Source organism: Lepus europaeus, chromosome 16 (genome assembly GCF_033115175.1).
Source record: "Lepus europaeus isolate LE1 chromosome 16, mLepTim1.pri, whole genome shotgun sequence".
Lineage (NCBI taxonomy): Eukaryota > Metazoa > Chordata > Mammalia > Lagomorpha > Leporidae > Lepus > Lepus europaeus.
Window position 1 is genome coordinate 27,436,769 of NC_084842.1, and position 550,036 is coordinate 27,986,804.

The 550,036-nt window shown below is 45.5% G+C and overlaps 6 protein-coding genes, 1 long non-coding RNA gene, 1 other non-coding gene and 3 pseudogenes across 11 annotated transcripts; 6 read left to right on the forward strand and 5 right to left on the reverse strand.

The window, feature by feature from the left end:
• Positions 1 to 56,831: 56,831 nt before the first annotated feature.
• ING2 (inhibitor of growth family member 2) lies at positions 56,832 to 64,731 on the reverse strand. Its single transcript, XM_062212863.1, has 2 exons — positions 64,425 to 64,731; positions 56,832 to 58,839 (listed from the first exon to the last, which is right to left on the reverse strand). Exons 1-2 carry the CDS (start codon positions 64,600 to 64,602, stop codon positions 58,169 to 58,171), a joined length of 849 nt encoding a protein of 282 aa, XP_062068847.1. The 5' UTR covers positions 64,603 to 64,731; the 3' UTR covers positions 56,832 to 58,168.
• An 822-nt stretch (positions 64,732 to 65,553) lies between these two features.
• Positions 65,554 to 80,755, forward strand: LOC133774891 (uncharacterized). Its single transcript, XR_009868183.1, has 3 exons — positions 65,554 to 65,645; positions 66,068 to 66,178; positions 80,563 to 80,755. It is a non-coding gene; the product is annotated as an uncharacterized LOC133774891 (long non-coding RNA).
• A 23,096-nt stretch (positions 80,756 to 103,851) lies between these two features.
• Positions 103,852 to 104,496, forward strand: LOC133775052 (UPF0488 protein C8orf33 homolog; annotated as a pseudogene).
• A 7,457-nt stretch (positions 104,497 to 111,953) lies between these two features.
• Positions 111,954 to 118,863, reverse strand: CDKN2AIP (CDKN2A interacting protein). 4 transcript variants are annotated; one of them, XM_062213448.1, is made up of 4 exons: positions 118,434 to 118,860; positions 117,883 to 118,013; positions 117,232 to 117,494; positions 111,954 to 112,029 (listed from the first exon to the last, which is right to left on the reverse strand). In XM_062213448.1, exons 1-4 carry the CDS (start codon positions 118,694 to 118,696, stop codon positions 111,961 to 111,963), a joined length of 726 nt encoding a protein of 241 aa, XP_062069432.1. In that variant the 5' UTR covers positions 118,697 to 118,860; the 3' UTR covers positions 111,954 to 111,960. The 4 variants fall into 4 exon arrangements, with proteins under 4 accessions (XP_062069432.1, XP_062069431.1, XP_062069430.1 ...); XM_062213447.1 differs by lacking the exon at positions 111,954 to 112,029 and adding an exon at positions 115,453 to 116,634 and having other exon boundaries at positions 118,434 to 118,854; XM_062213446.1 differs by lacking the exon at positions 111,954 to 112,029 and having other exon boundaries at positions 115,453 to 117,494; positions 118,434 to 118,853.
• LOC133775053 (uncharacterized) lies at positions 118,695 to 186,728 on the forward strand. The gene is made up of 5 exons (XM_062213149.1): positions 118,695 to 118,741; positions 118,795 to 119,421; positions 123,054 to 123,197; positions 172,522 to 172,634; positions 186,392 to 186,728. The coding sequence occupies exons 1-5, from the start codon at positions 118,695 to 118,697 to the stop codon at positions 186,502 to 186,504; spliced, it is 1,044 nt and encodes a 347-aa protein (XP_062069133.1). The 3' UTR covers positions 186,505 to 186,728.
• A 51,980-nt stretch (positions 186,729 to 238,708) lies between these two features.
• On the forward strand, positions 238,709 to 240,016 carry CLDN24 (claudin 24). Its single transcript, XM_062213128.1, has one exon. It carries the CDS (start codon positions 238,915 to 238,917, stop codon positions 239,575 to 239,577), a length of 663 nt encoding a protein of 220 aa, XP_062069112.1. The 5' UTR covers positions 238,709 to 238,914; the 3' UTR covers positions 239,578 to 240,016.
• Positions 240,017 to 240,561: 545 nt separating this feature from the next.
• On the forward strand, positions 240,562 to 241,999 carry CLDN22 (claudin 22). The gene has a single exon (XM_062213363.1). The coding sequence runs from the start codon at positions 241,127 to 241,129 to the stop codon at positions 241,787 to 241,789; it is 663 nt and encodes a 220-aa protein (XP_062069347.1). The 5' UTR covers positions 240,562 to 241,126; the 3' UTR covers positions 241,790 to 241,999.
• A 136-nt stretch (positions 242,000 to 242,135) lies between these two features.
• WWC2 (WW and C2 domain containing 2) lies at positions 242,136 to 486,895 on the reverse strand. The gene is made up of 23 exons (XM_062213362.1): positions 486,733 to 486,895; positions 384,465 to 384,574; positions 353,129 to 353,332; positions 352,260 to 352,336; positions 322,790 to 322,869; positions 318,164 to 318,293; positions 314,945 to 315,091; positions 313,837 to 313,910; positions 309,809 to 310,051; positions 304,725 to 304,814; positions 302,296 to 302,906; positions 299,101 to 299,230; positions 298,074 to 298,154; positions 297,894 to 297,980; positions 294,497 to 294,689; positions 292,845 to 293,009; positions 282,334 to 282,455; positions 280,037 to 280,235; positions 278,742 to 278,906; positions 276,152 to 276,244; positions 273,806 to 274,048; positions 247,279 to 247,406; positions 242,136 to 245,313 (listed from the first exon to the last, which is right to left on the reverse strand). The coding sequence occupies exons 1-23, from the start codon at positions 486,861 to 486,863 to the stop codon at positions 245,247 to 245,249; spliced, it is 3,570 nt and encodes a 1,189-aa protein (XP_062069346.1). The 5' UTR covers positions 486,864 to 486,895; the 3' UTR covers positions 242,136 to 245,246.
• Positions 360,675 to 380,787, forward strand: LOC133775440 (small ribosomal subunit protein eS1-like; annotated as a pseudogene).
• A 41,616-nt stretch (positions 486,896 to 528,511) lies between the features above and the next one.
• Positions 528,512 to 529,163, reverse strand: LOC133775146 (heterogeneous nuclear ribonucleoprotein A3-like; annotated as a pseudogene).
• A 15,799-nt stretch (positions 529,164 to 544,962) lies between these two features.
• Positions 544,963 to 545,068, reverse strand: LOC133775501 (U6 spliceosomal RNA). Its single transcript, XR_009868245.1, has one exon. It is a non-coding gene; the product is annotated as a U6 spliceosomal RNA (small nuclear RNA).
• Between the last annotated feature and the right edge of the window lie 4,968 nt (positions 545,069 to 550,036).

The window sequence follows — 550,036 nt, forward strand, 5'->3', positions numbered from 1 at the left end:
GCTGTGTGCAAATGTCAGAGCGAACGCTGCTAACCCAGAAAAGCCTGATTAACACACCACACACTCTAGCATCCACGGTCTGTGTCATAATTCATACCCAGACTTTCAAGTAGGATTTTAAAATGATCGCACAACACGTGTAAGGGACAGAGAAACTTCTATGATTGTATATGACACGATTTTTTCTTAAAGAAAACTTTTGTGTTGAGCGTTTATCAAATGATACCTGGGTACATACATTGTGGTATATGTGTATAATGAGTACTATGTGTCAATAAAAAGAAACAAAATTCTGACAATGCTAGGACACAAGTAAACCTTGAAAACATTGCACTTAGTGACATAAGCCACCTCTCAAAAGATCACATGTCATAAGAGCTGTTTCTATGCAATGTCCAGAATCAGTAAATCTGTACAGATGGTACGTGGTGATTGGCTGCACAATCTGGTGGAATGTATGAAAAAACTCTCAATCGTCTATTTTAAAGGGGTAGCTTGTGTGATACTTACATGTTGTCTCAATAAAGCTATAAAATGTTCATTTGAGGTTTTAAAGTGTCAGTGGCTTCCTACAAATTACAATTTAACTCTAAATATCACAAGAATCTCTGTTCAGAACTGGGGCACGAGATCAACAACTCCAGGTTAAGGCCACGGGCGTAGTACTCAACACGACCAGCAAAAAGGGCAACGTTATAAATAGTCTGGTTCTGGCCCCTCTCCTGCCTGTAACATGACTACTGCTCTTCTCTGGCGTCCTGTCAGGTTCTGGGGTGAGGATCTAAAGAAAGCTGTTAGGATACTGGGGGAGGGTGGAACTAGTGCAGTGGGCCACGCTCGTAGAAGCAGAAGCTTATAAATCAAGCTGGAAGTTGGTGAATCTGCAAGAGTTATGGCTCGTGTGAAAATGTGCTAACTCAACTGTAAGTTGATCCTGCACCAGACTGAGCTCCATCGTCCTACACAGCAGTGTTTAGGCCGTGAGGCCTAGCCTTGGGAGAACTCACTGTGGTGTGTGAGTGCTGCCTGAGACAGGGCACAGTGGTCTCCAGCTCGCTTGCAGGAGAGATGGGAGAGGTTATCTCACACGTCTTCTGCCAAAGCCATGGAAGAGGCTTGCGAACATTCATTGCTGAATAGCTTACTAAAATAGTGATCGGTGTAGCACTCGGGCTGCTGCTGGGGATGCCTGCATCCCATATCAGAGTGCCTAGGTTTCAGCCTTGGCTCCACTTGACCCAGTTGAAATCTCTAAAACATACCACCCCAACAGCAAAATACACTTTTTTTTCCCCAGTGCATCACTCGGGATTCTTACTAGCCCTAAAGCTTCAATAGAATGGTAGCTAGTTCTCTCACAAGACATCGGGGCCTGGCGTTGTGGCACAGCACATTAAGCTGCTTCTTGCAACGCTGGTAGAGTCCTGTTTCAAGTCCTGGTTCAATCCTAGCTACTCTTCCGATCAAGTTCAATCCAGCTTCCTGCTAATGTACCTGGGAAGGCAGTGGAAGAGGGCCCAAGTGTTTGGGTCCCTGCCACCCACATGGAAGATCCAGATGGCGTTGCAGGCTCCTAGCTCTGGCCTGGCCCAGCACCAGCCATTGTGGCCAGTTAGGGAGTGAACCAGCAGACAGGGAAACTCTCCCCCCTCCCCCCTCCCCCCTGCCTTTTCTATCATTCTTTCAAATTAATAAAAATCAAGATTTTAAAAAATAAAAATAAAGTGTACGAGAAGACCATTTTACGTTAGAGACTGAGCTTGCATGGATTCTGTCATCCTCGGGAGCCCTGGAACCAATTCGCCACGGATAGCGAAGAACAACTGCACGTGATGTTTTTTTACATTGCTTTGGGGAACTAATTTGAGACCAACTTACTGATTTAATTATAACAGGAATTCATGACTCTGTGTTACCAAAAATCAAAGTAAAATCAAATTCTGTCTGACTAAACAGAAGGCAAAGTATGAAAAAACAGTCAGTGATGAAGCCGTGAAAAAAAAGTCATCGTGGCTGAAAGCCCAGAAATATCCCACGTATGTAGTCAAACGGGGACAGTCTGAAATACGATTTAATCTGGAGTCATAAAATTAAAATGTTTTAGTTGATTGTGTTCAATGCTGATCCCCTAATTCTGTGAATTCTGACAGTGGTGTTTCCTGCTCACGGCTGAAGCTGTAATTTCTATTGAGCAGGATGAATGGCCTTGGCCTCTTCTGTGCACAAGTCCTGGAATTTGATGCGGTTCCCCAATAAGAAGCTGCATGAGTTGCAGTAGGTCCAGTCACAGCTTCTTATGCCAGATCTGGCTGTGAGCTGAAGCCAGTCACTGGCTCCACTCCTTACTAACACTCAATTGCTCACTTGGATAGTGCTTGAGAGAGGTGATTAAGCCATAGGGAAGAACTCACACTAGTGTGCAGGCACCAGTGCCCAGGTACTTGTAGATGAAGTATCTATGCACTAGAGACCCTAAGCCTGCTTCTACATTAGAGCTCTCCAATAGAAATAAGGGAGGGGCTGGTGCTCTGGTATAATGAGTTAATCCTCTGCCTGCGGTGCCAGCATCTCATATGGGCACCGGTTCTAGTCCCAGCTGCTCCTCTTCTGATCCGGCTCTCTGCTATGGCCTGAGAAAGCAGTGGAAGATGGCCCAAGTGCTTGGATCCCTGTAGCCACATGGGAGACCCAGAGGAGGTTCCTAGCTTCTAGCTTTGGATCAGCACAGCTCCAGTCGTTGTGGGCATCTGGAGAGTAAATCAGTGGAGGGAAGACCTTTCTTTCTGTCTCTTACTCTCATTTTCTGTAACTCCAACTCTCAAATAAATAAAAATAAAATATTTAGAAAAAAAAGAAGGGAGTCACACATGTAATGTTAAACTTTCTATACTCACATTTAGATAAGCAAAAAACAAAGAGCAAACTATATTATTTACATATTTTAAATTTTTTAAAAGATTTATTTATTTATTTGAAAGACAGTGCTACAGAGAGGCAGAGGCACAGAGAGAGAGAGAGAGAGAGAGAGAGAGAGAGAGAACTTCCATCTGCGGGCTCACTCCCCAGATGGCCGCAACAGCTGGAGCTGTGCCAACCCAAAGCCAGGAGCCAGGAGCTTCTTTCAAGTCTCCCATGTGGGCGTAGGGGCCCAAGGACTTGGGCCATCTTCCACTGCTTTACCAGGCCATAGCAGAGAGCTGGATTGGAAGTGGAGCAGCCGGGTCTTGAACCAGTGCCCATATGGGATACCGGCACTGCAGACTGGAACTTTAACCCACTGTGCCACAGCACTGGCCTGTAAAATTTTTAAATTCATTTTTATTTATTTAAAGAAAGAGAGAGACACAGAGACAGAGAGAGAAATGACAGAGATCTTCCACCCACTAATTGACTCCCCAAATAATCACAAAAGCCAGGGTGGGGTCACGTCAAAGCTGAGAGCCAAGAACTCAATCCAGATTTCCCACATGGGTGGCAGGAACCCAACCACTTGAGCTGTTACTTGCTGTCTACCAGGGTGCCCATAAGCAGGAAGTTTGGAATCAAAAGCAGAGCCAGGACTCAAACTCAGGCACTCCGATATGGGATGTGGGCATCCAGTGGCATTTTAACCACTTTGCCAAAGGTCTGCCCCATTAACTGTGTATTTTATTTAATGCAACATATCTAAAATATTTTCATTCACATGTATTAATACAGAATTTATTATTGAGGTATTTCATCTTTTTCTATTCTAAGTCTTCAAAATCAGGTGTGTATTTTATGTTGTCAGTTGATCTCAATTTGAACTAATCACACTACAGGTGCACGAGAATCACACGTAGCTACTGGCGACCATGCTGGAGAGCAGAATTGCAAAAACATATTCTAGAAAATCTTCAGCAATACAAAAGTATAAATGAAATATTTTTATGAGCAGAAGGAAATACCAAATATCAACCTCTGACTTGTTGAAGTCTCCTGTCATTCTGCCTTTCCAATAAGTAACACCACTGGGTGCCCCATAAATATGTACAAGTTTTATGTGCCAGTTTAAAAAAAAAAAAAAGAGCAGGCAATTTCAAGTTAAGGGCAAAGACCTCTATGTGTCTATTAAATTAAACCTAATCAAGTTGCTATTGTTGTTCCTTCAAAGGTCACAGTCTATGGAGCTAGCAAAATCCCTCATAGTAACAACACAGTTAGCCCTCTGCGTCCTCAGTTGCCCTTGTCTGAATTCAACCAGCTCAAATTTAAAATATTAAAAAAAAAATTCCATTTGCAATGAACTTGTACAGACCCTTCTTCTCCAGGAGCTTTACCACCCAGGGTGCTGCTTCAATCCAGCTCCATGCTACGACATCTGAGAAGGAAGAAGAGAAGGTCCAGGTGCTTGGGTCCCTGCCACCCATGTGGCAGACCAAGACGGAGTTCCAGGCTCCTGGATTCTGCCTGGCCCAGCTCTGGCTGTTGCAGTCATTTGGGGAGTGAGCCAGCAGATGGAAGACCTCTGTCTGTCTGCCTCTCTGTTTCCCTCTATCTCTGATACTCTGTCTTTCAAATAAATAAATTTTTAAAAAGGTAAATAGGTAGGGTCCCTTGAGAAAATAGCAAACAAAGCCAGTGCCTCAACTCACTAGGCTAATCCTCCACCTGCGGCGCCGGCACCCCGGGGTTCTAGCCCCGGTCGGGGCACCGGTTCTGTCCCGGTTGCCCCTCTTCCAGGCCAGCTCTCTACTGTGGCCCGGGAAGGCAGTAGAGGAGTGCTTGGGCTCCTGCACCCGCATGGGAGACCAGGACAAGCACCTGGCTCCTGGCTTTGGATTAGTGCGATGCACCGGCTGCAACAGCCATTGGGGGGTGAACCAACGGTAAAATGGAAGACCTTTCTCTCTGTCTCTCTCTCTCACTGTCCACTCCACCTATCCAAAAAAATAATAATAATTAAAAAGAAAAGAAAATAGCAAACAAGTAGTACGTGTCCAAGCTTATGTGTATATGTGTGTGTATATGTATGTATACATGTCTGCCATGGATTTAATTTTGTACCATTAATCATACCTGAAAATCCCTGCCACTAGACCACAGTCTGGTGCAGACACTAGGCAAGGAAGAGACAAAGAAGAGGAGAGGAAAACCATCCTAGAGCCAGTACTCCCTTGGTGAGGAAAGAGATGGGGGCCTTCTTGCAACACTGGCTCAGGGCAAGTGTGGAGCATCACCCCTATCCAGGAAATTCTCGGTTTTGTTTCTTGTTCAACCCAGGCCATGTAACTAACAATCCACTCCAACCTTTGGCAAGCTCACTAGTGAATTCAGAATTGCGATAGGCTGATACACGTCAGATAAAGAATAAAGTCTGCTATATCAGAGAAGGAAGATGGGTTCTTAATCCTAATGAGGTAGGAGGTGGGGGAAGAGATTCTACTTCCTGGGGACAAGAGTTAGCAGGAAGACTGCGTAGGGAGAAAGGACTTCTGTAGAGAAGGGAATGCCTGTGCCAAAGCCTCAGAGGGAGAAAATGGACAAATATCAAGAATGCGAGTACTGTAGTTCACAATTATGGGATGGAAAAGTGATGAGATGAAAACCAGGCTGGCTTTCATTTTATTTATTTGAGAGGCAGAGAGAGACAGAGACAGACAGATAGAGTGAGCTCCCATTCGTTGGTTCACTTCCCAAATGTCTGCCACACCCAGGGCTGGGTTGTTGGGCTGGGGTCAGAGCAGGAATGTAATCAAAGTCTTCTGTGTGGGTGACAGGAATATTTAGTAGCTACTTTTCAGCATACAATTGCATATATAATTTATACATAAATATATTTGGAGGGTAGGTACCCAATAAGTGTTAGGGATGTGTAATCAAAGGGAAACAAATGCTTAGTGGCAGGGAAATAGAAGACAAATTGAAAGAATGGCCAGGATGTCTCTCCTCCTCAGTTCCTGGTAGGCTTGCTCCCCACACTGGCAGGAAGGGCTCCATCCAAAGCCTCATTCACAACTGACGCCCACAGCAGGAGCCACACAGCACCGTGGGCTCGATGGTGTAGAGAGTAGGCGGAAGGATTTCTCAGCTGCCCAATCCGCCCTGGCCCCAACAGAGTGTTTTCTGGGAAATGGAGGAGTCCCAGTGGCCCAAGGTAGCAAGGACAGAAACAGCAAGTCCTGGCAGGACTCACAGGAGAGAGGCTAGCAGGACCATTTGGCCAACGGCCCCAAGGTTGAGGGAGCCTCCATTTTTGGCTGCTGTTCAACAAGGAGTTTGTGCAGAACAGGATGAGGCTGTTTTACAAATGCAGAGTTTGACCTTGAACTTTATCTTTTTTAAGAGGCACACTGTGAAGCATTACAGAGGCTGTTGTCAAGGTTACGCATGGCCCTTGGTTGTGATAGTAAGAGCTGCCCAGGCTGCACAGTGAGAAAAGAGAGTTTTTCCTATTGAAACTACTTCTACACATTTGGTGATCTCTCTCTGAGACAGCACTCGGAGATACAAAAACACTGTTTAATTGTATGTGCTATTATATATTGTGATTGTATTACCCAATTGAAAACATCTATTATTTTATTTGGACTTCCTTTGTATGAGGTTTTGAAATGTTTTCATTTAGTATTTACTTTTATTTCAGCTTTAAATTGAGATTATGCAGGGCCGACGCTGTGGCGTAGCAGGTTAAGTCTCTGCTTGCAATGCCGGCATTCCATATGGAAGCCAGTTCAAGTCCCGGCTGTTCCTCTTCCGATCTAGCTCCCTGCTAATGTCCTGGGGAAGCAGTGGAAGATGGCTTAAGTTCTTCGGTCCATGCATCCACATGGGAGACCCAGAAAAATCTCCTGGCTTCTGGTTTCAGATAGGCCCAGCTCCAGCCATTGTGGCCATTTGGGAAGTAAACCAGCAAATGGAAGACCGCTCTCTCTCTCTCTCTCTCTCTCTCTGTCTCTAACTCTACCTCTCAAATAAATAAATAAATCTTGAAAAAAAAATAAATTGAGTTTATGCAAACATTATAGGATTTTGCAGTCAATTTTTGTTTATTGGTGCATACCCTTTATAAAATCTGCTCTGTGTACTGTTTTCAGACTATTTTAATTTTTTACAATCCTCATCACTTGCCATTAAATAATTAATTGTTGTCAATTGCACACTCAATTTTTTTAAATGTCAGCCTGATTCAAAATACAATATAAGTAAATAGTAACCAATGAATAATGTAAAAATTCAAATATTGCAGGTGTATAAATTTTTACTGTGCTCAGAAAGTCACTAGGCAATTGCTTCATTATCATATCATGGTTCGTTGCTAGAACTTTTGGAAATTTATGACCAGTAGTATTAGTTAAATGTGAGGAGGAGAGAGGGTGGGACATCCAAGTGCTGAAGTGCACCGATTTTACTGAAGCTCCTTGAAATTGTTTAGAGTATGACAGAGGAGGAAAATTCAAAATCTACTTAGGACTTACATTGGCAAAATTTGTGCTGCACTGGACTTGGAAGGTGGAGAGAAGCAATAGTTAGGGGCAACGCCCAAGTTCTTGCTTGTTCACCTGAGTGGTAGGGACAATGAGGAAGACCAGCTTTACACGGGAAGGTAAACAAATTCAGTCTTGGACATGCTGAGGTTGGGAAACTTGAGATAGACAAGTAGAGAAGATATGAAGTGGACAAAATCTGTAGTTAAGAACAGAAGCCTGGGCTGGCGCCGCGGCTCACTAGGCTAATCCTCCGCCAGTGGTGCCAGCACTCCGAGTCCTAGTCCCGGTCAGGGCACCGGATTCTGTCCCAGTTGCTCCTCTTTCAGCCCAGCTCTCTGCTGTGGCCCAGGAAGGCAGTGGAGGATGGCGTAAGTGCTTGGGCCCTGCACCTGCATGGGAGACCAGGAGGAAGCACCTGGCTTCTGGCTTCGGATTGGCCAGCGTGCCGGCTGTAGCAGCCATTTGAGGGGTGAACCAATGGAAGGAAGACCTTTCTGTCTGTCTCTCTCTCTCTCACTGTCTAACTCTGCCTGTCAAAAAAAAAAAAAAAAAAAAAGAACAGAGGCCTGGGATAGCAATAGCAATGTGGGAGTCATTGTCATATAGTTATTGAAGCAATTGTTAAAGTTATAATTTCCAAGACAGCATAGAATGTGCACAGTACTTAGGACAAAGCAGTAAAGAACCTGATATTTAATGGCTTGGGGATGAAAGTTTCAAAAGGAAAGTAAATTGTTCCTGTTCTAAATGCTGCTCAGAGATCAGGTAAAACAAACACGAAATGAGGAGTGCACTGGAGATGCTGACATAAAGTACCAGGTGTGATGGGGGTGGGATGAACAGTGAGAAGCAAGGAAATAAACATAGAAGTCTGGGGGAACCGGTGCTCTGGTGTAGTGGGTCAAGCCACTGGCTGCCGTGCCAGCATCCCATATGGGTGCCTATTCGATTCCAAGCTGCTCCACTTCTGATCCAGCTCCCTAGAAATGTGCCTGGGGAAAACAGTGGAAGATGACCCAGGTGCTTGTGCCTCTGCACCCACATGGGAGACGGGGAGGAAGCTCCTGGCTCCTGGCTCCTGGCTTCAGTTCTGGTCATTGCGGCCATTTGGGGATAGAAATATACTACTTGTTGGAAGGAGTGCCACTCAAGGGTACCTTTGCTTTTTTGTTTGTTTGGTTGGTTGGCTTTGCTTTGTTTTAAGATGGGAGAGATATGAGTATGTCATGGAAATAAGCCAGTTGAAAGGGAGAGGTTGAAGCCATAGAAAAGCAGAAACTATTGAAAAAATGGAGGGATTAGAGATTCACAAATCAGGAAGAAAGAATACTTCCCAATACTACAGGGTTGGGCCAGGCAGAAGCCAGGAACCTGGAACTCCATCCAGGTCTCCCACATGGGTGGCAGGGATCCAAGCACTTGGACCATCTTTTGCTGCTTTCCCAGTAGCATTAGCAGGGAGCTGGATCAGAAGTGGAGCAACCAGGACTGGAACCAGCATCCATATGAGATGCAACAGCTGCCTAACCCACTGTGCCTCAATACAGACCCTGTTTTGTTTTGTTTTTTCATTTACTATTAGAAAAAATTACTAACGTGGCTAAAACACATTAATCCTTGAACCCCACGCCCAAGATACAATCTCAGTGTTAGTTTCTGGAATGCTGATTAGGGTATATACATAAAACCAAGGCACGAAAACAGTAACTTCTGCAAGATGGATTGGAGGAAAGGTAAGCTAAAAGTGTGAAGAATTCATAATTCATGAGGGATAAAGAAGCCGCTAATATTCAGTTAAGGAGACTGTAGTCAGTACTGAACTCAAAAAATTAAATAAACCCAACAACTTGGCATTCTACACCGAAGCAGCCATGTTATCCTGAAGAGGACTATTAGACCCACAGAAGGCTGTGTGAGGGTTAAGTTTCTGTGTTGACTTTGCTGCGCTAAGAGATGCCCCGATAGCTGATAAGACATGACTGTGGGTGGGTGTGCATTTTCCAAAGAGTTTAGCATAGAATCAGTGGACTGATTTGACCTCACCAACATACATGGGCATCATCCAATCTACCGAGGGCCTGAATAGAACAAAAAGGCAGAGAAAGTGCAAATGTGACCCTGTTTCGGTTGGAACATCCATCTACTCCTTCAGTTAGACCTCAGAGCTCCTGATTCCTGGGCATCAAGACTTTGGGATTTACACGAGTGGCCCAGGTGCTCCTACCTTCAGCCTCAGAGTAAGGATTACACCATCAGTTCCCTGGTTCTCAAATCTATTAACTTAGAATTCCACCGATGCCCTTCCTGGTTCTCCAGCTTGAAGACAGCATAGTGTGAGCCACTGGACCTGTGTGAGCCAATTCCCATAATAAACCTCCTCTTCTATAGCCATGCACAATAATTCATTTTGTTCCTCTGGAAATCCCTAATTAATAGAGACCAATACAGTACTAAAGGCAATGAAACAAGGGAGGAGGGCAGATGGTGAACGAGGAAGACAAACACTCGGAGAGGAGTGAGCACATAGAGAGGAACAAGGGCAGAAACCGAAGACAATATCCTAAATGTGCTACCGTGGACTGTGTCACTCGGTCCCTCACTGGTGGGAGGTTCCCGGAGAGAGCAGCAGCAAGTGTCCCAGGTGTTTTCACTCTGGACAGCGCTACAGCAATCTCTTCACTGCTGAAGGTTAGGCAGACCCTCCCTGGGCTGAGCACGCCTGTCCTCAGCTTTAGTCTTTCCTCTGCAGATTCCCGTGAGAGATGACCTTCACTTCATATGTGTGCACATCGGTCTTTCTGTGCATGTTCGAGAAATTCTAAATAAGTCACGTCAGGAGGTTCCCTTGCCACCCAGTCAGTTCCAGTGGCCTGGAAATTGTAGCCAATCCCACCATCTCCCTCGTTGCCCTCCCACATGTAACCCACACTCAAGCCCTCTCCATTCTCCCTCTGACACATCTTTCTGTTCCCTACCCCTTTCTCTCAATCCCTGTTTCTATTGTGGATCAGCATCGTTCCTCACACAAGTTACAGCTACCTTCAGATTAGTGTCTCTGTTCCAGTATTTTTTTTAAAGATGTGTTTTATTTGAAAGGCAGAGCAACACAGAAACGGGGTAGCAGGGGGAGCAAGAACGAGAGAGAGAATCCTCAAACCACTGGTTCATACCCTAGATGACCACAACAGCCAGGTTTGGATGAAGCTGAAGCCAGGAGCCAAGAACTCCATCCTGGTCTCCCACATGGGTGTCAAGGGCCCAAGTACTTGGGCCATCCTCCACTGCCTTCCCAGGCATATTAGCAGGGAGCTCAATCGGAGGTGGAGAACTTGGGACTTGAACTGGTACTCCCATATGAGATGCTGGCATTGAAGATGGTGGCTTAACCTATGGCTCCATGCCAGCTCCACTTGTTATATTTTATTGTTCCTATTTGCTTGAAAGCTCACTGACGGATCATTTATTCTGCTCAATACTATAGTCTTCACCTGATGGATCATTTATTCTGCTCAATAGTATATTCCTGAGCACAGTGGTTAGGCTGTAAGAAGCTTCCTAAAATAAGAGAGTACTTCAAAAAATCTTTGGGAACATGGAATTAAAAGATACATTTATTCTGCTGCAAAAAATCCACTTACAGTTTTTTCATAATACACATTTTGAAGTACTCTCCCTTGTGCTCAATTGAACAAATGAGTAATGAAATGAATGTCCAGTGCAGCCCACAGAGCTGTTGGAACTTAAAAAGCAGATTTGGCCCATGTTATAGACTGGACCAGATGTGAAAGAAATGCTAAGACACTGATTCATATTCATCAAAATTCTAATTGTCTATTTCAATGAGAAATATTACTGATAAGTGGGCCCAGAGTTTAGTTCCCCTGTGGATTTGAGAAGCCAAATCCCAGAGTGCTTCTTGGTGAGCCTAGATAGACAGAAGGAAGTTATAATTCAGATGTTTAAGAGCATATGACTTTAATAGCCTGATTTCTGGTCTTTGTAACTGGTGGGTACACCTGCCAGGTGAAGCCACTGCCTCCTGTCTGTGGAAAGCGTCACCAAGCTCCCATACCAGAGCGATGCATGATTTAGATAAGCTGATGTCTGCCGTTGGAGGGTAGGCTCTCTAGCCAGCCCGGGAGCAATGAGGAGATTGGCAGGCACATTTCTATTCTGATCCCTTGGAATTTTTCCTTTTATTTATGGTGGAACTTTCCCAAGAACAACCCCATTTCCTTCATTTCCAAGTCCTTGGGGATTGCCTGTCCTAAGTCACATTCTCCACTGATGGTGAAGCAGAGACTGGTGGAGCTCTAGACTGCATGAGGTTCACCTGCGGTGAACTTGGTTGAAATTGAGGGCTTCTTGACAACGATGTTTGCAAAGAAGAAAATGTTGAGTCTAGGATCCCAGACAAGCATTAGAGGGCTTTTGAGGTCTAACAGCAGATGCTGAGACCAAACAGCAGAGAGAAAGGCTCTTTTCTTTGAGAGTAGGGCACAGTCCTTGTCAAATGAAAAGCCTATGTTTTGTAAAATGGCATGTGTAAACCCCTTGTCATTTGTGTCTTCTATAATTATTTTCTTCTGCTGCTCCTGTAAGGTATGCAAGGTCTTTATGTAAACACTGAAGAGCCTCTTGCTGGTGCTCAGGACTGACAGCTATCTTTCCTATGTATGTGTTCATTACGTCTTCTCCCACTAAGGCAACAGCTCCTTTAGGAAAGAGTCTAGCCTGCTTCATTCAGCCCTGCTGTAGGACCTGAAGGGGATTCAGCACAACAAAGGCGGAAGTTAGCCGTCTTCCAGTAAGCGCACGCCGTGAATGCTCAGGGAGCCAAGGCCGGGCTGTTTTGGCCAGGCTTGAGTCAGGGTTTGGAAGGTGGAAGAGCACGCTCCAGTGACCCAGAGTGAAGGTGATGAAGGCAGCACAAGTGAGAGATTCACACTGGGAAGCTGAAGGCAAATTTCAGCGCCAACTCAACCCAGACTGGCCGCACCTTCCAGCATCCCCCAGGCTGAAGCCGGGGAGAGCCTGTTTTTTGTATTAAAAAGGGAGGCGGGCAGCGGACACTGTGGTGCAGAGGGTTAAGCCTCTTGGGACACCCACATCCCATAGCAAAGTGCTGGTTCGAGTCGGCTAGCCACCTATGTGGGAGATCTGGATGGAGCTCCTAGCTACTGGCTTCACACTGGCCCAGGCCAGGCTGTTGCAGCCATTTGGGGGAGTGAACCAGTGGATGGAAGATCTTTTGATCTCTCTCTCTCTCTCTCTCTCTCTCTCTCTCCCTTTCTCCCCCTCCCTTTGTCCCTCTCTATTACTCTGATTTCAAATAAATAAGTAAATAAAATGAGAGGTGGCTTCCTGCTAGACAACTAAGCCACACCCAGCAGCAAACAACTCAGAAGCATTTGATATTTGAAAAATGTCAACTTACTTAAGGTAACAAGATGTTAAATAATTTACTTTTTTAATCAAAAAATAAATTCATTAAATAAATCAAAGTAGAACAAAGGAAAATACGATTTGAAAAAGTCATCAGATAAGTAATGACTGTACTACCTTGACTTCCTAAAACTCAGTTTTGAACTGTTTTTATCTTCTTCTCTTTTTTAAAGATTTATTCATTTATTTGAAAGTCAGAGTTACACAGAGAGAAGAGGCAGAGAGAGAGAGAGAGAGAGAGAGAGAGAGAGAGATCTTCCATCTGCTGGTTCACTCCCCAACTGGCCACAATGACCAGAGCTGCGCCGATCCAAAGCCAGGAGCCAGGAACTTCTTCCAGGTCTCCCATCTGGGTGCAGAGGCCCAAGGACCTGGGCCATCTTCTACTGCTTTCCCAGGCCACAGCAGAGAGCTGGATTGGAAGTGGAGCAGCCAGGACTCGATCCGGCGCCCATATGGGATGCTGGCACTGCAGGCAGCAGCTTTACCCGCTGCGCCACAGCGCCGGCTCCAATCTCTCTCTTTTTGTCTCCCCTCTCTCCGTAACTTTGCCTTTCAAATAAATAAATAAATATTTAAACAAAACAAAAAGAAAACATCGGAGGGCTGACAACAGGACTGGGGAGTTGGGAGTTAATCTCTCAGCCTGACACACTAAACCCGTAATCAGAGCAGGATAACAGAAGGGTGCTTCCAAAGAAGGAACAAAAGAATGAAGGAATTTGGTTGTGCAGATAAGAGGCTTTGTAAGATGGGCATAGCATATGAAGATCTTCCTCAGCATCAAGAGCTATCTGAGCCACAGAGAATCTGTAGCTTCTATGGAAAATCGGGTTTGGATAGAACTGCAGAGAGGATAAGAAAAGGAAAAGAGTACTAAATGTCAATTTTGGGGGCAGGTGTTGTGGCATAGTAGGTTAAGCCACCATCTGCAATGCCAGCATCCCATATGGGTGCCAGTTCAAGCCCTGGCTGCTCTACTTCTGTTCCAGCTCCCTGCTTATGTGTCTGGGAAAGCAGCAGAAGATGATTCAAGAGCTTTCCCTCCTGCTACTGATGTGGAAGACCGACCGGCTAGAAGCTCCTGGCTCCTGGCTTCAGCCTAGCACAGCTCTGGTTGTCACAGCCATTTAAGGAGTAAACCAGTGGATGGAAGAGCTTTCCTCACTCCCTCTCTGTAACTCTGCCTTTCAAATAAATGGCAATTTTGAGTTCAACAAAGAATAGTAACAAAAAGACTGAAGATTGTTTTTAAGGATTGTATTTATTTATTTGACAGGTAGAAGTTACAGACAATGAGAGACAGACAGAGAGAAAGGTCTTCCTTCCGTTGGTTCACTTCCCAAATGGCTGCAATGGCTGGAGCTATGCCCATCTGAAGCCAGGAGCCAGGTGCTTCTCCTGGTCTCCCATGCGGTTGCAGGGCCCAAGGACTTGGGCCATCCTCCACTGCTTTCCCAGGCCACAGCAGAGAGCTGGACTGGAAGAGGAGCAACCAGGACTAGAACCAGTGCCCATATGGGATGCTGGCACTGCAGGTGGACGATTAACCTAGTGTGCCACTGCACAGGCCCCGAGACTAAAGATTTTAGCACAGGGACCGGCGCTGTGGCATAGCAGGTAAAGCTGCTGCCTGTGGCATCAGCATCCCATATGGGTGCCAGTTCATATCCCAGCTGCTCCATTTCTGACCTAGCTCCCTGGCTATTGTGCCTGGGAAAGCAGTGGAAGATGGTCCAAATCCTTGGGCCACTGTACCCACGTGGGAGACCTAGAAGAAGCTCATGGCTCCTAGCTTCTGTCTGCCCAGCTCCAGCAGTTGGGCCATTTGGGGAGTGAAACAGCAGATAAAAGATCTCTGTCTCTCTCTGTAACTCTGCCTTCCAACTAAATAAATAAATCTGTAAAAAAAAAAAAAAAAGATTCTAGCATAGTACTACTGACATATTAGGGCTTAATGAGTATTACTGTTGTTATCATTATCATCATTATCAGATTATTTTGCATTAATGGATGAATAGAAATAGAAAGTAAGGGCCAGCGCCGTGGCTTAACAGGCTAATCCTCCACCTTGCGGCGCCGGCACACCAGGTTCTAGTCCCGGTTGGGGTGCCGGATTCTATCCTGGTTGCCCCTCTTCCAGGCCAGCTCTCTGCTACGGCCCGGGAAGGCAGTAGAGGATGGCCCAAGTCCTTGGGCCCTGTACCTGCATGGGAGACCAAGAGAAGCACCTGGCTCCTGGCTTTGGATCAGCATGATGAGCCGGCCACAGCGGCCATTGGAGGGTGAACCAATGGCAAAGGAAGACCTTTCTCTCTGTCTCTCTCTCTCTCACTATCCACTCTGCCTGTCAAAAAAAAAAGAAAAAGAAAAAGAAATAGAAAGTAAGGAAACCTGGCATTTTTTGTGTGCCAATTAGGTTAGCATCAATTTCTTTTTCTCTTCGCTGTAACTCTGAGATGAAGATATTGATGCCAACAGTTTTGTAGCTCAAGAAATAAGATTCAGAATAGCTAAGAAAAATAGACCTTGTAAGCTAGATTTGGACTTAAATCTGTTTGGCTCCAAAATCCATGCTTTTTCCACTCTGCCTTTGAACTGGAAGTCAAAAGAGCTGCCAGGAGCTAGAAGAGCAAATGTGTGATTGGAAGCCATGAAATTCTACAGACACACCTCAGGAGTAAGTGTGCAAGAGGAAGGAGGATACTCATCAAAGGGGCACAGAAAAGAAGGGAGCTGGGGGCAGCACTGGAGTGGATTAGCTCTGTGCAGAGGAGTTGAGTGGTTTCCCTTAAATGCTCTCGGTGCTCTGATCTCACAAAGCTGCAGTGCTATTTCCCTTATCTTTCCCAGTTTCCCAGAGATTTTATCACTGGTTTCCTAGATATTCATTAGAGGGGACTCTATGTGCTCTCTGTTCTGGAGGATTTCAGCAGTGGAAAGGAGACAGCAGTTTATATATTAGAATACTGTTGACTGATTTATATCCTGGCCACTTGTGAACTGTATTAGCCTGCGCCATTTTCCCCAGGTGGCCAATGTCACACTAAGAAGATGAAGTTTCTGGATGTGCGTAAATGAGACAAGAATGTCATAAAGGAAATACTACAGTGAGGCCTGAATGGCCAGCCACACGACTTCCTCCTGGTGGGGTCACTCCTCAAAAAGCTGAACCACAACGACTCCATAGCACTTGGCACTTTAGATCCCTTGCTGTGACTCCACGTTCTGAAAACCTTTTCTGCTCAAATTATTCTCATAAAAGCTTCTGTGTAGAAGTGATATCTCGATATCTCTCAGGGCAGGCATTGTGGTGCAGTGTGTTAAGCCACCACTTGACATACCCACATCCCACATCGGTATGCTGGTTCAAGTCCTGCCTCCTCTACTTCTGATCCAGTAGATGATGGCCAAGAACTTGAGTGCCTGCCATCCATGCAGGAGACCCATATGGAGTTCCTGGAACCGTGGAGAGTGAACCAGCAGTTGAAAAAATTCTCTCTCTGTCACTCTGCCTTTTGGATAAATTAATTTTAGAAATGACATCGGCTGGCGCCGTGGCTCAACAGGCTAATCCTCTGCTTAGCGGCGCCGGCACACCGGGTTCTAGTCCCGGTCGGGGAGCCGGATTCTGTCCCTGTTGCCCTTCTTCCAGGCCAGCTCTCTGCTGTGGCCCAGGAGTGCAGTGGAGGATGGCCCAAGTGCTTGGGCCCTGCACCCCATGGGAGACCAGGAGAAGCACCTGGCTCCTGGCTTCGGACCAGCGCGGTGCGCCAGCTGCAGCGCACCGGCCGCGGCGGCCATTGGAGGGTGAATCAACGGCAAAAGAAGACCTTTCTCTCTGTCTCTCTCTCACACTGTCCACTCTGCCTGTCAAAAAAAAAAAAAAAGAAGAAGAAGAAGAAAGAAAGAAAGGACATCTATCAATCCATTCACTTTTCCCTCCACAAAGCAACTCCCATGGCCACACCTGATGTAACAGTGTGTGGAGGTACTCTTTCATATGAGGAGCAGCTAGTGATTGAGAGCAATAATATAATCTACTACACAGCCTGTGAGTCTTTGTTTACATATGGGTTTAAGTCAAGATTCTATTCCTGGGGCTGGTGCTGTGGCATGGTGGGTAAAGCCGCTGCCTGCAGTGCTGGCATCCCATAGGGCGCTGGTTCAAGTCCTGGCTGTTCCACTTCCAATCCAGCTCTCTGCTATGGCCTGGGAAAGCAGCAGAGAAAGGCCCAAGTGCTTGGGCCCTGCACCCATGTGGAAGACCTGGAAGAAGCCGCTGGCTTCGTATCGGCCCAGCTCCGGTCATTGAGGCCATTTGGGAGTGAAGTGATGGAGCAGATGGAAGACCTTTCTCTCTCTCTCTGCCTCTGTCTCTCTGCCTTTCAAATAATATTTTTTTTAAAGATTCTATTTCTCCCAATAGTCAAAGATAATATTTTTCTCTCTTCAATAAATTCCCTGTTACTTTATTGGTATTTGGTTCCAGGGCTCATATTTAAGACTACTTTGTTGATTGTTTCAATCTAAGAATTTTGGGCAGTAAAAAAAAACTATTCCAAAAAATACCACCTCTGTCATTGTATTATTGAATTTTTAAAAAGATTGATTCATTTATTTGAAAGGCAGTGTTACAGAGAGAGGAAGAGACAGAGAGAGAGAAAGAGAGAGAGCGCTGGTTCACTCCCCAAATGACCACATCAGCTGGGGCTGGGCCATACTGAAGCCAGGAGCCAGGAGCTTCATTCAGGTCTCCTTTGTGGGTAGCAGGGCCCAGGCACTTGGGCCATCTTCAGCTGCTTTCTCAGGCACATTACCAAGGAGCTGGATCTGAAGTGGAGCAGTCAGGACTTGAGCTGGCACCCTTATGGGATGCCTGCACTGCAGGTAGCTACTTAACCCACTGCGCCACAGTGCCAGCCCCTGTATTCTTGAATTGACCCTCAGCTTATTGGAATTAAAAAAAATTTTTTTTCTTTGGTCTTGCTCAAGTTCTCAGTGTGGCAGCAGGGAGGTGGTGGAGTCTTTAAGAGGTGGAGCCACAGGGGAAGGGATTAAGTCACTGGAAGCTGCGCTTTCGGGGGAGATTAAGAGAGTTTCATGGGACCCAGGAAATTCCTGGGGAACTAAGTTGCTATGAAAGCACAAGCCTGACCCCTCTCTCCTTCCTGTGTCACCAAGCGACCTCCCTCTCTTGTGTGTGCTCCTGCCATGATGCCGTCTGCCACGCTGTGACACAGCCAAGGTGGCCGTCACCAGAGGTTGAACCAAAAAGGCTGCCCCATCTTGGACTGTCAGCCTCCCAAACGGTGAGCTAAATTAAACTCTTCTCTTTATGTGTTACTCAGCCTCAGATATGGGAATGGGAAACGGACTGCTGCAGTCAGCTCCAGGCTGTGGCTCTGCTCCCACACCAGGGGCTAGTGGCAGCTCTGCTCTGGTGCCTTCTCAACCTGAGACCCTGGCTGAAGGAGCAGCTCTGCTCTGGGACACGCGATGGCAGAGGGCAGAGCGAGAGTCCATGCCGAAGCAGGTGAGCTAGTCAGGGTTCTCCAGAGGAGCAGGACTGGCAGGGGAAACACAGCTACGTTCGTGGGAGATTTGTTGTAGGAACTGGCTCACACGGCGGTAGAGACCAAGAAGACTCACGATCTGCCCTGCGCAAGCGGGAGAACCAGGAAAGCCAGTGACGTAATTCAGTCCGAGTCTGAGGGTCTCAGAGTCAGGAGGACCAAAGTCCCTGTCCGAGTCCAAAAGCCTCTGAATCAAGAACTCTGATGGCCAAGGGTAGCGGATGAATGAATGTCCTCCCTCAATCAGAGGGAAACAATCGGCTCTTCCTCCTTTCTCCTTTCTGTTCTGAGCTCACAGATTGGTGACGTCAGATCCTCTTTACTCAATCTGACGTTTCAAATGCTAATCTTTTCTGAAAATACACTCACCAACATAAGGAAAAAGTATTTTTTTTTTCAAGATTTATTTTATTTATTTGTAAGACAGAGTTACAGAGAGAGGTAGAGACAGAGAGGGGTCTTCCATCCGCTGGTTCACTCCCCAATTGGCTGCAATGGCTGGAACTGCACCAATCTGAAGCCAGGAGCCTCTTTGTTGGTGCAGGGGCCCAAGGACCTGGGCCATCTTCTACTGCTTTCCCAGGCCATAGCAGAGAGCTGGATTGGAAGAGGAGCAGCCGGGACTAGAACCAGCTCCCATATGGGATGCCGGCGCTTCAGGCCAGGGCTTTAACCCACTGCGCCACAGCGCCAGCCCCATTAACTGCGGCTCCACTAGCCCTGTCAAGTTGACACCTAATATTAACCATCACGGCAGGCAATTGCATGGAAAGCTTCTGCTTGATCATGACCTGTGTTACTCTGCTCGCATTCCACTGCCCATGTGACAACAAGGACAGGACACGCTGGGGCCAGCATTGTGGCATAGCAGTAAAGTCTCCACCTGCAGTGCCAGCCCCCGTGTGAGTGCTGGTTCCTGTCCCAGTTGCTCCAGCTCCAATCCAGCCCTCTGCTAATGCACCTGGAAAAGCAGCAGAAGATGGCTCAAGTGTTTGGACCCCTGCACCCACGTGGGAAACCCGGAAAGTTTCTGACTCCCGGCTTTGGCCTGGCCCAGACCTGGCTATTGTGGCCATCTGGGAAGTGAACCAGCAGATGGGATCTCTCTCTCTCTCTCTCTCTCTGTAACTCTGCCTTTCAAATAAATAAACAAATCTTAAAAAAATAAAATAAAAAGGAACGGACATGCATCCTGCCCCTGCTTTGGGGGAGGTGTTCTGAGATCGCCTACAATGGACAGGGATACCTGATCATCTTGTGTAGAAAGAAGCCGAGAAAGATCACAAACAAGATAACTACCCAGGGGCAGGCATTTGACACAGCAGGTAAAACACCATTTAGGACACCCACATCCCACATTTGAGGGTTTGTGTTTAAGACCCTGCCCCACTCTCCATTCCAGCGTCCTGCTCATGTGCACCCTGGGAGGCAGCAGTGATGGCTCGGCCACGCACACGGGAGACCCAGACTGAGTTCCTGGCTCCTCGGCAGCAGCCTTTCTAGGTGCATTATCAGGGAGCTGGATTGGAAACCAAGCAGCTGATGGTGCAAGTGCTTGGGCCCCCGCACCCACACGGGAGACCAGGAAGAAGTTCCTGGCTCCTGGCTTTGGCCTGGCCCATCCCTGGTCCTTCTGTTTCTCTCTCTCTCTCTCTCTCTCTCTCTCTCTCTCTCTGTCAAAATAAAATAAAAAGAAAAGAGCTCTGGAGATGGATGGTGGTGACACAACATTATGAATGCATTAATGCCACTGAACTTTACACTTAAAATGAGTTAAGGTGGTAAATTTTGCTTTGTGTGCACATATTTTACCATAACTATTAAAAATATTTTGAAAGGCTAGACACTATGGGGAAGTGGGTATCTTTTCTAGGTAAGATTGTTAGATAAGGATTCTTTCCATAGTCTAGGCATTACTCTTACCCAGATGGCTGAGGGCTCCTTTGAGAACCCATTCACCATGAGTGTGTCAGCACCCAGAGCTGGAGGAGGATTAAGTAAATAAGGCGCATGTGGGAGTTGGTGGGGCTGGAGGTGGTGGAAGGAGGTGAGGTTTCCTAGCAAACATTTTGAATGACAGAGTCTGGGCATCTCAGACAATGCATTCATCTAAGAACACATCTGTCTCCTTTCACAAAATAAAGCCTCATCGTTCAATGCTGGCAATTAGGGGTGGGGGACTCTACACAGAATAGGCCACTGTACCTCATTGCGAATTCACCTTTGCCCTAGGCATCTCTCCTAATTGTTGCTATTCCTCACTGGTCGGGAGGGAAGGGTATGTGCATACAGTTGTTTTCACGTTCTCAAAGCCATTACAACACTACTACAATGAGGCTCTAGTATTTTTACAAGACTCTGCTCAAGGACAGGAAAACACAGAAACCCCATGACCACATAGAAGTACGTTGTTTGGCTTGTAAAATGTGACCTCTGAGTCATCGGGTGGCAATCTACCTGCAGTCTGACCTTCAACTTCTGGAAATGCGGACTGCAGGGAGGGAGCTAGCGGTGCCCCTGCTGCAGCCCACGTTTCCAGTTGCAGCTCCTTGGCTGAGGAAGTTCTTCCTCCCCCAGCTGCCTGCCACTGGACCCGATGCCCTGCCTGCCCACACAGGGGCAGCTTCCTTGTAGCCCCCACAGGAAAAGCCTATCCCCAGTCCACACAGTCGAGGACCGGGTTGTTCCACTCCAGTCCAAGAGGAAACTCTGTTTTCTCCCTGAGCAGAGAGGAACACGAGGTCTCAAGAGACACGCAGAGGACCCAAAGAAAGATAAGGACATTGTGTGCACCAGACAAATGAGAACCAGAAGGCATTGGGAAGATGTTCAGCAATGCAACTGAAGCAGGGAAAATACAAAGCTAATGTAGTGCGAAGTTGAGTTTAGCTTTTGCTATCTATGGGAAATGAATTCTGTAAGTAGTGCTATTGATCTGTGGAAGAGAAGAAAGGGTATAATTTTCCAGTTCAATGGTCCTCAAAAGGTCATGAAGGGGATTGCTGGGTCTCCTAAAGTGATAAATATTTAAAAACTGGGGGGGGGGGGGGCAGCCCAAAGTGTAGTTGGGGCTATGGTATGGCCTCTGTATTACAAAATAAAGCCCCGGATTTCCTCATTCCTCAGTCAGTCTGCAGGAGCCTGAACTGTCCTCACTGTCACACTGCTTTGCAGTCGCTTCTGTTTGTTCGTGTCCTTTATCGGAATGCGAAAGCAGAACCTCCACCCTTGTACCCATAACACTGAACCGAGTCTCAGCAAATATCAGTGCATAAGTGACAAGAGTAATGCAATGTACGATATTCACAATGATATGATGGGGTGAGCATTTGGTCCCCACCCTAGGGCTGTTGGCCATCTGTATAAAACTAATCTTTAGTATCCTGTCCCTTCATAGAATAAAACTGGTTTAAAGGGGGTGGGGGGGCGGGGTGCTGGCACCATGGCTCACTCAGTTAATCCTCTGCCTGCGGCGCCAGCATCCCATATGGGTGCCAGGTTCTAGTCCTGGTTGCTCCTCTTCCAGTCCAGCTCTCTGTTCTGGCCCGGGAGGGCAGTGGAGGATGGCCCAGGTGCTTGGGTCCCTGCACCCGCATGGGAGACCAGGAGGAAGCACCTGGCTCCTGGCTTTGGATTGGCGCAGCACCGGCCGTGGCAGCCATTTGGGGAGTGAACCAATGGAAAAGGAAGACCTTTCTCTCTGTCTCTCTCTCACTATCTGTAACTCTACCTGTCAAATTAAAAAAAAAGGAGGGGGGCAGGGAACAGCTCTCAAATCAGTCCATTTCCCTCCATCCCCAGTTGCACTACCTCATTACCCATCTTCATCTCTAACTCCAGGTGCCATGCACCTTTAAGGCTCCTTCTGTCTCCTCTTCCATTCCAGTCCTGTCATCACACGACGCACACTGAGTTCCCCAAAGCCAAAGTTACTCACATCAGTTCGTTGCTCAAAACCTTTTCACTAGGGGCCGGCGCTGTGACACAGTATGTTAAAGCCCTGGCCTGCAGTGCCAGCATCCCATATGGGCATGGGTTTGAGTCCTGGCTGCTTCACGTCCAACACAGCTCTCTGCTATGGCCTGGGAAAGCAGCAGAAGGTGGCCCAAGTGCTTGGGCCCCTGCACCTGCATGGGGGACTCAGAGGAGGCTTCTGGTTTCTGGCTTCTGATCAGCTCAGCTCTGGCCATTGTAGTCATTTGGTGGGGGGAGGGGGTGGACCAGTGGATGGAGGACCTCTCTCTGTAACCCTATCTTTCAAATAAATAAAAAAATAATTCTTTTAAAAAAGCATTTCACTGGTCCCTCACTGCAATACAAGATCAATCCTAAAACTCTCACAAAAAGTTCCAACTTCCTTGTCTTATTTCTTCAGTGGGCTCAAAACATCTTATCCATTAGCCTTTGGAACTATTTTAAGTTTCCCCAAAACACGGCCTTTCACAGCTCTCCAAACTTGTTCCAGCTGTTTCCTCAGCCCAGAATGTCTTCACATTTTCCACCAAGCAAATTCTTAGTCTTCCTTAAAAACTCATCAAATGTCTGAGTGTGTAATGTCCAGTGGGAGGTCTCCTTGACTCCCCTGGACAGCTAGCAGCTTCCTTCTTTCTTCTTGGAAATGTTTTTTTTTTTTTTTTGATTGCTGAGTTGAAAAGTTGTTTATATATTCTGACACACATTTCTTACTGGAAATACAATTTGTACATTTTTTTAAATTATTTTTTTCATTTTATTTTCAAGGCAGAGATACGGAGAGAAGGAGACAGATAGAGATCTTCCATTAGCGGATTCACTATCTCAAATGCACACAACAGCCAGGGTGGGGCTGGGCTGAAGCCAGGAGCCCAGAACTCATTTTGGGCCTCCCACAAAGGTGGCAGGGACCCCAGTTCTTGAGCCGTCATCCGCTGCTTCCCAGGGTGTGCATTAGCAGGAAGCTGGAAGGGAAGCAGAGCAGCCAGGACTTGAACTTGGCTTGAACCAGAATGGGACACGGGCATCCCAAAGGCTGTGCCCAGCGCACACCTGGAAGTTTCCTTCTCTGATTCTAAAGCCCTTGGAATGGAATCCTAACAACTTTTTTTCAGATGCTGCGGTAATGATTTGTTTTCAATTCTGACATTCCTCCTCTTCCCCAGGCAGCACGCTTCTGAAGAGAGAAGACTGTCTTCAGATTGCCATCCATTAGCACAAGACCTAGACCCAACAGAAGCTAAAAAAAAAAAATTTGTTAATTCATTAACTTAAAATAGTCATTCAGTGTCTGCCGCCTGCCAAAGCCTGGGCTCAGTGATGGGGAGGCAGCAGGGGTGAAGAGATGCGGTCGCTGCTCTCTGGGGACTTGAAAGATGGATGCATTTGCTGAACATCCTCCACTTCTTTAAAGCTTATTTCAGTTTAGCCTTGCCTTGTCCCCAAGAATTCAGATTAGTTGATGCTTACGCTACCATCACTGTCTTAAAATGCCAACTCTGCCAAGTGACCGTGTTAATTAGGGTGGATAAGTATCATTGTGTTGGGGATTGAAAAAGTTTAAGTCCAGACCTCTGCCTTCCAGAGTCTGTACAGCGCAAACCCACACATGGAACAATTAGGAAACAATATGGAAACCTGATTAAGTACTAACTGTTTGGGACAGACTGCATATTTTCAGGAGGGGATAATGAAGTCAACTATGCAATTAGTACACAATTTATAATGCTGCTGTGCACACCACCAGTGAATTTAGCACAGCAGCAAAATAGCTTCCGATATAATAAACAAGGCTTTGCTCCCTATCTTCCTATAAGCACAGATCTGGGGAAATACTGATCTATTCATCTGCTTGGAAAGTGAACAAGGCTGTTCTCACAATGGTATGTAAAAAGAAACAGGGGAAAAAAAAAAAGAAAACACTGCCCCAAACTCCGATTTCTGGAGTGTTTTCCAAGGAGCTTGGACTCTCCCAGGATGGAAAGAACTGGAATTCTAAGTGTCTGTTTATTTCAGGGAGAGGAACTGGGAAGGCATCATTCTGGGCTCCAAAGACCTCAGTGCCCGTAGGAGAATTGTGTCAAACCCACGGGGACAGCATCCGCCTTAGTCAGGTGTTTGAGTTCTCATCTGAATATATTTTTCCCTTTGAATATTCCTTTCCCAAACACCCCCACCTTCTCTGCTCCCAATCCCTTGTAAGCCAGCAAGCCCAGGCTGTGGCTCTGACAGGGACCAGCAGGGCTGTGAGCTACTCTCTCCATACCCAAGGGGCCAGCGACACGGAGAGAAGGGCAAGTGCAGAAAGAAATTCCTGAAGCTGTTTGCAACTAATCCCTTCTCTTGGAAACCCACACAGCTGGAAGATCCGGGGTTTATCCTGATCAGCCACATGGATAGGAGAGTAGAGCCTCCTTACTCTTGCCCTTCAAGCCATCCAGGGAATCTGACCCAGGACCAAGGACTCATTGTCCCTATTTGGCCAAAGAGCTTGGGGGAAAGGTGGGGGAGTCGCTGCCTCAATGGACAAACTGCCTTTGTCAAACTTTAGGCAACAAGCAACAGAAGAAGTAGAAGTCACTTTGAAGGCATAAAGACTGTATATTAAATGCCTTAAACAGCCTCAGGGAAGACCCTCCCTTCACAAGAACCCAACCTCACAAGCATTTGCACATCACTGAGCAACAGAGGAGCAGAGGGGAGCAAGGGAAGGCAGGCAGCCTACGGTTACCGTGAGGACTGCCCTTCCTGGTCTCAACTCCATGTGGCCCTAGCTGGGTTGGCCCAGGCTCAGCACTTGAAATGAACGCAGGGAAAGGTTCTGCAAGGGACAGAGGTGCAGACCCCTAGACCGCTCTGCTCCAACAGGCTCTGCAGGGATAAAACACGCAGCTGCCCTTGGGTGTGTTTCAAGGACACAGCACGTTCCATGTGTTGGCCCCGACAACTTGTAGCTGTCGAAGGAAGAAAAAAAAGCCTAACTCGACTTTCATTCTTCCCTTCCATAGGCACTATTTTTTTTTCTATATTTCTGATAATATATGTAATATGGGCAGTCAGAAACATGATTTTTTTTCTTCTTCTCCTTCTAGCACCATACCTAAATTCTTCTTTAAAAATCTGTTTCCAAAAAGATGAAACAAGAAATTCCATTTGAAGGAAGCCTGAGATGTTTCCTGTGCGTTGGCTCCTCAGGGTGAAATTAATATTCAGACTCAGATTCAGCCCCTGTGGATTGGCACACGCAGGCCTGTGGCTCCCGGGCAAGCCAGCAGACAAGCCAGCCTCAGCTGTCCAGCAAATCCACCAGCCTCGTGGGTGTGAAAAGCTGGTGCGGCTCAAGCACTTGGCCTGTCTTGGAGATGCGGTGCCATGGCCATTGCTGATTAAAATGGCTCCTCTGATAGAGAGGTCCAAAGAGGCTTTTCACGCTGTGCAATGAATGGCCATCGGCATTCATGGAATATCCACGATGGAAGGGGCTGCAGAGACCACCCCGCACAGCCTCACAGTGGAGAGGTGAGAGAAGCGCAACTCCCAGTGGCCCAAGCCTGACAGTTCCAAGGGCATCCATCACTGCTTTTTATTTTTTTATTTTTTTATTTTTTTTTGACAGGCAGAGTGGACAGTGAGAGAGATAGAGAGAGAGAGAGAGAGACAAAGGTCTTCCTTTGCTGTTGGTTCACCCTCCAATGGCCACCGCAGCCGGTGCATCGCGTTGATCCGAAGGCAGGAAGGAGCCAGGTGCTTCTCCTGGTCTCCCATGGGGTGCAGGGCCCAAGCACTTGGGCCATCTTCCACTGCCTTCCCGGGCCACAGCAGAGAGCTGGCCTGGAAGAGGGGCAACCGGGATAGAATCCGGTGCCCCGACCGGGTCTAGAACCCAGTGTGCCAGCGCCGTAAGGCGGAAGATTAGCCTAGTGAGCCGCGGCGCTGGCTCCATCACTGCTTTTATCCCCATGGTGTCCAGCTCGAAGCCCAGAAGCATGCCGCATTCAACAGCCTGCAAAACATTTTCCCATTTTGGGAAAACATCTTAAAATTTTGCAAATGTAATTCTAGGAAATGTTAATCAGTAGGATTGAATTTTCTTGCCTTTCAGAGCTGCCATTTTACAACAATTTTCTCTTTAAGAATAGGTAGCGCCGGCGCCGCGGCTCACTAGGCTAATCCTCCGCCTTGCGGCGCCGGCACACCGGGTTCTAGTCCCGGTCGGGGCACCGATCCTGTCCCGGTTGCCCCTCTTCCAGGCCAGCTCTCTGCTGTGGCCAGGGAGTGCAGTGGAGGATGGCCCAAGTCCTTGGGCCCTGCACCCCATGGGAGACCAGGATAAGCACCTGGCTCCTGCCATCGGATCAGCGCGGTGCGCCGGCCGCAGCGCGCTACCGCGGCGGCCATTGGAGGGTGAACCAACGGCAAAAGGAAGACCTTTCTCTCTGTCTCTCTCTCACTATCCACTCTGCCTGTCAAAAAAAAAAAAAAAAAAAAGAATAGGTAGCACATAAACACAATACAAGATTCAAAATGCAGGGGCAGGCTTGTGACACAGCAGGTTAGGTGCCTGTGTCTCACATCAGAGTACTGGTTTGCAACGCAGCTACTCCGCTTCCAGTCGAGATCCCTGCAAATGTGCCTGGGAAGTGGATGATGGCTCAAGTACTTCAGTCTTTGCCACCTATATGGGAGACAAATGGAGTTCCTGGCTCCTGGCTTCAGCCTGGCCCAGCCGTGGCTGTTGTGGGCATTTAGGGAGTCAATCAGCAGATATAAGATCTTTCTATCTCTCCCCCTCTCTCTGTTGCTCTGCTTTTCAAATAAATAAGTAAATCTTAAAAAAAAAAAAAAAGATTCAGGCCAGCGCCATGGCTCACTAAGCTAATCCTCCACCTGTGGTGCCAGCACCCCGGGTTCTAGTCCTGGTCGGGGCGCAGGATTCTGTCCAGGTTGCTCCTCTTCCAGTCCAGCTCTCTCTGTGGCCCAGGAGTACAGTGAAGGATGGCCCAGGTGCTTGGGCCCTGCACCCGCATGGGAGACCAGGAGAAGCACCTGGCTCCTGGCTTTGGATCAGCACGATGCGCCGCCAGCAGCGGCCTTTGGGGGGTGAACCAATGGAAAAGGAAGATCTTTCTCTCTGTCTCTCTCTTTCACTGTCCACTCTGCCTGTCAAAAAAAAAAAAAAAATTCAAAATATATAAACGGGTATATAGTAATAGAAATAAACCTCCACTCCTGGCCTCCTGTCCCATGTCCTCTTCCCTGGAGGCAGGCACTGATGCTAGCTTAATTTTTGTTTATCTTTAGACATACCCTAAAATGCAAGCTTTAAAATATTTAAAATGCCTTTCTGTCACTTTTTCCTTGTGATCACTCTGACGGAGTAATACCTAGGTGGTGAGCAGGTCCAGGTCATTCCTCACGAAGGCTAAAGAGCGATCCCCTTGGAGGACTGCAGGCCGGGGGAGAATGCGGAGTGTGGCCCGACTGCTGCGTTCCCTCTGTCATCAGCATTTCTGTGTCCACAAGCAGATGAACACACAGAATGAACGGCTCGCAGCATGGCTGCTCAGCATTTGTGGCTTTCAATGACCACGTGTGAGATTTAGAGTAAGTAACAGAAAGCCAGAGAGGTGAAAGTTGACTAACCTGCCTTTTCAGATAGCTCTTCACTATCTGTGATCTAACAATCAAGCCCCGTAGAGAACTATGGGTAGACGTCAAGGATAAACCCTGTTGCTTCCTTCAGAAACGGCTCTAAGATCTGCACACCTGCTCATGCGCTCCCTGCTCCAAACCCCAGTGTTTGCTTCAGGTCAAGTCACCTTTCTTTACTGGACCACTAAACTAGACTCTGTGTATCCCCTCCTAAGCCAGTCCTTGTGGCTGAATCCTAGTGGGTGACCAGCAAAGGCTTGTAAATCCAGTCTGAGGTAACAGGGACCACACAGGACAATGAGTTTAGATGCCACTGCTCTGACACTGAGGGGCCATTGCAAGATTTGAAGCAGATTTCCTTCAACACGTATGTCTTCCTGTGCGTTTACAACAAAATACCCTAGACTGGGCAGCATAGAAGCAACAAGCATTTGCTTGTAACCGTGCTGGAGTATGGGAAGCCCCAGATACCAGCAGACTGAGGATGTGTGCGGGGCCCCTTCCTGGTTCACAGACGGCGCCTTCTCCCTGGGCCTCCTTCACAGCGTTGAGGCCTTCTGGGCCGAGCCCAGGGAAACGCATGCAAATCATGAACTGTCTGCGAAATTCTCCTCCCATCACCCCCTGCTCTGGGCCCAGGGGCAGACCCACCTGCAGGTGGGGAACCCTTCAGAGAAAAGCATTACGGAGAACCGTGTGGTGACCCTGTGAAACTGCCTGCCTAGCCCATGCAGTTAGCCTGACTGCTGGCGGGTGGCGGCGGTGGGAGCGCAGGGCACATCTTCCCCGACCCTGGTCAATCAGGCAAACTGCCCCCGGGTGTGGCCCAGGCCCACCAGGAAAGCCGTGGCAGCCTACGTGACCTTCAAGCTGATTGGAGAAGCGTAGCCTCACCAATATCGGCTTCATCCTATAGAATTAGTATTGCCCTGAATTAGCTACACCCCCTCTGCCTGCCCTTTAAAAGCTTATGCTTGGTCATTAATAACCGGACATGCTCAAGGAAACTTGTTTTTCTTGTCAAGGAGCGCCGTCGGCCCACCCATGACGACAGCGCAGGGGCCCTGCGGGATGAGCCCGCAGAACCGCCCCGCCAGCTCCCGAGAGCGTGAGTCTTGGCTCATTCCAGCTGAGTAATCGCCAGGCTTCCCTCAGAGTTCCTTTATCCAGTACAACAGAAAGGCTTCCGGGCTTAGGGTCAGCGGCTGGACAACTCACACACAATCACACTGAAGGAATCTTCTGGGCCCAGCCAAGGAGAATGCCGGGAGCATAAAGATGGATGCTTTACCTCAAATCGAAAAGGTAAGCCCTCAGGCGAATCGGGGGACCACCTGCCAATGTCAGGTATCTTTCATGGATTGTCAGGAGTTTTCTGAGCTGGAAAGATGAAACAAAAATACGCAAATGATAAGCTAGATAAAAAAGGGAGGTTGTTTTACAGCATTCTTTCTAATTACAATCCATGCTATCTTCCGAAGAACTTGAAAGCATATCTTGAATATTTCCTAAAGTAATGAACCTAGCAACCACACGTCTTACATAACAAAGAACAGTACACAACACCGGCAATTGGTGCAGGAGTTAAGACGCCCCTTGGAACACAGATCTCTCAAATCAGAGTGCCTGGCTTTGAGTCCTGGATCTGCTTCTGATTCCAGCTTCCTACCAGTGTGAACGTGGGAGGCAGCAGGTGACGGCTCAAGCACTCTCTGGCCCTGCATAGCCCATGTGGGACACGCAGAGTGAGCTCCTGGCTCCTGGTTTTGGTCTGGCCCAGCTCTGGTCATTGGAAATGTGTGGAGAGTGAACCAAAAAATGAGATTCCTCTATGTATATCTACCTCTGTCTCTTTGCTTTTCAAACTAAAAAATAAATGAATCTTAAAAATTTTAAAAAGAACATCATATAAACCGTAACCATTTGCTACTAGTAATTATTATCCCTGCCTTGACTGACAGCTCCTTCAGCTCCATCGTATGAATGTATGCACATAGTGAGGGCTCAGAACACTGTCTTAGTGTCTGTGCAGTACGCCATTTCTGGGGTCCTCTGTAGATAAGACCTCATATAAAAACAATTACACAAAATAAGCAGCAAGATGTTTTTCATTTCTTTATTTTCTGCATTTGAGAGGCAGAGAGAGAGAACACATGATCCCACTTGCCAGTCCCCCCTCCCCAAATGCCTCCATGGACTGAGGCTGGGCCAGGCCAAAGCCAGGAGCCTGGAACTCTAACTAGCACGGACATGAGCCCTCACCTGCTGCCTCCCAAGGTGTGCATGAGCAGGAAGTTGCATCACAAGCAGAGTGGAGACCAGAACCCAGGCACCCTCTTATGGGATACAGGGTTTCTCAGCTGTCTCACAGCCTCAACTGCCCACCTCATGCAGCCAGATCTGACCCTGCTGGGAGAGGGAAGTGGTATCTTTCTGAAAAGTTATCCTAGCTATCTGAAGGCATTTATGCGGGTTGTTTAATAAACGTTTCTCCTCCAACTTCCTTTTTTTTTTTTAATGAACATTTTGGAGTTTATAGAGTTGTTTTTTTTTTTTTTTTTTTTTTTGGAAGTGGATCTTGAGGAACCAGCACAAGTGCTGATTCTCTGGCTATTGCTGTGAGTTTTGATGTCCTTTGTCTCTATTCTTAGAGTCTTAGGTATTCTTCCAGCACTCATTAAACCCTGGCAGGTTAACTTCTCAGTCTATGTGCAGGGTACTTCACTGTTCTTGAAAACTGTTTCCAAAGTTCAATAAACTCTAATGTATTCCATGAACCTTCTTTCTATGTGAGGGATATTTTCCTCTCCTTTTCTCTGCTATTCCATGATGCTGACACCAGAGCCACATTTTCTCATTTCCACTGCTTTTTTCCCCTCAGTACTATAATGTCCTTTACAAGAGTGCTAGATTTCTTGATATTCTTAATTTATTTGACAGGTAGAGTTATAGACAGAGAGAGAGAGACAGGGAGAAAGGTCTTCCTTCCATTGGTTCACTCCCCAAATGGCTGCCACGGCCAGCACTGCACTGATCCGAAGCCAGGATCCAGGGACTTCCTCCTGGTCTCCCATGTGGGTGCAGGGGCCCAAGTACCTGAGCCATCCTCCATTGCCTTCCCGGGCCACAGCAGAGAGCTGGACTGGAAGAGGAGCAATCGGGACTAGAACCTGGTGCCCATATGGGATGCCAGAGGATTAACCAAGTGAGCCACGGTGCTGGCCCAAGGAGATTATAGAGCTTATGCTTTGGTTTTTTGTTTTGTTTTTGTTTTAAAATATTTATTTATTTATTTAAAAGGCAGAGATACAGAGAGGCAGAAGCAAGAGACAGACAGACAGACAGACACAGAAACAGAGGTCTTCCACCTGCTGGTTCACTCTCCAGATGGCTGCAACAGCTGAAGCTGGGCCTCTCCGAAGCCAGGAGCCAGGAGCTGCTTCTGGGTCTCCCACATGGGTGCAGGGGCCCAAGGACCTGGGCCATCTTCTACTGCTTTCCCAGGGCATAGCAGAGAGCTGGATCAGAAGTGGAGCAGCTGAATCTCAAACCAGCACCTGTTTGGGATGCTGGCACCACAGGCAATGGCTTTACCTGCTGTGCCACAGCACTGGCCCCATCCTTCAACTTATTACCAAATATTTATATACCATATGAAAAATTTAAAAGGATAGTGCAATGAGTACTTTCATGTCCTCTGCCTAGGCCTACTACTTGCCACATTTGTAGAGATGTGTATATGTCACACATTTCTGTTGTTATTGTTGAACCATTTGAAATAAATTGCAGACATCAGGAAATTTCCTACCTAAATACTTCAGCATTCATCTCCCAAGTGTAAGGGCATTCTGCTATGTTGGGGTAGAGAACATTTTTCTGCCAATGGCCATTTGGATATTTATAACATCATTCTGAGCCACACAAAATTATCAACTTAAAAATTAAGTTGGGGCTGGCGCTGTAGCACAGTAGGTTAAGGCCCCAGCCTGCAGTGCCAGCATCCTATATGGGTGCCAGTTCGAGACCTGGCTGCTCCACTTCTAATCCAGCTCTCTGCTATGGTCTGGGAAAGCAGTGGAAGATGGCCCAAGTCCTTGAGCCCCTGCACCTGCGTGGGAGACCCAGAAGAAGCTCCTGGCTCCTGGCTTCAGATCAGCTCAGCTCTGGCCATTGTGATCATTTGGGGAGTGAACCAGTGGATGGAAGACCTTTCTCTCATGTTCACTTCAGCAGCACATATACTAAAATTGGAACGATACAGAGAAGACCTTTCTCTCTCTTAGGCTCTACCTCTCTCTATAACTCTGTCTTTCAAATAAATAAAAATAAATCTTTGAAAAAATTAGCCTTCTATAGATTTATTGAATTTTGAATCTACCTACAGCTGCTTTGGCAGGGCCAGACTAAATGATTTTGCAGGTCTTAAATGGCCTACAGGTTGGATATTCCCCATCACCATTATATAATCACAAAACCATCATCACATCTAAGAAAATTAACAATAATTTCATATCATATCTGATATCCATTCCTAGGCCAATTTCCTCATTTGTTCCAAAGCTGTCCTTTATAGCTGGTTCTACTGAAGCCAGGATTCAAACAAGGCTCATACATTGCATTTGATATGCCTCTTTTCACCCAGAATTAATCTTTTTCCTGCCTTTTCCTCCCAAACACTGATTTTTTGAAAATCCATGACAGTGAATTCATATTGTTTTTCCCTAATTATTTCACTATGTTGTAATATAACTTATTCTATTATCCCCTCCAGATGTTAGATGCAGAGAGATTTTATCTGAATTTGGATCACCATTTCTGGCAAAAATATTTATTGCTAACACTGGGCATTTCGGAATGTGTCATGTCACAAGGTGGCAGTGGACAGCCTCACGCATAATAAAGCTGGTATGATTAAGGGACTTGTGGCAGATCCCTCCACCAACCTGGCGCATTCCCCTTGGTAGTCAACAGTGTGTGAGGTGATACTTTGGCACCACGTGAGGGAAGCATTCCAAACGCTTTCACACGGGTAGATTTCTGAGGGAATCGCCCCATCAGTATTTCTTTAGAGAGCAAGTAGAGACCCCACAGCTTGAGGAATTTAATTCGCGTGGGTTGTGAGAATCCAAGAAGTGGAAGTGGTGGAAGTGGGTTGATGACTCCATGTTTGGGCGGGAAGAAAAGTTGGGAGAGATACACTGATAGATACAGCACAGCTTACAGGCGGAGGAGGGCCAGGAGAGAATTAGCATCTTCTCTCACTAAGTACCATTCTCTATCAAGTCAGCTCTTTATATCAAGGGTTAAAAACAAGTGCATTGTGCTCTATACAGCTGAGGGCATTTCTAAGATGAAGGTGTTAGAGTCATCCTACCCATTCCTAATGGGTGGAGGAGGTGTTTAAATTAGCTTACCAGGGGCAGGTGTTTTGGTGCAGTGGGTTAAGCCACTGCTTGAGACACCCACATCGCATACTGGAGTGCTGGTTAGAGTCCCAGCTCCTCTGGTTCTCATCCAGCTTCCTGCTAATGTGTCTGGGAAGACAGCAGATGATGGCCCAAGAACTGGGGTACTGCCACCCTTGTGGGAGACCCACATGAGCTCCTGGTTCTTGGTTTTCACCCGGCCCAGGCTTAGCTGTTTCAGCCCTTTGGAAAGGGAACCAATAGATGGAATATTTCCCTCCCTCCTCTCTCTCTGTCCCCCTTTCTCTGTCACTCTGCCCCTCATATAAACAAATCTTTTTAAATGTCAGATTAATCCATCAATACCCACCACAGGCCTGGTTCTAGAAACCCTGTACTTGTGTGGATAGGCCACCCAGAGGGAATGGGCCCCTCTAAATCACTCTCCTCTGTCACTTGTATGATTTCAGCTTTTTGGATTCCTTGGGATAGGAAAGTTAAAGAAAAAGACAAATAGGAAATGGGTTAAAATAATGGAAAATGTTCAACAAATATTAGTTTAAAAAATGACCTTGGCATTTATCTATTTCTCTTTGGTAGAGATGAGAAGATTAAGAATATTTTATCCGGCCGGCACTGCAGTTCACTAGGCTAATCCTCCGCCTGCGGCGCCGGCACACCGGGTTCTAGTCCCGGTCGAGGCGCCGGATCCTGTCCCGGTTGCTCCTCTTCCAGTCCAGCTCTCTGCTGTGGCCTGGGAAGGCAGTGGAGGATGGCCCAAGTCCTTGGGCCCTGCACCCGCATGGGAGACCAGGAGAAGCACCTGGCTCCTGGCTTCAGATCAACGCAGTGTGCTGAGCGCGCCGGCCACAGCAGCCACTGAGGGGTGAACCAACGGAAAAGGAAGACCTTTCTCTCTGTCTCTCTCTCTCACTGTCCACTCTGCTTGTCAAAAAAAAAAAAAAAAAAAAAAAAAGAATATTTTATCCAAAATAAAATTGAGCTCTAAAAGAAGGTTAATGAAAGTTATCCTGGAGTCATTTTTCTGTTGAATGAGGTAAAATATGCTGACTGGACTAGGAAAAGGATGGTGTGGCTCTTAGGGGGATGTCTGCCTTCACCTCACCTCACCCGTGCTGGAGATCCTGACTTCCAGGACAAGGCTATGTATGTGCAGGACACCTGCCAAGCACGTCAGCTGTGTGCTCTGCACCAGAGATACCCTTGGCTTTGGCAGCTGCAGTTCAGATAGGTTGTGGCCTGGGCCATGCCCATTGAAATGAGACAAGGAGAATTTGTACAGTGGAAAAGTTCTTTAATTACATCTCATTTATTGAGGGCTAATTATTAACTAGGTGTGGAAGTTTGAGGGAGTCAAGAAATCACGTCTTTGTTTTCCCACCTAAGCCTTAACAGAGAAATAAGAAGCAGGAGATAGATAAATGTTGATAGAAATGCCAGTGCTTTAATATTAAGCTGATAAGAGAGCATGAGGTTCTATCTGCAGCCAAGTGATCTTGCTGCTTGGATTATATTCATTAACCACCCATTCCCAGGCTGCCTGCAAGGTCATCCACTGTGAGAACACAGCCTTCCTGCTGGCAGATGAGACCCACAAGGGAATATGGAAGGAATAAATTCTTTTCCCCAGATGCTACCTATTCTTCGATCATTTCTCACCTCCCAACCACTTTCTCTCCAGGCTCCTTCACAGCTCTACCGCGACTACATGGCTACACCAGGAAGATCTGAAGAATGTGCTCACAATTGCCCTAGGTTCCTCTGGCTCAATCAAACTCTTCTTTCCATAGCCATCTAGGTTAAAATATGAGCCCTGATAATCACGTGACGTTAATTCATATGAAACTCAAGTTTATTGAAAATTAGGTTGTGTAACAAAAGAGAAGATTCAAACAGGAAAGTAGGGGCAGCCATGTGGCCTAGCAGTTAAGCTACTGCTTGGAAGGCCCACATCTCATATCTGAACACCTGAGTTTGAGGCCTGGCTCTACTCTGATTCCAGCTTCCTGCTGATGCGCATCCTGGGAAGCAATGAGCGTTGGGACAAGTACTTGGGTGCCTGCCACCCATGCAGGAGATCCAGACTGCTCCTAGCTTCCACCTGGCCCAGTTCTGGCTCACATGGGTATCTGAGGAGTGAACCAGCAGATGGAAGATCTCTCTTCATCTGACTGCCTCTCTCTCTCTCTCTCTCTCTCTCTGCCTCTCAAATAAAATTTTGTAAAAAAAAAAAAAAAGAGTATACATAATTTGGGACAAAGTGCCAAAGTGCAGAGGCATGCAGCTGTACTGGTAACCTGTTAGTTTTTTTGGTCACAGTATCTCCCCTTCCTTAGTGAAGAGTCCATTGGCTGTCTAGAACTTCAACCTCACAAGATGACGAGAATGAGGAAGATTCGCTCCCATGGCATCAGTAACAAACCTTCTGTAGTAGAGGGTAAAGAAGTGAAAATCACCTAGGGGAAGTTTAACTGTCAAGGAAATTGAAAGGGAACTGGGCCAAAGAGAAAACACGTTGATGTAAGCTGATTCAGGGCCATCCAAGTGGATCTAGCTAGTGCAAGCTGGACTGAGAAAGCTTGCATGACAGGCTAAGGACTGGTGATGCAGATTTGCAAGGGAATGCTTGAAATCATAGTATTAAGATTTTAGGGCCGGCACCGCGGCTCAATAGGCTAATCCTCCACCTGCAGTGCCGGCACCCCGGGTTCTAGTCCCAGTCAGGGCTCTGGATTCTGTCCCTGTTGCTCCTCTTCCAGTCCAGCTCTCTGCTGTGGCCCGGGAAGGCGGTGGAGGATGGTCCAGGTCCTTGGGCCCTGCACCCGCATGGGAGACCAGGAGGAAGCACCTGGCTCCTGGCTTTGGATCAGTGTGGTGCGCTGGCCGCAGCGGCCATTGTGGGGTGAACCAATGGAAAAAGGAAGACCTTTCTCTCTGTCTTTCTCTCTCTCACTGTCCACTCTGCTTGTCAAAAAATATATATATTTTATAAGAGTGTGTACAAAGCAATGATAGGCAAAAGCTGAGCATCAGGCCACACTCCCAGATAAGGAGCCAGAGAAAGAAGAAAGACTACTGCAAATAAAAGTCAGAGAAGTACAAAACAAGGAAAGAGAGGGTGCTTTCAAGGAAGGCACAACACAGTTTAGAAAAATAACACTGTCAGGTATAACAAAAGTTAAGGAGAATGAGAGGCATTTTAGAAGGAAGTATAAAAATTGCCAACTTAGGGGCGTGTGCTGTGGTGTAGTGGTAAGGCCACAACCTGCAATGCTAGCATCCCATATGAGTGCCGGTTTGAGTCCCAGCTGTTCCACTTCTGATTCAGCTCTCTGCTATGGCCTGGGAAAGCAGTAGAAGATGGCCCAGGTCCTTGGGCTCCTGCACCCATGTGGGAGACCTGGAAGAAGCTCCTGGCTTCGGATCGGCACAGCTCCAATCATTGCAGCCAACTGGGGAGTGAACCAGCGGATGGAAGACTCTCTCTCTCTCTCTCTCTCTCTCTCCCTCTCCCTCTCCTTCTCTCTGTAATTGTGATTTTTAAGTAAAGTAGACAACTTATTAAAGATGCCTTACTACCAACAATATTAGATCTTAAGAGTTCCAGCCTCAAAAAAAAAAAAAAAAAAAAGTTCCATCCTTAATGAGGGCAAATTAGTGACTAGAAGTAAGCCAGGCACAGCCCTCCCATTGGCAGCTGTTGGTGATGTTACATAGCTACCATGGGATCTAAGCCTGAACTGCTGGTCTCTGCTTTCTCAACTCAGTGTAGCCTGGCATTTTCAAGGTACTTCATTCCACACCGAGAAAGGGAACAAATCCCCAGGTTTGGGATCTAGCAAGCAGAAAGGTAAATTCTCCACACGGTTCTTGTGTAATGGTCTGTGATGACTATTTGTCTTGACATTTTGTAAAATTATCACATAGAATTATCAGGGTACTTCAAAGTGTTCAAGGAAATGTGTAGTATGGGAAAACTACAGCCTTTTTGCCTTGTTGCGCTCCTGAAAGCAAGATGGGTCACCGCCGTGCTACTGGAGCCACTCGTGGCAATCCGGCCAGGGTTCCCGCTGTTGCCGTGTCTGCTCGAACAGGCACGGTGTGATCAGAAACACGGCCTCAATATGCACCGCCAGTGTTCAGTCTACTAAGGATACTGGCTTCATTAAGCTGGACCAAGTCATTCTCCTTGAATGGATTCTCCAAGACATCAGCGCTATGGAAAGTCATGGTAACCTTTTGTACATAAAATAAAGAACTTCAATTTTAAAAAAAGAAAAAACTACACATGGATTTCAAAATTTCTTTACACAAAATAAACTTATTTTTTAAAATGTTTTAAAGCTTTATTATTTGAAAGGTGGAGTTAGAGAGCAGGAGGGAGAGCAGAAGGAGAAGTCTTCCACCTGCTGGTTCACTCCCCAAATGACTGCAACAGCCCAGGATGGGCCAGGCCAAAGCCAGGAGCCAGAAGCTTCATCTGGGTCTCCCACATGGGTGCAGAGGCCCAAGCACATGGACCATCTTCTGCTGCTTTCCCAGGCCCATCCATTAGCAAGGAACTGAATCAAAAGTGGAGTAGCTGGGACACGAACCATCACCCATATAAAATGCTGGTGCTGCAGATGGCAGCCTAACCCACTACACTGCAGAGTGGGCCCCTAACAAACATTATTTGCATTCAGTTGAGAGACAGAGTAAGATAGAGAGACAGCAAGAAACAAAAGACAGTGACAGGCCGGCACCGTGGCTTAACAGGCTAATCCTCCGCCTTGTGGTGCCGGCACACCAGGTTCTAGTCCCGGTTGGGGCGCCGGACTCTATCCCGGTTGCCCCTCTTCCAGGCCAGCTCTCTGCTATGGCCCGGGAGTGCAGTGGAGGATGGTCCAAGTCCTTGGGCCCTGCACCCACAAGGGAGACCAGGAGAAGCACCTGGCTCCTGGCTTCAGATCAGTGAGATGCGCCGGCCGCAGCGGCCATTGGAGAGTGAACCAACGGCAAAAAGGAAGACCTTTCTGTCTCTCTCTCTCTCTCACTATCCACTCTGCCTGTCAAAAAAAAAAAAAAAGAAAAAAAAAAAAGACAGTGACAGAATCAAGAGAGACAGAGATAGACATGAAAAGAATTCTATTGCTGGTTCACTCCCCAAACACTTGCAAATGCCAGGGGTGGCTCAGGCCAAAGCTGGGAGCCGGGAACTCAGTCCAGGTCTCTCACATGGGCAGCAGGGCCACAGCTCCTTGAGCCATCACGTGCTGCCTCCCAGAGTGCGCATTAGCAATAAACTGGAACAGGGAGCTGGAGGCGGGTTTTGAACCCAGGCACTCCAATAGGGAAGGAAGGCACCTCAATTTCTAGCCTAATCACTGGGCCAAGCACCTGCCCTTCAACTTACCTTTTCATTCCATTTTCCCACAAACTTTCTGAAGCATCCTTGCACAACCAGACAGCAGAAGGCACACCTGTGAAGAATTTTTAAAACTCCATTAGAACTGCAATAGCAAATGGGCTTGATCTGTAGTGCTCACACCAAACACTGGACAGTGACTCGTTAAAGTCACATGCTGAGAACTTCCAAGGTCAAAAAGGTTTAGCAGTGAAGAAAGCAGCGGAGGGGGAAAAAAAAGCTGGGTCTGGCTCGGGGACATAACTGGCTACACTCTTGCAAGATTCTTGCTATCCCCGGACCTCTCTGTTCCTGAATCTTGCAAGACTGTGGCCCATCAGAATCTTCCTGACCTTGAACTTGAATTGTTTGTCTTTGCTTCTTTAGGTGGGGAACAATAGGAAGCATTGCACACCGACAAAGACAGCCCCTGGGAAAGGAACCCTCTCTTTAAAGCAGAAAAAACGTTGGTATCTAGATAACAAAGGACTGTCCACCATTTGACTCAGGAAACAAAGGGTAACAAGTCAATGTCTCATCTTTCCCATTGGATAGGCAGCAAGCACTGTGTGTATGGCTAGACCATTATGGAATCTGACAAATGTATTCTGAGGTCATGGTTAGAGTCAAGAACTTCCGAGAGCTCTTCCTATATTCAGACCAAACTGCCCAAGAAACAATTAGTGTGTTGTGATCCCTGACTGTATCTCCTTAAAGCTGCTATGACAGTTTTATGCCATACACTATCCCTTGAAGAAATAAGGATAAAATTACTTCTTTTTTTAAAAAAATCATTTATTTCTTTGAGAGGTAGAGTTACAGAGAGAGGGAGAGACAGAGAGAAAGTTCTTCCATCCTCTGGTTCACTCCCCAAGTGGCCACACTGGGGACTGGAGCTACACTGATCCAAAGCCAGGAGCCAGGAGCTTCTTCCAGATCTCCAATGTGATTGCAGGGGCTCAAGCACTTGGGCCATCTTCTACTGCTTCCCCAGGCCATAGCAGAACTGGATAGGAAGAGGAGCAGCTGGGACTCAAACCGGCACCCATATGGGATGCTCATGGTACAGGTGGAACCTTAACTTACTAAGCCACAGCACCAGCCCCAGTTCTCTCCTTTTTTTTTTTTTTAAAGAATTATTTTATTTTATTTGAAAGACAGAGATACAGAGGAGGTAGAGCCAGAGAGAGAGAGAGAGGTCTTCCATTCCGCAGGTTCACTCCCAAATGACCACAACAGCCAGAGCTGAGCTGATCCGCAGCCAGGAGCCAGGAGCTTCTTCCAGGTCTCCCATGTGGGTGCAGGGACCCAAGGACTTGGGCCATCTTCTACTGCTTTCCCAGACCACAGCAGAGAGCTGGATCAGAAGTGGAGCATCCAGGACTCGAACTGGCACCCATATGGGATGCTGGCGCTGCAGGCTGGGCTTTAACCCACTGCACCACAGCACCAGCCCCAAGTTCTCTCCTTCTTAGCATCAAATTTTACTTCTTGTTTTTGGAACCAAAGCATCTGTGGGTTCTTCTCCCTTTGAAATAAATGTGTCTGCTTTTAAATCTACAGGAAGGGGCTGACGCTATGGTGCAGCAGGTTAAAGCCCTGGCCTGCAGCACTAGCATCCCATATGGGCACTGGTTTGAATCCCAGCTGCTCCACTTCAGATCCAGCTCTCTGTTATGGCCTGGGAAAGCAGTAGAAGATGGCCCAAGTCCTTGGGCGCCTGCATCCACATGGGAGACCCAGATAAAACTTCTGGCTCCTGGCTTCAGATCAACTCAGCTCTGGCCATTGTGACCATTTGGAGAGTAAAGCAGCAGATGGAAGATTTCTCTCACTTGAACTCTCTTTGTAACTCTTTCAAATAAATAAAATCTTTTTAAAATTTTTTAAAAATAAATGTAGAGGAAGAATACAATAGCTAAATACTCCCATGATGTCATGACAAGTGGATTTCTCCACCAGAATCACTGTTAGTAATATGCATAATCACTTAGTAATATGTATAAGCACTTGATCCAAGTTTCCAAGAAAACAGGCCTAGTGAGAAGGGATGGTATGCTTAAAGACCAACGACATTGGACTGGATTAAGACAGGTTTCATGATGCTCATTCAAAAAATATTCACTAAGGGTGTGTATCAGCACTGTTCTAGGCATTGAAAACACATTTTTAAAGAAAACACGTGGGAGCCAGAGCCGTGGCTCACTTGGTTAATCCTCTGCCTGCAGTGCCGGCATCCCATATGGGTGCCGGGTTCTAGTCCCAGTTGCTCCTCTTCCAGTCCAGCTCACTGCTGTGGCCCGGGAGTGCAGTGGAGGATGGCCCAGGTGCTTGGGTCCTTGCACCCGCATGGGAGACCGGGAGGAAGTACCCGGCTCCTAGCTTTGGATCGGCGCAGCGCCGTCTGTAGCGGCCATTTAGGGAGTGAACCAATGGAAGGAAGACCTTTCTCTCTGTCTCTCTCACTGTCTATAACTCTACCTGTAAAATAAATTTTAAAAAAAAGGAAAAAGAAAACGCATGGTTCCAGCTCTCAAGGAACTTACATTTTAGTGGAGAAGTCAGCAAATAACCAGATGCTATAGAGAAGAGGTAAGGGGATAGGTAACATGTCACCAGAACACTTTCTCTTTCAATCGGGACTCTTTTCTATTTGAATTATGTCTGGATAAGTGAACTGAAACTTACCCAAACTAGTATTTGTTTGGATTAATGTCCCTTTATCTAGGTTAATAATATTAAATTTTTCTGAGGAGGTTAAGGTCAGATAACTACCCTGTAGGGTCATAGATTACAATGTTCCTCCTAACCTAAATGGAGTTAGATAAGCGTTTAGATGGATCAGAGGAACACAGGGCATTCAAGAGCATGGAACAGGGTCTGGTAGACACCTGATAGATGGAGCAAGTGAAATGGGAATCTGAGACATGAGCACTGTAGGCAGCAGGAAGACCAAGTCCACGGGGCTGTGGCTGGAGAAAGCCCGGTGTGTTCAGGGAGCAACAAAGTGGCCCTTGTGGCTGGAACAGAGTGAGCAAAAGGAGAGCGCTAGAAGTCAGAGCTCAGAGTCAGATGAAGTGTGGCCTTTTAGGGTATCATAAGGACTTCAGATTTGACAGTAAGATGAGAAGTCATTGGAGGACTTTAGGTAGAGTGACTGATTTGTTTAGCGATTTTGTGGACAATGAACATAAACAGCGAAGGGGGTTGGAGCTGGTGCTGTGGTATAGCAGGTTAAGCCTCTGCCTGTGACACCAGCATCCCATATGGGTGCCAGTCCCTGTCCCAGCAGCTCCTCTTCCGATCTAGCTCTCTGCTATGGCCTGGGAAAGCAGTGGAAGCTGGCCCAAATGCTTGTGCCTCTGCATCCACGTGGAGATCCAGAAGAAGCTCCTGGCTCTTGGCTTCAGATTGGCTCATCTCCAGCCATTGCAGCCATTTGGGGAGTGAACCAGTAGATAGAAGACCTTTCTCTTTTTCTCTTCCTCTCTCTGTCTATAACTCTACCTCTCAAATAAATAAATAAAATATTAAAAAAAAAAAAGAGCAAAAGTGGAAGGCGGGAGGTTGAGGAGGAGTTTGTTACAATTGCCCCAGCCACGGTGTTGATATCCTAGATAACAAGGAACAGCAGAGCAGTGGATACATTCTGAAGGTCCAACCGACAGAATTTGCAGACAAATTGATTTTAGAGTAAAAGAGAAAAAAAAGTCAAAGATGATTCCAAGATTTTTGGCCTGAGCGACAAAGGATGGAATTGCCATTTATCCTAAAAAGGAAGGCAAAAAAAAAAAAAAAAAAAAAAAAAAAAGAGTAGGTTAGTGGTTAGGAGGGGTATGGGGTATGAAAATCAGGAGCTAACGTGTTAAGTTTAGGTGTTCCTTAGATACACAAGGGAAAAGTTGACGGCATCTGCATGTGGATGTGGCTGGTGACTGGGGTGCTGATATACATTGGGGAGTCATCAGAGATCCCCTTGGGAATGGCTGCAGCTGGGAAGGACTTCTGAAGCCTAAGCCTAGGACATTCTAGTATTTGGAGACAGAAGGCAGAGCAGCGTGAGTTAGAACACTGTGTTAGTCTGCAGGAGATTGAGGAATCGTACTTTGTACCTGGGAGGCCAAGTGAGAAAAGTGTTCAAAGAAACAATGATAGAGACTGGCACTGTGGCATAGCAGATTAAGCCGCAACCCACCACACCGGCCTCCCATACAGGTACTGGGTTCAAGTCCCAGCTGCTCTACTCCCAATCCAGCTCCCTGCTAATGGGAAGGCAGTGGAGGATGGCCCACGTGCTTGGGCCCCTGCAACGGTGTAGGAGACCCAGAAGAAGCTCCTGGCTCCTGGCTTCAGTCTGGCCCAGCCCTCACCACTGTGGCCATTTGGGGAGTAAATCAATGGATGGAAGATCTTTCTCTCTCTCTCCTTGTAACTTTCAAATGAATAACTAAATCTGGAAAGGAAGGAAGGAAGAACATCAAAAGAAAGGTCGGTCACCTGTGTGGAATGCTGGCAGGAAAAGATAACACAGAGAATGACCATCTAATGTGATCATGTGAAGCCAGTTTCACTGGAGAGCTGGAGACAAAGGCATTCTGGAAGGACTGGAAGGAAAGAAAGCAGAGATAAGAACAGATAGTTGTTTAAGAAGTTTCTCTGCGGAGGTGTGCACACATACAAAAATGGGTTAATAATCAGCAGAGGACGTGGAGCCATCGGCATCATTTTTTCTCTCTTGTGGCTCAGACTGGAAGTAGGTTAGTTACATACCAACAGAAAAGCACAGTGGAAAGGGAAGCATGGTTAATAGGGAGAGAATAAAGAAGTTCCTGTGCACAAACACAAGGGTTAGCCCTCAGAGCAGGTGCTCAGCCAGCAGAAGGGGCTGGAGGGCGAGCAGGTCCTTAGTCCTGGTAGACAAAGCAGAGGGAACTCTAGGGAATTTTGCTGTTGTTGCCTTATGAAATAAGAGCTGTGTTGCTCTCTTTGTAAGGGTGGAGGTGGGGAGGGGCGCTGGAAATATAAAACAGAAATGGAGTAAAGGTCTCTGGGAGCCAGTCAACTGACGAAGGCTGTCAGACAACCTTCAAGGCCTGCTCGAGGTTAGCTGAGAAGTGAAGGGAAGAGCGGTCAGCACCACTGTGGTCAGCACTGCTGTGCACCTGCCACTTCCCAGTTCCCTGGCTACAGCGGCAGACTAGGCTGAGGGCTGGGACAGGAGCAAGGGAGTTGAGGAGGCGTGCCAGCAGGTGGCTAGCACGAAGGGCCTCGAAATCTGAGTGGGACAAAGAGGCAAAAAGCCAGCCTGAGAAGGGAAGGGTGGTAAGATCTGGTGGAACTATCTGGGAGGCCTTGGTGGTCCTGAAGAACAGCTCAGCATAGAGCAGCAGGTGAGCTAGACGAGGAGTGGGTCTGAGGGTAGGATGCTTAGAACTGAGAGTTTAGTTTCTTGTAGTATAGATTTTGGTCATTATGAAAATCTAAGGTAACATCATAGGAATTGGTTGCTGGGGCAGGGTAGATGGTTAAAGGAAGACAGTCAAAGCCAGAGTACTAAACAGATTGTTTCTGTCAATGATTTGTAATATCTAGTCATAATTTCTACTAGTGTTACTTATCTCCTAAAAAAAAAAAAAAAAAAAAAAAACTTTAAAAAAAACCTGTGTCTTGGGGTGGGCATCTGGCACCGTGATTAAGATGCCACTTGGGACGGTTCCATCCCATGTCAGTGCCTGGGCTTGTGTCCTGACTCTGCTCCTGACTCCAGCTCTTGTTAATGTGCACCCTGGAAGACAGCAGTGGCTGGGGCCCTGCCACTCACTTGTGTTGCCTTCCCAGATCCTGTGCATTTGGGGAGTGAACTAGCAGATGAGAGCTATCTCTGTCTCTTTCTCCCTGTGTCTCCCCACTTCTCAAATAAATAAGAACTATGTACCCTCTCACACACAAACGTTGACCTCCCAAAATCTTTCATAAGTTCACATGATTGCAAATAAATTTCTGGCATATTATCTATACAGTCATCGTAAAACAAAATAAAACATTTAAAAATCACATCAGTCAAGTATATTTGAAAGCATATAAACATTAGATCATATCTTAAAATAAACTTATTTGGGGCTGGCGCTGTGGTGTAGTGGGTAAAGCCTCCGCCTCCCGTGCTGGCATCCCATATGGACACCAGTTTGAGTCCCAGCTGCTCCACCTCCTATCCAGCTCTCTGCTATGGCCTGGAAAAGCAGTAGAAGATGGCCCAAGTCCTTGGGCCCCTGCACCTATGTGGGAGACCTGGAAGAAGCTCCTAGCTCCTGGCTTTGGATCGGTGCAGCTCTAGCCATTGCAGCCAAATGGGGAGAGAACCAGTGGATGGAAGACATTCTCTCTCTCCGTCTCTCCTTCTCTCTCTGTGTAACTCTGACTTTAAAACAAATAAATAAATCTTTTTTTAAAAAAATAAACTTATTCATACACTATGTTTCTTTTAAAAATAAAAGTTTTTATTTATTTGAAAGGCAGATTGACAGACAGGGAGAGACAGAAAGAGAGCTCTTCCATCTGCTGGTTCACTTCTCAACTGCCCACAACAGCCAGGGCTGGACCAGGCTGGAGCCAGGAGCCAGGAACTCCATCCAAGTCTCCCACCCAGGAATCCAAGTACTTGAGAGCTTCTGCTACCTCTTGGGTGCATTGGCAAGAAGCTGGATAGGAAACAGAGCTGGGACTGATAACTTGGTACTCTGATATGGGATGCAGGCTCTACCACAACATCCGCCCCCTACACCATACATCTTTAAAGTACCTACAAATAAAATTTTTCCCTGAAACTGCATTTCCTCCCCACTTCTCCCACAAAATAGTATCATAGTCATGTATTGTTATTTTTAGACAGTCATTTGATTAATATACGTCTTTGCAACAAAAATGTCTTTAAAAACTTCCTTCTGAATTGAGTTAGTATTATAACTATTAAGTCATAATTGATTATTGAAATTATTTAAAATGAGTCAGACTGTCAACCATGACCAAGTTCTTTAAGGAACTTCATGGAGCATTGAGGAAAGGATATTTCCAAGGACCAGTAATCAAATGTTCCTTATGGTGTACAAAAGCTTCTAAAAGTTGAGGCAACTAAAGCAAGACCAGAATGAAGCATTGAGCATAAAAAGTCGGTATTTTGCATTGTTTTAGGTATTATGATCCTCCAGCAATTTGCAAAAACTCGGGATAATGCACCACAGTAAATGATGCAAGGTGAGGGCTTTGCATTTTTAACTCCCCCCATAAAATGATGATCATGCCAAGGAGAAGGGAACTTCCCCCTCCCACCGCGGCCTCACTTGGACTTGGCACTTCATTGTCTTCAGAAGAGTTTTACCACGCAAATGTATAGGCATGGACAGAGAAACTCTCATCCCCCAGAACATAGACACCAATATATCAAATACTGCTGTAACTTAAATTTATGATTACAGGAGTAATTTAATTATCTCATCCTTCATAGCTACTGATCTTCCTGGAGACCTCAACTAATTTACAAGGTGAAACAAACCAAGATGTCTTACTCTCTCGCTAAACTGTGCTAGAAATAGCCAATTTGGGACTCCATCAGTGACTCCATTGGGAATCATAATTGGTTACCCTTTTCTCTGGCGGTCTTGTGCCTCAGACACAATTCAGGTTTTAGTTCTCTCTACAGAGGGTATTTCCCTACTCTTTCATGGACATTTTTGACTGATACTAGATAAGCAAAAAAGACTTCCCAATAAATGCCTTCTACAGAAACAAATTATATTAATTACTTTGGGAATCTCCAAAGAAAATAATTTAGTTGATTTTTGCAAGTTCCAGAGCCAAAGGAGCCTCATTGACATGGAATTCTATAAACAGAGCTCGCCGAGAGCACAAGATGTTGCCACTAGGTCACTTCTCATAGCAGCTACTTGACCCTTGCAGTAATAACAAACTGTGGCTTGAATTCAAATCCTTATTATCACTTGCCTTTTGTAGTCCATGCTTCCCCAGACATAGGTACAAGATTAACAGTGGTCCCTGCTGCAGTTGCTCTGATCAAATACAAAGGTTTCAGTCTATGTGTGCCAATGGAATCTAGGCCAATTCTATCAATCAAGAAGCTGAACAAGTTATTTTCAAGGCTGAGCTAGTAGGACACACAATGATTTGAACAGCATTGTTACTAGCAATCAGATTTGTTTAGGAAGGCTTTAAACAGGTATACCTCCTCCACCCAGTTGAGTATGACTGTCTAACAAACACAGGGAAGGTGCAAGCCCTTACCCTTGACCTTACCTTTAATCAAGGGTATGCATGGCATAACGACCCCTGTCCCAGGGATGTAAGAAAGTGAGGAGGTGGGGTGTAACTCCCTAACAGTAGGGTTAGCCAGTGTATTTGAATATGACCCATCTTTCTGTGACACGGTTTTTTTTTTTTTTTTTTTTTTTTTTTTTTTTTTTTTTTTACAGGCAGAGTTAGATAGTGAGAGAGAGAGACAGAGAGAAAGGTCTTCCTTCCATTGGTTCACTCACCAAATGGCTGCCACGGCCAGCCTGCTGTGCAGATCCAAAGCCAGGAGCCAGGTGCTTCCTCCTGGTCTCCCATGTGGGTGCAGGGCCCAAGGACCTGGGCCATCCTCCACTGTACTCCTGGGCAACAGCAGAGAGCTAGACTGGAAGAGGAACAGCCGGGACAGAAACGGCGCCCCAACCGGGACTAGAACCCGGGGTGCCAGCTCCGCAGGCGGAAGATTAGCCCAGTGAGCCGCAGCGCCGGCCCCATTTGTACTTTCTAATGTATGTACTTTCTAAATCTTCAAGAGGAGGAATATAAAATGCAAAGTATGCCAGCTTTCTAGGGAAGATTAGCATCCATGGAATACTTTGACAAGCTCTGGTTTGGAGCCTAATCTCATCCAACCCAGAGGATGTTGCCTAGTTACCGGAAAAACGTGCTTCTAGTTTTATGTGGCATGCTTTGGCAAATCATTTTTTCACATTCGACTTTATCTTTGAATTGTTTGCTCTATGTCAAAAGTCAGGATGAGACAGAACTGGGAAAATACATCAGGGAAACAAGTGGCTCTTAGTTTACACCTGAGGATTATTTACAAATGACTGTATTCAGAAAAATTCTCTTTCGTTGCATATTTGCCTCCTTTGCCCCTCGGTAGGACAGATCTCAGTGAAGCATAAAAAGTGGAAAAAAGTGCAAATATCTGGAAAAGAAATGACAAATCAGTGAATCATCTACCTTAATCCCAGATATGAAATAAAGTAGTATAAAAAATCAACCTTTGGCTGGTGCCGAGGCTCACTTGGCTGATCCTCCACCTGCGGCTCCGGTACCCCGGGATCTAGTCCCAGTCGGGGCACCAGATTCTGTGCCGGTTGCTCCTCTTCCAGTCCAGCTCTCTGCTGTGGCCCAGGAGGGCAGTGGAGGATGGCCCAAGTGCTTGGGCCCTGCACCTGCATGGGAGACCAGGAGAAGCACCCTGGCTCCTGGCTTCCGATCGGCGCAGTCCCGGCCGTGGTGGCCATTTTTGGAGTGAACCAATGGAAGGAAGACCTTTCTCTCTGTCTCTCTCTCTCACTGTTAACTCTGCCTGTAAAACAACAACAACAACAAAAAAAAAACAACCTTTGGCTATTTACAATTTACTGGATTAGCCAGCAGTTGAATACTAAAGCATGTACTGCAAACTCTCTCACACATAAAGTATTTTTTACAAAAGAGCTTTTCTGAGATCCTAAACTCATTCTTCTTAGCCTAAAAGGATGAGGACTCTTGTCTTGAGCCTACAAATGACATGAAAATTATAAAAAGTTTTTAATCCCTCAAGATAATTGAGCACTTAATCTACTACTGGAAAGAGAAATAACTAATTTAAGATGAATTTCACTACAATGAAGACTTAAATTGAAAATAATTTAGATACATCTATCTTTTTCTCCTTTTCAAAGATTTATTTATTTATTTATTTGAAAGGCAGAGTTACAGAGAGAAAGAGAGATCTTCTATCTGCTGGTTCACTCCCTAAATAGCTGTAATGGCCAAGGCTGGGCCAGGCTGAAGCTAGGAGCCATGAGCTTTATCTAGGTCTCCTACATGGGTGGCAGGGGTCCAAGTACTTGGGCCATCTTCAGCTGCTTTCTCAGGTGCATTAGCAGGGAGCTGGACTGGAAGTGGAGCAGCCAGGACAGGAACCGGTGCCCATATGGGATGCCGGCACTGTGGCGCAGCAGGTTAAGCTGCCAGCTACAGCACCAGCTCCTCTTTTCCTCTCTTAACTAGTCATAGGGAAGTGCTAGACTGTCATTTCCATTAAGTTACACTTAAATTTAGCCAGAATTATCCCAAAGCAACATTAAACAATGGAAATGTAGGAAAAAATGGATGCAGTCCTCAAACACTATAGTCAAAGCTGCCACCAGGTTTTGTTGTTGAAACTGAAGGACTTTTCAGTCACTATTTTGCTACAGTGTTTTATGAATACTTTTCTCCATCTGTGAAATGTACTTTTTACAAATTGACAGGAAATGAACATTTGTAATCAAAAAGCAAAGCGTTCTAAAGATCACAGAAGAAAATTTCTGATATCCAGGGGTTCCTGTTACATCTCAGGAAGGCACAAAAAAGCAAGAAAAGTCTGTGTTAAAGACTTTGAAATGCTGTACATTATCATTTTACATCCTTGGAAAAGCAGCTTCTACTGGAACCCAAATCATTACTTCCCACTGAGGCTGATTCTCTATTACTAATCTAAGACCTCAACACCCAGGGAGAAAAGTAGCCATTTGGCCTAACACCTGTGTGTCTATGTGGGCTGTTTCTAAGATTAGTGTACTGTATAAATAACTTAAGGCCTCTGCACAAACAAAGTAATTAGATCTTGCTGTGCAAAGCAAATATATAATGAAACACTACTAATTGAACACAGTCAAGAACAAGGAAGAAAAAAATCCATATAGTTAAAAACTCAGAACCATACAATGAAGTTCAAACATTAGATCCTTAGAATCTGTTGCTTCCTAGACTCGAACTGGACTAAATGCTTGTTCCACACAAAACAAACTAAAAGGATATATGCTTTTAGACAGTGTCAGATGCAAGAAAGAACAAAAACATTACAAGCAGCCAAATTTATTTTTAAAAATCACTCTGAGGCAAGTCCAGAGGCAAATGGTCCTCCAAATTGGAGCAAAATTTAAGGATATCATTGTTGACGCTGAATCAAAGGATGAACATACTCCATACTTGTTCATGTCCCACTCTATGCCAAAAAGGTTTTAAGGACATTATTTAGGAAGTCAGGACAATTTTTATCCAGTACAATCAAATCTGAAAGACTACTTTGTTTTATTGGGGCAAAGCTATCCAAAATACCAAAATATCCTGTTGTACTTTTAAGATTTATATATTTATTTGAAAGGCAGAGTTACGGAGAGAGCGAAACAGAGAACTTCCATCTGCTGGCTTACTCTCCAAATGACTGCAATGGCTGAGGCTGGGCCAGGCCAAAGCTAGGGTCCAGGAGCTTCATCTGGATCTCCCATGTGGGTTCACGGACACAAGCACTTGGGCAGGCCTCAACTGTTTTCCCAGGTGTATCAGTAGGGATCTGGATTGGAAGTGGAGCAGCTGGGACTCGAACCAGTACCCATATGGGATGGCAGCAGTTCGGGCAGTGGCTTACCCTGCAGCACCACAGTGCTGTCCCCGCTGCTGTACTTTATTATTTATTTATTTTTTGACAGGCAGAGTGGATAGTGAGAGAGAGGGAGACAGAGAGAAAGGTCTTCCTTTGCCGTTGGTTTACCCCTCAATGGCCACTGCGGCCAGCGCACTGCGCTGATCCAAAGCCAGGAGCCAGGTGCCTCCCCTGGTCTCCCATGCGGGTGCAGGTGCCCAAGCACTCTGGCCATCCTCCACTGCACTCCCAGGCCACAGCAGAGAGCTGGATTGGAAGAGGAACAACTGGGACAGAATGTGGTGCCCCAACCAGGACTAGAACCCGGTGTGCCAGCACCGCAGGTGGAGGATTAGCCTATTGAGCCACGGCGCTGGCCCCACTGCTGTAGTTTAAAAAAAACCTCATTCCCCCAGTGTTTATTAGACACGCACATTGTTGCCCAATTTTAGGAAAATTAGAATTTTTGTTTTTCTAATGGATACTCTGCTAAATCCAGAACCCATTAGCAAGTGGGTAATCGAGAAAGTTACTTAGGTAATTCCAGACTTTTTTTCCCCCAAGTCTAGAAGGTGTGCTCCCAAAACAGTTATATTACAATGGTGGCCCAGGAAATTTCTCTCAACTTCCAAAAAGCAGTGGAAAGGCTGCCATATTTTTTTAATGCTCAGATTAGAAATCAGAAGAGTGGAAAATCTGGTGGCGTCAGGATGCTGCCAGTTACCCTAAGACTGATGATGTCAGTCAGTATTTCATGGTGTTTGCAGGAATTTTGATTAAAAAGCAACATCCACTTGCATGTAGCTAGATAAGTGCCTTTAAACTTAAAAATGCTGTTTCTGTTTTATACTGAAAGTAAAGAAACTACAGTGGTTAATCTGTTGCTTCAAGTGTTTCTGAGTAGTATGATAAGGAATTATAAAAATTCTCTTTAAAGGCCGGCACCGTGGCTTAACAGGCTAATCCTCCGCCTTGCGGCGCCGGCACACCGGGTTCTAGTCCCGGTCGGGGCGCCGGATTCTATCCTGGTTGCCCCTCTTCCAGGCCAGCTCTCTGCTATGGCCCAGGAAGGCAGTGGAGGATGGCCCAAGTCCTTGGGCCCCGCACCCACATGGGAGACCAGGAGAAGCACCTGGCTCCTGGCTCCTGGCTTCGGATCAGCGAGATGCGCCGGCTGCAGCGGCCATTGGAGGGTGAACCAGTGGCAAAAAGGAAGACCTTTCTCTCTGTCTCTCACTATCCACTCTGCCTATCAAAAAAAAAAAAAAAAAAAACTCTTTAAATCCTTTTGATTATATCATGCAGATAGACTCAATTTGATGTGCATCTTTTCACCCTTACCTACCATTATTTCATTAAGGGGTAGACATTGGGCTGTTTTCACAGGCAATACCACACAGCTAGACTTTAATAACAGCTGTTTTCATTAAATTTTAAGGTAATCTTCTATTCACAGAAAATTATACTCATTTTCCATTTACCAAAGTGAAAAGCTTCCTTTCTTAAAAAGATGAATTTACATCAAAAAGTGAGTCCAGGAGTGGGCATTGTGGCACAGCCTGTGAAGCTGCCTGTTGGGTAGCCCACATCCCATATCAGAATGCTATTCATAATCCTGGTACTCTACGCTTCTCATCCAGTTTCCTACTCATGTGCCCGGGAGGCAACATGCTCTTGGGTCCTTGCCACCCATGTGGGAGACTCAGATGAAGTTCCTGGCTCCTGGCTTTGGCCAAGCCAGCTGTGGCTGTTGCCAGCATCTGGGGAGTGAATCAGCAGATAGAAGGTACCTCTCTCTGTCACTCTGCCTTTCAAATAAGTCTTTTATTTTTGTAAAAGTGACTCTATTTCCATTAAAGTATTAAGTAAATAATACTTTTAAATATAAGAGTAGGATGGTATGTGGAAATAGTACTATCCATCAAAGTCTTTCTATAATGTATAGGATAATCACATATGAAATCACTATCTTTCGAACAAATGGAAAGCCACCCAGGTTGAGTGACCTGAGACCACAGATAAAACTGAATCCGTGGAATCCTGGTCCAGAGCACTTCCCTCATGTTGAAATAGGAAAAGAGGGCTGATGCTGTGGAGCAGCAGGGTAACCCTCTGCCTGCGGCACCAGCACCCCATAGAGGCGCTGGTTCACGTCCCAGCTGCTCCACTTCCAATCCAGCTCCCTGCTGATAAGTCTGTGAAAGCAGCGAAAGATGGCCCAAGTCCTTGGGCCCCTGCACCCACATGGGAGACCCAAAAGCAGCTCCTGCTGTGGCCTGGTCCACCCCGGCCATCCGTTGCTGCCATTCTGGGGAGTAAACCAGAGGACTGAAGACCTCTCTGTCTCTCCCTCTCTCTCTGTAACTCTACCTCTCAAATAAATAAATACTTTAAAAAATAGGAAATGGTAAAAGAACTATGGTTTCTCTTATCAATGTATAGAGTTTAGGCAATCATAGAGTAAGTCATTCCAAAATACCTTACAATATATTTTGAAAGACATAAAACTACATCAATGTAGAAGAGCAGAAGAGCTGCCGACCCATTTATAGCAAATATTCCTTGGAGATTTGCTCCCCTCCATTTCAGGTGGGAGTAGGGACAGGACTCTCAGAGGAAGCCATCTGGGTATATAATATGGACAGGGGAGATGGAGTTTTTCTGGCTTGCTAGAGATTTTTAAAATTTAAGTTCTGTGTTTCTTTCCTTCCACACTTGCATCCAGGCAACAGAGTTAAGTTCTCGGCTAATTTGCACTTATGCTCGTCTCCAGTGTCCCCACAGTTCTGAGGGGCATTCCTGGCTCATTTGCTTTCCCACTCTCCCAAGTGATACCTCACACACACCTCTAAGAAATTTTTCACACTCCTAACACCCCGTTCCCACTCTAGGCTTTTTACCGGGTGAGTGGAAGCTATTAGAGAGCAATCTCATTTTCCGAGTACCAAATTTAGCCGCCTCTTTCCAGCACAATCTCAACACAAATAGGTCAGATTTTTATTATAGTGAGTGCTTAATCCCCAGTACCTAAAACGATGCCTTGCAAACAATAGGCACACAACTGTATTTAAATAAGTAAAACATCACCTTCCCTACTGACAATGAATTTTCTCTTTGACTACTAAGACTAACCCCTTCTGAGTTCCATCCTGCAATACTCTACTCCTCCCTACAGTATTCATTCGTTCCTAATGAAATACTCCACTGGTACATAACCATGCTATTATCCCCTCAGCTACAACTCAATTCTGTTCCCTTCTACATCAAAGCTGGAGTTGTCTAGAATTGTCACCTCTGCTTCAGAAGTCCCCTTCTGCTCACCATCCTCTCCAAACAGGCCTTCATCCCCTAAATTTGCCGCTTGGAAAAACTCAGCAATCCCCCCTCCACCACACCGCAACCTCCTTTTAATGGTTAATTCAGTGCTACCTTAGCAGTATTTGAGTGAGCTGATGACTCACTTCTTTAGACACTTTGTTCTGTTTCCGGTGTGCCACACTTTTCTGGTTTAATCTATGAATTCCCAGAAAGCTCCTTTATTGGTTCCTCTTTTCCTGGTGGAGTACTCCAGGGCTCACTCCTCCCTAATTTGGGTCCCTCCACAGCAGCCTCAACATCACTGAAGAGCTTGTTAGAAATGCAGAATGCAGGCCCTACACCAGACTATGAACCAGGCTCTGCATTTTAACAAAATGAGGTGATTCATGCATACACTGTAGCCAAAGTGATTTTTAAGAATAAATCAGGGGCCAGTGCTGTGGTGTAGTGGGTAAGGTCACCGCCTGCAGTACTGGCATCCCATATGGACACCAGTTCAAGTCCCGGCTGCTCCACTTCCTATCCAGCTCTCCGCTATGGCCTGGGAAAGCAGAAGATGGCCCAAGTCCTTGGGCCCCTGCACCTGCGTGGGAGACCTGGAAGAAGCTCCTGATCACCGCAGCTCTGGCCGTTGCAGCCAATTGGGGAGTGAACCAGCGGATGGAAGACCTCTCTCTACCTCTCCCTCTCTCTGTGTATAACTCTTTCAAATAAATAAATATTTTTAAAAAATAAATCAGACCATGGTTCAAAAGCTTTCAATGGCTTTGCAAATTTCCTACCTTGATTTCCAAAAACCTACCTTGGCTAGCCCTTCCACACCGCGCTACAGAATAGTGCTCTGCTTTAGTCAAATTGACAAGCTTATTCTACTCCCCCCTCCCCCAAATCCTTGCCTGCTCTACTTATTCCTGCTGTCAGCTCCAAGATTTTTTTTTAAGAGGCCTTCTTTCATCACTAGACTCTCACCCTTTTCTTCTAGTATCTGCTAACTCTGCCTTACTTTCATTTTAGCACTAAAATAGTTATCTGACACTCTATGTATCTTCATTCTTCCTTCAGGATGTTTGGTCCATGAGCAGGGAAATTTTTTTTTTATTCAACTCTTTACAATGCCAGCCCCTAGGTAGCATCCAGTTATTGAGCATTCAAGAACTGGTGGGTGTACAGGGTGAAGCCACCGCTTGCAGTGTCGGCATCCCATATGGACACCGGTTCAAGTCCCAGCTGCTCTACTTCCTATCCAGCTCTCTACTATGGCCTGGGAAAGCAGTGGAAGATGGCCCAAATCCTTGGGCCCTTGAACCCATGTGGAGACCCAGAAGCTCCTGGCTCCTGGCTTTGGATCAGCCTAGCTCCAACTGTTGCGGCCATTTGGGAAGTGAACCTGCAGATAGAATCCCCCCCCCCTCCCCGCCTCTCAAATAAATAAATAAATCCTAAAAAAAAAAAAAAAAAAAAAAAAAAAAATTGGTGGTGGAATTGTTGGAGGCAGGTGATAAATTTACCTGTAGGTATCAACATATTTATATACGCCTGAGTTGCACAAATCTGGTAGAAGAATTCACCCATTATTTTCAATAGGACAAAATTTTTAAAATGTGACATTAATTCCAAAACTAGCAGGCGCCACGGCTCACTTGGCTAATCCTCCGCCTGTGGCGCCGGCACCCCGGGTTCTAGTTCCGGTCGGGGTGCCGGATTCTGTCCCGGTTGGGTTGCTCTTCTTCCAGTCCAGCTCTCTGCTGTGGCCCAGGAGTGCAGTGAGGATGGCCCAAGTGCTTGGGCCCTGCACCCGCATGGGAGACCAGGAGGAAGCTCCTGGCTCCTGGCTTCAAATTGGCGCAGCCTGGCGGCTGTGGCGGCCATTTGGGGGGGTGAACCAACGTTAAAGGAAGACCTTTCTCTCTGTCTCTCTCTCTCACTGTCTAACTCTGCCTGTCAAAAAAAAAAAAAAAAAAAAAATCCAAAACTAATACATCAGAACAGGGACCTTTAAAACAAACCAACCAACAAAAAACTTTTTGATGCTTAAGCCACATTGCAAATGAATCAAGATCACAATTACCGGGGTGGGCCAAGTATCAGTATTTTGCAAAGCTCCTGAGGTAATTCCAAGGAGAGACAAATTTGGGAAGCACTGGTACTTGGTATGAGATCTAGAATACTCAACAAAAGAAAGCTCAATCATAATGTTACGCAAGCTTAAGACTTCCATGTCCTATGTGGCATAGAAAACAAAATGATACTCATAACAATAAAACTGTTTCACACAGTAGGTCTTAAAGAGAGCACAATTCCAGGATTTTTCAGGTCTATTTTCATGTCCAGTCCAATCCATATTTGGGCACTTCCTATTAGCAAGTTTATTTCCTCCTCCCACATGTGCGGAAGCAAATTTATGAAAATTATGAAGTGCTGACTTCTATAAAAGTCACATATATTGTGACTTGCCAATATTTGTTACTTTAATGGTGTCACATAATTACCTCCATTCTTATAACTAGTCTATGATCACTAAAACAAAACGGTACACTTTCAAAAGAGAAAGTATTTCTTTATAACTAAAACAAAATAAACTCTTAATCGTGCTGCCTAGTAATTCTCACTCAAGTAATTTGATGGCTCTGGCCATCAGTCAAAAATCCTCCTAGGGTAAGTCTAATCTAGTAGTGTGCATTTACTTATTCCTAAACTCATCTTTACGGTCTTATGTCAGAATGGAGGAAAAATTAATCAAAGGAAAAAAACAAGTGATTTCATTATTAAAGTCCTCACTCAGTACAGACACTACAGATTTTCAAAAGAACCTTGGAGATATGTAAGCCAACTCATTTTACAAGTGAATGACCTGAAACTCAGATGAGGTGAAATGAAATGCCTGAAAGTCACACAGGAGAGTGAGAAGAGAAAAAAAACAATTTTTTTTTTTTCCAAACAAGCAGACAGGATTTTTCACATGTTAATCAAAAAGAATCAAGATCATCAGATTAGGAAGAAATGAATAAAAAAGTATGTTACACAAAGATTTAAAGGACTAGTCAATCTGCTGCCCCCCAAAACCAAACTTTTCTTCAAACATGTGGACACGTATCCATCAGATGCTTATCCTTAAAATATCAGAATCTTGGAAAATTCAATTTACAAATACATTATTAATTGCATTATTATAATGAAATTAGCTCATCAAACAGGAAAACATCAAACAGCACCAATACTAGAAAGTTAAGAAGGTAAATACACTATTATTTAAAATAATATATAATCACTGATTGAGACTGAAATGAACTGACTATTGCCACTAGCAAAAACATCTAAAACAACTGTTTGATATAAAGGCAATATTTATAAGACTAGTATATGCCCTTTTCCCACTGATAGGCCTCTGGCTAAGCATCCCAGTGGTGGGTCACATGGAAAAATACTAAGATGTGTTTTTTCAATTGCTCAACCTTGAGCCATGATTCTACATAACCCAAATTTTGCCAATACAATCCAATGGCAGCATTTCTGGTGTCCTAACTAGTTACCTGTCCCAATTAAAACAAAACCAAAACAAATCCCTTATTAAGCACTAGATTAATTTTATCTGTGAAGAAGCAGCAAGGCATTTACAAATGGACTACTGACAGTGTATCAAAATGCTACTAAGGAAAATACAGCAGCAAATACTCTAATAAGAGCACATTATTCCACATGGAATCCCAAATTATTCTTATCTCTAGTTCCATAAATTCCTGGAAGACTAGAGATGAACAGGTGTATAATAGATGGGGCTAGGGAAAAAGAAGCTCTAAACCATATAGTGTTCATATTTTAAATTACCCAAGATAATCTGATGCTTAGAGAGAAATCCAACAATATCTAAATTTTTTGAAGCACATAGAACTAAAATGCTAGCAAAATTTGTGTTTATTTCCCCAAAAACAGCATTGTAGTTTTAAGTGAAAATGAAATAGGCATGGTTTTTTGTGATGTCTTTATAATGTTCACACCCCCACTCTCCCTGTTCCCTGCTCCTCTCATCAGGTGATCTGAAGACTACCTGGTTTAAAATATTTGGTAATTCAGTGCAGAAAATTAAGGTCACAGACAAAGTACAACAACTTTTAATACACTATTAATACTAATGATTAAAAATTATTGCATAGTCTTTATGCATTTACCCTAAAACATTTTCTGAAAGTAAACGAATTATATAAAAGACAAATAACGCTTTAAAATGTGGACGGCCTTCACTACCTCGATCTTCTATCTTTTTTTGTTTTTTCAGTACTTTTGTCCATTGTTTTCTCATTATCTCCCCTGCACTTTGGACAATACCATTTCCCCTTTGGTTTGTAGGTAAGTGAAACACATGAAAAGTGAAACCACTCAATTGGACACTGTTCATTGTCACATCCTATCATTTCCCCATAAGACACTTGGTTGCACAAACAGTATGTAGGTTCATTGGGATCTATTGCAAACTCAACAGGGGAAGCTTCCCTTTCTTGCTTGGCCTTGGAACGTTTCTTTTTCTTGGCTGACTTGGATTTCTTTTCTTTAGGTGGCTGATCATCACAGTCTTCAATCCCATTTGTCATGTGACATAAATCGCGGCTCTCACTGGTTCGCTGTCTGCGGGGTCTTCTCGAGGATCTTTCTGGTTGACTGGAATCCATCTTTGCTTTATCTGAGGCTCGTTCATTTTCAGCAGGATCTTGGAAACACTGTGAATGTAACTCCATTTGTCTCGCACGATTTTCCACCAACTCAAGCATTTGTGTAACAATCTGAATTTTTTCATCTCCCAATTCTTGACTATTGATTAAAGCTCTCTGGAGATGCTGCTGTAGGCGTTTTTTCTGGTTTGAGTCATCTTCTTTCTTATATTTTTCATAGACATCATCAATTTCCTTTAATGTTTCTAACAGAAGAAAAGAAAAATGAGACTGTTATTGTGTGTTAGCACATATAACATTTTCAAGTCAGTTATTTTGTTTTGTGTTGTTTAAAGTTATGTGTGCATTTATTTAGGCTGGCATCATGGCTCACTAGGCTAATTCTCCACCTGCGGCGCTGGCACCCTGGGTTCTAGTCCCGGTTGGGGTGCCGGATTCTGTCCCAGCTGCTCCTCTTGCAGTCCAGCTCTCTGCTGTGGCCTGGGAGGGCAGTAGAGGATGGCCCAAGTGCTTGGGCCCTGCACCCACATAGGAGACCAGGAGGAAGCACCTGGCTCCTGGCTTCGGATCAGCACAGAGCATTGGCCGTAGCGACCATTGGGGGTGGTGAATCAACGTTAAAAGGAAGACCTTTCTCTCTCTCTAACTCTGCCTGTCAAAAAAAAAAAAAAGTTATGTGTGCATTTATTTGAAAGGTAGTGAGAGAGAGGAGAGAGAGACAGAAAGACCTTCCATCTGCTGGTTCACTTCCCAAATGGCCACAGATGCCAGGACTGGGAGTGGCTGAAGCCAGCAGCCTGAAACTCCATCTGAGTCTCCTGCATGGGTGCAGGAGCCCCACTACTTGGGCCATCTTCTGCTGCTTTCTCATGTGCATTAGCAGGGAGCTGGATCAGAAGAGGAGCAGCCGGGACTCGAGCTAGTGCCCATATGTGATGCCACAGTCACAGGTGGCGGCTTAACTTGCTGCACCACAACACTGGAAACAAGTCAGTTATTTTTTATAGAACTGGTGAAGTTAGAACTAAACTCATACCATGAAACTATACTTCCCTACACTACGTATACATTATTTTCCATATAAAGACCATGTTATCCAATACTCAGAAATAAACTACTAAACAGAACTTAGAACTTTAATGTTCATTAATATTAATGATTATTACTAAAATAATCATTAATGTTCACAGGATAAAAGACGTGTGGTCAATTAAAAATCTAAAGTAGTTAACAAAGGCAAGGACACTGAATATCGGGTTAGAGTCTACCTACTGCCATATCACCTATACTTCATTTGAATATCAAAATAACCCTCCACGTAAAGTTAACATGCTATACTCCTGCTACAATACATGAAGAGGTTCCAGGACTGGGCTGCAGATTCTCACCCAACTGTGTTTAGAGCATTAGCTTGCTACATGATTCTAGATAGACACTATCTCCTCACTTTCACATCAGATTGTTGGACATTCTTGAACCAAGCAGAGTAAGTAACTCCTAACTTCCCATCATCTTAGTTTCAATGGGTCTTTTATTTTATTATCAGATGTGAAATTCTGAAAAATCAAACTATTTCCAAAGTAGGTCCTGGTTCTGGCATCATCTAAACAAACCACTAACAAAATTACAGTAAAGTCAGCATTGGATCACTGTGCTTTAATAGATAACTCAGCAGTTGGTTCTAAGCTTTTAAAACTGCTGATTTGGTTGTATAGCATTTGGGACATTTACTTAAATCAAATAAAAATAGCTGAGTCACTAGATGCTATGTAAAAATCTGAGTCTCAGATGTCATGAATAATTCAAGATTAGCTTATTAAAATCTGTTCAATTTCTTACCCTTATGATATATAATGCTGTTTGTGTGTTGTTTTAAGATTTATTTATTTATTTGAAAGGCAGAGTTACAGAGAGGCAGAGGCAGAGGCAGAGAAAGGTCTTCCATCTGCCGGTTCACTCCCCAGATGGCCGCAATGGCCGGAGCTGCGTTGATCCGAAACCAGGAGCCAGGAGCTTCCTCCAGTCTCCCACGTGGGTGCAGGGGCCCAAGGACTTGGGCCATCTTCCACTGCTTTCCCAGGCCATAGCACGGAGCTAGATCGGAAGTAGAGCAGCTAGGACATGAACCGGTGCCCATATGGGATGCAGGCGCTGCAGACTGGGGCTTTATTAATCCACTGTGCCACAGCGCCGGCTCCTAGATACAGTGCTATTTGAGAGATCCAGCTTACTAAAGGTAGAAAAAAAAATCTAATTCATAGTATCATTTGGCATACCACTGTTTTATATTCCAGTATTACTAAATACAAGAACAGAAATGTTAGACAAGTAAAATATACACACTGGTGCTGTCTACAAGTAAGGTAACACAAATCAAACATTCATTTCATATGAATTATCTCCTCCCTGAAAACTTCAGGTACTAACACCTGTTGGACTACTATTTACCCTAGGATATGTGACAAAATACCACTATGAAGTTGAAGGTAATCATATTTGCATGGCGTGCTTTTGAACAAAGTTCCTGTCTATCCCACTTACTGAGGTAGGCCCCTAAGTGGATTTCTTAAGAAACTAGTTTTTCTAAAGCAAAAATAAGGAAATTAAGTATTTTGCCCTTAGACATACAAAAAATGAGGATTTTTTTAAAAAGCTAAACCTCATTCCAAATATTTTGCATCTAATAATGAGTTAGAAATTAATTATACTATACACAGAAGATAAAAATAATAAAAATAAAAATTACACTATGCAATACCAGTACATTAATACCATGAGACAAAAATTCACATTTTTATAAAGATGAATTATGTAGTGACAGAAGAAAGGAAACTAACATTTACTCAGCCCTCATCTATGTGGCAAAGATTTTCTCATCCAATCCCCATGAAGACATCACTTTCACATGTGAAGTTAAACTCAAGAGGAAAGAACTCCAGACTTTGAACTGTCAGATCTATATAGTGGACCCCACAATTTAGGTACTTGCTATAAGTAACATGAAAGGCACTTGAAATTAAATATTAAATTTTAGTTCAAAGGTTGTTATTTACCTAATTTTGCATGAGAATACTAAAACAAAAAATAAAGGTTATCTAATGTCATATCCCATAATAATTTACTGAATTATGAAACTCTTCTTCTTTAATTCTCTATTTTATAGGTTCATCAGCAATTTCAGGAATTTTCTCAAATAGTTGCAGAGAAATTTTCTTGAATGCTTATATAATTTATATCATTAAATATTGCGCTAATTATTAGATCCCAACCAAAAAAAATACTTAAGGACTAGCAAATAAGAAACATGAAAATGGGTGCCAGCACTGTGGCATAGCAGGTACAGCCTCTGCCTGCACAACACCGGCATCTCATATGAGTACCAGTTTGAGTCTCGGCCTCTCCACTTCCCATCCAACTCCCTGCTAAAGTGCCTGGGAAAGCAGAGGAAGACCTCCCAAGTGCCTGGGTCCCTCCATCCCCGAGAGACCCAGATCAAACTCCTGCCTCCAGGCTTCCGCCTGGGCCAGCCCTGGCAGTTACGGCCATTTAAAATAAACCAGGGGTGGGAATGTAGGCATGGTGGGAAGAATGTTCCTAAAGCTGTAATTATGAAGTGTATCAAGTTTGTAACTGTAAAGCTATATAGTTCTGCATAAAAAAATAAAATAAAATAAATCAGGGGATCGAAGATCTCTCTCTGTAACTTTCAAATAAATAAATCAATGTTTAAAACAAATGAAAAAAATGAAAGCGAACCAAGAACACAACAGTATGTAAAGTTAGTAAAAAACCATAAAGGTTGAGCTTAGCAACTATGTGCACAGAGCGAAAATTCTATTGCTTTTCTATTAATGTTGAAGTTAATCACAACTTTACAGAATTGAGAATTTTGACAATCTCTCAATCTTTTAAGTCCTACCATATCACTCATATTACCAGAACTAATTATGACAATTATAGATGGTCAAATAGATTTCTCTATCAACAAATTCTAGCATTTCTGCCCAACTTCAAATAGTTTAAGTTTTGTGAAGGCAAATTTGTGCCTTTAAAGTATAAAAATCTACAGGCTTTACAATCTTCAAAGTTACCACTTGAAAAACCACAAATATTCAATATACAACTCTTAAGCACATACGTATCATTTTCTGGGTTACGACTCACATATGTGCACCACATCGGAAAAAATAACATCGGACAACTCTTACTTAAAAAGGCTTAAACAGTTTGAAACAAAGGACATTCACCTAAAGTAACAGGCTTAGGAGACAAAAAAATCCCCATTCAACGAACTGGACAAGTTACTTTTACCTGTAAAAATCAGTTTTACTTCATATAATGTCCTGGATCTGGTGCAGTGAGTGGCACACAGCGACAATCAGTATCAGCTTTATTCCCACTAAGAGATCGGCCCTACCAATCATATGGATTCAGAGGACAAATTTATGCATTCAACAACAGACTTAAATGTCGCTACACGCTACAGGCCACAGAAGTCACTCTAGAAGTGGATGCCTTGAAATCATCGGATTAGTGACGTGACTGGGAAAAACAGAGCAAGGGTACAAGAAGCTCGTGTCCAAGGTCTGTTCCTCGACTTGGGGTTATCCAACACATTTCAACTCCCGATCCGATGTCAACCTCTCCCCTGCTCGCAGCAGGTGGAGAGTGGACGACGAACGACACTACGCGACAAAGGTCGATTCCCTGTTCTAGCTTCTTGGGTCTGACCACAAAGGGTGGTTTTCGTCCCGACACTGAAACTTGGCGGAGTCGCGCCCCGGGGGCGAAGGGACGCCGGGCGGTTGCCCAGTCAACCAACCCACTTCCTCCCGGGGCCCGGAAGTGACACACGGCCCGGAACCTACGAGACTTCAGGGACAGCGACGGGGCCAGCAGCTGTGTCCCCGTGCCGACCGACTGGCTGCGACAGGGAAAAGTCACACAGACGCCAGCTCTGGCTCTGCTGGGCCCGAGCGAACGGGCCACTGGCCAGACTGGCTCTCAAGCAGCCGGTCCCACCCGAGCCCCTGCAGCCACTAGCCATTTCCGAGGCCGGCGGAGCGCCTCGCGTCCCCGCCCCCCGCCTACGTCACGGCCGCAGGCCCCGCCCCCAGGGGCCGGGGGCCCTCCCGGCCTCACACACCCCTCTCCTCCCCTCTCTGCGGGAGACCCCTCCCCCTTTAGCCATTTGGCAGAAGGAGCTGGGCAAAGGCTACTGCGCTGGGCAGCCCGGAACTTTCCCCCGGGCGGGAGAGGGGGACAGACCGCTCGGTTCCCGAGCCGGGAGCCGGAGCCGGAGCGCGGAGGGAGGGACCTGCCCCGAGTCCGCCTTCGCGGCCCTCTCCCTCCCCCTTCCCCCCACACGTTCCAATGCATCTCCTCTCGGGGCCGGGGGCCGGGGGCCGGAGGGGGTGGGGAGCGCGGGGCGCCGCAGACCGGCGGGAGCCCGGCCGGCCGGCCGCGGCCCCCCGCCTGGCTGCACACTCCCTCGGCGGGCGACAGGGCTTGCGGCACGGGGCCGGCAAGAGCCGGAACAAATGCTGCTTAAAATGGCTGATTCCCCTCCGCGACAGCTGCAGCCGCTGGGTCTGCAGCCGGGGCTGACGCGCGGCCCCCACCCCCACTCCGGGGACCCCGGCGAAGTCCTCGCCGCCCGCAGCGGGGGAAGGCGAGGGCCTCGAGCCCCCCTGTCCAGCTCCTCCTCCCCGCCCCACACGGCAGGAGCCCCGCCGTGTTGCACTCGCGGAGACTGTCACCGGAGAAAGGCAAAGTGGCACAGCCGGGGCAGGCAGCGGGCGGCCGTGCCCGGGAGCCCCGCGGCCCCTACCTTGATATTTGTTGTCCAGCTCCCGCAGCACGGACACGTTCCTCTGCATGTCGTGCGGCAGCGACTCCACGCACTCGAGGTAGTCCTGCACGTAGCAGGTGAGCAGCCGGCTCCGCTCCCCGGTCAGGAGCGCGGCCGACGAGCACAGTTGCTGCTGCTGCTGCTGCTGCCCTAACATCCTGCCGCCGCCGCTGCTGCTCCCGGTCGCCGCCGCCGCCGCCGCCGCCTCCGCATCCAGCAGCCGCACATGCAAAAGCCGCGCTCCCCGCGGCTCGTCCGCTCGGCTGCCCGGCGCTCCGGAGGGCACCGCCGAGTCCCCCGACCTCCACTCCCCCCAAAAGAAGCCCTCACTCCCCGCCCCCGCGGTAACAAGCCCAGGGGCGGGGCGAGATCAGGGCTCCCCCTCCGTTCCCCCCGCCCTCCCCAGGACGAGAGCCGCGGGGATCCCCCCCCCTCAGCGGAGCTGGCGCCGGGGTCCCGGGCGGGGACACTTCCTGTCCCCCGCAAAGTCCCCAGATGCTACCCACGCCGCCTCGTCGCTCGGATCCCCCTGACAAACCCCTCTCCCCCCACGGTCAGCCTCCGCGCCTGTCCGAGAGTCTCTCACTGGACTGCCCCCGCCCCTCCGGCTGTGGCCGCCTCTGCGCCTGCGCAGGGCGCCGTCCTGAGAAGGCCGGGGGCCCGCCCCTACCGCCCCACCGAAGGGTTCGCATTCTCCCGCTTTCCGTCCGCCGCCCGGGCGATTGGTCTGTCAACTCTCGGCCGCGGGGGGAGGGTGCGGAGGGCGGCCAAACGGCAGGCTGTGCCCCGCCCCCCCTTAAAGGGGAAGCACTGTCAAACCCGCTTCCCCGCCCGCGCTCTGACTGGGACCTGAGAGCAAAGGTGGCCGAATTCTTCCTTCCGTCCTTCCCACTGGGAGAGGGGAGCCGTGGCCCGGCTCACTCGGCCCAGGGTGATCCACTTTTCCCCCTCGTCGGGCGGATCGAGCGCGGCTCCCCGCGAGCCTTAAAAGGAGCCGCCGGCAGCTGCTCTCCGTTTGCACCCCGCAGTGAGGCCCGCGGGAACTACGCGACCCAGCGTGCAGCGGGGCGCTGCTCCCGGCATGCACGGCGGCTGTGTTCCCGCCGAGCCGCCGCGGCTCGCCGGCCGCTGCCTCAGCGCTGCCCGGGGGCCGCGAGCCTCCTCCCGGCGCCGCCCTGGGGCTTCCCCAGCAGCGGGGAGGTAGGCGATGCTCCCTGTGGCCCCCGCCGTTCTCCGTACCCTCCACGTTGTCGCCTGCGAGGGCCCGGTGCGGCTTCGCTCTGCCTTGGGGTGACCCGGAGGACCCCCGGCGCCGGGGTGGCCAGCTGTGGCCAGGGTTCCCCTCCTGTTGAGGGGGCAGGGGTGTGAAAGTGGCCAGTACACGGCCGTTCAGAACGAAGCAAAACCTTTTCGGGGGTCGGAACGTTTAGGCATTAGACGCGGGCGAGGGTTTGCGGGCGGAGGGAGGGGCGCTGCACGATGGTCACCCCGTCCTCCCCTTCGGCCATGCCGAAGGGGCCCAGGGGCTGACGGTGAGACCCCAGGCCACAGTCCGGCCCGCGAAATGATGGATTCCCATCGATTAATTTCTGGGTAACGTAAATGAAATGTTTTCTTTACAGGCGGACGTTGAGTATATAGAATAACGAGTGTTATCGAAAGAAAAGGGTGGAAGTAGAGCGAATGAATGCACGGAGGATTTTAATGGAACGCCTTTGTAAACAAACCCTATTGTGAGTAAAAGCAAAATGTGACCGAGTGATGAATTTAGCCGTTATAATCAGTTTAGAAGCATGGACACCTGTAGGGTGACCGATTTAGAGCAGTTTTGAGACAGCTGTTAGTGGTAAGTACCCATTGACATGCAAAGCAAACTCTAGAGCTTGATCTGGAGGAAAAATTAAAACTTCAGGGAGTTCCATGCTTTGGAAACAATAAAATATTGCGAAGGGTTGGGAGACTGTCCTGTGTTATCCTGTGACGCTTTGAGGTTTCAACCCCTTGGATATTAAGTCAACCCAGACAGCACAGTGAATTGCATTCTTGAGACTGTTTTGGGGGTTTTTCTTGTCATTCTGTAACGCTTTCAGATTAAGCACCCAACTTCTCAAAAACCAGACTTTGTTAAGTATTAAATTTTACTGAGTTTTACCTGAACCCTGTCATGTTGTTTTGTTTTCACACATATTTGAATCAAATTGTCATTATTCAAAAATAATACCAAGGCTGGCGCTGCAGCTCAATAAGCTAATCCTCAGCCTGCGGTGCCAGCACACCGGATTCTAGTCCAGGTCCGGGCAACATATTCTGTCCCGGTTGCCCCTCTTCCTGCCCAGCTCTGCTATGGCCTGGGAGTGCAGTGGAGGATGGCCCAAGTGCTTGGGCCCTGCACCCGCATGAGAGACCAGGAGAAGCAGCTGAATCCTGGCTTCGTCCATTGGAGGGTGAACTAATGGGAAAAAAAGGAAGACCTTTCTCTCTCTCTCTCTCTCTCACTGTCCACTCTGCCTGTCAAAAAAAATATATAATCATAATAATAATACTAGGCCGGCGCCGTGGCTTAACAGGCTAATCCTCTGCCTTGCCGCACCGGCACACCGGGTTCTAGTCCCGGTTGGGGTGCCGGATTCTGTCCCGTTTGCCCCTCTTCCAGGCCAGCTCTCTGCTATGGCCCGGGAGTGCAGTGGAGGATGGCCCAAGTGCTTGGGCCCTGCACCTGCATGGGAGACCAGGAGAAGCACTTGGCTCCCGGCTTCGCATCAGCACAATGTGCCGGCCGCAGTGGCCATTGGAGGGTGAACCAACGGCAAAAAGGAAGACCTTTCTCTCTCTCTCTCTCTCTCTCTCACTATCTACTCTGCCTGTCAAAAAAAAATAATAATAATAATAATACCAGACACCCAGGGTTGGTGCCGTGGCTCATTTGGTTAATCCTCCGCCTGCGGCGCCAGCATCCCATTTGGGCGCCGGTTCTAGACTTCTAGTCCAGCTCTGGTATGGCCTGGGAAAGCAGTAGAAGATGGCCCAAATCCTTGGACCCCTGCACCCACATGGGAGACCAGGACAACGCACCTGGCTTTGGGCCGTTGCGGCCATTTGGAGGGTGAACCAACGGAAGGAAGATCTTTGTCTCTCCCTCTCACTGTAACTCTACCTCTCAAATAAATAAAGTCTTTAATAATAGTACTAATACCAGATACCTTGTTATTTACTGATTCGGGTTCCTTACTGAATACACCCCTGGTTTTTACTCACCTGAAGAGTGATCTACAGGCAGATAAGGCATGTGGCTAGAAACTGGAAGTGAGAGAAGGCCATGAAGCAGAGTACACTTTCTAGGAATCTAGAGCAAGGTGAGAGGAAGGAAGGATGAATAAGTAAGGCATAGGAGACTTCATAGCATTGTTCTCATTCTTTCATCATTCTATCGAACAGCTGAAAGGAAGCAAAGAATACAAGTAATATTTCAGCTGCTATTGGTCTAAACTTGTTAAACAGTCTAGCATGATCATCTCTGTGTGTGAGTTATTTCAGACATTTGCTTTTTTAAATTTATTTACAAAGGTTAATAATCTGGCCAGCTCCGCGGCTCACTAGGCTAATCCTCTGCCTGCAGCTCCGGCACCCCAGGTTCTAGTACCAGTCGGGGCGCCGGATTCTGTCCCAGTTGCTCCTCTTCCAGTCCAGCTCTCTGCTGTGGCCCGGGAGTGCAGTGGAGGATGGCCCAAGTCCTTGGGCCCTGCACCCGCATGGGAGACCAGGAGAGCCGCTTGGTTCCTGGCTTCAGATCAGCGCGGTGTGCCGGCCGCAGCAGCCATTGGGGGGTGAACCAACGGAAAAAGGAAGACCTTTCTCTGTCTCTCACTGTCCACTCTGCCTGCCAAAAAAAAAACAAAAAAAAAAAAAAAAAACAAAAAAACACCAAAGGTTAATAATCTAAGGCTTATTCCTGCTGTACTTGTAAAAAGAGAGGGTGCTTATGTGGGGGGGGGAATCACCAAACTCCCTAGACGTAACTTTTTTTTTAACATTTTTATTAATTTATTTGAAAGGCAGAGTTACAAAGAGGCAGAGAGAAGGAGGGAGAGAAAGGTCTTCCATCTGCTGGTTCACTCCCCCAATGGCCACAACAGCCAGAGCTGGCCTATCTGGAGCTGAGAGCTTCCTGGGGCCTCCCACACAAGTGCAGGGGCCCAAGGACTTGTGCCATCTAACATTACTTTCCCAGATCCTGCCAGAGAGCTGGATCAGAAGTGGAGCAGACAGGATTCGAAACAGCGCCCATATGGGATGCCGGCACTGCAGGCCATGGCTACACCACAGCATCAGCCCCTAGTCGACTTTGGTTATTCATAAATGTCCTTTGCAACTCAGTAGTCACCTACCTGGAAATTTTGGGCCTCCTCACATTGGCTCTCTTGACTCTTCTAAATACAAAATTTAAAAATCCTCAATTCTCTGCAACACAGAAGTTAATTGGTGCTATTTAATAATACGAATAAAGCAAACTAGCATCTTAATTTCTCTATGTTTTCTGTTCTTAAAGCAACTCTCACAGTGACCTTAAGAAAGATAACTAACTGATGCCTCCAAATTAGTGTCTGGATTTTCTTTAATTTGTAAGTCAATTACTTGAAAAAGTCCCTGGCAAAAATGTTTATGCCACCATACCATCTCTTAACATCCCTTATTTATATTGTGAGGGGACAGCAACAACTTCAAAGGGATTAAAAAAAAAAAACTAACAAATAGTGAACAATTTTGAAATATACCTCCTGGGAAGTTTCAGCTTCTGCTGAGTCAGGCCAATTAAATTGAAGTTCTTTTCGTTTTCTTATTTTTTTTTTGAATTTTTCAAAAGATTTTTTATTTATTTTACTTCAGAGTTACACAGAGAGAGAAGGAGAGGCAGAAAGAGAGAGAGGTTTTTTTTTTTTTTTTCTTTTTTTGACAGGCAGAGTGGACAGTGAGAGAGAGAGAGAGAAAGGTCTTCCTTTACCATTGGTTCACCCTCCAATGGCCGCTGGGGCCGGCGCGCTGCGGCCGGCACACCACGCTGATCCAAAGGCAGGAGCCAGGTGCTTCTCCTGGTCTCCCATGTGGGTGCGGGGCCCAAGGACTTGGGCCATCCTCCACTGCCCTCCCGGGCCACAGCAGAGAGCTGGCCTGAAAGAGGGGCAACCAGGACAGAATCCAGTGTCCCGACCAGGATTAGAAGCCGGTGTGCCAGCGCCGCAGGCGGAGGATTAGCCTACTGAGCAGCAGCGCCCCCTCTAGAACGCTCAAGTGATCCCTGCCCCTCAGAAGACTGCTGTCAGGACTTCAAGTATGTGCAAGTATAGCATTGGGTAGGTGCTTAAACTCCTCATGATGTTATGACGTTAACCCTTTATGGTCAAGCAGAAGCTCAGTCTCCATGCCTCCCACTCCATATGGGCAGAACTGAACACAGTACTGTAACAAAAGTCCCGGGCCTGGGACCCGCGTTGTGGCGCGGTGGGTTAAGCTGCCACTTGCAACAGAGGCATCGCATATTGGAGGGCAGGTTGGAGTCCCAGCTGCTCCACCTCTAACCAGCTCCCAGTTAATGCACCTGGGAAAGCAGCTGATGATGGCCCAAGTGCTTGGGTGCCTGCCACCCATGTGGGAGACCCTGAGGGAGTTCCTGGCTCTTGGATTCAACCTGGCCCAGTCCTGGCTATTGAAGGCATTTGGGGAGTGAACCAGCAGATGGAAGATCTCTGTCTCTCTTTCTCTCTATTACTCTGCCTTTCAAATTAAGAAAATCAACTTAAAAAAACAAAGTCATAGACCTTATTTTCTCCCTTTTTTTAAAGATTTATTTTATTTATTTGAAAGGTAGAGTTAGAGAGAGGTAGAGACAGAGAGAGAGGTCTTCCATCTGCTGGTTCACTCCCCAGATGGCCGCAACGGCCGGAGCTGCACCGATCCGAAGCCAGGAGCGAGGAGCTTCTTCCGGGTCTCCCATGTGGGTGCAGGGGCCCAAGGACTTGGGCCATCTTCTACTGCTATCCCAGGCCATAGCAGAGAGCTGGATTGGAAGAGGAGCAGCTGGGACTCAAACCAGCGCCCATGTGGGATGCTGGCGCTTCAGGCCAGGGCGTTAACCCACTGCACCACAGCGCCAGCCCCCTCATTTTCCTATTTTTTTTTAATGATTTTTAAATGTTTTATCATGGAAATTTTCAAATATAAAAGTATCCTTATCATATAATGGCTAATACTATTCAGTTTATAACCTGTTCTCCCTTACCCTTAGTGAATTATTGTATTTTATCCATAAATGCTTTAAATATGAACAGATAACTTTTAAAAAGAATATTTTTTTTATTTGAAAGGAGTAGGTACAGAGAGAGAGCCAGGGGAGAGAGATCTTCCATCTGCTGATCCACTGCCCAAAAGGCTGCAATGGCTGGGGCTGGGCAAGACCAAAGCCAGGAGCTTCATCCAGGTCTCCCACATGGGTGGAGGGGACCAAGTGCTTGGGCTACCTGCTGCTTTCCCAGGCACATTAGCAGGGAGCTGGATCGGAAGTAGAGCAGCCAGAACTCCCATATGGGATGCCAGTGTCACTGGCAGCTTAACCCTCTATGCCATAACACTGGCCCTGAGAAATGACTGTTTAAAACATATCCACAATGCCACTGTTATTTAACATCTAACAATTCACATCTTCTGATTTCCCTATTTCCTCATTAAATCTTGTTATGATTAGTGTGTTTAGTGGGTCCAAACAAGTTCTGCATATTTCATTTGCTTAGGGAGGTCTTTAGTAAGAGGCTAATAATTCCCCCCATTCAATTCAATGAAGCAGATGGCAGTGTTTTTCTAAGGAACACATTGGATGTTTGAAAAGCACTGTTTTGGAAAATTAAAGAAAATAACTTGAAATTAAATCCTCAGGTCAAAACGTTACCAGTGGATAGCCTCTCCAGAAAGGTAATCATACTTAATACAAATAAATCCTTACTGGCCAGTGCCACAGCTCAATAGGCTAATCCTCCGCCTTACAGCACTGGCACACCGGGGTCTAGTCCCGGTTGGGGCGCTGGATTCTGTCCCGGTTGCCCCTCTTCCAGGCCAGCTCTCTGCTATGGCCGGGGAGTGCAGTGGAGGATGGCCCAAGTGCTTGGGCCCTGCACCCCATGGGAGACCAGGAGAAGTACCTGGCTCCTGCCTTTGGATCAGCGTAGTGCGCCGGCCGCAGCGCGCCCGCCACGGCGACCATTGGAGGGTGAACCAACAGCAAAAGGAAGACCTTTCTCTCTGTCTCTCTCTCTCTCACTGTCCACTCTGCCTGTCACAAAAAAAAAAAAAAAAAAAAAAAGAAAAAGAAAAAGAAAAAAATAAATCCTTACTAATCTAGAAGGTTGTCTTACTTTTGAGTAATTTGTTCTAGAAGATCCAGTGAAGCATTTAAAATTACACTAAAAATACCCAGACTTTAAATACATTAGTATAAAAAATAAGCTAAAAGAAAACCTGAGCTAATTTTTTTTAAAGATTTATTTATTTGAAAGGCAGAGTTACAGAGAGGGAGAGAGAGAGAGAGTGATCTTCCATCTGCTGGTCTACTCCCCAAATAGCGACAGTGGCCAAGACTGGGCAAGACCAGAGCCAGTAGCTTCCTCAGGATTTCCCATGTGGGTACAGGGCCCAAGTAACTGGGTTATCCTCACATGCTTTCCCAAGCGCACTAGCACAGAGCTGGATCAGAAGTAGAGCAACTGGAATGCCAGTGCCACAGGTGGCAGCTTTAAACCTAAAAAAAAAAAAAAGAGCTGAATTTGAAAGCATTTAAAATTGCTTTGTAAGTAGCACATACTAGTTGTAGTAAAATAAAAAATAGTAATAAAAAGATATATAAAAATCACTACAAACTAGAGATGTATATTAGTATCTAAGTAAACACCCTGAAGTTCAATTCCATTTTAACAGTTTTTTGCTTTAAGAAAACACTTAAGGACTAAAGGGTAAGGTTAAGAAAATACCAGATTTCCTAGATGAGGTATTAGAAATCTGAGCAATGTCAGCCCTTACATGTAGGCCTTATGTGTAGTTTATGTGGTAGACTGAAGTCAATTTTTTTAAACATTTATTTATTTATTTGAAAAGCACAGTTACAAAGAGAGACAGAGAGGTCTTCCATCCACTGGTTTACTTCCCAAATGGAAATGGCCACAACAGGTGGTGCTGGGCCAGGCCAAAGCCAGGAGCTTCATCTGGGTCTGCCATGTTGGTGCAGGGGCCCAAGCACTTGGGCCATCTTCGGCTACTTTCCCAGGCACATTAGCAGGAAGCTGGAAAAGAAATGGAACAGCCAGAATTCAAATGGCACTCATATGGAATGCTGGCCTTGCAAGCAATGGTTCAACTTACTGCACCACACTGCTGACACCCTTTTGTTGTTGTCTGAGACAGAAATACATGGACATAGAGCTTCTGTGTGCTGCTTGACTCCCCAAAGGCCTGTGAGAGTTGGGCCATTCTCAGAGCCAGAACCAGAAGCTGAGGACACAATCCTAGTCTCCCATGTTGGTAGCAGGGACCCAAGTATTTGAGCCATTGCTACTGCCTGTAAGGTCTGCTTGATGGGCAGCTGGAGTTAGGAAGCAGAGCCTGGAATTGAATCCAGGCACTCCAATGTGGGATGTGGGTGTCTTATCCATTAGGCTAAACAACCGCTCCTGACAGCACAGATTTAAAATTGTGTTTACAATCAAACTTGCTACCTTGGGTTATGATACTATTCAGCATAGAAGATTATTATTAATAGTTAAAAGATGATCCTAAAACATTATTTTACAGGCAGAGTTAGATAGAGACAGAGAAAAAGGTCTTCCTTCCGTTGGTTTACCCCTCAAATGGCTGCTACGGCCGGTGTGCTGCGCCGATCTGAAACCAGGAGCCAGGTGCTTCCTCCTGGTCTCCCATGCAGGTGCAGGGCCCAAGGGCTTGGGCCATCCTCCACTGTACTCCCGGGCCACAGCAGAGAGCTGGACTGGAAGAGGAGCAACCGGGACAGAATCCGGCGCCCCAACCGGGACTAGAACCCAGAGTACCGGCACCGCAGGTGGAGGATAAGCCTAGTAAGCTGCGGCGCCAGCCAAACCTAAAACATTTTAATGAAGGAATTCTGAATGATGGAGTGTTGTCAAGGGGAAAGTCAGTATAATAAAATACTGTATTCCCATAACTAAGAAAAAAAAAATATGGGCAGGTGTTTAGCCTAGCAGTTAAAACAACCATATCGCACATCAGAGTGCCTAGGTTTATTTCCAGCTCTGACTCCTCTAACTCCAGCTTCCCACTACTGCAGACCCTGGGTGGCAGAGGTGATGGCTCAAGTAATTGGGTTCCTACGGTCGATGTAGGATGCGGAAGACCTGGATTGCTTTCCCGTCTCCTGGCTTCTGCCCAGCAGGAATTTGAGGAGTAAACCAGCAGATGAGAGCTCTCGTTCTCTTTCTCTCCGTTTCTGTCTCTCAGATTAAAAAGAAAACAGAAAGTAAACACATCACCCTCTAGGTTATCAGAGAGAGAAAAAATAACACATATGGTATGCTTTGCATATTGCTGACCAGAAAAACATTCCGTTTCCCCTGGTGGTTACCATAGTTACATGAACTGTTTATAACATTAAGAGGAGGGAACTAGGTCACAGTATTGAGGGAGTTTGAATTATGCAGTTATGTTTCCTAAAAGCAAGGAAAGGGTTTAAAACTCAGGAAAAGGTGTCAGCCTTGTGGTCTAGTCTGTTAAGCTGCCACCAGCATCCCAAATGGGCCCTGGTTTAAGTCCCAGCTGCTTTACTTCTGATCCAGCTCCCTGCTAATGTGCCTGGGAAGGCAGCAAAGGATGGCCCAAGTTCCTGGGCTCTTGTACCCACATGGGAGACCCAGTAGAAGTTCTTGGCTTCTGGTTCAGCCTGGCCCAGCCCCAGCTGTTGTGGCTTTTTGGGGAGTGAACCAACGGATGGCAGATCGCTCTTAGTCTCTCCCTGTCTCTCTAACTCTGCCTTTCAAATAAATAAATCTTAGAAAAAAAAATCAGGAATAGTAGATTTATACTACATGTTCAGAATTGAAATTCTGGTCTAATATTGCTGGTGTAACTTAGAAATTTGTCTAAAATTAAGTAGTTTGCTATAGTAGTTGTAGATTATTCAGCCTACACAAATAGTAGGCCCATAAATGTAATTTAAAATATGCCAGTACATTCTTGTAGGTTCCCCTTTATCTTAGTGGGGAATCTTACCCTAAAATGTTTTTGCAAGTAATTGATAAACCCAACAGTTATCTAGAATCTGGGAGTAGTGAAAACATATATAACTTGACTTCTTACGTCCTTTGAAAGCATGAAATAAAACTTGGCAGCATGATGGCTGTCAGATACTATTCTTTAATTTGTTGTACAGCGGTTTTCCTATTAAATTCACCATCCGGAAATAAAAGAGTATAGAAAGGGAATATATTGGAAGCCACAGTAGCATAACCTTCACTCCTGCTTTACATGTCTCATATATGGGCTATTTGTTTTTCACTAAGAATCTCACAAAAAGATCTTTTTATTCAGAAGTAATTTCTGTTGTGCTAGAGCACTGTGCACTATTTAACTAATAGAGGCTGGACAAAGGAAAAGAACAGAAAAAAATACATCTCAAGGTTGCATGATTTCAGATTTTTTTTTTTTTTAATTTCATGATCACTCTAAAGGACTCATGACTTACAAATGCTGAAAGTAAGCTTACATCAATGATTTCCCCACGGGAAAGGAGAGCAGGGAACAGGCAATTTCTCTGAGCCATTGCTGCTGGTGGTTGAATATTGCAACCATCATATATAAAGGGACAGGAAAGAAGCTGAGGACCACTATTATACATCACCTACAGAATTTTTTTTAGAGTTGATAATATCAACTATATGGACAGACATTTGCTGTACTAGCTTAACGGTTGTTACTTGGGATGCCCAAATCCATTATCAAAATGCCTGGTTTGAAAGCCAGCTACTCCGCTTTTGATTCAGCTGCCTTCTAATGGGCACCCTGGGAGGCAGCAGATGATGGCTTCCACATGGGAGGTCCAGGTTGAGTTCCATGTTCCTGACTTTAGCCTGGTCCAGCCTTGACTATTGCGAGATTGTTAGGAGTGAACCAACAGATGGAAGATCTCACTCCATCTCTCTCTGCTTTTCGATAAAATGAAAATTAAAAAAAAAATAAAAATAATTACTGATACCTAAGTAACTTGCTCAGTGTCAGATAGTAATATGTAAAATAGTATATACCTAAAGATGTAAGAGTAAAATAAATATTAGTCTTATTTGCTGGCCAGTAACCATTAGTGAAAAGTGCCCATAGGAGGGAAAAAAACCTTAAAACTTGGGATATTCTAAAAAATTTTTTCTGTGAAGTCTTACAGTAAATTTTACAAAATCGGCTCTAAAACAAAATAAGAATTTCTTGAACAATGTTAAAATTAATCATAAAGTCAAAAGTACTAAAAGCCATGTATTCTTTAGACTTTTTAAAAAAAGATTTATTTATTTGAAAGGCAGAGTTACAGGGAAAGAGAAGGAGAGACAGAGAAAGACAGAAAGATCATCCATCCATCCACTAGTTCACTTCCCAAATGACTTCAATGATTGTAGCTGGGCCATGCTGAAGCCAGTAGCCAAGAGCTTCATATGGGTCACTTACATGGCTATAGGGGCCCAAGAACTTGGGCCATCTTCTTCTTTCCCAGGCACATTAGAAGGGAGCTAGATCAGAAGTGGAGCAACCAGGATTGCATTCAGCACCCATATGGGATGCCGGCATTGCAGGTGGTAGCTTTACCTGCTATGCTATAATACCAACCCCTAGACTTATTTTCAAGGGTTAATACCATATACTTTCAGTTATAGCTGAAGAATGGTCTTAAAAATAAAACTAATAGGGGCATTGTGATGTACCAGGTTAAGATGCTGCTTGTGATGCCATTATCCGATATTAGAAGAGTGCCTATTCAAGGCCCAGCAGTGGAAGATGGCCCAAGTAATTGGTCCCTGCCAACCACATGGGAGACTTGAATGGAATTCCAGGCTCCTGGCTTCAACCTGGATCAGCCCCAGCCATTGTGGCCATTTGGACAATGAACCAGTGGATAGAAGATCTTTAAAAGATATAAAAAATAAAAATGTATTAACTAGCTGCTTTGGGCTAAATCTTTTGTTCCTCTTAAATGATTCTAGTTGATTATTTAATGAGGCTTTATTGGAGCTATTGTTACATTAATTGTTCTTGGCACAGTTAATTTAGTTCAGCATTTTGGTTAATATGGGTTCATCTATTCAAGGGTAACAGATTATTGCTTTTCTAATTTATCATCAAAAATTGGCATTTTTTGACTTATAAATGAAATCAGTATATCTCACCTGATACAATATATGTTTCTGGAAAATTGTGCTTAAGCATTATTTTGCTACATCAGGTAATCAGGTAATTTTAAAGCCACTTCTATGAAGAGATTCAACTTTTCAAAATGAAAATATTCATTTATAAGTAATATACCTGATTTTCTCTTGTTACCTTGAGAAAACATAGGTAGTGTTCCTCATTAACTATAGTCAAGATGAAGTTTCTTTTCTTTTTTTTACAAAAAAATTTATTTATTTGAAAGGCAAGGGCCGGCGCTGTGGCTTAACAGGCTAATCCTCCGCCTTGCGGCACTGGCACACCGGGTTCTAGTCCCGGTCAGGGCGCCGGATTCTGTCCCGGTCGCTCCTCTTCCATGCCAGCTCTCTGCTATGGCCCGGGAGTGCAGAGGAGGATAGTCCAAGTGCTTGGGCCCTGCACCCCATAGGAGACCAGGAGAAGCACCTGGCTCCTGGCTTCGGATCAGTACGGTGTGCGGGCCGCAGCACGCTGGCCGCGGCGGCCATTGGAGGGTAAACCAACGGCAAAAGGAAGACCTTTCTCTCTCTCTCTCTCTCACTGTCCACTCTGCCTGTCAAAAAAAAAAAAAAAAAAAAAAGGCAGAGCAACAGAGAGGAAGATCTTCTATTCACTGGTTCACTCCAAAAATGGCCACAGGAACTCCCCTCTGGGTCTCCAACATGAGTGGCAGGGGCCCACGTATTTGGTGTCATCAGCTCTGCCTTCTCAGGCACATTAGCAGGAAGCAGAGTCGGAAATGGAGTGACTACAGGCTTCACAAGCCCACGCTTAACCTGCTGCACCATAATCCTGGGCCTAGCTGTAGTTTCTTTCACTTATTCTAGCTAGTGTGCATTGCAGATACTTTAACACAACATCCTTTTGCCACAGAAATGGTATCTTTAGGGAGAGAACTTTGAAGAAGTACCTGAAGACATATTTCCTTGTTATCTGGCTACAGTAAATACCAGAATTAAGAGAGATAAAAGAGAAAGAGATATAAAGGATATGGGGGAAAGTTTTATATGGAAAATATTAGAGGTTAAAAAGCTTTATATTATGTGGAAATAGAAGAATTCGAGAAAGAAATTTCAAGTCATTAATGGTGGTAGAACATTAAAATTTAGGAACACAATATAAACTTTATGTGGAGACCACTTGTGATACTTTTTTTGCTGAACAAAAAAATACAGTTTTAATACATGGTTAAACAAATAACCTATTTAACTCAATCTTTGAAAATTGGCATGTTAATTCAAAAATACTTTCAGAAACAACCATGACAATTTGTCTCTCAGATGTATTCACTAAAAAATTTGCCTCCAGATTTTTGTGCTACAGTATACTAAAACCCAAAATCAAAGCATCATGCTGGTTAAACAGGAAACTGTGATAAATGTGGTAAAAGAGAATTGAAAGCACTACTTCTAAATTGATCATACCACATAATTTGGTCAGTGGTGCAAAACAGACAGCAAAGTTCAGGCAGAATAGATATCAGTAATTTCTAAATAACCAGTAGCTAGTTGATGGGTACTATCTCCAAAACCAAAGATCCATATTTTCCTCTCCAGGTGACAGCTGTGTTGATACATGATTCTGTTAGTAAAACAGGCTTTTTTGGGGAGGGTGGGAGTGGGAGGTGGTTAAGATTTATGTACATACTTATTTATTTGAAATGTAGAATAAGAGAGGGAAAGACAAAGATTTTTCCATCCATTGGTTTACTCCCCAAATGATTGCAATAGCTGGTCTGGACCAGGGTGGAACAAGGAGCCAGGGACTCCATCTGGGTCTCCCACATGGATGGCAGGTACCCAAAGACTTGGGCAATCATCTGCTGCCTTCCAGGCACTTTAGCAGAGAGCTGGATCAGAAGCGGAGAAACTGGGACTCAAGCTGGCATTCCCAAATGGGATATGAGAATCGTAAGCAGTAGCTTAACCCTCAGTACTACAAAACTGGCTCCCAAATGGGACTTGGTGATTTGTAACTAATGACCTGACCACCAAGCTGTACGAGATACAGTTCAAAGTAATGTTTGCATCAGAAATTGTAGATATTGACCATAGTGTGGACCAAATTTCCAATAATAATAGTAGCTACTTTCTGACTTGTAGACAGAATAGAAGATGAAGACAAATTTTCAGGGAAACATTGGCATTTGCAGAAAAAAAGATTCCTTCTGAAGAGAGACCCGTGACAACTGGCAAATTGTTGGTGAATGTATTTCTGCAAACAGCTGACTTTCCATTGGCATCTTAGCTCTGCACAAGGGTTGGTGAAGAATATTCAGGAGCCACAGATAAGAAACTACAGACTGTTCAATTGGAGTATCAGTAGAAGAATTTGAGGAATTTGACAATCAGGGACAAGTTATTCAAATAAAAAACTGAAGAATTTGACCCTTAGGACAAATTGGTTTTGGGGATTTTTTTGTGAATTTTGGGGGTTGGTATGTGTGTTATTTTAAGAAAACATAACCATTTTTTTTAATTACTTATTTTAAAGTCAGAGAGAGGGAGAGACAGAGAGATCTTCCATCCTCTGGTTCACTCCCTAGATGGCCGCAACTGCCCAGGCTGGGCCAGGCCAAAGCCAGGAGCCAGGAACTTTATCTGGGCCTCCCACCTGGCTGGTGGAGGTCCAAGCACTTGGGCCATCTTCTACTGCTTTCCCATGCCATTAGCAGGGAGCTGGTTCGAAAGTGGAGCAGCTGAGACATGAACTGATTCAAATAGCTTTTCTCACATTCAGATGTAACAAATGCATATATTCTGTCTACCCAAAAAGGAGAACATAAATAGATACACTGGGGCCAGCGCTGTGGCACAGCGGGCTAACGCCCTGGCCTGAAGCGCTGGCATCTCGTATGGGCACTGGTTCTAGTCCTGGCTGCTCCTCTTCCAATCCAGGTCTCTGCTGTGGCCTGGAAAAGCAGTACAAGATGGCCAAAGTCCTTGGGCCCCTGCACCCACGTGGGAGATCCAAAAGAAGCTCCTGGCTCCTGGCTTCGGATCGGTGCATCTCCGGCCGTTGCAGCCATCTGGGGAGTAAACCAGCAGATGGAAGACCTCTCTCTCTGTCTCTACCTCTCTCTGTAACTCTGTCTTTCAAATAAGTAAAATAATTCTTTAAAAATAAATAAAAAATAAATAAATAGATACACTGAGTACTTAGGTTTGGAGCTGGTGTTGGGACATCAGCATTGTTAGCAAACAGTTTTAGCCAGGTGGCCACATGGCCCAGCTACCTGAGCCAGGCTCCACCCCTATCCTAATGGGATTTGCTGCTCCTGCTTCCCTGCCTGCCCTCAGGCAAAGTTTTAAAAGGGCCTGGTCCTGAACACGTGCCCTCTTGGCTCTTCTCTCTTGGTTCTTCTCTCTAGCCTCCTCCTCTGGTCTCTTGGCTCTCTCTCTCGGCTCCTCTCATCTCTTCTCTCTCTTCTCTCCTTATAGCTCCTCTCCTCTCTGTTTCTCTCTTATACTCATTTTTCTCTTTTTCCTTCACCGCCCCTTCACTCTGGTCTGTTGGGTGTTCCTCAATAAACCCTTTCCCTTACTCCGGTGTTCGATGTTTTGCGACGGCTAACATTAATATATAACAAGCATCTCTTATGAATTCTGGTTTGAGTCCTGGAGGCTCCACTTCTGGTCTAACTCCCTGCTAATGTGCCTAGGAAAGAAGCAGAAGATGGCCTGAGTAGTTGGGCACCTGCCATCCCCATTGGAGACCCAGATTCAGTTCCAGGCTCCTGGCCCAGCCCCAGCTCTGACCACTGAAGCCTTTTGGGAAGTGAACCAGCGGATGGAAGACCTCTTTCTCTCTCACCCTCTCTCTGTGTAATTCTTCCTTACCAAATAAATAAATATTCAGATTTAATTCACTTTTATGAGGATTTTTTTGATCGAGGGAATTAATTTGTCCATGCAGGCCAAATTCTTCAAATTCTTCCATTGTTCTTCAACTGAACAATTTTGAGAACCATATGTTTGAAAATTTGTATTTAGACTGATGTTATGTGTTAACACCCTCTATAACTTCTGCCTACAACCTCAAAAGGAACCTAACTACACAGAATCCCTCTCTTAAAGTCTTTTATTAAACCCTAGTCTTCTCTATAGAAATGAAATTTGACAGAATTATCTAATGAAGAGGAATCTGACCATAGCAGTTGAGAAAGGAAAAAAACTGGAAGACCCACATTCATAGAAGGGGACAGACAAGCCGGCGCCATGGCTCACTAGGCTAATCCTCCGCCTGTGGTGCCAGCACCTCGGGTTCTAGTCCCAGTTGGGGCACCGGATTCTGTGCCGGTTGCTCCTCTTCCAGTCCAGCTCTATGCTGTGGCCCAGGAGTGCAGTGGAGGATGGCCTAGGTCCTTGGGCCCTGCACCTGCATGGGAGACCAGGAGAAGCACCTGGCTCCTGGCAGTGCGCTGGCCGCAGCGCGCCGGCTGCAGCGGCCATTGGGAGGTGAACCAACGGAAAAGGAAGACCTTTCTCTCTGTCTTTCTCACTGTCCACTCTGCCTGTCAAAAAAAAAGAAGGGGACAGACAGGAAGCAGCTATTGTTATTTATGTTGCGTGACTCCAAGAACTCCCAAGAAATTGATTCCATCCCATGGGAAATATTTATCAATTTGGGATAGAAATTAATTTCATTTTCCAATAAAATAGATATTAGTACATATATGACACATAGGAAAACAATAAAAAATAATCATTTAAGTGGTTATGAATAATTATCATGCAAGAGATCTTTTGCTGAAAAGTGTTCTTGTGTAAGATATGTTGCTTTCTTGGAAAGAATGGGAGTGACAACTCTGCTACCATGAGTTGTGATCTGTGGGGAGAGGGAAGAGAAGCAGAAAAGGAGCAGTTAACAGAGAAATGAGGTCGTGTGAAGTAAGATACATTCAGAAACTTTTTAGAAGGTGGTATCAATTGGCAGTAGTGACTGTCTTTAGGAAAGAAGGAAGAAAGGTGTCCTCTAGGATCTGGGCTTCAGCCAAAGGTAGATCACCACAAGGCTACATGAAATAGAAAATCCATGAGGCAAAGAAGGTTTATGGGGAAAAGATAGAAATTTTAAAAATGTAAGGATTGGCCTGGCCCAGTGCTGGCCATTGCGGCCATCTGGGTAGTGAACCATAGGATGGATGATTTGTCTCTCCCTCTAACTCTTTCAAAATAAATGAATAGGAGCTGGCGCTGTGGCATAATAGGCTAAGCTTCCGCCTGCAGTTCTGACATCCCATATCGGCACTGGTTCGTGTTCCAGCGCTCCTCTCATGATCCAGCTCTCTGCTTATGGCTCGGGGAAGCAGTAGAGGATGGCCCAGGTGCTTGGGCCCCGGTCGTTGGGGCCATTTAGAGCATGAACCTGCAGATGGAAGATCTTTCTCTCTGTCTCTCCCTCTGTCCATAACTCTACCTCTCAAATAAATCTTAAACAATTTTAAAAATGAGTGTTTTTGAAAAATGTAAAATGCAGGGCCGGTGCCATGGCTCACTTGGTTAATCCTCTGCCTGCGGCTCCGGCATCCCATATGGCCGCCAGGTTCTAGTTCCGGTTGCTCCTCTTCCAGTCCAGCTCTCTGCTGTGGCCAGGGAGGACAGTGGAGGATGGCCCAAGTGCCTGGGCCCCTACACCCACATGGGAGACCAGGGAGAGGCGCAGCGCCAGCCATAGCGGCCATTTTGGGAGTGAACCAATGGAAGGAAGACCTTTCTCTCTGTCTCTCTCACTGTCTATAACTCTACCTGTCAAATCAAAATATTTGTTACACTGTAGCCAATAAGAAATTATTTAGGGGGCCAGACTGTGGTGTAATGGGTAAAGCCTCCACAAGCAGTGACGGCATCCTATATGGGTGTGGTTCGAGTCCTAGCTGCTCCACTTCCAATCCAGCTCTCTGCTATGGCCTGGGATAGCAGTAGAAGATGGCCCATGCATCAGCATGGGAGACGCAGAAGATCCAAAGCCAGGAGCCAGGTGCTTCTCCTGGTCTCCCATGGGGTGCAGGGCCCAAGCACTTGGGCCATCCTCCACTGCCTTCCCGGGCCATAGCAGAGAGCTGGCCTAGAAGAGGAGCAACTGGCACAGAGTAAGCCGCAGCGCCAGCCTAGATTACTATTTCTTATGTATGATCTGTTTGTTTATAAACTATGTAAGAAACAACTATAGAAATTGGAGAGTGGGTAGGTAGAAAAGACTAGAGGAAATGATTTAGCGATAATGTGATCTTGAAAATATCCTTCCACATGTTCAGACTTAGTTAGCTTTATGTTCTTTTTATCAGTAAGCCAGGAATGAGTAATACATGTTAAGACTGTATATATAAACCTTTTGAGGAGCGAGTTAATGCAGCAAGGTTAGTTGCTTACTCTTTGCAGCATCTTTGACCCTTGGTCAACTCCTGGAATTTGTCCCTTGGAGTGTTCTCCATTTTAGTGGTGACGATTTAGCTATATGCTCCTAGAGTTACAGATTATTCCACATTGCTTGCAAGGTTGCTTAGCACAAACATCAAGATTTTTAATGCAAGTATGCACCTGATTTTATTGTTGGAGTTGTGAATTTTGGTTGCCGTGGCTGATTGCACAGCAGAATATACATACATGAGCAGCCTTGGACCCTGAAATTCAAAAGGGCTTCTGTAGGCAGGATTTCAACCGGCGCCCCTATGGGATGCAAGCACTGCAGGCAGTGGCTTTCTCTACTACACCACAGCGTCGACCCCAGTAACAATTTTTATAACCCTTTCAGTTAAGAATTTCAACTGTGGGTTAATAGTCTTGTATATTATCATTCCAAAGATTCCACATCAGTTCTCATTATAATCAACTAATTCTATGTGGTGATTTCTTAAGTTATTTAGTTAAACTGCTTGCCTCTAAATCAATTCACCTAAATAACACAGATAGTTTGTTTTTTTAAAGATTTTATTTATTTTTATTTGAGAGGTGGAGTAAACAGAGAAAGAAAGAGATGGGGCTGGTGCTGTGGCGTAGTGGGTAAAGCCGCCGCCTGCCGTGGCAGCATCCCATATGGGCTCTGGTTTGAGTTCTGGCTGCTCCACTTCCAATCCAGCTCTCTGCTGTAGCCTGAGAAAGCAATAGAAGATGGCCGAAGTCCTTCGGCCCCTGCACCCGCATGGGAGACTCGGAAGAAGCTCCGGGCTCCTGGCTTCAGATCAGCACAGCTCCGGTCATTGTGACCAATTGAGGAGTGAACCAGTGGATGGAAGACCTCTCTCTCTCTCTCTTCTCTGCCTCTCCTTCTCCCTCTGTGTAACTCTTTCAAATAAATAAATAATTCTTTAAAAAAAAAAGATATATATATATGTAAATGAGTATGTGTGAGTGTGTGTTAAAAAGTCAGCACTTGGCCAGTGCTGCGGCTCATTAGGCTAATCCTCCGCCTGCGGCGCCGGTTCCCAGGGTTCTAGTCCTGGTTGGGGCGTCAGATTCTGTCCTGGCTGCTGCTCTTCCAGTCCAGCTCTCTGCTGTGGCCCAGGAAGGCAGTGGAGGATGGCCCAAGAGCTTGGGCCCTGCACCCGCATGGGAGACCAGGAGGAAGCACCTGGCTTCTGGCTTTGGATCGGTGCAGCATGCCGGCCTCTGCAGCCAATTGGGGGGTGAACCAACGGAAGGAAGACCTTTCTCTCTTTCTCTCTCACTATCTAACTCTGCCTGTCAAAAAAATTTAAAAACAAAAAGTCAGTACTCACTTTTTGTATTTAAAAACTGATTCCAGATCATCTAGTAGATGACCCAAGTGCTTGAGCCCCTGCACCCACATGGGAGACCAGGAGGAAGCACCTGGCTCCTGGCTTCGGATCAGCACAGCTCCAGCCATTACAGCCATTTGGGGAGTGAACCAACAGAAGAAAGACCTTTCTCTCTGTCTCTCTCTCTCATTGTAACTCTACCTCTCAAATAAATAAAATCTTTAAAAATAAATAAATAAAAACTGATTCTAACTGAAAAAAAAAAAATAGTGACAGAAATTTACCCAGATTTGGTGAAAGACATAAATTACCAGATTCTGGAAGCTCAGTGAAGCCCAAGCAGGAAGTAATAAAAGTCACACCTAGATACAACAGAGCCAAACTACTGAGAAACAAAAGTAAAAACAAAATTTGACAGTAGGCAGAGGGAAATGACATACTATGAAGGAAACAAACAGAAATACCACTGGCTTCTTGTCAGAATCAAGTGAAATGGCATCATTATAATTTTCGGGGTGGATGTGGGGAATGTCAGCCCCATATTCAACCTTCAAAATTAAATGAAGGGGCTGGTGCTGTGCTGTAGCAGTTAAAGCCACTTCCTGTAGTACCAGCATCCCATAAGGGTGCCAGTTCACGTCCTGGCTACTCCACTTCTGATCCAGCTCTCTGCAGTGTCTGGGAAAGCAGTAAAAGATGGCTCAATTCCTTGGGCCCCAGCACCCACGTGGGAGACCCAAAAGAAACTCCTGGTTCATTGCTCCTGGCTTCGGATCAGCCTAGTTCCAGCTGTTGCAGCCATCTGGGGAGTGAACCAGCAGATGGAAGACCTCTCTCTCTCTCTCTCTGCCTCTCTGTAATTCTGCCTTTCAAATGAAATAAATAAATCTTTCTAAAAACTTACATGAAATAACAATGGTTCAAGAATGAAGGCAAACTAAAGACATTTTTACTTAATGTGGGTAACTATGAAAGAATTTTTTCCTTATAATTTCTCTAGAATAAGTGACTGTTAAAGCAAAAATAGCATTCTGTAAAGGGGTTTATAACATGTAGATATAATATATATCACAAGCATATCATAATGTACAGAAACGTCCTTGTATTTCCTGTAAATTGGTACAGTATTAATTTTTTTGACAGACAGTGAGAGAGAGAGACAGAGAGAAAGGTCTTCCTTCCATTGGTTCATCCCCCAATCGGCCGCAGAGGCCGGCACACTGTGCCAATCAGAAGCCAGAAGCCAGAAGCCAGGTGCTTCCTCCTGGGTCTCCCATGCGGGTGCAGGGCCCAAGCACTTGGGCCATCCTCCACTGCCCTCCCGGGCCACAGCAGAGAGCTGGGCTGGAAGAGAAGCAACCGGGACAGAATCCGGCGCCCCGACCAGCACTAGAACCCAGGGTGCTGGCGCCGCAGAGCAGAGGATTAGCCTAGTGAGCCACGGCACAGGCCAGTATTAATTTTTTTAAAGATTTATTTATTTATTTGAAAGTCAGAGTTACACAGAGAGGAGAGACACAGAGAGAGAGAGGTTTCCATCCAATGGTTCACTCCCCAGATGGCTGCAATGGCCAGAGCTGTGCCGATCCGAATCCAGGAGCCAGGAGCTTCTTCCAAGTCTCCCATGTGGCTGCAGGGGCCCAAGGACTTCGACCATCTTCTACTGCTCTCCCGGGCCATAGCAGAGAGCTGGAGAGGAAGTGGAGCAGCCGGGTCTCAAACCGGCGCCCACATGGGATGCCGATGCTTCAGGCCAGGGTGTTAACCCACTGTGCCACAGCGCCGGCCCCCAGTATTAATTTTTAAAACACAAATATTGTAATCTCTTGGGCAAAATTCAAAGATGTTTTGCTAAAATTAATTAAATAGAATTAGAAAAATTATTCAATTAATGCCAGAGAGGTCAAGAAGGGCGTGACAGAGAGACATAAAATATATGAGATAGTGTTCTGGCGTTGTAGAACAACAGGTTCAGCCACTGCCTAGGACACTGACATCCGTATGGGCACCTGTTTGAGTCCCAGCTGTTCCATTTCTGCTCCAGCTGCCAGCTAAAGTGCCTGGGAAAGTAGCAGAGGATGGCCCAGGCTGTTGTGGCCATTTGGAGATTGAACCAGTGATGGAAGACTCTCTCTCTCTCTCTCTCTCTCTCTCTCTCTCTCTAACTCTGCCTTTCAAATAAAAAATATTAAAATACATGCTATAAAACAAATAGTAAAATCATACCTAAAAATTTCTTTATATCAATAATTACATTAAATGTAAATGACTAAATACTCCAATTAAAAGGCAAGGGTTGCCTGAATGCATTAAAAAGAATTGGGACTGGTGCTGTGGCATAGTAGGTTAAGCTTCTGCCTGCAGTGCTGGCATCCCATATAGGTGCTGGTTCAAGTCCCAGCTGCTCCACTTCCAATCCAGCTCCCTACTATGGCCTGGGAAAACAGTGGAGGATGACCCAAGTGCTTAGGACCCTGCACCCATGTGGGATACCCAGAAGCAGCTCCTGGATCCTGGCTTTGATTGGCTCAGCTCTGGTTGTTGTGGCCATTTGGGGAGTGAACCAGTGCCTGGAGGTCCTCTCTGTCCCTCTCTCTGTAACTCTGCCTCTCAAGTAAATAAATAAATCTTTAAAAAAAAAAAGTAAAAATTATATGCTGTCTACCAATTGATGCAATTTAAATATAAAAACACAGATAGGTTGAAAGTAAATAACAAATGAAATACACTTGGAGCATATGGAGGCTGGAGTGCCCATATATCTTGTAAAGTAGATTTCCATACAAAGAGAAAGGAATCATCAGAGAGAAAGAGAGACACTTCATAATGATAAAGTAGTTAAAACATTGGGAAGACATTATGAATGTGTTTTCACTAATACAGCTTGAAAATACAATCAGTCCTCTATGAGTTTCACGTCCATGGATATAGCCAACTTCAGATTGAAAATATTTTTTTTTAATTTTTTTTTTTGACAGGCAGAGTGGACAGTGAGAGAGAGACAGAAAGGTCTTCCTTTGCCATTGGTTCACCCTCCAATGGCCGCCACGGCTGGTGCACTGCGCTGATCCGAAACCAGGAGCCAGGTGCTTCTCCTGGTCTCCCATGCGGGTACAGAGCCCAAGGACTTGGGCCATCCTTCACTGCACTCCCAGGCCACAGCTGAGAGCTGGCCTGGAAGAGGAGCAACCAGGACAGAATCCGATGCCCCGACCGGGACTAGAACCGGTGTGCCAGTGCTGCAAGGCGGAGGATTAGCCTATTGAGCCATGGCGCCGGCTGAAAATACTTTTTTAAAATTGCACCTGTACTGGGGCTGGTGCTGTGGTGCAGCGGGTTAATGCCCTGGCCTGAAGCATCGGCATCCCATATGGGCACTGGTTCTAGTCCTGGCTGCTCCTCTTCCAATCCAGCTGTCTGCTATGGCCTGGGAAAGCAGTAGAAGATGGCCCAAGTGTTTGGGCCCCTGCAGCCACGTGGGAGACCCAGAAGAAGCTCCTGGCTCTTGGCTTCGGATTGGCTCAGCTCTGGCCGTTGCGGCCATCTGGGAAGTGAACCAGTGGATGGAAGACCTCTCTCTCTGTCTCTACCTCTCTCTGTAACTCTGTCTTTCAAATAAATAAAATAAATCTTTTTAAAAAATCGCATCTGTACTGAACATATGCAGACTTTTATGCTTTAAACAATACAGCATTAAAACTATTTCCTTAGCATCTACATTGTATTAGAAGTAATCTAGAGGTGATTTAAAGTATACAGGAAGATGTGCATGGTTATATGCAAATTTACCATTTTCAATAAGGGAGGTGAATATTTTCAGATTTAGTATCCATAGAGAATCCTGGAACAAATCACCCCCATGGATGCTGAGTGATGACTGAACATTAAGAAAAATTTACAGAATTAAACATGTCTTCCTCAGAAATTGATAGAATATGCTTTAAAAAAAATCACCAAAGATATATAAGATCTAAACAATACCAACATCCATCTTGACCTAACTAACCTAATTTTACTCAACACCTGCAAAAGAATGAACTATAAAATTTTAGTGGTGAATGTGGAGACAGATGTCCCTCTCTTTGACAATTTAATGGTTTGACTTACAAAATTAGATTTCCATTCCTCCCTTTGGCTAATCAAAATGCACTTAAATATTTTCCACATTTCAGCTATTTTGTAATGTGGGAAGTAATACTTATTCTGAAATTATTTATATATTTCTATAACAATTCTTTCCTGAAGGAAAATGATGAGTTTATTCTAAAGAACAAATAAAGGCTGTTTACAGCCAACTGTCATTCTTACCTTAAGTTTTCCAGAAACTTCTAATAAGTACATTATACCATGGGGCCGGCGCTGTGGCTCGGTGGGATAACGCCCTGGCCTGAAGCGCTGGCATCCCATATGGGCGCCGGTTCAAGACCCAGTTGCTCCACTCTGATCCAGCTCTCTGCTATGGCCTGGGAAAGCAGTAGAAGATGGCCCAAGTCCTTGGGCCCCTGCAGCCACATGGGAGACCAGGAGAAGCTCCTGGCTCCTGGCTTTGGATCAGCGCAGTTCCAGCCATTGCGGCCATTTGGGGAGTGAACCAGCAGATGGAAGACCTCTCTCTCTCTCTCTCTCTCTCTCTCTCTCTGTGTGTGTGTGTGTGTGTGTAACTCCGACTTTCAACTAAATGAATAAATCTTTAAAAAAAAAAATAAGTCCATTATACCTCATGCCTTGCTTAAAAGCAATTGGCCCAGAATTACATTTTTCTTGTATACTGTATTTCTCTTTCAGTTATATATGAGTTCAGCTTTATAAAGCCATTTAAAAACAGCATTATGGAGCTGACATTTTATACCAAAAGAATAATTTTTAAAAAGATCATTGGGGCCAGCACTGTGGTGTAGTGGGTTAAGCTGCTACTTGCAGTGTCACATCCCACATGGGTGCTGGTTTGTGTCCTGGCTACTCCACTTTTGATTCAGTTTCCTGCTAATGTGCCTGGGAAAGCAGCATAGAATGGCCCGAGTATGTGGGTTCTTGCACCCATGTAGGAGACCCAAAGGAAGCTCCTGGCTCCTGGCTTCTGTCTGACCTAGCCCCAGTCGTTGTGGCCATTTGGGTAGTAAACCAGAGGATGGAAGCTTTCTGTCTCCTTATCTTTCTCTGTAACTCTGCCTTTGAAATAATAAGAAATTCATTTATTTACCCGAAAGACAGAGTGAGATTGAGAGAGAAATATCTGCCATCCACTGGTTCCCTGCCCAAGTGGCTACAACAGCCAGGGCTGGGCCAGGCTGAAGCCAGGAGTCCAGAACCCCATCCAGGTCTCCCAAGGACCATCCAGGACTAGCAAGTAGTTGGATTGGAAACAGAGTAGCCAGGATGTGAACCAGCACTCTAATATGGGATAAGGGTGTTCTAAGCTTAACTCACTGCACCATAGTGCTTGCCCCCAAAATAATCGTTTAATAACTCCTTGATTTTTTGTTCATGACACTTCATATTTCACAAAGTATTTCCACATTTGTTCTTCACACCAACACTGACGTAGACAACATATCTCAGATGAAGGAATAGGCTTAAAGCGATTCAAATCTAGGATAGCTTCTAGCTTGAGATCAGCTATAGCTACTGTACAGAGCCAGGTCTTCTGGTTTCCAATAAAAGTCTTTCTATTACCCCAAGGCAAATTAAAGGAATTTTTAATAATATAATTGTTCTATAAAGTTGAGTTTTAATAGAAATAATGTTCTTAAGGTAACATCTGTTAGCCTTCTTACAACTATTTATTACAATGTAACTAGTAATTATGTGATTGATGAAAACTGCCCAATATTCCCCATTATTGAGTAATAGCAATTGTTTCCAACTTTGGCACATTTACATGTTTGTCTCCTTGTGAGCCTGTATAAAATTTCCTCTGCACTCTGTCTAGGAATGGAATTGTGAGATAATAGCAAATGAACTTTATCACTTTCACTAAATACTACCAAAACTTATTTGCAAAATGGTCACACCGGTTAATGATGAGCCATGCGTTTGGGTTCTTGTTCCCTAAGACCCTCTCCATCGCTTGTTGTTATCCAACTTCCTAGTCTTAGTCAGTTTCCTTGGTTAAGAAGTCTGATTTCTTGATTTAGATTGGATTTGATTGCTGCTGAGATTGGCAATCTCTTTACAAAAATGATTCCTCATAGCCTTTAATCATTTTCCTTGGGAGTTTCCCATTTTTCTAGCTGATTTTCAGTTAATTATCCCTTTATTGCTTTTATATTTTGTAAGTACGTCCTCCCAATAATATGTTAATATTGCCTATTGCAGCTCTCTTTGGACACAGCTTTTTGACTTTGGTGTACTTGTACCCATTTATGAATTGGGGTCCTATCTGAGAAATCTTTTTCACCCTGAAATTTTAAGTTGATCTTCAGTTTTTTTCTCAAATTCCTTTAGTTGCAAAGTCCATTGCACAAGACTGCGAGCGAACACAGTGGAACTCCTGTACAGGAGGTTATCTTCAGAGAGCTCATGGAAAATGCAAACTGTGAAAAAAACTACACCAATTTTCATTTTAATTTTACACCAAAATTAACTTTTTTCTTTTAATTCTGTTTTCCACAAACTTCTTTAAGCACTCTCATTTCTAAGGCAACACCACCTAAAAAAGAGAGAAAAGCTGAAGAGTCATGTTTTTTACACTTGCTTCCTAAATTATCTTTGTAACAACCTTAACCACAGAGATACACATCCACATTGAGGAATTAAATTTTACGAAGACTCCATTTTGCAATTTGTTCTTTACCTATTTCATATTACCATCATAATGGTTACATTAAATAGATCCTTTTTTATTTTATTGATGCATAAGTTGGCTACAGAGATTAAATAACTTGACAAAAGACTTACACTAAATAAATTCAATATTTTAATCCATTTGTCTCAACTTCAAAGTTTTTCTTCACTATACCCCTTTCCAGTTAAAAGAAAATTGTGAGCAAATGCCTAGTGGATTAAATGCTTAAATAATTTTGTAAGGGAGAGAAATTTTCCTCTACCTTATTTTCTGTTCCCAGAGCCTGCAAATCAGACTGACAAGAGACAGGTTACCAGGAAAAAAAAAAAGATACACATATTTTGTTTGATGTTAATATTTTAATTTTCTTTACATGCCAAAGACTTTCATAGAGAGTGAAGACCCAGAGAAGTAAGTTTTGGGGAGCTGAGAGGTCTGAAGCACCATCTTTGAAAAGGTGATAGAAAAGGAAGAAGTGGCCAGAGGAAAGGGGTCTGGCCTTCTAGGGTAGTGAATTACGGAAAGGTAACTACACGGCAGGAACTAATGAAAGAAAAGGTTGATCCAGCTATTGGGTGATGGCCTGGGAAAGCAGTGGAGGATGGCCCAGGTCCTTGGACCCCTGCACCCACATGGGAGACCCAGAGGAAGCTCCTGGCTCCTGGCTTCCATCTGGCCCAGCCCCAACCATTGCAGTCATTTGAGAAGTGAACCAGCAGTTGAAAGATTTCTCTCTCTCTCTCTCTCTCTCTCTCTCTCTCTCTCTCTCTCTCTCTCTTTCTTCTCCCTCCCTCTCTGTAAATATACCTTTCAAATAAATAAAATAAACAAATAAATGAATCTTAAAAACAAAGAAGAAGGTGCCTGCGCCGTGGCTCACTTGGCTAATCCTCCGCCTGCAGCACCGGCATCCCATATGGGCCCCGGATTCTGTCCCGGTTGCCCCTCTTCCAGTCCAGCTCTCTGCTGTCGCCCGGGAGGGCAGTGGAGGATGGCCCAAGTGTTTGGGCGCCTGCACCTGCGTGGGAGACCAGGAAGGGGCATCTGGCTCCTGGCTTTGGATCGGCGCAGCGCGCCAGCCGTAGCAACCATCTGGGGGGTGAACCAACAGAAGGAAGACCTTTCTGTCTCTCCCTCTCACTGTCTGTAACTCTACCTGTCAAGTAAATAAATAAAAAATCTTTAAAAAAAAAAAAGAAGAAGAAGAAGAAAGAAAGAATGTTTATTTTAGTAAAGTTAATTTATTCACAATCATCTTGGCACCATCTCCAACTCCAGGGACACACGCTGTGTTCCTCTACCTGGTGTGGAAGAGGGGGAAGCACTGACACAGAGGGAAAAGGGTGCCTTGCTTTCAGATGGGCAGTGAGCTGAGTTTCCCTCTATCTGCCATTTGGGGAGTGAACCAGCAAATGGAAATCCTCTCTATCTCTCCCTCTGCCTCTGCCTCTGCCTCTGCCTCTGCCTCTGCCTCTGCCTCTCTATAACTCTGCCTTGCAAATAAATAAATATATATATATATATATTTTTTTGACAGGCAGAGTGGACAGTGAGAGAGAGAGAGACAGAGAGAAAGGTCTTCCTTTGCCGTTGGTTCACCCTCTAATGGCCGCTGTGGCCCGCGCATCTCGCTGATCTGAAGCCAGGAGGCAGGTGCTTCTCCTGGTCTCCCTTGCGGGTACAGGGCCCAAGCACTTGGGCCATCCTCCACTGCACTCCCAGGCCACAGCAGAGAGCTGGACTGGAAGAGGGGCAACCGGGACAGAATCTGGCGCCCCGACCGGGACTAGAACCCGGTGTGCCGGCGCCGCTAGGCAGAGGATTAGCCTAGTGAGCCGCGGCGCCAGCCCTTAGTGAAATTTTTTTATGTACTGACCAAATAAATATGCCATAATCCTGCCCTGCCCTCTTTTTAGTTCTCTATTTTGATAGTTTTCCAACAAGTTTACATGATCATATATTGCTCTGTTGTCCCGCTTACAAGTATTAGTTTTCGTGGTCTTTATGGATCCTGACCGGGTTCTAGTCCCGGTCAGGGCGCCGGATTCTGTCCAGGTTGCCCCTCTTCCAGGCCAGCTCTCAGCTGTGGCCCGGGAGTGCTGTGGAGGATGGCCCAAGTGCTTGGGCCCTGCACCCCATGGGAGACCAGGAGAAGCACCTGGCTCCTGCCTTGGGATCAGCGCGGTGCGCCAGCCGCAGCGGCCATTAGAGGGTGAACCAACGGAAAAGGAAGACCTTTCTCTCTGTCTCTCTCACTGTCCACTCTGCCTGTCAAAAAAAATTTTTTTTTCACTAAAGAAAATACTGAAAGGCCAATATTAAATAGCCAAAGTCATGAAACACATCAGTGCCAATGTTAGAAATAGAGTTTTTAGCCAGTGTTCTCCTTGTTGGAGTCTCACACCCCTCCATCAGAATCACGGGCAGCACTTATCAGAAATCCATGTTTGGGGGTCAGTATTGTAGCACAGCAGGTTGAGCCACCACTTGTGACACTGACATCCCATATCAGAGTTCCAGTTCAAGCCCTGGCTACTGTGCCTCCAATCTGGCTCCCTGCTAATGCGCCTGGGAAAGCAGCCGAAGATGACCCAAGTACGTGGGCGCCTGCCACCCATGTTGAAGACCAGGATGGAGCTCCAAGCTCCTGGCTTCAGCTTGGCCCAGCCCTGGCTGTTGCAGCTATCTGGGAAGTGAACCAGCGAATGGAAGATCTTTATATATCTCTATCTCTATTTCTCCTCCTCCCTCTGCAACTCTGCCTTTCTCCCTCTGTAACCTTAAAAAAACAACAAAAAAGTTATTTCCCCATGTAAGCTCTTATCTTGATATTTTTCTGCAGAAAATTTCAAATGTTTTTTTTAATCTCTTTACTATAATGCATCCTTTGAAACTTTTCAGCAAATGTTTAGATTTTGCATGCCAAGAGGAAAAAAAAAAAAAGGAAAAAGAAATTCCTGTAATGACATTGGTAGGAAAAGTCTGACACATGTCTATAATTTTAAGAAGGAAGTGGCCATTTGTAACAATGTTTTTTTTTTAAGATTTTATTTATTTGAAAGACATAGTTACAGAGAGGCAGAGGCAGAGAGAGAAAGGTCTTCCATCTGCTGGTTCACTCTCCAAATGGCTGCAATGGCTGGAGCTGGGTTGATCCGAAGCCAGGAGCCAGAAGCTTCTTACGGGTCTCCCACACGGGTGCAGGGGCCCAAGGACTTGGACAATCTTCTATTGCTTTCCCAGGCCATAGCAGAGAGCTGGAGCAGAAGTGGAGCAGCTGGAACTCAGCCCCTGTGACAATTTTTTTTAATTCCATTTGTAAAATGATCAGAGCCTCACCTGGACTATGACCCTTCCAAAAGTGGAGGGACTAGAGGTGAGAAAGAAGAGAAAAGTACAATTTTGTTGAAAGACTGACATGGCTATTTGGAAAAGATGATTATTGGGCTAAGCTATTGACAGGATTGGAAGTAGGCAACGTTGCTTTTGATATCAATTATCACCACTCCATCTACCAGCAAATGTAAATTCCTTACATGTGTGGAAGATAACGTGCCTAAAATGCATTTGCTGAGTAAGACGTTATCTTTTTTCTTTCTTTTGAAGCATGTTAGGAAATTGGTGCCCTAATGCTGCCCCCTGGTGGCTATAGGATCCCTTCCTCGTATAAACCTTCCTATGCAGTGCCATGGGCCAGGAACCTAAGGTTCTGATTGTTTCACCATGTAGAAGATCTCCTTCCCACAAAGAATATTACGTTTGTTAAAGTTGCCCATGCAAATAATTTCTAGTGAATATTATATTCTAAATAATATAAAGGATGTTAAGTTAGTTTAGATGGAAGAGATGGTTTTCCCTTCTTTTAACTTTAACATTTGATTTTTTTATACTTTATCCATTTGGCCATGAAGTCTGATTATAAATTTTTAATATGTAAGAAGGAAATGAGAGGCTGATGGGTTTTTTAAAGGTTTGTTTATTTATTTGGAAGGCAAAGTTAGAGAGAGAGAGAGAGAAGGAGAGAGAGAGAGAGAGAGATTCCATCCTCTGGTTCACTCCCCAACTGGTTACAACAGCTGGATCTGGGCCAGTCCAAAGCTAGGAGCCAGGAGCTTCTTCTGGGTCTCCTACATGGGTGCACAGGGCAAGTACTTGAGTCATCTGCTGCTGCTTTCCCATGCCGTACCAGAAAGCTGGATAGGAAGTGGAGCACCCAGCACTCAAACCAGTGCCCATCTGGGATGCTGGCGCTGCACATGGTGGTTTTACCCACTATGCCGCAGCAGGAGCTGGGGTTGCTTACAATGCTGTCATTTCATATCAGAGTATGATTCAAGTACTGGCTGCTCCACTTACAATCCAGCTCTCTACTAACGCACCTGGAAAAGCAGCAGAGGGACTAAGCGCCTGGGCCTCTGTTAGCTGTGTGCAAGACGTGGCTGGAGTTCCAGGCTCCTGGCTTCAGTCTGGACCAGCCCCCGCTCTTGTAGCCATCTGGGGAGTGAATCAGCAATTGGAAGATCTCTTTCTTTCACTGTGTCTCTCCCTCTCTGTCTGTTGATCAGCCTTTCAAACAAACAAATAAATCTTAAAAGAGGGGAATAGGGTATGGTAATATGGCATGTAATACAGATATATATGATAGTAATATCCCCCGCCTAATTTAAAACTAAAGATTACTTTTTAGCCTGACTTACTTTTTAAATAAAAGTTAAATTTAGCTTTCCTTCCTTTAGATTAATCTTACTTTCCATCTTGTAAAGTTTGAAAACTCGCAAGGCAAATCTAATAAAACAAATAATAGGCTTAAGCCAAAATTAGGATTTAATTTTTTAAAAAAGATTTATTTGTTTGAAAGGCAGAGTTACAGAGAGGCAGAGGCAGAGAGAGAGTGAAAGAGAGGTCTTCCATCATCTGGTTCGCTCCCAAATGGCCACAATGGCCAGAACTGGGAACTTTGGGCCAATCCGAAGCCTCCAGGAGCCAGGAGCTTCTTCCAGGTCTCCCACATGCAGGGGCCCAAGCACTTGGGCCATCTTCCACTGCTTTCTCAGACCATAGCAGAGAGCTAGATTGGAAGTAGAGCAGCCAGGACTCAAACCGATGCCCATATGGGATGCTGGCACTACAGGCGGCAGCTTTTTTTTTTTTTTTTTTTTTTTTTTTTTTTTGACAGGCAGAGTGGATAGTGAGAGAGAGAGAGAGACAGAGAGAAAGGTCTTCCTTTGCCGTTGGTTCACCCTCTTATGGCCGCCGCGGTAGCGCACTGCGGCCGGCGCACCACGCTGATCCGATGGCAGGAGCCAGGTGCTTCTCCTGGTCTCCCATGGGGTGCAGGGCCCAAGCACTTGGGCCATCCTCCACTGTACTCCCTGGCCACAGCAGAGAGCTGGCCTGGAAGAGGGGCAACCGGGACAGGATCGGTGCCCCGACCGGGACTAGAACCCGGTGTGCCGGCGCCGCAAGGCGGAGGATTAGCCTAGTGAGCCACGGCGCCGGCCATACAGGCAGCAGCTTTACCCTCTGTTCCACAGTGCCAGCCCAGGATTTAATTTTTTTAAAAGTAATCTGAATACATCATTTAAATGAAGGCTGTAAATTGATTTTAATTACTGCTATTGCCAATGTTGGATAGCAAAGTGATTAAGGCCATAAGTCAAAGCAATTTTAATAAAAATCTTTTCTGAAGCAGAATTTTATATGACTTTGAAAAGTATTCCTTATTAAGTGAGATGATTGAACTTACATATAAGCTCAGCAGTTATAAAATTATTGCTATTTCATGATCTATTTTATAGGCCTGTGTATACATTAACATTATTTTTGAAGCCAGAAACAATAAAATTTTCCTTTTAAAGAGAAAATCTGCTAAGATGGCCATTTGGCCCAGCAGTTAAGATGCCCCTCGCGACACCTACATTCCTATCGCAGTGTGCGGATTCCGGGCCCTCTCAGCTTCTGATTTCAGCCTCCTGTTAGGGTGCGCCCTGCGAGGCTGCAGGGGATGGCTCAAGTGGTTGGGCCACTGCCACGCATGTGGGAGACTGGGATTGAGTTCTGGACTTTTGGCTTCAGTCTGACTCAACCCAGGTGTTGTGGGCATTTGGGGAGCGAACCAGCGGACTGTCTCTCTCTGTGTCTGTTTCACTGCCTTTCAAATAAAAATGAAAATGATCAATTTTTAAATTTTTTAATTAAAAAAAGGATATCTATGCTTAGTTTTGGTTGCACAAACACTGAATCCTGAGGTGAATTTAAATCAAGCACCCACATATTTCATTTTCAATTGAAAAGGAAATTTCTGTCCTTGATGCTTATTAAACCGGAAAAAAAAAACAACCTGCAGTTGACAAAGTTCTTCCTCTTCTCTCAAAGTCAAGTTCTCAAGCTGAGTAGAACAATCAGGGTAAGGGCCCCTCACCCAGTCATTCAGTGGTGTTGAAAGGGAGAGGAAACACTGCTCCATTTTGTCTGCAGTTCTTACAGGCAACTTTCAATAAGACTTTCTTCACCTTTAGGGTCAGAAAGCATTGGAAAAATTTCAAGATTTTCTTTTTCGATTTTTTTTTCCAAAAATTATTTTCCTTTTAAGTCCACAAATCTTGCCAGTTGGAGTCAAAACATTTTTTCTGAGGCCTCGTGTTCACTTGTCCCACTAATTCCTGTGATGAAGTGTTTGCTAAGTAGGCTAGTTTCTGCTGGCATTCTTTTCTTCAAAGCACTCAGACAAATCTGCCTTGTTATTTTCCTGGAAGTACTTCTGCCAGTCACCTTTCAGCTCAGACACCGGGGTTGACAATGCTTCCTCTGCTGATCCACATGATTTCTCTACATACCAGGTCATGTTTGTGCCTTTGTCCAGGTTTTCTGTTTTTAAAACATACTCAAGTGAATTGGACTTTGTTTAGTAGAGTCTATCATTTTTTTTAAATTTTATTTATTTATTTAGACAGGCAGAGTGGATAGTGAGAGAGAGAGAGACAGAGAGAAAGGTCTTCCTTTTTGCCGTTGGTTCACCCTCCAATGGCCGCTGCGGCCAGCGCATCGCGCTGATCCGAAGCCAGGAGCCAGGTGCTTCTCCTGGTCTCCCATGCAGGTGCAGGGCCCAAGCACTTGGGCCATCCTCCACTGCCTTCCCAGGCCATAGCAGAGAGCTGGCCTGGAAGAGGGGCAACCGGGATAGAATCCGGCACCCCGACCAGGACTAGAACCCGGTGTGCCGGCGCCGCAAGGCGGAGGATTAGCCTGTTAAGCCACGGCGCCAGCCATTTTTATAAAATCGCTCAGTCATTTCGTCTCCAAGAATTGTTCACAGCAACACTTCCCTGTGAAGAAGCAATGTGCCGTGTTGTTGTTCGGATTTTTCTCACCATTGATGAAAATCCTCCTGGAGGCGTCCATTCGCAGGACACCACGGCACAGCCTGGGAATGCAGTCCCTCCAAGACATTCCTCTTGTTACCAGAGGGGAAGACAAATGTTAGACGTATCTTAGCCTTGGCTTGTTTTAGGTGAATCTTTATAGCAGGAAAACATTGGTCTGTGAGTCACTAGTATTCGCAAATCTTGACAATGCATACCAATGATATGTATTTGTAAAAATCTATTGACTCATCAACCCAAATAGGGAAGCTGATGTCTATCAGTTCATTACACAAAATTTTCCAGCGTTGTATGGAAGAAGTAAAAACATCTTTCTCCACCCCTTATGTTCCTTGACGTATGCCCTGTGAATCAGACTGACAAAAAAACAGTTAACAGAAAAGTCACACAAATGTCATTTCAGCTTAATTTTTACATGACATGAAGGCATTCCTAGAAAAGAAATGAAGAGCCAAAGAAGAAGATAGGCCTAAAACTTTGTATACCATCTTCAACAAAGAAAAACAAATTGTGACGTGATAAGACAAAGAAAAGGGTTTTAGGCTTCTAGGAGCTGCAAACTGGGGGAAGGTAAACAGAGAGAGGAAACTAAGGGAAGACACAAGTTAAATCAGTAAAGCTCGTCTGCGTAGGTCCATCTCAGTGCCAGTTTTCTGTCTTCTTCATGGCCATATAACTTCTCCAGGACAGGGGCTTTATGGCAGTCCTAGTTTCTCCTTTAGTCAGATAAGGAAAGCTCCAAGAAGGCTTGCTGAATTTCAAATGCCTTCCGCTCAAAATAACTCATGTGCCAAAGTAACGTATTTTGAGGTTGTATGTCCTGGTCCCCTCCAACATCCTGTGATATGTCATCACTTTATCAACTTCAAGTGTCAAAGTGGAATCCAGCCATTTCTCACACTGGATCTTATCCTAGCATTTTGTACTCTGTAATTTTACATGCCGAGCTTATGAGTGGCTCAACTACATGATCTTTCCTTTTCTGAACAATTAGCTCAGCTAGTAAATAAATTGATACGATAAATCACATTCCCAGCAAATGTGATTCTGTTTGAAACAAGAGCTTTCTTCCCTTTCAGTTTCTAATAGTTGTTTAAAATAATCAGCACCTTTACTATCAAGTGGCTGTAATTTGTAGTTAAATTCTTTTCAAATGTTGGGGGGGCCCACTGCTGCATTTTAAAGAGTTTATCAACTTTTTATTTTTTAAAATTTTTTTATTTGTTTAAAAGGCAGAGTGACACAGAGAGGGGGAAAGAAGGAAGGAGAGAGAAGAGATCTTCCCTCTGCTGAGTCACTCACCACAGGCTTGCAGCAGCTGGGCTAGGCCAGGTGTAGCTAGGAGCCAGGAACTGTCTGACGCGAGCAGCAGAGACCCAAGTCCTTAAGTGCTTCTGATCCAGCTGGCTCCCAGGCGCATTAGCAGAAAGCTGGATCAGGAGCGGAGGCAAGGGAGGCCAGTGCTGTGGCGCAGTGGGTAAAGCTGCCACCTGTGGTGCTGGCATCCCATGTGGGCGCCGGTTTGAGTCCTGGCTGTTCCACTTCCAAACCAGCTCCTTGTCAATGTTCCTGGGCAAGCATCAGAGGATGGCCCCAAGTCCTTGGAACCCTGCACCCACATGGGAGACCTGAAAAAAGCTCCTGACTTCTGGCTTCAGCCTGACCCACCCCTGGTCATTGTGGTCATTTGGGGGAGTGAACCAGCAGATGGAAGACCTCTCTGTCTGTCTCTCTCTCTCTCCCTCCCTCTCTGTAACTCTGCCTTTCAAATAAATAAATATTAAAAAAAAAAAAAAATGGAGGCAAGACTCATCTAAGAAACTCCAGTATGAGATGCTGGTGTCCTGAGCACCAGCTTACTCTGCTGTGCCACAATGCCCACCCCACACCATCAACTTTCTGAGTCGACACACAACATATAATAGAATAGGCCAACCTGGATCACCAGCCCTCCTACAATCCAGTGACAAGTCATTTTCTTCTTCTTCTTTTAAAACAAAAAGTTTATTTATTCACTGTAAAAAGAAGAATGACAGGAAATGAGAGAGAAAATCTTACAGGTGCTGGTTTACCCCCCAAATGCAGGAACTAGCCAGAGACGGGTCAGGCCAAAGCTAGGAGTCAGGAACTCAATCTGGGACTCCCATGTGGCTGCAGGACCCAAGTAGTGAGTCATCACCTGCTACCTCTGTGGGTGCACATTAGCAGGAAGCTGAATTGGAAGCATGGAGCATCCCAAGTGGTGGCTCAACCTGCTGTACCACAATGCCAGCCCTTACAGTATTTGAAAAAAAACAAGCTGTTTGGGGTTGGTGCTGTGGCGCAGTGGGTTAAAGCCCTGGCCTGAAGCGCCAGCATCCTATATGGGCACCGGTTCTAGTCCCGGCTGCTCCTCTTCCGCCCCAGCTCTCTGCTATGGCCTGGGAAAGCAATAGAAGATGGCCCAAGTCCTTGGGCCCCTGCACCCACGTGGGAGACCCAGAAGAAGCTCCTGGCTCCTGGCTTTGGATCGGCATAGCTCCGGCCATCGTGGCCATCTGGGGAGTGAACCAGCGGATGAAAAGCCACTCTCTCTCTCTCTACCTCTCTGTGTAACTATGTCTTTCAAATAAATAAAATAAATCTTTAAAAAAAAAAAAAAGAAAAAAACAAGCTGTTCAATCTAATGGACCTGTCTTACTGCACCCTGCCATTCAGTGCTGAAAGATCTCTAACAAAATTGCCAATAGGCCATTTGATCATCATGAATGGTAACATTTTCACAACATGCTGGGTTACAAATATGCACTGCTAGGGCCAGCATTGTGGCCTAGCAGGTAAAGCTGCTGCCCATGATGCCAACATTCCCATATGGTTGCCATTTCATGTCCTGGCTGCTCCACTTCTGATCTAGCTCCCTACTAATGGCCTGGGAAAAGCAATGGAGGATGGTCCAAGTGTTTGGGTCCCTGTCACCCACATGGGAGACCCGGGAGAAGCTCCTGGCTCCTGACTTAGGCTTGGCTCAACCTCGGCTGTTGCTGCCATCTGGGGAGTGAATCGGCAAATGGAAGATCTCTCTCTCTGTCCCTCTCTTTCTGTAACTCTGACTTTTCAATAAATAAATATTTATATACGTGTGTATATGTGTGTTGTTGTTGATTTCAATCACGGACTCTTGTGACCTTAGTGACACTTGCAGAACCCCAGGGTTCCCTAAAATCCTACTTGAGAAATCATTCAAAGATAGTGTGGCGGCTAAGAATCGCAGCATTTAAGATAGTGTGGTTAAAGAAGGCCTCTATGGTGGGTGCCTTCTGAACTGAGGCCTGAGTATATGAACCAGGTCTTTGATCAGTCAGCGTATCCCCACTATCAATCTTGAAATTCTCCAGTTCTTTTTTTTTTAAACAATTATTTTACTTATTTGAAAGTCAGAGTTACACAGAGAGAAGGAGAGACAGAGAGAGAGAGAGAGAGAGAGAGGTCTTCCATCCTCTGGTTCACTCCCCAAATGACCACAACAGCCGGAGCTGAGCTGATTCGAAGTCAGGAGCCAGAAGCTTCTCCCGGGTCCCTTATGGGTGCAGGGGCCCAAGGACTTGGGCCATCTTCTATTGCTTTCCCAGGCCATAGCAGAGAGCTGGATCGGAAGTGGAGCAGCCAGGACTTGAACCGGTGCCCATATGGGATGCTGGTGCTGCAGGCTGGGCCTTTAACCCACTGCACCACAGCGCTGGCCCCTCCAGTTCCTTTCAAAGTTGATTTTATTCATTCCTTTCATTATTTCATGGTGACAAAAAGAAATGTTCAGCAGAGTTTATGGACTTATGTGGCGACTGTAGAGGCTGTCACCCAGAGCTGTGCAGGTGCCCTGCAGCAGCTGTCCGGACTCAGCCAGCCTCGGCCAGCCTCAGCCAGCGCCAGGAAAACACCTGCAGCCCCGTAAGAGGTGGTGAGACTCACCATGTGGAGGAGTAATTAACCACCCATTGTTTGCCTCTCCTTGCATCTAGATCACATTCTGCGCAGGAATCAGAATCAGTGTGGCAATAGAGTGTACCCTTCGTTTACCAATAATCAGTATTGATTATTGTTGGGTATTCCATCTTCAGTGAGGTATTCTTCAGTTTCCAAGGTGCCTGATACTTGCACACAAATCTGTGTCATTTAAACCTGTTCACTGCACACAGCTGCACTGCAAGAGGAGTGTAAAACCTGTAACCAAACTCAGGCTTGCAGGACAGCCAGGCCAAGCAACTCACTGGTTGCTTCTGGGTTTAAATCCTCAGTGTGACTAGCTAGAGAAACTTGAACTCTGGTTTTGCAACCAGACTCTGATCATTTGAGTCAGTAGTTGAATTCAAAACAGTATTGGATGCACACACCACTGTGTTACTCTATTATTGGCTTTCAGCTCAGGGCATTGGGAAGCTCCAGTATTTAAGCTGATAACCGGCTGGTGTTCTTGTTTTACTCAGGTGTTTTTTTATATGTGAAGGGTGGTTGTGCTTCACTGTAGTAGTGAAACAATAGGCCATGATCCCTCTGGGTACAGATCTGGGATCACGCTCTGGAACTGCTAACAGACCCAAAACTCTGTAGCATAAGGACAAAACGGGGGCAGGCCTGCGGCCCAGGGAATAATGCACCTGCATCCACTTGGATCCAGTCCTGGCTCATCTGCTTCCACTCCAGATTCTTGCAAATGTGCACCCTGGCAGGTAACAGATGATGGCTCAAGTACTTGGGTTCCTTCCACCCTTATGGGAGTAAAATTCTAGGCTCCTGGCTCCGACCTGGCCCAGTCCCTGCGGTTGCAGGCATTTGGGGAGTGAACCAGCAGATCTCTGTCCAGCTGTGTCTCTTATTTTCAAATAAAATGAAAATAAATAAATAAATAATTATAAGGGAAAAAATGAAGGCAGACTTTATATTTTGTTGTCCCTGGTAAGGATCATCAGAATTAGTGAGACAAGTCATTTTTTAATATTAAATACACACACACACACACACATATGATTCTAGAGGAGCAAATCTGTAGTGAGACCCCAGGAACAATGTAGGTACCAGTGGCGACTGCGGCTCATGCACCTCAGGAAGCCCCTGCGTAGGCCCAGGGCCTGGCCCTGCTCCCCGCAGCCCCCGGCCCCCTGGCCATTTTATGGCCACCTGAATTCTTCCACGGTCTGTCTCTGCTCAGGGAAACCCACATGCAGTGACACTGCTTCCAAAGCTCCCCCATAGCTTGGCAGGCAGTGCAGTCTCTAAGAAGCGAAAGAAAACCGGGAACGGGGTCTCTGTGGCAAATAGAGGTGAGGAAGCCTCAGAAAATCCCATCCCAGAGGAAGTTCCCTTAAGTATTGAGGCCCAGGCAGAGCAGCTGGCCAGGAGCTGGCCTGGTGCATGGAGCAGCTGGAGCTGGGCCTCAACGTGCCGAGACCCACCGTGAAACAGGAAGAGCAGCCTACTGGGGCCATCTGAACCCCCGCGCAGCCAAAGGACCTCATGCTCCGCCCCAACCCCCAAGAGGCAACTGATAGGGGACCTCAAGGCCCAGATGGAAACAGAATGACATGAGGCCCTGTGGTTGCTCAGAGCTGCTGCATCCAGGGGCAGCCTGTACGTGAGATCACCAGGAAGAGCAGTAGGATCTGCAGGCCTCATCCAGCAGGGAAAGCCAGGGCCACCCTGGACACCCCCGAGGAGGACTCGACGTTCAGTTCCTTTTAGCCTCTCCCCAGACGTGGAACAATCCCTCTCCCCAGGGTGGTATGGGGGTTTGTCTTGAGTTCAGAGCCTTTCCAAGCATTCTTGGCAGGTGTGGAGTTAGTGCAAGAATCCGAGTAACAAGTAATTGTTTTCCTTTCAGAATGGAATAAAACATTAAGGATTATCTTAGCGGGAACAGCTTCCTCCAGAAGGTAGCAATGTCCAAAAAATGAAGGTTGGGAACCAAGGGGACCACGTAGACTGTAAGGTAAGACTCTTGGTGTCCTTCAGCAGCCACTAATGAATGGTTTTATTCAGTGGACAGCTGGTGCCCGTGGTGCCCACAGTGGCAGTATCAGCAGCAAAGAGCTGCTTTAGCTGGGTGTGATAGCAGCTTGAACTCCAGTGGAAAGGAACTCACAGGAAACAGGGGTAGGAAACTCCATTGTAGAAAAGGCGCCAGCCCCACCCTCTTCAGCTGGGTTGTCTGGAAGAGTTTCTGAGACAAATCCCTTGACCATTTTTCTTCTTGTAGCACAATTATTCGGGGGTCGGGAGGGTGGAGGGACTTGTGGAGAAAATGAGTGAGAATGGAGGGTGTGCTCCAGGACCCATGTAGCTGGCTGGCTTTAATGACTTATCCTATGCACAGTGACAAGATGTAGAAGGTCTCAACAACTGCTTATCCACCAATAATCATTCTGTGGGACATCTATTTTAACCTACCCAGAACACGTTTTCCTTTTTGTGACTGAAGCAACGCTCTGGAGAATTATCCCTGAGTAATAGAACTCCGGAGAACTAGCCCCCACACCCCCCCCCCCCCGCTAACACCCCCCTCCCCCTCCCCCACCCCCACCTCCAGCCATGTCATTCCAGTGGGGATGTTGATCAAGGTGCCCAGCTCAAGATACTCTGGCTGGTTCCAGGACATGTTGCTCAACTCCAGGGACAGATAAGTAACTGACCTTTGTTCTGCCGCCACAACTGTGAACTCAGGTGTGTGCCTCGCTCAAGCCGCGTTACCTTGAGACAGCTAAGAGCAATTGGCAGGAAGTTTTCCAAGCCGAAAGGAAATCAGAGTGTGTGGAACGTGACTTTGATAGGGGCCCCAGTTCGCCCAGGTATGGTGGCCTCCAACAGGAAGCTAAACAAAACTGTCTCTCAAACTGAGCCCCTGCTACGTGAAGGTGAGCCGGAGGGACACGGTGCTGTGAGCCTCATTTACTCGGACATCATCTGCTGATGATCTGGGGCTTTTGTCTGTAGAGACTTTGTTGATCTCTTCGTGAGATATTCTGACTGTGCTAACTTCATTCTGTATCCTTTAAAGGAATACACTTTGATTTATCCAAGTAATATCTGTCTGGTCCCTCATCAAGTCAAACCTACTGTTGATACTCATAGATATGTAACTTCTCCTTGACCACCTTGGATCCTTTTTCCTAAGAATATGAATCTTGGCTGGTGCCACAGCTCACTAGGCTAATCCTCCGCCTGTGGCGCCGGCACACTGGGTTCTAGTCCCAGTCAGGGCACTGGATTCTGTCCCGGTTGCTCCTCTTCCAGGCCAGCTCTCTGCTGTGGCCCGGGAGTGCAGTGGAGGATGGCCCAGGTGCTTGGGCCCTGCACCCGCAAGGGAGACCAGGAGAAGCACCTGGATCCTGGCTTTGGATCAATGCGATGCGCTGGCCGCAGCGGCCATTGGAGGGTGAACCAACGGAAAAGGAAGACCTTTCTCTCTGTCTCTGTCTACTCTGCCTGTCAAAAAAAAAAAAAAAAAGAATATAAATCTTGATATAAGTAACATAAAATGTTTAAAACTGAATTGTTGTAATGGAAGTGCTTTGATAAAATTGTCTGCCGGAAACAGAGTCAGCACTCAAACCCAGGGACTCTGATATGGATGTAGAAATACCAAGCAGCCTTTCCCTATTTCTTTAAAAAAAAAATCCATGATTTTAGAATTATATTATCTGGGGTAAAATGTATGCTGTCATTGCACTCGTGAGTACATTAATACTTCCCTGATACCTCTTTAGTATCCTTGCAATGATATTCTAGATGTGTAAAGTCAGTTTGATTTTTTTGAAAGATTTTATTTATTTACTTGAGAGGTAGGGTTATAGACAGAGTTCACTGCTAGTTCACTCCCCAAATGGCCACCAATGGCTAGAGCTGGGCCTGTCTGAAGCCAGGAGCTTCTTCTGGGTCTTGCATATGGGTTTAGAGGCCCAAACACTTGGGCCATCTTCCACTGGTTTCCCCTGCCATAGCAGAGAGCTGGATTGGAAGAGGAGCAGCCGGGACTAGAACTGGTGCCCATATCAGATGCTGGCGATGCAGATGGAGTCTTTTTTTATAATAGCTTTTTTTTTTTTTTTTTTTTTTTTTTTTTTTTTTTGACAGGCAGAGTGGATAGTGAGAGAGAGAGAGACAGAGAGAAAGGTCTTCCATTTTGCCGTTGGTTCACCCTCCAATGGCCGCTGTAGCCGGCGCATCTCGCTGATCCGAAGCCAGGAGCCAGGTGCTTCTCCTGGTCTCCCATGCGGGTACAGGGCCCAAGCACTTGGGCCATCCTCCACTGCACTCCCGGGCCATAGCAGAGAGCTGGCCTGGAAGAGGGGCAACCGGGATAGAATCCAGCACCCCAACCAGGACTAGAACCCGGTATGCTGGCGCCGCAAGGCGGAGGATTAGCCTGTTAAGCCACGGCTCCAGCCGCAGATGGAGTCTTAGCCCACCACACCACAGCACTGACCCCACAATTTGATTTTTTTAATGTCTATGATATATTTCACTGTTATTATTAGATTGTATAATCAAGTGTTTTTAAAAATTCTGTGTCCTTGGCTGTTTGTTGAGCTATACTTAAGAGTTATAATTTAAAATTTAAGATGTATTTTTGCTCAGTAATAAGAAGTTGACATTTAACATTTATGAGGTCAGAGTCAGGCAATACATATTACTTATTTGAAAGGCAGAGTTACAGAGAGAGAGGAAGACATGGAAATCTTCCATCCACTAGTTCACTCCCTCAAATAGTCACAATGGTTTGAGGCTGGGTCAGAACAAAGCTGGGAGCCTGGAACTCTGATCTCTCACATGGGTGGCAGAGGCTCAAGCACTTGGGTCATCTTCCTCTGCGTGTCCAGGCCCATTAGCAGGGAGCTGGATCAGAAGTGGAGCAGCCAGGACTTGAACTGGCACTCATATGGGATGCTGGCATTGCAGGCAGCAGCTTAACCCAGTATTCAATGCCAGTTTCTCAATTTACTTTTTTTTTTTTTAAGATTTATTTATTCATTTGAAAGTCAGAGTTACACAGAACAGAAGCAGAGAGAGAGGTCTTCCATCCGTTCGTTCACGCCCAATTGGCCACAATGGCTGGAGCTGTGCCGATCCAAAGTCAGAAGCTTCTTCTGGGTCTCCCATATGGGTTTAGGGGCCCAAACACTTGGGCCATCTTCCACTGCTTTCCCCGGCCATAGCAGAGAGCTGGATCAGACGTGGAGCAGCCAAGACTCGAACTGGTGCCCACATGGGATGCCGGCACGGCAGGCATCGGCTTTACCCACTATGCCACAGCGCCCGCCCCTCAATTTACTTTTTACAGTAATATTTTTCTAATAAGTTTAGAAAAAAAGGGTCATCTCGTACCCCAACAACAGAATTGTTTGGTCTTCTATAAAAACACCCCTATAATCTTCTATACAAACACTGGATTTGAGTCCCTGCAATGTTGATACATTTGAACCTTGGTAGTTGTATATGAACATTCAATGATTATAAGACTTTATATGTATGGGATTTATGGATTTCTGTTAGTATATTTCCCAATAAAAATGTAAGAAATAAAAGGCAATTGTTTTTAGTGTTATTGAGGCCCCACTAATTACATATTCTAATATGACATATTACTTAAAAGCAGATTAGTTCCATTTTGTTGTAAACTGGCAACTTCTACTTATTAACTACTCTAATAATATCTGTTGAGGAAGAAACTAGCTATTTACATTAGGCATCATAATTGCTGAATTCCCTTCTGGTCATATCCAATGAGATGCCTCAGAAATTGAGAATAGAAGGTAGAGGGAATTCAGTTGTGAGATGTGGCTGTGCCAAACTAGTTGTACTCACCTGTTTTACATAGACAAGCCATTTTTCTTTGAAGAAATATTAGAATTTTAAAAAGTTTTCATTTTATTTGAAAGGCAGAAAAACATAGACCTTCTATTTGCTAATTTATTCCCTAATTCTTACAAAAGCTGGGGCTGGATCAGGCCAAAACCAAGAGGCCAGAACTCCATCTGGGTCTCACACATGGGTGGCAGGAACCAAATACCTAAGCCATCATCTGTTACCTCCCAAGATGTGCATTAGCAGGAAGCTGGATTGTAAACAGAGTAGTGGTGGCTGGAACTCAAACCAGGCATCCCAGGGGGAATCTTAAGTCGCTATGCCAAACAAATGCCTGTCCCCAGTGGAAACAGTAACCACTGACTGTAAAGAAGGCATTGTGGCCCAGCAGGCATCGAGCCACTGCTTGGGATGTTCACATCCCATATCAGCATGCTTCTAACCCAGTTCCCTGCTAATGTGCCTGCGAAGCACTGGATAATGGCCCAAGTACTTGGGCCCTTGACACCCATACAGGAAAGCTGGGTAGAGTTTCTGATTTCTGGCTTTGTCCTGACCTAATCCAGTCATTGCAACCATTTGGGGAGTGACTCAGCAGATGGAAGATCTGTCTATCCTTCTGTCAATATGCCTTTTGAATAAATCAATCTTTAAAAAAAGGGTCCAAAGGGCCAGTGCTGTGGTGTAATGAGCTAAGCCTCTGCCTGTGGTGCCGGCATCCCACATGGGTGCCAGTTCATATCTCAGCTGCTCCTCTTCTGATCCAGCTCTCTGCTATGGCCTGGGAACAGAAGATGGCCCAAGTGCTTGGGCCCCTGCACCTGCATGGGACACCCGGAAGAAGCCCCTGGCTTTGGATCCGCCCAGCTCTAGTCATTGCAGCCATTTGAGGAGTGAACCAGCAGATGGAAGACCTCTCTCTCTCTCTCTCTCTCTCTCTCTCTCTCTCTCTCTCCTTCTCTGTTTGTAATGCTACCCCACAAGTAAATAAATCTTTAAAAAAAAAAAAAAAAAAAGGCTTGGGGTCCAAGCCCTGGTACATTGAAAACTCTAAGGAAAACACTAGGTGATTCTTAGCCTTCCAATACACCTTTTTGTGCATTTGTTTTTAGATGCCCTTTTATTTCAAGTTACATATGCGCAGACTTCAAAAAGCTCATGAAAACTGGAATTTAAGAATGTTTATTGTGTTGTAAAAAATTGAAATCTATGCAGTTTTCCCATTATATGCATTTTACACAAACTTTGAAAACTGTTTATTGTACAATGGACCAACTTCAATGTAAATATAGTTTTATAATTCAGTTTACTTAACTGTTTACTATGTTACCTATGACCTTCAAGGATTTTGATTCCCGATTAATAAAATTTCAAAATGAAAGATATTTCTGATGGTTGAAATTATAGCACATGAAGTTCCTGTTTTTTACTAAAGATTGTCCTGGGGCTGGCGCTGTAGTGTAGCAGGTAAAGCTGCCGCTTGCAGTGTCGGCATCCCATGTGGACACCGATTCCAGTCCTGGCTGCTCCACTTCTGATCCAGCGCTCTGCTTAAGGCCTGGGAAAGCAGTGAAAGATGGCCCAATTCCTTGGTCCCCTGCACACACATGGGAGACCCGGAAGAAGCTCCTGGCTCCTGGCTTCAGATTGGCGCAGCTCCGGCCATTGCAGCCAATTTGGGAGTGAACCAGCAGATGAAGACAAATAAATGAAAGTCAGAGTTACATGGAGGAGAGAGAGAGAGAGGTCTTCATCTGCTGGGATCTATGGCATTTATGGGGTGCTGGTGCTTCAGGCCAGGGCATTAACCCGCTGCGCCACAGCGCCGGTCCCAATAAATAAATCTTAAAAAAAAAAAAAAAAAAAAAAAAAAAAGACCGTTATGTATCTAACTCTTTGTATTTAATATTTAAGCTTTCTTTTTTTCCTTCCAAATTACAGTCAATTTACTTTGGGAACTAGTCTGTTAACTACATTACTTCCCTCTCTCCCTCTCTTCCTTCCTTCCCTCTGTCCCTCCTTCCCTACCAAAAATGGACTGTAGGGGCCGGAGCTGTGGCACAGTGGGTTAACACCCTGGCCTGAAGCGCTGGCATCCCATATGGGCGCCGGTTCGAGACCCGGCTGCTCTACTTCCTGTCCAGCTCTCTGCTATGGCCTGGGAAAGTAGTAGAAGATGGCCCAAGTCCTTGGGCCCCTGCACCCATGTGGGAGACCCCGAAGAAGCTCCTGGCTCCTGGCTTCGGATTGGTGCAGCCCCAGCCGTTGAGGCCATTTGAGGAGTGAACCAGCAGATGGAAGACCTCTCTCTCTCTGTCTCTCTTCTCTCTGTGTAACTTTCAAATAAATGAATAAATCTTTTTTAAAAATGGACTGTATTTTTTAAAATATTTATTTATTTCAAAGAATTAAGAAGGAGAGACAGAGATCTTCCACCTGCTGGTTCACTCCCCCAGATGGCCCCAAAAGCCAGGGCTGGGCCAGGCTGAAACCAGGAGCTTCAGCTGGGACTGCCACATGGGTGGTGAGGGCCCAAACACTTAGGCCATCTTCTGTTACTTTTCCCAGGCCATTAGTAGGGAGTAGGTTTGGGAGTGGAGCAGCCTGGACTCGAACCAGCACCCACTATGCTACAACATTGCCCTGGGTTATACTTTTAAAACTTTTTCCCCCTTGGAGAGCAAGTGGAAAAATGGCTTGATAACCACATTCATCTCTATTCTTGTTGCTGGTATAAAGTGAAATGATTTCTTTTATTCATTAACCACAGAAAATTGTTTTTGAAAGCCATGTGCAAACGATCATTTTAACTTACCAATGTCTAGAAAGTGGATCAATATAAAACCTTAGTGTAATTTTTGAGCCCACAAACCCATTTACACTATAGTACAATTCCAGTAGCACCAACCTAGTTCCTAGTTGCTGCTTGCTTTGGTTACCTTCTCACTCCCATTACTCAAGAATTAAACAGCAAAAAGAAACATATACCAACAATAGCTGCATGTGGCAGGGGAAACAGCCCTTTCACATATGGCTTACACTGGAGGAGGATTTTGATATTATCTAAATCTTTGGAGCTATATGTGCCTTATGACAATTATACTAGCCTATGGAAGGAGCAGCAGGTCCCAAAAATTTGGGCAAGAACTCAGGCAGGTATTGTGGCGCATTGGGTTAAGCCACTTGGGAAGCCCATATTCCATATCAGAGTGCCGCTTTGAGTCCTGGCTACTCCACTTCAGGTCCCGCTCCCTGCTAATGCACCTGGGAAGAGGATGGTTGATCAAGCGCAAGAGTTCCTGCCACTCACATGGGAGACACAGATGGAATTCCTGGTTCCTGGCTTCAGTCTAGTCCAGCCCCCGCTGCTCTGGCCATTTGTGTGGTGAACCAGCAGACAGAAATGATCCAACTCTGCATTTCAAATAAATAAGTTGTAAAAAAATAAAACACCTCATGACAAAGCATTCTTCAAAAATAATCATTTACAAAAATCCTTGACTTTAGCAACAGGAAAAACCAGTCTCAGGACCATCAGTCTCACCTGTTCCGTTCCATTTTTAAAGATTTATTTATCTACTTGAAAGTCAGAATTACAGTGGTAGAGACAGAGATCTCTCTCACCCACTAGCTCACTCCCCAAATGGCTACAAATTGGAGTTGGGCCAAGCCAAAGCCAGGCGCTTCATCCGGATGGCCCACTTGGGTGCAAAGGCCCAAGTTCTTGAGCCAACTTTCACTGCTTTCCCAGGAGCATGAGCAGGGAGCTGGATCAGAAGTGGAGCAGCTGGGACTCCGACTGGTGCCCATATGGGATGTAAGCATCACAGATGGTGGCTTAACCTGCTTTTTTTTTTTTTTTTTAATTTACATGGGGCTGGCGCTGTGGCGCAGGTTAATCCTCTGCCTGCAATGCCAGCATCCTATATGGGCACCGGTTCTAGTCCCAGCTGCTCCTCTTCCGATCCAGCTCTCTGCTGTGGCCTCAGAAAGTAGAAGATGGCCCAAGTCCTTGGGCCCCTGCACCCACATGGGAGATCGGGAAGAAGCACCTGGCTCCTGGCTTCGGATCAGTGCAGCTCTGGCCGTTGCGGCCATTTGGGGAGTGAACCAACGGATGGAAGACCTCTCTGTTTCTCCCTCTCACTGTCCGTAACTCTACCTCTCAAATAAATAAATCTTTAAAAAAGGGATAGACAAAATATTTATTTATGTATTTGACAGAGCCACAGAAGCAGAATCAAGAGAGGTCCTCCATCTGCTTGTTCACTCCCCAAACGGCCACAATGGCTAGAGCTGGGCCAATCGAAGGCCAAGAGCCCGGAGCCTCTTCCAGGTCTTCCACATGGGTACAGGGGCCCAAGGACTCAGGATATCTTCTACTGTGTTCTGAGGCCAGAGCAGAGAGCTGGATTGGAAGAGGAGCAGCCAGGACTCAGTCAGGTGCCCATATGGGATGCTAGGAATGCAGCCCACAGCCCCATCTGCCATGCCACAGCACTGGCCTTCACCTGAATTTTTAAAAACTAGTATTTCCAGAGCTGGTGCTGTGGCTATAGGTTAACCCACCACCTCCACTGCCAGCATCTCATATAAGCACCGTTTTGAGTCCCAGCCACTACTTCAAACCCAGTCCTTGGCCACAGCCACCCATGTGGGAGACCTGAAGCAGTTCCTGGGTCCTGGCTTTGGTCTGGCCCAGTCCTGTCAGTGGCAACCATTTAGGGAGTGAACCAGTAGATGGAAGATCTTTTTCTCTTTCTGTATCTCTGCCTTTCAAATAAATCTTTTAAAAACTTTTTAAAAAGAAAAAAATATATATATATTTCCTAAAGTGGAGCAGCCAGGACTCCAACTGGTGCCCAAGTAGAATGCCAATGTCACAGACAGCAGCTTCACCACACCACAATGCCAGCCCCTTACCTGACCCAATAATTGCTACTTAAGTTTGTAAGAAGGGCCAATGCTGTGATGTAGCAGATTTGGGCACTGGTTCAAGACTGGGCTGCTCCACTTCCAATTCAGTTCCCTGCTGAAGTGCCTGGGAAAGCAGCAGAGGATGGCCCAAGTGCTTGGGTCTTGCACCCTCATGGGAGACCTGGATGAAGCTCCTGGCTTTGGCGTGGCCCAGCTCCATCATTGTGGCCATTTGGGAAGTGAACCAATGGGTAGCTCTCTCTCCTCTGCTCTCTCTCTTGCTGTAACTCTTTCAAATAAATAAATACTTAAAAGAGCAAAATTGCAAGGAAATGAGGATATGTAATAATAAACTATGACACACTTGCACACTATGATACACTTTTAACTATACAAGGGGTCTTAAAAAAATTCATGGAAAACACATTAATTCCACTTTCATGGTCTTTTTGAGATACCCTTGTATGAATCTCACTGAATCGTCACACTTCTATGAGGCAGCTATAGTACTGTTTTAAAGATGAACTGATTCCCAGAGATTAGTGTCTAGTAAAAGGCAGAGCTCTATCCCAAGAATGGATTCCAAAGCTTGTCTTCTGCACTACACTATCATTGGAAATTGTAAAATAATGCATTCAATTTTCATTAACTTGAGTATTTCCAATGTTTTAGATAGAACAAATGTCTATAAATGAAATGTCTGTTTTTACACTAGGCAGTTTTCCACACATCAAAAGGTCACTAAATTATTTTTCAGTAACCCTTATATTAACATTAAACAAGCCAATTTAGATAATTACCAAACTACCTATTAGATAGAACTCAAATATTTTAAAACAGATTTTAGCTTGCTTTTCTGGTAATCCTCATCCCACAAAACACGGATTTACCTAAGAACAAGTGAGGCAATTAAAGCGCTTTTACATTCCACCCATGTTATTGCTTTCCACAATATATAGTGGCAATCCATTTACAGAACATGGATTTAGCTTTGGCATCCAATAAAAATCCTTTAAAAAGTAGTTTTTAAAGATTATTTGATTAACTGGCGCCACAGCTCACTAGGCTAATCCTCCGGCTGCGGCGCCGGCACACCAGGTTCTAGTCCCGGTCGGGGCGCTGGATTCTGTCCCGGCTGCCCCTCTTCCAGGCCAGCTCTCTGCTATGGCCCAGGTGCTTGGGTTCCTGCACCCGCATGGGAGACCAGGAAAAGCACCTGGCTCCTGGCTTCGGATCAGCACGATACACTGGCTGCTGCGGCCATTGGACGGTGAACCAACGGCAAAAGAAAGACCTTTCTCTCTCTCTCTCTCTCACTGTCCACTCTGCTTGTCAAAAAAAAAAAAAAAAATTTTTTTTTTATTAAAAAAAAATCCCTGATTAGTTCAGATCTGGGAAAACACAGGAATAACTTCTGCATACTTAACTTGTGCTACTTATGTTTAGTCCATTTTCCCACTCCAATACAAATGGACTATAAAATACCACATTTCTCTGTAGTTTCACCATCATTGCTCAAGGTGTAGCATATATTAAGCTCCTAGAAAGCCCAAAGGCCAAAAAAGACCTGTGTGTTCGACCAGTCTGAAGAAAAATATACAACAGACTAATGCAGTCAGAATCACCTGACACAGAAACAAGATTCCATTTCATTACTGACAATCATAATTCAAGTGAACAATCTCATCGAATGCGGCTCTATTCTTCCAGCACTCTTTCTATAAGATTTGTAAACACACAAGCCATCTAGTTCTAGATGTGAAAATTCTAATTTCCTATCACTGTAAAAACTACCTGGTTATAATTTATGACTAGTTAGAAGACCACAAGAACTGGCTCTTAGAAGGGGAGGGAAAAAAAACACAACTTCTTGAAAAGGTAAAATAGCTTAAAGCATTTAATATCTAAACAAATCAATCTGTTAATAGTAGTCACAAAATAGGCTTAATATAGAAACCCACATTTATGTTTTTAAGAAAAAGTGTAAATTTTATTTTACCTCAAAACATAAATTAACCCGCTTAAAGAATCAGCAGCGGTGAAAATCATGGTGAATTTTAAACAGCTTCAGAATAAAATAACAGTAAGTACTTTATACTGCTTTGTATCTCAAAAATGCTTACAACTTCTCATAAAAATAGTCGGAGACAACTATTTTTTCTTTTATTCTTTAACAGACATGTTCAACATTATGGGCAACATTCTTAAACCTTAAGCTTCACAGACTTTCAGACATTCAAATACTGTGGTCCCCTTTTCTTTGATGTGGCTTATTCAACTAGGAAAAAAAGTATGGTAGACAACTTAATACATTTTCACCAAATAGAAAGTACAAAAGTTTTTAAGACTACAGAACTACACATCGTACCTAATGTATCATTAAAAATAGAAGACAGTATTTTCTCCAGCAAATAAAACAGCATACTGGTATGCTGTTAATGCAACTTTTTAATGTGTATTGTCAATCATAAATTATTTACAACCTCTACTTTTGTGAAGAGAACTAGAATGTAAATTTTCTGCAAAACTGGAAAAAAGCAATACAAAAATTTGTGAAAGCCTATATTTTATATTGTACAAAAGTAAGCCAGTTTTTCTCTTCAAATACCAGATCCTATACGCAGTTGTATTTGGGACATACTACAGTAATTCTTGAGGATGTTTTAATGCTGGAGGCAAGTTTACAGGTCTTGATTCTTCATCAAGAAGTACCAGATCTTCTATTTCACTGCCTCTGTATTTCCTTTTACATATTTTTACCACCACCTTTTTCTTGAGAAATAACTTCAGTGCTTCTCTTGATGCAACCGCTTTTGCATTTTCTTTGCTTTTTCCACAACCAGTGCCCAAATATACAGACTTGCACCTCAGCTCACAAACAATACTTTCTTGAGAGCTCTTATTTTGAGGCAGGTCCGCCAGTTCCTTTAGTGGGACAAAAAACACATCCAGCGTGGCTTTCAGAGCCTCAATGGCTGCCTTTAGAAGCTCCCCATGATTCACAGTGGGACTGAAGCCTCCAACAGCGACCAGCTTCCACGCCACCGTTTTGTACAGTCTATTGAAGAAAGGCTGCTTCTGCTTCACGTCTTCATTGGTTAACTTGCAACAAGAGAATTTGACAGAACTCTCACTCGACTGTGAAGTACTTTTGGAAGGCAACTGTGAGGGGCTACTCTGAGAACTACTCTTAGAGGCCAGCTGGGATATACTCGCTAAGGAAGTGCTTTTAGGAACCAGGGATCCACTGGAACTGCTCTTAGAAGCTAACAAGGTTGCAGCTACCTGGGAAGTGCTTTTGGAAGTTAGCAGTGATGAAGCTGTTGCGGAGCTGCTCTTGGGAGTTAGTAATGTGCCTGAGGAGGAACTGTTTTTAGAAACACTCACCTCTGAACTAGTTTTAGAAGTTAACCCACTTGAAGGTGTCTCTGAACTAGGTTTAGAAGACAATAATGGCAACTCTACTTCTGAGCTTCCTGAGGAACCCAGCAAGGGCAGCTCAACCTCTGCACTGCTCTGAGAAGCTGAGGCTGAAGAGCCTTCCACAGCACTCTTTTTAGGTGATTCATTTTGTTGTCTGGAATCAGTGGACTGGGTCACATGACTATTCACACTAGATTTCAACAATGAAGAAACAAATGATGCTGAACCATGTTTATCTGCAGCTTCTGATTCAGCTTTTCCAGATCCTACTGTTACCTGAGAGGAAACACTGCTGCCGCTGTGGCTGGAAGCCGATCGATCTCCATCACTTGTGGAGCTATTCTGATTGGAGATGCCAGAGCTCCGAGTTGAGTTCCCACTGCTCTCTGATTTGCTGGATGAACCCATACATGTTGACCTGTTTTCCTGCTGAGCCGCTACACGTTCTGTTCTGGCAGAAATTTTTGCATGATCCTGCTCAACTGCAGAATTGTTTTTTCCTTCTAGCACTCGTTTTTTAGGTGGTTCTTCTACCCCTTCTAAAAAAAAAGGAAAACATACATGACTAAGAATACCTCATAAATACTCAACTGAGAAGACAAAAACACTAAAGTAAAGCAAAAGGTGAAAATATTTCAGGACTAGTTTCTTTTAAAAAGATGAAAATAATCAAGTTCTTAAAACAGTGTTGAATATCATTAATTTCTAGTATTAAAACATTAGACAAATTAGACACTTCAAAATCTAAAGCAAAGAAAACTATCAAATTCAGAGATTAAAACACATACAGTTTAACATTCCAACTTGACTAATTAACATTATATAAATTCTGGCTTGTTAAAAAAAATTAGTATTAACAGTAATTCCTAATGATATCAAACTTAAGTTCTAAACTCCTATGTATGTTCACATCTATGATCTGCTAACCATTGCTACTCGATATCCCTCTTTTCTTCACCTTGGCAACCAGTTCATCTCTTGTTGTATGGATTGGAGCATCTGTCACTTTGATGCCTTCAGCCATACTAAGTATTTTATCCATAACTTTTTGAGGGTACCTAAAAAAAAAAAAAAAAGGAAAAGAAAAATCACTTTAAAAAAATGTTTTTTCTAAGCTACCCCCTCTGGCGTGCAAAAACCCTGCCACAAGACTTGCATTTCCTGGTTGCAATCAAGAAACAGGACCAACCGCCAACAACTTTCTGTTTCCTGGAATCCCGTAAACAAATGCCCGAGTCCGGGAGGCGGGGTTCCTCCTTCCAAACCTTGAGGCGCTGTCAACTAAACACCAACAACTCCACCAGCAGCCCCCCGCGACACGGTCCGGGAGTCACGTCGGCTCGGGGCAGGGACGCCCTTCTCACCCTTAGAGGGCAGACGGTGCCGCCAATTCCCGCGCTTAACTTCCCCTCCCCACCGAGACCGGGCGGCGGACGATCCGGCGTCCGGGGGCCGCCTAAGGACGCTTCCTCACTCACCGGCACCCGAGGAAGACGTGGTTTGCCCAGGCCATGGAGAAGGAGATGAGCTGCTGCAGCTGCCGATTCCGGGTCCCGCTTTCGGCGTCGGCGGCTTCGACCGTGTGAGCGCCGCCGGCGGGGGCCAGGTCCCCGGCGTTGCGGAGGAGAAACTCCCGGCGGTGGCGCCAGTGTTTGTCAGTCTCGCCCTCGCAGCGCAGTGCCTCCACCCAGGCGGCCACCCGCGGGTTCTGGCTCAGGTACTCCGACACCTCCTGCGCCATGTTGGGCCTGCAGGCCGCCGAGGCTGCACCGGGAGCGAGGCGGGGGTGCGCAGGGGCGAGCGGCCCTGTCACTGCGGCCTGCACCGGCGGCCCTCCAGAGAACGCCCCTCGAGAGGCCGAAACGCCAAACAACAGCGCCGGGAGCCGCTGAACCGCCCACTTCCGCCTGCCGCCGGCCTCTTCCCTTTTATAACCTCGCCGCCACCGCGCGCCCGCGCGTCCTTCCGGCGCGAGCCGGCTCTCCCAGGACGCTTTGCGGCCTCGGCGCTGCGGAGGCGGAGGCGGAGCCGGAGGGCGGGGCGGGCGCCGGGCGCCGGCGGCCCTGGCTGGGCGGTCCTCAGCGGGGTTCGCCCGGGGAGCCCCGAGCCCGCGCGGGAGCCCCCAGCAGTCCGGCCTCGCTTTGTGACGCGGGGCGCGGAGGTTGGGCGGGGATCTGCCGGCAGGCGGCGGCGTCCTGCTAGACCTTGGGCCGCCGCCCCGCCGCGCGGGCCTGCGGGGTCTCCGCCCCGCGTCGCTGGCTTCCGAGCGGGGCCAAAAGAAACAAAACCTCGCCTCCATGTTGTTTTTATGATGTCGGAGAACAGCTTCTCCGTGGCAAACGCAGACAGCCTGAGCATGCCGAGACCGTCAGGGTCCTGCGGGCACGAGGGGACGTGGAATGCCCGCGAAATCCGAGTAATGAGAACCACGGGGCCGCGCGCCGAGCCTGCCCGCTGCGGAGCGCGGTACGGGAGGCGAGCTCCTGCCCCCGGGGCTTGGGCTGGGCCTCCGCGGTGTCTTAGGGCTCTAAGACCCGGGCAAAGTCTCCATCGTCTCCCCTTTCGTTTTGGGTCCGTGAGGAGAGAGCGCTCCGCGGCAGCTGCATTCGGTATTTTTGTGTTTCCCTTCCCTGAGCTAACACTGTTGCCTCCAGCCGGGAGCTGGAGTGGGCTGGTGCCCGTCCCTCTCCACCCGACTTGGCCCTCTCTCCGCGGCTTGTTCCGGTTGGCAGTGTCCGCGGTTAGCGCTGCCGCCTTGGCCGCTCGGTGTTGAGGTCCAAGTCCAGGTTACATGTGTACTCTGAGATGAGGACATTTTAATAAGGCCAAAGGTTGTGAAATGTAAATGTCCTTTGGGTAAATGTTGTGGGTTTTGTTGTAAAAAATGCTTGAGTAGCCGTTCTGGCTCCATTAGTAAAAAAACAAAGGTCACTTTAGATAAAGTCAAATTAACGATAAATGTTATACATGCAGGAGCAATCAAAATCCAGCTAGCTTATGAACACAATAGTGCCCACTTTCCTGCCCTGCTAAAAGAAATGGCGTAAAATCAGAGGCACAAGGAAAATTTTAAATTGGGGTATTGCGTAGTTTCTACTATTTCCCCCCTCCTTTTCACAGTTAATTGCTGAAAATTTAGAAGGATAAAGATGATTGAAGAAATCTAACTACTTTTTTAAAAAGACATTTATTTATTCGAAAGGCAGAGTTAGACAAGTCTTTCATTCGCTGGTTCACTCCCCAAATGGCCACAAAGGTCAGAAGTGGGCCCATCCGAAGCCAGGAGCCAGGAGCCAGGAGCTTCTTTTGGGTCTCCCATGTGGGTGCAGGACTTGGGCCATCTTGTAACTGCTTTCTCAGGCCATAGCAGAGAGATCCGGATCAGAATTGGAGCTGCCAGGACTTGAACCAGCACCTGTATGGGATGCTGGAACTGCAGGCGGCAGCTTTACCCTGCAGGGCCACAGTGCCAGCCCCAGAAGTCTGACTACTTAAAGATGGAACATTTTTATGGTTTCTCCTTTCATGAAGTCTTTGGCATGGACGTTACAGCAAGTAAAAGCATTTATGGTTTTACCTAGGGAGTTCTTGTGAACTTAACCAAAAACTTTCTTTTTTTCCTTCTTGTTGTTCTGTAGCCTTCCATTTATGTACTCCATTACCTTGAAGGAAAACAGCTTGAGTTTCAAAATAATTTATTAACATTATAATACAAGAAATATAGTCTGAAAGCTGGAGTTATTTACAACAAAACAGGTGCTTGACAGAAAAGTTACACATATTTTTCTTTTTGATTTTTTTTCTTTTTAGATTTATTTATTTGAAAGATAGCACGATGGTGCAGGGGAAGGGAGAGTCTTCCATCCACTGGTTCGCTCCACAAATGGCCACAACAGCTGGGTCTGGGCCACGACAAAGCCAGGAGCCAGAAATACCATCTGGGTCTCCCACGTGGGTGGCAAAGAGTATAAGCACTTGTGCCGTCTTCCACTTCTTTCCCAGGTGCAGGGAAGCTGAATTGGAAGTGGAGGAACCTACACTCTAATATGGGATGCTGGCTTTGCATGTGATGGCATAACCTGCTGCCCCTACAACAAAGACCCCTTCTTTTTGACATTTTTGTCTAAGAGTTTCTCCAGGGTACCTATCTTCAGAATGACTTTTTAAAGATTTATTTATTTATTGAAAGTCAGAGAGTGAGGAGAGACAGAGAGAAAGACAGATCTTCCATCCACTGGTTTACTTCCCAAATGGCTGCAATGCCTGGGGTTGGGCCAGGATGAAACCAGGAACCAGGAGCTTCTTCTAGGTCTCCCACATGGGTGCAGGGCCCCAAGCACTTGGGCCATCGACTGATTTCCCAGGCGCATTAGCAGAGAGCTGGATCGGAAGTGGAGCAGCCGGGACTAGAAACAGTGCCTATATGGGATGCCAGCATCACAGGCAGAGACTTAACCCCCTGCGCCACAGTGGGCCCACCCACTTAAAAAATTTTTTTTTAACTTGAAAAGGCAGAGTTACAAAGAAAATGGGGGAGAGACAGAGATCTTCTATCTGTTGGTTCAATCCCCAAACCATGGCTGGGGCTGGACCAGGCTGAAGTTTCATCTGGGTCTTCCCTGTGGGTGCAAGGGCCCAAGCACTTGGGCCATCTTCTGCAGCTTTCCCACATACATTAGCAGGAAACTGGATTGGAAGTGGAGCAGCTGAGACTCCAACTGGTTCTCATGCAGGATGCCTGTGTCGTAGGCAGCGTCTTAACCCACTACACCACAACACGGTCCCCAGCAGACATTCTTCATAGGTCAACAATCTCATCAGAAAGAGATCTGATCTTTCCTGATAGTTTCTGCCAGCTTCCCGAAGTTCTCTTGGGAATTAATTGGTTCTAATGGGTCACAGGCTAAATATTCTGACTGTACAGGTTTGAGTCATGTGTCCACCCTAAGAACAGTAAAACAGCTACGCAAGGAAAACACAGTCAGTTAAGGAGTTTACACTCAAGGAAATGGAGATAACAGTAGGAACAGAAGGATTTCTCTATACCAGAAAATATGTTAATTAAAAATTGGGCCAGCATTGTGACACACTAGGTTCAGCTGCTACCTGTGTTGCCAGATGCTGTATTAGAGCTCTGGTTTGAGTGATGGCTGCTCTGTCTCTGATCCAGCTCCCTGCTCATGTGCCTGGGAAAACAGCAGAAGATGGCTCAAGGACTTGGACCCCTGCACACACATGGGAGGCCCAAATGAATTCTGGGCTCCTGGCTTCAGCCTGGCCCAGCCCTGACCATGGTGGCCATTTGAGAGAGTGAATCAGTAGCTGAAAGAGCTCTTTCTTTCTGTCATTCTGCCTTTCACATAAACAAAATAAATCTTTAGGGGCCACCACTGTGGCATGAAAGGCTGGGCCTCTTGTTGCAGGGCCAGCATCCCATAGGGGTACCAGTTCAAGCCCCAGCTACTCTACTTCCGATCCAACTCTCTGCTACTGCACCTGGGAAGGCAGCAGAAGATGGCCCAAGTCCTTGGGCCCCTGCACCCACATGGGAGACCCAGAAGAAGCTCCTGGCTCCTGGCTTCAGATTGGTGCAGCTCCAGCTGTTGTGGCCATTTTTGGGGCGTGAACCAGCAGATGGACAACCTCTCTCTCTCTCTGTCTCTCCTTCTCTCTGTAACTCTGCCTCTCAAATAAATAACTCTTTTAGAAAAAAAAAAAAGTGGGTGACAGATGCAATAGGAATGTTCAAGAAAAATCTTGGGAAGCCAAAGGAAAGGAGTGCATGGAGCTTAGTGGTGAAGAGTATCAATTTAGGAGTCAGACATTCCTGGTTTCAGTTCTGGCTCCACTATTTAGCATAGCTGTGGCCCTAGGCAAATTGTTTAACTTCTCTGAACTCTGCTTTTTATGCATAAGATGGGAGATCGGGACACAGACTCCTATGAATTACCAAGAATATTTATTGAGATGTAAACAAAGTTCCATAGTTTATTTTAATCTGTGAATTTTAGAAACCTTTTTTAGGTTTTATTGAGTAACATTTATACAGTTTTAATCATGTAACTGTTTGTTTAAAAACTTATTTATTTATTTGAAAGGCAAAGAGACCAAGAGGGAAAGAGATGGAAGAGAGAGAGAGAGGGAGAAATTCTCCATCAGCGGATTCATCTTTCAGATGCCTACAACAGCCAGGTCCGGGCCAGTCCAGAAGCGAGAGCCAGAAATTTCATCTGGTCCCCGACGTGAGTAGCAGGGGCCTATGTTCTTGGACCATCTTCTACTACCTTCCCAGGTACATTAGCAGGGAGCTGGATTGGAAGCACCTGGGACCTGAACCTGCACTGGGATATGGGACACAGGGGTCACCTTGCTTGCAGATCCCATACCTGCTGGGCAGCTCATTATCCGTCCCCATCTCTTTCCTTCCCCTTCCTACCCCTCCCACTGCTGTCTAGCCCTGGAGGTAAGGGTCAGGAGGGCATGGGGCCCCTCCACACAGAAACGGACTGGCAGTCTCATTCTCTCGGTTCCCTGTCTATGCTCCCTGGATCTCCCACGTGGGTGGCAGGGGCCCAAGCACTCAGGTCATCTGCTGCTGCTTTCTTAGATCAGAAGCAATATGGAATGCAGCAGCTTAACCTGCTGCACCACGATGCCTGGCCCGAGAATTTCTTTTCTGAATATGAGGTAGACTGGTTCTTTATCTGTTCTTCTGAACCTGTTGCTATTATAGCCTTCCTGGACTTTGACCTGTAAAAGTAAGACTTCGCCAGCCTCTTTCGCCTTCTGCATTCTGCCTGTGTTGCAAAAGGCAGTCATCACAGAATGGCCCCCCCATCACAAACACTGTCAGAGAGTCATAAAAGTTAGAGCTACCATCTGGAATCCCCTGAGAAAAATGGGAGAGACATTTTTAGTCATGTTTATCAAAGCCCCCTCAGAAGTGTCAAACTGAAATAAGTTTGACTTAAAGTTGTGTCAGTGCCCGGGTGAAAAAGTTTGCCCCTAGCAACCTCTGTACTGGTGCGAACTGTACCCTAGCTTGATGTGTAAACAAATTGTAACCTAACTTAAGAGCATATCCTTGTAACCAAGCAACTGAGTCTCAGCCAATCATAGCAGTTTAAATTCCAGCCAATCAGAGGCTGCAGGCTGCCAAAACATAACCATGTAAGGCAAATACCCATCACAGCCAGTCTTACTGCATGTGGCTTCTTTTTCTCTGCTGTGAATATAAGCCGTGCAGGTGGTGGGGTGAGGCATTCTGAACCATCTCGGTCTGGAATGCTGCTACAGGAGTCTGGAACCTTTCTCTTGCTCAAGCACACTGGTCTCAGTTTTTCTTCCACGGGTGGTGAATGTCCAGCCCATAGGCCATATATGGTCCGGGAAATCATTTGGTCTGGCCCTGCCAAGGCAGCAGTAGACAGGACTTGAAATTCAATTAATCTATAGCAGGCTAATTTTTATGATGATAGTTTTGCATGGCCCCAGAATGCTATTACAAATATCCAAATGGCCCTTGGCAGAAAAAAAAGCTCCCCACCCCTGTATGCTCAAACTAGAGACTACTATTAATTTTTAATAAGCAATTTCTTGAACCTCACAGAACGAGTAGAGTAGGTTTGTGGAAAATTAGCAAGCTAATAAAGAATATCTGGGTCAGTGGAGTCGTTGCTTCTTTCCTTCCTTCCAGCAAGTATCTATTAACTCTCCACAAGGCCAGATGGATGAGGCCAATGTCATAAACTATAATGTGGGGAAGTAAGGCAGAAAAGAGTTCAGCAAGTGTTCTAAATGAGGAGAATGTGTGAAATCCTTTGATGGGCTATCAAAGACAACTTTTCTCCTTTTCCATGCAACTGTTGCTTGAATAAGGATGAGTTTTTAAAAACTTCAATTAATTTTGAGGAAGGAAACAAAGTAAGTGTTTTTCTTCTCACCAGGGAAGGCAATTTTGATGTTAAACACCTCATTGATAGTGGTAATACTATGCAGTTAATTTTAAAGATGGGAACAAAAGAAGTGTTTTCATTCTCACCAGGGAAGGCAGTTTTAAACACCTCATTGAGGGTAGTACTGCCAGGCTCATTTGGGGCTTATAATAGCTTTTCTAGACAAGACAATACAGAAGACACAGGGTGAGATCCACCAGCACTTAGAGGAGTGTTCGCCCCCACCTACCAGCAAAAGCACATTTTCTCCATTTCCTGAAAGGAGTGTGAGAGTCAGTGCAATCCAATTATTTTCACAATGCCGAGCCCCATGAAAATGAATTCAGAAGCTTACTCCATTGATTTCAGTGGGACTTGGTAAGGTAAAATTAATTCCACAGGGCTTTGATACAGAATGAATAGAGTAGGGAATTTATGTTCACAGTTGTTTATTTTTCCAAGGTAGAGGTTAAGAGGATGAGCATGTTTCTTTTATCACTGACATCTGCAAGTAGAATTAGTAAACAGAAAGTGAAAAACAATGGAGTTGTATTCCCTCATGGCCGTCAACTTGTTCATTTTTGCAGGGGAGAATCTGAGGGCACTTCTCAGTGAGCGAGTGGGTGTTTTGTGACAGGAAACGCTTGATGGGTTTGCACTGTCATGCTGCACATGGCCTCAGTGACTTTGGGTCCTGGGTTCTGGGTCTATTATCACTTCTGATTGTCTTGAAAGACAAGAGACCATCATGAAACTGAAACTCATATAACATAAAAGGAGGATCCAGCCTCTTGCCTGCCTCTCTTAGCCCAAGGCTTCTTAGCCAGTCCTTTATCAAAAGGAACTCACTGACTTGAGGGAGTGATCCAGCTGGCCTTACAAGATTCTTTTTTTTTTTTTTTAATATTTATTTGAAAGTCAGAGTTACACAGAGAGAGCAGAGGTAAAGAGAGAGAGAGAGAGAGAGAGAGAGAGAGCTTTCATCTGCTGGTTTACTCCCCAGTTGACTGCAACGGCCGGAGCTGTGCTGATCTGAAGCAGGAGCCAGGAGCTTCTTCCGGGTCTTCCACGGGGGTGGGTACAGGGGCCCAAGTCCTTGGGCCCTCCTCTGCTGCTTTCCCAGGCCATAGCAGAGAGCTGGATCAGAAGTGGAGCAGCCAGGATGCGAACCCGTGCCCATATGGGATGCTGGCACTGCAGGCGGCAACTTTACCTGCTATGCCACAGTGCCAGCTCCTACAAGATTCTAATCATTGGTCTCAAGGGGTCCTTCTTATAGATAAGAATCTCGATGGCCAGTGTTGTCCTGGGCTGGTTTGTGCAGGGGAATTCCAAGTCTGTGCCGAATGTAACTGCTACCTTAACCTCCAGACCAACTGGAGCCCACGTGGCCATCATAAATTCCCTAAAAAGTGCAGCATCCCTGCCCAATCAAAAGAAGGTCCTGAGCACCACTGACCAACCAGGAACTTGGACACAAGCTGATCATGCACCTTCAGTCCAATTTCAGTATAAAAGAACCTTTACCCCTAACTCCTCAGAAAGCCTGGGAATTAAGCAACAGCTGTTTGGCTCCTTGCTCTTCATTTTGCAATAAAAACCTACTTGACTCTGCCACTCTGATGTCAGTGATCGGCTTTCTGCGCGTTAGGTGAGCAGACCCAGTCTGAGGTTTCTGGAGCAACATCCCCAACTAATGTGGGGTGTTGTTCGCCAACAATAAATGCTCAGCTTTTTGGGAAAACAAATTTTATAAAGAGATAATAGGAAAAAAACTGAAAAGTAATTCAATGCCAATTACTCACTTTTAAATTCTTTACTCCCCTTATGACATCATAGATTCATGGGATTCTTTTTTTGGGCAGGCTGTTTTACAAATCACTGAGGCGGTTTTCTCATTTTAAGGAAACGTGAGATAGGTCAGGAATCCAAGGCTCAGAGCGGCCATTTAGCAATGACTGACATTTCATTTCTAGGCCAGCATTCTTTCCACCAGCCCTGGTTTTGAGAAAATAAGTGGTTTACCTACTAACCACTTGAAGGATCCAACTCAGGCACACACAAAAATCACTTTCAAGGTACAAGTTCTGGCCAGCAGACAGAAGATCTCTCTCTCTTTTTCTTTCTCTCTGTTGCTCTTCCTTTCAAATAAATAAATAAATCTTAAAAAAAAAAAAAAACCGTTAGGGCTGGCATTATGGCACAGAGGATTAGGCCGTCCTTTGTGATGCTGGCATCTTGTATCAGAGCACCTATTCAAGTCCTGAGTGCTCCATTTCTGACCTAGTTCCTTGTTAATTCACCTGAGAAAGCAGCGAAGGTGGTCCACATGTTTGGGTCCCTGCAGCTATGGGGAGATCCAAATGAAGTTACAGGCTCCTGGCTTCAGCTTCGCCCAACCCTGGCCATTACATCCATTTGGGGGAGTGAACCAGTGGATAGAAGCTCCCGCACTCTCTGTCTCTCTGTCACTCTGCCTTTTAAACAAACAAAACTTAAAAAACCCTTTAATTACATTATTATGAATGAATTCTGAACACTTACTACAAGCAAGAAGTTGGTTTTGAACATATGAAGGAAAATTTTTCTAAAGAAAACATGATAAAGCAGTAAGGCAATGTTGGCTAAGTGCTCTGGTATTGGAATATTAAAAAAAAAAGTACAGTAGAAATATAAGGTATATTATTCTATTTATTTTATCCCAGAGTAATATAGATGATATTATATTAGCTTTTACAATATTAGGCCATTTTTTCTCTGGATATAGCAGTATCACTCCCCAAACAGCTGAGAATGAGTTTCAATAACCTGAAATGTTCATATAATTTTTTCTGTGAACTCTGTCACATTACTGTCTATAGAATCAACTCTTGAATGTTTTAGTTTCCCTCAGGGTTAGCAAGAGACTTCTCTGAGCCTTCCCAACTCCCAAGAATCCAAGGGAAGTTTCTTATTGCTCTAGGCTTCAGTTCTTTATTAGCTCTCAGTGACTCTGCTCAACACTCCACTCCCGTGCCTCCTTTGATGTCTCAGACATTCCGCCTGGCAGGCGATGCCAGAGCCCACACCATACACCCTCGAGGCAGAGTGCACAGGAAACGATGGCCAACTCCACCCCCTCCAAAACATATCCCTCCAGGTCTTTCTCACAACTCTGGACTGGGATGGGAGAGAGGTGGCGAGGGAGTAGGGAGAGGGGGGTGGGAGGGTGTGCTATGTTTTCCCAGGGGATGGCACTGAGCAGACCCTGAGGTCCCCTGCACGGTCAACAAACCCTCAAGCTCACATCTGCTTCTGTGGGCTGGCTAAGCCACCTGTTCTGTGCAAAGCCCTGTGTCCTAAGGGCAGAGGCCCTTTGCCCCACCCTCCCACACCCAGCCCAGCCCAGCCCTGCCCTGCAGAAATGCTTCCAAGTCCAAGAGCAATTCCACATCTGTGTACAAAACCCAGCAATGCGGGCTGGTGTTGTAGTGCAGAGAGTTAAGCAGCTGCCTGCTATGCCAGCATCCTATATGAGCACCAGCCTGAGTCTCGGCAGTTCTGCTTCTGATCTGACTCCCTGCTAATATGCCCGGGAAAGCTGTGGAAGATGGCCCAAGTACTTGGGTCCCTGTAGACACATGGGAGACTGGATGGAGTTCCAGGCTCCTAGCTTTGGCTTGGCCCTTTCCTGGCTGTTGTGGCCATTTGTGGAGTGAACCAGTGGATGGAAGATCTTTTGCTCTCTATCACTCTGCCTTTTAGGGAAATAAAAACAAGTCAAAAAAAAAAAAAAAAAGAATAGAAATCCAGGGACAACTGTCACTCCCATGCCTCAGGGCACCAGAAGGGACAAGAGCTTTGGCCAAAACTGCCTCTGACTTTTTAGGATATAACTCTGGAGAAGCAGTCTACTAGGCCGGTGCCGTGGCTCACTAGGCTAATCCTACACCTGCAGTGCTGGCACCCGGGTTCTAGTCCCGGTCGGGGCACCGGATTCTGTCCCGGTTGCTCCTCTTCCAGGCCAGCTCTCTGCTGTGGCCCGGGAAGGCAGTGGAGGATGGCCCAAGTGTTTGGGCCCTGCACCTGCATGGGAGACCAGGAGAAGCACCTGGCTCCTGGCTTCGGATCAGTGCGGTGTGCCGGCCGCAGCGGCCATTGGAGGGTGACCTCCAATTGAAAGGAAGACCTTTCTCTCTGTCTCTCTTTCACTGTCCACTCTGCCTGTCAAAAAAAAAAAAAAAAAAAAAAAAAAAGAAAAAGAAAGAGAAAGAAAGAAAGAAAAGAAATAGTCCACTAATACCCTTTCCATGTCCTTGAAACAAATATCTGGGGCCGCTGCGATAGGGTGCACTGGGGAAGGCTTTGGCGGAAAGGTACTAATGTGCACTGTTTAACAATCAGGACAAACATCACAGCTCTCTTCATTTGTCATTTGGAGAGATTCTGCTAACTGTGTTACATTTAGGTGTGTAAAGGCATTGGCTTTGGGTTGTCATTAACTCTTTTTTTAAAAGAAGATTTATTTATTTGAAAGTCAGAGTTACACAGAGGGAGAGACAGAGATCTTCCATCCATTCGTTTATTTCCCAAACAACCCCAATGGCTGGGGCTGGGGCTGGGGCACGTGGAATTGAGGAGCCAGGAGTTTCATCCAGGTCTCTCACATGGGTGCAGGGGCCCAAGCACTTGGGCCGTCTTCTGCTGCTTTCCCAGGTACATTAGCAGGAAGCTAGATTGGAAGTGGATCAGCCAGGACTCGAACTGTCACCACTATGGGATGCTGGTGTTGCAGGCACTGCCTTAATCCACTACACCACAGCGCTGACCCAATCATTTAACTCTCAGTCTGAATGACCTTAGATAAGCATCAGCTGGTAACTGGGCTCATGTGTACAACAGAAGTGTGTAACATTTTTCTTTTTTTCTTTTCTTTTTTTTTTTTTTTTTGGACAGGCAGAGTTAGACAGTGAGAGAGAGAGAGAGAGAGACAGAAAGAAAGGTCTTCCTTCTGTTGGTTCACCCCCCAAATGGCCACTACGGCCGGCACGCTGCGCCGATCCAAAACCAGGAACCACGTGCTTCCTCCTGGTCTCCCATGCAGGTGCAAAGCCCAAGCACCTGGGCCATCCTCCACTGCCTTCCCGGGCCACAGCAGAGAGCTGGACTGGAAGAGGAGCAACGGGACATTTTTAATATAAATATATTAATACCCTGAAATGAATTTCCTCAAATCCCCCCCCCCATTTTCTTTCCATACTGTCAATAGATCTCCCCCAAGCATCTCTGAACACAATTAATCACTTTCTTAAAGACTCATAGTCGCCCTCATGAATATTACTCATTGCTCAGTGGCATAAGACGACTCAGGAGCACTCCAGGGTTGGAGGCACCTTGCGTTGGTGGGGTCACAAAGGCAAATGAGTCACTGTCTGCCTTTAGGGAGCTTTCTGTATAGTACGTATGAACAAAGACACATTTTTAAAGGTAAACAAAATATTCCTAAGCGTCAAATGAAAGCTCCAGGTGTCTAAGGGGTGTGGGGAGGGGGGAGGAGCTATGTTCTGGATCCTGAAGGAAAGCTCGGGGTTTGCCAGAACACTGAGAACAAAGGCTGAGAGGAAGACGAGGATTGGCGCTGTGGCGGGCACAGCTGCCACCTGCCAGCTGTTTGATCTCAGTGAGCTACTGAGCCTGTCCGAGTCTTGCTTGCTCATCCATAATAGGAGACGATGGGGAGACTCCCTCGCAGGGGTGCTGTGATGAAATGAGAAGTTGCCTAGCTCCTTGTGAGCATCACATACATAGTACTGCTCTGAATTGTAGACAGTCTTTATTAGATTAAGCGCTGTGTGTTGATGAGAGTTTTGAGTTGGGAGACAACAATGAGAAAGAAAACACGCATATGGAACATTTGCAAGAGAAGAATCGTTGATGAAGTATGTGGTCTTGAGTGGTCATACTTTTCTTTGTGCGTGTCTTGCCACACTATTTGCCAGCCGTCAATTCATCGAGTCTTCATGGTGTCTAGGTCTGCAAACCTAGTTGGCCTCTTTCTAGATTGTTGAAAGTGGGCTGACCAAATACAATGAGTATGTGTTGCTGTCCCCCTTTTCTTTTTTTAAAATATTATATAATGCCATTTTTAAAAAAAATAATTATTTATTTATTTATTTGAAAGGTAGAGTTACAGAGGCAGAGGCAGAGAGAGAGGTCCTCCATCTGCTGGTTCACTCCCCAAATGGCCACAAGGCCGGAGCTGGGCCATTCCAAAGCTAGGACCCAGGGACTTCTTCCAGTCTCCCATGTGGGTGCATGGGCCCAAGCACATGAGCCATCTTCTGTTTCCCAGACTATAGTTGGATCAGAAGTGGAGCAGCCGGGACTTGAACCGGCACCCGTATGGGATACCGGCACTGCAGACAGCGGCTTTACCCACTATGCTACAGCACAGGCCTCTCCTCTGCTTTCAATCCAGCTCCTTACGAATGTGCATGCTAGAAGGTGGCAGATGATGGTTCAAGTGCTTGGGTCACTACCATCCACGACAGAGACCCTGGATGGAGTTCCTGCTTCCTGGTTTTGCATGGCTGTTGCAGGCATCTGGGGAGTGAACCAGCCGATAGACTATCTTTTTCTTTCACCTTTCAAATAAAATGAACAAATTAAAAAATTTAAAAAGATAGATATAGGTGGGTAGGAGGATGGACTTATCGATAGACAATGTCTGGCCATGGCAGATTTTATAAAGGGAAAAGGAGCAGAGTAAGAACAGCATGGGGCGGGGCTGTTTTAGAGAGTGTGGTTAATGAATCAATGAATCCTTGTTTGTTTAAGCCTGTTTAAGTTCGATTTCTGTACTTTGCAACCAAAACAATTCTTACTTGATAATGTATAATATAAATTTCACAACTATATTTCAGTCAAAAGTCAGTGAACTATGAATAAGGGACTGAAATTCTCAAGGTCTAGGACCTAGATGCATTTCTGACCACTTTTTTTGTGTAAGGAAGTCATGACAGCATTTCCTTGTTCTAGGTGAAAATTAGAATGGTGATGGAACAGTGAATTCATGGACAAAATCTAGTTGCAGGGACTGGCATTGTGGTGTAGTAGGTTGGGCTGCCACCTGCAATGCTGGCAACCCATATGGGTGCTGGTTTGAGTCCTGGCAGCTCCACTTGTGATCCAGATCCCTGCTAATGCCCATGGGAAAGCAGCAGAGGATAGCTCACATGTTTCGAACCCTACACCTATGTGGGAGACATGGAGGAAGTTCCTGGCTCTCAGCTCTGACCCGGCCCAGCCCTGGCCATTGCTGCCATTTGAGGAACAAATCAGTGGATGGAAGATCTCTTTCTCTCTCTATCTCTGTATTTCTCCCTCTCTCTCTGTAACTCTGCCTTTCAAGTAAAATGAATTAAATCCTGTTGCAAAATCAAATGCATGGGGCCGGCGCCGTGGCTCAATAGGCTAATCCTCTGCCTTGCGGCGCCGGTACCCCGGGTTCTAGTCCCAGTCAGGGCACCAGATTCTGTCCCGGTTGCCTCTCTTCCAGTCCAGCTCTCTGCTATGGCCCGGGAGTGCAGTGGAGGATGGCCCAGGTGCTTGGGCCCTGCACCCGCATGGGAGACCAGGAGAAGCACCTGGCTCCTGCCTTCAGATCAGCGCGATGCGCGGCCATTGGAGGGTGAACCAATGGCAAAAGGAAGACCTTTCTCTCTCTCTCACTGTCCACTCTGCCTGTCAAAAAAAAAAAAAAAAATCAAATGCATGGCAAGAGTCGATCTTTCGTAAAAACAACTTATTTTTTGTTGAGTGCAGGGGAAACGGCAATGAAGACAAAAGTCAGCCAGTGGAAGAGGAATGGAGAATGTGACACTTTACTAGCAATCACACAAGTACAAAGTAAAGCAACAGGGGTAGCTTCTTTTGCTCCAGTGATTATCACTGGTAGAAAGGTGGCCCACATCCATGTTAGCGGGGTGGGGTTGGGGGTGGGGGGTGGGGAATAGATAATCTCTACACCTTGGTGGGAGTCGATTACTGAAACTTGGTGGAAAGTGCCAGCATTCATCAAACGTGTTTAAATGCCTATGCCTTTCAACACAGCACTTTTACGTCTAGAAATTTATCTGGCAGAAATAATTATTGTTGCTTTCTAATAGCCAATCTCACTGCCTTCTTCAGGAACAGAATCCCTGATGACAAGCTTGGCACATGGCCAACTGGATAATGACTGTGTTTCCCATCAGCCCTTATCTCTCAGTGGGATCATGGCTCTCTGGTTCTAGGCAATACCATATATGCAGAAATCGCAACTTCCAGGAAGTGTGCTCATGGCCCCTCCCACAGACCTGCTTCTTTCTCCCTGTGGTGTGCAGATTGCTGGCTGGAGTTCTGGCAATAAGCTTGGGCTATTAGGTATCCTGGAATGCAAGACATGAATTCAGAACCAGGCAAGAAGGAAAAAGCCTGAGCCCTGAGCCAACCCCAGGGAATGCCAACCAGTCTTACCCAATCACCCTCAGACTTCTGAATGTGAGAGAATGCAGTAGCTATCTTGGTTGAGCCACGGCTATTTGGTTTTCTTCTTCTTCTCTCCAAAGCTAATCCTAACTAATTCCAGTGCAAGCAATTTATGTACAAGGATGTTTATTGAAGCAATATTTGAAATAACAATAAACAACAATCTGACTGCTGTGAAAGCAATGGCTGAATACATTGTGGTCCATTTGTCTATTCATCCAACAGACATTTTTGAGCATCTGTTCTATGCCTGGCACTATTCTAGACTTGGAAGCTGGATCAGAAATAGTGCAGCTGGGACTCAGATTGGCACTTTGCTATGGGATACCTGAATCGCAAGCAAAGGCCTAACCTGCTGCCCAGGATGCCAGTTGCCCTCTTTTCTATAGCCTTGATGTTCTGACATTTGGGACCTATTTATTCTGGAAAGACCATCTCTCCCAGGGCTAGCTAATTCCTAGAAAAGCAGATGACCCCCCGGGAGCTTACCTTTCATAAGCTAACTAATTTTTTTTTTTTTAAGATTTATTTATTTATTTGAAAGTTAGAGTTACAGAGAGAGAGAAGGAGAGACAGAGACAAAGACCTTCCATATTCTGATTCACTCCCCAAATGGCCACAATGACTGGGGCTGGGCCAGGCAGAAGTGAGGTGCTTCTTCTGGGTCTCCCACATAGGTGTAGGGGCCCAATGACTTGGGCCATCTTCCACTGCTTTCCCAGGAGCATTAGCAGGGAGTTGGATTGGAAATGGAGCAGCTGGGACTTGAACCAGCGCCCATATGGGACGTCGGTGTTGCACACTGTGGCTTAACCTGCTGCGTAATATTGCCAGCCCCAAACTGACTAATTTTCGTACCTACCACCTACCTCCTTCAGTGAGCCACTACGTGAGTCCCTTACTGTGACACACAACCTGCACTTTGCTTTCAATCATCTCTATAGTTTAGGGAACAATGACAAGGGAATATTTGGGAAACAGAATTGCATCTGAACTGAACATGAACAGACCCATTGCTCCTTGCTATCACTTCCTAAATAGACAGGATAACAAGTATGTACAGCATTTCCATTAGTTCGTATTGTCAGTAATCTAGAGATGGCTGAAAGCATAGTGGAGTTTGTGCGTGGGTTACATGCGAATGGTATGCCATTGTATGCCGGGAACTTGAGCAGCTGTTCATTTTGGTGTCTATGGGAGCTCCTGGAACCAATCACCCCTGATTACTGAGGGATGACTGTGCAGTGTGAACCCATTTTATTTTTAAAAACACTTTCTGTATGTATTTATTTACGTATTTATATGTATTTATTTGAAAGGGAGAGACAGACAGGCACAGTGAGATCGCTCATCTGCTGGTTTACTTCTCAAATTCATGCAACAGCAGAGGCTGGGCCAGGCTGAAGCCAGCAGCCTGAACCTCATTCTGGATCGTCATGTGGATGCAGGTGTTAGGTGTTAGGATTTTAGGGTTCAAAGGAGGAGAGGGGGTGGCTAGTTAAAGTAAGTGAGACTTTATTTTAGGGAAGACAGAATGGGGGAAAAGAGTGGGATGGGGGGGCCGGTGCTGTGGCGCAGCGGGTTAAAGTCCTGGCCTGAAGCACCGACATCCCAGATGGCCACCGGTTCAAGACCCGGCTGCTTCACTTCCTGTCCAGCTCTCTGCTATGGCCTCAGAAAGTAGAAGATGGCCCAAGTCCTTGGGCCCCTGCACCCTCATGGGAGACCTGGCAGAAGCTCCTGGCTCCTGGCTTCGGATTGGCACAGCTCCAGCCGTTGCGGCCATCTGGGGAGTGAACCATTGGATGGGAGACTCTCTCTCTCTCTCTCTACCTCTCTCTGTAACTCTTTCAAATAAATAAATCTTAAAAAAAAAATAAAATAAAAAAAAAGAGTGGGATGCAGCATGCCCTGACAGGTCAGTGGGGTGGAAACCAGGCTTCATTCTGTTGGAGCGGCAGGCAGAGCCTGCTTGTTGGGGCACGTGCAGAGCGCCACGTGGACCCTGACCTGCTGGGTGGGAGTGTGCAGAAAGGCTCCTTGGTGTAGTTTTCAGCGTGCTGTCTTAGCGGGTTGCCATGTCCCGGGAGCAGGGACTCGCAGAGCCTTTCCCTCTCCATTTGCGCCCAGGGGGAAGAGAGTGGCAGAACGGAGCAGGGGCCAGGAAGAGAGGGGAGGGGCTGTGGCGGCTGCCGCTGAGGGGAGGAGAGGGAAGAGCCAGACGGGGGGCAGGGCGAGTAGAGAGAGGGTCCTGTTCCTGAGGCAGCATCACTGAGGGCAGAGGAAGAGCGGAAGAAGGCAAAGTTGAGGGTTCGAGGGGAGGCTCCAGCTTCTCTCCTGACTGAGGAAGACTTGGGACGAGGAGAGGCAAACCTTGGAGGACGACAAAGGCTTGGACCACTGGCTGCTTCTCTGCTTCACTGTCCAATTCGTATTGAGGGCAAGTTTTGGTGCAGAAGAAAATTAATTGCTTTGGCCTCATCATCCCCTTTAGGCCCAAGTTAATTTTTTTTTTCTTTTTTTTTTTTGACAGAGTGGATAGTGAGAGAGACAGAGAGAAAGGTCTTCCTTTTTGCCGTTGGTTCACCCTCCAATGGCCACTGCAGCTGGCGCATCTCGCTGATCCGAAGCCAGGAGCCAGGTGCTTCTCCTGGTCTCCCATGGGGTGCAGGGCCCAAGCACTTGGGTCATCCTCCACTGCCCTCCCGGGCCACAGCAGAGAGCTGGACTGGAAGAGGGGCAACTGGGATAGAATCCGGCGCCCCAACCAGGACTAGAACCCGGTGTGCCGGTGCCGCAAGGCGGAGGATTAGCCTGTTAAGCCACAGCGCCGGCCTAGGCCCAAGTTTTTAAAGAGGCCAGAGGGGAGTCCGAGGATAATGTGAGAAATTCCAGAACCCATGGATTAGGCAAAATACAGCCTGTTGGCAGGGCCGTCGCTCACAAGGCATGCCTCAAGAGCGAACCTACGTTCTGGGTCCTCTGAGAGGACAGGGAGGGTCCCCGTGCTTAGGCCAGCATCCCAGTGCTAAGCCAGGCACATGAGCGTTTCCGCACCTTCTGGAGGTCAAGGATGGAGGAAACTAACCGAACACCCCAGGCCCTACGAGGGAGGCGAGTTGGCCATCAGCATCAGCCCCAGCGTGCTTGGGGTGACAGAGGCCTCTCTCACCAATCCGACGGGCTGAGAATCAGGTCTGCTGTTGCGTGCAGTGGGCTCTGGGCGTGAATTTGCCGCGAGACAAGGAAGTGCAAGTGGGGGGTGAGTAGATGAGTGACCTGGGCAGTTTGTCACAGGAAGGAGAAGAAAGTTCAGAGGAACTGGGGTGCGGGGCGATGTCACAGCTCTTACCCAGAGGATGAAGGGGCAGCCAGTTTCTGGGGACCACAGCAGGCAAGAGGCCAGTCCCATGCCTGTACGGGCCATCAAATGTAAGGGAAGACAAGCAGGAGAGAGAGGAGACAGGATATAAACTCACAGCCAAAATGAATTTATTCAAGAGGAAATAAGTTCCCAGAGGTGGCTAACTGCCAGTGTGCACACAGGGCGACATGTGGCAGAGAGGAAGAACGTAGTGAGGGGCTGGGTTCATATAGCATAAGCCAGGTGAGGGCCATGCTGGGAGGTGGGGGGCGGAGCTGAGCTAGCTTTTCATGGATTTTTCAAACTCCGTGGGCCTTCCTCTCTGTAGGCTGATTAGATGGAAAAGAATGCAGGGGCCAGTGCTGTGGCATAGTGGCTAAAGCTGCCGCCTGTAGTGCTGGCATCCCATATGGGCACCGGTTTGAGTCCCGGCTGCTCCACTTCTATACAGCTCTCTGCTGTGGCCTGGGAAAGCAGTAGAAGATGGCCCAAGTGCTTGGGTCCCTGCACCCAGGTGGGAGACCTGGAAGAAGCTCCTGGCTCCTGGCTTCAGATCGGCGCAGCTCTGGCCATTGCAGCTAATTGAGGAGTGAACCAGCAGATGGAAGACCTCTCTCTCTCTCTCTTTCTCTCTCTGCCTCTCCTCTCTGTGTGTAACTCTGACTTTCAAGTAAATAAAATAAATCTTTTAAAAATAAAATTTTTTTTATAAAAAAATGCAGAGGGTGGGATGGAGAAGAATACAGGGCGTGGGACCCAGCCAGCCTAAGAGTGCCAGGGGCTAGGGAGTCCCCTGGGTGACTGGATCTGCTCTCAGACAAGGAGACATAATGGCTCTATAGCCTATATCCTTGCTCCATCAGCAGGGACCCAAGGACTAGAGCTATCACCCACTGCCTCCCAGGCAGGGTATGCATTAGCAGCAAGCTGGAATTGGAAGTGGACCTGAGACTTGAACCCACATATTCCAATATGGAATGTGGGTGACGCAAGCAGTCTGATCCGCTGCACCAAATGCCCTCCCCATATTTCAGATTTAAACATTTATAAATGCATTTGTTTGTATATTTTTTCAAAAAACCATAAAAAATTGCAGGAAACATTCACACATTGTTAACAGTAATTACATCAGGAAGGTTTCTTGTAACTGCTGAAGAAGAGGGGCATTGGCCGTTGCTTTTATTCTGGACATCTCAGTGTGGATTGAATATTTATGAGGAGCATTTATTTCTCATGTAAGAACACAAAATGGGGTTGATGCTGAGGCGTAGTGGGTAAAGCTGCTGCCTGCAGTGCCGGCATCTCATATGGGTGCTGGTTTGAGTCCCTGCCTGCTCAACTTCAGATCCAGCTCTCTGCCACGGCCTGGAAAAGCAGTAGAAGATGGCCCAAGTGCTTGGGCCCCTGCACCCACGTGGGAGACCAGTGAAACTCCTGGGTCCTGGCTTTGGATCGGCTCATCTCTGCCCGTTGCAGCCATTTGGGGAATGAACCAGTGGATGGAAGATCAGTCTCTCTCTGTCTCTCCCTCTCTGTCTGTAACTCTGCCTTTCAAATAAAATAAATAAATAGAAAAGAACACAAAATATACACTTATGTTCTTTTTTCATTTTGCTTCATTTCCCACTCTCTTCTCACTTCTTTCATCACAACCTGAGTTGTGTGCACCTGGGACTTCTTGGATTCTGCCTTGCAACTCAGTCATTGCCCCAGCGTCTCCTCTAGGTGGCAGCTTTCCCCACATCGCTTCATAGCCTGTGTGCCTCCTACGAATCTGTCGAAGTTTCGTCTGCTAAATGCTCCTCTCTCTCTCTCTCTCTCTCTCTCTTTTTTTTTTTTTTTGACAGGCAGAGTGGACAGAGAGAGAGTGAGACGGAGAGAAAGGTCTTCCTTTGCTGTTGGTTCACCCTCCAATGGCCACCGGGGCCAGCGCGCTGCGGCCGGCAGCACCGCGCTGATCCGATGGCAGGAGCCAGGTGCTTATCCTGGTCTCCCATGGGGTGCAGGGCCCAAGCACTTGGGCCATCCTCCACTGCCCTCCCTGGCCACAGCAGAGAGCTGGCCTGGAAGAGGGGCAACCGGGACAGGATCGGTGCCCCGACCGGGACTAGAACCCGGTGTGCCGACGCCGCAGGCGGAGGATTAGCCTATTGCGCCACGGCGCCAGCCTATGCTCCTCTCTTTATCACTGACATTGTAGGGCTAGTGCTTTTTAATTACTTGGATTACTTTTAATGTGATCACCAGGAGGGAAAGAATGTAGGATCATGGACGTCTGGAGATTTCTCCAAGCAGGAAGTCCTTGGATAAGAGCATCTTATCATATCTGTGAGTGCAGGCAAACAGGGTGGAGAGGAACAGGCCCAGCCCTTGAGGAAGCCTCCCACACTGAGATGGGTCAGACCCTGGGAAAACCACGAGCCTTCACTCATAAGGGCCCCAAGGAAATTCAGGTTAGCAAATTGAATGTTTGGAAACAACCTGCCTGGAAAACAGATGGGCAGGCCATTGGCGGGGAGGAGAGGGGGTTTCCAATGCACATGGCATCCCATTAGAGGAGAACGGGGAGCAGGACTCGGGTGCTCCAGCACAGGTGGTCTCAGGGGGCCTAGTCTGGGGTCAGGCAGTTGGTCTGAGAGAAGTCTGCTCCAGTTCAAGGGCACGGCACTCTGTAGTCACCAATTGCTAATGCAGCACCTTCCCTGGGCCTTGGCAGACAGGGAGAAGCAGGCCAGGGCTCAGGGCGGGGATGGTCTGGATGCAGCCTGGGGCAGCTACTCAACGTGAGTGCCAGAGCGTGGCTCGGAGAACACAGACAGGACCCCACAGGCCAGTAGTCAGGCTGCAGGAGTGCGGACTTCAGTCACGTGACCTCTAGCCAGTTACTTTGCCTCTCTGTCCCCACTGCCTTGCTTCAAACATGAACATAATAAAGGCCAGCAAGCAGCTCCCAGGTTGTCGGGTGCTATGTGAAACAACACTCTGTCCTGAGCAAGCACTCAGTGGTGTCACAGGGAGCATACTCATTTGTACCATGGCCCTGGGCTGCTGGGAAGTGACCAGCTCTCCTGTGGCCTTCAGAAATTAGCTCTGGAGACCTGGACAGCTCCCACGGCACAGGGCTCCACGGAGCCTGAAGGCAATCTGAAGATCCGATTACGAGCCTGCAAAGCCGAGGAGAGGAAGGAACCTGAAGATCTTGAAGTTGATGGTTTCAGCTGCCCGTCTGTGTGGGGTGGGAGGGAAATAAGACTCTCCACAGTTCCCAGCCTCTCTGGCATTGGCATGTTCCAGCCCAGGGCTGAGAGAGGATTGGGGATGTGCTTTGTCAATTGCAGGGCTGTAAACAGTAGGCTACCTTTATCTGGGCCCTGGGATCTCAGGGTTTCAAGCACTGGTAGATAAACACCCAGCAGCCAGATAAGATTTTTCTCTATTTCCTATGTGGGTAGTTGGAGGCTCAGGAAACAGGTAGCAATTGAACCTAATTGATCTAATCTAGGTTAGGTGCTCTAGATTCCACAAAGGCCGTCGAAGATGTGCAAACACTGTGATTCTGATCAGGAAACCTGGGTGTGGGCCCTGGACATGGAATTTTTTAAAAAAGATGTATTGATATGAAATGCAGGGGGAGGTATCTAGATGTGAGCTTACTCTCTGAATGGCTACAACAGCCAAGGCTGGGCCAGGCCAAATCCAGGAGCCAGGAACTCCATCCTGATCTCCCACTTGGGCGGCAGGGAGCCAAGCACTTGGGCATCTTCCACTGCCTTCCCAGGGGCATTAGCAGGGAGCTAGACCAGAAGCAGAGAAGCCAGGACTTGAGCCACTACTCTGATATAGGATGTTGGCTTCACAAGGCGCCGCTCAATTTTGCTCCACAACACCAGGCCCTGGGTACTTAATTTTAAGCTAGGCTTTCCGGTGTTGTGTTAAGCACACTTTGAGCAACATGGCAGAGGGGAATCAGAAAGCTCTGCCTTCTATTTGAGGCTCGGGTCCTGACCAAAAGGAACACCTGTAAGGGCTTCATCTAGGGATCAAATCTACAAAGTAAGTTGGAGCAGGCATTTGGCACAGTGGTTCAGGCACCGTGTGGGACGCCTGTGTCCCAGACTGGAGTGTTGGGCTTCGAGTCCCAGCTTTCTCCTCATTCAGCTTCTTGCTGATGCAGGCCCTGGGAGGCAGCAGGTGATGGCTCAAGCACTCGGGTCCCTGCCACCCACATGGGACATCCAGATTGAGTTCCTGGCTCCCTGCATCAGGCCTGTCCTCCCCCCGGCTGCTGCTGGGATCTGGAGAATGACCCAGCAGGTGGGAGTTCTTTCTGTGTCTCTGCCTTTCAAATAAATTTTAAAAAAAATTAAAAATAAATTAATATAAAATGTGTGCCACAAAATTTAGTCTCCTGGGGGAAAGGCGTGACAGACTACAAACCCAAGGGTCTGAGGCTGACTCCATTGTTATTAATGAAGCAAAACTGACTTTTCCCAAGGGTAAGACTGGCTATGGGGGAATACAGCAGATGACTGTAGTCACTCTGCCCGGCACCTGGAGCCCAGGTTGGGGTGGAGAAGCCTCAGAACGGCAAGCATGGGGCTGTGCTTGCCTCTTCCATGGAGCTGTGCAAGCCTCTGCCTTCTCCGCTGCTCCCTCAGACCGCCCTCCCCTTCTCTCATCAGGACATAGTTCAGTAGATTCAAGGTCACCACAACAATCTGGGAGGGATCTTATCACTAATTCTTAACCCAGGAGTCATTAATCATGCATCCTTCATTACATGTGCAAAGACCCACATTCACAGGTGTCAGGTGGGCGTATCATTTTTTGGAGGAGGGACCCCAGCCAACCTGTTACGCCCCTGCTGCCACCACTATGATCACTAGTTCCTTGTGGCATCGCTGATGGTCAGCTTTCCCAATGGCACTGCAACTTCAAAAGCAGGAACTGTGTGTGCAGCTTCCGCAGTGCCCAGTGCCTGCTACATACCAGCTACTCAGTCTTTGGTCAGTGAATGAATACCTTTTGTTCCATGAACAGTCTGGTGATTCAACAGTCCTACTGCTGTTATTAGCTGTTAGTGTAGTTTAATAAAATGCACTACTACTGTACTTCCTGTGGGCTGGGTGGGTTCCTGGGGCATTTCCACCCCCACTCCCTTTCTGCTGCCCGACGACCACCACCATCCTGGGTCACACGCACACTCAGAGGAAGGACCCGTTCCAGGTTGCTCTGCCCTATTGCCACAGCGTCCTCACCTGGCCGAAGCTGATGTCTGACGACCAAAGAGACATGCAAGGGCCTGACTCCTTCACAGATGGCATTGCACAAATCCACTGTGACGGGCAGTAAGACTTTGGGAATCCGTGAGTCCAGATGACTTGCTCTCAACCTTGCTGAGGACGTTGATTGTTGAATTAAGACAGCTATTGTTGTTCAAAAGCATCTTGAGAGGAAGAGAAAGGATACAGATGCTAAATTCCAGCTGACTCTTAAAATTTGTTTTTTTATTTGAAAGACAAAACAAACCAGAGAGAGAGAGAGCGCGCGCACTCTTCCAGGATGAAACTAGGAGCCAGGAACTCCATCCCGGTTTCCACATGGCTGGCAGGCGCCCAAGCACTTAAGCCACCCTCTTCTTTCTTCCCAGGTGTATTAGCAGGAAGCTGGAGAGGAAGCAGAGCGGCCAGCACTTGATCCAGTGCTCTGATATGGGATGCTGAGTTGCAGGCTACAGGTTAATCTGCCACAACTCTGGCCCCTCTATCTGACTCTGACAACTAAATTCACCAATTAGCTCAACACTACACGATCAAGCCAGTTCTCATCCACAAATGAAACCCAGTCATCTACAGCTTCTGCGCTGGTGGCATAAATTTGTCTGTGTGCTCAAGCAGTAAAAAGCATTGTTTAACTAAAAAACGCACTACTACTATTAGTAATTTTTTCCAAAGATTTATTTTATTATTTTGAAAGGCAGAGTTACAGAGAAAGAGAGAGAGAAGGACTGATATCTTCCATTTTCTGGTTCCTGCCCTAAATGACCACAATGGCTTGGGCTGCGCCAGGCTGAAGGCAGGAGCCAAGAACTCCATCCCGGTCTCCCATGTGGGTAGCAAGGGTCTGAGCACGTGGGCCATCTGCTGCTGCTTCCCAGGTGCATTAGCAGGGAGCAAGATGGGAAGCAGAGCAGCTGGGACTTGAACCAGTGCTCTGCTATGGCATGCTGGCATTGCAGGGGGCAGCTTAGCCCACTACACCACAATGCTGGCTCCTACTACTAATAGTTATTGGATTTTGTTATTCCTAAAATTACAAAACTATTGTTGTGTTTTATTGCTGTATTTTAAAAATTATACCCCAGAGTGGACATTTGGTGTAGTGCTGAAGATGCTGCTCCAAGAGGCTGGCACCTCATATCTGAGTGCCTGAGTTTGAGTCCTGGCTTTACTCCAAATTCTAACTTCCTGCTAATGCCTAGCCTGAGAGGCAGCAGGTGATGGCTAGGGTACCTGGGTCACTCCCACTCACTTGGGAGATCCAGACTAAGTTAACCAGTTCCTGGCTTCATTCAGCATGGCCCAGCCTTTGCTGTTGAGGGCATCTGGGGAATGAACCAGCAGATACAAGATCTCTCTATTCTGTCTCTCACACTCTCTCTGTAACTCTTTCAAATAAATAAATATTTAAAAATAAATAAATAAAGACATATACAACACACTACAAAATAGCATAAGTTTCTCCTCAGTACTCTTAGTTTTCAAAATTATCTTCCACACAAACTGTAGAAGCTGGTATTTAAGTCTCACTGTTGTCAAAGTCCATTACAACTCCCAAACTTCCTCCTCCCCCCAGCCCCATTTCATTTGGGATGCTGAGTTCAATCCCCTAATCTTAGACACTGATTAGGGAGGAGCTGCCGTGTTGCAACACTGAGCCTTCTCTTGAAGAGAAGGGCACATCTTTGGGTTTAGGTAAGATCTGCATTTCCAGCTGCCCTCCCTTGCCACCCTCTGACACGCGTAGGGGAGGGAATGGAGGCGGCAACGCAGCCCGGTCTGCTGTACAGGAAAGTCCTAGTCTCCCTCTGGGGCGGGGGACAACGCTCAGCTCTCTGGTCTCCCTCTTTCTCCCCAAAGCACGTCTGGCTCATTCGCTGTTAAGGTGCACGGTGGAATGATCTCCTCCCCACCCACTTCAGCATGTTAGCCCAGGGGGTCGTGCAGGTGCATTGTAGAGGGCAGGGTGCAAGTGGGTCATTGGCTTAGGACTGCTTTGCCGTGACGGTTTGTGTCTCTTCCAAAATCCACAATGAAACTTCATCCTCAAAGCTATAGCAGGTACAGATAAACACCGTGCAGGGAACCACTGATTTCAAGCCCTCACGGACAGGGTTAGTGCCTTCCAAAGGGCTTGGGGGTGGGGATGAGTTTACCCCCTCCGCCATATGAGGACGTGGTGAGAATGCGTCATCTGGAGAACGGGCCTGCACCAGCCCCTGAATCCACTGGACTTCCCAGCCTCCACAGCCATGAGAAATAAATTATGATTGTTTATCAGGGGCTTCATGTGAGGTATCTGTTATAGCGCAGGAACGGACCGCGGCAGGACCCATGTGCACTCTTTCCCACTCTTGCTCAATTTGCTTTTGTTAGTGTTTTATTCCGAATGTATGCATCAAGCGCGTGGCTGTGCACATAGGAAGGGATTTGTCAGGTGTTGGTATCAGGATTGCGGTGACCTCCAGAAACGAACTGGAAAGCTCTGCTCTCTCTGTGTGTGGCAGCCGTCGTAAGGCAGGGACTACTGGCCGTAACCACTGTGCTCGCCTCTGCGTGTGCAAAAACAGCTCAACAAAGGAGCAACTCGCAAGACTGCCTGGGGGTGGTCTTTGGGACTGGCAGCCAGGCCATTCTGTTTCCAGATGGCGTTTCTCCCACCCCATCTGGCTTTGTGGTAAACTCCACTGCCTTCTTAGCATGCGTCAGCATGCTGCAGAACCTTCCAGCCTGTGGGCACCGCCCCTCTCAGCGGCACCCCAGGGCCGGTACAGGGGAGCCTGGGAGCAGACTCACGGCAGCCCTCCCACTCTTTGAATGACAGCTTCATGCACCAAGACTGGGGGCAGCCGGTGGGACTTTGATTCAGAGGTAGCCACCTCTGCATCGGGAAGGCTAGGGGGCATTGTGTTAAATACAGCTTTTTGTTTTGTTTCGTTTTTTTTTTTTTTTTTTTTTTTTTTATTTTCATTTACTTGAAAGGCAGAGACATGGACAGAGTTAGACAGAGAGAGATTTTCCGTTTGCTGGTCCACTCCCCAAATGTCCTCAACAGATGGGCGAGGATGCAGCCAGGAGCCAGGAATTCAACCTGCCACGTGGGTGACAAGAACTCCACTTGAGCCACCATGTGCTGCCTCCCAGGATGCACATTGCAGAGAGCTGGAATCGGAATTGGAGGCAGGACTCGAACCCAGGCACTCCCGTGTGGCAAGTGGTGTCTTAGCCACTGCACCAAATGCCTACCCCTCACTGTTGCCTTTACTTATAATGTCCACAGTCAGACTTTAAAAAAAGAAGGTTGTAAGAGGCAAAGAGATTAGACCGAATCTAGTTTTCTTTATCTTTGTAGAAATGGAGGTTTCATTTGCAGAGTTTTATCACCAGAGGGTGACAGATCATTGCAGTCACAGCTCCATTTAGAAAGGGATTGCAAAGCAATAAAAGCCTCTTCCTATTTTATGGATCCACCTGTGTCTGCCAGATGAACTAGATACTGTGAGGTGTGGGGGCAGTGAGGATAAATGAAGAATAAGAACCCCAGATGACTCTTTTCAGCTACAGCCTGATGATTAGAAATTCATATTTTAATATATAACATGAAAAATGCATGAGAAAGAAGGGAAGTGTCATTTCATTTAATAAACACTGTTCAATAATACGAACATTTTAACTAAATGACATAGTTTTTTCCCTTCTAAATTTCACCTCGGGGTTTATGAATTAAATGCCATCCTGACATGGTTTAAAATGACCAAAGATTTATCATCAGATTCTAATGTGGCTGGAATAATACTGACATAGAAATAATTGCTTTCCAACAGGTGGTCCTGTGGTTTCATGATTAGACCTACAAATTCAATGTCAGCCAGGAGTCCGTGGCTGCCCTCCTTGGCTCTCAAAGAAGAATGACCTGCGTCTGAGTGTCACCTTCCCAAAGCGTAGATCTCCTGGCGAGCAGCCTCTGCCCCACATTATAACATCCGTGCAGTGAAGAGCCACCTCCCGGTGAGAATGGGGCTGCCGGGCAAAGGGCATGTTCGAAATTTTTTCAAACTGTACAAAGAAACAGAATGACAAAGTTTTGTGAATTAAAAAAAAAATCCCTCTCCCTCTAGATCTACATTTAGGCAAACAGGGTCAGGAAAGGCCATAGTCTACTTCAAGGATGGCTTGCAAACATCCATGAGACAGTACGAGATGGCTTGAGACAGCACAAGATAAAATGAGACGGCATGAGAAAGCACGTCCACACATGTACAGACACCAGGCCACAAAGACTGCTTAATACTAAATGTTACATTTAGAGGCAATGAAAATGTACAGCAATCCACTTATGTGAGAAATATTCATTGAAACCTTCTGGGTGGCAGGTGCTCTTGTAATGCTGGCGATACAGCAGAGACCAGAACAGGGAAAGGGGCCTGGTCCTCGGGGTCATCCCAGTGGGAGATACAGACAATACATAAGACACATGAAAGTACTTCAACAGGTTCATGGGAAACACAATCAGAAGATAAATTTATTTTGGTGCAAAATGTTTTGAAATCATGCATAGTTTCTTCATAGTAGGCATTTTTATGAACTGTTTGAAGATTATATGCACAGATTTCTCTTTTAAAATTTTAAAATACTTATTTATTTTGAAAGAGTGATGTGTGTGTGTGTGTGCATTGCAAAGTAAGAGAGAGAGAGAGATCTTCTATCTGCTGGTTCACTCCCCAAATGGCCGCAATGGCCAGAGCGGGTCTAGGTGAATATCAGAAACCTGGAACTCCATTTGGGTCCCCACAAAGGTGGCAGCAGCCCAAGCACTTGGGCCATCCTCCATTGTCTTCCCAGGCACATTAGCAGGGGCCTGGATTGGAAGTGAGGCAGCTGGGACTTGAATCAGTGCTCACACATGGGATGCTGGCATCACAAACAGCAGCTTAACCTGCTGTGCCATGCTGGCCCCATACATATGGATTTCAAATTCTTTTTTTTTTTTGCACCAAAATGTACTTATCGGCCGGCGCCGTAGCTCAACAGGCTAATCCTCCGCCTTGCGGCGCCAGCACACTGGGTTCTAGTCCCGGTTGGGGCACCGGATTCTGTCCCGGTTACCCCTCTTCCAGGCCAGCTCTCTGCTATGGCCCGGGAAGGCAGTGGAGGATGGCCCAAGTCCTTGGGCCCTGCACCCACATGGGAGACCAGGAGAAGCACCTGGCTCCTGGCTTCGGATCAGCACGATGCGCCAGCCGCGGCAGCCATTGGAGGGTGAACCAACGGCAAAAAGGAAGACCTTTCTCTCCTTTCTCTCTGTCTCTCTCTCTCTCACTATCCACTCTGCCTGTCAAAAAAAAAACACTATATATATATATATATATATATATATATATATATATATACTTATCGTCCACTTCTATTTTCCACCAGCTTCTCAGAGCACCCTCATATAGGAGGTAGACAGTGGTCAGTGCTAAGGAAAGAAAGGGAGAGGGGACTTGAGGGTACGTGTGGCAATTTTAGACAGGGTGCCCAGGAGAGGCCTCTTGAGAAGGTGATGTGTGAATAAAGACCAGAAAGAGATGGTGGAGGCATTCACACAGAAATCTCTCAGGGACAGAGACCTCAAGTCAGGGCTTAGCTGCAGTATTGGACCTGTTTTGTTTTGTTTTGTTTTTTTAAAGATTTATTTTGTTGATTTGAGAGGCAGAGTGACAGAGAGAGGGAGAGACAGAGAAAGAGATCTTCCATCTGCTCGTTCACTCCTCAAATAGCCACAATGACCGCACTAGACCAGGCCAAAACCAGGAGCCAGGAACTCCATCTGGGTCTCCCTTGTGAATGGCAGCGGCCCAAATACTTGGGCCATTTCCACTGCCTTTCCAGGCTCATTAGCAGAGAGCTGGGTCAGAAGTGGAGCAGCTGGGATGCTGATCCGGGATGCCTGTGCAGCAGGCAGAGACTTAACCCGCCGCACCACAGCACCAGCCCCCGACTGGGCCTTGTGAGTCTTGTGTGGACTTGGACATTGAAACTCAGCAAGAGAGGATGCTGTATTGGAAGATGTGGAGCAGAGGAGCGGCGTGATCTAATTACACTGGAACAGGATCGCCAGGGCGAGAAAAGATCGACGCAGGGAAGGGTGGCCGTGGGGAGCCCAGTGAGGAGGCTAACGGAACAACACAGGAGCAGCAATGGGGACGCCCAGAGCAGAGCGGTGGCAGGGGAAGGGTGCACAGCAGCTGGACTCTGGACGTATTTTGAAGGTTAAGCTGAAAGAATTTGCTAAAGACTGGATGTGAAAGAGGAGTTGAGGAAGAATGTGAAATCTACCTATTAATGATTGCTTTTATCACACACATAAATATTTTTCCTTGAGCAACTTGAAGGGAAGACTGCCAGGGAACAGGTTTTTTTTTTTTTTTTGGTGGGGGGTGAAGGAGAAGTAGACAGGAATGTATATCAGGAGTTTGGGGTATCATAAGTTTCCGAAGAATAGCAGGCACCCAAGTGGGCACACGGGGCAGGCAGTGGGGCATCTACGTCTGGAGTTTGGGAAGAGGTCTGAGACATGTTGTCAGCATGGATACTACTGAAGGCAACCAAGAGGGGACAAACATATCTATACACCGTTATTAGGGAATTATTAACAGCAAGGAAGCATGGTAAAGTAGACGGAGAATGGAGCTGTCGGAAAGGTGGGACAAAAGCAGGCACATGTGGTATCCTGGAAGCAAAGTCTTTCAAGGAGAGAGATAAAAACCTGGTCTAATGCATGTGGTGAGTCAAGGAGAATGAGGCCCAAGAGCTGACTGTTAAATCTACCAGCACAGGGTCAATGGCGATGCTGGGTAGACCAGATGACATATGAATAAATCCAAACAGGGAAAAGCTGCAGAGCCTGTGCTGGGAGTTGTCCTGCATATGTCGGTCACAGCATGTCTCCTGCTCTTTGTCCCCTTCTGAAACCCAGTTCTGCCCAAGCAGACAGCCTATTCCCTGCACACGGTGCTCTTGTTCAGTACCATGGGATAGGCCTGGGTCCAGGAGGCAGCCCGATGCCAGTGTCTCTCAGATTCCTGTCTGAAAGCCGCAGAGGCTGACTTCAGCAGAACCTGGAGCTGAGAGACTGCACGAGGAGAGGTTATGAGGTAGGAAGGCCGTGGTGCCCGTGAGCAGACTGAAGTCTCAGGCCAGCAGGAACATGACTCTGGTGCACCGGACCGCCTGGTAGCAGGAGAAGGGAGAAGCCCCACACAAGGCAGAGATGGAGAAAGGTGCTGAGTGTCACTCATGGTGGGGCACTAGTGTCAACATGCACAAAGTATTGCCCTGTTTCCAGAACAATCCACCAGCCCCAAACCCTCATGAGGACACCTGCCCTCGGATGTCCTAGGGATTCCTGTCCCCATATCACCTGAACATCTCTGATTGCACTAACTCAAGTGCAATGACCAGGGTCTAAGCACATAGCTGCCTCCTATCTGGCTGATGCAGAGTGACCTGGGTGCGCTATGGCCCAAGGGCCCAGCGTTACAGCCGAAGAACATAAGTAAGAACGACTGTCACACGAAGAACCAGCATCCCAGAGGTGTCTTCAGGGCACGGCAGCAGAGCACACACCTCTCCAGAGGGCTAACGGGAGAGGGGTCGGCTTCTCACTGACTACGCCCACCCCTGGCTTCACTGAGCGCATGATACAGTGATAAGAATGTGACGAGGGCTCTCTCTTTATGGTGATGGAACTGAACAATTGTTGCTGCTTTATAGATACCAAGGATCACTGAGTAAGCTCTTCCCTTGGGCTCCTGAACTTTAGCGGTAGGGTGTAGGCATTCGTTAGATATTTCATGTCGCTCGTCATTGATTGAGAGTGTTATGTCCCTTGAGGCCACTGCTGAGGTTTTTTTCATGGGGCAGGTGCTGTGGTGTAGCATGTAGGACTGCCACCTGGGACAACCGTATCCCACATCAGAGTGCCTGGTTTTAGTCCTGGCTCCTCTGTTTACACTCCACTCTCTGCTCATGCACCCTGGGAGGAAGCAGATGATGGCTCAAACGCTTGGGCTCCTGCCACCCATGTCAAGACTGGGATGGAGTTCTTAGCACCTGGTTTTGCCCTGGCCCAGCTATGGCTATTGGGGGCATCTGGGGAGTGAACCAGTGCATGGAAGATCCACCCACTGGCACCCTGCCTTTCAAATAAAAAGTCAGATATTTAATTTTTTTTTTCACATCAAATGTACAAAATCCAGAATTTGGTACCGTTACAAACACTGGGATCAATTATCAACCAGATCATCCGAGGGACCAGGAACTCTCCTAAATTACACCAGTTTGTGAAGGCTTGCCAAGATCTCGCTTTACGGCATCAAGAGAGAAGCTCTTAAGGGCCAGCATTGTGGTGCAGCGGGTTATGCAACTGCTCAGGATGCTGGCATCCCATATTGCTTCAAGTCCTGGCTGCTCCGCTTCAATCCAGCTCCCTGCTAATGCGCCAGGGAAAACAGTGAAAAATAGCCAAAGTGCTTGGGCCCCTGCCTCTCACAAGGGAGGCCATGCCATGATGGAGTTCCTGGCTCCTGGCCTCAGACTGGCCCAGATCTGGCTATTGTGGGCATTTGGGAGTGAACCAGCAAATAGAAGATCTCTCTGTCATTCCCTCTGTGTTACTCTGCCTTTGAAATAAATAAGTAAATACATAAATCTTTATTTAAAAAGATGGGGGGAGAATTCTGGAGCTGTTCCTGGACATCAAGGAAAAAAAATCTTTTTAAAGATTTTATTTATTTATTTGAGAGGTAGAGTTACAGATACTGAGAGAGAGAAACAGAGAGAAAGGTCTTCCTTCCGTTGGTTCACTCCCCAAATGGCCACTACGGTCGGCGCGCTGTGCCGATCTGAAGCCAGGAGCCAGGTGCTTCCTCCTGGTCTCCCATGCAGGTGCAGGGCCCAAGCACCTGGGCCATCCTCCACTGCCTTCCCGGGCCACAGCAGAGAGCTGGACTGGAAGAGGAGCAGCCGGGACTAGAACCCGGTGCCCATAAGGGATGGCGGCGCCACAGGCGGAGGATTAACCACGTGAGCCACGGTGCCGGCCCCATTAAGGAAACATTTTAATATTTCTACTATCGAAGTCCAGCCAATTTCCTTAAGATCAGCCGTAGCCTCTAGATCTTCATTCTGTGTTACGTAGACTGAGTTCAGACTTATTACAACGACAGTCAGCGAACACCCACTTTGTGCCAGATCACGCGTCGGTACTGGGATGCCACATGAATCAATCCTAATGCTATTCTGGTCATGGAGAGCGGCGCAGTAACTCAGCCCAGCGTGGCACAATCAGAGGCGCTGGCAAGCTCTGCACCGAAGCCACCCACCCAGGAATTACTCTGGCTTACAGCCTATTAACTTTTACCACTTCCTTAATACAAAGAGCATTTTATTACCAATTTACCCAGCGAGTTAAATTAATATTTACAAACCTCACGGAGGCTGAGACGCACAGAGAAATTTCTAGATGCGCCTTGTCCGTGCTGGACATTCCTCCTGGGCATCTGGTGGCCTCTCCGTGGTGACCAAAACTACCTGGCGCGCTTTTTAGACCTCGAATCAGCGGGAACCACTACCCGCACGAAGGACGGGAGTTAGAAGAACCAGGAAGAAACCGAGTGTTGCTTTTGCTCGTACTACTCGGCCCGACCGGACGCGGCCACGTTGGGGCGAGCTGCCTTCGGCTGCCAGGCAGCCCCCTCGCCCCGGAGGACCCCTCTCGTCCCCGCCTCAAAGTCTCAGCAGCGGCTGAGGGAGACGCCTGGCTCCACCCGGCGAGGCGCGGGCTGGGATTCTGGGTCTTCCTACCGCGTGGACTCAGCCTGAACCCCTCACCGAGACTCGGTTGCCTCGTCGTGAGGACAAACCCACCGCCCTCGGAGGCCCGTGCCGCCCCGACTGCCCAGCGCCGCGCGGGACTCCTCCAGCAGGTGCCCGCGCCTTCCCTTCTCGGCTCCATGCCCCTCTACGCCCCCTGCTGGTGGTGATGGGGAAGGACCGGGCGGCGCCGGAGGGAGGCCCAGGGAGCTGGGGGGTGCTGAGGGAGGAGCCATCGAGGGGGCAGGAGGAGGAAGAGGGAGTGGGGACGACGAGGAAGAAGAAGAAGGGGAGGAGGAGTTTGGGGGAGGAAGAGGAGGAGGAAAAGGGAAATGAGGGGGTCCTTCAAAAACGTCGCGAAAAACCGGAATCCAAAGAGAAGCTTATTCGGGTGCAGAAAATTTTGAGGTAGCCTCAAGTGCAGAGCGGCTGAGAAGGCACAAAGGAATGAGTGGATCCTCCGTGGGCACAGTGAGCGTCAGGAGGTCGGGAGGAGGCCGAAGGGATGGTTAAACCAGCCGCGCCCCCTGGAAGAACGCAGGTTTGAGTGTGGAAACGTGCAGCTGCCTCCCGGCCACTGGGCATAAAACAAGAGAAACATCTGGAAAAGCATCCAAAGCAGCGATGAGGAACTAAAGCCCACAGCGCACGTGCCCCGTCCAGCCTCTGCCATCCGTGACAAGGATTTCCACTTAAAGGCCTACCTACTGCATGGGCCATGGGTTTAACAGTTATAATTGATTAATTCTTTGTAAGGCAGGAAGAGAGAGGGAGAGACAGACAACTAGCTGTTCCATCCTCTGGTTCACTTCCCACAAGCCTAACACAGCCAGAGCTGGGCCAGGCTGAGGTTAGGAATCCAGAACTCAATCCAGGCACCCAACGTGGGTGGCCGGGACCCAAGCACTTGAGCCATGGCCTGCTGCCTCCCAGGGTGCACATTAGCTGGAAGCTGGGTCAGAAGCAGAGCTGGCACTTGGCCGCAGGCACTCTGATGCGGGATGTGGGTGTCTTAGCCTCTGAGTCAAACATCACCTCCACGTTCTGGGCTCTTCCAGGATCATTTGTTGAGAAACTAATTTGTCTTTTCCATGTTGTTCTTCCCGTTGATTTGTTTTCTTTGCCTTTCACATTTTGGGCTCTCTTGGTGCGTGCTGGGGATTGTGGCAGACATTTCTTCAGGGATAAAGGACCGCGTCTTTGGACAGGAAGAGGGGAGAAGTGTCGCAGTGGACAAAGGGCATAGAGAAGTCCAAGGCTGGTGTGTGGATTCTGCAAGTAATAAGTACGAGCACTGACCCAGTGGCCCACGCCAGCCCTCCTGGGAGGAAGAAGACGAAGCAGAAAAGACTTGCTGTGTGGAGTGCCCTAGGAGCGTGGACCCACACAGGGGCCAACAGTCTTAGGGACCAGGCTGGCTGGGCGCAGCATGGGTCTTGGCAGTCACCCTCAAGGCCGGAGGCTCAAGGCACCTGGACACCTGAGATAAGCCCAGTGACTTTTCCATGACATTGTAAATAGGGAGCAGACCCCCGGCACAACTGGCACTGAATTTCTCACCACACAAGTAAGTTATCTAGAAAAAATTCAGAATGCAGCATTCTTATATTTCATAAGCAAAACAGTCACCATTACTGCATATTACGCCTTTAAAAACGCATGAGAATCCCGTGGAGTAGGGATTGCTGTGCAGGGGTCATTTGATGACCTTTAATTCAGTGCCTCCGCCTAAATCACTGTCTGCAAGGATCCGCTGTCCCCAGATCCTTCTCTGTGTAATAAGCAGTTATGGAGTTTTCATTCTGGGATCTGGCCAGATCTTTAAGTTGAGAGCGATGGGATCCACCATACAGCACTCCTCAGCATGGTGCCCCCTTGTGGGGTGCAGAGGCCAGAGGGAGACTAATGTCAGCTCTTGCCACCAGCTGCTTCTCACCCTCACCAGCTGCCTCCCTAGGGACACAGGGGGACGTTTGAGCTGTCACTCAAGACATACCCCCAAGCCCACTTGCTCTTAGCCTTGCAGGCAAGGGAAATTCAGGTTCAATGTTATTAAAAAAAAAAAAAATGAAAGGAGCACCCATAAGAGAGTCCTTTGTGACGGTGTGGTAACCGGAACAGAACAACCTTTGATCAGTTCCCTGGGAGAGCTTAAAGCCTCTGCAGGCTGGGATGGCAGCGGGTCAACCCTGAAACCAGAGGACCTGTTCGCCAGCTCAGTGAAGCCGTCGTCCCGGAGGAAGGAAGTGGGGTCTGGTTTCCACGGGTGCTGTAGGAAAATCGGGGCTTTGTTTCTCGGGATTGCCCTCGCAGCGGTTGTAACGCGCCGGGGTTTGCCGTGGCCGGAAACGCACCTTCCCCTAGACCAGGGCTCGCTTTTCAGGCCGCTGGGTTCCGCACACCGGAGCCCCCCGCGCTCGCCTGTTGTTCCGCCCCGAGGCCGCTGGGTGGCGCTGGAGGAGCCGCGATCGCGGGCGTGGATGTGGCGTTCAGCGGCTGCGGGGAGAGCCGGGCTCCCACGTTGTCCACTGTGTGTCCCAGCGTGTCCCACGCTGTAGTGTGTGTGTGTGCCTGTGTGTGGAGTCCATGTTTTCTCTGTCTTACGTAGAGAAGGACTAAACGTGTCTTTAAGGAAAGATGGATTTATTTGGAAACTGCTGTTTCAAAGCTTTGAAGAGACACAGGATGATTGTCCGTGTTTATGGGATGTGCCGTGATAACTGGGCACACGTGCACAAGGGGTCATTAGCATGCCCAACTCCAGCATCGCTGATCATTTCTGGAAAACGCTATTTTTGTGAGTCTGGAAAAGACCATCTGAGTGGACAGCATGTACCTGTAACCTAGCGCACAGCAGCGTCTGGGCAGGTCGCCTGGCTGGACCCTCCAGACTGGCGGCTCCTCAGCCCTCCCTGTGGGAAAGCACACAGTGCAACGGTGGAATTATGAGTGCCCTTCCTTTCTGGGTGACCCGTGCCCCTGCACACTCCCCTGCCCCCAGCATCTCACGGGCGCCCTCTGCATTTTGGGTCCCAGGCTCACCTCCCTGCCGCCTCTCCAGGGACCAGGCCTTAGGGGTCATCCCCTCCCCTCAGCTGCTCTCTTGATAAACTTGTTGAGTAACCTTCATCTTACAAACCAAAATGTCCTAGAAACCAGAACCCCCTACCCAGCCTCTACTTCCCTTGTGGCTCCTAGTTAGCCTTCCTCTCCCCCACTTCTGCACAGACTTTACCTGTGAGTACTGACTCTGCCTGCTCCAACCCAGCCCCACAGCTCCCCTGACACCCACTGCCCGTGAACCCCAACCCAGATGCTCCCGACCCCCGGCCCGACCTCTTCCTACCTGGGCTCCCTGGCTTGCCTCCTGGTCCCCACGCTTCCTTGGTTCCACAGAGCCCACAGAGGCCCCAACCATAGCACAGGGTAAAGGATTTAGACCCACTCATTTGTCCCAAGTCAGAGCAACCTTGACCAAGGGGCCCAAATACTGAGTAGGTCCCTGAGATCACAGGAGACAAGCTGGGCTGATGGGAGGGTGTGAGTATTCCGTGCTGGGCAAGCACTGGGCACCCGGTCTCACAGACTCGTATCGTCATGAGCGGCAGGGGCCGGCCAAGGGCCACTGCCTAGGGAGAGTCGCCAGCTTTCCTCCCTGGAGTTAGCTGTTGGCTGCATAGCAAACCATGAAGTAGCAGATCATCAGATATTCAATTTGCATGGTGCTATGGTTTGCATGTTCTGCCCAGAACTCATGTGGTAATTTAATTCCCGTCGTGAGATGTTAGGAGTTGGGATCAGATGGGATGTTTATCAGGTGACCGGGCCAGGAGGGCTCTGGATTAATCCGCCTGTGGATTAGTGAGCTCATGGCTTTGCAAGAAAGTGCCGTTGTTATTGCTGTGTCTCATCACCGATGCCCTGCACTGCCTCGGGGCTCTGCAGAGCCTTGCCAGATGTGCACGGGTGCCAACGCTATGCTCATGGACTTCTCAGCCCCCAGAACTGTGGGACAGGTGCACCTCTGTTCTTCAGAAATACCCAGTCAGTGGTATTCCGTTACAGCAACAGAGAAAGGGCCAAGGCAGATAGGAAGCCGGAGGTGGAGGGGGCCATCTCCGCAGCACAGCTCCGCTCAAGATGGGAGGACCCGCGTGCAGATGGAGCACTCCCAGGCCTGGAACCCTGGAGTTGACTGTTGGCCAGGGATACAAGCTGGGACAAAGGGCCAGAGGCCTGCTTCCTGTCCCCACAGGCTTCCCCACGGCTGCCTGGCCCTTCTCACAGCCTCCGGGCTGCATGTCCGACCGTGGCAATCCCAAGAGACAGGAAGTGGGAACTGTCGATCTCTCAGGGCCTCCTCCAGTGTTGTGTCCACCGTATTCTGTTGGCTACAGGGTCAGAGAGTTCAAGTTTAAGAGGAGGGGACAGAGACCCCATCTCTTGATACAAAAGTGTCTAAGAAACCGGAGCAAACTGCCACACCTAGAACTCTGCCTTTGTTCTCTTCTCTTCCTTATCCTCCTGTTACTCTTTTTATTTTCTTAAAAGATTTATTTATATGAAAGTCAAAGTTTCACAGAGAGAGAAGGAGAGGCAGAGAGAGAGAGAGAGAGAGAGAGAGAGGTCTTCCATCTGCTGGTTCACTCCCCAATTGGCTGCATCAGCCGGAGCTGTGCTGATCCAAAGCCAGGAGCCAGGAGCCTCCTCCAGGTCTCCCATGCAGGTGCAGGGGCCCAAGGACTTGGGCGATCTTCTGCTGCTTTCCCAGGCCATTGACAGAGAGCTAGATCAGAAGTGGAGCAGCCGAGACTCGAACTGGCATCCATATAGGATGCCAGCACTGCAGGCAGCGACTTTACCTGCTACGCCACAACGCCGGCCCCTCCTTGTTTCTCTTGCAGGTGGGGGCCAGGTGGGGCAGTCATAGAGTTGAGCTCAGAAGGTTCTGACCGTGGCCTTATCCTCTCCTTTTTCCTCCACCACAACTCTGGATGGGGCTGAGCTTGCGGAGGAGAGCGAGGCTGGCAGGAATGTGATTCGCTGCCCCTGCCAGCAGGTGCAGAGGAGGGGGTCTGAGTTCTGAGGACTTTCCAGCAGGCCTGCACATCCACTGGGGCGAGAGAGTTATCTGAGTGAAGGAGGCGAGCGGGAATGATGGTCAGAGCGCTGGATGATGCTCAGAGCGCTGGGCTCGTGAGTCGGTATTCCTGAGACCTCCTGGCCTACAACAGCCAGGTTTCCAAGCACAGGGCAGAACCCCTGCCCGCTGTTATCGTCACGTCATGCACTGTTATTACTGGAGTGACAGGAAACCTTTTCTTCGGGGTCCTTTCATTGTGTTTCAGAAGCCATAGAAATTCATAGTCAGGAGGCCCAGCCAATCCAGCTGGTTGTCCCCTGAGGTTGGGGACAAGGAACTGAGACGGGCCAATTAAGGTGGACACCTGTGCAGCAGGTCTTTAATTGAAGCCACTAATTTACCTTCTAAACTCTGCCAAGCAAGTCTCGGGAGTGACAACCGGCTCACGCCAGACCCAGTCCAATGCTGAGCCCACGACCTTGGGTGACATTGTGCCCCCCACGGCTGTTCTATGAAGTAGAGAGTGATGGCAGGTCAGGGGGTTGAGCCCTGTGATGACAAAGGTGAGAAAGGACACACACATCCCGAGCACAGGGACCTGCGACGTGAGGACCAGAGTGGCCTTAGTACTCCAGTTAGGTACATTTTTCTGATATAATCTTCCTTTTGCAAGTATTAAATACATTTCCTTGAAACGTTCACACACTCACACACACACACACACGTGCTCTGACCCTATCAGGAACTCAGCATAGCCTTCGCCCAGCAAGAATTTATAAAGTTGAGTGAATAAGGTGAACGTTGACAAGGAAACCGTTTCCACTGGAGGGAGGGGGAGTGCAAAATGTCACCAGAAGTCAGTTTGGGACTCAGAAATGACTCCTTCCGGGATCCCATCTGTCTCTGTCAAAAACTCTCCTCCTGACCTTGCAAAAGCGCGGTCAAGGCTCTGGCTTGGCTTCCCTGGAATGCTCTCAGTTGGGAGGATTTGGGAAACTTCATGGGATCTTTCAACCAGACCATGATGGATGGGTAAGATTTAGCTAAACGATGGCAAGGAAAGGTGGGTTGCTGGGGGCAGAAATGTGGTAGCCCGAGGAGGAAGGACGCCGTGGGCATGGCCCTGTCGCTGGCAAGAGAGGGGCACACACTTTGGGGTCCTGGGTTCAGCTTTTGGCCTCATTTAAAAAATTCAGGCTATGTGTTTTTAAAAGTTTATTTATTTGAAAGACAAACAGAGAAATATACACAGAGAGAGAGAGAGCAATTTCCCATCTGCTGGTTCATACTGCAAATGCCCATAACAGCTGGGGCTGGGCCAGGCCAAACCCAGGAACCTGGAACTCCATCTGGGTCTCCCACACGAGTGGCAGGAACCCAACTACTTGAGCCATCACCACTGCCTCCCAGGCTGACCATTTGCAGGCAGCTGGAATCTGGAGCAGATCTGGAGTTGAACCAGGCACTCTGGTATGGGAAGCAGGCGTTCCAAGTGATGTCTTAACTCCTGCTCTAAATGCCCACCCCATGGGCCCCATTTTTAAGACCTTTGCTAAGATTGTCAATATTAGGGGCTATGCTGTGCTGTAGCGGGTAAAGCTACCATCTACAGCACTGGCATCTCACATAGGTGCTGGTTCGTGTCTTGGCTGCTCCATTTCCAGACCAGCTCCCTGCTAATGCATCTGGGAAATCAGCAGAAGGTAACCCAAGCCTTGGGCCCCTGCATGCACATGGGAGACCCAGAAGTTCCTGGCTCCTGGCTTCGGGTCAGTCCAGCCCTGTCCATTGTGGCCATTTGAGCAGTGAACCAGCAGATGGAAACTTCTCTCTGTCTCTCCCTCTGTCTTTCTGTAACTCTGTCTTTCAAATACATAAATCATTAAAACAAACAAGAAATTTATCAATATCTAAAAAGTTGTGAGCATTAAGTGAAATGATGTATAGAAGGCAGCTGCTTGTTTGTATGGTGAGACACATTCTCCATGACTAAGCGTTTGGTGGACAGCAGACTTGTCTGGTGGGAGCGCTGGCCTTCCGTTGTGGGGGAGAGGGAGACCTGCTTCAAAGGTAGTGGCCTGTGATGGTGGAGTCGCCAGAATGGTGGTGCTAGGAGATTTTGGACATACCACCTTGCAAGTGAAACCTGAAGCCCAGCAAACTGAGGCAGGTTAATAAGGGAACACTGTATTCATATCATCGGAATATCAGGCCGTCTCGAGAACACAAGTCATACACGTCTTTGCACATCCCTGCGAAAGCCAGCACAGAATCTTGGTGCTCATTCACAATTTTTTGAATGGGGGTGGGAGTGTGTGTGAGCTCACTAAAGAAGTGTGTTAAGCATAGCAATGGTTTAGTATTCTTCACGGCGGCTAACGCGACGGAAACCCACCTTGCATTGTTGAGGTGCAGAAGAGTGAGGCAGCTGAGGCAGGTGGCTTCGCGAGATGGCTCCACAAAGAGCTCTCGGATGCTATTTCCCTTTGTCCTTGGCACACCCAGGACAGGAGAAGCCAAAAGAGAAAGAAACCAGTCAAAAGTGGGTGCTAGCCAAAGCTTGGTTAAACAGGCAAACGTGATTCTAGTGGACGAATAAATGAGCATGAACTGATAGGAAAGTGATTTTGCAATTTGTTTTTTTTTTAATAAATTTATTTATTTTACTTGAAAGAGTTACAGAGAGAGGAGAGGCAGAGAGAGAGAGAGAGAGAGAAAGAGAGAGAGAAAGAGGTCTTCCATCCGATGGTTCACTCCTCAATTGGCTGCAATGGCCAGAGCTGCGCCGATCGGAAGCCAGGAGCCAGGCGCTTCTTCTGGGTTTCCCACGCTGGTGCAGGGGCCCAAGGAATTGGGCCATCTTTTACTGCTTTCCCAGGCCATAGCAGAGAGCTGGATCGGAAGTGGAGCAGCTGGGACTCAAACCGGCACCCATATGGGCTGCTGGTACTTCAGGCCAGGGCTTTAATCCACCGGCCCCAGGCAATTTGTTTTAAAGATCTATTTATTTATTTAAAAGGTGGAGTTACAGAGAGGCAGAGGCAGAGAGAGAGAAAGAGAGAGAGAGAGAGAGAGAGTCTTCCATCTGCTGGTTCACTCCCCAAATGACTGAGATGGCTGGAGCTGAGCCAGTCAGAAGCCAGGAGCCAGGAGCTTCTTCTGGGTCTCCCACATGGGTGCAGGGGCCCAAGAACATGGGCCATCTTCCACTGTTTCTCAGGCCATCAGCAGGGAGCTGGATCAGAGCGGAGTAGCCAGAACTCAAACTGGCGCCCATATGGGATGCTGGTGTTGCAGGCAGTGGTTTAACCCACTCCACCATAGCACTGGCCCCGTTGATTTGTTCTTAAAGATGGATGATCTTTGAGTCAATTATTTCACACAAGTAGATTATATATATATATATTAAAAATATTTATTTATTTGTTTATTTGAAAGGCAGAATGAGAGAAGAGAGAGAGAGAGAGATACCTTCCATCTGTTGATTCACTCCCTGAATGACCACAATGGCCAGGTGGTCTAGGCTGAGGCCAGGAGCCAGGAACTCCATCCTGGTCTTCCACAAGGGTGCAGGAGCCCAAGTACTGGAGCCATGTTCCTCTGCTTTCCTGGGCACGTAAGCAGGGAGCAGCCAGGTCTCCACCAGGCATTTGTGTGGGATGCCAGTGTTGCAAGTGGTGGCTTAGCTCCACTGGGCCACAACGCTGGCCCCAGTTTTATGTTATTTCATAGCTGAACAGATTTAAACATTGTTTTTTTATATTTGCTCAGATGTAGCAAGGTTTTTTTTTCCTTAGATCTTCTGTGCTTTACATAATGCTTAGAAACAGCTTTCTTAATTACTCTAAAGGGCTCATGATTTTGTCACGTGCAGTTCTGCTTCGCTGTGGACCTTGGCGGTGTATCCCGTGTGTATGGGGGGGGGCGGGGTGGGGCGGGGCAGGAGACCTGCTCTTGTACCTAGTAAAGGGTTCTTCAAGAGTTCATGGGAAATTGAAAGACAGGTTTATTTTGGTGCCACATTTTGATGTCCATGCATCCTGGGGTCTCCAAAACGTTCATGGGTATGTCTGTTACGAACACACTGTGCGGACTTTTTTTTTTTTTTGCACCAAGATAAACAGTCTTTAATTCCATATTCCGTGAACTTCTTGAAGTTCCTCACACAGTCTGAGCAGTTGTGCAAAGGCGAGTTAGGAGGGGCCGGTCCCAGGTCAGACTTCTCTGCGTAGGCCTGGGCTGGTTCTTTCCCCCATTGTGTCCTTGTCCTCATGCGTGAAATGCGAATAAGACTAGAACCCACCCCTGAAGTGTGAGGCAGGAAGTAAGGAAGCGATCCACACTGGCGCCTACAACTGTGCCCAGCCCAGAGTACACACTTGCAAACCTTAAACAGCTGATCGGCCGCGTGCTTATCTCCTAGGTCCTCCTGTTCGAGGCGGGGTCCCTGCCCAGCGCGCGGCAGAGGGGAGCCGGGCTGCCGGCGCGGAGACGCAGCTGGCAGCTCCGGGGACCGCAGGGCGGCTGCGCGCTCCAGGCGCTGGGAGTCGCTGTTGCCCCGGGTGGAAGCCAGCCGCTTATCCGAGAGCGAGCTCGGGGCTGGCCGCCCGGGGAGCGAGCGGCAGGCTGCTCAGGCCTGCGTGTGGCTCCCGCGCAGGTGTGTCGGAGCTGAGCCCGGAGCTGCGGCGCCCAGGCCAAGGCCGGTGCGGTGTTCGCACAGGGCGCCCTGCCTGGCCCGCTGCCGGATCCCCTCTGGTGTGCAGTGGGTCTGCTGCCGGGGTCAGGGCTTTGTCCACCTGTCCTCCCCTGACGTTGCGGCTTCCGTGCACAGCCCGCAGTGCTTCTTGGCCTTCGCAGTCGTCACCGCTTTCCTTCTTCCCCGCCTTTGGATGGGAAAGGACACCACCGGCCCGGAAGCCACGTGGGATGGAAAGCCTCACCCCAGGGGGTCCTGACCCAGTGTTACCTTCCTTTCTCATTCCAGTTCCCATGGCTAGCTAGCACACTACGCAGAAACCAAGGGCTTTGGGCAGTCCCGCCTCCCCCAGGGCCTTTGCACCAGCCCACGGGTGCCCGGCTCGCCTCTGCCAAACTCCATGCTCCTCACTGTGCGTCCCCACCCCCACCCCCCACTGGCCGTTGTCCATCTTCGCCGAAGGCCCCAGCCCGCCTGCTTTAGTGTGCCCTGAGCAGACACACTGATGTGTTAGGGCCGGCAGGAGTCCACGTGTCTTTCCCGGGGCACGGAGTAGGTCCTTCACATGTGCGTTAGGTTGCACTTGGCCCTCTCAGCGCCTGGTCTTTTCCATCACCTCTTCTCCCCGCTCCCCCGAGCTAAACCTTCTTTACAGCCTGCCCTTAGGCAGGTAGGCTTCCAGGCTGTCTTTGCTTCCTCTGCAACCTGTAGAATGATCATGATTGTCTGTCATGGTGATTTGATAATTCACTTTTATTTTTAAACATTTAAATTATTTATTTATTGGAAAGGTAGAATGGCAGAGAGAGAGAGAGAGAGAGAGAGAGAGAGAGAGAAACTTTGTGCTGGTTGCCACCTCAAATGGCCATACAGGCAGAACTGGGCCAGGCTGAAGTCAGGAGCCAGGTTTTCCATCTGGGTCTCCCATGTGGGTGGCAGGGTCCAAGGAGGGGCCGACGCCCTTGGACCATCTTCTGCTGCCTTCCCAGGCACAGTGGCAGGGAGCCGGGCAAGAAGCAGAGCAGCTGGGACTTGAACCTGCACTTCCACAGGGGGTGCTAGTGTTGCAAGCAGAGGCTCAACCCACTGTGCCACATCTCTGGCCTCTTGATCATGATTGAGTTACTTGTCTGTTCCATTTTTTGGACTTTGAGATCCCATGTCTTTTTCATCATCATATTAAGATATACCTTATTATCTTATTGATTTTTGAATCTCCTCGACCGAATGTAGTACCTGACTTTGGACCCCTTGTTTTTCTTTCTTCCTTTTTTTTTTTTCGTTAAATATTTATTTATGTATTTGAAACACAGAGTTACAGAGAGAGAGAGAGAGAGAGAGAGAGAGGTCTTCCGTCCTCTGATTTACTCCCCAGATGGCCATGCCCGAGCTGGGCCGGGCCGATCTGAAGCCAGGAGCTTCTTCCAGGTCTCCCACACAGGTGCAGGGGCCTAAGCACTTGGGCCATTTTCCAGTGCTTTCCCAGGCCATGGCAGAGCTGGATCAGAAGTGGAGTTCCTGGGACTGGAACTGGCGTGCACATATGGGATGCTGACACTGCAGGCGGCAGCTTTGCTTGCTGCACCACAACTCTGGTCCCTTCCTCCCCCATTGTCTATCTCCAGAATATTTCATTTCTTAAACATTTAAAAAATTTATGTTAAAACATATTTATTTGATAGAGAGAGACAGTCACTGATAAAGAGAGCTTCCATCCACTGGTTCACTCCCCAAATGGCCACCGTGGCTAGGGATGAGTGAGGGCTGCAGACAGGAGCCAGGAGTGCATTTCAGATCTCCCATGCTGAGCATCAGGGACCCAATTACTGGAGCCATTGCTGCTGCCTCCCGGGGCCCACATTAGCAGGACCTGGAACTTAGAGTGGAGCCGGGACTCACATCCAGGCACTCCGTGCTCGGCTGGTCTGAACCGTCAGGCCAAATGTCTGCCCCATCTTCCACTAATGACGCCGCATACTGCCCCTGCCTCCCCCAGCCTGTTCTTAGATGTAGGCTCCTGTCTTCAGACCTCTGGTTAGAAGTGCCGAACTCACAGGGTTCTCCAGCTGTTTCTGTTTGTTTCCAGGGCACACCCCCTGCTGATCCCAGGGATCTTGTCCAGCTCTGGAACATGACTAGAAGAACTGTGTAAGGACGAGTAGGTGGTGAACAGGGCTAGAAGCCCGTCCCATGTTCAGTGCCCCAAACAGGTACCTGTGATGGATCCCCAAATGGCCCCTGCATGCCCATCCAATGGTGCTCTCTCCTGGCAGACAAAACAAGATGGTGTTACAGAAAATGGTGGTGAAGAGATAGCCTTGGTTCTTTGTCTCGCAAAAAGAAATTATCAAGCGGACACAACAGTGATACTATTGTAGGATTTATTCAAGTTGGAAACCTCTTGCCAGAGCAGCAAAGAGGGGGATTCCAAGGGAGGAAAACTGGAAGGGCTGGTGGTAATGAGGTAGTTAAGTACAATCTTGGGGGCCAAACTGTCAATCAATGAGGTGGGAAGAAACTCAACAAAAGACCCAATTTACAATTCTGTCCGGCTTGGGCTGCTCATGATAAAAGACCATGCAGAAGCTGGTGCTGTGGCTCACTAGGCTAATCCTCTGCCTGCGGCGCCAGTACTCCGGGTTCTAGTCCTGGTTGGGGTGCCAGTTCTGTCCTGGTTGCTCCTCTTCCAGTCCAGCTCTCTGCTGTAGCCCAGGAAGGCAGTGGAGGATGGTCCAAGTGCTTGGGCCCTGTACCCTCATGGGAGACCAGGAGAAGCACCTGGCTCCTGCCATCGGATCAGTGCGGTGTGTTGGCCGCAGCGGCCATTGAGGGGGGTGAACCAACGGAAAAGGAAGACCTTTCTCTCTGTCTCTCTCTCACTGTCTACTCTGCCTGTCAAAAAACAAACAAACAAACAAACATACAAAAAAACCAAAAACATGCAGAGGGCCAGGGCTTTGCTATTCTCATGGTAAATTTGTAAATTTAGAGATTCTTTTTTTCTTTTTTTAAACAGGCAGAGTTAGACAGTGAGAGAGACAGAGAGAGAGGTCCGTTGGTTCACCCCCGAAATGGCCGCCACGGCTGGCATGCTGCGCTGATCCAAAGCCAGGAACCAGGTGCTTCCTTCTGGTCTCCCATGCGGGTGCAGGGCCCAAGCACTTGGGTCACCCTCCACTGCCTTCCTAGGAGCAACCGGGACAGAACCGGCGCCCCAAACAGGAGTAGAACCTGGGGTGCCGGCGCCGCAGGCAGAGGATTAGCCTAGTGAGCTGCCTTGCCGGCGATTCTTAAGGAAGCTAAAGATAACCAATTTTGTGGGGGGAGCAGGCACCTGGAAATTCCAAATTTCTACCAGGGAACCACCCTGACTGCCTGTTGGCCAATTAACTCCTCACAGTGGGAGAGTTCCTGTAACAGAAGAGAGGCACGGCTGGGTGGGTGGTACGGTTTCCTTAGACTGATTTTAATATCAGCCTAAGGATTCCACTGAAAATAAGTGAGAAAATGGGAGAGTGCATTTCAAATCCTTCCTGAACTTAGACAGTAATCTCAATTCTAATCGGTAACGAAGAAGAATGGCCTGTGTCAGATCCGCTGAAGCTAGTCCAGGAGCAGGAAGCCCTCTGACCCATCTGGAAGCGGCAAAGTAGGAAGCAGGAAGTGGAAGTGGAAAGAGGAGGGAAGTGGGGCGTGTAAGCTTCTGTGGCAGAAGCGCTGCACACGGAACAAACCTCGCCTGAGTGTCAGTCACTCTTGGTGCAAGGTGGACTTGAAGGCTTACCTACAGGCCCCTTGGGACTTGTGCCTTGAAACGCCATCCACTTTCAGATCTTCGCAGCCAGCATGGACAGCTCCAGTTCAGGGGACTGTGCCATCCCGCGCAGGCAGCCATTCTGATTCACACAATGCCAGAACATTCTACACCACTCCTGCTGTGTGCTATTACAGCTTCTAATTATGGTTCTCATTTGGATCAAACTGCCAGGCTCCGTTATCACTTTTATGGCCTTGAATCTGAGTACACCCATATCTTTAAATTCAGTGCTTTATGAGAATTCTCCATTTGCTATGAAACTCAAATACCATTTAAAAGATGGCAAAACAAAGCAGTCAGTACTTGACGCTAACTGCAGGGCTTGCTACCTGATAACCCACAAAACTTCTCCAGACTGGGGATCTGTTGTATTTGTTTGCCAATAAAGGGCTTTGTTTTGAATTTCATGTGGGTTTTGAAATTTTAAAATGTGGGTATTTCCTTAAAACTCAGGACTCCTGGTTTGTCTTCAAAAATTGGGAAATCTTATATGACTGGATCCCACAGCCTGAAGATCAACAATTAGCAGGTGCTGAGTAGTTACTGCCCCTTTAAGACAGGCCGGCTCATCTCCAGTTTACAGGTTCTGCCAGTTTTATTGTCTAATGGAGCCTGTTCATTCATTTATGTAACTGGCCTGTTGTTTATCATCAGGAGATTTTTATGAAGCCAGTAATTCTCTAGCTATTTTTCTATAGGCAAAATGTCCTTATGCAAATGCTTCATTTAATCGTGGATAAGAGGACATAGATTAAGGAAAAAATAAAGGCGAAACTCTGCAAAAATTAAAATTAAATCAGTAACAGGAATTCCCTTCCAAAGCTGCATGTCTGTTAATTCACTAGTGCTATATTTTTGCTGTCTCTCCTATGTTTTAGAATTCTAGTGATACCTTTGAATATGAATTTTTACTGAATTATAATAGTCCTGTTGACAAATCTGGAGGGTTGGAGTTAGAAGGAATTTCCAAATTTGAAGACAAGAAATTGGGCATAGTCTTTTGAAAATTCTATATTTATGGCCAAGAACTATGTTTTTATGGTCATATTGAAATGTATTGTGCTTTTGTGAACCGAGATAGCACTAGAGTTATGCTAGAGCCAAAATTCTCCGTGTAGCACTTTCTCCTTCCTAAGGTGCTTTGGAAAGGAGCAGGTGTAATAAAGACATTTCAAAAGTCTTAGTTATTCATGGCCTTGCTCCCAGCCAAGGATCCAAGAGACCCTGAAATTTCACATCAGCCGTTTGGAATATGAACCTTGAATCTCCCTCTTGCCTTGGAGAACAGTAGTTCTGCTCTCTTGTGCTGCTTCCAGGCGAGGACGGAGCTGAAATACTACCTGGGGGTTGTGGCATTTGCTTGGGGGCTGCCTGAGGCGGCCAGGGCAGAGGAATAAACATGTATGAAGTAGGCGTGGCTCTCAGAGACTGTGGGAAGAATTCTAATGAGATGTCTTTTTCTCATTCACTGGGTGGGAGTTCAAGGAGGCCTTTTGCCAAGTCTTTTTCCATTGCTTCCCATTGGCTCAAGAGACAGGCAGGGTAGGAGTTTATTAAAACCTAGTGAACCATCAAGGGTTGGTACATGAGATGTCGACAGGACGGAATGTAGTGCAACACACTTGAATGTAAAACATGAAGACCAGGGCTTCTGGGGTCTCCCCACTGCCACATACACAGAGTCGTCTCAGAGGAACCATCTGATGCCTGTAGGGTCGGAGCAGCTATGATGAAACTCAGACTCTGGGTCAGTCCTTAACAAGTACTCTGCTCCCGTTTGCCCTCAGGGAGTAGGTCTCACACACACACACACACACACACACAGCACCCCTCTCCCCGTCCCTGCACAACTGCTCCTTAGTGAAGGCCTCTGGGTGACCTGAAGAGGACCTCAATAATAATCACTTCCTTTGCTCCAGGTGCTGCTCCACACACTTGGCACGTGTGGGCTCCCATTTGGGCCTCACCCCAACACGATGAAGTGGGTGCTATTTAATTTGTCATCTATGGATGAGAAACTCCCAGGCACAGAGAGGCTAGGTATCCTGGCCTTGGTCACATAGATCTGCAGTGGAGGATTCAGGGTGCTACACTTGGCATTGGCTCCAGAGCCTGGAACCCCTAATGGGTGGCAGGAATGGCAAAGCTTGGATGAAGGGCAGTGGACAGGTGCGCCAGGCCCGAGGCAGCTAATAGGAATGAGGCTGGGCTCACGGAGTGAGGCTGCATGGTTAGTAGAGGTCCTGCTTGCCAACCCTGGAGCACACTTGGGGAGGAATCCCACAAACATAGGTTGAGTAGGTGTTCAGTCTCCCGCTCAGGTGAACTGGCTACTTGTGTCCTGTGAGCATTTTTCTGTAGGAGGGTCATTGCCTGTCTCAACCATAATTTGTCTACGGTCTGTTTCCCTTACCCCAAAGGCAGTGCTTTTGTTTGTGTTATCTACTGCCATAGCCTCAACACACAGAAAGTGCCTAGCACATACTGGATGCTCAGCACACTTTTGCTGAAGGAAGGCACGCTGATTCTTTGTCATTTTCTTGCATATTATGTCTTGATTTTCTTGTGTTCAAAGTTTACCTTTTTATGTAGCCGAATGATCATTTTCTGCACAGTTTTCATTTTAAAAAGGAATTCTTTTAAAAGATTTATTTATTTGTTACTTGAGAGTCAGAGTTACACAGAGAGAGGAGATAGAGAGAGAGACAGAGAGAGAGAGAGAGAGAAAGAGAGGTCTTCCATCCTATGGTTCACTCCCCAGTTGGCCACAACGGCTGCAACTGTGCCAATCTGAAGCCAGGAGCCAGGAGCTTCTTCTGGGTCTCCCACGCAGGTGTGCAGGGGCCCAAGGACTTGGGCCATGTTCTACTGCTATCCCAGGGCATAGCAGAGAGCTGGATCAGAAGTGGAGCAGCGGCCAGCGCCGTGGCTTAACAGGCTAATCCTCCGCCTAGCGGCGCCGGCACACTGGGTTCTAGTCCCGGTTGGGGCGCCGGATTCTATCCCGGTTGCCCCTCTTCCAGGCCAGCTCTCTGCTGTGGCCTGGGAAGGCAGTGGAGGATGGCCCAAGTCCTTGGGCCCTGCACCCGCATGGGAGACCAGGAGAAGCATCAGGCTCCTGGCTTCAGATCAGCGAGATGCGCCGGCCGCAGCGGCCATTGGAGGGTGAACCAACGGCAAAAAGGAAGACCTTTCTGTCTGTCTCTCTCTCTCACTATCCACTCTGCCGGTCAAAAAAAAAAAAAAAAAAAAAGTGGAGCAGCTGGGACTAGAATCAGTGTCCATTATAAGATGCCGGTGCTTCAGGCCAGCATTTTAACCTGTGCCACAGCGCCAGCCCCTAAAAAAGAATTTTTTAAAAGGTTTTTTATTTATTCATTTGAAAGGTAGAGTTACAGACAGTGAGAAGGAGAGAGAGAGAAAGGTCTTCCTTCCGTTGGTTCACTCCACAGATGGCCACAATGGCCAGAGCTGTGCCGATCTGAAGCCAGGAGCCAGGGGCTTCTTCTGGTCTCCCATGTGGGTCCAGGAACCCACGCACTTGGGCCATCTTCTGCTGCTTTCCCAGGCCATAGAAGAGAGCTGGATTGGAAGAGGAGTAGCCGGGACTAGAACTGGCACCCATATGGGATGCTGGCGTTGCAGGCGGAGGATTAACCTAGTGCGCCATAGCGCTGGCTGGCCCCTAAAAAAAGAATTTTCAAAGTCCTTTCCTAGTCATAGATCATATAAATACTTAAATTTTAAAAGTTTTTTTACTTGAAATGGAGAGAGATCTTCTATCCAGTGGTTCACTCCCATGTCTCCCGCATGGGTGTGGGGCCCCGAGTACCCGGGCCATCTCCACTGCATTCTCAGGTCCATTAGCAGAGAGCTGGATTGGAAGCAGAGTAGCCAGCATTCCAACTGGCGTTCTGATATGTGATGCCAGTGGCTAACCCACTGTACCACAGTACCACAATGCTGGTCTTTATTTTTCTTATTGTAACCTTTTTTTCTTTTTTTTTTTTTTTTCCCCATGTACTGCTTTAATTCACTTGGACACTTGTTTTCTCCAGTGGTGGCTGTCAGTAATTTCTTTCCAAATGGGTCTTTACTATATATTGAGCAGGACTTGGCTCCCCAACTCCCGCTGGTGTTTAAGCTCTGCAGCCTTCTCTTAAGGGTTGGTGGATTAAGGGTGGGCGCTTGATCTCATTCTGGCATCTGAGAGGTGGGTCTGGTGGGAGGTCTTCAGGCCCCTGGGGGCTTGCCATGAGCAGGCCTGGTGATTTGGGCTGAGTCTACCCTGGCTTCTCTCTCTCTGCTTGCTGGCTCACCACGTGATCTTCCCTCTGCACCTGCCCTGCCACTGCCTGCCTCCGCCGGACGCCAGACCAATGGAGCTGTGACTCTCCACACTGTAAGCCAAAAGGAACTTTTTGCTTCCCAAGAAGTGCCTCTCATATGTTTGAAAGCCATGACAAGTCGGGGCCAGTGCCGTGGCTCACCTGGTTAATCCTCTGCCTGCAGCACCGGCATCCCATATGGGCTCAGGATTCTATCCTGGTTGCTCCTTTTCCAGTCCAGCTCTCTGCTGTGGCCCGGGAGTGCAATGGAGGATGGCCCAAGTGCTTGGTCCCTGCACCCCATGGGAGACCAGGAAGAAGCACCTGGCTCTTGGCTTCGGATCGGTGCAGCTCTGGCCGTAGCGGCCATTTGGGGAGTGAACCAGTGGAAGGAAGACCTTTCTCTCTGTCTCTCTCTCTCACTGTCTATAACTCTACCTGTCAAATAAAAAAAAAAAAAAAAAAAAAAAGAAAGAAAGAAAGCAAGAAAGCAAGCCATGACAAGTAACAGAGTGTTCAGCGCTTTCTCAGCACTATTTACTCAACAATTCTCCTTCCCTTGGATTGTCTGTTTGCGCCTATGCCAAGGATCACATCCCCAAGTTGTGGTGTGTTTGCATGGATGTGTGTATTTAATATATAATATACAAAGGTACTTCAGAAACTTGCAGAAAATGGAGCAAGAAGATACATTTAGGAGCAGGCATTTGGTCTAGCAGTTAAGCCACCTGTGTCCCATATTGGATGCCAACCCCCCTCCCATATACTTTAAATCTCTTCTATGTTAGTTATAACATTTAATACAATAAAAATTCCAAATAAGTAGTTGTTATGCTATGCTGTGTAGTGGACGATGACAGAGGAAAAGGTTTGTACGTGTTTGGTACAGACACAATTGTTTTGGAATATTTTCCATACATGGTTGGCTTAATCTGCTGGTGCAGAACCCATGCATACCGAGGAAAGGCTGGGTTCCTAAATTAGTATTTTAGGCCAGATTCTACAGTCAGAACACATAACAAGTTTTGGAAAGGAATAACGAGGGCAAACATGTACTAAGAGATGTTGAAATATACAAGTGTACTTCAAAAGTTTGTGGGAAAAAGAAATTAAAAGACAAGTCGATTTTACTATAAAAAATTAAAAATCCATGCTTATGAGAAATCTTCAAAAATTTCATGCAGAATGTTGATTAAGAAAAAAGTACTTGTGCCTTTCAATTTTTTTTTTTTTTGCACCAGGGGTTGACGTTGTGACACAGCAGGTTAAGCCACTGCTTACAACACCAGCAAACCCTATCAGAGCGCCAGTTTGAGTTCTGGCTGCTCCACATCTCATCCAGCTTCCTGCTCATACAGTGAAAGGAGGGGAGGATGGCTCAAGTGCTTGGGCCCCGGTCCCTGTGTGGCAGAGCCAGATGCAGTTCTAGGCTCTTGGCTTTGGCCTGGTCCAGCCCCAGCTGTTGCATCCATTTGGAGAGTGAACTTGCAGATGGAAGATCTGTCTCTCTGTCAGTCTGTCTTTCAAATAAATTAATAAATCTTTCTTTTAAAAGTACATGGTGGGGGTGGTGCTGTGGTGTAGCGAAGCCACCACCTGCAGTGCTGTCATCCCATAGGGGTGCCGGTTCGAGTCCCGGCTCCTCCACTTCTGATCCAGCTTTCTGCTACAGTCCTTGGGCCCCTGCATCGGCGTGGGAGACCTGAAAGAAGCTGCTGGCACCTGGCTTCGGATTGGCACAGCTCTGCTATTGCAGCCAGTTGGGGAGTGAATCAGTGGAAGGAAGACTTGCCTCTCCTTTTCTCCCTGTGTAACTCTGACTTTCAAATGAATAAATAAATCTTAAAAAAAATTACATGGGAAGATGTGTGTGAACTATACACAAATATTGGGCCATTTTGTAGAAGAGACTTAAGCATCATGGATTTTGGTATCCTCGGGGGGATCTTGACGAGTCCCCTGAGAATGCCAAGGGATGACTGTAATTGGCATTTCAGGAGTACGATGTTCATCTGGAAACGTGACTCGTAAGAGCCAGTCTGTTTGGATCCATTTTCTTCGGTTTCCCAGGTCTCTCCAGACAGTGAGCAATGACAAAGGCTTCCCAGAAGGTCCAGAGCCCAGTGTGTCAGAGCCCAGGTCTGCGCTCTGAAACGCTCCAGAACGTTGCCCCTCAGCGATGGTCTGGCCCTAGAAGTGACTTCACTGTGTGCTCCTGGGGAGTCCCTGCGTATTTTGACAATGACAGACTTCACTAGTTTCTCTGACATGCATGGCTGAAACACTGACTTGATTGCTCAGCATGGTCTGAATGGGCTCAGTGCAGGGATTATATCCCAAGGATCCAGGATCTTTTTAGAGGTATGCCTCAGGGAAATAAGGGAAGAATTAAACCCAAGGGGTTTTAGAGACTGACTGTGTCCCCACTGCATACCCATCCCCAGTTCCCCAACCTTGGAACTGCAGGGGAACCCAGTGATATCCGAGATAATTGCAACTGAAACCTCCTTCACCTGAATCCTGCATGTTCTACTGCGAGTCCTGTAGTCCAGTACTTATAATTTCTTCTTGATATAATTATCTTTTAGGAATTTTACTTTTGAGGCTTTACTTATTTATAGTTTAAATCCCAGCCTCTTGCGTTATCCCCAGACTTGTTCCTCCTTCCCATGTCTCGTGTGTTTCTTGCTATTTTACAGAGACCAGATGTCCTGCACCAGCCACATCTGTGACCAAGTGGAGGCGGAAGGCAGAATCCTAGAACTGAAGTTGCAAACCGCCAAGCACTGCCATCTTGGAGGAGCCTGGAGAAGTAAGGGTGTGACAGAACTCCAGTGTGGACTGGAGCACATACGCACATGAATAAAACACCTTTGTAGCAATGCCTATGTGAAAGAGAACAGCAGGCCGGCGCCGCCGCTCACTAGGCTAATCCTCTGCCTTGCGGCGCCGGCATACCAGGTTCTAGTCCCAGTCGGGGCACCGATCCTGTCCCGGTTGCCCCTCTTCCAGGCCAGCTCTCTGCTGTGGCCAGGGAGTGCAGTGGAGGATGGCCCAAGTGCTTGGGCCCTGCACCCCATGGGAGACCAGGATAAGCACCTGGCTCCTGCCTTCGGATCAGCGCGGTGCGCCGGCTGCAGCGCACCAGCCACGGCGGCCATTGGAGGGTGAACCAACGGTAAAAGGAAGACCTTTCTCTCTGTCTCTCTCTCACTGTCCACTCTGCCTGTCAAAAATTAAAAAAAAAAAAAAAAGAAAAGAAAAGAAAGAGAACAGCAAGTACAGCTACAGGCAGCTCAGCGCCGAGAAGGGAAATCATCGACCTGGCAGGGAAAAAGACCGCTTCGCCAGTTAAGGGTCCAAGACAGGAAACCTATCCCACTCCAGTCGCACCAAATGCACAGCTGCTTTTTACAAGATTTATTTCTTTATTTGAAAAGCAGAGTTACAGAGCGATAGGGAGAGACAGAAAGAAAGAGAGAGAGTTTGATCTTCCATCCTCTGGTTCACTCCCGAAATAGCTGCAATGGCCGGGGCTGGGCCAGCTTGAAGCCAGGAGACAGGAGCTTCTTCCCGATCTCCCACGTGGGTGGCAGACATTCAATTACTTGGGCCATTTTCTGCTGCTTTCCCAGGAGCATTAGCAGGGGGCTAGATCAGTAGTGGAGCAGCCGGGACTTGAATCCATATGGACCACCAGCTTAACGTGCTGCACTGCAATGCCAGCTCAATCCAGAGCTGTTACCCACTTCCACCTGTTTATTGATGATGATATTGAAAATGGGGGAGGGGTGGTGCTGTGGCGTAGTAGGTTAAACCTCTGCCTACAGTGCTCACATACCATATGGGTGCTGGCTGGAGTCCTGGCTGCTCCACTTCCAATCCAGCTCTTTGCTATGGCTTGGGAAGGCAGTGGAAGATGGCCCAAGCGCTTGGGCCCCTGCACTCATGTGGGAGACCTAGAAGTCCTGGCTTCTGATTGGCCAAGCTCCTGCCTTTGAGGCCATTTGGGGAGTGAACCAGTAGATGGAAGACCTTTCTCTCTGTCTCTCTCTCTCACTGTCTGTAACCCTGCCTTGCAAGTAAATAAAATAAATCTTTAAAAAATATAGAATGGGGAGTACTTCAGAGTGTTACTGGTTCTCTCTCAAATGAGGGAGGTGTGAAGCAAAACACTGTGGAGATTCGTTTTGACCAAGACTTTTACTCTGCAATGCATCCACTAATGAGGATGCACGGGGCTGGGGGAAGGGGGCAGGGAAGGGACAGGAAAGGGATGAAGGAAGGCAGGGAGGGGGAGAGAAAAAGAGATTAAATTGTATTCTGATTTGGCAAACTGAGTGAGGAAGTGAAGTAAATGAGATGTGATTTAATAGACACATGTAAGAACATACACCTGGGGAGAAATAATAAACTCCGAATACCTAGAAGGGAAGGCTGCTATTTAGGAAACAGCGAAGTAGAAAAAACCAGAGAGTAACAGCGAGTAATTACTTCCTGTGGCTTTGAACCTGCAATGTCACTGCTGCAAGAAAAGACCGATGCCGTCTTGGCCGCAGGTGGGCTCGGATGCCTTAGGAAGGAGCTGTGGTAAGAAAGTTGTTTCAGGAGGCCTTTGTCTGGCAGGCACTTTCGCTGTGAAATGCCACTGCCGACTTGCGAAAAGGAATGCTATAAAAAGATGCAAAAAACGGTGTCGAATGTGGCAAACAGAATAGCTGGAACCCCACGCCCACACTGGGTGGGAGTCTCAGTGGCTGAGCCCGCTCACACTTTTACTCACAGAAGTCAGATCCAACTGGGCCGTGCTTTTCTCGGGTTCTTCTCGGTTTACCACCGTGAGAAGGCAGCAGTGCTGCGTGGCCGGTGGACACCCCAGTCGCCTTTGGATTTACAGCTGGCCTCAGGTTCCGTGTTGTTTGCTCCTCTACGGGGTCCCTACTGCTCCAAGTGAGCACGCGTTACAAGACCCCCAGTGGGTACCGGCAACCACGGAGGGTACTAGGTACCCTTCGTTGTTTTCCTGTATGCACACACCTGTGATTAAGTCAGGCGCAGTAAGAGGTTAACAACATCTCCCAGACCTTTGCAGCCTCAACATGCCATTTTATCCTTTTCCCATTAGGTCAAGAGCTTTCACTTTCTCACTTAAAGAAGCACCTTGCAGCTTCCCTTTTGCTCTATCCAGATTGCCAGTGTCACTACACTTGCTCTTTGTGGCCATTAAGTAAAGGACGGTTTGCTTGAACACACAACCGTGCTAAAGAGACAGTCAATCTGATAACGGAGACAGCAGCCAAGTGATCAGTGGGGTGGGGTGTATGTGGGGTGGACACACTGACAGAGGGATGATTCACATCCTCAGCAGGATGTACTGAGCAGTTCTAGATTTCCTCACGCTGCTCAGAACAGCCTACAACTTACAGCTCATGAATTGTTTACTCCTGGAATTTTCCATGTAGTATTTTTGGATGTCAGCTGACCGAGGGTAACTGAAACCCAGGAAAGTGAAACTGTGGATAAGCAGGGGTTGCTGTGTGTGCTTCCCCTCGGGAAGAAGTGTGTCTTGCAAACATGTTTGGAGGTGTTTCTATTGGGTCTTTGGCATTATTTAGATCCCCAGGATGGTGGAACTCAGAAAACTCGTGTTCAGTCAATAAAGTAGAGGCTCTTAAGAAGCCAGAAAAGAAAATAAATAAACTCAGCCTTCAATATGCAGGGTGCCTTCTTCAAGTTGGGCTTTTCCCAGGATCTATTAGATTGCTGGTTGTTTCAGCTCTGTTTATAAAGCAGAACAAAGTTGGAAGAGTGCAATACGGGAGTCTGAGCTGATCAAGACATTGACTCCGAGGCACGGAGGCTGTTCTGCTAATTTATCAGCCACCCATGCCTCAGTTTACCACCTTGAGAAAGCAGCAATGCTGTGTGGCCAGTGGACACCCCAGGCGCCTTTGTGCTGCGGGGCTCGGGGCCTCGGAGACAGCCTGTGCCTCTTCAGGGTTCCTCCGTGAATGCTGAGTTGTGGTATCCACACTTCCAGCAGAGTACTGCTGCTAAATAGGCACTCCACAAATACTGGGTAATTGATTGTCATGTCTGGCTTGTTATTATATGCTCATTGAGACTGGAGGTTTCACATCCTCTATGTTGTGAAAAGCCCTAGGCAGGCTTAATACAATCCTGTGCTCCTGATAAACACGCAGGAAATATTAATTGCTATTGATGAAAGTGGTGACTAATTTAATTTAGATGCAAACAGCTGAAAAGGGCTAAATGCGCTTGGCTGTTTGCCTGTGTGGCGTTTGGCAAGACAGATTAGTACCGCCTTACAGCTCATTAATTGCCCTTCCATCTCTGGCACCCAAAACTCAGGTCTATTCAGGTCACCCAACAGTTGTGTGGGTGGGTGAGAGGCTTTCTTGGGTTTTAGCCAGAGAGCCTGGCTCTTTGCAGCAGAGCTAGACTTTTAAGGCATGGAAAACTTGGTAAATATGTCAGGAACCAGCCCAGATCAGATCAGGTCAGACCACGGGGCATCCAAAGAGGCTGGGAGGCTCCCAAGCGAAAGGCATGTGGACACCGGGAATGACTTGGAGCTAGCAGCGGGCAGGGGGTGGCGCAGTGGCCCATGTGGGATATCCCTCTCCAAGCCTCCCACTCCTGAAAATGTGATCACTATCTTGCTGAGTGCAGGTAAGATTGGATCCGTGACAGGCAGCAGGGTCCAAATTTCCATCACGCTTAGTAAGTCAGAAGCAGGGCTTCCGAATCCTTGCCCATGGGTAAATCACGATAGTTTGATTCCCTAGGATGATTACTGAAGTATGCGGCAACAGAGTTCAAGGTAGGACTAAAGATATATAGGGAATTAAAGCCGCTTACAGTTTTAAAGCAAGAAATAAACTCATTGTCAAGGGCAGTCACGGATTTACCTATGCTGAGCTTCATTTCTGCTGAATATCTGGGTGACTCGACCCAGAGTTCATTTGCAAATTATACTCTCATCTTGTCCTATTTTTATCCAAGGGACAATACACTTGTAAATGGCTTTTACTTAGCTAGTCCAAATATACTCAATATCAGGTGAGATGAAATCCACGTATTGGATTTTCTAAAGGAAAGGTTGAGGTAGTAGCGGAATGTGTTTTACGTAGTACAAAGTCTACCTAAAAAAAAATCCCTTCTTCAACTTTTCTCCCAAATCCAAATGGCAATTTCTTTTTAATTAGCTAGAGATGTTAAATATCAAGAGAAAGCTGTATTTTCTTCTTCTTCCTTCCTAGGAGATCAGGATTTGGATCAGTAAATTTTGGCCATTCCTCTTTCCCGGAGCCAGAGTGACAAGGACCCAAGGCAAGCTCTTACACTGAGTTTAATGACTTTGCTGGAGGTCACTTTGGGGGGAAAGCTTCAAAGGCAACCCACAAAGCAATGAAAGGCGACCCAGAGCTGGGTGATGCCCTAGGCACATTAATATGCAAGTGTGTGTAACGTGTGGATTCTTGGGACAGAATAGGTCAAGGTGAGCTTGTCATTACACAGAGTAGAATGGGGGTGACCATCCCAGAGGACTGCCCCTCTTCTATGACCTCTTAAATCAGTGACTTCTCCAGATCTCCTCCTGGGGGGTGACACCCAGATGTGTGTAAAATAACCAAGGGAATCGCTCATACATATGCAGAAAAAGAAAATGCATAATGCCTTTGATTCAGTTTATATTTCCACCTGGATCATAGGTGTCATTCATAGGCCATTCTAGACTTAGGTTTTTCTAACTTTTTCCTTTGAATTAAGTAGATTTGGTTTCGAATCTTGTCTCTGCAACTTGTTAGTGTGGAGATCTTGGGAAATGTTATAAGCTCTCAAATTCTCCATTTGCTCATTTATAAAATGGGGATAGCAATACCTATCTCATGAGCATGATAATAATGTGTATGGGGTGGGCCTTTAGCTCAGCAGTTAAGATGCCCTCATCCCACGTCAGAGGGCCTGGGTTTGATCTGTGGTTCTGGCTCATGACTTCGGCTTCCACCATGAAGACCCTGGGAGGCAGTGACGGCTCAAGTAGTTGGGTTCCTGCCGCCCATTGGGAGACCTGGACTGAGTTCCAGCTTCAGTCAGAATAATATGCATAAAGCACCTAGGCACAGAGTAGGGGCTTGAAAATCGGCAGTGAGGATTGTCCTCTGCTAGCTGTGACTTTGTACAGAGATGGTGCCACTGTCTCCGGGGCAGCACAGGGACAAGTGGGAAGGAGCGGCTACCAGAACTATGAGCAGACCACGGAAGTCTTTTTGGAGGGGCTTAGAGCCAAGACCTGATGATGAATGGCACGCTTAGCCTCCCGAGGACCCAGATTTGCATTTTGCCAGAGAAAAAGTCGGCATCTGATGTCCAGACCCTGTTTTCTTGAGGTCCTGCCAGGAAGTTCGTTTTGAATTCATCCACGGTTCAGATATGCCCCGGTAGCTCCACTCTAGGAGTGGAGGAGCAAGAAGGTTTGATGCAACAAAATGGCTTTGCTGTGAGCCTTTCAGGGTGAAATTCAAGAATGTTTGCCCCCAAAACTCCTAGAATCTCAAAAAACATCAATGAAAAGCCAAGTCTTCTGTTGTTTTCTGCATTTGGCACAAATGTCAGCAGTGTGTGTGACTTTGCGAGCCTTTTCGTTAGTCTCAATCTTCTGATTCTGCCGGTGGAGTATTGAGTATTCAAAACCACTGCGCAGCCCCTCCCTCTCTACCAACAAAGAGTGTTGATTCTTTGGGGCCGGTGTTGTGGCACAATGGGTCCAGCTGCTGCTTGCAATGCCAGCATCCTATATGAGTACCAATTTGAGTCCCAGCTGCTCCACTTCTTATCCAGATCCCTGCTAATGCACCTAGGAAAGTAGCAGATGATGGCCAAAGTGTTTGGTCCTTGCCACCCACATGGGAGACTGGATAGAGTTCCTGGCTCCAGGCTTTGGCCTGGCCTAACCCTGGCTGTTGTAGCCATCTGGGGAGTGAACCAGTGGAAGGAAGATGTTCTGTCTCTCTGTCCCTCCAACTCTCTCTGTCATTCTACCTTTTGGAAAAAGCTGTATTGATTTTTTTCCCTTAGATTCATCAAAGATATGGATGAGACAATACATTATCTCTGAGAGACTTTTCAGAACACAAGTCTATTGTAACCCATCACCTTAAGTGAGTTCCCAACTTATTTATTTATTTATTGTTAAGAATTATTATTGGTTGGATTCCAAGATGGCGGAATAGGCAGGGCGCTTACTGATAGTCCAGGAGAAGACAGTTTCATACAAGTGGAGAGAGTGCAGTCTCAGGGAAGAGTTAGGGAAAAAACGGCAGAGGAAACTCTTCCGGAATTAGAGGGACACGGTGGACCTCTGTGGAGGGCACGGGCGCCCATGGCTCTGGACTCCAGCCACCGAGTGTCTCCTCCACACCAGCGCTGGAAAGGGAGGTGAGATGAAACCTCAGTAGCCTGACACTGGCGGGGAAGCAGCAGGAAGAGCCTAGAGGGAACGAGGTTTGAAGCCCCTGGGGGAAAGTGCACCAGCCGAACTAGAGGAGAGAAAAAATAAAAGGGACGGTCTGCACACGATTCTCTCTCTCCACTCACCTTAACAAAGGCACCGACAGAGCAGGCGCCATTTCAGCCATACGTAACAGCTGTGCCAGCTTGGGGCTGCGCCCAGCAATCAGCCCAGCAGAGAAACCTGAGACTTTGAGTAGTCTTGGTGGGAGACTGTGGAAATCTTTACTTAGTATATACAAAGTTGATCTTCTGTATAGCAAGATAATTAAAAATGAATCTTAATGAAGAATGGGATGGGAGAGGGAGTAGGAGATGGGATGGTTTGTCGGTGGGAGGGTGGTTATGGGGGAAAAAACTGCTATAATCCAAAAGTTGTACTCTCGAAATTTATATTTATTAAAGTTTTCCAAAAATTATTATTTTTTATTTATTTGAAAGACAGAGTTACAGAGAGAAGTAGATCCAGAGAGAGAGAGAGAGAGAAAGAGAGAAAGAGGTCTTCCATTCCGCTGGTTCACTCCCCAAATGACGGCAATGGCCAGAGCTGAGCTGATCCAAAGCCAGGAGCCAGGAGCTTCTTTGGGTCTCCCACATGGGTGCAAGGGCCCAAGGACTTGGGCAATCTTCTACTGCTTTCCCAGGCCACAGCAGAGAGCTGGATCAGAAGAGGGGCAGCTGGACTAGAACCGGTGCTCATATGGCATGCCGGCACTGCAGTCTGGGGCTTTAACCCACTGCGCCACAGTGCCAGCCCCTTAAATCGTTATTTTTTTATTTAAAAAAATTTTTATTATTTATTTGAAAGAGTTACAAAGATAGGTAGACACTGAGAGAGAGGTCTTCCATCTGCTGGTTCACTCCCCAGATGGCCACAAAGGTCGGAGCTGCGCCGAATGGAAGCCAGGAGACAGGAGTTTCTTCTGGGTCTTTCATGTGGGTGCAGGTACCCAAGGACTTGGGCCATCTTCTACTGCTTTTCCAGGCCATAGCAGAGAGCTGAATTGGAAGAGGAGCAGCCAGGACTTGAACCGGTGACCATATGGGATGCTGGCACTTCAGGCCAGGGCTTTAACCCACTGCACCACAGCGCTGGCCCTAACCCCCTTAAATCATTCTTTATGAGAGTACATTTATACCTTAAGGAATCACTGATCAGACAGTTGCCAATTACTGAAACACAGAAATTTAAAAATCAGCTAACAAAAAAAAGTAGCTTATTTGTAAGAGTATGTGGTGGCGCTCTTGTCTGCACTGTTGTCTTCTTTTGTCCAGAGTGGACGAGCAAGACAGGCCAGGCAGATGAGCGTCTCCCAGGACGGAGCTCAGCATGTGGTCCTGCTGGGGGCCGGGTGCAGGGATCTGTCATATTCCTTCCTTACAAGCTGGGGAGCTTCCTGGAAACAAACTCATCCAAAAAGCAGAAGCTGGGCATGAAGACATCCTCAGTGACCTGGCGTGTGGGTGAGGGTCTCCCATGTGGGTAGCAGGGGCCCAAGCACTTGGCCATCATCCCCTGCTTTCCCAGGTGCATTAACAGAGAGCTCGGATCAGAAGCGGAACAGCTGGGATTTAAATCAGCAACTCCAGTATGGGATGTGAGGTTCACAAGTGGTGGCTTAACCCACTGTGTCATAATGGCAGCCCCATCATATAGCTGTTTTTACCCAGGCTCCAATATGAAATGCTGGCTGAGCCACCATGCCCTCCTGCAACTGCTGAATACATTCTGTAAACTACTGGCGCTGAAGTCTTAGTGCTTTGTGACTTCTTCCCTTTGGCGCAGTGTAGCATAGGTGGGGAATTGTGCGAACTCAGGGCATCGGTGACTTCATCTGTGGAGAGCAGTCATACCCAGGGGACTGGCAAGACCAGGCATGGTGCCTGATGGCACAGTGGCAGCCCCAGCTGGAAGTCCTGGAGCTGGTCAGGCATTGGCAGATGCTCCCTCGGCGTGTGCAGACTTTCCTAGCTGGAACCACAGATGAGTGGCATTTCTGGATCTGTGGGTAGAACAAGAGCCTTTGAGTGGGGCCTGCTTTGTGGTGCAGTGGATTAGGCCACTGCCTGCAATGCTGGCATCCCATACGGGTGCAGGTTCAAGTCCTGGCTGTTCCACTTCTGATCCTGCGTCCTGCCAATCCACCTGGGAAAGCAGTGGAAGATGGCCCATGTACTTGAACCCGTCATTCATGTAGGAGGCCAGGATGGAGTTCTGGGCTCCTGGCTTACACCTGGTCGAGCCTCTGCTGTTGTGGCCATTTGGGGAGTAGACCAGCATTTGAAAGATCTCTCTCTCTCTCTCTCTCTCTCTCTGTCTCTCTTTCTTTCCCCCCAAAAGAGCCTTTGAGTATTGATAATTACTCTTAATATTACTTCCTCTAAACATTGGTGAGACCTAGAAACACTGGGGTTCCATGGCACCTCTGGCAGTCTTCTTATACCCTAGAAATAATAGTATCAAGAAGAGAAAAGAAATAGGAAGTAAGAAATGTTGTTACTATGTAATAATATGTTACCATAATATAATAAGAAATAACATTATCCAAACGAGAATAGAAATAGGGAAGAAGGAAGGCAGGAAGGCCAATTTATCCCACAATAAACCATGTACTAGCTAAACACTATACTGAAGGGAAAGAAATCTTTTTGTTTTTACCCATAAATATGTTTTGGAACCACATAGTTGACCTGACTTCCCACAATCACCCAAGCTGTTCACCTTAATCTGGGTGCTAAACCTGGAGCTTACTTAGGGCTATGTCCATTACTCAGTCCTTGAAAGATGGTCTGGGCATGGCTGGAATGGTAGTGTGCAGTCCCTACACCAGAGGAGAGGGCACAGTGGGTAGGGAGGCAGGGAAGTAGTAACCAAGCTTTCCTGGGCACCTTTTATGCTGTAGCACATTAAATATGCCTGTCATATACCAAACACTTTATAACGTATCACTTTTGATCCTCCAAATATTATCATCTAGAAGAACAACCAACCAACCCTGAGACTCAGAGAGGTTCCATAAATTGAAAAGTTCTCATAAGGTCTAAGTATTAGCGTCAGGTGTGCTCAGCTCCAAGACCCATAGACCTGGACACAAAGGTTAGCCAGTGTCACCAGCCTCGACCACCCACACAGGGTTGAGAGGAAGTGGAGGGACAGGGGCAGCTGACACAGAAAGGGTGGAGGTGAGAAGTCTTAGGTCACGGAGAGGACCTGGGAAAGGGCAGGGATTCCCAAGGTGGAGGTGCCCAGGTAGTGAGAAGGAAGCGCAGCAGGTGGGGACTCCCATGCAGCCACAGCACTGGGGACTGGCAAGAGGAAGAAGAGTGGAGAACTTGTCCACTTGGTGGATGTGGCAATGAGACCAGTGAGAGAAGGGCACAGGAGCAGGAGTCAAGGCAGAGACTTGGAGGTGGGGAGCACAGGAGCCTCCGCAGTGCAGTGCACACAGACCAGCGGTGACCACAGGGTGGGCATGTGAGCTGTGTCTCCCCAGGCAGGCCTTGCCTCTACCAATAAACTTGATCAAAGGTTCCCCTTAACAAAACTACTGAGTGTTTAAAAGCCGGCAGTCTCCAGGCCAAGCCCAGTGACTGGAATTGTTCTTAAAGGATTAATTGCTTGAGTGTCTTGGTTTTTATTTTATATAGAGAAAATTCCTTTTCTGTTCTGCTTTACAAAGGATTCCACAGCTTAAGAGCTACGCATTCCGGGAATTCCCTGCAGGGTCCTAAGTACCTGGAGCTGGTGTTCAAAAGATCATTAAGAGCTGAGCGTCTCCTCCTTCCCTGGAGCTCCTGCTAATTTGTGTTTAAAGACCTCGACTCCAGCAGAGTTAATATTTACAGCAAGGTAATATATTATTTACATGGACTCCAGACACCAAAACATCTATAAATCCACACACAGTTAACCTCCTTCTGCTCCTCTCTTCCTTTGCTTATTAAGTCAATTAAAGGCCTGGTCTAGTATTAGATAAAAAAATCTTTCAATAATTTCACTCACAATTCCTTTAAGATAAAAACAGAAAATGAAGGACATGCGAAATTATTACTATTTTAAAAATAACATCCCCTTAGTTATTATTTTAAAACTAATTTTATTTGTTTGGAAGACAGAGACAGGCAGAGAGACCTCCCATGCGCCGTTGCATTTCCGAAATGCCCAGAAGCTGGGAACTCAGGCCAGGTCTCCCACGCCGGCGGTAAGGACCCAACCACCTGAGCTGTCACTGCTGCCTCCCAGGCTACACAGCAGCAGAAAGCTAGAACTGAGGGCTAAGCCAGAACGCAAACACAGACATTTCAGTACAGGATGCAGCTCTCCCAAACTCCGGCCCCAGGACTTGCCAGATCCTCACTTAGCACGAAACACTCTTAAGGACTTCAGAGACAGTGGTTCTGGGTGAGGTGACAAAAATGTGAAGGAAGAGCAAATGGTTGACACCTTGTCCTTTGGTGTTACATACAAATCACAGAGGAAGGGACAGGTTCCAAGGGGGTGAAGTCTTCTTCCGGGCAGGTAACAAGTTATTCCAAAGGATTCCCAGGGATAAGAGGACATGCAAATGAACAAGCTCATCTAAAAGGCAAATGATACTGTTTAACAATATGTGAGTTCATTAACATGAATTGACAAAGTATATACTGCGTAAGAATTCATAAGCAAGGGTTCTCATCCAAATCACAAAATTCTGCCCCTGCTGTGTCTTTTCTATACCTCCAGGCTGCCTGAGTGCCCAGATGTCTGGGGCCCCTCAAGATTTCACCCCAGGCTTAATCGGGATGAGATCACATGATTTGCTTGCCTTTCAGGGTCGGGATTCAGGAGAATCTCCTCACTTAATCACACAGCAGTAAGGAACTGAGAGTGGGGGGAACCTGGCCAGGCCTCTTGGGATCAAAGCAGCACAACAGTTGGGGAGCTGGAGGAGTCAACCCAAGAACTTGTACCCAGACGCTCCAGCAGTCCCTCTGCCTGTGACACAAAAGTCCCCACACGAAACATGAGGAGTTCCTGCCAGAGAGAGCGGTGACAAGCAGGAAGGGAAGTATCAACTGAGATAAAGCTCAGCATGGCAGGGAATCCACAAATGACTGTCCTTGACCCCTGTGGGTGGTCAGGAGGAATGCTGAGTTAGACAAGGAGATGGTGGTCTTGCAGAATAACTTTAGGGACTCTCCAATTTTTTTTTTTTTTTTATCTATAGTATGGAGGGGGTGCCCACCTTGCAGGGTTGGAATGAGACTCAGATGAGATCATGAATGGAGCAGAGCTCCAAGGCTGTGGGCATTCATTGCTTCCTTGTGTTGCCTGATAGGTCAATCACTAACCCACGCTGAACCTGCCTTGTGGGTGGGGATTCCAGGGAGCCTCTGGGAGAGGCACATTTGTAAGACAGGGGCTCGGAAGATGGCTCAGGAGAAGAGGAGAAAGGAGTGTGTATAGAGAATGAGGAGAGCGATCTAGTCAAGGTTAGAGAGAGCATAGGGAAACAAGACTGGCAGTGTGACTGAAGGGAGATTCGCTTCTAGCAATGACCAGGAACCTCCTGGTGGGCCAGCTCTCTTACAGGTAACAGCTAAAAAGTCTGGACAAAACACAAAAAGCGGTACTTGAAGGCACTGGGAGACAACCACAGACAGGCTGATCATTGAAGAAAAGTTGTCACTGGGTGAGGTGTTGTTTATGCATCTTCTACCTGAGGGCAGACCAGACTCTGCAACCTAACAAGTGGCTAGAGCTCATCGTGACCAAATAAGGTTTTTCCAGAAATGTCCTAATTGTGATACATCCTCTACCAGAAAATCCTTCAGTTCTGAGAAAGCCGGATGAGTGGTTATCCTACTGAAATTCTAACAGCAAATCTCCAGGTTTTCTAGCCTGAAGAGACAGTAGAGAGACTTTGGGGAAATCCCAGCCAGTGGAAAGTGAGAGAGGGATGTCGGAAAGAGGAGTGCCAGTGAGAATCTGCAGCTGTGAACCACACCTGCTGGAAGCAGACTTAGAGCAACCCAGCTAAGGATGAAACAACCGAACTGAGATTCCAGCTGCTGCTCCAAGACTGCCTGGGACCAAGCAGGTTAACTGCCTGCAGGTAAAACAGCAGCAGTACATCAACACTCTTCATGGGTATGCAATAGAATTTAGAATCTCAGCAACATTCACAATGTCTAAAGTACTGTCTAATATCAACATGTGAACGTACAAAAATTAACAACCACCACCCCCCCCAAAACACCAAAAAATAAAAAACAAGAAAATCTGACCCATTTTCAAGAGGAAAGACTCATCTTGATTTAACCAAGATGTTGCAAATAGCACAAGAAGATTTTAAAGCAGCAATAATAAGTATGCTCATAAACTAAAGAAAAATATATTGACAATGGATGAAAAGACGGGGAATTTCAGAATTGAAATAGAAACTACAAAAAGGAGCTACACTATTCAGGAACCAACTAACTCAGAGAGTTAACTGAATAAGGAATGTGTGGTGTGCATGTACATGCATGTGTGGTTGCATGTATATATGGAAGGAGGGAGTGGGAGAGGGGAGAAAAAATGAGACTTTAAGGAACAAACTCATGCACTTAGGAAAGTTGAGAAGTTCTAGACCTGCAGGGTGGACTAAGTTTTTAGGCTGGAGACCCAGGGGGTGAGCTGACATTGCAGGTGAAGTCCAAAGGCCGTCTGCCTAAGCACCAACATCATCCAGTGCTGCAGATGATGTCTGAGGGATGCCTGCTGGAGCAGACCAGCCTTTTGTTCCTTGCAGGGCTCCAACTGATTGGATAAGGCCCACCATCAGTACGAAGGGGAATAGGATTGACTCAAAATCCATGACTTTATCATCTGAAAATACCCTCAAAGAAACATCTAAAATAATGTCTGACTAAATATCTGGTCTTGGCCAAGAGTGCCCACAGGCTTCAGTATATATACATTATTTTAAATTCTGCAACCCAAGTAACAGCTACCATTTACATCTGCAAATAGAGACAATGCAAGTTCTTTCTGCTCTTTCTGCCTTTTTGCAGGACAAGGCCTTGAACATAGAGAGCCTGGGGGTCCTTACTTTGTTCCTGATCAGAGGGTAAGTTGTTCAATATTTGAATCATCAAATCTGATGTCAGCTCTGGTTCTTTTGTAGATCCTCTTTATCAGGGTAAAAGATTTCCCTTTTCACCTATTTGGCTGATAGTGAGGTGTTTTTTTTGGTTATTATTATTGTTTTGTTTGTGTGTTTTTAAATCATAAGTGAGCACTGATTTTTTTTCAAGATATTCTCTCTGCATCTATTGCCATAACCCTGTGGTATTTCTCTTTGATTCTGTAAATGTGATAAAATACAGAGATTGTTGAATGTTTGATCACCTCCTGGAATAAAACCTACTTGGTTATGATATTTATTCTTTTTTATCTATTGCTGCCTGTGATTACCCAACATTTTTGTTGAGGATTTTTCTGTCTATATCCATGGGGGATACTGATCTCTAATTTTCTCTTTTTGGAGGGTGGTTATTAGGACTGTGTTGGCCTTATAAAATGAGTTGAAAGTGTTTGTTCATCTGTTTTTTCAAAGTTTTTTTCTTGAGAAATTTAAATATTTCATAGAATTCACCAGTGAAATGCTATGGGTCTGGAGTTTCCCTTGTGAGAAGGTTTCTGATAAATACAATTTCCTGCTTAGATAAAAGGTTATTCAGATTTCCTGTTTCATCCTGTAGAAGTTTTTAAAAGTTATCCAAGGAATTTGTTCAATTTCATCTAAATTGTTGAATTTATCTTCATAAAGTTGTTCACAATTTCCCTTTTTTATTGTTTTAAAGATTTATTTTTTATTTATTTGAAAGGCAGAGTTAGAGAGAGAGAGAGAGAGGAGGAGAGACAGAGAGAAAGAAATCTTCCATCTACTGGTTCATTCCACAAATGGCCACAATGGCCAAGGCTGGTCCAGGCTGAAGCCAGAAGCCCAGAGCTTCTTCTGGGTCTCCCACATGGGTGCAGGGGCCCATGCACTTAGGCCATCTTCTGCTGCTTTTCCCAGGAACATTAGCAGGAAGCTGGATCGGAAGTGGAGGAGCTGGGACTTGAGTGGATGATGCCCTTATGGGATGCCTGCACTGCAGGCAGAGGCTTAACCTACTATGTCACAATGCCGTCCCCTCCCCCCTTGTTATAATTTTCATGTTTGTAAAAGCTATAGTAATAACCTCATCTTTACTCCTGATATTGGTCATTTGTATCAACCAGATTGTAGCATATATCCATACTTTAATCATTTCTGTTGCTGAATACTATTTCAAGGTGTGCTGTACTACATTTTATTAACCCATTCATCAGTTGAATAGCATTTAAGTTGTTAATTTTTGGCTGTTATGGAAAATGGTATGCCAGCTCAGTCATCACCCCAGGTAGGGATGGGCTTCTGGGGAACCCAGAACCAAACACTTCAACAAAAATCCCTCACACTTACCACATGAAACTACTGTGCTCAGCAAAAACGCAGCCAGGCAAGTGAGCTTATATACAGCAAGGGGAGAGTTTACCAGCCAGTGCTGGAAAATGATGTCTCACTGTGAACATGTCTCTTGTGGAAGGTCAGGTTGCTTAATTCCATGGTTTCTTTCTTCTTGGTGGCAGGCAGGTTGAATGTATTCAGAACGACTTTGAGAATCTGCCCCATGGAAATGAGTATGTGTCTAAAGGGTACATTTTAAAGGGAGCCACTGCCGAAACAAAGCCCTGTGGGGGGCAGCCAGTGTGAATCATTTCCTTATTCTGGTTAAGCTCATGCTTACTTGGTCCAGTTCTTTCCCTCTCCCCAGTATTTTTGATAAGTGTTTTCTTTCTTTTTTTAGAAACCATTTTATTATTTATTTATTTTTAAAGATTTATTGATTTATTTAGAAGGCAGAATGAGAGAAAGAGAGACCATCTGTGGGTTCACTCCCCAAAAGGTTGCAGTGATTAGGGCTGGCCCAGGCTGAAGCCAGGAGCTCAGAACTTCATCTGGGTCTCTCACTTAGGTAGCAGGGGCCCAGATACTTCAGCCATCTTCCACTGCTTTCACAGGCACATTAACAGGAAGCTTGTTTGGAAATGGAGCAGCTGAGACTCAGGCCAGTGCTCATATGAGATGCCATTGTCACAGGTGGTTTAACTCGCTATGCCACAATGCCAGCCTCAATCAATTTTTTATTGCAATTTAAAGTAGATTACAGGTATCAGTGCTCTATATGTTTTCGAGCTCAATTCTTCTTAGTTTTCTTTCTCCTCTGGTCACACAACCTGTAAATCTTTGCCTCTCTTTGTCTAAGAACTCATTTTGCTCATAGAGGGATTCATTTGTGTTTGTCCTTTTTTGTTCCCCCTCATCAGCTTTTTTTGAATCCATGGACCTGTGGCAACACCATCACTCCCTCCGGCACCTGGGGTAGGCAGTATAGCCTTGTAGGAAGGCCTCACCTCACGCAGGAGAATACTAGGAGAAGGGTGAAGCCAGGGATGTGGCTATAATTCCAACCAACTCCCCTCCCTACACACACACACAAACACACACCCCACAAACACCATAAACACCAGAACCATTGGTGCCTATAGGTGTTAAGAACCAGCTGATGCCTACAGGTATATAACTTCCAGAAGCTTCCTAATATGTATTTTATTTTTTCAAAAAAATTGTAATTAGTTTACTTGAGAGGCAGAGAGCTCTCATCAACTGGTTCACTCCCCAAATGCCTGCAATGACTAGGGTTTGGCCAGGGCTGAAGCTAAGAGCCATGATCTCAATCTGGCAGGTGTCAGGGAAGGGACCCAGGTAGTTACGGCATCACTTCTGCTCCCCAGGCTCTACAGTAACAGGAAGCTGGAGTCAGAAGCTGGAGCTGGGTATCAACCCAGCTATTCTGTTGTGGGAAACAGGCATCTTAACTGCCAGGCTAAACACCCATGTCCTTCCCCTCCAATGCATTTTCTGATGTTAGTGGCAGCTTCCCTTCAATCACTGATAGGGAATAAAACCATCAGAAATATCTTATTAATATTTCTCTAAGTCCTACATTGAAATAGTCATCAAAAAGAAATCAGAACAAAAAATTGCAATATGTTATGAAATGCCCTTCTTTTTGAGTCTGTCGGTTAATTTTTATTTTGAACGGTTCTTTCTCATTTTCCTCATTATACTGGAGTCATTGCTAACTGAAGGGCCACTAAGAGTGTACACATTCCCACCGTGCCTTTTCCCTCATTTTCTCTGACTATATTTTTCTTTCCAGTTCTTCTCCATGGGCTTTTTAACTCCACCTCTTCAGTGGCCTCAATTCCAGCATCTGTCCTCCAACCGTTCTTTTATTGTATCTATTTTATTTCTGAAATGTTCACTGCTCCAGTGTCTCACACTTCTTAAAATCCCCCAAAGCATCTATAACCAACAGTGCACCATTCCCCCTCCTCCTCTGCCTTCCAGCAGAGCCTGGAACATCTTTGTTGCAAACATTGCTTGGAGCTGAATGTCGAACTGAGAGCGCCTATGCCTGCTTTGTTACGTTTCTATTGGTCCAATCCATTTACCCGGAAGATTTTGTGTCTCACTCCTCACAAGCCAAGCACTGCCAGTCATCGAAAGTGGAGGAGTTCTTTGTTGGAAAAACCTTTTTCTTTTTCTCCTAGAGACATTAGCCAGGAGATACCAATTATTTAAAGGAAACGTAAACAGTCCAGAAAGGAAGGAAGTCCTACCTCTCCTCATAGATTTCATTCATCTCTATTTTCTTCTTATTCACTTAGGAAGCATGTTCAGTCCTTTCGTGATATGGGAAAATACCAATGAACAAAAAGGATGAATCCTTTCTAAATCTTCAATAATGGCCAAAAAAGCAAGTTAACTGTATTCTCTAGGCACGTTTTGATGGCTTCAAGGGTTAATGGATCTTCTTATTGAATTATTGAGCTAAAGGCTTAAGTAGAAACATCAAAGCATTCTTTGTCTTACTTTCCCTCAGTCACAAGGCAGCCCACTTCCTCACCAGAATGCTAACACCATCACATCTCCTCCCGACTGCACTCATCAAACCAGGCTCAGTCCGGGCATCCTGCTCTCCTGCCCACCACACCCACAAGGCTTCCCTGTGTGCTCATGGGTCCTCTTTTTTTGTTTTTATGATTTATTTTTATTTATTTGAAAGGCAGATTGATAGAGATGATGAGGGAGAGGGAGGGAGAGAGAGAGAGAAGGAGAGAGATCCTCCATCTGCTGGTTCACTTCTCACATGACTGCAATGTCATGGGCTGGGCCAGGCCAAAGCCAAGAGCCTGGAACTCCGTCCAGGTCTCCCACATGGGTGCCAGTGGCCCAAGAACTTGGGTCATCCTCTACTGCCTTCCCAGGTGCATAGGCAGGTAGCTGGATTGGAAGCAAAGCAGCTGGGACTCCAACTGGCACTCGGATATGGGATGCTGGAGTCGCAGGTGGCAGCTCACTGTGCCTAACACCAGCCCCTTTCTAGTCCCGAGCTCCCTTGGCTCCACAGAAGAGGTGTGGGGTCCCGGCTGGGTACTACTCGCCAAAGAGCCCTCAAAATGAGAGGGAGTGAACCGAGGGGACAGGAGGTGGCATCCCAGGGCGACACGGAGATCTGGACGACTCTGAAGCAGGTAGGAGCCCGGCTGTTGCCCCCACTCCGAGTAGGGTGGCCGGGGACCCGGAGAGCCCCAGGGATTGGCAGGTAAATTGCAGGGTAAGGGACCTGGGGGAGCTCAGGGCCCGGTGTGTGGGGTCCCAGCCAGTTCGGAGGGAAGGGTGGTGCTTCGGGGTGGCTGACTGGCCACCTGAGGCGGTCACTCACCTGGGTCTGCGGAGATCTCGGGTCCCGCCAGCTCTTCTCCTTTGTCTTAACGAGACGTTAAGACCCTCCCGGAAACCAGGCCACGTAACAGTCCTGTCCGCGCAGTAACAGACTCCAGAAGCCAACCCACCGAGGGCTTCCGGTCAGGGGTCAGGGGGGGCGCCTCTTCCCCTGCAGGCCGCCGTCTCCAGGGCGGGGGCGAGGGCTCCGGGGCCGCCGGGGCCTGCGCGCGTTACCCTGGGGCCTGTCTGCCGGGCAGCCCTCTCCGGGCTGGGGCCCAGCCACCGCTGTGGTCCTTCCTGCTAGGCCGTCCTGAAGCCCTAACGTGTGTTGAGGGCCGTGGCATCCTGAATTTGTCGCGGCCGATCCTGCTGTTTCTGTTGTGACTGTCCCTGCTCAGCATGACCAACAGGGCCTTTGCACCACCGCTCTGGGGCTCGCAAGGCCGCCCACAGGACCCGACACAGCCTGTAGTACACGTGCTGACCCCGGTGCACACTCGCTGGAGGACTCAGTCCCCTGTCCCAGGCCCTCCGACAGCCCTGGCAGTCCTCGGTTCCCGTCCCAGTTAGCAAAGGTTTAGGGAGGACTCGCTCGCATTTCTCCCGTCTGGAAGGCAGCTGTCAGCCTTTGGCTTCTATGCTGTGGGCCGCCCGCGTCTGCTGTGTGTTCTGACCTTCTGCGACAGAGAGCGAAGAGGATGGCTGTTGACCCTGGAGTTGAGCTGAGCAGGAAGTGACAGCCGAGATGGCTTTGGAAGAGTTTTTGGAGCTGGCTGGCTGCTGTCAGCTTGTGTAACTTTATTGCTACTATACCCGTGCCTGCAGGGATTAAGGACCAATGAGAATATTTTTAAAGTCTAAAAATAAGTCCGTAAACAAATAATGGGGATTGTCAGAGTAACTCAGTCATGATCCAATCTTGTCTGACTTCCACCAGTTTCCAGCGCTGCAGCTGTGGGTTGATTTGTGCCACCTCTCGCCTCCCAGCGCTGGCCTTGTGGGGAACCGCAGGCTGGCCACCTGTGAGAACCTCCTCATCTGCATAGCTTGCAGCAATCGGTCGACCACAAGGCCCACAAAAACAGCCAGGTGAAACAGATGAAACAGAATGGACTCTGCATAAACAACTAGGAAGAACCAGGTGAAACAAATGACCTGAGGCTATACACGCCCTTTCATCTGATTGGACGATATCAGCATAAAGGGACACTGGGATCTGGGCGGGGGCGCCGCAGCCCCTCCTCTTTTCTCCTCTCCCCACTTTCCTTTTGCCCCCGCAAGTAAAAGTTCCTTGAGAGCCGATGAACAGTGACCGTGTCGTGACTACGTTGGACCCTCACTGGCGAGGGCCCGACAAATGGTGCCGTGACTCTGATAGTCGGACTGGTCACTGGAAGCAGGAAAAAAGAAAAAATTAGAACGTGTGAAAAACACGGGAGTCTAGGCGGTAAAGTCTAGGAAAAAATTAGAATGTGTGGAAAACACGGGAGTCCAGGTGGTAAAGTCTAGGAGGATTGGTACCGGGAAAAAATTAGAACGTGTGAAAAGCACGGGAGTCTAGGCGGTAAAGTCTAGGGGAAAAAATTAGAACATGTGGAAAACACGGGAGTCTAGGTGGTAAAGTCTAGGACTGGTACCGCGGAAAAAAGGGATCCCTCGGCAACCAAGTTGTCTTTTAAGAAAAGGAAAAAAGAAAAGTAGCGGGGACGCCCGTGAAAACAGCTGCTGTAAAGCCGTGAGTTAAACAGGAACAATGGCGTAGGGCCGGAAGACAATTGAGGGCAGCAGAGAAATCGCCTGAAGTCCTTAGGTTATGGCAACTGATCGACCAAGCTAGGGAATAGCAACCCTCTTAGATGAAGGGGCTGACTTACTAGAGGAAAACGAGAGAGAATCTCAGTCTGGGAGCCTAGATGGAAACAGAGGTCGGCACATTTGCTCATAAGAGGAGTTCCCCCGTGTTGCTGCAAACTTGCTAAGGCAGTGCTTGGTGGGGAAAGACTTCCTCTGGTCCGCGGCTTACAGAGAGCTCGAGAGGGCTCAGGCCCATGATAACGCTAGGAACGGTCAGCCAGCCTGGAACAAGGATTAGGAGCTTTTAATGACAAACAGGCTCAGGCTAGTTCCCCTAATGAGGTTTTGAAGCAAGTGAGTAAACTAGCCCGGAGGGCATGGAAGGCCATTCCAAGGAACGGGCTAGGATAAAGATGTCTTAAGTGTGGAAAAGGTCACATGAAAAGGGAATGTACAGAACAGACAACCGGGACGCCAATCAGGACTGTGCCCTCTGCAGTAAAGGCAACCATTGGGCAAATGAGTGCTATTCCAAGCAAGATAAAGCAGGCAATTCGCTCCTATTGCCCACCAGATCAAGTGGCCAGAATAGTACATTCCAAAAAAGAGTGGCGGGCCCCCACACCCAGGGGCCCGAAAACTCAATGGGTGAGAGGACAAACCATGGGAGGAGTAGGACTGTCTCAAAAGGACCGGCAAGCGTTTACTGCACAGAGCTGCGAGCCACCAACTGTTTGGTATTAACACTTCAAATGGGAATCCAGGCAATGGATGTGGAACCTCGGGAGCCCATGGATTATAGCCACGGTTTAGGCGTTACTATAGGAAGGGCTACAAATTCATTAACGGGGCTTATTCAGTTGCCTTGTTCACAGCTCAAAGTAATGTTCCAATCTACTAAGGAGATAGTGCAGCTGTTGCCATTGCAGCCCGTTGCTCAGCTGCTAATAATAAGCCTTGTAAAGGATACTAGAGGTAATCAAGGAAAGCATTTTGCAGCTCACTATGACTCTTGGTGAGCGCCCACTATGGACTCTTATTATCAAAGGAAAGGCAATCAAGGGGCTGTTAGAGAACGGGGGCAGATGTTAGTATTATCTCCGAACAAGACTGGCCTCCTTCATGGCCCCTCCAGGAAGGAGATAACACCTTGGTAGGATTAGGCACCGCTGTTGCCCCATCCCGAAGCGAGCAAGTGCTAGATTGGAAAGATCAAGAAGGCCCCACAGGCGAAGTACAACCTTGTGTGTGTGCTATCCCTGTAACTTTATGGGAGAAGGATGTCTTAGAACAACTTCATTTGCAGACGTGCTGTTGGCAGCTGCGAGAGAAGACACCCTAGAAAGAGCGTTTACCATGCTAACCTCATGCTTGCAGACGGCGGGGTTACAAATTGTACCAGAGAAGATTCAAAAGGGCACCGTGGCCCAGTACCTAGGACTAAGGTTAACACCAACTACGGTGGCCCCTTCAGATTTGTCATATCCACCGCAGGACTTAGGACGTTAAATGACTTGCAAAAATTATGTGGTAACCTAAACTGGATGCGGCCTTATTGTAAACTAACCACTGAAATGCGACCATTGTTTAACATTTTAGAAGTCGATTCACAGCTCGCCTCACCTTGTACGCTGACCCCAGAGGCAGCTGCAATCTTACAGAAGGTTGAAGAATGCCTTAAAATCACACAGACGCAAAGACGCCAGAGCTGTTTGCACGTGTCGGTGGACACGTTCTCCGGAATTGTCAGCCACGGCTCTAAAAGAAGGAACTAAACAGGTTATTCAACACTGTCTACAGTTCTTTGCCACTTGGGGGGTGCCCAAAATTATTAAAACAGATAACGGGGCCGGCGTACACTTCGGCCTGTTTTTTTTGCTACATTCTTAAAAGAATTCAGCATAAAGCACGTTACAGGTGTGCCCTACAATCCCCAAGGGCAGGCAATAATTGAACACTCACCTGTACTTAAAAACTAATAAACAAAAAGGGGGAATAGGAGAATATATGGTAGCTAATTGCGATGCATTGGCTATAGCTCTATATACTATAAGTTTTTTGAATAGGAAAAAGTGTGGCAAAACTCCTGAGTTCATGGTGTTTAGTAATGTACTTGCAGTATTGTTTGAAGAATTGTTTTGTTTTAAGGAAAAAGATGTTGCACGTGATTTGTACTGCAGTAAATCAGCAAAGTGACCTGAGTTGGATATATTTGAAGGTATTTTGAAGGTTACGTTTAAGGCTAACACCTAAGCTTTGTGTAATGTAAATAAGAATGTTTTTGTATCAGTTTTTTCCTTTGTAAATGGCATTAACATTGTTACTTGAGGTCTTGCTTAATCACTTTTGTTGTTCTGAGGACTTGAATTTGACAGTGCATCAGATTTGTTGATCTGTAGTGGTCCGACAGGCTATGCTTGCTATGTATCGTTCTGACCCTCAGCAACAGATATGGCTTAGCATGATGGAGCGGTAGCCAAAGACGGGTAATCACTGGCGAGTGCCCCTAGCAATCTAAGAAGCAGGTGGCGCGTTGCTGGGAACCTAAGACAGGCACAACTCCGCGCCATAAATAACAAAAAAGGGGGAGCTGTGGGGAACCGCAGGCTGGCCACCTGTGAGAACCACCTCATCTGCATAGCTTGCAGCAATCGGTCGACCACAAGGCCCACGAAAACAGCCAGGTGAAACAGATGAGACAGAATGGACTCTGCATAAACAACTAGGAAGAACCAGGTGAAACAGATGACCTGAGGCTATACGCGCCCTTTCATCTGATTGGATGATATCAGCATAAAGGGACATTGGGATCTGGGCGGGGGCCCCGCAGCCCCTCTTTTCTCTTCTCTCCCCACTTTCCTTTTGCCCCCACAAGTAAAAGTTCCTTGAGAACCGATGAACAGTGACCGTGTGGTGACTACGTTGGACCCTCACTGGCGAGGGCCCGACAGGCCTAACCTGCAGTGTGCTGGCCACCTGCCCCTGGGCTGGTAGCAGGGCCATAATGAACCACTTGCCCAGGGTTAGGTTTGTCTATGTACTGATTGATGCCCGGCCGGCCGCGCCCGGCTGTGTGGTTCCTGTTCAGACAAAACCCCAAATCTTTCCTGTCTGGGTGAGAGCACAAATAACCTGATCAAGCGTGAAAAATTCACTTAGGAAAATACAATCATACAGGAACTAGAGTGAAGTTAAGGAAAACTCCGAGACACTGCCCTTCCAATGTGGCCCAGGGTTCCAGGAATCGGGCCTGCTCAGAACCGCCTCTGTGTTTTCCCACTGGTCCCTATCGCTAAGGATTTCTTGCATCGGGAGAACAAAGGGCCACTATAATTAAATCAAAGGGTGATCTTATTCTCTCACTCAAGTGTGAAAATTCAGGAAAGTCTATGGTAAAACCCCTCTGCACCATCAGAGGTGATTCCCCATGGGGCCTCAGCAGGTCCCTGCCACGTCTCAGCTTATCTGAGCTGTGGGCTACAGAGTTGGGGGTGGAGGGTGGGGATGAAAAACGAAGGAAAAGGAGGACCAGAGAGAAGTGGAAGAGAAAGAAAAAGAGGAAGAGTTACTATTGTGAGAAATTGAACCTCACTAGCCTGAGCGTGTCCGAAGGTTCCTTTCCTTGCTGTCACTTGATATAAAGGAGATGAACTGGCATTGGCAAAGCAAAACACAAAGGAAAAATAGTTGCAGAGAAGTATCAACAGCATAGGAAAGTCAGATTTCCCCAAGCCTCCCTTCTGATCTCACCATGACGATCTGTCCGCCACAGCCCAGTGCAGCGCCATGCCACCAGGCTGACTAATTCAGGTCCCGCGCCCGTCTGTCTTTCCTTGAGGGAAGTCCCCTGCCCCGGCCCTCCCTCACTCAGTTCTGCTTGTCCACGTCAGGGACTCGCCATAAACATCCTCACAACCCAGGTCATGAATCGCTTCCCTTTTGGTGGGACCTTCCACTCCCACCTGCTAAAAATGATTTTGCAAGCCTGTGGATCCACTAAAACAGCAGTGACTGAAGGAAATAACCACTTGGGGTCTTCATAATTGTAGACACCCATTGCATATCCCCAGACACTGGGCTTCATGCAGACGAGGGGCTAAACAGCCGCTGGGTGCCTCAATGGATGAATGGCATTTTATTTCTCAGACCGATTTACAGAGCAGACATGATCGGGAAGCCTATAGCCCAGAGTAAGGGCATTACCAACTTCATCAGCACCTCCTGGACTGGATCATCACTTTTTTTTTGAAAGATTGTATTTATTTATGTAAGAGGTAGAGTTACAGACAGGGAGAGGTAGAGACGGAGAAACTGCTGGAGCTGGGCTGATCTGAAGCCAGGAGCCAGGAGCTTCCTCTGGGTCCCTCATGTGGGTGCATGGGCCCAAGCACTTGAGCCATCTACTGCTTTCCCAGGCCATAGCAGGGAGCTGGATCAGAAGAAGAGCAGCCAGGACTAGAACCGGTGCTTATATGGGATACCAGTGCCATAGGTGGAGGCTTGGCCTACTTGCCACAATGCCAGCCCCTGAGAGATTTTTTTTATTATTTGAAAGAGTTACAGAGAGAGGAGAGAGTGAGAGCTTCCTTCTGCTGGTCCACTCCCCAAATGGCTGCAATGGCCAGGGCAGGGACAGGGCAAAGCCGGGAGCCAGGAGCTTCTACTGGGTCTCCCATGTGGGTTGCAGGGGCCCAAGCACTTGTGTCATCCTCTAATGCTTTCTCAAGCACATTAGCAGGGAGCTTGATCAGAAGTGGAGCAGCCAGGACTAGAACCAGTGCCCATATGGGATGCTGGCATTGAAGGTGGAGGCTTAACCTGCTATGCCACAATGCCGGCTTCTCCGGTCTGTCTCTCCACCCACTCAAAATCTTCCACATGGATGCCTTTTGTGCAAAGTCAAGAAACAAGTGTGAATGAGAGAAAAGGGGCCTGGAGGCCACAGCCTGCTCTGAATTCTCAAGCACTGGTGTGCATTATGGAGGGAGAACTGGGCAGAAGCAAGGCCTGCATAGATGGGAGGAAGCAGGAGGGCTGTGCTGTGGGCGTAGGGAAGGCAGGGAGGTTCAGACAAAGGAGGGCATACAGAGCCAAACTTCACCTTTAGAACAGCCTATCGGAGGTAGAGTTATGTGAAATGTAAGCATACCTGTGGGAAATCAAGCAAATAGCATTTTGAATCATATGCACATGAAGGTAGGGTTGCTAAGTATCTTCTTACAAATGGACGGGACAATAGAAGAGTAACCAGACACCTATGTAAATAGTTAATTGCCACGAATGTCACAGTGAGGAGCAATTTTGGCCTTTGGCGTGGGCCAGGATGACGAACAAATGTTGAGGTCAGAGGTTGCCTAGGGAAGGAGAGCACAGGTGCTTCCACACCTGCGGGGGAGGCTAGGTTACTGCAAGGTGTCTAGGGGAACAGCGAACTGAGATGAGGCAAGAGCCTTTCTAAACGTGTTTCCTTCTAACCGAAATGCTCTGTACTTCCTCCATACAAACACTCGTCACCCTTTATTTTAATCCCTCATCTGATACCTAAATTTTCCACCAGACTAAAAACCCTGAAGGAGGTTTGCTTTACCCCTCGTATCAAGTAGAGTTGTGTGTTGGAAGACATGGAGTCCACGATTTGTTGGAAGACATGGAGTCCGCGTTTTATACCCCTACTATTGAGAACAAGGGATGTCAGGAATGCACGGGTATGCTGAGCTGCTGCAGATGCTAAGCAGGAATTGACCAGGTTTCGGAACAAGTTCCTGCAGCTTCCAGAGGCAGGGCTAGATAGCAGCTGGCAATAGGTCTACTGGACCAGGCTTAGAGCTTGTTTTGATAACAAAAATTAGGGGAAGGCAGGTCGAATCTGGAACCTATATTCCCTGCGGATACCAGGAGCACCAGGGGCTGGTGCTGTGGCATAGCACCTGTGGTGCCGGCATCCCATATGGGTGCCAGTTTCTGTCATTGCTGCTCCACTTCTGGTGCTTCCATTCTGCTATGGGAAAAGCCATGGAAGATGGCCCAAGTGTGTGGGCTTCTGCTACCCATGTGGAAGACCTGGGAGAAGCTCCCGACTCCTGGCTTTGACCTGGCCCAGCCTCAGCTGTTGCAGCCACCTGGGAAGTGAGCTAGCAAATGGAAGACCTCTCTCTTCTCTTTTTCTCTTTCTCTTCTTCTCTCTGTAACTCTCTAAAAATTCCTTTTACAGTAATCAAATCCCATAAAAACACTTCCATTTTGCTTAAAAAAATGTGACTGTACCCATCTGGGCATTCCTCAGACAGGAGCAGTCGTGTACTGCACTTGTGAAGGTGCCGTGGGCAAGGGTGTATTAATTTCACTCCAGGCTCTTGTTTCACACAAAGCATTCTAAGTGCAGACAGAAAGTGCAAAAAATAGTAACAAGAGTTATTCCAAAGTTGAGAAAGTGAGCACACTTACACGCCTGAGCATGGTTTGCTCCACACACAGAGATAGCAGGTATAAGTGGGCAGTGGGCTTGAGGATGACCCGAGGGGAGGAGGGGTGGGGAAAGGGAGAGAGAAAAGGGCAGCTGTGCAGCATCTCCAGCCGGGGTCTGTGGTGAGAGAGAGAGAAGGCCCCTCCCCAGTGTGGGCCCCTTCTATGAGGTAGGGGTGGTACCTCTACAGGCATGAAACCATGTGGGAATTACATGGCACCTCCACAGTTCCACATGGAGCTCAGTAGCCATACTTTCATGGCGTTCCCCGCGTTGGTCCCAGATGAAGAAGGTGCATCCCAGAAGAGGGGGTGTTTTGATTGACAAGTAGGAAGCTATGATTCCATATGGTTCTTGCGAACTCCTGCTTTGCAGACCTGAACCAGCCATGGCCTATCCCACATCAAAAGGAACCCAGGAAATGAGCACCCCAGGAGCTGAAAGGAGAAAGAAGGAGCCATGCCTACTTGAGGCCCTCTTTGTATTGAACAGAGATACTGGGACTCGAACACGCGGCCTGAGGCGTGACCCTGCGGGAAGAGTGGGCCTTTTGTCCTCACAGCACTGGAGGCTGGCGAGGGCCGCCTCCACCGTGGTGCCTGGGCGCTGCACGGGGAAGAGCGGTGTGTCCTCACTTGGCGGGAGGCAGAGGGAGACATGGGTGGAGTCCCTTCTCCGCCCTTTAATATGGCACCTAACCCCGTTCACAGGGATGGATTCTTATAGCACAATCGCCGCCCCGAGACCACTACTCCCCACACTTGCCTTGTGTGTTTCAACATAAATTTTTTGCTGCAAATCCAAGATCAAAGTTCTGTCGGAGTTGGTTTCTGGTGAGGCCTCTTTCTTTTTTTTTGACAGGCAGAGTGGACAGTGAGAGAGAGACAGAGAGGAAGGTCTTCCTTTGCCGTTGGTTCACCCTCCAATGGCCGCCACGGCTGGCGCGCTGTGCCAATCCGAAGCCAGGAACCAGGTGCTTCTTCCTGGTCAAGCACTTGGGCCATCCTCCACTGCCTTCCCAGGCCACAGCAGAGAGCTGGACTGGAAGAGGAACAACCGGGACTAGAACCCGGAGTGCTGGTGCTGCAGGCAGAGGATTAGCCTAGTGAGCCGTGGCGCTGGCCTAGGGCCATAGGTATTGATTTGGTGTCCAATGAAGACATCAGACAGAAAATCTGGAAATTATGAGTCACACGTCTTCCTTCCCTTCCCTTTCTCCCCTCCCCTCCCCTCCCCCTCTTTGGGGGTTTGGCTTAGATATTTTGTAAGAAGGCACAAAGCCTCTGTGTCTCAAAGTGTATTGGCAGAGTAGGGTCTAGAACCACAGAAAACTGACTGTGTTGGTGGAGCTACAGGGGCCCAAGGCCTTCAAAGGAGCTCAGCCCGAGAGGTTTCAGTCCTGTTGTTCCTTGCAGATGGAACCTCTGGAAACGTCCCACTCTGCTGGGCTTTCCCTGTGGAACCCCAGTGGAGAGGGCAGCCTTGGGGCCCCAAGAAAGAGACCGTGCTTTGAAATGGGCTCAGGACCTTTGCTGTGACTTCTCCTCGGCTCGTACCAAGCCGTGAATAATTCAGGGCTGCATGTCAAGCCCCGTTTCCTCTGATTATTCAACAAATCTTTGCTTTCTCCTCTCTGCCTTTCACGTCCTGGAAACGTTTAACAAAGCATGTGCCTTTGAGTTTGTGCATCCGAGAAGCATCACGCATGCATGTGCATTGACTGAACGTTGTCTCAAAGTCACGTCCAGGAAGCGTGATGGACTTACTGTGGGCAGCCACGATCTGGAGGGCCATTTATAGCCACAGTGAAAAGGGCAGATAATGGCCCCATTTAGAATGGCTATTTAGTACCATAAATGCATTTCCTCGAATAAATCTGCTGATTACCCTTGCACTGGCTTGACAGCTCAGCCAAGTGGTTTGCCCTAAATGTTGCAAAAGGCCCAGCCGGGTATTCATCCACATCAGGGACCACAGATGAGAAAATACAATTGGTGGGTCCTTTCTGGCAATGATTGTACGAGATGAGAAAAGAAATGGGGAAAAACTCCCGGAGGAGCAAGCGTTTACTATCTAGCCAGTTGTCCGTACAAAATTATAACTATTGCTTCAGGAAAAATCGCCACAATTCAAGTCTGAGATGACTGTTCCAACAAGTATTTTTGAGAAGACAAAACAAACCAAGTTCTCTTTGTGATACAGCAGAATGAGAATAGACAGCGGAATGCTGGTTTGTTAACCTTCAGGGAGTCTGACTGTTTAAAACTCTTCAGGATTTCCCCTTGGGTGTTCGGATGAAGTTCAAATTCCTAGCATGGCAGAACAGATACTTTTGGTTCCACTGCACCCTTTAATTTTCCATGGTTACTCAAACCTTATAGACCACCAGCAAGCCCCTCTGGTTCCCTGGAGCTTGCTCCCATCTCCCATCCTTGCCTTTCATCACCTGGAGAGATACTGTTTGTCATTAGGAACTTGAGTTCTAGGTCATTTCTGGAAAGTCACTTCTGAGAGGTCTTTCTTGAGTCCATTTCTCCACCCCCAACCGATGTGCACGTGTACCTACCTTTATAAAAAAAATTATTTATTTGAAAAAGTGACAGTAAGACGATTTCAAAGTGAATTTCAGAGAGGGTAAACCTTGATGAAACCATAGTGCCCCTCTGGTCCCCCATGCTGATGGCTGCACCTGCCAGCTTGGGCGGTCTTCCTGTTTCTCTTCCAGCTTACAGAAGGGAGGGACCACATCCTCGCGTGGGTCAGAGCAGGGGCTTGATAAACATTTCTTGACTAATAAGAGACTGCATATTTTTAGGTTCTACCATTTCTTACGTTATTTAGTCCTCCAACAGCCTTATGGGAATGGGGACCAGTAATAGCCTCATGCTACATGTGAGGAAAACGAAAGCATACAAAGTTTAGGTGACATCCCCAAGATCAGACATACAGCTTAGAAATATTGGGATCCAGATTTGAACTCGGGCAGGAGGACTTCCAAGCCCTTATTTTAAAATCTTTATTTATTTTCATTTACTTGAAAGGCAGAGCAAGAGAGAGGGAGACAGAGAGGGAAAGGGAAATGGAGGGAGAGAGAGAGAGAGAGAACTTCCATCTCCCGGTTCACTCTCCAAATGCCTTTGTCACTCAAGGCTAGGCTGGAACTCCATCTGGGTCTCCCAGATGTCTGGGTCTCAGGGACCCAAGTAGTTGAGTCATCATCTGCTGCTTCTCAGGGTGCCTTAGCAGGAAGTGGAGCATCTGGGACTCAAACTGTCACTCCAGTAGGGCCTATGGGTGCCCCAAGCAGTGGCTCAACTGACTATCCCGCAGTGTCTGTCCCAAACCCTCCTATGTTTTTAAATGCCATCTTGGACTGTATAGCCACATAGATAAATAATACTTGATGGGGTGACATCTTTCTTGCTATTATTTCTTGAGAGAGGAGGGTAGGGAGGAGAAGCTAGAGTTGTCACATACATTAGAGTCGTATGGAGCCCCATGTCTTTATGTGGTGCCCAAAGGGCAGGCTAGGTAGGATGAGAGTGGGAGAAGCTCCTCCTCTTAACTTCTTGCTCCATTGGCTTCCTGTCTATCCATTCTTTTGGGGGTAAATAGTTGTGGGGCATGGGGTAGGTAAATATTAAGCTCCCCTAGTCCTTGTCATTGCCATTCAAGCGTTAACAACTTAGAAAAGTGCCCCTCCCTCTATTCCAGACATTCTTCCCACTGCAACATACCACCTGTGCAGGTGTCTCAGTCACGAGCCATCAGTCAGTGGCCACCTTTTAGCATCCATTCGTCAGTCTCTCACATCAGGTGAGGCTGGAGTGAGAGCTGAGTAAAACCAATGGCAGGAGCTAGCCTGGGTGACCGAGCTGGCAGGCGCCTCCAGCAGGGCTTCCCTTGGAGTCGGCCAGAGAACGGCTGTTGGACACTCCCCCCGGAAAGGGCAGAGGGGAGACCTACTTCCTACTTCTAGTGCCTCAGGCCCCAGGACAATGCGTGGGGCTTCCTAGGCCCTTGGTGAATGTTCACCTTCCTGTGGAATGTGGGAAGGAAAGAGGGGAGGAGGGCAAGAAGGAGGGAAGGAGGGAGGAGGGAGGGAGGGAAAAAGGCAGGCAGAGTAGACTAGGAGGATTCACAGGTGTGGATACTGGAGAGAAGAGGGGTGGAAATGAGCAAAGACGAGCCATGGGGCGTGGCGAACTTGACCAAGGTGGACTCGCATCTGATCATGGAGGTTGTCTTTATCTTCAACTTTTCTTTGAACATCTCTTTCCCGTAGTTTTATTTATTTATTTTAAAGATCTTGGATACAAGTTCATTGTCCTGTCTGCAGGACTTGGATTTTGTGTCTGAACAAATTACCTTATTGGGATTTTAGAAACCTAAACAAAATTAATTTTACTTGTTTGAATGACAGAAAGCTAGAGATCTCCCATCCATTGGTCTGCTCCTCAGACACCTGCAATGGGCATCGCTGTGGGAGCTCTCTCTGGGCCTCCCACATGGGTGGCAGGGACACAAGTACTTGAGCCAGCACCTGCTGCCTCCCAGCATGTGCATTACCAGCAAGCTGGAACTGGGGGCAGAGGCAGGACTTGAACCCAGGCACTATGATGTGAGATGGGAGTGTCCCAGGAAGCGTCTTAAACGCCAGGCCAAGCACCTGCCCTGCTTCACTGGGATTTTTAAACGGCCCTCTTAGGCCCATGGTGGCTTAGAAGCAGGCCTTCTGTGTCTCAATCTCAACTTTTTCTCCTACTCACCCAGCGTCTTGGTGTTCAAAGCTGCTCATGATGCCCCTGGAATGAAACATGAATCTAATTTGCATCAGGTATATTTTAATTTTAGGCATAATTGCCTTTTAAATAGTAGAGAATGACTCTGAGATTGGGAGAATAGGTTACAGAATCAGTCCACTGCCATTCAGTTCCCACTACTTCACCGCAAAGGCCTCCTATGAGATTAAATCTAAGCATCACACAGTTGCCCGTTTGTTATTTTCCCCCGGTATCCCCAGATGGATGGTGATGACTAACCTGAACTCTGATTATGTTATCACAGTGAGGTCAGCTCACCGAGAAAGCTCATGGCCGAGACCCAGGAAATATCATAACTCACTCAAGATAAGGTCAATGTCACGGGGTAAATCACAAACTCTATAGTTAGAACAGTCCTCCCGTATACACTGATGTCCGTTTTCAGCCATGTTCTAATGAGTCCTTCCGAACAATGCATTCTCTATTTGAAGGGTTTGCTGCTTTAATCTCAGACAATAATGGCCATTCACTTACTCAAGCCAGCAGCTGCCTTCTCCTCTCCGCTGAAATTCCTTAATTGGAATCACCCTCTCATTGACCCAAACCATTCATTACAAAGTATTTCAGATAACCCTGGAGTAGAGGTGGCACCTGTTTTTCTCTAATTTAAGATGATTTTCCACTCCAGAAAGCTCTGGTCACTGCTCAGAAAGGAGAATTTTTTTTCCCCCTTCGTGGTCACAATGAACAGCATAAAAAATCCTGAGACCAACTAAGTCTTTGGGTTTCCTTATTTATCCAACAAGGTTGATCAGAGCTGTTGGTTGGAAATGGATATTCTGCTATGTTCCTGGTGGAGGTGTAAGCTGACAGGACATTTCTGAAGAGCAATTTTTGCTATCCAGCAAAAGGCGTTTGGTACAGCATTTGGTTCGCTTGGGACACCCATGTCCCATATCAGAATGTCTGGGTTCAAGTCCCAGGTTTGCTTCCGATTGCAGCTTCTTGGTAATGCATGCCCTGGGAGGCAGCAGATGATGGCTCAGGTACTTGGGTCCCTGCCACCAGTGTGGGAGACCTGGATTGAGTTCCAGGCTCTTGGCTTTGGAGTGAACCAAAGCATGAAAGATCACTCTGTCTGCCAGTCTCTGTCCCTCTGCCTTTTAAATAAGTAAAAATGGGTCTGGCGCCGTGGCATATGCGGTTAATCCTCCGCCTGTGGCACCGGCGTCCCATGTGGGCACCGGTTCTAGTCCCGGTTGCTTTTCTTCCAGTCGAGCTCTCTGCTGTGGCCTGGAATAGCAGTGGAGGATGGCCCAGGTGCTTGGGCGCCTGCACCCGCATGGGAGACCAGGAGGAAGCACCTGGCTCCTGGCTTTGGATCAGCTCAGCTCCGGCCGTTGCAGCCATTTGGAGAGTGAACCAACAGAAGGAAGACCTCTCTGTCTCTCTCTCTCTCACTGTCTGTAACTCTACCTCTCAAATAAATAAATAAAATCTTAAGTAAAAAGAATAAAAAATTAAATAAAAATTAGAATGAAATAATTACTGTGAAATAATCATCAATTAATATTAAACTCCTAATATTAAGTGAATTATGAATTAGTTTAAAATTATTTGTCCAAGTAAATATATTTCTAGAAATTTCTTTATCATCTCTGTCAAATGACTTGACTGTAAAGATAGTCATAGAGGTATTCTTTATGAAAATGAAAAACTATACCCACAAAAATGCATGATAATAAAAGATCGGTTAAATTAGCTTTATGCATCATACATAAATTTGGATGGCACAGACATTTCCACTATCACAGTGAATGTGATGGTGGAAAAGGATATTGAAGGGTTAGCACCATACTAAGATAACCTAGGGAGGTTTCTACAAGTGTGAGTCAAGGTGTTGGAGGCTGGTTCCTGCTGGAGGCTCTGAGGGAGAATCCACTCCCTCTTCCCTCTCTTGCTTCCGGGGGCTGTGGGACAATCCCTGGTGGTCCTTAGTATGTAGACAGGTGCTCAGAGTGTAAGAGAGAACGTCAAAAAGTTCATGGAAAATGGAAATAAAAGCCACACTATTTTGTTGCAAACAGATGTGAAATTCATGTACAGTTTTTTTATAACATTCATTTTTTAAAATTTTTTTAAGATTTGTTTTATTTGTTTGAAAGAGTTACAGAGATAGAGAGAGAGAGAGAGAGGTTTTCCATCCGCTGGTTCACTCTCCAAATGGCTGCAACAGCTGGAGCTGAGCCAAGCTGAAGCCAGGAGCCAGCAGCTTCCTCTGGGTCTCCCAGCACTTGGGCCATCTTTCACTGCTTTCTCAGGTGCCTTAGCGGGGAGCTGAATCAGAAGTGGAGCAGCCAGGACTTGAACTGACACTTACATGGGATGCTGGCACTGTAGGCCAGGGGTTTAACCCAGTATGCCACAGCACCATCCCCATAATATACATTTTCCAATGAACTTCTTGAAGGCCCCTTGTGTCTATGTGTTTGAGCAAGAGCACACCCAGAATTGCTCAGAATACTTCTCTCTCCGTGGTAATAGCACAGATGGTTTTCTTTCTTTGTTTCTATTTTTCAAAAGGGATGATGATGTTTTACTTTTGTAATATGAAAAAGTCCACAATAGCAAAAAATTAAGAAAAAGAAAACAAAAAGGCTGAATGGTAATACCTGATGTTACAGGCTGCATGAAAGAATGAAAGGAGTTTGTCCACATATATAAATTTAAAAATGTAAAAAAGTCCCAAAGGTGGTCTCCTGGTAAAATGAAAGGAAAAGGTATTTATGTTCCCTTTTCAAAGCCCAAGCTTTTGTCCCTTGCGGCAAAGGGGAAAAAAAAAAAAAAGCCACGCACTGGCTTGGTCAGAGCTGATGTAAGTAGATTTGCTTCCATGAGCCACAGTCAGGGTTGTGAATCCCCATGCCTGCAGGGGTTGAAATGCTCGGGCACACACTTGGTGGTCAACCATGGCAGAGCAAGAACTTTGCCCCACACTGGCATCTGCACCCTGTAAAGAAGGCACTGGTGCTGGGGGTCGCTCTAGGGTTGAGGGCGTGCCTTGAACGCTCTTGGCATGGTCTCCACCTGCTTGCCTGGTGTCTCAGTGGTTATTCTGTTCATTAGACAACTTGTTTTCCTAAGATTGATTGATTTATTTGAAAAGCAGAATGACAGAGAGGGAGGGGGAGAGAGAGAATCTTCCGTTTGTTGGTTGACTCCCCAAATGGCCACAACGGCCAGGACTGGGCTAGGCCGAAGCCAGGAGCCAGGAGCTTCCTCCAGGTCTCCCATATAGGTGCAGGGATCCAAGCGCTTGGGACATCTTCCACTGCTTTCCCAAAAGCATCAGCAGGATGCTGGATGGGAAGTGGAACAGCTGGGACTGCCTGCGTCACAGACAGAGGCTTAACTTGCTGCACCTCCCTAGACAACTTCTAAACAAGACTGACTGTGCTGTTCCCTTCCGAGTCCCTTCCCAATTCATCAGATCATCTTTAGGCAGCCAGCCTTTGTCAGGGATGCAAAGTTTGGCTTTTCGTGTCTTTCACCTCGAGGATTGGCGAGGTAATGATCCTAAGGGGAAGACTTCCCTGCTTTCGCATGGTTTGAGGACTACAGTAGCTGAGGGCCTCATGCCCTAAAATAGTCACAAATGCGAGGGCTTTAAAAATTTGAGTGTCTCTGAGCAGTAGGAAGGCAAGGGTGGAGTTCTGAGCTCCAGGCAGGAACTTGCAATCCCCTGGGAGCTGGGCAACCTGTGATCCACACTTACCAGGAGAGACTCTCTTCCCCAAAGTGTCCTTTAGGGGCCTGCGTTGTGGCACAACAGGTTAAGCTGCCACCTGGGACACTGGCAATGTGCCCAGCCTTTTCCACTTCTGACCCAGGTCCTTCCTAATGCCCAAGTCCTTGGGTCCCTGCAACCCATGTGGGAGACCTGAATGGAGTTCCTGGCTCCTGACGTTGGCCTGGCCATTTCAAGAGTGAACCAATGCATAGAAGATCTCTCTCTCTCTTTTAAAAGATTTATTTACTTGAAAGGCAGAGTTACAGAGAGGCAGAGAGAGAGAGGTCTTCCATCCGCTGGTTCACTCCCCAATTGGCCACAATGGCCAGAGCTGTGCTGATCTAAAGCCGGGAGCCAGGAGCTTCTTCTGGGTCTCCCATGAAGATGCAGGGGCCCGAGCCTTTGGACCATCTTCTACCTTCTACCCAGGCCATAGCAGAGAGCTGGCTCGGAAGTGGAGCAGGCAGACTTGAACTGGCGTGCATATGGGATGCCGGCACTGCAGGCGGGGGCCTTACCTGCTACGCCACAGCATCGGCCCCTCTTTCTCTATTTGTCTCTTCTCTCTCTGTCAGTCTGTCTTTCAAATAAGTAAAATCTTTTTTGAAAAGGTACAAAGTTTTCTTTACCTATGTGGCATGCCAAAGTGATTGAAAATCATCTCTTAACCGATGATGGGATTTTATTCCCTTTAGAAGAGAAGGACTTAAGGAGTTACTTGTTTTTTAAACTCTCATTTTTTCCACTGCACTGTGTAAAAAGAAGGAAAAAAAACAACACTTGTCCTTATCTGTCTGAGCAGAATGTCATTGAGCTCAACACCAGAAGTCCTGGGTAGTGGTACGTCCAAGTGAACATGCAAAGTATGTCCTTTTGGAAACTGTAAATGTGACCTTATTTGGGAAAAGGACCTTTGAAGACATCATTAAGTTAGGGATCTGGGGATGAGCTAGATCCCCCAGGACTACCTGAGTGCCGGTGTCTACAGAAAGAGGAGGAGACACAGACAGGAGAACTCACAGAGGAGGTCTGCCATCAGGGGCGGGGGCCTCAGGGACGCCCACAGCTGCTGGAAGCTGGAGGGGGCAGGGAACAGAATCATCCCTGGAGCCTGCAGGGGCCATGGGCCCCAGAACTCCAAGAGACTAAGTTCCCATTGTTTTCAGCTTCCCAGTTCATGGTAAATTCTTGCAGCAGCCCCAGGAAATGAATAGACTCTGTCTTTATACACCAGCCGTTTTGATTGTTTCTCCGGTCACCTGGTGGCCCTGGAAGCAGATATCTGAGACTTGCCTGGCATTACAGAGAGCACTTTTTTAATTTAAAAATTGGAGCCTTTTTGGAGAGCATACCCTCAAATGCATTTCGCTGTCCTGTTGCTTCTTTGAGGTTTTTCTTCTATTTCCGAATCTCAATTTCTTTCTCACATTTCCTCTCTGAGCACTTTCCATTTTCTGGCGCCCACTCACTTTTGACCCCCAGAGAACTAATTAAGTAGCAGAGATAAGCCCAGGGCCAGCAGTGAGTTTCCAGCCCGTGCAGTACCCCAGAAGCCCTATTTCCATGTGCAGCCCCCTGCCTGACCTACTTCCTCTAATTTTGCCTTTTCTCTTAGAACCTGAGTGAGTACTGTATTTTCTCAAACATTCTCGTCCATGCAGGGAGACAGGGCCCCTCCCACGTGAGGCTTCACTGCGCTTTCGCACTGTTGGTTCCTGTGGGTTTGGAGGTAGCATCTCTAGTGCCACCATCAGAATGGTTACCCTGTTTAAGTCACGTGGTACAGGATGAGCGTGTTGGTTGTCAGTTTCACAAGGAACAACAGCAGCAACAACAAAAAGCAGACAAGGCATTCAACTGAGCGCAGTAGTGGGAGGAAATGCAGGTGAGGCTGAGAGACAGGAACGAGGAAGAGTCTGACTGCCCTCCCCGAGTTCACTGTCTGAGAATCATCAACCACACATTTTGGTCACACAGCTTGTTATTTGTGTGGCCACTGGGTCTTGATCTTTCCCAGAAGATATTCAGTATCTGCCGCAATTGCATGTCCCAGCAATAGTTCAGAGGGTGAAGTGTGCGACTTTCTGACATTCCTTGCAGTTAAGAATCCTAATCCTGATTTCCACTGGTGCTATATACAAAATGTTTGCTTCTATCCTCTGCCATTCGTGTTGAAATCCTAACTGCCAATGTCCAAGTATTCGGAGGTGGGGCTGTTAGGAGGTGAGGGTCTTCTCCTGTGATAGATCTTCAAAAAGTTCGTGGAAAACGTGTATTACAGAGACGGGCAGTTGACCTAGTAGTCAAGGTGCTTCTGGGGACACCTGAATCCCAGGTTAGAGTGCCTCTGTAGGAATCCCATCTGCTCTGGATTCCAGCTTCCTGCTAATGCGAACCTTGGGAAGCAGCAGGTGATCGCTCAAGAAGTTGGGTCCTGGCCACCCATACGGGGGACCCGGCTTGAGTTCTAGCTCCTGTCTTTAGCTTGGCTCGGCCCTGGCCGTTGAAGGAATTGGGGAGTGAACTCGTAGATTGGGAGCTCTATCTTTCTGTTTCTCTTTCTCTCTCAAATAAGTGAAATAAATAAAAAGAAAATGTGTATTGTGAAACTACTATAAATGGATTTTGAAATTTCACACCAAACTGAACTCATACTAACTTGTTATGACTTGCCTGAAGGGATCTAGTTTGAGACACTACGAAGATAAAACTTAGTTTGAAAAGAGCCCTTATCTAAGTAACATGAGTTCCGCTGGAGCTGCAGCAAGAGTGAGCGTGAAGGTTTCGGTGAAGCTTGGGTGGAGGAATCCTGAAATCGCTGATGCTTTGTGAGAAGTCTATGGGGGACAATCCCCTAAAGAAATCTGCAGGTTATAGGGTTGTTGGGATGCAGTAGGCTGAGCTGCTGCCTGAGAAGCCAGCATCCCATAGTGGAGTACCAGTTTGAGTCCTGGCTGCTCCTCTTCTCCAGCTCCCCGATAACGCACCTGGGAAGGGAGTGGAAGATGGCCCAAGTACTTGGGTCCCTGCCACCCATGTGGGAGGCCAGGATGGAGTAGACCTGACTGCTGAGATCATTTAGGGAATAAACCAGCAGATGGAAGATCTGTGTCTCTCCCTCTCTCTGTTGCTCTGCCTTTCAAATACATAAATATAAACAAATACATCTCTTAAAAATGAAATCACATCTACAAAAGGATAACTCATTTTTTCAAAATTATTTGAGAGGCAGAGTTACATACAGAGAGAGGGAGAGATAGAAAGATCTTCCATCCTCTGGTTTACTCCCCAAATGACCACAATGGCCAGAGCTGGTCCAGTTTGAAGCCAGGAGCTTATTCTTGGTCTCCCATGTGGGTGCAGGGGCCCAAGCACTTGGGCCATCTTCTTCTGCCTTTCCAGGCCATTAGCAAGGAGCTGAATCAGAAGTGGAGCAGCCAGCACCCCTAAGGGATGCCAGTATCCCAGGCATTAACTCTACCAGCTATGTCACTATGCCAGTCTCAGGAAAAATTATTCTTGTTCATGCGCTAATTGAAGAAGACTAATTATTAACAGTAGAAATAATAGCCAACACCATAAACATCTCAACAGGGTTAGCTTACACAATTCTGATTGAAAATTAAGTTGAGCAAATTTTGCTCAATGGATGCCAAAACTCTTAACCCAGATCAGACAAGAGCAGATCTATCAATGTAAAAAAAATTTTTTTTTGACAGGCAGAGTGGATAGTGAGAGAGAGACAGAGAGAAAGGTCTTCCTTTTTCTGTTGGTTCACTCCTCAATGGCTGCTGTGGCTGGCACACCGCGGCCAGTGCACCACGCTGATCCGAAGCCAGGAGCCAGGTGCTTCTCTTGGTCTCCCATGTGGGTGCAGGGCCCAAGCACTTGGGCCATCCTCCACTGCCCTCCTGGGCCACAGCAGAGAGCTGGCCTGGAAGAGGAGCAACTGGAACAGAATCTGGCGCCCCGACTGGGACTAGAACCTGGCGTGCCGGCGCCACAGGCGGAGGATTAGCCTAGTGAGCCGCGGCGCTGGCCCAGAGTCAACTTCTAACACTGAGATCACAGATTTAGATTTTTCCCAGGGAGGAGGCAGGAAAGAAGAATGCGTAAGGTAGGTGGTTAGCCCAGGCCCACATCCCATACTGGAGTCCCTGGCTTCAGCGCCTGGCTTTGGCTCCTGACTCCAGCTTCCTGCTAATGCGGCCCCAGGAGGCAGCAGTGATGGTTCTAGTGATGGGTTCCTGCCACCCACACGGAAGACCCAGATTGAGTTCCCAGCTCCTGGCTTTGGCTTGGCCCAGCCCTGGCTATATTGAAACACTTAGGAAGTGAACCACTGAAACAGAGCTCTCTTTCTTTCTATCTTCCTTTGTCTCTGTCTTTCTTCTCTCTCTCTCAGATAAATAAAAATTAAAAAAAAATGAATAAAGTGGGCTGGTAGAAAGAAAAATCAACACATACCTACTCTACCTTCATTTTAAAAGTATAGGAATATTCTTAATGTTTATATATAAATATATCTTTCTATTTTTAAAAAAGATTTTATTTGAGATGTAGAGTTAGAGAGAGAGAGAGGGAGAGACAGAGGAAGGTCTTCCATCTGCTGGTTCACTCCCCAGATGGCTGCAATGCCTAGAGCTGAGCTGATCCAAAGCCAGGAATCAGGAGCTTCTTCCAGGTCTCCCACGTGGGTGCAGGGGCCCAAGCAGTTGGGCCATCTTCTACTGCTTTCCCAGGCCATAGCAGAGAGCTGGATCAGAAGAAGAGCAGCCGGGACTAGAACTGGTGCCCATCTGGGATGCTGGCACCACAGACAGAGGCTGAGCCTACTATGCCACAGCATTGGCTCCAGTTTTGTTATTTTTTAAATAGAAAAATATGTTCCTTTCATCTATGCTTTGTTTTTGTCTTTGGTTCAAGAGAGGGGTACTGAGCAGAGCCAGAGCCAGGTTTTGTGGGGCCTGCGCAGACACAATTTGGGAGATCAACTTTACAAAGGGAACTGCAGTCGTAAAGCCATGTTTATGAGCAGCTCAAGTGCATTTTCACATTACTCTTTGTTATGCTGAGCTGCACGATGTAAAATCAAGTAACTCCTAGACGCAATTCATTGACATTCTGATGAATATGGGCTGTTTGTCACTGGAGATACTTGTTTCTTTGGGTTATTTCACTGTGTTAGTACAATTTTGTGGGCTGTTTTATCAGAAACTGCCAGACTTCATCAACACAGAGATGTTATCAGATACATCAAGACGTGATGTGATACTGTGGATGCATAAAACACACAACTTCACACACAGAAGTGCTGTTTGAAGTCCTGCTAGAGATTTGTGCCCTCAAAGATGAGAATTTTGATAAATTCTACTTCACACAATTTCCATAAAGAAGAAATGTGTTGCATTTATAATGGCATACTAAGCATTATGATGGTGTTTCAAAGAGGAGAGACCTTGCATTTTGACAAGGTGTTAACAAGAACAGAATCCTCTGCTTGTGACTTTGTATTGGAGCACCAGGAGGATTTTCCAGGCTGTCTCTGGCTCTGTACATCTCAAACCTTGTTTCTCCTTACACTGTCTGCATATGTCTGATGCCAGCCCCCATAATGTCACCTTCATCTTGACTGTACTCCTCCTGGTCTTCCATCATTTTGATTTTTTAGACTTATTTATTTGAAAGGTAGAGTGACGGAGGGAAGAAGGGAGGGAGGGAGGGAGAGAAAGAAAGGTATCTTCCATCCACTGGTTCACTGCAATGGCTGGACTCAGTGCCAATCTAGGCTGAAGCCAGGAGCCAGGAACTCCATCTGAGTCTCCCACATGGGTGGCAGGTGCCTAAGCACTTGAGTCATCTTCTGCTACCTTCCCAGGCACATCAGCAGGGAGCTGGGTCAATCGCGGAGCCAGGAGGACTCGAACCAGCACTCTAATATGGGATATCTGTCCCAAGCAGCAGGTTAACCCACTGTGCTACATCAGCCTCGGCCCAGTGTCTCCAGGCTGGAAGTTGGCACAGTGAGTTGACTCCTGCAGAGCTTCCTGTACTGGGCTGCCTGCTAGCCCACTAGTTGTATGGAAGCAGCTTCCACTAAACTCCCTTAAATGCAGCTCTAATTCAAGTTCCCTTTGGTTAAGTTTCCCTAAAACCACATACTCCAAATGCTGGTCATTGTGAGGGAAAGGGTGACAAAGGGAAGGGCAGGGTAGGAAGACGCTGGTCTTGACTGACTGCAGTCAAAAGTATTTCATTCTTGCAGTCTTACAGAAGAGCGTGACCATGTGAAAAAATTGCTAGGGCCTCTCTGAGTTCGGAACAGGCTAGTGCAGGTGGGGGCCCTGAAACTCGATTACATTAACATCATGGAAATCTGCCTGTGCTACAGAGATGCCGTAAGAAAACCCAGGAAAACTCCCGGTGAGACTGTGGGCTACCATAGACTACTGGTCTCCCTCAAAGATCCACCCTGGACACAGGGAAGCATGGTTGAGAGAAGGTAGCAAAATAACAAGTTCTACTTTTTATTGTTTCCCAGGATGCTTTGGAATAATCACTGCGTGTCCATGTGCACAGGAATCGGCAGCCATGGTACAGGCTGTCGGTGCCAGTGTCTGTGGGCACCACAGACAAAAGCCATTATGAGGAGGGAAGTGGAGGCAGAGAGTGGGCGAGGCTATGCCGCCCTTCCCTGCCCACCCACTCGGTCTCCACGGGGAGGCTGTGTGCTCCCTGCTGCCCATGTCTAAGAGCTTCTAGACCACACGAGAGGAAAGCGGTTGTACGGTGGAGTGGCAGCTGTTTTAGCCAGTGTAGGTACAGATCTGCAGGATATATAAGGGGGATTCAACATGGGAATTGGTGGAGTAACACCCTGACAATAGGGACTCCATTTTAGAGCACCCGAACCTCCATCTTGAGAAAGCATGTCTCACCATGGAGCTTCTTCCAGGTCTCCCAGGTGGGTGCAGGGGCCCAAGGACCTGGGCCATCTTCTACTGCTTTCCCAGGCCACAGCAGAGAGCTGGATCAGAAGTGGAGCAGCTGGGACTTGAACCAGCACCCATATGGGATGCCAGCACTGTAGGCGGCAGCTTTACCTGCTACGCAAGTGCCGGCCCTGGACCATCAGATTTTATCAGTGTATGGTGCTCCTCTGTTTGCACTCACTCAAATACAATGTCGGCTCAGGAGAAGTTCCATGATAGGCTATCCACAAGTCAGAGAACCAGCAAAGCTGGAGGCCTGAGAACTGGAAGGGAGCTAGGGATGGGGTTGGGGCTCTGATAGGAGTTCCGGGGCCCAAAGGCCAGACGGCTAGGAGCTCTGCTCTTCCCGGACAGAAGGCAATAGATGTTTTACTCAAATAATGTTTGGCTAGCTGTCTGGGTATCCCTGCACCCAGTCAAGGTGACATAGAAAATTCACCATCTCAGCAGCAGGTAGGATGTTCAGGCAGGAGTTCTGGGGTGCTCCCCGCTCCTTAGCTTCTCAAGGGCACCTAGACCAGGATCTGGACTTCAGCTCCAGGGGGCATTACCAGGTAGAGTGGCCAAAACCCCAGGGGATCCTGAACTTAGAGACCAAAATAATGGTGCTCTGGGAGTACCATATTGTAGGGGGAAAAAGGCCAGAACGTCAAACAACATATACCACCTACACAGAATCCCTGGACCAGATAGACTAAGAATTGAAAATACTCATTATTTGGGGCTGGTGCCATGGCTCACTTGGTTAATCCTCCACCTGTGGCGCAGGCATCCCATATGGGTGCCAGGTTCTAGTCCCGGCTGCCCCTCTTCCAGTTCAGCTCTATGCTGTGGTCCAGGAAGGCAGTGGAGGATGGCCCAGGTGCTTGGGCCCTCCACCCGCATGGGAGACCAGGAGGAAGCTCCTGGCTCCTAGCTTTGGATTGGCGTAGCTCTGGCTGTTGCAGCCATCAGGGGAGTGAACCAATGGATGGAAGACATTTCTCTCTCTCTCTCTCTCTCACTGTCTGTAACTCTACCTCTCAAATAATAAATAAATAAAATCTTTAAAAAAAAGAACATACTCATTATTTGTACTTATTTCAATAGGGAAGGAAGGCCGGCACTGTGGCTCAACAGGCTAATCCTCCACCTTGCGGTGCCGGCACACTGGGTTCTAGTCCCGGTTGGGGCGCCGGATTCTGTCCCGGTTGCCCCTCTTCCAGGCCAGCTCTCTGCTGTGGCCAGGGAGTGCAGTGGAGGATGGCCCAAGTCTTTGGGCCCTGCACCCCATGGGAGACCAGGAGGAAACACCTGGCTCCTGGCTTCGGATCAGCGCAGTGCACCGGCCGCAGCGGCCATTGGAGGGTGAACCAACAGAAAAGGAAGACCTTTCTCTCTGTCTCTCTCTCTCATTGTCCATTCTGCTTGTCAGAAAAGAAAAAAAGTAGGGAAGGAAGCTACTGGCTATTTGAAACGGGAACAATAGGCCATTATTCCGAATGAACTAAGCAGAACTACCGGTATGAAAGCTTTTGGTTGGCATGAAGAACTTGACTGATGCAGTGGAAGGGTTTGGCGCAGACCAGAGCAGTGACGGGAACCACAGGAAGTCCGTACGCATCCAGACAGGCGGCACCACTGGAAACAGGTGGCAGCCATCGGGCAGAGTGGCAGCCGTACGTCATCAGAAAGCCTTCTCTGAATCTCAATGGAAGCCAGAAATTGGTTTAACCATTTTTAAAATTCTTATTTATTTGATAGTCACAGAGGATAGAGGGAGAGCGAGAGATTCAGAGACAGAGAGAGGGCTCTGCCATTCTCTGGTTCACTTCTCAATTGCCCACGACAGCTGGACTGGTGCGGGTTGAAGCTAGGAGCCCAGAGCTCAATCTGGGTCTCCCACGTGAGCGGCAAGGAGCCAGCTACTTGAAACATCACGTGCTGCCTCCCAGAGCTGCACATTGGCAGGAAGCTGGGATCGGAAGAGGAGACAGGACCAGAACCCAGGCACTTCTATATGGAGTGCGGCGTCCCAAGCTGTGCTATCTGCTGTGCTAAGTGCCTGTCATCATTTATTTGTTTCCATGAGAATGTTCCACAATTTTAAATGCTGCCACATTAAAAACAAAAACAATCCTACAGAAAACACTGGACAAGCCAGACAAATCCTGTGTGTGCTGGTCTCAGCCAGGAGATGACTGGTTTGCAAATCACTGTGCTCAGGATGCTGGCCACGAATTCCAGTTGACCCAGCCGATTCCTGATGTGAGAATGGCTGAGATCGTACATAATTTCCTTTCGCACTGAGGCTCAGCGATGGCCTGAGTTAAATTGATGGTGTTAACTATTCACCTAACACCAATAGATTACCGCCATGTGATGCCTAATGTGTGACAGGTGCTGTACATCCAATATTTCATTTAATTCCTACAACAGTCCTCCCAGAGAGAATGAACCGCATGCTACTGTGAGATGAGGCTAAGACTAAAATCCGAGGTGTGCAGCTGTGGGCCTGACACACACTAGTGCCCCTGTGCCTGGACCAGACAGGTTCAGATGCCATCTCATCAGCCCCAGAAGTGACAGGCAGGACCTGGAGCTCCTACCCTTGCCTTACTCCAGTGAAACACACAAATATTTTCTATCATGGCTGATGGTTTGAAATTCTATTTCCTAGCCTGTAGGAAGAAAAACGTAAGGTCCAGGGTTTTGTGGCATAGCTGGTAAAGCTGCCACCTGGACACCAGCATCCCATATGGGTGCCGGTCGTGTCCTGGCTGCTCCTCTTCCAATCCAGTTCCCTGCTAATGGCCTGGGGAAGCAGTGGAAGGTGGCCCAAGTCCTTGGGCCCCTGCCACCCACGTGGGAGACCCAGATGAAGTTTCTGGCTCCTGGCTTCAGCCTGGCTCAGTGCTGGCTGTTTGGGGAATGAACCAGTGGATGGAAGGTCTCTCTCTCTCTCTCAAAATAATGAAAAAAAATGTAAAAGTAATTAAGAAATTTAGTAGAAAACATAAGAAATTTAATAGAAAACAACCTTATGTAATTACCATTGTTGCTGGGTAGACAAAGCAAGTTCCCACGTAATAAATTTGAGAAGACCGGGCCTTCCCATTAAGATCACCTTGGCGGTTTGAAACGCTAGTGACTAAATGACTAAAACACTGACTGGAATTGACATAAATGATAAGCAGGGGATGGCACGCGGCATCGTCGCTAAGATCCCTCTTGGGACAGCTGCATTCCCTACTGGAGTTCCTGGGTTCAAGTTTCATCTCCACTCCCAATTCCAGTTTCCTGCTGATACTCACCCTGAGAGGCAGTAGGGTCCCCGCCACCCATGTGGGAGGCTCACACTGAGCTCCTGGCTCCCAGGCATGGGGGAGTGAATCAGTGGATGGGAGACACGGAAGATTCTCTTTCTCTCTCTTTTTGCCTTTCAAATAAATGGCAAATAAAAATCTTAAAATAAGAATTCTGTTTTGTCATAACCAGAAGTCAGGAGGTGGGCAGCCTTGCAGGGCAGTCGACTCTGTGGGTTACAGTTTTACCAAGGGCCCAGGCTCCTTCCTTCTCTCCTCTCTACCATCCACACTGCTGACTTCCTCCTCGGACTGGGGGCCAGGAGAGGGCCTGTCCCTTCCTGCGGATCTCTGCTAGACTAGAGGAAACACTTCCGGGCACTCCCTGTTGGCTTCTCAATTCCTGGCCCATTCTGGACGCTGTCACCAGGAGGAGGCTGGGATGACCCTCAGATGGACAGACCCGCTCTGATGAGGGTGAGGTTGGGAAGCCTCCCCAGGCACGTAGGGAGGAAGGGACAGTAACAATATAGATGGGGTTGATCTTCTAGGCAGGAATAAAGGGAGGTGGGCACTGGGTAGGGAACCCACTGTGTCTGCCACACTGGGAAATTGTCACTCCTTATGTCATCAGCTTCGTATCAGTTCCATGGTGACAATTATTGATGCTACTTTACTATTAAATATCTGTCCAAGGCAGATGGTGAGGGGATTTTCAGTGTCAAGGACAATGTGGAGACTGGCAAGAGAAGCAGAAGGTGTGTGGGAAGAGGGCAAGGTGAACTTTGTGTGCTCTTCAGTGGTCTGCGTTGAAAACTTTCTGATCGGTGAAAACGTAAAATGAACCATTCATAAATACAAATCACATCCGTGATGCACTTCCACTTAACTCATGATATTCTCCCTCCTCCCTCCCCGGAGGTGGCATCTCCTAGCTCTGGTTCTTGATGTCCCACCTACCTCCCTCCTGTGCCCACGGGTGCCCAGTCTTCTCCCAGCACCGCCACAGGCTCTCTGAAGAGAGAGCCACATTCCTGGGGGTGAGAACAGAGGGGTTGGTAGGAGGTAGCAGCATCCTACTTCTCACCTATGAAATCAAAGTTGTGCTGTGGCCACGTAATCCCAAAGGGCTGTGACTCGCAGCACACACTCTAGCCTCAGATAGAGGAGGTTCCAGTTGAGTGTGGTCAGCCATGGCTGGAGACTTGGCCCAAATCAGGGTGCTGTGAGCAACCTGGCTGGGGCTGAAAGAAGTGGAACTCTGAAGAAATGACACAACTTGGGTTTCTTCATGGGAAACAGTGGCCTAGGGGTGTCCTCCCATCCTCCAAGACCCTTGGAGAGAAGCCAGGGTGCTCAGAGTGTCCTTCTCCCAGAACTGGAGCACTGTAAGTTAAAATTCAGGAAATCATTTTGGGGTAAATGTGCAGAGTTGACAACTTTCTGAATCTAGAACTGGGATTTAAAATATTACAACATAGGAATCTTACATTAAATTAAATTTCAAAATCTAATTGCTTCTGAAAATCCAGCAGAGACGTTTCTATAGGACCACACTCTGCCGGCGCCGCGGCTCACTAGGCTAATCCTCCGCCTGCGGCACCGACACCCCAGGTTCTAGTCCCAGTCGGGGCGCCGGATTCTGTCCCGGTTGCCCCTCTTCCAGGCCAGCTCTCTGCTGTGGCCCAGGAGTGCAGTGGAGGATGGCCCAAGTGCTTGGGCCCTGCACCCGCATGGGAGACCAGGAGAAGCACCTGGCTGCTGGCTTCGGATCAGCGCTGTGCGCTGGCTGCAGCGGCCATTGGAGGGTGAACCAACAGTAAAGGAAGACCTTTCTCTCTGTCTCTCTCTCTCACTATCCACTCTGTCCAAAAAAAAAAAAAAAAAAAACCCACACTCTGCAGAGCCTTGGGCATACAAACAACCCAAGAGAAAATAGATGCATTGGGCATCGTCAAAATGAAAACCCTTTGCACTTTAAAGGATGCCACAGAAATAGTGAAAAGACAAGCCACTGAATGGAAAAGCAATATTTGTAAATCATATACCCCATAAAGGACTTGTATTCCCAATATGTAAAAAATTCCTTCAACTCAATAAGAGACAAGCCAATTTGAAAATGGGCAAAGGAGCTGAACAGACTTCTCTCCAAGAAGATGCTTACACAGCCAGTTGGCACACGAATTCCTTATCATTTATCACCAGTGAAATACAAATCAAAACCACAGCGAGATAGCACTTCACCCTGATTAGGATGGCTAGACTAAAAAAGATAATAACAAGTACTGGTGAGGGTGTGGAAACACTGGAACCCTCACTCAGTGTTGGTGGCCATGTGAAATGATTGGTCTTCTGTGAAAAACATTCTAGTTCTTCCTCAGAAGGTTAAGTATAGGATTAGCAAGTGACCCAGAAATTTCACTGCTTGGTACACACCCAAGATAAACAAAAATACATGCCCACACAAAACCTGTGTGCAAATATTCACAACAATCAAAACGTGGGATCAATCCATTCAGCTGTCCATCACCTGACAAATGTTGTAAAAAAAAAATGTGGTCTAGACATACAGCAGAACATTATTTGGCCATAAAACGTGCTGAAATACTGTTGCATGCCACGCTGTGGGTGAACCTTGAAGACACTGCACTGAGTGAAGGAAACCAGACACAAAAGACCACGAATTGTACGATCCTATCCACATGAATGTCCACAAAAGGCAAATGGATGGGGGCAGAAAGGAGATGAGTGGTTGCCTAGGTCCGGAAGTGAGGAAGATTAGGAATTGATGTTTGCAGGTCATGGGCTGGAGCCAGTGCTGTGGTGTAGTGGGCTAAACCTGTGCCTGAAGCACTGGCCCCCTATCTGGGCGCCGGTTTGAGTCCTGGCTGCTCCTCTTCTTATACAGCTCTCTGCTGTGGCCTGGGAAAGCAGTGGAAAATGGCCCAAGTCCTTGGGCCCCTGCACCCACGTGGGAGACCCAGAAGAAGCTTCTGGCTCCTGGCTTCGGTTCAGCTCAGCTCAGCCCATTGTGGCCATCTGGGGAATGAACCAGTGGATGGAAGACCTCTCTCTCTGTCTCTCCCTTTCTCTGTCTCTGCTTCTCAAATAAATACATAAAAATTTAAAAAAAGGAAAAAATAAAGATTATGGGGTTTTCTTTGTGGAATGATGAAGATATTATAAAATTAATTATGGTGATAATTGCACAGCTGTGAGTATTCTAAAAGTCATTGAAATTGCATGATAAACTATATGGTACATGAATGATGATCTCAATAAAACTGTTACCTGAAAAATTCTTTGGCTGTAGACTATAATAATGATGGAGATAAGAGGATTGGTGGCTGTTTCCCGGCATGTGCAGTGTGCATCAGGATTGTCCTCTGAGAGCTTCTCTAATATCCTCAGTGTCGCTCCTCCCCTTCTTCAGGCCTAATCCCTTGCAGTCCCGCACACAAGTGTCTGCCCAGCCTGTACAGTTGTCCCGGAGGAGGGGCACCGGTGCAATCTCACTCAGAGGGAGTGGCCTTCTCTCCCTTTGGCGATTCCTGCCGGGCTCCACAGGAAGCCGAGAGGAGACAGGCTGTTTCCTTTGCACTAGGCTGGCCCACTCTGCCTGCAGACCGGGAAGTGCCCTTCTGTCTGAGGCGGGTGTGCAAACACGACGTGCAAGTCAGGTACACGGTGACGTCGCCCGTGCTCACCCAACCGTGTCCAAAGGGCTCCCCTGGGGTTTGCTGTCCTTCAGAAACATATTCGCTTTTTAATTTAAAGATTTATTTATTTGAAAAGCAGAGGTACGGGGGGGGGGGGGGGACGGGGAATAGCTTCCATCTGCTTGTTTACTTCCCAAATGGCTGCATTTGCCAGGGCTGGGCCAAGCCAAAGTCAGGAGACAGGAACTCCATCCACCTGTCCTGTGTGAGTAGCAAGAGCCCAAGGACTTGGGTCGTCTTCTGCTGCTTCCCCAGGCTCCTCAGTAGGGTGCTGAATTGGCAATGGGGCAGCCAAGACTCAAACTGGTGCTCATGTGGGATGCCAGCCTTGTGGGCAGTGGCTTAACCCACTGAACCACAACACCAGCCCTGACACATACTTGTTTTATAAACGTGCTGCACTGGGGACTGCCACTTGCAACAGTGATATCCCCTGTGAGCATTGGTTCAAATCCCAGCTGCTCTGCTTCCGATCCAGTTCCCTGCTAGTGCACCTGGGAAAGCAGCAGAAGGTGACCCAATTGCTTAGACCCTGACACCTGTGTGGGAGACCCATATGGAGTTCCAGGCTTCTGCCTTCAGCCCTGACACAACCTGGGCTTTTGCAGCCACTTGGGGAGTGAACAAGTGGATGCAACATCTCTCATTCTCTGCCACACTGCGTATCAAATAAATAAGTAAATAAACTTAAAAAAATTTGCTATGTTGGGGCTGGCGCTGTGGTGCAGCGGGTTAAAGCCCTGGCCTGAAGCGCCGGCATCCCATATGGTCTCCAGTTCTAGTCCTGGCTGCTCCTCTTCTGATCCAGCTCTCTGCTATGGCCTGGGATAGCAGTAGGAGATAGCCCAAGTCCTTGTCCCCTGCACCCACGTGGGAGACCAGGAAGAAGCTTCTGGCTTCGGATCATCGCAGCTCCGGCCGTTGCGGCCATCTGGGGAGTGAACCAGCGGATGGAAGACCTCTCTCTCTGTCTCTACCTGTCTCTGTAACTCTGTCTTTCAAATAAATAAAAATAAATCTTAAAAAAAATTTGCTATGTAATCAATGACCTTGAGTAACTACACAAAGAGAATACTCCCTGAACACGTGACTTAACCTTATTTCCTTTTAGGTTATCTTGTAATGTTTGTAGGATGTTTTATGTACTTTAAAACTGTTACACTCAGTGGGTGCACGCTGTTTTTACATTCTATCCTTGCTTGAATATTGCAATCTGGATGCATCAAGATGGTCCAGGTACTTGTCATCTTTAATGGCCATAAAGTGTTTCCTGTCCCTCCCTAATTGGCTTTGCCATTTACTCTATTGTTGTGTGTCTGGTTAGTTTCCAGGATTAACCATGTTAAATTGCAGCTGCTTTGTATATATTTGTGCATGTTAGTGGTTTTTTTTCCTTGAAATTATTTTCCTATAGTGTATTCCCAAAAGTAGAATTACTGGGTCAAACAGTTCTGCAGCTCTTGTTACATATTGTCTCATGTTGCTTAAGAAAGAAAGAGCAAAAAACCACCATGAGGAACCACCAGCAGTGTATGAATGTGTTTATTTCCTTAAAGTCCTGCCAGTATTGAGCTTTATTCTTTAAACAGCATCGTGCTAGCTTAATGGATGAGAGATTGTTCTAAGTGACATTTATGTCATTGCTGGGGGGTGGCAATCAATCAGCATGGCATGAAGCCAGGCATCCCCAGGTCTGGGTAGGGATCCCAGCACGGAAGAATGCAGCCAGCCGCACCCTGGGAAAAGTAAAAAGGTCACCCAAGAGTCAACTCAGCCAGTCCCCAGTTGTAGTTTCCCTTCTAGGAGGCTGGACCACATGTGTGAGACACACAGGTGGAGCTCCGCAAATGCAGAGCCCCTGAGCTTCAATTTATTTGTTTATTTTTATTTTACTTACTTGAGAGAGAGGCTTCCATTTGCTGGTTCACTCCCCAAGTGGTTGTAACAGCCAGGGCTGCCCAGGTTGAAGCTGGGCACTCAGTTCAGGTCACCAGGCACATGCCTCCCAGGGTGTACATTAGCAGGCAGTTGGAATGAGGAGCAGAGCTAGTACTTGAACCAGGTCGCTCTGTGCGGGATGCAGGTCCTCAAGCAGCATCCTAACTGCCGTGCAAACACGCACCCTGAGGCCCGTCCCTGCCCATGCAGGTCCCCAGCTGCCAGCCTGGGATGACCTCCTCTGCTGGAGAGCCGCAGCGGGCCTTCCTCTCAGCCTCCGCACCTGCTGCCCCCTCTGCCTGCATGCATGCCTCCTCCATCTCACTCCACTCCATAAAACCTGTGCACATCAGCTTAGCCACAAGCTCATCCCTGACCTCCCACGCTGGGCTGGGAGCTGGTCCCGTCCTCTCCCTTACCTGTGTTGTGCTGGACGGTGGTGTCTGGCCCACCCCAGCATCCTCCCCGGTACGGTGCTTGGTGCATGGCCCAGTTTGGTGAAAGAATGGACGAGGATATGTGAGCGTGCAAGTGTGCACGAACCAGCCCCAGCGCTCACGGCGGCCACCAGGGCCTGTGGTTTGTAGCAGCTCAGGGCTGCGGCAGGTATTTGCTAGCTACCTGAGACGAGAGAGGCCTAGGTTCTTTTTAGTTCTGAGCGGCAGTGTTGGAGATGAGTGAGGCTGATACCCAAGTTGGGGGGCAAAGGGGAGCATGCCGGGACCTGCCAGGCAACCAGCCCCGCAGTGCCCTTTCAGCTTCTGTACAATTAGGATCATTGCTTCTGAACATATTTCAGGCTGCAGCCTTTTTTTTTTTTTTTTTTTTCTAAATGACCTCAGAATGCCTTTCTAGAATGCGGCTGGAAAATCAAAAACAAACAAAAATGATCGATCCAAACCTTGTTGTGAGGAAGCAAATTCCCTTTTCTTGTATGTTACTCTAAAAACATCTTACTAAACAGTCATGTAACACAATCCATTTTAAGTGCCTGAAACCTCTCCGCACTACAGTTTAATTCACAAACAGCAATGAACAGTTACTAACTTATGGACACACTAGGGGATCAGGGGTAGAGATTTACTTATTTATTTTCCTGCTTGGAGGTAGCCACGGAAATTATAATTAGAGGCAATTTCAGGGAATACAAAGAACAAAACAAACCGATAAGCCAGAACTGTTTCTGAAGCAAGGTCTAAGGACAGGAAGGGAGATAGAGAAGTGACCCAAGCCACAGCTCCCAAGTGCTGAGTTAGTGGGGGCGGGGGGGGGAAGGCCGAGGGCGCCGTGGTCAGCGGAGGCCGCACTGTTAGAGCCTTGTTTCAGGAGTGGCTGTTGTGCAACGGTTTCAGAGGAGCCACAAGTGCCAGGAGTGAAAAGATCTTCCAGCAAAAATACAGTACCGTCATTGCCTCCAAGCGCTTCGTCAAACACCAAGTTGCCAGGGAAATCCGCCATTTAAACAAGCAACAGCCGTGCGACAAAGAATGGGTTGGTAAAAGCAGCCACTGGCTTCCCATCGGCAGCCATTGAACTTGTTACTGTCGTGATATCTTTTGGGGAATAGCGTAGACAGGGGTGCACCACTCTTCCCTGAAGCAGAGTTCACTACCACATCTTTGATACTAAAGACACCAAATCATAAGTCAGTCCTTCAGCTTTCTTTTTAATATTCATTTATTTGAAAGGCAGAGATACAGAGAGAGAGAGAGAGAGAGAGAGAGAAACCTTCCACCTGCTGGTTCACTTCCCAAATGGCTGGAAAGGCTGGGACTGAGCCGGGATTAAGCAAGGAGCTCCAGCCAGGTCTCGCGTGTGGGTACAGAGATCCAAGCATTTGGGCCATCTTCCTTTGCTTTTCCCAGGAGCAGCATCAGAAGTGGAATAACCGGGACTCGAACTGGGGCTTGTGTGGGTGGCAGCTTTACCCACTGTGCCACAAAGGTGGCACCATCAATCTTTCAATTTAATCTTCAAAAATTTAAAGTTATTGGGGCCAACCTTGTGGCACAGTGGGTTAAGCTAATGCCTGTGACACTGGCATCTCATACGAGTACTCATTTGGGTCCCGGCTGTTTTGGTTTCAATCCAGCTCCCTTGTAATGTACCTGGAAAGGCCATGAAAGATGGGCCAAGTGCTTGGCTCCCTACCATGCACTGGGGAGATCCGGATGGAATTCCAGGTTCTCCTGGCTCCAGCCTGGCCTCTCTCTCTCTCTCTCCTTCTCTTTCTGTAACTCTGCCCTTCAAATAAATAAATCTTAATTTTTTTTTTAGATTGTAGAGAAGACATAAGTCAATGAAACTAACAATGCTTGCAACAATGGTGTTTGCAGAGTTTATAGTTGTCTTAGTCAATTTTAAATTCTTTAGAGAAGTTGGTTAACAGAAATAAATTATAAATTAATAAGTAAAAACAGAAGCTCTTGACTACTATTTTCTCTCTACCATAGGTTGTAGTAACTTGCAATTAGTATAATATTAATATGTGTGGTTTCAGTACATCATATAACTAAAGATAAAAGCAGCTACTATTTGTCAGAAACTAGATATCCTATTTAATTACAGTTTTCTAAAATACAAAGTTCTGCATACTGGGAACCATGGATGTCTATATATGCAAGATTTTAACTTTATATTTTCTTTTCAGTCACAATTTTAAAAATTAACTTACAGTGGTAGTTTGCATTTGATGTTTTCATTAAGACTTTAAGTTTCAGGGCTGGCACTGTGGCGTAATGGGTAAGGCCACTGCCTGCAGTGCCGGCATCCCATATGCACGCCAGTTCAAATCCCAGCTGCTCCACCTCTGATCCAGCTCTCTGCTATGGCCTGGGAAAGCAGTAGAAGATGGCCCAAGTCCTTGGGCCTCTGCACCTGCGTGGGAGACCTGGAAGAAGCTCCTGGCTCCTGGCTTCAGATCGGTGCAGCTCTGGCCGTTGTGGCCATTTGGGGAGTGAACCAGCGGATGGAAGATCTCTCTGACTCTCTCTCTCTGCCTCTGCCTCTGTCTCTCTGTAACTTTTTCAAGTATAATAAATCTTAAAAAAAGAAGACTAAGTTTCTTGAATCGATGTCGTCTCAAACTGGGGTTCACGAGCGCGTTCTGGGAGACTGTCTCCCTGTAGACTCCTCCAGTTTAAGAAACACTGCCCTAACACACATCCATACGTGTGTGCTCCATTTTCTTCAGTTCTCTTGAGCTTCCAATTAATGACACATTGACACTCTATTTCATATTTTGTAATAGCTCCTTAATCTTAAATTACATCCCCGGTTGTTAAAGATCTACTTCTATTTTTGTTTCTTAAAGTATTAAAATGTTTTTAATTTATTCATTTTCATTTTTTATTTGGAAGGTACACACACACACACACAGAGGGGCAGAGATAGAGAGACACAGATCTTTCATGTGCTGCTTCACTCCCCAAATGCCCACAGTAGCCATGGCTGGGCCAGGCTGAAGCCAAGAACCAGGAACTCAGTCTGGGTCTCCTGTGAGTGTGGCAGGGACACAACTTCTTGTCACATCATCCACTGCCTCCCAGAGCACACACAAGCAGGAAGCTGGAACCGGAAGCAGAGCCGAGACTCAAACACAGGCATTGCAATATGGATTGTGTATGTTCCAAGTGATGTCTTAATTGCTGCACCAAACACCGGCCTCACTTGAAGCATTTTTGTTTTTTCAGAGCAGGTCTTTTTTTTTCTCCTTTTTTAAAAAAAATTTTTTTTGACAGAGTTATAGACAGTGAGAGAGAGAGAGAGAGAGACAGAGAGAAAGGTCTTCCTTCTGTTAGCCAAATGGTCACTATGGCCGGTGCTGCGCCAATCCGAAGCCAGAGCCAGGAGCCAGGTGCTTCCTCCTGGTCTCCCATGTGGGTGCAGGGCCCAAGCACTTGGGCCATCCTCCACTGCCCTCCCAGGCCACAGCAGAGAGCTGGCCTGGAAGAGGAGCAACCGGGACTAGAACCCAGAGCCCATAAGGGATTCCCGGCGCTGCAGGCAGAGGATTAACCAAGTTTTTTTTTCTTCTTTGAGACCCTAGTTTTTTATCTATTGCTATTAAAATCCAAGAGTTTTTGCATGAATTCCATGTGAGATAAAATACATTTATCTTTTTCTTATATAAAGGTTATGGAACTATTTAAAAACTTCACATTGTTACTCCTACAAAATTAGAGTTTTGCAAAGGATATTGCTTCAACAGCCCAGTCAAACGCTGAAGGCGTGAGAGTAAATTAAGGTAAGGACGGCTTATTTACAGAGTCTGCCAGTTTGAACCCAGACCTGTAACAAGGAAACATGAAAGAGAGAATTCCAGGCTGGAATCATTCTCTACTGGCAAGAAATAAACCATTTAACCTTAATTTTCTTCAGATCCTGCCAACTTTCTGGGCTAAGTGCAAATGCTATTTTCTCCGCAGATATTTTTTTCTCTTCTTTCTCCAACTCAACCCATTCTTCCTTTCCCACAGCTGGCTCTCTTTGAGTCTGTATGCGACCTATGGTAACTACCATCTTCCCCTGGTATGTTAGTTATTTGGCGGATGTCTTGTCTTTCCCTGTAATGTGTCATCTTTTAAAGAGAGGCTACCGCCCGCCTTCAGGACAGTCATAGCACACATTATCTATATCTTTGATCAGTTAGCAAGTAAATCCTAGAATGTGAAGTGTTACTTGTAGGCCACACTCAAAGTCAAGGGGATTTTTTTTTTTTTTAAAGATTTTGTTTATTTGAAAGATAGTTAGAGGCAGAAGGAGAGAGACAGACAGACGGGGGGGGGGGGTGTCTTCCATCTGCTGGTTCACTCCCCAAATGGCCATAATGGCTGGAGCTGGGCTGATCTGAAGCCAGGAGCCAGGAGCTTCTTCCAGATCTCCCACATGGGTGCAGGAACCCAAAGACTCAAACTATCTTTCCCAGGCCATAGCATGGCCATAGCATGGCCATAGCAGGGAGCCAGATGGAAAGTGGAGCAGCTGGGACTTGAACCAGTGCCCATATGGGATACCGGCACGGCAGGTGGAGGCTTTACCCGCTACACCACAGCGCTGGCCCCATCAAGGGGGATATTTTGTCCGTCATTGTGAGCAGCAGAGATCCTTGCAACACCATTTACCTAGTACCTTCTCAGTAAATGTTGGCTGAACAAATGGACGACAGGAACAGCAAGGTCCTCACACAAACTTTGAAAGCACTGGAGTCCCTTTTTGTCTGCTGGGACTCCTCACAGGCCACAGTGGAAGGCGCAGACATGGGACACCTTGGAGAGTTGTTTTCACCCTCTGAAACCCATAGGTGAATCTCGTCACCCCACTTCCATCCCCCATCCCCAGATCCCTTTCTAAAGCCTAAAATGCTCAGTGTGACAAGACTCATTCATTCACTCAACAAACGTTTATGGAAGACTTAACATAAGCAAAGGCTTGTCTGTGACAAGCTTGAGAGATACAGGGGAGCAAAGAGAATCGCAGCTCTTGCCTGTAGGGAGCTCCCGTCTCAGTCAGAAGAGAGGGACAATGGCAGAACAAACACCATCCAGTTTCAGATGGTGACGTGCAGGAATCGTGAGCGGGCGATGGCGGCAGGGCAGGTGGAGCTAATTAGCCTAGGGCCAGGTTCTGTAAACTTGCAGTTTGTGAACTTCCATAAAGGGACTCGTGGAAATGGGAACTAAGTACATTTTCTTCGTATTTCTAACTGGAATTTAGAATTCCCTTTTCCTGTGAATGGGGGCAAGAAAGCAGAGTGGTTTAGTATTTAGTAGTATTGGTAGTTCAACATCAATGGAAACCACAGATTTTCTAACTATGTTACAGTTGTAGCAAATACCTTGAAATGTGCACAGTGTCTCCACTGAGAACTGTCAGGCTTGCAGACGCTGCTGGAGCTTGTCATTAAACGTGGGAGTAAAGAAGTCTATCGCTATTTAAAAAAAATTTTGATAACTGCTTTCCAGTGTAATTGGCTTCCCTTGTCATCCCATGTATTTTATTTTGTCTGATGCATTTAAAAATATCATTCTGAACAGGAATCCACAGGCTTTACGTGGAAGCATCAGTGATCAATGGCTCAAAAGGTTTTCAAGAAGCCGTGAGCCCAGCCTTCTCCTTGTGGCCGCCACCAGCCTGTCCACTTGGGAAGCTACTGTGACCTCTGGCCTCTGGCCATCGTGCTGTTCCTTCTGCCTGGGTTGTCCATTCCCTCCTCTCTGCCCGGGTTGACTCCCACTGGGCTTCGCACGAACGTGAAACGTCACCCACTCTACGTAGCTTCCCTGATGGTGCGTGCCCTCCCCAGGGGCTCAGTGTCCCGCCTCTCCCACATGTCACACTGTCCTCTGATGGTCTCTGTGGCTTGTCTGCCTCTCTGACAATGGTCTGTGATCCCTCATACCTCGCGCGGCTGGCGTGCCTGTCACAGGCGCGTGACATGGGGACACTGAATGAAGGAAGGAGTGGATGGATGAAAGGACATATGTGTGTATGGAAGAACAGATGGATGCACAGATAAATGAAATGGTTCCGGAGGGATATCTCACATTTCACTCTTTTTAACCAGCTTTTCTCCTCTTAGAAATCAAATTTTCCTTCCAGTGAAAGCTGGTGGACATCTCTGTGCTGGTAACAGCTACAGCCCTCCTCCATAGCCGGATCTGAGGGAAACTTGGCCCGAGGCCGTGGCTCTGGATCCAGCTTTCCAGTCCCGGTGCCAGGTCCCAGGGCCCACGCTCCCTGGCCAGGGTCCCTGATCCTCTTCATCTGAAGGCGACACACAGCTGCTGTGGCCAGCTCGGTGCGCGAGGGCAGCAGCCGGGGCCAGAGCCACCGCTCGTTTCTGCAGAGAATACATTCCCGGCTGCACTGCAGGGCCGGGCTCTCGGGCATTTGGGGAAGTTACCCAGTGACGGGGAGCACTCTTCTCACACTCTCCCTTCTCTTTCTCTCAGTCTCTGTCTCTGTGTGCCTGTCTGTCTCTCTGCCTCTCAAATAAATCAATTTTAAAATGCACTTTGATGTACAGATCTCGAAATCTAAGCAAAGCTTTGTCATGCAATTTTTCAAGGACTCTTTGGAGGCCGCTGGCAGTTTGGCTGGGCGAAGCAGCATCCCCTTCAGGGCAGCTGTGTCCTGTGGGCCCCCCGGCTGGGTAGGATGCTACCCTCGCCTCCTGTCCTCCCCAGAGACAGGGAAGAGTGTTGTTTCTGGCGGCAGCCTGTGCGCAAGGAAGCAGGCGTACTGCAGACGACAAGGGGTTTATGGAAGAGAAGACTGTGGGGGAAAGAAGGTGTCACTGCTCTCCTTCAGACCTCCTTAGCGTCTTGTTTTCAGCGAGCAGCAACAGAATAACCCGCTGGGAGAGAACAAAGGGCCCTGTGTTTGCAGATACAGGTATACCTGGCAGCAGCAGGTGCTTCAATGGGGAGAACAAGGCTCATGCGCCCCTCCCCCATCTACACCTTCTCCCTCCCTCCACCTTGGTCCCATGTTGGTGCTGGGTGGCCCTGTGCTGCCTTGAGTGGCAACTACACATCACGCAGAGCTCCAGGCTGGCTCTAAAATTGCTGGGACCCAGGCTGCTTGGATGGGTCCTAGGAAGGTTCGTGGTTCTGGAAAAGTGTGACTTGAGCTCCTCAACCAGGCTCCCAAACTCCTTGAGGTTTGGGAGTGATGGGGGGAGGTCAGGCAGCACCACCAAGCAGGCTGGGGCTGAGAGAGGCTCTCCTCATCCGGGAGGCGCCTGCCTCTCCCTGCCATGTGTCTGAATATGGCGATTCTGCCAGCTTGGGGGGTGGGGCTCAAGGTTTCCGGAAGCCCAGGGTGGGCATGGATGCTCACAGGCACTCATTGGCTTGCACTGAGGATGTGTGTTGGGCTCCAAGCACCAAGCTCCAGGGAGACAGGGATCAGAAGAGACCATGAGTGCTTTGTTCACCACCATAGGTTCAGGGTCTGGCCCTGTTCAATAAATGAATGACTGATGGTGCCTTAGGTGTTCTTCAGTCGATCTTGTTTAAAGGGAATGGACAGAATGGGCTACCCAGTTCTAGGTGGTCAGTTTTCCACTGCCATCCTATGTAAATGTGCTTCCTGGAGTTGAGCAACACAGCTATACAGAGTGGATCCAATGGCCCGGGCAATGGTGCAAATGCAAATTTCACCCATTTTCCCCCAGAAAGTCACTCATTTGTTAACTCTCAGTGGGAGCTGACATGTTTCTAGTGTTCTCAGGCTGGTGTTTCCTTTAAATTCATCCTGGTAGAATCAGGTGTTTGCCTGTTGGGTGAGATGTTGCTTGGGATGCCTGCATTCCATATCACAGTGCCTGGGTTCGAGTCCTAGCTCTGCGCTAGACCCAGCACCCTGGGAGGCAGCACGGGACGGTCCCTGCCACCCTCACGAGAAGTCCTTTATTTATCTATTCGAGAGACAGAGTTAGAGAAGTCTTCCATCTGCTGCTTCACTCCCCAAATGGCTGTAATGGCCAGAGCTGGGCTGATCTAAACCAGGAGCCAGGAACTTTTTCCAGGTCTCCCATGTGGGTGCAGAGGCCCAAGCACTCAGGCCATCTTCCTTTGCTTTCCCAGGCCATAGCAGAGAGCTGCATTGGAAGAGAGGCAGCCAGGAATTCAATCAGCATCCAAATGGGATGCGGCACCTCATGCAGATGCTCAGCCTACCGCCCGCAGTGCTGGTCCCCCATATGAGAAATCCTGAGTGAGTCTGGGCTCCTGGTTTGGGCCTTGACTACCCTGGCTTTTGTGGGCATTTGTGGAGTGAACTAGTAGACAGGAGATGTCTCTGTGTCTCTCTTTTTAAAAATAAAATAAAAATTTATCCTAGAATGTAGGACCAAAGCCTCCATACTAAGGAGCCCAGGTTGGCGCCCATCCGAGGCCCCGCCACAGCTCCTGTGACTGTGACCTGGGGTCACGTGCTCCCACCTCACTGCCACCCACCCCCAGCTCCCCACGTGGTTTCCGGGACCCAGCAGGTGCTCCGTTGCTGCCTGTCTGGAAGTTAGTCTCTTGGCTGAAGGAATTCGGACGGTCAGCGGGGCAGGAGGGCAGTAAGCTGGAATCTGAGTCCGCGTGCAGGACTTGGCCTTGACCCCGGCCCTCACCCAGCAGCTTTTCTTCTTGAAGCGCAGTTCCCTGGAAAAGGAAGCCGCGGAGCAGGGTGAGGCGGCACCGCCTCTCTGCCTCTGTGATCCCAGACGGCTCAGAAGCCACGCCCACAGGGTGGGCGTCACAGGGGTCCCCGCATTTCCTGCGATCTCTTCATCTGTTAACTGGAAATTCACTGAGCCGGGAGGGTTGGGAGCCTAGGTTAATATTTGGAAAGGATTTGCTAAGAAAAGAGCGGAGTTAATCTTGAGATAGAGGGCTTTTCATTTCTATTTGTGTAGTGGGTGGAGGCTGCGTCTCTGGCCAGCGCAGTGCCAGAGCCGTCCCCGCAAAGCTCCTTAGCTGTGACCTCCGGGTCACGAAGCCGGACCCACTTCCCAGACGGCCGCCGCCTCCGCCACGATGCACGGAGGCCTGGCTCTGCTCTGAGCAGGAGGAGGAGGAGGAGGAGGTACCCGTGTTGCACGACCACCGAAGTTTACAAGGAGAGCTTCGAGACAAAATGGACAGGCGGTGGGCACTGCGGCCCAGGAGTGCCTTTAGGGCCCAAAGCTGAAGGGCTGGCCTTGGGCGCCAGGCAGCCCGGCTTGAATTCTTTGCCCCGTCGTGTGGCAAGCTCACCGGCTTATTTAAGCCTCAGACCCCTTATCCGTTAAATGGGGAGTGGCAGTTCCTATGTCCTAGGGCTCTGTGAGGATACATAAGATAACACAGATAAAGCTCTTCACCTCATGCCCAGCAAGCAGTCAGTGCTCCATACCTATTGACCGTTATCATTAGGACGCTCCCTTCTGTGTCGGCAGGCGGCTGCTGCCTGATAGGGTTTCCCCTCACTGCTGCCCGTTATTTCTTCAGCGTCAGCCCTTTGCAGGTTTGGAACACAGTCTCAGCTGGGGCCTCCAAAGACGGCGCCTCCGATAGCCAGGCTCCTCTCCACCCACACATACCCAGCTGTGAAATGGGCTTGCTTTCTTACACTTAAGATTTATTTATTTGAAAGGCAGAGTGACAGAGAGAGGGAGAGAGGGCCACAGAGGACAGAGCAGCAGGAATGGAGAGGCAGGGGTTGGCAGCTCTCCGCCTCCCCCACGGCCCTGAGGCTGGGCTTCTGTGTGGCTGTGGTGTCGGTGTAGGCCTGAGCTCCAGTCTGCGGTTCTCAGCAACCAGGCCTCCATGTTTGTCAGAACTGCGAGGGGGTGGGGGGGTGGGGGGGCCTGTGAGCCCGCAGAGCCTGCCCCGGCACCCGTGGGCCATTTGCACCGGTGGCATCTGGCCCCAGGCTACACTGAGCTGCCTCCCAACTGGCTGAGGGGACCTGGCAGCTACTTTTCCAGGAATTCTGGGAGTTGGTTGTTAAACACAGCTATCGTTACACATGATATAAACTTACAGTTAAGTTGCATTAAAACCAAAGGACTTTATTAATACTCACTTCCTAATTATTTTGCTATTACCTGTGCGCCTGAGGTTATTCATGTGGGACAAGTGTGCTGTCTGTTGTGTCACGGTGGGCTCCTCACGGTGCCAGCCTGGGACTGGCCAAGGTGCGTGTGTTGACACCCTGGAGACTGGCAAAGGCTGCAGACCACTCACGAGCACACCATGCGGCTGGGAACCCCAAAATCAAGCTCCAGTATGCCCCCCTGGGGCTCCATTCAAAAGCTGGTTTTGGAAGAACACTGCTAAGTGCAGACTGACAGGCGCCTGGGCCAGGCCTCGGCTGGGGAGGAACTCCTTTCCCAGAAGGAACTTCTTTCCCGGAAAGGAATTCAGGTGCAGCTTCTGAGGCCTGTAATTGCTCTGTGACCTGTGCAAGTAACTGAACCCCTCTGTGCTTTCATCCTGTCATCCACAGCGCGGGGTGTGCTAGCTACAGCCGCCCGCCCCCGGGGGCTGGCTGTGAGGGTTAAAGGAGACACCACATTCAAGGCCTGAGCACAGTGCATGGCCTGCAGAGGGCGTTCGTTACTGTCACCCATTGTTAACGATCTGGCGAAAGAAGGAAGCTTTCGTCCAGCAAATTATTTTTTATTATTTTTTTTCCTTTTGTAACTCTTATTTATTCTTCTTGGGAGATTCCTTCATGTTCTTTGTAGAAAATCAAAAAATATACTTCACAGGAGGAAAAGAGAAAGCACCCATCTCTAGCACCTGGTGAACATTCTGGAAACTTCTGCCTTCCTGTTTCCCCCCAAACCCAGCAGCAGCTGATCTTGAACCTTCAGAAGAGGAGCCCCTTGTGTGCTGCCTGGGGCTGCTGTGGCAGCGTCTCTCCCCCTGCCACAGGTACTGGCTGGATTCACCTTCCACTTGGATGCCACTCGTGGTGCACAGACCCTGCAGGGCCACCCCAGCAACCACCACAGTGAAAGGCAACTTGCTCAGCACCCACAGTGCTGGCACTCTAGCTTGCCTTTCCTTTCCAGTTAGAAGCACCTGTGGCATCTGCTTATTAGGCAAATATTGGTTGCATGCATATTAGGTGCCAGATTGCGTGTTATGGGGGATGTGAAGTTAATAAGAGGTCTTCTCCTTACTAATTAACTTAGTGGCATTGATAGTAAGAATTGTTACTTAACAGGATTTTAAAAAATTTTTTCTAAAGATTTATTTGAAAGGCAGAATTACATAGAGGGAGAGAGAGAGCTTTTTCATCTGCTGGTTCACTTCCCAAATGACTGCATCAACCAGAGCTGGGCCAGGCCGAAACCAGGAGCCAGGAGCTTCATCCAGGTCTCCCACGCGGGTGGCAGGGGCCAAACACTTGGGCCATCCTCTGATGCTTTCCCAGGCAGAAGTGGAGCAGCAGGGACTGGAACCAGAGCCCCATGGGATGCTGGCATCGCACGCGGTGGTTTAATCTGCGCCAGTCCCTTAACGGGGTATTTCTAAAAAACCAAAGTTGTGTTCAGCAGGAAGGACTCGGTTGTCTTTACCACTGTGTAACAGTGACAGGAAGCCCTGAGCCTCAGGGAGAAAGGGGGCTCTCTCCTGGCAGCACGCCCAGAGCAGCAGGGGGCTGGGGAGCTGGGCTAGCCCCCCCTGCTCCCGTGCTCTCCTCTCACAGTAGTGCAGTGACCCTGAGATTCCAAGCCAAGCCAATCACTCCAGTTTGTGCTCAGCCCACAGACTGTCCTGGTCCACTGCTGGAGGAGACGCCAGCGATGGTGACTCACGGACAGAGATGTAGGAACCCCCGAAGTGTAAGGGATTTTCTTGTTTTCATTTATTTGAGAGGCAGAGAGGGAGGATGGGAGAGAGAATGGGAAGGAGAGAGAGAGAGAGAGAGAGAGAGAGAGAGAGAGAGAGAGAGAGAGAACGAGCATAGCTCTCATTCATGGTTTACTCCCCAAATCTTTGCCAACAAGTGAAGAAGCTGGATTGGGCTGAAGCCAGGAGCTGGGAACTCAGTCTAGTTCTCACGTGGCTGGCAGGGATCCAGTCACTTGAGCCAACGCTGCTGCCTCCTGGGGTCTGCACCAGCAGGAAGCTGCCCTAGCAGGAGCCAGAGCCAGCAATGGAACCCAGGCACTCCCATATGGGGACACAGACGTCTTAATGGCCGGGCTAAATGCCTGCCTCTCAATGCGCTTTCATTCCAGTTTACGTGAGCTTTCCGAGATACCCTGTAGATGAGTGATCCTGACATAGAGAAAGCAGTCCCCGTGGTGTGGGTATCTGTCTTCTGGCTGCAGTGCACTGCCCACCCGGATTCTGGGAGAAACCCGCTCCAAGTGGCCAGGCCACACACTGAACACGGAGCGGGCCCTGCTCCCCAGATCTGTAGCTGGGGGCTGCCACCTGCTGCCCAGCTCCTTCGCAGGTACACTCCCGCCTCCGGGCTGCGGTGCTGGGGTCTCCTCTGCCTGGGACACTTGCCTCCAGCTCTCTTTATTTCTTTGAGCCCTTTTACTTTCATGCTTACTGTTGGCCTTTTCCCACTGGAGCAGGAGAGCCCCGCAGGTGCAGGGACAGGAAGCGCACTTCATTCTCCAAATGGCTGAAATGGCAGGGGCTGGGCCAGGCAGAAGCCAGGTGCCTGAGACTCATCCGGGTCTCCCACGTGGGTCCTGGGGCCAAACACTCGGGCCATCTTCTGCTGCTTTCCTAGGCAGATTAGCAGGGAGTTGGACAGGAAGTGGAGCAGCTGGGACACTAACTGGTGCCCATATGGGTTGTTGGTGTTGCAGGCAGCAGCTTTACCTACTATGCCACAGTGCCACCCACCCTTCCCCCAAAAAGCCCCCATATTTCTAGGTACTGTACTTAGTAAGTGGGGAGGGTGCTTGGACGTTGTCCTGGTCCAACTCCCACCACATGATAACCCTGGCAGCAATGCCTGCCCTTGGCTAAGACACCTGCAGGACAGAGAGAGCTCCGCCCACACGGAGCTACCTATGCCATTCCGACTTTAGTAATGTTTGAGTGCAATGTTCAGAACCATCTCCTGTCATTGTTAATGGCTGCTCTTCGATCCGTCGTCATCTGGCCTGCCTTCCAGAAGGAAAGTGCCAGCTCACCACTATCCCATGCTGAGGACGTCGACAGAGCCTAGGGAGACCTGACAGCTGGTAGAAATTAAGAAAGAGCACAACTGGTGGCATAAATGACATTAGGTGATGGGAAAGCTGAAGCGAGCATCCCCTGACCTCAGCTCCTCTGCTTCCTCTGGTCTCCCCCCCCTTCTGTTCCACAGCCCCATCAAAGGTCATCTTTGGTGCCCTCCGCACGCAGCGGTTGCACTGTGACGGGCAGTGGTTATGTTCCGCCAGGTTAGAATCTTCCAGGGCAGTGGTGTGGGGGGTGCAGGATGCCCAGGGACCCTGCAGAGAGCGGCAGGCCCGGGCGTCTAGAGCACGTGGCCTCTTGTGCTAGCTTTGGAAGCCCTGTGTTCTCTGAGGGGTTGCGTTCTCCAGGAGTATGCATTCAAGGTGTGGCCTGGACCAAACACACACGTGAAGCCTTGGAGGGCGATGCCATCGGCTTTTGTCTTGGAACCGACAGGAGGCTTATTGTTCTTCCTATGGGGGCTAAGTGATAAGCAAGGCTGGTTCTAGACAAAGCCCACCTCCTTGGGGCACTAATGCATCCTGCTTCACCCTGAGACCTCACTAGGGATGGAAATAGTTGGGTGGAAGCTGGAGCTCCCCAGGCTGCTGCCGTCCTCGGATCGTACCTCTGGGCAGCAGCCTCGTCTTGCCCATTTTAATTAATGCAGTGAACCAGGCTCTACCCTTCAAAGGAATCTGAGGGGAATCTTTCTGCCAAGTCACAGCCGAGTCCCTGTGACACTCAAGAACACGGGCCAGGCTCTTGTGTAGGTTCAGGAAGTCCGAGGAGCACAGAGATTATAGGGAAACAGTCTACCTTTCTTTACAAGGCCTTGTTTTGCATCCCTGAAATCTCAGATGCAGCTATTACAATGAAGTCCTGTTGTAGAAAGAGCTGGCTTTTTATCACCACTTAAAATCTAATTAATCCATATTGAAGCACAAAGATTTCTGTTGTATTTTAGGGTGAGGGGTCATAGAGCCTTCTTTGTTCATCCTCAGACTTAGAATCTTCGAGCATTGGGGATATAATTTTACCAAGCAAATTGGAAGGTAACAGATCAAATCCTTATCGGAAAGCCTAACTCATAGTTTTAACAGAGTCCCTCGTCCTTTACATGAAACATTATATTCAAGAAGAACAAAAACACATTTCAGGGGTGCCCAGAGAGTTAATGGCCAAAGCTTATATTCCAGGCAGCATAGAACCAAGATCGTCACACTACTTACTGTCAACCGCAAAGGCGGCAGATCCTATAGGAGTGGCAAAGTCACCAGAGTTGTTGCAATGGCTTTTGACTTCAAAACAGCAATGCAATCTCTTGGACTTTTATTATCTTTCCTGGGATGGGTTTTGTCCATTATGACAACTTACTTGCCACTCTGGAAGAACCTCAACCTGGACTTAAATGAGATGGAACACTGGACCCTGGGACTCTGGCAGACTTGTGTCGTCCAGGAGGAAGTGGGCACTCAGTGCAAGGGCTTCGACTCTTTCCTGGCTTTGCCTGCTGAACTCCGGATCGCCAGGATTTTCATGTTTCTGTGCAACGGGCTGGGGTTCCTGGGCCTGCTGGTCTCGGGGTCTGGCCTGGACTGCTTGAGAATCGGAGAGAGACAGCAAGAGCTCAAGAAGCGCCTGCTCGTCCTGGGGGGAATCCTGTTCTGGACGTCAGGCATCACAGCCCTGGTGCCGGTCTCGTGGGTGGCCCACGTGACGGTCCAGGAGTTCTGGGATGAGACCCTTCCAGAGATTGTGCCCCGGTGGGAGTTTGGGGAGGCCCTGTTCCTGGGCTGGGGTGCTGGCTTCTCCCTCCTCGTGGGAGGGTGTCTGCTTCACTGTGCAGCCTGCCCCGCCCGGGCTCCGCTTGCGGCTGGCCACTACGCGGCGGCAGACGTGCAGACTCAGTGTCCACACCTGGAAGACGGAACTGCAGATCCCAAAGTGTAAGCCGTGGATGAGACCAGAGCGATGTATCCCATTAACCCCAAAGACACGAGGAGGTCTCTGGTTACGTGAATCTGCGCAGCTCACATTTTCCCACTCAATAACTATTTCTCTCTATTAGACTCCCTCCTCCCCACTCTGGAGAATAATCAGGGACCTCTTGTATCTAAAAGAGAATCGTTATGGTAAGCATTCCATAGGTCTGAGTGAAGAAATGTTTCACTGACCTGGTTATTAAATCAATCCGTGGTGGTGGGTGTCTATGAACGTGACTCTTAAGCTTTAACCTGTTCTTTTTTGTATCAGAAAGCCTTTTCTGTTTAGTTGCTTTTGTTGGCAAGTGGAAATGGTAACTAGTTTCTGTTTCCTAGAGGAAGAAAAACCAGCAATCTGAAATCCTTTGAAGTTTCTGCATAAGTGAAACCACATGCAAAACCAGTGCTAACGTGCTGTTTCCCCAATGACGGCTTGGTCTCCTTTGGTTTGTGTTTTAGGAAATTCCTAGGTACTCTGTTTAATTTTATGAGGATCTTTATGTAGCTGAAGGTTGGAGGTGTTTTGTGATATTCTCAGATTTAAAACACCAGCCATTATCCTCTCTCATTTCTTTCCTGAAAAGCTTCATATTTAAAAAAAAAACAATTCCACTGATTTTTCTGGATACCCAAGTATTATCAGTTGGTTTGCCTGTCCTTTGTTCAATTAAAAATTAGACTTGGGGATAACTATTTCAGTGGTGAACAGAGATGCTGATTCTAACCTACAAAGTCCCATTGCTCAATCTGTCCACAGATTAAGACTCATATTTACACAATGGAGAAAAAGTGTTTTTACGCACTTGTCCATGAATCTGACAGAAAGGCATGTAGATACATAGACCCAATATTTGGTTCACTGTTGTTTCATAAGCTATGTGGTGTATGTAGCCGAAGAGCTTTTCTCAAAAAAAAAAAAAAAAAAAAAAAAAAAAAAGGCCTGATTCAAGATCTCAAGAGATTTATGGTAAGACTGATTTATTTGGTTAAGAAATACTTTTCTTGAATCTATTTTTTTTTTTAAAAAATGATAACATCCAGTATCATCGTAACACACACATTGAAATTTGAGAACTACAACAGATGAACATCTGACAGGTGCAATTAGCGAGACAGAAAGCAGGAGTTAAATGAAAACCATCAATTAAACACTTGTGCATTCAGACTTCTTAATTCTTTGACTTGTTAGAAAGGCTGAGGACAACATGAGAGCCATTTATACCTTAACAATGAAGAGTTTTATTTCAGTGACAAACTGCTTCCTACAAAACCAAGCCCACAGGACATGAACACGGTCTCGGCCACACCTTGGCATTACTGGTTTGCATTATTTCCCTCTCTTTCTTCGGAAACCTATTCAACATGGAACCAAACAATAGCAACTCTGGCAGGAATCCTCCTAAATACACAATGAAAAAATATTTCTGCCTCGGCAAGTGATAACACAGGTGTCACACTTCTTTTCACAGCAACCGAACGGCAGGAGTTAGCTTTGTTAAAGCCCACAGGGCTTCATAATGGCTTTAGTATTTAGAACTGCAGCACAGTTTGCTGGAATTTCACTATCTTTGCTGGGATGGATTTTATCCTGTCTTACAAACTACCTGCCACTCTGGAAGAACCTCAACCTGGACTTAAACGAGATGGAACACTGGACCCTGGGACTCTGGCAGACTTGTGTCGTCCAGGAGGAAGTGGGCACTCAGTGCAAGGGCTTCGACTCTTTCCTGGCTTTGCCTGCTGAACTCCGGATCGCCAGGATTTTCATGTTTCTGTGCAACGGGCTGGGGTTCCTGGGCCTGCTGGTCTCGGGGTCTGGCCTGGACTGCTTGAGAATCGGAGAGAGACAGCAAGAGCTCAAGAAGCGCCTGCTCGTCCTGGGGGGAATCCTGTTCTGGACGTCAGGCATCACAGCCCTGGTGCCGGTCTCGTGGGTGGCCCACGTGACGGTCCAGGAGTTCTGGGACGAGACCCTTCCAGAGATTGTGCCCCGGTGGGAGTTTGGGGAGGCCCTGTTCCTGGGCTGGGGTGCTGGCTTCTCCCTCCTCGTGGGAGGGTGTCTGCTTCACTGTGCAGCCTGCCCCGCCCGGGCTCCGCTTGCGGCCGGCCACTACGCGGCGGCAGACGTGGAAGCTCTTCATCAACGACTGCCCATGAAAAACTCCAACCTCAAAGTCTAGGCCAGAAGGCATCAGCGCTCTCCAGGCTTCAGGAGATGGCTCAGCTCTGGATTTGGTAGGACTTCCTGCTACACAGCCACCATTCACTATGCTCCTGCTTTTCCAAAATGCAATCCCCCCCTCTCCCCCTGGGGATTTACCTTCTTAAACTAGAATTTCTTTCTAAGACTGGTAAAGCACTTTTATCTTCTTGTCAAAGAAGAAAACCAATCAAGACTTAATAGCAATCACAATCCTTACTGTGAATGAGTTTTCTCAGTTTTAAAATAGGCACAGTGATTGCACAGAGCTGGTAAATAAAACATTGTATCAAATGTGTATGTATTTTTGAAGGTATTATTCATATGGAGGGGAATCATTTTGGCAATTGGAAATGCCACTGCTAATCACTGGTTTCTTTCATGTGTTTGAAATAACCTATTAGACATAAGCTAACGTCTCATCCCAGATTTAAAATGCCTGATATCTGATTGTACATAAAAAAACAAAAAGCCTGCTGGTTCTTTAAAAACATTGGAAGTGAGAGACATGGGAGACACCATTTCCTTTCCTCAGTGCCTCTATGGAGGCTTTCCAAAAGCCAGCCCCACTCATTCACGCCTTCAAGCACAGGAGGGCAACCTTGCGTTTTGGAAGATTCACTTAGAATCTAACCCCTCCTCCCTGCTCTGTGCCTGATGGCCCACACTGCCACTGGCCCCTGGCTCTCAGCCGCGGTTGGGACGGGTGGGTGCGCATGGGCACAGGGCCTCCTGGGAGCGCTGCCAGCTCAGCAGGCCCCCGACTGAGCGCGCGTTCCGGAGCCCTCTGTCTGATCTGCAGAACAGATGTATTCATAGTCTAAACGGGAACTATTCACAGCAAACTGCTGGGCTGGGGAAGTTCATGAGAGATTTTATATGTGCTTGGTCCATGGTTTCAGTAAACTCTGATGCTTGTGCCAATTAGGGAAATTAAGTGAACAATAAACAACAGCAAAATAAAGTATTATGCAGATGTATCTTTGTTAAGAAACAGAAAAACCACTGATTTTTTTTTCCACCCACAAACACATGGAAAGTGCAGAAACCAAAGTTAATCTACATGATGTATTTGCATACTTTTATAAACAAGACAAATTTAAACAGAAATATATTCAGAATTTAACCTGATTAAGTATTTAGTTCAGTCCTGAGCTTTGATATTTAATACAATATAATAAAGCAATAGCAAAAACCCCAAAGATTTTAAGTTTATTTGATTTGCATCCTACGAGATTCAGCTAAACTTTGTTCATTTGGCTAGCCATATTTTTTTGTACCTGTAACACTTAAGATTCTGATATACAAAACTGTAATTACATACTGATAATTCAAAATTGAGGACTAAATATTACATTCTTTTTACCCTGTGCAGAATAAGTCCTACCTTTTAAAAATAGCATTTATAATATTAAAATTCATATTTGTCCATATGGTTTTGTGATCATGTTAGTAAAATGTTTTGTCACTGTGACTCATTTGGGTTAGTACAAATATGACAGTATTATTAAAAGCTGCCTATAAATACATAACACTATTGCTGATTTTAAAGTGTGGAAAAAGTTATATTAAAGTAAGTTTGTTTCTCATGTTAGAAATGAGCAAATTCTGTAAAATAAAACCAAAAGCATCTTGGTCACAACTGTTAACTACCAGCCCGAGACAGATTTTATTTTTTTAATACTTATCTGAAACTTTTTGTATTACAAAAAGTTAACAGCTAATCTGATGGAGACTTATAAAGCTGTAAATATTCCAATATAGCCTCTTCTATGTCGAACATTTAAAATGGCCAGAACCAAACTATATATTAAACAGAACATAAATAATACCGTAAATAAATAAATGAAGAAAATAAAATCGTACGGTACAACTACACATAACTCTATAAACATTTTTCACGGTCAAACTAAGAAGCTGAGATCAGCTGACCTTCATTAACTTTACATTAAATAAACTTCTGTCTCTCACATTTGACCTCGACAAGGACGAATGGCATTCTTTAACTGGATCTTCTTAGGCATCTAACAGAGCAAGCTGGGCAGCCTTGAAGGCCGGTGCTCAGTCGCTTCACTAGGCTGGTTTCTGTTCAAAGCAACGTCATGTCCAGTTCTATCTAACAAGAAATTTGTATATTCCTATAAGTGGTGGGATTTTAGAAAAAAATAAAGTTCTAGGCTCAGAAACTGCTTAATTTGATCCTTGATTCTGCTAAAATGAGCTTTCTAAAATATGTACAGTAAATTTAAAGACAGTAAAAATTTTTGCTAGTGAGGATTCTAGCTTACAAACGGGACTTTTTAACACTTTATTTAAAGGGTCTGTTCCTTTACGATGATTTGGAATTGTTAAAAATTACTGGTTTAGTTTGCAATGTAAGATAGTTGTCTAAAATATGCTTCTTCTAATATAACAGACAGAATAACAAGGGCAGTTTAAGTTGTTTAAATAACATATATTTTAGAAGCCTTTAAGCTGGCAGGGCTACATCGAGGACTTTTTTTTTTCTTTCTTTTTTTTTTTTTGAAGTAGTGCCTGGGCTGGGTAAGCTAAAATTCTAATAGGAGGGCACATTATTATATTTCTGAATTTGTTCATTTAGAGTAATTTTTTTCCTTCTTGCAAACAATTCAGCCCCACATCAACGCTCTCCCCTTGGCGCCCCCTCTCTACCATGAACCGCAGACGCCCGCACCGAGGGGAGGGGCTGGGACTCTGAAATCCCCCGATCTCCCTTCCTTCTTTTTGGCAACTCTGACTCCACCAAGGCAGCCTTCGGTGGGCCGCGCTGTCTCCGGGGTGCCCTCGGGGCCAGCCGGGAGGCCCACACGGGAAGGCGCCGCTCCAGAGGAAGCCGGTTCCCCGCGCTCTGCCCGCGAGCCAGGGGTGCCGCGCCTCTCAGGGGTATTCTCACATGGTTTTACGTTTTCTTTAGACAAAAAGGAACTTGTTTCCAGGAGCCAAAGTGCTGCCACCCGGGCGGCAGGACGTCACACTGGACTCCCGGAGCTGCTCTCCAAGAACGCCCGTGGCGCCGCTGCCGGGGACCACCGGGAAGCGCAAACACCGCTCTAAGAAAAGCCGCTGTCCCACGTGGTGTCTTCTTAGACACCCAGCGGAGGGGGAAACACGCCAGGTCCTGCCTCCCTTCCACTTTGACAAGATAAAGCCCACTGGCAATACACACACAAGCTAATTTGTGGGCCGCATTACCCCATTTTTGTTAGCTGAGTCTTTTTTTTTTCTTTTCAAAATATTATATTCAAAGTATTTTACAAATTAACATGTTGAAAATATGTGAAATGAAAGTCCATCAAGAATTGACAATTACGTCACACAAACAGCCCCCCCACCCCAAAAAAAATAAAAAGGAAGAAAGAAGACAAACGGTCCGTCTTTCACCGAGCAGGTGGAGGCAGACGGTCTGAGCGCTGGCGTCACACGTCGTCGGCCGGCAGGGACGGGATGCTGATCTTCGCTCTGGTGAAGTAGGCCATCTTCTCCCTGCATTGGCGGGCAGAAGCGCACTGGCTTCAAGATGGTGTTTACAACACTTGGTGACCATCACTAGAGTCCCCGAGCCTGGAGGGGGCTCCTCTCCCCGGGGCCGACCTCCACTGAAAATCAGGATGGCCATGGCCCACGGGGAGACGGCAGTTCTGGCTCAGGGTGATGCCATAGGGGCCAAGGCAGCAACCTGGCCCCAGGACTTCCAGTACAAGACGACTTTTAAATCATTGCAGGTTTGATCTAGGGATGAGGGTCTCTTTCTTTTTTAAAAATTTTTAAAAAGGAGTTATTCTATTTGGAAGGCAGAGTGACAGAGAAGAAGAGAGACACACTCCGAGAGATAGAGAATGATCCTCCATCTACTTGTTCACTCCTCAGGGGCTGCTGGATCAGGCTGAAGCCAGAAGCCAGGAACTCTGAGTCTCCCATGTGTGTGCTAGGGACCAAGTACCTCACATGACGCCAGGGAAATTATTTTTTTGTTAAAGACTTATTTCTTCATTTAAAAAAAAAAAGATTTTATTTATTTGAAAAGCAGAGTTACAGAGAGAGAGGAAGAGAGAGAGAAAATATTCTACCTGCTGGTTCACTCCCCAGATGGCCACAACGGCCAGGGCTGGACCATGCCAAAGTGAAGCTTCTTCCAGGAGCTTCTTCCAGGTCTCTCATGGGTAGCAGGGGCCCAAGCACTTGAGCCATCTTCTGCTGCTTTCTCAGGCCTTTAGCAGGGACTGGATCTAAGTGGAGCAGCTGGGACTCCCATATGGGATGCCAGCATTGCTGGTGGAGGCTTAACCCTCTATGCCATAATGCTGGCCCCAGGGAAATTCCTTTTTTTTTTTTTTTAAGATTTATTTTATTTATTTGAAAGAGTTACAGAGAGGGAAAGACAGAGAGAAAGGTCTTCCATCCGTTGGTTCTCTCCCCAAATGGCTGCAATGGCTGGAGCTGAGCTGACCTGAAGCCAGAAGCCAAGAACTTCTTCTTCTTCTTTTTTAAAAGATTATTTTATTTATTTGAAAGACAGAGTTACAGATAGAGGTAGAGCCAGAGAGAGGTCTTTCATTTGCTGGTTCACTTCCCAAACAACTGCAACGGCCAGAGCTGAGCTAATCCAAAGCCAGGAGCTTCTTCCAGGTCTCCCATGTGGGTAGGGGCCCAAGTACTTAGGCCATCTTCTACTGCTTTTCCAGGCCATAGCAGAGAGCTGGATTGGAAGAGGAGCAGCCAGGACTAGAACCGGTGCCCATATGGGATGCCAGTGCTGCAGGCTGGGGCTTTAAACCCACTGTGCCACAGCAGCGGCCCCAACATTCTTTTTTTAAATTACAGAGAGAAAGGTATTCCTTCCACTGGTTCACTCCCCAAACGCCCATGCTTCCAGGCCAGTCTGCTTTATCCCACCATTCTCATCACTTGCTTGGTGACATAAACAGGTTTGTATCTTCAGGGAAGCCCAGGATGTTTATGAATTCTTTGTTTCGGGTTTTAGCAACAACAGGGCGTGGTATGATTTTCCATGCTAGAGGATGCTGCATGCTCTCAAAATGACCATGGCACTGAGGACATGGAAGGACTCCTCTCATCACTACAAACAGTAGTAGTACCAGCTGAAAGTTACAAATGTGGGAAATCTAACTCTTGACTTTAAAAATGTCCCATAAAAAGTTAAGAGTGGGGAGGGACTATGTAGCCTGGCAGTTAAGACACCTGTGTCTCCCCTGTGTCTGACATGTGTGAAGGGCTGCTAAGAGCTGGGGACACCCGTGTTCCTAGGCTTTAATCAGAGCTTCAGCTCTGCCAGGAAGGAGCAAATATCAACTCGTGTATTCAAGTCAGGGAATGGGGGACGTGGGGCGCATGTCCTCAGGGCGACTTCCCTGCACTGGGGTGTATTCCCGCCTAACCAGACCACAGGAGGACAAGCCGGAGAGCTGTCCTGGGGTGGGCCCATTTTACCTGAAGGACTGCACCTGCTGAGGCACCTTCTGGCTCCGCCCACGAAGCCGACACACTTCCTTGGAGACTTGCCTGGCCAGTTTCTCTGCATTCAAACCCTGCTGCTGCTCTTCTTTCGACTGTTCAGCCTGGCAAAGGATAATCAAAACAGAAGAAACCCACAAAAACAGTGAGGAGAAGTCCCAGGAGCCAGGCTGCAAGGCTTGGAGCAGCACAGACTGGTGAGGAGGGCAAGCTAGGTGGGCAGTGGGGTGGGGTGGCCCTCCCCTCGCTTAGGGGACAACACCCATGAGCCCAACTCTTCATGCAGAGGCACATCAGGTACTGATTTAGCGGTAAGTTTATCTTAATCACATTTTAAAAATCTTATTACAGAGACAATGGATGACTTTTTTTTTTTCTTTTTTAATACCACCTGGAAAACCTGAGAAACTGAAAACTGCTTATAGCACGGTTCCCAAGAAATATTTACTCTTCACATTTTGGCACATAAATTTTCTTTTCTTTTTCTTTTTTTAAAATTTTTGACAAGCAGAGTGGACAGTGAGAGAGAGACAGAGAGAAAGGTCTTCCTTTGCTGTTGGTTCACCCTGCAATGGCCGCCGCGGCCGGCGTGCTGTGGTCGGCGCACTGTGCTGATCCGAAGCCAGGAGCCATGTGCTTCTCCTGGTCTCCCTTGCGGGTGCAGGGCTCAAGCACTTGGGCCATCTTCCACTGCACTCCCAGGCCACAGCAGAGAGCTGGCCTGGAAGAGGGGCAACTGGGACAGAATCTGGCGCCCCGACCAGCACTAGAACCTGGTGTGCCGGCACCACAGGCAGAGGATTAGCCTAGTGAGCTGCAGCGCCGGCTGGCACATAAACTTTCAACCTCTTCATCTTTTCTTTTTTCTTTTTTTAAAATTTTGACAGGCAGAGTGGACAGTGAGAGAGAGAGAGACAGAGAGAAAGGTCTTCCTTTTGCCGTTGGTTCACCCTCCAATGGCCGCCGCGGTAGCACGCTGCGGCCGGCGCACCGCGCTGTTCTGATGGCAGGAGCCAGGTGCTTATCCTGGTCTCCCATGGGGTGCAGAGCCCAAGGACTTGGGCCATCCTCCACTGCACTCCCTGGCCACAGCAGAGAGCTGGCCTGGAAGAGGGGCGACCGGGACAGGATCGGTGCCCCGACCGGGACTAGAACCCGGTGTGCCGGCGCCGCAAGGCGGAGGATTAGCCTGTTGAGCCACGGCGCCGGCCATCAACCTCTTCATCTTTTCAACCAAGTTTTCTATCTTAGCTATGTAAAAGGATTTTTATTGAAACAGAACTTCCCAACCAAAATACTGCATGTATGCATGTGTAACTCAGAGAACAGAGAAAAGGAACAAACCCATGTCACATGAACCAGATGAAGAAAGAGGATTGCGGCGCTGGCACACCAGGTTCTAGTCCCGGTCGGGGCGCCGGTTCTGTCCCGGCTGCCCCTCTTCCAGGCCAGCTCTCTGCTGTGGCCAGGGAGTGCAGTGGAGGATGGCCCAAGTGCTTGGGCCCTGCACCAGCATGGGAGACCAGGAGAAGCACCTGGCTCCTGCCATTGGATCAGCGCGGTGCGCCGGCCACAGTGCACCAGCCACGGTGGCCATTGGAGAGTGAACCAACGGCAAAGGAAGACCTTTCTCTCTGTCTCTCTCACTGTCCACTCTGCCTGTCAAAAAATAAAAAATAAATAAATAAATAAAAATAGAAAAAAAAAGAGAGGAAACATCTCTGGTTCTGAGAAGCTTCTCTGGGTGCACCTGGTGCCATCCCCGAGGGCCGCTGGCGCTCTTGCTTCTGACAGCACAGGGAGCCATTGCACAACTTGTCCTCTGTGTAAATGGAGCAGTGCAATAAGTGCTCATTTTTTTTTTTTAAGATTTATTTATTTATTTGAAAGTCAGAGTTACACACACAGAGAGAGAGAGAGAGGGGTCTTCTATCCACTGGTTCACTCCCCAACTGGCCACAGAGCCGGAGCTGTGCTGATCCAAAGCCAGGAACCAAGAGCTTCCTCCAGGTGGGGCCTAAGGACTTTAGGCCATCTTCCACTGCTTTCCCAGGCCATAGCAGAGAGCTGGATTGGAAGTGGAGCAGCCCAGACTTGAACCGGCACCCATATGGGATGCTGGCACTGCAGGTGGTGGCTTCACCCACTATGTCACAGCACCCACAGTTGGTGCTCTTTAGGGTCTGTCTGCTTTTGCTCAACACGTGTGTGGGAATCACGGTGCAACCCCATGTAGATCTAACTTGTTCTACTTTTTTAAAATATTTATTTATTTATTTGAAAGGCAGCTTAGAGAGAGGTAGAGAGTGAGCAAGCGAGTGAGAGAGAGGTCTTTCAACCGCTGGTTCACTCCACAAATGGGAACAATGGCTGGAGCTGAGCCGATCTGAAGCCAGGAGCCAGGAGCCGTGCAGGGGCCCAAACACTTGGATCATTTTCTACTGCTTTCCCTGGCCATAGCAGAGAGCTGGATTGGAAGTGGAGCAGCTGGGGTCTCGAACAGGTGCCCATATCGGATGCTGGCACCGCAGGGGATGGCTTTATCCACATGTACCACAGAGCCGGCCCCAGCTATAACTTGTTTTTCCCACCACTGTCTCCAAGTCCACTGGGCAGCTTTACCAGTTTGTAAATTGTTACTGTCAAATGTTTGGGCAGTGTACACATATTTTAAAAATAAAAATGGACTCATAACGTTACATGAAGTGTTCCTTTTTCACAAAAACCTTGGTTTCCATTTTATTTTTCCAGAGGATAGTTTGCCTTTAGCCCCTTATGTGGGCTTTGGTGGAGGACATCGGGCAGCGCCAGCAGATGGAACCCGGGGTGGTGGTGCTTGGCCTTCCCGGGCTTCATGAGATTGACTTCTGGTCACCTTGGTGTGAATGGCAGAGCTCACACAGTAAGGCGGCCTCACTTCCAGCCCGGAGAGCACGTCGGCGGCCAAGACCCTGGCTTCGGGAATGTCTGTGATGGCTGCGGCCTCTGCTATGCTTTGAATGAACTTATTGGCATTGTCCTTGGGCATGCATCCACAAGTCCACAGCTCGTGTTGGGCTCTGCTCGTGGCCCTGAATGCCCCATGGGTTTGGATAAATGTCTAAGGACATGTGTCACCATTACAGACCCATGCAGAACAGCCTCAGTGTCCTGCAATTCTCGCTCCCCCGTGGCCCCCGGCAAACACAGCTGTGCTGTATCCTGTATCCGGAGTCCTGCCCTTCTCACGATGTCACAGCTGGAGTCACACAGCATGCAGGACTCTCAGACTGCCTTCTTTTCACTTAGTATGCACTATGTTTCCTTCATGTCTTTTAAAACTTTAAAAATTTACTTGAAAGGCAGAGATAGACAGACAGATAGCAGGAGAGATAAAGTCAGAGACAGATCTTCCATCCGCTGGTTCACTCCTGAAATGCACTGCTGGGCCAGGCCAAGGCCAGGGGCCAGGGACTGGGTCTGGGTCTCCCAGCTGGGTGGCAGAGACCCAAGTACTCGAGCCCTCATCTGCTGTCTCCCAGGGTACACATTACCAGGAAGCTGGAATTGGAAGTGAAGTCTGGACTGAAAACCAGACATTCCAGTGTGGAATACAGGCATCTCAGGCTGTTTCTTAACCACTGGCCTGATGGCTCATTTCTCTCTAGTGCTGAAGAACATTTCACTGTCTATACAGACAGTCTTTTTTTTTTTTTAATCCATTCACCTACTAAAGGATATCCTGACTGCTTCCAAGTTTCGACAATTATGAATAAGGTGCTATAAACATCTAAACGGACATAACTTTTCAACTCATGTGGTTACATACAAAGAAGCACAACAGTGAGATCATGTGAGTATGTGTTGCTTTGTAGGAAATTGCCATGTTGTTTTCCATGGTGGCTGTACCATCTGCATTTCTACGTAAAAGTGGCTTGTAAGCATTTTGCAATGAATGAGATTCCTGTTGCTCCACATCTTTGTCAGCATTTGGTGTTGTCAGTGTTCTGGCTTTTGGCCATTCTAATAGATATGGAGTGGTATCTGATTCCCCAATGATATATGACATCAAGCAACTTTTCATATGCTTATTTTCCATCTGCATGTGTTCTCTAGTGAGGTGCTTGCTCAGGCCAAATTTTCAATTGGTTGTTTGTTTCACAATACTGATTTTTAGAAGCTCTTTGTAATTTTTGATGGGAATGCTTTATCAGATTTTTTATGTAAATATTTTTCGCAGTCTGTGACTTGTGTTGCTCTTTATGGTGTGTTTCATAGAGTGTACATTTTACATTTTAATGAAGTTCAGTTTATTATTTCTTTCATAGATCATGCCTTTGGTGTTGTATCTTTTTTTAAGATTTATTTATTTATTTGAAAAGCAGAGTTACAGAAAGAGAGATAGAGAGATAGATAAAGGTTTTCCATCTGCTGGTTCTCTCCCCAAATGGCTGCAACGACCCAGGCTGGACCAGGCTGAAGTCAGGTGCGAAGAGCATCCTGCAGGTCTCCCACATGAGTGCAGGGGCCCAAGGACTTCAGCCATCCTATGTTGCTTTCTCAGGCACACTGGCAGGAAGCTGGATTGGAAGTGGGGGAGCCAGGACTTGAACCAGCGTCCATATGAGTTGGTGGCAGTACAGGCTGTGGCTTTAGCCAGCTGTGCCACAGTGCCGGTTCCTGGGGCTATATCTTAAAAGCCATGATCACGGGCCCAGCACTGTGGTGCAGCGGGTTAGGCTGCCATGCCCAAGTTGAAGTCCCCCACTCTACTTACGATTCAGCTCCCTGCTAAAGCAGCTGGGAAAGCAGAAGATGGCCCAAATCCTTGGGCCCCTGCACCTGTGTTGGAAACCCAGAAGAGGCTCCTGGCTTCAGCCTGGCCTGGTCCTGGCCATTGAGGCCATTTGAGGAGTGAGCCAGCAGATCAAAGATATCTCTCCCTTTCTCTGTAATTCTGACTTTAAAATAAAATGTATAAATCTTAAAAAAAAAAGTCATGACCATACCCAACATCATCTAGATTTCCTGCTTATGTTAAATTCTAGGAGTCTTATAGTTTGTTTTTCATTTAGGTCTGTAATCCATTTTTAGTTATTTCTTATGAAGGGTATAAGGTTTATGTCTGGATTTTTTTTTGCATATGGATGTCCAGTTGTTCCAACACCATTTGTTGACAACTCTTTTTTGACTGTATTTTTTCTTTGCTCCTCTGTCAAAGGTCAGTTGAATACGTTTACGTCTATTTCTTGCTGCGTTCTCCATGCTGTTCTCTCAATCTAGTTGTCTGTTCTTTCACCAACACCACACTGTCTGGATTACCATACTTTTATTTTTTAAAAGATTTATTTAAAAGGCAGAGTTACAGGGGCCTGCACCGTAGGTCACTTGGTTAATCCTCTGCCTGTGGCACCAGCATCCCATATGGGTGCCGGGTTCTAGTCCCGGCTGTTCCTCTTCCAGGCCAGCTCTCTGCTGTGGCCCGGGAAGGCAGTGGAGGATGGCCCAAGTTCTTGGGCCTCTGTACCCATGTGGGAGACCAGGAAGAAGCACCTGGCTCCTGACTTCAGATCAGCGTAGCTCCGGCTGTAGCGGCCATTTTGGGGGGTGAACCAATGGAAAGAAGACCTTTCTCTCTGTCTCACTGTCTAACTCTGTCAAATAAAAAACAAATTAAAAAAAAAAAAAAAAAGGCAGAGTTACAAGAAGCTGAAGTGGGGAGGGGGGAAGGTTTTCCATCTACTGGTTCACTCCTCAGAGGGCCGCAATGGCTAGAGCTGCATCGATCTGAGGCCAGGAGCCAGGAGCTTCTTCTGGTCTTCCATGTGGGTGCAGAGGGCCAAGGACTTGGGCCATCTTTTACTGCTTTCCCAGGCCATAGCAGAGAGCTGGATTGGAAGTGGAGCAGCCAGGACTCGAACCGCACCCATATGGGATGCTGGCACTACAGGCGGAGGCTTTACCTGCTATGCCACAGTGCCAGCCCCTAGACTTTTATACTGAGTCTTGAAGTTGGGTAGTTATCAGTCCTCCAACTTTGTCCCTCACCTTCAACACTGTTTTGGCTATTCTGGGTCTTTTGCCATTCCATATAAACTTCAGAATCAGTTTGACTATATCCACAAAGTAACGTGCAGTAATTTTGATGAGCATTGTGTTAAATCTATAGATTAATGTGTGAACTGACATCTTAATAATACTGAGTCCTCCTATACATTAGGAATGGGGAATGTCCAGCCTGCAGGCTGTACAAGGGCTGAGAAATCATTTGGTCTGGTCCTGCTGAGGCAACCATGGCAAGACTCAAAACTCAATAAATCTACAGCAGGCTAATTTTCAAGTTGGTAATTTTGAATCATCTACAAATGATATTATAAATATCCAAATACCTCCTGGAGAAAAAAGTCCTCACCCTACTATACAAGAACATGAGTATTTCTCCCATTTATTCTTTTTTTTTTTTTTTAATGCTTCTATCAGTATTATAGTTTTCCTCTATAGCTTTGCTATATATTTTGTTAGATTTGTTAGGTAATTCAGGTGGACTTTTTTTTTTTTGGTGCTAATATAAATGGCATTATTTTTAATTTCAAATTCCAGTTGTGCATTACTGGTAACAACTGACTTTTTGTTTTATTTTTTTGACAGGCAGAGTGGATAGTGAGAGAGAGAGAGAGAAACGTCTTCCTTTTTGCCGTTGGTTCACCCTCCAATGGCCGCTGTGGCCGGCACATCGTGTTGATCCAAAGCCAGGAGCCAGGTGCTTCTCCTGGTCTCCCATGCGGGTGTAGGGCCCAAGCACTTGGGCCAATCTCCACTGCACTCCCAGGCCATAGCAGAGAGCTGGCCTGGAAGAGGGGCAACTGGGACAGAATCCGGCGCCCCAACCGGGACTAGAACCCATTGTGCCGGCGCCGCAAGGCGGAGGATTAGCCTGTTAAGCCATGGCGCCGGCCAACAACTTTTTTATATTAACCACATACCCTACAACTTGGTTATAACTGCTTATTAGTTTTAAGAATTTTTTTACTTAGTTAATCCTTTTAGATTTTCTTCACAAATTGTCATGTCATTTGCAAACAAAGACAATTTTAGCTTCCCTCCCAAACTGGATACCTTTTGTTTCTTTAGCGACTGCATTAGCTAGGACTCCTAACATTACAGAAAAGGAGAACTGTGAGGGGAACCTGCTTGCTCTCTTCTGTTCTTGGAGGAAAGCTTCTAGCGCAACGTTAGCAGTGGAGCTTTGTAGGTGTTCAGTTCCTCTCTAATCTTAGTTTGCTGAGTTTTTAATCATGAAAAGATTGAATGTTGTCATATTTTCTTTTCTTTGTTCCTACTGCTACGATCGTATGATTTTTGTTTTTTAGCTCATTCACGGGATGAACTGCATTACTTGGTTCAAATGCTGAACCAGCTTTGCGTCACTGGGACAAAGCCCCCTTGGTCATTGTGTATAATTCGTTTTATACATTGTTGGACTAGATTGTTAGTATTTTGTTGAAAATTTTTGCTTTTTTTTTTTTTTTGCTATTTTAAGAATGTACTTTATACAAAATAACCAGTTCATATGGAAATAAATCTACAGACCTCCAACGATCAAAAAGCTTTTTAAAAAGTTCTCTTAAAAAATTATCCAACACACAATATTGAACTAACTATTGAGGTAAGTGTTGCTCTCAGTGAAACAGGAAATCAGCAGACCACGACAAAATATACACACTATAAAAATAAATAGCATTCCCCCTTCCAGACTGGCCGGGAATGTTCACACGGCTTTGCTTTGCAGCAGGAGCAGACTCCCTGACACGGTGTGCCTGAAGCTGGTGGAGATGCCCTGGGCTCTCAGGAGCTGCAGCAAGGCAGGAGAGTGAGGTACCTGAGCCCCAGTGAAGGAAAGGGAAAGGAAGGGCCACACAGTCCACGCATGGGGACCAGCATTCCAGTCACTTACACCGATATATCCGTACCCCAGCTCCCACCCCATCCACCCTTTCAAAACATGCAGGACAACCATATGGTTAGCAGGCATTTCTACAAGAGTTAAACCTCCAGAGAAAGAGACTAGGGAAAACAGCAGAGTTCAAGCTAAGCACAGGGACATCTTGCTAAACTTCTGTCTAGCAGAGGGAGGGACCAACACAACCTGTGTCACAGCTTAATCTGAGAGAAGGGAGACAGCAGTGCTTACTCCAATTCCATTTTCCCAAAGGGGAAGCACACAAAGCTCAGGGTCCTAAGGCTGAGACAGTAGAGTCCAACTCATCGAAAGAGAGAAAAGGAGCCCCATTTCTCCTCCCACACCAAGTCTCCAGCACATCAGGGTTCCCAGGAGTGATGTGAGCTCCCAGTGTCCTCACTGAGGTGCTGTTCTCCTAAGAGCTGTCTGCCAGGACTCAGACAGTCCAACTCTAATCCACGGAACGGATTCCCACATGGTGGATAATGAAGAATCTGGCCAAGGGGGATAAACACAAAGGGGCAATAACACTAGAAAACCCTAAGCCTTTCATTTCTTTGCAAACTGAGGTTCTCTGGAGCCACATTAGGATTCAGACATTATGGAACTGTCCTTTCTTTGGGACTGCCGATTAAGCATTCTTGGGATATTACAATTTAGGTCCTAAGAGCAGTGTATTATTTATAGATTTGAACTCCCATGTAAAGAAAATTTTTGCTTCTATGCTCATGACGGATATTAGTCTGTGGTTTTGCTGGTAATATCCTTGTCTAGGTTTGGTAGTAGGGTAATGTTAGCCTCACAGAGTAAGTTAGGCAGTATTCCCTCTACTTACATCCTCCAGAAGAGAAGATTAGAGAGAACTGATAATAGTTTTCCCCTCAGAAGTTTCATAAATTCACCAGTGATTCTAATGCCTGTTGCTTTTTATTTGGATTACTTCTTTTAAAGATTTATTTATTTATTTGAAAGGCCGAATGAGACAGAGAGACACAGAGACACAGAGACACACACAGAAAGAGAGAGAGAGAGAGAGAATTGTTCATTTGCTGGTTCACTTCTCAAATGTCTACAACACTGGGGCTGGGCAAGGCTGAAGCCAGGAGCCAGGAACTCCATCTGGGTCTCTCATTTGGGTGGCAGGAGTTAAGTTCTTGAGTTGTCCTCTACTGCTTCCCAGGTAGGTTATCAAGGACATGGATCAGAAGCAGAATAGCTGGGACTCAAACTGGCACCTGCTGTGTCACAATGCAGGCACCTGGAAGGTTATCAATTATTGATTCAATAGCTTTAGTAGATATAGGCCTATTCAAATAATCTCTTTCCTGTTTTCCTTCCCTTTTTCTTGCATTGGAAAATTAAATACACATGCCAAAAAATGAACCCCCTTCCAGATGATCAACCTAACATATTATTAGAAAACGAACACCCACAAAACCATTACTCTGGTCAGGAAATTGATTATAGTCCTGAGGCTGTTCACATGCTGCCTTCTTTCTCCTTAGTGTTAATCATAATCTGACTTCTACGGCAGTCATTTTTTTTTTGTCTTTATATAATTTGTGCTTTGGGAGAGTTATTATACTCAACTTTAATTTTGTCAATTTCGTAATTTTTTTATGTTTATCTTTTTGAGAGAAGGATAGCTCCTCCTATCATTGTATATTCACCAAATGGCCCAGAACAGCTGGGGCTGAGCCAGGCCAAAACTAGGATTGGGGAATGCATACCAGGTCTCCCACGAGTGGCAGGAACACAACTATCTGAGCCATTGCCAGCTACCTCCCAGGTCTGCATTAGGAGGAAGCTGAATCAGGAGCTGGAACACAATCCAAGGCACTCCAGTGTGGGACACAGGCTCCTTGTCTGGCATCTAAACCCTAGGTCAAATGTTTGCTCCAGTATTTTTTAAAAACTGAAACATTTACAGAGTATAGTGGTGATATTTTACTCACGCATTGTATAATGATCAAATCATGTTAATTAGCAAAACCATCACTTTAAACTTCTATCATTTCTTTATGGTAATTCAAAATCCTCTCTTCTGGCTATTTTGATATCTGCATTACATATTATATATATATAACATATACATTATAACACATAACATATATATACATATTTGCCCTATTATGTCATAGAATATCACAACAGCTCCATTTATTTGATTGTAGCATGTATATCTGTTGACCAAACTCCTCCCTCCCGCTTCCCTTACTCTCTGCAGCCCATGTAACCACTGTTCTACGCTCAACTTTCATCTCTCATCTCACACAAGAATCAAACCATAAAATGGATTCAAGACTTGAATGTAAGTCTTGAAACCATGAAACTACTAGCAAAAAAAATAATGGAAGTACTTCAGGATATTGGCCAGGGCATAGATTTTTTTGGACATGACCCTAAAAGCACAGGCAACAAGATCAAAAACTGACAAATGAGACATCAAACTAAATGTTCCTGTACAGCAAAGAAAATAATTGACAGAGTTGAGAGACAGCCTACTGAGTGGGAAAAAATAGCTGCAAACTCTATAGTTAACAATTATTACAGTTGTAATAATTTATAAGTTACACAACTCAAGAGAAAAAGCCCCAACAATCCAATATTGAAATGTGATAAAGGCCTGAGTAAACATTTCTCAAAAGAGGATATGCAAATGGCCAGCAAATATATGAAAAAAAGTTCAACATTATTAACCATGAGGGAAATGCAAATCAAAACTACAACTAGATATCACCTATCCCACTTAGAAAGGCTATTATCAAATAAATAAAAAGTAAGAAATGCTGGCAAGAATGTGGAGAAAGTTAAATTCTTACACATGCTGGTAGAAATATAAACTAGTACAGCCATTACAGAAAATAGCATGGGCATTTCTTTAAAAATTAAAAATAGAGCTACCATGTAGTCCTGTAATCCTGCTACCGGATGTGTACCTTTAGGAAATTAATCAGTTATCCTGAAGAGACACTTACACTCCAGTGTTTACTGTAGTGCTATTTATAACAGCCAGGCTATGAAATCAACCTAAATGCCAATCAGTGAAGGAATGGATACAGAAAATGTGGTACATACCCACAATGGAGTATAATAAGACAAAATAAATGAAATTTTGTTAATTTTGACAACATGTATGGACCTGGAGGTCTTTTTGTGAAATGAAATAAGCCAGATCCAGAAAGACAAACACTGTAAGACCTTCCTTACTCCTATGTGGAATTAAAAAACCCGATCTTACACACTGTCTACTTTACATTTGTGGGAAGAGTTATCCATACTATTCTAATAAAAGATAAGGATAATAAAATCCTTTTAATGTCTGTGGGATCAGTAGTGATGTCTTCCCTTTCATTTATGATATTAATTTAATTTGTATCTTATCCCTTTCTTAGCATGCCTAGAGTTTATTATTTATTATTTTTGTCTTTTGAAAGCACTCACTTTTGGTTTAGTTGATTGCCTGCTTTCAATCTCATTAATTTCTGCCCTTTTTTTTTTTTTTTTAATTTTTGACAGAGTGGACAGTAGAGGGAGACAGAGAGAAAGGTCTTCCTTTTGCCATTGGTTCACCCTCCAATGGCCGCCGCGGTAGGCGCGCTGCGGCCGGCATACTGCGCTGATCCGATGGCAGGAGCCAGGGGCTTCTCCTGGTCTCCCATGGGGTGCAGGGTCCAAGCACTTGGGCCATCCTCCACTGCACTCCCTGGCCACAGCAGAGAGCTGGCCTGGAAGAGGGGCAACCGGGACAGGATCGGTGCCCCGACCGGGACTAGAACCCAGTGTGCCGGCGCCGCCAGGCGGAGGATTAGCCTACTGAGCCACGGCGCCGGCCAATTTCTGCCCTTTTAAATTTTTATTTTATTTATGCTTACTCTGGATTTAGTTTGTTCTTTTTCTAGTTTCCTAAGGGGGAAGCTTTGATTAATGACTTAAAATCTTTCTTCTTTTCTAATACTACATTTCCTCTAAGCATTGCTTTCACTACATCCCACAAATTTTGGTAAGCTGCATTTTCATGTAGTCCCAAATATCTTATAATTTCTCTTGAGAATTCACTGTTTTAGAGATTGACTTATTTATTTGAAAGGCAGAATTACAGAAAAAGAGAGCGAGATGGAGACCTTCTACTCACTGGTTGACTCCCCAAAGGGCCACAACATCTGGTGCTGTGCCAGGCTGAAACCAGGAGCCTGGAATTCCATCCAGGCCTCCTACACTGAGTGGCAGGGGGCCCAGGCATTTGCATCAGCAGGGAGCTGGATCAGAAGCAGTGCAGCCAGGACTTGGAACTGGAGCTCATCTGCGATGCTGGCATCTCAGGCAATGGCTTAACCCACTGCATCACAATCCTGGCCCCTCTCCTGAGATTTCTTCTTTGATCCAGAATAGGCATGTTGCTTATCCTCCAAGGATTTTTAGAATTTTCCAGCTATAGTTTTGTTAATGATTTCAATTTTAATATTATTGTGGCCTGAAAGGAGACACTGTAGGATTTCTATATTGTTAAAGTTGTTAATGTGTGTTTCAGGACCCAGAATGTGGTCTGTCTTGGTGAGTTTTTCCAAATGATCTTGAAAAGGATGTGTAACCTGCTGTTATTGGATAAAACAGTCCATAGATGCCATTTATATCCAATTGACCTATGGTGCTGTTGAATTTAACTGTGTCTACTGATTTTCTGTCAGCTGGATCTGTCCACTTCTGATTGAGGTATACTGAAAATTCCCACTGTAACAGATTAATCTACTCTAACTTACTATTTTCAGTTTTTGCCTCACGTATTTTGGTGCTGTTCGTCACACACATTTTTTTTTTTTTTTTTTGACAGGCAGAGTGGACAGAGAGAGAGAGAAAGGTCTTCTTTTTTTCTGTTGGTTCACCCCCCAATGGCCGCTGCAGCCAGCGCACGGCGCCAATCCAAAGCCAGGAGCCAGGTGTTTCTCCTGGTCTCCCATGCGGGTGCAGGGCCCAAGCACTTGGGCCATCCTCCACTGCACTCCCTGGCCACAGCAGAGAGCTGGCCTGGAAGAGGAGCAACCGGGACAGAATCCAGCGCCCCGACCAGGACTAGAACCTGGGGTGCCGGTGCCGCAGGTGGAGGATTAGCCTAGTGAGCCACGGCACCGGCCTGTCACACATATATTAAGCACTGTTATGTCTTGGAGAATTGACCATTTATTAGTTATTAATTAGGCATAGTAAGAAATTATTGTTAATAACTAATAATAAAGTGGAACTATTACTTCAATGTGAGTTATTTAAAACTTAAAGACTTGGTTATTTCTAGAATTTTCTGCTTAATATTTTTAGATCATTGTTGGCCTGTTAACTGACAGAACCATATGTCTTTATGTATGACCCTATTTTTTAGTAACTTCCAAATAACACATATAAGCACACACATACAAGGTATGAAAAACAGCTGGAGGGACACATACCAAATGTCTACAGCTGTCACCCCTGGAGACTAAGACCCAAGGGTGACTTCTAGTTTTTGATGTATATAGTTCTGTATTATTCTGATTAATTACAATAAGCATGTGTTGCTTTAACTTAGTTTTTTTTTTTTCATTTAAAAATATTCTCAAAGCAAAAGTACATTAAACTCACTTAAAATTTGCACATAAAAGTGCTGTGGCACTTCTAGGAAATAGGAGACTTTACAAAAATTGCTTATTCAGCAAGTACTTATACAACTCAGGTGTATTCACACCATTTATGGAAAGTGAAACATCACAGAGGGGGACATTCCCTAGTACTCTGCTAATAATAATCTACTGCAGCAAGTTCTGTCTTTATTTATTTATTTCAAAAGACTCTTTTCCAGATTTTTTTTAAACTGTTGCTCTGTTTCCTCTTTAGGAAGATTTTATTGACAAAGCAGCCTATGTTTTAAGTAACAAGTTTCTCTTGATTATTTAGCTGTCATGCAGAATTTCTGAATTTATGTAATTCAAGTTCAAAGGGGATATGTGGGACATTTTTAGTTACACTCATATTTTAGTTGACTCTCATCTTTAGTAAATGAAGAGTTTTTCATTAGGTTTCAGACAAGGAAGTACTGATTTATATACACAGAGTTGACTTCTACTATGCGATGGCACATTACAGTGCTAAATTAGCAACTGCATTAAAATATCACTGCTATTCAAATCCTTGGTAAGGCAGCATAAGGGTAAGTCAGTATTAGAACTACCTGCTGACTGATCTGAACGGACAGATAAGGAAAAGGCAGAAAAAGAACATGAACACTGGCTTCTATGCCGAAAAGAAAATCTGACTTATCAGAAATATATCTTATCAGATAAGAGACCCAGCAGGTCCCGGGATTCTGTAGCCTCCCCTGTGAATAGGAGGTGGGCCCTACCTCACCCGCAGTGATCACTGTTGTGAAGGTTCCCAAAGCAGCTGAGCAGTGGCCGGCCTACATTACCAGGGTTTTGTGGTGACTGCAAATTACTTTGAAACTTGTTAAGACTGACCATTGAGCACGTGAAGACATTATTCCCTTCCCTGCTGAGTAAGAACATATTTCTGTATCTTCCCCCCAAAAGCACAATGACAAAACATAAGACAGATTTTTTCAGACATGAATAATCAGTAGTAACCAACCTGGCAGGCAGGTAAATCTCAAGGCTGAATGGCACGGTAATCACTGAGGCTTATTTTGCTGAATGAGGTGTGTTAGTATCTTTGACATAGTATTTTTAGTGGATTCTGAACTCTAAAAGTGCTAACCTCTGCATTATTTTAAGGTTTAAAAAGTCTAGTAGCACAGAACTCTGGTGTTTCGTCAAGCAAAAACTTCTGCTCAGTCAGCGGCATGAAGCCCCGGCTGCTCTCGGCACCCTCCCCTCACCCCAGACCCCTGGTTCACAGAGACTGGGAGCCACTTCTTAGGCCCCGGTCTCTACAAGGCTCTGATGAACTCTCGGGTCACGTGATGGGAGTGTGACCTACAGAACGGCCAAGTGATTTACTTAGCTTGGTGCAAGAAGCCTGACAGAGGGGCTGGCGTTGTGGCGCAGTGGGTTAAGCTGCCACCTGTGACACCAGCATCCCTGAGTGCAGGTACCAGTCCTGGCTGTTCTGCTTCTGAGCCAGCTCCCTGCTAATGTGCCTGGGAAGGCAGCAGAAGATGGCCCAAGTCCCAGGGCCCCTGTACCCACATGGGAGACCTGGCTGGTAGCCCTGGCCACTTGGGGAATGAACCAGCAGGTCTCCATTTCTCTGTCACTCTGCCTTTTGAATAAATATAATAAATCTAAAAAAAAAAAACTAAAGCAGCATCCCAACAGAAGGAACACAACTCAGCCTTAATTTATGGCCCTAAGCTTTTTGCTCTGCATCCTAAGGGGGCTGTACAATGCACGAGGACAGTAACTAAGATGCAGCTTGTATTCTGAGCTACGAAACAGACTTTTAACCACAAAGGGGAAGGTTATGGAGTGTGACCCTGAGATCGAGTGCGTTCCCTGACGAGGGAGGCAGAGGCAGGACCTGCTGCAGGTTTAGACTCATTGCTTTACTGGGAGCCGTATTTTTTATGGCAACTGGCAAGCTCTTTGCTCATCATGAGGCACTTTACGATCACCTTGCTGAAAATCTCACAGCTCCCTAACACTACAGGGGAATGGTGGAGAAACAGGAGTGTGTGAGCAAGTGAGCGAACGTGTGTGTGTGTGTGTGTGCACAGCACCGGTGTGCCTGTATGTACTTTAACAAGTGGACGTGGAAGCGAAGAGGAAGCAGGAGATGTAAGTCAGGGGTTATCACGAACTTCTGTGGCCGTAATGAAAGGCACACAACTGAAACAGCTGTTGTCAGAGCTGTTTAATTTCAGTGTTGAGGAAAAATAAAAGTCTGTAACTCAAAACAGTCGATATAACCAGAGGGTCAGTAAAAATAAAAGCAAAAACCATCTGAGCTCAGGGAGTCAAATCACTTTTTAAAAAAGCAGGATGCGTGCACCGTGTTTTGTGAGCTTTTTCTTCCCTTTGCTGATGGTAAAGGGGCGCCAGGCAGAAGGCAGCAAAGATGCCATGTGCTGTAGTACGAATGCCCCGCCCCATCTCCCCATCTCACGTGCAAATCTGGAAGCCACTGTCCCAGGATTAGGAGGAGGACCTCTGAGAGGCGATGAGGCCACAAGGGTTCCACCGGGTGCAGGTGGTGGTGAACGCCTCACAGGGGGCTTTCTGCAGAGGCCCTTGCCCTCTCCACGCTCTGCCACGGCTGCCCCAGAACAGAGGCCCTGGCCACAAGCGGACCCCTGACCTCGGACTGCTCAGCCTCCAGAACTCCGGGGAAGACTTTTCTCTCATCAGTTTTCCAGTCTATGGGATTTTTCGTTATAGCAACACAAATGGATTCAGACAGCACTGTTTTCTACGGCGAGGTGGAAAGTCTGCTCTGTGTAACCTGCACCATGGACATACAGAAATGGGAAAGCCTCCAGGAATCACGTTTCACCCTGGACCTCAGCAGCAGCGAAGTACTGCAGGTACCCCGAAGGCCTGGCTCTTTCAGGCCACGGACTTTAACTCCCACAAATCTGTGTCTACCTACATTACAAGCGCACTGCATGTGACCTCAAACAGATCACAGGATTTTGCAACAAGAAAGGATCTTGGTGGCATTCTAATTAGATACTCCTATTTTGGAGCAAGTATATTAAAGAGGGCCGGCACTGTAGTGCAGGCTAAGACTCCGCCTGCAGTGCCAGCATCCCATATCGTCACCAGTTCATGTCCCAGCTGCTCCCTTCCAATCCAGCTCTCTGCCGTGGCCTGGGAAAGCAGTAGAAGATGGCCCAAGTGTTTGGGTCCCTGCACCCGTGTGGGAAACCTGGAAGTCGCTCCTGGCTCCTGGCTTTCGATCACTTCAGCTCTGGCCGTTTCGGTCATCTGGGGAGTGAACCAGAGGATGGAAGACCTTTCTGTCTCTCCTTCTCTCTGTCTGTAACTCTGCCTCTCAAATAAATAAATGAAAAATAAAAAAAAAAAACCTTATTAAAGAATGGAGAAAACATAGGTCACAGATATGCAGACTTACAAGCATTTTATAAGTTAATTTGCTTTTATTTATTGCTTACATGTTGAGGAAAAGGAAGGAGTTGTGCGCCAAAGGAACAGCACAGGACAAACAGGAAGCAAAGTCAGCAATTTCAGCAGATCTGAATCTGAACCCATAAGCACGCATGGGTTTCCTGGCCCTGCTATTCAGTCTCTCTCTCTCTCTCTCTCTCTCTTTCACATGGACCCCACATGGGGAACTCTTTCACTGAGTGTCACTAGGCTAGCTAGAATCTGTGAGCCCTGAGTTGTATATAAAAATAGGGTTTTAGAGGCCGGTGCCGTGGCTCACCTGGTTAATCCCCTGCTTGCAGTGCCAGTATCCCAAATGGGCGCCGGGTTCTGGTCCCGGCTGTTCCTCTTCCAGGCCAGCTCTCTGCTGTGGCCTGGGAAAGCAGTGGAGGATGGCCCAAGTGCTTGGGTGCCTGCACCCGCTTGGGAGACCAGAAAAAAGCACCTGGCTCCTGGCTTTGGATCAGCACAGCGCTGGCCGTAATGGCCATTTGGGGGGTGAACCAACAGAAGGAAGACCTTTCTTTCTCCCTCACTGTCTATCTGTCAAATAAATAAATAAATATAAATAAATAAATAAATAAATAGGGTTTTGTATCTGAACTGCAACTCCTCTGATAAGAGTCTACCCTGAGGCCAGCGCCACGGCTCAATAGGCTAATCTTCCGCCTGCAGCGCCAGCACACCAGTTCTAGACCTGGTTGGGGCGCCGGATTCTGTCCCGGTTGCCCCTCTTTCAGGCCAGCTCTCTGCTGTGGCCTGGGAGTGCGGTGGAGGATGGCCCAGGTCCTTGGGCCCTGCACCCACATGGGAGACCAGAAGCACCTGGCTCCTGGCTTGAGATCAGCGCGGCGCACTGGCCGCGGCACGCTGGCCGCGGTGGCCATTGGAGGGTGAACCAAAGGCAAAGGAAGACCTTTCTCTCTGTCTCTCTCACTGTCCACTCTGCCTGTCCAAAAAGAAAGAAAAAGTCTACCCTGAGCTAGTAACGGCATCCCTTATGAAGTTCATGGCAATGGAGAAAGCTGCATACAAACAGTGAAGACCACGTTCTCAGCTTCCAGTGGCCCTTAGTTGTTCAGATCGCCTTTAGGTTAAGCCGGAATTTCCACGAGGAGAAGACACATTCTCCTTCTGATCCAGACACCTCTACCACACCAGTTCACACCCCTCAACCTTTCCATTGCTCTCACGGCCATCAGCCCTCTGTGGGGTCCAGGGGTCCTCATGAAGGTGCTACCAGTACCTTCCCTCCTGTCCTTTCTCTGGCACCTGCCATGGCAGCACACTTGGTGGCCATCTCCATCCTTGCTTCTCTGCTCCCTTGGGCTCCAACTCCCTTAGTGAAAGAAGAGAACAAAGCCATTCATCCTTCTCTTCTTCCCCCTCATTATTGGAGTGCAAACTGATTTTGGAACCAACAAAGTGCAGATTCATCAGATAATACAGATCAGAAATCCTCTCTTAAGATGGACCTAAATTCTAAGCAAAATTCAATGCAACCTATGGTTGATTAGTCATCATGAGAAGCTTACTGTGAGGCTAGAACTGTGTATAGATATCATTTAGTGACCTGACAATTACTAATTCATGCAAAACCAAGGCACTGTTTCACCAAAGAGAATTCTACAGTGTCGTTCTCTTAGACATTTTCAAAGCTGGAGCCAGGCCTCTTTCTAGTTTTCACTGGACCAGAGAAAGAAGATCGTGGTCTTTAAATGTGTGTTCTTGATTCAAACTGGAAAGGCACATACTATATAGAGGACTCCCAGGCAGTTCTGAGTTCAAGGGACCAGTTCCTGCCTTACTGGTGAGCACTACCATGGAGTTGGGAGAAAGCCAGCTCTATGAGCAAGAGGCATCCACTGTGGCATTAACACTCCACTGTCAAGGCCAACCACAGCTGGCTTTGTACGAAGTGTGTTGGGTCGGGCTGAGACCTTAAGGCATCAAAAAGCCTTATATAGAGCTCTAGCAGCAACTTTATGGAGACGCTGGTTCTGAGGCAGGCACAGGAAATGAGTGTCAGGCATTTTAGCCAGCACCAACTTTTTAGGGTGACTTGCAATGAAGACAACCTAACACTGATGATTACTTTGTGAAAGGGAAAGGCTCACCCATATCACACGGTGGTGGCAATGAATGAATGACAGATGACAGTTGTCAGAGATCACTCACTCTTAGTCTATTGGGAACATCTGCCTGACATCCCTCTGATTACTCCTACCAATAAGAGCAGCATGGCAGGCTGGCATGATAGGTATGCATGAACCAAACACACACCTGTGTCAAGGATCTTGCTCTCCCGGGAAGAGCAAACCGCATGCTTCTGCCTTACCACTGTCATGATTTTCCTAGATGGTGACTGTGAGCATCGTGCGAGATGCTGGTTCAGAAAAGCACACAGCCGGTGTTTCAGAATAGTCTGACAGAACTGAGCCAAGCACAAAGCCGTGTCTTATATAGCGTCCCTAGGAGACACTTGCTGATACTCCTGGAACTTGGTCCCAGAGACACCAAGTTATAAGCTGGACCAACGATGGCTACACTATGGTCATGCCTAACTCTAAGGGCAGGACACGGCTCCCCAAGTGCACAAGCTATCTTGGGACACTGATGGTGCTCCCCAGTTTCTTTTCACTCTGTGTGTTGTCTGTATCTACTCACTAGTACTAGTACTCACCAGTACTAGTAAGCAAGGTGAACTCCTTTGTTGAAGCTGTAGGCAGGGTGCAAGAAAACCTTCAAAAACGGTGAAACCATGGCTGGGAAACAAGCTAACGAGGCCCAGGAGAGTTTCTGCCAAGGTTGGATGGAACACGCACCGGTAGGCACCGTAAGACCAAAGAGGCAATATGGCGTCTGTAGTCCCCTGGAGAGCCGAGAGCCAGGATGAAGGCACCACAGGAGCTCAGAGGGAGGCTCTGCCTTGAGAGGTGGTTTGTTTTCACAGGGACTATTCCTGCTCAGGTTTCCCAGGAACCCCCTACCCAGGTGTGCATGGCTGGAAAGAAACAGAAATTCTTGACTGGCTCGTTACAGGGCATATCATTAAAGTGAACGTGTGGGCACCAAACACCAGCTATTCCTGGAGTGCAGGTTTCCAGGGACTCTGAGCGACATGTCTAAGCCTGCCCTAACATTCCTTTGGGTTGCTGGTATGTTCCTATTTCTGCTGAGGGCAAATGAGGGCTTTGCTCAGTAAAAAGGGAGAACAAGAGTTACCCAAACAGCACCCAAACTGAACCACCTAGTGGCACAAGCCAGAATCTCAGCAGAATCCCACAAAGGAGAACAATATATTAATCATACTTTTATTGCTGAAGAAATGCCTTGGTCTTGTTTTTCAGTCGATATTCAACATAGTGTTTCTGTCTGCCGAGGTCTTCCCTCTCTACTTTGTCAAACTGTCAAGCTCTGGGGACTTGAAAGGAGCCTCCCACTCCCACCATTGTCACACACGTCACATCACTCCCATGCTCCCCTCCCTCTGCTACCTGCAGTGGCCCCTGTCACTCAGGCATTCCAGGGTCTCAATAATTTGACCCCAATGGATCTTGTCCACAGTTGGGTGAGATGCAGAATAGGAGTAAGAGAGATGAAAATCAAAACATGGAGAGACCCATCCTGTATTTCTTTATATGTGTTTTGAACTTTTACTTCTGAATTGGAGTTATCTGGAGCTGATTTCTGTGTATTATATTCTATACTTACTCCAATGCCATAAGGATCTTTTTTTCCAACTTTATTTATTCAACAATCCCTCCTTTTACGCATGGTCTGACAGAGCACTTCTATCACACAGCAATGCTCTACACACATCTGTTTCTGGGTCATCACTCAGGATCAGTCTCCACTCTCCCAGCAGTTCCACGCTAATTACTTCACAGTTTAGCAAATCGTGACTTTCTTTTTTTTTTTTTTTTTGGGGGGGGGGTCATTGTTTAGTTTTTACCTTTTTTTAAAACTAATTTTATTATTTTATTTATATAAAGGGTACAGATTTCAAGTATGTAGTACATACAGTTTTAAGGGCATAACTTCCCGCCCTACCCTCCTTCCTACTCCTCCTTCCTTTCTTTTAATTTGACAATAAATCTTGATTTCTTATATGGCAAGAACTTGTCCTTGCTTTCCTTCTCCAGAAGCACCTTGGCTATTCTTTGTCCTTTATTCTCCTACCAATTGTTTCAATATCCATGAAGAATCATGAAAGTATGTTGCTTGGAATTACACTGACTCTTGGGTACATTTTAGGAAGAAAGGACCATCTCCATAATGCTAATTCGTCCTCTGTATCAGGGGTTAGCAAAGTATGGCCTCCCAGCTGTTTTTCAGCACAGAGTTTAATTAGAACACATCCACAGCCACTTGTTTGCATCTCTATGCTTCCTTGGTGATCTGCTGGCCAACTGCTGAGACCACAAGGCTCAAACAGGGGAAGTCTGCTGACCCCTACTCTTTGTAAATGTGGTCTATTTCTCCATAAATACTACCAGTTTTATGTTTCCCATTCATAAAGTTTTATAATTTTCTCTGGTCTGTACTGTATTTTTTTAAAAGATTTATTTAATTATTTGAAAGTCAGAGAAAGAGAGGCAGAGAGAGAGACAGAGAGAGAGTGAGTCTTCCATCTGGTGATTCACTCCCCAACTAACTGCAACAGCCAGATCCAGGCACTTCCTCTGAGTTTCCCACGCGGTGCAGGGGCCCAAGGACTTGGGCCATCTTCTACTGCTTTCCCAGGCCACAGCAGAGAGCTGGATCGGAAGTGGAGCAGCCGGGACATGAACCAGCACCGTGTGTTGCAGGCAGTGGCTTTACCTGCTAGGCCACACCACCAGCCCCGCTTAAGTATATTAACAGATTTTTCTTTTCAGATTTTCTTCATATTAAAAATCTTGGATAATTCAACATGGTCAATTTAAAAAATATACTGTTAGATTCTGTTTACTAACATTTTAATTAGGATTCTTGTATCTATATTCATGAATGACACTGGATTCTGATTTTCCTTTTTGATAACATCTCTGTCCAGTTTTAGTCTCAGGAGTTCACGAGTTCACGAGTTCTGTTTTTTTAGTGTCTGAAAAATTTGTCTGTAAAATATCTAGACCTTACTCCCATTTCTTTCAATCTTTTCTCCCTCCTTTTCTTTTCTTTTTTTTTTTTTTAAGATTTATTTTATTTATTTGGCAGAGTTACAGAGGGAGGTAAAGACAGAGAGAGAGGTCTTCCATCCACTGGTTTACTCCCCAGATGGCCGCAACAGCTGGAGCTGCACTGATCTGAAGCCCTGAGCCAGGAGCTCCTTCTGGGTCTCCCACGTGGGTGCAGGGGCCCAAGGACTTGGGCCATCTTCCACTGTTATCCCAGGCCATAGCAGAGAGCTGGCTCAGAAGAGGAGCAGCTGGCCGGCGCCGTGGCTCAATGGGCTAATCCTCTGCCTGTGGTGCCGGCACACCAGGTTCTAGTCCCGGTCGGGGTGCCGGATTCTATCCCGGTTGCCCCTCTTCCAGGCCAGCTCTCTGCTATGGCCCGGAGTGCAGTGGAGGATGGCCCAGGTCCTTGGGCCCTGCACCCGCATGGGAGACCAGGAGAAGTACCTGGCTCCTGGCTTCGGATCAACGCGATGCACCGGCTGCGGTGGCCATTGGAGGGTGAACCAATGGCAAAGGAAGACTTTTCTCTCTGTCTCTCTCTCTCACTGTCTACTCTGCCTGTCAAGAAAAAAAAAAAAAAAGAAGAAGAAGAGGAGCAGCTAGGACTAGAACTGACGCCATGTAGGATGCCAGCACTTCAGGCCAGGGCTTTAACCCACTGTGCCACAGCACTGGCCCTTCTCCCTCTGTTTCTTTTATCTGTTCTAGTATGTTATATTTCCCTAGATATTTGTTCAAATTGTGGGCATATATTTTTGAAGATATTCAATTATTTTTTAAATTTCTGACTCTTTTATTATACTTTAAAAAAAGGATTTATTTATTTATTTGAAAGGCAGAGGCAGGAGGAGAGAGAGAGAGAGAGGGAAAGAGGGAGGGAGGGAGGAAGGGAAGGAGGGAAGGAGGGAGGAAGGGAGGGAGGGTTTCCCACCCGCTGGTTCACACCCCAGATGGTCGCAATGGCCAGGGATGAGCCAATCCAAAGCCAGAAGCCAGGAGCCAGGAGCCTCCTTCGGGTTTCCCATGCAGGTGTAGGGGCCCAAGTCCTTGGGCCATTTTTCACTGCTTTGTCAGGCCATAGCAGAGAGCTGGATTAGAAGTAGAGCAGCCAGGACTCAAACTGGTGCCCATATGGGATGCCGGCACTACAGGTGGTGACTTTACCTGCTACACCACAGCAATGGCCCCTCATTATACTCTTGAATTATATCTTTAGCAGTCTTACCAGAGATTTGTCATTTTTTTAACAAGTTTTTTTCAAAGAACTTTTTGCTTTATCGAGCTTTTTTCTACATCATGGAGATTATATAACAATCAAACCAAAGTGCAATAAGCAATTTCTGGATGAATCTTATTAGCATTATGACATGGTATTAAGTAAAAAAAAAAACCTGAAGATTTTATAATGATTGGTATTGAGAGATCTAAATTTCACATCATGACTAGAAACAAGCAACAAAAAGCCCAAAGATGCAAAGTTCTGTTGATATCTGCAGTTCTAAGACACCAATTCAGCTTTGAAAGCCTTTGGCTCATAAAGATCAAAGCCTACGATGCTTCTGCACGCATTAAAGTTGGGTGCAGTCATCCGTGACTTTGAAGTTATTGATAATGTTGAAATAAAGGCCCCAAGACGGTGAAAATAATTCCTATTACTGAGGTTATACTTCAGCTACTAACACAACCTTCCATCTTATAGAGAGCCTACTGCGGCCGCCGGCCACCTATGAGCATTGTCCAGAGGCCCTCTGTGCCCTCACAGTGCAGTGGTCTCCATCTGCTGAGTCTCTCCTCCCCTGAGGCACGAAGTTCTTCACCTCCTGCTCTCACAGCCAGTGTGAGCACTGACTTCTCCGTGGGCCCTTCCCTGACTTCCCCAGTGAGCCATCTGTCTTGAGGAGCTGATGTGTCGGACTCATCACCTCCACCACAGCAGCGCCCAGATACCCTGCTGCTCCCCAGAAGTCAACATAAGACCTACAACCCGACTCCCCACGGCCATTCACTGAGGCCCTAGCAGGTGGGGCAGAGCACAGGCAATGCAGATGGGTCTTATGACTGCTTAACAATTGATTTGAAAGGCAGACACATGGAAGTAAGGAGGTAGTTTGCGGAGAGGGAAAGAGAGAGACTTCCTACCTGCTGGTTTACTTCCCAAATAACCTGCGGCAGCCATGGCAATGTGTGTCTCCCGCATGGGTGGCAGGGAGCCAACTACTGGAGCTATCACTGCTGCCTCCCAGGGTGCAGATTATCAAGGAGGCTGGAATTGGGAGCAGAGCTGGGACTCAGACCCAGGCACTCTGATACAGGATGCTGGTGTCCCAAGTGCTGTTTCAACCACTAAGCCAAAAACCCATTCCCAGATTCATTTTGTTACTTGAAGTTTCTTTAGAAATTACTGGTATCAGTTTGATTCCTAAAACTCATTTAAGTTTCCAAGTTCCCTCTAGGACTGGTAGTGCTAGTCTGAGAAATGATCTAAACTTCTCCTATAGCACCATGCACTACACAACTAAAAAAATTACTCTGGGGAAAAAAGTTCATTCTCTTTTAGTGTAAGGAAGTGTCCATTCCAATTCTCATCCAAAGGGGTGAAGCAAAATAATGGGGACTGGGGTTGGCCTACTGGTTTAGATACCAGTTAAGATGCCTCTCATATTGGAGTGCCTGGATTTGAGTTGCAGCTGCACTCCGGATTCCTGCTAATATAACCCTGGAAGACAGCAAGTGATGGCTCAAATGGTTAGATCGCTGTCACCCAGCAGGAGACATGGATTGAGTTCCTGGTTCCTGGCTCCAGCCCAGCCCAGTTCTGGCTATTACAGGCATTTGGGAAGTAAACCAGCAGATGGCAGCTCTCCCTCTGTCTGCCTCTCTAAGCAAGTAAAAATTTACAGAAGAAGAAAAAAAAAAGATACAATAATACTTTTAATATTTCAGCAATTAGGAAGATTCTATTCGTATACTACATATGAATGTGAACAAATACTTGTTTATCAGAATATAAGCTCTAATCTTGAGACAGTAAATTAATTTCATGTGTATGCAGATTTTTTGAAAATTTTAATAATATTTAGGAGGCAAAGTCCCTTAAACTATTTTTAAATCAGTGGTTTTACCTTATTCTGTATAGCTGTTAAGGTGAAAGGCAAGAGAGATTGCCAATAAGTGAAGTGAAATCTTTCTTTGTTTAAAGATTTATTTGTTTATTTGAAAGGCATTGTTAGAGAAAGACAGAGAAAGAGATCTTCCATCTGCTGGTTCACTCCCCCAAAGCCACAACATCCAGAGCTGGGCTTATCTGAAGCCAATAGCCAGGAGCTTCTTTCAGATCTCCCATAAGGATAACAGCGGCCCAGGCACTTGGGCCATCCTCTGCTGCTTTCCCAGGACACCAGCAGGAAGCTGGCTTGGAAGTGGAGCATCTGGGGCTCCAACTGGCACCCATATGGGATACCGGTGCTGTAGGCAGTAGCCTTACCCACTATGCCATTAGTGTTGGCCCCAGAAAGCTTTCTTAAAGGTAAGAAAAAGTGAAAATTTCTGAGCATGAAAGTTAGCAATGGTGGCCAGTGTTGTGGCACAGCTTGTGACACCGGCATTCTGTACTGGAGTGCTAGTTTGAGTCCTAGCTATTGCGCTTCCAGTCTAGTTTTCTGCTGATGTGCCCAGGAAGGCACTGAGAGATGGTCCAAGTACTTGAGCCCCTGCCATATGTGTGGGAGACCAGGGTGGAGTCCTGGCTTCTGGCTTCTGCCTGACTCAGTCCTCGCTGCTGTGGTCACCTGGGGAATAAACCAGTAGATGGAAGCTTTCTCAACTTCTATCTCTGTCTCTCCACCTCTCTGTCACTTTGGCCTTTAAATAAATAAATAAACAAATAAACCTTCAAAAAATAGCAAAGTATTTACAACTGATGTGGCTAATGAATTTTAAACAGCTATTCGTAGAAAATTCATACAAAATGTATAATGTACATTAGAAGTTAACACTACACTTATTCGCCAAATCTCACAGCAAGACAGAAAAAAAAAAAGAGAGATGGAAATCAGCACAATCACTTTCCCTGCACCCTGCTCTCTACCAAGTGGCTGCCAAAGGGTGGTTGAGAGGGGACCCTCGCTGGGCGGCAGTGCCGGCAACATTCTGGGTTTTAGAAAGCCCATGACCGCGCACGAGGATGTGCCGCGAACTCTAGCGAAGGTCTGCAGTCTCTGGAGCCGGCCCCCACTGGGTACCTTCCTCCTGGCAGGTTTAAAGAGGTGAAGTCAGCGTAAGCCGCACAGCCGCGAGACACCCGAGACCTGTACCTGCTTCTCAGCCTGCTTCAGGAGCTTCTGGAACCGCTCGTCCTCCAGCACGGCCGGCGGCAGGTCTGTCTCTCCCTGAGCTTTCAGTTCTTCCAGCTTCTGCCGCAGGCCCCGGAGGGCCTGCAGCTCGTCATTGAGGCGACTCTGGCGGGTCAGAGATGCCTGCAGATCCAGTTCTAGGTCTAGGGATGTGCGCACGGGGCACTCTTGCGCCGCTCTTCGAAGGGCAGTCTGGCACACCGTCTGCAGTGGGAGCACACAAGACAACGGCACGGGCAGTCACCACTCTGCTGTTCCACCTCCCTGCAGCACGGCAGGATGGCACTCCCTCATTCCCTGGATGCACGGGCAGAACTGGCCAAGGGACTAGCTCGGGCCAGTGAAAGGCTGAGTGGGAGGGATGGGTACTTCTCGAAGCCTGTCAAAGCCAACTCGAGAAGTGCACACTTCTGCCCCCTGCAAGCTTGCAAGCCGGACAACAGAGAACCCTGGGTGGAGGCTCCCTCCACTCGGGCCTCCAGGGAGAACGAGGGGCAGAGCCTGCTGGCAGCCAAGCAGGAAATGCACCTGCACCTTTTGAGGCCTCAGAGATTTCTAAAATTGTCCCTGCGGTGTAGCCCAGGGTAGTCTGACTGATGTACTGAATGAAAACTGTGCTTCGGGAAACACAAGCACGTGATGAGAAATTTCTATCTTCTCTTCCACTTCAGGAATGTAACTGCACCCACGGCCCACACCTCTGTCTTGGCCCCACACAGCTGCCCAGCATGGGTCCCATTTCCAACCCCCTCCTGGCTTCCCACTGTGTGCAATGCACTTTCACCCCTGAATCACCACTGTTTCCCCCCGGGCCAATCTTATCCACTCATCAAGCAAGAATTGCTGACTGTGTGTGAAGAGACGCCTTCTAGGGACTTGTAGGCAAGAGACTAGGAAGACAAGACATGCTCTCAGCCTCTTAGGGCTTTGAGTGGCAGGAAATGGAACTGGTACCATCAGGACCACAGGAAGTCAGGGCTGGGCTGCAACCACAGTATGAATGAGGCTGAGCAGGGCTTCACGGGCAGAATGGAACAAGGAGGGTATTTCTTGTGTAGACTGCTGGCCTTGGGGTTGGAAAGTAAGAGATTACCACAAGAAGTGCTACTGTTTGACAGAAGAGGGGAGGGAATCCAACCTGACAGGCCCTCTACTGGGAAGATCCGGAATGATGGCAGTGCTCATGACAGGTGGATATGAGAGGGCCCATCTGTCCTTATTTCACAGCCTGCACCCATGACAAACAGCTTCTCCTGTCCACCCATTCCTCCTTTTCCTTGCTCAATATATCTATGTATTACATGCTCACTAAAGATTTAGGGGCTGGGCTTCTAGAACGTTCTTATTACGAGGCTTCCTCTAGTCAACCTCTGCCCTCTCTAACAAATGACATCTATCACAGAGCAGGAATCAGCTGTGCGTTTGTTTTCTTTGACTGCATGACTCATTTTTCAGAATCAGAAATCTCTCCTAGTTGTCACACACATGGAGTTTTTCCAAGGGCTCCAAGGTGCCATGGTCTGATGATAAATGTTTAACAACTGGCTGTCTGTGGGAGAAGACGAGAGCACTGATTGGGGTGTGGAGGCCCAGGATCTCCCCCAAGGAGCCTCTTAGGCTCTGTCACCCAGATGAGCTCACTGCTGTCTGGCCCAGCCCACTCTTCACGGCCCACTCTCGAAGGCGCGGCCATGTTACTGATGGCGCTCAGCAAGCCGTCTTAAGCCAAAATGGAAATACTAAGCAAACTTGTTGTTAGCATCTCAGCTGTCAGGAACTTTTGAACGACTTGCCCAGGATGATCTTTTAATTTATTTAAAATTCTCTCAGATGTATCCTTAAAACTCACCCAGAGACCTCCGGCCTCCAGGAATATCTGCATAGACCTATCCCACCCACATTAACTCTAACTTCCTTAATATAACCGTTGGAGCAAGTTATAAAACTATAGTTACTCCGTTACCAGGATGTTCTTCAGGAAAGGTACCAGGTTGTAGACTCTTGCCGTGCCTCAAGAGCCAGGTACACCGTGGAGACAAAGCAGCCGTCGTGTGCTCAGCCGGGGCTCACAAGCTCCGCTCCGCAGATCCTGCAGACTACACTTCACCTGAACCAGTGCAGGTTCCACACCAGTGCTGAACACAGGCCCTCAAGCGCATCCTCTGTCTCCGTAATTGACTCAACATCTACGTCTCTAATCACAGCGGCTTCATTCAACAGCCCAGGAACGTGGAGACCCGGCACTGAGCGGTTCTGGAATCTGCGCTCTGCCGGGCATGATTTTAGGAGAGTAGGATGTGTACGTACCCTTTTGACCCTCAAACTGCGCCGTTCAGTGGAGTTCCTCACAAAGAGGGATTTTTTAGCCAGCGTTGAACTGTCACTGTCACTTCGATTTAACTGGCAACAAAAGATAAAAAAAAAAAAAAAAATCACTGTGTAACAGATAGTGCCATTTGATGTTACAGAATTGAGAAGCTCATCAAATATAGCAGGTAGTGGTAATATGAATTTTTTTAAGGAAATCCTTCCCAAACAAGTTTCTCCCTGTTCTATGGTTTTTGAAAATAACTTAATTTGTGACATAGTGAATAAAGCATGCCCTGCAGTGCCACCATCCTATGTGGGTACTGGTTCGAGTCCTGGCTGCTCCACTTCCGATCCCGCTTTCTGCTATGGCCTGGGAAAAGCAGTGGAAGATGGCCCAAGTGCTTGGACCCCTGCACCCATGTGGGAGACCTGGGTGAAGCTCTTGGCTTCTGGCTTTGGCCTGGCCTGGCCTGGCCCTGGCCATTGTGGCCATCTGGGGAGTCGACTGGCAGATGAAAGATTCTGTCTGTCTCTCCCTTTCTCTCTGTAACACTGACTTCCAAATAAATAAATCAACCTTTTAAAAAATTTAATTTTGGTAACCAATTTAAATGACTTACTTTTGGTTGCAGTTAATAAAAGTGATATGTTAAGGAAATTATGCATGTTTTGTATTTTTAGTTAAAATGTTATATTCAATTTTATAGTTTTAAAAAATTACTTATTTGAGAGGCAGAGAGAGAAAGAGAGAGAGGGAGAGAGAGAAATTAAATGTTCCCATTTGCTGGTTTACTCCCCAAACGCTGGCAATTGCTGGGGCTGGGCTGAAGCCAACGCTGAAGCCAGAAGCTGGGAACTCCAATCCAGGGCTAAGCTGTGGGTAAGGGATTCCAGTGGCTCGAGCCATCACCATTGCCTCCCAGACTCTGCATCAGCAGGCAGCTGGAACCAGGCGCTGGAGGCAGGCTCTCAGCATGGGACTCAGGCATCGTAACTGCCAGGCCAAATGCTCATTCCTCAATACTCATTTTTTTAAAAAAAAGGTTTATGTAAAGTACAGAGCTCAAGGTCAGAGTTAGGGCACAGGCTGTGACATCAAGAATTCTCTTACAACAGACGAATCACATTCCCTTCCTCACCTGCTGCAGGTCTTTGCCGAAACGTCATCTTACCAATAAATGCCACTGTACTCCTCACTCTCAGCCCCCTTAATTTGCTCTACGGTTCTCCACAGCACTGATGCCCACCAAGGTACTTCACAGCTTATTCACAGTAATCCCTGTTCATCATCTGCAGAGATCGCCAAGAACGAAAGCTCTGCAAGGGCGGGGCTCTGGGTCTCTGTGCTTCTTGATGAATCTAGAAAGTGCTGCAGAGCAGGAAACTAATACAACATTGGTTAACTTCTAATTTTAATAGCCTTTCTGATCAATTTATAATATTATATCTGAGGCCAGCATTGTGGCACAGTGAGTAAAGCTGCTGCCTGCGATGCCAGCATCCCACATGGGTTCCTGTTCGGGCTGCTCCAATTCCAATCCAGCTCTCTGCTGGTGCACCTGGGAAAGCAACAGAACATGGCCCAGGTCCCTGAGCTCCTGCACCCACATGGGGGACTGGGAGGAAGCTCCTGACTCCTGACTTCAGCCTGGCCCAGCCCTGGCCATTGTGGCCATTTGGGGAGTTAACCAGTGGATGGAAGACCTGTCTCTGTTTCTCCCTCTCTCTGTAACTCTGTGTTTCAAATAAATAAACCTTTAAAGAAATATTGAATCTGTCTTTTGTAAATCACAAATAATTCTGAAGGTAAAATTTGGCAAACTGACATAAATCCCAGAATTTTTGTCACAGAACTATGGATCTGATTTTATATCTATGGACATTATTAAGAGATGACTTTTGGGGTCTGGCACTGTGCTGTAATAGGTTAAGCCTCTGTCTGTGGTGTCGGCATCCCATATGGGTGCCAGTTCGTGTCTAGGCTACTCCATTTCCAATCCAGCTCTCTGCTAATATGCCTGAGAAAGCAACTGAGGCAGCCAAAGTCTTTGGGCCAATGCACCCATGTGAAAGACCCAGAAGAAGCTCCTGGTTCCTGCTTTGGATCTGCCCAGCTCTGGCTATTGTGGACACTTGGGGACTGAAACAAAAGATGGAAGATCTCTGTCTCTCTCTCTCTCTCACTTTGCCTCTCAGATAAATAAATAAGTCTTAAAAAAGAAAAAAAAAAAGATGACTTTTGCTCTAAAACCCATCTCCTGGTTTTCAGCTCTGAAAGACTAACATGATTTGAGGCATGCATGATACACAGCAGATATGTACAAAACACCTATCTCAAAGTCACTTTATGTTTCTAAAGACTTAAGTCCAAATACATCTGGTAGCAAGACCCTTAAACGCCACTCACTTGCTAGATAAGTCATGTTAGAACTAACAAGACTAGCTGTGGCGCCAGCACAAGCTAAACACAATCGCAGCCACGGGACGATGCCCACTGTGGAGCGTTTCTAGCCAAGCGTGTTTTCAGCGACCACGCAGATTCTCCCGCAGCGTCTGTGGCAGAGGGGAAGACGCCCCCGCGGCTTACCCTGCACACGTACTGGCTCCGCTGGCCCGGCGAGAAGGTCTGTGAGCGCACGATCATGCCGCTCCGTGCCAGCGGCGGCCGGCCCGGGCTCAGGCCACTTCGCTCTTTGGGCCGAACCGCCACGCCCCCGCTAACTGCTTCATCTGTGTTCGTCTCCTTATCAACCTGCAAGAGAAGTCGGCAGGTCTTCTAAGTAAGAAAAGCCACAGGGACTCCTCTGGCTGGGTGGCTGCTCCGGAGAGCAGGGCTCGCGTGCAACTTGGGAAGGGCAACTGGGAAGGAAGGTTTTCTACCGAGAGCTCTTGGCAGGCTGCCCAACGAGGTTGCCCACGACAGCAGCAACGTCTCTAACAGGCCAGGCTTCGACATGAAGGCTGGGACTGAAGAGGCTCCATAACTAATCCTATCTGGGAATGTGTCATCGTTAAACACTATTCAGCTTTCTAATGAGATTTTTTTTCCAGAATAAATGATAAAAGACAGGACAAACTACACAAGGGTAAATTTAACTAGAACACGCAGTCAAACATATATGAATGGAAGAAGTGTTGTGCAGCTGAATTTGGATTTTTCACTGGATCTTTGGGAACGTAACAAAAATAAAATTTAAATAAAAATGGAAGTTTCTCAAAATACAAATGAGGGAGGCAAAGGCATATGTTTACTGCTAGTTTTGCGTGGATTCCGAAACTCTCCTAATGAGAGTGGAAGGACATGCTTGGACAGGGTGTATTATTTTCTCACAAATAAACAGGCATTTTCTAACTTTTATTACCACCATTCCAAGAGTGCCGGGATCCTCAAAGTGTAAAAACGGTTTTCCCCGCTAGGGGGCCAGTGAAGCTACCTACTCACTAGCTTGGCTGGGGCCTCTGCCAGAACGGAGTCAACTGCCACTTTCCACAAACTCCAGTCAGGACAGCATCTGACCAAGATCAACTAAATATCTACCTGTGTCTGCAATCAAAATAAACTGACATCCTATCTGAAACTTGATCAGTTCAGTCACCCTTCTAGCCAAGAAATTCAGAGAATACTTTAAAATCAGTATTCACAAAATACAGAGAGCAAAAGGAGCTAGCACTGTTTCTTTTTTTAGATCAAATATTCGTGGAAAAATCAGTATTTTGGCACATTAAAAAAAGTCAAAGCATCTACAATGCTTTTCAGAGCCTATTTCCACCATCGTCTTTCACTAGCAGCTCCTGGTACAAAATCCTGCCGTGGAGTTGCACCTGAGGAGATACAGGAGCATCTAAGGAGTCTAGCTGGTGCCTGTGAGGCTGAGCACCCACCAGCGTGGGCGTCCCCATCGGTGGCTGACTCCCAGGGTCTTTGGCACACTCGCTTCCTCTCCTACTGCCGCCTTCACTCATCTCAGGAACGTGAGCTCGTGAGCTGGAGTCTGGGGTGCAGCTACTGCCCTCCAGCAACTTAACTTCAGCCTCATCTTCGGCCACAATGTCGGCGGCGGCCACTCTCAGCAGCGTTAGCCTAGGATGAGACAAACAAAACACACTGTAAGTGGAGCGCCCGTGCTCACCGAGGAGTGGGACCTGCGCACGCTCACCCACTTTCTGGGAAATAGCGTGAGCCATTTTTTTGGCTGGACTGTTTAATTACGTATCTCAAAAAAATAAAATTTTCACTTTACTCTCTAGCAATCAGTGGTAAAACCACCATAGCATGGTATACAAGTTAAACTTGGGAAACAGGACCTAATTCCCAGATATTAAAATGCAAATATGCTAAAATTCACACACAAAATTTAATCCCAGCAGTAAAATATATTGACACTCACTGCACAACAGTGCATTACTAGTTGCTAGTTAACCATGAAAGCAGTCAGACAACAGAACGGAGTTCCAAGCAGGTCAGAGTGAGTGAAGACAGAAGGATTAAAATGTCTGTTCCTGACCGTGTCCGCAGACTAGCATGGCGTACGGGGCGTCTGACCACTACGCTGACGCCTGACGGCCACACCACCTCACGGTTAACCTGACCGTGGCACCGGCTGGGCGGCGTCACAGCCACACCGGAGCACAAGCGCAGTCCCACAGATTCACCAGGCAGGAGCTCCAGCTTGCTTCCAGCTTCCCAAGCTTTGCTGAGCTTCACGTTCTTAGAAGAACATTCTAGGCCGGCGCTGTGGCTTAACAGGCTAATTCTCCGCCTTGCGGCGCCGGCACACCGGGTTCTAGTCCCGGTTGGGGCACAGGATTCTATCCCAGTTGCCCCTCTTCCAGGCCAGCTCTCTGCTGTGGCCCGGGAAGGCAGTGGAGGATGGCCCAAGTCCTTGGGCCCTGTACCCGCATGGGAGACCAGGAGAAGCACCTGGCTCCTGGCTTCGGATCAGCGAGATGCACCGGCCGCAGTGGCCATTGGAGGGTGAACCAACGGCAAAAAGGAAGACCTTTCTCTCTGTCTCTTTCTCTCACTGTCCACTCTGCCTGTCCAAAAAAAAAAAAAGAACATTCTGCCAGCTGACACTTAAGTGTCGAAATCTAACGGCAACTGGCGGCACAATGACAAAATGGCGGATTGATTTTTAAATTTCTGGCCATGAAATGAAAACCAGGGGGAACCAACGACCACTACTCTGAGTTATAAGTTCTTTTATTTACGTATGTGTGCAACAAACCGTATTTTACACACCTGAGGAAAATGCAACACTTCCAGATGCTATAATGAACTCATAATCATGCTACCTGTTCCCCAGGGCTCTGCCTTCTATTCACTAAAAGGACTTCTGGTAAGCACAAGGTCTCACTGCACCTTTCTACATCACTCCAGCAGGTCTTCCTTTGAATATCCATGAGTATTGTCTATGATGTACCCTGTCACTCTGAGTTTTAAAACCATGTTATGTAGATACAGACACACAAAAGCATTCTATATATGTAGGCGCAAATGTGTGCTAACAGTAATTCAACCAAACATAATAGAAGAAATTAAATATATTAAAATATATATTATCTATTATATATAATATGTATTATATATTAAAAATATATATATTAAAAAATCAACCTAAGTGGTTTTACATTATATTTAAAAACACTGAGGTATTCACTAAATTTTTTTTAGAGAACAGACTGCAACCCAGGAATAACAGCTCTGGACAAATGCTGTAATAACCCACCCTCACCCCCTTTTTCTCTGAAAAGGACATAGTATGGATAAAGAGAAGAAAAGAAAAAAGTAAAACTGGTAACAATGAAAGACTGTTCAGAAGCTGCTTTCTAAATATCTCCTTTGTCTTGCCAAAGCCCAAATGTACTTCTAAAAGTTTAAAGAGTCAGTTTTTAATTCACCTATAACTCTATAGTAAAGCCACTATATCTTTCCAAATTAATAGCTTGGATTTAAAAAAAAAAAAAGCTCAGAAAACAGCATGAAAAATTGTGGCTAATGTGCTAAATTCGTCCCTTGTCATTACCTTCAACTGTCCAGTGACCAAGCACAGACTTTCCCTCAGCTACAGCTCACTACAGCTGCGTCGCTTCCAAAAAGGAGTCCCTAGAAACTTCTTATGAGAAACTAAACACATTCTCTTTAAGTTCCCTACAGCGGAAGTAAAGGATGGTTTTACCAGTCGCCATCTGGACCCCCCTGCTCTTCGTGCCCTGGTTCCTCCTCCTCTTCTTGTGCTAATTCTTGTTCTACAGCCAACAGCTCAGCTGATGTTCTTGCAAGCAAGGTTGACACTGCATCCTGGAGAATGAAAACATGGGGCAATTAACATCATATACCCCAGACAGGCTGTGAAGACTCTGAGAGCAGGACTTATACTTCCCGCTGTGAAAGAGAAAGCCTGGATGAGGCTCAACTCTCCTGCTGAGAAGAAACATGAAAGCTGAGTACAAGGAAGCAAAAACAAATAAAAACTCCCAATCGTTTTTAAAGCAGTGAAGAGCAACAAAAGCAAGCAGGACCTGAGGGCCAAGATCCCAGGGAGAAGAGGATCGCAAGGTGAAGCTACCATCACAGCTACTGGTGTTTGTCAATTCTCTAAGTGAGGCCTGTGGGCTGAGCGGACGGTGGCTGCCTAGAACTGGCCTTGGCAGTGTGAGCAGAAGACTAAAACTGAGCTCAGGACTCCAAAGGGAGTCAGCCCTTGCGGCCAGATAAAGTGAACTGTAAAGTTAGCCCAGGATTCCTGTCAAGGCAAACCAAGCAAAAAAAAAAACCAGCTGCTTAAAGTTCATGAAAATGTGTATTAGAAAAAAAAAACACAAAACCATGCATGGGCTTCAAAGGATTTTTGCACCAAAATAAACTTATCTTTTAATTCTATTTTTCAAAACTTTTTGAAGTTCCCTTCTTTCTATGAATATCCTCAGAAAAATAATTTCAAATTATGGACTTGGGAAAGCCTTCGCTTTGCAAAAGTATGATGTTGTCACAAAGATAGATAAATAAGCCAATGGAACGGAAAAGAAAATCTAGGAACAGACTCACTTTTTTTAAATTAAAGATTATTTATTTGAGAGGTACTGATAGAGACAGACAGGCAGAGAGAGAAAGGTCTTCCGTCTGCTGGTTCACTCCCCAAATGGCCACAATGGCTGGAGCAGGCTGATCTAAAGCCAGGAGCCGGAGCTGCTCTGGGTCTCCCACAAGCTCCTGGGCCATCTTCCACTGTTTTCCTAGGCCATAGCAGAGAGCTGAATCAGAAGAGGAGCAGCAGGGCCCTAAATCAGTGCCCACATGGGATGCTGGCACTGCAGGCAGAGGCTTAACCCACTATGCCACAGAACCAGCCTCTCACACACACTTTTATAAAGGTCACTTGAATAAAAAGTGACACTGCAGGGGCCGGTGCTGTAGTGCAGTGGGTTAACACCTTGGCCTGAAGCACCAGCATCCCATATGGGCACCAGTTCGAGACCTGGCTGCTCCACTTCCACCCAGCTCTCTGCTGTGGCCTGGGAAAGCAGTAGAAGATGGCCCAAGTCCTTGGGCCCTTGCACCAGCATGGGAGACCTGGAAGAGGCTCCTGGCTCAAGGCTTCAGATTGGCACTGCTCTGACCATTGTGGTGAATTGGGGAGTGAATCATTGCATGGAGGACCTCTCTCTCTCTCTGCCTTTCCTCTCTCTGTGTTAACTCTGACTTTCAAATAAATAAATAAATAAATCATTTTTTGTATATAAAAAGGTGATACTGCAATCCAGAGAAAGATGGTCTTTTCAACAAATGATGCTGAATTAATCAGCCATCATATATGGATAAAAAAGAATCTTGAAATCTAACTCATATTTTAGGAAAAACTAATACCAGATGGATTATAGCTCTAAATGTAAATGACAAAACAATATAAGCTCTTGGAGTGGGCGTTGCGGTGCAGCTTGTTAAGCTGCCACTTGCAACACTGCATCTCATATTGGAGTGCCAGTTTGAGTCCCAGCAACTCCATGTTTCACATCCTGCTTCCTTCTAATGTGCCTGTGAGGCAGTAGATGATCGCCCAAGTGCTTATGTTCCTGTCACCCAAATGGGAGACCTGGATGTAGTTCCTTTCTCCTGGCTTCAGCCTGGCCCTGCTCCAGTAGGCATTTGGGGAGTGAACAAGATATTGAAGATATTTCTCTCTGTGTGTGTGTATATGTGTGTGAGTGTGTGTGTGTGTGTGTCTTTCTCTCTCTCTGTTATTCTGCTCTCAAATAAATGTAAATCATTACAAAAGTAATAAAACTCTAAAATAGCAAGTGAAAAGTACTATGCATAAAGGGGGAAAATGATAAATAAGACCTAATTAAAGCTCAGTATTTCCATTCATTCAAAAGACAACATTAAGAAAACAAGGGAAGCCACAGAATGGGGAAATATATTTGCAATAAATATAACTGAAAACACTAATATCTGAGATTAACCCCATAAACCAATAAAATACACAATAAGAAAATGGATAAAATCTTGAATAAAGAGAAATCCAAGTTAAAAATATGAGATAATGCTATACCACCACCAAAATGACAAAAATCAAAGAAGATGGACAATATTTCTACCAAAAGATAGGTACAAGAATGCTAATAGCTGCACTATTTACGATACACACCTCTACCCCCATTAGTAGTAAGTCAAATTTCCATCAGTGTTAGAATGGATAAACTGTAATATAATTAAACAATACAGTACTAAGGAACAAGGAGCATGGACTACAATTACACAGACAATGTGGATGACTCACACACACAATGGTGAGTATGCCTGGCCAGATTGAGAGAACAGATAATGGTTCCGTTACTGCAGGGCCTTTGAGAAGTGCATGGACACTATACTATGAAAAAATCTGACAGGGGTGAGGCATCAAGGAGGATTCTGGGGTAATGGTGGTATTCAATCTTTCGTTTTTGAAAGCTTTTATTTAATGAATACAAATTTCATAGGTACAGCTTTAGGAATATAATGGTTCTTCCCCCCAATACCCGCCCTCCCATGCCTTCTCCCATCCCATCTCCTATTCCCTCTCCCATCCAATTCTACATTAAGATTCATTTTTAATTATCTTTATATACAGAAGACCAACTGTGCAACAGTTTGCACCCACATAGACACACAAAGTATCAAGTACTGTTCGAGGACTAGTTTTTTTTTTTTTTTTTTTTTTTAATTTATTTTTTTGACAGGCAGAGTGGATAGTGAGAGAGACAGACAGAGAGAAAGGTCTTCCTTTTTGCCGTTGGTTCACCCTCCAATGGCCACTGTGGCCAGCGCATCGTGCTGATCCGAAGCCAGGAGCCAGGTGCTTCTCCTGGTCTCCAATGCGGGTGCAGGGCCCAAGCACTTGGGCCATCCTCCACTGCCTTCCCAGGCCACAGCAGAGAGCTGGCCTGGAAGAGGGGCAACCGGGATAGAATCCGGTGCCCCAACCGGGACTAGAACCCGGTGTGCCGGCGCCGCAAGGCGGAGGATTAGCCTGTTAAGCCACGGCGCCAGCCTCGAGCACTAGTTTTACCGTTAATTTCCATAGTACAACTCATTAAGGACAGAGGTCCTGCAGGGGGAGTAAGTGCACAGTCACTCCTGTTGTTGATTTAACAATTGACACTCTTATTTATGATGTCAGTGATCACCTGGGGCGCTTGTCATGAGCTGCCTAGGCTATGGAAGCATTTTGATTCCACAAACTCCATCAGTATTTAGACAGGGACATAAGCAAGGTGGAGTTCTCTCCTGCCTGCAGAAAAAAGTACCTCCTTCTTTGATGGCCTCTTCCTTCCACTGGGGTCTCACTCACAAAGATTCTTCATGTAGACCACTTTTTGCCACAGTGTCTTGGCTTTCCACGCCTGAAATGCTCTCATGGGCTTTTCAGCCAGATCCAAATGCCTTAAGGGCTGACTCTGAGGTCAGACTACTGTTTAGGGCGTTTGTCATTCTATGAGTCTGCTGTGTGGCCTGCTTCCCATGTTGATCATTGTCTCCTTTTTAATTCTATCTATTGTTATTACCAGACACTTAGTTTTATTTTGTGATTGCTTTGACACTTAATCCTATCTATATGATCAGTTGAACACTTAAAATGTCACTTTAATATGTAAGATGACATTAGTACCACCCAGCTTAATGGGATTTGGCAAGTTTTTAGCTTCACCCTTAGGGGTAAGTCTGTGGGAATTGTATGCTAAACTGTACATTTCCTCCCTCTCTTATTTCCATTCTTAATTTTCAATTGGGATCTATTTTCAATTGGATTTAAACATCTATGAATAAGTCTGTGTTAAGTAAAGAGTTCAAGCCTTGGTATTAAGAAGGATTCTGGGTAATGGTAGTGTTCTACACCCTGACCTATGTAGAGGCTTTGTAGGAGAGTTTGCTTTGTGCAAATTCTGCAGACTGTTCAGGTAAGATTCACGCACTTATTTTGTCATAGATCTTTCCATCACCCTTCTCCAGGAAAGAATATCACAGAGTGAGACTAACATAGGATAAAAAGTATAACAAAATGTTCTTATCCAACAGCACTATAAATCAACTAGACCTAACATCTCTAGAACATTCTGCCTAATAACAGAATACATGACCTTCTTAGGTACACATGAAACATTCTCTGGGATATACAAAACCACAAAACTAACTTCAATAAATTTAAAGACTGAAGTTACACAAAGCATGCTCTTTGGCTACACTGGAATTAACTAAAAATCAACTAAACATGAAATGAGAAATTAACTAACATACAGAAATTAATACATTCCTAAATAATCTACCAAAGAAAAAATCACAAGGAAAATTACAAAATAGTTTGAGAGGAATGAGAATTGAAATACAGCATACCAAAACTTAGAGCTACTGCTAAAGCAGTGCTTAGAGGAAAAATTTTAAACACCTAGATTTAGAAAAAAAGGAGAGGTACCAAGATGGTGGAATAGGGAGGGAGCTCCCTGTTCTAGTCCAGGGGAAGATGGTGAAAAAACGTGCAGAGACTGAAGTCTCAGGGAAGTTTAGGGAGAAAATGACGGAGGAAACTGCATGCAAATTGGAGTGGGAGGACAGGTAGGGTAAGAAGAATCACTATCACTAAGTTCTTAAAGTTGTTTTTATGAAATGCATTAAGTTTTTATACCTTAAATAAAAGGTTTCTGGGGGGAAAAAGAATGCATCAAATTAGTAACCTAACTTTCCACCTTAAGAAAATGTAGAGGGCTGCTGGGCATTTGATCTCTGGTTAGGACACGCACATCCCATTTCAGGGTGCTTGTCTGGATACTTGACTCTGGCTCCTGACTTCAGCTTCCTGCTAATGCAGACTCTGGGGAGACAGCAGTGATAATAACCAAAGTAACTGAGTTCTTGCCACCTGCTTGGGAGACCTAGATTTGAAGATTTGCTGTTGCAGGCATCTTGTTTGAAGCAGAGGATGGGAGCTCTCTCTGTCTTTCAAATAAATGAAAAAGGAAAAAAAAAGGTAAAGAGCAAAATAAACTCAGAGCCATCAGAAGAATGGACACAGTAAAGACTAGAATTGAGGGGCCAGTGCTGTGGTATAGCAGGTTAAGTGCTGCCTGAAGCGCTGGTACCCCATATGACTGACGGTTTAAGTCCTGGCTGCTCTATTTCCAATCCAGCTATCTGCTAATATGCCTGGGAAAGCAGCGTAAGATGGCCCAAGTGTCTGGGCTCCTGCACCTATGTGGGAGACCTGGATGATACTTCTGGCTCCTGGCTTTGGTCTGACCCAGTCCTGGCCATTGCAGCCATTTGGAGAGTGAACCAGCAGATGGCAGACTTCTCTCTCTCTGCTTCTGCCTCTCCCTCTCTCGTGTAACTCGCCTTTTAAATAAATATATATATATATATTTTTAAAAAGTACTAGAATGGAATTCATGAAACAGCATACAGAAAACCATTAGGGAAACATATGTAACTAAAAATTGGCTCTTTCAAAAGGCCCTTTAACAAATCTTTAGCTGAACTGACCAAGAAAATTTGAAAGAAGGCTTCAATTAATATGATTCAGGGGATATTATTACTAACCCTACAGATATAAAATGGACTATGAAAATTATATAGCAACAAATTAGATAAGCAAGATGAAACAGATAAATTCATAAGAAGACAGAAGTTACTAACTAACTCAAGAAGAAAATTACAAATAGACTTAGGAAAAAAAAAAGAGTTGAATTTGTAAACGAAAACTTCAACCAGTAACAGATGGCGTCACTGGTAAATTTTACTAACTATTTAAAGTAAAACTAATATCATTTTTTCCCTCAAAGCCTTCCAAAAGTAAAAAGGAGGAAATGCCTCTTAACTCATTCCATGAGACCAAAATTATTCTGATACTAAAATCTGATAAAGAGGATCAGTGTTGTGGTGCAGTGGGTTAATGCACCACCTGCAACACTGGCATCCCATATGGGCACCAGTTCGAGTCCCAGCTGCTGCACTTCTGATCCAGCTCCCTGCTAATGTGCCTGAGAAAGCAGAGGAAGATGACCAAAGTGCTTGGGCCCCTGCACCCAAGTGCAAGACCCAGGTGAAGCTCCTGGTTCCCAGCTTCAGCCTGGCTCAGCCCCAGCTATTGCAGTAATTTGGGGAGTAAACCAGCAAATGAAAGATTCCCCCCCAACTCTGCCTTTCAAATAAATCTTTAAAAACCTGATAGATACATCACAAGAAATGAAAATTATGAATATAGACACAAAAATCCTAATCAGAATAGCCCAAATCTAATCCATTAATGTGAAAAGGCTCTACACCATGACCATGTGGGATTTAACCTTGGGAGGTAAAATTGGCTTAACACTTGAAAATCAATTAACAAGCCATAATAAGTGAATAAAAGGCAAAAGTCACATGATCATCTCAATAGTTGCAGAAAAAATAATTGGGCAGTGCTGTGGCACAGTGGGTTAAGTCTCCGCCTGTGGCGCCGGCTGCTCCTCTTCCAATCCAGCTTTCTATGGCCTGGGGAAACAGTGGAAGATGGCCCAAGGACTGCACCCACATGGCAGACCTGGAAGAAGCTCCTGGCTCCTGGCTTCAGACTGGTGCAGCTCCGGCCATTGCCGCCATTTGGGGAGTGAACCAGTAGATGGAAGACCTCTCTCTGTCTCTCCCTTTCACTGAATGTAACTCTACCTCTCAAATAGATAAATAAACCTTTAAAAAAATTGTCAGATCCAATAGCTATTGATGATTAAAAAAAAAAAAACACTCAAGAAACTGAGAAAGGAAGTTTTCTTCAACCTGATAAACATCATGTATGAAAAACTGACAGCAAGAGTCATACTCAATGATGAATGGTTCCCCTCTAAGATCAAAAACTAGATAAGGATGTCTGATCTCACACCTCTTCCAACATTGTACTGGAAGCCCTAACCAGGGCAAATAAGCAAGAAAAATAGACAAAAGGCATTCAACTAGGAAGGAACAAGATTATCTGCACAAAGATATGATCATACATACAGAACATCCTCAGGAATCCACTAAAAACTATTAGAATTAATACACAAGTTTATCAAGGTTGCAGGATACAAGAAAAATAAGCAAAAATCAATTAGGTAACAAATAATCAGAAAACGTGATGAAGAAAACAGTTCCATTCACAATAGTATCAAAAAGAATAAAATACTTAGGACTCTAAAGACTATAAGACGTTGTTGGAGGAAATTAAGGAACACTTAAATAAACAGAAATGCATCCAGAATCCATGGGACAAGCAGACTGAAAACTGTTAAGATGAAAATACCCCTGAACAGACCTGGAGTCAATGTTATTCCTTTCAAAATCCTTGCTGCCACTTTTTGCAGAAATTGATGAACTGATACTAATATTCATACGAAATATTAGGGACCCTGAACAGACAAAACAATCTTGAAAGTGACAAGTAAAATTAGAGGACCGTCACTTCCTTCATTTCAAAATGACAACAGAGCAAGAGTGATCGGCATGGTACAGTCACAGAGAGGATGAAACACAATTGAGGGTTCAGACATATGCACTCTCACACTCAGGGCTGACAGGATGCAAGATAATTCAAAGAGGGAAAGAACATTTGTTTCAAGAAGTGGTGCTGGGACAGCTGCACTCAAAGGAACGGAACTGGACGATTCCTCCCATCTCACATTAACAGCTTAAACGCACCAGGGATCTAAGCCTGAGACTCTTCCGAGGAGACACTGGGCGAATCTCCATGGCATTAGGTGAGGCGAGCGCTTAGACACAACATCCGCAGCTACGTAATGAAGAAAGAATGGATCCCCTAGACTTTGATCAAAGTTAAAAACTTTTGTGCTGTAAAAGTTCATAACTCAGTGATGAAAAGATACGTAACTCATTACATCAAGAAACACAATTTGCAGTTCTTCAAGCTATTAAGTAGAGTTATCACATGACCCAGTAATTCCACTCCTAGGTATACCAGTGTACCTGGGAGAAATGAAAAGGTGTCTATACAAAGGCTTGTATACACGAATGTTCATAGCGCCATTATTTATAACAGTCAAAACACAGAACAACTCAGATGCTCATCAGCTGATGAATAAACAACATGTGTTACATTCACAACAGAGCATTACTTGAGACTAAAAAGGAATTTAATACTAGTACTGCTGCATTGTGGATTTACCTTGAAAACTGCATGCTAACTGAAAGAAGACCAGCCCAAGAGGAAAACAGCGAATTATCTCATTTGTATGAAATATCCAGAATAAGCAAATTGAGACAGAAAGTCATCAGTGGTCGCCTCGGGGGAATCGGGAGTGACTGCTCACAGGTGCAGGGGTGCTCACTGGGATGATGGCAGTGCCCTAATAGATTGCCAAGATGGCTACAAAACCCTGTGAGTATACGACAGTCCTCTAAGCTATGGCTGAAGTGCCTGAACTGTCCATTTAAGTGGAGGAATCACTTGATACATGGATTGAATTACAATAAAGCTAGTTCAGAAACCATACGCACAGGGTGATGGTTCTAAAGGCAAACCTGGGACTGTGACAGAAGCTCCACGGCTGTGTCTGCTTCCCTTTCACCACCCACCGTGACGTCCACCAGCCTCCCTGCACAGAGCAGGTGGTCAGTACTACACCGCTGCTTCATCTTTTCTCATCGACATTCTAAAACAAACTCGGACTCAGCTACAATACCACGAATGCCAAATCAGTGATGCCTCACCAAACGTCCCTCTGCAAATCCTTTCAGGCACTAATGCATGACTGCTGGTTGTAACAGACTGTTGAACAGCAAACACTCAGCGATACTGATGTGACAAAAGGAAAACCAGGGCCTGCGTATTGTGGTGTTCTAGGTCAACCCACCACCTACAATGCTGGCATCTAATATGGGCACTGCTTCATGTCCCGGCTGCTCCACTTCCGATCCAGCTCCCAGCTAAAGTGCCTGGGAAAGCAGTGGGACACAGTCCAAGTGCTTAGGCCCTTGCATCCAAGTGGGAGACCCAGAAGAAGCTCCTGGCTCTTGGCTTCTGGCTTTGGCCTGGCCCAGGCCTGGCCGTTGTGGCCATCTGGGAAGTGACGCAGTGGATGGAAGATTTCTCTCTCTGTTTCTCTCCTTCTCTAACTCTGACTTTCAAAATAAATAGATAAATCACTACAAAATGAAAACAAAAACAAAAACAAAAAAACTAACACACTAATTAGGCTTAATGATTTAAAATTTGCAAAAATCTAAGAGTGCCAATGGAATCAAGTATGTGAACACAAGGTATCAAAGTGTGCATTTAAATAAAAAGGTTTGGGGCTGGTGTTGTGGTGGAGTGGGTAAAACCTCTGTCTACAGTGCCAGCATCCCATACGGGCGCCGATTTGAGTCCTGGCTGCTCCACTTCCGATCCAGCTCCCTGCTAATGCACCTAGGAAAGTAGCAGAAGATGGCTCAAGTGCTTGGGTCCCTGACACCCACATGGGAATCCTAGAAGAAACTCCTGGCTTCGGCCTGGCCCAGCACTGGGAAGTGAACCAGCAGATTGAAGAACTCTCTGTCTTGCCTTCTCGCTTTGTAATTTTGCCTTTCAAATAAAGAAAATAAATCTTTAAATAAATAAATAAAAAAGGTTTTCAATGGCCACATAAAAAAGTGAAGCATGATCCTTTTATAAATCTTACTTGAAACAAAGCTGGAAATTGTCTTTCATTTTTATTTTTATGAGGCTGAGAAGAGGGTAAAGCTATGAAAGGAAAAGAAGGAAAGCCAGAAAAAATGAATAAAAAATCATGAGTCTCAGAGAATTCTGTGCTTCCCATCGCTCTATTAAATCTTTTTTTTTTTTTTCTTGACAGGCAGAGTGGACAGTGAGAGAGAGAGAGAGACAGAGAGAAAGGTCTTCCTTTGCCATTGGTTCACCCTCCAATGGCCGCTGTGGCCGGCGCACCGCGCTGATTCGAAGGCAGGAGCCAGGTGCTTCTCCTGGCCTCCCATGGGGTGCAGGGCCCAAGCACTTGGGTCATCCTCCACTGCACTCCCGGGCCATAGCAGAGAGCTGGCCTGGAAGAGGGGCAACCGGGACAGAATCCGGCGCCCCAACCGGGACTAGAACCCGGTGCGCCGGCGCCACAAGGCAGAGGATTAGCCTGTTGAGCCACGGCGCCGGCCGCTCTATTAAGTCTTAATGACTGTTCTCTCATTCTGACTCACCAGATCTATAGAGTCTCCCAACGGCTGGTTTGGTGGAAATACGGAATCTTCTTTTTCTTCTTCATTCTGTCTACAAGGCATTTGCTTGGAAGGAAGCAAGTTATACCACAGAGTGAAGATCTCGTTGGAAAATGGCAAATCTGCCAGGCTGATCTGAGTTCCAGCCTATGTGAAATGAAAAGAAAAAGAAAGAAGAGAGAAATGAAGATGTTTAAATTAGTCTTTGTTCTTTATGACACAATCAAGATTATCAGGTGAGCTCACTTTAGGGGAAACAAATCCCCACACGGTACTCATGATATAAAGCACTGGTGGGATTTTTAAAAGGTCAGTGCCGTCTTGTTTTCCAGCAGGACTAAATAAGAAATCACCCCCAAATTAAAGTCAATCCCGGCATCACTGTTAGATACCACTTCGTCAACAACTAATGACTAAGCGTAAAGCCTTTTTTTTTTGTTTTTTGCAAATGTGCAATTATTTTTAAGTAAAGAATTGAAAAACAAAATAAATGATAATCCTAAACATAAAACTTCTTGTAATAAACCGTAAAAGTGACTTAGTACTCACAAACAGTCCATCATCCACTGAAAATTTTTAAAACAAATTCAAATGCCAACTGGTTCTCGAATGAGAATCATATAGGGAAGTTTTTCTTTGGACAGGAAGGTTACAGAAGAGTCCAAAAAAGGAGTGGCTAAAGGCTTTCATGTTCCACCACATCACACACAGCCAGAAGCTAACTGAAACTATGTTACTGGTTTTGAAGAGATCCCGATGAGCACGGTTAGGAACTTTACTGAGGGCTCAGATGTGGCACAGTTAGAAAGTCTGTTCTCTAGCCTGTCATTTTCTTTATTGGTGGACATTATCAAACTTTTTTTTTTTCCAAGAAGAAACCTATCACTCTTCAACTTTTGTTCATCAGGAAACAGGCGTGGGTCTGTGCTTCCCACGGACTGCAGAGGAACCCTCAGCTGGAGACGCTAACACGGCACCCCTTCAGATGCCTGGGTTATTATGAACAATGGTGGCTGAAAGTCATAATTAGCTAAGTGTGGAGTCTTCCGTCGTGGCATCTGAATATTATATTGCTCTAAATACCATCTTCCTGGAAGCGCTGATACTGTGGTGAGGAGAATGAGTGGAGTAAGCGAACTGTATATTCGGTGTATTGCTTAATTTAAGTCCGTAACAGTGAATTGTGTGCCGGGAAGTCTTGACAATCTGTGGCTCGGGCCCGCAGTGCCTGTGTGCCCCTGGGTACGTTCTCTAAGCAGCTCTCGATCTGAACAAGGGGGAATCACACCTTTCCTAGTGACTTTCATAAGGCTGTCTTGAAGTGAAGACACCCAGTGCTCAGCACAGGGCTTGGCGCTGGGAGAAGTGAACACGCTGCACACGGAACTGTCACAACAGAGGCAACAGTTCTTCTGTTGTCAGAGGGCTAAACACAAAGTAGAATTCATAGAGTCAAGATTTATAAGCACATTTTAAAAATCTGGAATAAGAGAATGAATGATGGAAATCAATACTCCAGGGAAAAAAGAACCCACACAAACCAAACAGCCACTGGCTGTACCTCAAGGCATAGGGCAGGTAGACAGCAGCTTCAGGGCTGGCCACAGAGCAAGCAGGACCGCGAGGTCACCTACCAGGCACTCCTCCCTCCGGTGCTTCCTCGCAGAGCACAGATCTACTCGCAGCGTCTTCTGCTGTAAGGCTGCCTGGGAGATGGCCACTCGGAACACATCACTGAACAAAACGGATTCTGTGGGCGGATGGACTTTTGTCCGAAAGAGACAGCTGACGTCAGCTGAGGAGGGAAGCACAGCGACCCTGAAATATCTGCGAAGAGCAAGGATAAAATGGGTTTCACAGCTCCTTCAACTGCTCTGGGTTCATGGCTGCTGCTTGGTATCTGCAAAGGAGAGACGGAAGGCACTGACGAGTTCCCTGTCCAGCTGCAGCACTGCTGCCGGGGCGCTCGCTGCTCGGCCGCAGAGACCTCTTCTTAACCCGCCCGTGCCGACTGCGCGCTGAGCCTGCAGCGGCCCAGCCTGCCACGCACGAGACTGCAGCAAAGGCATGTGACTGGGAAGTGGCGAGGAGGACAGTCGCGGGGCAGGCAAAGTTCACGTCCCACCTGCGCCATGCACAGTCAACTCCAAGATCAGTTACTGTGAGCTCAGGAGGGCAGGAACACACTCAGTAGGTACTGGAGACTTTATCCCATATCCTCGTAACTCATACCCTGAGCATGAGACAAGAGATGCTGGTGACCACTTCCCAGAAATGGGATACATTATCCTACTAGAGAAGAAAGGCTGAGTAGCATATTGTTCAGAAAACTTAAACAGCTTGAAAACATCACCGCCCAGCACCTCTGGAGTCTCAGATGTGACAGGCTGTGTTCACAGTCTATGCTTCACATCATTCAAAGAAGACCCACAGTTCCTGCGAACTGCACGAAGCTTTTTCCTTGTAATCCCAGAAAGACAACGCCCACCAAACCCACTCCTAATCCCGTGTCCAGGCTTCCCTAACTCACATTCTGGAAACACACTTTTCTCCAAGTAACTTCACACGCAAAGGCAGAACTGAGGGACGTCGTACTACTTTGTACTTTACGTCAACATTAATTCTGGAGACTCGGTATTAGAGATCTAGTGAGCCTTGCTTCCAGAGCCCGGGCTGGGGAGTCAGCAGAGGAAACCCGTCTACTCTGCCTTCACGGAACAGCAGCAGAGGAGAGGCCTGTCAGTTAGCATGGAGCTTTCAGTCTTACTCTGCACCAGTGACCTAGCCCCTTCAGAGATCTTACACTGGTTAACAGCTAAAGGCACAAAGGAGAGAAGGAGGCGGTGCTTTTCCTCTTATCCTGCTGGGGGTGGCAGGTGCAAACTGGATTCAGACAAGCCGGAAGTCACTCATGGAAACACTGCGAAGCACAAATTCTGCTACAATGAACAATAAAAAAACTCAGGGGTGGGCATTATGGCACAGTGGATGAAGCCACCACTTGCAACGTCTGCATTCCGTTTCAGAGTTTAGATCGAGTCCAGCTACTCCGTTCCCAACACAGTTCCCTTCTAGTGTGCCTGGGGAGGCAATGGATGAGGGTCCCAGTAGTTGTGTCCCTGCCACCCACATGGGAGACGCAGATGGAGGCCTGGCTCCTGGCTTCTGCCTGGCTCAGGCCTGCCTGTTGCAGGCATTTGGGGAGTGAACCAGTAAATGGAAGATCTCTCTCTCTCTGCCTTTCAAATAAATAAATTAATCTAAAAACACAGTCTTGAGGTGGTGGGGAAAATAACTACTTGAAGGTATTTATATCAGTCATTTTTACAGTGTCTCTGTTTAGTTTATGTATGGGTTTCTGAAAGTATTGCTATGGAGCCCGGAACAAGCTGAGAGGAGAAGGGCATTCCGTATGCATCAGCTTGGCTGATGACTACTGGCCCTGAACTGCCCAGGGCGTCCTCCCACCTGCACAGGACTCTGTGACTTCCTGTGAGGTGAGGATGCCTGTCATTGCCTTGGGTAAGGTTCAGCGTGCGGGTAGGTGCACCCCTGCACCCCGAGTTAAAGACAGTGCATGTTTTGGGAGCATTCTGCAGTTCTTCCTGGGTTTGTGAGCGGCTCTCACAGGTCACAGATTCAGTGTCTGGTAAACCTAACTCCTCTCTCACCTGTCTTATTAAAAGGCCACCAATGGCAAGCACCATTTCCATAGTGTATTTACTGGCAGGGAGAAATCACAAACATATTATCTAGTCGCCTTGCCTGAATACTTCCAACTGGTATTTTCGTACCAGGCCACGGCAGCAGACTCCCACCCTCTGCCTGCTCTTGTTAGTGGGCTCACTAATAATCCCAAGCCTCGATCTCAGGAAGACTTCTGAGTCTGCGCCATTCCGCTCTAGCTCTGAAGGCCGTCAACACAAGACAGCCACTCTCTCTTCTGCTGCTGCCCGCTCCAAATCTTGATCTAGCTCTTCTGTGTTTGTTTTTTTGATCCAATTTCTTTTCTCTGACAAATATGAGATGTGAATGGAAGCTTGTAGAGAAAACATTCAGAACTCTCCTATAATAGTTCTTTTTCATTGAGGAATACACTCTGCCGTAAGGAAAAATATCCAGCTGGCCGAGTACAGAGTCTTGGGGATCACTCCTCGACAGCTTAGTTCCAAGTCCTTGTATTGTCACACTCAAAATATGATCAAGATCCACATCCTGACTCAGGAAGTCTAAATGCAGGTAGACATACATGAGGATATTTCAAAAAGTTCATGGAAAACGGAATTAAAAGATTAATTTATTTTGGAATCCAAGCAAGGTTTTTTCAGTTTGCATTTCCATGCATGCTTTGAAGACCTCCTTTGCATGCAGCCCATTCATATCCGTGAGGCCTTAAAAGAGTCCCCAGAACTCTGGCTCCAGAAGTGTGAGTGGAGGTCAGCTCTCAGACAGTGCCGAAGCAACGGCCTGTGCAGCACTGGGCCGCCACTTCGCTGGGCTTCCTGGATTGATGAAGTGAAGGAACTACGAAATCATTGTTCACAGGGAAGCGAATGCTTGAGGAGAAAAATGTTTGACTGGAGACGTGGTACCAACAAGTAAGATTTAATCACCATCTTTTCATGTGAAAGATCAGAAAATTCCTCTAAGCCAATTGTAGGAAATACTATGCAATAACAAAAATCGTAGTAACTATAATGTAATAACAACCAACTTCATTGTATTTCAAATAATCAGGCCCAACACAGCATGATTCAGAATTTCTGATTGAAAATGGGGATACAGAGTCTTGACACCTAGTTTAATAATGAGTGAACTGAGAAAGACCAAAACCTAGTATGCCTGTGTCACGTTTTCCTTCTCATCTTTATCTACTGACGATTTACTAGGTCATCCCTCATCCTCATTTTGACAAACTGCTTAAGGACAACAAACATATCTTACAAGAAAAATTATAATTTCTTTTATTTGTTCTTCACTGATTTCAGAAGCATTAAGTTCTTTGAGTTGTTCTCCACTGATTTTACTTACATTTTTGAAGTATGAGGTATCAAGAAGGCATGGAGATTTCGAAGTTGTGCTATAATCACCATGAAACTTGAGTTTTTTGCATCGTATCTGTTAGAAGATGAAGGAAGTCAGCAATCTCCACAGGTCACCTGTCACTGCACAGACTCCCGCGCTTGCTTTCCCCACCTACCCATGCCCTACCTGAGTCCGATCTGCACCTGGGCGGTCTCCACGATGGCAACATCCTCTCCACCGCACGCAGCGTCTTCGAGTTCACCAGGCCTGGGAGAGAACAGGCAATCAATGAATTACTATTTGCTACTCAATTATTTTTTTAAAAAAATTATTCATTTTGATTTGAAAGGCAGAGTTACAGAGAGAAAAAGGGGTGAGGAGAGAAAGAGGGAGGGGGGTAAGGGAGGAGAGGGAGGGGGAGAGAGAGGAAGAGAGAGGTGGGGGGGGAGGGAGAGAGAGAGAGAGAGAGAGAAACTGATTTTCCGTCAACTTGGTCACTCCCCAACTGGCCATAATAGCCAGGTTTAGGCCAGGCAGAAGCCAAGAGCATGGAACTCCACCTAGGTCTCCCTCATGGGTGGCAGGGCCCAAGGACTTGGGTCATCTTCTGTTGCTTTTTCAGGTGCATTAACAGTGAGCTGGTTTGGAAGTGGAGCAGCCAGGACCTGAACCGGCACCAACATGGGATGCCAGCATCATAGGAGGTGGCTCTACCTGCTGATTCTGAATACAAACTGGAATCCACAGCACTCCTGCGCCATCTCTGGAGCTGATGCCAGGGAAAGTTGCCTGTTCAGAGGCTATCTTTATCTTTACAAAACGAGACTGCCTCTGGGCTTCAGGGAGGGATCTTCCGGCATGTGACTCATACGGCCTCGCTATGGCACTCCGGCACACTGCCACGTACAGTCCGGGTTTTCAGAAATACACACCAGAAGCTCCATGCACCAAACAAGCACCGGCAAATCGCCCCAGTGTCCCCACTGAAAGCAAGTGTTTTAAGTTTTAAAGAGGGTCGGCTGCCTCTGAGGACTCCAATCTGTTTATCACTTCTCTGGCAGACGGGAGTGGTTAACATACGTAGTACTTCCAAGAGTGCATTCACGGTAGCAGGACATTGGCAGTATAACACGCACACGTGCGGACACATGCACGCACACACATAGCTACGAGCAGTATGGTACAGACAGGAGAAGCCCTGCCGAATCCTTACTGTTTCATGAAAGCCTCATAGACGCCACTGTCCCCAGCCACAGACTCGTCCGATACAGCAGCCGACACACAAGCAGTTTTCTCCCCAAGCAAGTGGATGCCTCTTCTTTTTGGTAGTGATTTTTCCACATCTGAGGGAGGGAGAGTGACAGCACTAGTTAGAGCTCCTCCGAGGAAAAGTAAAGTGGGCAGTACACACGGCTTGATCATGAGCTATCCAAAATATAGCGTCCTCTGAGAGCCCAGGACACGACTGTTCAACTCAGCAACTGTAGATGACTAAGAAGCCACGACCCCAAGCTCCCCAGGACAACTGTTCTTTCAGTCGTTATTTAGGAAACAGCACCGCTTGGTTTCTTCTCATCCTGGAACACTGAGGGAAGGGGATGGACTGCCCGGGTTCTCGCTGGTTCCCAGTCCTCCTGCCCAGCAGACACTACGGTTACACATCCTTGGGGTAGGAAACTATCTGCCTCCCCCAGCTGTCTGAGTGTGCTACTACAGAGAGCTTCTGGCTCACTCAATGGGAGGGAAGATTTCCACCTCATTTGCTCTTGCCTCCTCTCCACATGCCATATTCCACATCTCCCGGGCTACTTTTCTAACAGAAATTACAGAGAAAATGTCTTTGACTTACAGGAATTTCTCACCAGCTAATACCATTAAAAATAAAAAACACTTTTTGTGTTACTGAATCTTTAGCACCAACTCGCACTTAACTTTCATCTCCCGCTCATATTCATACAGGAGCATCCTGCCGTGAGCAAGGCGCACTCACTGACAGCTGTGCTCCGCGCGTAACAAGCTGCAGGCCTGCGGAGCACTTTCATCCTCTCCTGGCCAGGGCCCCGGAGCCCAGCCCAGGGGGGACGTGCGCTCCGGCCCCCTCCTGAGCCGTGACTTTACATCTTGTTAAGATGTTTAAGTTTTAAGGCTTCAGATTACAGGATTGATTGCCGCATTTCCCCTTTTATTTCTGGCAGTAGGAATGCTTTTTGCTTGATGATGAAGTGCCTTCTCCGCACCCACCCCCTCTCCGTGAGGGTGAAGGTGATGACATGATTTATTGATTACCCCCAGGAATAACCACAGCAGCCTGAAATTGACTTTGACAATGACAGAGACTGACTCCGTAGTTATTCCAACTTGGTTTCTGCCATCCAGCAGGCACTGGTGCTGGAGAGCAGGATTTACACAAAAGGGGCTCGACTTCACCTGGGGAAGACTCCAGAGCACTCAGAGATGAACTGAGGCCCTGACAGGCAGTGCCCTGCCCCCCAGGGAGGGGCAGATGTCCCCCAGACAGACCAAGGACCGGCGACCCAAAGAGAATGGCGACTCAAAGAGAACGCATCTTTTGATGAGAACTGCGCTTTCAGTTATTTTCAGACCTGAAGCTAGCACTATCTGCAAACAGGGCTCTCGGCCTTATCTCCTCACAGGCTGGCTTTTTAACAGTATTTTGGGTAATATGCTGTGCAGTAGAACAGTTAACATCGCGTTAGTCAAAGCTTCAGGGGACCTTGTCTCCAGCCACACAGACTCATCAGAGACCCAAGAGCCGGGGGCAGCAAGGGGCCTCGGGATCCTGGGGGAGGAGGGCTGTGGCAGACTGCCGGCGGCAGGCTTTCTGCTGGCCCGCCCTCCCTCTCCAGCTCCGGGCTTCACTGACTCGCACCCCTAAATGCACTGGTCACTAGGGGCTACGCAGGACACATGCAGACTGAAAGTAACTTGAAGTGCTCAAGAAACGTAAGACCCTTCAAATCCAAAGCACAGAAGAATGCTGCAAAACACAGCCCGCCTGCTTCCGTTCCTCCTGCTCTTCCTTCCATAAACCCCGCTGTCTGAGGCGGGGACTCACGGTCCCGTCACACAGTGGTCGTGATTCATGACTGGGCCCGGCCTGATCAGAGACTTTGTGTGTTTCATGGTGTCAAGCCTCCCAGCATGCACTGCCAGACAAACTAGCTAAGGTGCCTACCAGGGCACAGCCGAGAGTGCAGGTGGCTGTTCCCTCCGGCAGAGGGGAGCCCCCAGTGTCCACACCACCCCGTGCTTCGATTCCTTCACCAGCATGTTGCTGGCAGCTCTGACACATCCCCAGGAGGGGGTGCACAAACCCCACAGCTGTCTCATATGCCCCACCAGCTGAGCACAGTGTGAAACCAAAGGAACAGGTTGGGTCTGGTCTGTCTATTGCTTTAAACATCTGAATCCACCAATCACTTAATTCCTAGGACTGTACGTACATACAAACAAAAAGATTTTCTCCTCCTAAGAGGGGCTGTCCCCTTCTGTGCGATGGGACACAAGGCAGCACCAGCAGCTCTGCACAAGACTATTTTACCTACATTTCTGGCCTCAAGCTAGCCCTGGAAGAGCTCATCCACCTCGGACCAGAACAGTGATCATTTGCCAACAAGGCACCCTCTAGCGCTCTTCACAAGCATATCTAATATAGTAAATGTTTTCACTTTGCAAAGGAAAACAATTAGAGAGAGAGAGAGAGAGAGAAAGAGAGAGAGAGAGAGAGAGAGAGAGAGAGAGAGAAAGAAAGAAAGAAAGAAAGAAAGAAAGAAAGAAAGAAAGAAAGAAAGAAAGAAAGAAAGAAATTCTCCCTGTTCTGAGTACCAATGCAGAACTCATCTGTGCTGCTTCCTCGGGCTGCAAGTACCGAGGTGGCCAGAAGGGGGCAGGGTAACACCACACACTGCATCCTGTTTTGCCACATGAAGTTGAGGCAGAAAGAGTCTGGCATGGAACAAAAAATTGTATTTATATAGAATTCCCTGAGCAGTCTAAACACTGAACCTTGGTACTAATTAGCTGGATTGCTAATTGCCTTGGTTTTAATCTGTGTTAGGCCAAATTTTAAAAGCCAGCCTGCTTCTTTGCCTGGCTATTTCAGAACCACAATCTATTTGGAAGCATCAAGTGTGCTCATAAAATACAGTCCCTGTCAGCTACCACACACACAGGGGCTCTGGAAAAAGCACAGGGACTTAATGATTCAACTGGTTAAGAACAGAAGGTGGCTTTTACTTGCTCAAGAAAAAACAATGCCTGTGCATATGAGTAAGCACACCTTAAACGGAGCCGACACACAGACACAGAGGAAACGGGGCGACTGTCCGTCGGTTTACATGGAAAGAGTGCCTCCATGGTCTCCTTCAAAGCCGAGGTCCGCACTCACCTGCAGCTCCTTCGCACAGAGGCTCCCTGGGGCACTCGCTGAGGTCTGGGTCCTCCGAGACCGGCTGGGGCGCTCCTCCAGAATCAGCGTCCAGCAGCACCTGATTTTCCCTGAGGCCGATGTCCGCAAAGCGGCTGCTCAGCTCACAGTCGTCGAAGTCGGCCGTGAACTGACGCAGCGTGGCCTCGTGAGAGGACATGGGGAACGCACCCTCCAAGACCAACGGTGAGCCGGGAGGGGACAAGGAGGACAGGGAGGACCGCGAGGACAGGGACGTCACAGACTTGGGGGCCTCGGTCAGTGGGGGGGTGTGGCCAGCAGCTGTGGCTGCCACCCCGCACAGTCCACGCTGGCCAGGAGACTTGGCCACCTCGTTCTCATGGATGGTGGTGATGGGTCCAGAAGGAATGTAGCCGCCTTTCTCTTGCAGCAGGAAGTCCAGTTTATACTGATAGTCCACGTCCATCTGGTCCCCCTGACTGCTGTAATAGAGCTCACTGGAGCTGAGGGAGTTGAGAGACCCTCTGCTGGAGGTGTTCAGAGAGCCGCGGCTGGACGCCAGGGAGCCCAGGCTGCTCCCGGACGACATGGACAGGGTGCTGGCGGACAGGCTGTCGGAAGAGGAGCACGCACTGTGAAATCTGCTCCAGTCTGGAAAATCCCATCACAACCTCTGCAGGCTCCCCCAGGACCGAGGCCGCAATGACACCAAGGAAGGGCATTAACAGCCCAGGGCAGGGCGTTGGTTACAACAGCCTATCTTTTCCTGTGTGTTCACTTAACCCCTGCAACCTTATTCTTCAAACACTTTGACTTTGCTTTTTTTTTTTTTTTTTTGACAGGCAGAGTGGACAGTGAGAGAGAGAGAGACAGAGAGAAAGGTCTTCCTTTTCCGTTGGTTCACCCTCCAATGACCGCCCTGGCTGGCGCGCTGCGGCCGGCACACCACGCTGATCCGAAACCAGGAGCCAGGTGCTTATCCTGGTCCCCCATGGGGTGCAGAGCCCAAGCACTCGGGCCATCCTCCACTGCACTCCCGGGCCACAGCAGAGAGCTGGGGGACAGAATCCGGCGCCCCAACTGGGACTAGAACCCGGTATGCTGGCGCTGCAAGGTGGAGGATTAGCCTATTGAGCCGCAGCGCTGGCCAGCTTTTTAATGTATTTATTTGAAAGTCAGAGTTACCTAGAAGGAGAGACAGAGGAAGGGGTCTTCCATCTGCTAATTCACTCTCCAGATGGCCACAACAGTCAAGGCTAGGTCTGGTTGGAGCCAGAAGCCAAGAGTTTCATCCAGGTTTCCCATGTGGGCGGTTGGGCCCAACAGTGGGTCATCTTTTAGCAGGGAGTTGGATCAGAAGTGGAGAAGCCAGGACTTGAACTGGCACCCATATGGGATGTCAGCTTTGCAGGCAGTGGCTTTACCTGCTATATCACAAGGCTGGCCTCCTTAGATACTCCTTAAAAAGTAGCAATTCTATTCTTACTACAAATTACCCTTCTGCAAACTTTTTTTAAAAAGTATAAAATACCTATTTGAAAGTCTTCATACATGAATATCTAGAAGCAATTTTTAATTTAAATATGTTAAAAGGGAAAAAAAACAGAAACAAACAGGGTGAAACGTTATTATAGTTACTTCACTTAAAAAAAAAAACTTCTTGTTTTTAGATTAAAAAAAGGATAAGTTTGGGGCTGGCACAGGTAAAGCTGCCACCTGCATCCCATATTGGCGCTGGTTTGAGTCCCAGCTGCTCCACTTCCAATCCAGCTCTCTGCTATGGCCTGGGAAAGCAGTAGAAGATGGCCCAAGTTCTTGGGCCCCTCCGCCCACTCCTGGCTCCTGGCTCCAGATCAGCACAGCTTCAGCCATTGCAGTCATTTGGGGAGTGAACCAACGGATGGAAGACCTCTCCCTCTCTCTCTTTCTGCCTCTCTCTCTAGCTGCCTCTCCTTAAATCTGCCTTTCAAATAAATAAATAAATCTTTTTTTTTAAAGGGTAAACATATAAAAACAAAGAGATTACACAAAAGCTTCCAGGGCTCCTTCATGCCTTTCCTCCTCTCTGTGCATAAATTCAAGGGGTGAATATTTTTCTAACCAATAGAAGAAAATCTATGGCTCAATATTTTAAGGCAAATTTCCCCCACACTATTTATTTTAAAGACGGAGAAATGGCCCGACAGCTAAAGCACAACTTTTGTCCTGCAACATGTTCCAAATTCATTACCAACATGACCATGGGGAGTTCACAAGAAAACAATCTACATGGCTTGAAATTTGGTAACTCAAATATTAATTGTGCTGGGTGAACTATCTTATTTACTTTTAAATAGCTGAAAATGAAATGCAAAGAAATCAGCAGTGACCTGCAGCATGCCTGAGCATAGCTGGAGAACAGCCCCCCACCCAGAACCTGGCTGGCTCACCTTTTAAGCTGCGAATGCAGGTAACTAGTTAATTTAGTAGTTTCTTCAAGTTTCTGTAGCAGCTCTTTCCTTCGCTCTTCCAATTTCAATCTAGGAAAAAATACAGACAGTATTTTCAGATGATTACAATAAAACAAGAAAAAAGATTCTTATCGCGGTTTCTCTCTCACACACTCAACACATACACACACAGCATCACCTATCAATGAACATGACAGGGAGAACAGGACCACCAGCAAGGCACACACAGCTGAGCTAAAGTAAAGAGGAGATTCCTGCCCAACCTCCAGAGTCACTGAGAATTTCAAAATGTCAGGAGTCTGAAATTTTCTTAAATAGGTGAGTAAAACAGTCCTATGAGTTAGGGAAGAACAGTGTCAAAGAAAAGGGTAGTAAGAAAAAAAAAACTAAATTAAGACTACAGAATTCTTACACAGGTTTGTGACTTGCTTTCATGTGATTAAAGTGTTTAAAATTATTTTTTAAAAATGTATTTATTGACAGGCAGGCTAGTTCCCTTTCTAAATGCCTACAAGGGCCAGGACTGGGTTGGGGCTGAAGCTGGGAGACAGGAACTCAATCCAGAAACCTGGGTCTAGTCGTCACTGCTGCTTCCAAAGGGTCTGTACTGATAGTGAGCCGGGCTGGGTATCACGTGGAGGTCCTCTAAGGTGGCATGTGGGTCTCTGAACCACTAGGCTAAACATCTGCCCCTTACCGAAATATTTGGCAATAGTAATAAAAACTTGAAAAAGGTCATCTTGGTATGGAATTTAACTAGGATTGTTGCAAAATAAGTTAGTGGTGAACATTTCAATCCTAATTAGATGAGCATTTTAGTGATTAAGGAAATCAGTCCACACTGACCTGGTGGGCTCCTCTGGGCTTGTCTGGAGCAAGATGTCAAAACCTAGAGGTGACTTCCTTTCCTGGCTACAGCACACCTAATAACCTGTACCAAGTTAGCACTGACATCTCACTAACATTCAACCGCGTGAGTTTTTTCTTTTTAAAAATTAGAACATTATGGAGCTGCGCACTTGAGTAGGAAGTCATTTTCAAACATGTCAAGCAGCCCTGGGGTTGATGCAGCCAAAGGCCTGCATGAGTGCCGTCTGTATCCCCTGAGTTTCTTCAGACATCATCAAAATAAAGCAGCTCAGAGCAGAAAAGGCACTGGCAGGAAGGGATTGGGAAAAGGCGCACCTGGGCGTCCAGTCTTGGCTCTGCGGCAGGAGCCGTAGCTGCACAGCCTGAGGCAAGTCCCTGCACCCAGGCGCTCACCTTTTACATCTGTAAAATGGTGATTGCAGCCCTCTGTGGCTACCTGATAAGGCTGTTAGAGGGATCAAAAGGATGAGGGGAAGAGAAGGTGCTCCACAGAGGAGAAAACAAATCCTATTTGTGCTAAGCCTCAGCATGGTGGTGAGAGAAAAAATTAGCCACTTTTGTTTGGAGAAAAATAAAATTTCCCTAATTTCCAACCCCTTTGAAATGTTACGTATGTTTTTGGCAGTAAGGAAATGTGCTTGTATTTTATTTATAGGTATCTACCCCTTTGATGTGTCAACAACACAATTTCATTATATGTTAAAATTAAAAACGTAGTTCTTGCCATTTTAATACTTCAAAGCGTGATAAATTCTTAATTCACAGTTTTCAAAGGTCTATTCTAAAAAGGAACACAGTCCTTATTTTTTTTTTAATCTCTCAAATGTAAACAAAAACCCAATAAGGAAAAAAATTAATACAAAATAAAATGTGTTAGAATTAGAAGGTACACAAGATCTGGAGAAAGCCCAAAACCCTCCAAAAAAAAAATCTGTGTTTTCTAAAACAAGAGAAACTTTTGAAGTGCTGAATTACTGCTTTTATTAAAAATGAGACTTTTCCTAGTGCTTTAAGGAGACAGCAGGATGACATCAAAATTCAGTCCTGAGGTGCTTGCTTCCCGCAGAACTGCCGAACGCCGGGCGTTCCTGGTCCTGGTGCTCTGGCTTTGCTCTGAACTACCCACGCCTGGCTCCGGCCTGCACTCACAAGTTCCCTTGGTCAGACTGTCAGGCCCCAGGAGGCCGGGGTCCGCTTTCCTTCCTCTGCACAGCCCTCCCAGTGCCCCCTTCTTCCTGGTGTCCCGGGGAGAAGCACATCGAAGGCCCGGCAGTCACAGGAACCTCCCAGGGGGGCAGCTCCAAGGACTGCCCTGGGTTTTTCCTCGGGAGAGACAAACCCTTCCTCCAATCCCAGGTGTGTCTCACGGGAAGTAACTTCCCCAACTTCCTGTGGGTCAGGGGTGTGTCTCCAGGCTCTTTCCACTTGGCCCTGGAAGGTTCCTCCCCTGCCCTGCCAGCAGCCCTTTGCCCAGCATGGGGGCTTACACCTCCCAGCTCTGCCCCTTGGTGTCCCGAGGGAGAGACACTGCGTGGTCTCCACTCAGCCCAGAACTGTGAACCAGAAAGAATTCCAAGTTGTGTAGCAGAAGAAAGAAGTCTCGCCTCTACTTAAAGAAAAAAAAAAAGACACATAGATCTCTACTCGGCTGCATAAAAAAATTTCCAGAAGCAGTACCTAAAAATAAGAATTCTAATTAAGAAACAATTATAACACTTTGGCAACTGTCAGGTAAAACTAGAATATGTAAGAAAATAAGGGGCAACGCTAATATCTTATCAACTACAGAAAAGTGCGCAGTGTAAGGAATTTTCCTAACCATAGGGAAAGAACATGAAAGCTGCACAATGGGACCTGTGCTGCAGGGACTTCTTCATTTAAGAGCAATCTCTCTTTTGACCTCCAAAAGAGCGGCCCTCTTCCCCCAGTGTGCGTCATGTCCACTGGTGGTGAGGGCAGTCACTGCTGTCAGGCCAAGTTACAAACAGTGGCTGAAAATTCAAGGGAGCAAGATTCAGTAATGACTCAGAATTCTGCTTCAGGTCACTCCTGATCTAAGGAGGAACCCTCAGAACAAACGGAAAACAGGAAAACTTGGAAGAATTCAGCAAGTAGTTTCCTTTGATAGTCATGGAGGTACCAAGAGGAAACTGCAGGATCTGGTCTTGGTGGGGCAGAATTCGTTCCACAATGAAACTAAGTTCCACACAGAAAATCTTATTTCCCAAAAGTGTCTCCTGCCTCCATCTGCTTTAACACCAAAGAAATACACTCCTTGCAAAGGTATTCCCTTCTGGTTCCCCAGCTGTAACACGCAGAGCAGAAATATCTACATACAGCAGGAGAAACAATAAAAGGTGAAGAGTAGGAAAAAGTGCCAGGGCACTGGGGAATGAAAGCCATTAACAACAGCACAGCCGCAAGTCCTACGCTGCCATGTCTGCTGGGAGACCCCAGACTCAGTGCCCACTTCAGCTCTGCCGAAAATGTGAAACAGTCAGTCTCATTTATCAAAGTTTTTTTTTTTTTAAAGCATCAGGTTCTCTTGTAAATTTTTAAAAAATTTATTTGGGGAGAGACAGAAAAAGAGAGAAAAGGGAAGAGAAGCAGAGAGAGAGATGGAGAGAGGGAGAGAAAGAGAGAGGGAGGGAGGGAGGGAGGGAGTGGAAGGGAGAGAGAGGGAAGGGGGAGAGAGAGGGAGACAGAAGGACAGGGAGGGAGGGGGGGGCAGGGAGTAGGAGGGAGAGGGAGATCCAGGGAGGTGGGGGGAGAGAGGGAGAGGGAGTTAGGAGGGAGAGGGAGAGTGCGAGAAGTGAGAAGGCACTCACATCACTGGCTCAGTTTCCAAACTCCTGCAGCAACTGAAGCTGAGGAGTGACCAAAGTGGGCAATCCAGGTGTCCCATGTGGGTGGCACAACCCCGTTACTAATGCCACCATCACTGCCTCCTAGGGCCTGCACTAGCAGGAAGCTGGAGTCAGGCACTGACCCAGTCCAATGTGGGACACGGGTGTCTTCAACCCTCGGCCAAAGGCTCCCTCTACCTCTGAAGCGCCTGAGCACGCCTGTGAGTCAGTTCCGTCTGGTCTTCTCACCCCTGATTTTGCTCCTTCTGGTCTTTGTCAGATGTGCCTGTGCGTGGCCCTGCTTACGCCACCTCAGGTGGCCCTGTTGTCAGCACCTCTGGACAGTGGGCCAGAGCAGGAGGGGAAGACAAGAAGAGGGAGTGGGCATGCCGGCAAGAAGCCTTTAAGATGGTAAAGAATGTAGTCTGTAGAGGCTTTCTCTTCTGACGCTTCCTCCTGCTTCCTACAGCCTACAAACTCACAGAAATCAACTCTCTCATGGCGGAGAAATGAGGCTGAGGGTGCCAAGTCCACGGGCTAACACCTAGCGGGGAAGGTGGGAGGGGTTTTCCTCTGCCGCCCCACCTTTTCAGAGGTATTGATATTATCTAGCCATACAAGCATAAACATTTAGTAAACCGTCACCAGAGAAGCAACTGGATCACTGCTGTGTGTTTTACACTGACTCTCAGGCCACCTGAAATTCCACCAACGACCACTTCTTTTTTGGCCTTGTGGGACACGCACTGCTTCGTCCTTCCTGGCCTATAGGATGGGTGTGCAGGTGCCCAACCCCCCAGCAGCAGTCTGGACCCAGCGTGCCTGGGCAGGTGTGTTCACATCAAACTGACACACGCAGGTGATCTCTTTACTGGACTGGATTTTTTTTTAAGTTAATTGGCTCACATCTTCCCTCACAAAACTGTGTAATACCATGAGAAGTTGGCCTTTACATTCTCATGTGCTCCAGGGCAGAGTTTCAACTGACAAACCAAATCCAAGTGAGCATTCTGACCTGTTAGGAAATGAAGAGCAATATACCTGCGCCTTCTCGTGAGCAGTAAAACCCAGCACAGGAAGCTCCCGTTGCTCCAAGGGTCTAGATCATCTTTCTTATCAGAGGGCAACAGTGTACGGCTAATGTCATTGGGCTCAGTCAACGTCGGGCTGTGTTCCTCACTCAACGTCCGTCCCCAACAAGCACAGAGGAATGGACACTGTGGGAGCTGCGGGCAGGGTGCCCTCCACTGCTCTAGGACACAAAGTCCTTTCCTGCGGTATCTCAGGGCACGCGGGCTGGACACAGCCCCGGGGCGTAGGCTGGCCTGTCCAGGAACCAACACAAACCTCTCGGCCAGAGCTCGGCTCGGCGCACCCCGCACGGGCAGCAGCTCCTCCTCCAGCCGCTGCCTCTCAGCCTCCAGGCGTTCCAGCTCATCCTGAGAGCGTGTCTGCGGCGTGACGAACTGCAACTCTTTTAAAAGTTCTTCTTTTTCATGAATCAACATCAGTCTCTCTTTCTCAACATCCAGCGCCCCAGGCCAGGTCTCACTGTCCAATTTCGACAGCTCAATCTTTAAGTTGGCCATACTGAAACAAAGGGACAGAAGAGGCAAGCAGTGGCTGAGAACATCCAACTGGACAGCATGCAGGGGTGTGGTCTCCCCACCACCGTGATCCCCACCTTCAGGACGTGAGTGAGCACAACCACCAACCTGGGCCAAGGGTGAAGATCAAGTACACAACCACCAATCCGGGCCAAGGGTGAAGATCAAGTACACAGAAGCTCCAAAAGCAGAGCACTCTGGGGGCCGGGGCAGGCCAGCCCCACGCAGCACTCCCAGTATAGGAGAATGAGGGGACAACCGGGGACTTCCTTTTCAAAAACCAAGGCAAAAAGTGCCCAGAGTGCCATGAGATTCTGTCCATCGGGGGAAAGACACCATCCCTAGCCAAATAGCGATCCCCAGGGCGGGCAGGGCAGAGCCAAAGGTATGAGCAAATCAGGCAAGGGAGAGAGAGAAGCAAGCAGGGGCTTGGTCCACAGGTGAAGCGAAGTTGCTCCCAGCAGGCTCCAGCAGCACCAAGGGCAAGGGAGAGACGCTGCAGAGGCTGATCCCCCTCGGGACTGGGACTGAGACAGCCGTGGGCTTCAGGCACTAGCACCTTCCACACAGTGATGCTGCACAGGAGCGACCGTTGCCAGCACCCGCTGCAGCTACATGTGCTGAGGCCAGGGAGACAGCAATGTGCAGAGAAGAGGAGCAAGTGTCCAAGGCAGACCGGGCTGATCTTCCCTTGCCTCACTTCACACTGTGCAGTTATACTAACTCCCAGATCGAAACAAATCAAGTGCTCGATGGCACCGGGAAGAAACCCCAAGCGTTCACCAGGTAGACCACCTGTGGCTCTTCCGACCACAGGACAACATCAATCCACGCTGGCTACGGAATCTACGCTCCTCTAAAAGGATGCTGGTGACTACTTTGGATGCTGTTGTAACTCACATCAGAGTACGAAAAACAGACATAAAGGAGGACATTTTTTTCTCCCTCTTTGATGGAAGAAATTAATAGAAGGGGAAGAGGAAGGTGAACAAGAAACGCAGGCGGAAGACCCATGTCCTCGCCCTGTAAGTTTCCTGTTTAAGATTAACACCACTATCCTTGACTGGTGCTGCATAGGTAGCGTGCTTGTCTTTTTCACCCACTGTCTGCACTTACGATAGATGTAACATCAGCTGTTCTTCAGCTTTAACCACAAAACCATAAACACCTGACTCAACATCCTGGAAAATTCATCACTAAAGTGCTAAATAAGCATGATATTATTGGCTTCATTAAGCATATAAAACAAAGGCTGGAGGAAAACACAGGTTTCAGAGAAACACAACCCGCCTCTTTACTTATCTAATAGCACTTTCAACATCCACAAAAAAACCCTTGAGATTTATCATCTCATCAACATCACTAATAACTAAAATCAAACCCCAAATGGTTCAGCAATGTAACTGAGTGGGAAAAACCAGTGTCTTTGGTTCTGATGTGATGCAGGCAACCGACTGAACAGAACAACAATGTAGGGCACGGAGGAAAGATGCCTATTGATTACTTGGGTGAGTAGGCATTAGGGAGGTCTTAAGTTTTACTTCAAAAAGGGTGTGCAGAACATGCAGAAGACTTCCAGGGGAGCCTGTGAGGAGAGAGTTGTAGAAAGCTCCAAGTGGAATTACCTATTAGCAGTCAAAGAAAAGCAAAAGCCCAAGATGATCCAAGGAACTCATAATCGAGCCCAAGGCCTGCCTCTCCAAGATGAATTCCAAGTGCTGGCCATTCTCCTCACAGGACCACCTAAACCTCGGGCTTGTGCCCAGCAGAATCCAGGAGTTCTGGGTGCTAACGGCTGCCTGCTCCCAGCAAGAGGCCCACAAGCAGGCACCTCCCCTGGCCACACATTCACGCATCGCTCCTCAATATTTACTGAACGGCCGGCGCCGTGGCTCAACAGGTTAATCCTCTGCCTAGTGGCGCCGGCACACCGGGTGCTAGTCCCGGTCGGGGCGCCGGATTCTGTCCCGGTTGCCCCTCTTCCAGGCCAGCTCTCTGCTATGGCCAGGGAGTGCAGTGGAGGATGGCCCAAGTGGTTGGGTCCTGCACCCCATGGGAGACCAGGATAAGCACCTGGATCCTGCCTTCGGAACAGCGAGGTGCACCGGCCGCAGCGCGCCAGCCGCGGCGGCCATTGGAGGGTGAACCAATGGCAAAAGGAAGACCTTTCTCTCTGCCTCTCTCTCTCACTAGCCACTCTGCCTGTCAGAAAAAAAAAAAAAAAAATATTTACTGAAGGCAAGACACTAGGCCGGGCATGAAGAAGGAGATAATAAAGTACATACAATTTTTTCCTAACCTCAAGAAATTCAAAATTCATCAGGGAGAATTTAAAGGTGTTAAAATTGGCAGACTAGGCTGGCACCGCGGCTCAACAGGCTAATCCTCCGCCTTGCAGTGCCGGCACACCGGGTTCTAGTCCCGGTCGGGGCACCGGATTCTGTCCTGGTTGCCCCTCTTCCAGTCCAGCTCATTGCTGTGGCCCGGGAGTGCAGTGGAGGATGGCCCAAGTGCTTGGGCCCTGCACCCCGTGGGAGACCAGGAGAAGCACCTGGCTCCTGCCTTCAGATCAGCACGGCGCACTGGCCACAGCAGCCATTGGAGGGTGAATCAACGGCAAAAGGAAGACCTTTCTCTCTGTCTCTCTCTCACTGTCCACTCTGCCAAAAAAAAAAAAAAAAAAAAAAAACAAAACTGGCAGACTAAACTGTTATTCAGAATGACCAAGTGATTTATTCAAGCTCCTATGGTTAAGAATTTGTGGGACAAACGTTAAGTTTCCTTCAGTAAATCGAAGAACCAAATATATTAGGAACATAGGCTACAGAGAGGCAAACATTATATCTATTTTGCTTTGTTAAAGCCAGATAATCTCTAAGAACTATGGCCAAGTACTTTTAGATTATCATCATTACCATTAATAACAGACATACTTCAGCATCTGATGGGATTCTTTATGGTAGGAAGCCATGACATTCTAGAAGGCTCTCTGCTGAATGTTCCCTGCTCAGGGGGGAAGAATGTGATAAATTTCTTTTTCTCCTACAGAGTGATGATGCAGTTTTTCCTAATGTCACACTAAATAATTAACCAATGGCATTTTTAAGCTTTTATAAGGGAAATAATGAAATAAAAAGATATCAGCATGACCTCATCCCTCAAAACAAGGCTGTCTCTGCTATGAAAGCAACCTGCGTCCACCTACCCGGTGAGGGTGGCAACATCTTTGATGCCTCACTCCAAAAGAGCCCAAGGTTATAAGGGTTTATAAGGTAAATATGAGAAACAGGAAGCTCCCTGCCTTCTCCCTGAAGTATGTCAACCGGGAAGACACCTCAACATCAACAAGGCGTCAGAGGCAAGAATTCAAAGCAAAGGTGCACACTGAAAAGACTTCACTAGACTTTACTTGATAACTCCTCAGCCATTAAGTCCTGTGCCTGAGCCCCTGCATCATGCTTCATCTAAGAAACCAACCTTCTCACTTTTAATTGAGAGACAAGTATTGTACAAGCCCAAAGCTTCCCTGTTGTTCCAGATGAGAACTGATGACTCCACTCCCACACTTCTCGTGAACTCTCCCTGCTCTTCAGCTCTAAAGACAGGGGAAAAGGGAAGAGACAGAAAGGGTGGAGACAATCCCTACACCCTAGAATGTCAAGGGCAACCTTGGAAAGAATGTGTGGCAATGCCCAGCAGATGTCACCATAGGAGTAAAGATCATTCTGGAATTCTGACGCCCAAACAAAACAGCTCCCCTGTCATTACCTTCTTTTGGCTTCTTCATACTGTAGGCTTAGCCTGACCTTTTCAGCTAAGTTTGATCTACTTCTCATTCCGATCTAGTGAAAAACAAAAGGAAAGAAGTCAATTAACTTTGCTAATCAATGAGGTAGACTGCTTTTGTTTGTAGAAAGTACAAGTAATTGGAAAGCTAAAGAAGATGGCACTAAAATTGGGAAACACCAGTTTTTAAAGGGACTTACTTTATAGTCTCAGTGGGGGCAAAACATTGCTTTCAATTCAACCTTGTCTGGTTTTCAAAGACTTTAACATCACTCTCTCTCCACATTAAATTCAAGACAAAAAAAAAATAGCAGGTAAATGTGTCTGGCATCTAAGAGTTTATGAAGGGTGTATGGGTCAATAAAATTAATGAACTAGAACTAATTTCCCTGCCTTTATGAGCTAAAAATTTCCATCATTTAGCTTTCAACTGTACAAAAATATAAACTAGGTAACTTCAAAAATTAATTTTCAATCAGGTAAGGCCTGCTTTCATCTCTACCTGTTTTTACTTTCATAGCACATACTTCAAGGAAGCATTAGAGAATATGAAAATAACTGGGAACTTACTGAAAAGCAAACATATGTTAATGGCATCCCAAAAGCAAGAACGAAAAATAATTCATTTCCAAGCCACAGTAAGTATTTTCAAATGTCAGATACAAATGATATATCTTAATATATCAACTGTGGATTTACAAAAACAAACTTTTCTTGTTTGTTTCTTCTGTTTCTCATTAGTCTTAATGTTTATTTCAAAGATTCTCAATTTCCAAGACTTGATAATGGGAATAATTAACAAGAAAAAGTTAAATTCTCATGTGTCTCCAGACGTTTCTTAGCATCTTGGAAGAAATGCAGAATGAAAAGGTTGGAACAAAGATATTCAAACGGACAAATCCTGATATGCCTGGAAGCTTATCAAAGATAGAACTTTGATTTTTAAAATGAATCTTATGAGAATGAAACAGAGCTTCCACACAGCCAGAGTCCAAACTGCATGCCCAGCTCCTGTTCCGGTTCCCCATCCATGCCGTAACTGTAGCCCCCCAACGGCCTTCATGGGCCAACCTTTTGACAGAGAACTTACATCTCCGGAAATGCTGGTTTGTGACCCGGCATCAAGGGTCTGTCTGGAGAGAGATAAATGGGAGTTCACAGGACTGGATCTCAAATCTGGCTCAGATCTGCCAATGTTTTGATCCAAATGAAATCGCTCCTGCAGCTTAGCAAGACTCTGTTCAGGAAACAAAGCATTTCATGAAGCTTAACGTGAAGATAGCAATCCTCCCCATCAGGTAAAATTACACAGAAAGAGCCAGTCTCGAAGGAAAAAGCAAGGACTTTATTCTGGTAGGTACTTTCCACCTTTTATTACTGAAGACATGAGAGTAGAATGTAATTTTGCACACACAGATGACTTTGGAAGTATGGGAGATGGTATTTAACAAGTTGTCTTTACCTTTCCCAAAAGAGCACTTTTCTGTGAGTAGTGGTGTCTTTATATTTAATGTATGAAATTTTTTATTTAAAAAAATTTCATTAAAAAATCTATTTCCATAGGATCCACTCTCTTTATGCAATAGATATTACAGAAACAGAGAATACCCTTATGTACAATTCAATCTTTCATTTTAGCCATAATAAGACAACTTCCTACTTAGAAGGCTTCTACTGTTATGCCATTTTCCATCTGGACAGGGCCCAAGAGGTTATTCCCCTTACATCAATGTTAAGGATTAGGAAACCGAGGCCTGGAAGTTGTGAAGGAGAGGCACAGGCCCCAGCTGAGTCTCTCTGTGTGTCTATGGCATGGCACTGCGTATGGTGGGTGGTGTGTCTGGTTTGGCAAAGCGAGTGACAGAAAGGCTACATGTTTAAGATATTGGGTTTACCATAGGAGAATATGAACAGGTACAAGTATAAAAAAAAAATGGAGAATTTTATCTAAATTGCTGAAGAAAAAGAGTACAATCTACATTAGTAATACTAATAAAAACGGTACAAAGCCACTATGAATCATCGAGAACATCTAATGGTCAATCCTAATAGTTAAAAATTTTTGTTTTCTTTCAAAATTTGTATATGTGTATACAAGAGGAATAAACGTAAAGGCTCACATTCAACAACATATTAGAGAAACAAACAAAGCTCTCAGTGTCCTTGGCAAGTGTTTTCTATGTTTACAACTGTGAAGTGAAAACATCAGTATTTTTCAATGTTACCCGCAATGATAGTGCACTTAATTCCAAAGCGTTCAATTTAATAGGTAGTGACTAGTATGTTTCTTAATGAAATAGGAAATACCAGAAATTAAAGTACACTACCAATATTAAGAGTAGGCATACTTCTGTGACTTGTGTGTGTGTGTGTGTACTATAGTCTGTTATATCATGGTTTTCTTACTATGTTCAAAGAGGCTTGATAGCCACAGAATCTAATTGTCCCTTTCAGGCCTATTGCTGATTTCTGTATCTACTAATGACTTATTTTGTGTATTCAATATTAAAAAGAAATCTAATCTTTTAACCTGGACTGTGTGTGAATCCAAAGTTTATAGGATAAATTAGGATGATATAATACTGTTAAATTATAAAGTTCCTATGTAGATTTGTTCAAGTCCATTCACTTTTTTTAGAAGAAGGACCTATTATGTGCATTTCAGGATATACTGGTTTAATAAGCAGGATAGTTGTGGGACCAAAAACAATTACTTGTAAGTCCCGTATGTGTTATGTCTACATCAAAACCAGAGATTCCAGAGGCTGCCTAGGTTTGAATCCAAGTCCTGCTACTTCCCAGCTGCAGGACTCTGTGCAGCTTATTTAATCTGCATGTGCTGCAATGTGTCCGTAAACTAAGGGTAGTAAGAGTGCCTACCTCTAGGGGCTACTAGGAGGATTCAGTGAGCTATGTACATGCAAGGTGGTTAGAAGACTGTCTGGCACAAAGTCAGTACTTATAAGTATTTGTTATTATTTCTACTCTCTTCTATTGTACTTTTTCTTGCAGTTTATTTCAACATTCTCAAAACAGAAAACCTCGTGGATGCAAGACTATTTATGTATCTTCAACTAACATTTTGAAAGTCAACATGAAGTAGCCGAATATGATATTTAAATGTAGAGGTTCTAAAAATGATGTATAAACATCACCACTGGCTCCAACGTTTCCCCAAAGATGCAGCCTAAGTTCTCACTCTGCTAGATAAAAAATTCCAAATACTTGAAATAAGAATCTTGCTGCTCGTGATAATTAAGGGATGGAGGGAAGGGAAGAGGAAGGGGACCCCTGTAAAAAAAACTGAACTATATTGGTATGTACAGATATTCCAAATACCCACCACTGAATGTCTGTTTTGTTTGTGCTACACATGAGGCTGGATCCTTGGGACTTAAGATCTTAGGGTGAGAACTATACAGGTATAACAAGGGGTCTAATGCTATCAGCAACTTTCCCAGGAAAACCATACAGGCATTCCGCAGCCAGGTCAACACTTCCCACCCCACCCTTCGCTAGCATCTCAGAATTAGCTGGGTCAGAAAGAAACTTTCACATAGTCTCACACCCAAAAGGCAAACCCTCTAAAGACTGACGGCAGACAACACTCTGTGTAACCCAGGTTGAGAATCCCAGGTATAAAGAACCCCACTTATCCAGGTCCCACATGAAGTTTTCTGGGAGTTTCAGGGTGCACCAAGATGCTAACCTCTTCGTGTGGGCTCCAGCGTCTACCAGCCATGAACACACAGGATATCCTAAGCCTGCCTTCAGTTAAGTTGGGTGTGTGGGGTGAGGAGAGGGTGGGGATTTGACACAGAATTGGAGACATTGCTTGGGATGTCCACATCCGATTTCAGAGTTCACATCCCATTTCCACTTCCCATCCAGTTTCCTGCTGACGTGCACCCTGGGAAGCGACACTGATGGCTCACATGCCTGTCAGTCACGTAGGAGACCTGAAATCAGTTCCTGGTTCCTGGCTTCAGTGTGGCCCTGCCCCAGCTGTTGCAGCATTTGGGAAGCGAACTCACGGAGGGAAGATCTCTGTTTGTACGGAATCCAAATAAATGAGAATAAAGGTGTTTTGTTTTTTAACAAAAATGTTAAGCATATTAGGAGCTTTGAACCAATCTATTCTCTAAGGCAATCAGCTTCAGCCTGTAACAATCTCCTGTTGCCCAACTCTGTGTGAATGGAGGGATGTGATAAAGGGTCACCCAAACTCTGACACATAACTTCTGCCTCAAGGAGTTTCCCAGGCCTCCCAAGCTGCTTCCCTGACTTCACACAATGTTCTGTGACATACCTGCATCAGATCTTGTTTCTCTTTTTCTCCTGAGCTAATAGCCTTTCTGATAGACTTCAGTTCAGTTAGAATGGCTTTGGCTTCACTAAGTTCATATCCACTCTGGCCTCCAGACATTTTTTTATCGATTCTGTTAAAAGAGAAAAACAAAAGAAAGAAAACAGAAAAAAAAATAAAGTCAAAAGATGACCGAAAGCAAGTTAAGTGGACAACAGAAACTGGGTTCTTGGGCTGTCTTCGATGGCTGATGATTCCACTTCGGGACTCTCCTAGAGCACTGTCATCCTTCCAGGCTGTTTCTCTCTGTTTCTCTTTTAATCCTATCTAGCTAAGACGTCCCCTACTCCCACCTCAGATCTGGTCCATTTCTAGTCATTTTTAGGCTCACATAATCACATCTTTTCAGTGTCTGGATGATCCTACTGCTGGCGGAACCCAAACCTCACCAAGTGTTGATCCTGCGCTCCATCTGGAGAAAAGTAAAAGCCGTGGGTGCATGCTTCAGGAGAAAGATGGGAGTGCCCACCGCCTGTCACCTGAGTGTACATGCTGTGATGCCTGTGCAACATTTAGCACTGTGCATGCAAGTTAGCAAATGGTGAGTAAATGAATCATGATTTGTATTAGTGTTAATTCTACAATATTTGGACTGGCATATAAAGTATTCTATTTTTATTAAATTCATGAGTCAGGATACAATTGCTTGCCTTGCTGAACACATTCAAATTTAGGGCAAAGGCAAAAGTGCTGATCTATTCACTCATTAATTCACACTGAATGTTTACCCAATGCCCTCAGAGCTCACAGCATCAACCTTCGAGATGGATTTTGTGTAGCCCAGCAAAACAGCCAATTCATTTTAAGAAAATGTAACATTCGTGTCCCCATCACTGTCGGGGCTCTCCCCAGTCACCTATGCTGTCCAGCAGCCACGATGACCACAACTGGGCTCTACTTGTGGTGCACATGGCTGTGCCTCTGCCCTCCAGCCAACAACGTCACATGTTCTCAGGCTGATTCTTGGTTTTACCCAATGACACGCCAGACAAATGGCACCTAATGAACCAGAGAATGGACTCAGGGCTTATAGGGCTTAAACACTTAATTTTTATTTTCACTGTGAAAGCTGTAATCTGAAAAGAAAAAATCAGTCTAATAAATCTTCCAAACATCCTCAAATAAGCGCACTCATATTTCTCCAAATACTAATTTAGTAATAATTTTTTTTCCTGCTGAACAAGCAATTAAAACCTTAAAAGAATCTAAGAAAATAAATTTGTTGATCAGGTCATTTGCTAATAAAATCAAGGAACTCACAGGATTTTTAAATCTCACACACACTCTTACACAGAATGTGTTTCAGGTGGAAAGGGACTCTGGAGATCCCCTGGTTGTATTTTTTCTAAATGAAACCAAAGCCAGGAAGTTTTTTCAAATGCAGGCCCTAAAAAGGTTAAACAGTATCCTAAGATGATAGACTCAGTCTTGGGGCTCTTACCAACTATTACATTTGAAATATTTCATGAGACAGTGAAGTATTTTAAATATTGGTTAATTCCATGTATTTGGGTAGGGATTTATCAATGAAATTTTTGGCTCCCCTCAGTACTACATCTACCAACTTGGTTGTGGCAAAAGCTTATTAAGTAAAACAATTACTGTTCTGAAATATAGTATGTAGGCATTTTCATAAGCAGCATTTTTAAATTAAAAACAAGAAAAATGGACTTCATGAAAAAGCCAATAATACAGATATCAATAACTGCCAAAGTGAATTTCTAAAGTAATTTTCTTCTTGTTCATGTATCTTCATAATTTAATGTAAAACAAACCTTTAACTCAGAAATAAACTTTTATCATTTGAAAATAAAAGTAAGCTGTATGAAATAAATTTTAGCATCTAAAAATAAAAGCAAGACTAGTTCATGGCTTCTAATATGAGGTTCAGATGGCAATTTCTTGGCTATCCACTGCTCTATAGAATGAAGAATAAGCTATCTCTGTTCAGCACTCATAGCGGAACCCCTTTTGGTTGTTCCTTCCCTGCCTCTTGCCTCCGTTGGGTCTCTGTAAGTATATCTTTTTATCTTTATTTCTAACTTTCTCCTTTTTCTCCTCCACTTTTCATTTCCTACCTTTTCTCTCTTTTGACCCCAAATGACCCTAAAACAAAATATGGGCATCCCTTGCTGTTTAAAATCAAGCAGTGAGCTTTCGGTTCTTACTTTGACAGTTTTTGGCTTGTTTGTGTTCTCTAGTCTTTACTGTATATCTAGGACTTTTCTAAAAGAGGAGAGATTTTCATTTTGCGTTCCTTCTCTGGGAAATGTGTACCCCCAGAGCCAAACCTTCAGAGAATCTATGTATGCTGTTGGCTTGCTAGGAGTTTCATCACTTCCCATTTTCCAATTTTGAGCAAACGCTGGAGTTGGCGAAATGGCAACGTGCATCTTCCCAGTTCCCCCTACACAGAAGCTACACTACCGCATACACCACGGTTAAACTTGGGATTACAAACTGCAATGAACAACACAGAGAACAAACTGTATTTGTTCACCAAGCCTAAACTATGTAAAATGAAAGCCCAAATTTAAACTGCATTATAAATCTACAAAAATATTTCATTCTATTGTGAAAAAGTGAAAAGTTAAAAAAGCCTGCGATGAGATTCTATTTAAATCTTCTCCGGAAATGTATCTTCTGTCATAGCCACAAATGAAAGTCTCTTTATAGCACATGGAATGTGGTTTGTTAAGAAGCCTGCTCTCCGGTTCAATCAGTTAGCATTTCATGTTTTAGTAGTAGAGTGGTCAACACTTGGATAAAAACAGGTTTATTTTGTCTACAATTACGATCAACAGGGAGGTCTTCATGTAGATCTTGTATCTTTCTGTTCTTGATGCAAGGGATTTGAATCATTGGAAGAGAACGCCCCAATTTATACAACAAATGTCTATTGTTTCCTTGTGGAATGTTATTGACAGATTCTTAAACATGCCTTAGATTCCTATAAAAATTGCAACTGCTTTAAAACAATAAGGCATTGTTACATCAGTATAACAAAAACAGCAAGTTTGGCTAACCTTTAATCCTGGGTGGTGACATGTGTTATAATTTCATGTGCCTTGAAAACGTTTAATGTATGGCTGAACATTTTGTGGCCGTCTTCAAAGTTGTGTTTTCTTAACCTACCCCCCACCACAAAGGCCTGCTTATTGTTGACACCCAATTACTAAACAGCACATCTATGCCACTCCGGGTGTGCTGGGCCATTAGCAGAGCTCTGGGACCAGCATAGCTCCTGGGGACACTTGAGAACCACCTGCGAGCTCATAAAAGAGACCTGGGTGGAGAGCAGAGGCAGTTGTGTTTGTTTTTTAAGGACTCCCCCAGATTATTCTAATGTGAAGTCCAGGTTTGAGAACCACCAGGAGAGGAAGACCTGAAAGAACGCCAGGGTCAGGACTGCACCGGAGAGCAAGCCGAGAGGGAAGGCTGAGGTATCAAAGCAAGTGTCTGAAACTCAAGCCCAGGGGCCTGATGGGGGCACAGCACGGCATCTAAACACACGGAGCAAGCAGCCTGTGCGGGCCCAGCCATGGACACGCAAGGACTCTCATGAGGTGGAGCCTGCTGCCTGGGGTTGTCCCACATTTTCTAAGAGCAGAAAGCAGAGCAGGACTTCACAGGGAGGGGGAACCAAGCTGGGTGCTTCCCAGGGACGTGGCTCCTGAGCGCAGCTTGGCATTTCTGACGTGCTGCTGGAAGAACGTGCAAGCTGCGTGAACGCAAAACCCACCGGGGAAAGCCCTGGCCAGAAATTTTTGGCTCCCCTCAGTACGGGGAGCCAGAGCAGCCGCGTGCCTTCCCGGAGTGATTGAGCATGCGCTGTGAAGACCACAGGCTTCGTCCCCTCCACGAGAGGCGCTGTGAGGTGGGCGTGGGGGCTTGGGAAGTGTACCTGTGCCTCTCACCATTTGGCTAGCAGGCAGAGCAGGGGTTTTCAGGGGCTAGGAACCGGGCACAGCTTCCCCAATCCACTGCCCTCTGCTGTCTCCGTTTCACGCGGACTCAGCCCAAGGCTTTGCTAGGGGCACCTCAGACTTCAGCAGCTACCTGGCCAGGACAGACGAGAGCCAGGAAGCGAGGAGCACACTCACACTCCCTTGCCGACACCTGCCTTGTTCTTGCTCCCCTGAGATAAGCCGACAGCGTCTGGGGGGGCACACAGGCAGACAGATGCCTCCACCCAAGGGCTCGGCCGCCGCGGGCTCCCCGGGGTCGAGTGCAGCCCACCGGGTACAGTCTCCAGGGCACAATGTGAAGAGGCACGTCCCAGGCCAGCTCTCCAGCTCCACTCCACGTCCTGCAGGAGGCTGGCTGGGATCCAGGGGGGCCAAGTCAGGATTTCACTTTGTTTTCTTTGGATCTCCAATGATTAAAAAATACTTCAAACATTTTCAAAGTGTATAGCTTTTTGTAGTGGTGGATTTTTTTCCTTTAACATCTGATGCAGAGTTTTGAGTTTTTCATGGTTTCATTGAGCACTGAGAACCTCTATTTTCTTTGTATTAGTTAGGGAACTCTGACTCATGCTAAAGTCAATTTCAGGATTTTTATACTCACTGTTGTAACGTTTCAAAGCCTTGTTCTTTATAGAGCAGCTCTTGCTTCATCTGTGAGAGTTCTCTCTTCAGCTTTTTAACCTTTTATAAGAAATTAATGGAAATTAATTAACATTTATAAACTGCAACACAGCACATTATTTTAAAAGAAAGTAAGTTAAATAGCCCTGGTAGACTAATGGATACTGCACTGGCCTCCTAAAAGATAATAAGCGAATAATCATATAAACATTATCCATTAGTGTAAGTTATATCCAGTTTGCCAGTTTTTCCTTCACATGAATCCTACGGGGTAGCTATGGATTCTGTTTAAGTTATCAATGATGTCTATGACTACTACTGTTTGTGTGCATAATTTTATTCAGCAAAACAAAAGCCCTATGAGCCAGACATCAGCATGATCTCCATTTTGGGATAAAAGGCTAATAATGCAGGAAAAGGGTCAGAGCTCTGACTCCAGAGGTTTATACTCGTCTCTGTCCAGTGCTTCCGAGGCCAGCCCTGTTTCCTGGACATGGCTGGCTGATGCCTGCTTCAGTGTTTTGCATTTGCTGCTCCTATGCCTGGAAGGCTCTCCCCACAGGTGCCAAGTGATGGCGACTCCTTGTCATTCCAGTGTCAGCTCCAATGGCATGTGCTCAAATCAGTCTCCTGTAGCCACCCTCTCTGTGCTGTTACTGTTCTCCTTATTCTACCACATCTCTCAAGATCTGAGATTGTCTGTGTTCTTGTGTACAACCTGCCCCCACGGGAAAGTAAGCTCATCACAGAGACCGAGCGTCTGGAACAGAACCAAACTGTGGTCATCAATACATTATTTTTTATGTTTTTCCTGTTGCCCGATATCTTTTCTAGTAATACTACTTACATTGGACATATCAGAAAAACAGCACATGTCTGGTTTAGTCATGAACTACTAAGGCCTTCATATGGGTGGCAGAAACTTATGTCCATATTATCAAGTTACAGCCTTAAGTTTTCAGCACATCCTGTAACACAGTATTTCAGTGTGTTTTTCAGCTTTTATTTTCTATTTATTTTACTCATTCTGCAAATATTTACAGCCTTTCCACCACATGTCCAGCCTGAGGCTGGCAGTAAGAAAACCCACATGATTCCGACCCTCATGGATCTGCCAGAACAACGGGGGAGCCAGATGCAGAGCCCACAAACTAAATCAAACCAACTACCAGTTTCTACAAAGGAGACGCTCAGGACACGTGGAGGCAGAGGGGAAGTGGGGTCTAATTCAGTCTAGGGGCTGCATAGAGCCTATGGGAGGAAATGAGGTTTGAGTTGGGAGGGGGTGAGTGGGAGCTTACTTGGTGAAGGGGGTCTTCAAAAGGTACAACTTGCGCAGAAACCCTGAAGAATCAGCCAATCTCGGAAAGTAAGGAATGCTACTGTTACTGGACTCCGGCCAGAGGGAGGAGAGTGGGGTGGGCCAGGACTGCAGGCCTGGTGTTATAGCACTGAAGCCCTAATAAGAATTTCTAAATCTTATCCTAAGAACAATGAGATTTAGGGAGGGATTTTAAAGCAAGATCTCTTCTGTAACTTTAAATGAATCCAGGGAGGGCTTTGTGATGGGCCAAAGAGGCCTCTGTGCCTACACTGTGGGCTGGCATGTGGGAATGCAAAGTAGAGAGCAGAGCCCAGAGGAGGGATACCTCTGCAGGTCGAATCAACAGAATGTGGTATTGAACTCAGTGTGGAAGGTGAGAAAACTTGCACTGAGCAAGATTTTGGTTTGTCAGCTAGGTGGCAAAAAGTGCTCCCTAAAGAGTGGGACCAGATTTGGGGGAAGACTTCTTTTGTACCAAAAAATTTATTTTTAAATTGTTTTCATAAGTATTTTTCCCCAGAAACCTTTTATTTAAGGAATACAAACTTCATGCATTTATAAATACAACTTTAAGAACATGGTGATTCTTCCAAACGTACCTGCCCTCCCCCCTTCCTCCTCCCTCTCCTATTCTCATTCTTTTATTTTACTAATATCTATTTTCAATTAACTTTATACACATATGATTAACTCTACTACGTAAAGAGTTTAACAAATTGTGTGTGTGTGTATATATATATATATATATATATATATATATATATATAACCCTGCTCCTCAACAGTTGAGACAGGGGCTGTTCAAACTTGCTGCATCTCAAAGTGTCAATTTCACTTTTACAGATTACCTTTTAGGTGTCCTATTAGTATTACAGATCAGAGAGAACATATGGTATTTGCCCTTTTGGGACTGATTTATTTCACTAAGTATGATATCTTCCAGTTTCATCCATTTGGTTGCAAATGACAGGATTTCATTTTTTTGTACTGCTGTGTAGTATTCCATGGTGTACATATCCCATAATTTTTTTAAAGACTTATTTATTTTATTTGAAAGTCACAATTACACAGAGAGAGAGGAGAGGCAGCGAGAGAAAGAAACGAAGAGAAAGAGAGGTCTCCCATCTGCTGGTTCACTCCCCAGCTGGCTGCAATGGCCGGAGCTGTGCCGATTTGAAGCCAGGAACCAGGATCTGCTTCTGGGTCTCCCCGGTGGGTGCAGGGGCCCAAGGATTTGGGCCATCTTCTGTTACTTTCCCAGGCCACAGCAGAGAGCTGGATTGGAAGTGGAGTAGCCAAGTCTCAAACCGGTGCCCATATGGGATGCCAACATTGCAGACGGCGGCGCTACACCACAGCACCGGCCCCCATAATTTCTTTATCCAATCTTCAAGTGATGGGCCTTTGGTTTGACTCCATATTTCAGCTATTATGACCTGAAGTGCAATAAACATGGGGGGGGGGTACAGATTACTCTTTCATTTCAGTTGGGTAAACATCCAGGAATGGGATGGCTAGGTCATATGGTAGGCCTATATTTTGACTTCTGAGGTATCTCCATACTGTCTTCCACAGTGGTTGTACCAGTTTACATTCCCACCAACAGCAGATCAGGGGAGCTTTTTCCCCAACATCCTTGCCAACATTTGTTATTTGTTGATTTCTGCATGAAAGCCATTCTAACAGGGCTGAGGTGAAACCTCATTATGGTTTTGATTTGCATTTCTCTGATGGCTAGTGATCCTGAGCATTTTTTCATGTGTCTGTTGGACACCCAGATTTCCTCTTCTGAAAAATGCCTGTTCTAGTCCTTTGCCCATTTCTTAACTGTGCTGTTTTAGTTGTTGAGGTTCTTGGTCTTTGTGCATATTCTGGTTATTAATCCTTTATCAGTTGCATAGTTTGCAATTAACTTCTTCTATTCTGCAGGTTTTCTCTTCACTTTGCTGAGGGTTTTTTGTGTGTGTGTGTGTTTTTTGCAGTGCGTAAGCTTATCAATTTGATGTAATCCCATTTCTCAATTTTGGCTTTGACTGCCTGTGCCTCTGGTTTGTTTTTTCGTTTTTTTTGTTTTTGTTTGTTTTTAGGAACTCTTTGTCTATGTCAATGTCTTGCAGGGTTTCTCCAACATTCTCTAATAATTTGATGGTATCAGATTGTAGATTCAGGTCTTTAATGAACTTTGAGTGGATTTTTGTGTAAGGTCTAAGGTAAGGGTCTTGCTTTTCATTTCTGCATGTGGAGATCTAGTTTTCCCAGTGAGATTTGTTTAAGAGACTGTCCTTGCTCAGGGATTGATTTTACCACCTTTGCCAAAGATAAGTTGGTTGGAGATATGTGGGTTGATTTCTGGAGGTTTTAATTAGTTCCACTGATCTTCAAGTTTGATCTTTTACCAGAACCAGGTTGTTTTGAATATAACTTCCCCGTAGTATGATTTGAAACCTGGTATTGTTTTTCTTTTCTTTTCTTGATAGGCAGAGTTAGAGAGAGAGAGAGAGAGGGAGAGAAAGGTCTTCCTTTTCCGTTGGTTCACCCCCCATATGGCTGCTACGGTCAGCGCGCTGCGCCGATCTGAAGCTAGGAGCCAGGTGCTTCCTCCTGGTCTCCCATGAGAGTGCAGAGCCCAAGCACTTGGGCCATCCTCCACTGCCTTCTCAGACCACAGCAGAGAGCTGGACTGGAAAAGGAGCAACCAGGACAGAATCTGGAGCCCCAACCGGGACTAGAACCCAGGATGCTGGCGCCACAGGTGGAGGATTAGCCAAATGAGCCATGGCGCCGGCCTGAAACCTGGTATTGTGATCCCTCCTGCTTTGTTTTGTTGTGTAAGATTGCTTTAGCTATTCAGGGTCTCCTATGTTTCTGTATGAATTTCAGCATCATTTTATATTGAATCTGCAAATTGCTTTCAGTAATATGGGTATTTTGATGATACTAAGTCTTCCAATCCACGATCATGGAAGATTTTTCCACTTTTTGGTGTCATCTTCTATTTCTTTCTTTAATGTTTTGTAAGTCTCATCGTAGAGATCTTTGACATCCTTAGTTAAATTTATTTCAAGGTATTTTTTTTTTTTTGGTAGCTACTGTGAATGGGATTGATCTTAGAAATTCTTTTGCAGACATGGCATTGTCTGTGTATGCAAAGGCTATGGATTTTTGGTGTTGATTTTATATCCTGCCACTTTACCAAACTCTTCTATGAATTCTAATAGACTCTTAGTGGAATCTTTTGGATACCCTATATATAGAATCATGTCATCTGTAAATAGAGATCGTTTGACTTCCTCCTTCCCAATTTGTATCCCTTTGAATTCTTTTTCTTGTCTAATGGCTCTGGCTAAAACTTGCAGGACTATACTGAATAGCAATAGTGATGCTATATTAACATATATTAACATACTGATATAGCAATAGTGCGCATCCCTGTCTGTTCTGGATCTCAGTGGGAATGCTTCCAACTTCTCCCCATTCAATAGGACGCTGGCCATGGGTTTGTCATAAATTGCCTTGCTTGTGTTGAGGAATGTTCCTTCTACACCCAATTTGCTTAAAGTTTTCATCCTGAAAGGGCACTGTATTTTATCAAATGCTATCTCTGCATCTATTGAGATAATCGTATGATTTTTATTCTTCAGTTTGTTAATGTGGTGTATGACATTGGTTGACTTGTGAATGCTGAACCATCCCTGCATACCTGGGATAATTGGTCCAGGTAAATGATCTTTCTGATGTGCTTTTGGATTTCACTGACTAGTATTTTGTTGAGGATTTCTTGCATATATGTTCATCAGGTAAACTGTTCTGTAGTTCTCTTTCTCTGTTGTATCATTTTGTGTATCATTATCATCACCTTAGGAATTAAAATGATGCTGGCTTCACAGAAGGCAATTCGGAAGAGTCCCTCCTTTTCAGTTGTTTTTAATAGCTTTAGAAGAATTGGAGTTAGTTCTTTTTTAAATGTATGGTAGAATTCAGCAGTGAAGCCATCTGGTCCTGGATGTTACTTTGCTTAGAGGGTCTTTACTACTGATTCAATTTCCATCTTGGTTATTGGTCTGTTTAGGTTTTCTATGTCTTCATGGCTCAATTTAGGTAGGTTCTAATTTTCCAGGAATCTATCCATTTCTTTTAGGTTTCCTGGTTTGTTGCCATACAGCTCTTTGTAGTAATTTCTGATTATTCTTTTTTTTGTTGTTGTGGTATCTGTTATTACCTTTCCTTTTTCATCTCGAATTTTAATGATTTGGTTATTCTACTTCTTTTCTTTTTTTGGGGGGGGGGTAGTTGGGTCAGTGGTGTGAAGTCAATTTGGTCTATAATATAAATTAACTCTAATGTTTTCTTGCTGATTTTTTGTCTGGTTGATCTGTCCATTGCTGAAAGTGGGGTACTGAAGTCCCCCATTACTACTGAATGGGAGTCTATGTCTCCTTTTAAATCCATTAATATTTCTTTTAAATAGCCAGATACCCTGTAATTAGGTGCATATATAATAGTTACATCTTCCTGTTGAATTGATCCCTTAATCATTACACAATGCCCTTCTTTGTCTAACAGTTTTTGTGTTAAAGTCTATTTTGCTTGATATTAGGACAGCTATACCAACTCTTCTTTGGTTTCTGTTTGAGTCTGCATGTATCTTTGTTGGCGAGATATGTTTCTAGTGGGCAGAAAATACATAAGTTTAATTTTTTAATCCATTCAGGCAGTCTGTATCTTTTAACTGGAGATTTGAGGCCATTTGCATTCAAGGTGACTATTGATAAATAATGACTTTTTCCCATAATGCCATGTCTCTGTGGCTTAGTGGAGTTTATATATTTTAGAATTTTTTCCTTATGCTTTACTGTGGAAAGGTGGACTACAATGTGTTGTGGTGAAGATCTTTTCTGGTCATGTCTATTAGGAGTTCTATGTGCTTCCTGTATTTGGACATCCCTTTCTCCAAATTAGGGAAGTTTTCTGTAATTATTTCAATAAAAAGGCCTTCTAATCCATTTTCTCTTTCCAAATCTTCAGGAACTCCTAAGACCCATTTGTTGGGTTGTTTAATAGTATCCTATAAATCTCTGACACACTTTTTCTAATTTCTGTTTTTTTTTTTTTTTTTTTTGTCTCCCAGAGGTTTGTCTTCTAACTCGGATATTCTGTCTTTTCCCTCATTAAGTATGTTCTTAAGGCTTTCCACTGTATTTTTTATTTGTTCTATTGAATTCTTCACTGCCAACATTTTGTTTTGATTTCACTTTAAAATCTCAATTTCGTGGGAAATATTTTCATTCATGTTATGTAAGGATTTTAGTTCATGAATTTGCTTCTGATTACTTCTAAGTAATCCTATGATCAAAAATGTTTTGAATGCTGTTTCTGGCATTTCATCAGTTCATCTTCACATTCCAGTATTTTGGGGTATCATGTTTTCTTCTTTATTCTTGTTTCTTGAATTGCTGTGTTTATTATTAGGAATTTGTGGTGATTTTTTTTTTTTTCATTGTGATGGGTTTTATTTTTGGACCATGTCTCTCTGGCTTAGTAGAGTATCTGCTCTTTCAGTGAATATCCAGAGGTGTGTGCTGGGTGTGGTCAGCGAGTTCTATTCAGTGCTCCAGGGTGAGGGAGTGTCCTAGGTGACAACGAGTTGGGCCCGGGAAAACTTTTTGCTCAGCTCTGTTGGTGTAGTCTCATATTCACCTCCTCTCCTTAATGGAGACTAATGCCAGGGCGCTAGCCCCCATGGGTACAATATTTATCCCCATTGCCACAAGAACCATACAAAGGATCCATGCAGTCCTCAGTACGAGCACAGATCCTGCAGCAGTGACCCTCATCAGGCATCAGGGAGCCCCAAGCATGTGGTGATGCCCACAGTGACTGCCCAAAGACCTAGCGACACCCTATTCCCTCCCACACGGCCACAAGTCCAGCACACAAGGCTCCCACAGTCACGAGCTCCCAGGCCCCTGTCAGTTCTCCCAGCCAGACTCAGGCTTCTTCTCTTGGCTGGTCACTGGGCATGCGGACATGAGTTGGCGCAGCTATTACATATTCTAAAATGGCGCCTGCTTTCTCTTGGCTTGTTACAGGATGCCAGTACTGGGTGGTCAGGGAGAGAGAAATGTGCCCCCCCCCCTTTTTTCCCTTCTACATTGTCAGGTACACTGTCCCCTGCAGGGCTCCAAGCCAGACACACACCAGGCTCTTCCCACAGCTTTATTGCCAGTGGCTTGGGCTGCTGCACTCTGGTCTCACCTCACACCGAAGCTGGTGCTGGGGCTCTTGGCTGCTGGGATCCAGAGCTGTGCACGTCCACACCCTCCATGTAGGTCCACAGTGTCCCCCCAATTTGTGTGTAGTTTCCTTGTTTTCTCCCTAACCCTATGCTGAGATTGCTCTCTTCACTTTTTTTTTTTGTAATTATCCTCCCCTAGGCTAGAGCAGTAAGCACCCTCCCTATTGTACCATATTCCCAAACATCCTAAAGATTAAGGATTTTAAGACATTTGTTTTCCTAATGCCCATGAGACTTCAAATGCAATTGTAACATGGTCTTGTTCAGAAAAGTATCTGCACTAGAGGGATACTGGCTTGGAGGTGACATTTCAGATGCATGACAACAAATGAGATCATCTGGAAAGAGTGTGCACTGAAAAGAGAAGATAACTCTAGAACACAGCTCAAACATCTCATTATTTCAAAAGCTATTAGGGGAAGAGGCAAAATATACCGTGAAGTAGTGGCAAGAGAAGCAGGAGGGAAAAAAAGAGTATAATGGAATATATTTTTTAAAAAGTCAGACTACACATTTGATGCAGAGGTTAAGACTCTGTTTGGGGCTCTCACATCCCATACCAAAGTGCCTAGGTTTGAACCCCAGCTCCCCTTCGGATTCTAGCTTCTGCTAATGTGTACCCTAGGAAGCAGCAGGTGATGGCACAAGTACATGTGTCCTTTTCTGTGGGAGACCTGTATGGAATTTCTGACTCCTGGCTTCCTCTGGCACAGGCCCAGCCCCAGCTTTCACAGGCAAGTGAGGAGTGAACCAACAGATCCAAGATCTGAATTTTTAAAAATTATTTATTATTTTTTTTGACAGGCAAAGTTAGACAGTGAGAGAGACAGAGAGAAAGTTCTTCCCTCCATTGGCTCACCCCTCCAATGGCTGATACAGCCGGCGCGCTGCGCCGATCCGAAGCCAGGAACCAGGTGCTTCCTCCTGGTCTCCCATGTGAGTGCAGGGTCCAAGCACCTGGACCATCCTTCACTGCGTTCCTGGGCCACAGCAGAGAGCTGGACTGGAAGAGGAGCAACCGGGAAAGAACCGGCACCCCAACTGGGACTAGAACCCGGATTGCCGGCACCGCAGGTGGAGGATTAGCCTAGTGAGCCATAGTGCCCGCCAAGATCTGACTTTCAAATAAATAAAAAAATTTAAAAGACAAAAGAGGGAGACTAGGCACTAGGAGGAATAAAATGATTGACAAGAGCTGTGTAAAACTTATGTTTGTATACTTCATTGCACAGTATTTGGATAAAGGAGATGTTCAACAATTGATCTGCTGAGTTTATCTGTATGTTTAACAGTTAATACCTTTAGGGACTTAGATTTTACTAGGAAAAAGAAATGCAAATAATTATACTTGAAGGTCCAATTTATAACTACAAAGAGAGGTATAAATAATGATACTTGAGTCCAAAGGAGGATTACTTAGGGCTAGGAGATAAGGGCTGGCACCTGGAAAAAGAGATAACTGAATTGGATTTTGAAGGTGCTGTGATACTGAGGAATAGCAATAGGTTTATTCTTAGTACATCATAAAGACATTTTGGTTTATTTTTAAGAAATTTAATTTTTTAAAAGATTTAAGAAATTTATTTGAAAGGCAGAATTAGAGAGAGAGGGAGAGATAGAGAGATCTTCCATCTACTGGTTCACTCCTCAGATGACCCCAACAGTCAGGGCTGTGCCAAGCTAAAGCCAGAAGCTTAGAACTCCTTTTGGGTCTCCCATGTGAGTGCAGGCGCCCAAGCATTTGGGACACAAACTGGCACCCATATGGGACGCCGGTGTCACAGCGGGCAGCTTTACCTGCTAAATACAATGCTGCCCTCAGGTTTTATTTGTTTTTGCTTTTTTAAAAAAACAAACATCTTTTCATTTCATTTCCCATGCATTTAAAAAATAATGATTTATGCATTTATTTATTTATTTGAAAGAGTTACAGAGAGAGAGGGAGAGACAGAAAGAGAGAGATCTTCCATCTTCTGGTTTACTCCCCAGATGGCAACCAGGGCTGGGTCAGGCTTAAGCCAGGAGCCAGGAGCTGCATCCAGGTCTCCCCTGTGGGTGGCAGAGGTCTGAACACTTGGACCATCTTTGCTTTTTCCAGGACATTACCAGGGAGCTGGATCAGAAGTGGGGCAGGCAGGACACAAACTGGTGCCCATATGGGATGCCGCTATCAGCATGACAAGTGGTGGCTTTACCTGTTATGTCACAATGTTAGCCTTAAGACATTTTAGTTTTAACACTAGACTACTATTGTGTCAAAAGAGCCATCAATGACCAACAGTCCATTCCCCAAGAAGTCCTGTTTCTGACAAAATCAAGCAGGGATTTAAAGCAGAATCTGTTCTCAAGTGCTTTTTACAAAAAGACAGTAACATTTAAATGTTTTTTTTTTTTACTACAACAAACAAATTTAAAAACCATTTTAAAGAATCAACATTAACTCAATGCTAGGTGGGCTGAAACTTGTCTTTACCTTAGGAAACATAATGGATTAAAAAAGTGGTGACATTAAACCCACTCAGAACAAACAAATTAAAACAATTAGTATATTTCACTGACATTTAATAGAATTCTACTTAAAATCACTTAGATCATGTTGACAGACCACTAGTATTTATAATATTCTGCATACCAGAAGAGAGATTAGCACTCTCATATTCCCCGCAGCATGACTCACCACAGCCAAGACATGGAAATAAATGTCTACTGACAAAGTAACAGAAAAAGAATATGTGGCACATACTCAGATGATGAAATATTATTCAGCTCCTAAAGAGGAAGAAAATCCTGCAATCTGTGACAACATGGATCAACCTTGAAGACATTATGTGAAGTGAAACAAGCCAGTGTCAGAAGGACAATGCTGCATGATTCCTACCTGGGTGAAGGATCTGAACTAGTGAAACTCACAGAGCAGTAAGTAGGATGGTGGCTGTCAGGCGCTCAGGGCTGCAGGAAACGGGCAGTTGCTCAATGAGCACGAAGTTTCAGCTATGGAAGATGAGTAAGTTCCAGAGACCTGCTGGGCAACCTTGTGCATGTACATAACAAAACTATACTATACATTAAAAAACTGGGCAGGAAGGTAGATTTCATGTTAACTGTTCTTCCTGTAATGAGATAAAAAGTGAAACTTAAAAATCTAAGATGAACCATCAATAGACTTGAGACTCCCTTGTTTAGGGGATGTGAGAGGCTTCACGGTGTGCGGACAGCTGTGGGAAGCTACGCTGGCTGTCTGTGCTCCCACATCGGTCGCCTTCCTGAGGCTGCCTGCAAGCCACTGTCTGTATTCTGAGTCTTCTCAGAGGACTACCTAGATGATTCTTGGCTCCCAACTAGTAATGTTGTGTTTTCTTTTGTTAACTATGAAAAAGTCCATTTCCACTGTACTGCCAAATAAAAAACTATTTCCAAAAAAGATACTGTCTCTAATTGCTTTTGGTTTTGAGAATACGGTCTTAGCAAGTAGTTAAGTAAAAGAACTTTACTTCTTTGGAACCACTTGACATATGAGCAATAGCAGAATCCCTGTTTTGTATTCTTCATTTCTCTAACCCACCCTCAAGAGTAGGACTCAGGATATAAAGACTAATATCCTTAGATCACAGCTAGAGGATTAAGCTAGTGCTGACTTGCAAACTTAGCACAATGTAGACTCTACTTGGAAGCAATAATAAGAAGTAGGGGTGGGCATTGTGGAGCTGAGAGTTAAGCTGCTTCCTATGATACCAGCATCTTATACCAGAGCACAGGGCTCATACAGAGCTTCATCTTGGCTGTCCAGCTTCCAATACAGCTCCTTGCTAATGTGCCTGGGAATGCAGTATAAGATGGCCCAACTACTGCCATCCACATGGGAGACCAGGATGGAGTTTCAGGCTCTTGGCTTCAGCCTGGCCCAATCCCAGCCATTGTGACTATTTGAGCAGTGAACCAGCAAATGGAAGATCTCTATTTCTTTGTCTCTTCTTTGTCAGTCTGCCTTTCAAATAAATAGAATAAATCTTAAAAGAAATAAGAACCAGGGGCCGGTGCTGTGGTGCAGTAGGTTAATCCTCTGCCTGTGGCACTGGCATCCCATATGGGCGCTAGTTTGTGTCCTGGCTGCTCCTCTTCCAATCCAGCTCTCTGCTATGGCCTGGGAAAGCAGTAGAAGACGGTCCAAGTGCTTGGGCCCCTGCACCCAAATGGGAGACTGGGAAGAAGCACCTATCTCCTGGCTTCGAATCGGCGCAGCTCTGGCCATTTGGCCATTTGGAGAGTGAACCAACGAACGGAAGACCTTTCTATCTCTCCCTCTCACTGTCTGTAACTCTACCTCTCAAATAAAATCTTTTTAAAAAAAGGAAATAAGAGCCATAACTCATGATCACATTTTATATATTCCAGACACTGCACTAAAGTAGAAACACCAATTTCCAATCCATGCAACTACTCTATTAGATAGAGTTTTTATTCTTATTTCATAGGTAAGGAACCTGCTGAAGGTTACAATGCTACTAAACAACAGAGAAGAGTGTTTTTTTAAAGAACAGTTATAACACTGTATTTCTTAGTGACATAATACACCTAAGATCAAAGACAAACTAGGGGCTGGCGCAGTGGCATAGCAGGTAAAGCTGCCTCCTGCAGTGTCGGAATCCTCTATGGGTGCCAGTTTGAGTCCCAGCTGCTCCACTTCCAATCCAGCTCTCTGCTGTGGCCTGGAAAAGCAGTAGGGGATGGTCCAGGTCCTTGGGCCCCTGCACCCGCGTGGAAGACCCAGAGGAGGCTCCTGGCGCCTGGCTTTGGATCAACATATCTCTGGCCCTTGTGACCATCTGGGGAGTGAACCAGAGGATGAAAGACCTCTCTCTCTGCCTTTCTGTAGCTCTGCCTTTTTTTTTTTTTCCATTATTTGACAAATAAGAGTTATAGACAGTGAGAGAGAAAGAGAGCGAGACAGAGAGAAAGGTCTTCCTTTCGTTGGTTTACTCCACAAATGGCCACTATAGCCGGCGCTGTGACAATCAAAAGCCAGGAGCCAGGTGCATCTTCCTGTCTCCCATGTAGGTGCAGGGGTCCAAGCCCTTGGGACATCCTCCACTGCCCTCCCGGGCCACAGCAGAGAGCTGGACTGGATGAGGAGCAACTGGGACTAGAGCCGGTGCACATATGGGATGCTGGCACCACAGGCAGAGGATTAACCAAGTGAGCCACGGCGCCACCCCCTAGCTCTGCCTTTCAAGTAGATAAATATATCTTTAAAAAAAAAAAAAAAAGACAAACTAAGTAAAATCTATGACCCTTAAAATCTTCACTATTCCTATACCCCACTTGATCCAAACACAAGAAGAGTTCCCCAGCCCTACAGCCTGTTTCGTCTGATGTTCTAAACTTCCTGCAGCTGGAGCCAACCACTGACTCCATAGACTATTTCTATGGAATCCAATGTAATAACTCAGAACACTACATTGGGAGCCAAGAGACCCATGCGTTTTTCATATTTCCTGCTTTTCATATTAACTGCCCTAAAGCAACTGACATTTTAAATAGACTTCTAAGGTGTTTCTGAAAACCAGGAACATATTGTGATGAAATGTGGTAAATAAGACTGGGAATCAAGAGACTTTCTTTTTTTTTCTTTTCTTTTTTTTTTTGACAGGCAGAGTGGACAGTGAGAGTGAGAGAGAGAGAGAGACAGAGAGAAAGGTCTTCCTTTGGCGTTGATTCACCCTCCAATGGCCGCTGTGGCCGGCGCGCTGCGGCCGGCACACCGCGCTGATCCGAAGGCAGGAGCCAGGTGCTTCTCCTGGTCTCCCATGGGGTGCAGGGCCCAAGCACTTGGGCCATCCTCCACTGCACTCCCAGGCCACAGCAGAGAGCTGGCCTGGAAGAGGGGCAACTGGGACAGAATCCGGCGCCCCGACCGGGACTAGAACCCGGTGTGCCAGCGCTGCTAGGCGGAGGATTAGCCTGTTGAGCCACGGCACCGGCCTCAAGAGACTTTCTTACCACCTCTTACAATCGTAGTGTAGCAAGTTTTATTTTAAAACAAATAGAAAGAAGATGACAATGAAGGAAAAGTAAACCCCAAAACCTTTATGCTTTGGAGGAATCACAAACCAAGGCAGGTTTCAAAAGTTTGAAACTTGCAGCACTGAAGCTGTAACAAGTAAAATGGTATTTTACTAACAACTATCTTCCATTTTCCTCATTCTCTCCACTGTCTTGTCAGGAGCTCCTTAAGCAAGCCAATAAAAGGCAACTGTCAGGGCTGGTGCTGTGGTGTAGTGGGTAAAGCCACCGTATGAGACACTGCATCCCATGTGGGTGCCAGTTCATATTCTGACTGCTCCACTTCTACTCCAGCTCCCTGCTAAACGCCTGGGAAGAGCAGTGGCAAATGGCAGAAGTGTTTGGGCCCCTACCACCCATGTGGGAGATCTGGATGAAGCTGCTGGCTCCTGGCTTCAGTCTTGCTCAGTCAGGAAGTGAACCAGTGGATGGAAGATTTCTCTCTCTCTCTCCCTCTCTGTAACTCTGCCCTTCACATAAAATAAATAATCTTTGAAAAGCTGTGGGGAGGGGACCAACTGTCAACTTGTTCCTTCTGGAAATCTTTCTCTTGACTGCCACTTCCAATCCTCACCATACCAACTCACCCCTAAAGTCAGTCACCCTTAAAGAAAATAATCAGGGCTGGTGGGTCAGTGTTATAGCACAGCAGCTAAGCTCCCACCTGGGATGCCAGCATCGTGTATGAGTGCCAGTTCAAATCTTGGCTGTTCTACTTCTGACTCAGTTCCTGCTCACGTACCTGGGAAAGCAGCACAACATGGTCCAAGCACTTGGGCCCATGCCACCCATGTGGGACACTGAAATGAAGCTCCTGGCTCTGGCCTGGCTCAGCTCTGGCCATTGCCAACATTTGGCTAGATGGAATATCTCTGCCTCTCTCTATATAATTGTGTCATTACGTAAATAAATAAATTTAAGAAAAGACATAAACCAATTGTGTAACTTCAGTTAAAAAAAAAAAAGAAGAAACAATTTCAGATGACTAAAGGACTAAGAACAAAACATTTTAGCTTTCCTAAAGAAAAAAGCAGAATCTCAGATGCTGCTACAAGCATTTATGATGACTAATACATGGACTCTGTCATCAGAAGTAAGATATTGAATGCAATACTAAAAGAAACTTCACCAATAATAAGGGTATAAAACAAAACCAATGAGAAAAACTCTGTGAAACATTACGAAACAGACTACGGCATCTAAATAATATACTAAAATGTGGAAGGTGAATGCTAGCGCTACACAGATACTTAAACCAAGTTACCATATGACCCAGCAATTCCACTCCTAAGCATATACACAGGAGAAATGAAAACACATGTCTACACAAACATTTGTATGCGAATGTTCATAGTGACATTTTCAAAATAGCCAAAATGCAGACAATACAAACATCCACCAACTGATGAAAGAATAAACAACATATGGTATGTCTGCACGGTGGAGTATTATTTGGCACTAAAATAATGACATATTAATAAATGCTACAAGATGGATAAACCTTGAAACTAGTATGCTAAGAATGTTACTAAAAGCCATATATTGTATGATGCCACTTTTATGAAATGTATAGAACAGGTAAATCTAAAGAGACAAAAGATAAAACAGTGGTTGCTTGGGGCTTCAGGGGGGTTGTATTTCAATAGTATGTCCTTTTTAATCTTTTAATTTTTAAACTTCTGAGTCTTTAGTCATTATACAGTTGGGTCTTATATTAACTACTCTGATAATCTCGTTTTAACTAAAGCATTTAGACCATTTATATTTAGTGTAATCATTAATATGACTGGGTTTAAGTCTATTATTTTTATATTTCCTTTCCAATGGCAGCATTTGTTTTTTTCTTTCTATCTCTATTCCTGAGTCCTTTAGGGTTTAACCAAACCTTTTAAGATTCTTCTTTATCTCTATTGGCTTAATAATAATACCTCTCTTGTTTTCTCAGTAATTATTCTAGAACAAGAAGCAGCAAACAAGACTTTGTGGATCAAAACTACTCTGTGACTTTTTTTAAAAATGGTCCATGAGTTAAAAATGGTTCTCATATTTAACATTTTCCCAAGAATGTGAAAAAAAGGAAAACTTTGTGACAGAGAAATGCTGCAAGAATAAATGACCACAGAATTAGCTCCTTATGTTTACACTCATGTACTAGCTCATTAGGTTCTTTAGTTTCTCTGACCCAGGTACACAAAGGTGAAATCAGAGAATCAGCCAGGCTGAGTTCTCACCTGGAGGCTCAGGGGAAGAACTCCTAACTTCATTCTCGCTCTTGCAGAATTCCATCTCTGTGGTTCTAGGACTGAGGTTCTGTGGCCTTGCTGGCTATTAGCCATGGCTGCTCTCAGTCTCTTTCTGCACTGGCCCTTGCTCTGGCATCCAGCAATGTGCACTGCGTTCCCTTCGGGCTGCCACATGGGAATTACCCTCCTACAGCCAGCCAGAGAAGCTCTGCTTCTAAACTCTTCATGCGACTATCTCAACTATGCTGTGAAAATACTTGAATCATAGGAGTAAATCCCACCATATCCAGTCTAGGGTTTGCGCAGGCATGCACAGTAGGGACAGCAGGAAATGGAAAATCTTGGAGGATACCTTACAATTCTATTTGCCTTATCTGCAAATTCTAAAATATTTACTATTTGGACCTAAAAAGTTTGCTCACCTCTTCACTTAGCATATAAAAACTACAGTCTACCTGTGAAAAACATTATACTACTTCATGTATGTGGTCTCAGTGTCCTACAAAAAGTATCCTTCCATTTCCCCTATCTTTTGTGGAATCTTGCTTCTAAATATTTTATAAACCCCACAACATTTTAAAAATATTATTCTTGTTTAAACGGGCAATTGCATTTAAGGAGACTTTCAATTATTGAAATAGTATACAGCCACACACTTATTTATAAACTCTAACGTTTTTCATAATCTTATGTAGACCTAAATTTTTATTTAAAGATTTTTTTATTTATTTGAAAGGCAGAATTAGAGAAAGAAAGAAAGAAAAAAAGAGAGAGAGAGAGAGAGAGAGAGAGAGAGAGAGAGAGAAATATCTTCCATCCACTGGCTCATTCCTCAAATGGCTGCAACAGGCAGGCCAGGCCAAAGCAGAAGTCAGGAGCTTCATCTGGGTCTCCCATGTGGGTACAGAGATACAAGGACTTGGGCCATCTTCCACTGCTTTCCCAGGCACATTAGTAGGGAGCTAGATCAGAAGTGAGCATCCAGGACACGAAGTGGCACCCATATTGGGATGCTGGCATTGTAGGTGGTGGCTTTACCCACTATGTCACAACGCTGGCCCTATAAATCTAAGTTTTTAAGTGGTATTATTTTCCCTCTTTCTGAAGATATTCCATTTAACATTAAATATGTTTTAATTGTACAGTCTATCCAGTCTCACATTTGTTTGTATGGACAAAATTATGGTATTGTTTATTCCTATGGTAAATGTACATACTGTAAAATTTAGCATTTGACCATGTTTAAGTATACAATTCAGAGGTATTAAGTGCAACTATCACTAGTCAGCTCCAGAAGTTTTTTCACCATCCCTAACTGAAACTTGTACCCACTGAACAATAACTCCCTGTTTTCCTCTTCCCTAGATCCTGGTAACCCACTATTTTCTATGAATTTGCCTATTCTAGGTACTCAAATAAGAGAATCACACAGTATCTGTTTTTTGGTGTCTGGTTTATTTCATGTGGCTTAATGTTTTAAAGGTTCACCCATGTTGGAACATGTATCAGAATTTCATTCTTTTTAAGACTGAATAATGTTTTACTATATGTCTAACACATATTTTGTTGGTCCATTCATCTGTGATGGGCAGATGGATTATTTAATGATTAACTCTATGTGTCAACTCAGTGTGTTTTTAGATGAGATGAAATTCAAATCAGTGAACTCTGGTAAAAGACGGCCCTCAATGATGTTGGTAGACCTCATCCAGGGAGTTGAGGGCCTGACTAGACTACAAAGACAAACTGCCTAACAAACAGGAATTTTGTGGCAGACTAACTGCACTTCTGTCCCTCGAGCTACAACTGCGCATCAGCTCTCATGAGTCTTGAGTCTGTCGGCCCACACTGCAGATTTGGACTTGCACATCAGCTTCATTGTGTAAGTCCATCCTTTTGATAATTTCAATGTACATACTTCTATGGTTGCATTTCTATGGAAAACACTGATTAATACTGTTTCCATCTATTGGCTATTGTTAGTAATGTTGCCATAGGCATTGTTGCAAGAATCTGAGTCCTTGCTTTCCATTCTTTTGGTCTGATACCTCAAAGTGGGATTGCTAGATCACATGTAATTCTATGTTTAACTTTATGAACAACTGCTACAGTGTGCTCCATGGTGATTGCACCATTTCCTATTCCTATCAGTAAGACATATAGTTTCCAGTTTTCCCACATCCTCACCAACCGTGTTAATTTCCATTTTTTTTATTTTATTTTTAGGTTTCTATTAGTAACATTTGCTATTTTAATTTTTAATTGACACAACTGTAAATATCTGTGGGTTATCATGTGATGTTTCAACACATGTACATTATGCAACATTCAATCAGAGGAAACATATCTGTTTCCTCAAACATTTAACATTTCTTTATGGTGAAAATATTATAAACCCTTTCTTCTTGTTTCTCTTAAAGGGAAACATATAGTCCCTTGTCAGTATTCATAGTCCCACTATGGTACACTACAGCACCACAGATTCTTGCTCATATCTAACACAGTACCTGTTAATCATCCATTTCCTATCCCTCCCTACCTACCCCCAAGTCTCTTCAGGCTCTGGTAACCACCATTACACTTTTAACTTCTAGGTGATCCACCTTGTTTAGATTCCACATGTGAGTGAGATCCTGTGGCACTTGTATTTATGTGCTTGGCTTATTTCATTTAACATAATGACCTCTAGCTCCATCAGCGCTGTTGTAAATGACAAGACTTCATCCTTTCTACAGTTGGGTAGCACTCCAGTGTGTGAGTGTGCCACATTTTCTTTACCCATTCATCAGCTGAACACATAGGCTGTTCCCATTTCTTGGCTATTGAAAATAGCGCTGCAATAAACCAGAGTGTGCAGATGTCTCTTTGACAACTGAGATTTCCTTTTTCTTAGTAGGACTGCTAGATCACATGATAAGTCTATGGTTAGTTTTTTGGGGGGGGAAACTCCATACCCTTTCCACAATGGCTGTATTAATTTACATTCCCACCAACAGGGTACAAGGGTTCCCCTTTCTCCACACCCAGCCATCACTTGTTATCTTTTGTCTTTTTGATAACAGCCAATCTAACTGGAATGAGGTGATATCCCACTGTGATTCTGATTTGCATTTCCTTGATGATTAATGATGCTGTGTACTTTTTTTCCACATCTGTTGGCCATTTGTGTGACTTCCTTTGAGAAATGTCTGTTTAGATTTATTGCCCACTTAAAAATGACTGTGGGCCTATTGAGTTGTTTGAATCTCTTATTCTGGTGACTAACTCCTTGCTAGAGGTATAAATTGCAAATATTTTCTCCCATTCTGCAGCCTGTCTTCACTCTACTTTTTCCTTTACTGTGCTGAAGCCTTTTGGTTTAGTAAAATTCCACTTGTCTGTTCTGCTTTTGTTTTGTATGCTTTTGGGGTCTGATCAAAAAAAATCTTTGCCCATGTCATGGCCCTGAAGCATTTTCTCTGTTTTCTTCTAATAGTTTCAAACTTTCAGGTCTGAGATGGGTTCACTTTCCTTTAAATGGTTACGTATAGGAGAGCCTGACATGCTTTGCCTCCAAATTTCTCCTGCAGTGGCTATATCATTCACAATTATATTACAAAGACAAGAACTGAGAAATAGTTAAAATATTTAGGTCTTTAATGCACTGATTTTGTACACGGTGGGAGGTGGGGTGGGGTTAGTCCCGTATTTCATTCTTCTACACGTGGATACCCAATTTTCGCAGCACCACTTACTGGAAAGAATGTGCTCTTCCCAATGTATGTTCTTGGCACCTCTGTCAAAGATCAGTTGGCTGCAGATGCATGGGCTTCATTTCCAGTCTCTATTCTGCTCCACTGGTCTGTGTGTCCGTATGCAGCCCACACGAGGCTGTGTCAGTTGTAACATTTTAAAGTCAGCACGTGTAATGCCTCCTGCTTTGGTATTTTCGTTCATGACTACTTTGGTTACTAGGAATTTTATGTGGTTCCATAAAACTTTTAGTAGTGTTTCTTGTTTTGTTTTTCATAACAGTGCTCCTGATGGCTCTAAAATGATCTGAATCTCACTATTGGTTTTGATCTGCAAGTTCCTAATGACTAGTGATGTCCATCAGCTTTTCACATGCGTATTGGCAATTTGGAGAAAACATCAAATACACTACCTTTTCTATTTTTAAAAGGGGTTGTTTCTTTCATGTTTGAAAGGCATTTTCACTGGATATGGAAATCTAGGTTGACATTTTTTCTTTTAGTACTGTGGAGATATCACTCCATTGTCTTGTAGCTTGCATAGTTTCTGATGAACAGTCTGTTTTAATTCTTACCTTTGTTCCACTGTATGTAATTTGTCTTTTCTCTATAGCTACTTTTTATTTTTATTTTTTGGACAGGCAGAGTGGACAGTGAGAGAGAGAGAGAGAGAGAGAGAGAGGTCTTCCATTGCCGTTCGTTCACCCTCCAGTGGCCACCGTGGCTGGTGCGCTGCAGCCAGCACACCACACTGATCCGAAGGCAGGAGCCAGGTGCTTCTCCTGGTCTCCCATGGGGTGCAGGGCCCAAGCACTTGGGCCATCCTCCACTGCACTCCCGGGCCACAGCAGAGAGCTGGTCTGGAAGAGGGGCAACCAGGACAGAATCCGGCACCCCGACGGGGACAAGAACCTGGGGTGCCGGTGCCGCTAGGCGGAGGATTAGCCTATTGAGCCGCGGTGCTGGCCTCTATAGCTACTTTTAAGATTTTCACTAATTTGATTACAATGTACCTTGATGTGATCTTTCTTATTTTTATTACGCTTTGGGTTTGTACAGCTTCTTGTACCTACGCATTTATACTTTGAATTTTGTCGTGTGTGTGTGTGTGTGTGTGAGAGAGAGAGAGAGAGAGAGAGAGAGATTCCCTCCCCCCTGTTCTTTACTGGAGAGTTGAACTTCACACACATTAGATCAGCTGATACTGTACCATGGGTCACTGATGTACTGTAAATTTTTCTCAGGCTGTTTTTTTTCTCCTTTGCAATCATTTTCGATATTTTGTATCCTATGTTTTCAAATTTACTGATCTTTTATTTGTTGGCATATAGTCTGCTGTCTCAGGGAAATTTTTAATTTGTGATTTACTCCTAACCTGTAGAAGCTACACTTTAAAAAAATCTTTATTTCCTCTCCATAACTTGAGAGCATATATAAAACGCTAATATAAATCATACCTATAATTTCTACTTTATGTTATGGGTCATACTTTCTTACTTCTTTGCATCCCTGATCGTTTTTGACAGCTTCATTGATGTACAACCGGTATATAATAAAATGAACACGTTTAAACTACAACTTTGGTAAGTGTTGGCATATGTATATACACATAAATCCATCAATAAAATTAGGAAAGGATATCTATCCATCACTCCTAAGGAGATCTCTCATGCCCTTGGTAATTCTCCTTTCTGCCTTTCCCACTTCTCTCATCCCCAATTGTATGAAAAATTCTGATTAAATGCTGGCCATTGTGGGTTTAAAAATATTGTTGACGGATTCTGTTGTATTCTCTTAAAAAGTGTTGGACCTGGACCGGTACTGTGGTGTGGCAGCTAAAGCCGCCATCTGCAGTGCTGGCACCCCATATGGGCACCGCTCCAAGTCCCGGTTGCTCCACTTATGATCCATCTCTCAGCTATGGCCTGTGAAAGCAGTAAAAGATGGTCCAGGTGCTTGGGCCTCTGTACCAACGTGGAGAGACCCAAAGGAAGCTCCTGGCTCCTGGTTTCAGAACGGCACAGCTCCGGCTGCTGTGGCCATTTGGGGAGTGAACCAGCAGATAGAAGACCTCTCTCTCTCTCTCTCTCTCTGTCTCTGTCTCTGTCTCTCTCTCTCTGCACTGCCTCTCTATAACTCTGCCTTTCAGAGAAAATAAATAAATCTTAAAAAAAAAAAAAAGTGTTGGACCTTCTTGTGGCACAGTTAAAATATTTTAAATCAATCTGATCCCTTCTTGATTTTTTTGAATTCTGTTGGGGGAATGGAGGAGTCCAAAGCAGTCCTATATTTCTTTAAAAATAATTTATGTATTTTAAAGGCAGAGTTACAGAAAGGCAGAAGGAGAGGGAGGGAGAGAGATAGAGAGAGAGGGAGGGAGGGGTATCTCCCATCGGCTAGTTCATTCCCCAAATGCCTGCGATGGCCAGAACTGGGCCGATGCAAAACTAGGAACCAGGAGCTTCCTTTGGGTCTCTCCACATGGGTGCAGGGGTCCAAGCACCTGGGCCATCTTCTACTGCTTTCCCAGGCCATAGCAGAGAGCTGAATCAGAAGTGGAGCAGCCGGGACTCGAAAGGGCGCCCACATGGGATGCCGGCACTGCAGGTAGTGGCTTTACCCACTCAATCTACAGCACTGGCCTCACCTAGATTAATTTGATCTCATTATCAAGCCATTACACCTTTCTGATGGTCTCAAGGCCTTTACTTCGTGTCTTGTTTCTTAGGAGTTCTTTCTGTTCTGCTTACAGAAACATGAACTAGTCTCAGCCATGTGTGAGCTCTGGCTACCACCTTCTCTCCTCAGCCTTACAGTATTTTACACCATGCCTCCCTGGTCAGCGTTGTAGCAGAGTTCTGAGGAGGCCCTACTAGAAATCTCCAGATCCTGTTCATTCCTGCTGTCTTCCTCTCTCTCTTTTTCCACTCTTCAGTGACGCACAGATTCTAGCCACTTCCATCACTCTCCACACATGTCTTCTGACTTACCAACTCAGGCACACCCCTAAGACCACGCCTGGGTCCATCTCCCTTTACTGCAAATGGTACAATCTCAAGGCTCACTTTGTTCCCCCTTCAGTAGGGGATTACAGTCTTCCACTGCCTGCTACTCAAGGTCTGTAAAGAGTTGTTTCATAGATTTTGTCCAATTCTCTGTCTGTTGTTAGAGGTTAATTTCTGTAGTAGTTAAATCTTCATGGGCAAAAACAGAAATCAGCCGGCTGTTTTAAAAAATATTCACATAATTTCAACAGCCTGAAAATTAGGCAAAACAGCTCCCTGCTGAAGCTGTATCATCAATCCACCCCTCTTGATAATGGTGCAACATCAGAAACTGCTCTCCAGTTGACTAGCCTCAAACCACACAATCCTGCTCCTTAACATCTTGGAGGAGTTCGCTAAGATCTGTGACTAACCAGATGCTGATAGAATTATGTCTACCAGCCTCAGCTCAGGAAATAAATACATTCACAAAGATACTAACAATTGCAGAATATATAAACTATAAATAGGAATTTCATACTCTCAGTGCCTAGCTGTCTGGGCCTCGGGAGATGGATTCTCTCAAAATTTAATCAGAACATGTTAGGTCAATGTATTACACACAGGTCAAGGAAAAGTACAGAAGAACAGGGAAGTGTTGGTTTTCAGTATATTAGTTTTATCTCATACAGTTCTGCAAATCTTTACTCCCACAGCATTCAAAAAGTGAGGGAATTAACTTTGTAGACTTTTATAGGATCATTTGAAATCAATCATTAAAGAACAATTACTTTTCTGTCAATTTGTGTGCTCAGGTAGTAAATTTTCTACTAGGAGAAGTGAATTGCATTTAATTTTATAAAATGCCATGGCCTGATAGATATAAGGATTTCAAAGAATTAAAACGCAGGGGGCCAACATTGTAGTATAGTGGGTAAAGCCATGGCTTGTGATGCTGGCATCCCATATGGGCACCGGTTCCAGTCCTGGCTGTTCTACTTCCTATCCAGCTCCCTGCTTATGGCCTGGGAAAGCAGCAGAAGATGGCCCAAGTGTTTGAGTCTCTGCACCCATATGGGAGACCTGGATGAAGCTCCTGGCTCCTGGCTCTGGCCTGGCTCAGCCCTGATCCCTGTAGCCATCTGGGGAGTGAATGAGTAGAGGAAGGATTTCTCTGTCTCTCCTCTCTGTAACTCTTTCAAAATAAATAAATAAATCTTAAAAAAAATTAAAAGAATGAAAATGGAGAGGTAGATAGATAATGTAAAGAGGAGAAATTAAATATTTCCTCCAAAACAATACAGTGTCAATGAAGGAATTTTTTAAAAAAGATTTGCTTTTTATTTATTTGAAAGGCAGAGTTATAGACAGAGCAGAAGAGATGGGGAGGTGGAGGGAGAGAGATCCTCCATCTGCTAATTTACTCCGCAAATGGCTGTAACAGCCAGGGCTGGGCCAGGCTGAAGTCAGGATACAGGAGTTTCTCTTCCAGGTTTCCTATATGGGTGCAGCCGCAAGGTTACTGGGTTATCCTCTGCTGCTTTCTCAGATGAATTAACAGGGATCTGGATTGGGAAGTGGAGCAGGGGGCTCCTGAACCACAACGCATATGGGATGCCAGCATTGCCGGCAGAGGCTTAACCTGGTACGCCCTAACAGCTGTCCCAAGGATTTATCGTTAAGTACATATTGCTTAACCTGCAGTATGGCACCCTTCAAAGTTAGAAAGGATACCAAAGTCATTCAAAAGAAATAAAACATCATGAAATCAATCAATGTGATTGTTATAGTTTTACTCTATTCAAAATCCAAGTGTGTTTTGTAAAAAAAAGCCCCTACTGTCCTCTGAATTTCTGCATGTCACCATAGAGATAACACTGATCTTGTATTATAGTATTCATTTCTTATTTTCTTTAAGTCTTGCTTTCTTCAGTAAATGTGTCAAGCCCCATTCTTAATTTCTTCAAATATTCAGTTTATTGTATTATTTTATTTTTTAGAGATTTATTTAATTTATCTGAAAGGCAGAGTGACGGAGAAAGAGATCTTCCATCTGTTGATTCACTCCCCCAAATGGTTGCAATGACCAGTGCTGGGCCAGGTCACAACCAGGAGTCTGGACCTCTTTGGGACGTAGGTCATTTTCCACTGCTTTTCAAGGAGCATTAGCAGGGAGCTTGGTCAGAGCGGAGCAGCCAGGACTTGAACTGGCACTCTGATATGGGATGCTGGCATGCAAGCGAGGGCTTAACCCACTGAGCCACAATGACAGTCATTACTGCACTATATATTTTTTTTTAACACGACACCAACTACAATACAAATTCATTTCCAAACATGCTAAAAGAAGAGTAACCCGGTCTATCGTACATTTTGGTGTTAGAAAACAGAATTGCTCTATCTCCTTCAACGCAATGAAATAAGGTTAAGTGACAGCTAGAAGAACTCAAAATGTTAAGCTCATTTTAAACAAAGTACGTGTATAAAGTTAGTTCTCATGTCTAGTCGAGAGACAACCACTCTTTGTAGCAGTTTATATTTTCAGAAGGCATATTTCTTTTCATTGGAGGCACACAGCTATGAGTTTTGAAATAGTAGTTAGATTACTGGTTAAAACGTCTATTTTGATGTGCACATCAATTACTGCAACTCTATTCGTAGCGGTAAAGGAAACCTTAAATTCAACTACCATTCTCTAAAATCAATGCTCGAGACTCCAAATGGGTGAAATTGTGGATGAATTTTCTAAATTCATCAGCAGTGCTAAGAATAATTCAAAGTGAATCCATACTAAAAGTGTGCTTAGAGTATACACAGAAAACAAAAGACAGCAGTAGTACCCTGTAACATTTAATAATAGCACCTACTTACCAGCAATTTATTTGGAGTAGAATACAAATAATTTAACCAAAGAGGCCTTTGTTTCCTCTTTCAGAGTATATGATCTGGAGCTCAATAAACTTCTCAAATGCATTTGTGCTTTCAAAGGTTTTCTTTTACTTTTGCAATGTTCTATCTCAGTTTAATAAGTAATGGTAAAAACTTAACAAAATGCATCAAAAATTTTCCCTACCAAATTCTCACTAAATCTCATCTGTTTGGAATAAGCACAGATTTTAAATGGCAGTTGAACTTAAAGTTTACTTTGTGTGAGATATTCTATCTGCATAAGTAAATATGTTATGAATAAATAGGATAAGAATTTTGAAATAAAAATCTTTACATTCTTCTACCCAAAATACAGATTTTTCTCAAGCAATTAAGTACCACATTTAAAAGGTATGAGTATCTGAATAAAAAGCATTAATTCATCGATTTCACCATTTTGGCAATCAGAAATAAGGAAAGACTGTCATCCCATTTGACTGAGGAGAACACTGAAGCCCAATGATTACCTACACCTTTGAGCACAAGGGAAAATAATAGGAACCAGATGTGGTAGACAGATGTTCCTGAACACACAGTTCCTAAATAGCCGACCCATTGCCTTTATTTCAATAAAATAAATGGTACGCACCTGCTTTATATTGTTGCATCAAATTACTAGACCTTAAAAACTGTTACTGACAGACAAGCAAGTATAGAAGACATCAAACTAATGAAAAGTCAGTTCATTTGTGAACTACTATTCCTGTGGTATTAATTTATGAAAAGGACTTGTACATACAGGACTTTTAATAGCATAGGCGAGCAAAGGCCAAAATCCAAGAAACTCTGCCAGGTTATCCATCTACCTCTGAATGGCTAGAGCACTGTGGAAGTGCCACGTGGCCCAAATGTGCACAAATAGCAGAAAGGGCCGGCGCCGCGGCTCACTAGGCTAATCATCCGCCTTGCGGCACCGGCACACCGGGTTCTAGTCCCGGTCGGGGCACCAATCCTGTCCCGGTTGCCCCTCTTCCAGGCCAGCTCTCTGCTGTGGCCCGGGAGTGCAGTGGAGGATGGCCCAAGTCCTTGGGCCCTGCACCCCATGGGAGACCAGGATAAGTACCTGGCTCCTGCCATCGGATCAGCGCGGTGCGCCGGCCGCAGCGCGCCTACCGCGGGCGGCCATTGGAGGGTGAACCAACGGCAAAAGGAAGACCTTTCTCTCTGTCTCTCTCTCTCTCTCACTGTCCACTCTGCCTGTCAAAAAAAACAAAACAAAACAAAACAAAACAAAACAAAAAAAACAAATAGCAGAAAGAGTGCATTCACCTGTGCCAAAGGGATCACGCCCTGACACAGCTCAAACATCACAAGAGCAACACAGACCACCAGGGCCAATCTGTTAAGGGGGGATTTCTCAAAAGATATTTACACTGCTAGGAAGTTTTAAATAAGCACCTAGGCACAAATGAAAGAGGGGAAGAGAAAGTCACATTTGAGCTTTTATTGTAATTGTTTACAAATGTCTTCTACGGTTGGCCCTCCACATGCGGGGGAATCCATAGACCTGTGAACAACTGTGAATAAAGAAACTCTTTTTCAGGGGTGGGCAGGAGTTTGGCCCAGCAGATGAACTGCCAGTTGTGATGCTGGTATTCCATACCAGAGTGCCCAGCTTACAATCTCAGCTCTACTCCCAACCCGAGCTTCCTGCCAGTGCAGAAGCTGGGAGGCAGCAGCTCAGTTCCTGTCAGCAATCTGGGAGACTTGCAGTGAATGCTCAGCTCCTGGTTTCAGCCTCACCCAGCCCTGGCCACTGCAGGCCTTTGGGGAGTGAATCAGTATATAGGAGCTGTATCTGTCTCCATCCCCCTACCCCTACTACACCCCAGTCCCTGCCTTTCAAATAAAAATAAAGAAAAATGTTTTAAAAATCAGGAAAAAAAAAAAAAAAACCACATCCATATTGAACATAGACAGACTTTTTTCTTGCCATGATTTCCTAAACACTACAATGTAACCCAGAGAGAAAGCATGCAGGATTTATGCAGGTTACATGCAGATACTTAATCGCCTCTGAGGATTCTGGGATTTGAGGCAGGCCCTGGGCCTGACTCCGCATGGTGGAGACTGAGGGACAACTGTCTACTGCCGGCTTCCTGAGGGAAGCCAACTCCCTGGAGAGGGCACCTCTGGCTCCTGTCTGTGGCACAGTGAAGAAATACAACACACACACACACACACACAGCAGACCTCTCGCACTGAGACCAAATGAAAACCAGCAGAGGCTTTCTCCCCGAGATCCTGCTGCGTTAGAGGCAGTCATGGGAAACGTGACTCCCCGTAGGCTCCTATGATCTGGGGCACTGCGAAGGGCTCCCTTTCTGTAAATGCCTATTCGTATGACAGCCTGACATGTTTTTGTTTTTAAATTCCTCCTGCAGTTTTCTTATTTTTTACAAGGGATGAAAAAAGAGAGACAGAGATAGCTTATTGTCTCTATTCCATTCACAATGTGCCTTACAAAGATAAGAACTGTGAAATAATTAAAATTTCAAAGGGAAGTACTACTAAGTAATAACTTCCCACGCCTGAGAAGTGCACAGCTCAGGTGAGTACTGGGGTTTATTGGGAAGGAAATGCATTCATTCCTTTTTTTTTCTTTAAGATAGTCTCCAGCCTACTAGATCACAAAAATGTACAGACACAGTACGCAGAGTACCAAGGCACCTGACAACCAATCATGGCGTTCTTGACAAACATACACAGAAATGTGAACGGACAGACTGAAGGGTCCTCAAGGCCCGGGAGGGATATTCATTGTAGAATGATTCAGAAAAAGCCCATCAATGACTTCATGAATGAAACCAAGAAATGCAAATTGAAGAGAAGTTTTGCTTGTAGTAAGTATAGATAAACTTTTTTCATACTCTTTTTCTGAGAACACCACAAAAGCTGGAAAGAAACAAACAACATCTACGAGCATTACATCAAAAAGTTTACGAAAATGAAATTAAAAGATGTTTACTTGGTGCAAAAAACTTTGGAAATCCATGCATAGCTTTTTCATAATACACATTTTCCATAAACTTTTCCAAGATATCTCATATTTGAAGATTTAGAGACAAGTCTATTAGACTTGTACATTAAGGCATAAATTTTAATAAGGAAAAACTGGTATAACTCTAATGGATAAACAGTAGAGGGGTATCGAATTTGTGTACACAAAATTGGAATAATATAGAGCAATCAAAGTGAATGTGGGTGATCTCTGAAATGCTGTTGTGTAACAGAAGTTATCAAATCATACAGATGGTAGCATTCCAGCTTTACAAAGTTCAAAGTGGGCAGAAGTTACCCAAGAGAGTTAACAAAGCTCTCAACACCTTCAGGGAGAAGGGCAGAGCTGCTGAAGGGACACGGTGGAGGCACTGGGTAGTGGTTACATGATTTTACATGCTTGGTAAACAGTATAAGACTCCAAAACTTGGGGATAAACAAAGCTCTGGCCTTACCAGCTGTTTGTTCAAAAAGATATAAGGCAAAGATCAGAAAACAATTCTGCATGAGGGATTACTTGCTTGAGGAATTCATGAAGTCTGATCCTCTGATCCAGGGAGGTAACGGCAGAGGCACACTGGCTGTGCACACCTTTCAGTGCTGGGCTGACTGATGAGAGAGCCACCTGGCCCGACTCTGAAGGGCAACACGTGGCACAGCGAGGAAACATAGGTTCTCAAGATTAAACAACTGCCTAACACTGGAACACAAGCTGGTGTCTCAGAAATAGACAGTTACTAATGCTGACTGGATCCCAAAAAAGGCAGAGGGAAGCGGAGGAGCGGCCTGGGCTGAGCAGAGATGGGAGACCATTGGCAACTGCCCTCCTGTTGCTTTCAGATTCTATGCCTGTGTTCAATGTGCAACCATAACTTAAAAATCTTACCCTTAATCGCGTGGTGGAGATCTCAGCTTTCAAAATATCAGGATCATATTTAGTACTGGACGAAGATCCTGAAAATACTTTTGAAAAAGAGAAAAAAAATTATTTACAAATTGCATAACTAGTTCTTAGATTAGAGCTCACTCATCTAAAAACAAGGTGTCTGTGCTTCTGGGATATTATTTTATCCTTATGCTTCCTTTACTGTCAATGCATCAGATACTGAAATATAAAAAAAGTAGTCTTCAGACTTCCCTCTATAATTTTGTTTAAAGTTCAGGAAAAAACAGTTTAATTTTCTCCTGGGTTTTACACATACCAAGTGCACAGGGGACTCTACACTGTACACGTATCTTACCAGAGCCCTGCAATTCCTAGAACTCACAATGTACATGGAAATTCTGAGCCTTTGTTGGGTGCTTCTTTACATGAGGACCGTTCTAGATGATTAATTTATGAGACAAGGAAGAATTTTACTCAGGTGGTCAAAGGAAGTTTCATTCTAGATAACAGTCCCACTTCCTTCCCACTAAAGCTATAATACCATAGTAGCAAAAGGGGCCAAATGACTCGCCTCATTCTGAAAAGGTACAAACTAACTCACAAATGAGTAAAAGGCCTTCAGGCAGAATGAGGAGCAGAAACAGAAGGTGCGTGTTATCCTCAAAGGGAGAAAGTTTTCATCTGGGATGGGGCTGAGGGTTTTGACTGAGGAATCTGTAGGGTGCCCTCACCTCTCTCTTGGCTTTGAGGGACTCCTCCTGCCTAAGACTGAAAAAGACTCACATTTCAATCCCACAGAAATGCAAGTGGCCTTCTACTGTCTAACATTCAGACTCCATTTCTGAATTCAGAGCAGGCAGTGTACTTACGGCTTGTGCGAGAACTTGACTTTTCCTTATAGGCATCGTTTAATCGTACATATTCATCCAGGGCCAAAGCCAGCCTCTGCTCCTTCACCTGGTAGAGCTCCTTCTGCGTCCTGAGTGCATCCTGAGCCACTGAGAGATAGTCCTTGAGCATCTTCTCCTGTTCCCCCCTCCATTGCTTTCTTGGATCTTCTATCTGTGTGGTTTCTGCAAATTTAACAGAGACGATATTTTTGCTTGTGCGTTTATTGTTGACACGAACTATGTCTTGGGGAGTATTTAAGCCTTAGAGAGTAGCAAGCCTAGATTCTTTTATCCTCTAAAGAGTTTGCTAGCATTTCTAGAGTGACTTCTCTAGAAATTTGACTACCCTCCCACTTTCAGGCCCTTGCCAACAATTTATTCACACTGTAAATCCATTGCACACAATGCTCAAATCAGATCATACCTTTCCAGGATTCCTTGGCTCCCCAGTGCCTACAGAATGAAAGCATTCCAAGTTTATATGATCTGAACCCAACCCATGGTACTTGTCTCCATTCACTTGATATAGGGCTGCTGCGCTTTGCAGACCAGCGACAGCACACAGACTCAGTTTCATGCTTCCAAAACATGTAACTATGGAAAAGCAACTGCATTCGGTTAATGTACACCTGTTCAATTTAACAATATTGGGTTTATATTTTGTGTTTATTTGTGGTTTTTCATTTTTCTAGTAATTCATTTCTAATTGCATTTTACAAAATCATCAGTTCTTCTATGGTAGATGAGAAATTCAAAAATAAGCGAAGGGGGGGGGCCGGCGCCGTGGCTCAACAGGCTAATCCTCCGCCTTGCGGCGCCGGCACACCGGGTTCTAGTCCCGGTTGGGGCGTCGGATTCTATCCCGGTTGCCCCTCTTCCAGGCCAGCTCTCTGCTATGGCCCGGGAAGGCAGTGGAGGATGGCCCAAGTGCTTGGGCCCTGCACCCGCATTGGAGACCAGGAGAAGCACCTGGCCCCTGGCTTCGGATCAGCGCAATGTGCTGGCCGCAGCGGCCACTGGAGGGTGAAACAATGGCAAAAAGGAAGACCTTTCTCTCTCTCTCACTGTCCACTCTGCCTGTCCAAAAAAAAAAATAAATAAATAAGCGAAGGGGGGAAAAAAACCCAACTCCGATCTAGTTTAAGGAGAATCCTCTACTCTAAGGAATAAGCTCTTGAGTCTGCACTTCTGTACACTAGAGTTACCTACACACCGCGTAAAATGCCCAGACCAACTGGAATCTGCACGTGGAGCCCAGGCACCAGCAGCTTTAAAACCTCTATGAGTGATTGCAACGAACAGCCAAGCATGGAACACACTGCTCTGCAACAAAGCTTACAGGCTGCCCCTCCACAAAGCTGCTCCTGTCATGGCATCTGCCAGTCAGCCTCAGACTCCACCCCCCATTGCACTTCCTGCCCGTCTCATTCTTCACTGTGTGATGAAGCTACAGTAGAAGCCATGAAACACAAAGAAAACAAAAACAAAAGAATACAGATCACTATTTTCTTAGAAAACAACAACAAATTTGTTTGCCATATGGTGGGCCTTGGAGCTGCAGTGCGCTGGTGCCCAGCAGTGGGACACAATGGTGTTTACAGCAGAACGGACAGTGTGTGTGTGAATCTGCAAGAAGGTTAATGTGGGTTGATAAAGAGACATGGACCTACACACATCAGACCCTCCTCTGTGAAGCACAGGAGAGTGGTTCTCTTCCAGAGAAAAGGCTGTGACTTGGAAAAGAGCACGTTAAGAAGGTTTCTTTTCTTGTATAGTTCTTCATACATTCCTATGGACTTACTTCTAAGTGTATAGTTACTTGTCATGGGACCTCAAATTCCATTAGGCTGGGTGGTAAAAACACCATCTTGGCCGGCGCCGTGGCTCAACAGGCTAATCCTCCGCCTTGCGGCGCCGGCACACCAGGTTCTAGTCCCAGTCGGGGTGCCGGACTCTATCCCGGTTGCCCCTCTTCCAGGCCAGCTCTCTGCTATGACCCGGGAAGGCAGTGGAGGATGGCCCAAGTGCTTGGGCCCTGCACTTGCATGGGAGACCAGGAGAAGCACCTGGCTCCTGGCTTCGGATCAGCGAGATGCGCCGGCCGCAGCGGCCATTGGAGGGTGAACCAACAGCAAAAAGGAAGACCTTTCTCTGTCTCTCCCTCACTATCCACTCTGCCTGTCAAAACAAAAGAAAACAAACAAAAAAAACCACACCATCTTAAGCATTAAAATGATCATATTAAGTGTTAAAGTGAACATATAATAGGATTAAGTGTTAAAGCGATCATATAAATAAGATCAAGTGTCTGGTAATAATAATAATAGATAAAATTAAATAGGAGAGAATGTTCCAACATGGGAAGCAGTCCACACAGCAGACTCATAGATTGACAATTGCTTTAAGTAACACTCTGACCTCAGAATCAGCTCTTAAGGCATCATGGTCTGGCTGACAAGCCCACAAGAGCATTTCAGCCATGGAAAGTGAAGATACTGTGGCAAAGAATGTTCTACATGAAGGATCTCTTTGAGTGAGACCCAGCAAAAAGAAGTGGCCCATGAAAGAAGGATGTACTTTTCTCTGAAGGGAGAAGAAGAACTTCCACGTTGCTTATGGCCCTGTCTAAATACTGAAGGAGATTGTGGATTCAAAAGGCTTCCATAGCCTAGGCAGCTCATGTCAAGAGCCTCAGATGGTCCTGAAGTCATATGTGAGAGTGTTAATTGTTAAATTAACAACAGGAATCACTATGCACTAACTTCCCATGCAGGACCTCTGTCCTCAATGAGTTGTATTATGAGACTTAATTGTAAAACTTGTTCTCAGTGTGTGTGTGTGTGCACACTCATGCAAACTGCTGAAATCTTAGAATAGAGTTGGCCTTCTGTGTATAAAGTTGATTGAAAATGAATCTTAATGGAGAATGGGACTGGGAACGGGAGAGGGAGGAGGAAGAGGGGTGGGGATAAGGGTGGGAGGGGTATGGTGGGAAGAATCATTATATTCCTAAAGCTGTATTTATGAAATTTGTATTCCTTAAATAAAAGGTTTATTTGGGAAAAACAAGAACAATAATGTCCTGTTTCCTTCACTTGCCAGAATTACAAGGTTGTTCACTTTAAAAATATTTATTCAACTACATATTTCAATCTACATACTTTTCAATATATTGTATTCAATAATACAACAAATAAAATATTGAAAGGAGTAAAACTGATGGCATGATGACATAAAATCCTGTCTCCAGCAGAATATTGACCATGACTGAGTGTGATCTAACCCTAATACCAAATAATACAGTAGAGAATTGGTAACCTTAATATGGAAAATACAGAAAGCTTATTACACAAGAATGGAGAGCTTTTACAAAACACTCAAAGAGAGACATGATGCATTAACAGGGCTACCGTAAACAACTGGAAAACGGAATGAAATATAGGAAACAATGATTTTCTGAAGTTGGACAACAGGCAGTACAGGGCTGTGAACTCTGAAAGAAGGGAAATGACCTCTACAACTGATTACTGCACACTTCCACTTGAAGACATGTTTTGGACATCAGTGCAAAGAGGGAGAAGCAAAGCAGAGAATGGAGGTCCTGCTGATTTGGGGAGACTGGGGAGGTAGATTTCAGGAAGGTCCTGACAGGTGGGATTGTAGAAGTCAGAGACTAGAAACATTGCAGAAAATTGCACAGGGATTATAGCAAGTCTGTGAGTGAATGCTAAGATGCACAAGTGTAAAGGTATAATGCCCAAGTCCAGACAAAGTACAACTGGGATTCATAGGCAGATAAAGTCCCCTAATTCACACACGGCTGTGACAGGTTCAACTTATGGCTAGCCAGAGGGCAGAGGCCACAGTGAGCATCTGGGGAATTCTGTGGAGACCACAGCAAGGTTACACCTTAGTAATAGGGTTGAAAGGACACTGTGAGCCAGACCTAACAAGCTTCAACACAAGCTCCCAGGGGCAAGCATCTGGCCTAGTGCTTAAGCTGCCAGTTTGAATTTCAGAACACAGGGCTGAATGAGTTCAAGTCAAGCCCTGGCTTTGCTCCTGTTTCCAGCTTCCTGTGAATGTGCACCCTGGTAGCCAGAAGGTGACGGCTCCAGTAGCTGGTTCCCTGGGTGGTGTTCGGGCTCCTGCCTTCAGCCCCAACCCAGCCCCAGCTTTTGCAAGCATTTGGGGAGTGAACCAGAAGCTGAGATATCCCTCTCTCTACACACGCCCCCCAGCCCCCGCATGTCTTTCAAATTAAAAAAAAAAAAAAAAAAGTAAAATAAGACTCAAAGAATGAAGCTGATTAGCAAGTAACTTAACTGGTAGTCAGGAAAAAAAAAGAATAAAATTCTTTAAAAGACATGAAAATCTAGTACCCACTCAAAAAAAATGAACAAAACAAAAATAAAGCAACTTATAACATCTACATCCACCATGAAATTACTAGATGCAACAAAAAACCACAAAAATCTCACCTACAAATCTGAATAGAAACAAAAGTAAGACAACAGAAACAAGTGTGAAATGTAGAGATTATGGAATAAGCATAATCCCAATAAAACAGTGATTATGGAACTGAACAGAGACCAAAAATGACCCCTCTCTCCCCACACACAGTCAAGGTTTGATCAGAAAATTCACAAAGGAGTACGGAAACATCAGTGGGCAGGGAATAGATGAAAAGGGGCTCCACAATTAGTCAGCAGGGAAATACAAGTTACAATTCCAATGTGACACCACCTTACACTATCTAAAATGGCTCAACTTTTTAAACTGGCACTGTCAGGTGTTAGAGAGGATCTGGAGCTACTGGAACGCCCACTTCATTGCAGCTTGGAATGTAACATGGTACAGGCGCTTTGGAAAACAAATTAGCCATTACCATATGGCCCAGCAATTTTGTACCTTGTTATTTACCTCAGATACATGAAAATGAGTATGCATAAAAAGAACTCTCCACAAATGTTCATTAACAGTTTTTAAATTAAAACTGCACATTATAAGTAATAACTAAGCAAATCATGGTACATAAAACACAATGAAATACTACTCAGGAATAAGAAATAATACATAGCAATGTATGTATGAATCTCAAACACATGCTGAGAAAAGATTTCAAGCATAAAGAGTCCACGCTGTGTGATTCCATTTACATGAAACCCTAGGCAAAGGCAAATCTAAGCCAAAACCAGAAAGCAGATCTGTGGATGCCAGCACCAAGCAGTGATGCTACATACTCATTACAAAGAAGCACAAAAGGCTTTTTGAGGGAATGGAAATATTCTGTATCTTGATTATTGTGATGGTTATATAGTATATATTTGTCAAAATTTATGCACTATATTCTAAAAATAAGTACAATTTATGGTATATAAGTGTATCCTCTTTTTCAAGATTTATTTATTTGAAAGGTAGAGTTACAGAGAGAGAGAGAGAGAGAGAGAGAGAGAGACCGAGCGAGAGATTTTTTTTCTGCCTGATGGTTCACACCCCAAATGGCCACAACAGCCAGCACTGGGCCATGCTGAAGCCAGGAGCTTCATCCAGATCTCCCATGTGGGTGCAGGGGCCCAAGCGATTGGGCCATCTTCTACTGCTTTCCCAGGTACATTAGCAGGGAGCTGGATCAGAAGTCTTGGAGCTACTGACAGTTACACTAGTGCCCAAATGGGAGAGCTGCAGGCGACAGTTTAACCCCTTACACCACAGCTCTGGCCCCATAAGTTGTATCTTAATAAATTGATTTAAAGTACACTTTATTTTTTTAAAAGATTTATTTTATTTGAAAGACAGAGTTAGAGAGAGAGGCAGAGACAGATCTTCCATCCGCTGGTTCACTCCCCAGATGGCCGCAACAGCAGGAGCTGTGCCAGTCTGAAGCCAGGAACCAGGAGCTTCTTTCAGGTCTCCCATGTGGGTGCAGGGATCCAAGGACTTGGGCAATCTTCTTCCGTTTTTGTTTTTTTTTTGTTTTTTTTTTTTTTTAATTTTATTTATTTATTTGAGAGGTAGAGTTACAGACAGTGAGAGGGAGAGACAGAGAGAAAGGCCCTTCTTCTGTTGGTTCACTCCCCAAACGGCCACAACAGCTGGAGCTGTGCTGATCCGGAGCCAGGAGCCAGGAGCCAGGAGCCAGGAGCCAGAAGCTTCTTCCTGGTCTCCCATTTGGGTGCAGGGGCCCAAGGACTTGGGCCACCTTCTACTGCTTTCTCAGGCCACAGCAGAGAGCTGGATTGGAAGAGGAGCAGCCAGGACTAGAACTGGCACCCATATGGGATGCTGGCGCTTCAGGCCAGGGCTTTAACCCACTGTGCCACAGCGCCGGCTCCTAAAATACACTTTAAAAGGTTCTAATGAATGACTAGAATATTAAAGAGATTGAGGGATAAAGGAAAAGTTATAATATGTCAAGTAATATTCTTTGCCACTATCAGCTGGTGCAAATGAACACTGGCTAGGGAGAAAGGACACATGGGTTCTAAGTCTGTTTCCTGTTACTCACCAGCTGTGAGACTGGAAGCAGATGATTCTCTCTCTGATTCTTAAGTGTCCCAAATGTCAAAGGAAGGCAACACATCGGATGAGTATTCGGGTTTTCCTGCTGTCACCTCAGTGTGGACACTGCCAGTGCCCTATCCAAAAATCCTCAGATCCCCTTCACCAGGTCCATGTACCCAGCCCACGGACACGCCCACCCCTCACTGCTCATAGCGGCACATCCCTAAACGACATGGGGAGCTGGCTCTGGCACACTCAATGGGACCTCATGGGTGGCCAGTGACTGCCCTGCAAAGGAGACACAACCTCCAGGGTTACCACCTGCTAATCACGTGGTGTCCAGCACTTGACAGAATCAAACCCTGGTTTGACTTTTCTCCCCTTCCCTATTTTCCTTTCCTCATTTCCTTATTGGCGTATCCTTGGGATCTCCTTCATCAATCAGTTTCATTTAAATTCTCAGGCTTATGGCTTACTTCAGGGAGAACCCAACCCAAGGTAACCTTTAATAACGGGGGCAAAGTGAAACGGATACGGGTGGTGCTTCTCACATCCTCGTGTGATGCTCTCAGGACACTGCGGAGGAGGCAGGGAGGGTGAGGAAAGAGGAAGAGGAAGAATCACTCGTGAAAAACACAGAAAGGAAAACGTGCCATTAACAGAGGAATGTGAATCATTTTCTAAGATTCTCCTGGAGAACTGAGGAAATAAACTGCCTTCGTTTAAAAAAGAAATAGAAAAAGACACAGCCTAACTGCTCCAATAGAATCATTTTCGCGCTCCATTAAAAGCAGTGCTCCTGAATCTTAAACATTTGATTTCATATCCTACCTGAAAATACATCGACAGCTCACTCTGAGTTGCATTCTTAGGGTTACAGGGAGTGGAAGGGAAGAGGGCGGAGAGAGAAGGGCCATGGAACACACAGGAGAGCATTCTTGTGGAAGCCTGGTGCAGGAGGAGGAAGAAAAAGGTCTCCTCTAGATGGCAGGAGGGCCGAAAAACACCTGAACAGGAAGAGATGACTAGACTGCACACGGATACCACCAAGATTGGGTCCGACAAAGGAAGGTCAAAGAGTCAGGATGAGCATATGAGTCCCGAGGAGGTTTTAAGTGTAAGAGCGCTCGGAGGGCATGGAGGTGGGGAAGAACTGGGATGTAATTTAATGGTAGCTACAATCATAAACTCTGGTCTCAGTCTAACTCGTCTCAAATTCATACTCGTCCCTTAGAGATTCTGTGACTTTACCCAGGTTCCTAAACCTCTCCATGGCTCAATTTCCTCCTCAATGAACTGCAGCTAACATCAGGGACTGAAGATTAAATGAGATACTGCAACACCCCAAGCCCTTACTGCTGATGGCAAAGGAGAAGAAGTCACAGAGTTATACTCCTCCACCTAACCCTTGCTGCAGACAGCATCTGTGGCGAGAACTAAGGCTCGAAGGGCTCTGCACCTGTGCATGGGGTTTGAACTGGCGATGGCAATGGGAGACATCGGCCACTCCCCACAGGCAGTCTGTGCACACAGGAGCAGTACAGGGTGACATGGAGTAGTGTCAACACTGGAAGCTTAAAAAATTGTAAAACTATCTGCCTCAGCTTCCCCTCTCAGTGTGGTCTGCACAAGATGTCAGGGCACCAATCAAGACAACACTGCTGCTTGTCCCAGCCTTCTTAGTATGAAACACAATTTTGCAACTTCCCATTTGTTGGTGGATGGAACTAACCAGTTTTTTTAGTTTCTTCTATATTTTATGATACTCTGACATGTTGAAGAGTTAGCTAGTGGGGAGAAAGACTGTCTCTCTGGGGAAGGGGCAGGTGGAGCTAATTGTTAGGAACAGGAGTGATTTCCTGGATCTCGGTCCATATGCAAACCAACCAGTTCAAAGCTCATACCCTGGCCTCCTCTTTTATCTTGGTCTCACACCTAACCCAGTATTTCTCCCTCTTTCAATCACCTCAAGGGCCAAGTCCCGAGTCAAAGAGAAACTAACCCTGTAACCCAGAGCCCACCAAAATCACTCAACCTAGCCAATCCCAAACTTGATCAAACTTGCCTCTACTCCCCACCTTGTTTGTTCTTTCAGAAGAAAACCACAATGAAGCCACTTGGCCTTGCTTTCTCCTTTTTCAACTGCTGCCTCCTGACTATCCCCTGCAGCCGTCAAGGGTGTGGGAGGCCCCTTTCTCTGGAGAACTGAAAGTAACACAACCTTCAATGCCGACAGACTCTCTGTCATCACTCACTCATCTGTATAAAGTAAACCCCAGGTACAATAGAAGTAAGATGGGTCCTATGAATATAAAAACTTTTGCCTGATAGATCAGAACACTAACAATCATTTGCTGATTTACTGGAATGTCCAGTGGCATGTGCAATCTTCAAAATGCTTTGCACATGAACTTCAATCTTTATGTTGCCCAACACAGTATTTCTGGATGGCACCAAGAGATTTAGCAAGTCCAAACCCACAGAAGGCACGGTGCTTGGGAAGCACGGGTCCAGACTGTTCTGGGAATGTTTAGCCTGGCCTCTTGGAAACTAAAGTGGTCCAGGCTGTGCAGGCTGGGTGCTCTTGGAGCCAGGAAAGGCTCTGGGTTAACAAAGCAGACTGGGTTAGTTAGGCACGCTGTGACCACTCCCTCACGCCTATATCACCTCACACTTACTGGTTAGTAAAAGTTGAGTTTTCTCTAAAGTAGTGATTTGGACACTAACTTTAAATATGTAACTACTTAAATATGCCAAAGATGCATATCTCATAGAATCATGAGAAAAAGCCTGCTGCAGCCAGTGTCCAGAGAGGAGCTGTAGAAGGTGACAGTCTCACACGGACATAGACACCAGCCAAGAAGCTTTGAGGACATTATCCATCCACCATGGGGCAGCCCAGCGGTCTGGCGAATACGGAGAAGGGACGGACACCAGCCAAAAACAGCAAAGTTCTCAATTTCCAGTATTCGTTATAACTCAGATCTCTGGTTAGCCTACCATTTCATACTTAGAGCTATGTTCAGTATGTATACATGTGGAAGCAATCTGACTCAGAGGACAGAATGCATCCTCTTAAAAACAGAAAGTTATGGTCTTAAAAAGTTTTCATAGTTTTTTCAATACATTTTTGGATGCTCTGGTATCCATGCCCACTGAGTGGTCTACTGGCTCAGTACCTGGTCATACAATGTCGAGTAAGTGATGGGATAGCTCTTCTGAGATAACGTTACAAAAGACTTCTTGCTGCTCTGTACTGGCTCATACTTCTCCCTCCTTCTCCTGGCTCTTCTTGGCTTTTCAGCTCTAATGAAGCCACCTGCCGTGTTGTAAATTGGCCTGTGGCCAGCAGCCAACAAGGTACTGAGTCCTGCCAACACCCACCTGAGTGATCCTGGAGCAGATCCTGACCACAGCCTGTCACAGACCTTCAGCCAGGACACCCAGCTAGGCCTGGCCTGATTTATGGCCTCCAGAAACCATGAGACAGTACTGTTTTAAACCCCTGAATTTTGGGATAATTTGTTATTATGACACATATAATATACACTGGCCAAATACAGAGATAATATAAACTGTAATTAACTATGTGAAATATTTTTAAGCTGTAATCATTATAATAATGTATGTGTTTCCTGTTCTCTCTCAGTACTGTCAGAGGTTTTGGCTAATCATATTTCTCTCCATGTTTGGGAATTAGTATGCTTTCAATAAAATATTTTTCAACAGCAAAAATGCCACAGAACACTGACAGCCATGTTGACTAACACCTGAATGAATAAAGTAGAATAACAATGAAGATAATAATAAAAACGACCAGTATTTTGTGCGATAATAACAAGTTATCAGCAATTGTTTTGGGTAGATCAGTAGAGGCACTCTAGTAGACTGATTTAAATACTGCCACTAGAGATTCAGCAAGAGACATTTACTTATCTGAAATACTGCACAATTCAAATATGAACTACAGAAGGTTCCCAAAGATGCCTTTGAAGAAGCCTTCATACAGTGGGATTGTGCTTCACTTCCATTTGTTATATTTGCTGAACAGATCTGTGAAGAATATTTATTAAATGTAAATACTCAAGGAAAGTGCATTATATAAATGTGGTACTTTTTTTTTTTTTTATTAAGACCCAGTGGCTTTGGGAGATCACTGTACCATACTGCAATGTAATTTGCACCCTGTCTGCTATATTAAAGAAGTAATACATTACATACGGTTACAACATCACGAACCTCAAGGGAATTCAAGTTCCATCAGTTTACAGATATGGAACTTTATAGACAGGAACATGCTATGAGCTAAAAGTTTATTATGAAAGATAGCATTAGACTCATCAAAGAAATATTATTTGTCTTTCTTTTTTGCTGTACTCAGAAAGAAAAAACTTAATGAATATGAGTAACTTTCTTTATCTTTTTATAAAGTGTGTGCTATATCAGAATACTTTTTAAAAGTTCATGGAAAACACAATTAAAGGATAAGTTTATTTTGGTACAAAAAAATGAAATCCTTGTCTACAAGGAATCTTTCAAAAGTTCATGGAAATATATATTATGAAAAACACAATACATGGATTTCAAAATTTTCTGCAGCAAAATAAATTTATCTCTTAATTCTATTTTCCATGAACTTTTAAAACCACTTGATACTTTATTTTTTCATGTTAACTTGATATTATTACAAAGAGAACAGATTCAACGTAGTTCATATATACCATTCTAAGAATATAATGATATCTCCTCACTCCCTCCCTTCCTTCCTTTGCCTTCCAGTTTTTGAGATAACATATTTTTCATTTATATCACAGTCTAGAGCTTAATGCTTCACTAAATAGAGTTCAACAAGTAAAAAGTAAAAAAGACCCTAGCCCAGCAGGAATATAGGCAAGGGCTGTAAACAATAATCAAATGGAAAGATGACCATTTCACTCATGTACAGTAAATTTTAAAATGATCACAGATCATTAAAGCTGTAGTAGCACAACATTCTTAACCACTGGTTTGACAAAGGTATACAACACAGTCTGACAAACCATGTTTGCAGCAATACTGATACACAGAGGTATTTCTTTCCTTTTTTTTTTCATTCTTTTAAAAATTTTAGCTCCCAGGTATCAGAGAGAACATGTGGTATTTGTCTTCCTGTGTTTGACTTATTTCACTTATGATGTCTTCCAGTTGCATCCAGTTTTTTGCAAATGGTAGAATTCCATTCTTTTTTATAGCTGAATAATATTCTACTGTGTATTTATGTCACATTATCCATTCATCTGATGATGGACACCTTGGCTGATTCCATATTTTGGCTACTGTGAACAGTGCTGCTATAAACATGGTGGTGCAAGTATCTCTGACACAATGAGTTCATGTCTTTTGGGTATATCCAATCCCAGCAGTGGGAATGCTGGATCATATGGCAAGTTTCTAGATTAGCAATCTCAATATTGTTTTCCACAGTGGCTGTGCTAACTTTCATTCCCATCAACAGTATATACGAGTTCCCCTTTCTCACCAGGACTTGTTACTCTGTCTTTTAGGTAACAGCCATTCCGACAGGGGTGAGGGTATCTCCAGCCTCTGGAGATCTTGGGCTTTACTTGTGGTTATACTTCCTCTAGGAAGTTTCCCCTTCCAACCTCAAACAAATCCTACTCCATCCTGTATGTTTCCAAACCGGCTTAATCCAGACACTCTTTGGGAACGAGCTTAATGCACTTCTTGGAGTAGCCATGGCCTACACTCTATAACAGACACTGCTCTTGTTCTCCTCAGCACCACAGTGGTTCTTTCCATATTCTATGGTAGCTTCTCATTTCTTCCCTGACTGTTCCAGGGGGACAGGTGAATAAATACAAAACTCATCTTGAAAGCAAGAGTGTGCCACGGAAATATTCTAAGCAAGGCTCGTGAGAATCTTAGCTATATTTGAAGAACATTAGACAGAAGTGTGAAGTTCTGTTATCCAAAGAGTTGATGTGCTGGTGAAGAAATTTTTTGATACAAGTTACAGATTAAGTGAAAAAAGCAGTTTGTAAAATAGTATGCATAGGCCGGCGCCGTGGCTCACTAGGCTAATCCTCCGCCTGTGGCGCCGGCACACCGGGTTCTAGTCCCGGTTGGGGCACCGATCCTGTCCCAGTTGCCCCTCTTCCAGGCCAGCTCTCTGCTGTGGCCAGGGAGTGCAGTGGAGGATGGCCCAAGTCCTTGGGCCCTGCACCCCATGGGAGACCAGGATAAGCACCTGTCTCCTGCCATCGGATCAGCGTGGTGCGCCGGCTGCAACGCGCCTACCACAGCGGCCATTGGAGGGTGAACCAACGGCAAAAGGAAGACCTTTCTCTCTGTCTCTCTCTCTCTCTAACTGTCCACTCTGCTTGTCCAAAAAAAAAAAAAAATAGTATGCATAATGTAATTTCACTTTTACAAAATACATTAAAAACTATGTGTGTGTATGTGTATTAGTATGAAAAAGTTGAGAAACATCACAAGGAAAGATTCAGAATAATTAGTTAACTCTGGATTGTGTGAATATAGATAATTTTTCTTCCTCTCATTTACCTATATTTTCTGCTTTTCTCCTATAAACTAGCATTTTTACAAAATAAATTTCAGGGGCTGGCGCTGTAGCATGGCAGGTTAAGTCATCACCTTCCTGGCTGTGATGCTGGCATCCCATATGGGTGCCAGTCAAGTGCCAGCTGCTCCCTTTCTGATTCAGCTCCCTGCTAATGTGCCTGAGGAAGCAATGGAAGATGGCCCAAGTCCCTGGGGCCCTGCACCCACATAGGAGATCCTGCTGAAGCTCATGGTTCCTATTTTCAGTCTGGCCTAGCCCCAGCCATTGCAACCATTTGGGGAGTGAACCAGTGGATGGAAGATCTCTCCCCTCTCTCTCTGTAATTCTGCCTTCCAAATAAATAAATAAATCTTTAAAGAAAAGTAAATTTCAAAACAAAATAGAAAGAAACAGAAGGGACAAAGCAATGAGGGCCTTCATGAACAGGTGGCAAAGAAATTAAGGGAAACAATATGAGCTACATTGTCAAGGAAAAAATTCAGCAAATCATGCCAACATGATTCTAAATTTCTTCTATTTAGTAGCCATAAGGACTATAATGTTTTCAAACTAATAAACTCAAAGAGGGAGAATTAGGATACATGTTTTATCTATATGTTTTGAAATTTTGAAGGCAGAACTAGATGGGAGTGTCACACAGTGGGAGAGTTTGACAAAGGATTATGACAATCCAAAGCAGTCCCCAGTCACTGCAAAGGAAACTAGCGAGCAGATAAAGGAAAGCCTGCTGAGGGGCAAGAGTGACAAGATTTAGAGATGCTCTAGATGAATAAGAGTCTGTTGAGAACAGAAAGAATGAACAGTCCAAAGTAAGGAAAACACCAGGTTCAAGAAAAAGGCATAGTTATTGATATAGGCAGGCAAATAGGATAAAATTGATTATATTTGTAAGCTGGAAGACCACACCCTCTGTGTAATCTCACCTGGACGCCTACCTGCCAATCAGACTCTGTAAATAAAAGGCCTGGAACATGGTGGGCCCCTTCCCTGTTGCCCAGTGCCTTCAGATACTCAGCCTCTGGCCAGCTCTCTGCCTTTGCTCTCCTGCTCATGATCATACACTTGCTCCACATAGCTCTTGCTCTGCCCTCCGCCTGGTATGCACCCAACTTAGCTTCTAGACTTCCTTCTCCCCTAAATAAAGCCCTCACTTTCCCGTGCATTTCTTTCACTGAATAAACCATTCATAACTTACCATGTTCTATTTTGAGCTGGTATTCAGAATTCTTATCTGAACAGATGGCAAGAATCCACAGGATTAATATTCAAAATTATTAATAAGGCTAGATGATACCAATTATTAATGTCAAATCTATAGGTGGAAGAGAAAGATGCCTCATGACAAGTCCCTGAGTTTGACAAATATATGGAATATGTAAATTATCACATTTTCATAAGTTAGCCTCATGACCACCATATTGCTTGGATATTTTAAGCATCTAGAAATTTTCTTTATATCTATATCTATATATATCTTTTTATTTATAGTTTAAAAGCTCATTTGCCCAGGAAAATACAAAAGATGGCATGAGACAAAGATGACATAGAAGGATCCCAAATTTCCTTCTTCCTATAGAGTGAACAAATCCATAAGAACATTACACAATACTTGAGGAATTTTCATTAATGTATGTTGTTTCAAAGCTAATACAGAGGAATCTGGGTTCAGAGAAATATGGAATGAACACACACCATCCACTCTCCTGCAATAACTGTAACTAAAAACCAAGGACAGACTACATACAACAATGATAGGAAGACTCTAAAAAGTACATAAGAGAATGGGGACTGGGGAAGGAAACCAAAATTCACAGAACAATCATAATAGGGTAATGATTTCCCTGTTTTTACTGCTGTTGTTTTGCATCTCTTTGTATCTGTCTGGCACTTCCCCTATCTCCTGGGGAAACAGGGGAAGCAGACTTAGATAGGAAAAGCTCCAAGATAAAACCCATTCTTTCTTTCAGATGGTGGGGAGGGAGGAGACACCTTAAGACAAAGTTTTTGCCATTTCAGATAAGCCCCAGGAACACACCTGCAAAGTCAGGCAGGCAGAGTGCTAGCCACCCAACGGGGCAGCATCAATACGTTCAGGCTTGTTTTCTCCCTGACTTGCTCTGAGTTACATGCAGGCACCACAAATATGATCAAGGGGCAAGGCTAAGGCCTCCGCTTACTAGGCAGCATATCAAAAAGGGAGGGTCCATGGGGAAAGGTAAGAGGACAGAGCTGAGAAAAGGCTCCTTTAAATCTGCGTGTGGATTCACCCCCTGAGCCCTGAGCAAAAAGGAACTGAACTGAATAAACATCACAAAGGATTTGAGATCAACAGTGTGGTCAAGTACAAGACTGACCTCTGGGTGCAAATGTTGCCCAGACCAAAATAGTCCACCAAGGTTTGGGACTGGGTGAACCTTAGAATAAATAAGAGGCCACAGAAGACTGGGCCAGACCTTGCCACCTAAACCTAACTGGATCAACTGCCTACTAAAATAAACAAAGAAAATACTCTCCAAAGCTTTTAAGAGTACCCAGAGTCTTTTAATATTCAAATTATCAAGAGTTAGAAATGAAAATACAAAAGTTAAAAAAATAAAAATTGTAAAATCAAAAACTACAATAACAGAAAAAAGAAAAATACCCTAAAACAGTTCAGTAAGAGAACTAAGGCAACAGAGGAACTACTTCACAAACAAAACTCAATATTCCTACAAAGATAACAGAATCCAGAGACTCTGTATCACATAACCAATGATGTCTGAGTGATAATAAAAAAGTAGTGGATATGCAAAGAAACATGACTGTTACCCAAGGTCAAGAGAAAAACGTATCCTTAGAAAAAGAGACCCAAGCAACACACAACTTGGAATTGGCAGTCAAGTCTTCAAAATTAAAAGGACATATATGTGGGGCCGGCACCATGGCACAGTGAGTGAAGCCAGCGCCTGCAGTGCTGGCATCCCCTATGGGTGCTGGTACCAGTCCTGACTGCTCTACTTTCCATCCAGCTCTCTGCTATGGCCTGGGAAAGCAGTGGAAGATGGTCTAAGTGCTTGGGCCCCTGCATCCACGTAGGAGACCTGGAAGAAGCTCCTGGCTTCTGGCTTCTGGCTTCTGGCTCCTGGCTTTGGATTGGCCCAGCTCCAGCTGCCGGGGGCCGTTTGGAGAGTGAACCAGTAGATGAAAGATCTTTCCCTCTCTCTCTCTCTCTGCCTCTCTGCAACTCTGCCTTTCAAATAAATAAATAAATCTTTTTTAAAAAGGATATATATGTGAAAACATTTTTAGGAAATCACAGTTATAATAGTTGAAGAATAGGGAAATATTTGGAAACTTCAAAGTAAAAAAATTAATGTAAATCACAGAGCAGAAAAATAATCTATCTAAAATTCAAAGTATTTAGATGAAAACAGACCCAACAATTGCAAAATTAATATTATGTTGATAAATGTTATTATACCCCAAACAGTCACCAAGATTAATCATATTCTGGGCCCACACACAGGAAAAAAAATGACAGTATCATTAAAGAAATAACAGATCAATATGCCTCACACATATATTCAAAATTTCAACTAAGTATTAGCAAACTGTATCTGAAAGTATATAAAAAAGATAATACAAGTAAAAAGCAATCATACAGTTAACCTCCAGATCATGGGTTCTGTATTCACAAATTCAACAAACTGGATTGAAAAATTATAGTTCACCTTTGAGGGCTGCATCTGTAATGAACATGTATTAACTTTTTGACTGTCATTATTCCCTAAACAATAAAGCATGACAAATATTTACATAGAAATGTATTAGTAATCTACTCTAAGCAGTCTAGAGATGATTTTTTTTTTTGTAAATTTATTTATTTAAAAGGCATAGTTACACAGAAACATGGGAGGGGACACAGAAAGAGAGAGAAGTCTTTTAATCTGCTGGTTCACTCTCCAAATAGCTGGAATAGCCAAAGTGGGCCAGAACAAAGCCAGGATCCAGGAACTCCATCTGGGTCTCCAAGGTAGGTGGCATGTGCCCAGGCACTTGGGCTATCTTCTGCTGCTTTCCCAGGAACATTAGCAGGGAATTGGATTGGTAGTGGGCTGGGCATGACTCAAATTCCAACAGGTATACATATGGAACGCTAGCGCTGCAGGCGGCAGCCTAAACCTACTGTGCTATAACACCAGGACCTAGAGATGATTTAAGTATACAGGTGATAGGCATAAGTTCTATGAAAATACCATGCAATTATATAAGGGACTTGAGCATCAATGGATTTTGTTATCTGACTGGGGGAACCTCGTGGATAGATAGGGTCAACTGTATACTGTACTAAGTAGGGTTTATCAGTGAAATTCAAGGTTGGCTTAACATGCACAAATCAATGACCATATGGTCTTCTCAATAAATATTGAAAATCATTTTATAAAATTCAATACCCATTCACAACAAAAACAAAACAAATGAAACTCTCAGGGACTATGACTGGAAAGATATTTCCTCAACTTGATGAAAGACATTGATCAAACTAAACAAAACAAATAATGGCTAACACCATATTCAATGGTGAAGGGCTGAATGTTTTCCCCAAAGATCAAGAGAAAGGTAGAAAGTTTATTCTCACTATTATGTTCACTACCATGTGGAAGGTCCTAAACACTGTATATTTACAAAGTGGGGAGGAGGTATGGAGAGAGGAACAAAAATTACAGGCCGGGAAGGAAAAAGCAAACTATTCTGTTTCTGAAGAAGAAAAGGTTTCTTACACACACATACCACACACACACACACAATCTCAAAGAATCTATAAAAATAGCAAAAAGGTAAACTTGGCAAAGTTGCCAACAGATAAGATCAAAACTATACTTTTACACACTAAACAAAAAGAATTGGAAAGTGTATTTTAAAAAGTGTATTTTCAATGGTATCGTGAAAAACAAAATATTAGGAATAATCGTACTGAAAAATATACGGACCATATGCACTGAAAATACAGACAAGTGCTGAGTGAATTAGGGACAATCTTTAAATTTAGAAACAGAGAGACATCTCATGGTCATGTCTTAGAAGATTCAGTATTAGTCAATTCTTCCAAATTAATGAAAAGCTTAAGGGCAAACTCAGTTATAGATCCACCATTTTTTTAGCAGAAACTGATAAGCTGACTCTAAAATTTGTATAGAAATGCAAAGTGACTTTAAATTTATTTACTTAAATTAATATTTGAAAGGCAGAGAGACAAAGAGAGACAGAGATAGAGACAGGTCTTTCAACTACTGGTTCACTTCCTAAGTGCCCACAATAGCTGCGGTTAGGCAAGGTCAAAACCAAGAGCCTGGGGGCTGGTGCTATGGCATAGTGAGTATAGCCTGCAGTGCCAGTATCCCATGTGGCTGCCAGTTTGAGTCCTGGCTGCTCTACTTCCAATCCAGTGAACCAGCAGATGGAAAACCCCTCTCTTGCTCTCTCTCTCTCTCTCTGTTTCTCCTTCTCTCTGTGTGTGGCTCTGACTTTCAAATAAATAAACACCCTGATTGGTGACAACTAACAGAGCACCTAAAAGGAAACCTGTAGAAGTGAAATAGACACTATGAGAAACAATGACTTGATCAGCCCTTGTCCTGACTGTCGAGGCACAACTTACTATTTTATTCTGTTAGTATTTCTTTTTGTTTTACTTAATATCATTGGTTGAACTCTTTCATTAACACGCAATTATGCTTAGGTGTTTAAATTTAACTGAAAAGTGATCCCTGTTAAATATAAGAGTGAGAATAAGAGAGGGAGGAGATAATATACAGTTCAGCACATGCTCATTCAGACTTACCTCTAATGGTAGAGCTAGAAATGTGACAGAGGATTCCAATTCAATCCCATCAAGGTGGCGTGTACCAATGCCATCTCACTAGTCAAAGTGATCAGTTTAAGTTCATAGTTGATCATAATGATAGGATTAAGTATCAAAGGGATCACATAAACAAGACTGGTGTGGTAGGGAGCTCTGTTCAGTGCTACAAGTTGCACTCATTTTATTTATTTATTTATTTTCTTTTTTCTTTAACTATCTGCCCCTGGACTAGAGCATTAAGTTCCTTCCCTTTTCTGCCATCTTGGAATCTGGCAGTTTCTTATAAAAGTTAAACATATGCATATCTATCCTTAACCACAGTACTAGATTTTTTACATAATCAGAAATGAAAATAAATGTCTACAAGAGGTAGTGTAACATCAACTAGATGGCAGGACTGGAAGTCACAGACCTTGTGCCCCCATGTAGACACTGACTTAATAATAATACAAGGTCTGAAAAACCTGTATGAGAACTCCAGAAGCCAGTTAAGAGGTCTCAGCACCCCCCAGGTAAGTGTACTGCCAAGAACAGTGGGTAGAACAATAAACCATCTCATTTTATCTGCAATCACCCTTACCCAAAAACAGCATGGCCCCGCCTGATCATGAGAAAATTCCCATCTGTGGCTTCTCCCTTGGGAGAGAAAAAGGAAGAGTAGGAACTATGCCCCAAATTGCAGCTTTTCAGGCAGCATCCTGAGAAACTGGTTTCTATCTCCCTTCACTCAAAACACTGGCAGGGAATCAGGGGTCTCTGAGAATAAAGCAGACCTCAGCAGTGTTTGCTACAGCACCAGAGAGCCTGTAGCATTCCAGACACCAGAGGAAACAACCCAGAAACTAGCAGGACTCTAATTGGAAACTACAGGGGAAATCCTGGAGAAGATGCATCCTCAAAATAGATGTGGGAGGCATTCAAAATCTCCACCCAGATTGATTTTTGCAGGTCTTCTCATGTATAAAATCAGCCGTAAACACTGGGAGAAGTCAGTTTTTCAGATACATAAATTCCAATAAAAAATCACAAGACGTACAAAGAAATACGAAAACATAGTGCAATCAACAAAATGAGTTTCCAGAAATTGAAACTAAGGAAATAGAGACCTATGCATTATCTGACAAAGAAGTCAAAATAATTGACTTAACAAGCTACAAGAGGATACACACAACTTAGGGGACTTATAAACATAGTAGAAGCCATACACAAGGCTTTAATATGATCATGGAAAACACAGATTAAAAAAAAGCTATGCATGAATTTCAATTTCTTTTGCACTAAAATCAATTCATACTAATTTGCTATATCTGAACAGGGTCAATTTGAGGCCAAAGATAAGACATCACCTTCAAAGAACCCCTTCAAAGCAACATGAATTCTGCTAAAATTGAAGCCAAACCAAACATAACTTTTTGGTGAAGTTTGAGTGGGAAAATGTGGTGAAATCACTGATAGTTTGCAAGAAGGTTATGGGGGACACTGTTTCAAAGAAATAAGCAACTTACAAATAGGTAATTTGTTATTAAAAGGAATAAGACAGGGAGCAGTTCTGTGGCACAATGGGTTAAGCCGCTCTCTGTGATGCCAAATCCCATGAGTGGCAGTTTGAGTCCCAGCATAAGATGATGTTGAAGATCAAGCCCACAATGGCAGACAAAAAAATTTAATCTTTTATGTGTTCTAATTGAAGAAGAGCAACAATTAACGACAGAAACAGTAGCCAATACCACAGACATCTCAACTGGTTCAATTTAAACAATTCTGACTGAAATGTTAAAATAAAGCACTTTTTGCCTGATGGCTACCCAAACTGTTACACACAAATCAGCTACAGACAAGAGCAGAGCCCTTAATGACAATCTTAAACAAGTGAGATGAGAGCCTGAAGCATTTTTTTCCCAAGAATTGTAACAAGGGATCAAACATGGCTTTTCCAGTACGGTCCTGAAGAAAAACCACAACCAAAGCAATGGCTACCAAGAGATGGAAGTGGTCCATTTCACAAAGCAAAAGCATGATGCCAACAGCAAGGGTCATGCAGCAGTTTTCTGGAATGTGAAAAGCATTTTGCTTGTTGACTTTCTGGAGAGCCAAAGAATGGTCAATCTGCTCCTTCTGAGTGTTCTGAGAAAGTCAGCCAAAGTTGTGGCCGAAAAAAACTCCCTGGAAAGTTTCACTATGGAGTCCTCCACAGCAACCTTATTCTTGCTCAATTCTCTCATTAAACAAGGGCAATTCCGCAAGCATTTCTACAGGAAATCATGAGCACCAGTCTTAGAATCCTGATTTGGCTCCTCCTTCTGCCTTCTTTGTGTCTCCAAACGTCACAGAAATCTTTAACGGGCACCCATTTTTCCTCAGTTAATAATGTAAAAGAAACTGCACTGGTATTGTTAAATTCCCAGGACCCTCAGGTCTTTAGGGGTAGACTAAATGGCTGGTGTCATCACTTACCAAAGTGTCTTGAACTTGATGGAACACAGGTTGAGAAGTGAAGCTTATATTTCTAATTTTGACTTTTTAATTCCATTTTCCATGAACATTTTGATGCCCTCACACAAGAAAAGCCCACTGTGAACACGCTACCCAGTGATGAAAGACTGAAAGTTTTTTCTCTAAGATCAGCAACAAAGCAAGGAGGCTCACTCTCTCCACTTCTATTTAACATACTGTTGGGCCAGATCAGTTGGGCAAGAAAAATATATAAAAGGTATCCAAACTGGAAAGGAAGCAGTACAATTATATTTGTTTGCATATGATATTATCTTATGCATAGAAAATCATAAATACTCCACAAAAATCTGTTAGAATTAAGCATATTTAGGGGCTGATGTTAAGGCACAGTGGTTTAAGCGACCACTAGCAATGCCTGTATCCCATACCATATGAGCACGAGTTCAAGTTGAGGCTACTCTATTTCTGATTCTGCTCCCTGCTAATGTGCCTGAGAAAACAGCAGAAGATGGCTCAAGTGCATGGGCCACTGCCACCCACGAGGGAGACCTAGATGGAGTTCTGGGTCCTGGTTTTGGCCTGTCCCAGCCTGGTTGTTACAGTAATTTGGGGAATGAACTAGTAGGTGGAAGATCTCTTTCTGTCTCTTCCCCGCCCCCCTTTCCCCCTCGTAACTCTGCCTTTCAAATAAGTAAAAAAAATAAGTTTTTTTCTGAAAAAGAATTAAGCATATTTAGCAAATATGTAGGGTTCAAAATCAGCACACTAAAATCAGCTGTGTTTCTACACACTAACAGTTAATAATCTGAAATGGAAATTAAGAAATTATGTCATTTATATAGTAACAAAAAAGAATGAAATACTTGGTTAAAAAAAAAAAAACAAGGAGTCAAAAGACTTATAACCTTAAAAAAACCACAAAACATTGCTGAAAGAAATTAAAGACACAAATACATAAGAAGACATTACATGTCTATGGATTAGAAGACTTGATATTGTTAGATGTCCATACTACTCAAAATGATCTACAGATTGAATATAATACCTATTGTAATGCTAATGGCACTTTTTGCAGAAATAGAAAAAAATTCTAAAATTCATGTGGAATCTTAAAGGACCCAGAACAGCCAGCGAAAACAATCAAGAAAGAAAAGCCAAACTGAAAGACTCATACTTCCTGATTTCAAAACAGAAAACAAAGCTACAGTAATCAAAACAGTATGTTATTTATGTAAAAAACGCACATAGAGAACAAGGAATAAAATGAAATCTCATAAAGAAACACACACATATATGGCCAAATAATTTTCAAGAAAGGTAATAAGCCTACACAATTGAGAAAGGACAATCTCTTCAACAAATGGCAATGGTAAAACTAAACCCACATACAAAAAAATGAAGTCTGACCCTTACCTTACACCATATACAAAAATGAACTCAAAATGGATTTTGAAACCTCAATATATTGCCTGAAGCTATAAAACTTCTAGAGGAAAAAAAAAAACAAAACAGAAAAAGCTTCGTGACATTGGATTTGGCAGTGATTTCTTGGAAAGGACACCAACAACACTGGCAACAAAAGCAGAAATAGACAACTAGGGCTACAAAAATAAAAACTATTAAGCAATCAACAGGAATGAAAACAGCAGTCTACAGATTGGGAGAAAATATTTGTTAACTACACAACTGATAATATCCAGAATATATAAAGAATTCCTACCACTCAATAATAAAAGATAACCTAATTTTTAAAATCAGGAAAGGAGTTGACTTTATTTCTCCCAAAGAAAATATACAAATGGCCAACAAGCATATATGAAGAAGTTCAACATAACTAAATATCAGGCAAATGCAAATCACAACTGCACTGAGAAATGCCCTCACTACCTTTGAGATACTCACTCTCAAAACACCAGAAAATAGTCCATGTGGTTCTCTGAGCACTACCCTGGAATCCAGCTGGCAAGAACACGTGCCTTACAAAAAGTGGTAAAAAGGGAGCCAAGAAGGAAGTGGTTGATCCCTTTTTAAAGACTGGTATGATGTGAAAGCACTTGCTATGTTTAATGTAAGAAATACTGAAAAAACATTAGTCACAAGGACTTGAGGAACCAAAATTCTATCTGATGGCCTTGAGGGCCATGTGTTTGAACTGAGTCTTTTTGATGATGAGTCTTCTTCATCTGCAGAATGATGAACCTGAATTTAGACAATCCAAGCTAATAACTGAGTATGTTCCATGCAAAAACTGCCTGACTAGCTTCCATGGCATATCTTACCCATGACAAAATGCATTCTGTGGTCAAAAAATGGCAGGCCGTGATTGAAGCTCTTTTTTTTTTTTTTTTAATATTTTGTGTCAGTTTTTTTTTTAACTTTTATTTAATAAATATAAATTTTGAGAGTACAACTTTTGGATTATAGTGGTCTTCCCCCCATAATCACCCTCCCACCCGCAAACCATCCCATCTCCTACTCCCTCTCCCATCCCTTTCTTCATCAAGATTCATTTTTAATTATCTTTATATACAGAAGATCAACTTAGTATATACTAAGTAAAGATTTCAACAGTGTGCCCACACAGACACACAAAGAGTACTGTTTGAACACTAGTTTTACCGTTAATTCAGAGTACAACACATTAAGGACATTTTGATGTCAAGATGAACTACTGTCATTTGCGTTGTCTGTTCTGTGTTGATTTTTACTAAAATATGCAACAACCAGATATGGAAGACTCCTGATGCTCAGCACCAACAGGTCTGCCAAATCTGGAAGATGATGGAAATCAGGATGCAATAGGTGTAAACAAATTACTTAAAAGAAGTGCTCAATACATTTATTCCAGACAGTATTAAAGAAGACACAAAACAGGCTTGCCCATCTATTTATCCTCTCCATGATGTCTCTGTTAGAAAAGTAAAAATGTTAAAGAAGCCCAAGTTTGAATCAGGAAAGCTGATGGAGCTTCAGGTGAAGGTGGTAGTTCTGCAAAAGCCACTGGGGATGAGACAGGTGCTGAAGCTGAACAAGCTGACGGATATGAACCAGCAGTCCAAGAACCCATTCAAAATTCAGCTTTTAATTCTGACAAACAGGAAGGGAGGAAGGGAGGGAGAGGGGAGGGAGGGAGCAGGGGGGAAGGAGAGAGGAGGGAGGAGGGGGGAGGGGGGAGAGAGGGAGGGAGGAAGGGAGGGGGGAAAAGAAAAGAAAGAGGGAAGGAGGGGAGGGGAGGGGAGAGGAGAGAAACAGTGTTTGCAAGGATGTGGAGTAAATGGTATCCTCATGCACTGTTGGCAGGGATGCAAAATGGTACAACTAATGTGGAAAACAGTAGGAAACTCGTCAACTAAAAACAGAACTGGAACAGATGTCTGGCCTACTGGTTAAGATGTCCACATTAGTCCCTGAGTTCCACTCCAGGGCCTAGCTCCTGACTCCAGCTTCCTGCTAATGCAGTCTCTGGGAGGCAGCAGTGGTTCAAGTAATTGGTTTTCTGCCACCCACATAGGAGACCTGAATTGTGTCCAGGCTCCAGATTTTGGCTCCAATCCAGTCACAGCCAGTACAGGCATTTGGGGGAGAGAACCAGCAGATGGGTAGTTTCTCTCACTCTCTGCTTCTCAAATTAAAAACAAGAAAAAAAAAGTTACAATCCAGCCATCTTATTTCTAGATATTTATCCAAAAGAACTGAAAACAGGATCTCAAAGAGGTATTTGGCCACTGCACTATTCACAATAGCCAAGAAGTGACAGCAAACTATAAAAGAAAATGCAGTATACACTACAATAGTACAGCACTGAGCCTTAAAGGAAATATAGAAATTGTGTCCTATGCTACAAAGTGGATGAATTCTTGAGGACATTATGCTAAAAATGAAGAACATTATACAAACATTTATTTCAAAAAATTGATGAAGTATCTAAGCCAACTCTAAGAATCAAAAAGTAGAATGATGGTGGCCAGGCATGATGCATAGGGAAAAGGGAGCTTTTGTCCTATGGCTGTGGAGTTTCAGTTTTCCAAGCTGAATAAGCTCTGGTATGGGTAAGCATATGAGTAGCTAACACCAATGTACTATTCCCTTAAATATGGTTAAGAGTAAATTTTAAACTTTTTAACCACAATTTTTTAAAAAAAGGCTTGTTCAAGAATGCTCATAACAACCTTTTTTACAAGTCATCAATGGGAAACAACTAGAATTGAAGGAAAGGTTTTTTTTTTGTTGTTGTTGTTGTTGTTAAAGATTTATTTCATTTATTTGAGAGTCAGAACCACAAAGAAGAGGCACAGAGAGAGAGAGGTCCTCCATCTGCTGGCTCAATCTCCAATTGGCCACAATGGCCAGAGCTGTGGATCCAAAGCCAGGAGCAAAGAGACAGGAGCCTTCTCCAGGTCTTCCCACATGGGAGCAGGGGCCCAAAGACTTGGGCTATCCTCCACTGCCTTCTCAGGCCACAGCAGAGAGCTGGATTGGAAGTGGAACAGCCAGGACTGGCCACATGGGATGCTGGCACGGCAGGCGGCGGCTCCACCAGCTACGCCACAGCGCCAACCTCGCAGAAAAGATTTTTAAAAAAGTATTTTGCTCACATAGTGGGATAATACTTAGCAATAAAGTAGAATATAATTTCAATATATGCACCCACAAAGACAAATATCAATATGGCCATTATTACATTGTTGTGAAGTGCTAAGTTTGCTGCTTCTCTTAAAATTGGATTGGTAATTTTTTTTTAAAAGACTGTTTTTTATTTATGTGAAATACAGAATTACAGAGAGAAAGGTCTTCCATCTGCTGGTTCACTCCCTAAATGGCTACAATGGCCGGAGCTGAGCCGATCTGAAGTCAGGAGCCAGGAGCTTCTTCTGGGCCTTCCATGTGGGTGCAGGGGCACAAGGACTTGAGCCATCTTCAACCGCTATCCCAGGCCATAGCAGAGAGCTGGATCGGAAGATGAGCAGCAGGACTAGAACTGGTGCCCATAGGGGATGCCAGCGCTTCAGGATGGGGATTTAACCCGCTATGCCACAGCGCCAGCCCCATAGATTGGTAGTTTTCTTAATTTTTTATTTTCAGGTACTTTTTATGTGTTCTGGATATGAGGTCTTTGTCAAATATACTTACTACAAATATTCTCTCATACTGTTTATGTATCAGTAGTGTATTATTTAAAAACATATTGAGTGAAAGCATCTAATCCACAAATTGAATACGGTACTTTTATACAAAATTCCAAAACAGGCAAAACTACGCTATGGTCCAGAAACCTAAATAATGCTTGCAGTGGTGGCATGGGGTTGACTGCAAAGAGGCAAAAATGGAACTTCCCAGAATGATGGAAATATTTTGCATCTTAGTTAGGGAGGCCAATACAAAGGATTATTCTTCTAGTAAAATTCACTGAGATACTTAAAATCTGTGCATTGTTTGTGTACATAAATGAAACCTTATTTAGTAAAAGAAGGAAAGAAAACTACAGTCAACTTTGACCCTACCAATAGGTGAATTACTGGTTGTTATAGTAATAATATCAAAACCCTAAAAAGAGTGCCTCATAATTATATTCCAGTTAGTTACAAACATCTCACATTAACATCTATACCCCATACCACACACACTCTAGCATAAAAAGAGAATTCTAGCAAAAAAACACTTAATGCCAAAACAGTCAAGGTCAAACATTTTACTTCTAAATATTTAATACTGTTTCACAAAAAAAGTACTAAACAGTGCAACATTCCTCACTTCATTTTTGATCAACAGAGAAAATAATGCTGAAACTGTACAATATCAAAACACAACATATGTGTGGACCAGCTGTTAGGAGAAGATAATACCATTTGCTCCCTAACTACTTCACAGCAATGTCTTGAAGATTAATGAGATAATGGACCAAAATCCTTTTTAGTGGGTAAACTACTTGCTGTGGGTAATTTGGGTACTTTAGGGCACAGTAAATCCATCAGGCCAGCAGTATGCAATTACTACACTAAAGCTAACGGGCAGACTTAAAAATTTATATTCTGATAATCAAGTTTTTAAATATTCAGAATGGTGTTTTCTGAAGCATAATTTATACTTGAAACACACTTTAATTTCTTTATTAAAAAAACCAGAAGGCTTCTAATTTGTGAGTCAATGGTAAAGTCCCTCTTTCCTTTAACATTTATGAGCTTATCATTATACTAGGCACCCAAGGATAAAGAAAGAAAAGATGCAGGCACTGTCCTCAAGAAGCACGGAATTTAGAGAGGAAAACACACAAATAAATAGTTAAAATGTGATACGATGCTTTCTAAAAATCCTTACATAGCTGGCACTACAGAAATACCTGGAGCAGGCACATAACCCAGCACAGGGGTGGGGACCTGTATGACAAAGAAGTGAACCTCAGGGATAGGCCCCTGAGAAGCTGAACCACTCCAGTTGGCAGTTGGTCCAAATATGGGATCGAGGGACTGGACCAACAGATGCAGAGAAAGGTAGAAAGCCAAGGAGGCACAGGGCACTGCGCAACAGTCCAGCAGCACCAGGGCAGTGCAGGAGATGCAAATGGAGAGGCCGGGGGCAGACTGGAAAGAACCTTACGTACAGTAAGGAGTCAAACACGTGCATCTGGGAGTCTGGAAGACTCGAGACAGACACTGAAACAGTCACCCAGGGAGGTGCCCAGGGCACACACGGCAGAAGACTGTTACAGAAATCCTGACGGTCAGGACAAGGAGAAAAGACAGGCAAGAGAGACTCGGGTAGGAGCAGCAGCCAAGTACGTGGGGAAAAAACACTCCAGCCTGAAATCGACAGCAGTCAAGTGCAGGCAGAGTGGCCGGCGGCGGCACATCGGGGAACAAGATACAGTGCTGTGTGGAGATGGTCATCTGTGGGTTCCCGGGTGCCCCTGGCAGGAGCAGCAGCTGCGAGATGATGGCGAACAACGGAGGAAGTGAAGCCCACGCAGACCCTGGCTTCCTCGTCTGACTGTGAAGGGAAGAGAGGACTGCAGCAGGCAAGGTGGAAGAATGGTGGGGGAAGGGGAGTTCACTGCTGTTGGCTCAGTGTTTCTTTTTTTCTTAAAGATTTATTTTATTTATTCAAAGGCAGACTTACATAGACAGAGAAAGAGATAAAGAGACAGAGAAATCTTCAATCCCCTGGTTCACTCCCCAAATGGTTGCATTGGCCAGGGCTGTGCTAGACCAAAGCCAGAGGCCAGAAGCTTCTTCCATGTTTCCCATGTGGGTGCAGGGGCCCAAGTACTTTGGTCATCTTCTACTGCTTTCCGGGGCACATTAGCAGGGAGCTGGTATGGAAGTGGAGTGATCAGGACTCAAACCGATGCCCACGTGGGATGCTAGAAGTGCAGGCAGCAGCTTTACCTGCTATGCCACAACACCGGCCCCCAAATTTTCTTTTGTAGTTTTCATTTAATTTCATTTTGAGAGTTTTTATTACTTATATATTAAGACTAGAAATGCTGGGAAAGATTTTTAAAAACCAGGAATTCATTGGTAAAGATACCAAACAGCAGACAAGGAAGGGATAAAAAAGTTATTAAGAAGTAATGAGGCCTGGGACACCTCTTCCACTGAGAAAGAAGAGAAGGCACAAGGGTGTTGAGACAGCAGAGAGTGTATAGGCAGCGGGAAGGGAGCAAAGGAAATGCATGTTCTCATGTTGGTTCCATGAGAGCTTATTTCTAAAGAACCAGGACAGCTAAGGCGGCTTCTGGTTTCCCAAATATTGCTTTAAAGAAAGACAGTATACTTTCATCCACCTAGAATAAGCATAAAAGTGAGATCCAAATACTCATACATTTCAAACATCCCACTGAATGGTTTATCTGCAATAACATAAGGATGGGTCACAACTCTTTAAAAGCAATTTAATTTTATTAAAATTAGACTCCTCTACTCTACAGATTACAACAATCACTGAGAAGCAGTGAAACTAGTATATAACAACACAGCATGAAGAAAGGTCTATAGAAAACACAAAATTAAACAGAATTATGAATTCTAGAGATTTTCAAGGAGAGAAAATATCTCTACAAAAAAGTCACGTTTCTTCCAATCACATAACAGAGGCTAAGGTCACAGTTGTAAGAACTGTTATTTTTATTTATACTGAACCAATGTATGCATGAAAGCTGGTTCCCAAATTGTGCACAACACAGACTACCAACTGTGTGTATTCACTGAAAAATTGACTTCAAACCCCAATGTGCTTGCTATTTTCAAACCCTCCATCTCATCTACCTGTAAGAAATCACTGCTTTTAGTATATTCTGTGTTGGCCTCTCAAAAAACCATATGACATACCTACACAAGGGTAGCCCCAAGCCACTACTAATGAATGAATACCAAATAAAACACTTTTGCCATAGTGATATTATCCCTAAAGAAATTTAAGAGTGCTAAGCAAAGATTTTTGAATGTTTATTTATTTATTTGAAATACAAAGCAACAGAGATGGTGGGGGGGGGGTGTGTGGTATGGAGTAAGAAAGAGAAATTGGTCTCCCACCCTCTGATTCATTCCCCAAATGGATGCAACAGCCAGGACTGGCCCAAAAACTCTATCAGAGTCTCCTACATGGATGGCAGGTGTCCAAGTACTTGGACCATCATCCACTGCCTTCCCAGGTGTGTTAGCAGGAAGCTGGATCAAAAGCAGAGCAGCCAGGACTAGAAGTGACACTCCGATATGGGATGCCAGTGTCACAGAGAGCTGACGAACTCATTGTGCCAGCTCCTAAAATTTTTTTTTAAAGATTTTTTATTTATTTATTTATTTGACAGGTAGAGTTACAGACAGTGAGAGGGAGAGACAGAGAGAAAAGTCTTCCTCCTGTTAGTTGACCCCCCAAACGGCCACTATGGCCGGAGCTACGCCAATCCGAAGCCAGGAGCCAGGTGCTTCTTCCTGGTCTCTGACATGGGTGCAGGTGCCCAAGCACTTGGGCCATCCTCCACGGCCTTCCTGGGCCACAGCAGAGAGCTGGACTGGAAGAGGAGCAACCGGGACTAGAACCCGGTGCCCATATGGGATGCCGGCACCGCAAGGTGGAGGATTTACCAAGTGAGCCACAGCGCCGGCCCTCCTAAAACTTTTAATATAAGAATGGTTCTAAAAAATAAGGTAACTGGGGGACAAATGCATAATGTATTCTCTAAAATCTATTAAAATTTTTAAATAAAATAAGCAATATAAATAGCAGTGATATTGGCTACCACTGAGTAAATGTTTAAGGGAGTGGACAGAGAGCTAAATATTCATGTTAACACACACACAAGCACAGGATTTGTCTAGCATGTGTGTCAAGTTGTTCACAGCTATGGCAATCCTCTGTCTGAGCTCTATCATGTAAGGGATTTGACAGATTAAAAAGCTGTTCAAATGAGAGGTTTTTCTCCAAACCACAGAGAACTCAGGAAACAGAAGGAAGAAAAGGGTCCAGGTCTTTTCCACACTCTGCTGTCTTCCAGGGCTGCTGATGGGTTCCCATCCCTCCTGCACCCCACCAAACCCACAGAGAGCCATGTTCTCAGGCCGTCCAGGGGCAATTCCAGCTCCCTCCACAGGAAGGACAAGGAGAGGAGGAACCCTGTCCGAAGGGCTGCCCAGCAGCTCCTGATCTCCACAGGCCACCGACCCACTCTGTAGATGACAACTCATCCCCACTAGGCACACAAGAGGACGGACAGGTGGGCAGGTGGACAGGTAGACCACTCCTTCCTCTCTGCCTTCGAAAGAGCAATTCAATTCAACACATAGGCCTCAGATAGCTAAATGGGGTTTTCTGTCACCAAGAAAGTGGGGTTTGAAAATAAGGAAGTCCACTTTGTGAAACGCTCAGCCTTTTGTATGTCTGTAGTTTTGAGGATTACTTCTCTGTTCTGTTAGCTTTCACCAAGGGGGAAAACTTACTGTTGATGTGATCGATGTAGTAGACACCAATCTGAGGGTCAAGCCCCGCTTCCCATCCCCACGGCAGCTCATCCCCAACACAATCAGCAAATGACAAGGGCTTCGTTAACCTACAACAAACCAGAAGAAACACACCGTCAAACCACACAGGTCAAACATCAGCACCCTAACCACAAGTTAGTATCCGGGTTTTATTTCCTCTATTTCTTGATGGTTTCCAGGGTTTACACCACTGCATTTGAAATCTTAAAACAAGGACAGGATAGATGTGAATATTCATAAAAGTAGAATAAGTCATAACACACTTTTGCAAATTCACAGCCTAAGACTGGAAGACAGACCTCTACATAAGATAATCATCTTCATCAGGGGAAACTTTTAGCTGACAGCGAGGCCTGCGCCTGCGCTCTGGCTCCAGCTCTGTGGCAACCCGGCTCTCCCATGGAAAAGGAAAATCCAGAAAACTCATCCCGCAATTCCAAGGCTGGCATCCCGGAAACACACCAGCACCTCTAAGATGGAACACGCACCAGGCTGCACTCACTTCCAGTCTGGATGCCCTTTCAGGAAAGCAACTGAACACTGACCGTGGGGTCTCCTTGAGGCAAAGGCCTAACGTCCTATTTTAGAAGTATCTTGTACACTGAGTTACTCAGAATTTGTAATGGAACCAAACACATAAAGTATTCATATACAAACAGGACCTCACCTTTCCAGACACATTCTCTAGGACTATTTTCTCTTTAATACTAATGGAGAGGGACTGGCACTGTGGGCACCATTTAGGGTCCTGGCTGCTCCACTTCCCCTTCCACTTCCTTCCACTTCCCCTTCCACTTCCAGCTCCCCGCTAATGTGCCTAGGAAAGCAGTGGAAGAGGGCCCAAGTGCTTGGGCCCCTACACTCACATGAGACACCTGGAAGCAGTTCCTGGCTTTGTGGGGTGAACCAATGGATGGAAGATCTCTTCCTCTCTCCCTCTGTCTCTCTGTAACTCTGCCTTTCAAGTGAATAAATAAATCTTAAAAAGAAAAACAAAACAAATGGAGAAAAAAACATAGTTTCCTAAGCAGAGTACAGGTTTCAGACTTAATTACAGACTGTTTTCTTTTCCTCTTGCTTCCTTCATTTTTGCTTTCGAGATTTTCCATGGGCAAGATAACACTACAGACTAGTGTGTGCCTTGTGGCAGGGTAGCCACCATCAGTCCACATCACCTTCTAATTTAGCACAGCACCATGGGCAGGGTTCTTACACCCATGCTAATGAACACCAAAGATGTCACAGCTCCTCTGAAATTCAGGTGCTTGACAGAATCACATCCTTCAGCGAAACAACAAAGTGTGCCATCAATCCTTCAGAATGCCGTGAGAATGACACGAAAAGGAAGGAAATCCTTTATTCCCTGGGCTAGCCTGCAATGGCCCTCCGAGGATGCAGAACACTGAAGGAAAGGCAGGCTCTCCTTTTCTCTCAACCTTCCTATAGCACGAAGTCTCCTCGTGGAGATGGCTCCAAACAGGGGCTTTAGAAACCAGCCAGGCTGACAGCAGCAGTAATGAAAGCAACCAGCTCTGCCACTGACTCGCTGTGAGACCAGTGCTTGGCACCCCTCTCTCCATTTCCTCCTCTGTTAAGTAGTGATGACAAACCCCCCCCCCCAACATACACACACACACACAAACACACACACATTCTTTCCCTGCAATTCAACCACCTCCTGAGACTACTGTGAGAATAAAAAGGAATCAGCTTGGACGAGTGTCTAGCACATGGTGAGTACATGGTTATTATCACAAGCATGACTTTCCAATTCTCTCATTTACTCTTTGCAGAAGCCAAGTCAGGCAGCACCGCACAGAATAGCAGTTCTCATAGTATAACCCCATGACTGCAATACCTGGGAACTCAAAAGAAATTCAAATCCTTGGACCAGACCTAGAAAACTAGAAACTCTGAGGTTCAGCAAAATATGCTCTACAGGGAATTCTGCTGCACATCAAAGTTTGGGAACTACAGGGTCAGCAGTTCCAGAGCTGAAATTTGGCATCAGAGAGATCAGGGTTCAAATCCTTGTTGTGCCTCTTACCTTTGTCAAGTTATTTGCTTGAGAAGCCCCCACTCCCTAACCTGTTTTTTTACAAGTTGGGAACATGGGGAGACTGAAAAATGTAGATTAGAACTAAATAGCATAATGGCTGACAAATGATGATCTTCAATATATGTCAGATAAGCAAAATGAATCTTAAACATGCAAAAGCATGTGCCCAAATATGGCGTGCTGCATTATTCTGTAAAGAGTCAACTTGAATTCAAGCTAAGTAAATTCTTTCTCATATCACAAATTGACCCCATAAGGATTTAGCTACCACACTAATCCCCATAACATAAGGAGTGGCCTTGTCTGCAGGCCTGGTCCCTCCGATCACCTCAATAAAGCCGACCAGATAAAGCTCCAGAGCCATGCTGCCCTGTGTGCGATTCTGTTTGAGGACTCTCTCTCTTTAAAAAAAAAAAATTTTTTTTTAAGTATTTATTTATTTATTCAAAAGTCAGAGATACACAGAGAAAGGAGAGGCAGACAGAGAGAGGCAAAGAGAGATCTTCAATTGCTGGCTCGCTCTCCAATTGGCTGCAATGGTTGGAGCTGTGCTGATCCAGAGAGCTGGATCTAAAGTGGAGCAGCCGGGTCTCAAACAGGCACCCATACGGGATGCCAGCACTGTAGGCACCTTTACCCGCTAAGCCACAGAGTCGGCCCCCTATGGCTCTCTCTCTCTCTAAGGCTCTTAGCAATGCTGTCTGTACAGCACAGCCTCCTAAAGAAATGAAGAATAAGGTGAGCCGAAGTGAAAAAGCAGAGACACTAAACAATTTTTACCCTGGTACCAAATCAACATGCTTAAGTATGAATACTGGGGCCGGCACTGTGGAGTAGCAGGTAAAGCTGCTGCCTGCAGAGCCGGCATCCCATATGGTCGCCGGTTTGAGTCCTGGCAGCTCCACTTCCTATCCAGTTCTCTGCTATGGCCTAGGAAAGCAGTACAAGATGGCCCAAGTCCTTGGACCCCTGTACCCGCGTGGGAGACCCAGAAGAAGCTCCTGGTTCCTGGCTTCGGATCAGCGCAGCTCCAGCCGTTGGGGCCATCTGGAGAATGAACCAGCAGATGGAAAACCTCTCTCTCTCTGCCCCTCCTTCTCTCTCTGTGTAACTCTTTCAAGTAAAATAAATAAATCTTTTTAAAAAAAGCATGAATATTATTAGAATGTACTACTCTTAGAACTTAACAAAAGCTTCAGAGCACCTGTTACTATTAAAAATTATACTAACTTGATTACATCTGGAAATAATTCAGCTTTGCCCATGAACTGTCCAGTGGATAATAAGCATTTAATTAACTGTCATTGTTCTAAGGCTAGAATTACACCTATAACTATATATGTAGCTATGAGTTCATGAAAAGTTCAGACACTGCCATTTCAGAAAAATATTAATATATTTATTTGCAGTGCCATTTCAAAAATCAACAATATTTTCAGTATTTGGATAATTATCTTTCACCTGTACTATATTAATAAGTAAAACCACTAAGTATGTATGTTTAAATATAATGTTAGGATTAAATTCTCACCCAAATTAAAATCATAAGTGGAATAACATCCTCAGGTACCAAACAAAATCAAGCACCCAACCATGCTGCTGTCCTGGAAAAGGGAAAATATGACTATGATATAGGAGTTATTTTTTCTCCCTCAGCCAGTAAATAACTCAAGCCCTCCCCACCCCAAAAAGGCCTTTCCTCAAACCTCCGGCTCCTCCTTTGGCCTTCACTTCCTGGGCACTCACTTGCTCATTCTAACCCACACAGTGTGACTCTGGAGGACTCCGGGAGGCTGTCGAACGGCCCTTCTCCACCTAACACCCACTTCTACGCACCCTTGAAAGGCAACATCTGTGAGTGGGTCACCTTTGCAAGGGCACTTTGCTTAGGCTACTGGCTTTGGGATCCATATGTATTATTTGTAAAAGCCTCAATGCTCATAATAGCCTATGTCTTTTTAAATGTCCATTTTTACATAATCACACTAATAATATAAAACATTCACTGAATATGCTCTATCATACATATTTATGTTAAACCATCATAGAATTCTGCACAGTAGATACAAGTATTATCTCCACCTGAATAGCAGTGCAAGGGAAACAAACTTACTCGTAATCAAACAAGCACATGCAGGTCAACACGGGTATTACAGGCAGTCACAGCCACATGCTCTGCTTGCTATGCCTTCACGCTACAGAACTGCATTCAGAAGGCTCTGAAGAAGTAACAGTGACGCGCAGGACGGGCATTCAGACTAACACTGGCACACCTGTATCTCCTATCAGAACACCTTGCTTCAAGTTCTCACTCCACTCCTAAGTCCAGCTTCCTGCTACTACACACCCTGGGAGGTTGCAGGTGATGAATCAAGTGGTTTGTTCGCTGTTCCCACATGGGAGACCTGGATTGAGTTGCCAGCTCCTGGCTTCCTCTTGGCCCAGCCACACTTAGGGAGTGAACCAGTGGATGAAAGCTGTCTTTCTCTGCCATTCAAATAAGAAGCATCTTTAAAAAAAAATTGTAAAAGAATGTCCAATCACAAATAAAAGGAAAAATGTATCAAGGGAATACAACTCTTAAGGCCTTTAAATATTTGATAAAAGATCAAAAATGCTTTTTAAAAAATATGTCTTTTCTACATGATCTGTAGACTAGTCAAATAGTAATTCTAAATAAAGATATAAAATTCCTGCATGCACTTCTTAAACAAGGAGTTATAAAATAATTCCAACTTAAGCGCTCACACTGTTTGACTATTCAAGATAGAACAACTGAAACCAGTGAGCCGAGGCTCTCCCACGAGGGCTCTTCAACATGGAACCAACCAGAGAATGTGGGCTTACACAAGTGCTCTCTAACCCAGGTGCACACTTCAGTGTGAAGGGCTTACTAAAGTGCAAATTTCAGGGTGCAGCCCTAGAATATCTGGGCTGAGGCCCGAGATTCACATCTCTAACAAGTTTTCAGGTGATGCTGATGCTGCTGGGCCCTGGACCGTACCTGGAGAATGGCGTTTCAAAGGGCACAAATTACAGCCCTAATTCAACCGCATGATGGAGAAATGGAAAACAAGCTCAATTAAGACAAAAGACTGTGCTTAAGAATTATCTCTGTTATGACAACTATGAAATATCTTGAGACTTAATAGCTTAGTAATCCCTCCAATTTAAAGATCTCCTTGTTTAATTTTTAAGAAGATATATCTATTTATCTGAAAGAGCGACACAGAGAAGAGAGACACATTGAGAGGCATCTTCTATCCGCTGGTTCACCTGCCAAACAGCCACAGTAGCAAGGAGCTGGCTAGGGCCAAACCTAGGAGCCAGGCACTCCATCTAGGTCTCCTTCCAGGCACACTAGCGAGAAGCTGGATCAGAAGTGTGGAGTCTCTGGGACTTAACCCAAGCACTCCTATATGGCCTAACTGGCTGCATCACATCTTCCACCCCTCATTATTTAATTTTAAATAAACATTTTTTTCCACAAAAGACATTTAACCAATTTTAAGATATGATCAGCAAAAGCAAGGTACTTTTCTCACTTACATACAAAATAGTAACAAGTACTCAACACCATCAGGCATTAAGGAAATGAAAATGAAAATCAAAACCACACAGCCGGCGCCGTGGCTCAACAGGCTAATCCTTCGCCTAGAGGTGCCGGCACACTGGTTTCTAAGTCCCAGTCAGGGCACCGGATTCTGTCCCGGTTGCCCCTCTTCCAGGCCAGCTCTCTGCTATGGCCCAGGAGTGCAGTGGAGGATGGCCCAAGTCCTTGGGCCCTGCACCCCGTGGGAGACCAGGAAAAGCACCTGGCTCCTGGCTTCGGATCAGCACGATGTGCCGGCCGCAGCGGCCATTGGAGGGTGAACCAACGGCAAAGGAAGACCTTTCTCTCTGTCTCTCTCTCACTGTCCACTCTGCCTGTAAAGATAAAATAAAAAAAAAAAAAAATCAAAACCACAATGAGGTACCAGCTCACACCCATTATGATCGCCATTATTAAAAAGAAGAAAAGGGATAGGTGTTGTGATGCGGCAGGTGGAGCTGCTGCTTATGACACAGGCATCTCATACTCGAGTGCCAGTTCAAGTTCCAATTGCTTGACTTCTGATTCAGCTCCCTGCTAATGCACTTGGAAAGGCAGGGGACAACGGCCCAAGGACTTGGGTCTTTGCCCCCAGTGTAGGAGGCCCGAATGGAGTTCCAGGCTCCTGGCTTCAGCCAGGCCCAGCTCTGGCCCAGCCTGGCTATTGCAGCCATTTGGGAAGTAAACCAGATATTTGTCTGTCTGTATCTGTCTCTCTCTTCCTCTCTCTGTGTCCCTCTCTCTGTCACTTTGCCAAAAAAAGAGAAGGGGAAAGGGAGGAGGGAAGGTAGAAGAGGAGGCCAAAGGGGAAGGGAAAGAAGAGGAAACAAAGAAAAGAGCTAGAAGAGGGAGGAGGGAAGAGAAGGGAGAGAGGGAAGGAATAACAAGAACTGACAGGCTTCGGAGAAAGGGGACCCTGGACGTGGTAAAGTGTAAAATGGTTGTCTGGAAAATGGTGTAGCAGTTCCTCCAAAAGTTAAACACAGAACTACCACATTAGCCAGCAATACCACTCCTAGATCTGTTCCTACAGCTGAAAAAAACACACGCACATGCACACATACAACAGCATTACTGACAACAGCCCAAAAAGAAGAAACAGCCTAAATGTCTGGCAGTGGAAAAATGAATAAACAAACTGTGGTATAATCATGTAATGGAACACTAGTTAGCCATAAAAAGGAAGAGGGTCCTTGTATACATTATGATGTGGATGGGCCTTCAACATATTATGCCAAGTCAAGGAAGTCACACCCAAAAGACCACGTATTGCATGATTCCAGCATATGAAGTAAGTAGTGCATAAATCCATAAAAGCAAGGCAGACTGATGGTTGGCAGCAGTTAGGGTTAGGGGTGAAGAGAGACACATGACCTCGTGCTGCGCTGCAGTGACGGAAATGTCTTGACACTGACTACAGGTGTCAGCTGCACAACACAGTAACCACTGTTAACACCGCTCAATTGTTCACTTCAGAATGCTTCATCTGTACCACGTAAATTACACCTTCATAAAACGCTTTTACAAAATAATAACCAGTATACAACAATGCCAAAACTCCCCAAGTTTTTACAAGAGGAAACAAAATAATAAAAGCACAGGAACATGTTCAATATCACTAGTAATAAAAACAATCGCCAAATAAAACAATACTGAGGCTTAATGTTAAGACTAATGGGGTATCATTGGTTGAACTCTTTAATTAACACAAAATTATTCGTAGGTGTTTAAATTTAACTGAAAAGTGGTCCCTGTTATATAAGAGTGGGAATAGGAGAGGGAGGAGATATACAGTTTGGCACAGGCTCAATAGAACTTACCCCTAATGGTAGAGTTACAAACATGCCAGGGGATTCCAATTTAATCCCATCAAGGTGGAATGTACCAATGCCATCTCACTAGTCAAAGTGATCAGTTTCAGTTCATAATTGATCACAATGATAGGATTAAGAGTCAAAGGGGGGCCGACGCCACGGCTCAATAGGCTAATCTTCCGCCTGTGACGCTGGCACACCGGGTTCTAGTCCCGGTCGGGGCGCCAGATTCTGTCCCGGTCGCTCCTCTTCCTGTCCAGCTCTCTGCTGTGGCCCGGGAGTGCAGTGGAGGATGGTCCAAGTGCTTGGGCCCTGCACCCCATGGGAGACCAGGAAAAGCACCTGGCTCCTGGCTTCGGATCAATGTGGTGCACAGGCTGCAGCGGCCATTGGAGGGTAAACCAATGGCAAAGGAAGACCTTTCTCTCTGTCTCTCTCTCTCTCACTGTCCACTCTGCCTGGTAAATCAAAAAGAAAAAAGAAAAACTCCAGACATAAGCCCAGGCATTTGCAACCAACTTATCTTTGGCAAAGGAACTAAAATCAATCCCTGGTGCAAGGACAGTCTCTTCAACAAATGGAACTGGGAAAACTGGATCTCTGCATGCAGAAATATGAAGCAAGACCCCTACTTACACCTTACACAAAAATCCACTCAAAGTCAATCAAAGACTTAAATCTGTGACCCGATAGCATCAAATTATTAGAAGACATTGGGAAACCGTGCAAGACATTGGCATAGACAAAGTGTTCTTGGAAAAGACCCCAGAGGCACAGGCAATCAAAGCCATTATCAGGGAGCTATATTGGAAACAGAGCAGACAGGACTTGAACCAGAGTGTTCTAGCACGGGATACCAGCTTTGCAGGCAGCCCCTTAACCCACTGAACCATAACACTGGTCCCCAAATATATACATTTTAAATATGCTACCATCTCAATCAAAATAAGAAGCTGCTTCTCAGTTGAAATTCTTTCTTTCCCGTTGCAGTTAGTCTACCCCTAACCCCTTGTGAACTGGCTCCTGGCTTCAGATCAGCACAGTGAGCCGGCCGCAGAGGCCACTGGAGGGGTGAACCAACGGAAAAGGAAGACCTTTCTCTCTGTCTCTCTCTCTCACTGTCTACTCTGCCTGTCAACAAATAAATAAATAAATAAATAATTTTAAAAAATAGAGAGTCAAAGGGATCACATAAACAAGACTATTGTCTGCTAATACTAACTGACAGAATTAAAAAGGAGAGAATGATCCATCATAGGAAGCAAGATATACAGCAGACTCATAGAATGGCAGATGTCCTAAACAGCACTCTGGCCTCAGAATAAGCCCTTAAGGCATTCAGATCTGGCTAAAAAGTCCATGAGAGTATTTTAGGCATGGAAAGCCAAGATACTGTGGGCAAAAACAAACAAACAAGCAAACAAACAAAAACCTAAATGAAAGATCTCTGTGAGATCCCAGCAGAAAGAACAGGCCGTCAAAGAAGGAGGTACCTTTCTCTGAAGGGAGAAGAGAACTTCCACTTTGACTATGGCCTTGTCTAAATAAGATCAGAGTTGGCCGGCGCCATGGCTCATTTGGCTAATCCTCCGCCTGCAGCGCCGCCACCCAGGGTTCTAGTCCCGGTTGGGGCGCCGGATTGTGTCCTAGTTGCTCCTCTTCCAGGCCAGCTCTCTGCTATGGCCCGGGAAGGCAGTGGAGGATGGCCCAAGTGCGTGGGCCCTGCACTCGCATGGGAGACCAGGAGGAAGCACCTGGCTCCAGGCTTCCACTGGCCATAGCGGCCATTTGGGGGGTGAACCAATGGAAGGAAGACTTTTCTGTCTCTCTCTGTCTCTCTCACTGTCTAACTCTGCCTGTCAAAATAAATAAATAAATAAGATCGGAGTTGAAGAACTCAAGAGGCTCCCATAGCCTTGGCAGCTCATGACAAGAGCCTTGGGTGATTACTGACATGATAAATAGATAGGAGTGTCAATTGTTAAATCAACATCAGGAGTCACTGTGCACTTACTCCCCATGTAGGATCTCCGTCCTTAATGTACTAGTTGTACAATGTGAATTAACGGTATAACTAATACTCAAACAGTACTTTACACTTTGTGTTTCTGTGTGGGTGCAAACTGTTGAAATCTTTACTTAGTATATACTAAGTTGATCTTCTGTATAGAAAGATAATTGAAAATGAATCTTGATGTGAATGGGATGGGAGAGGGAGTGGTAGATGGGATGGTTACAGGTGGGAGGGAGGTTATGGGGTGGAAAAAGCCACTATAATCCAAAAGCTGTACTTTGGAAATTTATATTTATTAAATAAAAGTTAAAAAAAAGACTACCGGGGTATCAAGCTTTTGTTTTCGTTTGCTCTTAGTGATGAAACTTGGTTCTGGTGAGGGTATGGGGGATCAGTCACTGTCACTGATTGCTGGTGACTTTGTAACTTGATACAATCCCTTTAATAAACAATTTGGCAGTATTTAAAAAATATTAAAATGGCCAGCGCCACTGCTCATTTGGCTAATCCTCTGCCTGCGGCACCAGCATCCTGGGTTCTCATCCTGGTCGGGGCGCCAGATTCTGTCCTAGTTGCTCCTCTGCCACTTCAGCTCTCGGGAGAGGGGAGGGTTGTGGGTGGGAGGGAAGTTATGGGAGGGGGAAGGCATTGTAATCCATAAGCTGTACACTGGAAATTTATATTCATTAAATAAAAGTTAAAAAAAAAAAAAAAGATTTCCCAGCTGGCAACAGGAGAGGGAAGAGGAAGAGGGGTGAGCGTGGGAGTGGAAGGGTGGGTATGGTGGGAAGAATTAGTATGTCCCTAAAGTTCTATTTCCAAAATGCATGCAAATAAATAAATTGATTAAAACTTGCCAGCAGCAGACCTTCCCCTCCATCTAATTAATTAGAAAGGTTTAAAGAAAAGTAAAGGCTGGCACTGTGGCTCAGTAGGCTAATCCTCCATCTGCGGCGCCGGCACACCGGGTTCTAGTCCCGGTCGGGGCGCCGGATTCTGTCCCGGTTGCTCCTCTTCCAGTCCAGCTCTCTGCTGTGGCCTGGGAGTGCAGTGGAGGATGGCCCAAGCCCTTGGGCCCTGCACCCACATGGGAGACCAGGAGAAGCACCTGGCTCCTGGCTTCAGATCAGCGCGGTGCGCCGGCCGCAGCAGCCATTGGAGGGTGAACCAACAGAAAAAAAGGAAGACCTTTCTCTCTCTGTCTCTCTCTCTCTCACTGTCCACTCTGCCTGTCCAAAAAAAAAAAAAAAAAGTATACTTCAGGGGAGTGAGGTTACTTAAAGCTTAAGTTATCAAATGTGCTATCCCTGTTCCACTATGTCCCCATTGGGAAATGGTCCTGGGCCAGTGGAAAACTTCGGACAGGGAATGGTATAACTGTGACAAATTGTAATTAAGTTAGGAAGTGATTCCAACACTCATGGGCTCAGTAGACCACAGCAGTGGTTCTCAAACCATCAGCTTCAGCACCACCTGGTCAACTCTAAGAAAACTAGTGCCAGCCAGCATGCTGGGCTGTGGTACAGCAAGTTAAACCATGGCCTGCAGCAATGGCATCCCATATGGGTGCCAGTTGGAGTTCCAGCTGCTCCATTTCCAATCCAGCTCCCTGCTAATGCACCTGGGAAAACAGCGAAGATGGCCCCTGTGCTTGGGCCTCTGCACCCATCTGGGAGACCCTTAAGTTGTTCCTGGCTCCTGGCTTTGGCCTGGCACAGTCCTGGCCATTGTGGCAATTTGGGGAGTGAGTGGATGGAAGATCTCTCTGTCTCTAACTCTGCCTTTCAAATAAACAAAATAAATCTTCAAAAAAAAAAAATGCAAACTAGCCAGTAGTTCCCCCAGAACTACTAAGTCATCCAGTCAGTGGGCAGGCCCCACAGTTCGCTGTAACGAGCTCGCCGTGTGATTCTGAGGCCCTCCTGCAGTGACGCCTGTTGCAGAGGCAGGGCTGCTCACTGCAGGGAGGCTGCAGCAGGGCCGCCACAACGTGAAGCAAGGAGGTGATCCCTGGGTGTGCACGCGTGCGTGTGCATGTGCATGCGTGTGTGTGTGTGTGTGCTTGTGGTGGGCAGGCTGCCTGGAGACTGGGCCATGAGGAGAATAGGCTTCCAGTAAAAGTCCAGAGTTCACAGCCACTGGATTTGAAAGCAGAAGCTGGAGGTGCTGTCAGCAAGCAAGGATGAGGCAGCACAGAGTCCACAACACAACTGGGTTTCCAAGAAGTACAGCGATGTCAGCCTGGGGCAGCGAAAGCATCTGTGACAAAATTAATTAAATTTCACCTGTGTTGTATGTGACATGCCAGAGGGACATGCAGGTACATGCATGGAGACTTCCAGAGGGAGATCAGATCATGGATAAGATAAATGTGCAAGCAAGGCTTTGCAATGTATCCACCTTTTTTAAAGGTTCACAGCTTTTTTTATGATTATTCATTTGCAAGGCAGAGTTATAGAGAGAGAAAGAGACAGAGAGAGAGAAAGAGTTCTTCCATCCACTGGTTCACTCCCCAAATGGCTCAATAGTTGGAGCTGCGCCAATCCAAAGCCAGGAGCCAAGAGCTTCCTCCGGGTCTCCAACTCAGGTGCAGGGGCCCATGTACTTGGGCCATCTTCCACTGCTTTCCCAGACCACAGCAGAGAGCTGGATTGGAAGTGGAGCAGCCGGGATTCCAACCAGCACCCGTATGGGATGCAGGCACTGCAGGCAATGGCTTCACCCTCTACACCACAGCACCAGTCCCCACAGTTTTTTTGTTTGTTTGTTTGTTTTAATGTATACTTTTATTTATTTAAAAGACAGAGTACCAGAAAAAGACATCTCTCATCAACTGGTTTACTTCCCAAATGCTCACAAGAACCAGAGTTGGGCCCCATACGAGTCTCCTACATGGATGAGAGGACACAGGCACTTGAGCCATCACCAGCTGCCTCCCAGGGTGCACGTGAGCAGAACGTTGCATCAGAGGTGGAGGAGGGTCTCAAAGCCAGGCACTCCAACACGGGACACAGGCACCCCAAGCTGCTGTGCCACAGCACCTGCTCAAGGAATGTGCCCACCTTCTATGGGATGACAGGAGATGACCCAGCCTGTAGAGAAGAAAACTACCCCACTTCAGTCTAGAGTTTTTCCATTCCTGCCAACAGGAACCAACAATAACACTACCAACAAAACATTCCACTCATTCAGGTCATCAAATAGTTACTGAATGCCTCTTTCCTGATTCTATTCATCCAGTAGTTCCCTCTACATATAACCAGTAACTGCTCTCTAGGTGGTGTCTCAGCCTGTTTTCTGTCACGATAACAATACCTGAGGCTGGGTAGTTGGCTCACGATTCTGGCGGCTGGAGGGTGCAAACGGCATGGCACCACCATCCTGGTACGGGTTACTTGGCTGGGTCCCAACAAATGGAGAAGTAGAAAGGGAACCAAGCTGCATGCAGGTACCACGTGTGAGGGGTGGCCTCACTTTATAACAACCTGCTCTCCTGAGGACTTGCTCACTCTGAAAGACCAGCGTTCATCTCTCCCAAGAGTGATGACCCCATGAGCTGATCACCTTGCTTCAGGCCACACCTCAACATCAGCAACATGTGAACCTTTGGGGTGCACACTCAAAACTACATCCAAGCCACAGTCAGTGGGGAACCATCATCTCACGGCACCACAGGCTTCCAAGGTAGCATCTCAGTGTCTACTATGGAAACAAACTGACTTCGAGTGGTATGGCTCATTGAGGTACCATGAGGACAGCATTATATTCATACCAGTGAGGCAGTCTTTTGGAGAGTGGAAACAGGTGGGAGTTCAATTGAACACAAAGGTAATCCTCATAATAAGTTACTCATTGGATTCCATGAACTAAAGCAACTCAATCGTCTTCATGCCTTACAGACCCAGAGGCTCCGTATTTGTTAAAAGAGAAAATAATCTTTATCAATAAAGAACCTCAGCAAGGGGCCGGTGCTGTGGCATAGCAGATTAAGCCTCCGCCTGCAGTACTAGCATCCTGTATGGGCACCAGCTCATGTCCTGACTGCTCCACTTCCAATCCAGCTCCCTGCTAATTTGCCTGGGAAAGCATTGGAAGGTGGCCCAGCCCAGCTATTCTGGCCATTTGGGAAGTGGACCAGCAGATGGAACACAGCTCTTTCTTTCTCTCTCTCTCTCTCTCTCTCCCCTTCTCTCAAATAAATAAATAAATATTAAATAAAAAAGACACCCCCCCCCAACAGGTACAGACTACAATCTCCTTCCCATAAAGTCCACAGTGACACCTGTGTTCTCTTGATCACCCTGACACACAACAGCTTCTGGCTCTGGGCAATTAGCAGCCATGGCCAAATTTACTAAGCCCAAAACTAAATTACTGACATTTAATTTATAAATCATAAAATCTTCCCATTACAAGTGTACAACTGAGTTGTTGTGAGTAAATTTACACAGTTAAAACACTGCACAGCCTAAGTTTGGCCCAGTCACAGCTCCCCACAAATGCCTTTCATCCATTTGCAGTCATTCCCCATCCTACCCCCAGCTCCAGGCAACCACTAATGTGTTTTCTGCTGGTACAGATTCGCCTTTTCTAGAATTTTATATAAATGGAATCACACAATTTCTGGCTTCTCGTGCGTGGCTTCAGGCATTCGGCACAACATTTAAGGCATATCATGTTGCAGACTTATCAAGAATTCATGCTTCTTTACTGCTGAGCAGTACTCCACTGCACAAATGCTCCATACCCTGTTCATTTGCCAGCTTACAGACATTGGGATTGGACCTACTCTTATGAATGCTGCTGCTACAAACACCTGCCTCCCAGCCTAGGTTTTGAGAAAGGGAAAAGAAAATAATGAGCCTTTAAAAGGTTGGTAGAAGGGTCAGGTTTCATGATGTGGTTGGCAAAAGTCACTGGCACAGTGTTCTTTAGACACCACAGGAGAAAGAAAAACCTGGTAGGACAAAACAAGACACCCTCAGGTACCACCAAGGAACCACAAAAACAAGATGGTCAGGGTGGAAATACTATGCCACCATCAATCTTTGGAATCCACAGGGGATGGGTTCTAGGACCTACCACAGGTACCAAAATCCATGGGTGCTCCACTCCCTTACAGAAACTGGCTTAATACTTGCATATAACCAATATACATTCTCCTGCACACTTGAAATCATCTCCGAACTACTCCTAATAGATAATACAACAGAAATGCTACATAAGTAGTTGTTACACTGTATGTCTAGGGAATAATGACAAGAAAAAGTATAAATAATTTCAGTACAAAATTTTTAAAGTTTTTTATTTTTTTTTTAATTATTTTCATTTTTTTAATTTGAGAGACAGAGATTTCCCACCTACTGTTTCACTCCCCAAAGGTCCACAGCCGCTGGGGTGCCAAGGCCAGCATTCCAGAACTCATGTGGGTAGCAAGGACCCAAAGATGTGAAGCATCACCTCCCAGAGTATACATTAGCAGGAAGCTGGAATTCAGACTGGAGCTGAGACGCGAAGCCAGGTACTTTGATATGGAATGCAGGTATCCCAAGCAGCTAAGTGGTTTTTTTTGTTGTTGTTTTTGTTTTTGTTTTTTTTTAATTTTTTAAATTTATTTGACAGGTAGAGTTATAGACAGAGAGAGAGAGTCAGAGAGAAAGGTCTTCCTTCTGTTGGTTCACTCCCCAAATGGCCCTATGCCAGCGCTGTGCCGATCTGAAGCCAGGAGCCAGGTGCTTCTTCCTGGTCTCCCATGTGGGTGCAGGGGCCCAAGGACTTAGGCCATCCTCCACTGCCCTCCCGGGCCACAGCAGAGAGCTGGACTGGAAAAGGAGCAACCAGGACTAGAACCAGCATCCACATGGGATGCTGGCGCCGCAGGTGGAGGATTAACCAAGTGAGCCATGTCACCGGCCCCCAAGCAGCTAAGTCTTAACCATTTCACCCAATGCTTGACCCTCAAATATTTTTTTTTTATTTACAGTTGGTTGAATTCATGAATGTAGAAACTGTGGATACAGAGACTTGACTGTAATTCACAGCTCAGAAGCAGGACATCTGTACCACAGGTGCCTATGGCACCAACTTTTCAAAAATCTTTCCAAAATGAGACCGAAAGAAGTCAAGGAAAAACTAGTCAGCCTGATACAAAGGGAGCAGACACAGGCTTTTCTACAGGCAGTTCCCTCTACCTGGAATGTCATCTCTGTCCCTCCAGTTTCCACCACCTTGGCCCCTTCTCAGTTTCACCCTTACATTTGTCCTTTATGATTAACTTCCTTTAAAATGAACTTAAACACCATCTTATTGGAGAAGCCATCCTGTTCTCTAGGCTGTCACCACTTACTGACATTTTATGAGCTTTAGTTTCGGAAAGATTTTCCCATTCAAGTATCTCACAAGTATTTCACTGAGCTTGTATCTTATTTGTCCTTGTCTGTTCAGTTCTCTGAGCTCCCACTGGCTCTTCTTCTCTGTATGCCAAGCATGTAACATGGTGCATGGTGCTCAACAGATGCCTCCTAGAGAGGCGATGAGTGAGCGAATTCCAGCCAGATGTCTCCATGGACACACACCTCTTAGAGACAGCATCTACCAGACACTTACGTGGGGTGATTAACAGCCACACCAAATCTTACCCACAACACACAGCTCTGGAGTTCCCCATGCAGAAACACTTTTCTTAAACCAGGTTTTCGCCCAAACCACCTCATCTAGGAAAATGCCACCCTCATCAGCCCAGACACCCAAGTCACAGCCAAGGGAGTGGACACTGCTGCCTCCCTCTCCATCACCTCATGTTCAATCCATGATGGTTCTGCAGGCTCACCCGCAAGAACCCTGCATCGCCCCACACAACTTCTTCCTCCACTGCCACCTTGACAGTCCAAGCTACGAGCATCACCTGCCCGGACTGCCGGCACACTTCCTCACTGGCGGCTACATTCCAAAGTATTGTCTCCAAACAGCAGCTAGCAATCTTCTGAAAATAGCTTTCAAAATCTTTTAATATACAATTTAAGTTAAAAAGTGTGTGAATGCATCCTCCCGACATTAAGTATATAATGTTAAAGTATCACAGATAGTGATCATGTTCCCTTTGGCCACTAATCCTCATTCTACTTCCCACCTTCCTGCCCTCAAAAGTATCCACTACCACCAATGCAGTGTGTGACCATCTAGACCTTTCTCCAAGGACAGCCTAGAAAGTAAATGATGGGGCTGGAGCTGTGGTGTGGTGGGTAAGGCCACTGCCTGCAGTGCCAGCATACCATGTGGATGCCGGTTCAAGATCTGGCTGCTCCACTTCCGATCCAGCTCTCTGCTATGGCCTGGGAAAGCAGTATAAGATGGCCCAAGTCCTCGGGCTCCTGCACCCACATGGGAGACCAGGAAAAAGCTCCTGGCTCCTTGCTTTGGATCGGCGCAGCTCCAGCCATTATGGCCACTTGGGGAGTGAACCAGCAAATGGAAGCCCTCTCTCTCTCTGTGTTTAAGTCTGACTTTCAAATAAATAAATAAATCTTTAAAAAAAATAAAAGTAGGCCGGCGCCATGGCTCAACAGGCTAATCCTCCGCCTTGCGGCGCCGGCACACTGGGTTCTAGTCCTGGTTGGGGCTCAGGATTCTGTCCCGGTTGCCCCTCTTCCAGGCCAGCTCTCTGCTGTGGCCAGGGAGTGCAGTGGAGGATGGCCCAAGTCCTTGGGCCCTGCACCCCACGGGAGACTAGGAAAAGCACCTGGCTCCTGCCATCGGATCAGTGTGGTGTGCCGGCTGCAGTGCGCCGGCTGCGGCAGCCATTGGAGGGTGAACCAACAGCAAAGGAAGATCTTTCTCTCTGTCTGTCTCTCTCTCACTGTCCACTCTGCCTGTCAAAAATAAATAAATAAATAAATAAATAAAAAATAAATAAAAGTGGTGGTTCTTTCAACATAAATATATTGGGTCACTGTGAATTTTTTTTCTCTGAACAATATATGGAGGCTCTTCATGCTGCTACTTCATTTTTTTCTAAGTTTAGATCATAGTTTATATATTAGCTTTTCCAGCACAATGTATTGTACTGAATCCTTGACTAAGTCCTAGGGTAGACACCGGTTAGTATTTTGGTCAGTTAACCTCAAAAGCACTACCTGCCACGCAGCTTCACACAGCACACAGGCTGGCAGTACAGTGACGGCACAAGAGGCCTGCCTGGGGCAGTTTCCAGTGTGCATCCTGAGCCTGCTGCTTCTGAACAAAGTACGCAGCCCCGTCGTGCTGAATCCTGGCTGCGTGCGGCTACTGTCAATGCAGAGTCCTAACAACTAAGCCCGGGTGACTGGTAGGGAAATATCTGGGTCTCACTTCCATCTTGTTTCCTACTCCATAGCTACTGAGACACAGGCAAAGCAAAATGATTTCAAAATGAGTATCAGGTAGGTTAAAGCCCCTGCCTCCAGCACCAGCATCCCATGTGGGTGCAGGTTCCAATACCAGCTGTTCCACTTCCAATCCAGCTCCATGTTAATGCACCTGGGAAAGCTGCAGAGGGTGGCTCAAGGACTTGGGCCACTGCACCCATGTGAGACACCTGGAAGAAGCTCCTGGCTCCAGATCAACTCAGCTCCAGCTGTTGTGGCCGTTTGGGGAGTGAACCAGTTGATTGAAGACACCTCTCTCTGTTAAACTCTTTCAAATAAATAAACCTTTTTAAAAAATGAATTTCAGGATGTTCACAACATGAAGCTGGTTCTGTTTCAGATCACCATTCTGTCAATCTTACCTAGAATAAATGAGCCATGTTGGTTTGGTCACATGAACAATGAATGCCTGCTAGATCTATCTGAACAAATTTCCCGATGCTTTGATGATTCTATTAGCAGGGCCTGGTCTCTCACTAGTTGTCCTAAGCACAGTTATTGAGCATCTGACTCCTGGTGACCTTCCAGGGGGTCCAAAGTGGGGAAGAAACCTTCAACTAAGTGCTGCTAAGTCTAGGCCTTCCGGAATACGAAGACCATGGAGACACCTGACAGATTCCCACATAATTAAACCAAGGCTGCTTCCAAAGAAAGCTTTGAGAAGGTAAATGAGTCAGCCCACCTCCATGCACCTGCAGCCTCCAGCAGTGGAGCGAAAGCACACGCTGGACAGCAAGCTTAACATTTCAAAGAGGACTCTCTGCAGACATATAAAATATGTGTGCCTGCATTCATAAATGTTCCCCTGAATTTCTTTTTTGGTAACACTGGCTAAGGTTTTTTAAACTTAGGACGTAAGTCTTGAATACAGTCAGTTTGTACAGAACATCTGTTCACCTACTTTAAATGGAATGGTGCCATTAAGAAGAGGAAACCTCTTCCATATTTCACCTTTCTTGAACCCTGGTGAACACCAAAAGAGTAAAACAAACACTTATAGGTTGCTGCTTCCTTCAGCATAGGTGACTAGTACATGAGTCTGTCCAAGGTAGTTGCTGGCTATGACATCACCTAGCTTTTTGTTTTAATGCTATTATCATATCTCAATTTATCTGTTTTTACTGGTATCATCTGTCTTCCTAAATCTCTAAGACTTGCTCTGCACACCAAGGCAGTCCTTAGTAACCAAAACAATGGCTGGTTCTCAGTTGTGTGTTCAATTAACTATATTCCATTAACTATCACATCTGTCTTCACGGCCCCAGTCAAGTACACGTTAAGTCACACTCAGGACACTAGGCTTTTGTAAGCATTTATTGGGCAGTACTGAAAAACACCTCATCCTGGTCCTCCGTACAATGAACAAACTGAAGGAATTAAAATTTTTTTTAAAAAAAAAAAAGCTCCAGGATTGGAATTTTGAGAATCAAATATCAGAAAATATAAAGACTATTCCTGAGCAGACTAAGGAGTGGCACTAACATGCTACAAATCAGTTCCATACCTAGCGTTTGCTTTGCTACTTAAACACTGGATTGCATTGTTATAACTGATGTGGACACTTTTTCCTTGGTGGTATTTCCTTGTGCTCTCTAGCCTCTATTTTCTTCTGGCACGGCACCAAATCCTCCAAGCACTAGAAATTAGACATATGGAATGTGAGGAATGTCTGATAACTTCAGAGATCAGCCCTTAGTCATAAACAAAAATGCACGCCCTTTGGGCTTCGACCCAAATTCAATTTGAAGCAAACAAAATGAACGCTGGCAAACTATGCAACGTGAAGTGGAGTGGGCTGGGAAAACTCTAAATAGAATTCAATGCACAGATAAATACTGCTTCTTTATTTCAAATGTTAGTAAGATGAATGTGCAAAGCATGGCTTGGTTGAGTTCTGGATTAATGGTACCTAAGTTAGAAAAACCAGTAATTAAAATCACTTTCTATAGTAAAGTTCATTCTGTTCCCATAAGCTTTCACTAACATCCATATTGTGACTTAATCTTTAGTTATCTATCCAGTTCTACAGGTGCTAATACTGTTCAAGATGAATTAAAAGCAAAAAAAGAAATTAAAAAAAAAAAAGCTTTCAGGAATTATTCTAAACCAAAAGAGAAGTAGCCAAGTGCAGCATGTTAATCTCTACTGGAACATAGTCCTTAAGGGGGGAAAAAGTTATAAATGAATTTTTGAAGCAGCTATGTAATTTAGACATATTATTGAGCTATATTTCTATTTCCACAGGAATGACAATGCTATTATGGTTCTGTAAGAAATTACTTTTTTTCTTGGAAAATGAATGAACTATTTAGTAGTTCAAGGCCATGGTATCTGTCACCTGTCTTTAAATGCTAGAGCAAAAAATATGGATATAAATATATTTTCTTTACATGTAATATATTTAGAAAATATTGTACATACAAAAACAGAGTGAGGAAGAAATAAAGGAAACTTCAGAAGTTTTGCGGGAAAATGGAATTAAAGAATTAAAACTTCTCAGCATAATCCCCATGAGGTTCAAGACGCTTCTAACTGGTGATACCAACCATTTAGTCTAACTCAAAAATACTTGAGGCTCTTGGGAGTAAGCCATATAAATGCAGTCTTTTTATGCTACTAACTGAAGAAATGAGGGCCTTTAAAGATTTTGTAAGATTAGGAAACAAAAAGAAGGCAGAAGGAGCCCAATCAGGACTGTAAGGCACACGCCTAACAATTCTCTGTCCAAACTCTCCCAACACTGCCCTTGTCTGACGAGAGCAGAAGCACTGCTGAGGTGGAAAAAGATTCTGGAGAAGCTTTCCTGGGCATTTGTCTGCTACATCTGTGACTGACTTTCCCAAAACACTCTCACGACAAGCAGATGTTATCATTCTTTTACCCTACACACCCATTATTTTACCCTTATGCATCCCCCCAAAAAACACGGTCACAATCTTTGCTCTTAATCATTACATTTTGCTTTGAATGGATCACATCCACCTCGTGGTAGCCACTGCTTTGATTGTGTTTTCTCTTCAGGATTCTACCAATAACAGCCATGGTTCAACTCCTGCTACAATTCTAGAAGAAATGCTTCAGAAACTTGATCCCATTTGTTTAAAAGTTCCATCTACTTTTAAAAGTTCCATGTACTTCATCTCTTCTCTGCTGCTGACCTGAGCACTACAGTCTTGGCACCCATCAAGCAGAAAGGTTGCTCGTCTTCGATTTTTCAGTTAGAATTGACTACAGTGGGGGAAGGCACTGTGGCACAGCAGGTTAACGCCCTGGCCTGAAGCGCTGGCATCCCATATAAGGTGCCGGTTCGAGACCCGGTTGCTCCACTTCCGATCCAGCTCTCTGCAATGGCCTGGGAAAGCAGTACAGATGGCCCAAGTCCTTGGGCCCCTGCACCCACATGGGAGACCCGGAAGAAGCTCCTGGCTCCTGAGTTCGGATGGGCGCAGCTCCGGCCGTTGCAGCCATTTGGGGAGTAAACCAGTACATGGAAGACCTCTCTCTCTCTCTGTGTAACTCTGACTTTCAAATAAATAAATCTTTAAAAAAAAAAAAGAATTGACTACAATGAACTAACTGAGATGTGCATGGTGCTAGCTATTGTTTTGCTGTTAATCGTTAGTCCTCCTCAATTAGGGCACAAAACAAGACTACTTTTTCTTTACAAACTTATATGGATGCTCTACCACTGCAGGCTTCAGCCTCAGCTTAGTGTAACCCCTTCTTTAAATGAGTTATCTATTTCTAAATTACTGATTTCTCTAGAGCACTATACCTATGAACTTCACAGAAAGATCAACGATCACACCATTCTACCACCAGAGCTTCACCATAAATTTGATGTTTGCTTTTCCTTCATTTTTAGTGAAATTCATGTTACTCTTCAAACCAGTATCTTATCCTTCTTGGTGCCTCAAAGTACATCCATCCAGATATCCTATAACAAGTTAATGTGAGCCTATTTGGGTGTCAAAAAAAAAATGAGGGGGCAGCCGCTGTGGCACAGTGGGTTAAAGCCCTGGCCTGAAGTGCTGGCATCCCAAATGGGCACTGGTTCTAGTCCCAGCCGCTCCTCTTCCAATCGAGCTCTCTGCCATGGCCTGGAATAGCAGTAGAAGATGGCCCAAGTTCTTGGGCCCCTGAACCCACATGGGAGGCCAGGAAGTAGCTCCTGGCTCCTGGCTTCGGATCAGCGCAGCTCCAACCATTGCGACCATCTGAGGAATGAACCAGCAGATGGCAGACCTCTCTCTCCATCTCTACCTCTCTCTGTAACTCTTTCAAATAAATAAAATCTTTAAAAAAATGAAATTTGTGCGTAGTTTTTTTCATAGCATGCCATTTCTACAAACTGTTTGTGTTCAAAAGTTTGCTGTCAGATCTAAGAGGACGAAATACACGTGACTATGTGTATCTGATGTTGGTAATGATAACAAATGTGTATACATGTATATATTCTACAGTTTTCATATGCTAAAGTTTTTTATAATAAAAAGATGGTAATAAAAATTCTATCATTAAGGAACGTCCAATAAAGAGTACATATTCAGCATGAACACTTACCTGCATTCCATTTACAAAAACAGTATAAACACAAAAGACAAAAGGCAAGACAGCAGACAAAAGTAATGATACTAGGGGGGTGGTGGTCAGCTGGTAGCTGAGTGGCAAATGCCTAGCAGATATGAAAAACAGGACTGAGTCGACAACACAGAAAGTTCAGAAGCAGATCAATTCATACCGCCAAGCCTAAAATGGCTCTGCAGTGCCAGCACCCAGGGCTGCAGGCAGTAGAGTGTGACTACAGGGGACTCCGAGAAGCCCATGACGCAGTCAGATCTCCAGCCTGCCTTTTCCCAACATGGGCAGAACGAGGCTTATTCTGCAGAGACTCAATCAGAAAGGCTGTGGTTTTCCAGTCAGCTGGGTATGGCTGGAAAGCAGGAGTACCTGACTAAAAGCAAGATCTAAGCAACCATGTATCCTGCGAATAGCAAGCCTCCCAAACCCACTTCCATCACTCAGTTTGTAGTATGCCAGGAGCAGAGTCTGTATTTGCCAGGTAGGTGATGGTGGAGTTGTCTCTAGGAAAACTAACCAACACAAGAGAAAACAACCCACCGACACTCACATCTTGGGGAGCCTAAAATAAAGGCTGGGTTGGATCATTAATACACAGCTAAGCCTCACCCACTAGTACAAGGCTCCCAACCAGCTTTTTGTGGCTACTTTTGTTTTTTTTTTAAAGATTTATTTATTTATTTGAGTTACACAGAGGGGCCAGCGCTGTGGCGCAGCAGGTTAACGCCCTGGCCTCAAGCATCGGCATCGCATATGGGCGCCGGTTCTAGTCCCGGCTGCTCCACTTCCAATCCAGCTCTCTGCTATGGCCTGGGATAGCAGTGGAAGACAGCCCAACTCCTTGGGCCCCTGTGTAACTCTGACTCTCAAGTAAAAAATAAATAAATCTTTAAAAAAAAAAAAAAAGAGAGAGTTACACAGAAAGAGAAGCAGAAGCAGAGAGAGAGGTCTTCCACCCGCTGGTTCACTCCCTAAGCATATGGGCGCCGGTTCTAGTCCCGGCTGCTCCACTTCCAATCCAGCTCTCTGCTATGGCCTGGGATAGCAGTGGAAGACAGCCCAACTCCTTGGGCCCCTGCGTAACTCTGACTCTCAAGTAAAAAATAAATAAATCTTTAAAAAAAAAAAAAAAGAGAGAGTTACACAGAAAGAGAAGCAGAAGCAGAGAGAGAGGTCTTCCACCCGCTGGTTCACTCCCTAATTGGCCGCAACGGCCAGAGCTGTGCCAATCCAAAGCCAAGAGTCAGGAGCTTCTTCCTGGTCTCCCACATGGGTGCAGGGGCTCAAGGACCTGGGCCATCTTCCACTGCTTTCCCAGGCCATAGCAGTGTCCATATGGAATGCCGGCACTGCAGGCAGTGGCTTTACCTGCTCCACCACAGCACTGGCCCCAATGCCTACTACTTAAATGTGACTGACAGCCATCTCAGTCAGGATTGGCTTGGTAACACCCAAGTAAAAAGCAACACCAAAGTCTCAGCAGCTACAATAGCACTGATTTCCCACGCAGGTCATGTCTAGAATGGTTCTGGACAACTCTGCAGGCAGCTGGCCTGCACTCAGCATGCCAGGCCCCATCTCCAGTGTCTGTGTCATCTATTAATGTGTTAGAAGATCAGTTAAGAAAATTTCCCAACAAATAAGACAACAGGAAGGAAAAGAGGGGACACCTGAATGATGAGTCCAGGAGGTCCAATGCCTCACTGGCATGAGTTCTAGAGAGACACAGAACAAAGTAAGTATAAACTAGTACAGGAAAACTTCCCTAGGTGAGCGACACTGATTTCCTGATTACGCTCTTGTGTAGCCTGGCCACCCTGCACACTTCCCTCAATGCCCAACACTGGGATGCTTCAGAATATGAGGATAGAGAGAAGAGCCGAAAACCTTCAGACAGAAACCAGGTTATCAAAACAAACAAACAAACAAACAAAAAAACACACCTCAAGACGCATAAAGGCATCACACTTCCCAAACCTGGTATTGAAACTACAAGGCAGTAGAGCAAAATCATCAAAAGTTTGCTGCAAATGATCTCCCCTGGAATTACATCCCTAGGTAAAATATCAATCAGGAGTGAGAGGAGAAGAATGGCCTTTTCGGAGGTGCCAGGTCCCATATTCCTGGAGAGCACCCTGCAGGAACCCCACAGGAAGGCAGTGCACAGCAGCTGGTCCCAGCTGGAGCCCGAGGGGAAGGTGCAGAGTACTTGGTGTGTCTCAATGGACTAAAAGGAAATTTCTAATGCTGGCAGCAAATTGGTGACAGGGACCCAAGAAATTAAACCAATGGAAAAAAGAGACAATCATTAACTACAGAGAAAACAAAAGGAAATGCAATCGTAGTACACTAGATTGGTCATCCATGAATAATATTTACATAAGTCATAAAAATGTAAACGTTGACTACTGATTCCTTTACAAGGTGATATAACACACCAAAAGGATGGGGGTGGGGGGAGTGTGTGTACATGGGGCAGGTGCCAGTAAGAGGGCTGAATCCTCATCCACGGTGGCAAGTCAGTTCTCAAAACCTAAAACTGAACAGTCAAGATACAGAAACAAGAAACGGAAAAACACGGAGGTAGACATCTTCAGAAACCATGGAACGTGGAAGCATGGTCGGCTCTGGGGTGACAGCAGCGTGAGTGAAGGGGGGAGCAGGGGACTGCAGTTTTTGCCTTGGGGACCTCTTCTTGCATTTGTTAATCATTTACAGACAAAAGTATAACCTGGATTAAAACTGTTTTAAAATCTCCCATTATGTTTCCAATTTTAATTTCAAAAGTCAAAAAACTTCCTTACTGTTTCTATTTATTGATTTCAGATTTATCCCCCCCCCAACCAAATCTCATATGAATGCTTAAAGTTGCATTTGCTAATATTAGGTAAACTATATTTTTCTAGTACTCTAAAATACATAACATAGAAATAAGAAGACAGAGGCAGGTGGTTAGCCTAGCAAATAAACTACCAAGTGGGACACCCATTTCTGGTATGTGAGTGCCTCGGTTCAAGTCTCAGCTCTGTTCTGATGGCAGTGTCCTGGAAATGTATGCCCTGGAAGGCAGCAGTGTTGGCTCAAAAACTTCAGTTCCTGCCACACATGTGGATTGTGTCGACAGTTATGGGCCTCAAACTAGCCTAGCCCCACTGTTGTGGTCATTAGGGAGTGAACCAAGTGGATAGTAGACCTCTCTCTCTCTCTCTCTCTCAAATGAAAATATGCATAAAATTAATGTAGTCTTTTAAACTAAGTTCTAGTGAATCTTAAAATAAATAGTATACCCTCTCCTTCTAAGAAGCCCTTATTATAGTCAATACTGTTAACATGACAAAAAATAATATAGGAAAAGTCTCTTGCACAGTGTTAAAGCACAACATACATGCTTTTATTTTTACTTTTGAACTCTTGAACTTGCTCCCAAATAGGCTTCAGTCCAATTGGAAAGATAAGGCATGTACAGAAATGCAGTGTGTACTGGGAACCTTGTTCAGTACAGAAGGAAATGATGGCAGCTGATTTGAAAACACTCCCAGAGGTAGGCATTCGGCCTAGCGGCTAGGATGCATACATCCCCTATCAGAGTATCTGGGTTCAATTCCTCCTGCTAATGCAGACCCTAGGAAGTTAATCAGTGGTGGCTCAACTAGTTGGGTCCCTGCCACTTGAGTTCCTGTCTTCCAGCTTCAGCCTGGGCCTGGGCTAGCCCCAGCCATTACAGGTATTTGAGGAGTGAAGCAGCGAAGTATGGGTTCTCACTCTCCCTCTCTGTCTCTTAAATAAAACAAAAATAAATAAATAGATATAGATAGATAGACAGACAGACAGACAAAGGGCCAGGTATTTGGCAAGCAATTATAATGCCACTTGGGATGCTTGCATCCCACATCAGAGTACCTAGGTTTGCTTCCCGACTCTCACTTGCATTTTCAGTGTTGTGCTAATGCACACCCTGAGAGGCAGCATCAATGGCTGTCCCTGTGGGAGACAGGGATTAAGTTCCGGCTGCTGGCTTCAGCCTGCCCTGGCTCTGGCCATTGCTGGCATCTGGGGAGTAAATCAGTAGAAAGAAGATCTCATCTGCCTGTCTCTGTCTCTGGCTGACTCTGTATCTCCCTGCTTTTCAAAGAAATAATTTTTTAATTATTAATTTTTTCAATTAAAATCTTTTTTAAGAAAGAAAAAGCCCCCATATGGTTGCATCTAAATTGGTGGTTGAGACTGTAGGCACTCATCAGTAACTCTTCATTTTAAAAAACAGAACACAAATGAATTTGAGGAAAGTATTCTTTTAAAATGTCATAATACAGTGACCTTTTCTCTACCCTGTTATTTCTTTCATGCTCTTAATAAAGAATATAAAAATCAACACAGTGTGGGGGTTGTGGAACCAAGGGTTAAGCCACCACTTGGCACATCTGTATTCTGATCAGAGTGCCTGGTTCAAGTCCCAGATGTTCCACTTCCAAGCCAGCTCCCTGCTAATGTGCCTGAAAGGCAGCAGATGAGGGCCCAAGTACTTGAGTGCCCACCATCCATGTGGGAGACCCAGATGAAGTTTTCAGCTTCTGGCTCTAGCCTGGCCCAGCCCAAGCTGCTGTGGGCATTTGGGGAGTGAACCTGTGGACGGAGAACTTTCTCCCTCTTTGTTTTGGCCTTTCAATTAAATAAAAATGAATAACTTATTTTTTTCTTTAAATCAACAGAAATACAAATTCATGTCACAAAAATGTCCATCTCAACATCCCGGGCTCCATGGTTTCACCTCAGGACTTCTGACTCTGTATTCATCCCTCTCCAACACCCACAGAGCTCCTCAACTGCTCTCACCCCGGCCCTCCCTCAAACCCTTGGGGCCGTCAGTGCATGGGAGCCCCTGTGACGCTGTCAGGCCATGCTCACGACAGGCTGGCCAATGGTTTGCATCTGTACCCTCTGAGCCCTAGTGATTTAGGCTTTGATGCGGTTAGCTGGGCCTCAATTGAGGCTTTCAGTATCTGCCCTGCGCCCAGTGTTTTAGCATATGCTGGAGCAAGGACAACTCACCACTTCCCAGAGTGGATCATTCTCTGGCCAAAGGCATGCCAACTGTTAATCTAATGGCTTTTTCTTTCTAAGTGAATAAGCACAAGGAGTATTCATGTTCTCAGCATTACTTCTGTTACAGTCTCGTGTTCACTGTGCCCCACAAATCTACTATTTTCTAAGTAACCTGAAAAGCTAATTTTCCAAGGAAAATAAATGTATCCTTTGAATTACATGCTTATTTTGAAGAACCACTTAGTGTTCATGACAAAGTAGTGATTTTATAGCAACTTCTTTGTACTTAGCTAAATTTCTACCTGATTGTTTTATATTAAAGTAAGCAAGAATCAAATTTTCAAAAGTGCTCTTGGAATGAACATTTTGAAATATAATGTTATATGTTTATTTGGTAATTCAATTATTAGCTGAAGAGAGGAAGTGGTAGTGCTTTACTTAGCACTTCTTTAAACCAGAGTTGGAGTATCCAAATCACTTGCTTCCTCTAACATAAATTCTATATAACAAGTTAGCTTTGTACGCAGACACTGACCCCAGGGCTGGTGCTGTGCTGTAGTGGGTAAAGCCTCCAACTGCAGTGCCACCATCCCATATGGGCACCAGTTCGAGTCCCTGCTGCTCCACTTCTGATCCAGCTCTCTGCTATGACCTGGGAAAACAGTAAAAGATGGCCCAAGTCCTTAGGCCCCTGCACCCGCGTGGGAGACCCAGAAGAATCTCCTGACTCCTGGCTTCAGATCGGCTCAGTTCCAGCCATTACAGCCATTTGGGGAGTCAACCAGTGGATGGAAGATCTCTCTCTCTACCTCTGCCTCTCTGTAACTCTGCCTTTCAAATAAATAAATAAATCTTTTTTTAAAAAAAGATATTGATCCCCACTGTCTGGGTATACTGTGGTAATTCCAAATCTATATTTTATCAGGTCTCTCTGATGGTCATTCAAAAATATGATGATAAATAAACCTAAATCAGGGTGGGATTTGGCTCAGCGGTTGAGATGCTGCTTAGAAGGTCCACATTCCTTATCAGAGTGCTTGGGGCCACGTCCCAGCTCCACTTCCAATTCCTGCTCTCTGCTAGCATGCATCCTACGAGGCAGGAGGTGATGGCTCAACTACTGGGTCCCTGCCACTGATATGGAAGACCCAGATTCAGTTCTAGGCTCCTGACTTCAACTGGCCCCAGGCTACTGAAGGCATCTGAAGAGTGAACCAATAATAAAAGACATGTCTCTGTCCCTCTCTCTGTTTCTGCCTTTCAAATAAAAATGAAAATACATTAAAAAGAAACATCAATAAAAGCATAAAAACTGTATAAACCATAATTGTCAGTCCTTCCTTAAACCTTAACAGCTCTATAGCAATAAACATAATTTTAATGAGCACCAACAATGACTACGTATATCTAAAGTAAAATAAAGTTCTCATATGCCAAGGATTTATAATTTTATACAATTGATCAATTTTGTTAATTTTACTATTTCCTAATGCTTTAAAATATTTATATATAGTGGCCGACGCCATGGCGCAGTAAGTTAATCCTCCACCTGAGGCGCCAGCATCCCATATGGGTGCCAGTTCTAGTCCCAGCTGCTCCTCTTCCAGTCCAGCTCTCTGCTGTGGCCTGGGAAGGCAGTAGATGATGGCCCAAGTGCTTGGGCCCCTGAACCCGCGTGGGAGACCCGGAAGAAGCTCCTGGCTCCTGGCTTTGGATCGGCGCAGTTCTGGCTGTTGCAGCCATTTGGGGAGTGAACCAGAGGAAGGAAGACCTTTCTCTCTGACTCTCTCTCACTGTCTGTAACTCTACCGCTCAAATAAATAAATAAAATCTTTAAAAAATATATTTATATATAGACTTCAAGGTACTTTACCATAAAATATTTCATATCTAAAGACAGTTGTTAAAAACTCTTGTATTTTTACATATGCCATAATTGGAAACCTTACTTACAGAATGTATGAGAATGGCATCTATCGCCCTGGTTTGTTGATTTTATCCATCATGATTTCTACCACAGCCAGCACGCTTCTGACACTGAATGGCACACTGGGAGGAAGGGCTTTTTAACAGTCTTCCTTCTTCATGTTTTCATTGTTCAGAGAATTTCCAGGCACTAGACATTTTAAAACATAAGCTTTGACATCTTTACTTTACTACGACTAAGCCAAAACACAGACGCTGCTGTAACCCGGCCAAAAGTAAATCAGAGGGCCCCCAAAGCACAGCTCTATGGTGAAGATAACAGAAATCAGAGGACGGACGTTCTAACCCCATCTCTGCCAGGAGAGTATGACTCTGAACAATCTGTCAGTTTTCTTTATCTACAAAGCAACAGATTTGATTCAAAGATCCAAAGTCAATTCATGCTCTGAAGTTTAATCATTTTTAGGTTCTATAAACTATACAGAAACCTAAATGATCCTTCATTAACAATAGGTCACAACAATTTTGTAAAATTTTTTTTAAAAATCTATTTATTGGGGCTGGTGCTTCCTTTAACATAAATTCTAATATAACAAGTTAGGTTTGTATGCATAAAGATATTGATTTACACTGCTTTGGTATACCATAGTAATTCCAAAACTATAGTTTACAAGGTCTCTCTAATGGCTACTCAAAAATATAATGATAAATAAATTTATGTGGCATGTCAGGTTGGGGCACCATCATCTCATACGGGGGCTGGTTTAAGTCCCAGATGCTCCACTTCCCACCCAGCTCTCTGCTAATGCTCATAGGAAAGCAGCGGAAGATGCCCAAGTCCCTGGGGCCCTGGCACCCACATGGGAGACGCGGAGGAAGCTCCTGACTCCTGGCTTCAGCCTGGCACAGCCCAGGGAGTGAACCAGTGGATGGAAGACTTCTCTCTCTCTGCCTCTGCCTTTCCCTGGCCTCTTCCCCTCTGTAACTCTTTCAAAAAAAAAAAAAAAAACTTTTCTAAAAAAAGATTTATTTACTAATTTGAAAGGCACAGTGACAGGCAGAGAGTAAGAGACAGAGAAAGGGAGCTCTTCCATCGGCTGGTTCACTCCCCAAATGCCTTCAACAGCTGGGGCTGGACCAAGCTGAAGCCTGGAGCCAGGAACCTCATCTGGTTTTCCCAAGTGTGTGGCAGGTACCCAAGTACTTGGACAATCATTATTGCTTTCTCAGGTGCATTAGCAGGAAGCCAGATAGGAAGCAGAGCAACCAGGATTCAAAGTGGCATCAAGTATGGGTTGTTGTATCACCAGCAGTGGCTTAACCCTCTGGCCCCTACAATTTTGTTTTAAACATTTGTGTTCCAAAGGAGCCCTTCAGTGTGTATGGCAAGAAATATAGGATGGATGTTTTTAAATAAATAAGGGAGAAGAAGGAGGGGAGGAAAGAGAGAGAAAGAGAGAATATGTTCCCCTATCTGTTGATTTACTTCCCAAATGTCTGCAAAGGTTGGGGATGGATTGGGCCAGAAAAACCAAGGGATCAAGTACCCCATGTGGGTGGCAAGAACCCAGTTACTTGAGCCATCGCCACTGCTTCCCAGGGTCTGAATGAGTAAGCTGGAGTGAGGAGCCAGTCCCAGCATTTGAATCCTGGTACTCTCATGTGGGACCTGTGCATCTTAACTGGCCTCTACTCTGCCACTCCTCCAGCAAGGCTGACAACCCTCGATAAAGTGTTAAAGTGTTTCAGGATGCTAACTACGTTCTAATTTTCCATTGGAGACAGCTGGGGGATCCAGATCTGTCACCCTTGATCTCTGGATCCTCCAGTGTAAGGAGAATAACACACATCACATACAGTCAACAAATACTGGTTGAATTAACTTGAAAACATCAATGAATAAATGACTTGAGATTAGGATTTTCTATGGCCCCACGGAAGCATGCGTTACACGTGCACTGATTAAACCCTGTTCATTCATTCATTCATGTATTCCAATTCTCCTGAGGAGAGAGAAGGAGCCTCCAGTGCACAAAATACTATAGTTTGCAGACGTGAACAGCACTGGCCAGCGTAAGCTGCTAAGGGATGGAGACATCCCCGAAACCCAGACGTTCTGCCACTAGCTTGGCTCTCTCACAAACACCACAGTGCACTTAGGGCATTTATATAAGGAAAACACCCACAAGTTTACATTCTCACTCCTGAATGCTGAAGGCAACAACAGATGCTTTCTCAAAATGCCTTACCCAGCTTACATTACTTTCCCAAAAACAAGGAAGGGGAAAATAGCTTTGATTAGCGGCCGGCACCACGGCCTACCAGGCTAAGCCTCTGCCTGCAGTGCTGGCATCCCAAACCAGCACCAGTTCATGTCCCGGCTGCTCCTCTTCCGATTCAGCTCTCTGACCGTTGTGGCCAGTTGGGGAGTGAACCAGAGATATTAGACTTTTCTCTCTGTCTCTCCCTCTCTGTCTGTAACTCTGCCTCTCAAATAAATAATCGATAAACCTGGCTATGTATGAGAGTCAGGGGAACATAATTAAGAGGAGAAAAGAGAATTTAGAATACTACAAAATTAGAAGCAGAAAGCTTTAACTTTTAAGTTGCCATTACTAATGCAAAATTCCAGCTTACCAAATTAAATGCAGATACTAAAAGTGTCATAATACCAGTGTAAAACTGTTCATCACAAGCACATAGTGAACTACTGCTTCAAAAATGTATCAAGCTATTTTAGGGACATTACAAATGAGGTACTTTATTATCTGGAATGTCCACCTCGAGAGAAACTCTTTTTTGAAAACAGAAAGTCTTATGAATTAAACAAAAGCAGATTTTTTAAACATAAAATACTTATTTTTTACACAAGTATATTTCATTATACCATTTTCAAATGCCACAATGTAGGACTTGGATGAAAAATTAAATGTTCCACATTGTGTTGGTTTTTACATAAGGTTCCTTCATTACCTATATAGTGTCTACATTCTTTGTAACAGTAATTAAATTGAAGCCTCAAGGGAGTTCATTCGCATTTGTTGTGCATCTCAAGGCATGAGAAGTATGTAGCATTTATATAACAGGAAATATCTAAAAGCATTCTGCTGAATTTCCTTCCCCCACACCCCCTTCCACACCCATTCCTTAAACTGCCTTCAAAAGGCCTGCTGTGTTCTTTAAAAATTAAACACCAGTTACCAACAGAAAGACTGAATCTATTCCTTAGTTTGTTTGGACACCACATCTCCTCTAAAGTTGCATTTAGCCTGGCTTAAATAGCTTCTGAAGCCTAGCACCTGACCCTTAATGCCCAAATATTTTAATGCCATGCAGGTCAAATATGCTTTTCTGTTATTATCAGAGTGGAATTTAGGAGGAAAAGAGGAAAGCTGACCAACTCGGCTTTCCATTCTCCACATACCAACCCTAATCAAGAGGCCCTTCCAAAGTCTGACGTGAATGTGGCTCTCACACTCCTAGCCCCAAGAGGCCCTTTCACCCCTTGCTACACTCGTTCACCCCTACTCCCTGACCTACCCTCACATTAACTTTGCCCCACCAGCGTCTGAATTCCCGTGGGCATTTACTCAGCCAGCAGAAGGCCCTGGGACAAACAAAATGTGAAATTCACAGGCCCAGGAATGTTTACCTGTGGTATATTAGTGGTAAGGATTGCTAGTGCACCACATAAATAAGTCTAACATGTATTAATTATTCATAGCTCTGTGACATTACCTAGTGACAATTATTAGTGCCTTTAGTTTATGGATTGCCCCAAATGTGCCTTTTTGCAGCCTAGTATTGGTCATGAAAACTCATGATAGCAACAAGAATGTGGATCTCACTGTACTGGAGGCTGGCACACTGCCAGCGGCAACCTGCCTGGCCTCTTGAAACTATGTGCCCGTGCTCCCAGAAACCAACTGACACCCGAAGCACCTCAGGTCTGCCTCCACAAATAAGCATCCTTATAACACGTGCGTCAGGCTGGCTTCAACCCCATACGCACATGCAAGGACTACACTGGCACCAAAAGCCAAACTTCACAAGGTTTTTTTCTAACAGTACACACTGGCTTAAGAGTTTCCCAAAAACATTCTTGGCCAGAAGAAGAAAAATATAAGCATCTCTAACTTAGTTCTTAACTTTCTCTGCTTTTGAGACCTAGTTCCCCATCTATTCTTTCTGTGCTCATCAGCTTGGTTTGTTTGTTTGTTTGTTTTGTTTAGTTTTTAAAGTATAAAATCACATAATGCTGAGGACACTGACCTGCATTCAGTCCTAACATTTTCCAGCTACCAGGGTGCTTAAGGTCAGGCGATTTCACTAAATGCAATTAGAACAGAAAGAGAACCTCTTATATGGACATCCTTGATTGCTGCTCCCAGAAATTACTCTGTTCCATTTTCTCATTTCCTCAAAAACTCCAAAAGAACCATTTTGTTCAACTGAGTAAATCCCAACTGACTACAGTAATTCAGGAAGTTGGTTCAATTGTTCATAAGAACACTAATTTCATTTCACCTAAAACTGATACAACCTGGAACACTAAAGGAAGCCATTCCCACTAATCTTGCCACCTTATTGATGATTCAACTCTATCTATAATTATGTTATAAAATCTTAGGGCACCTAGTAGCTAGATCACAAATCACTTTGTTTGGACACCACATCATGACCTAGAAAACACCAACCATCTCTGTACAAAATTAAAAATATCTAAATTAATTTTAATATTTTAGCACCACTGCAATTCAATAAATAATCAAGACAAAGAATAATTCAAAGTAACTTGACAATGACTTATAACTTGGGTCAAGTCAAACAATCAAAAAATAATAATGATCAAGGAAACAGAGCCTAATTTACTCTGGGGTTAAGCCTCACAGATCATGGTAAGTAAGTTAGCTATTCCACACTTTGATTGCTCATGTAACTCAGGCGCCCGAATCACATCGCAACTCTCTTAACCTGACTTTACCAGAATAAAGCTCTCTGCACACTCCCTACCATGGTAAGTTTGCTTACTGGAGGATTTGTTGTTGTGTCCTTACGCCCTGCCACAGCTGTGGGCTCTGCGCCTCACTTCCCAGCTCCCCATGACTGACTGATGTGGTTCTCGCAGCTGAGGCCAGGAGCAGATGGCAGCGTAGGGTGTGGATGGAGAAAGGAGCTCGGAATCACGCCTGGCTCACCTTGAGTACTACGCATCTCCCAAATGCTGGTTTTCAATTCTCTGTGAGGCCACCTGGATGTGTCTTACTGCCTGACTTTATACTATTACCACTTGCTCATACTTTAAAAGAGTTTGCTTCCAGGGCCAGTGCTGTGGCATAGAAGTAAAGCCGCCACCTGCAGTGTTGGCATATCACAAGGGCATGAATCCCAGCTGCTCCACTTCCAATCCAGCTCTCTGCTGTGGCCTGGGAAAGCAGAAGATGGCCCAGTTGCTCAGGCCCCTGCACCTGCATGGGAGACCTGGAAGATGCTCCTGTCTCTTATCTCCTAGCTCCTGGCTCAGCAGGTTGTTGCAGCCATTTGGGGAGTGAACCAGTGGATGGAAGACCTTCTCTCAGTCTATAACTCTGCCTCTCAAATAAATAAATAAAATTAAAAAAAAAAAAGATTCTGCTTCCTCAGTGAATGTATAAAGACTCAAGTCTTAGGAGCAGCTTGGTTCTATCCTCTTTGTGATCAAAAGTTAATCACTGATAGTTAAGACTTTCACTGCTGGGCCCTCAAGTAAAAGGACTCCTTCTGTTGAAGTCATCTCATCTCACCAAGGCACTCCAGAAAAGAATAAAAAGTGAACACAGGAAATGATGATGCTTGTTGGAACACAAAAGAATGAATACATTTGAAAAGGCCTTTAAGACCTCAGGATTGTGGGTGAGAACCTACACATTATGTTCTAGAAACCAAATAGCCACTGAATTAGATGAACAAGACAAGCCAGGAGCAAGAATGATGCTACTAAAGGCGCGGGGGGGGGGGGGGGGGGGCTGAAGTGAAGGGGAAATTTCACTACCGAAATGCACGCTCTCCAGGTGTACCATCAGTCACCCATCTGAACGCCCAGCTAAGAGAACAGACCTTAAGAAGCTGAAATAACTCCTTGTCTCATTGGCTGGATAAATGAAGTTGTGTTGGCTAGAAAAAAAAGCAAGTTTTCACATTTTCACTCAAGTCTCCAAGAGAATTAGGCTGACCTGAAGCATTATCCAACAGAAGTAGCTGTGCTCTAAAAGCTGTACTATTCCTGGGTATGGGAGGTTGAGCTGCCACTTGCAGTGCCGGCATCCCATATGGTTGCCAGTTCGAGTCCCAGCTGCTCCACTTCTGATCCAGCTCCATGCTAATGTGCCTGGGAAAGCAGTGGAGGATGACCCAAGTGCTTGGCCCTTGTACCCATGGGGAAGAGCCAGAAGAAGCTCCTGGCTCCTGGCTTAGGATCCATCCAGCTCTGGCCGTTGTGGTCATTTGGGGAGTGAGCCAGCAGATGGAAGACCGACCTCCCTCTCTCTCTCTCTCTCTCTCTCTCTCTCTCTGGGGCTCTACCTTTCAAATAATTTTTTTTTTTTAAGTTGTATTATTTTGTCTATCTCTGACCAAAAATAAAATTGAAACAAGTCTTAGAATGATGATGTTTTAACTTACAGTCTTTTATTTGTGTACCAAATGACTGGTTGAGATGCTTTTTCATGATGTCTTTTTAACACTCAGGGTTATCAGACTTACAGATTAGTATACGTTTTATTTGAAAGGCAGAAGAAATGGAGACAGACAGAGCTCTCATTTGCTGGTTCACTTCCCAAATGTCTGCAAAGGCCAGAGCTGGGCAGGGGCTAACACTAGCAGCCAGGAACTCAGCCAAGTCTCCCACGTGGGTGACAGGAACCCAACTATTTGATCCATTATTGCTGCCTCCTGGTGAGTATGTGGAAAAAGGGGAACTCTTACACACTGAAGGTAGAAATGTAAATTAGAGCAGCCATGGTCAAAAACAGTATGGAAATTTCTTTAAAAACTAGAAACAGGAGCCGGCATTGTGGCATAGTGTGTAAGCCACTGCCTGCAGCGCCAGAATTCCATATGGGCACTGGTTTGAGTCCCAGCTGCTCCACTTCCAATCCAGCTCCCTGTTAATGTGCCTGGGAAAGCAGCAAAGGATGGCTCAAGTACTTAGGACCCTTGCACACACATGGGAGATCTGGAAGAAGCTCCGGGCTTTGGACTGGACCATCTTTGGCCACTGCAGCCATTGGGGAGCAGGCCAGCAGATGGAAGACCTCTCTCTTTGCTCTGTCCTTCTCTTTGTAGCTATGCCTTTCAAATAAACAAATAAAAATATTAAAAAAAAAAAAAAAAAAAAACTAGAAACAGGCCGGCTCCACGGCTCGCTTGGCTAATCCTCTGCCTTCGGCGCCAGCACCCCGGGTTCTTGTCCTAGTTGGGGCGCCGGATTCTGTCCTGCTTGCTCCTCTTCCAGTCCAGCCTTCTGCTGTGGCCCGGGAAGGCAGTGGAGGATGGCCCAAGTGCTTGGGCCCTGCATCCGCATGAGAGACCAGGAGGAAGCACCTGGCTCCTGGCTTCTGATCAGCGCAGCGCGCCAGCCGTAGCAGCCATTTGGGGGGGTGAACCAACGGAAAAAGGAAGACCTTTCTCTCTGTCTCTCTCTAACTCTGCCTGTCCAAAAAAAAAAAAAAAATTAGAAACAGATTTATTGTAGGATCCAGCAACCTTACTACTGTGTTCAAAAGACTTGGATACAATGCATTACAAGAGATACCTGAACCACCATGTTATAGCAGCACTGTCCACAATAGCTAAAATATGGATCCAACCAAGGTGTCCACCATCAGATAACATATTGATAAAGAAAATGTGGTGTGGGGGCCGGCGCTGCAGTGCAGCAGGTTAATGCCCTGGCCTGAAGCACCAGCATCTCATATGGGCGCCAGTTCTAGGCCCAGCTGCTCCTCTTCTAACCCAGCTCTCTGCTATGGCCTGGGATAGCAGTACAAGATGGCCCAAGTCCGTGGGCCCCTGCACCCACATGGGAGACCCGGAAGAAGCTCCGGGCTTCGGACTGGTGCAAGTCCGGTTGTTGTGGCCATCTGGGGAGTGAACCAGCATATGAAAGACCTATCTCTCTGTCTGGCAGTGGGGAACACACACACAGTTAGCAAACATCAAGTGAGCTTAACAAGAAAATCAAAGACGATCACAGTGCTCTTCACTATTAAGAAGAGGAAACTATATGAGCAGCATGATGATAAATGCATCCAGGTAGTCGAAAATCTAAGACCTAGATCCACTTTAAATAAGATTAAATAGCTTCCTAGACCACATCTGTTAAGATCCTAGGTTCATTTGCATTGCTTACAGCAATCATATGGCATATTACCAGATTAATCCCTGGACGATCGTTGTTAACAGTATTCTTCATTAGTACTTGCCATCTCTCCCCCTCCTCTTCGAAAAACCCATTGCTTTGCCAGGATAGGCGTTTTTATTTTTACATGGAGAGGAAAATGCGTGTACCTAAAGGACTGTGAGAGCCAAGAAGCTCACATACTACTTGTATCTTTTGTACTCAGGGAGGTAAAGCAGAGTTTGAGGGCGGTTTTAGTAAGATCATTTAACTACAGAGCTATAATTTCACAGAGTTCTAAAATTTCCTATAACCTGCTTATGTTTTTTCAAAACTACTCAAAAACAAAAGGATTATTCAGTATAATCACTCTCAGTATTTTATAAAGGCTGCCCCCATTCATATTGAACAATGAAACACAGTGAAATATATTATCATGTGCAAATACATACCTTACCACAGAAAAACATGCTTTACCTTACAGTTCTTACATTTGCCTGATATGCTTTTGTGTTCTTTGTGATGCTTCAACACACAACCTCAAAGAAAGAAATTATAGGAACAATTTTGTTTTAACCTCACTAAAATCCTAAATAAAACATGTCGGAAATTTCTGTACCATTTTCAGCTTGATCCTAAACTTTTAAAATATCATTTTTCAATATCACCTTTACATGAATTTTTAAGAAAAAAAATTGAGAAATGTCTTATTAATTCCCAAACTCTGAGATTCACTTGGCACTGCTGCCACATCCTGGGTCCTGGTCTATATAACAACCCTGACTGATGAGCAGGCGGCTCCCTCCCCTGCCTAGAGCGTGGCCCCTGTTGGGGAGAGCTACCGTACAGAACTGCACTAATTCAAAAGCCGGTCATAGCACTGACTATATGGCTTTCAGCAGACCACTGGCCTCCCGGCGACGCCACATCCCCACGGAAAACACAGATGATAGGACTCCGTGTTTGTGAGAAGGGAATGCTGTTAGGTAACAGGTAAGCATCTGGGATGGAACAAGAACTCAGGAGCTCCCATTTCCCTCTTTCTTCTTTAGATCTGTTGAGATTGGAGGTCTGAGGAAAGTCCTCCTGCCACACAGCGCAAACCTAGAATCATGGTGCTCTAAGTGTGAGTGTGGTCCTGGGACCAGTGCTCCCCACATCACCTGTGCGCTTGAGGGAAATGCTTGGGAAATGGGACCCAACCCAACTTGGAAAATGGGAATCTCTGGGATGAGTCCAAGACATGGCTGTAGTGAGCTTTCCAGCCATTTCTTAAGAACATTAAAACTCAGAACCACTGATTTAGAAAAACAAGATACATGCTCATCCTCTGCAGACCAGTTATCCTGATCCTGGCTCACGGTCTCCTTCTCTGTTTGTCACTCCAGCTCCTTCCACTGCCCAGCAGCAGATTCAACTCTGGACTTCACTGGCTCACTTCCTAGGCCACGGCTGGTTTCTACTCCTCCTGGCTGTCCTCTCACAGTGACACTGTGGTACCTGTTGCATTCCCGCCACCAGCACTGCCCTGCTCAACAGGGTCTGGAAGGGTCCCTTGAGCAGGCAGCTTGTGCACATTCCAGTCCCATGACCCTTCCCCATTCTGTCCCGGAAGCAGAAGTTCCAGGCATCACTGGCAGGCTCCATGGCACCTGGATCCTCTACAACACCTATTGAAGGCTCTCAACAAGTCAATCAAGGCAGGCCTCACAAAACTGGCTGTTCTGAGTCCACACTCACTTCCCCTCCTGTGCCCGCGGCACAAAGTACTCACCCAAAAACCTTCACAGGAGACAGACTGCCAGCACTCGGCCGGCAGCTCACGGCAGGTTCTGTCTTTCCAGAGAGCTCTGCTCCAAGTCAAGATAAAGGGAGTAATGCTCCCACAAACACTCTAATAAAAGGGAACGAGGCTGGGCTCTTGCCTGCGGCGGCCATTGAGAAGTTTCCGCATTGGACTGGGCATTCACCACTCATGGAGCACATTCACTCACAGAGCACATTCCATCATCAACTCTGTGACTGATGTCCAGGCCCTGGCAACCCACATTCCCGTTCCCTTTTATCTCCTAGAGTAGCAGCCCTCCAAAGCCCACCACCGCCAATGACCAAGGCCAACAATCAGACTGAGTGCATGGCACTCTCTGGCCACAAGAAAGGGGCCTGTACCAGCAGGTGCTTGGTCCCATCAGAGGCTCCCACAGTGTGAACCCCCAGTGAGGAGAGAGGGCTGAGACCATGGGCCTGGCTGTGAAGTGTGCCATGTGGACTCCAGCTTAGACACAAACACACATTGGTACCAAACCTTTCCTGCCCCCAGTGAGGTACCCAACCAGGGGGTTTAAACCTTCATGTGCCACCCTAAATCCTCAAAGCAGACACACGAACCAAAGCACACTGCAAAACCTGGGAAGCTGCACACACCTCTGACAGTGAAATCAGGCGACTGCACTCAAACAAGGATAAGGGATGAGGGCAGGTACGCCCCTTAAACCACACAGGGAAATCAAGACATAGCAGAAGAATATTAAATGACATAAGACAATGCCAATCTGAGATTATATTTTTAGGTAAATTCAGATGAAAAACTGTCCTGTTTCCACGCCACGGGCTCCAGAAATCAATTTACGTCCCATGGTGGCTATGTGACAGTGCTCACTTCCCTGCACTGCTCCCAGCACCGAGTGGAATGATGTCTCTAAGTCTTCACCAGTTTTCAAGGGGAAAAATCGTTTTCTTTCCTTATGTAGTTAACTTCCCAGCAAAGTTGCTTCAAGCTGCTCAGCATCTCTGCTCTGCTCTACCCTCTCCCATGTGGCTATGACCAGAGCCTCCAGGCCTTGGACTGACTGGTCAGTCAGCTTCCCACAGTGATTGCTGTGCACATTACAACTTCAATTGTGTGAAATCTGCATACATGTAAATTATAATGAGAAAGACGATGCATGCCCATTTAAAATATTGGTAATGCAGATGACTATTACTAAACTTTTCTTTAATACTACAATCTGTCATCTTTTTTTAACAACAATAGAAGAAAAGTGCTTAACAGATATTTTCAAACAGCTTACAAGTGGATACTGCCAGAAATTTTCTTTTTTTTCTATTTTTTTCTTTCTATTTTTTTGGACAGGCAGAGTTAGACAGTGAGAGAGACAGAGAGAAAGGTCTTCCTTCCATTGGTTCACCCCCCAAATGGCCGCTACGGCCGGCGCACTGCGCTGATCTAAAGCCAGGAGCCAGGTCTTCCTTCTGGTCTCCCATGCGGGTGCAGGGCCCAAGCACTTGGGCCATCCTCCACTGCCTTCCCGGGCCACAGCAGAGAGCTGCTGGAAGAGGAGCAACCAGGACAGAACCAGCGCCCCAACTGGGACTAGAACCCAGAGTGCTGGCGCTGCAGGCAGAGGATTAGCCTAGTGAGCCGCCGCGCCGGCCCAGAAACTTTCTTTTTAAGAGACATTTATAGTCACTACTATGAGGCAGCAGTAATTCTAAATGTTTGACAAATGGCACACATTTAATCCTTGCAACAAGGCTATGAGGGAAAGAAGCAGAGGAGCTTCCCATGGGTCTACACAGTCAGAAATCCACAGTGCTGAGAATAAAATCATGTCCTCCATCACTAGGCCATGCTGACTCTCCGCTGTGGTGGCTACACTGATTGAACCCTCTCTCCATCTACGGAGCACCAAGCCTCGCTAAGAGAGGCATGGCAGATTCTAGGAGCACGGTTTCTCCCCGACAGCCATCCTTCCTTAGGCTGCGACTTTTGGCAGATTTCAGCAGCTATACAATACCAAATCTAACCAGTGGCACATTCAGCAATGCAAGACCAGCACAGCGGCTGCTAGCATGCCCTGGCTGTTACTGAGGTGACATTTTTTCATCTAGTGGAAAAATAACGTTTGTGTGCATATCATTGTCTGATTACAAATGGACTATGTGTTTACAGTGAATTGCGTTCCCGCTACAATGAACATCACTAAACAAACCTTGTCCTGTTAAAAACAATTAGTATGAAAGCAACTGACACCAGAGCCTCATATTAGTAAGGCATACTGTGAATGAGTAATGACATCTGGGATAACACACTTTCTTTCTACAAAACTTTCAATTAGTCCTGGCAGCCATGGACTTAATTATTAATTTCAAATATTAATTTTAACTTTCAAAAGGATGATTTAGCAATGCTGCAAGATTATGAAATTAATGCCAAGCAGTTTTTGTCACTCTAGCACATTTTATTACTAATTGCTTAGCAAACTACTCCCTAAATTTGTATTTTTTTCATTTGCAATTGAAATTCCAAAAACAGAACACTGGATGAAACACTAAGTAATTATTATTTATTCAAGTCAAATGGTCACGTTTCACAAAACTATTATCTCTCCAACTACTTCTTTTCAACACATACATGAACAGCTGGGGAAAAGCTCCCTGATTCAGACTAATGCCCGAAAAACTAAGGAAATCAGTTCACCAACTGTTTTAAAGAATTCTGACACTGTTACTTGTTAAACCCCAGGCAACTCAAACGGGGGAAAAAATTACTCAGGAGTTCCAAAGACGTGAAAGTGGCCTATCGACTGTCCCCAAACAGGCTTTTGAAACGCAGGTGTGTGAAGAGGCCTGACAGCCGTCCATGACGACTTCCTCCCTACTTCTCTGGATCCATGATCTGACTTCCTTATTTACCACCAGTCGGGCCTCCCTGTTAAGAAAGAGCTTACCCTGGGAACATCAGATCATGCAAACATCACCACTTAACTCACAACATGGAGTATTTTCAATTTTTGTAAAAACTCTAGACATTTCATTAAATATTCTAAAAATGAAATTTAACACAATTCTTGACCCAAAATGTTTGTATGTTACTACAGAACATACGAAACTTAATCTGAGTCCACTACTTTATCGCTGTTTCCCAATAATCCAAATGAGGTTCATCTATGCTGAACAGGATGGGGTTGGCAAATGAGTTTCATCTCTAGGCAACTCTAATCAGTTAGGACTTCCTGGAGCCCGTGGTTGCAATGGGTTCTGCTGAAGCAGAGGGGTGTGGCATGGACCCTGCATTGGGCCATCCTTGATCCAGTTTTTCTGGCAAAATGTTGATGAATTTGGCTGTCTTCTGACCCCAGAGACCAAACTTGAGTCATCTATACTCAATATTCAGAATGCCAAGTTAATTTTATTATTAATTCAAAACAATTTAAAAAGAAAATCAGTGTGCAAAAGTGGGTGTCATATGAATCCCAAAGCCAAACACAAGTAACCCAGGGAATATGCCTGTGGATACAACTTCCACCTGGTGATTGTCCTCTGATGGGGACAGGATGAATTTCACCACTCATTCTTGACAGAAGACGGGATTTTATAGGCTTCTCTCTTTTTTTAAAAAAAAAAAATTCTTATTTTTTACTTGAAAGAGTTACACAGAGAGAGAGAGAGAGGAGAGGCAGAAAGAGAAAGAGAAAGCGAGAGAGAAGTCTTCTATCCACTGGTTCACTCCTCAGTTGGCCCCAATGGCCAGAGCTGTGCCGATCTGAAGCCAGAACCAGGAGCTTCTTCCAGGTCTCCCACGCAGGTACAGGGGCCCAAGGACTTGGGTCATCTTCCACTGCTTTCCCAGGCCATAGTAGAAAGCTGGATTGGAAAAGGAGCAGCCGGGACTAGAACTAGTACCCATATGGCATGCCAGGCGCTTCAGGTCAGAGCGTTAACCTGCTATGCTATAGCGCCAGCCCCAGTAGGCTTCTCTTGACATTGCTCGTTTGAGAAAAAAAAAACTGCATTTTCTTGGATTTTACTTTACATATAATTAATGGAGGGAAGTTCAACATTTTTGTGTTTTCCATCACAGTAAAACCACCCAGCCCACACCCATGTGCCCTTGGGTAACAGGAGCCTGCAGCCCAAAGTCAGCCAGAACGTACGCCCCATGGCTCTGTGCCAGGGCTTCTCATGCTGGTGCAGGCCAGGACGGAGCACATGCAAACCCACAGAGAAGACACAGCCTGGCTCCCCGAATCATTCAATATTCAAATAGGCACAAATGTGTTCTTTGCAAGAGCAAAACTGGCAGGGGTCTTCAGGAGAAAACAAGATAGAGTGTAACCTTTCTGCAAGGCCTGCAAAGGCACACACACCCCTCCCGGGTGCCTTCTTCCCATCAGCAGTTTGGTGGGAAACTCCAATAAGCACAGTTACTGTTGGTGTGCAACAACCAAAGGCTGAGTCACAAAAGCCAACAGACACTTTGATTTTAAAGGGAGAAGAGGGTGGCAAGCGGATCCCTGCAACAACTGAAATTCCAACGACAACCACAACAAAACGACATCTGGGGCAGGAAACTGCTGTTTACCACAGTCAAATCTGGACTATAGTCCCGTGAATAACACACTCAACATTCATAGTACATTCCAGGCAATATGATCCCAGAACCTGGGGGTATCACTTGTAACCCACTTGCCAAGAATATTCCAACTGGGGGGCCTTTGTGTTTGGAATTACAACCCCTCTGTCCAGAATGTTCCTTCCACAGATACTTCCTTGGCTCCCGTCCCTGCTTTCCTAGCCCTGCTCTAAAACAGGGCCCCTCCCACCTGCCAATCCTTAGTCCCCTCCCCCTCCACACTCTTCTTTCTCAGCTCGCCAGCTCCCGGGCACATGTTTCTTGGTGTACGTGTTAGCCACGTGTCCCTCACTGGCATCTCCTCCGTGAAGGCAGGGCCTGGCCAACAGTGGGATAAGTCAGTATCCATTCAATGAAGGACCACTAGACAGTGTCTGTTCGTTTAGAAATGAATGACATGAAGGTGTCAGAATCGAGCACCTACGTGACTCCACACACCTCCCAGGACTCAGGCAGACATGTGACTGCCACTGTGTACACGTCAGAGGCCAGGAGGAAGCCCACTGTCGAGGACGCCTGGGTGACCCTAGCCACCTGGTGACCATTTGGCCGTCTCTCTGACACTCGCCTGAAGATGCTGGAGCCCCTCAGTAGGCATAGAGGATGCTGTATTTGCTCCTTGGGGTGGTGCTGGGAAGGCACTGTGGACTGTGCTCCTCCAAATCTGTATGTTGAAGCCCTACCTCTCAAAATGACAGTGGTGGGAGACAAGATCTTCAGGAGGCAACTGAGGTCAAATGATGTCCCAGGGTAGGGCAGGGACCTAACAGGACCAGTGTTGCTATACAATAAACACCGGCAGATCGCTCGGGCTTTCTGGTCTGAGTATGGGCACAAGGAGGAGAGGCCAAGCAGCAAGACACAGAGAAGACAGCCACCTGCCAGCCAAGGGAGAGGGCTCTCATCACTGATGTGCTGGCACCCTCAACCCAGACTGGAGCCTCCAAAACTAAGCGTCTGCTGGGAACGTACTCATCAGTGGGGTTCCGTAACGCAGCCTGAATTGAGCAATGCTGTGGTGGTGGAAATCAGCCTTGAGACCCTTCAGAAGCCCCTCTCTCCTTCTGCTCCTGGGCCCCCTGTGGTTCCCCAAAACCTGTCGGTCCTCATGGTTAAGATTCTCCCACTTCAATAAAAGTAGTCAGCAATTCTAGAATGGTTTGGTTGCTACCCTTTGTCTTCCTAAGACTCAGTAAAAAATGGGGTTACACCCTCAAAGATTTGTGAGGATTAAATAATTTGTAGTCAATGTTTAGAGCAGCCTGTGGAACACAGTAAATGCTACGTAACACTAGAAACTGTTACTAGGAGCAGACTGTCCAGTTTCACTCCCCAAACAACACCGTGGAGTGGGTGCAAGTTAGTAGCTTCCATTGAGGAAACGGGCACAGAGAGGTCACAAGCAGTCACGAAGCAGGCAAGCCAAATGTGAAGGCAGGCAGTCTGGCTCTGAGGTCGTGGCTCTCAGCACAGTGTCAGGCCTGGAGCAATAACTCAGTGAACGCTGGCGCTTTTATGATGAAGCCTTTATGACAACAGCAAGAGAAGCAATTACGGGCTTAAGTCAAAAAAGCAACTTATTTTTCCTTTTTCTATGCTGCTTTTACAAGTTCTCCCCAATAACTGTATCCGTTTTATAGCTAAACTATAATCCTACCTGCTTATTCAAAACACTAGCTCATTATGTGCTGTTGTGCATTTTTGAAAGCACTGAGGAGTTCTAATAGTTGACACCTATGACTCCTATGTGACACAGAATCTTCCCACTGTAACAGTGAGGCAAATCTGCTTCCCACTTTCTCTCTCTACTGGTAGCATGCGACCATGCACCCCTAGAAGCAGTAGTCTCACATCGTACACAGGGAAGAATCATTGCAATAACTACCCAAAAAAGAACATTCCAAGTAGCCAGTGTTGTGGCACAGTGGATCAACTTGCCCTTTGCAGCACCAGCATCCCATACTGGAGCACAGGTTCAAGTCCCGTCTGCTCCACTTCTGATCCAGCTCCCTATTAATATACCTTCGAAGGCAGCCAAAGATGGCCCAAGTGCTTGGACTCCTGCTGCCCATAGTGGAGATCCAGATGGAATTTCTGGCTAGTGGCTTCAGCCTGGGCCCAGCCCTGGCTTCTATAAGCATTTGGGAGTGAACCAATCCCCAGACAGAAGATATCTCTCCCTCTCTCTTTCCCCCTTTCCTTCTCCCTCTCTAATAAATAAATAAATCTCTGAAAAACTTAAGAGTGCCAGATCCCATATCTAAAAATCCCACCTTAGTAGGCCTTGAGCAAGGCACAGGAATTTCCACTTCCAAAAAAATATATTGATTTTTTTAAAAAATTTATTTGAAAGGCAGAGTGATAGAGGTAAAGAATGATATTCCATTTGCTGGTTTACTCCCCAAATGGCCACAATGGTTGCGGCTGGGCCAGGCCAAACCAGGCCCATGTTTCCCACATGAGTAGAAGGGGCCCAAGCATTTGAGCCATCTTGTGCTGCTTTTCCAAGCAAATTAGCAGGGAGCTGAATTGGAAGTGGAGCAACTGGTACTCAGATCAGTGCTCTGATATGGGATGCTGGTGTCACAGTAGCTGACTTAATCTACGCCATTAACATGGTCCCCAGGAACCTCCACTTCTAATCAGTGACCTCAGGCTCTAATGCAGGTTAGACCAGGGCATGGTTTGTATTTTAGAGTAGTATTTGTTTAACATCTACTTCTTGCCTATGGATACCTCCTAACAAACCCTAATTCCTACAGCACAGTATTAACACATATGTATTGAGTACCTATATAACAGAGATAGAGGAGAAACAAAACAAAGTCCTTGCTCTTAGAACTGACATACTGTGGCGGGGGTAGGGCGATTATGTGGTGCCACACAAATATATAAATGTGCATGTGTGTATGTATAAGATATAATAAAATATATCAGGATAGCTAGGTTATTCTATGGCCACAAACAAGCTTAAAATCTCAGTGGCCTAAAACAACATGTCTATTTTTCATTCACCCTAATACATCCATCACCCCTTGACAAAGCTCTCTATTCTTTACGGTCACTCGGGGCCAAGAATAAGAGGAAAGAAAGGAAACAAGAATGACTATTAGATTTTTGGCCTTATAGTCACATTCCCGAACTCATTTTTTCATAGGGCATAACACCAACCAGGAAAGAATGAGGAAGGAAAATGGCAGGTCAAGCTCACTTAAGAACATAGATGCAAACCACAGAACAACAGAGCACTTAATTGGCATTAAGACACACACTTTGAACACTTCAACAACTCTACAACCAGAATACATCTTAACAATATCTGGCACTTCATAATTATCATTAGCCAATTAAAAAATGCAAGTAACATTTCTGAAATACAGAGATGCATCTTATATCACTGGCATTTTAAATCAGAAAAAAATAGTAATAATAAAATATTGATGAATCAAATCCTAGAGCAAGTACAATAAAAATAACAGTAATAATAATTTATGACCAATCTGGGTTTAGACCAGGAATGCAAGGTTGTATTAACACTAGAATATCAATTAATGAATTAAATATAACGTATTGTTCACAGAAAAAAACTACTTGGTTATCACAAAAGGAACAGAACACTTCTTTGACAAAATTCAACATGCATTTACTCTGGGGAAAGAATACTTCTTAGTATGCTAGGAACAAAAGGGAACTTCCTTAACCTGATTTTTATTTTTATTACAAAATACCTATTTACATTGAAAGCACTCCCTGTAGGATTTAGAACAAAACAAAGATGCCCATTATTACTACTTCAGTTCAACACTGTATTCCAAGTTCATGCTGGTACTGTATAACAGGAAAGAGAAAAGGATTAGGATAAGCAAGGAAGAACAAAAGTGTCATTATTTGTAAATGATAGCACTGTCTTCATAGAAATAATCTAGCAGACTTTCCCTACCAAATATCAAGACTTGTTATAAAACTATAATATGTAAGACAATGTGACATCGACAAAAAAGAAGAAGAAAGAACGAACGAACGAACGAACACCCTGAACAGAATAAAGCAGCACAAAGTTAGACCCTCACAAAAATGGACACTTGATAGAAATTGATGTGGAAGAAGTGACACTGCTGCTCCAAGGGAAAGGTGAGACTTTTCAACACACAGCACTGTGATGCCAAGGCAGACATACAGGGGTATAAGAAAGGCAGTCTAACCCCACACTCCACACTCAAAAGTTAAGTCCTAGTGATCTGAAGATCTAAATGTGAAAAGCAAATCTATAAAGGTTTGCAAACATAACAGAATACTTTATGACCTCAGGATATAGGTTTCTGGAAAAAAAATACAGAGACTGTCACTGTGGTGCAGCATATTTAACCCCAACTTGTGATGCCAGCATCCCATTTGGGAGCCAGTTCCAGTCCTGGCTGCTCCACTTCCTATCCAGCTCCTTGCTGATGTGCCTGGGAAAGCAGTGGAAGATGGCCCAAGTGATTAGGTCCCTGCACCCACATAGGTGACGAGATGGAATTCCTGGTTCCTGGCTTCAACCTTGCCCTGCCCTGGTCCTTGTGGCCTTTGCGGGAGTCAATCAGCAGGTGAAGATCTTTATCTCTGTCTCTCCTCTAACTCTGCCTTTCAAGTAAGTAAATAATCTTTTAAAAATACACAAACATAAGAAAAGCAATATGAATATAAATCTGACTTAAGAAATGCCATTCATCAGATAACTGCATAAAGACAGTAAAAAAGAAAAACCTCAAAAATTTGTATCAAAAATATATAAGGAACATCTAAGAATCAACAGGAGACTAGCAAACAAATAATAAGATGAGTAACCACAAGGAAGGGAGGGAGGAGAGGGAAGGACCACCACAGGAACTTCAAAGGAAAGGAAAATGAACAGCCTACAATCACACAAAAATATGTTCAATCTTATTCTCTTAGCACCAACTTCCCTGAAAATATTTAATTTTGATGAAGTCTAAATTACCGCTTTGTTTTATGAATCATCCCTTTGGTATCATGTCTAAGAACTTTCTGCCTACCAAAAGGTCTTGAAGATTATTTCTGATATTTTCTCAAAAAGTTTTGAAATTTCACATTTACATCTGTGATCAACCCTGAGTTCATCTGTGAATAATGTGTGAAGTACATATGCAGGGTTATTTTTTGCATAAGATACTCAGTTATTCAGTAACATCTATTGAAAATAATATCCTTTCTTCTGTAACTGCAGTTGAACGTTTTCACAAATCAACTGTCCATTGCCAGTATGTGCCCCTTGACTGTGTGATCAGACTGACTCCACTGTTGTGCAGGTTGATTTTATGTGTCCTCTGCTTAGACTGGAGAAGCCAAATATGTGGTCAAACACTAGTTTAGATATTGCTGTGTATGTAGTTTTTAGATGTGATTAAAATTTAAATAAGCATATTCTGAGCAAAGCAGAGAGCCCTTCAAAATGTGGGTGGGCCTTGTGCATTGCAGCAGGAGGCTTGAAGAGAAAAAAACTGACATCCCATAGGAAGAAGGAATTCTGTCTGCAGATCACATTCTGACTCACCTGCTTACCTACCCTGTAGATTTTGGACTTGCCAAACTCCACAGTTATGTGAGCCAATTAAGATACTCATGTATACATGTACGTACGTATGTATGTATATGTTCTTCCCTGGAGAACTCTGACTTACACCATTTCCCTAGGCTCACAAAATCTTTTTTTTTTCCCCCCAAACAAATCTTTTATTTAGGGAATACAAACTTCATGCATTTCCCAAGTACAACTTTAGGAATACAGTGATTATCCCCATTATATCCACCCTCCTACCCACTCTCCCACCCCACCCCCTCCTCCCTCTCCCATTTCCAGTCCCATTCACCACTAAGATCCACTTTTGATTAATTTTATACACTGAAGACCAACTCTATACTGAGTCCAACAATTTTCATGGTAAAAAAAACAATCAACTAGGCCGGCGCTGTGGCTCAACAGGCTAATCCTCCGCCTCGCGGCGCCGGCACACCGGGTTCTAGTCCTGGTCAGGGCGCCGGATTCTGTCCTGGTTGCCCCTCTTCCAGGCCAGCTCTCTGCTGTGGCCTGGGAGTGCAGTGGAGGATGGCCCAAGTGCTTGGGCCCTGCACCCCATAGGAGACCAGGAGAAGCACCTGGCTCCTGCCTTCGGATCAGCGCAGTGCGCTGGCCGTGGCAGCCATTGGAGGGTGAACCAACGGCAAAGGAAGACCTTTCTCTCTGTCACTCTCTCTCTCTCTCACTATCCACTCTGCCTGTCAAAAAAAAAAAAAAAAAAAATCAACTAAAAACAACCTGTTCCTCAACAGTCAAGACAAGAGCTGATCAAATTCATTGCATCTTGAAGTTAATTTCACTTTTTTTTTTTTTTAAGAAACTTAATTGACTTTAACAAAGCCCACAAGAATGATACATCTTTTGGGAGTACTTAGATATAGATATAATACAACTTTCTGAGGACAGAGGTCCTGCATTGGAAGTTAGTGCATAGTGACTTTTGTTAATTTAACAATTAGCACTCTTAGGTATGACTTCAGTGATCACCTGAGGCTCTTGATGTAAGCTTCCTAGGCTATGGAAGCCTTTTGAATCCATGAATTCCATCAGTATTTACACAAGGCCATAAGCAAAGTGGAAGTTATTCTCCTCCCTTCAGAGAAAAGTACCTCCTTTCTTTCCACTGGGGTCTCAGCCACTGAGATCCTTCACATAGGACATTTTTTTTTAACTTCAGTGTGTTTTCCATGCCTGAAATGCTCTCATGCGCTTTTCAGCTAGACCAGAATGACTTAAGGGCTGATTCTGATGTCAGAGTGCTATTTAAAGCAATTATCATTCTGTGAGTCTGCTGTGCGGACTGCTTCCCACGTTGGAGCATTCACTCCATTTTAATTCTATGCATTATTATTACCAGACCCTTAATCCTATCCATATGATCACTTTAACACTTCAGATGGTATTTTTTACCAACCAGCTTAAGGGGATTTGGGGTCCTATGGCAAGTTTTTAAACTGTACCCTTAGAAGTAAGTCCACAGGAATGTATGCAGAACTATACAGCTTTATAAACTTCATACACAACAGTTACTCTGTTGTTTCCTCGCTGATTTTCCATCTAATTGATCTGTCCTTTGCTGAGAGTAGGGTACTGAGGTCCCCCATTACTACTGTATTTGATCTATGCCTTCCTTTAGATCTCTTAACATTTCTTTTAAATAAACAGATGCCCTGTAATTAGGTGCACATACATTTATAATAGTTACATCTTCCTGTTGAATTGATCCCTTAATCATTACATAGTGCCCTTCTTTGTCTCTTTTAATAGGTTTTGTTTTAAAGTCTATTTTGTCTGATTTTAGGATGGCTACATCAGCTCTTTTTTGGTTTCTATTAGAATGGATTATCTTTTTCTATCCTTTGAGTCTGCATTACCTTTGTTGGTGAGATTTGTTTCTTGTAGGCAGCAAATAGATACGTTTTGTTTTTTAATCCATTCAGCCAGTCTGTGTCTTTTAACTGGGGAGTTGAAGCCATTTACAATCAAAGTGACTATTGATAAGTAATGATTTTGCCCTGCATTTTTTCCATAAATATTCCTACTTTTACCTTGGATTTCCTTTGTACTTTTACTGGGAGATTTTGTTCCTTTAGCATCTTTCACAGTGATGACCATGTTTCTGTGTGCAACACATCCTTAAACATCTTTTGCAAGGATGGACACATGGTGACAAATTCTTTCCATTTCTGTTCATCTTGGAAGATCTTTATTTCACCTGCATTCATAAATGGGTGCTTTGCAGGGTACAGTATTCTGGGTTGACAGTTCATTTCTCTTAAGTCTTGGAATATATCTCGCCATTCTCTCCTAGCCTTCGAGGTTTCTTTGGCTGTGAGTCTAATTAGAGATCCTCTGAAAGTAACCCAGCATTTCTCTCCTTCACATTTTAGAATCTTTTCTTTATGTTCTACTGTGGAGAGTTTGATTACAATGTGTTGTGCTGAAGATCTCTTCTGGTCATGTCTATTAGGAGTTCTATGTGCTTCCTGTACTTGGATGTCCCATTCTTTCTCCAAATTGGGGAAGCTTCCTGTTATTATTTCACTAAACAGGCCTTCTAATCCTTTCTCCCTTTCCATGCCTTCAGGAACTCCTAGAACCCATATGTTGGGTCATTTGATAGTATCCTGTAGATTACCAACAGTTGTTTTTTAGTTTTCTAATTTCCTCTTTCTTGTTTTTTGTCTGACTGTATAGTTTCCTGCAATTTGTCTTCTAAGTTGGATATTCTTCATTCATTTTCACAATTCTTTATTCTAATTTTTACCTTTTCATATAAATTTTAGAATCAGCCTATCTGTATCTATAAAAATCCCACTGATGGGCAGGCATTTGACACAGGAGTTAAAATGCTGCTAGGGATGTCCACGTTCCACATCAGAGGGCTTTGGGTTCAAGACCTGGCTCTCTTCCCAATTCCAGGTTCCTGCTGATGTGCACCCTGGAAGGCAGCAAGTGATGGCTGAAGCACATGGGTCCCTGCCATGCAAGTCAGAGACCCAGATGGAGTTCCCTCTACCCAGCTTCAGCCTAGCCCAATTCTGGCTGTTGCAAGTATTTGGTGAATGAACCAGCAGACAAAAGATCTTTCTCATCTTTTTCTCTGTGTCTGTCTGCCTTTCAAATAAAATGAAAATAATTTTTAAAAAATTAAACAATACTAAGATTTTTATTTTTAATTTGGGAAAACTGATACCTTTAGTACACTTAGGATTTTTTTTTTTAAGATTTATTTATTTATTTATTTGAAAGGCAGTTACAGAGAGAGAGGGAGATACATATACAGAGATCTTCCATCTGCTGGTACACTCCCCAAATGACTGCAAGCAATAGTCAGGGCTGGGTCAGGCTGAAGCCAGGAGCCTGGAACTCCATCCAGGTCTCCCACATAGATTCAGAGGCCCAAGAACTTGGGCCATCTTCTGCTGCTTTCCCAGGCACATTAGCAGGGAGCTGGATTGGAAGTGGAACAGCTGGGACTCAAACCAGCTATACGGGATACCAGTGTCACAGGCAGCAGCTTAAACCACTATCCCACAATGCTGTCCCCTATGTGTAGGATTCTAATCCATGAATGTGTCTCCCATTTATTTAGGTATTCATTGATTTCTTTCATCAGCATTTTTTGAGTTTTCAGAATATGGCTTCAACACATGTTTGGTTAAGTTCCTATCTAAATATTTCCTTTCTTGAAGTTATTATAATGATATTGCTTTAATTTTGATTTCCAGTTGTCCGTCAACTGCCAGCTTATAAAAATACTGAGTAGGTATATGTACACACTCCACCCTCAAAGAAGCAGAGCATAACTCCCCAAACATTGAGTGGGTCTGTATATAGTGACTCAGGAGTAACAGTACAGTACAAACTAAGGTCAAGGTCAGTGGTGCTCAGTTTTACAAAAGTGGTAACTGTGGCAGGTGACAGGTTAGGGAACCAATGGTGTATTAGCAGATCAGCTGCAAGTGTGATGTATTTGTATTCTCTATATACCTAGAGACAGTGCTTTCTAACTTCAGAAGGTATGCTGTAACTGTCAGTGATTAATAGGTGCTGCAAGATGCCTGTCTCTCTATGATTAATGAAGTCAGTTATATCTTCTTCATGACTTTCAGATACACAAAAATATAGTCCATAAACTGGGGTTCCCAATAGCTACATCAGTTAACAGCCTTTACTCCAACCTCTATACCTACGACTGCAGTATAAAACTACAAGCAGCAGAATTTTCCATACACCACTCACCAGGAACCTCCCCCAAATTATATGGCAATTCAGTAAAGGCTTTTGAAAGAAAAAATGGTTCATTTGTCACCAGAGCTTTTAAAATACACCACTTCAGTTCAGAAGCAGATGCCATCCAGTGATTACACACAAGAGCTTTAACACAGGAGGAAACTCCATTTCTTGGCAACGTTTACACATTCAAATACCTTTCTTAAAGGTATTCCAAAAGCAAAACCTGTATTTCCACCACCCCTGCTTCCTCAGACTCCTCTTCAGTGAGAGCCAGCAATAAGGGAGAAAAATCCCAACTTTAACTATAAAAAGGCAAATGAAGCACAAAAGCTTTTCTCCCTCTTCTGGATGCCATGGAGCTTGAGAACTTTTACAAAACATCAAACCAATAAGCCAACTCCTGATCAGAAGCTGAAGCTTTTCCTCTGTTCTTTCTCTTTTTACAAATTAATTCTCAACCTGTTTTTAGTCGCTCCCAAGGAAAAGCTAGGACTTCTGATATGGTTTAATGCAGACCAGCCTCTGCCCCCAGGAGGCTAGGCCATCAAACCCTTACACTCCTGAGGCAACCGTCATTTACATTGTCTTTTCACTGCCCTGTAGGTTCCTCATTATGCACTCTACTCTTTTCCACAAGGATTTTCGTGGCTTTATTTATAATTTCATTTAGGAGTCTCTCAGCATATTGAATGCACTTTGTAATGGAAGATTCCAAAATGATTGGCTTCTGAAGTGTCCAATCTTCTCACCCACCAAACCCATTCCAGGTTTGAAAACAGGACAACTTGTTTGGGAAAGTCAGATTTATTAAAGTATAATTAAATACCATAAAATTTACTCTTTGGGAGAGTAAAGTTCAATTAATTCTGACAAATGCATACTAATGTAAAACCACCACCTCGATCAAGACAGAGAACATTTATTTCCATGCCCTCCAAAACTTCCTTCCTCCCCCTACCATGGTCAATTGTTCCCTCTACCCCTATCAACTGCTAATCTGTTCTTTGATTCTAGTTTTCCCTTTTCAAGAATGTTATATACAGTGAATCAACCACTTGAATTTGGTTTCTTCGCTTAGCCCAGGTACTCTGAGTATGGGGGGAAGGTTAGGGGAGGCGAGGGAGGTTGGTACTGCCCCCAGGGATATGGAAATGTGTTCTTGTGGGTTTTTACAAGGGTCTGGGTCCCCCGTGGGGCCAGGCACATAGTAAAATTTCATGAGGGGAATGGGTAACTAGAGGAAAAACCATCTACAGGGTCAGAGGGGATAATAATAAAAACTGGAGAAAAATTAATTTACCATAATACATTTGAGATTCATCCTTGTTGTTGAAGGTATCAACAGCTTGCTCCTTTTTACTACTAAGTATTCAGTGATTGGTGGGCATCTGTCTTCAATTCTCTTGAGGAAAATCTAGGAGTGGGATTGCTGGACAGAACAGTAAAGGTGTATTAAACCGCTTACTTAATAATCTCCACAAACTCTCTTAGTGGGCTTTTACAACAAACTTTACAGAACTATGTAGCATTTTTTTTTTTTAATAAAATTGAATCTTGTTCTACCACATTCACATCTTAGCCAGGTCAGTGACCAGGATATCAACCATTCCCAAAATTCCAATTACTGTGAGTGTAAATGTATATCACTCTACGACCTCATGTACATTACTACACAGTGTCATATACATCATCTGTACAGGATGTCCTACATCAATATATTAATACTTACATCTGTCTCTCCTGAGCTCCAGATTTAGAGAGTCAGATGACAACTCTGCATCTTCACCTGCCTCTGTCACCAATGCCCTAAATTTGAGATGTAAAATTGAATTCAACGTGCTCTTTTTCTAGTGTTAACTGATTTGCCAAATGATATTACCATACATCCAAATGCTCAAGACAGAAATGCTGGGAGCCATCCCTCAATTTCCCCCCTAATATCCAATCAATCAACAGATCTTCCTGCTCCTTAGCACTACATCTCTCTTTACATACAGTCTCTCAGTCTCCATCTACACAGCCACTATCTGAATCCAAGTCTGAGTCACCTCTGCCTGAACTACTGATGGCTGATTAGTTATCTTCCTCCTGCATCACTGCCCCTTCCCCAACAATCTGTTTTCCACTTCCCATAAACTGATTATCGAAGTTATGGAATACATTGTATTCATTAATACATGTATACATTAATACAATAACACATGTATACATTATTGAAGAAATGGAATACAATGTAGCCATACAAAGAATGAAGTGGACCTTTTTATACCTCCATGGAATGACATCTAAAATATGTTAACTGAGAAAAGCAAGGGTAAGTAGAAAAGCTGGTATAATATTTTGATATTTATGTTAAATAAAAAAGATGAGAAAAAATAATAACTATGTATCTGCCTGTATGTACATAGAACAGCTACGGAAGAATCCAGGCCAAGAGACTGGGTGAAGGGAAAACAGTGGGAAGGACAAGACACTGCTTTCGCCTTAGCATCTTTTGAATATCCAATTATGTGTTTGTTTTACCTATTCAAAAATAAATGAAAAATCAAAATTGAATAAAAATATCTTGTTCTAAGAGTTAATCACTAAGACTTCAGTCTAACCCCTAAGTCTCCAATCTTATATCAAGCCTCTCTATCTCCCTTCTCCACATCCCCTTCCCCAACCCTTTCCCCCATCCCTGTTTCACATATGCACTGGATTCTTCCTGAACTTTCAAGGATCAGAGACTTCTCACACACTCTTCCCTCAGTTCTCTGCCAAGGCTGCACCCCTGCCCTTTTCCAGCCACAAGTTTTCCTGCTCCCAAAGTCAATGGCCACCTACTCTCATTACCCTCTGTACTTCTCCTCAGTATACTTAGATGCTTAAAACAACTTCTCTTCCATGAAGACAGTGGCTGGGCCTGTCTCACTGAAGTCTGGCACCCAAGGAGGTGACCAGAATGCTTATTTGCAGGGAAAGGGGAAGGTGAAATCTGGAGAAGCAGACAGGATTTGGGACAATGCATGCACTCAGAAATTGGCTGAGTGAAGAAATACACGGTCAAATGAAGAACCCTGGGCTAGGACCTAGCCAGGCACCAAATGGCTGGGTCCCCCAGGCAATTACTTATCTTTTCCAAACCCCTTTGCAAAATGCACAAAGTCACATCTGCCTCTTAAGAGTTGCCCTAGAGCACTAAAGAAGGCACCAAAGAATCAAGCACATAATCAGCGCCCTGCAGAAGCCCAGGAATGAGTGCAGCACCCACACAGCTTGCATGCCTCTAAGCTGAAGTGACTGTTCTGCCGTGAAGAACAAGAGACACCTTTTGTTTAACAGAGAAACCAAGGCACAGAGATAAAAACATAAAGGAAACACATGTAGAAACAGTGAAGGATATCACAGAGAACAAGGCAACAACTGGAGAAGCTGCAGAAACCCCTACTCTGACATCTCCAGGAGAGAGAACAGATGCTAGGAGTGTGAAAAAAGCAAAAGACAAAAACCCTGGCAGCCGTGCACTCTGCTGAATGGGAAGGAGGGAGCTCTGGGCAATACAGAATGAATGGATTGTGCAGCTGGCACAAGAGACCAAACAATGGCAGAACTGGCTCCAATGCAACAGCCATCAGTGACCTGAATTTTAACCTTTTCTAGTATAAGGCCAGGAGTACACAAATGATTAAGTTAAACTTCATGAGAAAACGAACATGTGCATAGACTTACAAAGAATACGTACGCAGACATGCAAACATCTGACCCATTGGTCCAAAACAATCTAACCTGTATACCATCACTCATTAGAAAGGGCAGCCATACAAATTCTTGGTAGCAGCAGGGATGACAAACACAACTTGAAGACAGCCTGCTGCATTCTTCAAACAGCTGAATTAGCTCATTATTAGAAAAAAGGTGCTGTCTTCTTAGCATTGTATACACTAGTCCTATCTCTCCCACAAAAAGAAAGTTTAAGCTTTCTTTCATATGACAGACTTTCAAATACTTGCAGATTGTTTTTAGTAGGTGACCATATGTTTCCATTTGCAAGTCCTTGTTCATGCTCATCATCCCATCATGCTAATTAACAGTGCCCTCTTCCACATTCACAGAGTCCTGGTTTGGATAATAAACGATATGCCCACCTGGTTCTAAGAGTCACTCTCAACCCACTCCAAAATAAGTCTCTTCTTCAGGCATAGCATTCACCTTTACACCAAGCATTCCTCCCATAACATAATTTCCAGTCCTTCCACCGTCCCCTAAGTCCTTAGCTTGGAATGAGTTCCAGGTAACTTATCTGTATACCGAATGCAACTTTCCAGGTAGAGCATCACATGACAAAGAATTTATTCTTCTAATCATATGTAAGATCACCTCAGCATTTCTAGAAATGAGTTTACATTCTTTACTTATGCTGAACCCAAATTAAAACTTCTAAGACATCTCCCCTTTCACTTCCTCTAGGCAACACTGCACTTGGGTAACAAGTCACTCAGTTACTAACACACCTAACCACAAGATTAACGAGTCCATATTCTCCCATGTTCTTCCTAAGAATGTTATAAAATATCTTGTTCAAATCTACCATGTCAATTGTATGGGATTTTTTTAATATGTTACTTGGAAGTTATAACTAGATGACAGCATGGAAAAAACCTGAAAACAGCTGGAGAACCAGGACAGAAGTACATTCACTCATTCATTCACAGATTCATTCTATAAATACAGCTGCTAGTGTAGGAATCTGGCCTAGTGATTAAGATTCCAGTTGAGAAGCCTGTCTGCCACACTGAACAACCTGGGTTCAATGTCCAGCTTCAGCTCCCAATGCCAGCTTTCCTGTCATTATGGACCTCTGGAGGCAGCTGGTGCTAACTCAAGTAATTGGGTCCCCTACTACCCACATAGGAGACCTAGACTGGGTTGCCAGCTCCAGCTCCAGGCCCAGCCAACCTAGCTTTTGGAAACATTTGGGAAGCAAACTAGCAGATGGTAGCTGTCTCTCTTTCTTTTTCTGCCTCCCAAATATGTGTATGTGCCAAGCATTGTGTTGACCTTGGTGATAAAATGGGTAATAAGATGCAAGGCTCTTACCTATGCAGCATTTTGAAAAACACACCCCAATTTCTTAAAAAACAAAAACCCCATTTTTATAAGACTGGAAAACTGAATAAGGAATTAAAGATGAAGGTGGAGCATAAGAAAGGCATCTGATAGCAAGAGCCAAGGAAAGAGACATTCTGATGAGAAGTCAAAGACCCCAAGAGCTTTGGTCCTGGGAGTTACAATGGTGTAAATGTCACTGGGAAGCAAAATTAGTTTGCAATGGAAAGGTAATGAGTTTGCCCTTGAATATATTAAATAATGATAGGAAAACATTTCCATGACAATTTGAAGGTTAAATATATAAAACGATTCTTTTTTAAAAGAAAAATAGATGAATATTTTCATAATCTTCACACTGAGAAAGTCTTCTAGGCACTATATAAAATTTAAAAAGCATAAATGAAAGGACTAGTAAATTTGATTAAATTAAAATTCAAAGCATTGAATGCCACAAAACTACATAAAATCTAAATGGAAAACATATATGTAACACATTACACCAGGCTAACTAACCTACTAACTTATATAAGAACTTTTACAAGTCGAGAGAGAGAGAGAACCCAATTGAAATATCAGAAAAAGATTTTACATGGAAGCAACTAAAAGAACTCAATATAATGAAATTACATATGTGAAGACAATAAAGTTCCTCAGTTATCACACCCCCATTACAGCAGGAAAGTATGAAGACTAAAGATTCCAGAACCAGCAAAATTGGGAGATAACAAGCATTCTTAAACACTATTAGCAGAAAAGAACATGCTTTGTGATGTCAAATTGATAATATGTATTAAAAGGAGACATGCACATGGTCAGCAATTTCCCACAGAGAAATTTGTTCTATAAAAAACTGTGCACTTGGAAAGAGAGAAAGGACTAGAAGGCCTATTTAGTGATAAAATTACAGAAAACTTCCCCAATTAGGAGAAAGAAAGGGACGTCCAAGTACAGGAAGCACATAGAACTCCTAGTTAAATGACCGGAAAAGATCCTTACCATGACACTATAGTCAACTCTCAACTATAAAACATAAAGAAAAAGTTCTAAAATGTTCAGGAGAGAAATGCCAGATTACTTTCAGAGGATCTCTAATTAGACTCACAGCAGGCTTCTCATCAGAAACCCTACAGGCTAGGAGAGAATGGTGAGATATAGTCCAAGTCTTAAGAGAAAAGCACTGTCAACCCAGAATACTATACCCTGTGAAGTTCTCATTTATGAATGAAGGTGAAATATAAACCTTCCATAACAAACAGAAATGGAAAGAATCTATCACCAGGCATCCAGCTTTACAAAAGATGCTTAAGGAAGTGCTACACACAGAAACACAGAAACATGGTCATCACTACAAAAGAAGGTGAAGGCCGAAAATCCCCCAGTAAAAGTACAAAGAAAATCCAAAGTAAACAATAGGAATATTTATAGAAAAATGGCAAGTCCAAGTCATTACTTATCAATAGTCATTTTGCATGTAAATGGCCTCAACCTTCCAGCTAAAAGATACAGACTGATTGAGTAGATTAAAAACAAAACCCATCTATTTGCTGCCTATAAGAAACAGATTTCACAAACAAAGATACACTCAGACTAAAAGTAAAAGGATGGGAAAAGATAGCACAAGCTAACAGAAACCAACAAAGAGCTGGTATAGACATCCTAATAACAGACAAAATAAACTTTAACACAAAAACTGTGAAAAGAGACAGCAAAGTGCACTATGTAATGATTAAGGGATCAATTCAATAGGAAGATGTGACTATAATAAATGTATATGTGACCGATTACAGGGCTCCTGGCTATTTAAAAGAAATGTTAAAGATCTAGCATACTGTATCTTGCATACATACAATACAATAGTAATGGATGACGTCAACATCCCACTTTCAGCAATGGACAAATCAGCCAGACAGAAAACCAACAAAGAAACAACAGAGCTAATCGACACTGCAGACCAAATGGACCTAACGGATACCCACAAAATTATTCATCCCACAGTTGCAAAAGACACAATTTTCTCATCAGTGCATGGAACTTTCCCTAGTATAGACCATATGATAGGCCATAAAGCAAGTCTCAGAAAATTCAAAAAAATCCAAATCATACCATATATCTTCTCAGACCACAATGGAATGAAGCTGGAAATCAGCAACTCAGGGATCTCTAGGACATACGCAAACACATGGAGACTGAACAACATGCTCTTGAATGAACAATGGATCACAGAAAAAATAAAAAGAGCAATTAAAAAATTAAAAAATGTAAACGAGTGAACAAAACAATGCAACACATCAAAACTTATAAGATACAGCAAAAGCAGTGCAGCCGGCGCCACGGCTCAACAGGCTAATCCTCCGCCTTGCGGCGCCAGCACACCGGGTTCTAGTCCCAGTCGGGGCACCGATTCTGTCCCGGTTGCCCCTCTTCCAGGCCAGCTCTCTGCTGTGGCCCGGGAGTGCAGTGGAGGATGGCCCAAGTGCTTGGGCCCTGCACCCCATGGAAGACCAAGAGAAGCACCTGGCTCCTGCCATCAGATCAGCGCGGTGCACTGGCTGCAGCACGCCAACCGCGGTGGCTACTGGAGGGTGAACCAACGGCAAAAAGGAAGACCTTTCTCTCTGTCTCTCTCTCACTGTCCACTCTGCCTGTCAAAAAAAAAAAAAAAAAGGCAGTGCTAAGTGGAAAGTTTACAGCAACTGGTGGCTGCTATCAAAAAATTGGAAAGGCACTAAAGCTATCAGTGCATCTCAAAACCTAGAAAAACAATAGCAAACCAAACCAAAAACTAGTAGGAGATAAGAAATAATTAAAATTAGATAAGAAATAAACAAAATTAAAAACAAAACACAATTCAAAAGATCAGTGAAATGAAGAACTGGTTTTTTGAAAAAATAAACAAAATTGATACACCACTGGCCCAAATAACCAAAAATAAACAAACAAACAAATAAAAGAGGGAGAAGACCCAAGTGAATAAAATCAGAGAAGAAAAAGAAAATGTGGGACTGGTGCTGTGGGTCATAGGCTAATCCTCTGCCTGCAGCGCCGGCATCCTATATGGGCTCCGGCTTCTAGTCCCGGTTGCCCCTCATCCAGTCCAGCTCTCTCCTGGGCCCGGGAGGGTGGTGGAAGATGGCCCAGGTGCTTGGGCCCCTGCACTCGCATGGGAGACCAGGAAGAAGCACCTGGCTCCTGGCCTCAAATTGGCGCAGCACCAGCCGTAGCAGCCATTTGGGGACTGAACCAACGGAAGGAAGACCTTTCTCTCTGTCTCTCTCTCTGTCTATAACTCTACCTGTCAAATGAAAAATAAAAATGAAAAGAAAATGTTAACAACAGATACCACAGAAGCAAAAAGAATAATCAGAAATTATTACAAACTGCTGTATGCCAACAAATTAGGAAACCTAGTAGAAATGGATAGATTCCTGGACACCATCTACTAAAATTGAATCATGAAGACACAGACAACGTAAAAAGACCAATGACCAAGACAGAAATTGAATCAGTAATAAAGGCCCTAGCCCAGGTCTGGATGGCTTCACTGTTGAATTCTAGCAGAAATTTAATGAAGAACTAATTACAATCCTTCCCAAGTTACTGAAAACAACTGAAAAGGAGGGAATCCTCCCAAACGCGTTCTATGAAGCCAGCATCATCTTAATTTCTAAACCTAAAAAATTAGAAAGAGGATAGACCAATATCTGATGAACACAGACGCAAAAATCCTCAACAAAATTACTAATCAGGCCAGCGCCGTGGCTTAACAGGCTAATCCTCCGCCATTGGAGAGTGAACCAACGGCAAAAAGGAAGACCTTTCTCTCTGTCTCTCTCTCTATCTACTCTGCCTGTCAAAAAGAAAAAAAAAATTACTAATCAAATCCAACAAAACATCATAAAAATCATTCACCTGGACCAAGTGAGATTTATCCCTGGTATGCAGGGATGGTTCAATATTCGCTAATCAATAAATGTGATACATCACATTAACACACTGAAGAACAAAAGCCATTTCAATAAATGCAAAAAAAACACTTCATAAAATACAACATCCTTTCATGATGAAAACCTTGAGCAATCTAGGCATAGAAGGAACATTCCTCAACACAATCAAGGCAATCTATGACAAATAGATTGTCCACAGCCAGCGTCTTATTGAGTGGGGAAAAATTAGAAACAGTCCAACTAAGATCTGCAACCAGACAAGGATGCCCACTCACACTATTGCTATTCAATTCAGTCCTGGAAATTTTAGCCAGAGCCATTAGGCAAGAAAAAGAAATCAAAGGGATACAAATTGGGAAGGAGGAAGTCAAACTATCCCTATTTGCAGATGATATGATTCTATATGTAGGCAATCCAAAAGACTCCAATAAGAGACTATTGGAACTCATAAAAGTGTTTGGTAAAGTGGAAGGATATAAAATTAACACAAAAAAAATCAATAGCCTTTGAATATACACAGACAATGTCATGGCTGAGAAAGAACTTCTAAGATCAATCCCATTCACAACAGCAACAAAAAAAATTAAACACCTTGAAGTAAATTTAACCAAGAATGCCAAAATCTCTATGATGAAAATTATAAAACATTATAGAAACAAATAGAAGATACAAAAAAATAGAAAAATGTCCATGTTCATGGATTGGAAAAATCAGTATCATAAAAACGTCCATATTACTGATAGCAATTTACAGTTTCAATATGATACCAATCAAAATATCAATGATCTTCTCAGATCTTGAAAACAATGATGCTAAAATTCATATGGAAACATAGGAGACCCCAAATAGTTAAAGTAATCTTAACAAAAACAAAGCTGGAGGCATCAAGATAACTAATTTCAAGACATACTACAGTGCAGTTATAATAAAAACAGCTTAGTAATGGCAAAAAAATAGACATGTAGACCAATGGAACAGAATAAAAATTCCAGAAATCAATCCTTACATCTACAACCAACTTATCTTTGTCAAAGGAGCTAAAATCAATCCCTGAAGCAAGGACAGTCTCTTCAACAAATGGTGCTGGGAAAACTGGATCTGCACATCCAGAAGTATGAAGCAAGACACCTACTTTACACTTTACGCAAAAATCCACTCAAAATGGATCAAAGTCCTAAATCTACAATGCGATACCATCAAATCACTAGAAAACACTGGGGAAACCCTACAAGACGCAGGCTCGCTGTCTTTTGGGAGGCATGGGACCCTTGGGCCAAATGATGCTTGTAGCCTGACTCCTATCTCTATGCTGTATTTAAATAATGGGACTGGGCTGTGTTGCAAATAAATGATTTTTTTGTTGTTAAAAAAAAAAAAAGATATGGAATCAACCCAGATGTCCATCAACTAAGGACTGGATAATGAAATTATGGTATATATGCACTATGGAATATTACTCCGAGGTTAAAAAAAATCCTGACTTTGCAACAAAATAAATGCAACTAGAAACCATTATACTTAGCAAAATAGGCCAGTCCCAAAAAGACAAATACCATATGTTCTCTCTGATCTGTGGTAACTAACAGAGTACCTAAAAGGTAAAATAGGGAGTGAAACTGACACTCTGAGAAGCAATGACTTTGAACAACCCTTGTCTTGACTACTGAGGAACAATTTTTTTTTCTTCATACTATTTGTTGAACTCTTTGCTTAGTGTAGGGTTAATATTACAAGTATAAAGTTAGCTGAAAATAGATTGTTATAAAAAATAAGAATAGGAATAGGAGAGGGAGGAGGAAGCAGGGTGTGAGTGCAGGTGGGAGGGAAAGTAGGGTGGGACGAATCACTATATTCCTAAATGTGTATATATGAAATGCATGAAGTTGGTATACCTTAAATAAAATTTTTAAAAATACAAAAGAAAAAAAAAAAGGCTGTACATTAAAGGAGTCAAAGAATCTGAGCAACCATCAAACAATAATAGACTACCAATCAATCACAATGATCACAAATGGATATATTGAGGCAGGAGTTGGCACAGGAAAAGACACCACTTGGGGTATCTGTGTTCCATATCAGAGTGCTTGCATCCCAGTCCCAGCTCCACTCCCAATCCAGCTTCTTGCTAATGTGTACCCTGAGAGGCAGCAGGTGAAGGCTCAAGTAGTTGAGGCCCTGCCATCTAAGGTCCCGGCTTTGGCCTGGCCCAGCCCTGGCTGTTGCAAGCATTTGAGGAGTGAACCATCAGATGGAAATCTCTTTCTGTCCCCCTTCTTTCTCTTTCTCTTTTTCTCCCTCTCTCCCTCTGTCTCTCTGATTTTCAAATAAATAATTCTTTAAAATCATTTAAATAAATACATTGAAAGAGGTGATAGTAGAGGGCTCTTCCTTACACTAGATTGGTAAAGACAGAAAATCAACATTTTGCAATCTATATAAGCAAAGATAGGAGCAGGCAACATTTATCAAGAATGCTAAATCTAAGGGAAAGCTTGATGAGAGATAGAATTTATGTGCTCTCAAAGCGTCTTTCCCATTACCTGCAAGGTTAAAAATATTAACTAAAGGCTGGTGTTGTGGTGTAGAAGGTGCCAATTTGTGTTCCAGCTGCTCCACTTCTGACCCAGCTCCCATCTAATGTGCTGGGCCAGGCCAGAGCCAGAAGCCAGGGGCTTCATAAGCTTCATCCAGGTCTCCCACATGGGTGGCAGGGGGCCAAACACTTGGGCCAAGTGATGCTGCTTTCCCAAGCCATTAGCAGGGAGCTGGATTGGAAGTACAGCAGCTGAGACATGAACAGGCACAGCCATTTGGGAAATGAACCAGTAGATAGAAGATTTCTGTCTCTCTCACTCTCCCTATCTTTCCCTCTCTCTCTCTCTCTCTCTGTTACTCTACCTTTCAAATATATATATACATATCTTTAAAAAGAATTTTTCTATAGGTCTCATCATCTTCCTATTTATTATTCAAGCCCAGTTAAATTCTCTCTTTATTAAAGCTTCTTATGGACACTAAAGCCCAGAGAGAACTCTTCTCAGATGTCTGTATAACCGATGTTTACTAAATAGATGCACCTTTATCTCTTACTGTTCCTGCCTTCTTTATTGGACCATGAGCCAAAGAACTAGAGTAACATTTGGGAGAGGTGGGGTGGGATAGTTCTGAGTGCCTACCATGATGCTTAAAAAGATATCTTAAAAACTTATACTTTAAAGGGAGAAACAGTGACAGCTCCCATCTACTGGCTCACTTCCCAAATGCTGGCAATGGCCCAGGCCCAGGGCCAGGGCCAGCAGCTAGGAACTCAATCTGCCATGTGGATGGCAGGAACCTAATCCCCTGAGCCATCACCACTGTTTCCCAGAAAGTTGGATTCGGGAGCCAGATCTTGGTATTCAACCCAGGTACTCTGATACAGGATGCAGGCAACTTAACCAGTGTCTCATCTACCAGTCCAAACACACATCTCCAACTATGGTGTGTTGGTCCTCATTATTTTTGCAGAATGAGTGAATTCTGCTCTTTTACTTCAGAATTTCCTATGCCAAACACATTTAAAGCAAGGCTTCACTCTTGTCTTTAGTTATGGCGTTACCTACTGAGCCACAATGACGGCCCCAAAGCTTTGGTTTTTTTCCTTATACTTACTTTGAGTATAGGAAGACTTAAGGATATTAATTTTATTTTTCAATATGGATGGCCTGTCATAACATTAAATCATCCATTTTTGCCTCAATGATTTTGTAAATTTTCTAATATAAAAGAGTACTTAAAAAAGTTGATGGAGAGGCTGGCATTGAGGTACGAGTGGGTTAGGCCAGTACTTACAATGCTGGTATCCCATACTGGAGCACTGGTTTGTCTCCTGGCTACTCCATTTCTGATCCAGCTCCCTGCTAATGTGCCTGGGAAAGCAGCGGAAGATGCCCCAAAGTGCTGGGGCTCCTATCTTTGGCCTGAACCAACCCTGACGGATGCAGCCACCTGGTGAGTGAACCAGCAGATCTGGTTCTCTGTGTCCATCCCTATCTTTCTCTCTGTCACCCTGACTTTTAAATTAATTAATTAATTAATTATATGAAGTTAATGGAATTGAAAGATAAGTTTATTTTGGTATAAAAAATGTGAAATCTGGCCAGCGCCGTGGCTTAACAGGCTAATCCTCCGCCTTGCGGCGCTGGCACACTGGGTTCTAGTCCCGGTCGGGGCGCCGGACTCTATCCCGGTTGCCCCTCTTCCAGGCCAGCTCTCTGCTGTGGCCCAGGAGTGCAGTGGAGGATGGCCCAAGTCCTTGGGCCCTGCACCCGCAAGGGAGACCAGGAGAAGCACCTGGCTCCTGGCTTCAGATCAGTGAGATGCGCCGTCCACAGCGGCCATTGGAGGGTGAACCAACGGCAAGAAGGAAGACCTTCCTCTCTGTCTCTCTCTCTCACTATCCACTCTGCCTATCAAAAAAAATAAAATATAAATAAAATAAAATAAAATAATTTGAAATCAAGTTTTTTTTCATAAAATGCACTTCTACAAGCTTTTTAAAGACTCCTTGTATGTACAGATTTCAAATTTTTTTGCACTAAAATAAGCTTATCTTTTAATTCTATTTCCTACAAACTTTGTGGGAAAACCCTTACATAATAATCATTTACAAATCAGCAAAAATAGCAGCTTTCTAATAACAAAAATAAAGAGCAAAGAACATGAAATATCAATCACAGAAAAGGAAAAATAAATGAAATATTGTCAACGTTACTCATAATTAGGTAAAAAGTGCTCTTTTACTATATTTCAACTTCTAATTCTCATTGAAGTAACAAGTATGAGACATAGTGCTGGCCAGCGCCGTGGCTCAACAGGCTAATCCTCTGCCTGCAGCGCCGGCACACCGGGTTCTAGTCCTGGTCGGGGCGCCGGATTCTGTCCCGGTTGCCCCTCTTCCAGGCCAGCTCTCTGCTGTGGCCAGGGAGTGTAGTGGCCCAAGTGGTTGGGTCCTGCACCCCATGGGAGACCAGGATAAGCAACTGGCTCCTGCCTTCGGAACAGCGCGGTGCGCCGGCTGCAGTGCGCCAGCCGCGGCAGCCACTGGAGGGTGAACCAACGGCAAAAGGAAGACCTTTCAATCTGTCTCACTGTCCACTCTACCTGTCAAAAAGTAAAAAAAAAAAATAGAGACATAATGCTTGACAAAGGTGTGGCATTCATTCATAGGCTACTAGGATTATAAACAGATACAATTTCCATGAAGAACAACTTGAAACAACCTATCAGATGATAAATACATACATTCCCTTTGACCAGCCTTTTCCCTGCTAAGAATTCAGCTGCATTAAAAAACTTTTATATATCAGTGTTGGTGAGATATTATTTGTAACAGAAATAAACCTGGAAGACTGTGAATGTCCATAAACCATAGTTTGGAAAGGTTCAATATCTCCACAAAATAGTAAGAGGCACATCAATAGGTAGCTGAATGAAGCACCTCTAAGACATACTGAGAGGGGGGAAAAGATACAAAATATTGTTACAATTGTGTCTAAAAATAAAAAGCTAACACTATATTGTTACAATTGTGTCTAAAAATAAAAAGCTAACACTAGGCAGAAGCAGGCACAAACACATACAGGGGTAGGTTTGGACCTGCATAGACTATTGTTTTTCACTGAGTATCCTTTGATTAGCCTGAATGTTGTAAACACATAAAGTGTATTACCTATTCAAAAATAATAGAAAACATGTACAAAGAAAAAAATGTGTGTGTGTTCTGCTAAAATAAAGGTCATCTTCCACTTCTCAGCAGGATGGTGAAAGGGTGAATTACATTTGTCTCCTAAGGCTGAGGACCACAGTCACAGCAGAGCTGGAGAATCCACAACACAACAAAGCCAGAGCAAGAAGCAGCATTTTTCATACGAATAAGTGAACAAATCAAATCCGGAGGCCAACACCAAAGAATACAAGTTTATCTGCCTCCAGGTCTTCTAGCAACAAACAGTGCATGTCAGCGAGAAGAGGCCTGGCTCACAGCAAATATTCTGTAATGAGTGTACAATCACCTAGGTCACACTCACACAGTGTGCACCAACCCCTAGATGCCCCACAGGTCAAAGTGCTGAACACACATCCAAATATGTCTAAATATGTCCGGGGGGGCTGAGGGAATTCTTGTCCAATGGGTCCAAAGTTTTAGTTTTCTAAGATGAAAATTTCTTGAGCCCTATCACAATTATGTAATACTGGTACAGTTGATGGAGCATGCACTGTTGCACAGCAGGTTAAGCATCTGCTTGGGAGACCCACAATCCCACCCTGGAATGCCTGGGATTGAGTCTTCCAGTTTTCCACTAATGTGCACCCTAGGCAGCAGAAAATGCTCATTGCCACCCACATGGGAGACCTGAATAGAGTTCCTGGCTGCTAGATTCAGCCTGGTTCAGCCCTAGTTGCCACAGGCATTTGGGGAGTAAACCAGCAGACGGAAAATCCATTTCTCTCTCTCTTTCTCTGTCTCTCACTCTGCTCTTCAAATAATATTTTTTAATATTTTAAATGGTTAGGATGGGAAATATTTTACCACAATGAAAGAAAATGCTGCAATAATTAAATGAGATAATTACCATACTTCCAGTACAAAAAAAGCCCTCAATAAATAATTGGGATATCATTATGATTGTGAACTCTGAGCGCAGGATGGACAGTGACTTAGAAAGATAATAAAAACTGGTAAAGCCACTATGGAGGAGTTTAGAGAAACCTCAGAAACCTGAATATAGCTCTACCACATGACCCAACCATCCCACTCCTTGGAATTTACCCAAGGGAAATTAAATCGGCAAATAAAAAAGCTGTCTGCACCTCCATGTTTACTGCAGCTCAATTCACAATAGCTAAGACATGGAATCAACCTAAATGCCCATCAACAGAAGACTGGATAAAGAAATTATGGGATATGTAGTCTATGGAATACTATACAGCAGTAAAAGAAAGAAAGAAATCCAGTCATTTGCAACAAAATGGAGGAATCTGGAAAAATCATGCTGAGTGAAATAAGCCAGTCCCAAAGGGACAAATATCATATGTTCTCCCTGATCTGTGACAATTATCTGAGCACCAAAAAGGAAACCTGTATAAGTGAAACTGACACTATGAAAACAATGACTTGATCAGCCCTTATCTTCACTGTTGATGAACAGCTTACTATTTTATTCTTTTTAGTATTTTCTTTTTCTACTTAATACCACTGGTTGAACACTTTAATTAACACATAATTATTTTTAGGTGTTTAAATCCAATTGAAAATTGATCCCTGTTAAAAATAAGAGTGGGAATAAGAAAGGTAGATGTACAGTTCAGCACACACTCCTTCAGACTTACCTCTAAAGGTAAAGCTAAAAACTTGCCATGGGACTCCAAATCTCATTAAGTTGGCAGGTACCAATGCCATCTTACTAGTAAAAGTGATCAACCAGTTTAAGTTCATAACTGATCATAAAGATAGGATTAAGTGTCAAAGGGATTACATAAATAAGACCAGTGTCTGCTAATAGTAACTGAAAGAATTAAAAAGGAGACAATAATCCAACATGGGAAGAGGGATACACAGAAGACTCATAGAATGGCAGATGTCCTAAACAGCACTCTGGCCTCAGAATAAGCCCTTAAGGCATTCAGATGTGGCCAAAAAGCCCATGAGAGTATTTCAGGCATGGAAAATCAAGACACTGTGGCAAAAAATGACCTAAATGAAAGATCTCTGTGAGCGAGATCCCAGTGGAAAGAAGGGGCCATCAAAGAAGGAAGTACTTTTCTCTAAAGGGAGGAAAGAACTTCATTTTGATTATAGCCTTGTCTAAATAAGGTCAGAGTTTGTGAACTCAAGAGGTTTCCACAGCCTTGGCAGCTCATGACAAGAGCCTCGGGTGGTCACTGACATCATAAATAAGAATGTCAATTGTTAAACCAACAACAGGAGTCACTGTGTACTTGCTCCTCATGTAGGACCTCTGTCCTTAATGTGTTATACTATAGAATTAACTGTAAAACTAGTCTTCAAACAGTACTTTATACTTTGTGTTTCTGTGTGGGTACAAACTGTTGATATCTTTATTTAGTATAGAGTTGATTTTCTGCATATAAAGATAATTAAAAATGAATCTTAATGAAGAATGGGGTGGGAGAGGGAGTAGGAGATGGGATGGTTTGTGGGTAGGAGAGTGGTTATGGGGGGAAGAACCACTATAATCCCAAAGTTGTACTTTCAAAATTTATATTTATTAAATAAAAGTTTTCTATAAAAAAAAAAAAAAGCAGTGATGATGGGTCAGGCGGCTGGCTCCCTACCCACATGGGGTACTGACCTAGATGGAGTTCTAGGTTTCTGTTCCTGCTTAGTCCAGCAGCCCCAGCCATTGTGAGCAACTAGGGAGTAAAACAACAGAACTTTGTCTCCCTGACACTCATATAAATAAATAAATAAAATTTAAAAGTACATTTAAAAAATTATACTCCAGCTAATCTGGGTAAAGTGGAATCCTTGTACTACCTAGGCTGAGATAGGCAGAAAATTCCACTGTATGCTATCAGATGGAAGAAGTAAAATTTTAATTTCTAGTATTACAAAAACAATAAAATTTTTAAAATGCTTCATACTAGGGTTTTCTTATTAAAAATTGTGGTTAAATAAAGCCTTGGTGGAACAGAAGGGTGACACAAATAAATAAAATGCTATATAAATGTTTTTAAAAAAAGAAAGATGCTAAAACACTAAAATGAAATCTAAGTGATAAAAATTAAGCTAAGAGAAAATATTAGAAGAAAAGGAGGTGAGTTCTTACACACACACAGCCTTAGATCTGGTACGCTTGCTACAGTCAGGCCAAGTAATTAGGTTGAAGAATATCTCGAGGCCCAACACTGAGGATTAGCAGGTTCAGACTCTGCCTGTGATGCCAGCATCCCATGTGGGCACCAGTTCATGTCCTGGCTGCTACCTGCTAATGTTCCTGGGAAAGCAGAGGATGGTTCACTCCTTGTGGGAGACCAAGATGAAGATCCTGGTTTGTTTTGGCCCAGCCCTGGTCATTGTGGTCATTTGGGGAATGAGCCAGCAGATGAAAGATATCTCTGTGCCTCTCCTTCTCTCTTTGCTGCCTTTAAAAAAAAAAAAAAAAAAAAAAAAAAAAAAAAAAAACTCCCAAGACGACTCAATGCAATCAATAGTTTCCCACAATGAAATGAATTCTTACTTTTTAAAAATATTTTTTTATTTATTTATTTGACAGGTAGAGTTGTAGACAGTGAGATAGAGTCAGAGAGAAAGGTCTTCCCTCTGTTGGTTCACTCCCCAAATGGCCACTACGGCCAGTGCTACGCTGATCTGAAGCCAGGAGCCAGGTGCTTCCTCCTGGTCTCCCATGCAGGTACAGGGGCCCAAGCACCTGGGCCATCCTCCAATGCCCTCCCGGGCCACAGCAGAGAGCTGGACTGGAAGAGCAGCAACCGGGACTAGATCCTGGCGCCCACATGGGATGCCGGTGCTGAGGTGGAGGATTAACCAAGTGAGCCACGGCACTGGCCCCAAAAAATACCATCATTTTTGAGAGATGGTAAAACTTTTTCTAGGGGCCAGCACTGTGGCATAGCAGATAAAGCCACTGCCTGAAGTGCTGGCATCCCATATGGGCACCAGTCAAATCCCACATGCTCCACTTCTGATCCAGAAGAAGCTCCTGGTATCAGATTGGCACAGCTCCAGCTGTTGCAGACATTTAGGGAGTGAATCAAAGGATAGAAGACCTCTCTCTCTCTCTCTCTTGTTCTCTCTCTCTCTCTCTCTCTGCCTCTGTAACTTTGCCCTTCAAATAAATCAATCAACCTTAAAAAAAAAAAAAAAACCCTTCTAAAAAGAGAGACAAATAATTAAAAAGTCAGCCTTTATGGGCCATATACCCTCTGTCATTAGTGTGAAAACACATAATCATATAAATGAATGAGAGTGTGCTCAGCTCTGGTCGTTGCAGCCAATTGAGGAGTTCTCTCTCTCTCTCTCTCTCTGCCTCTCCTCTCTCTAACTCTTTCATGTAAAATAAACAAATATTAAAAAAAAAGAACCATGGAATCATCACTATGGAATATCAGCATAAAGAATTCAGGCATTAAAGAATTACCTTGCAACAAGAACCGAGGGGCCGGCAATGTGGCATAGCAGGTTAAGCCTGAATTCTTTATGTTGCAATGCCAGCATCCCATATGGAAGCTGGCTGGAGACCTGACTGCTCCACTTCCAATCCAGCTCCCTGCTAATGCGCCTCAGAAAGCAGCAGAGGATGGTCCAAGTCCTTGGGCCCCTGCACCCATGTGGGAGACCCAGAAGAAGCTCCTGGCTCCTGGCTTCAGCCTGGCCCAGCCCCAGCCTTTGTGGCCACTTGTTGGGTGAACCAGCAGATGTAAGATGTCTCTCTCTGTCTGTCTCCGTCTGTCTGTCTGTCTGTCTCTCTCTCTCTCTCTCTCTCCTCCTCCCTCTCTCTCCTCCTTTCACTGTGACTCTGTTTTCAAAATAAATAAAAAAGTCTTAAAAGAAAAAAGATCAAGAACTGAAAATCATGGAAAGAAACTGAACTCAGTGAATAAGGGTACAGCTCCCATGATTTATAGAATTGCTCCTTAATGCACTAATGACTACCCATCTTAAACACTGCATGTTCATTCTAGGTTCCCACCCATATCCTAGAATATCTTTTAGAATTAACATGCTAGGAGTTTTTGTGCTTTAAAAATTCATACCTTAACGAGAAACGTAAAAATCCAATTTACTAATCCTCCGCCTAGCGGCGCCGGCACACCGGGTTCTAGTCCCGGTCGGGACGCCGGATTCTGTCCCAGTTGCCCCTCTTCCAGGCCAGCTCTCTGCTGTGGCCCGGGAGTGCAGTGGAGGATGGCCCAAGTGTTTGGGTCCTACACCCCATGGGAGACCAGGATAAGTACCTGGCTCCTGCCTTCGGATCAGCACGGTGAGCCGGCCACAGCACGCCAGCTGCGGCGGTCATTGGAGGGTGAACCAACGGCAAAAAAGGAAGACCTTTCTCTCTCTCTCTCACTGTCCACTCTGCCTGTCAAAAAATAAATAAATAAATAAATCCAATTTATATTTTCAAAATTAAAAATAAGATTTTTATTTAAAAGGAAAAAAATCCCTGTTTTCCAACATACATGGGCAAAGTGCACAGTTACAAACAGCTGCAAACAAGAGGAGGAGCCCAATGCTCCTTGCAAAAGGTAGAGAACTCAGCAGGCTCTTCCCAAACCTCAAAGCAGAAAATCATGTCTGCTCCTTGAAACTGTGTATAAAAGGGCTCCCTCTCAGCAGTATGCTGGGGAAAAGGCGAGAACGCAGCGGGAGGACAAAGGGCGTCTCTTCGCTCAGTCTGTATTCTCAGAGGGAGAAGTAATTCCTTTATCACTGTAAATCCCTAAAGTGGGCCCTTCCCAGATCCTGCGCCTTTAACTGGGGAGATGGTGTCCTTCCTCTGGCCAAATTCCTAGCACCCTTCTGGATAGAGAATCTATGGGAATGTATCAAGCTGTGCTCAGCAGCAGGGCTGGGGCAACGCTGTGTGCTTCACTACCACTGCTAATTTAGGTAAACACTGCACAAAGGAGTATCATCAAAAATCACACAACAAAATCAAATAGCAAGTCTAAGTAATCACCAGGAGTCACTAAAATTTAGACTGCATCGGGGCAGAGAGCAACGAAGCAAATACCGTCAGTATAAAAGAGGTCTTTCAGAATGAGATAAAGTGTTTCTACGTGCAGAGGAAAAGAGACCATATTTTAAGAAGGTTAGGGAATTTCTGATATGTCATGGCCTTTCCATGCAAACCACCGCACACAGCTTCTTTTCAGCCACAACAGGAAACCCAGCCAGAGCACTGGCTAAAAGGACTCAACGCTTGGCTACTCTGCTGCAGCCTCATGGTCTTGGCTCATTTGAATAGTATTTTAGGAATGTTTTGTCAACGTGTACAATGATTATTCACTTCTACTATGTTCTTGCCTTCACCATGATGGTTATGATCATAGTTACAATTTATTTTACAGGTAAAACATTTACAACACTCAATGATGAGTTCAACATGTTAAAATGCATGTATTTATTTATCCACATTTTTTTAAAAACACAAGGCTAACTTTAACAGCTGTTGCACATAGCAACACAAGAACAAAAAGATTTTTCACATGCATAATCTAGGCATTTAATGAAAATTCACAAACCTGAATCTCAAAACAAGTCCAAAATAGAAATGAAGAGTACCAGATGCCCAACAGAATCAGATATATGGTATACTGTTCAGCTACCACAAAGAAAGAAAACAACACAGTGCAGCAAACTGTGACAGGGAGAAAGAACAGAAACTAACAGACTTCTCCTGGACCACTGCAGGGACAACTACAATTCTCAGCTAAGTTTTCTGGCCTAAGTAAATCCAACAAAAATGCCCCACACTCCCTTGGAATTTCTATCCCTTCCTCTTCATAAAGGTTCTTTACCCTGAATCCAAATCCCAACAGTTCAAACCAAACCACAATGTGGCAATCTGATCAAAGAGACTGCTTTTCCCTAAGGCTTAGGCTCAACTACAAGAGTCAAGGTGAAAAGAAATCCCAGGCAGGGTCCACAGATTACACAAGACTACATCAGGCAACAAACAGTTCTGGATCATGGAGAAGAACTGGGAAGACCCGGGACTCTGCTTCACCACCTTGAGACGTCCCTGTCCTCCACCATCATTTCACCTGTCCTCAATCGGGGAAGGCATCAGGCAGGGTCCAGGTGATGTGTGGTCTGAGTGGCACATGGATAAAGAGGACTTGTAATATCTCAGTCTCTGAAAGAATTTAAAACACTGGAATAAGTCAGAAGTGATACAATGAAATTGGGTTTTATTTAGGTAACTAACAAGCACTAGACATTGCACTGCAGGTCCTGTGAGGAGGAATAACTACTGCTGCATGGTTCAACTGAAGGGAGCTTACCAACTCGATTAGGACAATAAACTCTGAAAAAGCAAAAGTTCAAATTGAGGAGCTAAAGTATGGTATGCCTACAGTTTTACTACAGATGCTAAAAACAAACACCACAAGCGCTGAAGTAGCAGAGGAGCTTCAGATAAAGAAACTTCAGCTCTGTGGGGCAGCTATGACTTCCACACCCCAGACAGGAAGCCACGGGTTCTTCAGAGTAGCAGTTAGAGGTTGTGCGTAGTCGAATGCTCGGCTGTTAAGTCACACAAGTGCGGGCGAGTTCCACCACCACTTAATGGCTTTGTGCCCTGAGACTTGTCTCCTAAGCTCAGTTTCCTAAATGGTGTGTACCAAAGGCTTCATTCATCCCATGAATGATTATTAAGAGCTTGCACTGAGTTGAACACTGGAACATAAAAGTGAATAAGACAAAGGACCTGGACTCATGGAGCTGCAGATAAGGTACACGATGGGCTCTCGCTCAGGGAAGGGCCCTACTCATCACCATCACCTTCAGCACATGGTGGACAATATAAGATAGGAAGACAAATAAGCCATCCGGTTAGAAAAAGGTTTGCCTCAAAGCCAAGAACTGGGGGCTCTCCTTTCCCCAGTTCAAGGAGTCTTATCCTATATCACAGTTTCAAATACTATCTGTGTTCACCCAAATCTATTATCTCCAGTTCTGAGCGGTTCCCCAATCTCCAGACTCCATACCCAGGTGTCTACTAAATAGGTATCTCCAACAGTACGTTTTAGCAGGCATCTCAGGCACACAAAACTGAAAGACAACTCTAGATTACCAACCCAGCTGGACAGCAGCCCACTGAATATACTGATGGATCTTTTCCCAGCACTAAACCATTGACTATTTCCCTCATGCTCCACATAGAAATATAATAACCATGTTCTTTCACTTTTACCTAAAAAACATACAGCAAATCCACCCACTGTTCTTCATTGCCAAAGAGTCCAAGCTCTGATGGCTTCTCATCTACATTATCTCACTGCAACAGTGTCTGTGAGGTCTTGTCCATGGAGCAGCAATCCTTCTAAAAGAATAAGATCACACTGCACACACACAGACCCCACCCACTCCACTTGCACTCAACTTAAAACTCCCCAAGGGCTCCAAGCAGCCCTGAAACTGACGGTCTCCGAGCCATGTGTGATCAGACCCTTCCACCTGTCTTCACCTCCTAGGACCTGCTTCCCTGGCAGTCTCTGCATCACCCACACAGCTGTCCTCCGGCGTCTAGAGCAGATCAGCTTCTCCTGCACTCTAGGACAAGCACAGCCCAACCCAACTTTCTGCACTGACCAAAATGTCTCCGCCTGCACACCTGGCTCCTGAGCACTTACTCTGTGGTTAAGACAAAGAAACTAAAGTCTTAACTTTGATTAAACAGTCACAAACTCCTAGAGCCGTCCGATTGGGAAGCACAGGATGACACTTCTGCCAAATCATTGCTTCCCCCGAGTCTTCCCCGGCTCTTCGGGTGGATGGCTCTTTCCTAACTTCACATCTCAAACGTCAGCCCCTTAGAAAGGCCTTTCCTGGGGCCAGCTCTGTGGCGCAGCAGATTGAGCCACCACCATCTGCAGTGCCGGCATCCCAAACAGGAGCCAGATCGAGTCCCGGCTGCTCCACTTCCCATCCAGCTCCCTGCTAATACGCCTCAGAAAGCAGCAGAGGGTGGCCCAAGTGCTTGGGCCCCTGCACCCACTTGGGAGACCTGGAAGAAGCTTCTGGCTCCTGGCTTTGGCCTGGCCCAGCCCCAGCCATTACAGTCATTTGGGGAGTGAACCAGCAGATGGAATCTCTCTCTCTCTCTCTCTCACTCTGGCTCTTGCTCTCTCGCTCTCCCCCTCCTTCTCCCTCTCCCCTCTCTTTTCTCTCTGTTATCTCTGCCTTTCAAGAAAATAAATAAATCTTTTTTTTTTAAAAAGAAGGCCTTTCCTGACCTGCGGACCCAAAGTAACTTCCACTGACACCATTATCACTTCACTGTTTATTTTCACCAAAGCAACTTCCCCACTACCTTTATAGGGACCTTGCTTATTTTGTTCAATGCTGTGTCCCCAAGATATATGTGCTTGCCTTTGGGTTTTAGGAAACATTTGATAACTGAGTGACTGAGTGACTAGGAGGTCAGGTCAGTACACGTAGGCTGGAGGCAAATTATAAAGGTTCTTAGAAGAAAGGAATGGTCCTTCAAATGCTTACATTTCATTGATAAAGGCACAAGACTCTGCAGTGTTTTCTTTTTTCAGTTTTATCTGTTTATTTTTACTTATATGAAATGCAGAGAGAGGGAGAGACAAAGAAACCATCACCTGCTGCCTCCCGGGGTGTACATTGTCAGAAAGCTGGATTGGTAGAGGAATGGGGATTCAGACCCATGAGGGCATCCCAACATCTGTGCCACAAGGCCCACCCCTGCACAAGGTTCTCAAGTGCCTGCCCACCTCCCAGGGACAGGCGATCCAGGCAAGGAGCACAAAGGAGCAGTGTACACACACAGAACAGGTCTCTATCTTCAACTAACTCAGGATCAATCTTACGTAAACATTAGTGATGCAGACCCACAGATGCTCTGTGCAGGAGACATTAGGACATCTCTCAAGAATGTATCTACATACGTCCTACAGGCATGCCTTTAAGAGAGAAAAAGCACCGACAGGAATCAGACAACCAAGCTCATTTTGTAGTCTATGGATCTACAAGAGCAAACTGGGTGCTGTTTTGTTAAACAGTCCCCCCAGGTTAAACACTGGTTTACAGTCACTGTCCCATGAGAAACGTCATTAGGAAAATGGGAGGCAAACAGGGAAGAAAGTAAATGATCTGTTTTTACCAAGTTCAAATGCCCTGATAAATCAACAGGTAGGGAAAGAACACATTGTGTAGACAGAATTATTGATCAGTCCACAATTATGCCTAGCTCCATAAGCTGACAAAACTGACCATTCAATGATACCCTGAACAAAATGGACTTCATTTTGTTCACATTCATTCGCTTTCATAGTTTCAAAGGAAAAAAAAAAAAAAAAAAAGACTGGAATTTTAAGTTGGCTCTATTAAAAATCATAAGGCTAAGGAAGGAAAATTAGAGTAGACTAAAGTTTTGCTTCTAAATGAAACTGCATGCTTTTCAAATCTTTTACAGTGAAAGTTGTCTACCACATATTAAACTTTATTGAATATCACTGCCACTTAATAAAATTACATTCTTACAAAATGGAGAAATGTCAACAAAGCACATAACACATTCCACAGTTGATTGCTAAGTCAGAATTTTAATCGGGAATTTACAACACAGATCTCTGTAACTCTACATTGACTACTGTTGTTCACATTCAGAACAAGTGACCGACACAACCTAGGCCACACTGAAAAAAGAAAAAACACCGCACATGTAGACACTGCGAAGTTTGCACCAAAGGAAAGCAAGCCTCTGCTTTCCAAATCCTGACACGCTGATTTTCATAGAAATACCAGGGACACATACCTAAAGTCACTATTTTCATAACCTAAGTAATGTCTACATTTCTTTAAAATTAAATTTCCTACCTCCACCCAGTGAGACTGAAGTCCATTAAATGTACACCTCTGTTCAAATTCTCCACTGGGAACATTGTAACTCCTCATAAACTACAGGAATGAAAGCACATTTCCCACAGCACTAAAACTTAGTTAGCTCAGGACTGCCTCATTTCCCAGCTGGTTTCATTTTCAAATGCTACTCACTATTGGCCTATTGGAACCTATTAATTCCATGATCTCCACTATTGGAACCATGGTTTCTTCACTGACATCAGAGCCAACAGTGGTTTGGGAAAAATTATTCACAGGGCAAAAGGATGTCAGCTCCACACAGCACTCTGTGGGACCCCTCTGAGAAGCACAGCTTTGTGCAACAAGGGCAATCCATGGAATTATCTTTGAGCCTCATCACCAACTTTGTGATTTTTATAGAATTATGCACCTGCCAAATCCATCAACATCTGCAACTATCAAAACATCACACTGCAACATTTAGACTTCCTACAGTAAACAAACTATGACACCTCCAAAAAGTCACTTTTGCCTTGTTCCTCATGCGCCGGCAGTCTGGGTACATTCCTCATCTAGCTGTGCCTGGTAGCTGATATCTTTACCGAGGGACCAGATCTTAAAGCTGTCTCTGTATCAAAACAAAGACATCCCTCAAGAGCAGTGTCCTGGAAGCCTATGAGGTGATAAGAAATCAGCAGGCAGTTATACTTCACCTGGGATCCATGAACTCGCTTCCGTCTTATGGGAAACAAACCTATTCTTAACTGCCACCAAGTCCTATTACTTCAGAGAAGACTAGGGATGGGCAACTTTAACTTCTGCCCTTCCCTGTAAGGATGCAAAGTGACTCCTCAAACTCCGCACCCAGCGTCTGACTCCTCTGTTACACCACAAGGACCTGCAGCCCGAAGTACCTGCTAAACGCGAACAGAACTGCCGTTTTATCCACACAGGGTACTATTTCTTTTCATTGTTTCTTTACCAAGATTGGCACATGGCTCCTGTGAAGGCCACAGCTGAGTGCTGCTGACCTGGGGCCACCATCACTTCTGTAACACATCTTGTCTCCATGGCCCGAGGGCTCTACAAGAGACCTGCAGCCCACAATTTCACCCTTGGCCCCAGTTTGCCTACTCCTGCTTTTCACTTAAACCAATCAAATCAAACCATAATTATATGGCATGGTCACATTTTCACTAAAGAAAAATACTTCCAACTGTCTTGTCTAAGCTTTCTGTAATTTCTTTAAAATAAACTATCTTTAAGACAGTTTTAGATTTACAGGAAAAATGCAGTTAGTGCAGAGAACTGCCCTTTGTCTCACACTCGGTTTTCCCTATTAGTCTAGGTACATTTTTTTTTTTTTTTTTTTTTTTTTTGACAGGCAGAGTGGATAGTGAGAGAGAGAGAGACTTAGAGAAAGGTCTTCCTTTTTGCTGTTGGTTCACCCTCCAATGGCCGCTGCGGACGGCGCATCTCGCTGATCCGAAGCCAGGAGCCAGGTGCTTCTCCTGGTCTCCCATGGGGTGCAGGGCCCAAAGACTTGGGCCATCCTCCACTGCCTTCCCGGGCCATAGCAGAGAGCTGGCCTGGAAGAGGGGCAACCGGGATAGAATCCGGCACCCCAACCGGGACTAGAACCCGGTGTGCCAGCGCCGCAAGGCAGAGGATTAGCCGTTAAGCCACGGCGCCGGCAGTCTGGGTACATTTATTAAAATTAATGAACTAAGGCCTGGCATGTGGTGCTGTGGATTACGCTGCTGCCTGCAATACCTTCAATGTTGGTTCAGTCTCGGCTGCTCCACTTCTGATTCAGCTCCCTGCTAATGGCCTGCAAAGGCAGTAGAAGACGGCCCAAGTTTCTAGCTCCTGATTTTGACTTGGCCCAGCCCTGGCTGTTGCAGGCATCTGGAGAGTAAATCAATGGTTAGAACTTACCTCTCTGTCTTTCAAATAAATAAATCTTTAAAATTAATGAATATTGACATATTATTAACTGAAAATCCATACTTCCTTCAGGTTTCCAAAGCTTTGCTCTCTGTTCTTCTTCTGTTCCAGGATCCCATCACATTCAGTAATCACATCTTAGACTTCTCCTGGCTGCCACATTTTCTCAAACTTTCCTTGTTTTTTTTTTTTTGTTTTGTTTTTGGTTTTTTTTTTTAACTTTTATTTAATGAATATAAATTTCCAAAGTACAGCTTATGGATTACAATGGCTTTTTCCCCCCAATAACTTCCCTCCCACCCGCAACCCTACCCTCTCCAGCAGAACTTTCCTTGTTTTTGAGGTCCTTGACAGTTTTGAGGCATACTGGTAGACTGTCCCTCCACTGAAATTTAGTAGGGTTTTTTCTTATGAGTAGACTGGGGTTCTTATGGCTTTTTGGAGAAAAACCATAAGACAAAACACCATTGTCATCACATCACATCAGGGGCATGTCAACCTGACTTACCCCTTTTGATGCTTCCCTTGAACACCTGGCTGAGGCAGTATTTACCAGGCGTGCTGTAACTATCTTTTAATTAATAAAAATGAATTTAATTCTTAAAAATTTAATAATCTTAAGGAAATTTTTTTTCCCTCAATTTATTTTTTTAAGAGAAACAAAGAGAGATCTTCTAGTCACTGGTTCACTCTCCAAATACCCACAACAGCTAGGTACAGGCCAGGTTGAATCCAGGAGTCCCGAACTCCACCAGGGTCTCCCATATAGGTATCAGGAATCCAAGTACTGGAGGCATCACCTACTGCCTCGCAGGTACATATCAGCAGAAGACGGACCGGACACAGAGGAGCCAGAACTCAAATCAGGCACGCCCACAGGTGATACAGGAGTCCCAAGTGGTGACTTAATGCCTGCATCAAATGCCTGCCCCATAACATGACACAGCATGACTCATTATCTTCATGATTCAGATGTCTCATAAAATATATATTTAAGATGAAAACAAAATTAATATGTATGAATACTCTGCCAGTATATTCTACTTTTAATTCCTCTCAATATTCAGAAAGAAGGCACCCATTAAGATCAACCTATGGATAAGTTTGGTCAATACTCAAACTTACTTTATTTTTTATTTATTTTTTTTTAGACAGGCAGAGTGGACAGTGAGAGAGAGAGACAGAGAGAAAGGTCTTCCTTTTGCCGTTGGTTCACCCTCCAATGGCCGCCGCGGCTGGCGTGCTGCGGCCAGCGCACCGCGCTGATCCGATGGCAGGAGCCAGGTGCTTCTCCTGCTCTCCCATGGGGTGCAGGGCCTAAGAACTTGGGCCATCCTCCTCTGCACTCCCGGGCCACAGCAGAGAGCTGGCCTGGAAAAAGGGCAACCGGGACAGAATCCGGAGCCCCGACCGGGACTAGAACCCAGTGTGCCAGCGCCGCAAGGCAGAGGATTAGCCTGTTGAGCCACGGCACTGGCCCAAACTTACTTTATTTTAAACACTGATTATGCAAGCTAGATTGTAAGCAAGTTGAGCTGGAACCAAATGATATTCATCTTTCTATCTGCAGAGCCTAGATGATCTAGCTGTTTAATACAATAAAAACTGATTATATATACAGTATCATTGTTAAAATAATTCACAGGCAGGCATTTGGCCTAGCAATTAAGATACCACTTGGGATGCCTGCATCCCACATTGGAGTACCCAGATTCGAGTGTCCACTCTGCTTTGATCAGTCTCCTTATTTTTTTCAAGATTTATTTATTTATTTGAAAGGCAGAGTTACAGAGAGAGTGGGAAAGACAAAAAGAAAGGAGACTTTTCCATCCACTAGTTGCCCCTCTCCTCCTGAGTGGCCACAACAGCCAGAGCTGAGCCAGGCTGAAGCCAGGAGTCAGGAACCCCATCCAAGTCTCCAACGATCATGTTGGGGACCAAGCATCTGTGTCATCTGCTACCTTCCCAGGCCCATTAGCAGGGGGCAGGATTGCAGGCAGAGGAGCCGGGATTCAAACTGGCACTCAAACAGGATTCTGGTGTTGTAAACAGCAGCTTAATCCACTGCACCACAACGGCAGCCCCTCCAGCCTCCTCATAATGTGTACCCTGGGAGGCAGAGGATGATGGTTCAAGTATTTGGGTTCCTGTCACCCACATGGAAGACCCAGATGGAGTTCCAGGCTCCTGGCTTAGGCCTGGCCCAACCCTGGATGTTGTGGGCATTTGGGAGAATGAACCAGTGGATGAAAGATCTCTTGCTCTGTTTCTGTGTCCCTTGGATGATTATAAATAAATATAAAACTTTTAATTCAGAGCAGTCGTTTGTGGGGGAAATGGAGGAGCAATGTGAGACTAAAAAGAGCTTCTAATTCCTCTTACCTCTGTCTTGATCAACAGTGAGAGAACATAGAAAGGTGGAGAGATTGGCAATGGCTGTAGAATGAAAGGGGGAGGACTGGGCCAAACAAAGGCTATCAAAACATTCTGAAGCCTTAGTGCAGCGTTTAGCCTTTGACTATGGTGCAAATTGCTATCTCAAAAAGAGAGGAAAAAAAAAATTCTGAAGAAGGAAATGCAAATCAAAACCACAATAAGATCCCAACTCACATCAGCAAGAATAGCTTTAAAAAACAAAATACCTGTTGTCAAGGATGTAGAAGAACTGAAACATTCCTTTGTTGCTGGTAGGAATGTCAAAGGGTTGCAGTCAGAATGAAAACAGGTTTGGCCATTCCGTGAAAGTTAAACATATCACCCAGTCAGTCATTCCATCTTTAGGTATAAACCCCAGGAGCATAGTTCTCAATAGCCAAAATGTGAAAAGAACCCAAACACCCTACGGATGATGAATAGATAAACAAAATACAGTGTGTCCACACAATGGAATGTTATTCGGCCATGAGAAGAATGTACTGATACCTGCTACCACATACAGGAACCTTGAAAACATCATGCCAAGTGAAAGAAGCCAGACACAAAAGGACACGTACTGTATTATTCCATATAAAACGTCCACACTAGATAAATCCAAAGACAAAGTCTATTGCCAAAGACTGTGAGAGTGGGGAGAAAATGTGGACTAAGTTCTTAATACGTACAGCGTTTGTTTTGAAGATGATGAAGATGTTCAGAAATTTTATAGTGGTTATGATTGCACATCATTATAAATATACTGAAAATATACTATAAAATGGTTAAAATGGTGAATTTTATGTTATGGAATTTTTCATTTAAGTAAAAATAAGTAAATAATTGGGACAAAACATTCAGGACATTGAAAACATTCTGAACCTGTATTTTGGTAAATCATTTTTAACCCACAACTTATACACTGTCCCTTTAAAAAAATCACTTTTCTGTTTTACATACTTCTGTAGTAATTTTTCCTTATATCAAGAGTTTCAAAATGGAAGAAGTAGTTAGTACAAAATTCTAACGAGATCATTTCAACCAATTTCCATCAACCTCATAGGCCCAAGGCCTACCAAGGTATTTACAGCATAACAGGGCCAACACTGTTCCCTACTATTTCAATAACTTCCACATGAACAAGACGAAGATGGACATGCCTCTCTACAGTGACAGCCTCACTGTCCCACACACATTTACTTAAGCAGGAAGCGCCACATGCAAGCAGTGTGTGGCCTGCAGGCAGCTTCCACCCTTTTCCTAGTACACCAGGAAATTTAAATACTGGCTTACTAAAAGGCCCCTTGTCACAGTGGCTGCAAACAGTCATCTGCAATTCAAAACAAAATATTGGTAAATAACATTTTTTTTTTCTGAAAAAGCAATTATTTTCCTGAATTCCAACAAAATTAAACTATAAACTATGGACTTAAGTCACTAAGCAAGTCTTAGTCACCCAAATATCCTAAGTACTGTTTACTCCAAAACACATTGCAGCAAACTGTTGAAAACAAGAAATAATTCTTTGGGAATTTTTAGAAGACGGCATAGTTTGAGCCGGCGCAGTGGCTCAACAGGCTAATCCTCCGCCTTGCGGCGCCGGCACACCGGGTTCTAGTCCCGGTCGGGGCGCCGGATTCTGTCCCGGTTGCCCCTCTTCCAGGCCAGCTCTCTGCTGTGGCCAGGGAGAACAGTGGAGGATGGCCCAAGTGCTTGGGCCTGCACCTGCATGGGAGACCAGGAGAAGCACCTGGCTCCTGCCATCGGATCAGCGCAGTGCGCTGGCTGCAGCACGCCAGCCGCGGCGGCCATCGGAGGGTGAACCAAAGGCAAAAGGAAGACCTTTCTCTCTCTCTCTCTCTCTCACTGTCCACTCTGCTTGTCAAAAAGTAAAAAAAAAAAAGACGGCATAGTTTAATTTTGTGCCTCTCAAGGTGTTTTTTTTAAAAATCCCCTTGTAACAACTTCTCCACACTTCAAATACCATAATCACTCAAAGAATTCAGAGTAACAACTTGGCACCCAGACTCTGACCCTGCTAAGAGGAACAATTTCCATAACATATGACCATGGCAGTGTTGGTGAAGACTATCAGATCTGATTTGGTTTTCTTTGCTCTTACGAGTAATTCATACATTTACACCAGTATTTAAAAAGTAGTAGCTCAATTTTCTCATTTTTAATCTAACAGTAAAACCAGCTCTCTGGCTGTTGGTGGTTATGGAAGTATTAAGAAGAAAGAGGAAATAAGACAGTACCTCAACGGAAATAAGACAGTACCTCAACCAACATTCTTTCAGTAATTTTCAACAAACTGTCTTATTAACTGAACTAACTTATATTTATTTAACACCCACCATGTTCAAAAGACACAATGAGGCCGGCGCCTCGGCTCAATAGGCTAATCCTCTGCCTGTGGCGCTGGCACACGGGGTTCTAGTCCTGGTCGGGGTGCCGGATTCTGTCCTGGTTGCTCCTCTTCCAGTCCAGCTCTCTGCTGTGGCCAGGGAGTGCAGTGGAGGATGGCCTAAGTCCTTGGGTCCTGCACCCCATGGGAGACCAGGAGAAGCACCTGGCTCCTGGCTATGGATCAGTGCGGTGCACCGGCCGCAGCACACCGGCCGCGGCGGCCATTGGAGGGTGAACCAATGGCAAAGGAAGACCTTTCTCTCTCTATCTGTCTCTCTCTCACTGTCCACTCTGCCTGTCAAAAAACAAAACAAAACAAAAAACCCACCCACCATGTTCAAAAGATACAATGAAGCAATAATAAGCAGTCAGTTAGCCAGCACCCCAGCACAGTAGGTTAATCCTCCACCTGTGGTGCCAGCATCCCATATGGACTCCAGTTCTAGTCCTGGATGCTCCTCTTCCCATCCAGCTCTCTGCTATGGCCTGGGATAGCAGTACAAGATGGTCCAAGTCCTTGGGCCCCTGTACCCACGTGGGAGACCAGGAAGAAGCTCCTGGCTTCGGATGGGCGGGGCTCTGGCTGTTGCAGCCATTTAGGGAGTGAACCAGCAGACAGAAGACCTTTCTGTCTCCCCCTCTCACTGTAACTCTACCTCTCAAATAAATAATGAAATACTTAATAAAAAAACAAGCAGTCAGGATATCTGAGGAATTCATACTCTCACAATGGGTTGATCAACATTACTTACTTTGAAAGAAAGACCATACAGAGGGGGCCGGCACCGTGGCTCACTTGGTTAATCCTCCGCCTGCAGCGCCGGCATCCCATGTGGGCGCCAGGTTCTAGACCCGGTTGCCCCTCTTCCAGGCCAGCTCTCTCCTGTGGCCCGGGAGTGCAGTGGAGGATGGCCCAAGTGCTTGGGTCCCTGCACCCGCATGGGTGACCAGGAGGAAGCACCTGGCTCCTGGCTTCAGATCGGCACAGTGCGCTGGCCACAGTGGCCATTTGGGGGGTGGACCAATGGAAGGAAGACCTTTCTCTCTGTCTCTCTCTCTCACTAACTCTGCCTGTCCAATAAAAAAAGAGAAAGAAAGAAAGAAAGAAAGAAAGAAAGAAAGAAAGAAAGAAAGAAAGACAGACAGACCATACAGAGCTCCTCACATCCTAATCACGTGCCACACACTGGGGGTGGTGGGCCAAGAGTTAACTCTGACATCAATGACACACCCAGCTGGCATCCCCTTCCTCCTCTGCCTCACGCTTGCCACCTCCCAGGATTCTGTCTTTGTAATTATGAGGCATGGGTTGCTCAACACTGGACTCTATCCAGGAGGCACAGATTTGGGTCCACTAGCAGATTTCAGCATGAAGTCACTTTGCATGGTAAAATCTTTAAAGCTCAGCTAGACAAAATTGTATCTCTTAGTAACATTCAATCCAAGGGTGAAAAGTGAGCAAAATTCAACTGGGAGTTCATAAAAACACTTTGCCTATCTGAGGCCTTCACACCTTAGCCCCCAACTCCTCCAAGAGGCGATGAATCTGATGTGGGCTAGGCAGGGAGCTGGTGAACAAGGCGCTGAGACTGCCAGCAACCTTTTTGCTGCAGCCTTGCACCACCTAAAAACCCAAGCCCTTCTGTGCTGATTCAACATGGCTGCAGGCTCAGCAAGCCCATTCCCCACCATGACCCTGTGTCTCACTTCGCCTGGTGTATAAGAGGCCATGATGACATTACACTACACCCCACAGGAAGACACAGTGACACCTTCCTGGAGATCACCACATGCACTAAAGCCCTGCCCAAACTCCGCCTCATTTTAACATTCAATTAGGGCACCACCGTCCACATATCACAGAATAACCCAAACTTTGGTGGGAGCAGCCACCACTCTTTCCTCACCAGAGAGAGTGCCTGTACACATGTCTGGGTATGTGTCATCCCTTTAATTAAAGCCTGCTTTCCCACACCTCTGTCTCTGCCTGAATTCTCTTGTATTCAAACACTGTACTTGGAAAAAACCCATCAGGGGAGCCCATTCCCCACAACACAAAGTGGTGAGCCAGCCAGGAGCGAGGGAGCAGGAACTGGACCTTATACAAGCACCAGTTGGTGAGTATATTTCAACTTCTGTCTCTTGCACTTCAGGGTTTTGTTCTTTTTTTCTTTTCTCTTTTCCAGCACCTGCATAAGCCTTTGAAATGCTAAACTCAGACTTCTTTTTCCTGCCTCAGTCACCGGGAGTTAGCACTCGCCTGCAGAAGTGAAATGCCACATGGATCATAGCCAGGGGCAAACCTGATGGAAGGGAGCACCAGGTCAACACTAAGCACACCCTAGAATTAAAGCAGGGGAGGAGAAATGCCCTGGAGGAGAAGGGGGGTGCAAGCCACACTCCCATTGGATCCCTTGGGTCTCTGGAGCATGGCCTCTCCACCACAAATGCAGCAAGGGGAGCCAACTTTTAGCTTCTTGGCAGGGCAAGGGGTTTCGGCGTCTGGTCACCCGCAGTACACAGGCACCAGTGGGCTTTCTGAAGGTGGCCCAGCTAGTCTTTAGAGCCAACTTCGGTACATCCACATAGGCCTCAGGGCCCCTGGATGAGTATGTGGTCACCACTCACCACTTGCCAACAAGGGACCCTCCTCCCTGCTTGCCTCCTGGGAATAAAGGAGAAAGGAACTGGATGGGGTGGAGCTAAAGAGGTGTGTTCCCAGGCATCCGGATGTCTGCACCAGACTCCTATTCCAGATTCCAGAGGAGGGGCCAGCACCCAGCTTCCTGATCCAGCTTTCAGAGGGAGGGTCTAGACACTCCAAAGGACAGATTTAGCTTCCAAATGGATTTCAGGCCACTGGCTTCTCGATCCAGCAGGACCTGCATGGGGTGTGCACACCAGCATCCTTCCCCAGCCTTGTCAGCCAGCCTGAGCCCCAATAGCCTGCTTGGCATCTTTATGGGGCAACAGGCCGATGCAGCATGCATGGCCAGAGGTCCATGGATGGCCGGTGGGACTGTAGCTTCCAGGACCCCAGGCACAGGCTTCTGGTTCCAGTCAAGGAAGGTACTATGTACCTGGCAGGGCTGCTCTACAGGGTTTTTCCCTCTTGCTTCTCTTTTCCATTTTCGGCCACTGCCCGTTCCTAACCTAGTTTTCGCTCATTCAATTTGAATGGCAAACACAATCATGGTGCTACTAGCTAGACCTAGGGCACTAAGCAGGCTACACTTTGCCAAAGCATTAAAACGGAGGCTTAGAATCTCTCATGCAGAATCCTCCCCACCTCCTGACTGAAGCCCCAGGGTTTGTGACAGAAACTGGGCATGGTAGAGTCCCAGAACTTGAGGCAATACCTGGGAGAGGTGAAGGGTCTGAAGACACTCAGCCACCATGGACTGCACTCAAGACCTGGGATGTTAGGTCTAAAAGCAATCCATAAGGGGCCTTGGGGACACCCGCGGCATGAAAAGGGCAGGTCCACATCTGGATGTGGCCAGACCTAGTCTCAAGAGCCCCAGAGTTCCACACAAATGCCTGGGAGTGACATGGGGCTTCCATGGACCCAGGCCTTTCTATTCTCTCCCTAGGTTACAACGAGGCTTTTCCAGGTACGTGTAACTCTACAGCCATTCTACTGTGCCTACTCAGCAACTGGGAAACTCTGGGACTAGATGTTCTAGACAACAAGAAGTCTATTTTCCTTTACAATACTGTCTGGCCACAATATAAATGAGAGCATGGAAAAACCTGGCCACTAAACAGGATTAAACCCAACTTTAAGTTGACCTCTTCCGTAAGACGCAGCAAAGACAGTTAGAAATCCCTTACCTTCAGGCCTTTATGGCACTCTTCCAAGAACTCACTCTTAGAAGGAGCTGTGGGCTCTAATATATCCCTGCTTTCTTAGAGACAAAGGAGCAACAGATACGGTGGATGACCCACTAGTGGATGATCCTCAACCACACTGAGCTCAATGTGTCCCTGCACCAGGGGGCTCTGGGTTCCCCCACTCACCCTTGTACTTCAATTCTTCTTCACCTCCTATTAACCCATGGCCTCCACTCTACAGCCCATCCTGTCCCCTTCTATCAGAGGCAGCCCAACTTGGAATCCCTGGCAGTGGGAATCCTTACCAGCTCAGTACATGTAAGCTTTGTCCCCTGACATAGAGAATGGGGATGCTGAAAAAAATCTAGAGTACATGTCCCTTTCTTCGTGACTGTCCTAGTTCATGGTAAACAAAACCTAGGCAGATTTCCAGAAAATCCTACCAAGTTTCCTTAGAAGTTTCAGGTCTTAACTCTGGCCTTTAACCTAACCTGTACTGATCTACACATTGTCTTACCCACTTCTTGCACCCAGAAGAGAAACAGCATATCTGGTCTGAGGCCCAAGCCCATGCTGACTCTCTGGTAGCTCAGTAGCCAGGCCAATAAGCTCTGGGAGCTATGGCAGTCCCACAAACACAATCTGATTGGAACTGTCAAAGTTAAGTCCAGAGAATTTAAAGCACCCAGACCATATGGTTACCTGTCTACCATTTGCAATGCGGAAATGTATAACTTACCAGTTTGACAAAGTTGGGAGATAACAACAGAATGAAGAGAATCCAGTGTTATTCCAGGGACAGCTGATAGAGACCCAAAAGAAATATACTAACATAGATCTTAGCACTCATGAAGGGCAGATCCTACTTCTCACCCATTTCACTAGTCAATCCCACTTATTCAGAGAAAGCTTCAGAAACTGGCCAAGGAACCCCAAACTCTCAATGCTGGATATACCATTTGGGAGTGTTTTAATAACAGAGACAAGGCTAAAGAGGAAAGGATGTCCCAAAATGGGAAATGGCTAAGATAACAGACTCATCGAATAGAAGTCACTGTAAACAGTGCCCAGCGATCTCATGGCCAATTCAGGAGGGACAATAGATGAAAAACCAAGAGAAGGACCAGCACTGTGGCACAGCAGATTAAGCCCCTGCCTACAATGCCGGCCTTCCATATGGGTATTGGTTCAAATCTCAGCTACTATACTTATGACCCAACTCCCTACTAATGTGCCTAGGAAAGCAACAGAGGATAGTCCAACTGTTTGTGTCCCCAGCACCCATGTGGGATACCTGGATGGAATTCCAAGCTCCTGGCTTCAGCTTGGCCCAGCCCTGGTCATTGGGACCATCTGGAGAGTGAAAGAGTACATGGAAGATCTCTCTTTCTCTCTAACTCTTTCAAATGAAATAAATAAATCTTAAAAAAGAAAAAAAAATGGGGGGCAGCCCTGTGGCATACTGGGTAAGGCCGCCACCTGCAGTGCTGGCACCCCATATGGCTGCTTGCTCAAGTCCCAGCTGCTCCACTTCCGATCCAACTCCCTGCTATGGCCTGGGAAAGCAGTAGAAGATGGCCCAAGTACTTGAGCCTTTGCACCCACATGAGAGACCCAGAAGAAGCTCCTGGCTCCTGGCTTCGGATCGGCTCAGCTCCAGACACTGCAGCCATTTGGGAGAGTGAACCAGCAGATGGAAGACCTTTCTCTCTGTCTCTCCCTCTCACTGTCTATAACTCTACCTCTCAAATAAATAAATAAAGATCTAAGGGGGGATACTGGAAACATGACTACCCTAGCCTCACAGTTCCCTTCATGTCCTTATCTGAGAATGGATGGGTCCTGGGACTCAGGTGATACCCACAACCCATATGCACTTCTCATTTCCAGAGCTCCCCATGACCCTGAATGTCACAGGTAAAAGTATTGATTTTCTAATTGATATGGGAACCACTTACTCTGTATGAAATTCCTATGTGGTATCCCTACCCTCAAAGAGCTGTGTCATTAGATAGTTGACGGCAAGCTTTACTCTGGAAAATTTCCTTTGCCTCTGGTTTGTCAGAGATGATCTCCCATCAGTTTTTGGTGATGTCAAAATGTCCAACTCCTTTACTTGGCAAGATTTGCTATCCTTGGGTACTTCTCTCAGATTAATCACTCCTAAGTCTAATAAATCTTTTGTTATGATGCTTATTGTACTGAGACAAGTCCCAGCTTGGATGATCTCCCTGCTGAAACCCAACACAGAGTAGATCCACAGGTCAGGGATCAGGCCACATATGCTGCTGCCATCATAGTCTTCTTAAAGGATAAGACAACATGTCCTCATTGACACCAGTACCCCTTAAAATCAGAAGCTAAGTGGGGACTCCAACCCTTGATTGGTAAATTTCTCAACCATGGAGTCCTGTTTTCATGCCAATTTCCTTTTAACAGGAAATTTTCCTTTTAACAGGAAATAAATGAGGCAGTCCTCCCACTTTATCCTACTGTAGCAAATCCCTTCACTACCTTAGCTCAGATACTAGAAGGCACGTCTTGGTTCACAGCCCTAGATCTGAAAGATGTCACCTTCTGCATATTGTTACACCAGAATCCCAGTACCTATCTGCCTTTGACTGAATTGATCCATCCTCAAATACTCCACAGTATACCTGGACAGCCCCTCCTCGGGCTTTAGGGATAGATCTCATCTGTTTGGCAGTGTCTCACAAAGGAACTTAGGAAGTTCCAATTAAGACCAAAGCCACTCTATAATATGTAGATGATATATGCATCGACAGTCCCTCTAAGGAGGACTCAGAATGAAAACACCATCCACCACGAAAGTAGCTGTCTCAGTTCTGGAATGCATACTCCAAACACCACTGCCTCTCCACCTTAGTTAAAACAATTAAACAAATTCCTCCATGAAGAAAGAATATCATTTATGTCATGTTTCCTAATAAAGATATTTCTACTTAAATTAAAAATCCAGGTCTTAAACTTTCTTAGAAGAATGAAGATAAGAAAAATGCAGATCTCCACACAGAAACTAACCTTGACCCAGGGAAATCATGTCCTCTCTCTTTAAATGAAAGAAAGCTATACTATGGATAGGGCCGCTGCAGATAAAGAAACAAGTGAGAACACTCCTGAGAATGGCAGGCTTGTGCAGGATTAGGATTCCAGGATTTGGGTTGATGGTCAAATCTTTGTATGAGACCTCAAAGGGTTGTGACACTGACCCACCTGAACAGACAGGAAGATAATATGAGGCCTTGTGAAAGACTAAGGATTTACTGACAAAGGCCCATGCACTAGAGAATCCACAATCTAGACAAGCCCTTCACCCTGTTTGTAGCAGAAAAGGAAGGAACAGGCCTGGGTATACTCACCCCAAAGCTGGACTCACTCTCGTGACCAGTGGCCTACGTTCCTAAACAGCTAGACTCAGAGGCCACAGGAGGCCAGCATGCTTAAGCGCAGCTGCTGCTACCGAATTCTTGGTAGAAAAAACACCAAGCTAACTTTAGGTCAGCCTCCATAGCAGGTACAAGGAGTTCCAGAGATTAAGGGACACCAGTGGCTAACTCTTGTGTAGACCACCGATCAGATGTACTCTGGTAGGCCTGATCTACAGCATGAACCTCTGGAAAACCAGATGGTAAATGGTTCACTGATGGCAAGACTTTCATGAAGGAAGGGTCAGAAAAAGGCAGAACATGCCAAAGTAGATCCTACTCAAGCAGTGGAAGCCCAAGAATCGCTACCCAACACTTCAGCCCCGAAGGCCAAACTTACTGCCTTGACTAGAGCCATAAAACCGGGAAAAGGCCAAAGAGTCAATATTTACACAGACGCCAAGTATGCTTTCCTCATGCACACGCAGCAATTTGGGGAAAGAGACCTACTGACTACAAAAAGCTCTCCCATTAAACATGGGGAACAGTCTAGCTCTCCTCTCAATAGTTTTGGAGTCTCTGGAAGTGGCCGATGTCTTCTGCAGGGGACACCTAAAGGGGAACAGTCACACCATCAAAGGACATGCACTGGCAGGGCAGGAAAGACTGAAGGCTCTGGAAATGGCTGTAATATCCCAGCATAACCAAGGCTGGAAATCCCTATTATATGACGCACCTGCGAAATGGACCCAACAGTGAGGTTACAATAAAGACGCTGATGTGCAGTGGACTTAAATCAAGATCATGCTCACAGGGGCCGGCACTGTGGCGTAGAGGGTAAAGCCGCCGCCTGCGGTGGCAGCATCCCAATGGTCGCCGGTTCAAGTTCCAGCTGCTCCACTTCCAATCCTGCTCTCTCTATGACCTGGGAAAGCAGCAGAAGATGGCCCAAGTCCTTGGGCCCTTGCACCCACATAGGAGATCCCAAAGAAGCTCCTGGCTCCGTCTCTCTCTCTCTCTCTCTCTCTCTCTCTCTCTCTGCCTCTCTCTCTCTCTCTGTGTAACACTTTCAAATAAGTAAATAAATCTTGAAAAAAAAAAAATCATGCTCACAGTGGCTTCTCAGTGGAAAATTATCAAAGAAATGCATGAATCCACCCATCCCAGAGGGGAGGCCCTAATGCACATGTCTTTGGAGGAAGAGGACTGCATACTATTATCAGGGAAGTAACCTGATCTTGTCCCTTCTGTCTGCAAAATAATCCTAGTGGCCACATCAAACCAGCTCCCTTACTCGGTCCTGTACAAAGGGGAGGAACGTGCCCTGCTGGAGACTGCAGATAGACTCTCCTTGGCATGCCCCTAGCAAACAGACACGTCTACTAGTCTTCACCTGTACTTTTTTTTTTTTTTTTTGACAGGCAGAGTGGATAGTGAGAGAGAGACAGAGAGAAAGGTCTTCCTTTGCCGTTGGTTCACCCTCCAATGGCCACTGCGGCCGGCGCACCGTGCTGATCTGAAGCCAGAAGCCAGGTGCTTCTCCTGGTCTCCCATGGGGTGCAGGGCCCAAGGACTTGGGCCATCCTCCACTGCACTCCCGGGCCACAGCAGAGAGCTGGACTGGAAGAGGGGCAACCGGGACAGAATCCGGCGCCCTGACCGGGACTAGAACCTGGAGTGCCGGCGCCGCAGGTGGAGGATTAGCCTAGTGAGCCGCAGTGCCGTCCTTCACCTGTACTTTCACAGGACGGACAAGGCCTTCCCCAGTCCTAACAGAAAAAGTACAAAAGTATCCAAAGTCCTGCTAAAACAAATAATCCCACATTTTGGATTTTCAAGGTCTCTCCAAAGTGATAATGCGGCCTCCTTTGTCTCTAAAGTGACTCAGCAGACAGCCACTGCTTTAGGAATTTCCTACCATCTCCATGTGTTCTGGAGGCCACAATCTTCAGGTGTGGCTGAAAGAGCCAACCATACCTTTCAAAGGGCTCTGGCCAAACTTTGTCAAGAGACCTCAGAATCATGGCTCATAAGATATTGCCTACTGCCCTCCTTAGGACGAGGATAGCACTCAAGGCTACCCTGTAGCTCAGCCCTTTTGAAATATTATATAGAGGTCCTTGCTTAGCTCTGAAACCCTCCATGATTTAGACATCCATGATCGAATATAGCATATTATCAATTTAGGTCAGATGCAAAAGGCTCTGACTGAATGTGGCAACAAGATTCCCCTGGTGATGGATCCCAGCAATCACAATCACTCTTCCCATGAAGATCTAGGTTTGTTAAAATCTTGGAGACAGGGATTCCCTTGCTGATCAATTATAGCCTAAATGGAAAGGACTCTATCAGGTACTACGTAACACTCCTATTGCAGTTGATTTACAGGGAATTTCGAGCTGGGTACATTTGTCAAGAACTAAACCTCAACCCCTTGAGTCTTTACAGGTACCCCCAGATGACAATTCTGCTCACTCTTCTGAGTCAACTGAAGAACTTAAGTATATTTTCAAAAACACAAAAAGATGTTTGCCTTCCTTTTACACTTCTCCCTGGGTGAAGACATTAAGGCTGCTGCACTTTCCAGCTGATGTGCTTTACCACCTCATCTTCTATTTCTCTCAGAGAACTGCACCCTGATACAACCTTCCACCACAATGGGAGAAAATCTTGCTACAGACCATGAAGTTCATTTAGGAAGCCCGTCTGCTGCCTTGGGCAGCCTATCCTGAACCACAGAGCAAGCTCCACAACAACTACACAATTCTGTGGATCCCCTAGCAGAAGTGATCATGGACAACTAACTGGCCCTCAAATGCGCAGTTAGGACAAGGCAGGCTATGTGCACTGACTAAAGAAACCTGTTACATTTACATTAACACTGTACTGATGGAAAGAGATGTCAAGAGGATCTATAAACAAGCCGAGCAGTGCTATGATTCTGGTAAACGAAGCTGGTCAATTCCATCACCTGGGAAACAGTAAGAAGTACTCTCCCTTCTCTGACATGGTTCCACCCTCATTTCTTCTTTGCCCAACTGTACTCATATTAACTGTCAGATCTGTCTCTTTCAGAATTTAACAGTTTCTCACAAAAATGATGGACATGAAGGGACTCTAGCCATTGCCAGCCTGGTGGCAAACCTACGGCTCCTCAGATAAAATTTCTAGATCAGTTAGCAAGGGATCTTCATTCCTGGTTAGGCAGGGACAATGCTCTGATTCAGCATGAGGAAGACACAGAAGAGTGACCTTCCTCTATTAATCTCCTTAAAGATTAAGGGAAGAAAATCTCTGAGTGCGAAAATGATGTGAGCTAGGCAGGGAGTTAGTGAATGACAAGGAGCTGAGAGATGCCAGCAGCCCTGTACCACCTAAAACCCCACCCCCTCTTCCATGCCAATCCAACATGGCTCCAGGCTCAGCATACGGAGACCCATCATGCACCTGAGCCTCACTTCCCTTCATGCGGGAGATGCCATGATGATCATATGGAGTCACCATGAGACCTTCTTGGAGACTGCTGCATACCAAGGTCCTGCCCAAACTCTATCCCATTCAACTACTCAATCAGGGCATCATCCCCTCCGCTATGAAGGGACCACCAAACTCTGGTGGGGACAGCCCCCATTCTTTCCTCATGGAGACACGGTGCCTGCACATCTGAGTGTACACAATTCCTTTAACTAAATTCTACTTTCCTGCACCTCTATCTCCATCTTTGCCTTGAATTCCTCTCTCAGGTTGACACAATAACTTGGAATAAACCCAGGTAGGCACCATGTTACCTAAAACACCTTTGTTGCCTATGTTTGAGTGCTTTTCTTTTTTTAAAGGACCGGACCACTTGGCTATGATCTGTGGCCTACCACAAACACCAACTGGTGCAATCAAAGGTCCATGGAGAGCAAAAGAGGTCACTGAGGAGGTCCTCCTGCAAAGTACCACTCCTGGAGACCTGGCACTCAGGGAAGAAGGGGCAAGGAATAATAAACAGGCAGATTATTATTATTATTAGGGTAAGACTGGGCAAGCAGCCTGGAAAACCAACTCTGGGCAAAGAGGTTCTGCCCCTCCACGAACTCCACCCAAAGACCTCTCAGCGTGCTCAGGGGTGAAGGCAGCCTAGAGGAATGGCTAAGAACGCAAGTGGGGGGGGGCAAGTACTGTGGTGCTTGACACCCACATCCCATAGTGAGGGCCTGGGATCAAGTTCCACCTCTACTTCTGATCCAGCTTTCTGCTGACACACACCACACACCCTGGGAGGCAGAAGATGACGGCCCTGGTACTTGGGACCCTGTCACCCACGAGGGAGAGCTGGATACAGTGCCTTACACCTGGCTTTTGCCTAGCACAGCCCTTGCTGTTACAGGCAACTGGGGAGTAAACCAGTGGAAGGAAGACTTTCTCTGTCAGTTGGTCTTTCAAATAAAATAAACTGGGGGAAAAAAAAGATACCAGCTTAGACAGTCAAGACTGACTTCAAATCCTAGCTCCACACTTACCAGCAATGGCAATTTCTCTGTGACTCAATTCCTCATCTGTAACCAGCCAATTTTAATATTATCTTTTAAGACTAATAGAAGGGAGCCAACACTGTGGCATAGCGGGTAAAGCCACCACCTGCAGAGCCGGCATCCCCTATGGGCACCAGTTCGAGTCTCAGTGGTTCCACTTCCAATCCAGTTCTCTGCTAAGGCCTGGGAAAGCAGTGGAAGATGGCCCAAGTCCTTGGGCGCTGCACCCATGTCGGAGGCCAGAGGAAGCGCTTGGCTCATGGCTTCGGATGGGCCCAGCTCCAGCTGTTATGTCCATTTGGGGAGTGAACCAGCAGATGGAAGACCTCTCTCTCTCCCCCTTTCTCTCTGTAATTCTGCTTTTCAAATAAACAAATTTAAAAAGAAATAGACTAACAGAAGAATAAAATAAGATCTCACAGAGCTTAGCACAGTGGCTAGTACATTAAGGAACGTGTTGCCAGTCTATCTATCTTCAGAAGTAACCTGAACCATCACTCAGTTCCTAAACAGGAATGTCAACACTACAACCTATGAGGTAGGTAGCACTGCCCTCACTTTAGAGTTGAAATATGAAGGTTTAGAAGACTCAAACTCATCTAAACTTACTTGATTTGTAAATAGTAGAAGAGTAAAATCTTTTCAAAAATTTTTTTTGAAAGAGTTACAGAGAGAGGTAGACAGAGAAAGACATGAAGAGAGGTCTTCCATCCACTGGTTCACTCCCCAAATGGCCTCAATGGCAGGAGCTGGGCAAATCCGAAGCCAGGAGCCAGGAGCTTCTTCCAGGTCTTCCAAGTGGGTGCAGAAGGCCCAAGGACTTGGGCCATCCTCCGCTGCTTTCCCATGATTAACAGGCAGCTGGATCAGAAGAGGAGCAGCCAGGACTCGAACCGGCTCCCGTATGGTATGCTGGCACTTCAGGCTGGGGCTTTAAGCCGCCGCACGACAGCACCGGCCCAAGAGAGAAAAATCTTTACTCACATCCCAGCAAGGCTTGCTTTATGTCATCTACTTCCAAAAGCTTAAAAATATTTGACAATAATGCTTCAGTACTCCAGCGTCACTATTCTTGTATGAAATTATGCACTTGTAAAATCCTCCAGCCTCCCCTAAATTCTAATTCCATACAATTAGAAACACTTGACAAATTCTGACAGACTATGGAAAACACAAAATTCTTTTTCTGAACATAGTAGCATAACAAATATGAGGAAATCAAGGTAACCAATGGTCAAAAGTCCGACAGACCCATAGTCTATCAGACTTTTTATTTTCAGGATTTGTGTAATTTGAGGCCTAACAATCTACATACTCCAACTGGCCTGTATGACACCTCTCTTTCCAATTGTTTACTGTGTGTAACAAAATTGACAAGAATTAGCCAGTGCGGCAGCTCAATAGGCTAATCCGCCGCCTTGCGGCGCGGCACACCGGGTTCTAGTCCCGGTTGGGGCACCGGATTCTGTCCCGGTTGCCCCCCTTCCAGGCCAGCTCTCTGCTGTGGCCTGGGAGTGCAGTGGAGGATGGCCCAAGTGCTTGGGCCCTGCACCCCACGGGAGACCAGGAGAAGCACCTGGCTCCTGCCTTCAGATCAGCGCGGTGCGCCGGCCACAGCGCACCAGCCGCGGCAGCCATTGGAGAGTGAACCAACGGCAAAGGAAAACCTTTCTGTCTCTCTCTCTCACTGTCCACTCTGCCTGTCAAAAAAAAAAAATTTTTTTTTTAGTCGACAAGAATTAACAGCTACTCCAAATATCCTCTCCCATCACCCCTTACACTACGTAGGAAAACAGTCACTTTGTTGCTGCCCTAAAACAAAACATAATCAAATTTAAACTGAGTATGTTACAGTGACTCTCATCTCACAGAACATAATTTAAAACTGTAATACTGTAAGCTGGAAATATTCATAATCAGTCAAATCTGTATCTCCAAATAAAGATCCAACAGCGTCAAGGAAAATTGGAATAACAAGTCATCTTAATCAAAACTGTCCCCACTTCTGCCTACTACCACCAAAAAAATGGTTACCCAGTTTCCTGAAAATAAAATCATATTAATTGCTAATATTATTAAAAGTTTAGGGGCCAGTGTTGTAGACTGGCAGGTAAAGCCACCGCATATGAGGCTGGCATCCCATGTGAGCACCAGTTCACATCCCAGCTGCTCCACTTCTGATCTGGCTCCCTGCTAATGGTCTGAGAGAGGCAGCAGAAGATGGCTCACATGTTTGGGCCCACCACCTACGTGGGAGACCCAGAGGAAGCTCCTGGCTCCTGGCTTCAGCCTGGCCCAGCGCTGGCCATTGCAGCCATCTGGGCAGTGAACCAGTGGATGGAAGATCTCTGTCTCTCCCTCTTTCCCTGTAATGCTGACTTTCAAAATAAATAAATCTTTAGAAAAAAAAAAAAAATGAAGGACATGCCTGATTTTTGAAAGTAGTAGTGACAGGGATAAGCCAAGGCATTTAAGCTTTCTTCACTTTCTATTTGTTTTACCCAGGCATTACATGTTCTTGCAATCCTTTCTGGTAAGCACCAACGAGGAGATAGAATAAAACATGAAAATCACAGCAGAAGAGAAACTAAAATGTCTAAATTATTTCAAGAATGTGCTGCAATTTCAATTATCAGAAACTCCACAGGTACCCACAACCAGAAAGAATTACCACACAACTGTAAAAGTCAAATATTGATACAGGTGCCTTCCATGCCTCTGCTGGGTGCACAGCATCAGCACTGACATTTACTATCTGCTAAGTAGTTTCAAAGTGCAACTGCACAAGTCACATAGCTGGCTTGCAGCGTGAAGTTTATGACAGCTAATACGCTGGGAGAGGCTGCGAAGGTGTGATGCTCGTGCTAACTTTCATCAAGCCAGCAACAGGCTGTGACCAGACGGAACCTCAGCCCAGGTGCCTTTCCTCACTTCGAGAGGGAAACTTAAACCGCTACCTTCATGGATAATGTAACGAGGACTGTTCCATAAATTTATAATGCCATTTAGGGCTTTCTTATCGCTGCTTTTTAATAGCGTTCAAAGACAATATTCCTATGAGAAAAAGTACCTGCGAATATGAAGAAGGAAAACAATTCGGTTTCAAACTGGAAAAAAAAAATCAAGGAATGTTCACTAGAAGCACCTAAGAAGGGTTAAAAACTCCTAAAGCCACATTCTAGAGAAAGCTGTGAAAGAATTTCCAGAAATAACAGAAGTTATCCTCAGTGATGTATTATTTACACCTACAAGTAGAGATCCCTCCTATTAGTAGTACAATAATTGTGGGAAACTTTCCCGGGATGGAGCACACTTGCGAACGCTCAGCTAAACGTCAGCTCCTGAACTCCTTCGACGAGAATTCTACTCGGCTTCTCTTCGCCTCCAGGCAAGAATGAAATGCGTTGCTACCAAAGTAAGTAAGTAAGTAAAATCGGCTCCTCCATACCCAAGATTCAGTGCTACGGTTTGTTTCACCACTCTCACTCCAAAACAAAATCCGCCTTTCCAAGACCTAGGAGTCGGTGCAAGTTTTCAGGTGAAGATGAACACAGCGGCGAGGGGCGAGGCCGACTACACCCAACCACGAGGGCTCCATGCTGGGGGCGCATCCGGTCAAGGACGTGCGGCCCGAGATGCCACAGGTGGCCGGCAGCGCGAGTGCCCACCTGGCAACTGGGCCTCCGGGGAGGGGCCCCGGCCCATCCCCACCTCCGGCCTCAATCCGGCCAACTTTCAGCCGAGGCAAGCTCGGGACAGGGCTCAGGCGGCCCCTCTGGATCCGCTAACCGGACGCGGATGCCAAGCCAGGACACCAGTTCCACCCTTCCCCGCGAGCCAGGAGTGTCTCAAGATCCCGGAGGGCCGTGGGCGCTGGGGGGCCCGGGAAGGGGCGGCTCGCTGGCAGAGGCAGCCCCGCCTGGAGCGGCCTGTCCAGCGCTCCCCTCCCGGGATCCCCAGACGCAGGCACCCGGGGCCGGCGACGCCCCACACCCCTCGCGCCGGGTCTCCCGGACAACAACGGCGGCTGCGCCCCGCGCCCACCCCGCGGCCCGGCCGCCCACCTGTCCCGAGGGTCGATCCAGCTGGTCCTGCGGGTGTTGTGGTCGATGTAGAAGACCTTGCCGTCGTAGTCCCTGGCCTCCTCCCAGCCCCGGGGTAGCGGCAGCTGCCCGCTCCCGGCCCGCCTAGGCATGGTCGGCGGCCTCGCCGGCGAGCGGCGCCTCCATAGGGGCCGGGCGCGGGACGCGGCGGAAACGCAGCTGCCCCGCCCGGCCGCCGCACCCGACGCGGGCGCCGGCCAGGGGCTGCGGGGCGCGGGGCGCGGCGCGCGGCGGGCCTACGGGCGGGGGACGCCTCTGGAAACCCTGCTCTCGGCGCCGCTGGGGGTCAGTCCACCATGTCTGCGTTGGAACAGGCGAACGAACCCCCCTCCTCCTCGCCGCCGCGGCAGCCTCCGCCTCTTCCTCCTCCTCCTCCTCCTCCTCCCCGTCCCCCAGCGGCCGCCGAGGGTCGCGGCGCCCGAGCCGCCCGAGCCGCCGCCGTCTGGGCTCGGATCCGGGAAGCTCGGCCCAGCGGCGGCCGCGGCGCGCCGGGCCTCCTCATTTGCATGCGATTAGCATGCGCCCCGCCCCGGCCCGCCCGCGCGCACTGGGCTCATCTGCATGCACATTCCTCGCCGCCGCATTCCTGCGCTTAACCCCGCCGCTGCCGGGGCGCTGCGCGGGGCGGGCGCCGGCCGAGCGCGGGCGCGGGGGAGGGGCGCCCCGGGGCCAGGTGGGCGGGAGGCGGGCGGAGGAATGCGCTGCTCGCTGCCTCGCCGTGACCCCGCGGTTCTCCCTGGGGCCGAACCTCCGGGAGTTTTGGAGTCTTTCTGCGCTGCCTCTCAGCGTCCGTTCGTCTTCTAGGGAAACCACAGACTTTCCAGAGGAAAGGGGTGGGGGGGAGCGGTCCTCGGAAGAAAAAGTCCCAACCAAACGCGAGGGCACCCGGGCTGCCCCGCTGAGGCCGCGCCCGGGCCCGTCGGAGCCCCCCGGGCGGCTCGGGGCGCTGGCGGAGGGCGAGGAGCCCCGGAGCTCTGGGAAACGTGTCGGCGGGGCGTTCAGGGCGGCGTCTTCCCTTGCGGCCCTCACAGGGCGCCTGGCCCTCGGTGACCTCAGCGGAGCCCGCGGGCGTCGCAGCGGAAAGCAGAGGCGGACGCCCTCCCCTCCGGCCGCGGGCGGGACTCCGGACCGGCCGGGGAGCGCTCGGGCCGACCCGCGGCCTGGGGGCCGGGAGCCCCCCGCGCCTCGGCCCGCCGCGTCGGGGTGCGCTCCGGTGTGGCGCCCTCGGGCGGGGGCCGGCTCCCCTGCGGGGCTCGGAGCAGTGGGCGAAGACACAGCCAACCGCCAGGCCCTTCCTTCCCGTCCAGGCTCCCGCCCTGGGAAGTCCCCCACCCCGAGCCCGGCTGCGGCCAAGACGGGGTGGGCCCGGGGTGGGCCGCGGGTCTCCCCGCAGGACCGCTGCTGCATAGAAGGCCGAGCTGAGGGCCGTCCCCGGCCACAGGGTTGGCGGGGCCTGGGACTGGAGTCGCCATCCATGGTTTTTTTTCTAAGCGGATTCTCTTAAAACGCCAACCCGGGACCGCCTGGCCTTCGCCTCTGGGTGCGAGTTGGCTGCACGCTGCCGCTAATGCGTAGCTTGCCCACCTCGGCAGGAAGGGCGGGGGCCTCCAGAGGGTGCTGGGCGGCCTCGGCCGGCGCGGGGAGTCGGAGCCGCGAGGGAATCCGCGTGCCCCGCCGTCCCCAGGGAAGAGACGGGATGCTAGGCTCTGGAGAGCAGGGGCGGAGGCCCCGGCTGGGAGCCAGGTCCCTGCCGTCTGGGGCGAGGCTCCCGGGACAGGTCAAGGGGATCGTGCTGGAAGCCGCTAGAAACAGGAGAGCTTGGCCCTGACAAGGAGGGCACAGAGGAAGCGAAAGGAGGCACTCGGGACGAATTCCCTAGCTTCCTCTGACGCTTTCAGGGTCTTCCTCTCTGGCACCCCGGCTTTGCGGTTCACCAGGGTGCAGCACTCCCAGAGTTGGGAGGTGACCACACAGGGGGAGCTTCACTGGGTCCCGATGGCGTGAGACATCCTGTTGGATTGCTGAGCACCGTGAAAAAAGACGAGGCCTAAGATTAATCTGTCACGCGACGGAACAAACGTGCTTTGCTTTGGCCCTCTTGCGTGGGCTACACTTGTACAGTGGTTCACTGTGGTGTCCTTAGACAAGCTCCCCTCCCCCAACAATTTAGGAACATTTATCATGGTAAAAGAAAAAAAAAAACACACTTTGCTGCTGCCATAATTGAATTTGTTTCACTGGGATGAGCTACTGTACTTCTTAGGATAATTTGAAATTTGATAAGCATTCAGCTAAGCATCTTCACCCAAATTCTAAAACCAGTGAGGAATCCAAAATAACACACCACACTAAATGGCATTTATTGTTCCATAAATCTTCAGACTTCAAAAAGAAATGCTAAATAGGCAAAACTCTAAAAGCAATTAAGAGACAAGCTCACTTTTTTCCCACTGGCTACCACAGGAAACATTTGGTCCTACAAAAGCAGTTAAAACGACAAGAAGAGTTGCTACTCTACAGCCTGTTTTGTTTTGATCAAGTTTGAACTCCGTCATTCTGAGCTCACCTAGTAACATTCCTTCAGGGAATTCCTAGTGGTTCAGACAGGGACATTTCGTTTATGTTCATATCTGTGAAAAGCAAATACAAGTGAAAATTATCACCATTTCAGAGATGGATACTTTAAGATTTGATTTCAGCTCCAGATGAGCTTAGACAGATGATGCAATGTGCTCTCCAGGATGACTGCTCGTCCTTTTCTATGCAACCTTGTACCAGCCACTGAAGAGTCTGCTGCCTGGCTTTCAACATTTCCTCCTCTCCTGGCTCCATGACTTGTCTAGCGCTAATCTGTAGGAATTAGCATCCACTGGCAATGTCTGCACTCTGGGGGATGGGAAAATTGATGATACCAAAAGGGGTAGAGATAGCAAAAATTATTTCAAAAGATAATTTCATTTAAAGCATATATACCTTTATTCCAGCAATCGCCATGCAATGATTTTAATGGTGGAGTTAATGTTCTCAAGATATGCAAGGGTGTTCATTGCAGCTGGTTTGATAATAAGAAAAAACTGGAAAAACCACCCGTGACCATCAGTAAGGAGCTGATGAAGGCGTTATGAATCCATACTCAGCAAGCATTTTAAAAGCATTATATATGCTATTACCCATATGCTGATAAGGAGACATGTCCAGGATATACTAAGTGGAAAAAAAGCAAGGTGCAAGAAGACATTGGCTGGCTAACTTCCCTCCAGTTCTGGAGGTGGGAGCAGTCATAAAATGTAAAGAACAACACTCTTATACACTTCCCCTGTATCAAAGGGAAAACAGATAGTAAAGGAAGTTTATAGAGAGGATAGGGGCTGTCGGGGAGGTTCCATCAAAGAAGTAGACATGAGGTAAATGGCCATTAAGAAAAAAGGGTTAAGCTGGAGAGGAACAGAGATGTGATACCAAAATGGACAGGCACAGCAGACCTGTTTCTGGAGAGAAAATAGATGTACAAAGTTCAAAGATGAATCTGGCACGGAGCAGACCAAGACTGGCTGGAGCCGTCTAGTTAGGAGGCTGTTGTGATAGCATAGGTATGAGATAGATAAGGTCTGGATTAGAAATAAGGCAATAGAGGATGAAAAGGAATGATTTGGCAAGAATTTTGACTGATTAGATTAAGGAGGGAGAGGTGAATAGACGAAGGAATTTGGGATGATTCCAAGATTTTTAGGCTGTCAAGAGTGACTCCAAGAGCTGGTGAAAAAAATGAGGAAGTTGAAAGAGGGATCTGATATGGGGTTTGATTTTAGAAATTAGAGATTCCCAGCAGAAGACTAAAGGTCGGGACTGCAAATCTGTGGTTGGACAGCACCCATCTGAGGTTTGCACATAGCTGAGGCTTCAGGATTGAATCTCGGGAAGGAAATGCCAGTATAAGTTGGAGAGAATTAAGCAACCCATCCATAATCCTGTTTTTGGCCTGTAACTCTTAAGTAATTTGATACAATTTTGTTTATTTCTTTATGGTCTCCGTTTTCAGTAATATGTCTAAGAGTTAGTTGCTAGCATGTACAACTACCTTTGAATGAATTATTTTTGTAACCCTTATTGTTATGTTAGTGAATCAATTCTGTGTAGGACAAGATGAACTGGTTTTTAATATTTTAATATCCCTGTGTTTTCAAGGGAGATTAGGGATTATATATACTGAACATTCTAAATAAAGGGAAACTCCTTTCTTTCTGAGTCAAACTAGTGGCTTCTTTTTCCTCTTCTGCAACAGAACTGGTTAAAATAAATAATGCCTGTAGTTTTCACGAATAGGTAACCTTAATCCACAATTCCTAACTTTCGTTGTTTAGACAGTTCTTAAGAAGACAAGCATGTGATCTTAAAAAATTCCCAGTGCTCAGCCAAACCAGAATCCTCGATGACCAGAACCATTTCCCCTCCAGTTAATTATTATATCAACACCTTAGGCAAAAACCATCATTCCAATTCAATAAAAAAAAAAAAATCAAACAGATTAGGCTTTACCTTATTTGCTGCAGATAGGAGACTCACACTGAGTAAATTTTGTGCTTGCTACAAAGATAGTGAACGTTTTCAGTCCCTGACCCACTAGTGAAGAGGAATAGTTCAAATGCCCTGTTTCTGTGTCTGGGCTCTCAGAAGGCATCTCTTGTATGCCCTGTGGCATAGAGGCTCAGGGTAAGCATTATTTATATTCTTTCTTCCATAATGAAATAATATGAGGTTCTAATTATCTTTTAAAAATATTTATTTATTTATTTATTTCAGAGATAGAGTTACAGACAGAGAGAGGGAGAGACAGAGAGGTCTTCCATCCACTGGTTCACTCCTCAGATGGCTACAGATGCAATGGCCAGAGCTGCGCCTATCTGAAGCCAGGAGCCAGGAACTTCTGCATCTCCAATGCTGGTGCAGGGGCCCAAGCATTTGGGCCATCTTCTACTGCTTTCCCAGGTCATAGCAGAGAGATGGATCGGAAGTGGAGCAGCTGGGACTTGAACCTGTGCCCAGTGGGACACTGGCACTGCAGGTGGCAGCTTTACCCACTATGCCACAGCATCGGCCCAAAATTCCCTCTTACCATCTTTAATTTGCGTCTTTTCTCCATTCCAACTTTACAGTCTATGAAAACCAGCTCTTGAAGATGGGATTGTGTCTCCTCATCCATGTCTTGTAAAACAATTTTATGTCTCCTTTCCTTCCCTCTGAATTGCCCATTACAATTTTTATTTTTCTTTCATCTCCATCCTTACTTCATCCTCTCTGTCCCCTCCAGTTCTTGGTTCCATGATGTCAACTCAAAGATGTGGTTTGGCTTTAAGAAATTCTGCTACAATATAATCTTCTAAATCTGTCTGACTTGGGGATAGTGAAATTTAATGGGAGGGGGAAGCCCTATGTAATAAATTGTGTTCAAAGAAATACATTTCCTCACTAAACATTAAAAGGTACTCAACATCATTAGTAGGCAGTAAAATGCAAATCTGAATCACAATGAGATACCCATACATGACCTCTAGATTGGCAAAAAAAAATTTTGAAAATTTACTTGAGAGGTAGAAAGAGAGGGAGGGAAGGAGAGAAACAGAGAGAGAAGGAGAGACAGAAAGAGAAGGAGAGAGAGAAAGAGAGTATGTGTTTTCCCATATGTATTTCACTCCCCAAATGCATCAAAGGCTGGGATTGGGATCTGGGAACTCAATCCAGTTCTCCTATGTGGATGTTAGGGACACAATTACTTGAAGCACCATCATTGCCTTCCAGGGTGTGCTTTGGCAGGAAGCTGGGGTCAGGAGCTGGAAGCAGGCATCAAACTCAGATATTCTTGGGATTTGGGCATCTTAACTGCTAGTTAAACACTCACCCCAAGTTAAAAATTTTTTACTCAACCATCTAAAAATATAGAAATTATGCCACTTGTCTCCTAAACACTGAAAATAAGAACATTCTCCCACAATATTATTATCAAATCTACAAAATTTAAATTGGTACAATAAATATTGCCCAATATACAGCCCATATTCAGATTTCTTAAAGTGCCTCAAGATGGCTTCTACCGCTATTTGCTTTGTTTCAAACAGGATCTGGTCAAGGACATCACATTGAATTTGGTTGTTGCATGCCTTAATCTCCTTTCATCTTGGACATCTCCTAGCTTTTTTTTTTTTTTTTCCTAAATCTTTCACAACAATGACTAGAGTTGTAGCCAATAATCTTGCAAGATTTCCAAAATCTGGTTTTAAATTATTTCCTCACAATCAGATTCAAATTAAAATTATTACCAAGAAAACCTCACTGTAAGGTTATGTACTTCTTATAAAGTTAATTTAAAAAGCATTTGAAATAAAGAATGGGATAGGAGAGGGAGTAGGAGGTGGGACAGTAGTGAGGGTGGGAGGGCGGGTATGGGGAGAAGAACCACTATATTCCTTTTTTTTTTTTTTTTTGACAGGCAGAGTGGACAGTGAGAGAGAGAGAGACAGAGAGAAAGGTCTTCCTTTGCCATTGGTTCACCCTCCAATGGCCACCGCGGCCAGCATGCTGTGGCCGGCACACCGCACTGATCTGAAGCCAGGAGCCAGGTGCTTCTCCTGCTCTCCCATGGGGTGCAGGGCCCAAGCACTTGGGCCATCCTCCACTGCACTCCCGGGCCATAGCAGAGAGCTGGCCTGGAAGAGGGGCAACTGGGATAGAATCCGGCGGCCCAACCGGGACTAGAACCTGGTGTGCCGGCGCCGCTAGGCGGAGGATTAGCCTGTTGAGCCACAGCGCCGGCCAAGAACCACTATATTCCTAAAGCTGTACCTATGAAATTTGTATTCATGAAATAAAAGCTTTCTTTTTTAAAAAAAAAATGTTGTATACTTCTTTCTTTATCACATCAGAAAGCACTTAATGTCAATTTTGCCTCATCCTTGGTTATGCTAAGTTTGATTAAATTGGTACCTGACAAGCATATCTGATACCATTTTAAAGATATCTTTGGCAAGGTACAAATATCCTTTTTCCTCATGCAATTTTTCAGTTCACTGGATTTGGCACCAATTGAAGATCCATGCTTGAATCTCTACATTAATGATTCTGAGGTGGTGAGTTTTTTGTTTTTGTTGTCCAGCATTTATTTATGTATTTACTTAGAAGGCAGAGTGACGGAGAAGGAGATACATGCACACATACACGCACACAAAGAAACATATCTTCCTTCCACTGGCTTTCTCCCTATGTGCCTGCCACAGCCAGAACTGGGCCAGACAGAAGCCAGGAGCCAAGAACTCCGTCCAGGTCTCCCATGTGGGTGGCGACTACCCAGAGCCATCATCCGCTGCCTAGCAGGATGCATCAGCAGGAAGCAGCACTGGAAGCAGAAGAGCCGGGGCTTGAATCAGGCACTCGGACATGGGATGAAGCCATCCCAAGCAGCGTCTCAACTGTTGCACCAAATGTCCACCCTGACAAGAGTGACATAAACAGCATCTGAACTACTGAGCTAACTGCTCCCTCCTGTTATTATTTTAATAATTAGAGACTTGTCTTAGCTCAGACTGCCTTAACAAAATATCATAGACTGGGTGGCTTAAACAACAGAAATTTGTTTTCTCAGTTCCGGAAACTGAAAAGCCCAAGAAAAGGTGCCAGCGGATTCAATTCCTGGCAAAGACTCTCTTCCTGGTTTGTAGTTGGCAGCCTTTTCCTTGGCAGAGAGAGAAAGAGAGCTTCTGGTGTCTCCTCTTATAAGGACACTAATCCTATCAGACCAGAATCCCCTCCCCCTTAGCCTTAATTACTTCCTTACTTCAAATACAACCACACTGGGCATTAAGGCTACATACAAACTGGGAGAAGAGCACAGTTCAGTCCACAGTAGGACTCATGGATATTTTTAATAAAACGGTCACTACACTGAGAGTCTAGTTCCACAGAGTTAATTCTTAAGCATAGATTTGGAGACAAACATTTATTTATTTATTTTTAATGTATGTTTAATTATTAGTTAAAAGGCAGAGTGGCAGAGAGGGAGGAAGAGAGAGAGAGAGAAAGATAGAGAAATCTTCCATCCACAGGTTCACTCCCCAGCTGGTTTACTCCTCAAATAGCTGTAGTTCTGATTTCCTGTCCTTATTTCTTATTAAAGATTTTTATTTATTATTTACTTGAGAGGTAGAGTTACAGACAGAAGAAGAAACACACACAGAGAAATATGTGAAAGGAAATAACACTGAGATGTATTTTATTTTCTTTTAAAAAAGATTTTTTATTCATTTGAAAAGCAGAGTTATGGGGAGAGAGCACGCACTTCTATCTCCTGGTTCACTCCCTAACTGGCCGTAGTACCAAAGCCAGGAGCCAGGAGCTTCTTCCAGGTCTCCCAGGTGGGCTCAGGGGCCCAAGGACTTCGGCCATCTTCTTCTGCTTTCCTAGGTGCATTAGCAGGGAGGTGGATTGGAAGAGGAGCATCTGGGACTCCAACCAGCGTACATAATGGAATAAGGGTGTTGCAGGCAGCAGCTTAACCTCCTATACCACAGGGCCAGCCTGCAGTCAGCATTTCTTAAACTTTAACAAACATAAGACTTTCTTGGTGAGCATGTTAGAAATACAGATTCCCAGATCCCACTCCCAGGGTTTCTGATGCTGTTGGTCTGAAATGACAGATTGAAATCTACATCCTTAGTAGGAGTGCCAGGTGCTTCTGATGAAACTGGTCAAAGTGACAACTTAAGAAAAACCGTTTTCATCTGCAATCACTGAATAAAAAAGCATATTTAATACATTTAATGTATTGCCCAACTATTTGCCTGAAAGCTTGTACCAGTTTAAAATTGCACCAGTGATGCATGACAAACCTTCTGATATATTCCCGGTGTACTTCCATAGTACCTTGTAAAAGTAGGTGCTTAATGAATATTGGATGGTGGGTTATCCTTCTCTGGGCCTCAGCTCCTTATAACAAATTCAGGATCTTGCTTTAAACCAGCTTTTACAGATTGGCCCAGTGATGAACATCACCTGGAGCTCATGTTGAAAATTCCAATTCAGGGGCTGGTGCTGTGGCAAAGCAGGTAAAACTGCTGGCTGAGATGCTGGCATCTCATATGGGCACCAGTTCAAGTCCCAGCTGTTATACTTCTGATCCAGCTCCCTGCTAACAGCCTGAGAATAGCAGAAGAAGATGGCCCAAGTGCATGGGCCCCTGCCACCTACATAGGAGACCTGGATAAAGCTTCTTGCTTCAATGTGGCCCAGCCCTGGCCATTGTGGCCATCTGGGAAGTAAACCAGTGGATGGACAATCTCTGTCTCTCCCTCTCAGTAACTCTGAAATTCAAATCAATAAATCATAAATCTTTCTTAAAAAAATTCCAATTCACAGGCCCAGGTTTGTTCCATGAGACTCTCCAGGGGAAGGAGTGAGAGCCAGTCTGTTTAGCAATAACCCTGAACATAACTTGTTTGATTGTGTTTTGCAAATACTGCCCTCCTTGACTCTGAACATTCTTTCCAGTTCTGTGATATTTTGATTTTGCCTAACTACACAAGACTTTATTTAACTATGGACCAATACCCATGAACATTAAAGGAATACAAGGGGGCCTCAAAAAGTTCATAGAAAAAAATGTGTATTATGAGAAACTGCATGGATTTCAATTTTTCACACCAAAATAAGCTTATCTTTAAATTCCATTTTTACCTGAACATTTTGAAGTACAATCGCAATGCAGGCCACATAAAAAGCAGCCACAATGTTCAAATAAGATAGGTGTGAGCAATAGGTTCCAGACATGTCTTTTTTATCTTTATCAAGACTAAATTTTTCAGATATTTTTACATTTTTAAAGAAGCTGTCACTGCAAAGATTTAAAATATTCTTAAAATGCCAAGAGTGCATACTAATATTTCTGTGCTGCTTTCCCTCTGGGAATATTAAAATGATGGAATGCTACATCATAAAATAAAAACGTCAGACACAAAGCAACATCAGACTTCAAGTGAAAGAAAAAAATTCAAGTTTCCCAGTGAAAAAGAAATAAGTCCAGGAGAAAACAATAATAATGATAAAAGGGATTGAAAGTGATCCTGTGAAGATGTAGTTAAAGGAATGATGTGTAATTTGGAGAAGTTATAGCTAACGGGTGTCACAGAGGAACGGCTTGCTTTATAGAAAGTAAATATTAAACTGATGAAGATTTTCCATACCAACATGATTTTTCTTTGTGTATTATGTTGATATTTGAATCATATTGACAAAAACTCCTAAAACCTCAAGTCATCAGGTCCCTGTGGGCTACTGATATTATGGTCAAATACATCTTCTGGTGTATAGTTTTTTTAGAAAGTTAATTATTTAACATTCACCACAAGCCAGGCACTATGTCACCTGTGTAAACTCATTTACTCCTCCATCAACCTTGTAGGGTCTCTATTTTTTTATTTTATTTTTTTATTTTTATTTTTTTATTTTTGACAGGCAGAGTAGATAGTGAGAGAGAGAGACAGAGAAAAAGGTCTTCCTTTGCCATTGGTTCACCCTCCAATGGCCGCCGCAGCCGATGCACTGCGGCCGGCGCACCGTGCTGATCCGAAGCCAGGAGCCAGGTGCTTCTCCTGGTCTCTCATGGGGTGCAGGGCCCAAGCACTTGGGCCATCCTCCACTGCACTCCCGGGCCATAGCAGAGAGCTGGCCTGGAAGAGGGGCAACTGGGATGGAATCTGGCGCCCCGACCGGGACTAGAACCCTGTGTGCTGGTGCCGCTAGGCGGAAGATTATCCTGTTGAGCCACGGCGCCGACCAATAGGGTCTCTATTAATATGACTATTGAGAGACACAGATGGTTTAACTTGTTTACATGAGATCACACAGTTGTTAAGTGATAAGGCTGGGGTGTACCCCCAAGGGACTGACTTAGAGCGGAGTGGTGGTCAATGTGGACAGTTGATCACAAGCAACACATTGCCTTTCTACTTTCTGTCTCCATTCAAACCTGAATGGTTGTGATTAGCCAACATTTAGGTGGACCTGAGCCGTGTTTCTCATTGTCAAAGAAAGAAGCAAGGAGGAAGTCTACCATGAATCGTGTGGCCCTAGATTAGTTTGGAGACATCAATATTCACTCATATGTAGTACAATATAGGTAGATACATAGATATGTGACAGACAATCAGAGATATGTCTGTGCGCTTGGGTTGGTACAGACACATGCCTTTTCTAGCTTGTTTCCTTTCAGGGATCAGAAACAATGACACACCAGTAAAAGTATACCCAGCACCCAGACTTTGCTTGCTAAATACTATTCTACAATAAAAGGAACCAGAAATCCTTGGAGAAATGGCCAATTATAGGGTTAGGGCAGAGAAATTATGAGATCAGCCTGGAGCATCTTGCAGTGGAAGGAAGAGTTGAAATGACAAAATGGTGAGGTTATATCACGGGGACACAGAAGCCACCTGAGAAAAAGTCTGTCACAGTCAAGACCTTGAGCAACAAAATAAATAATGTAGAATTAGATTATAATCCAAAAACAAAATATACATGAGTCCAAATATAGATTGTTGAATAAATAAATCAATGAGGAAAAGGGAGAAACCTTCCTTCCAGAATTCCAAATCACACCAGGAGGTCCTTCTTCCTCCTGCAGAGGAATCCTAATCCCCTCTTCCTTGAGCATGGGCTGGAGTCAGTGACATAGTCTGAACAAGTTTTGGAGGAGCCTGCCAAGCACTACCTTCACTAAGTGATCAAGCTTACTATCAACGGTGTTGGTGTTAAGTCGTGTGGATAACATGTATCTCCAACAGGAGGTGGTGAAAATGGCATTTCCTGCTGTTGGATGCATCTCTCAGAGCCCCACCCCCAGTCCAATCATGAGGCAAACCCAGAATGAGGGAAACATACGAAACAAGTCACGAAAAAGAAGGAAAGACTGAAGATTGTCAAAGGTTGGGTAGGCTCAGGAGATATGGCAACTCAGTACTGTCTAGAGTGGATACTGAGACAGAAAAGGACATGGATGTAAAGTCTGAGATTTTGTGACTAGTAATGTGCCAATGTTATTTCCTTCCTTCCTTCCTTCCTTCCTTCCTTCCTTCCTTCCTTCCTTCCTTCCTTTTTGACAGGCAGAGTGGACAGTGAGAGAGAGAGACAGAGAGAAAGGTCTTCCTTTTCCGTTGGTTCACCCCTCAAGTGGCCGCTAACGGCCGGCGCGCTGCACCGATCCGAAGCCAGGAACCAGGTGCCTCCTGCTGGTCTCCCATGCTGGTGCAGGGCCCAAGCACTTGGGCCATCCTCCACTGCCTTCCTGGGCCACAGCAGAGAGCTGGACTGGAAGAGGAGCAATCAGGACAGAATCTGGCGCCTCAACCGGGACTAGAACCCTGGGTGCCGTCGCCGCAGGCGGCGGATTAGCCAAGTGAGCTACAGCGCCAGCCCAATTTTTGTTATTTTCTTATTTTGACAAATGTACCATTGTTTTATGCGATTTTAACGTTGGAGGAGACTGGATAAGTGTGTATGTGAATGTATACTACAGCTTTGCTACAACTCCACAATTATTCCAAAACAAAGAGTTGGCTAAAAGGAAATAGCTTAGACAGAACTAAGACACCTTCTTTTCTGTACAACAGAATACAATACTGGAGCAAGAAACCAAGTGATGCTGTGGAATCTCGCTCATGGAGACACTGTTAGCTGTGCCGACACATCCTTGCCGTCTACCTCAGGTGGGGTGTTCTGCTCCCAGGGGAGGAGGCTACACTGTTTGCTCTCTTGGAGTTTTCTCCAGATCTATGATTCCAACTTAGTAGGAATTTGATTTAATTCAGCTCACACAACATTGTCTGGTAATCTGTGCATTCTATGTAATTCTGTGTAATTCTATGTCATGTGCACTGATCTGAATAGTGGAGATAGTGTAGTAAGAACCTTTATTGTATTATACATTCAAACCTAGTGTAGTAACAGTTGGGCTACAAACAAGAGTGATTAGAACTTTTAAAAAACACACAGACAAAAAACTTTAAATAGTATTGATTCTAAATCATTTTGCTTGCTTTTCCAGTTAATGTGGACTGATTGTCTTTAAAACCCAACGTTTTGAATGGTTATTTTGTGCAAGACACTGTGCAGTATACTAAGCAAACTGGGAAGAGTTACTGGATCAATAATCTAAAAGTATAATTCTGAAGACCAAACTCACTAAATTGTTTCAGATAAAATGAGGTGCATACAAGTGCGTATTTAAATATGTAACATGACACACATCTGTGTACAATCCTTAGATAAAAGTTTTTTGTTTGTTCTTAAAAGTTCAGAATGATGTAGTGGAAATAAAGTCCAACTGCTCAGACAGCCAACGAACAGGCGAAACAGATGGACTCTGACCTGCCGTGAAGGCCAAAAAATTCCATTTTAGCTTTTATGTTGTCACTGGCATGAAAAGTCCATTCTTCTGTCATTGTGATTATAAGTTGCATAACCTTGTGCTTTTTTCACTCTTATATACTGACCCATCAGAGTCTATATCACAGTTAATAGAATAATAATTTATAAAGCATCCATTTAAAAATAAATATGAGAGAGTGAACACCATGCAACTAATTTGGGCTCAATGCCCAGAGAAATCGCACATTGAGATGCTCTTGACTTAAATACATACACTGGAGCTACATGTTAGCGAAACCTCTTGGGGAATTTCTGTTTAATTCAATGAAGGCAGACAGGTGTATGACATCACTAGTATTGATTTTCACCAAACTGCAGAAAGATTGTGCTAAAATGATTTTGTACACCAGCATACACAAAGGCAATATACAAGTGTGTCTACAAACAGGCAGTTAAAAAAATCACAACCTTCCCATTCCTGTTAGCATCTGAACAGCCTGGCTGGTGTTTGGGTTTTGAGTGAAATAGCTACAAAGTTCACTTCTGTGTTTTGCTCTGGTTACTCAATGTACACACACACACACACACAGTGTTGACAAGAGATACAACATGGGCTTTTCCTTTTAGCAGAGAGCATTCTTGGCCTCCTTTGAAAAGTCCAAGGCACAAGCTAGAAGACTTTCCCTACAAAGGGGAGGCAACCTCCCACATGTTGATCAAGTCCAGCTTTGGGCTCTACTCCTAGAATTCCTAGGGTGTGACTGCTTTACTTACCTGGCTTCATAGAGAATCAGTAACTCCCCTGTCTGTGAGTCTTGGTGAGTGTCTGTCCAGAACCAGAGCCACCCATGCTATGGTTGGAACATAATTTGATACTTGAACTCTTACAGAACTTTAAACTCCAAAGTTAATGGCATTAAGAGCATGAAAACTTAATCCAGTTGTGGAATTTGGGAGGCAGCCTAGTGGGAGGTTCTTAGGCCACTGGTGTTATACCCTCAGAGGTCATTCCTGCGAGAGGGTTTGTTATAAAAGCCTGAGTAAGGGGTTGGTTCTGTGGTGTAGGCTGGGCCTCTACCTGTGATGCCAGCATCCCATATGGGAACCAGTTCTAGTCCCAGTTACTGCTCTTCCAAACCAGATCCCCGCTGATGGCCTGAGAAAGCATTGGAAGATGGCCCAAGTGCTTGAGCCCTGCACCCACGTGGGAGACCCAGAAGAAGCTCCTGGCTCCTGGCTCCAGATCGGCCCAGTTCCAGCTATTGTGGCCATTCAGGGAGTGAACCAGTGGATGGAAGACCTTTCTCTCTATCTTTCTCTCTCCCTGTCTGTAACTCTACCTCTCAAATAAATAAATAAATCTAAAAAAAAAATCCTGAATGAGGCCCAGCCAGCCACATGAGAGCTGGCCGTAGGATCCTTCCTTTCATAAGTGCTGACCATGGCGATCCACAGCTATCCACCTCCCTCACCAGATGCCCAACCAGTAGAGCTGCATGGTCTTGGACTCAACTCTCCAAAATTGTGAGCTACACAAACCTTTTCTCTCTATCAAGTAATTGCCTCAAGTATCTTGTTATGTAATGAAAAAATTGAATAATATGGTCCATGTGAGGTATTGTGAAGAATCGACCATAGGCAGAGATAATACTCTGAATCCACCAGTCCTAGAACACAGCGTGCATATAAATGTGTGTGTGTGTGTGTGAGTGTATGTGATCCATTTTTCTCCTTCTTTTTCCGATTGTATCTCTTTTTGTGTATGTGTGCCCAATCACCTTTCTCAGGGGGAATGGTGAAACTGTAGTAGTCTAGGGAAAAGGACAGTGGGAACAAAATTTTTTGCTGGATTTATGGATTACTCACATATTAGCTGGGTGGCCAAACAGCCACCTAATGTGTAGCTCCAATTTTCTATCTAAAATTTTTTATTTATTGATTTTGATTGTATTTGAAAAGCGGGGGTGGTAGAGAGAGAGAAAATTTTCTATCTGCTGGTTCACTCCCCAGATGTCCACAGTGGCCAGAGCTGAGTCAGACAAAAGGCAGGAGACCGGAAATCAGTCTGGGTCCCCCAAGCAGGTAGCAGGGACTCCAGTTCTTGAGCCGTCATCTGCTGCCTCCCAGGATGCACGTTAGCAAGAAGTTGGATGGCAGGTAGAAGAGCTGGGACTGCAACCAACTCCATTATGGGAATGTGGATGTCCCAAGTGGCAATTTAAGCTACTGAGACAAACATCCAACCCTTGAATTCCAATCTTCTTATTTGTTACCCACCCCATGGGGTTACAGTGAGCATTATGAAAATGTGTTGGGGCCGGTGCCGGGGCTTACTTGGTTAATCCTCCGCCTGCGGCGCTGGCATCCCATGTGGGCGCTGGGTTCTAGTCCCGGTTGCTCCTCTTCCAGTTCAGCTCTCTGCTGTGGCCTGGGAAGGCAGTGGAGGATGGCCCAGGTGCTTGAGTCCCTGCACCTGCATGGGAGAACAGGAGGAAGCACCTGGCTCCTGGCTTCAGATCGGATCAGCGCAGCGCTGGCCGTGGTGGCCATTTGGGGGGTGAACCAACAGAGGGAAGACCTTTCTCTCTGTCTCTCTCTTTCATTGTCTATAACTCTACCTGTCAAATAAAAAAAAAAGTGTCTAACATAGGAGAGCTAGCATCCAGTCAGAATTGAAATTCACTTTCCTCCTTCTCCATCTTCTACCTTCCGACAGTCTCATGTGTCTTTGCTACTGCTCTCTGTTTATCTCTTCAACTTGATAGGCAAGGAGGAAAGTGTTTAAAATATTTTTATTTTACTGAATTAAAAAACCTAGTTTCTGATTCAGAAATCTCATGACTTCAAATTTTCACTGTCTCTGACAGGAAGTATTTAATTTTATTTTATTTTTACATTGGGATGGAGGCAGACATTCGGTGTAGCAGTCATTGTGTAGGATGCCTGCATACCATACCAGAGTCCCTGGATTCCAGCCCCATCTCCACTCCCACATCCAGCTTCCCCCTGGTGAACACCCGGGAGACAGCAGATGATGGCTCAGGTGCTGGGGCCTCTGTCACCCATGTGGGAGACCCAGACTGTGTTCCCGGCTCCCAGCTTCAGCCTGTCCCAGTCCCAGCCACTGTGGACATCTGGAGTGAACCAGCTGATGGGGGTGTGCTCTCCCTCTGGCTCTCTCTGACTCTCAAAAATACAGTTTTTTAACCATTGGAATTGACTTTCTTTTCTCCCACAAATCCGAACCCTTTTCCTAAGGTTGGTTCCAGCCTTGCATGTAGGGGCCCTGATGGAAGGCAAGGAAGCTTCCTGCTGGAAGAACCAGAAAGGGGATTGAGAGGGTCTATGCACTTAGCCAATCAGATGCTCCCAATGTGGTCCTGGACTACTGGACTCAGCCAATCAGATGCTCCCAATGTGGTCCTGGACTACTGGACTCAGCCAATCAGATGCTCCCAGTGGCATGTGGTGGAGAATGAATGATTCAAGACAGGCTGAGAGCACAGAGGCAGCAGCAGTAGCCATCTTCAAGCAGTGCACGCAGGCTGCCTGGACAAGGTCACAGGAGATGGGTCAGGCATTTGACAGCGGCCGGAGTTCACAGCTCACAGAAAAGCTGCCTGTCTTTTTTATTTTATTGAATTAAAAAAGATTCAGGCTTCTCGCTGTGGGCAGCTCCTCTGGAATGAGATCCAAGACGCGAAAGGGAGCTTTTCCGCAGCCTATCTGGGACTTTTCTAGAGCCGTCCTCCAGCTTCTCTGACACTATCTTGGGAATTCCTCCATCCTAGATAAAAGTGACAGGTTCCCAAGCTTTTCTCAGGAGCCCTTGCTGGTGGGTTCTGTTTGAATTTTTAATTTTAGGAAACTGACTCTTTCTTTTCCCCTCACTTTTTTCCCAGCGCCTACATGTTGGAATGTGTGTGGGTGTCTAACTGCGCCGCCTTTCTTTCTCCCTGGTCTCCCAAAGTCTAACCTGGAGTCAAAACAGATCACATTCCTCATTGGTTAAAAACCAATAAAACCAAAATTGTTAGAAAATTCAGAATTCAAGTATGCTTCTACACAAGAACAGTGAACATTTTTTAATTGTGTCAGTGTGATGTTTCATATTTTCTCACTGCATTTTGTAGTACTTTCTAGGACTCCAACATCAAGGTCATGATAAGATTATTGGAAGTTGCTTAATTTTTTTAAAAAAGATATTATTTATTTATTCGAGAGATAGAATCACAGACAGTGAGAGGGAGAGACAGAGAGAAAGGTCCTCCGTCCACTGGTTCACTCCCCAAATGGCTGCAAAGGCTGGAGCTGTGCCGATCCGAAGCCAGGAGCCAGGAGCCAGTAGCTTCCTCCAGGTCTCCCACGTGGGCGCAGGAGCCCAAGGACCTGGGCCATCTTCCACCGCCCTTCCAGGCCACAGCAGAGAGCTGGGCTGGAAGAGGAGCAGCTGGAACTAGAACCTGGCACCCACATGGGATGCTGGTGCTGTAGGCGGAGGATTAACCCACTGCACCACAGCGCCGGGCCCAGAAGTCGCTTAATTTGTTAAAGTTTCCATTTTATTTGAAGGGCTGATTCACTCTGCAAATGCTTGCAACAGCCAGGGCTGGGCTGGACTGATGTCAGGAGCCCAGAATTTCATCTGGGTCTCCCATATGGGTGGCAGAAACCCATGTGAGCCATCATCTTAGCCATCATCTGTTGCCTCCCAGGGTGTGCACGAGCAGGAAGCTGGGACAGAAGCAGGGGTGCTGGTAACTCATATCTCATGTGGGATGCAGGCATCCAAGTGCTGACTTAAGCTGCTGTGCCAAACTCCCACCCCTGCAAGTCCCAATCAGATTACTTTCCCCACATTTTCAACCTGAGGCACGTTAGTCAGCATTAGTTATCGCTTCTTTTGCTTTCTCCTCAAGCTGCTACACCTGCCAGCCAGCACTCACCTTGCGCTGCAGTCTACAACCAGCTGATGGGAACATGCTGCTGTTTCGCGTTGCTATTCAGCAATGTCTCAATCACTTCAGGTCTCTGCTGTTGACAGCAAACCAAGAAATCCCTGACTGAAATTCACCGTGGAGAGCCAAGTGCACAGAATCGGCCCTGTACCAGCTGCGTGGCTTTGGGCGCCATATCTCTCAGTGCCTCCGCTCGTTCTTCCGGTAGAAGAGGGACTGGTCGTGGCGGCACCTGCTCCATGGGGCTGCCGTGAGTGTTAAATGAGTTAACGTATGCAGGCACTCTCAGAGGTCCAGCAGATAGCACGCATCCTGCTGCCACTTTAGTGCGTATCGCTGAGCTGACCAGTGGGAATTTCCAGATCTTACAGTCTGTCCAGGGTTGCGTTGTGTGCTCTGCAGATTCATACGCTGAAGTCATAACCCCCCCACCCCCAGATTTGACTATTTGAACTTTAGAGACTTGGAAGATGTCACTAAGGACACACGAGTTTATATGGGTAAGCCTTAATCCAATATGACTGGCAACTTCCTAAGAAGATATATGCAGGGGAAGACCGTGAAAACATGGGAGAAGGCAGCCATCTGCAGAAGAGGGAGGCCCTGGGGAGACATCAGCTCTGCTGGCGCTTGTCTTCTGCACAGTAGGAGACTTCCCTTTGCATGGCAAATGGAGCAAGGGAGAATCCTGTCACTCTCTGTGAGTGCTATTTTAACTCCATGGATCCCCCTCAGGTCTTGTCCTGATCACTCTGTAGAGCTGCAGGTCAGCCTTGGGGTGCTGCCTCCCTCATTCACCTTAGGCTTCTTTCCAAAGCTTCAAGATGGCCATGGCCCTGCACTCACTGTTTCTAACGGGCCGAGCCCAGTGCCCCTTCGTGGAAAATGTCAAGAGTGCAGGCCTCAGATCCATTTCCAGCAGATGTTCATGACCCTGGCATCCATTGTTAGAATTCGTGTGTGAAATCCCTAGCAGCAGTCAAAGCACCGTGGAATCTCACTTTAATCTTGTCCTGGGGAGGGGAAGTGGGGGGTGGGGGGTTGGGGTTCCTGAAGTCACGATTTTGCTGCCACGGGTGTCTGGCCAAGAGAGAGTGGAGTGCTGGTGGACAAGCGGATATCTGGGCCAGGAGTGCAGTTCTGCGGTTCTTCACACCCAGGAGGTAGAACTGTGCCAATGGACACAGGAGAGGCCTTGACCCGCAGTGTGCACCAGGACAAAGAATTCATGGGAAGTGATGCAGAACAAGTGCTATAGCAATCAGCACTTAGATAAACGAGAGATAAGCAAACAGGCAAAGCAGAATCCTTGCTTATGTTTCCTGTCTTCTTAAAGACGCACCCAGGGACCAGTGTTGTGGCCTAGTAGGCTAAGCCTCCATCTGGGACGCCAGTATCCTAAGCGGATGCCGGTTCAAGTTCCAGCTGCTCCACTTCTGATCTAGCTCCCCGCCAATGAGCCTGGGAAAACAGCACAAGATGGCCCAAGTGTTTGGGCCCCTGCACCCATGGGAAGACCTGGAAGAAGCACCTAGCTCCTGGCTTTGTCCTGGCTCAGTACAGGCTGTTATGGCCATTTGGGGAGTGAACCAGTGGATGGAAGGTCTCTGTCTCTCCACCTCTCTCTGTAACTCTTTCAAATAAATAAAAAAATAAATCTTAAAAAAAAAAAGACTTTCCCAAATCTTCAACACTTCCTGAGAACATTTGCCTGACTTTCTAATTACTTGCTTTAAACTTTCAAACTATTTTGGTATCATTCTCCAGCAGGGTAGAGAGAAGGCTTTTTAAAAATGGGTTTCTTGGGGGACAATTAAATATAGTTTCTAATCTTTTTTACTTGATTTTTATTTTAGTAATACCTGGAGGAATATTCATGTATGAATAAGCCTGAAATAATAAATCTTGGAATAATTGTATTTTGGAGAAAATAGGTCAATTCACTGCTACCATTCCAAGGCAACATCTTCTAGCAATTGTTCTTTCTGAGTGCCAGTCATGAAACTATTGCTATGTCATCTATTCCATGTGTTTTTTTAATATACAACATATTTGTTTATTTTCTATGGGAAAGGCAGAGTGACACAGAGAGACAGATACAGGCAGATCTTCCATCGGCTGGTTCACTCTCCAAATGCCTGCAGCAGCCAGGGTAGGGCCAGGCCAAAGCCAGGAACCATCTGGGTGGATCTGCCACGTGGGTGCCAGAGACGCAAGTTCCTGGGCCATCTTCTGCTGCTTCCCAGGCACGTTAGCAGGAAGCTGGATCAGAAGCAGAGTAGTCTGGATTCCAATACAGGATGCGGCTGTCCCTAGCAGTAACCTTATCCGCTGTGCCGTAGTGCCTACCACCCATGTGTTTTTAACCTGATATTTATGGTTAGAATTATAGAAATGTAGTTTAGGGGCAAATTTTGAAGAACACTTATTTTAGGTTAAAATATGGGGGATTTGGGCCAAAATTCCATCAGGAAGATTGCCTCTGTTGAACTTCCTCTGAGAAAAATCATGCACTTTCTTTCTAAATGACAAGGCACAACCCTCCCATGTTTGTATGGCTTCTCTTGCCTGTCCAGGTTTTATCTGGGACAACTGAGGGGTCATGAGATGCTGCTGCCACCTGGTGGTAGAATGGATAACAGTTATCTACCCCCAAAACTATTTTCTTGGGGTGTCCACGTTCAGTTCAGTTTAGCTCTGCTCCATTCAATAATCATTTATAGAACCTACATGAAGATCTGACATGGTGGTAATTAGGGGGCAGAATTGTATCTGCCTACTTTCCCTTTTTGTTTTTCTATTATCATTTCAGTTTGCTTAATCTCACGCAACTGCTTTCTTGGGCTCAGATTCTCTTTAACCTTCTCCATCCTCCTCCCATCTCTCAACTCTTGCTTGGCTCCCTTAGAAATGATGATGCTCCTTCTCCTTTCTTAGGTTCCCTGAGTGCACCAGCAATGAACTAATTATGATTTTAAAGCTAAGGTGCTATGCTGTTAGACATTTTTCCCAAGGAAAAAGGAAATCATAAAATTTGTGATTTTTCCATGAATTCCTAAAAATATATTTTTTAAAGATTTATTTATTTATTTATTTCAGAGGCAGAATTACAGAGAGGCAGAGGCAGAGAGAGAGAGAGAGGTCTTCTATCTGCTGGTTCACTCCCCAAATGGCTGCAACGACTGGAGCTGCGCCGATCTGAAGCCAGGAGCCGGGAGCTTCTCCTGGTCTCCCATGCAGGTGCAAGGGCCCAAGCACTTGGGCCATCTTCTACTGTTTTCCCAGGCCATTAGCAGAGAGCTGGACTGGAGGAGGAGCAGCCGGGTCGCAAACCAGCGCCCATGTGGGACGCAGGTGCCTCAGGAAGAGGATTAGCCTACCATGCCACACTGCCTGCCCCCTTAAAAATGTTAAAAGAGCTCAGAATTCTACAAAAGACTCTTTTTGTCTTCTCGCCTAATTGTGTGTCTACAATGCTCTTATTTCACTCTTCCTGAGGCACTGATATTAGAGAAAAGTTTGAATTCTTCTCATCCATTTTCAATTTTCTAGAAATATTAAGTCATGGTTTTGGAGCGGGCATTTAGCCTGGTGGTTAACATGCCTGTGTCCCAAGTTACAGTGCCTTGGCTGGAGCACAGGCTCTGGCTCCTGACTTCCGCTTCACACCAACGCAGAACCAGGGAGGCAGCTCCCACGGCTGAAGAGATCGGAGTCCCTCCGCCCTCAGAGGAGGCTTGGGTTGTGTTCCCAGCTCCTGGCTCAGGCCCCCGCCCAGCCCCGGCTGTTGCCGAAGTTTGGAAAGTGAAACAACAGTTTGGAGCTCTCTCTCTGCCTGTGTCTCTGCCTCTCCAATAAATAAATACAAAATAAAAATTTTGCTTTTTACTATCTTTCATCATAATTATAGACAATTTCAACTCATTGTGGGTTAAATTATCTTTCTTAAGATTATTTGTGAATATAATTACTATTAACAAAACCATTTTTAGAGAAAACTTATTCTGATTTCAAACAAGTAGCTTAAAAGCCTTTGAAATGCAGTCCAATTTCAAAATGAGAATTTTCTGCAATTGAAAAACAGATAGATACATTAGAGGCTATTTTGTTTATAATAGAAAAAGATTTGTTACTTAATAGAATAATTTATCATGGAATCTCTAAATAACACAATCTTCCCAATGCATTTACTTTATGATTCAATTACAAAGCATTTAGGCACAGGAGTAGTTACAAATGGATTGGGGATAAACACAGATAAAGCCTGAGAAAAATCAAAGAGTTTGGAAGAGCTACACACCTTCAGAATTATGTTAATTCCACTAAGTGCACACCTATCTGAAATATCCCTACTTGGCAATCAAAGTGACTATGAAGACTAATTACAATGAGAAATATGTAACCTTCGAGTACGTTCCTAGAATTCTTCAATAATCATGAAAATGAACAAAGTTTGAGGTCTCAAAATCCTGATTTCAAAGCTTACTAAAAACTAAAACACAATGGTGTGGGACTGGCATTAAGACAACATATAGGCCAATGGTATCAAAAAGAGAGCCCAGAAATCCTCACACACATGGTCAAATGATTTCCAATTATTTGGATGGAAAGACCATTCAATGAGGGGAAATAACAGTCTTTTTAATAAACAATGTTGGGAAAAGTGCAGAAGAATGAACATGGATCCTTACCTTATTACATACAAAAATGAACTCAAAATTTATCAAAGACTTAAATAAAGACCTAAAACTGTAAAACTCTTGGAAAAATATAGGTGAAAATCTCCATCCCATTGCACTTGGCAATGAGTTCTTGGATATGACTCTAAAAGCAGAGACAAAAAAGAAAAATTAGGTAAATGGGACTACATTAAATTTACAACTTCTGTGCATCAAAGGACAAACTGACAAAGTGAAAAGACAACTTATGGAAAGTAGAAATGTTTTCTAATCAAATGTCTGTTAAGGGATTAATATCCACAATTTATAAAGAATTCCTAACACACAACAACAAAAACAAACAATATGACTAAACCAATGAGTGAAGAAAAAAAAAAAGACATTCCTCTAAAGAAGATACACAAATGGCCAATAAATACATGAAAAGATGCTCAACATCGCTAATCTTTAGGGAAAAGCCAGTGAGATACATCTCGAACTCACTAGGTTGGCTATTGTTAAAACCTCAGAGAATAACTGTTGGCAATAACTTAGAGAGATTGGAACACCCGCAAACTGTTAATGGAATGTAAAATGTGCAACTACTAAGGAGAACATGAAGATTCCTCAAAAAATTAAAAATAGAACTGCCATATGATCCAGCAATTTCACTCCTGGGCATATACTCGAAGGAACTGAAAGCAGAGACCTGAAGAGGTATTTGCATAGCTCTGATCATAGCAGCATTGTTTACAGTGGCCAGAAGGTGGAAGCCACCCAAGTATCCATCAAGGGGTAATGAATGAAGAAAATGGGATGCACACACTGGAATATCACTCAGCTTCCAAACAAAGGAGACTCTGACACAGGCTGCACCATGGATGAATCTGAGGGCATTATGCTAAGTGAAATAAGCCAGTCACAAAAGGACAAATACTGTGAGAGGCTAAATCCAGAGACAGAAAGTAGAGTGGTGATTGTCTGCCAGGGTGGGAGGGAGGAGGCACGGGGAGTTATTGTTTAATTGGCTGCAGAATTTTAGTTTTGCTAAAGGAAGAGTTCTATGGCTGGATGGTGGTGCTGACAGCTCAATGTGACTGTACTTAATGTTACTTTATTGTACATTTCAAAATGATTAAGATGCTAATTTTTATGTTATGTGTATTGTACCACAATTTTAAAAAGGAAGCATGTCACGAAATAACACACACAGTAAAATTCCACTTATAGAAAATTTAAAAGGCAAGCAAAACTATGCATTCATAGATAGTCGAACTGCAAAGAAAATCTTGGAAATAAGTCTTACAATTTTACATTTTGTGCAGTATACAGCAGCTCTAAGACTTGTGCCTAGGTAATATTGTGGACCTAACATGTAGAAAATTCTCCTCCGAAGAACTTCTGGCCATGCTAGTAAGACTAGAGCAAATATTCTCTAAAAGGCAGAGCTGAGTGCTCATGGAAGCACTACCTAGAGAGGAACCCAGAAGTGCAAACCAGAGCTGTGGGCATGGGGCCTGAGGAAGCAGCCACCCAGTGCCCCGGTGTGGCTTACACTGCAAGGACTTGGGTTGAACTGTACTGCAGGAGCAACAGGTGGCTCTGGGGCCTGCTGCCGCCTGGAGGTAGAAATTGATATTCCCTTGTGAATCTGAGACCCTGGTAAGACAGGAACCTTAGTGAAAAAGATTAGGAAAACACCATGGTCCCAGCTCAGTGGCACCTTTCTTAGCTTGGGGATATCTGGACCATAGAATATGTTTACCTTAACAGACTCTCACTGAAAGAATCAGATGATTTTCCTCTTCAAGAAGAAGAAAATTATGCTCAGAAGGAAAGACCAAGTTACAAGAATAAATAGGGAGGCCTGCACTGTGGCACGGAGAGTAAAGCCACTGCCTGCAGTGCTGGCATTCTAGATGGGCGCCGGTTGAGTCCCAGCTGCTTCACTTCCGATCCAGCTCTCTGCTATGGCCTGGGAAAGCAGTACAAGATGGCCCAAGTCCTTGGGCCCCTGCACCCACATGGAAGACCTGGAAGAAGCTCCTGGTTCGTGACTTCGGATTGGTGCAGCTCCGGCTGTTGCAGCCATCTGGGGAGTGAACCAGCAGATGGAAGACCTCTCTCTCTCTCTCTCTCTCCCTCTGCCTCTACCTCTCTGTAACTCTACCTTCAAACAAATAAATAAATCTTAAAAAAGAAAAAGAATAAATAGAAAGCAATGTTTAAATTTTGGCCAAATCTATGGTGCTGTGGCATAGAAGGTTAATCCTCTGCCTGCAGCGCTGGCATCCCATATGGGCACCGGTTCGTGTCCTGGCTGCTCCTTTTCTGATCCAGCTCTCTGCTATGGCCTGGGAAAGCAGTAGAAGATGGCCCAACTCGTTGGGCCCCTGCACCAGCGTGGGAGACCTGGAAGAAGTTTCCGGCTCCTGGTTTCAGATCAGCCCATCTCTAGCCATTGGGGCCATTGGGGCCATTTGGGGAGTGAGCCTATGGATGGAAGACCTCTCTCTCTGTCTTTCCCTCTCTCTGTGATTATTTCTCCCAAGTAAATAAATAAATGTTTAAAAGAATTTTTTTGGACAAATCTAAAAAGCATTAATTATGTCAAATAACAACAGCAACAATTAGAATTACTAATCTGAGGGCATAAAAAGAATATTGTTATTAAGCTTTTGGGAAAAATAACATATAAGGTATGAGAGTTTAAAAATGCATTCTTAAATTCTGGTGATGTTTGGTAAGAGAGTAAAGCTAACGATTAACTTTTGGTTTAAGTCAAATACACATATAGGAAATATAAGTGGAAATTCCCTAAATAATACAATGTAATACATAAGTTTAAAATAAGATTAAAATAAAAAGGTAGGATGGTGAACATGATTAATCCACTAGGATGCAAAAAGAGAAATAAGAAGCAAAGACAAGCTTGGAAAGTGGCACAAGAATAAGATGGTAGAGGGGCCTGCATTGTTGCCTACAGCAGCATGCAAACATTCCATACCAGTGCGGATTGAGTCCCGGCTGCTCCACTTCTGATCCAGCTCTCTGCTAATGCATCTGGGAAAACAGCAGAAAATGCCCCAAGTACCAGGGCCCATGCTGCTCAGGTGGGAGGCCCAGATGGAGCTCCTGGCTCCTGGCTTCAGCCTGGTCCATCCCTGGCCATCGTGGCCATTTGGAGAGCTAACCAGTGGATGGAAGATTCTCTGTCCTTCTATCTCTGTCACTCTACCCTTCAAGTAAATAAATCATAAAAAATTAGGATGGTAAAATTAAATCCAATATACTGGTAGTTATAAAAAATATAACTGAGCTTAACATCAGTCAAAACTTATAAAAATTCTTGTTATATTCTGTTAGACATATTTATTGAAGGCAAATATATACAGAGGGTCCTCAAAAAGTTCATGGAAAATGTGTATGAAACAACTATGTGTGGATTTCAAAATTTTTCATGAACTTTTGGAGATATTCTTATACTATCTAAAAACAGAAAAAACCTCGTGGGCTATCCCAATCCCAGGCCACCAGAAGTTAAAGACAAAGGTGTTATTGGAGACAAGGAAAATAGTTAAATAACCAGCAAGGAGGAATTTGCCTAAAAATACAATTCTGAAATCATATGTACCTCAAATCATATGCACAGCCTCAAATATAAAATGCAAATGTTGAAGGAAATGTGTGAGAAATAAACAAAACAACCACCATAATAAAGGATTTTAGGCATAACACTTTGTGTAATTGATAGGTCAAGAAAATAAAAGTTTAGTTAAGATATTTAATGTTTTAATAACACAACAGCCAGGAAGCAATGGCCATATAAAAATTCTATGCCACACAATTAGAAAATAGATGTAATTTTTAGGCATCCATGCTACAGGTTATAGTCACAAAGAAAATACTAAAAAACATCAAAACATTTTTTGCCAATACTATTTTAATTGAAAAATTATAATACATAAAATCATAAATAAAACATAATATTGAACAATGATGTTTCAATGAATGTACACAATGTGGAATCATTGAATCAGTCTAACATACCTGTCAGTTCACTTACTTTGCATTTTCTTGTGGGGATACATTTGAAATGTACTCTCTTGTTTTTAGATAAGTAATAACATCGTTGTTGAGTGCAGTCACCCACCTGTGCAACGACCTCAGAACGCAGTCCTTAGTGACTTTGTGCACTAAAACCAGCACCTCCCCATCCCTCCCCTCTCCCCACTTCCCCAGCCTCTGGTGACTACTAGTCTCCACACTTCTGTGAATTCACTTTTTAAAGGCTTCCACCTGTAAGTGTTATCATGATTTTTTTGTCTGTCTCTGCCTGGCTTATTTCACTTAACATAATGTCCTCTAGATTCGCTCGTGTTGTCACAAATCACATATTTTTGTTCTATTATTTCAAGGCTGAATAATATCCCACAGTGTATATATGCCACATTTTCTTTATCCTTTCATCCACTGATGGTCTGATTTCATTTCGTGCCTATTGTGAGTAATGTTCAATAAACGTGGGAGTGCGGATAGCCCTTCCGCATACTGATCTCCATGAACTTTTGAGACTGATGGATCAAATAGTGGTTCTATTTTTAGTTTTTTGAGGAATCTACATACCATTTTCCATAATGGCTGTACTATTTCACATTCTCCACATCCTTGCCAGCACGGGCTCTCTTTCATCTCTTTGATAAAAAGTTATCCTATCAAGTGTAAGGTGATAGCTCACTGTGGCTTTAATTTGTATTTCCCTAATGGTTAGTGGTGCTGAGCATTTTTTCACGAACCTGTTGGCTATTGGTGTATGAATTATCTTTCTGGGTCCTATGTATTCATTCTTAAGTTGGGTCATTTGTTTTCTTGTTATTGAGTTTCTTATGCGTTTTGGATAATAACCACATACCAAGTATTTTATTTGCAAATATTCCATTCCAATTTATGAATTGTCTTCACTTTTTATATTGTTTTTTTGTTGTTGTTGTTTTTTATTTTCATTTTTTGCTGTACAAGATTTTTGGTCTGATGTAATCTCACTTGTCTATTTTTGCTTTTGTTGCCAGAGCATGCAGAGTCATATATAAAAAAAAATCCTTGCCTGAATCATTATCACCATCATAGAAATTTTCCACTATGTGTTCTACTAGCAGGTTTAGCTTTTTATTATTATTTAAGTGTCAGGGAGGTAGAGAGACACAGAGAGAGCACCCATCCATTGATTCACTTCTCAAATGCCCACAATGGCTGGGACCAAAATCTGGAGCTGGGAACTGAAGTCAGGTCTCCCACAAGGGTGGCAGCCATCGCTGCCATCTCCCAGGGTCTGCGTCAGCAGGAACCTGGAGTCAGGAGGCGGAGCCAGGATGAAACTCAAGTACGCTGAACTGGAACACAGGCATCTCAGCTGCTAAGAACTCTTGTCCCACTTCTAGCAATTTTACAGGTTTAGGTCTTATGTTCTAGTCTTCGATCTGTTTTTAATTGATGTTTGTGCATGGTGTAAGACAAGAGTGTAAAATGATTCTGCTGCCTGTGGATAAGTAGTTTTCCCAGCACCATTAATCACAGAGATAATGCTTTATGTACTGTATGATCTTGATACCATTGCAAAAAAAAAAAAAAAAGACTATACATGCTTGAGTTTATTTCAGATGTTTTTTACCCTGTTTCATTGGATGATGAGTCTGTTTTCATGCCAGTATCATACTATTTTAACTACAATTGCTTTGTAGTAGTATACAATTGCTTTAATTTATTTTTATATTATTTATATTTTGTATTATACTACTTTATAGTAGTATACAATTGCTTTAATATAGTATAAAATTGCTTTTTTTGGAAATCAGGTAGTGTGATGCTTCCATTTTTGTTCTTTTTGCTCAAGATTGGTTTTTCTTTCTCTTTTTTTCTTTTTTTTTTTTTCTTTCTTTTTTTTTTTTTTTTTTTTTTTTTGACAGGCAGAGTGGACAGTGCGAGAGAGAGACAGAGAGAAAGGTCTTCCTTTTTGCCGTTGGTTCACCCTCCAATGGCCGCCGTGGTAGGCGCGCTGCTGCCGGTGCACTGCGCTGATCCGGTGAACCCGGTGTGCCGGCGCCGCAAGGTGGAGGATTAGCCTATTGAGCCGCAGCGCTGGCGCCTCTTTTTTCTTTTGTTTACTATTTGGGGCTTCTGTGATCCCACATGAATTCAAGGATTATTTTTTACAGTCCTGTGAAAAATGACGTTGGAGCTTTGCTAGGAATCAAAACATTTGTATCATATTGGCCACATTCTCTTACTTAAATTCAATTAATTTTAAATGGATAAAAATAGACAATAAAGTCTTTAACTTTTTAAATTAAAAAATTATTTATTTATTTGAAAGGCAGAGTTACAGAGAGAGAGAGAGAGAGAGAGAGATCCTTCATTCACTGGTTCACTCCCCAAGTGGCCACAATAGCCAGGGCTTGACAAAGCTGAAGCAGGAGCCAGCAGCTTCTTCTGGGTCTCCCACGTGGGTTAAGGGGTCCAAGCATTTGGGCTACCTTTTGCTGCTTTTCCTAGGCCAATAGCAGGGAGCTGGATCAGAAATGGAGCTTCTGGGACACAAAGGGGCAACTATATGGGATGCCAGTGTCACAGGCAGTGTCTTAACCTGATATGCCACCAATGCCAGTCCCAAAAGCAAGTTTCTAAAATCTAAGGGATAAAATCTACTCATTGGCCGGCGCCACAGCTCGATAGGCTAATCCTCCGCCTGCAGCGCTGGCACACCAGGTTCTAGTCCCGGTCGGGGCACTGGATTCTGTCTCGGTTGCTCCTCTTCCAGTCCAGCTCTCTGCTGTGTCCCGGGAATGCAGTGGAGGATGGCCCAAGTTCTTGGGCCCTGCACCCGCATGGGAGACCAGGAGAAGCACCTGGCTCCTGACTTCGGATCAGTGCAGTGCACTGGCCGCAATGGCCATTGCAGGGTGAACCAACAGAAAAGGAAGACCTTTCTCTCTGTCTCTCTCTCTCACTGTCCACTCTGCCTGTCAAAAAAAAAAAAAAAATCTACTCATCATCAGTGATAACTACTAGCAGTAATTGAGCATTTACTACGTGTCATGATTGGCTAATTTAATCCTCATAACAACCCCATCCAGTAAGAACTATTTTTATATCCAATTTACAGATCATAAAACTGAGGCACAGAATGATTCAACAAGTTGTCTTAAAGGCAGAATACATCCTTTTTATCCCAACCCAAAACTACTCATTCAGTTGGAAAATAAGTAAGTGAATGATTGTGAAAATAACACCCAAAAAAATGTGTGGGATACATCAAAAGTGGAGTAAGTGGAAATGTATAATACTTGCTTCTGTCTTAGCAAAAAAGAAAAGGTTGAAAACGAATGGGACAAACACTCAACAGAGTAAACCCTCAAAATGTGGAGACCAGAAATTAATACGAGAGCATAACTTGATGAAACAGAAAACAAAGCAGTAGAGAAGATCATAAAACCTAAAGATGGCTTCCTATAAAAACTAATAAACTGGAAAGAGCTTCAAGAAAAACTGAGTTGGAAAAAATGAGATAAATCACACACATAAGTGAGACTCACTACCAAAGAGAGAATACAGGTTTTGAAATCCATAAAGAATACTGTTCACAATTTAATGACAATAAATGAAAGAAAATATACAATAGGTATTTTCCTAAAATGATATAGCTTACCAAAAGGGGCTTGAAAAGGAACAGAAATCCTGCCTATATCAATAATTATGGAAAAATTTTATTAGTAGCTAAAAATCAACCCACCAAAACCCCAGTCCTAGGAGTTAAGTGTCTAACAAATGATTTTGAGAGTGATAAAAAACTCTTTTTAAATAGGAAAAGAAGGCATGTTTCTCAACTCATTTAATGAATTAATGCAATCTTGTACAAGATTGGAAACTGTCAAAAACAGTATAAGAAAGGAAAATTGCAAACCAATCTCATTTGTGAATATAACAAAAAAAAAACTTAGATAAATTGTGGCAAATGGAGTTTCAGCAACACATAAATAAAAGAATACATCATGAGCAAGTTGGATTTACTCTAGAGAGCAGAGAGATTTTAAAATTAGAAAATTGCGCTTGTTATTTGTCATATAACAGATTAAAAGAGAAAAAACAAGAGCATCTCAGAAAACACAGAAATAGCTTTTCATAAAATTCAACATCAATTTACATTTTCTAAGAAAAAAACTCTGAAGCACATTTGACAAAATGTCAAATAAAGCTGAGTAGTGTTTGAGATGTGACACAATAAATATATAAAGGACTCAAAGTATTGGGAAATTGAAAAAAGAGATGAACTCTTACAAGAAATAAAAAAAGGAAAAATAATGACAATAAAAAAGGTATATGAAAAGTAGAATGAAACAAAATGATGTTTTGAATATAGTAGAATAGAATTATGGAAACAATAAAATTAAATATACTTAAACCCAAGTTAAGCTCTGGTTTTCAATATTCCCACTATGAAAGTGTATTAAAAACCAATACAGGCCGGTGCCATAGCTCAATAGGCTAATCCTCCGCCTTGCGGCGCCGGCACACCGGGTTCTAGTCCCGGTCAGGGCGCTGGATTCTGTCCTGGTTGCTCCTCTTCCAGGCCAGCTCTCTGCTGTGGCCAGGGAGTGCAGTGGAGGATGGCCCAAGTGCTTGGGCCCTGCACCCGCATGGGAGACCAGGAGAAGCACCTGGCTCCTGGCTTCAGATCAGTGCGGTGCGCCGGCCACAGTGTGCCGGCTGTGGCGGCCATTGCAGGGTGAACCAAGGCAAAAAAGGAAGACCTTTCTCTCTGTCTCTCTCTCTCACTGTCCACTCTGCCTGTCAACAAACAAACAAACAAAAAACAATACAATACTTCTGATTACCTGATTATGTAAAATACCATAAAAGGGTATTATTATTTCTTGCTTTCTTCATACAAGGTCTTGTTCATGTAATGACTGAATATTTGTGAGTAAATATAAATCCTATTTTTGATTCAATTGCACATAATTAATGAACTATACTGATGATTTCCAAATTTTAATATTTATAGACATCTGTCACTTTATATTTTAAGATAGTCTTACCACACGTCCTTTTTTTTTTTTTTTGGACAGGCAGAGTGGACAGTGAGAGAGAGAGACAGAGAGAAAGGTCTTCCTTTTGCCGTTGGTTCACCCCTCAATGGCCGCTGCGGCCGGTGCACTGCGCTGATCCGATGGCAGGAGCCAGGTGCTTCTCCTGGTCTCCCATGGGTGCAGGGCCCAAGCACTTGGGCCATCCTCCACTGCACTCCCTGGCCACAGCAGAGGGCTGGCCTGGAAGAGGGGCAACCGGGACAGAATCCGGCGCCCCGACTGGGACTAGAACCCGGTGTGCCGGCGCCGCAGGGCAGAGGATTAGCCTATTGAGCCGCAGCGCCAGCTACCACATGTGCTTTCTATTAATTCTAGTGATTAAAGTTTAGGAATATATATACTCTGAAAATGTAGCTATAACGCCATCAGATTTGTTTTTGAAAGCTTTCTTGCTGATTTTTTTTTTTTTTTGACAGGCAGAGTTAGTGAGAGAGAGAGAGAGACAGAGAGAAAGGTCTTCCTTCTGTTGGTTCATCCCCCAAGTGGCCGCTACAGCCGGCGCCGCAGGCAGAGGATTAGCCTATTGAGCCATGGCGCCTGCCTCTTGCTGATAATTTTTAAATTTTTTTAAAGATTTATTTGACAGGGAGATTTATTCGAAAGGCAGGGAGACGGGCTGGGGGGCGGGGGAAGAAACAGAGATTTTTTTTTTTTCTTTGACAGGCAGAGTGGACAGTGAGAGCGAGAGACACACAGAGAAAGGTCTTCCTTCTGTTGGTTCATCCCCCAATGGCCGCTGCGGCCAGCCCACCACGCTGATCCGAAGTCAGGAGCCAGGTGCTTCCTCCTGGTCTCCCATGCGGGTGCAGGGCCCAAGCATCTGGACCATCCTTCACTGCGTTCCTGGGCCACAGCAGAGAGCTGGACTGGAAGAGGAGCAACTGGGACAGAATCCGGCACCCCGACTGGGACTAGAACCCGGAGTGCTGGCGCCGCAGGCGGAGAATTAGCCTAGTGAGCTGCAGTGCCGGCCAGAAACAGAGATCTTGTACCTGCTGGCTCACTCCCAAATGCCCACAATAGTCGGGGCTGGACCAGGCCAAAGCCAGGAACCAGGAATTTCCTGGTCTCCCACAGAATTGGCAGGGATCCAAATACTCGAGCCATCGTCTGCTGCCTCCCAGATGCATTAGCAGGAACTGGAGCTAGGACTCCAGCTGCTACTCTGACGTGGGTGTGGGCATCCCTGGCCGAGACTTAACCTGCTGCACCCCCCCCCCCCCATACCTTTTTATTTTTAAAGGGAATCATTATAAAGGTTAAACTTATTTTACAATCTTGTTTTATCTTTGTTAAAAATTTTGTTGTGTATCTTTCAAGTCTCTTAAATTCAGTCTAAAAAATAGCCAGTCTCCCACCCGCTGGCAGTACTAGATATATGGCTGTACCTAGTTAACGTTTATACTGGGTATCATTGGTTAATATAGAAACTAATCAGTCATTTGCTCAAATTTCTGTCTAAGGAAGAAGACGTTTTACCCCAACCTTCACTAACCTTCAAGTTGCATCTAAAATAAATCTGAAGACTGAATTCCCAGATTGAGAAATGCCCTTCTAGTTTTTTCTTTTTTTTAAGATTTATTTATTTATTTGAAAGTCAATTACACAGAGAGAGGAGAGGCAGAGAGAGAGAGAGAGAGAGAGAGAGAGAGAGAGAGAGAGAGGTAGAGGTCTTCCATCTCCCCAACTGGCTGCAACGGCCGGAGCTGCGCCGATCCAAAGCCAGGAGCCAGGAGCCTCTTCCTGGTCTCCCACAAGGATGCAGGGGCCCAGGGACTTGGGCCATCTTCTACTGCTTTTCCAGGCCATAGCAGAGAGCTGGATCAGAAGAGGAGCAGCCAGGTCTCGAACTGGCACCCATATGGGATGCCGGCGCTTCAGGCCAGGGTGTTAACCCACTGCGCCACAGCACGGGCCCCAGTTTTTTCTTTCCACGCAAGGTGCAGTGTACACACTGATTATTGTGATGCTGATCTGGCTAGAGTTGTTTTTGTCTTCTTGAGCCTGTCTTGAGTATTACCACAGATTGAATTTGATTCTCTAAATCCAGATTGTATTTTAATCAGCCCTTAAGAGAGTATGAATCCTGAACACTTCTAAAAAAAAGGGTGCAGCAAAGACAGTGGTTCCCCAACTATTCTTGAAAGTCTCTTTCTTGGTGTAAGTTAGGGAAAGGAGACTCAACCAATCCAGAATGGAACATACAGATAGCGGTCGGATCATGTACAAGAATCAGCTCCCTTAGGCCGGCGCCGTGGCTTAACAGGCTAATCCTCCGCCTTGCGACGCCGGCACACCAGGTTCTAGTCCCGGTTGGGGCGCTGGATTCTATCCCGGTGGCCCCTCTTCCAGGCCAGCTCTCTGCTATGGCCCGGGAAAGCAGTGGAGGATGGCCCAAGTGCTTGGGCCCTGCACCCGCATGGGAGACCAGGAGAAGCACCTGGCTCCTGGCTTTGGATCAGCACAATGTGCCGGCCGCAGCGGCCATTGGAGGGTGAACCAACGGCAAAAAGGAAGACCTTTCTCTCTGCCTCTCTCTCTCTCTCACTATCCACTCTGCCTGTTTAAAAAAAAAAAAAAAGAATCAGCTCCCACCCACAAGGGCAGCGCCCAGTGGAGGGAGCCCGCTTGCTCTCAGACTTACAGGAAGTCAGACCATCATGCCCAATAACAACACCGGAAGTCAAAGTCGCCTTTGTTACAACTGACCCAAAATGCCCGGGGCTTGATTAATAACTGACAACTTCCCTAAATTTTGTACCCACTTCCAACCTATGACTAACCAGCGAAATTCAAATGTGTACCCCTAACCCATCTCTCGGGACGCCCCACTTCTAGTTAGCCTGCGGTTTCCACCGACTGGCAGCCTCCAGCCAAGGTGCACCTGAACCCTTCCCTTTCTTCCACTGTAGGTGTTCCCTGCCCCTCTGCCTGCCTCTGCCAGCACGCCAGTAACGGAGGCTGAGTCCCTTGCCACAGCAAGTCCTGAGTAAACAGCCTTCGCTTGTTCTCCTTTGGTTGGTCTGCATTTAATTTGCACACCATCGATACGTTCAGCACAGATGTCCCTTCTGGATGTGCATTCTGGTGACAGAGCCCCAAGGTCTAGACCCGACAGAGCAGATATCCCAGCTGGGAAGTTGGTAACATGGCAAATGACATGTGCAGCTAAGCAGTTTTTGAGATAATAGCATAAAGCAACGAGGCTGACATAAGCTGGGACTGATTTTTTGCTACGTCATGGTCTTCTTTATGGTGGATGTTATGACAAAACCCTCAAACAAACAGAAACGAGAGGCTCTTGTTTCACACGAGTGCTGTGTTTATTTGGGTACGGCTTCCAGCTGGCCAGACTGAGGGGAAACTGCGTCAGCAGCAGCCTCTCCTCTGTAGCGCCTGAGTTGGTTCCTCTCCCAGGTGTTTACAGTGGCATCTCCCGATCCCGATTTCCAGAAGCTCTGGGCGTCCACACCCTGATTGTGAGATGCCGCATTGCAAGGCCACGGCAAGTTTCACGGCCTTGAGCACCACACTCGAGGCAGAATGCAAGGCTTTCTTTCCAGAAGCTTTAGCCGAGTGGTCTGAAGGCCTCTTAGCTCCAGCTGGCTTACAGCCCCACCCTTGAGCTAATCACAGGGCAAGGGAGGGGAGAAGTGGTGATGGGCTGGAGCCACTGTGAGCTCATTCCTGCACTCAGAGGTGTAACCAGCCCCATGCAAAACTCATGAGTAATTCCAAGACCCCTGTTTTCTGCAGGTCATGGCTAACAGGAGATGATGTTCCAGAAATGGGCTCTCTGGTAGCAAGAAGAGCAATGGAAAGAAGCCAGATGGCACATTGCGGTAAGGACAGCGAGTATGGACAGACAGCCAGGGGAGACCTATGGAGGTGGCTAGTAGAACATGGTGATTCTAGGGACAACTTAAATGGGCAGCCAATAAGGGCACTGCTCAGAAGCTGTCCTAAAAATCATAGTGCAACTTTAAGCTTTAAAGAGAGATCAAGAGTGAATGATCTGGTGGGGGGGCGGTGCTGTGGCTTAGCAGGTAAAGCTGCCACCTGCAGTGCCAGCATCTCATAATGGCGCCGGTTTGAGTTCTGGCTGCTCCACTTCCAATACAGCTCTTTGCTATGGCCTGGGAAAGCAATGGAAGATGGCCCAGGTCCTTGGGCCCCTGCACCCACGTGGGAGACCCGGAGGAAGCTCCTGGCTCCTGGCTTTGGATTGGTGCAGCTCCAGCCATTGAAGCCACCTGGAGAGTGAGCCAGTGGATGGAAGACCCCCCCCCCCCCACCTCCTTCTGCCTCTCTGTAACTCTGCCTTTCAAATAAATCTTTTTTTTTTTTTTTAAGAATGAATGAATGAATGATCAGGAGGCCAATTCTGCTACCCCCAGTTACAATCTCTTGTCCAATCTGAAGACATCAGCCAGTTCTTCAACCAAGAACTCACTGACTAAAGAATAGGGCAGGTCCTCTTGAAGAAGGACCCTGTAATGCGATGCCTGAAGTAAAGTCTACACAGTACTGGTCCGCCAGGGCTTCCCAGAAGAAACCATGGCATCCACATGAGTGCTGTGCACTGGAATGAGGGGAATACTCAGATCTCATATCCAGTCTCTCAGATACAGCAAAATCCAGGGGACCAAATGCCATTGTGACTTCCCTGTTAGAGTAGGGAACTGTGTGGGAACAAAATGAAGTCCTGGATAAAGTCTGTCTCACACTAGGCCTGTGAATCTTGTCAACCCCCTAACTTGCACCATCCTCCAAGGGTCCTGCCTACCCCTCAGCCCCAGGAACTATTTCCTTGGTTCCAGAATACATAATCAGGATGACCACACTTGGCAGCTGGCAGGTCCTTAAGTTGATTCCTTGACTGTAGAGTAAGTTATCATTGGAGGAACGGGCACAGGGAAGCTCCTAAAATGACCCACTTTGATCATGATAGCAAATAGGTCATTCTGAGAACAGTTGAGCTTAGGGCTCCCTTGAAGACTTAAATAACCAAAGGCAGCAGTCCTCCTAAAAACCTTATTAATTTACAAGTCTGATCTCTGCAGAATCTGAATGTCATGTCAGGTGCAGTGGACGATCGCAAACTTAATCACACAACACTCCGAATCTAGCTGCGGTTCTGGATCTGCTGTCTCTACCAGAACAGATTAGCCCTGAGTGGGCATGTGTTAGCAACTACTAACCTGGAAAGAACATTCTTGCAACGTCCGTCAGGAAGGAGGGCTGGTTCCCACGTACGTGGGGTGCAGTAGGGGTTGATCTCACCGACTTGCCCCAGCACTCTCTCACTCTCTGGTTCTAGTTACTTCCAGTGGGTTTCAGGTTTCCAGGAAAGACAGCATGTATCTGATGACTTGTCAGCTCATTCAGCATATTAAGATACAGCACAAACTTTGAAAACGTGATGAGCCTTTTAGCTAACATGTATACTCACCACCCTGTTGGATACTAAGCTGAAAGCCTGTCACAGTCAAGCTGTAAGGCTGAGAGTTTCGATCTGCAAGACGATAGCAATTATGTCTCCATTAAATTACTGGCAACAAGTCACTGGAAATCATAGGTCGATTGTGATGGGTGCTAATGATGCCGCGAAACTTGTCTAAAGACTTTGAAACTCACGTGATCACACTTCTTTAAGTAGCCAGCGTACTTCACTGCAGGAAAGCTGACTACAGTCCTTGGCCCTTTCTTTCCACACTGGGTACTTTGTGGTAACAATCTGATTCCATTGACATATTCCACTATTCTTATTTTATTTTATTCTATTTAACTTAATTTATTTATTTGACAGGTAGAGTTATAGACAGTGAGAGAGACAGAGAGAAAGGTCTTCCTTTTCCGTTGGTTCACCCCCCAAATAGCTGCTACGGCTGGCACTGCGCCGATCCGAAGCCAGGAGCCAGGTGCTTCTTCCTGGTTTCCCATGTGGGTGCAGGGCCCAAGCACTTGGGCCATCCTCCACTGCCCTCCTGGGCCACAGCAGAGAGCTGGACTGGAAGAGGAGCAACCGGGACTAGAATCCGGTGCCCATATGGGATGCTGGCGCTGCAGGTGGAGGATTAGCCAAGTGAGCCACGGTGCCGGCCCTCCTCCAACATTTAATTGACATTGAAAGACATCTTTTCATCTCTGCCAGCTCTTCTCCACAACTAAGTAGCAGATAAGTTAGCATTTAGGTGTAGCCTCTTATGTATGTTCTCTCCCTTCCCTGGTTCATGCACAGCTCTGAGCCCCAAGCCCCTGAGGTTATAGTCCTACAGCTCACAAAATAATCACTAATGAAGCCAGAGAATACCTGTTTATCTCGTGTAGATGTTCAGAGACAAATAGGATCAAAAGCCATAGAACATTTCTCCCAAGGATGGATCGTGCATATGCTAGGAACACTTTTGTGCTCTGTTCTCTTGTCCAAATTCCCTGAAAGACATGTCCCAGCAGGAGGATGTGGTAGCAATTACTCTTCTACTTTGTCTGCCATTGGTCAGCTATGGCATCCACCAGTGGCCTATGACAGGCATTGTGCCACGAACTCGTCTGCCTTCTCTTTATGGACAATATTGACCATTAACTTCAGGGCTGGTTTTCTGTTTCTCTCTTCCTTTTTATTTATTTATTTGAAAGGCAGAGTTACAGAGAGGGAGAGAGGGAGAGAGAGAGAGAGAGAGAGAGAGAGAGAGAGAGAGAGAGAGAGGTCTTCTATCTGCTGGTTCACTCTCCAGATGGCTGCAGTGGCTGGAGCTGAGCCAGTCTGAAGCCAGGAGCCAGGAACTTCCTCTGGGTCTCCTACTTGGGTACAGAGGCCCAAGGACTTGGGGCCATCTTCTACTGCTTTCCCAGGCCACAGCAGAGAGTTGGATTGGAACTGGAGCAGCCGGGTTATGTTATGTTATGGTTAAGTTACCAATCCCTGTTACTGCCACTACTTCTTCTTTGCCCTTAGTGACACAATCAATCAGCTTCATACTTGAAAGCAGTAGTTTGTTTTTATTCCTGATATGGATGCTAGAAAGTTCATTGACCTTGTTTGAAAACGATGCAAAAGTTTGGGTGGCTTTGTGCCAGCGTGTAACCAAATGCCATTACAGTCCATGCATCAGAGACAAAAAGTGAATGGCTCACTTGTCAAACGAAATCCAATTTTCAGATATTCATCATCCTACATGCTATTCACACTTGTCTTTTCCGGTGCTTGTGTGAAATCATCGCCCTCACAGAAGCACTTGCCCCAGCATGTACAAATTCACATTCTAGATTTGCACTGGAGTCTCGTTCATTATATATGTGTATGAAGCTATTCTGAGTTGTAGCATGGATGCTGCTGCTTCACGATTTTTATGCCTCAGTAAACCATTTTGAGCCATGAATCTGCTTTTGTGAAATGGAGCTACAGTGCAGCATGAGAGTAAAATAAAAAGGCACATTTAATAAAGAAAACAGTATCATGCAAATGATTTGGAAACACATAAAGCAGAAGGTAGCATATCCTATTTACTGGGTGGTGGCTCCCTCTAAAATGATCAATATGGTTTATAGCTTGTGTGCAGCCTCTAAACCCATAATTGTTTTTAGTACTTTAATGGCATTTCTGTGAAAATCATTGTATATCTTGCATTTTAAATTTATGGCAGGTGTAAGAACAAAATTGACTTACAGCTTTTCTTCTGAAGCTTTAAGCTCGATAGATTCCTAGGGACAACTTATGGTGTGTGAGCCACACTGCTCTGGGGTTTCTGCCTTTCCCATCCCAGAGATTATAGAAATATTTACCTACATTAAAAAAATGTTTTCAAAGCTCCAACTTTTACATTTAATTTTTTTCTGGACTTTATTTTGGCATATCACGTGAGGCCATCACTCCCCACCAGAGTTAACATATTATCATTTGTTGCTTGAATGCAAAATTATTTGACAGGCAGAGAGACAGAAAGAAACAGTGAGCTGCTCTCCACTGGTTCACTCTCCAAATGCCCACAATAACTGGGGCTGGGCTGGGGCTAAAGTTGGGAGCCAGAAATTCAATCCGGGTCTGCCATGTGGGGGGCAAGAACTCAACTACTCAAGCTATCACCACTACCTCCCAGGGTCTGCAGGAGCAGGAAATTGGAGCAAGGAGCCAGAGCCAGGAATTGAAGCCAGGCACATTGACACAGGACTCAGATATTTTAACCAGTGTCTTTTTTTTTTTTTTTTTTGACAGGCAAAGTTAGACAGTGAGAGAGACAGACAGAAAGGTCTTCCTTCCGTTGGTTCACTTCCCAAATGGCCGCCATGGCTGGCGCTGCACTGATCCGAAGCTAGGAGCCAGGTGCTTCCTCCTGGTCTCCCATGTGGGTGCAGGGCCCAAGGACTTGGGCCATCCTCCACTGCCCTCCTGGGCCACAGCAGAGAGCTGGACTGGAAGAGGAACAACCGGGACTAGAATCCGGTGCCCATATGGGATGCCGGTGCCGCAGGCGAGGGATTAACCAAGTGAGCACGGTGCCGGCTCCTTAACCAGCGTCTTAATTGCTAGGTCAAATGCTCTCCCTAACATTTCCTAGTATTAGTTATTGAATAATTTAAGTTTTCTTCTCTTACCTCAAATACCATGTTGATCACGTACACTGTCTTTATGCTTTTGGTACAATTTCAGGGGCTCCATTTATGCCAGCTCTGCAGGTGGATCTTTCTTTACTTCTTTCCTACTCATTGGTCCTGTCTTCTATACTGTTTCTGCACTATACTATTGTACTTGATATGTTTTAATATTTGGCGGTGCCAGATACACCCAAATTCTCCTTTATTTTCAAAGTTTGATTGGCTGTTTTTTTCCGAGAATGTGTGTCCTACTAAGTGTTTTGGTTTTATTTTTATGCACAAGGCTTTGGGATAAGTGAAAGACATTCTACAGGTGTGAATATTTTTTCTTTTTGTAGTCTTATTACTACTAACAGGCAGTTTTTTGTTTTGCTATATTTTTACAAGATTTACTTATTTATTTGAAAGGCAGAGAGAGAGAGAGAGAGAGAGAGAGAGAGATCTTCCATCTGCTGGTTCACTCCCCAAATGGCTGTAACAGCCAGAGCTGGGCCAGGCTGCAGCCAGCAGCCAGAAACCCCATCTGGAGCTCCCACATGGCTGGCAGGAGACCAGGTACATGGCTGTCTTCCACTGCTTTCCCAGGCGCATTAGCAGGAGGCTGGGTGAGATGCAGATATGGGATGTACGCATTGCAAGCTGCATTGAACCCACTGCACCACAAACACCAGACTCACTGGGCAGTTTTAGTAAACAGAAAAACTCTTTAATTTTTGCTATTTAGGTGTTGACAGTGCTACCAGTATGATACGTTGTAAGAACCCCTTCATGCTGGACACCATGTTTTTTTAGTCTGGGTGGCCGAGGAAAAATGAACTAATATGGTTTAATAATGAAGGCAATGGGCCAATTCTTTTCTCCAAAGGATGGTGAAGGCATTGCCACCATATATGGATGAAAACAATTAGTATCCAGACTACATTTCTAGGATACCAAAATTGCCAATTGAAAATAAGCAGTTTAGTAAGCCACTCTGTTTCTAGGAAAGGGCCTTTTTCACTTCACAACCATGCCCATTAATAGTGTGGTATTTCTGAACAACGATTTTATCAACTGTATCATGATTGTCGAAAGTTACAAAAGCAAATCCTCTTTTTTTCCCACTCTGCCTGTCTTCCATAACTTCTATGGTTTCAATCTTGCCATACTTCTCAAAGGAGTCTCTCAAATTATATTCCTCTGTCTCTTCTTTAATACCACCAACAGAAATCTTCTTCACTGTTAGATGGGCACCAGGCTTTACCGAATCCTCTCTAGAACAGCTCTCTTTGGTTCCACAACACGCCCATCAGCCTTGTGTGGTCGAGCACACATTGCTGCATCCACTTCTTCAACACAAGAGTAAGTCACAAAACCAAAGCCCCTGGAACATTTCGTTTGGGGGTCTCTCATTACCACACAATCTGTGAGTGTGCCCCATTTCTCAAAATGTTCTCTCAAACTATCATCTGTAGTTTCAAAGCTCAGACCACCAATAAACAGTTTCTTCAACTGCTCTGGTTTCTTTGGATCATGGCCCTCCTCCCCCCGGCGGCGGCGGCGACGGCTGGAGTCGGGCTGGGGGCGACCGGGCGGCAGTTTTACCTCCATTTTGAGACTGGACTCGCCTCTTCCAACTCGAGTTCAATATGGGACCGTGTTTCTAGGATTTTAAGCAAACAACTTCTCATATTCCACCCCTGAACTGAATTCATTAAGGCAGAAGCTTTTGTTAGCGTGTTGGAAAGGTAGGGCTTTAAAGTAACATTATTCAAACACACACACACACACACACACCCCACGTACCCCCTGTGTGTCTTGCTAAGAGTTTACATATTTGAAGCATAGATTGGCAGCACACGTCTTAGCAATCCAGATGGTTTGCAAAGCATACTGTGGTTAAGTGATCTAAAGCAAAGGACCCCTTGGTGGCCTTGTATTGTTACTAGGTCAATATGATACGGCTTCTGTAGTCGGAATTCACAAAGTGAAACGGAGCAGGTACTATGCGTGTACTTCTCTTGCCAAGTCAGGCCTCTCAGTGGACCTCAAGACAATTTTTCAAATGTTGTTTTATTATATTTGTAATTAGCCCTTGTGAAGAAAGGCTCTTTTAGTTCCTGCAGTAATGCATTGCAGCCTCATTATAACAAATACCCTGACCCCTGGTGCCTCCCTGTAAACAATGATAGTTACTAGCCTCATTAGGAGAATAGCAGATGGCTTATAAAGTCCTCTTCGGAGTTTCAACCCATTTGTGGCTTGCAGCACAAATGTTTATCTTTCAACAGTATAAAATATGTCAGAAGGGGTCTGCAGCTTGTTTTCATTAGCATTGATGCATTCTGATCAGAACAAGGACAATTTATTTGATTATACTTTTTTGTTTGTTTACTCACTGAACTGATTCTGAGAATCCTTTCCGGCTTCTGACCTTTTAGGACAAAAAGTTTTGTTAACTTCTATTTTGTATCTTTTACTCATTCTATCAAGATGTATCTGAACTCCTACTATGAGCCAGGTTAACATTAAAGATACAATGATGAATACAACAGAGTAGACACTCAGTAAATACTTGCCAAAGACTCAAACTAAACTCCTGTTTTATGTTATATAATGAGGCTCCCCAGCTAAGCAGTCTTGTAGTACCATTCTTAGAAAATATATCACATTACTTTTGTCTTTAAGTATTTCTTTTGATTTACAAAATGCTGGAAATTGGTGAAAGTATTCTGCACCAGTTTGAGACTTTTCTTAAGCAAGTATAAAGTTTTCAGTGCTAACAGTTACCCAGACAAAATAATACGAACACCCTTTGAGTGCTTATTCTATGCCTCTGCTTAGCTGTGCTAGAGATTTGGTTACATCATTTAATTCTGTGAAGTCTAAACAGTCCACCGGGAAGGTACTATTTTCTCATTTTGATAGGAACTCCAGGGGCCCCTGAAAAGGAAGGAAGAAATATAAATGGAGTAACCCTCCAGGAGGGGAGAAGGGAGAAAATCTACAATGTAATCTTTAGATGTTGCATCTGCAAAACATCTTGAACCTGATGGAACACTCTGCAAACTTCCATGCAAAATAGGCTGCTCTGATGTCAGTCCTCTGATTGGTTCACATAGAGTCCCTTGTTAGCATATTTCCTCTTCCTCCTCCCCCCCCCTTCCTCTCTGCTTCTTTCAATAAACGTCTTTTGCTTTGCTCACTCTTCCTTGTCTGTGTGCCTCATTCTTTGTGGTCATGAGACAGAGAACCTGGCAGAGAAGAGGAGATGCAACACAAAAGGACGCAACACTCTCGAGGCACTTGAGACTGAGGAGAAGCTGTGACCCGACGGGAGAGGAGAGGCTGCGACACAAGGAACCGTGACGTGGGAGTTGCGCCATTTCTCAAGACCCTGGAGGAAGAACTTGCCACATCACTTGGGGATGAGACACAGACTCCAGTGATTGGGGCTGCAGACTTCTCCTGCCACCACTCCTGCAGCAATTTACAGATGAGACCAAGGCTTAAAGTGTTTAAGATCAAGTTGCCCAAATTCCCCTAAGTGAAATGCTCAAAGTCCTGATTCAAACGGAGATAATCTGGTTCCAGATCCCGCACAACTTCTGACTGTTAGGGGTTAATTCCAATAAATTTCACACCTAGACACTCATATCCCTACGATGGTTTGTTGCTACCCGGGGTCATTTGGGAGGCTGACTACATTTATTGTATAGGCTGCGTGCCTCCAATCTTGCCTCTGGCAGGTAAAGCTGTGTGTGACTTTGGGCAAGTGACCTGATCTCACTGTGCCTTGTTTTCCTCATCTAAAGACAGAAGCTCATCACAGTGTCCACCTCATAGGACTGCGGTGAGGGCAAAATGATGGAATGTGTGCAGAGCGTCTAAGAGGGCCATGGTGTGCACCATTTTATACGACTAGCCATGACTATTATGATGACCAGTTTGTTAGACAGTCACTTTTGCTCCTATTTGAGTTCAGTGGGTCCACATGTTACCACCTCTTCTGATTTTTAGGGAGACGAGAATCTAGAATTGCTGAAATGCAAGGTTTTCCAAAAATGTCAGCACCTACTGAGAAGTTTCAAAATTGCGGAGTGCGGCAGAGAAAGTGTGTCCGGGCACCATATGCAGCCCACCAGAGCCAGTCTGTGAGCTTTGCAGGAGGAACTGTCGTGAAGAGCTGTGGAATAGGGAACAGAGAAGGCAGAGTCGCCAGTGGGCCGGGGTTGTGCCATCGGGGATAGCCCGTGACTAAGGAGACTTTGAGACACAGTCACAGGACCGCCTGGCCTGCGGGTGGGCTTGGTGGCATTGTGCTGCTAGCTGGTAAGAATCCTGTTGGGTCCCATGGCCCTCAGGTTGCCTTCTCTTCAATACGAGTCGTTGAGTTGAAGACTTACAACGGACAAGAGGAGTGGGATGATGAGGGGAGGTTGCAAAATGTCCATTTCCCGAAAACCAGCTCCTCAAATTATCCACAGAGCTGTCACTCAGAACATGTAAATCAGAGTCTGTTTCCTTAGAAATGTGAGCGGTCAGGGGCTGGCATGGTGGCACAGCAGGTAAAGGTGCTGCCCGAGATAACAGCATCCTTCCTGTATCAGAACCGATGTGAGTTCCCGCTGCTCCACTTCCAATCCAGCTCCCTGCTAATGGCCTGGGAAAAGCAGCAGAAGATGGCCCAAGTCCTCGGACCCCTGCTACCCACAGGGAGGCCTGATGAAGCGCCTGGATCCTGGCTTTGGCCTGGCCCAGCTCTGGCCGTTGCAGCCATCCGAGAGTGAACCAGCAGATGGAATATCTCTCTCTCTGTGTGTTCTCCTGTCATCCTTGTAACTCTTTTTGATAAATAAATCTTTATTTAAAAATGGGAATGATACTGTTCTATGATGGCTCTGCAAGTGTACTTAGGCTGTCAGGATATTCTGTGGCCTATGAAACAACGCTTAAGTTTCAGATACGATCAGAAGCAGAAGTTCATGAAACCACCAGGCATTCCGTGTCATCTGAGTCCTTCAGGACCTGCTGTCAGCACCCACAGCAGTAGTCACCGTGGCCTGGGCACCTGCTCCCAGCACTGACCACACCCCACCCCTCCACACCTCATTCCAGCTTCTCCGACAGCTGGCCAGGGATGTACTCCAGCAGAGAACAATATTCTCTCTCTCTCTCTCTCTCTCTCTCTCTCTCTCTCACACACACACACACAGTTTGAAAGACTCATTGTTAATAAGTATGCATGTTATCTTACACAAATTAATACCCAAACCAATTTTAAAGCAGGATTCATAGGAAATCAAGAACACCCAGTGGCCAGAGAGGCCGTGGAAGGGAGTAGAATGGTCTGCGTGTGATCACCACGCTTCCCACGTGTTGTCCAGGAAGGCTGAATCTTCCTGCCCCTCCACAAGGGAAAGCAGAGCCTGGGCTCCGGTCCCTCTCCTCTCGGCTGAAGGATGCCACACGCAGCACTGTGTCTTGATGGGCAGTCACTTGCTCCCCTCAACCACTTGTTAACTCATTTGTGAAATAGTTACTGATGTCCCATCTTGTCCCTGGCACTACAGTGGGGACGCTGAGGAGGCAATCGGGAACCAAATACAGTCCCTGCCGGTGGGCAGCTCGGGAGCTGGTAGGGGAACCCTGCGAGTGAAGAGCTGGGCCTGAGCAATCCAGGAAGGCTTCACAGATGAGGAGGCATCTCTACCTTGCCCTGCAGTCTGCTCCTCAGGTGTTACTAGTTCCTGTGGTTTGAAGGGAGAAGGGAGCCAGAACCGGAGGGAAGGATCTCCCACGAAGGAACAGACGAGCGAAACCTGCAGGATTCCCCATTTCCCGGGGGCCAGGGCTTGTGCCCGCAGCTTCCCGGATGCTCGTCTGCGCCTGTCTCTGGCCCCTGAGCCCCTCCTCTCTCCCTTTGGGCTTCTTCTCCAGCCGCCACTCACACGGGTGCCCAGGATGGCGCATTTTCCCTCCAGGTCTGGGGGTAGCCGGAGGTCCTGAGCGGCTGCGCTGGGCTGCTGGGACTCTGCCATCTTGAGGGGAGGGGCGCCTTGCAGGTGGCTTCGGTTGGGTCTCTCGCCTTGGAGGGAGGCTTGGCAGAGGCAGGGGAGCGGCGCAGGGTGAGAAACACAGAGTCCAGGCAGCCAACACATCAAGTGAGGGCACTGCCCGGAGGGGAAAGGCTAATGTGCTGTCGCACTCCGATTGTGCCCCCGGCCCTGGGAGACGTGGGCACGGGCCTGGGCCTTGCAGCCCGCGGCTTCACCTCCAGGCGCCACAACAGGGCCCAGCGGCGAATGGCTGGGAATGGGCTGCTGACGGATGACCACCGGAGCTGGAGCGACAGCAGCGAGAGGCTTTGTCCTCAGTGTCCGTCCCCTTGAAGCATAGCCTGTGGGAGCCGTGCGTACTGGACAGGACCACGCGGCCGGCGGGCTGCACGGGCGCGCCAACACCGATGAAGACTTTTTCATCTTCATTGCACTTTTCAAGGATGCCAGGGAGCATTAAAAGTTCATAAAAGGAAATGGCTTGGCACAGGCGCGACTGATCTCAAACCTGAAAAGCTCGCAGCCATCTGCGCTTCCCGGGACCGTCCCATTTTTCACTATCTGTGGTCCCAGATGTCGGTGCGTTCCAGATAAGCCCTTGGGTCTGGCTATTGGCTTTTACCAGAAGCAATGCAGTCCTGGGAAACTAAATCCAACTGGGTTCCAGAAATACTTTGCAAGAGAAAGTGGACATTGGTAAATAGGATGCTGACTTTGTCGGCTGATGAGTATTTATTATATCAAGCAATATCGATTGGCATCCTAAGCTTCAAGTTTATCCCTCAAATTGCTGCCATACAGTGGACCACACAGTAGCCAAGCCTTTTCTGAGCTCATAGCTCCTGCTGCTGTAGCCAACTGTGCTGAATTTTTTCTGTTCAAAAGCAAATAGGCACCCCTTCTGCACTCACACGATTGGGAGAGAAATAGGTGACTAGCCCTTTAATAAAGAATTCCAGTTAGTCCCGCTTCTTCCTCTCAAGTCCACTGGAGCCAAGTGAGGAGGGCACCTCCAGCCAATAGCATTGAAAGGTAGGTTTGCTGAAGTTCAGCTGTGCGCTGTTGCACTTAGCCCCTGCAGGTGGCCAGTGGCCAGGGCTAGGGAGAAGTGAGCGGAAGAGCGTTGCTCCCTGGCTGAAGGGTGGCTCCACGGTGTGGAGGCCACTGTCCTGGGGGGCCACCTGCCCGCAGCGAAGCTGGGGAGAGCTGGGGGCGACCCTGCGTGGTGTGCGATCACTGTGATTTCAGCACCTCTGTTACCCTAGCGCATCATTGTCTACACACACTAATGGGCTCTGCAACAGGAAAGCCGCAGGTCAACAGCCCTTTCTTGTGCCCCTACGACATACCAGGGGACACAGCAGGGACCCCCCTCCCAGGGGAGCACTCTTTCTCCGGGAGATTCTGACTCACCGTTCACGGGCCCCCTGGGTTGCTGTTACACCCCAAACTCAAGGCTCGTGACAATCCAAGTCGGGAATATCTGCCACCCACCACCCACGCTTGTGGAGGAAGCCTTGGCTCAGATGCCAGACATCAGATTAGCTTTGATATTTAACGCCATCTAGTCTTGTCTGCTTACTTATTGAGAATGACTGACTTTCTTAGTTTTAAGGAGGTACTAACACGAAAGTACATTTTGTACTTAACTGCAAGATGATGATCTCTGGAAACAACACATCCTTTAAAGTCATTTTACATTTATTTTCTTCCCAAATTAGGCTGCCTTCACCCCTGCTGCTTCCGTCACCAAACCTCCAAAGCACCCCCAGCCTGGCACCGACACCACGAACAAGCCACGTTCAAAAACTACCCTTTCCTTTGGCTGCAGCAGACCAGAGCGCATTAATCTTCCACGGAAGCATCTCTGAGAGCCTTATTGTTTTCTAATTCTCTTGGGCCGTGTGCCTGATGGAGCCCACCCTCAGAGACAAAGAACAGCTTCTGTATCGCTGGTATCCTCCCATGGAACCTTAAATAAAGCACAGTGAAACTTGGTTGGCAAAGGAAGTAGGAGAAGAGAGTGATTAATCAGTTTCTCAAGAGCAAAGAAATTTCCGTGAGCTGTAAAGTTTGAGTGTGCGCGTAACTTTTTATTTTCCCTTGACGTACCATTAGGTTTCCTCGCTCTTCATATTTAACGTTTACACAGCGGTGGTTGTAGTACATTTTATATTCATTTGCAAATTAGCTTTCAATCCAGTTTATCTCTAGAAAAGGGAACAAAACCCTATGAAGGAATATGAACTAGCTCATATAAACCAGAATCTTCTCTTTTTGATGGAAACTGAAGGGAAGAGGGAGAGATGAGAACTTCAGATTTGCTAAGCCTTGTAGTAGGACGGGCACTTGCTCCTGAGATACATACGTGGTCACTTAATTCCCACTACGACCTTGAAGGTGAAAATTATCCCCATTTCACAGGTGAAGATACTGAGCCTTGAGAAAGCATTTTAATTAGCCAGCTGATCCTGCTAGGGGAGGGTGGAGTTGGCAAGTGGACCTAGAGCCTCCTGCTGTTTCGCATCGTCTCTGAACATGGCAGGCCAGAGAGGGCACAGACCACACTCAGAGGAATCTGTTGCCCGTCTCCCACCCTGGTCTTTGGTTCCTCAGCTGCTCCTTGGGATCTTCACTGGCAAAAAGGCTCCAAGGGAACCTGCAGTAGTGCTTTTCCTACAGCTGATTGGAGCCACCTGACGTGAGACGCTCTCTAGGGCCAAGCCTCAAAGGCCCTGCCTCTCTCCACTGCACCCAGCCCAGAGTCCATCTGTGCACTGGTGCTGGCTGAGTGTGCTGGTCGCCCACTGCTCTGAAGCCATCGGCACCAAGGGTGAGGTAGGTTGAAGACTTTCCAGAAAACGAAACTAATCTTTTGGTCCACCTAAAGATTCCTGAGTGGGATTTGAAACTTCCCTCCTGTGAATTCGGGGTTCTGCCCGTGCTTTACCCAGGTCGACTGCAGAGTGGCTGCCATGACTGAATGCCTTGTGTTATTTCCCTACCCTTGACGGAGCATGACTCGAAGCAGGCGTCCTCTGGAATACGGACGGACGTGCTCAGTTATCACTTGAAAAATCACATCGGTTGGGGCAGGCGTTTGGCTTAGTGACTGAGATGCCTGTGCTCCATGTAGGAGTGCCTGCGTTCAGTCCCCAGCTCTGGCTCCTGGTTCCACATGCCTGCTGATGTCGGCCCTGGGAGGCAACAGGTAGTGGCTCAAGTAATTGGGTCCCTGCCACCCACAAGAGAGACCTGGACTGAATCCCTGGCTGCTAGCTTTGGACCCCTACGCCATTATGGATAAGTGGGAAGTAAACCAGCAGATGAGAAATCTCTTTCCCCGCTCTTTCTCTCTCCATCTCTCCACCCTACTCTGTATTTCTCTGCCCTTGAAAACAAATTACATCAGCTTTAGTTCTCAGAGCAAAAACATTTTTGAAAGCAAAAGCTAAAGAAGAAAGCTTCAATATCCCATGCCTTCCCTGCGTCATACCTGGATACCACCGTGTTTTCACTACCTTCTGTCTTTGCCTTGAAGGAGGGAAAGGACTGGTTAAATTCTAAGGATAAAGGAAGAGCTGTGTCCATGGAAGACGGAAAACTGTACATTTAGGTCATCCACTAACACACTTAACAGAAAATGTCTCCAGTGACCATAAATAATTGGATTTCTTACGGGGGCACACAATGCTTCAGATAACTCCCTTCCCCTTTATCTGGGTGTTTGATACCTGGGAGGAGGGGACAGGGGAGAGACACTTCGCAGGGGATGGCGGGAGATAAAAGGGAGAGATCTGACAGTTGCCTTTATCGCTGTGCCGTATCATTTACCTCAGCCAGGAGTCCCGGACACGCCGGGTCACCCCCGGGGTCGGGGGCAAGACAAGGAGCTCGCACAGTTCCGTCGGGCGCCTTGCTGGCCGGGGGCACACATCAAAGTGGGACAACAAACTTGAGAGGAAGATTTGTTCAGGGACAGAGATCAAGATCCTCGCGGCGGCCAGCACTTTGTGGAAGGGCTGTTTTGGGTTTCAACATCGATTCTTCCTGAGCTTTGTGAGTGGGAGCTAAACCGTAGCAAGGGTGCGGAGAAATGCCCTCTTCAGACTCACTGTTTCACTAATGCCTTCTGCTCTACTAACTCCACGTCGGAAACGAACGTGCTAAAATGTACATTCTAGAAAACGTGTCTGTCCCACGGTATTGACATGCACTGTTCAGTGGCATTAAGGACATTTGCAGTGTTGTGTACCCATCATCGCCACCCCTCCAGAACTTCTTCATTCTCCCCACCTGAAACTCTGCACCCGTTAAATGCTAACTCCCTTTCCTTCCCACCCCCACTGTTCTACTTTGTATCTCTGTAGCCACTGTTGTAAGTTCTATTTCTATGAACTTGACTGTTTCTAAGTAGTTTCTCACAGTATTTGTGCTTTTGTGATCAATTCATTTCACTTAGCGTAATGTCCTTAAAGTTCATCCATGTTATAGCATATGTCAGAATTTCCTTCCTTGAAAATGCTCCATGATGTTCATTGTTTGCACAGGCCATGTTTTTCTGATCCATTTGCCCATCGATGGACACAGGTTGCTTCCAAATTTTAGCTGTTGAGAATGACGCTGCCTGGAAATGGGCATACACGTATCTCTTTGAAGTTTACTTTCAATTCTGTCCATACGCAGAAGTGGAATTGTTGGATCCTAAAACAGTAATCTTTAATTTTTAAATAAGCCAACAATGACTGCACCAGTTTCCATTCCCTTTAACAATATACATCTTTGTCACACTTGCTGTTGTCTGGTTTGCTTGTATTTTTGATAGTAGCCATGCTGGTGTGGTTTGTATTATTATAGTTTTTATTTTATTAAATTTAATATTTATGGATGTTGAGCACATTTTCAGGTACTTACTGGCCATTTGTAAAAAAATCTGTTTTCTTGGGGCCGATGCTGTGGTGTAGTGGGAAAAGCTGCCGCCTGCAGTGCCAGCATCCTATATGGATGCCAGTTCGAGTCCCGGCTGCTTCACTTCTGATCCAGCTCTCTGTGGTGGCCTAGGAAAGCAGTAGAAGATGGCCCAAGTCCTTGGGCCCCTGTACTCACGTGGGAGACCTGGAAGAAGTTCCTGGCTCCCGGCTTAGGATTGGTGCAACTCCAGCTATTGCAGTCAATTGAGGAGTGAACTAATGGAAGGAAGACCTCTCCCTCTCTCTCTGCCTCTCCTTCTCTCTCTGTAACTCTGACTTTCAAATAAATATTTTTTAAAAATTATTTTCTTTGGAGAAATATCTACTTAAGTCCTTTGCCCAGTTTTTAATTGAGTTGTTTTTGTTGTTGGGTTTTTAATAATTCTTTTGTTGGCTTTGTTTTGTTATTTTTCAACTTTTATTTAGTAAATACAAATTTCCAAAGTACAATTTTTGAATTATAATGGCTTTTTCCCCCATAACCTCCCTCTCACCCACCACCATCCCATCTCCCCCTTCCTCTCCCATCCCATTCACATCAAGGTTCATTTTCAATTATCTTTATATACAGAAGATCAACTTAGTATATACTAAGTAAAGATTTCAACAGACTGCACCCACTCAGACACACAAAGTATAGAGTACTGTTTGGGTAGTAGTTTTACCATTAATTCGCCTAGTACAACACATAAGGACAGAGATCCTACATGGGACGCAGGTGCACAGTGACTCCCGTTGTTGATTTAATGATTGACACTCTTATTTATGGCCTCAGTAATCACTCGAGGCTCTTGTCATGAGCTACTAAGGCTATGGAAGCCTCTTGAGTTCACCAACTCCTATCTTATTTAGACAAGGCCATATTCAAAAGTGGAAGTTCTCTCCTCCCTTCAGAGAAAGGTACCTCCTTCTTCGATGGCCCGTTTTTTCCACTGGGATCTCACAGAGATCTTTCATTTAGGTCATTTTTTTTTTTTTTTTGCCACTGTGTCTTGCCTTTCCATGCCTGTGAAACTCTCATGGGCTTTTTAGCCACATCTGAATGCCTTAAGGGCTGATTCTGAGGCCCGAGTGCTGTTTAGGGCATTTGCCATTCTATGAGTCTGCTGTGTATCCCACTTCCCATGTTGGATCATTCTCTCCTTTTAAATTCTATCAATTATTATTTGTAGACATTGGTATTATTTATGTAATCCCATTGACACTTAATTCTATCTTTTTGATCAATTATGAACTTAAACTGATCATTTTAACGAGAATTCTTATATTTCTGTGTATTAATCCATTATCAGAAATATGATTTACAAATACTTTCCCCGTTTTGTGGATTGCCTTTATACTCTGTTAGTATAGACTTTATTTTTTCATTTTACTTGAAAGGCAGAGAGGCAGAATGGGATTTTTCCATCTGCTGGTCACTTCCCAAATGCCTGTAACAGCCATGGCTGGGTGAGGCTGGAGCCAGGAGCCAGAAACTCAGTCTGGGTCTCTCATGTGGGTGACAGGGAACTAGGAATCGAGGCTTCACAGGATGTTTTTTCCCACTGCTGCCTTCCCATGGTGTCCATTAGGAAAAAGCTAAATGAGCAGCGGAAGCAGGACTCCTAGTAGGCACTCCAAAATCAGATGCAGGCTTCCAAGCGATGTCTTAACCAATATGCCAAACACCCTCCCATGTTGGTACAGGTTTTTGATGTACAAAATGTTTAGATTTTTGAAGTCTGATTTTTTTGTTTTTTCTTTGATTGCTTGTGACTTTGGTATTATAACAAAGACCCAATTAAATGTCATGAGTTTTGTTCCATGTTTTCCTCTAAGAGTTTTATAGTTTTAAGTCTTATAATTAGGTCTTTGACCCATTTTGGATTAGTTTTTGCATTTAGTGTTAAGTAAGGGTTCAAGTTTTTCTTTTGCATTCAGATACCCAATTCATCTGGCACCATTTACTAAAAAGACTATCTCTTCCCATTAGGTGGTCTTGGTACCCTAGTCAAAAAATCATTTGACCATAAGTTGTTTATTTCTGGGGTTTCTATTAGATTCCATTGGTCTATGAGAATATTTCTATCTTATTCAAAAATTGCCTTGCTTTCAGTGCTGTATAGTTTTATAGTAAGATTTGAAATCCCAAAGTGTGAATGTTTCAGCTTTTTTTCTTCTCTTTTTTTGGGGGGAATGGTGATTTGGAATTCTTTGAGATTCCATATCAATTCTGGAATGGATTTTTTTCTATTGTTAATTTTTTAAATTCTTATTTTTATTTGACAGGTAGAGTTATAGACAGAGAGAGACAGAGAGAAAGGTCTTCCTTCCATTGGTTCACTCCCCTAATGGCTGCCACAGCTGGTGCTGCGCCGATCCAAAGCCAGGAGCCGGGTGCTTCCTCCCGGTCTCCATGCGGGTGCAGGGACCCAAGCACCTGGGCCATCCTCCACTGCCCTCCCGGGCCACAGCAGAGAGCTGGATTGGAAGAGGAGCAACCGGAACATAATCCGGTACCCCAACCAGGAGCGCCGGCCCGGATTTTTTCTATTTTTAAAATAAAAAGCCACCAGGATTTTGGGTTTTGATGGGATTTCATTTAATCTATAGATTGCTTCAGGTGGTATTAACATCTGTGTATTATTAAATCTTCCAATCCACAAACATTAGATGTTTTTCCATGTTTTTTGTCTTTTAAATTTGTTTCAGTAGTTTTCATCATAAAAGTCTTTTGCTGCCTTGTTTAATTCCCATTATTTTTTCTTCTGATATTATTGTAAGCAGAGTTGTTTTCATGATTTCCTTCTCAGATTGTTCAGTGTTACTATGCAGAAATGCAACTGAGTTTTGCATGTAGACTTTGTATCCTGATACTTTGCTGAATTTGTTTATTAGTATTAACAGCTTTTTCCTGTGTGGAATCTCCAGGGTTTTTTTTATATATAAGATCATATTATCTTTAAATAGATAAAATTTTTTTCTTTCCAATTTAGATGGTTTTTATTTTCCTTGAATGGGTGCCCTTACCAGAATTTCCACTATTATGTTGTCTAGAAGTGGCCAAAGTGGACATCTTTGCCTTGCCTTTGATCTTACAGGGAAGAGTTCAGTCTTTCACAATTGAGTTGGATGTTTTCTTTTTTTTTTTAATTTTATTTATTTATTTTTTGACAGGCAGAGTGGATAGTGAGAGAGAGAGACAGAGAGAAAGGTCTTCCCTTTTTGCTGTTGGTTCACCCTCCAATGGCCACTGCGGCCGGCGCATCTCGCTGATCCGAAGCCAGGAGCCAGGTGCTTCTCCTGATCTCCCATGCGGGTGCAGGGCCCAAGAACTTGGGCCATCCTCCACTGCCTTCCCGGGCCATAGCAGAGAGCTGGCCTGGAAGAGGGGCAACGGGGATAGAGTCCGGCGCCCCAACCGGGATTAGAACCCGATGTGCCGGCGCCGCAAGGCGGAGGATTAGCCTGTTAAGCCACGGCGCCGGCCGAGTTGGATGTTTTCTGACATGGCTTTTTTAGTACTGAGGTACTGCTATGTTTCAAATATAGTCTGTCCCCCTTAAAACTCATGATGAAATATGATTGCCATCATGGTGGTGCTGGGAGTCTGGGCCTTTGGAGAGAGTTAGTGCCCTTCTTATGGGACTCAGTGAATTCTCTCAGGAGTGAGTCTGTTCTTGAAAGACTGGATTAATTTCCCTGAGAGAGGGTTGTTGTAAAGCAAGGCTTCCCTTTGTGTCTGGCCACCTCTGAGTGCACCTGCTTGATTTTCCATTTCCCACCATGAGTTGAAGCAACGCTGAGCCCTCGCCAGGTGTGGCTGCCTAAGCTTACAATTCATCGCCTCCGGAATTATGAGCTGAATAATCCTCTTTTCTTTATAAATAACCCAGTCTCAAATATTCTGGCATAGCAAAGGAAAATAGATGAAGACAGGTACTTTCCTTCTATTTCTAGCTTGTTGAGTGCTTTTTTTTTTTTCTTTATCATGAAAAGATGTTAAGTTCAATGATTTTTTTCTGCATCTATTGAAATGATTGTATAGCCTCTTAAAAAAATTCGGAGTGGTAGAGTGGGTAAAACTGCTTCCTGCAGTGCCGGCATCCCACATGAGTGCTGGTTCATGTCCTGGCTGCTCCACCTCTGATCCAGCTCCCTGCTAATGGCTTGGGAAAAGCAGCAGAGAATGGCCCAAATCCTTGCACCCACATGGGAGACCTGGAAGAAGCTCCTGATCTGCCCTGGCCATTGTAGGCATTTTAAACCAACTGGATGAAATTCTCTCTCTCTCTCTCTCTCTCTCTCTCTCTCTCTCTCTCTCTCTAGTTCTCACTCTTCCTCTCTTTCTCTGTAATTCTAGCTTTTAAAGACATCAACAAATCTTTAAGAAAAAAATAAAAAATTCAGAGACAGAACACACACACAGAGAAACAGACTAAGAGACAAACTCCATCTGTTGGCTCCCTCTCCAAATGACTTCAATGGCCAGGACTAAAGCCAGGAGCTGGTAATTCAATCTAGGTCCCTCATGTGGGTGGCAAGAACCCAATTACTTGGGCTCATCTGCTGCCTCCCCAGGTCAGCATTGTTAAGAAGATGGAACCAAGAGCCAGAGCTGAGAATTGAACCCAGGCACTCAGGTGAGGGATGTGGAGTCTTAACCAGCATCTTAACTAATTCGATGTGAGTAAGCAGGCAGCTAGTTAAGTCTTGGTGAGCTGGAAGCCTTGAAGCCCTACAATATAATGTGTCAAAGATGCCCTCCTTTCCAAGATTCCTCTGTATCTCATCCAGAACCAAGAAAGGGGAGACACCCTACCGCATGAAGGTGCCATATAATTCCAGGATGGCGTCACTCATGCTAAAGCACCATCCCCTACCTCATAAAAGAGGCCGAAAATGAAGGCAAACTCTGCTTTTGCTAGAGACCACAGTTGGGGGTGTTATTCAGGCTTTTCCCTCTCTGCCTCTTTGGGCAATCCTCTGGCACACTTATGAGGGGTATTTCTCCACATGGCATAGGTGAATGTGTGCTTTCTTTACCCACAGGTGTAGGTGAATGTGTGCTTTCTTTCTCACTGTTATAGAAATCCTGTTGCTACTTGCACACCTAATGAAGTCTTCACTTCGAATGCTTATCTTTGTGTGAGACAAAAACCTGGATTGGAAGTTAATATGCTTATGCCCACATCATTAACCACTAGATCAACTGCCTGCCCCTATACAACTTAAAAAAAAAAAAAACACAACAAACAACAACTTCATTCTGTCAATGTGATGTGTTACATTTGATCAGTTTTTGTGTGTTGAATCAGCCTTGCATTTCTGGACTAAATCCCACATGGTCGTAAACTAGAATCCTTTTAATACGCCACTGATTCAGTTTGCTGTTGTGCTTGGTTGAGGACTTTTCCCATCAATGTTCATAGGGATATCTGTAGTGTTTGAGTTGTGTCTTTGGCGTTGGTGTCAGGGGAGCGCTAGCTTCATAATAGACAGTGTTTCCTCCTTTCCAGTGTTTTAGGGACAGTTTGAGGAGAGCTGCTGTTAGCTCCTCTTTAGATGTTTGGTGGAGTTCACCTGGGAGGCCATCAGGTTCAGCACTTCCCTTTGCTGGGAGACTGTTAATACTATGTCAATCTCCTTAGTCGTTCTGTCTATTCAGATTCTCTATTTCTTTTTGATTTAGTCTTGGTAGACTTTGTTTCTAGTGATTTAGAAATGCATCCATTTAATCTGCCCAGTTTTTGTGGTTACAATTCTTCATCGCATTCTCTTATAACCCTTCATCTCTGTGATATCAGTAGCAATGTCCCCACTTCTACTTCCGAGTTTGTCAGTTGAGTCTTTTCTCTTTTTCCTTTGTCCTTCTAGCTAAACCTTTGTCAATCTGGTTGAAGCAACAATTGATTTCATTGATTTTTTTCCCTATTGTTTTTCTATCCTTAATTTATCTCTGCCTTAATTTTCATTATTTCCTCCCTTTTGCCAGCTTTGGTTATAGTTCTCCCTTTTCTACTTCTTTGGTTGTAAAATTAAATTAGGTTATTGCTTTGGGATCTTTCTTGATTTGCTTATTGAAATGTTTATTTTAATAGTCAAATAATTATATAGATCTTCTAGTATTCTCTCCCATAGTAGGCTGATTGTAACTATTTTCAAAATGTTAGAAAAAAGCATTTGGGATGTTTTCACCATACAGAAATAATAAATGTTTAAGGAGATGGATATGTTTATCTTGATTTGGACACTACACAATGTTTACATGTATGAAAACATCACGTGGTATCCCATAAATATGTATACTTTTCATGTCTGTTAAAAATAAAAGTAAATGCCAATAAAATCCAAACAGGAAAAAATCATATATATTTATGAGGTATAATGTGATGTTTTGAGATATCTCACACACTGTGGAGTGATAATAGCAAGCTAATTTTTAAAATTTTAATTGCTTCATGAATTTGCCTGTCATCCTTACACCAGAGCCATGCTAATATTCTTTGTGTTGTTCCGAATATATACTCCAAGTCCTGCTTTCAATTCTGTTGGGTATATACTCAAAAGTGGAATTTTTGGATCCTATGGTAATTCTGTTTAATTTTTAAAGAAACCACGTGATTGTACTTTCTTTTGGCACCTTAAACCAATGCTGCTCTTTTATTGGGCATTACATGAACATATTTTTGAAGGTAAAATGATTCTGTAGGCTAAATATTTTTGAAGCAGATTATACTTTTCACAGTGACATTGATTGCTAAGCGTAGTCTCCCGACAATAAGCTCTCTGGGTAGATGAGAGATGCCCAGGGAGGGAGCCCTGTTTCCCACAAGACACCTGCTTTCAGTGAGATAATGTGTAACGACCTCATGCTACACCAAAGACAGCAATAAAGCAGGTATCACCAACCTGGGATGGGCATCTCCACCCTACGAATTCTGACTTCAGGTCATGCACACACCATTGGCTGGGTCTTTGGAATAGTGGCAGTCCCAGGAGATTCGGCAGACCTAGGTTCTTTTTTTTTTTTTTTTTTTGTAGTATTTTTTTTTAAACTTTTATTTAATGAATATAAATTTCCAGTGTACAGCTTATGGATTACAATGGCTTCCCCCTCCCATAACTTCCCTCCCACCCGCAACCCTCCCCTCTCCCGCTCCTTCTCCCCTTCCATTTGCATCAAGATTCATTTTCAATTCTCTTTATATACAGAAGATCAATTTAGTATAAAGATTTCAACAGTTTGCACCCACATAGAAACACAAAGTGAAACATACTGTTTGAGTACTAGTTATAGCATTAAATCACAATGTACAGCACATTAAGGACAGAGATCCCACATGAGGAGCAAGTGCACAGTGGCTCCTGTTGTTGACCCAACAAATTGACACTCTAGTTTATGGCGCCAGTAACCACCCTAGGCTGTCGTCATGAGTTGCCAAGGCTATGGAAGCCTTCCAAGTTTGCCAACTCTGATCATATTTAGACAAGGTCATACAAGACAGAGTGAGGATAGTAACCAATGATCCTAAGAGTGGCATTTACCAGGTTTGAACAATTATAGAGCATTAAGTGGGGAAGAGGACCATCAGTACACACAGGTTGGGAGTAGAGCCATTGGTGGTAGAGTAGAGGTTATGATTACAAAGGAATGAGGCCCAAGTGCACTAGACAGGGCCTTGCGTTCCAGGTTCTAATCCTGATCCTGTCACAAACTTACTGTATGACTCTGAGACTCCTGTCACTTCTCCCAGCCATGGCTTCCCAAAGGACACGTGAGTCAAATTTTCTCTAAATTACCTTAGAAATTCAAAACTTTGTGATTTGACAGTTACTTTAGTATTATGCCATTGTCCAACATCAATGACTTTTATATCTGGCTACTTTAAAGAGTCCCAAATTTTCAAGAAGCTTGCAGTAATTCTTCACTTGTTTTTTCTTTGTTCCTAGTTCCTAAGAGTTTCCCACTCAGTTACGAGGGTTTCTGGTTGTGCATCATGTGAGGAGCTGCCCTGGGTGCTTGCAGCTGTGTCCTCTGCCCCGGTGTTACTGTTCTCAGCCTTATGAGGTCCGAATAACACCGTTGGGAAGACGACACTGGAGACCTCAACAAGGTGGGGCCGAGCCAGTGTGTGTCTGTAATAAACCGTACCACTTGACAGTTTCCCTGCAGTTAAAATTATGTACGGAAAATGACATTTCTCTGTGGATACATTTCATCTACACAGTCACAGGCTACTTTCTCCTCAAATGCTACCTGAACATAAATATGATTTCCTAGGTTGTTATGAAAAAGTAATTGGAATGTTGGGCTTGGCTTGGAGTTCCAAGTTCACGTTAGCTGTTTCTTGTAGTTCTTGTTTTAACAGTGCTTGAAGGCGGGCCAACGTTTCTAGGGGCCAATGGGAAACAGGTGCTGGTAAGGGTTTTTGATTTGCAAGAAAGGACAACAACCCTAGGGTTGAAGAGCATTTTTTAATTAGCTGAGATCTTGGCTAGGCTCCTAGTGGAACAAGTCAGTCTTGGGAAACCTTGACTCGCATTCAGGTCTCTGATGGTTCATTTGTTCAACATTGTGGACAAGTATTTGTGTTTTGTTTCTGAGGTTGCTTAACTTGATATGATGAGTAGTTTGACTTTAAACACCCTCAATTTTCTGGGGTGATTAAGAAAACCAGTGGATAAGCGTGTCCACTGCATTAGGGAGGTAAGGATACAGCTAAGTAATAAAACTGCAGTGCTCTTGATAGGGAGGGGGTGCTTAATCGTGTTACACCCAAATTTAACCCACAAAAAAATATATGACACATACATAGGTACCAAAGACTGATGTGTCAGGGCTGGTGCTGTGGTGTAGCAGGCTAAGCCTCCATCTGCGGCACCGGCATCTCAGATGGGCGCTGGTTAGAGTCCTGGCTGCTCCTCTTCCAATCCAACTCTCTGCTGGTGGCCTGGGAATGTGGGGAACCGCAGGCTGGCCACCTGTGAGAACCTCCTCATCTGCATAGCTTGCGGCAATCGGTCGACCACAAGGCCCACGAAAACAGCCAGGTGAAACAGATGAAACAGAATGGACTCTGCATAAACAACTAGGAGGAACCCGGTGAAACAGATGAAGTTGAGGCAGGACAGACTCTGCATAAACAACTAGGAAGAACCAGGTGAAACAGGTGAACTTTCAACCTGAGACTATACGCGTCCTTTCATCTGATTGGACGATACCAGTGTGAACTGCACGGGAAGAGAGCCGCTATTGGCTGTGGAGCGGATGCTCCACGGACTTGGGGTATAAATTGACATTGGGAATTGGGCTTGGAGCTCCTCCTTCTCTTTTCTTCTCTTCCCTCAACTCTTTCCTTCTGCCCCCACAAGTAAAAGTTCAGTGACCGTGTCGTGATTGCGTTGGACCCTTGCTGGCGAGGGTCCGACATGGGAAAGCAGTGGAAGATGGCCCGGTGTTTGGGCCTCTGAACCCGTGTGAGAGACTTGGAGGAGGCTGCTAGCTCCTGGCTCTGGATCAGCTCAGCTCCAACCGTTGCGACCATCTAGGGAGTGAACCAGTGGATGGACGACGTTTCCCTCTGTCAGTAAGTCTACCTCTCAAATAAATAAACGAAATAAAAAAAAAAAAAGGCTGACGTACCATCCATCACCAAAATGAAGCAATTGAACCTCACTATGTACCTTGAGGGCCCTTGTGACCTCCTTAAGCACATTGCATTCCCACTCCCCTTAAGCAGTGGTTTATAACCCTGGCTGCTCATTACATTCATCTGGGTGAAACCTTGCCCCCCCCCCCCCCATGGCAATGCTGGTTACACATTGCACTGAGGGGAGTCCACAAGTATGTATTTGTGTATAAAATGTGTATATATATATCATATATATAATCAGTATATTTAATTTTTTGAGAAGTAGAGGGACAGGGATAGAGAGAGAGGGGCAGACAGAGCCCTCATTCACTTGTCCACCCCTTAAATACTTGTAATGGTTGGAGGCCAAGGCTGAGAGCCAGGGATGTAATCCAGGTCTCCTGTAAAAGTGGAGGAAGCAACAGCTGAGCCATCACTGCTGTCTCCCAGGGTCTGCACAAGTAGGAAGCAAGACTCAGGAACTGGAACAGGGTGCTGACCCAGGCGCCGCGATACAGGATTCAGGCATCCCACCCAGTATCCCTACTGCCAGGCAAATGTCTGGCCCTATGACCAATTTTGATTCCAGTATGGAGCTAGGGATAAAACCAATGCACTGTAGAATTATTTGCAAACTTTAGTGCGTACACAAACCACCTAAAGTCTTGTTAAAGTGACACCCAGCAAATCTACTCTTAGCAAATTTCTAGTTACAATATCACTAACTGTAGCCCTTGCGCTGTGGATTGCTTAGCCTACAGAACTGTGGCTTTGAAACCTTTCGCCTCCATCTTCCCATTCCTTCTGCCTCCGCCAACCACGATTCTACTCTGTTTCTTTGTATGAAACTTAAGAAAATGTTTGACATAAAAAATGAAATCATGCAGTGCTTTTTTTTATGGACAGCTTGTTTCAGTCAGTGTAATGTCCTCCTTTCATGCTATCAAAAATGCCAGGATCTCCTGATGTTTAGAGGATGAATAATATTCCGTGTTGTATGCAGACTTGAGGTGCTCACACCACAGAAACGTTACCTATGTGAGATGATGGGTCTCTTAGTTTGCTTGGTTGTGAGGCTCATTTCACTAGGTATATGTATTTCAAAACAGACTGTGTACCTACTGTTCATTATGGTTATCTATGGTCACCCTCTGGTGCATTAAAACACCCCAGCTTTGCCTATCTAACTATGACTGAGTACCCATTAATCACCCTTCCCCTCTCCCGTTTCCCCCTTATTATTCCCATTTTCTGGCAACTACCCTTCTGCTTTCAACTTCTATGAAATCAATTTTTAAGATTCCACACTTGGGTGAGATCTTGTGGTATCTGTTTTTCTGTGCCTAGCTAATTTCACTTAACAAAGTGACTTCCAGTTGCATTCATATCCTGGCAAATGACAAGATTTCTTCCATTTTTAGGGCTGAGTGCTATTCCATCGTGTATTATCACATTTTCTTTATTCTTTACTGGATGAACACTGAGGTTGTTTCCATTTCTTGGCTACTGTGAAAGTGCTGTAATAATAAACATAGGAGTGCAGATGTCTCTTCACCACATTGGGGTAATGGGCTTGCTGCATCTTAATGGTAGTTCTGTTTTTACTTTTTTTTTTTTTTGGAAACTTCATTCTGTATTCCATAGTGGCTATACTAATTTACATTCCCACTAATAGTGTATATAGGTCTCCTTTTCTCCACTTTTTTTTTTTTTTTTTTTTTTTTTTTTTTTTTTTTTTTTTTTTTTACAGGCAGAGTGGACAGAGAGAGAGACAGAGAGAAAGGTCTTCCTTTACCGTTGGTTCACCCTCCAATGGCTGCTGCGGCCGGCGCACAGCGCTGATCCAAAGCCAGGAGCCAGGTGCTTCTCCTGGTCTCCCATG

Bases quoted from the DNA above. Each gene is read 5' to 3' on its own strand.
- WWC2 (XM_062213362.1), bottom strand. From the start codon at position 486,863: ATGCCTAGGCGGGCCGGGAGCGGGCAGCTGCCGCTACCCCGGGGCTGG. The intron at 322,870-352,259 runs GTAAGATTTTTA...TTCTTATAAAAG, and splicing joins TCTCCACCACGCGATTAAGG to GTTAAAAAGCTGAAGAGAGA. The intron at 245,314-247,278 runs GTAAAATGGGCC...CCGCCAATGCAG, and splicing joins CAGCAGGTGCAGTCCTTCAG to GGAGAAGATGGCCTACTTCA.
- ING2 (XM_062212863.1), bottom strand. From the start codon at position 64,602: ATGTTAGGGCAGCAGCAGCAGCAGCAGCAACTGTGCTCGTCGGCCGCG. The intron at 58,840-64,424 runs GTAGGGGCCGCG...TTCTTCTGTTAG, and splicing joins GCTGGACAACAAATATCAAG to AAACATTAAAGGAAATTGAT.
- LOC133775053 (XM_062213149.1), top strand. From the start codon at position 118,695: ATGTTGGGCCTGCAGGCCGCCGAGGCTGCACCGGGAGCGAGGCGGGG. The intron at 119,422-123,053 runs GTACGGGAGGCG...TTTATTTGAAAG, and splicing joins CCTGCCCGCTGCGGAGCGCG to GCAAAGAGACCAAGAGGGAA. The intron at 123,198-172,521 runs GTGAGTAGCAGG...GCTATTTTACAG, and splicing joins AATTTCATCTGGTCCCCGAC to AGACCAGATGTCCTGCACCA.
- CLDN24 (XM_062213128.1), top strand. From the start codon at position 238,915: ATGGCTTTTGACTTCAAAACAGCAATGCAATCTCTTGGACTTTTATTA.
- CDKN2AIP (XM_062213446.1), bottom strand. From the start codon at position 118,696: ATGGCGCAGGAGGTGTCGGAGTACCTGAGCCAGAACCCGCGGGTGGCC. The intron at 118,014-118,433 runs GTGAGTGAGGAA...TTTTTTTTTTAG, and splicing joins CACGTCTTCCTCGGGTGCCG to GTACCCTCAAAAAGTTATGG. The intron at 117,495-117,882 runs GTTAGCAGATCA...CTTTTTTTTTAG, and splicing joins AGGGATATCGAGTAGCAATG to AAGGGGTAGAAGAACCACCT.
- CLDN22 (XM_062213363.1), top strand. From the start codon at position 241,127: ATGGCTTTAGTATTTAGAACTGCAGCACAGTTTGCTGGAATTTCACTA.